The 576,716-nt window shown below is 36.3% G+C and overlaps 4 protein-coding genes, 1 long non-coding RNA gene and 2 pseudogenes across 6 annotated transcripts in view; 3 read left to right on the forward strand and 4 right to left on the reverse strand.

The window, feature by feature from the left end:
- The first annotated feature begins 647 nt into the window (after positions 1-647).
- COL3A1 (collagen type III alpha 1 chain) lies at positions 648-38,993 on the forward strand. Its single transcript, XM_055289973.1, has 51 exons — positions 648-843; positions 10,847-11,049; positions 11,284-11,334; positions 11,761-11,874; positions 13,148-13,228; positions 14,171-14,224; positions 14,680-14,733; positions 15,501-15,554; positions 16,194-16,247; positions 16,403-16,456; positions 17,096-17,149; positions 17,575-17,619; positions 17,740-17,793; positions 18,252-18,296; positions 19,067-19,120; positions 19,538-19,636; positions 20,179-20,223; positions 20,375-20,473; positions 20,675-20,728; positions 20,858-20,965; positions 21,181-21,234; positions 21,821-21,919; positions 22,254-22,307; positions 22,500-22,598; positions 23,186-23,239; positions 23,357-23,410; positions 23,718-23,771; positions 24,282-24,335; positions 24,646-24,690; positions 25,256-25,354; positions 25,441-25,548; positions 25,813-25,866; positions 27,392-27,445; positions 27,531-27,584; positions 28,295-28,348; positions 28,949-29,056; positions 29,400-29,453; positions 29,723-29,776; positions 29,965-30,126; positions 30,240-30,347; positions 31,324-31,431; positions 32,180-32,233; positions 32,319-32,426; positions 32,909-32,962; positions 33,732-33,839; positions 34,119-34,172; positions 34,269-34,376; positions 35,162-35,459; positions 36,419-36,606; positions 36,889-37,131; positions 37,875-38,993. Exons 1-51 carry the CDS (start codon positions 765-767, stop codon positions 38,019-38,021), a joined length of 4,401 nt encoding a protein of 1,466 aa, XP_055145948.1. The 5' UTR covers positions 648-764; the 3' UTR covers positions 38,022-38,993.
- Positions 38,994-56,275: 17,282 nt separating this feature from the next.
- Positions 56,276-444,017, reverse strand: COL5A2 (collagen type V alpha 2 chain). Its single transcript, XM_055289974.2, has 63 exons — positions 443,930-444,017; positions 436,053-436,214; positions 431,545-431,715; positions 358,878-358,932; positions 356,953-357,022; positions 355,579-355,665; positions 271,804-271,965; positions 254,421-254,605; positions 213,124-213,197; positions 208,960-209,330; positions 134,134-134,358; positions 128,179-128,192; positions 124,052-124,084; positions 122,668-122,700; positions 121,210-121,263; positions 116,297-116,407; positions 112,676-112,753; positions 110,693-110,737; positions 109,682-109,735; positions 109,123-109,176; positions 107,951-108,004; positions 104,947-105,000; positions 103,931-103,984; positions 102,719-102,763; positions 102,172-102,225; positions 99,060-99,104; positions 95,705-95,758; positions 92,477-92,575; positions 91,916-91,960; positions 91,705-91,803; positions 90,414-90,467; positions 90,075-90,182; positions 88,695-88,748; positions 88,263-88,361; positions 87,677-87,730; positions 86,867-86,965; positions 86,705-86,758; positions 86,560-86,613; positions 85,253-85,306; positions 84,412-84,465; positions 82,538-82,582; positions 82,118-82,216; positions 81,034-81,141; positions 80,688-80,741; positions 77,889-77,942; positions 77,620-77,673; positions 77,149-77,202; positions 76,634-76,741; positions 76,472-76,525; positions 75,898-75,951; positions 75,046-75,207; positions 74,274-74,381; positions 73,054-73,161; positions 71,917-71,970; positions 69,512-69,619; positions 68,900-68,953; positions 66,881-66,988; positions 66,451-66,504; positions 65,318-65,425; positions 63,021-63,312; positions 60,366-60,553; positions 58,663-58,902; positions 56,276-57,970 (listed from the first exon to the last, which is right to left on the reverse strand). The coding sequence occupies exons 10-63, from the start codon at positions 209,054-209,056 to the stop codon at positions 57,824-57,826; spliced, it is 4,500 nt and encodes a 1,499-aa protein (XP_055145949.1). The 5' UTR covers positions 209,057-209,330; positions 213,124-213,197; positions 254,421-254,605; positions 271,804-271,965; positions 355,579-355,665; positions 356,953-357,022; positions 358,878-358,932; positions 431,545-431,715; positions 436,053-436,214; positions 443,930-444,017; the 3' UTR covers positions 56,276-57,823.
- LOC129488792 (keratin, type I cytoskeletal 18-like) lies at positions 322,587-324,232 on the reverse strand (annotated as a pseudogene).
- Positions 444,018-444,188: 171 nt separating the features above from the next.
- WDR75 (WD repeat domain 75) lies at positions 444,189-478,805 on the forward strand. 2 transcript variants are annotated; one of them, XM_055289976.2, is made up of 21 exons: positions 444,189-444,485; positions 451,509-451,638; positions 454,035-454,100; positions 454,938-455,028; positions 458,186-458,310; positions 460,172-460,242; positions 461,682-461,801; positions 462,265-462,353; positions 465,440-465,598; positions 466,650-466,709; positions 466,802-466,917; positions 468,018-468,193; positions 469,364-469,521; positions 470,408-470,588; positions 471,722-471,816; positions 472,592-472,687; positions 473,317-473,486; positions 474,068-474,127; positions 477,432-477,578; positions 477,966-478,057; positions 478,462-478,805. In XM_055289976.2, the coding sequence occupies exons 1-21, from the start codon at positions 444,400-444,402 to the stop codon at positions 478,664-478,666; spliced, it is 2,493 nt and encodes an 830-aa protein (XP_055145951.1). In that variant the 5' UTR covers positions 444,189-444,399; the 3' UTR covers positions 478,667-478,805. The 2 variants fall into 2 exon arrangements, with proteins under 2 accessions (XP_055145951.1, XP_055145954.1); XM_055289979.2 differs by lacking the exons at positions 444,189-444,485; positions 451,509-451,638 and adding an exon at positions 451,927-451,965.
- LOC134737464 (uncharacterized) lies at positions 444,503-448,402 on the forward strand. Its single transcript, XR_010122389.1, has 2 exons — positions 444,503-445,304; positions 445,615-448,402. It is a non-coding gene; the product is annotated as an uncharacterized lncRNA (long non-coding RNA).
- On the reverse strand, positions 460,548-460,692 carry LOC129489090 (uncharacterized; annotated as a pseudogene).
- Positions 478,806-562,351: 83,546 nt separating the features above from the next.
- Positions 562,352-576,716, reverse strand: part of SLC40A1 (solute carrier family 40 member 1) — a 19,089-nt gene continuing 4,724 nt past the window's right edge. The window contains exons 3-8 of the mRNA XM_055289981.2: positions 575,654-575,813; positions 573,324-573,439; positions 572,190-572,316; positions 565,955-566,200; positions 564,161-564,808; positions 562,352-562,775 (exon numbers count right to left, since the gene is read on the reverse strand). Of these exons, the coding sequence (XP_055145956.1) occupies positions 562,462-562,775; positions 564,161-564,808; positions 565,955-566,200; positions 572,190-572,316; positions 573,324-573,439; positions 575,654-575,813 (1,611 nt within the window). The 3' untranslated portion in view covers positions 562,352-562,461. The remainder of the gene's footprint in view (positions 562,776-564,160; positions 564,809-565,954; positions 566,201-572,189; positions 572,317-573,323; positions 573,440-575,653; positions 575,814-576,716) is intronic.

A 576,716-nucleotide genomic window follows, 5' to 3' on the forward strand; every position in this document is an offset into this window, starting at 1 on the left:
TTGCTAAAGAAATTCGTGAGAAATGGAAACAGCTATAGATAAGTATCTAACTTTTAGGAAGCCATTCAAACATAGTTCAAATACTTTGTCTTTTGACATTTGCCGGAAACTTAACTTCTAGGACCCAGGGTGGGTGGATGAGTCGAAGGGGCAAACGGAGGCTTTTCTTTCAGTGAATCTCTTACAGTCCCCTATTTAAATTGAGTTAGGATTACTTCTGGCAAAATCCCAACATAAAAATCTTCTAGGAAGATCAGATCTGCAAATTAGACGTACTAGATAAATGGGCATCAAGCAGTTTTTCAAAATTATGCAGTTGTTAACTTTATAAGGGGAAATAAAAATGTATGCATTTACATTGTATGTATTAAAACAAGGCAGAGCATTTCTATACGTTCCTAAGTTATACAAATATATATGTAATACTGAAATATGCAAAAAAAACTTTTACATAAGCAGATGCATACAAACTCCAGATGTGCTCTTTTTCTTACTGTGGGTTGTGTCTTCTATAAGGGAAAAAGAAATATTTATCATTTCTTTTACTGCTGAGGGGATGGGTGCGGCTCTCATATTTCAGAAAGGGGCTGGAAAGTGAGGGAAGCCAAACTTTTTCCTATTTAAGGCCAAAGCAAAGGAATCTCAGTGGCTGAGTTTTATGACGGGCCCGGTGCTGAAGGGCAGGGAACAACTTGATGGTGCTACTTTGAACTGCTTTTCTTTTCTCCTTTTTGCACAAAGAGTCTCATGTCTGATATTTAGACATGATGAGCTTTGTGCAAAAGGGGAGCTGGCTACTTCTTGCTCTGCTTCATCCCACTATTATTTTGGCACAACAGGAAGGTGAGTAGGTACTGATTTCAAGAAACTTTATGGGATTTTTGTCTTTTCTTCTCCTCACAAAGAGGGGTGTAAAGGGGAAAATCAGCTGCCTGATTAAAGATAATTTCCTCTATAAGCTCCGAATTGTGAAACGTTGAACTGACCATGGCTGTGCTTTTTACATTACTTGAAAATTAATAGCGTTATGTATGTATTTAAGAGTTCTGTGGTTGTTTAAGATAAGATGTTCTTGTACTAACTTGTTTTCATGTTAAAGGCACTGGAAACTTTTAAAAATGTCTTCAAAATTTTTCCCTCCTGGATTGTTAACATCTTGGAATACTTCCCCAGGCAGTCTGGAAGTTATTGGTCTCTTGCAATAATTTTATGTTCCTCTTTGTCTGCTGGATTCTTTGTAGGGTTAGAATATTGAGCATAGTTTTCTGAATAAGAATGCATTTCAGATATGATGGATTAAGAACAGTCTAAAGGAAGGTTCTATGCATTATCAGAATCATTGAATATATTTCTGTAAAATGGCTACAAGATACCTATAAACATTCTTCAAAGGGATCAAACTGCTAAAATATTTTATTATTCCTGTTTTTATTTTGTTTCAAGAATGATTGATTAATTCATCTTTTCTAGTAGCTTGATATTAAGGGACTAATATTTTCCACATAGTCTACATTTTAACCACATTCGCATTAATGAAGAAAATATTTTTTAAAATGTTTCAACAGGAGGTTTGACTTTGCTGCAAACAAGGTAAAGATACTAGTACTGTTTGACTTCAGAAAGCTGTTTTGCTATATTTTCTAATAATTGCATGTAACGTTTTTCATATTCTAATTTCCCCTAAAAACACATTGTTTTATTATTTATGTGAAAATATTCTTTTATTTACCATAGTCATGAAAATGCTGGACAAATTGGAATATGAACTTCCATAGAAATACATATTTAAGTGCTAAACGTAAAGATAGCTAGGAGAAATTATTAGACAACTTTTATTGCACATAACTAAACACGGTTACATTTACACCTATAGATTTTGCAAAGGACATTGCATGAAAATTTGGTTTTTGTTTGTAATATCAAATGTATTTGTTGTCCTCATAGGTAATACATGTGAATGTGTGTATGAGGGGAGGGGTAGATATACAATGAAATGTCTTCAGTTATATTCAGCCCATGGACACAAAAGAAAAGAAACACCCATTTTCCTTGTTCCCTTAATTTCCTCTCCTCCTTACCCCTCCTCTCCTTCCCTTTGCCCTCCTCCTTATCTCTCTCCACCCCTTTTGGCTCTCTTAGACTTCTCTTCACTCATCACCCCACCCCTTCCCAGGCAAGCCCATCTCTACTCCTCTCTCCTCCTCTGTCTTCCCTGCCTGTTACTCCCTCCCTACTCCCCATGTGGCCTCCTTATGCCTCCATTTCTTTTTTCAGTTCTCTCTCTCCTTGCCTCCTCACCCTTTCTTTCCCCTGAACTCTCAATCCTTCTTCCTTTCTTATTCCTCTCCCCTTTTCCTCCCTATCCTGCTCTTCCCAGGAGATGCTACAACTCACAGTCTTTTCTTAGGATACTAAATGACTGCTATCCCCCACCAACCATTTATTGAAAAGACTACAAACTTTGGGGTTTTAGCTCAAAAAATTGCAACATATTTGTAGTTGCCTAGTGGTTGCAAGCTTTTTATAAGCACTGTGGCTATTTTTCTTCTCAATCCAACTTTAGAGGGAGTGTTTGACACTTACAGTACCTTGACATCACATTAAGTTCTGTTTATTTCCCTTTTTCTCTTTAGATGCAAAAAATAATCAATAAGTATAAAATTTTGCTGATATGTGTTTGTGTGTTCTTAAGCTCAAAAAGAGTGGAAAGAGAACTGTTCAGCCTATTTTTTTTTCATGGATAAAAGTAAAGTTTAAGTGACTTAAGACAGTACATCTTATGTTCCCTATGAGTTTGACAAGAAAATTCTGCTATTAGATAAGCTTTGGAAAAGTTACAGGAGGTATCTGAATATACAGCACACTGAGAGCTGTCATAAAGTTCTGGGGTGGCGTTTCTTATATATGCCCTCATAACTTCAGAGATGGCACAGCTCTAATGAACATTCACTTCTAGTTCACTCACAGGCATTTTCTGGATACAAACAAGTCCTTTTAAAGAATTTTGGTCTTCTTACAAATTTGTGAAAATTGTATTTAATTCATGTGTTTTATTCCACCAATGGAGAAACATGGTCTGTTTTATATTTCCTGTAGTTGATAAACATGCCAAATTTTAAGTGCAAAGATGCGTCACCTAGTGGCTGACAAGCCAGGTTACCATTTACATAACGAATGCCAATATTAATGTTACGTAGCTGGCTTCGGTAGTTTATAATGAGCTTTAAAAAAATCGTATGCGTGAATTTTAAATGTTAACACTGCTTTCCTAAGGAAATTAATATGTTATGGATAAATATTGCAAACACATATACTGACACGAACACACAATGTTAATGATATTCAGAGTCTTTTTGGAAATTAGCTTAAATGTTACAGCCACTTAAAAAATGCCACATGTGACTATTGTTTAAATATATTTTTCATGTCTCTGATGAAGTCCTTATTTGACATAAGTATTTTATTCACTGCTTAATTGCTAGATAGATTATAGACAGCTGTTACTAAGTAATACTGCTCCATTAGGGCAGAAACAGAAACTTTATTTTAATTAAATGTTTACTAATGTTTGAGTTTCTATATTTTGCTACAGTGATAATTCCAGTAAAACAAACTGTAGGCCTCTAGTTGTTTTAGAATTTTAAGACTGTAAATGGACTCAGAGAATCAGTTTCTTATTAGACGTCATGAGAGTGTATTTTTTCATTATGCTTTAAGAGGGAATTTGTAACTTGCTCGGGTAACATTCAAGTTTTCTGGTTTATGTTTGTCCCTACAATTAAGCACACTGAACTAACAGGAAAAGGTTACATAAATTTAGGAACAATTGCACTTTTAAGAGGAGAGGATGCATAGTTGCTCACATATCTCAGTGTCAGTCACCTAACATGGATCAGCGCTTTATTTGAGATTACAAAACTAGAAAATGACAGAGTCAAGGCTAGGACCAATATTCTGTTAAGTCTTAGATAATTACAGAACACATGTTAAAATCAGAATATTTTAATTTTCTTAGTTTTGTAACTATTTGTCATTGAAAGGAGATACTAAAAAAATTATATATCGTCCTAGAAAGTACATGAGCTAATAATGCATTTCTAAAAGTGAAAAAAGAATAGATATTTTTCTATTTAATATTCAATTTTATAGAGAGTAGTACATTTATTTTTTTAAACCCCAGAAGCTCAGGATCTTATCATTTTAAAAGAAATTATCACCAGTTCTGTGTGAGTAGATAAATTATTATAACACTTTGTGTTTTTCATCCATGATACCTTGTATTTACTTACCTGAGCTTTTCTTCTAGGGAAAGAAAAGTGCTCAGGTAATACCAGAGCTTTGAAAAATTTGGATTTTCAAAAATACCTATTTATGTATAGGCCTTTAGATCATCTGATGTTGAAAACTCTTTAAGTGATCTAAAGGCCTACACATAAAAAGATATTTTTATTAAATTCTGGAATTAAACATTTCAGCATTATAAGAAAAGAAAGCAAAGCCACTGGAACAATTCCGGGAAAGAAGGAAAGACTGTGATTAAATGCCTCTTAACTAATTCAGATTCCTGGCTTGATGTCTTATCTACAGGCGTCTTTTTAAAAACCAAGAATGATTGGCTGTGAGTTTACCAGGATTATAGTTGAGGCTAAAGGACAGCTCCTCAGGAAAGCCCCTGTTCTACATCTACAGTCACATGCTGGACCTTGAGTTGTCACTCAGAGAAAAGAGTGCCATCTATCGAAACTCCGCAGTTTCCATTGTGAATGGCTTCTTTGGTGCAGAGTTCCAAAAATTATGTAGCCCAGCTCTTTAATTTTGTAACATCTAATGATATGACCACCTTGAAGTGATTAAAGTAGATTGCTTAAGAATTAAAGCTTTAAAGATGAAAGATGTTATTGCTTTTGCTGGACATGAGGAACAGTTGTAAAGTTTCCAGGTCTACAATAACTTTCTGGAACCCTGTCAGTGAACTGTTTCTTGTAAAAGTTTTCCCTAAGATAAAAGCTCAATCCCATTGTTTCCACACTCAAAAAAAAAAAAGAAAAAAAAAAAAAAGGTCATATAGTGTAAAAAAAACTCTCCAGACTTTTCAAAGGGAAAACTTTGCCTGTTTCATGTCAAGATGACAACGGAAAAAATGAGATAGCTATTCTTACATAAATCATTTGTGAACTGCAGTTGGGGGAGTTACATTAACCACCAGAGTTTCAGTCTGTGTCTAATGAAAACACAGCAGAAGTGGATTCCTTTCAGATTAACTAATAAAACCCTTGTTTTTTTCCATGACTGAGGTCAAGCACTGCTGTTTAAAATGTAGTCTTGATGAACAAAATGAAACGTTGAACGAGGACGAGTCAAAATGCCCAAAAGATGTAAACATCAAAGAGAAAAGATCCAGAAATTATTAAAAGTTAAATTTCCCTTGAATTCTAGTATTAAGAAAGTACTGCTTCAGTAAAATGGCATATATTTTTCTGAAACTCTTTTTCTGTAGTATTTTGTGTGGAGGATGACAGAGACTGCATTTCTCAAGTAAATTAAAATCACAGAAATACTCTTTGGAGTTGCATAGCATGTTCACAACTTTCCAGTTTCATTCAATGAAAACTTCTGATAAACTTAGATGTGTATTAACATGAATCATTTAGTAACTATATTTTCTGAAAAACAGTGTGTTAATGAGACATCTTAAACATATTTTTGCATTGGATGCAGAAGTCTTTTCTGTCTGGTACTATTGTTGTTAGAACCCTACTTTTTTGTATATAGCAAAATGTATGCAGCGTTTCTGAGTCACACATTTATTCTGTTGGTGGTCTGGATGTCATCAGGGTAGCTTTAGAGATATAACCCTTCTTCATAAGGTCAAGAGAAAATAAACAGGAGAATTTAACTCCAGATGGCATCTTCCTGTTTTGAGGCCAGATAGAAAAATATTTTGCAGAGAACTGTTCTCCTTAAAAATATATCTATCTAGATTCAGATTTTAACTTTGCAGGGATAAAAAATCATATGGGACAGTGCTTTGGAGTTGGCTTCTTTAATCGCACTCAGTTTTGAAATAGCAGAAAGAAAATAGAATGCAGTAATTAAGAGTATCAAATTTAGAGAAAGCCTTCTTACACTCAGATCTTCTTTTTTACCCTGACTGTGTAACCTTGGGAAAATTACTTAATGTTTCTGTGGTTAAGATTCCTCATCTGTAAAATTAGGATTATGACAGCTCTAAGCTCATAAGGCCTTTGGGAGGATGAAGCAAAATAGATATTCAAACTACTCAGAGCAGTGCCTACAAGATAGGAGGTACTATAGCACTAGTTTTACTAACGCTGGCAAATAAAATTACTCCAAGGAAGAAATTAAAGTACTTAGTAACTTAGTGATAAGGATGGTGAAATGTAAAATTTTATTTATAAGACTATACAATTTAAAGTTGTTTGCCAGATGTAATAAGACAAGTAGAATATATTCTCTTCAATGACTTTATAATTTGACAATAAGCAGATTTTATTATATATGCAATTGCTGGTGGTTAGATATATGATACCTAAAATTTTCTAATTATCTAATTATTTTTATTTTTAACAGGATAAAATATTAATCAACTTAAACGACATTTATAACTGGAGATTGAAAAATCATACATCTATAAAATATGAAACAATAAAATATCTACAAATGATACTTTATCAATTTTTTTTCCTGGAGGTAGCAAGAATAAATAAAATCTTATTTTCTATGCAAAACAGTGCTTTTAAATTAAAATTATTCACCTAGAATGTCTACAGATACTTTCTTCAGAGTCCTTTTTGTTAAGTAATCTAACATATTTTAACATACTCTGATAAATACATAAGCAGCAGAAAAAATATTTTATTAAAATTTATGTTTTCCAAACAGTATCATTTAAAAGGCAAACCAAACATATTTCAATTGGAAACTATATGAATGCCAAATACCCACACGTACAAAATATTCAGCTTTCTAAAGTAACGAAAATAATTATGATAATTTATATACCATATTTGTGATTCTTAGATTTTCAGATTATACAACAGCTTTTCCCAGATACGGATTTAGTAAGAAGAGAAAAGGAAAAAATATTCACTTTTCATTCAAGCCAAATTAACTAATTTAATTAGGTGCTTTAGGGAATAATATTATTGCTCTAAAAATAGTATTAAGACAAACATAACATTCATTTTTTGTCCAAACAATATGATTTCTTCAAGTCAGCATGATTTAACATGAAGAATGGAAAGAAAAAAATCACAAAATAGTAAGCTTTATGCACATCTAAAAATATGGCTTTATTTTTCTCTAAAATTCCAAAATAGAAAACTAGGAAAGAAGCAGCTAAGAGTGGTTTAAGACATGTGTTAGCTTCAATATGTTTTATATTATAGATCTCAGCAAGGAGATGATTGAGTTTAATACATTGCTTGTGTGGTCACAAGTAAATTTCTTTCAGAATTGTACTTAGTAGTAAGGAACAGAAACACCAAATGACATGGGAGATGGAATTTAAAATTAATTATAAATTGGAACCGAGAGATTTATTTTAAACAACTAAAATAATGGAAGTAATTGGAAAGTCCATTACTTTCCAATAGTAAAATGAAATTATTTGCCTTTTATTTAATATTTTTGGAAAAAATTAACATTTTTTTAACCAAAGCTACTCTGAATACAGATATCTTAGAAATGAAGAGAATAATATGAGATGACTTACTTCTAAATCCCATTTTCTATTCTATTTCTAAATGTTGGCAATGGCTAACTAGAGCATTTTTATTCCTCTAGAAACAAAACATTCTTTTCCTTGACTTTGCCATGATTTTCGCACATATTACTAGATATTAAATGAAGGTCCATGAAACATCAGTCTAAGAGGTTTAACTTTCAGTAGAATATATTGCTAACTATATTTTGTCATGCATGGAATAATAAAGGAAGCTATACAAAACTATTTTTTTTCAGCAAAGGTAACTAAGGTAGAAAAACAGAGAAAGGGCTAATTTCAGCCACAAGTTTTTACAGGAACTGACTTTTCAGGAGAGCCAAATTTATTTCAAGTGGACGCGAAATAAGTTATGGCAATAAACAATGTTGCATTAATTCTTATTTTTTAAGCATTCCAACTCTCTTTTTTTTACTTAAAACAATATGACTTTCTAAAGTAAAACAAAACATACATGCACCACGTTGACTGTCATGTGCAGGTGAGAAGAAAAAAATATTTTAAGAATATGATAATTTTTAAAATTGCACTAAAATAATCTTTATATTGAGGCCTCTGTGTTTTAAAAAGTACTATATGTTTCTAATAAAATTTGGAAACAGTAAGCTAAATAACAAGGTTAATATTTATAACATTGCGTTTAACTGAATTTTAACAAACTCATTTACAATTTTAATAAGTGAATATTGTCCTCATGTATTTAATAATTAGCGGAACAAATGGAAAGTACTGTATTTCTAATGATGTGAGGACACCCTTAATAAGACATAAACATAGGAGGATGAATACACAGGAGGGAAAAGTATTTATGTTAATTTCTAGGCAAATCAAGAACATATAGAAGATACTTAAAATAGGAAATGCTTGAGCCTAGCTTTAACTATTATCTTCATTTGTCTTTAATATGCCCTTAGTATTCGATAGCTGTTTTTCATAATCCACATGCTATATTAAGTGTGAAAAGATATTGCTGATCCAGAGGCAAAGAGCTAAAAGAATCATCCGTACAATCTAACAATGTTTTTGAGGATGGATCTGGGGAGCTTAAAATACACATTATTAATGGGAAAATCTTGAGCTGAAACTAATCTGTAGGAACATTTCATATAAAGTTGATTTAGAGAAAATTTTTAAGTGGTTCATTTTGAGAACAGGAACCAATGTAATTACAGTGTTCCATGTAATTTTACTGCACGATCTTCCAACCCCAAATTTTCGGACCTTTTCTGCAAACTGGTGAACTTAGTACTTAAATATAAGACGCCTGTTCTGTCTAGAGAACAAAATGAGTTTAATGCATAGACTCACCTATGTTATTACTCTTCATACCAATGTGTAAATGACTGTTTGCTCTTCTCTTAAATATATTTTCCATAACACCGTTCAAATAGGCCTACTTCATTTCCACTGAGATAAGTATTTTGGTATTCAGCTTTTATATTCACTAAGAATTAAGAAATGCTCTTTTAAAAGCTTAGGAAATGTATATAGAAAATATATCCCATGTTCTCATATATGTGTTTCAAACACAGGGGAGGAATTGGAATAACTTTTCTAAATAAACAAATTATTTGCCTACTTAAAATTGCAATTAAAAAATGAAGCTTTCCTTCATTAGCTGGAAACTACATTGAGAAATTGTAACATGAAGAAAGAATGGATTTTTAAAACTTCTCAAATAGATCAAGTGTGTTGTACAATATCATTAAATTTGTATCAGAACACATAAATGGAAATGAGATGGGGCAGCAATTTCAGTCTAGAGTCTAGGTTTTGAAATTCTTTTTGGTGAACATTTACTAAATCAGCTAAACATTTCAACTCATTTAAATATAAACCTAAATTAGTATTACCCTAGACAGAGAGATGACATAGAAACAAGAACTTGAAAGGTGATTTTTTGTGGCTGCATGTAGTGCCCAGATAGAAAAATCTTAGGACCACTAAAAGGACTCTTGACCACTAGGCAGCAAAAACTAATTTTGAACTACTTGCCTACTCGGAAGCAGGCCTCTTTCAGTAGACATTTTAAATATCTTGGCTTTGAGAAAATAAAAATTTCACCGTCTCGCAAAAATATAAATTACTGAACAACATCATTTGTTGTTTGCAAAAATTTTTGCAGATGCTTAGAAACTTATTATTTATTTACTCAATTACTGGCAAACTATCATACTAATTATCAAGAACTAAAGTTGTATTTAACCACAATACACAGCTAATGCTTTAAGAATTGAGACCAGGTTTTGTTTTGGCAATTCCTAAGCTGATTCATAGTTAATAGCTGCTGAAATTTCAGTACCTTGTATATAATTTTGAAGCAAGTCTAAAATTTTGGTTTAAACAATTTTTTTTACCATTTTAAGCCACAAATACAGATGGTTATGATTCATATTTTCCCTATTATTTTTACTTATTCCTTGCCAATATTTATTTTAAAAACATCTTTTTCTTTTCTTTTTGGTGATTTGGAAATGTCTTTACATCCATATGGAATATACAATATATTATGTCATATCATGTTGACCTACTAATGCCAAATAGAGCTAACAGTGACATTCAATACACACAATAAGTTCTGTTAAAGCTTTCCCAGGAAAATCTGGTGGAGTTTTATGGTGCCAAGATTAGCTCAGTTTTCCCCTGAATTTCTCAACTAGGTTAATAAAATCCAGAAAGTCTTCAGAGTTAGACAAAATCATCTTTTTAGTTTAATGCTCCCATCTGCTGTTAAGGCAAAGAATAGCAATTGGGTAGAAAAGCTGATTTTCAATTTTGCCTTTAATAAATAAATATTTAAATGCTTGTGTGATATACATTGATGTCAATTCTTACTATAAATGAAATTAAAATACCTGTTGGTCTTAAGGAAAATTGACTATGGTGTGTCAATTTTATGTTAATAAGCAGATATGATATTTTAATTAATTTCTTGCTACTTAGCAAATTACATAGGACAAATATAATTTCCTAATGAAAGGAAGAAATTATTTGTTTCAAACCATTTCAACTTTGGCTATTGTTAATAGTCTTGACAGAGTAACAAAAATCACATTTCAGCAAAATCTAAGGAAACTTCGTGTCATCTAATTTGTTTTTCAGCTGTTGAAGGAGGATGTTCCCATCTTGGTCAGTCCTATGCGGATAGAGATGTCTGGAAGCCAGAACCATGCCAAATATGTGTCTGTGACTCAGGATCCGTTCTCTGCGATGACATAATATGTGACGATCAAGAATTAGACTGCCCCAACCCAGAAATTCCATTTGGAGAATGTTGTGCAGTTTGCCCACAGCCTCCAACTGCTGTGAGTTTAAACATAAACTGTACATCTTCAGTATTCATATTTAGACACATGAATAATTCCTATATCATAGGAGCCTAAAAGGAAATGAAAGTCATGTTGGTCAAATAGCCATATTTGTATTACAAGTAAAAAGTGGACGTTTCAATTTAAAGATAAGGATTGGTTAGAATCTGGGTTAATAAATAATATGCAAATTCTGTGTCTTGTTTAAGTTGTTTCTTTTCCATTTATTAGCCTACTCGCCCTCCTAATGGTCAAGGACCTCAAGGCCCCAAGGGAGATCCAGTAAGTAAACATTCTTCAATAGAATAAAATTAATACTAGTGATAATTCTAGTAAGAGTTTGCTTTTTCTAGATTTGAACTTTCATCATACATTCTCTTTATTACCACATATTTGAATAATGGCACCAAACAACAGACTGAGAATCCATAATTGTACATGTAAAGATTTCAATTTCCCAAACTTCATATTATGTCTCCGCCCCCATGATCAGTTTAAAGAAAATGTGCAGGTCAATATACAAAAGAATATATTATACTTAAATTATTCACAAGATTTTGATTAAAAAGTATGTGTTATTGTGTTATAAAGAAAATATATTACTTATATTGTTTCCTAATATTATAAAGTGGAGAAACAACAATCTGATAATGATTCTGAATCACCAGGATTTTTCACTATTTAATTTATTTTTATCTCTTTTTTTAGGGCCCTCCCGGTATTCCTGGGAGAAATGGTGACCCTGGTATTCCAGGACAACCAGGTTCCCCTGGCTCTCCTGGCCCCCCTGGAATCTGTGAATCATGCCCTACTGGTCCTCAGGTATAACAAATTACGGTACTTAAAAAATCCCCTCATAAAACTATCTAGTTCATCTTCTTTCTTTACTCGATATTACATCTCACTATTACGAGTTCTTTGTATCTGTTCTCTGATTCTATGTATTTAACAAATCCTTATTTAGTGCTTCTATGTATTAGGCACTATTCTAAGTGCTTTCTAAGTATTCATTCTTCCTCATAATACTAATGTCATTGCTACTATATCCTTGGAAAATTTGCCAATTTCTCAGCAGATATATGGCATACACATTATTTTTAAGAAGTGAACTATCAACTTACAAAAAAAGCCTAAATAATTTAGTTAGCACTATATCTATACTTTATTCTCCTACTAACACCAATGTCAAAGCCTCTAAAAGTTTAGACAAAAAGAAGTTGAAGAACTGTGAATATTCCTATTGAACAGGATTATTTCTGCCTATGAAACTGCTCTTGCTAATACTTCTGAGCACATCTTGCTTCTCCTGAAGCATGGCAACCAAATAAATCTGCATGTAAAACAACCAGACAAATAAATATGACAAAATTTCTGTTGCATGGAATTAGGTGAAACAAGAAAATATATTACATAAATCTTTGTGAGGTTAAAAAGTGCTTTTCAAAAAGCAATTCAACAAGAACCAAAGTATATTATCTAAGTTATTCTTATTCTAGTAACCAAATAGAACCTAACTCTAGAACTAGAACTTAGGATTTAAAAAAAGCTTCAAAGAAATCCAGTAAGCATATGAGCCTTCCTACTATTTTTTGGTTTATTTTCTATGGAGATGTTTATTTTTGAGTGAATCTTTTAGTTATTAACCTGAATCCAGGGGATATGAATTTTACTTGTATCATTAAGTGTTGGAAAAATAATTTGACTTCATTTTTTGCTCAAAATGAGAAGGTGTATTGTATAACCTCGAGACTCTTTTGGCTTAAAACAGCCTATGATCCTGTGTTTGTAATGATGTAGATACTGCTTAGAAATAATAGCTTAAGTAAGCGCATAATAGGAAAAATTGGGGAGAACCAACATTGAACACAGTGGAAAGATTTGTGCATCACACAAGAAAATGCTTCTGTAGGATATCTAATGTCTAAATCTACAGAAAGACAGGATAAATAAGATAATTAGTGGATACATACCACATCTTTTGGCACACAAAAACCTATCAGTAGGTAGTAGATGTTGCATGCACTTCTAAATGCTTTTTAAAAGAATTATGAACTGTCTATTAAAATGATCATATCTATTTGTCTCCTTGCCACAGAACTATTCTCCCCAGTATGATTCATATGATGTCAAGTCTGGAGTAGCAGTAGGAGGAATCGGTGGCTATCCTGGACCAGCTGTATGTACAAATGTTTCTCGGCATTTTAGAGCTTTATTATCTTTCCGGTTTGTAAAATCTTGAATGGTTGCTCTTCTAGAAATTCAGTATTTGTATGGAATTGTACAAAATAGCTTACTCCTACTAAGGTTGGAAAAGAAAACGGTAGCATTATCATGTTCTTTCTATCTCATTCACATTATTAAACCTATTTTTAATCACATATAAACTTTTTATTAAAAAACAAAAACCAAAGTCAACACTTATTAACATTTCAGAAAAGTGTTTATAGGAGAAAATGGAAATATACAAACTATTGTTTTATAAATTTACTATCAGCATTTAGAAACAGCATGTTACAAAACTGAAGCATACTGTTTTCAGCATGCTGAAGGTTTTCTAGTTTAATATGTATTTCCGAACAATGATAAATCAATTGTCCTATGTATGATGATTCTTGTGTGATCATATAAATCTCTATGTCAGTTAACTCTGTGATAGATATATCAACATAATTATGGACTTTAGGGTTGATTTACATTAGTATTTTAGATACTTGATTATAGGATTTGTAGTGTGCCAATAAATGTTTTTCTGCACTGAGTTTGGCTGGCAAGCAAGAAATGGCTTCTTCACCAGTGCAATATAATCCTAACATTGCAGGGATTTTCATAGCATTGTGCACTAATTTTTCCAGATTTTTAACTCCCTTCCTTAAGAGTTCAGGACAACATTTTATAACATTTATTAATAATTTATATGGAATCTGTGAGAATTTCATTACAGTAATGTTTGCTTACTAAGATCTTCATTATAGATCTCATGAATAGTTATCAAAAAGTTATCAAAAGATGAGATATAGTTGTTCATAGTTTTAACAATGCTAGCGTCATCGCTCTGAAGCATGGATAAAGTATATTTTGCATTCATTTATTTTGTTTTTTATTCAAATTCACATTCCAGGGCCCCCCAGGCCCTCCCGGTCCCCCTGGTACATCTGGTCATCCTGGTTCACCTGTAAGTATAGCCATTAGTGGTGTTTTCTTCTTCATTTTTAGAAAAATCAAATTTATATATATTCTGCTGTAATTCAGCCATTCCAGCATGCATAATCCCTGTTAACTAGCGAAATCATAACCAAGAAACTGATTAAGGCTTCAGAGATGGAATTCCATATTTAATTCCTTTCCACCAACAGTTATTAGCAATTGAAACCTTGGTAAAATTAAACCACATTAATTTGCATGTAATATGGCTTTTAGTTCAAAACCATTCAGTTTCGATGGATTGCAATGAATGGAATGAAATACATTAACTTCATTCTGATCTGAAAAAAATTTGGTCTCAATATTTATAAACTGGAGTAAAATTTGCTGATTACATTCACAATCCTGATTTCTTACTGTCAAGATGTAAATGAATTACATGACGATTTTGTTACTTTAAAAATATTTACATATTCTACTCACTAGGGATCTCCAGGATACCAAGGACCCCCTGGTGAACCTGGGCAAGCTGGTCCTGCAGTAAGTAAAAATTAAATTTATATTTAAAAAGTTGATAATTCTATATGGAACCTACCTTTGTTTTCTAAAACAAGTATAGGTCCTTACAGAATGAAGATTAAATTTACCCTTAAATTTGTAAATAACAAATAGCATTCTATTGAGTCTTTTGGATTCTTTCAATTGTTTAGCTATCTTAGAGACACTAGTTAATAAAGGAATTCCCTCATCATTAGCCATCAAAATAGTCCACTTCCCAGAGATGATAAAAATTCTGTATATATTAAATATAGATTTCATTTTTCAGTAACCACTCAGTTCACTCTTATATCTAATCTATTGATAAATATAGTTATATATATTTACGTATGTAAATATACATATACATGTATCTTAGGCAGTCGAAATAAACATAATCTAAGAGAGTCCTTTAGAAGGATATGCTCTGTAAATAAGCAAGTAAAATAGTTATTTAAATACAGTATTTCACGAAATTTAGAAATACCTTTATATTTAGATATATTTAATATCCCAAAACGTGTAGAAATGCATTTGGATTTATAAATACACACATAATATAAAATACAGATATGGGATGCTTTTAATTTTTATTAACAGTAAGTTAATATAATAGAGGTATAATATTAACTTAGTATCATTTTCATTATGAGAAACATTAAAAGTATTTTCTAAAAGGAGGTTCCTTCCGGGAATACATACATTGTGTAATAATAAATTGTAACAGAAAAACTTACAAATCTATTCATTTCTTATTTTCTTATTTTCAGGGCCCTCCAGGACCTCCTGGTGCTATGGGTCCATCTGGTCCTGCTGGAAAAGATGTAAGTTTTTAAAAATTAAATAAGAATACAGCAAAATTTAACTTGGTGTATTCTAAACAGTATATGCTTTATGTCAGAATCCCAGAAGAAAAAAAAGTTAGTCAAAATATTGTTGTCTTAACAACATTTTAGTTAATACTAATCTTTGAGTAGCTATACAGTATTTGCGTACCTATATATATCATTTGTTGAATTCCAAAATAAAATCCTTAAAGTGCTTTTTGACTACTGAGAAGACTCATCCATTGAATATATCATTTAACTGGAGGAGAAATAGGTGTCTCTGCCTGCCTCTTGTAATGATGAAATTGATACCACTATTTAATAAACTTGAGAAGTTGTAGATGCCTTCAATTCAATGGCATTCCTTCTTTCCCTTTTACTCTCCAATGGCTAATTCTTTTCACTGGGTTATGTTATTTCAGTGATTAGAAGCACCTGCATTATCTCTTTATAAGCTTATATCAAAGTGGGAAAGGTCTTCCTCATGCCTTCTACCAAGAAAGCTCAACTATACATTTTGTGTAACCATTTTAATGAGTCCTTTGCAAGAAAAATGCAAAGTAACCATTTTGCTTATTGGCTACAATGTATTTTCTCATACATGAGCACCTATGTATTCTTTATTTCTCTACCTAGGGAGAATCAGGTAGACCCGGACGACCTGGAGAGCGAGGATTGCCTGGACCTCCAGTAAGTCTTCAGCATCTAATAAATTAATTGGAATAATCTTAGCTCGAAAACTATTATGTAATTCAATGGAATTAAACTTAAAAACAAAGTGTTTTACTACTAGATTGTGCTTCTATTTGAAGGTTCATTAATATTTTTTCATTCATTATTTTTAGGGTATCAAAGGTCCAGCTGGGATACCTGGATTCCCTGGTATGAAAGGACACAGAGTAAGTAGAGTTTCTAAGTTGTTTACAAGGTATTCCGCTGGGCTATTTTTACTTGCCTAACCAATTTTACTGGACAATTATGTGCCAAAAAAGATGATTCTGACAATTAATTAATTTGATATTTTTAAGTCTACCAAGTTTGTTTGTTGACCAAACTAGTCATTTTTTGCAAAATAGAGGAGTTGATTTCTAGTGTAGAAAATACTCTTGAAAAATATCGTTTTCTTACTACCACTATCAGAAAAATAAAAACATTTTATGAATTATGTTTTTTATTGACTTAATCTATTTATAGATTGAGTTGAACAACTTTATTCTATGCAAAACATTTAGTACATTCAACCAACTGTGCCTACAACCTATCAACTTAATTATAATAAAATCTATGAAACTCATGTTTGCTACTCTACGGTTAAGGCAACTTTCTTATCAGACTAAATTGCACTTTCTAGTTAGTTCATGTTTTCCTGCTGTAAAATCAGTATGAAATATCTTCAACCCCTTTAAACAAGTTTTAAATTATTTAAGCTAATTTTGAAGTAGTGTTATAAAGACCAATTAGAAAAGTTCAATGTAAACTTTGTCATTCTAGATTATTAACAGATTTTAATAATTTTGCTATTTTTATACATTTCCTAGGGCTTCGATGGACGAGCTGGAGAAAAGGGTGAAACAGGTGCTCCTGGATTAAAGGTAAATCACAACAAAAATCATATTTTCATAAGTAAATTCATTAAATATTAAGGCTACATTTAAGATTCATATTGTGAGCCTTAACTTGTTTTCTGAAATTTACCTGAATTTTACCTATTAGGTGTGAATAATGGTAACTAATTGAGATATTCTATTAACGCTTCCATGAAAAATGACAATTTGAAGAGTCTAGATTAGAAATAGTTGAGCATCTTAGTATAACTTATCAATTACTTCACTTTAGTCTTTAAGTTTTCAAATACAGAAATTGAGATTTCTGGTAAAATACTAACAGAAAATTAATATTGTTAAAATGTATATCTTTTTCTAGGCTTTATAAACTTTTCCATAATATTCTGTATTTAAAAATCTATAATATTTTCTTCCTCTTATATAAAATAGTAACGTATTTTATATGTATCTAGGGTGAAAATGGTCTTCCAGGTGAAAATGGAGCTCCTGGACCCATGGTAATTATGTTTCTTATGTATAATTTTCAGTTTTATTATTAACCTAGCTTTGCTCCTACCCCAACTGTTCTTACACGTGTGAAGATTAGAGTAAGATCATATTTCAATTTTACTCTGTAGGGTCCAAGAGGGACTCCTGGTGAGAGAGGACGGCCAGGACTTCCTGGGGCTGCAGTGAGTATTGCTGCTAACACCACACAATTGCAACCCAAAGTGACAGATTGGTGTCTCAGTAAAGTTTCGGGCTGTAACAATATGTCAGGAAAAAGACCTTTCTACAAAATTATACTCAATGATACTGTGATAAAGTTTTGGCTATAGTTAAAAGGAAATGAATAATTGTTTTACAATTATTGTCTCTATTGAGAATTTTTGTGTTAACTTTTCACATGTCATTAGAGCCATTATATCTGCATTCAGTCCTGAAAACACAGACTCCAATCCTTCTACATTTGATTGTTGCTGTATATATCAGAATTGTAATCATTGACTTTAAAATATATAATTATTAAGCAGATTTCAATGTGCTTGAAGAAAACTCAACTCACTTGAGTCAGAATTTTAGTCAAAATATTACTCATGACCAGCCATTCAGAATTAAAAAGATATTTGATGTAAACTTCTCTTTTTAGGGTGCTCGGGGTAATGACGGTGCTCGAGGCAGTGATGGTCAACCAGTAAGTAACTTTCTATCTCTTATTTTTTATAGGGTAATGAGAAGTTATGGATTGTGGATTATTTAATATTATATATATATATATATACTGTTAGGTATATATATATATATACTGTTAGGTATATATATATATACTGTTAGGTATATATATATATACTGTTAGGTATATATATATATACTGTTAGGTATATATATATATACTGTTAGGTATATATATATGCATATGTATATATCTAATATACACATTAGCATCTCTGTTGACCATTTTTACAATTTAAAAAGTGAAAAAATATTGTAGCCCCAATACTCAATATTGTATATATACCCGTGATTAAAACTGACACTGAGCCCATAAACAAAATCTAGGTTCTGACACTCATTCTGCTTGATCAACTGCTAACATTTGAATGGTGCTCCCAATGTTAGTTAATATCCTATGTAAGACATGGCACTTTAAAGAGTCTTACACAATGGATAAAATAGATGTTACCTCCATTTTGTAAACTGGAGTACAAAAGCCCAGGGAAAAGTAGCCTGCACTAAGTCACAGAATTCATGGCAAAGTAGGGAGAAACTAAGAATTTCTAACTTCAGATTTCACTCTCTTCTTATTTTACCACATTTTTTCTCTATGTAATATCCATAAAATATGAATACCATTTTTATCTGCACAAATATCTTCTTTACTTTATATGTGCTCACGTATTTACTAGTATGTCAGCTTTCATTTAGTTGAAAAAGAGCTCTTGAAATTGTATTTAATTTTTTCAGGGCCCTCCTGGTCCTCCTGGAACTGCCGGATTCCCTGGATCCCCTGGTGCTAAGGTAAACATGTGTTTCTATAGAAGGGTATAAAAATATCTTGGAGACAAGAGAAAAGCATTAGATTACTTCTTGCAACTGATTTTTTTAATCAGTCAAATGGATAGCTTTTATCTATACATGTCTTTAAAGCCTTATTCTTGATTCTAAAAGAGGTGTTGTCCCTAGTATTCAACTATCTTGATATTTCTTCTGATACCTTCTGTTTTCCCCAGACTCTTTCTAGGAAACTGATAACACAATCACACACATAGTTACATTTTTCTTTGCCTTTATGACTAATGATTCCTTGCTTTACCTGCAGTGTAGAGTCCTACTACTCCAACCTTTGGGAGATGTGTTTAAACAGGACTGAAGGGTGAAGTAGCTAAGTGAGCAGAAGTGGTAAGAGAAACTGACTACATAAGGTTTTACCATTAGGGTGAAGTTGGACCTGCAGGGTCTCCTGGTTCAAATGGTGCACCTGGACAAAGAGGAGAACCTGGACCTCAGGGACAGGCTGGTGCTCAAGGTCCTCCTGTAAGTATCATAGTTGAGAGGGAGAGTGCTGCTACACTTACTCCACGAAAGCATGTCCTTCAATATGGCCATCAATGAAAATTACTTTGAAAAAATTGTTGCTTAGTGCTCTAAAATGATCCTCCTGTGACACATACTGATGTGATTAGTAGTAAAAATGATAGTTTTTGACTGTTGCACTATTCCAGAATTCATGATTTTTTATGTTTATATGAAAGAATAGAGGATAGTTTTCTGATGCTTTCAAGGATGTGCCCCAAGCTAATCACCAATCATAAAAATTCAGAGAAGAACCAAATTCAAAATCTCTTCTATTTATGTAGCATTTAATAATTTATACCAAGTACATATTATCTCTAATTTATTTAGATAATGATGATTCTTTTGACTACATTTCGTACGTTGTGTTATAGTTGGAGGATTCACTTAATCTCTACAAAGAATAACACTCACCAATACATTTATTTTCACACAAACAACTTCAAATATATACGAACTATTTGCATTACTATTAATACATTATCTGTTTTTTGTATACTTAGGGCCCTCCTGGGAGTAGTGGTAGTCCTGGTGGTAAAGGTGAAATGGTAAGCTGTCCCCACTCCTCACCCTTATCTCATCCACACATTACTGGCTTCTTTTGCATTTTGCATGACAATAGGTTTGTGATATTTAAGTGAGATATTCATAAAAGAACATTCAAGTTTGGCTAATATAGTGTCTTTGGTTTGCTCTTAGGGTCCCGCTGGCATTCCTGGAGCTCCTGGACTGATGGGAGCCCGGGGTCCTCCAGGACCAGCCGGTGCTAATGGTGCTCCTGGACTGCGAGGTGGTGCAGTAAGTTGCCTTGTTTTTTCTCTGTTGACTGAAAGGTATAGTTTAATTCCATCAACAAAAAATTAATAGCAAAATTTTGCTCCCGTTCAGTTGAATTTATATTGACTTCACTCTTGTCTTATAACTGAATTATGTGTTACTGGTGATGATTTGTTAGTCGAATCCTCCCTGTTTTTCAACCAAGACTTTGTTATACTTTAGGGTGAGCCTGGTAAGAATGGTGCCAGAGGAGAGCCCGGACCACGTGGTGAACGCGTAAGTTTTACTGCAACAGATCTGATTATTTTTTGAAAAAATGCAACATAATTAGAAAGTAAACAGGTAAAGACTTTGAACTAAATTCAGTCATAAATTCTTTATTTTACCATCCTTTTTTTTTTTCAGGGTGAGGCTGGTATTCCAGGTGTTCCAGGAGCTAAAGGCGAAGATGGCAAGGATGGGTCACCTGGAGAACCTGGTGCAAATGGGCTTCCAGGAGCTGCAGGGGAAAGGGTATGTTTTCCATGGGGCATCTAAAAGAAAAACAGCACCACTGTCATCTAAATAAAACTACCTTCAGGGTGAGACAGCCAATTTTTCTGAAGTTGAGTGTTCAGTGGGAAATATTGTTTAAAGCATTCTATGACATAAAAATATTTGCTACTCAAGAATTATGAAAAAGAATTGTAATCCTTTGGACTGAAATACTCGTCTTTCATTATTTTCAGGGTGCCCCTGGGTTCCGAGGACCTGCTGGACCAAATGGCATCCCAGGAGAAAAGGTAGATAACTTTAGTTTCTATGTTCCTAAATGCTAGCACCACAAATAGGTAGTTTGTGTGTACAATTTCTCATTCATGAAAACCTAAATATCTGAAAAACATAGAGTTAAAAAAATTCCTGATGTAATGCATCCTCTGTTCAACCACTTTCCTGGCTTTGTAACTAAAGCCACTTACTTACCCTCTATGAGAATCCTTTACTTATCTGTTAATTGGAAAGCATTTATCTGAGCATCATTGCAAGAGTGCAATAAACTAAAATGCCTGAAAAGTCTTTGAAAACTCTAAGATTACATCCAAATATGATTTCATATCATTAAGATATTTGATTTTAGATGCACATAAATATACTTTTAAGCATAGTGAATACTGTTTTATTAAGCATGTGATGTTCACACAGTTGCTTCTAAATTTTTTCAATATGGCAATCCAAGCTAAGATAAGTGATTTTACATATAAATTTTTCAGGAACACACGAACCCTTTTTAAAAGTTCAAATGACATTCTCTATTTGTAACCAAAATATTGTTGCTATCTAGGTTAGCGAAGGCTGTTTTAATTTTTTTAAATTTCTTTCACTACTTAGGGTCCTGCTGGAGAGCGTGGTGCTCCAGGCCCTGCAGGGCCCAGAGGAGCTGCTGGAGAACCTGGCAGAGATGGTGTCCCTGGAGGTCCAGGAATGAGGGTACCGAGAAACATTTGTTTGAATGACACTTTAATTTAGACAGAAGAAAGGCAAGACAAATGAAGACAGATCAAAAGCAACTTAAATCAATCGGATTACGTATTTTGTAAGGCCCCAAACAAAACAAAATTCTTTTAAGTAAACTTAAGCCGAGATAGTTCAAGGAGAAGAGAACATAGAACACTTGCCTTAGATACTTTATAGACAGGAAAAAAGATGTGCAAATCTGAGGCTCCCCATGTAAGTGAAAATATGAAAATCATATAAATGGTGTATGTTGTAATTTTTTATTGTTTCATTTTAAATCACCAAACAACTGACTTCTTTACTTCAGGGCATGCCTGGAAGTCCAGGAGGACCAGGAAGTGATGGGAAACCAGGGCCTCCCGTATGTACATTTTTAAAATCTCATTTTAAAAGGCCAGTTGAAATGGAATGTATATGTTGGCCTATCCTTGAGTGTGTGTGTGTGTGTATATATATATATAATGTAGATATATATATACACACATACTATATATATAGTATGTTTTAATCTTATCTTTATTAAACTTTTATTAATGTAATTTTTTCTTATTAGGGAAGTCAAGGAGAAAGTGGTCGACCAGGTCCTCCCGGGCCATCTGGTCCCCGAGGTCAGCCCGGTGTCATGGGCTTCCCCGGTCCTAAAGGAAATGATGTGAGTTCCTTCATTAATTTCTTCAATAAATATTTGACTGTAAGGCTTTTATTTTCCATATGGAGTATAGAAATGGCCAAAACTCAGTCTCCTCTTCAAAGCATGGAGGAGTATATGAAAATCAAATTGCATGTAGGAAGGGAGCTAAATATATAATTGGTTATGGTTGTATGTGTGTGTATGGAGCAGGCAGATAAAAAATATGAGACAAGCCAGGTGCGCTGGCTCACGCCTGTAATCCCAGCACTTTGGGAGGCCAAGGCAGGTGGAACACCTGAGGTCAGGAGTTCAAGACCAGCCTCACCAACATGGTGAAACCCTGTCTCCACTAAAAATACAAAAATTAGCCAAGCATGGTGGCGTGTGTCTGTAATCCCAGCTACCCAGGAGGCTGAAGCAAGAGAATCGCTGGAACCCGGGGGGCAGAAGCTACAGTGAGCCAAGATTGCACCACTGCACTCCAGCCTGGGCGACAGAGCAAGACTCAGTCTCAAAAATATGTGTGTGTGTGTGTGTGTGTGTGAGACAATAATATGATTAGTTATTGCTCTTTGAGAATTAGTAAATACTGACCACTTCTTTTTTAGGGTGCTCCTGGTAAGAATGGAGAACGAGGTGGCCCTGGAGGACCTGGCCCTCAGGTATGTAGCTTTCATCAATTTATTTCTAGCCTTCTAATAGATGCGTTCACCTCCAACCTTGTGACTTCTCTCTGTAATCTGTATTATTTCTACTTCCCTAATTGTTCTTGTTTTTAGGGTCCTCCTGGAAAGAATGGTGAAACTGGACCTCAGGGACCCCCAGGGCCTACTGTAAGTTCACTCACATAAAATTGGAGATGAAAATAGGGTGGAGATGGGGCAGGAAGGTTTCAAAAATTACATAATCTCTGACACTATGTTATTATAGTTTACCAAAGCAATGATGAAACTTGCTGACCTAGTTATCTAGCTAAATGCTAGCATTGAGTTTAGAGTGTACATGTATGCTTTGGGTCCAGATCCTCCCCTTTCTTCACATCACTACTTTTATAATTAAGCAACAGGCCTGTTGAAATGGATACTGTAGACTAAATATAAAAGGATGTTTATAACAGAGTGTATCATTATAACTTTCTAGGGGCCTGGTGGTGACAAAGGAGACACAGGACCCCCTGGTCCACAGGGATTACAAGTAAGAACTTGTTATTTAAATGTCATGTCATATCTGACCGTCAAATTTTTTTGTGTCCCTAATAGATTATAATTTATCTGAAGCTTAACTTGTGAGTCTGTCCTTCATCTGGAAATAAAATGTTAGGCAATGTTAGTAGATAGGCATATCTTCCATGTCCATTCCAGAGCACATTAATAAATTATTTAAAAGAATTAATGAAACAAATAATTCTATTTGCTTACACTTATTTTTATTATAACATAAATCCATATAGCCAAGTCTATCCTGCCATGGTCGTCAATACATTTTTATTTGTGGCAATTGAAAGAACAGAGAGAGATGAACATGGATTTGTAAGATATGATTATCACATATGTGTCACTGGATTTTGAGTGGCACAACGTTTCTACCCCTACAAGACCACTGAAACTTTTTTTTTTAATATCTTGCGGAAACGTGTACATATGAGAAGCTTTTCTATAAGCCATGTTTGAGCTAATTACCTAATACAAATATGATTCTTTCTAGGGCTTGCCTGGTACAGGTGGTCCTCCAGGAGAAAATGGAAAACCTGGGGAACCAGTAAGTTACGTTTCATTTTTCAAAACTCAGAAACAAAAAGAATACATACTAATTGTTTGTCAACTATTAACTTCTTAATTTTCTTATGCCATGATATTTGAGATTTTTTGGTTTTGAAATATTATCAAAACAAAGACAAATTATTTAAAAGATAACTATCATATAGTTTGAATTTTACCATAAAATAGAGTTCATAGTTTCAAGATTTGAAAAATTATACAGTATGCCAACATGACAAATGTGTATTTTGCTTATATTTACATAAAATGCATTCTGATATGGGCCTAATCATATAATGCCAATCTCCCAGGGTCCAAAGGGTGATGCCGGTTCACCTGGAGCTCCAGGAGGCAAGGTAGTATTTCAATTTATTCTCTACCTTCTTCAGCATGTTATAGAGCAATTGATTAGTAGTATATTTTTAGTATATCAAGCCAAAATACTCTTTCTTTGAAAGAGCATCATTACAAATGTTTGGTAAGTACACTTAGAAAAACTCAAGACATTTTCAATACATTAAATTTGCTTTAATCTGGAAGGTCCAATTCTCTGACATTCATAATCACTACAGAATCAAATGTGGGCTTAAAATTTCAAATGGAAAAGTATTGCCAATATGTTGATTCTATGTAGGAAAACTGTTTTGGTAAAAAAACTTTAAAATGTTGCCCTTGTGAATAAAATAACAAGTATTTCAATGACAGCTCACACTTAAGCAGACTAAGTATCCAAGTTTTATTTTAGACACTCTTTTAAGCTTCTGGTTCCCACCCAGCTGTTCAACTATTTTTAAGCATACAAATTTCCAGATTGTTCACAATAAAATAACCTAGTGGCCTTATTCAAAATGATGCAAGCTAAGGTGTTTTGTTTTTAGCTTTGGGTTGTCTAATATGGTTATTTACATATTTTTATCACAGGGTGATGCCGGTGCCCCTGGTGAACGTGGACCTCCTGGATTGGCAGGGGCCCCAGGACTTAGAGGTGGAGCTGGTCCCCCTGGTCCCGAAGGAGGAAAGGTAACTCCACAGCATTCCATTCACCTAGGTTTAAAAAATGCATTTGATTTCCTTCTGATCATTTATTATTTCTCGCTTATTTTCAGGGTGCTGCTGGTCCTCCTGGGCCACCTGGTGCTGCTGGTACTCCTGGTCTGCAAGGAATGCCTGGAGAAAGAGGAGGTCCTGGAAGTCCTGGTCCAAAGGGTGACAAGGTGTTGACTTGTTTTCTCTTAATCGTTTAACAAATCAGTCATTGTAGATTTAAAAAAAAGCAACACTCCTAGAAAGTAATCAACTGTATTTTCAAAATTAATGTTGTCATTTTATAGTAAGTGAAATTTAAGATGGATTCCTAGAGCAACAATGAATTAGAACACCCAGTATATATCCCAACAAATCCTGAGGGTTACTCCTCTTCTTGGCTGATTTTCACTGAAGACACTTTGAATCCGATGACATTGGCTTTTATTTGACAGGGTGAACCAGGCGGTCCAGGTGCTGATGGTGTCCCAGGGAAAGATGGTCCAAGGGTAAGTATCCCCAGTGAGGAGAAGCAGGCCTTATCTATACGTCGTATGGGACAATCTTGCACTTCAACTTTTATTTTTTCCAAAAACTATTCAAGATAAATTAGATAGTTTACCACCTAAAGACCCAAATGACTTGATTTATAATTAAATTTTTGGTCTATATCTATGGCTACTTGATAGATCTACAGTGACCAAAGAATGAAAAAACCTCAGGAGTACGATAAAGGTCACAAACTAGCATTTGTGAGTCACTAAAATCTGAGATAATCACTGAAGTTTAAGATAATCAGTGCTGCTCATTAAGAAACTAAAAGTCATCAAAATTCAATATAGTAAGCACTCCTCATTAATAGACTTTATATTTAAAAATTGTAATCCTATGGTGCATTCTCACTATGGAATAGTATTTAGCAACAAAAAGGAATGAACAATTGACGCTGTACACACAGCAAATTATACAAACCTCAAGGACAACATACTCAGTGAAGAAAATTCAGTCTCCAAGGGATACATACTACATGATTCCATTCCTACAATATGTGCAAAATAACATCCTTTTAGAGATGTAGAACAGATTAGTGGTTGCTAGGAGTTAGGAATGAGAAAGAGAGACATGGATGTGGCTATGGAGAGTGACACAAGGGAGTCTTATGGTGATTGCACATTTGAGTATCTTGATTGTGGTAGTAGTCAGGCACATCTACACATAGGATAAAATTCTATAGAGCTACATATACACACACATAAATGAGTGCGTGTGTCACTGGTGAAATCTGAACAAGCTCTATGGATGGTATCAATGTCAATTTCCTAATTTTGATATTGTATTATAGTTGTGTAAGATGTTAACATTAGGGGATGCTGGGAGAAAAGTGCACAGAATTGCCCTGTGTATTCTTTTGCAGCATCCTGTGAATCTATAATTCAAACTAAAAGTAAAAAATAAAACAAAAAATCCTCTAAATATGATTACAATTAAGTCATTTAATAAATTTATATAATATTTGCCTTAAAGAAATTCCTAAATGCTTTGCTTTTGACAGACTAAGTAGATAAGCCATCATTCAAGTAAAAAAAGTGCTCAATACTTCATTTTTGTAATATAAGTAAAACTACTATTTGAAAATTTCAAGTTGAAAAATTTAATATGTACAATGATACTTTGAGAAAACATTTAAATTATCAAGCAATTGAATAAAGAAATGTACTTTAATTTAAAAAGACATTACTGTAAGATCTTACATGACATCCTATTTGTCTTCTACAATAGATAAAGATAAATGAATCAATAAACTACTGCTGAATCCTATTTTCTCCCAGAGTTATCCCCAAAGAGTCTTGTGTTTACTGAGCTCTGCAGTATTTACACATTGAGTGAAAAGCATAGCATTCAAGCCATAAAAAAAAATTTAAAAAGTATGTTATCTAGTTTATTAGGTATCTATGTCTATCTACTTTCTGTTTGATTAATGCAAAAAACGATATTTGTATCTTCAAAATTAAAAAATATTTTTATTTCCTCTAGGGTCCAACTGGTCCTATTGGTCCTCCTGGCCCAGCTGGCCAGCCTGGAGATAAGGTAACCCTTAGTACTATCTGGAGATAAAAAGAAAATGTCTCTCTCTTTTGGATGCCAGACAGTGACATGGTTTCTCTTTTTCCAGGGTGAAGGTGGTGCCCCCGGACTTCCAGGTATAGCTGGACCTCGTGGTGGCCCTGTAAGTGTTAAAGACATTCTTAACATACTTTTTAACCCCATACAGACAGTAGCTACTTATGCTTCCCTTTTTAGCAATTCTGCCCCCAGTTCCCTGAGCCTCAGTTTGGAGATACTATCTTCAGGAACCATATAGCATGCAAGGGAATGTTAAATTTCTTAAATCTAACATTCACAAGAGACCATTTTAAATCAGGATTTCTTTCCTAAATAACTTTGGAAAAAATACATGAATTGCACAAGTAGTATATGTTTGAATTAGGTATTTCTTAAGCCTACAGAATCTTTGCCTGAGACTCCTTCTAGATTTAAAATTCTTGACCTTTATGATTTAAGACTCTGGAAAGATATTTAGTAAATGGTTTTTTAAAATAAATCAGTTAATTTTTCAGTTAAGCCTCTACTATATATTGAAATACATAAATATCTATATATAGAAATGTGTTAAATACTTTAAAATTCTCAAACTATTTTTCTTGCAAATAATATCACAGTAGGAGGCAGAAGGAATCAATGGTTCTGGTATTTTCCACTCCTAATTTGATTGAGAAGTGGCAAAGTCTTCAGAAGTTTATTGGCTACTCTGCACATTTCCTTCTTAAAGGAAAGAAAAGATAAGATGATAAGATGACATTTCCTGCCTAAAGGAGATGACGCACACTCCCCGTGGGATATCTTCACTGTGACTAAGGAGGATATTTTTCTCTTCAGGGTGAGAGAGGTGAAACTGGCCCTCCAGGACCTGCTGGTTTCCCTGGTGCTCCTGTAAGTGTGAATATTTATACATACATGTCCCATAGCCCAGGATCTCTATCTTGCTGAAAAATTACAGAAGTATAGTCAAGTTTGGGTTCTAGTCTCATTTTAGCTGCTCATTCCCTATAGGATTATTGTACCCCTATTTTGTTTTACTTTACCCTTATTGTCGCTCTTTAAAAGATGGAAATAAAAACACCTGTCCTGTCTTTATGACTGGGTAATGAACTAAAGCAGCACCATAGATTTAAATGCACTCTGAATTTATGTAAGTTCTTCCATTATAAGATGGTACTAATTAAAATTTTCTCTTAAATCCAGTCTTTCTCAAAAAAATTTACTGGTGCTGATTTTTGAATGTTTAATCCTCAGAGACACTTCCTCCCTCCCTAATGGCAAATAATGTACAGTTTATGCTTTTTTGGTCATGTTCTTTGATCATGAAAATATTTTGATTGGCTTCATTTTGTCATGTCTTCAGAAAGCCTTGTTTTTAAATTTTATTTCAACTCCTTCCATCTGAAGAATTCTATATTCTGAAGAGAAATAATAATAAGCCAAGTGTATCATAAAGAGTTTCAGCTGAGAGATTGTTGTTGTTGCATGTAGGGACAGAATGGTGAACCTGGTGGTAAAGGAGAAAGAGGGGCTCCAGGTGAGAAAGGTGAAGGAGGCCCTCCTGGAGTTGCAGGACCCCCTGGAGGTTCCGGACCTGCTGTAAGTTCCCTCCTCTTTATCTGTCTATCTATCATCTATCCATCTATTGATCTATCTGTCTCTCTCTCTCTCTCTCTCTCTCCCTCTCCCCCCTAAGTGCTAAGTGTTCTAATGGAAAAACATGGAGGTTTATCAGTAATTTAATATTTTATACTGAGATAGCATGTTATGGTGGCAAGAATATAATCTTTATATGAATATAGTCCAAGTATGAATCTCAGCACCAGCAGTCTAAAAGTTATTTTAACCTCTTCATAGAGTTACTGGTTTTCAAAGCCTTAATGCTTTTCCCAAATTTTGATTTTGGTGCTATTCTTACATACCTTCCTTCCATTTCATATAGGGTCCTCCTGGTCCCCAAGGTGTCAAAGGTGAACGTGGCAGTCCTGGTGGACCCGTAAGTATTGATCCTCTCAACTATTACTGAAAAGCATTAATTGATATCAACCTGTATAAAAGCTGCATTTGAGAAACTAGATCCATAAAGAGAATGTAAAAATTGTAATCGCTCATTCATACATGAGTTATATGTAAATTCCAAGGGGAAACACAAACCATAAATGACTTTCAGGTACAATGCAAATCATACCACACATTATACTTTTTGTTTGTTGTATAATTATTTGTTCTACTTTTGAAATTCAAAAATATATTCCCATTTCACAGGGTGCTGCTGGCTTCCCTGGTGCTCGTGGTCTTCCTGGTCCTCCTGGTAGTAATGTAAGTAATTGTTAAAGTCTTTTCTCATCATACACTTCAGAAAGAGCACTCATATATGTATAGGATGAGAAACTTACACATTGCTACTTATTTCTCTAGTAAGTCTCAAATAAAATTATTTGAAGTAAGTAAAAAAAGAAAAAAATGCACTTTTTATTATAAATATTCAAATTTCAAACTCTTTGTAGGGTAACCCAGGACCCCCAGGTCCCAGCGGTTCTCCAGGCAAGGATGGGCCCCCAGGTCCTGCGGGTAACACTGGTGCTCCTGGCAGCCCTGGAGTGTCTGGACCAAAAGGTGATGCTGGCCAACCAGGAGAGAAGGGATCGCCTGGTGCCCAGGGCCCCCCAGTAAGTAACTTCATTTTTTTAAATTGATTGTACTATTTTGATTTTTATCACAAGTTGATTAGAGAAAAACACTGTCACATAAAGATGAGCTAAGTCTTCATTATCTGTATTAGGGAGCTCCAGGCCCACTTGGGATTGCTGGGATCACCGGAGCACGGGGTCTTGCAGGACCACCAGGCATGCCAGGTCCTAGGGGAAGCCCTGGCCCTCAGGGTGTCAAGGTGAGTATAGTCATTTTCCACTACACTCTTCCTTCCTTTGGTAGCCTTCAGAGATCACTTAACCATATCAAGGATGAAAAGTTTTTCTGTCACTGGAGTAAATTAGCCAGGAGATAATTTTTTTTATTTTTAGATTTTTAAAAGCATAAATTTTAATAAATGGCTCCAGAACACAAAACAGGGCATAACGTAGACCAACCTTGAATATAAACACAAATAATATGATGAAAACAATATTGCCATCTCAAACACCTCTTTTAGGAAACTTGTGAATATTCTTCAATTTGTTGACCGTCAGTTTTGAAGGGGAAAATAGCGTTAGCTTACAGATCTAGGAAAGTCTTTCATTAATGCTAGTTATCCATCCATTCAAGTCATCTTGCACTCCTGACTCTCTTTCACTAGTATTATATTCCTATAACATTCTAGTGCTTAGCATCTAAAACATTCATTTGGTAAACAGGGTAATAAAATTATATTTTTATTAGGGCTCGTATTATGGCACTTTAAGTACTTCTTTCAACAAAATATTGTGTAATATTGTCATAAAATTAATATTTCATATTTAAGTGTGTTCAATTGATATGATATTTCTGGTAAGTGTATATTCTTCAGATAGAGACAAATAACTTAATTTTAAGGATCACCATAAACCTCTAGTTTCATGATGGCTCATTTTTTTTCCCTATACTAATCGTGTTTATGTATTCATCTCAGATTAGAATGTACAGTATTATGAATTAGATAATCAATGTAACTATTCAGCCCTTTGCCATCCAGAGTCACTGAGCAAGTTAGAAAATGCAAGAAGCTTGCTCTCCCAAACTTTTTCCCATAGCAGGCATAGTTTTAATTTTAAAATTCAATAAAGATTAAATAAAATAAGTTTTTTAGCTGAAAATAAAGATATCTGATAACACCATTTTAATTGATTTCTTAAGTTAAAACAAAATGTTTTGCATTCCTTTGTATACAGGGTGAAAGTGGGAAACCAGGAGCTAATGGTCTCAGTGGAGAACGTGGTCCCCCTGGACCCCAGGGTCTTCCTGGTCTGGCTGGTACAGCTGGTGAACCTGGAAGAGACGTGAGTAGCAGTTTTTATTCAACCAGCCAGGTAGAATTTGGTAATTTATTTCAGCAAAGGTGAAATTGAGCCTTAATGTCTAAGAGTGTAAATATGGCCACATAGCAAAGTTCTTCTATCTCTAATAACAGAAATTCTTTCATTACAACTTAGAATAGACTTAAAAGCTCTTGTTCATTAGTATTTACCCAATGAATAATCATTTGTGGAGAAAATATTATCTCTAACTAAATTAGGAAAAAAGTTAGTGGGGAGAACCACAATTCACATGTTTTCTGAGTGAAAATATTCTGCAGCTATCTGTGACTAGTCTTTTATTATTTTTAAAGAATTTAAAATTAATATTATTTATAATTAACAAATCATAATTGTATACATTTATAAGGTACAATGTGATGTTTTAATATATGTATACAATGTGGAATGATTAAAGCAAACTAATTAAACTGTAGATTTCCACTAACAGTTTAGATCACTATTTCTTAAATTTTTATTTATTAGAGGTCTGTAAAGACTCTTTTTGGATATTATTTTCCTAATCACCTCTCCTCCATGAATACACTAACTATCTGTTTGAATATTGTGACCCTTTGAAGGGCCACACCCCTTTGTAATATCTAAGACTTGTTACCCCCAAGAACCAATTTTCACCCCCTTGAGAATTCTATTGCCCTGCTGAGAATGCATGGATTAAATGGCATTTGGAAGGTTTCAAGAAATTTTATTTCCTTTCTCATTTTTTAATCAGGGAAACCCTGGATCAGATGGTCTTCCAGGCCGAGATGGATCTCCTGGCGGCAAGGTATAATAAACACATGTGCAATTGATTTGTGTTATCAAAATAAGTGATCATCATGTTTATTTTGGACCTATGAATTTGTTCACAGGGTGATCGTGGTGAAAATGGCTCTCCTGGTGCCCCTGGCGCTCCTGGTCATCCAGGCCCACCTGGTCCTGTCGGTCCAGCTGGAAAGAGTGGTGACAGAGGAGAAAGTGTGAGTTCCCAGAAGCAGCATCTCTCGTTTGTCTGTTTCCTTCAATAAAGGCATTTGTAGGTAGAAGATAGAATGTCAGATCTGCCAACCAAAATATCCACTATCATTTGTTTTACAGTTTTAATGCTAGTTGTTCCTTAGACAAATGTGTGGATAAATCAGTACCAGAAGTACCTGGCAGTAGTCAATAAAGAATTCATTACTGAAACCCGAAATCATATTAATCAGACCAATTATCTATTTGCTGGGTAAATGCAAGGCCAAGTTAACAGGGCTCTTGCCCAGCTTTTCTGTTTAGGTCCCCTGATAAAGCTGTAAACAGGGCTTTAGCACTTTAAAGGCAAAAACAATATTAACTTCCAATAATTGCATGCATACTATAATTCTATGATAATGAAATTATTTACTTTTGAAAACAAAATTGTGTCAACACGTAAAACTAATTCCGTGTGTGTTTTCTCAATTGAATGTTTTCATCTTAGGGCCCTGCTGGCCCTGCTGGTGCTCCTGGTCCTGCTGGTTCCCGAGGTGCTCCTGTAAGTTTTGTCATTTTTTTGTTTTATTTTGTTTTGTTCTTTTTTTAACTCATTCTACAGTGTAGGAAATATTTTATTTTCCAGCATGTTCAGGAAAAAAGAATGAATATAGATAGATAGGTAGATAGATGATAGATGATAGATAGATAGATAGATAGATAGATGATAGATAGATAGATAGAGATAGATAGAATATATATAGATAGAATAGATATATATAGATAGAAGATAGACAGATGATGATAGACAGATAGATGATAGATAGATAGATAGATAGATAGATAGATAGATAGATAGATGATAGATGATAGATGATAGATAGAGAGATAGATGATAGATGATGATGATAGATAGATAGATAGATGATAGATGATGATGATGATAGATAGATGATAGATAGATAGATGATAGATAGATATAGATAGATGATAGATAGATAGATAGATAGATAGATAGATAGATAGATAGATGATAGATGATAGAACAAATATAAACTTTCCTTTAATGATGATGATATGGAAAGCAGTTCAGGATCTAAAAGTTCTTTGGAGCCAAGGGTAGAAACATCAGTTGTTAGGGATCCATGCAATTTCAGTCCAAAATTAAAACAACCATAAAAACAATCTCATTTCCCATCTGAAGTGTCTGTTGATGGGGGATTTTTTAGCTGATAGAAAGCCATAAAATAGATTTAATTATTATAAATTCTATTTTATTTTTCCAATATGTATGTGTGTATATGACTTCAATTCAAAATATGTTACTAAAGGGTCCTCAAGGCCCACGTGGTGACAAAGGTGAAACAGGTGAACGTGGAGCTACTGGCATCAAAGGACATCGAGGATTCCCTGGTAATCCAGGGGCCCCAGGTTCTCCAGTAAGTGCATTTATTTTGTTGGAAAATCCCTTCAATGTATACAAATTTTAGAAATTAAGAGAAGAAAGCTTTCCATCTCTAAAAATATGTACTAGAAGAGATGAGAAATGGATTTGAAGACTAATTTGAAAGAACAATCAGCATGAAACAATGGGAAGATTAAAGAAAGAAAAAAAATATTTCATCATGATCCCCCTGTTTCTTGATCTGATCTTGAATGTACAGTTTCCCAGTGCTTTTTAAGGCCTTCACTCGTATGTACACTTCCTTTCCTTCCAGGGCCCTGCTGGTCAGCAGGGTGCACTCGGCAGTCCAGGACCTGCAGGCCCCAGAGTAAGTAGCACAGAAAGATATTAGAGGTCCACATGTTTCAGATGTCTGCACTTCAGAAAGATATTCTGGCATCCTGATGTCATGATACTTTCCTAGGGACCTGTTGGACCCAGTGGACCTCCTGGCAAAGATGGAACCAGTGGACATCCAGGTCCCATTGGACCACCAGGGCCTCGAGGTAACAGAGGTGAAAGAGGATCTGAGGTAAGACATCACTTATACGTATGTGTATTTAATTTGCTATAATCTTCCAATTTTCAGAAACACTGTGCATTATGTTTAAATTGAAATAGAGAGGCAGACGCAATGCAACCACTCAATTTAGAAAATGAACAATGACTTTAAGACATTCTCCATCACACCAAAAATGTTTCTACCACAGTATAAAAAGAGAAAAATATCTTTTTCAAAATTTGATCAAGTATCCATGGTATCAGAATAATGACATCTGCCCAATTAACCAAATAAACCCTGTCCGTATTGCTATCACACTAGAGATCTCGGAATTACAACATTCATAATCATCTGCGTTTATGTAGTGCATTTTACTTCTCAAACAGCTTCCATGGTTACTATTTTGTTAATGATACTATCATTCCTAATACTTTCTATTCCATGCCTTTGGGTAAATGAAATAAAAACCATTATCCCGAAAAGTTACACTCCCTTCTGTCATGTCAATATTGGAATTGCAGCTCATAGGTGTTTGCTTACATCATTCATCCAGAAGGAAGAATGATTGAGAAAACTTGTGCTCTGACACTACTGATTCTTACATAGTGGAACAACACCTTTCTTGATAATGAATTGTAGTTATTATAAATTGGTGATCACGTGACCCTAAAAGCACCCAAATAAATCTTTAGTAAAATAATTATGATAACACAATGAATGAATTGTTTTTAAGGCATTTTCTTGGACTGGCAATGTATTCTTAGAGTGGCGACCGAACCTGCATACCTCAATGATCCATGTTTTACTCATTCTAGGGCTCCCCAGGCCACCCAGGGCAACCAGGCCCTCCTGGACCTCCTGGTGCCCCTGGTCCTTGCTGTGGTGGTGTTGGAGCCGCTGCCATTGCTGGGATTGGAGGTGAAAAAGCTGGCGGTTTTGCCCCATATTATGGAGATGAACCAATGGATTTCAAAATCAACACCGATGAGATTATGACTTCACTCAAGTCTGTTAATGCACAAATAGAAAGCCTCATTAGTCCTGATGGTTCTCGTAAAAACCCTGCTAGAAACTGCAGAGACCTGAAATTCTGCCATCCTGAACTCAAGAGTGGTATGTTTGGGAGTCTTTCATCTTCATGGCAACAGGATTACAGAGAAAGCTGCTTAGATTAGAATGAGAACGAAAAAACATCCATTTTCAATGGAAAGCTGAAATAGTACTTTAAGAAAGTTAACTGAATTGAAACTGCTTAATATAAAAGAGTAAACTTTGCAGATGTAAAATATAACATAACTTCAGATCATGCCAAATATAGAAAAATATAAAGACAGTTTTGTAGAAGTTGTAGTTTAAATCATAAGTTATTTGAGTATAAAGTAATATATATCATTTTTTTCTCAGGATTAAAAATGTAATTTGATGCAGATAATTATAATCTGATTATTGTAATATTTACTTATTGCACTGAATCTAATTATTAAAATTTTCAAATTAAACAAATGAAAAATTTCAGAATACTGTATAAAATTAAGTAGAATATTGTAATAGTTTCAGGTTTTGCATATATTGGGTTAAATATTTCTGAAAAGCAAAATTATTTCAAGTTTTCAAATATCTTGACATGGAACACTGCCTTTGCTAGGAGTCATTTCTAGAAATTACTTAAAATAGGAGACAAGCATCAATCATAGGGACTTCAGCTTTAGAACTACTGGAATAAATCTAGGTTAGACAACCAGCTTATATTATTAAGCAAGATTACATACAATAATCATCATTTTTAAAGGAGAGACTTTTGCAAATATTATACAGCAATTAAAAGGTCTTAGCTTAGTGTATCATCCTTATTAGAAACCAAGATGTTGCATTTTATTTCAGTGCTTTCTATAGTCATAGCTAACTCTTTTACCTCAGCAATTTCAATCAAAAAGTTTCTCCATCATTCTATATATAAAATGCAGACACATTAGCAGTCAACATTATGAATGCCTTTACAGGTAAACAAACAAAATCACTTTATTACTGGATTTTATAACCAATTCCCATTCTTCTTTTTTGTGACTATTCAGGAGAATACTGGGTTGACCCTAACCAAGGATGCAAATTGGATGCTATCAAGGTATTCTGTAATATGGAAACTGGGGAAACATGCATAAGTGCCAGTCCTTTGAATGTTCCACGGAAACACTGGTGGACAGATTCTAGTACTGAGAAGAAACATGTTTGGTTTGGAGAGTCCATGGATGGTGGTTTTCAGGTAGGAAAGGATATACCTTTTTTTAAATAAGTCACCTCTATATCCTTTGTATTCTTCCCGTGTGTTCATCACAAAGCAAAGTTATTAGGCTGGTACAAACATAATTGCAGTTTTTGCCACTGAAAGTGATGGCATGCAATAAAAATATGTTCACACATAAAATATTCATACATAAAATATATAAACAGCCCATATTACAATATGCATACATATACTACATGAATCCCTTGTGTGCAGTTGCAACTAAAATGTTTGATCTGTTTTATTTGTTCCCTATTACAGTTTAGCTATGGCAATCCTGAACTTCCTGAAGATGTCCTTGATGGGCAGCTGGCATACCTTCGACTTCTCTCCAGCCGAGCTTCCCAGAACATCACATATCACTGCAAAAATAGCATTGCATACATGGATCAGGCCAGTGGAAATGTAAAGAAGGCCCTGAAGCTGATGGGGTCAAATGAAGGTGAATTCAAGGCTGAAGGAAATAGCAAATTCACCTACACAGTTCTGGAGGATGGTTGCACGGTAAGAAACATTTTTCTCAATATAGGTCATAATGCATTCAGCATTTTAGTTTAATCATGCAAATTATTTTGAATAGAAGAAATAAAATTAATAGGATGAAATAAAGATAGCATTTGGTATGAATTACATACATTGCATCTACTGATTCATTGCAGGGAATGTTAAATGCAACAAAAAGTGAATGGATCTTAGCCTCCAGATGAAAACCAGTTGAAATAAAAGCATTTAAAATTTAAATCCACAATGCAAACTTTATCAGATTATTGGGATAGTTACTATATGTTTTGAATAATATCTGTCACATTAACTCAATTTGAAATCTCTGCTTTTTAAAATTTTAAAGGTTAACTTCAAATCTCTCCTTTGTTATTGTTATTTGTGAACACAGGGAAAACTCACTTCTAATATTAGCAAATTTCACTGTGAGGGACCTATCCTCTTTTTAATAAACCAATTAAAAACCTGTTAGCAATGGCCGGAACCAGGCCTCCTGAGGATGCACTGGTCTATGGCAATTGCCCTGCTGCATTTACTAAGAATCCTTACAAGGCATTTATTTAAGAATATTGTTTATCAACTAAGAAGATTACAGCTTTGAAGTGGAGCAGGTCTCATATATATGAATAATAACACGGCACGATGAATGCTCCTTTAGGGTAAAACGGTTTTCTTTAACTTGATCAGTCAGAGTTGTCTAAGTAATTGTAATGTTATGATCACTTACATTTTGTTCTTTTTTACAGAAACACACTGGGGAATGGAGCAAAACAGTCTTTGAATATCGAACACGCAAGGCTGTGAGACTACCTATTGTAGATATTGCACCCTATGACATTGGTGGTCCTGATCAAGAATTTGGTGTGGACGTTGGCCCTGTTTGCTTTTTATAAACCAAACTCCATCTGAAATCCCAACAAAAAAAATTTAATTCCATATGTGTTCCTCTTGTTCTAATCTTGTCAACCAGTGCAAGTGACCAACAAAATTCCAGTTATTTATTTCCAAAATGTTTGGAAAGAGTATAATTTGACAAAGAAAAATGATACTTCTTTTTTTTTGCTGTTCCACCAAATACAATTCAAATGCTTTTTGTTTTATTTTTTTACCAATTCCAATTTCAAAATGTCTCAATGGTGCTATAATAAATAAACTTCAACACTCTTAACGATAACAACACTGTGTTATATTCTTTGAATCCTAGCCCATCTGCAGAGCAATGACTATGCTCACCAGCAAAAGATAACCTTTCTTTCTGAAATAGTCGAATACGAAATTAGAAAAGCCCTCCCTATTTTAACTACCTCAACTGGTCAGAAACACAGATTGTATTCTATGAGTCCCAGAAGATGAAAAAAATTTTATAAGTTGATAAAATTTATAAATTTCATTGATTAATCTCCTGGAAGATTGGTTTAAAAAGAAAAGTGTAGTAGTGCAAGAATTTAAAGAAATATTTTTAAAGCCACAATTATTTTAATATTGGATATCAACTGCTTGTAAAGGTGCTCCTCTTTTTTCTTGTCATTGCTGGTCAAGATTGCTAATATTTGGGAAGGCTTTAAAGACGCATGTTATGGTGCTAATGTACTTTCACTTTTAAACTCTAGATCAGAATTGTTGACTTGCATTCAGAACATAAATGCACAAAATCTGTACATGTCTCCCATCAGAAAGATTAATTGGCATGCCACGGGGGATTCTCCTCCTTCATCCTGTAAAGGTCAACAATAAAAACCAAATTATGGGGCTGCTTTTGTCACACTAGCATACAGAATGTGTTGAAATTTAACTTTGTAAGCTTGTATGTGGTTGTTGATCTTTTTTTTCCTTACAGACACCCATAATAAAATATCATATTAAAATTCTTCTGTTTTTTGTCACTTTTCAAAGATTTAAAAAATGCATGTCTACATTAAGGAACTCCAGTCATCTTGAAAAAGTATATTGAATTCTAACTCTACATATTAATAATGCAATAACTTTTAAGAATATAAAATAATATAACATATATTCAGAATAGAGATAATGCTCAGTGAGGAATCCTGCAGATTTTTAGATCATATTTGCTGGAACCCCTGTGGGACACACTGAACACTGAGGGCATTCTGTTTGAAAGGATCAGTCCCTGGAAATGGTAACACGGTAAATCAAGGTGTTCCCAAACTGGGAATAATAAGGGAGGAAGATGTTGATAGTTTATCAGAAAGTAATTGTAATATGGGTCTGTTGAAATATATTAATATTAAGAAAAATTGACAAGTACCACATGATCTCACTTCTATGTGGAATCTAAAAGAGTTGAATTCATTGATGAAGAATAGAATGGTGGTTACCAAGGGCAGAAGGTGGGGTGGGGTGGGGAGATTTTAGTCTACGGATATAAAATTGCAGTAAGATAGAAGTTATAAGCTCAAGAGATCTATTGTAAAACGTGGTGACCACAGTCAATAACAACGTATTATATTTTTGAAAATTGCTGAGAGAGTAAGTGTTCTCACCACAAGAAATGATGAGAACCTGAGATACTGCATATATATATGTATATGTATCTCTGTCTCTCTACATATACATATATACACATATATATATGTGTATAGATAGAGTGAGAACTCAAATCAATAGTATGAATTAATAAATTAGATACTTGGAGTTTTATTTTAGACCAAGAAACATATCTGGAACACAATGTTCTGCCTCCTGTATTTGTAACTTAATATATCATGGAGAGTAGTTCATTTCATTATATATAGCTCTAACTTATTGTGTGTTATTGATCCCAATACTCAGTTTAATGAACACACTAGAGTTAAAATTGTTTGTTTATTTATTTGCTACCAAGTATCTAAAGCCCTATCTCATTGCGGGGAAGTTACACTTAAATGAGTCTTGGTTGAGGTTAGAGGCCATAGACAGTTGCTTTCCTAACCTCTCTTGAGTTAGGGTGTAGGCAAGTGGCCACGTGACCTGAGCTTGGCAAATTAGAGACACACACCTAAAGGTTTCAATCTGGGGATAGTTGTATTCACTTCATGGCAAGTTACCATAAATTTAGTGACTTAAAACCACACAGATTTCTTGTCTTACATTTCTGAACATCAAAAGCCTAAACTGAGTCTTACTGGACTAAAATCCAAGTGTCAAACAAGGCTGTCTTCCTTTCTAGAGACACTAGGGAGAAACTGTGTGTTCTCTTTTCCAGCTTCTAGAGGCTGCCCAGCTTCCTTGGTTCATGAGCCACTTCCAACATCAAAGCCAGAAATATTTGGTCAAGTCTTTCTCACATTGTCTCATTCTGACATTGGCTCTTCTGCCTTCCTATTTCACTTTTAAGGAACAAAATGATTGCACTGGGCCCAAATGGATAATCCAAGCTACTCTCCCCATTTCAAGGTCAGTTGGTAAGCAACCTTAATGCCTGCTGCAACCTTAATTGCTCCTTGCCTTGCCAAAAAAGGTAATATATTTACTGGTTCTGGGGATTAGGGTACGAACATACTTGAGGGAGCCTTATTCCACCTACCAACAATAGTGATCCAAAGAAGTAAAAAGAATTAAAAGTCCAGTCTGGTGGTGATCACAGCTACAGTTGGGGCAGCAACTGCCAGATATCAAAAGAAGCATGGCCAACAGTGCCACAAATGGCATCCACTGTCTTGTGTTTATGATGGCATCCACTGTCTTGTGTTTATGATGGCTTTGCCAGGTTGCTTTTAGGGTATGATTTTGAAGATGGCTCTGAATGTCAGCATTCACTTCATTTTTTGTTGATTTTATGCACCTGGATTCTATAGCTTTCTCTGAATTCCTCTGAATTTCAGAAAAAATCCATAAATTACATTTTTACTTCAGTGAGCTAAAGTTGGTTTAGATTGTTTACAACTAAGAAGCCTGACTAGGCCAGCAATTGGTAACAGGAGGGCTGGCAGGAAGCAAAAATGCAAGCAAATGGAAAGACTCTGAGATCAAATGTTTGTACTAGTTGGGGGCAAAAATAGAAAATCCAGCTTGTATTAGGGAAGGAGAATCTGGAAGTCCATGGAAATAGGATTGATCATTTATGATTACATGGAGTGATTTGCACTTTAAAGACAAGGCTTAAGGAGATAAGCGGCCTCTACTACACAACAATATGTTTGAATTTCATGAGAAATTGCAGGACTGCATGTGAATGTGGCTGCTGTGAATGGTGATGAACAGAAACAGAATGACAAGTTCAAATCCCTAACTTCTTGATTTAAGACACAGAAGAAAATCTATGCCCTTTCCCTGACTATGCTAAAATAAAAGCATACTATCTTTCTGGAAAAAGAAAAATAATTCATATTTTTGCCAAAGGTTTGAGATACTAAAAACCAAATACAAATCTTAATTCTGCAGATCACCAGACTTCAACATAAATCTAAATGGATTTTCCAATTCTCTATTTGATTCTCTGTAATTGGGAAATAGCAAGACCCTGGAAATTTAAATGGGGTTTATGGAAGAATTCTCTTTAAACATTCCAGTTTCACATTAAGTTTCTTTAGACATCTGAAATGGGATCTGCATTCCTTGCCTGGTAATTGTTCCCCCATTCTTAAAATGCAAGATGACTACAAGAAAAAGCCAATTCTCTTCAGACCTCATTCTCACCACTGCTTATGGTCTCCAGATTTATAACTGAAGTCAGATCCCAGAATGCCTCAGGGGGTAGCAATTTAAAGGTCAATCTCGGAAGAGGTTTACACATAAAAAGAATGGAAGGATTTAACTAATTTATATTGTTTAAAATCTGAGAAACGTGTGTAGGAGTGGGTTTTGAGATACTAGACAAAAAAGAACAGTGAAATTTGGACAAAATGTATCAATATATGAATGTAACAAAGAGTTATAGGAACATTATAATTATTAACATGGTTGAACTGAATTCAGGCCTCAGAAGTTGCCCAAACTGAATGAATTTGAGACATTACAAACTTTCTGACAGGTGGAGAATGTAATTCAAAAACTTAAGAAGATAGAAATATTGGAATGAATTTATTATATGTGATACAACCATTCACCTTCTGAGTATATTCTCAAGGTGGACCAGTAAGGTTTTGAGAAACGCGTGGTGGGCTGCATGCCAGCACCTTTGAATAATCTCCTTGTGTGTCTGTAGTCTGAAGATGGAAGTAGAAAAAAATCTAGCTGAAATAGGCTTCTTGATTCAATGGAGATGACAGAATCCGAGCTTGCAGAGGACAAAGGGCAACTCTAGACTACTGGAAACAAAGTGAGAATGATATTGCACAAGATTGCAGGACTGTCATGGTAGAAAAAATAAAATGGCATAATTCAGAAATAATGTTGTCAGTGGCTGATTGATAATGAGAATGATGAGCTGTCTGGGACAGTCACATTTACGTCTTTTATAAACAATAATGACAAACATATTTAGTTCAGGTAAAAGAGACCTCAGATTAGCAACCACACAGGCCTCAAGACTTTCTTCAATTCCCAGACTATAAGATGGTTAATAAACCTAGTCTCCTTAAAGGAAGCAGAAGTTCAGTGCTTTGGAGGAAATCTCTTGCAATAGAATCACAACTGATAAGCACTTACCATGGGCCAAGCATTGTTCCAGTCACTTTAAACTTATTAATTTGTGTATTACTCACTTTAATTCAATGAGGTACTAGTATTTTCATTTTACCAAAAAAAAAGCAAGAAAGAAAATGAGGTACAAGAGCCTAAGTAAGTTGTCCCAAGTCCCCTAACTAATAAGAGAGAGGGCTTAGATTTTAACCCAAACATTTTGGCTTTACAGCTAATACTCTAAGCCATGACACCAAACAGTCTAAAATATTTACTATATTCTTTCTCCAAAAGAAACCTAAGTTAACATTTTTGTGCTACACTGGGGAAAGGTCAAATGCATGACTTTGAGGGAACTATGGAAGAGTAATTATAAATTATTACCAGTTACTACAGATTCATAATGCCACTCTAACACTTGAATTGAGATTTTGATTACTCACTTCCAGAGTGGTCATAGCTAATTCAGGTACCATAATTCAGGTAAGCATGCATTTACCTTATTTAGTAAATCACTTAGTCATAAGACATTTATTGAGCATCTAATGTGTACCATGTATGGACGTCATACCTTATCCTAAGTGAATTTCCTCCCTTTTCTAGGCCATGCCTTCTCTATCTTCATTATCTTCCTCTGCCTACTCATTAGAGTACCAGCAGTCACTCTACTATCTCTCCTTGACAATCTCATCTATTTCCATAATGCTAGTCATCAATTAAATTAAAGATAATTCACAAATTGACTTCTGGCTTTGTGGAACTAAAGACCCACATATTCTACGGACTAATTGAAATCTCCATCAAAGTTTTGAATATCTTTAATGTAGCAAGTAATATAAAGCTTTTAAAGAGATCATTCCAGGAAGAGAGAAGAGCAATAGCATGAGGAGAGGAATGTTCCGGATGTGTTCAAGGAAAAACAAAGGGAATATGGTTGTAACAAAATTAGCATCTGGGGGAGGAGTATAAGAGAAAGCCATAGAAAAAGAGGAGACAAATCATGTGGAGTCCTATAAGAAGGGTGACCATAGGTGCAGCTTTGCCTTGGAAAGTAACAGTTTATGCCTATGTTCCCAATGTCTAATAAGATTTAGTATTGTAGAACTCAGAAATATCCTGATCTGATGACATTATATGGTCACCCTAAATTTATCTGGCCACTGAGGATATTGGCTGTTGCCTCAGTTAGATGAGAAGCCACTATGATAATGGATGACACGATCTGGCTTGCAGTTTTAGAGTATTTCTGTGACTGCTCTTTAGAGATGACTGTGTTTTAAGAGCAGAAACCATGAGAACAGTCATGAGTCCATTGCAATATTCTAAGCCAAGGATGACAGTCGTCTCCACCAGGGTGGTAATAGTAGAAGTGATGAAAAGTAGTCATGTTCTGGATGCATTTTGAATACAGAGCCAAGAGGAACTGCTGATAGTTTGGATGTGTGGTTTAAGAGAACGAGAGATATCAAGCATGAATCCAAGGCTTTTGGTCCAAGTAGCTGGAAGAATAGAGTTGTAACTAAGATGCGGAAGACTAAGGTAAAAAACTTGAGAAACTCAGTACTTTGAAGCTGGGCATGTTACATTTTGGATGCTTATCACTCTTCTAAGCAGACTTGCTGGAAATCAGAGGAGAGGTCCAGGCTAGAGAAATAAATTTAAGAGTTTCAGCATATGGCTTTTACATCCTTAGAAGTAGAAGAGATCAGGCCAGGCATGATGGCTTACACCTGTAATTCTAGCACTTTGGGAGGCCGAGGTGAGAGGATCACCTGAGGCCAGGAGTTCGAGACCAGCCTGACCAACATGGTGAAACCTCGTTTCTACTAAAAATACAAAAAAGTAGCCACAGTGGCACAGGCCTGTAATCTCAGCTACTCGGCAGGCTGAGGCAAGAGAATCATTTGAACCCAAGAGGCGGAGGTTGCAGTGAGCCGGGATCATGCCATTGCATCCCACTTGGGCAACAAGAGTGAAACTCTGCCTGAAAAAAAAAAGGAGGGAAGAAAAGTAGAGATCATGAAATAATAGAGTGTAGAAAGAAGAAAATATGAAAGCCTGGGATATTTTAATATTCACAAATTGGAGAAATGCGGAGGAAGCAACAAAGGAGACAGAGAAAGAATGAAAGGAAACCATGAAAGTGTAGGGACTTAGGTGCCAGGTGAAAAAGTTTAAATTTCAGAATTGTGGCATTAAGGGAACAAATGAATTTAGAGTCAATGTATTCCAAGATCACTAATTATAGATTTTTAAAAGCAAGGTCAAGTGAAGTTATATGCGTTTTTCTGTCTATAAATGGCAGTAGTGATGCAATGTAATCCTTTATATCACAGTTACGTTATCTCTTTATTATCTCTTTCATGATGGAGGATTAAATACAACTTTCTTCACCCTCAAACTGACATTTTAACAAAAATTATTTTACTTCCTTGACTAAAATAAAATGTATTTTATAAAGATTGAGGATGAAGTTAATGCAGCCGTTATAACATAGTTAGAACATAGTTAGCAGAAAACTAAGAAGAAAAATAGAGTATCCGTGTTCCAGATCAGTGGCTATTTCCTTCAAGTCTTCCATGCATATTCTAACATAATTGGGATAATACTATTTATGCAATATTGTATGCTGCTTATTTTACTTAACATAATATTATTTTATCCATAAAAATGTATTTTTAAATTTTTGGTCAAATTAGGAGAAATATAGAGGAAACCGTTGTTACAGAGTAATGGCTCCAAAGTTAGAAATCACATCAAAGGGAAATTTCTTTTATCTAGTGTATACTAAAATCCTATTTTTCTGGATTCTGTCTTAGAGGAATGTGCCTATTTTTAAAAGTGAGTCTGAAACTATGAAAAAATATTTTCTTTTCATACATAATTCTTCACTGAGTCATAACTCACTAAGATAGCTTGATATAATATTGGTGAAAACATTTTATACAACACAGCATACTTGAAAGATCTCCCCAAATCTCCATATTCTCTAGTCTGTCCCATTGAAGGTTTTCAGAAATCTTGCAAATAATCACTTGTTGAGTCAATGCCATAAACAAAAAGACTATCATCTATGGCTAACATTTTTTATTAAACAAGTTTTTATCTGATATTTTTCTCATCCTTTTTCTTTTCATTGCTTTAATCTTCCTCAAAAACATCTTTACCTTTATAACTCCTGAATGTTTTCACTAAAATGCATTGAATTACTTTGCATTTTTAGACAATATCTGCTATGATATTTATTAACAGAAATCAGGTTGCCTTTTGAGGTCCGTAAAATTTAGAAATAGGAGTTACGATATTTCACATCAGTTTAGTGATTGTGTGGGATATACTTTCTATTATCTTTAAAATGAGATACCCCATAATGAAGTAGGAAAAGAAGCAAAAGTTAAGCTCTGTCTTTGGTTGAGTTCCCTGAAAACAGACTGTAAGGCAGCTAATGATGAGCAGGAGATTTACTGGGGAGTCATCATGGGAGATACATCTGTAAGGAAATGAGAAACATAGGTTTAAACAGAGGGGGAAGCTGACCCCATGCAATTGACAGAGGTTTCAGGGGACTCTACAGGAAACTCTGGAACTGAGGTGGTCCTTCAGAGTTGTTATAATTCACAGTAAGAGGGATGGGTTTTTTTATTCCTGAATCAGACAGTCATTGACTGTGGGCTGAAATTTGGAAGGAGTGGAGGTTACATTTGGTAAAGCAGTCTTCGAGACTGGGGGCAAGTCTATGTGAGAGACACTGCTGTGAACCCTCAGTAACAACTATTTTCAGTGGCTGCTATCAGCTGCTATCAATGTTTTGGCTTTGAAAAGGGCATACATGTGGATTACCAAATTATAACCTCCTCCTATATGTTCAGTACTCTTCTAAACACTAGACGGAAATATATCACATGATTGTCCCTCTTTAGGTGTGTGTTGTCTAGGGTAGATAGGTTGAACCCAAATGAAGTGGCACAAAAGCATTCAAGACAAGCAATTAAGTGCTAAATTGTGCTGGGCTAACTATAAGAGATATAGATAGCAGATGAGAAAAAGAATTGGTCAATGATGATTATATTTTCAGGACTGTCTTCTTTAAAAGATAAAATGTATTGTACAATAAAAAAGAGTGTTATTTGAATAAACACTGGAGAAAAGGAAAACCACTTTGGACTAATAAACAAAAGAAGAGAACAAATAGAAGAATGATTATCCCATGTCCATAGCACAGTGAAGAACCCAGGCTACCTAAATCCATTCATTTTAATTCAGCCACAGTATTGAGCAATTACTAAATGCAAGGCTCAGAACCAAGTGCCCAAGATTATTCAAGGAGAATAAGAGATCATGAAATTTAGTAAAAGTATGACGACACAAGCATGTCACAAGACTTAACATAATAATTTGAATTAGAGAAATACAAGGTACTACTGATGGCAGCGGCTGTAGCCATCATGCAGGCTGCAGCAAGGAGGCACAGGGAGGCACGGCTGGGGCTGCACACTCCATGGAGCTGGTGGGAACCCTGACCCAAGTTGGTGCAGGAGCTCCCCAGGTGCCACTGCAGCTGCCCAAACTGCAGCTGCAGACCCAGGCCTCCCACTCTGTGGAGCAGGCAGGAGCCCTGCCCTCCTTGGTGGGGGTATAGTCACCAAAACTGTAGCTGTGGATCTGAGCCTCTCTATACTCTTGGAGGGGGTATGAGCTTCTCAGGTGCAGCTGCAGCTGCCCTCCCAGGCCCAGGACCTGTACATCTCTGTAGCCTGCATACTTGAGGTCCTGGGAAGTTCCCCATTGCACATCCCCATAGGCTTGGGGGTATCTGCTCTGGCTGCTTGGCCTCTGTCCTCTGCTGCCACAGCTCTGATCTCACCCCTGGTTGCAGCTGAGCCCTGGGGTCATGAATAACCATGGGACACAGAGTCCTGGGCAGAAGTTGGTGGGTCTCTGGTAAGGCTCCACCTTCAGGCTAGAGAGGGCCTAAAGGTTAGGGGCCAGCCTGCCTGTTCCATGGACCAGAGTGGGGACTCGTGGTGCCTCTCCCAGGCCACCCATGGCCATCCATGACCAATCGGCAGGCACTTCCACCCCTGTGAGGTCCATAAAAGCCCTGGGCATAGCCAGAGCAAGGCAGAGGATGGAGAGGACAGAGAGACAACAGGACAACCAACTGCAGAGAGGAACTACCCTCTCTGCTGAGAACTTCAGAGACCTGCAGAGACGTCTGAATGATCTGCAGAGAGGAGCTACCCTCTCCAGGGCTTCTTCTCTGCAGAGAACTGAACACTCCACAGATGACTTGCCTGCCAAGAGGAGCTACCCGCCGTGGGTCTCATCTGAGCTGTTGTAACACTCAATAAAGCTCATCTTCGTCTTGTTCACACTTCACTTGTCTGTATACCTCGTTCTTCCTGGATGCAGAACAAGAATTCAGGCTGAGGCACCATGGCCACAGAGGTTTCCAGTCAGAAAATCGACACTTCAAAGATCCCGTAACACAAGAAAGGGACAAGGAATGAACAGTCATGTCCACATGGAAGCTCTCAAGACAGGCTACATGAAGCAGATGACATGTGGGGCCAACTTTAAATAATATAATGTTTTTCAGGTAGCAAGAGGAAGGAAGACCACAGAAAATACGTAAGGAAAGAGGTGCAGAGTTGGGAGGCATACTTGGCAATTTAAATTATCCCAGTTTCAGAGGGAGCATGGGTTTCAAGCAGTGGTGTTGTGAGAGATGAGGCTGGAAATACTGTCTAGACATGAGGCCTTAGAATAGCAAGGTGATGACTTTTTATTTTGTCTGCTTCTCAGTCTAGAGTCATAAAAAGGTAGTAAATATTGAAAAGCTGTTACTTGAGGAGAGCACAAAATCAAGGGAAACATGGGGAGCCATGGTCAGATTTGCAGGCAATGAAGAGATACCCATTGTGGGAAGAAGGAGGCAGATTGGATCTCCATTTTAGGAAAGATGAGGATGAGACAAAACAATTTTAGCAGCGAATCAGAACACCTTTTCTTCAAAGACTAGACTGAAGAAAGAGTCACAGAGTGTAGACATACTTGCTGGGAAAATTAGGTTAAGGAGGGAAATGGGGTCAGGCTGAAGGAGAATATCAATAATCAGGCAAGAGATGTTTCCATTTAATAAGGACTCAGTGGAAATTTACACAACTTCAGGCTTACTTGCAGCTTTCTACGTGGCAGTTAAACGTGGCAGTGATTCATTTGGAAGGGTAGTTGAACATGATAAAATGTGTGACTGATTGGAGAATACTAGGTCAGAGGCAGCTAAGTCTATTTGGAAATTATCCTTCTGCAGATGGTGGATGAAATCATCTGGCTCCAGAATGAAATCATCAGGGAGCAAAACTTCCAAAGGAAAGGGGAAAAGAACAGCATGCATGGTGTGTACATGGTGAGAAGGAGGATGTGGAGGAAACATCATCAAGGGTCTGATTGGGGATACTGCAGCTTTTAATCATTTTTTAAAAGGAGGATTCAATTTTGAGGGCTGAGGTTGTGATTAATTCAGGGCTATGAGGAGAGAGAGGAAACTGAACAGAAGGAGGGCTTCATTAGTGCTATTGATAAAAATGGTTTGGGACTGATTTTCAAATTTTGTCTTGAATTTAAACCACCTGGAGACTGTCCTCAGCAGAGTCAGCAAAAGCACAGCTTTGAAAGAGGCGATCACTTTCTGTAAGAACCCAACAAAGCACAGTATTATGCAAGGAAACATGTCAAATGTCTCTGGGAGGGGCTTGTACTTTAGCTTCCTTTGAGTCTTTAGGGCTACAATTCTGACTACAGATGTTTTCAATTTATGTTGCTTATTTTTTCTCATTAAATTGGCTAACAATTGTGATCATTCTGTATCTCCAGCCGCCTTTCATTATAGGATCTATCTCATAACAGTTTCAACTGCTGGGAAAATTGTTCACATTACCATTACAGTTCTACCTTTCTCTATTTATTACCACTTGAGTCTGCATTTGTACTTCACATATATGCAGACCAATTTTCTGCCGTATCAATGGCATTTAACCATAACTGCTTATATGCATATGCTTTTGGTATGCACTCTTCAAAATGAGGTGAATCATATTCTTTGATTAAAAATAAATGCATCTGGGAGGCCAAGGCAGGAAGATCATTTGAGGTCAGGACTTTGAGATCAGCCTGGCCAACATGGTGAAACCCTGTCTCTACTAAAAATACAAAAATTAGCTGGGTATGGTGGTGCACACCTGTAATCATAACTACTCAGGAGGCTGACACAGGAGACTTACTTGAACCCAGGAGCCAGAGGTGGCAGTGAGCCAAGATCACACCACTGCTGTTTAACCTGAGCAACAGAGCAAGACTCTGTCTCAAAAGAAGATATACAAATGACCAAGAAACAGGAAAAAATGCTCACCATCACTAATGATTAAAGAAATGCAAATCAAAACCACAATGCAATACCATCTAACTCATGCAAGAAATGGCCATAATGAAAAAATTTAAAAAAATAGATGTTGGCATGAACACAATGAACAGGTACACTTCTACACTGCTGGAGGGAATGTAAACTATTACAACCACTGGTGGAATACAGTGTGGAGATTCCTTAAACGACTAAAATTAGAATTACCATTTGATTCAGTGATCCCACTACTTGGTATCTACCTAGAAGAAAAGAAGTTATCACACCAAAAAGATACTTGCATATGCACGTTTATAGTGGCACAATTTGCAATTACAAAAATGTGGAACCAACCCAAATGCCCATCAATCAACACAGTTTCTTTATCCACTCATTGATATACATATATGATATATATCATATATATATATCATATATATGATATATATCATATATATATATCATATATATGATATATATCATATATATATCATATATATCATATATATCATATATATCATATATATGATATATATCATATATATATCATATATATCATATATATATATCATATATATGATATATATCATATATATATCATATATATCATATATATATATCATATATATGCCCCCTTTGCTAGTCCCCATCTCAGTACATGCCAGCACCTTCCTGCCGGCTACCTAAGCCAGAAATTTGGAAATAATCTTAAAATCTTGGTTCCTCACCCTCACTCTTTCATCAGATTGCCTTGATGCTTTTTCTTAAATATCTCTCATATATATCTATGATGGAATACTACTCAGCCATAAAAAGGAATGAATTAATGGCATTCACAGCAATGTGGATAAGTTGGAGACTATTATTCTAAGTGAAGTAACTCATGAATGAAAAACCACACATTGTATGTTCTTACTCATAAGTGAGAGCTAAGCTATGAGGATGCAAAGGCATAGCAATGACACAGTGGACATTGGGGAATCAGGGGGAAAGGGTGGAAAGGGAGTGAGCTATAAAAGAGTACAAATTGGGTGCAGTGTATACTGCTCGGGTGATGGGTGCACCAAAATCTCAGCAATCACCACTAAAGAACTTACTCACGTAACCAAACACCATCTGTTCCCCAATAACCTAGGGAAATACAAAATTTAAAAAAAAAGAAAAAGAAAATCAAAATAAATGCAACCTTCAGGGCATTATTTATCCTGTAAGATAGTCACATATGAATGAAATATCATTTGAGGTTTTTGTTGATAGCATCAAAATAAAATCCAGCAGAGAATTATAAGCAAATTTTTATAGGATTTTGCTAAATTTTTACAGTTTTATCTCTAGAGCTCCTTATTATGTCTCACTAATGCTTTTGTCTAGTTCAATTTTCAAATAGAATTTTCATTTTCTCTCACATTTCATTCTGTTGGTTTTATTGAGGTTAGTCATTAAAGTATAAAAATGAGAATAAGAGATGCATTATAGCATTAGACATGGCTTCAAGCTCTCTTTTCTGACTTCACAGTTACCTCTAACATCCGAGGTTTAGAATTCTATGACTAAAAAGTAATATTCATATAATATATATTCCTCCTTCACTCTTTCCCTCTTGAACATCAGCATTCTCCAGTGGTCTGTTCCGGGCTCACTAGTCTCCACTTTTGTGAATGATTGCACTCACACTGAAATCTCAAACAATTACTGGATGTGATGGCTCATCTATCTTTATGTATATCCCTGACTACCTCAAGCTAGACGCCCCATGGACATAGAACACATGTCCTCAGGCTGCCCCCTTTGCTAGTCCCCATCTCAGTACATGCCAGCACCTTCCTTCCAGCTACCTAAGCCAGAAATTTGGAAACAATCTTAAAATCTTGGTTCCTCACCCTCACTCTTTCATCAGATTGCCTTGATGCTTTTTCTTAAATATCTCTCAAATCCATCTCTCTCCATGTGCAGTGACATGAACTGCTCTTTCCTGCTTTTCTTATACATTGTTCGACTAATCTTTCTCTTTTCAGTCTTACGCACATTAAAAATTCTTCCTTCAGTATTGCTGCCGAGGTGATCTTTCTAACATGCAAATCACAACGTGTCTTACTTGCCAAAACACTTCAATATTTTGCAGTGAAACTTCTATTGGTATTTTGGGTGGTTCAGATTTTGTTCTAAGGGATTGGCCTACATACAAGAATTTCAACATCCTGGGCCCATCTACAAAATGCCTAAAATATTCCCCAATCTTTATTACAACCACCAACACCCTCCTCACACATTTCCAAGGGCACTCTAGAGGGTATGGTTACACACCCAGCTAAGAACCACAGACACTTTCCTTAAAACACCTTCAAAATAATTTTCAATCTCTTTATTTCTACACACAAGTCCCTTCATGATACCTCTTCCTGCTTCTCTAACTTCATCTCCCACCAACTGCTTGTATGCAATCTATTACAGAAACTGCCCACTAGGGGCTCCCCAGGCAAGGCCATGACTTTTAAGAACTCCATGCCTTGATCTATGTTGCTCTTTGTGTCTTACCTTCTTTCATTGCTCAAGACACTGTCTTTAACCCTTGAGACTCATTAAGAAGGAGTGTATTCCAGCTACTCTTCCTTGCTTCCTCTCCTCTCCAAATTCCAGTCTAGCTTAGATGGCTAGGTCCCATGCTTCCCATGTGCATACCTAATTAACATTAGTTATCACCATGTATTTATTGTTGGTCTGTTTTACCCACTAAATGGTATAAATAGCATATAAAGCATGGAGTGATTTCTTGTACCATGTGCTGGGTAATAATTTTACATTCCAAAGCAAAAATACCAGTATCTGACATGAAATCCACACGAAAAGCATGTACCCACAATAGATTCTTAGTCTGTAGTGTAAATAATCTGGCACCATTGTGAAATTGGTTTTATCATGTTAATTTTTAAGTTCTATCTTATATTATATTTATTATATTTACATTTGTGGAGTTGTTTTTCTTTTGTTGCTTTTTGTTTTACAAATAATGTTTTAAGTTACTTGTCATCGGGTAAAATCAACAGCCCCAAAGGACATCCTAGTGTGTACTACTCTATCCTCAACTGCTGGCTCACTTTTGGGCCTACTACCTTCTCACATTTATGGGAACTGTGAATAAACCAATTAGAGAAAATGACTTTAACTATTCTTTCCACATTCCAGGGGAAAAAACAGGGGAAAAAAGTGTAAGTGTTTTTCTGCATCTTCTTTGACACTTAATACTATCAGGTATTTTAATGTTTGTCAAATTCTGATTGAATTCAATATCTTATTGTTTCTGTTGCATTTTTATTTCTAATGATATTAAATATCTTCCACACTTATCAGTTTTTATATTGTGGCTTTTGTAAATTACCTGTATAGGACTATGCATATTTTGGAGGTTTTTACAGAAACTGTATTAAACCATTTCTGTAATATATATTACATAAATTTTCCCAACTTGAACATGCTTTGAAGCATACTACTGAGAGTTTTATAATAGTTTTCTTTTTCTTTATGGTAGGATTTCACTGTCTTGCCAGGGCTAGCCTTGAACTCCTGGACTCAAGTGATCCACCCACCTCAGACTACTGAATAGCTGGGACAACAAGTGATTAGTATTGTGCCTGGTTATAATACAGATTTAAGATGTATTTTAGAATCTGATCTTTCATCATTTTATTATTTATATATTTGTTTTCATTTCCATTCCAGGATTATTCAACTACTCAATAATTTTTATGCAAACATATTTAGAGGTTTTAAAAATTAAATTAGTTCACTTGGGAACTGTTTTGGTATAAGAATTAAAGAAAGAAACATGCTTTCAAATGATAAATAGTTATAAATTTACTTTAATAGCATTTACTGAATAAATGGGAATTTTTTTCTATATTAATTATAATACAGCTACATAGATTCATTTCTAAATATTTTTTGTTCCCTATGACTGGTAGCTTTTTGTTATTTTTAAATACTTACTTGGGCCAGGGTCCACCTTTATTCACCACTTCTGTTTTGGAGGGGATTTTTTAATCACTTTTCTAGCAAATTTTTTATTCCAATGAGCTTTAGAATAGTTTTGTCATGTTTTCTGTTTTTATGATCTTATATTTTCAGTGGGAGTATTTATTAATTTAGGAAAACAATTACACTTTTCAAATATTGAGCTTCCCTATGTTAAGGTAGGTTTAGCCCTAATTTTAATTTACATGTCTCAGTCAAGTGTTACTGGGTTTTTTTCAATCAGGTTCTGCAAATTTCTTGTCACGTTTAGGTATACGTTGTATGTTGCTATTGTTATTGGATAATAATCCCTTCTTCAATTGTGTTTCTGTCCAGTAGTACTAATAGAAATAGTAACATAATATAATGGTAATAACGATGTATGCTTCACACTAGTACATAAACCAAGTATGATTACTCTCTGAATGTATTTTTCCAGTTACACATAGTATACAATTGTTCATCATTCAATGAATGTATGTTGAGCATGCACAAATACTAAGAAAATTTTTAGATCCTGTGTAGACAGTCCGTGCCTTTGTAACAAATACAATTAATAGAAAAGACTGACACCTACCAAATAATCACACCCTTTATAAAACATTCTAATTTGTGCTGTAAATATAAATATTTATAAGAAGAAATACAGTGTGCCAAGAAAATTTAACGGGGACTATCTTACCTGGGTTGTGGTGAGGAGTGAGGAGCCTAGTAAAGATTTAGTGAGGATGAGGCATTGAGAAGAGTTCTGAAAGGTAAATACAAGTAAACTGGGCAAAAAGAATATACATACAAATGGTTTTCAGCAGGACAGGGAATCTAGAAGCTTTTAGAAAATGGACAAAATCCCACGTGAGTGGAGCACAGAGTAACGGAGACAGTGGTGTAAGGAAGCCTGGGAAGAAGGCAGGAGTCAGGTCATGCCAGTACCTCATAGTTTGAAGATTTTTGTCTTTATCCTAGAAGCTACCACTGAAGCTTTTTATAATAATGAGTGCGTGTGTGTTGTGTTAGCTAGGGTGGCGGGGGGGAGTGGGAGGTGATATATTCAGATTTTTATTTCAAATTGATTTCTCTGGCTGTAGTGAGAAGAATGGATCAGAAGAGGGCAAGAGCGGATGCCTGAAAACCTGTCGGAGCCTATTGAAAAAGTTCGGGCGACACAATGATTACGTGGACAAGGATAGCGGCAGTGGAGATCAAGAGAAGGATATGATCTTAGGGAATATTATGGGGCAGAATTGGAAATATTTAAGAAGGACAGGACTCTGGCATGGTCTGAGAGAGAGAGAGAGAGAGGTGACAAAAATGACTCTCAGGTTTCTGGCCTGCCTAAATGGATAGATAATGAGGCTATTGTCTTTTTTAAAATTTCTGTTGATTTTGAGAATTTTCATTTGTATTTTCTAAATAAATCAACAATAAATGTATGCCACCATCCTCCCCAAATGTAGATTATTTCACTTTTTCTACTGTAGAATTTGAGGTGTCTATGGGACATGAAAGTAAAGAAATCCACTGACAGGTCTAATATATAGGCAAGAAATCTGAGAGCTTTGGAATGGTCTGGGCAGGCTTTTATCGGTAGCATTCCCAAAATCCAAATAAGAACTGTTATTTCCGTAGTTGGGAATTGTTAGTGTTTGTGACTTAATAGTATTACCACATATTTCTGATTCATCTATATGAACTTATATAATCTGTATAGTTTGGACTTGAAGGAAGTAAAACAAAACTCACACATGTATTCAGGCATATAAATACTCAAATTGAAGACATACAGGTCAAAATATAACCAGTTTAGGGGAAAATGATGTTGTAAACTAAATATTGAAAACAAAACTGTAAACAATTAGGCTAAATTCATATGTGATAACTTTGAGACATATGTTTTATTATTACAGTTTATTCAGTCATGAAAAATCTATTGCTTGCCCTTTTTATCAATAATAGTACTCTGACATTTTTAAGGACAGAAGCAGTGATAATTGGTGTCATGTTGCCTTTGTGGGTAATGTTGTAGATAGATTTTCATTTATAAGCCAGTACATACATGATAGAAGGTATCTGTTGTATCTTTTAAACAAATGGCAAACAAAGTATACCATCACATCTCCTTTTTACTACTGGAAATGAAACAGATCTAATATGGTCAAAGGAATTTCACAAAACAAAAACCACTGACATGACAAAAGCGTGCATTTAATTTGATGCTTTGCAGAGATACATGACCAAAGTTGTGTGCATGGCTTGTCTTTTGGGATGGTCTCAGCTGTTTATTTTAAAAGAAAAAAATTAAAATAGAGCCAACAAATGCAATTAAGAAAAAAAAAGTTTTGAGACACAAGGGGATCTACATGTTCTGGTCTAAGAAGCATGCAAGTATTACAAAGCACTCCAGATACAGTATGACAGAGGAACAGTGAACAAGCATTGGAACGATGCTCTTTCTTTCAGAAATGGAAGTCTAACAGTTATGTTTTCACAATGGTAGTGATTTAACCATCTTTATTTTTAAAGAATTTTATAGGAAGAATTTTAGCACCATCATTAAAGGAAAAATAATAATACCTTTTTTAGCCCTGCCTATCTCCAGTCTTGGAATAATAACAGAAGCATAGCACCTTTCAGTATCTAAAATACAAACAAGAATAGTAAGTCCGTCCCAGCTTCTAGAGATGAGGTAGCTCATGCTAAGAAATGTTGGGTCATTTTTCCTATGAAAGTTCAAAGGCCAAATGGTCTAATTCCAATCATCACATTTGATTAGAGTCAGCTCCACAACTCAGTTTCTAGATCTTTTTCTTCATTATAGGCTTCAGGATGATGAGATTGTACATGTGGAAGAGTCTCAACTTAGAGTCCTTGGACGTTTGTTTGTTCCATATGTCAATTATTTTGCATTCAATATCTTCTTAAATAAGAAAGTGTAAATGTATTAAATGGTATATACTAGTGTGACTTCTATCAATATTGATAGATTGAGTCAAGAGGAGAAAGATATCTTTAAATTTGAATGAGAAAGATGTCTAAACTTATAGTCTTTTACAAAAATTTAAGAAGTCAAAGTAAATTCACTTTGTTCTCCAAAATGCCACTGAATATATACTATTTAAAAATTCTATTTAAGACAGTGAGAAACTGGTGTTTTATTTTTAAGGTTCTCCTTAAAGAGTCTCGATTATAGTTACACAATATCAAGACATGCATGTAGGTCTCAATCACAAGTTAAACATTTAAGCTCATTTTTAATTGACAATCTTGGAATGAGAGGTCACAAAAGGGTACTAATTTTTTTCAACTGCAGCCAAGCAAAATAAACATGTGTTGTGGCTCTATATACCCCACTCTTTAAGCTACCTGCCAGGAAGAAGAATTTCCTCATAAATACTAAGCAACATTTTCATTACACTGAAATAAATTGAAGAAAACGGAGATTTATTTATTCAATCAGTTTACTTTCTGCAAAGGTGGTCATTGTCATTGATCATCTTAAACCTAAACTGCTGTATTGAAAAATATTTAAAATCAATTCAAACTTGAGGACTGTAAGTAAAATAAATATTCTGAAGGATAAGGAGGCCAGGCACTTAAGACCATATATACAACGCTGATGCAGGATCAGCCATTACTTCAAGAGTCTCAGGATCAACTTCAAACAGTCAAAGTTCTTGTGAATGGTGGTGGTCATTGATGGTGGTGCTCACTGTCGATGTATCTTGGCTTACTTTACACAAAACAAACTGGTCCAATTTCAACGCCGAATTCCTGGTCTGTGCCGCCAACATCCACAGGAGCAAGATCTATGATGGGCAAGCGTGCCACATTCTGTGTTCTATATTCAAAGACAGTCTTGCCCACATTTCCATTTCGCTTCTGAAATTAAATGATGCAATGGGTTAAACGTACATACAATTTTTTCCAAGTATGTTAGACAGCAACCTTCCCAGACAACTTTTATAATGCAAAGGCAATAATTTTTAGAGTACTACTTAAAAGAAAGGAATGAAGACATAAAGTGAGATATTAGTGTACTTATGTAACAGAATTTCTTTCATGCTTTAAGTAAATTTCCTTGGTTCTTCTGCAGCTTCCCAAATGGTCACTAGCAACGTAAATTATGAAAGCTTTTTTGTTTTTCACAAATGAAACTATAATTCACTATTCAGTATTATTTTTGTTTTATATCTCAATATGCAAGCGGGGAGAATTACAAATTGTTAGAAAAAATAAAGTATCTTGGATTACACATTTTAGAAATGAGGAATTTTAAGCATAGGACTGAGATTCAGTAAGTTAAATAACTTGGAAAAGAACCAAAGAAAGTCTTCAGAAGAATTGGATCAGATCTTAGGGATCCAGTTCTTTCTTTACTATATGGATTCAAACCTCTATCATGCTTCATGTGCTAACATGCACTCAAGTTTACACAAAGGAATGACTATAAACAAACTGCTATTGTGCTCATACACAAGGTAAAATTTCCCCCAGTTCCAGTGCCATAATGGTATTTTTAACAAAAATATTTTTTTCTTCAACGATATCAACGTAGATCGAAAAGTACTTACAGAGCAAGTGTCTTGAAGAACGATATACCGGAATCTAATATTTCCCTCTGCTTTGATATCTAAGTCATTTGCCCCTTTGAGAACCACAGCTTTTTTGAGGTTCTTAGCTTGATCATCCATGTATCCTACACTGTTTTTACAGATGTAAGTAATGTTCTGGGAGGCTTCTTTTGATAAAAGGCGCAAGAAAGTCATCTGAGTAATGGCTGTATTAGGTGACTGGTGGTCTCCATAAGCAAACTAGAAAACAAAGAGTCTTTGTCATACACAAGACTGAAGTGTTTCATAATGCCTTACACATGTATAGATAAATATATAAATTGATTTCAGATAAATCAATTTTGAAGAGTATTACTTTAATTCTTGTCATAAAGCAAGCTATTCTACCTGTACATATAAACATGTCTTAAAATGTCTATGAATACTCAAAACAACCTCTGTCCTTACTAACCCAGACAAAGGGTAATGAAACCAATAATAACAGTAATTCACCAGAACAAGCATAAGTATTTTTAAATCTGCTTCACTCACGTATCAAAAATAACTCATTTTTATTGCCAATTATAATAAAAATTAGAATTAACTAGTAGTATAAAATCTTTTTACCCCAACCATTATATAATTGTAGGAAATACATATTAAAAGTTTTCCATGCGCTAACAAAAATAATCAAAAAATCTTTTCTAGAGACTCTTTCCTACTCACCTTCTACTTTTAGCTTTGGTTTCAGCACTCCCACCTGGGGCTTTTATTTTACATATTATATTAGCTAAATTATATTTCAACTATTTATATTTAAAATTTAAAATGTTGTGCTCATTAAATAATGATAGATAACAGCTTATCTTGTATACACCCATAATGTTCTCATATAGTGTTTATTCTGAATGTGATTTCTAGGAAAAGGTCAGAAGCAGAAGTGAGAAGAAAATTTCAATTAGGCTGCCATAAAGAGATGCAGAATGAAATATTCTCATTGCAACAGGCAGTGGAAAGGCCAGACAGTTGTCTGAACACCAGACCATGACAGAAACAGGGTAGACTGGGACTCAGAAAAATATCAATAGACCTCATAACATTACAAAAATGCCTTAAGTTTAAATAGTACTAAAAAGTTTACAAAATAATTCAATTATTTAAACATTATTATAGCAGTTATCTAATATTAATTTACCATCTATCTCATAGTACAAGAGACCTTAAACTAAGAATTTTATATCCACATGGAAACTATGGAATAAATATTATCACCCTTACTTTAAACTGGCAAAAACGAGTCTCCAAAAAGTTCAGAGACTTTATAAGGCCCCAAAGTCAGTACGTGATCCCGGTGAGGTAACCAGGTCTCCTGAAGCTGAATATACGGAAATAACTGTTTATCAACTGTGGCAATATAGTTTATCCCTTCTGGTACACTGCACAGTCCATGTCACATACATTAGAGAAACTTACAGTAAAAATAATTACTTTTCTATATTTCATCAATGAGAAAATTTTTAATTCAAAATTTATGTTAACTTGACTCATAGCAAAACCTTGTTTATGCAATGGTATTACAATTTTAACTGAGACTATATCACTTCAAAATAAACACGGTAAAATAAGCCTGGTTAAAAAAAATAGCAAAGTCCTAAATAAATCAAAAATATGTAATAAGCAGTAAAAAGTAAAGAATACAATTTTAAGTAAGCATATTAAATTACCTGAGACCCTCTGTTCATATCAAGACCATACCAAACAGGTTTATTGTCAGGAGATTTACTGGCCCACCAGGTTTTACGTGGTACACTGGATGGGTTTGCTGAAATACATGTTTCTCCTGTTTCCATGTTGCAGTAAACTTTGATTGCATCTTCAACAGATCCTTGGTTAGGATCAATCCAGTATTCACCTATTTTTCAAAATAGAAATTTTACTAAATAAAGACAATCTCAATCATGATTATAAGTCTCCAAAAGAATTAACAGAGGGTTTGAAAATATATACGCACTGATTAAGGATTCTTTTAAGCAAGAGTGCCCCTTTTATGCATTGGGGGCCTTTCTACATTCTAGTCGCTATTGTAAGGTTGTAAGGCGCTTTGCCAAACCATGTACTTAAGGCTCAAAACATCCATGTGAAGGAAATATCATTACCCCCATTTTATAGATGAGAAAACAATACCGAAAAGAGACAATCTACAGTAAGTGGCTTTACCAAAATAGATGTGTTTCCAATATTTTAAAGCAAATTAGAATTAGTATAACAAAATAATGTAAATAATGTAATAAAATAATGTAAAATAATGTAACATCAAAACTATGAGTAAAGGTAATAAATGAGTTGAATTACAATTAGAATGCTATGAATCATTTCATTGGCTCTTTTTAAAATTACTCTTCTCATATATAAGAGATTCTTAAAACAGGAAATACCAAGGCAGTGCTTGGTGGTAGGCATACAGTCAAATACACAATTTAATATGCATTTGCATATATGGGTGTGTGTGTATATATATTTGTGTGTATATTATATAAACAATATGTGAGAATTGCATTTTAAATGAAATGAAAGTGCCAGAATGTAATGTATAGAGTTAATAAAATTGTCCTTTCTTCAATGATAATAATTTTAGCTATTCCTGTCAATGTTATTTCAAAGTTAACTTAAATTCTTAAGCTCTTTGTAGCTCATTTGTCTCCGGTGACTTAGGATCCCTCTTCTCTAGATCGTATTGAATTAAAATGACAGAATAAGGTAAACTTTAAGCCTGGTACATGCAGCTAAGGCAGAACAACTATTTGATTCCAAAATGTCTTGGAACCTCATAATAATATAATCCTGCCAGGAGAGATTCCAAAAGACTCATAGAACATTAAACTACATGAAAGGAATTACATATTTAAATGTGGGAAATATATGCTTGATGATCAAACAGTATGTTAACATGAAGACACTTATAGGTCATGCAATTAAATAAATATTTTGAACAATACTTAAGCAAGTATTTTCCACATTTCCACGAAATGCTTTTACTCCACAAAAATATCAATATTTAAAGATTTCTGGATGGAAATGGAACCACCATCATGAAACTTGATTATTAATAGGATATATCATCTATTATACTACATTTTTTTAAAAAGTTAACTTTTATTTTAGATACAAGGGGTACCTGTGCAGATTTGTTACTTGGGGATATTGTATGATGCTGAGGTTTGGGGTACAGATCCTGTCACCCAAGTAGTGAGCATAGTATCCAACAGGTAATTTCTCAACCCTCGCTCCCATCTACACCCTCCCCCCCGTAGTAGCCTGCAGTGTTTATGGTTTCATATTTATGTCCATGTGTGCTCACTAGCTCTTACTTATTAAGTGAGAACATATGATATCTGGTTTTCTGTTCCTGCATTAATTTGCTTAGGATTATAGTTTCCTGCTGCATCCATGTGGCTGCAAAGGATATGATTTCATTCTTTTTTATGGCCACATAATGTTCTATCACATATATGTACCACATTTTCTTTATCCAATCTACCAAACATCTGGGTCAATTTCATGTCTTTGCTACTGTGAATAGCACAGTGATGAATATACAAATCCATGGGTCTTTTTGGAAGAATGATTTATTTTCCTTTGGTATATACCGAGTCACAGGATTGCTGGGTCAAATGGTAGTTCTGCTTTAAGTTCTTTGAGAAATCTCCAGACTGCTTTCCACAGTGGCTGAACTAATTTACATTCCCACCAATAAGTGTATAAGCATTCCCTTTTCTCCAAAGCCTTGTCAGCATCTGTTGTTTTGTGACTTTTTTTTTTTTTTGAGACAGTCTCGCTCTGTCACCCAGGCAGTGGCACTATCTCAACTCACAGGCAAGCTCTGCCTCCCGGGTTCATGCCATTCTCCTGCCTCAGCCTCCCGAGTAGCTGGGACTACAGACCCCCGCCACCATGCCTGGCTAATTTTTTGTATTTTTAGTAGAGACGGGGTTTCATCATGTTAGCCAGGATGGTCTCGATCTCCTGACCTCATGATCTGCCCGCCTCGGCCTCCCAAAGTGCTGGGATTACAGGCGTGAGCCACCGCACCCAGCCTGTTTTGTGACTTTTTAATGACAGCCATTCTGAGTCATGTGAGATGGTATCTCATTGTGGCTTTGATTGTCATTTCTCTGATAATTAGTGATGCTGAGCATTTTTTTAATGTTTTCACAAAATTGACTGTTTCCACCATTAAACTATAAGCTCCAGGATATGTTTACTATTTTTATCTCAAATCTATCACTAAGTAGAAAGTCAGTAACATATTTTGGAATGCAGTTGAGAATAAAACAATCAGAAACAATGGGTTTTTCTCACATGGGCTGCTGTCTACTCACCACTCTGCTTTGCGGAATGGCAAAGCTTTAGGTCATCACATGTGCGGGCTGGGTGCTTTTTTGAGCCATCGGGGCTGCGCATGGTTTCAATCTGACTACTGAGCGACTTCAGGGTAGCATGAACCCCTGGGTCCGTTTTGTTTTTGTCATCAGGAGCTGCCTGATCTTCAGTAAACTCAGGAAGTGGATCTGGCATGCTGTCATCGTAGTGCCCCATGATATCCCCAAGAGCAGCTGTAAGGTGGCCAGGGGGACCTGGAGGGCCAGGTGGGCCAGGCTCACCAGGAGGGCCCTAATTAAAAAGAGACCGGAAAGACATTTAACACATGTTTTACTTAACTGGTAGAACTTGGTTCATAGGGAGTTCCAATGAGACACTCCAATTTGACAGTAAAGGGAGATCTATGACTTGCGCCCTTTCGTAACTAGATGTGGGTGGTCTAACAGGCTGTAACATTCAAGGATGAGAAATGATGCCCAACCATTTTTCAGGCAACAGATCTTCAAGTCAGCATCCAAGATAAATAAAGATCAAAGCGCAAAATATTTGCTCAGGTGTTTACCTTGAAGATACAACATATTTTATGTTAATAGCATGCAGATATGTGTGTTCATTTGCAAACTATTTTGGTCAAGGTACAACCAAAATGTTTTAAAAGTGTTTTTGGACAGAAGCTGAACAAAGCATGCGGGGTAATGGTGGCTGCTGGTTCTATAAGATTACATGTCAATAACAAGAAAATATCCACAAGAGAATTAAACTCCTACTTCTAAATGAGAGGGAGAGAAACACAGGAGGTCCTTTTATGTGCATTAATTCCTGTACAGATAAAAATTATCTGTCCTAAGAAAAATTGAAGAAATAGTCTTGGTTTTTAGAGACAAGGTCTTGCTACTATGTTGCCCAGGTTGGATTCAAACTGCTGGCTCAAGCAATCCTCCCACCTTGACCTCCTGAATAGCTAGAATTACAGGTGTGTGCCAAGGTGCCCAGTTTTCCTTAGCCTTTGAATTGACATAAATAAGGAGCCCTCCCGCTTTTTTTTTTTTTTTTTTTTTTTTGCCAAATAAGACACACTGAAATGAGAGCGAGATAAGCACAAAAGGTGGCAGAGACTACGAAATGGATCCTCTCTATTAATTCCCTTCTGCACTTCCCCAAGGAAGAACTCAGCAACTTGAAAGAACCAGGTGACAACCTGAAGAGACACACAGTCCACATCTCATGTAGAGAGCAAGATCTGGGAGCAAGAACTCTCCAGAAGGCTAGAGTTCTACTATTGGCTCTGCCACTTGTTATATGGCTCCAGACAAGTTGCATTTACCTTCAGTGCCAATGTTTCCTCACTCTCAAAGGGCTGTTACATAATTTTTTTTCTTTCTGTCTCTAAGGTCATATATTGAGTCCATGCATTCCTTTACACTAATTTTAGGAGAAAAGACTTTTTTCTAATATATCAAGGACCACTGAATCACAAAGTAAAGTCAATCAACAGCCACATAAGCCGAAGGTATTCCAATTCTCTAGCTGTTTCCTATTCACAGTTAGAGAAATAAATGAGTAGAAAACATTTCTCTTGTCCATAGGAAATATAAGACTATTTGATCCGCATAAGAAGTAAATATGGCTTAACAGTATTGCTCGGAAGGGCAAAGGAAAAGTAAGGAAGAAAAGGTAAAGAAGACCAATGAGGAAGAAACACCAGAGAGAGAAGCATAAGCTCATATACAAACATGCACATGAGTACACCTGTGCATGGAAGATGTATGAAGATGTTTCCCAGACCTGAGAAGCAAGGATCTAACTAACATAGTATACAGCTTTGTATCATCCTGAAGTCAACACTACTGAAACTTCTTACAGAAAGTTTTAATCAAAGTCCTCCCTGAATGTTTTCGATGGAGAAAAATTTCAATTTCATACTCTTCATTGTCCAGCATTTTTATGGAGTTTTTATGAAGTAATAACTATACCTCACAAACATTTAAAATATTGCCCTTAAGAGCAAATCATTGTTTTCATTACTTTAATTATAAATACAATTATAACTTGTTCTTTGCTCTTATTAGTATCATATTATGTTAATGTCTGGGTAGGTTGGACTCTGATTTTATGTGCTCTAACTTATCTGTATTAAAATACTTGAAATAGTTACTTATACTCTTGTGTGACTTCTAGGTTTGTTTTCAGGGTCCCTTAAGTCTCTTGTCAATTGGGCTGCACAGACATTTCTTGGACGGAATCTGAGCTATTGAAATGAGCAGCATTTCTTGCATGTAAACCCTTGTGACTTTACCTCAGGTCCTGCTTCTCCTACACTGCCTCGTACACCTGGAGGTCCAATTGGCCCAAGTGGCCCAGGGTTTCCTTCTTTACCCGAAGGACCAACTGGGCCTGGAGGACCCTGCAAGAAACAAAGACTGTAGTTTAGATTCTATGAAGAAAAAATTTTACAATGCCTTTCTCTAATCAAAGAACTATTTTACATATGGAGCTGTTACAGTGATTTCTAAGATTCATTTTCTTACTGATTAATAAGTGAACTTCTGGTACTTTGTAACATTTATGATTTCATCACATAAGAATTTTCCATTATCCATGCATGGTAAAAGACAAATATGAGTTTACATCTTTAATGGACTAATCACCTACTTTTATTGGTAGTAACTTTCATTAAACCTCACATATTATAAACTTAGACATTCAATTAACTTGAAATAAGAAAATGACAGAAGTTGGAGTGTTTAAGTGAAATTTCTGTGCTTATGCCTCAGAATATCATCTGGTACTATTATTCTCAATTTTATGTATGATTTGTTTACATTGTATTCAGATATACCAAGATTTTTTAAATTATTTTTTCTAATTTTTTCTACAAAATGTTTTCGATTTTCCTAAATAATTATGTATACCAATTTTCTTATGCCATCAATGACTTATTACAAGCAACATTAATACTAATGGAGAATTTCTAAAAGCTTCAACTATTGGCTTCATTTTATTATTTACTTCCAAATTAGCCTTATGTAAACTACTTCTGAGGAATTATCACAATTACTTAAAAGACAAAATATATTCACCTTCAAAATCTGTCTCCACTTCATAGCAAATTCTATTATATCATCTCAAAAAGTGAAAGTTTAATAGAAATTTAAATTAACACAATGTAACAAAATGAACTAACAGTGGAATATATCCAAATCCTAGATAAGAAATTTTAATGCGGGCCCATGAGGTAATATATCATATTCAAGACGTTTCTACTTAAAATTAATTGCTAAATAGCTTGTCTCATATGTGTGTTGCCAACCTCAGAGAAGACGAGCCAACTCCAGCTTCAATACCATGAAAATGATACTCAAGCATTAGCAGTACATCAACAAAGGCATTATTATTTACACCTGCAACTTATTACTTTTTGTTACTTACTCTTGGGCCAAATGGTCCAGGGATTCCAGCACTTCCTTGTTCACCATTTGGACCCTAAGTAGGAATACAATAAAAAATGTTGCCAAAATATTTGGATCCTGCATTGTGCCAATCTCAAAAATGTGCTATCATTGACTTTAGCAGCATAAACTACTTTGAAAAAGTCATCAATCTCTGCAATGTCTACATGAGTTGACCAATGTTAAAGACACCTGTAGGAGGAACAGTGCTTATAGCTTCTGCTTTATTTCTTCCCTACAAAATTTAGTTTATTATTGGCAATTATCACTTGTTATTCATCAAGATATTCTTTGAACTGAAAATAAGATACAAACATATCCACCTATTTTATAGACGGATAAACATTCATGTCAAGATACCCGTGTATTTTCAACTGCAGGGCAGAATAATACTTAAAGGAATAACTTACAGGAGGGCCAGGAAGACCCTGAAGACCAGTAAAGCCTCTGTGGCCCTTCTGACCTCTGTCGCCTCGGTCTCCATGATCACCTTTGTCACCACGAGGTCCTTGGGGTCCCTAGAAATAGAGATATGGCATGAAAATTACTTGCTACATATTATTGTTGAGACTAAAATTTACTAAAATTTTACTTTTTATAATTGTATTTGCTACAATTTTGAACATGGTATTTTATATGGATTAATATATTTACTTATCTAAATAGTATTAGACCTAGAAATTTCTGTTTATTTTTCCCAAGGAATGGTAGGTAATCACTGAAAAAAGATACATAACAATACTTTTCTAATGATTTATTTTTTAAATGTTTATCTTACATTCATACTAAAATTAGATATTTTTGTTTGATCTAGCCTATCCGAAATGTTTTTTAAAGATTATGTTTCACATATTTAGTTGATATTATTATATAAAAATATTGCTACCATATATAGATGCTTTTAAATTAAAACATTTCATACTTGCCATGTGTAACAATGAAATTATTTTACATTTACATATGCAAATAAACTAGCTGGATATGACAGCTGCAACTATATTAAGAAATTGGCAAAAACTTGCTTGAACAAATTAAACAGAAATATCATCTTTAAGCCACTTTCCTCTAAAGAACAAAGCAACTCTTAAGTTATCCCATATCTGCAATATCTGTAACCAAATCCAGTGATCTTGATGCTGAGAAACTACAAAGAAAGCCATAGTTAAGGATCTTATTTTGAGATAGAAGCTATACCCAGAGAAGGGGTGAAAATTATCTGATCAATCTCAGATGTTTTGTTATTGTCGTTGGTGGTGTTGGTTTTGTTTTGTTTTGTTTTAAGTCCTGGGAAATTAAAAACAGCTCCAGGAAAACAGTGGTTCACAGTAAACTGACAAGTGGCATACAGTCATCTACTATAGAACTGGATTCTGTTGCTTTTAGTGTTTTCCCAAAATATAATTGAATCCCTATTTATCTGATTTTGGAAGATGACTGCAATCATCAAATCAACTGGCTCTCAGGTTAATTTTTCTCTTATTGTTTTGATTTTGAATTTATATTTCCTAATTATCATACAGTATAGGGACCCATTTATAATAAAAATAAGATGATTTCAGTAGCTTTTACATATTTTATATAACAATGTAAATTTAAATACTATCAAAATCAGTCTGAAGTTTTTCATAATGTTTGAAAGGTTCTTTTATTTGGGGGATGACCCAAAGTTTCATAATTAAAAATAAACTAAATCAGAAGGCACCTATTTGAATTACTAACTGCAATGTATTTATTCATAGAAAACAAAATTACAATGTTTCTATAACTGTTCAAAACACTGTTACTTGACATGCTATGCAACTATAAAATATTCGCCAGTCAAGCTCAAATTAAAGAGGAGAATTATTTAATAATATGGCCATGATTTTCAAAGTATAATTGTTCTTTTTGAGAACAGACATTGATTTACCTGATGGGCATGAAAAGCATATGACCTATTAGATTGCATATGAGATGATTCATTCATGGTAAGACATCTATATAACAATGTTAACCTGAAAGTGATTGATTGCAAATAGCACAAAGATCAGAACACAGAAAGAAAAATCTAGTTGAAAATGAAACATAATATTTGAATAGTGCTTTTCAAGTTTACAGAGAGCTTTCAAATCCATTTTCCTATGTAGTTTTTAGAATAGCTCAGAGAGAAATGCACTATAATCCCTATTATTTTAGGAGAAATCTGTGACTTTAAAAGCCTCCATGATTATTGATACAATTCATGGTTAAATTCAGAAGAATTGTGTTAAAATTATAAAAATAAACTCGTATTATTTTAAAAAATAAGTGTAAACTCGTATAATTTTTAATATTTTTGTTCAAGCTTGAGGAATTTCATATTTTTCAATTATGAATCTTAAATTATACTTCTTTGGGAGTATATTTTATGTAAGAAAACATTTTTTAAAAAACAAAAATAGAGAACTTACAGGTAATCCACGTTTCCCAGCTCGACCAGGTGGTCCTATAGGACCCCTAGAACCCTAAAAGAAATTTACAAAAAAAATTGGCATGTAAAAGATATTCACATATTATATAGATATAGGATGTCAACAATATGTTTACAGTTGGATGCTTATATATGTGTGTGTGTGTGTGTATGTGCATACTCTAACGATTAATTAATTGAAATCAGGCAAATGTCCATGTGTAGATAAGACTGTGGTCACTATAACTTCAATGACACTTTTATGGTCAATTTTATTCATTGACTTCATTGAATAAGTATCACCTTAGTTGAATACAGTAAGACATTATTCATTTACATTTAACATGATGCATACTTATTACATTCTGAAACTACAGCATTTTCAGATGATGGAAGTCAAAGCATCAGTATTTTCTATTCCCTCTTAGAAACGAAATTTTGCCTTTCAGACTAAGAAACATATAGTAGTTCATAATTAGCTGTTTATCATTCATTATTTAGAGTCCTTAACAAAGTGCACATGTATGACTATGTGTGTGTGTGCCTATATGCAGCTTATAACATAGCATATGGGTGTGCAAAACTGTCAGTGTGAAATTGACTCCCTCCTTACCGGTTCTCCTCTTTGTCCTGCATCTCCTGGAGCACCCACAGGGCCAGGAGTTCCAGGGGCACCCTGAGAGCCTGGCAGACCTGCAGGCCCAGGGTCTCCACGATCACCCTGACAAGAATAACCATGATATTATTTTTTAACATTTAGTATAAAACAACAATATTCCATATGTTCATGTTATTCTTATAGTATTAATAATAGGAAAAATAGGCCCTTTAAAACTTATTTTTACTTATTATTTTACTTAACTATTTTACTTATATTTACTAATTAATAAGTGAAACTGAAAAGAATAAAGTTATTTCTTCCTAATTTCAAGTCTCATCCTTTCCCTCACCTACTCCCTATTGCTTGCACAGTCAAGATCATTGGAGTACAGGAGTGATCACCTCCAGAATTTAACATGTTTTCTAGAGCACCAATCTTTAAGCTGGAATATTGGTATACTTGGAATACACAAAGACTTTCCAAAGATTGTGAAAACAAAGAAAATTTTAAGGAAACCACCTTCTAGATTTTCGTCTCCATATGTATTCTTTCAGAAAACTAAATTTTGATTATCCTTCCTTACTTCCCCTAAATAATCCACTTTCTCCCGTTTTGTAAAAGAAAAGCAGAAATCATACCATCTGCAATCTTATTATGATGCAATGTCCCAAGGAATAAATACCTCTAGGCACTGAACTAAGGGACTTTTCCAGAATGCACAGTTTACTTGAGTATAAAGCTACGAAGGACTTGGAAAATAAAGAGGCTCCTTTTTATTTTATCCAGACAACACAATTACGACAAGGCTCCAAATATTACTTGTCTCCTTAAGAAGTCAGAGGTGAGATAAGCGTTATATGAACATGTCTAAACATAAATATTTGACTTGAAAAATGAAGTCAGACTATATTTTCTGACAAAAAATTGTCTTGACTGATAAATTTATCAACCTAGAAAAACTTTCGCAATTAGGTTACAGAACACAATACATTGAATAAGCTAAATTGGCAACTTCAAGGTTTTGAAAAAAAAAAAAAATACTTGCCCGGGCACAGTGGCTCACAAAGTGGGCTGTAATCCCAGCACTTTGGGAGGCCAAGGCAGGTGGATCATGAGGTCAAGAGATCGAGACCATCCTGGCCAACCTGGTGAAACCCAGTCTCTATTAAAAATACAAAAATTAGCCGCGTGTGGTGGCACGGCCTGCAATCCCAGCTACTGGGGAGGCTGAGGCAGGAGAATCGCTTGAACCCAAGAGGTAGAGGTTGCAGTGAGACGAGATTGCGTCACTGCACTCCAGCCTGGCAACAGAGCAAGACTCTGTCTCAAAAAAAAAAAAAAAAAAAAAAAACTTAAAGCACTTGTACATTTAGAATTTACCAGGAATCACCTCCTTCGCAACTATTTAAACTTGTGATTTTAAAAGGGCGATGGCAACTTAAAATAAGTAGAGAGATTTATAGATGTTCATAATTACTTCAGCAAAACCTTTGAAGATGGCTGCACTATATAGCATATACTGACAAAGGAAAAAGCCCAAGATGCCAAGAGAATTTGCAGTCTGTGGATTATAGTAGATGAGCAGACCTTAGCCCAAGCTTCCTCCAAATCCTTTCTTCCCCTTTTTTTTCATATGAGGTTGAGTGTCTATCCTGTACTGGAGTTTTAAACATGTCATTTCATACACAAATGCCCAATGGCATATGTATTAATTATATTTAAAGCATTTGAAAATGGAGGTTCAGAAAATCTGCTTAAGATTACATAGTTAATTACTTTGGGAAACAATATTCCAAATCAAGTCTGACTGGCTCCAAAGCCCATTCTGCTACATGATGAGCTTTAATTACATCATAACAGACTTTGAAGTGGGGAGTGATTTTGCCTTCAGTGGCTCATCTCAGCAGCATGAGACGACTGTGCAACTGCCAGAAGGGACTGGGGCTTCAGAGAAAGTTGGGGACATGTTCAGTTCAGCACATTCTACTTTAAAACACATCATAGAATATACGGTGTTTAAAAAGCCACATGGCTTATATTCTCATAGGACATTCACTTTAGATGGTGAATGGAAAAATTTAGACATGACACAGCACTATTTGGGCTTTCATGCTTTTGTTAATGAGTTTAAAATTTAGAACACTTCATATACATCCTCATCCAAAGCCTTTATGTTAAACCAAAGATGGAATCAATTTTATCTTCCTGCTCTGAAAAAATACCATCTTAATTTGTTGTATATTCAAATATCATTTCATTTACAAGATATAAAAATTATGGCCTTACAGAAACGTTGTTATTCAGAAAAATCAGAAGTGCATTGGAACTATCAGGAAAAATGACAGTTTTTAGTGTAAGTTAAAAAGATTTCAGATTTGCATGACTTTAGATTTTATAATAAGTGAAATGGCTCTTACACGTTCTCCAACAGCACCATCCCGTCCTGGGGTACCATCATTGCCAGCTGGACCCTATAAAGAATAATGGTTTGAAAAACTACTTAACTGAGTAATGAAAAAAATCCTCATTCCAATTGTCAGAAAAATGACAGCATGTTTTATAAACTGTAAATTAGCATTTATGCAAATGTCAGCAGAAGGATGGTTTCTACTCTTTTTCATTATTTTGAATTACTGTAAAATTAACACATTCTTACTTAATCCATATTCTTCATTTATATTTCTTATTTTGAAAAACGAAAAATCCACAAATATTTTGAAATAGATAACAATTACATTCTTGCCACTTTATGTTTTGCTTGTGTTACCAATGAAAGGTTTTTCTTACATTTACTTCTTAAGATTATTCAAATAATATCCTTAAAGTTTTGAAATAAAATAACTGTGTTTCAATGATATGAAACTACTTTAAGAAATATATAGTCGTCATTTTCTATTTTATTGTGATTTTTTTCATAAATATGTCTTTACTATTTGATCAAAAATTGTTCCAAAAGCTATTGATTCTTTCTTTCAATAAAATGTTACATTAACTGTTTGATGATTCACTCCTTAAAACGCTGAACAGAGCATATTCCAACCTTTAACTTCTCGAATTGCCTATCAAAAACTGATTTCCTCCCAAAAGTGCCTAAAGGAACATGATATCCATTATGTTACTTTATAGTGAAATTTAAGTAAAATGATCTCTACTAACTTTGCCCTTTTCACAAGCTAGAATAGCTATATTAATCCTATCACCAAAAAACCTGGCAATTTTGATAAATACACCATTACAAAATGAAATAATAACAAGGGGAAAGATGAATGGATGTGTCCTTCCACCTTCAAAACAGTTTGGCAACAGCTTAAATGAACTGAAATACTTAGCTCCAGACTAGATGAAGGTCAGTGCAAAGACACCGATCCTGTTACCTTTTCTTTATGTCATCACTTAGCCAACTCTCTAGGGAAGTAGAGTACATCAAATAACATTACTAAGAAACTTTCTTAAGGTCAAATATGCAATCAAACTCTAAATCAATTGCTAAATGAAAAAATTGTTCCCATGACACCAGATAACAAGAGAAGAGTTATTTTCACTGTAGTACTCACTTCTGGTCCAGGTTCTCCTACAGGACCATTGGAGCCTGGGGGCCCCACAGGTCCAGGTGGACCTTTATCTCCTGTTGCACCAGTTGGTCCTACTTTTCCTGGTGTTCCCTGAAATAGAAGTATAAATGTCAAACACTTGTGAAGAAATTGAAGAATGCTAGTTCCCATAAAGGCTAAGTTTTCAAAATGGTGCCTCTGGGCTCCTTCTATAATAATAATTTTGCATTATCTTAAAACACTCATGTAATCATAATGCTTTCTTAGAGGCATGCCCACCTCCTATCAGACTCCTCTCGATATATCTAAGGGACCAAAAACCAACCATCTGTTGCCACCAGCACAGGTGTGCATTTTGGGTTCTAATCATGTGTACCATAGGTGATTCTGGCTGCCCTTCTGGAATTTGCATCACTTTCATCCTTTTTCCCCATTCCGCTTTGTCTGTTCTTTTATTTCTATATTCTGATACTTTGATCTCACTCTTGAGAGATTTTACTTTCACATCCTTGGCTCACTTCTGATAACAATAAGACATCCCTTAGCTCCTACTTTGTTGGTTTCATATTTCAACCCACATGTCTCCCAGTTCCAAGATCCCATACATCTCTCTGTCTACATTCCATATGAAAACATCATTAATTTTTTTCAAGCATTGTAATCTTTTAGCAATAAAATTTAGTCTCTTCAAAGCTAACTTTGAATCAAACTTTTATCCATACTCCAGGGAATATAAAATCCTAAAGCACCCTCCAGGGAACAGGAGATTACCTTCAGATCCTTCTTCAGCATTCCCCCTACATTCACCTCAAATATTACTTTAGCTCAACTATGTCTTCCCCTTGATGGTTTACTGTGAAATATGGTATGTTTGTTAAGCATGTTTACTTAAAAAGACACTACCTACTCACCAGGAGATTATCCCCCTCCTCTAGCTCCGGGATCTTTTTAATCTTTGAAGAAGGATTTAAAGGTCACCAAAAATCCATATCCTTATTTGCCTACTTGTCTAGTCTCAGGGTTAAACAAATACATATTTTCAAAGACTTTTTAAGGTAGTTAAGAATTTGACATTTAAGATCAAAAGATTTTTAAGATACTAAAAATTAATGTCCCGACAATACTGTTTAAATCTATTCATCAAGCAAAAAAAATAAAATCAATTCTCTAAACAATTTGTATTGCACATATGAGATAAAATATTGACTGATGCAGCTACTCACCGCTGGGCCTGGTAGGCCAGGCATGCCTCTCTCTCCACGTTGCCCAGGCATGCCAACAATTCCTCTCTGCCCGGTCGTTCCAGCTGGACCAGGGGGGCCATCTGGACCCTAATATTGAGGACAAACTAAAATCAGAAACTATCCAGGGCAAAACTGTACCCAAGGAATTTACAATAAGTTGGGTACAGCTTTACAGGTTTTTCAGTATGAAAAAGAAGTTCTCTGTTTCTCAAAATCATACTACATATCAGTAGTCATAAATTGTAATCCACACAGAACCTCTAACATTATTTAAAGGTGAAAACAGCTCATCCGTTGGAAAGAAACTGAAGATTAATGTGAATACTGACTCAATAAAAGAGGTAACTTCAGAGAAATATTTTTTTTTCTTTATAAAAAGACAAAAAGGAAGTTTTACAATAAGGAAAAAATAGTTATCTAAACACAGTATTTAAAGGCATTTGCATATAAAATACAATATACATATATTTTTAAAGTTATTCATACATAATGAACATTTAACAAATAATTTTTTTGGTTTCATTTTTAGATACCATATCCATTACTGCTATTTTTAAATCTATATATATACACATTTTTCCTAAAGCCTTATAGATTTGTAAATTAAAATCTGTAGGGCATAATGCACTTCAAAAATTTCAGGAATGTGCCCAGCGTAATATTTAAGCATTTTTGTGGCACTGATCATTATGGGTTTCTATTTGTAAATATCTCAGTTGAAGGTGGTCTGGAACAGATACGCCAAACTTACAGGTTGCCCATCTTCTCCTGGGTCCCCTTTGTCTCCTGGGCCACCAGGGGGGCCAGCTGGTCCTCGATCTCCCACACGCCCATGAGAGCCAGGGTCCCCACGAAGACCTGGAGGTCCCTCCTTCCCGGGTTCCCCTAGGGGCCCCGCAGGTCCTGGAGCTCCCTAGTATAAGAAAGAAAGAAACACCCAGGAGGGCAAAATGGAAGCCAAGTAAGAGTGATTGATATAACGCTGTCTGCCTCAGATGCAGATGTCCAAGCCTCGCAGGTTCATTCTGCCTGTTAGATAATCAGTCATTCAACAGGATTTAAACAAAACAAAACAAAAGAAAACACAGCTGTAGATTCATTCCCCAGGGGGAAATCTAAATATCATTTGCGGTCAATTTCCTTTGAATAATTTTTAAAGAGTGGTGCAACTAACTTGAATTTTCAAACTTATTTAAGGCTCCACTCCAATGATGAATATATAATACTTCATTCTGAGATAATTATTTATTATTATGATTTGATCTTATAATGAATGACATTTATTAAAGAAAGTTTCATAGTCGCATCTTAACTGAAGAGAATAATTATTCGCACATAATACTGTAAGTATTCAGTATTTAAACGGAATAATAAAAAAACATTGGGGCTAAAAAGAACTTGCAGATTAGCTCCTCCAAGAAACACTAGATTATTAAGGATGATTTGCTTTGCTGAAATACCAGTATGCATTATTGGAATAAGAGCTATTAAATAAGAAAACACACCATTAAGAAATTAAATAAAATAATAAATTTAACTCAAATGTATACGTGTGTGTGTAATTATTTCACTATCAGTGACTTGACTCACTAAGTTGACTTACAGCAGGGCCTGGAGGTCCAACTCTGCCAGCAGAACCAGGAAATCCTGTAGCACCCTAGAACCAGAATATCATATAAGCAATTTTTAAGGTAATATAAATTAGTTACATGTATTTTCCTGGGATTTTTTTTTCACAGGAAGACTGAAGCCTTTAGATTTCCTTTCATGTTGTAAGCAATATTTTTTTTTCTTCATACAAATCCCATATTTTGGGGAATTAATCTAGATTAACTGGTAGGAAGGGCACTATTTTCCTTTTTCTATGCAAGTAGTACTAGAATCACATTGATATTTTATATAATCGAATTAAAGTGCTTTCACATTATTTATTTACTCTTTTATATAGGTAATATGTTACTTACATTACAGGTGAGGCACCTGGGTCTCCAAGATTACAAACTTGATTTTAACCCAAATCTCCATCTGAGTTAAGTGCCCTTTGCACTATAGTACAGTTGATACAGGTAATAATTTGTTATTTCAGCCTCAGACGAAAATTATCTTTTACATGACCAGGAAGCACTAGATAACTAGAATTAGCTGTGCATACTTTGCAGAGCATCAAATAAACTTACAGGCGGACCTTGGGTTCCTCGACCACCTTTTAGTCCAGGAACGCCATTAGGACCCTAAATAGAAACAAACAAAAGAGCACTGTAGTGAAGCAAAAGAGGCTGAATGTACACTCCAAACATGGGGCACTTGACTCAAGTTATGCCTTTTTCTTGTTAACTTACATGAGGGCCAGGGGATCCTGCTAACCCTTGTGGTCCAGGAGAACCAGCATCTCCCTTCTGTCCTGGCTCTCCAGGTTCACCTTTTACTCCAGGCTGTCCATCAGGACCCTATACGAAATTATACAAACAAGCAATTGATTATAAGACTTATAGACAAATTACTTTAGAGTAATTATTACTAACGTATCAATCATATATTGTGAAACAGTGCTTTATAATCAGTATTAAAGCATACTAAAGGAAAAAAAGTACTCTGATGAGATCTTTCAAAACAGCCTAAAAAATAAGCTATCCCACTGCATTTTTATTGTAACAAATAATTATAGAAGCTTAACTAGCACAAACTCAAGTTTTGTGCCAGTCTATAAAAAAATGTATTGAAAATGAGAATATTGTCTAGAAAACTATAAATTTTCCAGAATTAATGCGACTTCAAAACATATGACAATAATCATTAAACTTATTATAACGAGGTAAGTGTTTATTTGTAAATTAGGGATATTTGAAAATTATACCTGGGGTCCGGCAAAACCAACAGCTCCAGTTGGGCCATTTTCACCTCGAGAACCCTAGAAGGAGACAAAGATTACTGTAGCTTTCACACATTATTCTAAACAGGAACAGTATTTTAAAATATGATCATATAAATTTGATAGTTAGACATATAAATATAGAAAAATTACACATATTGCTTAAGGAAGGCCCTTAAGGATTATATAAAGATATAGGTCATAGAACAAAATTCCCAAGGTCAGAAGTCTCAAAAGAGCCTCCAAATTAGCTAGTAAACAAGCTGCCTAACTACACTTAATAGATTGTATAGCAGATAATTTTTAAGTTTAATTAGAAAAGCAAAAGCTAAAAACCAGGAAGTTATACATAACCTAAAACCAATAAGCATTGTTTTATATAAATATCAAAACAAAATGATGAATTGTTTTATTGCTCAATCTCACACTAAAGAACACCAAAATACAGTCACTTACAGGATTGCCCCGGGAGCCAGGAGGGCCAACTAAACCTCGAGGACCAGGTTCACCCTAGAAAGCAGATTTTAGATGGTTACTGTCCAAAACAGTAGCTAAACATAATATAATTTTAGGACATTGGTCACTGTGTAGGAGGAGATAGTGGACAAGAACTCTGAAATGATCTTGCTCAGATACCATATGTTATAAAATGAAAAGATTTATGAAAGAGCCAGCTATTCAGGACTCATAATTTTGAGTGTACAAATTAACAACTTGTGACTTACCTTTTCTCCAGTAGGACCTGCAGGACCTGGAGGGCCCAAAGGACCTGGAAGACCCTGTCAATTAACAGAACATAGGCATATTGAGGTAAAAAATGCACAGAAATCTTCATGCTTAAGCAAATCAACAAACAAAAAAGAAACAACTATTTTGTTATAATTTGGCTGCTTTTGCAAATCATTATCTATAATAAATGATATAATCTATATATTTTCAAGAGTTTTCTGTCTAGTTTAATACCATTTCCACCATATTTTCTCCACACTGTTTTAATCTCTTTCACGCAACTTAATTCATGCATACATAAAACTGTTTTCAGGCATTAGCACTAAATTAATGTTAAGCTACAAAAATGTTTCTATTTCTTAGCATAATTAGCTTTGCTAATATTTATTCGGACATTTGACCACAAATTGAAAAGAGGCTTTCCTTCTTTTGCATATAATATTATATTTTTAATTATAATAGCAATGTATCACTTTTTTATTTTTAAAAATTGAAATTGTGTTAAGGCATTTTAGGTTTTTTGTTTGTTTGTTTGTTTTTTGGCACAGGGTCTCCACTCTACGTTGCCCAGAATGCAGTGCAGTAACTATGCACAGATGTGATCACAGCACATGCATCTTTGAACTCTTGCCCTGGATCAAGTGATCCTCCCATCTCAGACTCCAGAGTAACAGACTACAGGCACAAGCCACTATGCCTCGCTTAGTTTTCTTCATTTTTTTCTTTTTTGAGAAGGAGTCTCGCTCTGTTGCCTAGACTGGAGTGCAGTGGTGCCATCTCGGCTCACTGCAAGCTCCACCTCCCGGGTTTGCACCATTCTCCTGCCTCAGCCTCCCAAGTAGCTGGGATTACAAGCATCCGCCACCACGCCCGGCTAATTTTTTGTATTTTTAGTAGAGACAGGGTTTCACCATAGCCAGGGTGGTCTTATCTCCTGACCTCATGATTCGCCCGCCTCAGCCTCCCAAAGTGCTGGGATTACAGGCGTAAGCCATCGCACCCAGCCAGTTTTCTTCATTCTTTTGAGATGAAAAGGAAAATTAGCTAAAGTTTACAGCCTAAAACCCCAGCTACTTTGAGATTTATGGGCACAGGAGAGCTAACACTTAGAGATCAGTACAGCTAACACATGGGGACACAACCTGAGTCTTCTTGACATGTAATCACAATCTTGAAACTGTGGGAATATTGGAGTCCTCTCTAAAACAAGTGTTCTATCTTATAACTGTGTATTGCCTCTTCATATACAGCCCAAATATTCTTTCATTGTTTAATTTCTGTATGTACAACTGAAGGAACTTAAGGAACAAAAATGACTTTAATTTTATAGTTTTGACAAGAACATAAGAAATCTGTGTTCTTATAGTCTCCAGATCTACAATGGAATGATATCATTCCAATAACTTATGTAATATACTTCTTTAAAGGATTTGATGAAATATAAGTATCACTTCATTATTTATGTTTATAGATTTTTTATACAGAGAAGACATGTTATTCATTTTTTACCTACTATGAGATTACAGTAAGTGCTTTGCTCTGCATCTTTCCTGCAACAATGTAGTGTTCTCATTAAAAATAAAGCAGTCATTGCTTACATCCTGATCCTATCACATTGCAATTTCAAAGTTAGTTCATAGGCACAATTGATATGTATTTTGGATTTTCCCTTAAAACAAACTGCCAATGCATCGTTCCTATAAATAGTACTGTACTACTTATGCATTCCAGGACATTCATGATGTAAAATATTAAAAATATAACAGATTTACTTGACTATTTTTGAAATATTAAATTAAATATTAGATTTAACTAAAAGGCAAGGTGTATCTTTTGTGCATAATTTGTTAAAAGAAGTGGTGCATCCTTAATTAAATTTGCATAAAAAGGACTAATTACCCTTAAGATGAAAATTTGCTAGTATATTTCACTATATTTCCTTAATCCAAATCTATTATAACCAATGTATTAACAATGACTCAATGTGCAGAACCAAATAGCAGTTCTCTTTTATTGTGTTACAACTGTAATTGCCAGAGCACACATGACAACTAACAGTAAACCATGTCATACTGAAACAGAAATCATTAGTCAAATATCAGACACTATTCCAGAAAATGATGGATGTTTAAGCCATTGTGACTAGCCACTCTTACACGAGGAAATCATTTATGTCTGAAAATACATTGTCCTTCAAGTCTGATTGTCCTTGGAATTGTAAATGCATTCTAATTTCAAAGACCTAATACTTGTTAAATGTCAATTTCTGACATGACATTAAACAATGCTTTGCAGTCGACCATCCTTCTTGACATTCTGCTTATTCAAACTCTTTATTAATGATAACATTAATGACGATTCACTGTGCAGTAAATTTCTCACCCCAACATCCAATATACTGAGAAATATTTATCACAACTTTGGTGACTCCACAAAGCTCTGCTTGTCTATGCTGGAATGAGGTATTGGCCAGCTCACTAGATGAGCATTTTAACAGAAATAAACCTGTGTATGAAATACAAAGATGATAGAGAAAGATAAAGAGGGCCCCCATCCCCTTAAGGCACTTATCTCATAGGCACAATAAATATGTTTTTATTTAAGTTTCATTTAATTCAGGGTAAGCAAAATGAATAACCCATGGTTGAATCACAGCAGATCTCACACGCCATTATTCTCCAACTCCTGACAGCCAAGGAAACATGACTGACTTTATTTTGGAAAGTTCAGGGAAACTCATATGATACTGTAATGTTGGTTCCTAGCCCAGCTAGAAAAGGAATGCTTTTACTTACTCTCGCACCATCATTTCCAGCTGTGCCTTCAGCACCTTTTTCTCCTATGCCACCCTGGGAAAACACACAAGATACAATTGATTCATTTAATTGTCTCTTTCCCACACTTCTGTGTAAGTTTCATGAGAGTGAAGGCCAATTGTCATTTTCCTAGTCATATCCAGGTGAGCCTGGGATGGTGCCTCACACTGTGCATTTTCTCAGTAAATGTTTATTAGAAGAATGAAAAAATGAATGACTAGTGACTCAGGATGGTAGAAATAAAAGCCTGCCCAGGAAATCATTTCATTTTCAGTAGAAAGTCTGAATAAATAATTGAAAAAAAAAAAAAAAAAAAAGGACTTACTCTGTCACCCTTGGGGCCAGGAGTTCCTGCAATTCCTCTTTCTCCCGGCATACCTTGAAGACCTGGTGGGCCTGTATCTCCAGGGGTCCCAGATGGACCTGGACTGCCCTAAAATGAACCAACATTAAGTGACCATACCAATAATATTAAGATTAAACTAATGAAATTGCTTTTTAGTGGGTCAAAAATAGTTGTCAGCAATTTCATGTAGTTCAACTTAGTGCTTATATTTTTCGTCTGAGAAAGTTGTCTCTGAGTGAGTTGATTTTTTTGAAATTAACCAGATTTTGTTTTTTGATTGTTGCTTTATGTTTTTAACTTTTCTCTTAAGAGGCAATTGAATGCTATTTCAAATAAAAAGGATAGAGTTGCCTTTTTTTCCCTCTGTTGGCAACATAATGGAATATATTAAGAAAGAAAGACATTACATTTAGAGAAATATTTCATTCTCTCTTTAATGAAACTGATATTTGATATTAACCTGGTTTTCAGGCTAATAGTGTCTAAATTGTAGTAGACCGTATCAATCACTCTAAACCCTGAAATGACATGACCATGTCACATGATCATGAAAAATTCTACTTCAATTGTTTATACTGAAGTTGGCCACATTATTTTCTACCAATCACTAAATGGCACACATTTCTGCCTTATGATGCATTATATTTTCAGATTTTAAAAGTTCCATATTTTCACATATGTAGTAAGCAGAATTGTGAAACCTGAGACAAGGAAAATGGAGCATATTATTAGAAAAGCCTCCTAATAAATCATGCAGTTTTCTATTTCTATTCATAGAAGCCACTAATAAAATGTACATAAACATTAGAAATGTGTTTGTATATGGAAATCTATCACCATGTGCACTAAACCACAATCCCCATCACAGAAGAGTCTTCTTTTTAGCTGACACTTCAGGTGCAAGGAAAAAGCCTAGTAAGCGCTCATTAAATATTTGTGGAAGAAGAAAATGATATAATCAAATTATCTTTCAAAAACAAGACATGCATTCTCAGACCATCATGCGTTTATTGAGCAGCAATTTTAAACCATTTTAAAACACCGAGATCACTATGACACTTACTTTTGGGCCATCAGGACCATGTCCTCCAGCCATTCCCTTCTCACCAGGGAGTCCAGTTATCCCAGGTTCTCCTCTTTCCCCAGGATTTCCTCGTTCTCCCTAGCACAAAATTGGGATGTCAAATAATCTCAATACTTGATCTAAAAATAGGTTAAAATGTTTCTGAGAAATGGCTTCTACTAGGGAAAAATTTGGAAATGAGACATTACTAAATCTCAATTTTCTAATTTAGTGATAAGAAATAAATTTGAAGTAAGGATATGCTAGTTTCATAGCACAAAATATTTCTCACAAAACTGATTTTTATCCAGTCAAAGAATTTATAGGTTAAAATAAATCCCAATTTAAGATTTTAAAAGACACCTTTTAAAACTGAAGCCAGTGGGAAACAAAATTAATCATGAAGATTAAAATACTTACTCTAGGTCCTAACGGGCCAACTGCTCCGGGATCTCCAGGAACACCCTATAAACACATTTTTTTTTAATGGAACAAGAGCTTTGAGTTTAGGCATTTATCAGAAAACTTTCCAGTTCATACACCTAGTTTCTATTAATGTGCCATTAGAAGGCTGCATAAGCCAACAATTTAAAGAAAGAAAAGTACATACATTTTTATAAATGAGGGAATATTACATGTTTTAGATGAAAACATTTTTCCAAAAGCTTTGTATTATACCTGAATGTTTGATTTTTGGCAATGAGAACATGCAAAATACTATTTCTCAAAGATAGAGCATTAGTTTTCTAGAGGCAACAAAATACATGCTAAATGTCTTTTTTTAAACTAATGGAAGATGAAAAAGTTTAAATAAAGAAAAGTTATACAAAAGGGCTAAAGAGTTGATCTTTTAAATAGAACCAATTCAATTCTACTCAATTAAGTAAATCTTTCTTGAGCCTATAATATGGACAAAGCACTCTACTAGGTGTTGTGGGTTCAAACCAGTGCAGTCATGTCTAAATTAAAAGTTTGTTTGTTCTTACATAAAAGAAAGTTTGTCAATTTGAAATTTCTTTCTTTGATAAAGATGATAACCTTGGCAAATAGGCCTCCAATCTTATTCTCCGAAATGGACTGTCCTCATTGTGGCCTGATCTCCCTAAAAGCCCAATCTGATCATATTACTCCTTTCTTAAAAACCCTTCTTTTTTTTTTTTTTTTTTTTTTTTTTTTGAGACGGAGTCTCGCTCTATCACCCAGGCTGGAGTACAATGGTGGCATGATCTTGGCTCACTGCAACCTCCACCTCCTGGATTAAAGTGATTCTCCTGCCTCAGCCTCCCAAGTAGCTGGGAATACAGGCATGTGCCACCACGCCCAGGTAATTTTTGTATTTTTAGTAGAGACGGTTGGCCAGGCTGATCTCGAACTCCTGATGCCAAGTGATTCACCTGCCTCAGTCTCCCAAAGTGCTGGGATTACAGGTGTGAGCTACTGTGCCCAGCCTAAAAACCCTTCCTTAGCTTCCCATTACTCTAATGATGAAGAACAAGTTAGAATCAAATTAAAACCCTCCATAATCAGGCCCCTGAGTCACCCTGCAGCCCCCTTTCTATTTTCCTCAAATCACATTACCCACTCTGATTTGTAAGCTTGTCTCATTTCCTGGAGGTTTTTCCTATCTTCCCTCCTTCATCGTTACCATCATTCATCTCTCAGATATCATAAAAGATATTACTTTGTCTGGAAAACCTTTCCTAAACCCCCCAAGTCTTATTTAGGTGCATCTTTTTTGTTTCCATAAACATAGTACCTCCCCTATTATAGCATTTAGAGCATGCTATTATTGTAATTGTCCTATACTCTCTGAATCCTACTATACTATAAGGACAGCAAGGTCCAAATCCATTTTGTTCAGCTGGTTCAGGCCAGTGCTTTGTAGGGGCAAGCACACAGAGTGTTCAGCAAATATTTATTAAATGATTAAATGAACAAATGAATCATTCAAAGAAAAATAAATAAATCTATGTGCCAGGAAAACGACAGAATAAAATTGTTAGTATTTGTTCATAACTGTTTATATAAAGTGGTTAAGAACACATCTTGGGAAGCAGATGACCTGGGTTCAAATCTATTAACTGTGTGACTTTGGGAAAGTTATCTAACATCTGTATGCCCCATTTTCCTCATCTATAAAATGGAGATAATGATAGTACCTAGTACATAGGGCTGCTTTGAGAACTCAAAGAGATAATGTACGTAAAGGAAAGCACAACAGAGCCTCACGCATAAAAAGTGATAATTGAGCCACCAATGTATAGTGTTGCCATTATTATTATTTAAACACTTACTTGATCACCTGGCTTTCCACCTTCTCCAGGAGGCCCTGGAGGACCAGGAAGCCCCTAAAACAAAAGTAAGAAAATAAAATTGTGAATCTGTGAAAGTTTAACAGGCTACCAGTGTTAACAGTTTACCTTTTACAATTCATGGAGTCTTCAAGACTGTATTTTCAATGAAAATGTATTGTTCAGACATTTTAAGCAAAAAAAAAATTGTTCAGAAGCATTAAAAAAAACTACCAACGAAACACAAAAGCTAGTCAATTTATAGGATTGTATTTTCATCTGCACACCACTTAGCAAAAAAAGAGATAATGTAACAGGAGTTTCTTCATATTTATAGAGTTTTTATGGCTCTGTGAACAATATTTTAGACTGCTGGAATATTATTTAAAGTCAGTCCAGAAAGTTTTTTTTACAAATTATGATCATCCTCCTATTAAATAATGTACATACTGATATATGTAGATAAATTATGAAACTTTGCTCAATAAAAAATTCTAGTCACTGTGCCAATAAAACTAAATCAGCCTTAAAATGGTTTAATAAACTTTGTTGAGCTATCAGAAACATTTTATTCCTGATGTCTTTTTATTGCTTTTTTGTTATTTTTTATTTGTTTTGTTCATAATTTGCAGGTTTGATCAGTTTTTTTAGAAGTCCATTCCTTTACTTTGATCAAAAATGTTCGATTTTATCCAAATGTCTATACTATCTACTGAAAGAGGGATGACTTTTTGAAAATTGTAGAATTTCAAATCTTCTGACCATATATATATATATTTTTTTTTTTTTAAAAAAAGCATTTTAGTAAATGGAAGATGAAATGGAAAACCGAATTAGTGCATACCTGAAAACCTGTGGGGCCTGGAGGTCCTTGTTCTCCTCTTTCACCAGCTAGACCCTAAGTTGTGAAGGAGAAAATAATTGTGAATATAACCAGATCTTTGTCTGCTTCCTCTCTATGTGAACCACTAGAAGTACTGATATTTATTTGTACTTCTTCCAATCACATGTTTTTCTCTTTAGCCAGGTAATAAACTAGTATTAATAGTAATCAAATGGTATTGTTTGAAGTCTCTGGAGGCGAGAAAATATCTACTAAAGCCAGTGACTGATAACATGTCTTTATTTTTTGATCCAAACTTAAATGTCTGGAGCCAATTGTAAACTTATGGAGAAATTGGATTGAATATAGGAAAACCCATTACTTTTGTATATATAATCTAAAAACATAATATTTTTATTATAGTTTATTTCTGAATGTCTTAAGATTTATCAAGACTTCAAAAACAGAATGACTAAAGAAAGCAAAGCTAACATTTTAGAAAGATTTAAACTGCCCCACCCCAAAACAAATATACCAAAATATTTCTGATAAACACTTCATTTTAAAATCCTAAAATGAAAATAGACCTCGAAGAATAAGTATTATTCCTTTTACCTCCTAAAAAATACCTTAAATAATTTTTTTTTTTTTTGAGATGGAGTCTTGCTCTGCCACCCAGGCTGGAGTGCAATGGCGTAATCTTGTTTCACTACAACCTCCGCCTCCCGGGTTCAAGTGATTCTCCTACCTCAGCCTCCTGAGTAGCTAGGATTACAGGCACACGCCACCATGCCTGGCTAATTTTTGTATTTTTAGTAGAGACAGGGTTTCACCATGTTGGCCAGGCTGGTCTTGAACTCCTGACCTCAGGTAATCCACCTACCTTGGCCTCCCAAAGTGCTGGGATTACAGGCGTGAGCCACCATGCCCGGCCTTAAATAAATTTTTATGAGATGCACTATTGAGAGAAGGTATATAATTGAGTATTTAAATATTTTAAATAAAATATTTTATAAAATATTTGTTACACACTATTTTCCTCAGTTGATATAGTCTTTGCAGTCAGACTTTTAAAGAAGTTTAAAGTAAAAAGATCAATCATTATATTTAAAAAGGCAGAAGACATTGTATCACAGAAATCAAAAGAGAAGTTATAACAGAAATTCTTCATTCCCATACATTCTCACTTTCCCTGAAACTTATGCATAAGTCTTGAACAAACATCATTGAAAAATGCAATGTCTATATATATACATATATACATATATATATACATATACACATATGTATATATATATTCTCACACACACACAAAAAAAATGACATACCGGCGGGCCCACAGGACCAGAAGGACCAACTTCACCATCTTTTCCAGGAGCTCCCTAGTATCACACACAGATATTTATGAGCTGAGTCCATGAGAATTTAAATAGTACCTACATTATTTTTCTTTAGGAGAAAATGTATATTTACCCTCTGCCCAGGAACTCCAGCATTTCCTGCTTCTCCAGGTTTCCCAGGGTCACCCTAAAGAATAAATGAAACTTTTGTATAATTCCTTCAATTTGTCAAAAACATACCTCCTCCAAATGAGGATCATGATGAGGTGGCCAACATATTATACACTGTACTCACACTGCTACCTTTGGGGCCTGGAAGGCCCATGCTCCCAGGCTGCCCTCTGATTCCTATGGAGCCTGGAGGACCTGGACGGCCATCTTCCCCTGGAGCCCCCTATGGAATTGACAGGAGCCATGTAAGTTTCATGTAAGTTGTTTCTAAATATAGCATCACCCAAAGTGTCACTTACCTTTGCTTACTATTATGTTACATAAATTTTAAATTATCTTGCATTTTCATGTTAAAGAATCAGGACAGTTGAATGGGTTTTTTAAAAACACTGAAGTATTTTAAGTAACTAGAAGAGAGATTTTATTCTTATTCTAGACATAAGCTTCCTTATGATGTCTCCTGCCAATCACATTAATAGGGGAAATCTTTCTTCTTTCATTTACTCTGGTTTGTAGTAATGAAAATTCAGGACTTCTGTTTCACATTGCAGGACAAGGAAAGATCTTAGAATATATAAGTTGTCAAAATTCATACCTACTTATCTCTTAAACATATAAAATTAAAAGGATATAAAAATGAGAATATTGCTAATAGACAAATTTCACCAATATTAAAAACTATATCATTTTAACTTTTTCACTGATGTCAGGCAGGGAAGCAATTCAATTTCAAATATTTATCTTAGTAAAATTTGATCTACATTTTTGTCAACTTGAAAATAGATCCTAAGAATATGCTTCCAGAAGTTGTTATAAATATGTCAATATGACCAGCATCCACATAATCAAAAACATTAACCTAAATAAATATCATTTAAGTTGCATGTCTATTGAAAAATATTAGTGGTTGTGGACTTCTGTTTAAATTACTTACCAAAGGTCCAAGTTTTCCTTCAGGACCTTGAACACCAGGATTTCCTGTCAAACCCTGAAAATAAAAAAGCAACTGTCAGTTTGTTGCTAATCTGCAGTTGAAGTAAAGATTCTCAAGAGTAAAAATAGTGTTGCATTTTTGTCAACTGAATAGAATGACATTTCTGTAAATCAAATTTTTAAGTGATGTATTGTTAAAATAAAATTTTTCAGAATTTCTCTGCCAAAATTACTTTTTTGCTATATTGCTATAAAAGTATATTTACGAATATTTATAAATTCTTTACTTGCTAACAAGTAAAGTTATAAAATTTGACAAACAGGATTTTTTTCTCATGCCAAGCGATAAAGCTATTAATACATACTGCTTTGAGAGAGACTAAAAGTTACCGTGTTTTCTATATATGATAAAAATAACAAACCAGTATTTTTTAAAATAATGAATTGGATCAAAACCATAAAAACAAAGAAATGTTCTAAACTGTAAAAACCAACTAAATTTAAAAACAAACAAACAAAAACCTGATCAATGCATGCTCAGGAGCACTTCTCCCAATTGATGTAGCAAACACTTGCTACATTCTTACCCGAGCACCTGGAAGCCCAGGTTCCCCTGGACGTCCTGGATCCCCCTGGCTTCCTTTGGGTCCTGAAGAACCTACAGGACCCCGTTCTCCTTGAGCACCCTGTACCAAGGTAAAGCAGATGCATGGAGAAAAAGAGTATAGAAAAACAAAAGCAAGCAGAAGTAAAATTAATGTTTTACAAATCAAGGCACTAATATACAAATCAAGGCACTAATATAACATAAAATTTTGTCACCACATTCCTCCAACTAGATCCTTCCCCCCATGCCTCTTAATACAGGAATTATACAAGAGAGGATTGGGGTTAGGCCTGGTATCTGTATCCATCTCCTTTCTGGATCTGAGCCTATGCAGGCCATAGCTAGATCACAGTGCTGAAAAATGGCATCTTCTGGACCCATGTAAGTATCAACATTGACAGGGCAACCTCACCTTTGGCCCAGGTAAACCATCAGAGCCTGGAAAACCACGATTGCCAGGAGCACCCTACAAATGACCAAAATGTGATTCTTAATTGTTGTTGATATTTTTGCAATATGTAATGAATAGGTGATTTTTATTTTTAGTACTATAAAGTTTTAGCAGCCGTCATCAAGCCAACATGGCTATAGATATGCATAAGAAAAATCTGACTCGATGGAAAAAATTTAAAATTTTGAAGAATATGTAAGTACTGAGCCAAATAATTCCTCAAATCAAGAAATATTCTGTACTTTGGGAGGCCAAGGCAGGCAGATCACCTGAGGTCAGGAGTTCAAGACCAGCCTGGCCAACATGGTGAAAACCTGTCCCTACTAAAAATACAAAAATTAGCTGGGTATAGTGGCAGGTGCCTGTATCCCAGCTACTCAAGAGGCTGAGGCACAAGAATTTCTTGATCCTGGGAGGCAGAGGTTGCAGTGAGCCAAGATGGTGCCACTGCACTCCAGCCTGGACAACAGAGCAAGACTCTGTCAGAAAAAAAAAAAAAAAAGGAAGGAAGGAAGGAAGGAAATATTCTAACGATTCATAGTAAAATTAAATAGAGAAAACTGATATCTAGAGATGAGAGGCATAGGTACTATCTATAGCAATTAAAATGTCAACAATGACATGTATTAATGACACTTTTGTGAAACGTTTTGCATTCTCCAAAGTGCTAGATAAATGTGAGATTATTGTTCTTCTTTTCAGACCTGTCTCAATGTACTCCAGTCACAGCTACCTCTTCTGGTCTTTAAAATCACGAGGTCCTTTCTGCCCTCCTAGCTTTGCATTTGCTTTTTCCTCTGCTAAGAATGTTCTTCCTTCCAAGTTTTCTACTGGTTTATCATCATCTTCAGGTCTCAGCTAAAATGCTATCTTCTCAGAGGATCCTCTTTCCTAACCACCTAATCTAACATTACAACACTGACATATACGTGTAGTTACTCTCCAACGTGTCATGCCTTTATTTAGTGTGTGTATGGCACTTTTTAAAGTGTGTACATATATTTTTATTTACCTGTTGACTTATTGTTTACCTCTCCACTAAAATAAACAACTATTTACTAGTCTCCACATGAGGACTAGGACCATAGCCTTCTTGTTCACTGATCTAATTCCAAGCACAGATGGCTCAAATTTGCATAGACTAGTGATTTAACCAACATTAGTTGAATGTATGAATAATGATTAGTCAGTTGGCTCTTTCTATTTGCACATAACTGTACTGAACTATGCAAGGAACCTGCAAGCATTTCTCTTAACTGTTCTAGTTTTCCTTACTATTCTTAGACTTACACACATAATTCCCTCACAACTATAAGAATGTGTCGTATTATTTAAATTTACCCTTTCTCCCACTGGCCCTGGAGGACCAACTGTTCCTGGGTCACCTCTGGGTCCTCTTTTGCCTTCTTCACCAGGTGGGCCTATCGGACCCTGAATACCATGTGGCCCCTGTTAAAAACAGAAGGACGGTTACCAGAAAGACCCATTCAACCAGTGAATTATAGTTGGAAGCCTAATTTAACGAAGTCAGTCACAAATTTTAAAGTATATGGAATAATGAGATATTTTCTTCTCAAGCTATTGTAATTCTCATTATTATTTTAAACCCTTTAGCATTTTGAGCTGTACACTTCCAGACAATACTATGTTCTTCCTATCATTAAAACAATGAAACCTTACTGGTTCCCCTTTTGGGCCAGCTTCTCCTTTGAAACCTGGAACTCCTGGATCACCCTGAAAAAAAAATATTGATATTTGTAAGAACCAGGACATTTAGCTAGTCCAATCTGCTCAAATTAGTTACAATAAATAGGCTTTAAAAATTCTCTCCAGTTGAGTCTGTTTTGCATCAGTAGTATAATATAATCATTCTTAAATGAATGCATGTGAATATGTTAATATGTGTAAATTTTTATAAAATTCAGTATAATTTGGAAGCCGTTTATTTAATTTATAGTGGTCTTTAAGAGATTTATTTTTAAAATCATGTTTTTTATCATGTGTAGTAGAATAAATAGAATTATTGAGTTATTATTCAAATTTGAAAATTAAAATTGGAACTATCAATGACAATTTCTATAGATAAATATATTTAGGCTGTATTTTAGGATGTGAACTTGTTTTCCCAGAATCAAAATAATTTTATATTTATGCTATATTTATTGAGAATTTAGCAACTTCAAATAGGGCATTTCACTCTTGGAATGTTCAAGGGTTTTCTGTAGGTGTGTCTTTAAATACCAACTGTAATTTAGGTTGTAAGAACTGGATTGCAAAATTCAGAACTTGGTAAAATCAAATGTGACACTAGCAACACTAATGATTTAATAAATCTGTCACCAGCACTTTAAGAGAATTTATCAGCATGACCACATTACTTGGAACAGAATTGTAAATATTTGTTTAAATATTTATTTTTATACATCAAGCTAAAAGCTATTAAGCACAACTTCTCAATGTGTTTGCTTCTTATGGGTTCATCAAAATATTTTTTCTAATAAATAATTTCTGTAAAATATGAAAACATTCAATATGACATTCAACCTGATTAATATATTTGAATCACTCTTTAAGAATAACTCCCAAGAAATAGTTGTTGAACCCATTTTTAGCCTAATTGTCATTATAAATTCCTATTGAAGCTCCATATTCCTCACATGGCTTGCATAATATTTTCATAATATTTATTATTCAATTATTCATAAAATTCTATGAGATGAACCATAAAGTTATAACCTTATTTTAAATAAAAGAACACTAAAATTTAACATACTGCAGTAATGTTCCACTTAGAATTTAAACGTCTAAGTTGTACCTCAACATTTAGCTTTCACTTCATAAAGACTCCCATCTTCCCACATTTGGATAAGTCACGTTATCTATGTTTCATTGCATCACATTACATGTTATTACTCTTGGTGCTCTTAGTTAGATTACACTAAAGGATGATAGTTCTTTCAAAGGTCATTACCGGTTGGCCTCGAATTCCCTGAGGACCAGTGCTACCCTGAGGTCCTGGAGATCCAGGAGGCCCTGCCGAGCCAGGAGGACCAGAGGTACCCGGAGAGCCCTATTAAACAGCAAGAGTGATGTGATAAGTAGAGACACAGGTAGCAGTCTGGGGCCAATGTCTAAAGAATCATGCCCATTTGAGCTTCACATGGCATAAATGCAGTACTCACCGTTGGGCCTTTGGCACCAGGAGTACCATCAGTTCCTATTGCACCCTAAAAGGTACATTAAAAGTATGTAATGAAATATTAAGCAATATCTAGATACAAATGTGGTAGTATACAGATGTCGGGCCATCTTTAAAAAGGAAGTAGAAGCGTTTTTTAAAAATCAACCACCATTATATCATAAAAATTACTTTTTTGACTAATTCTCTTTTACATAAAATAGGTAAAACTTACAGAGTTGACAAGGGAAATATATTTTTTCACAGTTGTAAGCACTCATTTAGAATTCAGAGACTATATTAAATTTTATATTTCACAATAGCTAGAAAAAGAGGACTTAAAATGTTCCCAACACATAGAAGTGATATATGCTCAATGGGATGGATATCTTAAATATCCTGACTTGATTATTACACATCTTAGGCATATAACAAAACATTACAGGTACCCCCTAAATCTGTACAAATATTATGTATCAATAAAAAAAAATAGGTTGAATTTGTTCTGATGCTACAAGAAATGTCCAGCTTTCTGGGCTGGTTCTTAAATATGCTAGAAACTTACAGGAAGACCTGGAGAGCCAACTGGACCTGGGGGCCCAGTTTCACCTCTCTGCCCCTGAGGACCTTCAGGGCCTCGCGCCCCTGTAGGACCTGCTTCTCCCTAAAAGGGAACAAAGGGAAATGTTAATTTAAGAAAAATACAAGAGTGGCATTGTAGAAAGTTGACCGCTTATTTGGAATTTTACATTTGAAACCCAAATATTTAAAGAGGCCATAGAGGATTACAAGAGATGTGTGCCCAACCAAGCTTAAGGAGTGCACTCACTTTCCCACTTCCTTCTTAAGGGATGACGCTGGTGGCCTCTTCACTAGGAATATTCTCCATATCCAATCTCCAGTTGAAGAAGCCCTACACCAGGGTTAGCTTAAGTTCCCTCTCCTCTGAACCTCCACAAAATCTGAAATTTTTCTTACCACATCTATCAGAATTTACACTTATTACATATCAAACAGTTAAGATAATCTAAGTTCATGAAGAAAAACTAGAAACAGCCCTACACCTCAACAGGCACACTGAGTCTACTCAAAGAATAAGATAGGCTTAAATATCTTTTATTTAAGATATTTATCAAAGAATAGATATTCTTAAATCTGCATGGTTTACTTTTAATATGTTCTTACATAAATACTCAGGTTATTCAAACCCATTTCCATATAAACAGTGTATATATTCAGACTCTTTAACACAAATCAAATGAAGGAGAAAAACTGACCGACCCACTGTTCTTAAAGAGGTTGTTTCTGTTCAATGTATTAGTTTAGCAATTTACTACAAAATTAAAGCTTCATGCAATCATTAGAGGATAAATCATATTATTTTCCAATATTTATAAAACAACCTAATACCAGCTAAAACATGCTGCAAGATTCAGACAATAGTTTTCCAAATCTGTGAGACTCACCGTAAAAAGTCTATATAAAATTTCATACCATCATTACAGAAGAAGAAATTGTTTCCTTGCTATATAAGCAATATAACAAATCATATTTCAGAGTATAAGATTTGAGTTGTAAAAATTCAATTCCAATGACCTTCAAGAAAGCATTTATCAGTAAAGTGAAAAACATCTGGGCTACAACTTTATTTAAGTCTAATCAACTTAATTTTTGGCAGCCTTATAAGCAAAATGCCATCTATTTTTAAACCAAAGAAACAACACTTCTTTGATAAGAATTAAAAGACACTTTTTAAAATGCAACATTAAGAGCAGAGTGAAGTGGTTAAGGTAACTTAATAGCTCCCTTTATTTCAAGCCAAGATAGTGAGTCCAGCTGGCAAACAAAAATGCCTAGTTGAGTTTTAATTCATATAAACAATAACTTTTAGCACAAGTTTTTCCCATACAATGGTTGGGACATACTTACACTAAACATGTATTCTTTGCTCATCTGAAATTCAAACTTAACTTGGTTTCTGTATTTTATCTGGCTTATTATGTACCTATGTGGATCTAATCCTAAAGGGGCCTGGAAAACTAAAATTCTAAGCCTTAGGAATCTCATCAGTATCAGTAAAGCATATTGAATCTCTGTTTCACTTCACTGAAATACAAAGAACTGGATTTGGAAGTTTATTCTTTAGTCAGAGAGCAGAGACCATGGCAGAACTTTGTAGGAAAAGCAGGATCCTGTCCAAAAACAAAGATCCAGGAATTTTATGGTGGAGAGAAGCAGGAAGGAAAACACAGAAAATTTCTAACAGAAACAGTTTTGCTAGATGTTTGAGTTTTATTAAGCAGTTTTCAGTAGCCAACAACTAGTACCACAAACACCCAGGAGGAGAGAGAAGTAACCAGAGTGAACGGTTGTGTAAACTATGATTGCTAGTGAAGTTAAAGTAAATCCCATGAAAGTTGCAGTATAAACCTCTTTCTGCTAATTCATAGATTTGTGAGTATTTCCTTAACTAGAACTCAATTTGGGGACGGAGGGTCTCACAAAAAGAGGGAAGGGATTTTGCATGTTTTGATAGGGGTATATAGAGAGTCTGGGCCAGAGTCTGTGATAGCGACATTATTACGACTTCAGGGAGCAGATCAGATTCAGAGGAGAACCCAAGAAGATCCCACCCACTTGAGTTCACAGTGAGTTCTCAGTGAATGCAGGGAAAGGAATTAAGGCACCATTTTAAAGCAGCAGCATTCCCATAGCACAGTGTTTGAATATGTCATTAGAGAGAGCCTACAGAATAATTTGACTTGATGATTCTCACATTTTCAAGGAGTATCTGAAATGTTAGCTACAGACATTTTTCTTCTGGTTTGTTTATAAGTTTAAATCCAATTTGAGTAGCACAACTAATAAGAAGCATGAACCTACATTGAGGGTGTCCTCTGCATCAGGCCCTATGTGATGGGTTTACGTAGATGGTGTCACTTAATCCTCAACAAAATTCCATGAGAAAACAAGGTTTGGAGGGGCCAGGTGACTGTCCGTGACCGCAGTCATTTTTGTACAGCATAATCTTGTGCATAATCTCTTCAGGATTAAGAAAGTCTTTGCCAAAGGGAAACATGGCCTCAGGGGGAATCAGATGTGTTATATTGCTTACAATTTGAAAGAGGTGTTCTGAATTAATTCACTAGTTTATCTAATGTAATCCTAATGTCCATCTAATGTCATCCTTGAATTTATCCCAAAGTAGAGAGAAAGAACCAACTGTGACTTACTACAAATGTTAAGTCATCTCACAGAATACTTTAATCCATCCCACATGAAGAGCCAAATATTCTCCATGCCCACTCCTTTAATGGCTGCATAGAATTGGGTTGGGGGGCTGAGGAAGTGCAGAGTGATAACAAATGTTGGGTGAAAGAAGAGCCTTTTGACAGCATCTAATTTATTTTAACCTCCTATTGTTTGGAACATTCTGCTGTTTATTACTTCCAGGTACTCTATTCAAGAATAGAAAATAGAGTTCCAATTCAGTTTAAAGCTCCTATTCCTTATAGTTGTTTTGATTGGCTGGCATTAGAGTCCTAACATATCAGGTTCTTTGATATTATAAGGGTACAATTATAAGTAATTCTCCTTTAATTATATTTATACAGTTAATTTTGTTTTTTCTTTTATCTTTTTCCATGTAATAACGAAAAATGAGCATACTCTAGGCTCTTTCCTTAGTTAAAAGTAACTTCCACACTTTCCAATTAATTAAATGTCATTCTTCACTTTGGGACTCATGTAATCATGTAGCGTTAAATACTGTATATTAACATTAACATCTTACCTTCATTCCAGGATTTCCTGGAAAACCAGAAGAGCCTGGTATCCCAAGAGGACCCTATTAAAAGAAACCAGAAAAGTAATCAGACATGTATTCAGTTAGTATCTAATTAGGTCATTTTTTAGAGTTTCGTGTCATTTTGTATTTGACACATAAGAATAACCTGCCTTTCACTTTAAAATTACAAAGATAATAGTCTAATTTCATTATAAGTACCTTCAACATCAGTCTAAAGTAATACTAAAAGACATATCCAAGGTATTAAATATAATTGGATTACTCAAATAGCATATAAGATTAAGTCAGTCACAAACATAAAGTGTTTCAAACAATTGCCTCTTGAGAGATGTACTTTCTTTGTGTTAATCAAATAATATAGTTTTTAGAAAGTTATATTTTATATCAAAATCTAGTACTTCATTCTATAAAAATGATGCTTCAGAACCATCTGGAGGCCAGGCGTGGTGGCTCATGCCTGCAATCCCAGCACTTTGGGAGGCCAAGGCAGGCAGATCACCTGAGGTCAGGAGTTTGAGACCAGCCTGGCCAACATGGTGAAACCCAGTCTCTACTAAAATACAAAAATTAGCTAGGTGTAGTGGCTGGAGCCTATAATCCCAGCTACTTGGGAGGCTAAGGCAGGAGAATTGCTGGAACCTGGGAGGTGGAGGTTGTAGTGAGCTGAGATCAGGCCATTGTACTCCAACCTGGAGTGAGACTCCATCTCAAAAAAAAAAAAAAAAAAAAAAAAAAAAAAAACCCATCTGGATATTTTAGAGAGGTTTTTCAGGCAATAATAAGTGGATATTTATATTACCCTACATTTGGGAAGGCATGCATAGAATTTAAACCATTGATTAAAAGACTAAATTTAAAAGAAGTGAGTATAAGAGGAATTCTAGTACAGATTACTCTGACTCTTCAAGGATTGTACTTTAATCCCATCAGTTTTGAATTAATAGAAGCCCTTTCAAAGTGTACTTATTTTTTCATCCTATGTTTTGTTTCCAACATATGAGAAACAAGGAAAAGATCCTTGGGGCAAATGATTTCAATTTCTATAATTATACTTTACTTTTGGCTAATAGCTTTAAATTTTTTTTTATTTTATGATCGTTCAGTCTTGGCCCATGTTGATCATGAATATTTCCTACAATACTTTCTCTCTTTCCCTCATAATATTTTCTTTCCTTGGTGTTTTGTTAGCATAATTTACCTTGTAGAGCTTGACTCAATTTTTCCTGTTGCAGCAAAATAAAATTGTTCCATGGACTATTTATTTAGGAGCATTTTCAGTAACACCTTTGTGCTCAATTACTACATTAAAAAATGGCCATAGAAAACATTTTATAAATATATTTGTGCTATTATAAAACACCACTTTTCGGTTTCCTGCAACAGCTATCCACATTGATGATCCTGTGAAATCATCTGTAGAGCTTTAAAAAATACTGATTTCTGAGTCTACCTCTAGAGATTACGTTTAAATTGGATTGGACATTAATATTTTTAAGTTTCCAGGTAATTCTAACGTACAGCCAAAGTTGAGAACCACTAATTTCATGACGAACAGATAAAGTTTACTACATGATGCCTACAATATGAGTATGTACAGTTTACTAGCAACCAGTGTTAATCATATATGAAATAATTTATTCTAGATACCATTATATCTTCCTTTTAAAAGTCAGGGCACCACTACTGAAGTCACATAATTTGATGGGAAAAGCACATGTACAATAAGTTGCTCTAAAGTTCAGAAAATAACTTTATGTCTTGAAGCTCTTTTTAAAAATTAAATTAGTTTTGTTTTGCTTGTAGAGATATAATTTAAGTGTCCTTGACCAAATAATAGTAGAGACCTTGATCCACAGCACTGTTACAATTAAAATCTACTTCAGCTCCACATATCTCTTAGGATCCTTTGTACCTCTGGGTAACTCAGCAGTTAATGAGCAGCAGTTGAGGCTATTCACATGGGAGAACTATTGCAAGTAACAGAATTTTAAAAAGGTAATATGTTTGAGATGTGTCAAATTTAAAATATTTGCCTCTGTTTATAATTTATATTTGATTATTTGTTTATAATTTACAGATGATTCTTTAGTCTTAGCCATCTTCATTTCATCATCCACATTACCAGAGATGATCTTTCTGGTCATAAAGTTCCTATGTTTAAAATCTCTGAATGATCTCACATTAATTACTATAGAAAAGAGCTCAAAAACCCTTTAAGTAGGTAAGTAAGCATAGCTCTTTATGATCTAGATCTAGTTATAAGTATTCAGATTTTCATCTTCAAGTGTGAATTAAAGGTTCATAGTTACAGAGGATTACCTATGAAATAGTGCAAGATGGTCTGAAGCAAAATACAATAGCCTTGTCCATACCAAGCCCAAAAAAGCACAATGTACAAAATATTGGTACATACTGAGACCTCATCATTTCTCATTCCATGTTACATTTTTACTCCCACAGCTGTATTTATTGCCTGTATGTTAAAAATTTCCAAAACTACATTTGAAATTCAAATTTCTATCCTGAGCTCCACTCTTGCATATCTAATCACAAAATTGAATTCATTTATTCCCATTCTAAATGCAAACCCACAAACGGTATTCTGTTCCTCTTTCTTTATTTCCAATTTCAGATAAATTACATCATCCATCAAACACTTTAAACCAGAAATCTACTGGGCCATGTCCATGAGAGTTCTTAGCTCATTGACATGCAGTCGGCCTCTGTTACTACCATAATAACTTTAGTTCACATCTTTGTAATTTCTTTCTGGAATTATGCCAGTGATATTCAAACTCATTCTTTATTCTTAGCCATCTTCATTTCATCTTCAACATTACCAGCAGATTATCCTCTGGTCATAATGTTCCTATGTTTAAAATCCCTGAATGATCTCACATTAACTACTATAGAAAAGAGCTCAAAAACCATTTAACATGGGAAGTATAACCCTTCATGATATAGCTCCTGCCTCTCAATCCAATTTTACCTTCCTAGAATTTTCTGAGCCCACTGTGTTTTTTCATCTATCTGTCCTATGGACAGTGCTATATTCTTGCCCATTTTATATATTAAATACTTATCTTTCAGGACTTGGCTTGAAAGTTGTTCCCGTACCTGAAGTTGTATACTGCATTATGGAGTTAACAATTATGTTATACAACAATATTAATATCTCTCTCTTCCTTAATAGAACAGTTTTGAAGAAGTACTATGTGTCCATCAGCTTTTTATTCCAAGTGTCTGGAATGTGGTGAGTGCTCTGTAAATGTTTTTGAATGTACAAATGGAAGAATGCATGAATAAATTAATGAATTAATATGAAAATAATATAACTCACCATTGGTCCAGGTTTTCCAGGCATACCATGTGCACCTCGTTGACCCTAATTAAGAGAAAAAGAGACAAGACAGGATAAGATTACATTTTAGACTATATTTTCTCATAATTTATTTGCCTTATAAAAAATTTCCATGTTGCAAATTGAAGAATAAATATTAAAGTTAACTGACAATAGCCCTCACTCAGTTAAGAGCAATATAAATACATTTACACAAGCTGATATGGTAGTCATAAATGCATCTATCCTTATAGCAGTAAGAAATAAAATCAAGACAGAAAATGAAACTGGTTAAAATGATTCTTTTTACTTTAATGTATCATCTTCTAACATATGAACTCAGAGACAATGAAAATTTGAACACCTCAATATTCTTAATAGCCAGATTAACTCAGAGAAGCAATGTCCAGAAAATAAAACACACAGAGAGATAAATTAAGTTATAGTGAATTCTGTACGTTTCACCCAGAGCTCCCTTAAGTACTGAAGTATTCATCCTGTCATCTGGAAATATAACCTGCTGATGGCTCACTATTGATACATTCCCTAGGAATTGCCCTCAGCTAAAGGGAATTAGCTCTCTCAAGATTGTGCTCTTTCCTTGGTCAATGCAGGAATACAAAGCATCGGCCCTTATTTGAGACAAGTCTGCGACAGCCATCTCAGCTCCACAGTTCCCCTGAAATTGACTGAGATCTCTGTTGCAATTGCAACACAATTCAATTTCTCCCTCTGGCAAACCCTGCTTTTATTCATTCCTTCTTTCAAAAATACAGTTTCTAAGAGTACTCACCAATAAATTTCCTGTACTGTATACAAGTCACTTTTTTGAGGCTGTTTCCTAGGAAAGCTGACCTAAGACCCTAAGACCATTGATGCCAGAGTGGTTACAAGAAAGCAAACTCTAAAATGGGATTTGTAAGCTGGATTTCCCACTGGTCAGCTGGTGACAGTCGGAGTATGAATCACCCTCGGCATGCTGTGATGGCACAATGGTAAATATTGTCACCAATGGTGAACAGAGATATTTTAAGGGAATGGGCTAGTAATGCAATATCTCGGGCATTTGAGAAGAATTAAGAAAATAACAATTGTAAAGCTGATGGAATTGCATGGGTCTTGTATAGTGCATCTATTGGAGAAAGACACTAAAAGGCTGATGGTGATTAATCGCTAATGTAAGACTCCTTGGCAGCATTTTTTTAAATTCTCATCTGCAACCAGAGAGAAGAAAAAGCTGAATATCAGGCCAAGCACAGGGCTTAATGCAAGACTATGAGAGCTCTTGGGATGGTTGAATTCTCAAACCTAGAAAGTCTGTTATGTCATGGTCAGGATCCTGGATTGGGAGGAGTCAGACTCTGAGATTTGGCAATAGGATATGTGGGTCAACACACTGAAGAACTTCAGCTGGGCCCGGTGACTCATGCCTGTAATTCCAGCACTTTGGGAGGCTGGGACAGGAGGATTGCTTGAAGCCAGGAGTTTCAGACAAGCTTGGCCAACAATATGAGACCCTGTCTCTACAAAAAAAATTAGCCAGGAATGGTGGCATGCACCTGTAGTCCCAGCTATTTGGGTGAGAGTATCGCTTGAGCCCAGGAGTTCAAGGCTACAGTGAGCTATGATTGTGCCGCTGCCCTGTAACCTGGGCAACAGAGTAAGACCCTGTCCTCAACATTTAAAGGAAAAAAAAGAAATTTAAAATCTCAGGTCCATCTAAAGTCACTTGGCCTAGAGAAGTGGCTCATTACCCCCATTAACAGTTGGTACTTCTCTCTTGTTGAAGATGATACCTAAGCCTCTACTTTGGAAGACAACTTAAGCCTCACTTCTGGACACCAGACCAATAACTAACACTACTCCTGATTTTTTAAAAACATATCATACACCAAAGCACCTATAAGACCTAAACATCAGGTAGAGGTGGGATCTGAGAAAGAATGTATGAGTCTTGGTCCTGAAGACACTGTATCAAAAAAACAGAATACAAAGTTGGAAAACTTTAATGATGTGGATACACTGTCTCGTGATATTGCAATTTAACACCCAACCCTGAGAAATAGTGCTAACGTGGGATACAGTTCTTAGAAATGTGGGAAGAGCAATAGCCCATGCTGGGGCAGAAATGTCAGACCTCCCTTGGCAGACAGTAGAAGAAGGCACAGAGAAGTAAGCATACTATATTGATAGACGATGTTAGCCTAGATAAGCCAATAGCTGACTATATTCTATAATATTCTCTATATCCCTTTAGGACACTCTGCTTACTAAAGTGATAAAGCACGGCCTGGTGAGAGGGTCTTACACTTTCCAAATCAGGGCCCTGAATTTGGTATTGTTGAGTAGCTCTGAGTTGGTTCTCCTCTATGGGCTGGAGGTAATAGCGGAGACAGTGTAAACTTGGGATTGCTAATAGTAATGGGGACGATTGGATCTTGGAATAACAGAGGAAAGGTGGCAGTCTTTAACTGTCTAAAGCAAAGTAGGTGCAAAGTAATAAACTGTAAGTTTGAAATATTAGTCAGCATAGCCTGATCTTCAGAGAATTGTGAAAAGAATAATTAGAATATGCCTCCTATACAGGTTCAAGTTACATAAATAGTCTGCAAGAGTATTTCTCAATCTGTATAATTAAAATGAATCAAGGACAGGTGATCAGGAGGCTCAGATCTTTCAAAGAGTGCACTCAGAGTACCCTCCTTTTAGGAGTATGAGGAACATAAAATGCTTGGAAGAATTCTTGGCATATAATAAGCTCTTGATAAATGTTTCCTATTATTGTAATTTTATTAGCATATGCAAGTTTGTGTTTTTCTATGGACTATATTCCATGCTGTTATATGTAATCATTATTTTCTTAATTTTTGTATTAAATCTACAAATGTACTGTGGCTATATGTTAACATTAAAAGCAAAGGGAAGGTTGTTCAAGAATTCTCTGTACCTTCTTTTCAACTTTTCTGTAAACCTGACTTTATTCCAAAAGAAAAAGGAAAATAAAGGTGACCAATACTATTACTTTCATTTAAAAGGCAAGTTCAGTAAACCAAATCTGAAAATGAATTGAAATACACATCTCAGCAGTATAAGTAAAAGCAGATATACTTACAGGAGCACCCTGTGGCCCAAGTCTCCCTCTCTCTCCTGGCATTCCCCTCGGACCCTATAGACGATAGAGAAGAAATATCTCTTGAAGCACCTAATTTGAAATGTAGAGTAGTCTGACTACCCCACTCAATCCAATTGAGATTCAAGATAATTGGCCACCAAGCAGTAGTATTTCCAGGGGCAATGTTGGGTTTGAAAAACTATCCCCTTGTGGAGATAAATAACCTATCACCTCTTACATAAATAGATTTCGCTTAACCTGGCTTTAATGGGCTAAATCTACGATAATCTTGATTTGATCACTGAGTACAGAAAAAGAATAAGGGCATTCAACTGTTAAGAGAAACAATGAAATGTAGGAAAACTTTTCTATTAGAAGGGCTCAACTCTCTTGTACTTGTCTATCAGCTGGTAATCAAGATTATTTTACCAGCCAACATATGTTGTCCATTTATTTTTATTTTTCATTTAAAAATTCTTTTGTTATAATCTAAAAGGCAAGGAAATATAACCTTAGAAATTTAAGAAACAAGAAAACCAGCACATACCAGAGGACCCATGGCACCCATTGGACCAGTGGGGCCAGCTTCACCCTAAAAAAAAAAATGAGAATACATTACAGTATGAGAAGCCAACAACTGATACATCACTTTGTTCTGTGTGTGTAATTTTAAAAGCATATTTTCAAAGAGGACATATGAAAGATGTACTTTTGATATAGGATCTCAGAATGTTGTTTTATTACCTCTTCTCAAAATGCAATAGTGGTGTAGTTTTAAAGAAATACATCTAAAATAACATTGGGGACTTAAGATTGATGGAAACTATCATACCTAGCCATAGTAACTAGTCTCAGGAAAGGACTTATCTGGCTATGTCTGATATGTCTCAAGTAAAACTTTACAAAGCTAAAATTGATTGTAATATTCTCTTAAGATCTATTCTAGGAGACTTAGAAATAAAAAAGTTTTAAAGCCAAATGATTTTCCACATTAGGTCATGATGCTTTCCACTAAAAATTCCTTTATACTTCCTTGATGTTTTTTCTCGCTGTAGAAATACAAATAAATTTTGAGAAGAAACAATGGGCAGAAGGTCTTGGTATTAAAGCAGTACTCAATAATGGGACTAATGAACTATCTAAACCTTTTAGATATTTTTAAGAAGAAAAATGAATGATTGTATTTTTTTTTTTTTTTTTTTGAGACGGAGTCTCCCTCTGTCGCCCAGGCTGGAGTGCAGTGGCGCAATCTCGGCTCACTGCAAGCTCCGCCTCCCAGGTTCACGCCATTCTCCTGCCTCAGCCTCTCCGAGTAGCTGGGACTACAGGCGCCCGCCACCGCGCCCGGCTAATTTTTTGTATTTTTAGTAGAGACGGGGTTTCACCGTGGTCTCGATCTCCTGACCTCGTGATCCGCCCGCCTCGGCCTCCCAAAGTGCTGGGATTACAAGCGTGAGCCACCGTGCCCGGCCAATGATTGTATTTTAAAAGATAGATTCATAGTGCCATCTTCATATGAAGACAACACCCATCCTACACTGGCAGACACCCAGTGCCATGGAGGCTATTCTTGGAGGCATATCAAGTCATGTCATGGTAAAGCCATTGACATTCATCTTTGAAAAATTATGTTTATTTACCTAACCATTTGTTTATAGCTCTCTCCTGCTGAATTAAGGTGGTTCTGAAAAATGTGTAAACATCTGAAGAAAAACTAAGATGCCAAAGTGAGGTTACAGTGAGATAATTATAAGATTACCTTGGAACCAGGTGCTCCAACTTCACCTTTAGGGCCTTCAAGACCTTTGTGTCCCTGAGAATAAAAATGTAAATTTGTATTTGTATCCTGTTTTTTTAGTTCTCAAAGGCATAAAAGAAGAACCAAAAATAAGGTTGCAGAAATTGCCTTATAAAAATGAATATCAAATTTAAAGTTGTTGCTCAAAATATTTTCAAATTCTCAAACTTTTCTGAAAGCTTATTCAAGGAAAATTAGAGTTTTCACCTTTAAATAACATTTTCAGCTTGCAATGTTCTCACCCTTCAAACACTTGTGACTTCATAGAAATTTAATCTGTAGCTACAAATAAAAAACTTACAGTGGCTTTAGATGAAACACATAACTACAGAGTTCATATTGTTATAAAATATCATTTGTATTCAAGGTGAATGTTCAAAATACTTAATAACGAGTATAGCAGCAGACATCTTAATCAAAATCTCAACTACTCAAAACAGAGGCCAGTGTATATTGATTGAATATCACTATTTGATATTATGATAGATTAGATAGATGATAGATTTTACATACATAAACAATATATAATAGTTACATCGTAATTATCTTCAGTAATAAGAAAGGCATTCTATTGCTTTCCAAGTCTAGGTAGACTGGGCCCCTTCTGTGACCTAGTACTCTCTATCTCTACCATGTCACCTATTCCACTATATAGGAATTGCCTACCTTTGCATCCGTATCCCCCATTAGCCTGAAGCTTCAGGCTAGAGATTTTTCTCATTCATCACTGTATCCTCTTTTGTAGCATAGTGTCCAGTACATAGTAAGAATTCAAAATATATTTCTTTATTGAATCAAATTAAACTCAAAGGAAATGTATAAAAAATTGTGATTTCAGTGACCACAGATGAATACTGCAACCATAGACAGTTAAGGACAATTGACAAATTGACTTGTAAAGATTTTGAAGGTAATGCTCCCCAGAGCCTATTCACTAAGCCACAGTATCTGAGAGGATTACAATAGATTGAACTTACTCGGTGACCCTTCAGACCTGGAAGACCAGGAGCCCCAGGAAAGCCACGAGCTCCCTGAGAGGGAAACACAGATAGGGCATTTTACAGTCATTAATAAGGATGCAAAATTCCTTAATATATCATTTTTCCCCCAAAAATAGCTAGTACACAGTTTTCCAGCAACATATTAAGAAGAACAAAAAAAGCAGTATACTTCTATCTGTCAAAATATATCTGGGTGATCAAAATTAGCAAAGTAAATATGCTATTAGAAATGGAAACATGACTTATACAAGGATACAAAGTAATGCCAGGTATTGAGTTAATGACATTTTGAATTTTTCACATGGTATCACTGTGTTATAATTAGTAGTGAAAACAAAACAAGAACATAAGCATGAATCAATATATCCAACATGAGAATTGACTATACCAAGGTAGAAAAAAATATTCAGGAGAGAAATTCAAGATAAAATATCCTTTTCCTTCTTTATTGTGCTTTATTTATGGTACAAGATTAAATGCCTTTGTAGCAAACCAATGTCTTTATTTTCTACGAATTTCTGAATATTGGCAGCAGAATATGATGGGAAGAACAGTATTATAATGTGGTCAGGAATTTTTAAAATAAATTGTTTAGGAGAAACTTTGTGGATTTATGATTATTTAAAAAACTAAATGAATAAACAAAATATCCAACAGAAAAGAAAGTCAAGAAATATGAGAATGCTTTGTTTCTTGACTAAATAATTACTTAATTTCTGCAAATTCTATGTAGCTTTCACCTAAACACATTAAATAAAAAACAATAGAAATACCAAAGAAAATCAAATCCAGTGGTACAACTATTTTGAAATGATGCTTGAAACTTTTTCCTTATACTGTCTTAAAAGATACTAAGCTAATGACTTAATTATTTACTTATTATTATGGCCTACATTAAATTGATTTTGCATTGAATTGCCATTACCACTGCCACCAGTATATTCAGCACCTTGATAGCATTGATTGATGTGATCACTTATTGATTATTATTGTTAATTTATGTATAGCTGGCACTTAGCCTTATGTTTGGTTAATGGACATTCAATGAATAATCATTGGATAAACAACTAAATAAAGAAATGGTTTAATATTTCTTACTCTCATAGCACTTCAACCTTTCCTAAGGAACTTCTCTTGGCCTAGCATGATCTTAAACAGATAAAAAATCCTTCTGCTCTGCAAATCATAGGTTTCATTCACTATTTCTAAAGTGTTGAATAAGCAACTCAATGGATGAAATTCATATAACAAAATCAAAGCAATAATTTCTCTGTGACCTCTTGAAAGAAAATTATTTCTTTAGTGTTTTAGAGGGTTATCACAGTAGGGGTAAAACAAATCATGCTCTCTCAACAAATGAAGTCCCATTAATTCTTCTGTTTACACAACCCTGCTCAAGAATTCTTTCACATCAAGAACTCCCTTTAAGTGTTCAATTTAATGCCTCATTTTACAGAGATTTGTCTCCTCTCCATCCTTAGCAGGCAACTTAGTGCAGACCCATCTAAGCCTATAGGGGAATTGCTGAGCTATGTTCTTTTGAATAATTAGTTAACTTCAGTTTTTATGGTCTGCAAGGGAAATTCTCAAGTGATTACATATCCCTAATGTAACAAGAAAATGAACCAGATGTCCTAATGCTCATAAAAATTCTCATTCTGCTGACCCAGGACTGTCATTACAGCGCAATCACACATTGCACTGAGCTTGCACAGTGCATCTGTGGTGTGCTGGCAGGGCACCCTTCCTCCCCATGGAGGGCCCACACTGTGAGCATGAGCAAGAGTGCAGCAGGACATGGGAAGTTCAAACCTGGATGGGTTGAAAAGGACATCTGTGCTAATGACTAAACCTCATGTCTCTGTCTGCATTTATTTCCCAGGCTGATGGAGGAGGAAAGAAAGCAGGGAATTGGGAAATTGGTTTATATTTGCAACCAAATAATCCTTTGAGCCTTACAAATTTCCCTTAAAAGATAAGGGACATTCATTTGTTTAAAACATTTCCTAGCATTGAACCTCATCAATTTTCAGAAAGTAAACAGAAAGTAATGTGGTACTGTTGATTGTATTGAGTGGCAGAAATGTAAGGAAATTATAGGATATATAATAAATGGGAGAGTGAATGTTTAGGGGCTGTTGAGCAGGAGAAACCCAAGAAGTAGGAATGTTTGAGGAATATTTTTGCTTGCTTATCATACTCTAATTTTCCCCATGGCCAGTGTAACACATTCTAGAAGAGAGCCTAGCAAAGCAATTTGAGTGACAAGAGACAGGTGGGTTCAGAGAATGGCCAAGGGGCCAGGTCTTGGATTCTGGTGGAGTAGTTGCCAGGCGTCTATTCTTTTAGGGAGCTAAAGGGGAAGAAAACAGCTATGTTAGGAGTGCTGGAAATCAGTGTATATAGTCATGACTTTAGGACCCAGAACATTAATCAAGAATTTCAGCCAAAATTAGGGTTTGGGGAGCAGCCAAAGAGGCATCCTGTCCATAATTTATTGTCTCTAGTTGATAAAAAACAAGGCAACAAGCTTTTCTTCAAGCTATTATTTAGACATATGTGACAATATAAAGTAAAAATATTTAAAAGATTTTAGAAACCTAAAATAGGATTGAAGTGTGAATTGTAAATAGGTCAAGCTGGTAACTCATTTTATGAAAAAAAAAAAAAAAAAAAAAAAAAAAACTTTTTTCTGAATTTTCTGAATATTTGACACTCAGTTTGGAGAGCATTCATGTTATGTTCAATATACTTCTCTAGCTCCAGAAGGCTTATTTATGGTGCCAATGCAAAGCAGACAACTGGAGTTAACAATCATTCTGGCAAAATGTCCTGTGACATTTTACATTTTTACGGAAACAAACAATGCTTGTTTGTCTCCATTTACTTAGTGCCTGATACATGTGCATACAGAGAATTGTGATTTAATTCAATGTTTTTTATTTTTCAAAGTTTGCCTTTATGTTGAGTATAAACTTACTGGAGATCCTGCAAATCCCACTTCACCAGGATTTCCATTTCTGCCAGGTTCACCCTTTATGGAAAAAAATGTAGGAGATTGGGGAGGCAAAAGTGATTAAAAGGTTCTCTGAAACTAAATGATAAATAAATTACTAATAAAACAGTCTTCTTTAGAAAGCTAATGTGCAGTTCTCTAAACGGTGCAAAAAATAAAGTAAAAATAGACTCCATTCCTTATATTCCTGATAGTACTCCATTCTATCAAGTTAGTCTGTGGCTTTCATTAATTTACCCAGAAGAATAAATTGTTGGAAATTTTCCTGGTCTGATCTAGCTCACTATTTTATGAACATCAAAATTTATACACATAAACATACACGTATGCTATAGCATATATACTATAGAATTCTATATGATCACATGACACTGAATTAAAGTATTGCTTCTTAAAATACTACTTTCTATTTCTTTCCTGTGGTTAAAAAGAAAGGGCTACCAGAAATATGTGCTCTATGGCCGAATTCAGTGTAACCTGTTTAAATAAATCTTATGACTCACAAAGAGAAAATATTTATTAATACTTGGCTTAGTATCATATAGAAATTAATGGCCTACCTATAATTTGATCCTCAACTTTGGTACAACTAAGAATCTAGAAATGTAAGTCTGCTATTGCACACGGTTCTCTGATTACATGTTCTTAATGTTAAAATCTGGAGTTGGGTCTTAACTTTAATTAAAAATCCAATCAAAGAAATCATTTTTTCATCATTGGGGAGCCATATTGGCACTATACTACTAACACGTTTTAAAAATTCCTTTTAAATAAGACCTCGTAATGATGTATTGCCATTAGAGCAATATATTTCTCTTTCAGGTAATTTCAGTGGTTCCACTAGGAAAGGTTGTTGCTACTGTGACAACAAGCCTAGCATCTAATGGAGAAATCTTAACAAAAACACAGGGAATTCAGGAAGAGACAGTAGTACCTAATAACATAATGCTATGCAAATTAAGAGCCCTTTTAGATATTTGCAAAATTCCATTCTGAGTGCTCCTGTTTACAACGAATTTAATGCAAGCTAAAAGTGTGGGGAAATGTAATGGAAATTAATACAGAAAATTCTTGTTAACATTGTAACTCCTTCGCCTCTTCAAAACCTGAATGAAAAATGAGGAAAGGTAGCTTACATCTTCCCCAGGTTTACCAGGAGGGCCCTCTGGTCCACGTGAACCAATCGGACCCTAATAACAGAACAAAACAAAAGGAAAAAAAGAATATTTACCTTTACTTGCCAGTAATATAATTCAAAACATTATTGAGACAAAATGAAATGTCAAAATATTATTGAAACAAATGAAAATGATAAATATTGTTGAGACAGAGAAAATAGTTTTATTAATGGTTTGAATTTTATGTTGCATCCCCAGATCATGTGCTCAACAAGAAAAAAAGTATAATTGCACAAAAGCAAATCGCTCAGCACTGTCTAATGATCACAGTCTTTAAAATGTAAATATCTTTGAATTTTTAAATTTAAATAAATATATTTAAATAGTCTTTGAATTTAAATATTCTGCTACGAGAAACATACAGCTTAAGAACAGTTCATAGAACAGGACTCACAAACTGGATTGTTATTTCTTCCTACATTAGGGAGGACCTGGGAAGATAAATAACTCAATATTTGACATCATTATAATGGTGGACCCAAGTGTAACTGGGTCTACATGCTTACTTGACATTTACCATTGGTCCAGGATCACCAGGTTCACCAGGAGGTCCTGTAGGTCCTGCACCACCCTACAATTGAGAATAAAATATATATACAAACCAAGGAAAAATAGAATATTAAACCCTGTACTCTCTCAATATACAGTGTAATCATTCAGACAGTTGGCTTTGCCATCTTCCAGCTGTGTGACTTTGGGCAAGTTACTTAATCTGTCTGTAACTGTTTCCTAATGTGTAAAATCAGAATAATATTGGTACTTACTTTATTAGGCTGTTATGGCTGCTGAAGTAATTAATGTATGTTAAGAACCTAGAATAGTGCTGGCACAGAGTGCGTGCGTGCTCCATCAATGGCAGTTCTACTCATCAACATCATCATCATCACCATCATCAACCACCTTTTCTATTCACTGATAGCTTGAAGTAAAACTCCACACACATGATAATGACAATGTGGTAACCTTGACTGAACTAAAGGTTATTTTCATTCTTTCTTTTAAAATATTATTTCCTGATGCCTGTTAAATTGCTATAAAAAATAAAAATAGTTCTACATCACTATTTTACTGGTATCTGATAGGCATTTTAAAAGTATATTGTATTATATTCTTCCTAAAGATCCCATGGAACAAACATCTTGATTCTTATTTCTAATAATACCACATGGGGATTGCCTCTTATGATCTGATTTCATAGCTTCAGAGTTGGCATATAACCAATTGTGAACATTTTCATGACATAACATAATGAATTTCTTACTTCAGACGCAAAGGCATGTAATTTTGTTATCGAAGGTCAGTCACATAAAGAAATCAGATGATAAAAATTTATCCCAATAAACTTTGCAAAAACATGCTGCATATATTTCTAAATAAAAAACTATTTAATATATCCTATTTGAAGTGAGCATTACAATATAAAATTTTAAAACCAGCCAAAAGCAGTCATGTCACAGAGACCTTATGTAATATATGTGTGTGTGTATCTTTTTCCTACAGCATGTAACTTAATTGTAAAGAGACTTACTTGCTGTCCTTGTAAACCCTGTGGTCCCCTTGGGCCAACAGGACCCTTAAAAACAAATGAGGAGAAACATTGCATAGTACTCATGACAATTAGGTCAAATATTCCAAAAATGTTGAATCAGCTCTAGAATCTGGAAAAGTGAAGCTTTGACAAAGGGGGATGATGACATTCTCCATCTGTACTCATTTGGAAGGCAGCTAAATTCAAGGAGATTAAAGCTTGGACAACATTTGGGATGATTTTATACATAACTTCAGTGTTATAAAGAGAAATGAGCCATATGCCTGTACACACCCAATGTCTTTAGAACAAGAACACTTGCATATTTAATGGATGGTTCTGTTAAGAACATCCGATTAAAGAAAAATCTTGGCAGACATAAGTTAGTTCTCAAACTGCCTATTTAATTCTTCAGATTCACAGCAGATAATTCTTATAATTTAAATAAATAAGTTGAATTAAAAGTTTATGAAACATCAACAATAATAACTAGATTATATTAAATGTGAGTTGAAAACGATATGGGGCACTGAGTTTCCCGGGTGATTTCTTTCTTTCACAACATAGATTGAAACTATCCACACAGGCTTTCCTCATTTAAACATGAAATCGTTCCACTGAGGCATAACAAAAGGAAGAAAACAAAAATGCGATTTTAGAACATTTATTATTATATGTCTATTACTATTTTTTAAATATCATACTTTAAAAAGTAAAATAAATTAAAATCAAATGTATTCTTTTTGTTTTTTTTTTAGACGGAGACTCGCTCTGTCGCCCAGGCTGGAGTGCAGTGGCGCGATCTAGACTCACTGCAAGCTGTGCCTCCCGGGTTCACGCCTCAGCCTCCCGAGTAGCTGGGACTACAGACGCCCGCCACCATGCCCAGCTAATTTTTTTGTATTTATTTATTTTTTTAGTAGAGACGGGGTTTCATCGTGTTAGCCATAATGGTCTCAATCTTCCAGAATGGTCTCAATCTCCTGACCTTGTGATCCATCCACCGCGGCCTCCCAAAGTGCTGGAAGAACAGGCGTGAGCCACCGCACCCAGCCAAAATCAAATTTATTCTTATGGCAAGATTTTAATTTTTTATTTTGAATGGAACATATAGTAAGAAAAGCTCCATTTAAAAAAAAAACCACACGTATGTAATTTAAACTCCAAATGGATAAAAACATGCAACTCAAAAAAATTCCCAAAAGAATCACTAAATGATGCCATATTACTAGTAACTTTAAAAATATACAAATAATATTTAAAATGCTCACAATGCTGGCCTTAAAGATGGATAGAAGGGGTGGTTATCTATGAGGTCTGATTTTGCATTTCTTATTGCCTGAAATTCTATTAACCTGGAATTATTTTGAACTATGTTATGAGCAATAAAACATAGGAGAGTTGGTTTTAAAAGTGTTAATTTATTCAATAAAATTGCATTGCTCCAAATATCCAGGAAAAAAATGGGAGTCTGTCTGATGTTGAAGAAATTCAAAAGAGGGTAAGAATATTGAGAAGACTCAGCCAGGAAACCATAGAGCTGTTGGAATAAGGCAGCCAGAGGATACTAAGTAGAAAATAATAAAAATGAAAATAGCAAAACATCTCATTTTAAAATTTTACCAAACCACTCTTTCTAAGAGCACCATAAAATAGTTTTGCTTTTTATTTATAAAGGTATAGGTTTTATTATTGTGGTTGTGGTTATATGTCTTAAACTCCTTTATTTTCTTCCAATATTAAATAAAATGTACAGATAGACCTTTATTAATGTCAGCAAACACTTTGCATAATTATGATTGAAACACACTGGGCTTTTAACTGGCACACAGTAGAGTAAATAAATAAATTGAATGAATGAATGAATGAATGAGTGCATTTAAGAAAATGCATGTTATTCTTTGACTAGTTAACTCAAGATTCTCTTTTTAAAATAATTTTTTTCACTGAAGTACTTCAATGATCAGTAAAATTTATGCTTACCACAGAGCCAGGCATTAGTCCTACTTGACTCCCAAGTCCAGATTTTTCATCCAACCCAGCCATTTGAGCTGAAAACGGCTGTAAAACAATATGTTGACATTATTTCTACAGTAAAAGACATACATCAACATCCTTTTCATATGGATAAACGTGCACTTTCTGGAATTCTTACAGAATGACTCTTCTGAGAATCATTCTAAGTGCTTGACTTTAAAGCCTGGAAAAAGACTTAAGTTGTTTTGATTGTTTGTGCTTTTGATTGACCATTCTTTCCGAGAGTATTTTATAGGTATGATGCTCCAGAGCAATTTCTGAAACAGGGCAAATGTCTGATACTTGATAAAAGCACGGACTGTTCTGATAAGCACTAGCCAGTCTAATTGATTGCAGGTTTAAGTCTCTTTAACTGATTTCTTCCCACGGTTAGAGACGCCAAACATCTAAACAAAGCCTAAAAGATGCCTTTAAAACATTTGTCCTAAAGATTCCAGATTCCATTTTGGACTATTTTTGGATGATATTCTTTCTTTTTCAATGCCCAGTAAACTTTAAATTATATTTATGTAAGTTGATAAAACTTTTATAGACCTTTTAATGAATCCCTGAATGTTCCAAGTTTGGAAACAGTTTGACCTACTCTCTTTCACAATTAAAAAACCCTAGTAATCAAAGTGACCAAAATTGTTCATATACATTTTAGTAGTCAAATTAGTTTCCAAATTTTGGTGGAAAAGAATGTGTGTACTGTTTATAAATAAATTGGCAATTTCTTCTACAATCTGTTGAGAAAAATGTGTATGAACTTTTGTAAAGCAAAAATCATATTCAGGCTTCATATGTCTCTTTGTTAAAGTCTCAATCTACAGGCATGCCTCATTTTACTGTGCTTTACCAATATTATGTTTATTACAAATTCAAGTCTTGTGGCAACCCTGCACCAAGCAAGACAACTGGTGCCATGTTTGCAATAGCATGTGTTCACTCTGTGTCTCTGTGTCACATTTTGGTAGTTCTCATAATACTTTAATATCATTATTGTTCTTATTATATCTGTTATAAGGATCTGTGTTCAGTGATCTTTGGTGTTACTAAAGTAATTGTTTTAGGTGCCTTGAATCATGCCCATACAAGACAATAAACTTGATCAACAAATATTGTGTGTGTTGTTCTACCAACCAGGTGTTCCCCATCTCTCTTCCTCTCCATGGGCCTCCTTATTCCCTGAGATACAACAACATTAAAATTAGGTCAATTAATAACCCAACAATGGCCTCTAAATGTTCAAGTGAAAGAAAGGGTCTCACATCTCTCACTTTACATTGTAAGCTAGAAATGGCCCAGTAAGGAAGGCATGTTGAAACCCAAGATAGGCCAAAGCTAGACCTCTTGCACCAGTCATCCAACTTATGAATGCACCGGAAAAGTTCTTAAAAACTTAGAAGTACTACTTCAGTAAACACACAAATAATAAGAAAGTAAAACAGCCTTAATGCTAATATGGCGAAAGGTTTAGTAGTCTGGATAGAAGATCAAACCAGCCACAACATTATCTTACCCAAAATCGAATCTAGAGCAAGGCCCTAACCCTCTTCAATTCTGTGAAGGCTGAAAGAAGCAAGGAAGTGGCAGAAGAAAAGGTGGAAGCTAGAAAATGTTGGTTTATGCGGTTTAAGGAAAGAAGCCATCTCCACACTATAAAAGTGCAAAGTGAAGCAGCAAATGCTGATGTAGACACTGCAGCAAGTTATCCAGAAGATCAAGTTAGCATCATTGATGAACGTGGCTACACTCGACAATAGATTTTCAATGTACACAAAACAGCCTTCTATTGGAAGAAGATGCCATCTAGGACTTTCATTTTTAGAGAGAAAAAGTCCATGCCTGGCTTCAAAGCTTCCAAGAACAGGCTTATTCTCTTGTTAGGGGTTAATGTAGCTGGAGACTTTAAGCTAAGACCAGTGTTTACTTCTTATTATGGAAATCCTAGCATCCTTAGGAATTATGATAAAACAACTCTCCCTGTACCCTATAAATGGAACAACAAGGCGTGGATAACGGCACATCTGTTTACAGCCTTTACAGCATTGTTTACTGAATATTTCAAGCCCACTATTGAGACCTATTGCTCAGAAACAAAGAATTCCTTTCAAAATATTACTGCTCAGTGACAATGCACTAGGTCACATAAGAGTTCTGATGGAGATATACAAGGATATTAATGTTGTTTTCATGTCTGCTAATACAAAAACCATTTTGCAGCCCATGGATCTAAATAAATTTCAACTTTTAAATCTTATTACTTAAGAATATAATGGTCAAAATAAATTGAGAATCTTCTGGAAAGGATTAATCATTCTAGGTGCCATTAAGAACATTCTTGATTGGTCAAAATATAAGCCTCAAGAGAAGTTTGGAAGAAGTTGATTCCAACCTTCACGAATGAATTTTAGTGGCTGAAGACTGTAATGGGGGAAGTAATTGCAGATATGATGGCAATAGCAACAGAACTAGAATTATAAGTAGAGCCTTATAATTAATTATAATTAAGATGTTGCTTAATTGTTGTAATCTCATAATAAAACTTTAACAGATGAGGACTTGCTTCTTATGAATGAGCAAAGAAAGTAGTTTCTCAAGATGCAATCTATTCCTAGTGAAGATACTGTGAATATTGTTGAAATGACAACAAAGGATTTTGATATGGCAAACTTCATTGTTGTCTTATTTTTTAAATTACCATAGCAATTCCAGGCTTCAGTAATACCACCCTTATTAGTCAGCAACTATCAGCATCAAAGCAAAACACCCCATCAGCAAAAAGACTATGGCTTGCTGAAAGGTCAGATGATTATTAGCAATTTTTAACAATAAGGTATTTTTAATAAAGGAATATACCTTGTTTTTTAGACATAACGCTATTACACACTTTATAACAGACTATATTGTGGAAAAACATAAGTTTATATGCACAGGGAAACAAAAAAAATTCACATAACTCACTTTACTGCAGTATTTCACTTTATTGAGGTGGTTTGGAACTGAACCCACAATATCTCCATGGTTTGCCTGTACTCATAAATCCCCTATGTCTGACACTAACAATTCAAAGAAGTTGGTATTGAAAGACATTTTGTTTGACTTTACTTCAAGTAAAAAAACTAAAATTGAAGAAATAATTAGGTGTCATTTTTAGTGTCAACTCAATGGCCTTCTCATATCTCTCATCATGGATGTGTCATCCTCTCTTGTGGAGGATACGGAGCAGATTTTGTTGGCATTCTGAGCCTAGAGAACAGGACAGATAAATCTCTCATTTCACGTAAAGGGGGGAAAAGCAGTGGTTCTTTAGAATCAGTAGAAAAAACAAAGCACATGGAGTCCAGAGCTGACATTGAGAAATACAAACAATTTGAAGCAGTACTTTAGAAAATACTTCTTCAAATTTTTCCAACAATTCCCTGTGGGTTTATTAGTTCTATTGTCCATAGCAGTGTTGACCTTACTTAACTGCTCTTACAGTCAAGTGTTAATATCTGAACTGACACAATTTAAAATCCTAACAATATATCAATAATTTAAAACATGACCTGTATGTGACATTAAACAATGCACACAACTCACCCTGCTCATGCCATCGGGTCCTGGGTGGGACGGATGTCCAGGAGGTCCTGGAGCACCAGGTTGACCAGGAACACCTGGTTCTCCATCAATTCCCTGAGGTCCACGAGGGCCCTGGAAAACAAGCCAGTTAAAATTGGAACCCACTGCCAAATATACACTTAGTAGAAAGCTAAAGGCACAGACTTCTTAATGGCAAGGGAGTGTTTATTATTTTAAAAATACATGGCAATCTAGCCACTTAGAGTAATTTCATCAACCACGTCACTACTGATTTCAGCATAGGTCTGAACTTCTACCATTCGGATGTGGTCTGGGTAAGAATTTTATCTGGTACATTAAATACCCAGAAATCTTAGAATAATTATTTTTAAAATTTTCAGTTCAACAGTATTCTAAAGTGAACTTCCTTATTTGATTGAGTTTTTGCCGTGCAAGGGTATTTGATCAACAATTTTAAATTCGCTTTGTCAGTGAAATTACAGTGGATTGTCATTGGATTACAGTTAACTATGTATATGTCTGCTTAACTTCTCCCTTCCCCCCAAAATTCAAGAATCTCTTGATTGGAGTTTGTAGAGATTTTCTATCTAATTGTTTAATGCTTTGCATAGTTCCTGGTACATACTGGACACTCAATATATGTATATTATATTGTTACCTTTCAGTCCTCTTTAATACTTTAAGCCTGGCACACTTTATTTTCCTTCCCACCCCCAGAGGAAGACTAGACCATTGAGAAATTAGAGGCAAAGGCACTGTGACCCAGCCAAGTCTAAGTTCTCAGAGAAGTGAGCAATGATTTCTAGCTGCCAAATTCCACCCTTCTCCTAACCCACATTCTGAAGGCAGCTTGGGGAACAGCCACGTCCTCAGTTCTGGAAATGCTCCGTCCTCTAACCTCATCATTCCCACAAGGCTAGTTAAGTATTTTCTGGCTCCCTAACCCTAAAGAATCTTGACAGGCTTTAAAAAGAAAGGACCAAAAAGTCATAAGACAATATGCTTTTTATAATTATAAGCAGGGATCAAGGGAAATATGGTAAATGAAGTTTAATAGTTAAAAAAAGAACTCCCATGCTTAAACATGAGAATACCTATGGGACCACAGTAAACAATTCAAATAGGAGCTGATAGTGCAGAGGGAGCAAACACAGGACAAGCTCAGGCGGCGGAGGCGGCAGTTTGTATATGATGGTTTTGGGGAGGGTGGCATCATAGCTATTCAGAAATTTAATTATTTTAATATATTTAAACATTTATATAGACATATTTACTTCTTGCAGTAGTGGGACAAACAAGCAAATTTATCTATTAAATAGAAGTAGAATACTTAGCCTGAAAAACTTATATTAAAAAATGATATCTTAGAAAATTATTCTCAGTTTTTAAAAATCAAAACTTTTCTGACTCCTAAACTACTAACAATTTACTTCACACTTCATTATACATAACAGAGGCTGATTTCAATTGTTCTCTAGGACTCCTGGATCATATGAATGTGAGTAACATGAACTGGATATGTAGACGGCAGCATAGACAAAATAATAGTCTGGTTTATTCATACAGCCTTGTGTAGAAAACTCTGATTCTGTTCTTGCAATGTTCAATTGCTAATTAATAACCAGATATTATTATATACAAAAAGTGAACTAATGCATAATCTCTGCTCCCAATGAGAGTTCCAAAGAGACACACACAAAACTACATTTATTGTCAACAGGAGTGGAGATAAGTTTGTGAAATATCCATTAGTCCTCCAAAGAGATTGTGACTTTCTTCATTCTTCTGTAATTAACACTTCATATTTCAAAGTCTGATCCTAAGATTGTTTTCATTGACTTCATGATTCATTATATGCCTCCATGGAATCCCCTCTAAGTAGCTTATGAAATTTACTGTTGCACAAATTAAGATTAAAATTAATAAAAACTTTTATAAAAATTATCTAAAATTAAGTGAACACAAGAATGTTTACTGGTAAATATCAAAAGCAAATTAGAATTTGGGAGCTCATTAAAAGTATCTATTTTTATATCTCCAAGTGAGCTGAATTACATAATTCTTATATTAAAGTAAATGTTACATTTATTATCATTCCCTTCCATTTCCAAGATACTCAACTATCTCCGCAGTAATTTACAATAAAAAAGTACTTTGAGGTTGCCACTAGGTGGCGATGCTTAAACATCCACAAGTAGAAAAGACGAATGACCGGGAACTGTCAAGAACTTCATTTCTTTCATTTCTCTCTCTCTCTCTCTGACACACACACACACACACACACACACACACACACATAAATGTTATAGATATTAAGATCTAGTATATTTCCCATTTTACAGATCAAGAAACATACCAATAGTGGTTAAGTGTCATGTGCAACTAGAACTTAGCACGTCATTGACGGTCCATCTCCTGACAGGTTGCTAGCTTGTCACTATGAAGTTATCTGAACAATACACTTAAAACTGAGGACGTGTGATGAGAGACAGTCATGAAAATCATTGGCTACTCCTGATGGTTTTGTGGGAGTATCTCATACTGAACTACTGACATACTAGTTCTCAGTCCAGAGCTATTTTGCCTGGATTTGGCAATGTCAAGAAACATTTTTAACTGTCACAATTGTATGGGGGATGGCAGTTTCAACTGGCATCTAGTGGGTGGATACCAGGAATGCTGCAAAACTTCCTACAATGCATATGGAATTATTTGGCCTAAAATATCGATAGTGTTAACAGTGAGAAACCATGCTGCACATTGTGAGCCTTCTGTACTGTTTGATGGTAATATAATTGCGGGGGTGGGGGGAATGATATTTATGATATTGTGACAGCCATAATTTTAGTCCAGCTAAGCAGCTCCTAGAAGGCTTGAGACATGAGGCAAAACATTCTACCTATGGGCATTCTGTTACATCATGCCCATCATTTCATATACATCATTTCATGCAAAGCTATACATCATTTCATATCTTGAAATCAGCGTAGGCGGGCATTAAAAGAGTTGTTAAACACTTACCATCATGCTATCTCTTTGCTAGGATTAAGAGAGGAACAGATTTCCTACTTGGATATCTGCCAGGGTTGTCTCACTTGATTCCTCCTAAAAATCTACCCCCGCCCTGCTCTCGCTCTTTCACACACACACACAAACACACACACACAACGCGCACACAGTTATACCCAATTCACATTGATTGTCTCAGGCCTAACCAAGATAGGAAATTGACCACATCACAAAGTCAAATAGGGAAAATAAATGAGAAGGGTTGGGGAGTAGATTCTTTGGATCTTAACCAGGATCTCTGGAAGTCTGGTCCCACAACAACTTCTACCTAGACTTAGGACCCAATGTTATCAATTACTTATAGTGTACAAATACACCAATGCAAAATCTTGTTTTTCTGTCATGACCACCCATCCTCCACCCAACTGATATTATTTTCTACCTATTTCTGTCTTTCTAAATCTAGGACAGACATCTGGAGACCTACAGCAGTGTTTAAGCTACCAACACTAGTGAGAAAACTCAATACAACCACAGTGAAGAATGGGGCATAAAATAATCTGAACACAGCCTTGCTGCTCACCTATATGGATATGGCCAAACTCTTGGGGCACTGCTTTGCACCTACATGCCTGCAAATACCATACATAGTGTAGCCCCATTTAAGAAAAAGTACTGACATCACACTATATATGAGGTGAAATGAGTAGAAGGATAATGTAGTAACAAGGATGAAACTAGTGGCAAGAGTTCCTAGGCATATGATCTAAAATATATTTTATCCTCATTTATATATTCAAAGTTGTCTGTTGTTTCCTTATCTTCTAATCTTCCCATTTAAATATGGATAAATATACATTTAAAAGGATAAAAATCTACTGAGAGTTTTAATAGATATCATCAGAGAAAAAATTAAACAGTACAAACAAAATTTTCTAATTGAAACATGGGATAATGGGAGCAATATACAAATGAATACAGTCATTTAATATATGAAAGACATTAGATTTTAGAAGTGATATATATGAAAAAATGTTGTAGGGAGGCCGAGGCGGGCGGATCACATCCTGGCTAACATGGTGAAACTCGTCTCTACTAAAAAATACAAAAAATTAGCTGGGCATGGTGGCAGGCACCCGTAGTCCCAGCTACTCGGGAGGTTGAGGCAGGAGAATGGCATGAACCCGGGAGGCGGAGCTTGCAGTGAGCCGAGATCGTGCCACTGCACTCCAGCCTGGGCAACAGAGCGAGACTCCATCAACAACAACAAAAAAAAAGTTGTAACCCTAACACTTGAGAACAATATGTATTCTGTGCAGATAGGTAATAAAAGAAAACCTTTGGTATATATTACATAATATCCTCATGTTTTATCTCAAAGATATTGAGGTCACTATGTTATTGTAAAGGTATTTCACTTGTCTGGTAATAGGATTGCTGATTATTAAAATTACTCCTTTGCTTCTCTGCAGTGGCTGCTGAGTGAAAAAGGCAGAATGCTACCTGGGAAATAAACTTGTTGTGCAACCACTTGAAAGAAAATTTTATCCTCTAACAACTTTTTCCCGTATCCAGCTTGGTTATTCCTGTGGCAATCACAGATCACATAACTTGGATGTTTTATCTCAACAGTGCATTCTTGGCATTGCTTACTCATGAGTGAAACTCATGATATGTTAATTATGCTTCCTTAAGTTCTACTTTATTTTGATTTGACCTCATAAGGGACAAGGAAATATCATTTGTGTTATCTAATAAGATAATATACAATTATTATTGTATTTTTGTAACATTTAATGGAGGCGAAAGAGGAATAGTGCTCTCAGCTTCTTGCTACATTCAGAGAACACAGTGTAAACTGACTGGCTATACATTCCCCACAAGGAGCCCTCCTGTCAACTTACAGGTCTTCCTTTCGGCCCTCGCTCTCCTCTTGGTCCCTGTGATCCTGGAGGTCCCTAAAACAGAAAATGATGATTATGCATGCAAAAATGTATACTTCCTTATTGAATTTTTAAAAGTTTACTTGATAAAAGAAAATTGGAAAACAGAAATACCACACTTAATTCAGTTCAGTTGAAGACTATAGAGAATAAAGCCATGGGCATATAAAAGTTCTGTACACTTAGAAGGGTTGTTTATGTTATCAGTGACATTTAAAGACCTATGAAGAACTAGTGCACATTATGGCATCATGGAGCATAGTGAGCAAAATAGATTAGCTTGACTAGTAATTGCAAATTATTAAGGATCATATTTGCTGTCTTTTCCCAAGTAAAGCCTTTGCCACTAAACTCTGAGCACAAAAACTTACAATTCTGATTTTGAAAATTACATAAATGTGCAAAATACAAATTATCAATTATTCCAGGGACTGTATGAAATCAAATTGGTACATGATACCCCAAAATGTTCATCACTGTTCAAGTTGCTGATGAAAGCAATGGAAAGGAAAGCCTCTTAGCCTACTACAGTACTGCTTTATGTACACTCAAGCATCTTTTCTTTTTACTTTACTTAGAATATTGCATTACTTCCCTTGTATGTTTCAAACCCACTTAGAAATTTCCAATTCTTAATTACAGTTACTTTTCCCTTAAATAACAAATGACTATTATATTTCAAAAGTGGTGTTATTGTGCTGATATCTTAAAATGGGTTTTTTCCCCCCTGGGAAACGGCTGTTGCCAGGGGGACTTTGTTTCTCTTTAAATGAGGATTTAAACTGAGGAATGAAGATTATATTGTGTATTTACTCAACCCAACATATAGCATCGTTTAAAAGTGAGGGCTTCAGAAGAACCAGAGTGAGTCCATTAAAGCTGACTTAGTATTTTATATAAGTTGATTTGATGTGTTTAACATTTACATGAAGTGTGTGTATATGTTATGAATACTGCTGATAATCCAAACTTGAAAAAATTAGTCTTTTATACTAAGCCATAAATACGCTCTCCTGCTGTATGATTTCTCAAGTTCTACTGCAATACATAATTTAATTTTATTAAGCAGATAAAACTAGCCCACCATTAATCATAGTCAAACAACACACAAGTATGCCCTAATTTCAGTGAACAAAGTCACAGTAAAATTAACAAATGTAACAATAAAGTCTTTTGCCTTTTAAATAACCAATAGCAAGACTAACAATGTTTCTTCAGTTTCAGAATAAAATGATCCCTTATCTACCATTCTTTGCTGCAAAGGAATGTCTAACTTGAAGATGGTTTAAGACAAAATATTTTAAGAGACCAAGTATCATTGTTTAATTCTTTTATCTTCTCATGGATATAATATCTGTAAAGATTTTCAGTATCTCAAGGAATACAAGAGTACCATGAATACTGGGAGAAACTACTTACTGCCGGTCCTGGACGACCACGTATGCCTGTTACCTAAACAATAAACAAGAAAATTTGTAAAGGTAAAGCTTTTGCAGATATTCAGAGAGGTCAATAGTAACAAATAAGAATAACAACAAAAACGACAGTAATTTTTTTAACAAATGGATGTTGTCAATTGATGCCCATTTCCTCCTCTCCTTAAGATTTAAGATATTATCTAGTTTTAACTCTAATATAGGGAGGCAGTGCTGGCATAATGATAAAGAGCACCAACACTGGAGCCAAGAGGCCTGGGTTCAAATCCCGACACCACCCCTTACCAGATGTGTGACTTTGGACTAATTACTTATCCTCTCTGTTCTTAAGAATCTTAAGTGGAAACTTAAATGTAAAATGGTAGTGATGATTATGTAATTACCTCCCTCATAGAGTTATGAAGACAAATAAATAAATATTTCTATTTGTAAAGCACTTAACACCTAAGACATAGTAAGCACACATAAATGCTTTTTAAAATTAAATAACACTATGAATTATTTAATTTTTAAGTAATCTCTGTTAAAAAAATCACAAGCCAATTAAAGGCAAATAAAGAATGTAAACACTGCTAAATAAATCAACATGCATATTCTTTTTGTCTTGACAGACTGATGATAACACCTTTAAAACCTAGGAGAATGAGGCTGAGGTGGGTGGATCACTTGAGGTCAGGAGTTGAAGACCAGCTCGGCCAAACTGGTGAAACCCCGTCTTTACTAAAAATACAAAATTTAGCCAGGCATGGTGGCTCTCGCCTGTAGTCCCAGCTGCTCGGGAGGCTGAGGCACAAGAATCGCTTGAACCTGGGAGGTGGAGGTTGCAGTGAGCTGAGATTATGCCACTGCACTCCAGCCTGGGTGACAGAGCGAGACTCTGTTTCAAAAAAATAAAAATAAAAAAATAATGAAACCTAAGAGAATGATAGTTGAAGAGCTTTAATCCTGTTTAGTAATATACTTCTTGATCCATTTACAAGTTTAAAGAAGTCTTAGGAATTCTTATGCAACATGGAATTTTGATCAGGATCAGGGCATGATGTATTTCCAGAAGTGTGGAACAATAAACTACTATACTAACTAGTACTAATATTAACTATCAGTGTATATCTACATGTAATATATTTAACTTTTTCAAACAATGACTTTCTACCTTTAGTCATGGGACTATAAAAGTCAGGAACACAGAATATCAAATATTGTATTAAATAACTAATCTGTTCTGGTTTGCTTGTGTTATACTAAAAACTTGTTTTTAAAATAACTAATTTATTTTTGAAAGTATGTATATAAGCAATAATATACAATTATACTATAAGCTAAGTTTATTTAAGGTACAAGGAAACAATGATTATACATATACTTACAACAGGCACTAATCCTGGTTCTCCCTTTTGTCCCTATGATATTAAAAACAATTTAAAAGTTCAATTAGCACAATATAATGGCTTGCTGGGCAAAAACATGTGACCCTAGAATATGCCATGTAAACACGGGGAATTTCTATGTAAGAAATGCAAAAAACTGCAAAAAGAAAGTTAACAATTTTTAGGATAGTCAGATATTATTCATTAAAATATTACCGCTCACCTGAAAGACATAAAAAAAATCCAATGTGTGAAATATGTGAAGCTATTTTGCTTCAGTTTTTACATAGATCAAATCCAGAGTTGACTAGAGCACAAAATACTTGCAACAAAAAGATGTAAAGACAAAGCACTAGAGGAAAAACCACTGAAAGACTGAAAACACAAAAAGAGCCAGAAATTGTAATACGTAAAAATTAATATAAATTAGTATATACAAGTTTTCACACTTGTATCATATGACACATAGTTTTCAGGATCTAATCAGATGCCATTCCTGAACTACTAGCACCCTTTTTTAGTACTCATGGAAGGGCATTAAAAATGAGTGCATGTGCTCATCTTTAATAAAAAGAAAGAAAAAATAATAATTCCACTCAGATAATTCTCAATACCTGAAGAAAATCTAGGAAAAAAAATCAATTGACTAAGAAAATCAAAAACAACATTAAGAAACTATCATGTAAGTAAATAGGGTCAGGTCAGTATAGTTGCTTTTATAATAGATATAGCAAATGTAATAGATGTAGATAGAATTTATTTTGATCCTTAGAACTTTTCTCAGAAATTGAATCCTCATTGCATGATATCAGGTACATAGATTAAATAATATTGGACGAATTGTAGCTTTATATATTTCTACTTAATCATTTACTAATTTGTATTCTTCATTTCAAAATTTGTCTTCCAACAGATTTTGGTCTCCTCAAAGTCATGGTTGTGTCTTAGTCTACTTTACATGCTCAGCATAGCACATGAAAGCATGCAATGAATTTTTAAAATGTATTACTTTCCATTAATATATTAAGAAATAATGCTTTTTACTGGGCAATTGTGTAGGATGAATATGAATTTAACAACTATCTCTAAAATGTAGAAAAAAAGAAGAATGAGTTCTAGTTTATTTCTCCTTTCATATATATTATCCTTTAATCTGATTATAAAAATAATATGTGTTCATAGTAGGAAATTTTTAAAATAGAAGAAATACAAAAAAAAAAACCCTAAATATCCTAGTCAACACCCCAGAGATAACCACTGTTAATGTTCTGGCGTTCTTAGTTTTCCACCATCTACATGCACTTTGAGTATCTAATCAATGCCTCATTATCTTACTCTTAAATTTCGTTTTCATTTTTAAGTTTAAGAATGACATTAAGATGAATATCTTTGTTTATAAATGTGTGCATGGTATCTCTGATTAATACCTTATGATATGTTTTTAGAAGTTAAATTTGTGGACTAAAGACATTTTAAGTTTTTTAACCCATATCACCAAATTGTACTACTAAAGATACAATCTACTCATATGCTTCCAATACTATCCTGACAAAACTTCATGAAGTGAAAGGATGGACTTAAGGGCAGAACTAATAATAACTCAGTCACACTTGTCAATTCTAATGTTGAAGCAGCAAATACTCTGGAAGTCAGGAATAAACTGAGAATCCAAAAGAATGAAAAGGCTCTCCAGAAGCAGGAGGCAGTTCTATAGGGTAAGATCAAGATAGAAACACTAGGGACTAACAGCCAACCTACACAAAGCCTAGGACAAGAAAGAATCAACATATATGGGCTTCAAAGTAAAACAGGCTTATTTCTGCATGTTCACATCCACTAACTTCTACAGTCTGTTTTAAAAAATAGAAAAATAATAAAATTTAACCGTGTAAGAGCTATAATAAAAGATATTTTTCAAAATGCTGAAAGAATTTGAATTGTTTAGAAAGGGTACATGAATTTGTGTGCAATAAACAAAGGACTTTATGATGCTGAAACAACGCTCCTTCTAGAACAAGACTAGAAGAACAAATAAAAAGAGAGGACAAATTATTTCAGTCAGAATGAGAAAAATGGAATAGCCTGCTAAGAATAGTTGTGAAATTTCCATCCTAAGAGACCTACAAGCAAAATGCACTTTATACTTGCTTTGTATGTAGGAGAATAGAATTCTCTGATACCTGTCTTACCTAAATTGTAGGCTTTTTGATATATGACTGTTTTGTTGCTGCACAATATTTAAAAGGGATTAAGTGTTCAATTATAGGTTTCTGATAATAAATTCCCTAATGATTCTATAGATTTCTTATTTTGGATATAAGCCACAAATGTAAATATTTGTTTCTACTGTTTGTATTAACACGGGCTTTGAATGAGTTAATTTGTATGGAACAATGGTTTGTCTAAAGTTTTACTAAATTTAATTTTCATATCCACTGAGAAACATAAAGTTCATGTACTCAGATCCAGATATGCATTACAATTACTTATCATTTAATACCATGTGGACATACTTTGTAGAATGTCATTACCATGGAAGCAGTTACAGTGTTTTTCTCACATTTGCATCATCTATACCATTTGCCTCACAGCCATATAAAAAAGGTTCAGTAATTATGTTGGAGTTAAGATGAATTAACGAATGAATCAATCAATCAATGAGTTGTAAATAAATATCAAAATGGATATAAACCAAGAACAAATTGCATTTTTATAACATTGCTTTGCTCTTGTGTTTCTGATGATACCTGATGACAAATGAAAACAAGTCATGAAGATAGTGGCTGCTACATTGGCAGCTGCTTTGAGTATATTCTTCACCCAGCTCTCCCACACTACCTTTGGAGAAAGGCAGCAAATGACACAGCCTACCAGTTATCTCTCTAAGTCGGGTAACTGCTAACTGAATTAAACTGATTATTTCATGGCAGTACTCATTGTTAGGATTTTTTGTTGTTTCATAGATTGATCTGTCTCTCTATCTGTCTACCCATGCATCCATGCATCCATCCATCTATCTTTCACCTATGTGTCAAGTTTGTTCAAGGCCTATACCAATCTGCTAAGTTTCAATTTATTTTCGTTTTCACAATAAATTAAATGTGAGACAGCATTTGCAGCCCTTCTCCTTTGACATATATTCATATCTAATTTATTCCAAATGAGACAAATTTATGATATTTCCCTCTGAATCAAAATGTGTAAAACTGGCCAGGATCTCCCCTTGATAGCATCACTCTTATTTATCATGAAGGTGTAGCATTGCTTTATCTGTTATCTGATAAGTCATTTTATTGAAGTTCCACTGTGTGCAAAAGTAAAGAAAATTTATGGAAATTGGGACCAGTGACAGTTTCCACTCCCTTGATCCCTGTGCTCATCTCATTTGGATACAATTGAAGCAAATGCCATAATTTTCAAGATAACCAAAAAACAGAGAGCACTCTCAGGCAAAAAGAACTATCTTCGCTTCATAGGATTACCTTATTGACGGCAAGTGACCAAGCTGACCAGCTATACTCGGGTAATGGATGCAGCCTACCCTGTTTTCAAGTGTAAAGCTTGTGTCCAGAATTAGATTTTAAGCTCTCTGAAGGTGAAGGAGGGGAGAGGAATGGAAGAAATATCTATTTGGTAAAATGTTCAATTAATTCTGGATCTTTACTTCCCAACCAATGAGAGAGGGGCTACAGGCCCATTGAAGTCAAATTGACATTCTTCATTCCTTCCTTCCTTCCCTCACTTTCTTCCTTCCTCCTTCCCTTCCTCCTATCTTTTCTTTCTTCCATCAAATGTGTATCGTACTTCTAATATGTGCAAAGTATGTATTATGCAATGATAAATGCAAAGAATAAAAGGTTAATAAGACATTGTCAATCCCTAAAGATGTCACAACTTTCTGGCAGAAACAGATATACAAAGAGAAATTAACCATAAAGTGAATGGTTAGAGGCATCTGTCCTTTGGAAACACAGTAGCTGAACTGTGCTCATATACTTGTCACAATGTATTTGTATGGTACTTTGTACTTTTCAAAAGCTTTCAAACGTTCCAGAGCACAGTTCTGTGTGGATAACACTGGACATAGCTCTGCTTATGAAAAAGAAACTATGCAAAGTAACACTTACCTTTCTTCCTCTACCTGTAAAAAGAAAAGAGTAAATGTGTTATTTTATGAAGAAACAATTATTGAGAATCTGCTAAATATTTACTTTCAATAATAGATTTCTTCTGGAGTCAGAATTACAGTGATAGTGATAACACTATCAGCAGTAAGCAGAATTCAAAAGGTTTTGGATCAATACTTCCATAAAAGGCAAAAAAATCCATCTTTTTGGAAAATTCTAACATGATATTAATATTCTTCACATTTATATGACATTTAAAGTTCATTAAATTATTAAATTAGCTATTAAAGCTATAATGAATTATCTTTCATCAATATTCTCTATTTTTGCTTTTTATAATTTATGAGCAAGGCTGTTCATTCATATGGTTCAAAAGCAAAAATGTATTAAAAGTGTACAATTATACACTAAAAAATGTCATTCCATCTGGTCCTATTTTCACTATTTCCACTTTACCCCCACCCCCACAGGAGGCCACTATTATTGGTTTCTTGTATGTTGTTCTCAAGTTTAGTTTGGCATATTTAAGAAAATTATTATAGACTCATTTTTCTACTTTTTCCATACTGTTCTTCACTTGTCTGTATATCACATAGATCATTAAATCTTACAGATCTTTACTCATCAGTATATAGTTTCTTTATTGTTTTTCTTAATTTTTTTATAAGATTCCACTGTATTAATCTAACGCAATCTATTTAACTAATTTTGACCTTTACCCATTAGGGACATTTGGATTGTTTCTAATCTTTCGTTATCGCTAGGATGTACTTTATCATCTAACCAGGACAATTTTAAGAATGAAAGTGAAAGTTATTGTTTATTATGCCAAGAAAATTGATGTAATTTGGGGTTTTCCTGGGCAACCTAGAATGCAGGTCATGCTGGCTATTAAAAATAATATTGTAATGAGTAATTGTTACATATATGCTACATGCAAGTATATTTGTATGATAAATTCCCCAATATCCTTTTAGAGTTGAAAGGTATAGGCATTGGTAACTTGATAGATATTACCAATATCCTTTCACAGAAATTATACCATTTTACACTCCACAAATAATGGACACATTTCCCCACAGGCAATATGCAGTGATACCCAGTATGCTATCAAACATTTTAATTTTGGCCAATCTGATAGGTAAAACATGATAGCTCAGTATAGTTTTCATTCACATTTATTTTATTATGAGAAAATTTGACAGTTTTGTCATATATTGAAAAATCATTTGTATTTCCTTGTTTGAATGATAAGCAAATTTCCCTTGCCTATATTTTTATTAGGTTATTGATATTTTAATTATTTATATCTAGTATTTCTTTATATGTAAAGAATATTAATTCTTTGTGAATTGAGTTGCAAACATTTCTACTTTGCTCATTTTTTGTGTCATACAAATGTTCATTATTTTTGTACATTTTTATGCCCTCTGGGCTTTGAGTCAGAATTCATAAAGTCATATATTGTAAAAGACTATAAAGAAATTATCCTATGTTGTCTTTGAAATCATTATGATTTAATTTTTCTCATTTAAATCATTGCTTTATTTAGAATTTGTGCTAGTGTAGAATATATTTTTATTATTCAACTTCATTTTTTTCCAGATGATTGCCTAGCCATTCCAACAAGGTTTATGAAACAATTCTTCTTTTTTCCACTGCTAAGATGCCATCTTTATTGTATTCAATCTGACCATGTATATTTGGATCTACTTCAAGATTTTATTTTATTCATGTATCTACATCACATTTTTTAAACTAATGAATCCTTTTAAAAATCTTGTAGGGGTAGTCATCCTTAATTGCTCTTATTCTTAAGGATTTGCCTGATTATTCTTTCTTGTTTAGTCTATGAAAACTTTAATTTACAATATGTTGAATTCTCAAAGAAAGTGTGCTGTGTTTATATTGGGATCAAGTTAAAATCACTAATTAACTTATGGAGAATTTAGGTGAGTGTAATGTTTAGTCGTTCTAACCAAGAACATAATAGGACATTCAGTTTTTTAAATACTTAGTTTGAATTAGCAGTATTTAAAAATTTTCATCAGATCTCATACATTTTGTGTTGTTTATCCTTAAGCATCTGTTGCTATTACAAATAAGTAATTTTTATTCCTGTTATTTCTTCTATGATGTAATTGTTTATACATAGTAAATCTATTAATTTCTGCTTGTTAATTTTGCACTCTCATGTCTTACTAAATTCTTTTATTTTTTGTAGTTTTTTTTTTACTCAATTTAATAGGCTTGTAAGCATACAATTGTATTTTCTGCAAATGGATAGTTTTTGCTCCTCTTTTTAGATTTTTGAAACCTCTGATTTCTTTTTTTAATGTCAAATTATTTATTCAGGCACATTCAGTACTGTTAAATGGTAATGGTGATAATGGATACTCATTCTATCTTTGTGTTTAGTAGGGATGCTTTTAGTATTAAGCATAATGAAACTTTTAAGTTGAGATGTAAATACTGTATTATGTTAACATCATTTATTACCAAGTTAGTAACTATCTATCAAAAGTATTTACTGATCATTGTCAAATACTTTTAGTTTAATTATGAAAGAATTCTTATACTTTCTCTTCATAGATCTGTTAAGGTAATCATTTTTATTAATAGCTTCCTTAATAGTCAATTATTTTGCACTTGTGGAATAATCTCCACTTTTTCATGACTAATTATTCTTAATATGCTAATAGACTTAATATTTTATTTAGAATTGTAAAAAAGTTTATAAGATCCGTTCATAGTTTTTTGTGTGTGTCATTGTTACTACTTTTGCTGTAAATAATATACTTCCTTCATAGCAAAACTTTGAAAGTTTGCTGTCTCTTTCAATGTTCAAGAAGAGGATTTAAAAGCATTAAAACCATCTGATTTCTTTTTAAGATCTTTTAGTTGTTTGACACAACTGTGAAAACACCTGGACTTGCTGCTTTGGGAATCTAGCTGCTTTACAAATTTCTCTGTTTCTTCTAAGAAAATTCATGTTCTAAGATTTTCTCTTTCTACCAGGGCTAGACTTAGTAAATTACATTGTCTTAGAAAATTATTCATTTCATATTGGTTTTCAAATTTATGAAGATACAGTTGAATAAAGGGACCTCTTAATGATTCTTTCATGTTGTTTTACTTTCGTTAGGTAATTTTATCATTTTTTGCTTTAGGTTAGATCTTTTGGCTGGGTTTTTATAGGACCATGTTTTGGATTTACATATTATTTCTACTATATTTCAGTTTTCTCACTTTTCAACTGCTGTTTTTGTCTTTACAATTTTTTTCTTCCACTTACTTTCAGTTTATTTTGTTGATTCTTTTTAACTTTTTGAGAAAGATGCTAAATGCACATACTTTTATTCTTTCTTTTTATTTATATAAGCATAGAGGTATGATTTTTCATTAAAATTTTAAAAATAAAATGTTTCACTGTGTTTTCAAGTATCTTTGGTGTGTTAGAACTTCTTATGTTTAAAAAGATTTATATATTAGTTCTATCAATTATATTCCATATTCTGTTAAATTATGTTAACATTCTTTTACATTACTCATAGATCTATATTTGTTTAGACAGTTTCTATTAGTTCCACTAAAATGAGAAATGATAAAATTGACAGTGTTTCTTTTTCCTTACATGCCCCTCAGGTTTTCTTCTAGCATTCAATTTTAACAAGGAAATGTTCTTTTTAGCACTTATTTTTGTAGTGTTAAATGTGCCACTACTTTGTTCATGTGATTTGTCAGGTTTGAATGATATTATCTGACTTTTACCTTTAAAGATGAGGAATTACCAAACTCACTCTAGTTCATACTTTCTTTTGCCTCTCCCCCTTTCATTATATGTTTTATAATTATTTCTGCATTGTCAGAAACTATAATATTTACAATCCCATCTGTCACCCTAACTTACACATTTGTTTTAGCCTTTTTCTACAGTTAAATATAATAAATGCTCACATAAGTTCTTTGACAGTTTCCTCAATTAACTCTTGGTTGCCTTGCATTTAGCCAATGGTAGCTTCCCTGAGAAATTTATAGAAACAATAACCCCAGAGAAATGTTTTCCCTGTAGCTTTTATATTTGAAGGAGAGAATGGATTTATATTTAATTAACCATATTCTCTCCTTAAGAAATATGTATATATTGCTCCACTGTCTTCTGACACTAGATACTGTGGAGAAATTTGTGACCAGTCTTAATAAATTTCCCTTGAGAAATAATCTGTTCTTATTCTTTGACATTCTAAAGAAGTATTGATTTAAATTTAAAGTTTAATGACTTTATTAAGTTACACATGTCTCTGTTAACTCTTTTAGGTCAATTTTTCAGACATGTGGTTGCCATTTCAATATTGACATTAAAGTTTCATTTTACTTCATAAAATTTTTCTTGTATTATATTGTTATTTGTTCTACTCAATTATATTAATTTTTTCTTTGGGTGCCCATATTCAGGGTTATCCCTTACTTGCCTTCTACATCTATTATTTTTTAACTCTTTAAAAATTGTAATTCATTATTTTCCTATTCTCATGGCCCTTGCTTTATTTTGTGTAATATCAACTCTCCTTATGATCCCTCCTATTTCATCTTCATTTCTTTGTGATGATTTGATTTTCCTTCTATTTCTTTTCTGACCATTACTTTTTTCTGCTTCATAGCCTTCTTTCTTAAAGAGAATTACTTTATTAAGTTTTTTCTGTTTTTTTTTTTTGGTTCACGATAAAATGATAGGTCAGAATTTTCACATGGTCTATAGCAATATATTTTCTGGTGTGTTCTTTATCTCGTAAATTTAGCTGAACTCAACCACTTTTTATCTTATGGCATCTGTGTATAATGCGATTGCCAGCTCCTAGACCAACTATTTGAAGGAGACTGTACATTTTGGTGTGTTTTCTGATATTTGCCACCGTTGTTCCCATTTGCTATTCACTTATCCCCACCGATTTAATTTTACTTTATTCCTGGGCTTCTTTGATAATTGTATTTGCTTTTGGTAGCTCTTATATTCTTGGTTTTAATTCTTTCTTTTATATATTTCTTATTACATTACTGAAAAGTGAGTGTAAGTATTTATCCAAGACACATTGTTTCTGTTCAAGAAGCAGAGAAAAGGTAAGTTGCTATCTATTTCCATGTACATACTGTTGAAACCTTTATTGTATTTGCTGTTATTTGCAATGAAATTTTGAAAAAAAAAATAAAGCCTTCACATTGTCTTGACAATGATGAATTAGAAGTCTCATGACTACTAACACAAATAACCTGAAGGTTTAATATTGCTCTTACCTTGTTTATTGAAACGTACAAATATAAACATGTTTCCCTAACATGTATCTTTAAAATATGTACTCATACTGAAATACATAATATCTGTTAAACACAGAAACTTTTTCTTCAAAGAAGTTTTAAAAGTTTTACTTTATATTATATTTTCTCCTGGAAATCTATTTCATTCTTTACCTAGCCAACATGAAAAACATTCTGCATTTAAGAGCCAGTGTAATACAGTGCTGTGGCACTAAATTACATTAGGAATATGTATTCCATTCACTAGGACAAAGTTGGCATCATTGTAGATAAATGTGTTTTCTAGATCTTCTCTCAGGCATTAATGGACTTAAAGGGAAACTGAAAAATAACTTGGAGGCACTCATCATGCATCTGGTAACAAATGACCATCTTAAGTGATTCAAGAAATTCTCAGATTAGACATAACCACCAAAATTCAGCCCAAATGCTTCAGATATTTAAGAAGACAGGAAATTACTGTCTGCCTCTATCTAACTTTAGATAAAGTGAGTAAGCGAAATCATTAATCATTAACCCCAAAAGCCACCGAAAAAGCTGCTTCATTATTCTCTTGAGTTGCTGAACGCTGAAAGTGAAAAACACTGCAACTATAAAGGTGAGTAACTGGATCAATTATGAGTTGGCCCTAAACATTCTTACCAAAATTTGTATTGCCACCTCCAGGTGTTTGTGAACAGACAGGACAGCATTCCCCAGGGGGCGTTACAGGGTCGGCACAGTCCAGCACATCCTGGCATTCTATCTTGTCACAGAGAATGGCTCCATTGTCACAGACACAGATCTGACAAGGGGCAGGTTTCCAAATGTCCCTGTTTAAGTACATCTGGCCATTCTGAGTGCAGGCTATTTCTTCACCATATCCTTCTAAAATAAGAAGAAAAGAAAGAAGAGGTTAGTAATCTGAAATTATGGAATTGAGAAAATAAAAGGTGAGCCATCTTGTGGATTCTAAAAAATTCTGGACTAAGAAGTAACCTTCCAAGGAGCCAAACACAGATGAACTGATTTCATTTCATAACAAAATAATATGTAATTCACCATGAAATAATGATAATGCATCCTTGCATGATAGGGGAGGAAATAAAAGTGATACAATGGAGGCATATTTTTTAACCAGATAATGCTTCCTTCAAGATTTTATTATGGAAGGTATGAATGATGAAACATGAGAATATCAATAAAGAGGGACAAAAGAGAACCATCTGAAAATGGGGAGAAAATGAATAGTTCAAAGGAGAATATATAATTTAAATGTTTGGTGAACCCTATTATGACTTGCAACTCACTGGAAACTTTAGTAAATTCCACAACAGGAGACAGTAGGTTTTCATGTACCATAGAAAAAAATTTCAAAAAAGAAAAAGGTATATGTTTTTATTAAAATTATTTTTAAATGTACAGTAAAAAAGTATAACCATGTCCCATTTCATGGAGTAGAATTCCATTTTATATCCTAAATTGATGGTGTTTACTCAACTGTGGCAGAAATACAAAACTTACGCAGATAATGAGTTAATTATGTTTGCATCGAAATTAATTAAGGAAAACCATAGCCAAAATAATACAGTGAGTTAATATATATTTGTCTAGTGCTTTTCTACATTTACATTACAATTTAAGAAAGTTTGGGAAAATACACACACATATATATGTGTGTGTGTGTACACATATTGCACAAGAGCAGTTCTATTATACATTTACTAACAAGTAAACACATATATTACATCATTAACTTTGTGATTTTATAAGAAATACTATAGAATTTTAAAACATAATGTGGATCAAATCATCCTTGCTTAAATACATCAAGAACTTCCCAACTACTTAAATTTAAAACTTCCTTATAAAGGCTAAAGACCTTCTTTCCCATTTCTTGCACAACTTGACCACTTTTGCCCAGCACTACCTCTCCTTCCTTCATCCCAGGCCCACATGGCTATCTATCATTACTGACTTCAATGTCATCTCCCCGCGAAATTCTTTTCTGACTACCCTGCAAAAATTAGACTTCCTTTACCCAATTGATATTTTTCAGAGACCTTTTCAAAGAAGTCATTCACTCAGCCATTCATTCATTTATTCATTCATTCATTGTGTATTATATGCTAGGTAATTGAAGAGATACTAAAATGTGAACCAATAGGCAAAAATCACTGCCCTCAGGAAATTTATTAGAATGAGTATTACTTTTTTATTTTTGTTTATCTCCCTCACTAGAGAAAAACTAGATGAAGGTAAGGACTAGGCATCTTGTTCATCACTGTATTTCTTTTCTTTTTTTTTTTTTCTTTTTTAAAATGGAGTTTTGTTCTTGTCGCCCAGGCTGGAGTCCAATGGCGCGATCTCAGCTCATTGCAACCTCCGCTTCCTGGGTTCAAGCAATTCTCCTGCCTCAGCCTTCCAAGTAGCTGGGATTACTGGTGCCCGCCACCATACCCAGTGAATTTTTGTATTAGTGGAGACGGGGTTTTGCTATGTTTGCCAGGCTGGTCTCCTGACCTCAAGTGATCCACCCGCCTCAGCCTCCCAAAGTGCTGGGATTACAGGCGTGAACCAGTGTGCCCGGCCTCATCATTGTATTTCTAAAGCTTGATGCTATACCTTTCATAGAACAGCCATTTAATAAATACTTGTCTACTGGATGGATATAATGAATGAATCTAAACTATGATAAACTAGTTTAATTGCGCAGCATGAACTTTGTACTTCATAAAAAGATGTTTTAATGTAGTTGTAATCAGTTTATGAAAGATATTATCATGTGGCATATAAATATATTCAAATGATAATGCAAAGTTACATGTGAAAATTATTTTAGTTTACAATACAGATATTAATACAAAAATCTGCGTTATATAATTTTTATTTGTCAATTATACCTTAATAAAGCTGGAATAAAAACATTTTTCTCACTGTCCTGTGGAATACTTTGCTTTATATATTTAGTCTTTCACCACAGATATTTGGCAAATGGAAAATTGCTTTCAGAGAGTAACACTACTGCATCCTAATGGTTTGTGTGCTGTTTTATAAGATGAGGACTAAGTTTCTAATCTGTTTTATCTTCATTAAAAGACTTGTATCACATAATACATATCTAATCAACAAAACAGTATTAGCTCTATGTCCATAGTGCTATTATAGTCATTTAAAACCAAGGGGAAAATAGAAATTATGTTTTAATATGCTTTTCTGGAAGATTATTTTGAAAAAATGAGAAATGTATTTATCAAATAAACAGTGTGACTTTTAGATGAAATATCACTTTAACACAGTGTAATTCCATGAAGAACATTTCCAAAGACACAATCTGTATAAAAATGGGCTTATGTCCATAGTTCACTGAACAATTCCATTAAGTGGATAACTTAAGAGTAACTTTGCTCATTAAGTTTTATGATTGAGAAGGAAATATCCACTTACAAATGTTAAATGCTATTACCTGAAAATGAGATACTACTTCAATTAGCTTGTTTCTCTCATTACACACTCTTGGGTGGGGGTGCTGGGAGTTAAGTGCATATGTGCCTAGTACTAATTGTGCAAAATATTGAAAGCACATGTGGCTCAGTGTAGTGGCTCACACCTACAATCCCAGCACGTTGGGAGGCCAAGGTGGGAGGATTGCTTGAGGCCAAGAGTTCAAGACCAGCCTGGGCAATATAGTGAGATACTATCTCTGCAAAAATTTAAAAGTTAGCCAGGCATAGTGGCACGTGCCTGTAGCTCCAGCTACTCTGAAGGTGAGGTAGGAGGATGATTTTAGCTCAGGAGTTCTAGGCTGCAGTGAGCTATGGGCACGCTATGCTACTGCACTCCAGCTTGAGCAACAGAGTGAGACCCTGACTCACAAAAAGAAAAGACAAGAAGGAAGCATATGTGTTCCTTTCTGTCCTCAAAACATATTATTGTGGAGTATTATATATATTATATATGTTACACATATAACAATACATGTATGTTTTATATATATAACATTGTGGAGTGCTATATTTGTTATATAATAAATGAATATAGTAAATTTATTATATAATTTTAATTATATATGTTTGTTTATTGTATAAATCTTGAAGGAGCCATAGAAAACAGGATAAGTTATCCCCTGAAGATTTATAAAATGAATTATTATAACAAAATACGTTATTATTGGATAGATATTATATATGAGGATATATATTGCTGAAGGAATAATTAGATATTTGGAAGCAGAGAATATAAAAAACAAAAACAAGATGACACGTAATAATGTCAATTAAATATTAAAATATGTGAGGGACTCTTCAAGGAGTAGCTTATCTTGTTCCTTGTGGCTCCTTTAGGGTTGGAATAAAAAGACACATTGTCTCAGTCTTGTGTTAACACCTAGAAGAGCAGTTTCTTTCTGAAAGTTTAAGACAACACAACTTCAACTCAAGGGGCAAAGAAGTGGGCCACTGAATTATTTTCTTTAAATGATAATGTTAAAGGTTAGTTTTATACTCTGAGTCATCATGGGTTCCTTTCTCCTGAGAATTTATAATTAAATTTAAGATGATGTGGAAAGTTGGTTGGAATGCTTTTAAATAGCAAGGAGATGAAAAACCACATTCACTGTTAAACTTTGTCTTCTCTTCACTCAGACAAGAATCCATACACATCACAGAGGGCTCAAAAACTCAGTGAACTCTCATTGTTCATGTCTGAATGAAAGACATGTACAAAGAAACAGTGGGTAGAAAATACAGGGTGTCTTGCAGTTTTCGCGGATCTACATGGTAGTTGTACACCATATGATTAAGTTGTCCCTTCTGTTTTCTACACAGACATTTACTTAAACACAAAGAAAAGTAAAATAGAAAGCAAAATTGCAGCCAATTTGTTGAAAAATATTGCAGTAAAGTTGTCATAATAGAATTATTTTATAAATGACAATACAGTATAAAATAACAAAAATTTTCAAATGACATTCTGAGAAATTCAATTCTGTCCTCCTGATTTCTCTATCCAAATCATAAAATTAACCCAAGCTGACGTCCAAAGCTTAGATTCAAGGGCCAGGAATAAAAAAGAAAATAAAAATAAAAAAATGTTTCTTAAAATACCTGGATACTGGGGCCGGTCAGGGGTAGGGTGGGGTTGGAGGAGGGAGAGCATTAGTAAAAATTAGAAAAAAATAGCTAATGCATGCTGGGCTTAATACCTAGGTGATGGGTTCATAGGTGCAGCAAACCACAATGGCACACATTTACCTATGTAACAAACCTGCACATCCTGCACATAAACCCTGGAACTTAAAATAAAAATAAAATTTAAATTTAAAAATTGGATAAACAAATATTTTTACATAATCTAAAAAAGAACGCCAAAACTATAATTTTGTATTACTTGTAGTTTTTGCTGTTTAACTTTCCTAAAATTGATTAGGACTGGTAGAAATCTGATAATATCATCACTGTTTTGTAATTTTCATGGTGTTTTAACTTCCAAAATTTTTATCTCCCAACCTACAAGATTCTTTTACCCTCACCAAATGTTCTCTTCTCATAAATCTCAAGTGCTTTTAAATTTAGTTGTAAGAATTCAGTTCTTAATCACTAGATGGCAGACCAAATCCACCATCTTATTATAACAATTAGAAACTAAATTATCACAATTGCAGCTTGCCAACTATATGTTATGCCCTGCATCCACATTTTTTCATACAATTATACTTGTGGGAAAAAAAAAAAAAAAAAGCCTGCATAGAAACGGCCATACTGAAACCTTGGACTGGCCAAGAGAGATGATTGTATTTGCATATTAAATTATTGGAGTCTACTTAAAGGCTTTGAAAAATATATGAAATAAAAGTCCCTAAAATTATGTTAGATATTCTCTAGCCATTAACTAAAGTTCTTCCAAGCAGAAATAATACACAGCACACACATGTTATAAAAATTTTAAATCTCTTATTCAGACAAAGGTTTGTGCTGATCATTTTCCCCTGTGAGCTGTGAGACTGTGAGCTCCTTGACAGCCAGAACTGTGTTTACCTCAGCAACCTTCACATTTAATGTTATATAATCCGTCTTTGATAAATGTATGTGTAGCATCGATGAATGCAGATGTGAATGAGGAAAGTAAGGAACTAGTTCATTGATATGCCTATTAAAAAGATAAGCACTTTTAGCTCTCTTTCCTCCTTCCCTAATCTTTCCAGAGAGGATGTGCTCTTAGGAACTCTTTTTTGAATGAAAGGGAATGGTCACTTGGTGGTTCTTACCAGGTGTGTCCCTGACATTCAGGCCTCTGTGTGACCAGAAAGGAAGAAGACTGTGTCAGTCACAACAGTTCATATTTTAGAACAAGCTTCAGAAAGCTACAGCAACCCTTCAGCCTTCCTGACCCAGCTGATTTAGGTCCCTTTTGGGATTGTGAAGACTGGGCTACCATTACTTAAAGTTTCTCTGACTGTAAAGGTCTTTGAGGGACTATAATCATGACACTGTCAGCTGGTGGCCTCATGAAGTGGAGAGAGAATGCCTTGTGAGACAAAGGAGGAGGTAATAAAGCAGCCCACGTGTCGGTCTGGATGCCACAGATGCTGCCTTTGGTAATGCACAGCAGAGCGTGGGCTGCTGGATGGGGTTCCAGAGAACCTACCAAGGAAATCCTTCTCTTCCTTCTGCCCTAGGGCACTGTTTATCATTAGAAGGGAAAGACGAAGAGGGACAGCATTCAATTCCTTCTTTAGACCCTGCAGAGGAGATGCCAAAAATTCCAAATTCCTCATCTTGGTTTCCTTAAACAACTCCGAAATTTTAAAAGTTAAATACATATGAAGCCACCAGGGATAGTTGAGGGGGATCTATTACATACTTTGACAATTTTTTTCTATCTCAGCCTCAAGATCTATGGGATGGTGGGAGGATAAGTATGTATGGGGCAGGCCTATGGGGTTTTACATCTTCTGTTCTTCAATCCACTACAAAGACTTTTACTTTCTAGTGAGCCCCGCAAGCTTAAATCTGGTTTTAAGATAGTTATCCAAATTATTACTTTTTCTGTGCCCTGCTCCTCTGTTTCCTTGTACCAACTGAACAAGAGTAGGCATTCAATAATTATTTGAGCTGAGTTAAATTTCTGTTCCACTAAGGACAATCATGTTTCATATTCTAAAGCAATATAATGACAATTTTGAAAATTTTCCTTGAAATCTGAAAAATTAAAAAGGAGACTACTCATAGAAAGCTTCATTTCAATGCATTTCAGTGAGCATATGAATTTTTAAAATTTGATAAACTGTCTGTGAAGGTGGTTGGTTTCTTCCGTGCAACCATTAAATGTTTTCCAATCTCATAAGCAAAGTTTTTTCAGTTAACTAGTAAAACTGCTATTTTTACTTTACTTAAAATGGAAAAAATAGAAAGGAAAAACTCTCATATTAGGTACTACTTAAGTTTTTTTCCATGTATCATTGGGAAATCTAAATGACTGTGGCCAAAATGTGAAACTAAAACTACACATACTGCACATGCAATGCTCATCTACAATTCTGTCTGGAAGAGCAGATTTCAGTCTGCTAATGCATTTGACATAGATTTTTTTTTTTTCCCACATACCTCAAACTACTAAATAGCTGCAAAACACCACAAAGAGAATTGAGCCAACTCTATAATCTATACACTAGAAATTTCAGCAGTAATTTTTATAGCCAACCTTAGTTCTAATCTTAAATATTAATCCTCAGTGAATAAGTCTGGTACAGAGCTATACCAAATGTGTCTGCCTACCTAAATACATGAAAAACTTGTAGTTGTTCTGAATGATGTCTACTTAATCTCTCCTAGCCTAATACTGCTTGAGATAAACAGGAGAGCCAAAAATCTGCTTAGCTGTTTCTCTTTCAAAGGAGAAGTAAATATTCAGTAATATATCGTATCCACATTCCAGATTTCCTTCATCTCCTTCCAGTCTTAGCTCAAATGTTACCTACTCTGGTCACCTTACCAAAAAAATTGCACATGACTACACACACATACAACCATAACACTCTCAATTCACTAATTCTTACTTTTTTTTCTTTTAATGTAGTAGTTATCACTTTCAAGCCTACTATATATTGAATTTATTATGTTTATTGTTTGTCACCCCATGGTAGAATTATAGCTCTGTGAGAACACATATAATTTATTTTGCTTCCTTTGTTGATATATCCTGATATCCTAGAATAGTGTCAGGATCATAGTAAATGCTCAAGAAGTATTTGTTGAATTAATTTATTGAATATTAGTTGTTTGCTTAAGAAGCTTTATATGGTAAAGTCATTTCGTAATATTCTTTTGTATATAAAAAGGGATTTTTATATCTAAAGTCAATTGTTAAGAATACCAAGTAAGAGATCTAGGCCACATTGAATACAAAATGATATGCTTCAACCCTGGGCTATTACCTGATTTTTAGAGAAGTGCCATTTTAGCTGCTTATTTAAATGTGGGCCAAACCTACTAGACTTTAAAACACCATGAATTATAGGAATATGATGTATTATCCTTTATTCCAGACATTATATCCTAAGAAGAGCATATATTTTTACTCATTTTTGTAACTGAAAATAATTATTATTGTATATTAAGAGAATATTCATTATTGTATACTCAGTGAGTATAAAATTAAATATTTTACATAAAACATTTTAGAATCAATTTAACTCTGTATTTTATTATGTCTTTGCAGCTGCATTTTGCCTTCTTTTTCAATTTTCCCTGATACAGAAGAATATTTAGGGCCTCTAGAGAAAATCCAGACATTGTAGTCAGCTTATTTCTTCCAATTCATTCTTTATTCTCTGCCCTTGCCTTGAGCAAGTTGAAATTTCTTTTACAATCCACCAAACATTCCACAGTTCTCAATGGCTCTTTGATCCCATTCATTTCACTACCAAGGATTCTAAAATATTTTGAAGAAAATTTCTAATAGGAATTTAAAGGGATGTCTCTTTCTGCATTATTCCCTCTGGAGCTCAGTTCTGGAGGCATGGGGTCAAGGGAGACTAGTGCTGTCATCCTGAAGGCCAATTTCTAATTTTATCCTCTTGGAAACATCTAGTGACCTGAATTAGTATTCAGTGTTGTTCTGCTTTACGTAGATTTAATGTACATCTATTTTCTAGCTATTAAAAATATAAGTGATTTTGCTGAACAACAAAACTAAAACTAGATTTTACTCTTCTTTCTGGCATTCCTTTCCAAGTCACTTCCATATAATAGAATATTTAAATAAAACTATAATTGTTGTTTCACAACCTAAATTCATCTCTTAATCTTCATATTTAGTTTATCCCTTATAATGTGGATAATTGTATGGAAGCCAATTTAATTATTGCATGTTTAAGATCAAAACTCAATATGCTCTGAATCTCAAAACCAGCCAAATGCCATATAGTCATACTTGGTATGAGAAAGAGAGTTGTTGCCTTTACTGGAAAGTTATATCAATAACTTTTTAGATGCACAGCAAAGCTCTTCATTGGGTAATTTCTCTACTTGTAGGGAGAACAAAAGACAAGAAAAGCAAACAGACAAGGAGGATGAAAAGAGGAAGGAGGGAAAGGGGTAGACGAAGGAGGATGAGACAATCATCTTCTTTCCATATAACTTTACTACATCAAGAAGGAGGTTTTACAAGTTTCTTTAGAAAACAACAGAATTAACCTGAAGATACTTCTTTATCCTATTAGGGAAAATACAAAGAATGAATCGGAGATTTTTCACCTACAAATCCATGTGCTTCTAAGGAGAAGTTGCTATTTTCCTTAATAAGTAAACATGGGCAAACTTTATTAGAATTTCAAAAGTTTTAGATTATTACTTAATGTTATTCATTCAGTTTTTAAAATTCTGAATTTTATCATTATTGTATAATTCATATTTTAATTTATTTAAACATGGTGACTATGAATAAAATATCTATAAAGGAAAACAATACTCGTCATTTTCTTTAAATACGTGTGGAAAGATTTAAAGTTTCTAAAATCTTTCAATAATTTGCTTAATTCCAAGTAACTACAGAATACTTATTTCTTGCTAATACAGTCATTAGCACATGCTGAGATCAGAGGAGAAAAATGTATAACATTTCTTAAACTAAGGAGTATAAAATTTAGTTTGGACAAAAGATTAACTAAGTTGTATACTAGTCAACTGGTTATTACTAAATTAATAAATGAAAAGTGTGCCTCAATTTTTCTACTTGTTAACATATAGAAAAAGATAAAATATGAGCCTTTACTTTTGCGGAAAAGAAATATTTAAAGATGTCTTAAATAAGTTTGCTTTAAAGTGTGTTTGAAAGCTCATCCTAAATTTGTCAGTCTGGAAAAAGGAATAGAGGCATTAGTTAATCCATTTAATCGATAGTTATTTATCTAGCAAATAATAACAATTTTATTAAATACTTGTTTAGTACAAAAGCAAACTTTGGATCAGAGAATGAGACATTTGGAGTTCAACTTTCTTGCCAAAAACAACCAAAATATACAGAAGCTGCAAAAGATAATGAATTTTTTGTAGAATAATTTTGCTCATATGTGTATTTCACTAGTGCATTCTGGAAAAATTACATACACACTGAAATTTCATAAACTCATTCTATTTTTCCATTTCTCTAACCTATATGTATCCTCGGGCCTGTTGAATTATTGGTCCTTATCTTGGAAATCTTCCTCTGTGTTTTGAGAGGTTTTGTCTAATGCTGTTTATTTTCATGAATTACAACTAAGTCTGGAGAACATCAACCTGAGGATTTCCTAGAATCCAAAACAAAAAAAACAACCTTCAATCATTATGGAAATATAAAATTCTGTTTATAAAAGCAAACTTCAAATTAGTAAGGGTGAACAGAATACAGAATAACATTACATTCACTTTTGAGTACATCATCTGTTGATTCTCTTTTGGTGTCCTATTTGATAATGAAACATATTTTAAACCCTTAGACACCAAGACAGTCTGGATACATAGCAGAGAGAAAGTGGAAATCCATAAATGCAAATCATTCAATGATCCCTCAGAATATACCAGCCATAATAATGGCTAAGGCCACAGTTTTGAGATCCTTTGTGTGAGTTTCAGTCCTCCCTGTATGTTTTAGTCTTCCAACACCTTTGGCATTAAGAATGTGTTCAAATAATAAAATAAATACATTTATTCTTGAAGCAAACATCAAAATAACATAATGTATGCATTTTGATAATATTGTTTATTTATTCAACAAATATTTATCTGTTATTTTGCCAAGCACTGGGAATACAGTTAAAGTAATGAATTCCTCTCTACCTTTAAGGAGTTTACAGACTACTGAGAGAACCAGTGCATTAACAGATTATTAGAACATAATTCTTTAAATATAAAATTATAGGCAAACTTTGGTTGTTGTGGGAACATGTAGGAAGGGCATATCATCTAGGCTGGAGGTCAGAGAAGTCAAAAGAGTTCTGGGATTTGAGTTCTTTAACTTCCTTATTTCCTTTCTTTAATTTATTGTTTTGGGGGTTGCTTTTTTTTCAAGTGAGAAAATTAAAATCCAAAGCAGTTTTTTCCAAAAATTCATTTCCAAGGTGTATAATATTGCTACTCCTGGCTCTTTGCTGGTAATTGGCAACAGATTCCTTCTCTCTATGAACTAGCCAGGATGGATCTGAAAGAGCCCAGGTACTCCCTCTCAACCATGACTCTGATTTTAACTTCTTTACCATCTCTTCCTTTGCCTGAGAGTAAAACAACAGCACTCTTATTTCTAAACCAACTGGTATGTCCATGGGAAGGTACCTTGGAGGAGGGGTGGGGCTCTTGTGGTGGTGCGGGCCAGCAGTCCAGAAGCCAAGACAGTGGTGCACAGCAACACGGCAGGAACCATTTGTTGCCGATGACTAACTCATTCTAGCCACACCGGGACAAACTATAAAAGCATTTTTCAGGAGAATGGCGTGAACCTGGGAAGCAGAGCTTGCAGTGAGCCGAAATTGCGCCACTGCACTCCAGCCTGGGCGACAGAGCGAGACTCGGTCTCAAAAAAAAAAAAAAAAAAAGGCATTTTTCTAGGTCCAATTACACAGTCTTTCTTCAATTGTAGATACAGAATTCTGGATTATTGAGTTTTGACATTATAGGAAGTCAAAAAATAGTATAATGTCTAGTTTGAAAGAAGCTGACTTTTGTAATTTAGAAAACACTGTGAAGTAAGATATTAAATACCTGTACTAAAAGCTTATTTTATTTATACTTAGCACATCCACTTATACTCATTTTCATAGATTACTTAAGTATTTATTGAGTCTACTTACTGTATGCCTGAATATATCCCATGGAAGAAAGATACAGAAGTTAAAGACACACAAGCTACTCCAGAGGAGCTTAGAGGAAAGTTAATAAAATCACTCTTTTAACAAATATTTACTAAGAACATTCAAAATGTAAAGTATCTTCTATCCAGTTGTTTCTTCAATGACCACAATTAGTTGAGGTAGCAAATAGTTTATATAAGATACTAGGTTTGAGAATTACAAATAAGAAATCTGAAAAGATGGTATCACTATAAGCTGAAATTATCTGAGAAGGGATGAATAGAAGTGGGTTCTTAAGCAGGCCTTGAAAAATAGAAGGTATTTGAGATGGTGGGGGTAAGGAAAACTCTGCCTGGGAAAAAGGCAGGGAACCACCTAAAACAGGAATAGAGAGGGAGGAAAACATGTCATATACATAGCTTCAGGAGGGGATGGTTTAATTTATCGAAAAAAGGAGGTGATGAGAATACTTGGTACAAGTGATACCTCTTCCACTAGGAAAGTTTTAATGACATGCCCACATGGAATTTGGTCATTCTCTTCTCTTGCCCTCATCTCACCTTATCCGTACACCTGGCAAATACCTGCAACATTCTATTACACTTATTGGTTTGTTTGCATGTAAACTCTACTGGGCTGTACATTTCTTGAGAATGAAAAATATTTAATTTCTCTCTATATCATGAGTGTATTAAAGTACCTGATACATGAAATGCTTGCTGAATAAATGAATAAAGGTAATAAATAAAAGAATATATAAGAAGCTTTCAGGAATATTAACGTAACTACCTAATTGAAGATAAATCAGAAATAAATGAGACCAAAGGCCACTAGTGGAAAATGTTACACTGGAGTTAGGAGAAAGAGTAGTTATGAGAAGAGAGGTAAAGCCACGAGACACTAGGTAGAAAATACGAAGGGTTTGATGAAGTTTGGGTGGGATAAAGTATTTAATTAATTTATTTTTTTTTGAGATGGAGTTTCGCTGTTGTTGCCCAGGCTGGAGTGCAATGGCACAATCTTGGCTCACCACAACCTCCGCCTCCCGGGTTCAAGTGATTCTGCCACCTCAGCCTCCTGAGTAGCTGGGTTTACAGGCATGTGCCATCACGCCCAGCTAATTTTGTATTTTTAGTAGAGACAAGGTTTCACCATGTTGGTCAGGCTGGTCTCGAACTGCTGACCTCAAGAGATCCACCCACCTCGGCCTCCCAAAGTGCTGGGATTACAGGCATGAGCCACCACGCCAGGCCTAAAAATTTTTAAAGATAATTTCAGAGTCTCAGAAATGAATGGAGGAAGAAATATCTACTGGGTACTTTGGGTTAAATTGTGTCCTGCTAAAACAAATACTGAATTCCTAATCCTCTGTACTTCAGAATGTGACATTATTTGTAAATAAGGTAACTGAAGATGACCTAATTAGTTAAGATGAGGTCATACTGGAATATGATGGGCCCTTAATCCAATATGACTGGTGTCCTTGTAAGGAAGGAAGAGGGGAATAGACACAGAGACTCAGATACTCATTTCTGTTGTCATAAGCCACCCAGTTTGTGGTACTTTGTTATCAAGCACCCCTAGGAAAGTAACACAGGTGTATGGTCTAGACATCGAATGAAATAAAAGTTTTGGAGAGATAAACAAATTTTATTTTAAAAATTCTAAACTTTATTCAAGGCATGTTGGAGTGAATCTTAAGGAAGAATAACCCAGTAGAAATATTAATGACAGCTATTAATTGTGTTCTAAGAGTTATGCTAAGTGCCTGATAAAAATTTTCCACGTAGTCCTAACAACCATCCTGGTAGAGGCTTGGAGTCAATCATGATCACCAAGCTAGTGAGTGGCAGAGCCAATATTTAAAAAAATATACGCCCATAACTATTATACATTGTGTTAGACAGCCAGACTGCTATGTTAGAGAAAAGATAAGGGGATGGCACATTTACATGTACAAAAGTCTTAAGTCACACTCTAAATGTGGATTTTGAATAAGAGAGTGAAAAAGTGACAAATAGAGCTCCTGTGAAGAATGAAGAGCAAGAGAAGCCTGGGTTAAAGAAAAAACAGGTAAAGCATGGTTTGCCTTAGAGATGAGAAAAGGAAGCGATTAAGAAGGGTGTTTTAAAAGAAAATGTGTGAGAACGAGAAGCAATTAAAATATACTAAGATTGTGAACCCCATTCTTTCTATTCATTTCCCAACTCTAAATGGTGGAAATTTCATTTCCTGGTGTTCCGCCTGTGTAGCCACCGAATGTTACCATGCTAATATCCGGTGAAATTTCCCCTAGCTTTCCTGAGGCCTCACAGGATATTGATGGGGGAAAGACTATCTCCATGACATGAATAAGTCTTTCAGGTATTTTAATTAGTAGGGATAGTAAATGATTGCATACCAACTATCATTTAGTTCTGTTTAGATTAGTTTATAGGGCGCAGGAAATGAAATTTTTCCCCAGAAATATTCAGCTTGCATTATATAAACATGACTCCATTCAGCAAACAGAATGCACTATGCTTGCTATTTCATTTAAACTAAACAGGGGATGATAAAAAAGTCATTGAGGAAAAATTCAATAAAATTCAACATTATAAAATACAATTTAAAGAAAACTATCAACTGCTGCTTTTTAAATAACATTACATTCATGTTTTCATTTTCTTTCATTTTTCTGAAGTCTGAACTAGTATTTTTAAAAGTTCTTAACTGTGTTTTCCTTTGTTTTTTTTTTTTTTAATTTAATCTTTGCTATAGATTTGAAAATGGAATCTTCCTCCCAGGACCAAATTATAACTTCAATTTTTTCCTGTTTAGTAACAGTCAGGTTAGTCACAATAGATTCGACTGGCAATAAGCATTAGAAATAAAAGCAAATAATGAAATAAATGTAATTGCTCATTTTGTTTTATAGTAATAAAAGCATATGATCTAATAAAAAAATTCTAAGTATGATCCATTTGCATACTGATTTAATGGAAGATAACTGAGTGAATCTGGATATTCTTATAGTGTTAATGGAATAGCAATGACTAAAAATTATTTAATGGAATTTTACAGGCTAAATATCAAATATAAAGAACTATGGGATTTATTATGAACTCAACCAAGCTTTTCATGACTGGACCATATTATCAAATGAGATGACAAGATGTGCTAGATACAAAAAGAAACTCAAGGTATGTATCCACCAATAGAAACCTCTCTGATGTTGTAGAGGTTCAACCATAAGGGAATAAGGCCATTCACAGTATCTGAATTGGTATATAGAACAGTTAAGTAGATTTAGAGGCATTATTTTATGTCCAGCTACATTTACCAATGACTTCCCTGGGAATTAGGAATTCTAAGGCATAGACAAAATTATTCTGCATATCCACACCAAATTGCAAATACAGCAGTATTCACATACAGTTGAGTCTTGAGTAACACAGGTTTGAACTGCATGGGTCCACTTATAAAGGGATTTCCTCCCACCTCTGCCACCCCTAGACAAACCCATTCTCTTCCTCCTCCTTTTCGGCCTACTCAAAATGAAGACAATAAGAATGACTACATTTATGATGATCCACATCCACTTAATAAATCATAAATATATTTTCCGTTCCTTATGATTTTCTTAAGAACATCTTCCTTTTTCTAGCTTCATTTATTGTCTAAGAATACAGTATATAATACAAACAACATATAAAATACATGTTAATCATCTGTTTATGTTACAGGTAAGGTTTCCAGTCAACAGTAGACTATTAGTAGTTAATTTTGGGGGGAGTTGAAAGTTGTATGTGGATTTTCCACTGCACAGGTTATTGGCACCCATAACCCCCATATTGTTTGAGAGACAACTGTATTCAACATGATTCTTCCTCATCTCATAAAATTAAGAGATAGTTGGTTATTTCTTATGGGACCCAGACTTTGGATTCCTTTAACTGTAGATGGATAGGTGAAGAGTTTAGTCAAAACTTACAGGAGTATGAAATCTGCAACAATAACCCTCTCCCAGCCATGACTTTACACAACTTTATACCAGCCTACATATGATAAATTACAAACTCCATTATATATGTTCTAAAGTTTTCAAAAATTTAAAAATTGATTTTTACACAGGACTATGTTACACTTAAATTTATTAGAGATTAATTTCACTTAATCATTCAGCTTGTTCATCTTAAGATTTAAATATTAGAAATATTAGTAAAGGAAAAAACCAGTATGATAAAGTAGCAAAATGCATATTACCTAAAAGTCAGTATATGTGGATTCTTTCCAATGGTAATATTTTGTGTAATGAGAAGAGTTTATGGATATTTTCTTTAAGTTATGATCATTAAACCCAAAGTAATATTTTTATTTTAAAATGTTAATATCTAGTGTTTATTATCAAAAGAAATTATTTCTTTTTCTTAAACTTATTAAAAAATAAGTTTTTTTATTTCTTTTCATAGTGCTAAACAAGAATGCATTTCAAGAAAAGTGAAATGGCACTTAGAGCACATCAAGTGGAACATTCTGCAGAATTTCTTAAGAGGAAAGAGGAAATAAGCTCTTTGGCTTCTAAAACTCAGGAAGAATAAATTAGGTATTTTTAGTAAAGCATGTAAGTCAAATTTAATTTCCCCTACAGAGGTAGCATTATAATAATAAAATGCATTCCAAACCAAGGGACTAATAACAGCGTAACAAAAATGGCTACATTTAGTAAATGAAATATATGCAGTCCAGTGTGCCATGTAGGGGATTTGAAGTGGTCTTGGCAGGGTGAGGAAACAGATTGGGGTCTCCAAAGAAATATCCACAGAAATACTGCACTGCATGGAATGCTAAGGCCATGAGCAGAGACAATAGTTTTCCATCCAACAAATACTGAGTACCTATTATGTGCCATTTCTTCTTTAGGTGCCAAAACTGAACAAAACAAACTCCAAGTAGCTATATCCTAATTAGGAAGACAATCAGATAACCAAGGAACTGAAGTGCATAACGATAAGCAACTTACAGAAATAAATTCAGAGTGCTAAGGGAGTGTGTACAAGCATTGCTTAGCCATTGTAGGGGGATTGGGATACCTTTTCTTGTGGAAGTGATGTATGAACTGAGAATTGAGAAAGAAGTAGAATTTATCCAGAAACGATTTGTAATTCAATACAGTTAAAAGGCAGGGAAGGAGAAGAGAAAAAAAAAAAAGGAAAGAAAAATTTAGTGGTTAAAAAGGGACATGGCTGGAAAAATGGCAGCATCAGGTGTCTGGACCATAGATTTCTGATGGCCTTCAGTCTTCTTTCTTTGGCTTCATCTTCAGAGTGAGTAGGATCTTGCCAACCCAAATCAAAAGAATGAGAAGAAATGGAGGAAGAGAAAGCAAACTTGCAGCTCTAACTAACAGCTTTTCAGATGTATTTTGGCTCCTAATCTACTCACTGGAAACCCTTAAGAGGCAAAACGATGCAGGAGGAATGGAAATTGAGGAGTTCAGAAAACCTAGGCTTTTTTATTTATTTTGCTTTTTCACACCAACACTGAAGATTACTTGCTATGTAACATTTGACAAATTACAATTTTTTTGATTGTCATTTATTTTCACCTAAAAAATAGGGATAATATACCTCTTCCCAAGGTTGTTCTGAGAATCAAATAGATGTGAGAGTGCTTTGAAAAATAAGTATGTGTTATTTAGACACAAACCATTATTATTTAGCACAGAGGTTCCCAGATTTCTCTTGCCTGATTCAAATCCATTTACATGCGTATCAAATGTAGAGTCATGCTCACCTCTCTCCTCCTTATAGGGCCTATCAGAATCTGGAGTAGGATGAAGCAGGAGAGAAAAACCTACATTATATTGACAAAAATCCATTTATATAAGGCTATGATCACAGTGAAGGAGTGCTGCTTCTTCCACAAAACGCCCTGAGGTCAAGCCTGTCTATATAAATAAGATCATAAAACAGAAGTGCACTCAGATTTCAAGAACAGAAATGGTAAGAGTAGGAAAGAGGGCAAGATAAATTTTTCTGAGTAAGCATACGATACTGCACAAATCCACTGCAGCAATTAGTTGAGCCTATTAATGCCACAGTACCTGATCTAGCTGCCCACAGCAATACACCTGCATTTAATGGAATCACAGCTGGAAGGCTTTTGAAACTAATTATAGGGCACCTTGACAAGAGGCCTTTTAAGCCATTGAAATATGTTTTGTGACTTCTGCCAATATAACCCATACATACCTTGCTAGTTATGTTTGTAAAAAGTAGGTGGCATTTTGCTTGCATAATTGGGAGGCAAATCCCAGTAATTGTCTTTCCAAGCCATCCAAAGCTTCAGGTTATTTTTGTGACCATATATTTATGATCTTTCAGTTCTTCTGTAATTCAAATATTTTATCCAAAATCAGTTCCATAAAAATTATATGTAGTTTGTGATTTTCAGTGCTGTGTATCCCTCATATTGAAGAGTTTGTTGTTTTTTGTTTTTTTCTTTTTAATTTCAGCCTTGATTTTCTTTTAAGTTGGTGCTCCTCAAACCTGGCTTTGCATCAGAATCACTCAGAGAATTTTTTAAAATACTGATTCCTAGACCCTACTTCTGGTGACTCTGATTTTGTTTTGAAACTGGAAACTTGTATTTTTTTAGAAGCATCTCTAGTATTTTGATGCCAGATTCAGAAATAATTACTATTGTTCTCACAATAAGCACTCCAATGATGTGCAAAAAGAAAACTGTTGTTCTTTAGAATGATCATTCCCAATTAGGCACCTTTCCTTCCTTATGTCCAGTTGTTAGAGAAGACTATATCTTCTGCTTCTTCCTTATAATAACAGAAAAAAGCTAAATGGCACTTGCCTCCTTAGGAAAGTATCACCAAAAACTACCACAATCCTGAAATCTCTCTCAATAATCATCTGTTGTAAGGCGAAAACCCTCTTGAATTAAAATTGCTTTAATCAGTTAGGACTCTTTGGTATTTCGGTAATAAATCCCCATGGAAAAAAGTCTCTGATTTGGATTAGTAAAGTGAGATTCTGGTGTGAATATAAGAAGTCTCAAAGTTCTCCCAGATTCCATTTGTGCCTTTATGGTCCCCTGGTGAGTTTTATCACTGGGTAGAATTCACAAACCAAAAAGAAAAAAAAAAAAAAAAAGAAAAACATTTCACACGGTGAACTTAACAAGAAAAAACAACTACCTTATAGAAAACAGATGGCTAGTGATACTAAAGCCGAAAGGCTGTAAGCTGTGTCTTCAGCCTGTTTTTCCATGCTTTTATAAATTGGCAGAAAAAATTTCTTACATTTCACTAAAAGGGGCACAGCCCATAAATGATTTGCTAAAGAAATCTGAAAATCCATGTTTTTCAATAAGAAATATGTAAAATGTTTGAAAACTGACTTTTTCAATGAGGATTTTTCAAGCTTCTATTTTGAGAGATGATTCTGGGACATTCCTTGAATTATTCAGAAATGAAGAGAAAATGGTGTAAATAAAATAATAATTTTATGTCAAATTTCCTTTTTTCTCATCTTTTAAAATCTCTCTTTTACGTGCAAAAGCTACTAAGTACTAGGTGACATTTACTTTTGTAAATCACCTATTTGATTTCAAAAGGGACAAGTTATAGTATATGATTTAGGAAATCATTTTCAAATTAGGAATTGAAGAGCAACTTATCTGTATCATACACCCATTTAAACTTCATCCATATTAAGATTTAGGGGAAGAGGTTGGATTATAATTTAGCCATTTACCAAATATACATATTATGCAGCTACATTAAAGACTGTGTGGTGGGAGGTTTACCGTAATATAAAGTTTATGCCCTCATGTGGCTTACACTTGTTTGAAATTGTGCTCTCTTAATGGTTCTGCCTGCAGCAGTTATAAATTATATGTGCATATGTGACCTTGAAGCAAAGGAAAATGAAATAAATTAATAGTTAGCTAAAAATGTCTGTATTGTGATATTCTAGAAATCTTTTTGGCCATAGAACTAAAATCTTTTTCCCTCCTTATATTCCTTCAGTTTGATTCAACAAAAATGCATTTTCTGTCTTCTCCATGCCAGACGCTGCCCTGGATTGTGGTGATAGAGCAACGGACAAACACATTCCTGAATACTTTTATTTCTGAAAGAAACAGTCTGGTCTAACTTCACATGAGAATTTTCCTTCCTTTAGTAATTTGTGGGAAGATGGAAGTATTTTGTGGTTAGAACCTATGAGTATGCTTTTAGACAATTTACTCCAAATCCTTTTAGTCACTGAGATATTTTAAGAGGTGAGTCTATGAAATAGACTTCTAGAAGTAAGTGTCTGTCAGGATTTGAGTTTTGATATACAGCCTCTACAAATTTATTTACTGATTTATTTAACAATGATATTTGAGCACCTAACATGTGCTCAATTTAAAAGGGCATTTACTTGTAAAAACACTAATCGTATTTATTCCTAATTTTTGCTTTAATAGCTAGGCTACTCTCCACTGAAGCAGGGTATCTGTGTGTTGTTCATAGCTGTACCCCTTACACCTAGCAAGGGATCTAGGACATAGTGGGTCTCCACTGTAGCCACATGAACTAAAAGGGAAATGAGGAAATAAAATCAGAGTATTGCCACCATATATAAATAGCCACCTTGGCTCTGAAAAGATTTCAAACAGATCTAGCTAGCATCTAGTATCTCTTCTACACAGATAAGTTTCCATTCCATTTTATAAATGAAATATTAGAGTATAAACCAGTCTACAAACCTACCTTTTACACAAGTGCCTGTGAAAAATTTAGTTTATAAAGCCCAAGTCACATCACAAATGCTTAATATATTTATTTTTATTTATTCAACACATTATTGACTACCTTCTATATCTTAGGCACCATATCAATGTTAGAAATATAAGTTTTAACAGACAGAAAAGATTTAGTCCTTAAAGAGCTTATATTCTAGTGGAAAGAAACAGGAAATAAGCAAATATTATACTTACTAACCATACAATATGTCTAGTAGCAAGAAGTGTTACCAAAAAATTCAGCAAGGTAAAGACAAAGAGCACCAGGAGAAAAGTGAACTGAGTGGAGAGTGGGGACTGGGCTTAATTTTGAATAATCAGGGACAAGCTCACAAATAAAGTAGAATTTGAGCAGAGACCTGAGGGAAACAACATGGTATTTTCAAATGACGATTCTTATTGGAAGAAATGTCATCTTTAAGTCCTGTCATCATGATGCTGCATATCTACAACTATCTGATCTTTGACAAACCTGACAAAAACAAGAAATGGGGAAAGGATTCCCTATTTAATAAATGGTGCTGGAAAAACTGGCTAGCCATATGTAGAAAGCTGAAACTGGATCCCTTCCTTACTTACACCTTATACAAAAATTAATTCAAGATGGATTAAAGACTTAAATGTTAGACCTAAAACCATTAAAATCCTACAAGAAAACCTAGGCAATACCATTCAGGACATAGGCGTGGGCAAGGACTTCATGTCTAAAACACCAAAAGCAATGGCAACAAAAGCCAAAATTGACAAATGGGATCTCATTAAACTAAAGAGCTTCTGCATAGCAAAAGAAACTACCATCAGAGTGAACAGGCAACCTATAGAATGGGAGAAAATTTTTGCAACCTACTCATCTGACAAAGGGCTAATATCCAGAATCTACAATGAACTCAAATTTACAAGAAAAAAACAAACAACCCCATCAACAAGTGGGCAAAGGACATGAACAGACACTTCTCAAAAGAAGACATTTATGCAGCCAAAAAACACATGAAGAAATGCTCCTCATCACTGGCCATCAGAGAAATGCAAATCAAAACCACAGTGAGATACCATCTCACACCAGTTAGAATGGCCATCATTAAAAAATCAGGAAACAACAGGTGCTGGAGAGGATGTGGAGAAATAGGAACACTTTTACACTGTTGGTGGGACTGTAAACTAGTTCAACCATTGTGGAAGTCAGTGTGGCAATTCCTCAGGGATCTAGAACTAGAAATACCATTTGACCCAGCCATCCCATTACTGGGTATATACCCAAAGGACTGTAAATCATGCTGCTATAAAGACACATGCGCACGTATGTTTATTGCGGCACTATTCACAATAGCAAAGAGTTGGAACCAACCCAAATGTCCAACAACGATAGACTGGATTAAGAAAATGTGGCACATATACACCATGGAATACTATGCAGCCATAAAAAATGATGAGTTCATGTCCTTTGTAGGGACATGGATGAAACTGGAAAACATCATTCTCAGTAAACTATCGCAAGGACAAAATACCAAACACCGCATGTTCTCACTCACAGGTGGGAATTGAACAATGTGAACTCATGGACACAGGAAGGGGAACATCACACTCCGGGGACTGTTGTGGGGCTGGGGGAGTGGGGAGGGACAGCATTAGGAGATACACCTAATGCTAAATGACGAGTTAATGGGTGCAGGAAATCAACATGGCACATGGATACATATGTAACAAACCTGCACATTGTGCACATGTACCCTAAAACCTAAAGTATAATAATAATAAAAAAAAAGTGATATCAAGTTCTTTCTTGGGTTACCAGAAATAACTTTGACAGCTAAGTGAATTGTAAAGTTCATAAAATGGAACAATGAGTTTCTTTGCCTAGGTAATTTCCCAGCAAATAAAATGCAAAGCATCAAAAAGGTTTTTTTCTTCTTAAACTGCTCAAGCCATTGTAAAAATTTCACGAAAATATGAAATTCGCTGAGAAAATTTAACATTTGCTTAATTTCTTGGGTGAAAAAAAATGTCTTAATGAATTAGGCTTAAGAGACCACAGACAATCAGGATACATTACTGGACAAAAAATGTAGGGTCCAACGTTTACTTTGAGATGCCACTGGACATTGAAAATTTCTTTGAGCAAAAACAGCAACTAGGCCTGGAGCTCAATAACAGCTCTGTCTGGACCCGAAGGAGGGAAAATATGTGATAATTTTTTGTGTAATTAGGCTTCAGGAAAACACACTGATGGTACCCTAATGAAATATGCATTAAAAAACTGAATTGTTGAAAAGAACAAATATATCAGGTATGATTCAATTAGTTTTAGAGTTCCTCTAAGAGAATTGCTTCATATACACAACTTTTATGTTTCTCCATATACATAACTTTTAGCTAAATTTACCTCTCATACTTGTTAAAACAAATTAGAGGAGAAAGAAAGAAATTATACGTGTAAATTAGTAATTACGTATTTCTCATAAGAATACTTAAATATTTCAAACAAGGCAATTCTATGTAATGTAATTGATAAAATGTGAATACCGAACTTTGGGTTAATTCAGAAGCTGACAGATTTTGATTATAAGGTATCTATTAATTCATCCACTGAGGTTCATATTTTGATTGTCTTGTATTAAAATGTCTGTTCTTTGAAAAAATAAGTCATTGAGTTGTATGGACATGTAATTAAACATAGTCATGGCAAAGTTCTCTGACCTCAAGTGGCCAGAATAGCCACGTTTTGCATCTATTTTTATGATACGTAATCATGGTCTAGTTTTTAGAGACATAAGTAGAAGTTTCCTACCACATCAACATTCCAAAATAACAGTATCATTTTGGTACAGACAACTTCAGAAAATCAGAGAAGAAAAAAGGGAACTTGTTTTTGGAAAGGTTACAAACCTGATTTTACATCTTTCTTTTAATTTCTGTTAAACAGAGAAAATGAACTTTGTGTATTTAAGGGAGCTGCATAGACTTATTAGCCCTGGCTGTAGATATTAAGTAAAAACTATCTTAACTTTATAATAATTTGAATGTACTTTTATTTAAATCAAGTATCTTTAGTATGTTTGGAAAAGAAGAATAGTATTGAAAAACAATGAGTGAAATTCAAATAACCAAATCACAATGTATAAGAAAAAAAGATGCATTTCATGTAGTTTTTAACAATTCATCTCATTTATTGTCAAAATTAATAAAACAGGCTGGGTTCAGTAGCTTACGCCTGTAATCCCAGCACTTTGGAAGGCCGAGGTGGGTGGATCACTCAAGGTCAGGAGGTTGAGACCAGCCTGGCCAACATGGTGAAACCCCATCTCTACTAAAAATACAAAAATTATCTGGGTGTGGTAGTGCACACCTGCTGTCCCAGCTACTCGGGAGGCTGAGGCAGGAGAATTGCTTGAATCCAGGAGGCAGAGATTGCAGCAAGCTGAGATCGCGCCACTGCACTCCAGCCTAGATAACAGAGCAAGACTCCATCTCAAGAAGAAAAAAAATTAATAAAACAATATTAATTGAGTGTTACCTGGCTGGATGTTTTGGAAATAACAGTTGGAGAGATATAAGCAATTTCTCAGGGATAAAGAAGTTGAATATAGGATGTGCTTGGGAAGCAGCGTAGAGATTAGTTTGAATTCAGTAACAGGAAAACCAATCTCTACACTACTGCCCGAGCACAACCTTTTTTTTTTTTTTTTTTTTTTTAGACAGAGTCTTGCTCTGTCCGCAGGCTGGAGTGCAATGGCGCAATCTCGGCTCACTGCAACCTCCACCTCCCGGGTTCAAGTGATTCTCCTGCCTCAGCCTCTGGAGTAGCTGGGACTACACCACCTGCCACCACGCCTGGCTAATTTTTTGTATTTTTAGTAGAGACGGGGTTTCACTATGTTGGCCAGGATGATCTCGATCTCTTGACAGTGTAATCCACCCACCTCGGCTTCCCAAAGTGCTGGGATTACAGGCGTGAGCCACCACGCCCCGCCTATTCAACTTCTTTACGAAAGAAAGAAGTTCTTTGTGGAATACATGCCAGAGGGTGTTGGCTGCCTTTAATCAGACATCTTGAACATCAACTAACAGCATTGCATTTACTTGGTTGATAGTGATAAGGATGGCATGAAGTCTTTTCCTTCGTTGAGCTGCGAAATGGAAAAAGGAAGACTGAATCTTCTGAGATTACAGAATGAAGTAAGAGAGTCAGGCAGGAGAGAAAGATTCCATGCAGCAAGCCAGTCAGGTGTTCATTACTCTGGGCCTAATGTAAATTGAGAAGGGTCCATCCTTACAACAGAGAGGAAGAAAAGAAAAAGAAGCTAGAGAGACTGCTTCACCAACCAAGTGTTAATGACAGAATCAGAGGAGTTCAGAAGTTATGTTTCACACAAGAAAAAGATTTTTAAAGCACCATATACTGCTTTGAATGACTATTTTAGTTTTCCTTCAGGTGTTTATTTCTGAGTGAAGGACTGGGAAGACATACATGAAATCGCTGCCACACCCTCTGCTTGAAAATGACCATGCAGTCCAGGGAGGACACACATACAGATTTGCTCGACCCTTTATGAAAGCTCTTCTTTCACCAACAAAAAAGAAAAAAAAAATACTAAAAATGATATGCTGATTGATTTCTTTGGAATCAATACAGGTTGTTAGATCTGTCATCCTCTTCATCCCACTCTGAGAGTTATTGGTATCCTTGCCCTCCATTCTGTATTAAAGCCAGTCATGCAGAACCCTATGTCTTCTCACCAGCCAGCTGGCCTTTACAGAGTTATTTATAATCTAAGGCTGAAAATTCCTCCATATAAATATAACCTTTTGGCAATTTGCTATACCATATTTTTAAAGTACATCATTATCAGCCAAATACAGTGGCTCATACCTGTAATCCCAGCACTTTGGAAGGCCAAGGCAGGTGGATCACCTGATGTCAGGATTTCCAGACCAGCCTAGCCAAATGGTGAAACCCTGTCTCCACTAAAAATACAAAAATTAGCCAGATGTGGTGGCATGTGCCTGTAATCCCAGCTACTCGGGAGGCTGAGGTAGGAGAATCGCCTGAACTTGGACGGTGGAGGTTGCAGTGAGTCGAGATTGCGCCACCGCACTCCAGCCTGGGAAATAGAGCAAGACTCCATCTCAGAAATAAATTTTTAAAGGTACATCATTGTCAACAGTTTTGCATAAAGCAAATTCAAAATTGATAAACTCATAGAGTAAAAAAATCCTACATGAAAATGCCTTCCTGCAATTTGAGGGTCAGCAAACAACAAACCAAGGGCAAATTTCAGGAAAATGAAACAAGTTATATCATAAATGCCATTCAAAAGAGTTGCACATACATCTCTTAAGCTTGGCTAAAATCAGGAAAATAGGGTGGATAATCAGTTTTTATTATTTAGAAAATGAAATTTCTTCTAATCCCAATTAATCTTTCATTAGTAATAACACTAGCTTCTGCATGCCTTATTAACCACATGAAATTAGTACAGACTGAGAAGTAATACAAAGCATAAATTTTAAAGCTTTGAAAAGTTATCTTGCCTTTAAGGATAGTATTCACATCTCCAGTTCATAACCTTGGGTTGGCTGGACTATGTATAACATATGTAATAAATCTTCAATTCAAAGAAAAATAATAACTTTTCTTCTTGTTATCTTTCTATTCCTATTTTCCATTTTAGCTTACATCATGGCTGCGGTCAAATAATAAAAAATGACTGGCTTAATTAAAACCACATATATTCTAACTCAAACCAACCAAATTACAAAAACAGAACCTACCACAGATGGTCATGGATTACTGGACTATTACCTCAACCCTATTAGCAACTTTTTTCTTCTTAACCTGGATATTTAATATATAATTTATAATGGAGATATTTTATGAGAAAATATTGCCACACAGTCAGTTGTGAGTTATTAAGAGTAACACACGGGCTTTGAATGCTCTATGAATCTGCAGAGTACCTATCTGGTAAAAGAAATACTGCCTAAGCTTGAAAATGAAGTACTGCAATGATTTCTGACAAATCCTACTTCTCTGTGTCATAAATATTGGTTACAAACAGTGAACTGAACAACAAAAGATAATACTCCACATGGCAGTTTATCATTCATAATCCGTAGGCTAATATCTTTCAATTGTTTCAGCTTCAAGTAGTGGCAAACACTATGTTTATATCTATACATTTAGGAAATCTCCAGATTAATGAAAAAGAACACATACTTTATAAGAGATATTAAAAGATCATTCAGTTTAAAAGGATTTTGTTTAAATTGGTAGTAGCTATAATAGTGGTTATAGGAGGACAGGCAGCAATAGAAGCTTACATTTATTGAATACTTAATCTGTGCTATAGATTGTCCTGTTTTATATTCTTGATCTCACTTAATCCTCAATAAACAGTATCATTCCCATGAGGCAACCAACAGTAGCTCACAGCAACTCCCATCCCTCATAAGTGATAGGCCCTGGATTTGAAACAAGAGAGTGTTATTGCAGGTGTAAACCTTTTCATCAGTAAGGAGGATCAGCAAAGAAAGAGGTCCACCAGTCACATTTATTCCCTGGATGGGTTGTGGTCAGGGAGGTGTTAGAATGAAATGATTGCTAGTATGGGACCTACTGAGCTAGGCCCTGACTAAAGCTCTGTTTTCTCAGCACTGAAAGTGCAGAAACTTAATAGTTAACTCACCCTGTATTTATCAGATTAATTTTTAATGCTAATCTATGCTACACATGTTCATAGGAAATTAATTTGTGTATAAAAAGACAACATATTCTGCAAACCAGAAAGTTTCCAGTGAGCTAATCAGCATCTTCTAATGAAAACCTTACTGCTATACACACAAAAATACCTGAGTACAAATTTACATGTATATAAATACATATTTATATATATATATGTTTATATATGTATATACTTACATATATGCAAAAGCTTCATATGTGTGTATTGAGGATATAGATATTTTCTTTTACACAGGTGTGGTTACACAGGTTAACCAGGAGGTAGTTATATATACACTCACATTTGGCATCTGTATATTTTTTCTTTTTTATAAATACATATATGTATATAAAAATATACATGTATAACAATGGAGAAACCTTGTGTTTGTATGTTTACACAGACAGTCATAAACACTATGAAATTTTATGATGCTAACAATAATGATATGGAGAGTGGGGAAAAGAGATAGTCAAATTTCCAAACCTGATCTTTTTATACTTTTTAATGTTATATTTTATAATAGTTATTATATTTTATCTTAAATTTATTTTTAATACTTGGAATTAGACTTAAATTCAACCTTATTCAGGTAATCATACCGCTTTTTTCCATTTTCTTGCCATAAGTACATTGTCTTGCCAAATATATTTAGTTTGGTTCAGTTAGTAAACTATGGCAAGCTATAAACTTGCTTCACTTCCAGCTACTTACAATCTGAACTTTATATTCATTTTAATTGCTGATAGCCCAAACTTTTTATTGTCTGATAATATTCGTCATTTTGAAAAATAGAAGTCAAATGTCAAATAAAATGCTGAATCTAAATTCCATCTCTTTAGTGTAGTAGAAATCTATATTATAGATTCTATAACTACAATATTAATCTACAACTAATAAATGTTTTCTTCATTCGTGTTTATTCTGAATAAAACTGGACCAATCTCTTCAAGCAAAAACACAAACATAATACATTAAATATAGCAATATAATGTGGTTTATGGATCTTGAGTGAATTATCATTGGTCTTTTATAGGAAATGACAAGAGGCATAAAATTATCACAGAAAATAAAGTCCTACTCTTACATGAGAGATGCCTTCTGAAGTTTTGAAATCTAATAATAACATACATATCAAGGCCACGCCTAAATCCAAATTCTGTATTGGCTCATGTTACTTGATGAAGTCATTTTGTACAAGTAGCAGGAAGGATGACTTATGTTCTGATCACTATTGAAGAACACGGGATTAGAGAAATCTAAATTTAGTGAGCTGGGCTGATTTTGTACTGAAATTTTAAGTAATATTCTTTTGATGTAGTCACACATTGTGTATTAAACAAAAAATGATACTTTTCACTTAGAGGAAAATGCTTTCTCTTATCTTATTAATTTGTTAGCCATGGATCCAGGAAATATTTTCCTTTCTTCTTTACAATAGAAAAAACAGCAGCACATGGACTAGAACCTGAGCTAGCTTCTAACTGTGCAGAAGACAGTGAGCTGGGGGCGGGGACAGGTAGATGGGCTGTTGAACTGGGGCTTGTGTGATACTCAGGAAGGCTTGAACCACCATTCAGCACAAGGTGATGGATGCATAAATGATGTGTGTCTAGGATTTCTCAGACCTGGCAATTTTAAAGAGAAGATAGAAATCAGTATTTTTGGTCGACATCTCTCAATTTTTTGATGTTAATGATGTAATTCTAATCGTTTTTCAAAGCACTATTTGAGCCCAGGAAAATAGCTGTGTGGGCCTAATCCAGTTGAGGACTCCAGGTTTAGGATATATATATATATATATATATATAAAATGGAGTCTTGCTTAGTCACCCAGGCTGGAGTGCAGTGGCCTGATCTCGCCTCACTGCAACCTCTGCCTCCCGGGTTCAAGCAATTCTCCTGCCTCAGCCTCCTGAGTAGCTGGGATTACAGGTGCACGCCACAATGCCCAGCTAATTTTTGAATTTTTTAGTAGAGATGGGGTTTCACCATGTTGGTCAGGCTGATCTCGAACTCCTGACCTTATGATCCACCCTCCTTGGCCTCCCAAAGTGCTGGGATTACAGGTGTGGGCCAACGCAACCGGCTGGGTATATTTTTAAGGTATTATTTCCAGCCTCTGTCTAGCTCTACCCTTATCTTATTTATTAATATGTCTTGATTTGCTTCTGTTTATATATCACATATAGAAAAAATTTGAGAAGAAATGCTATAAAACCCAAGGCTATTCTACTGTCTGTGTTTCCAAATATTAACTCACACATGCTTAATTGAAATATATATAGATATGTGTATATACACCTATTAGTACACACATATATATTTCCTTGCTCTGTCAGCTGACAGAATACAGAAGCAACAACTCCCAAGTAGCAATGAACACACCTAGGTCCCAGATTGTGGTTTCTGATAGCATTCTCCAATATAAGGAACAAGAGCTCTTTGAATAAATAGATGATTCTAGGACTGGGCCAATAAATGTACAAAATGAGCCTAGAACATCTTATAGTAACAGAAAGTAAAAAAGTACATACACACAAAAAAGCCCACATGATGGGGATATATCAAAGGGACACAGAATCCAACTGAAGGACTTTCCAATGGCCAAAACTGAAACAGTTTGACAAATAAAATAAGCAAAGTAGCATTCGAATATCACCAAAAATGTAAAATAAATATCTATGAGTCCATACTGATGTAAATACATACAAAATATAAAACAGAACAGGACAAATCTCCTAGGCAGAATTGCAGATGATTTATGTAGCTACTCCACCCTTAAAGAGTTGAAGAGTAAGTCTCCACTCCGTAAGTAAGGACTCTATGTACATAGTGGCTTCCTTCCAAAGGGTACAGAATGGAAAGAAGAGGAAATAGCAAATTTACAGTGAAGACACAGGAAAAATACCACCCCAGACAGGTGATCAAATTTAACATCAGGCTTGGCGCGGTGGCTCACGTCTATAATCCCAGCACTTTGGGAGGCCGAGGCAGGAGAATCACTTGAACCCAGGAGGCAGAGTTTGCAGGGAGCTGAGATCACGCCATTGCACTCCATCCTGGGTAACAAGAGTGAAACTCCCTCTCACAAATTAATTAATTAATTAAAATTTAGCATCAGTAATAATAATTCATGTTGATAGTTGAGAATGGCACTTTACCTCCTCCCAACACCCAGAACTCCAGTCTAATCATGAAAACAAAAATCATGCACATCCCCTTCCTTCCTTCCTTCCTTCCTTCCTTCCTTCCTTCCTTCCTTCTTTCTTTCTTTCTTTCTTTCTTTCTTTCTTTTTCTTTCCCTCTCTGGCCCAGGCTACAATCTACTCGGCTTGCTGCTGCCCGCGCCGCGGACGGCCTGGGACTGCCAGCGCGCGCCACCGCTGCCTGCCTTTTCTCCTTTGGATGCAGGCACGCGTTCGCCATCTTGGCCACGCTGGTCGCCAGCTCCTGACGCCGAGTGCTCTGCCCGCCTCAGCCTCCCGAGGTACTGGGACTACAGACGGAGTCTCGCTCACCCAGTGCTCGGTGTTGCCCGGGCTGGAGTGCGGTGACGTGGTCTGGCCTCGCGGCAGCCTCTACCCCCCGGCCGCCTGCCTTGGCCTGCCAGTGTGCTGGGATTGCAACCTCTGCCCGGCCGCTGCCCCATCTGGAAGGTGGGGAGCGCCTCTGCCTGGCCGCCCCGTCTGGGAGGTGAGGAGCACCTCTGCCCGGCCGCCCCGTCTGGGAAGTGAGGAGCGCCTCTGCCCGGCCGCCCCGTCTGGGAAGTGAGGAGCGCCTCTGCCCGGCCACCCACCGTCTGGGAAGTGAGGAGCGCCTCTGCCCGGCCACCCACCGTCTGGGAAGTGAGGAGCGCCTCTGCCCGGCCGCCCCGTCCGGGAAGAAATGAGGAGCGCCTCTGCCCGGGCGCCCCATCCAGGAAGAAGTGAGGAGCGCCTCTGCCCGGCCGCCCCGTCCGGGAAGAAGTGAGGAGGGCCTCTGCCCGGCCGCCCCGTCTGGGAAGTGAGGAGCGCCTCTGCACGGCCGCCCGGTCCGGGAAGAAATGAGGAGCGCCTCTGCCCGGGCGCCCCATCCGGGAAGAAGTGAGGAGTGCCTCTGCCCGGCCGCCCCATCCGGGAAGAAGTGAGGAGCGCCTCTGCCCGGCCACCCACCGTCTGGGAAGGGAGGAGCGCCTCTGCCCGGCCACCCACCGTCTGGGAAGTGAGGAGCGCCTCTGCCCGGCCACCCACCGTCTGGGAAGTGAGGAGCGCCTCTGCCCGGCCACCCACCGTCTGGGAAGTGAGGAGCGCCTCTGCCCGGCCGCCCCGTCTGGGAAGTGAGGAGCGCCTCTGCCCGGCCACCCACCGTCTGGGAAGTGAGGAGCGCCTCTGCCCGGCCGCCCCGTCCGGGAAGAAATGAGGAGCGCCTCTGCCTGGGCGCCCCGTCCAGGAAGAAGTGAGGAGCGCCTCTGCCCGGCCGCCCCGTCCGGGAAGAAGTGAGGAGTGCCTCTGCCCGGCCGCCCCATCTGGGAAGTGAGGAGCGCTTCTGCCCGGCCGCCCCGTCCGGGAAGAAATGAGGAGCGCCTCTGCCCGGGCACCCCATCCGGGAAGAAGTGAGGAGTGCCTCTGCCCGGCCGCCCCATCCGGGAAGAAGTGAGGAGTGCCTCTGCCTGGCCACCCATCGTCTGGGAAGTGAGGAGCGCCTCTGCCCGGCCACCCACCGTCTGGGAAGTGAGGAGCGCCTCTGCCCCGCCACCCACCGTCTGGGAAGTGAGGAGCGCCTCTGCCCGGCCACCCACCGTCTGGGAAGTGAGGAGCGCCTCTGCCCGGCCACCCACCGTCTGGGAAGTGAGGAGCGCCTCTGCCCGGCCGCCCCGTCCGGGAAGAAATGAGGAGCGCCTCTGCCTGGGCGCCCCGTCCAGGAAGAAGTGAGGAGCGCCTCTGCCCGGCCGCCCCGTCCGGGAAGAAGTGAGGAGTGCCTCTGCCCGGCCGCCCCATCTGGGAAGTGAGGAGCGCCTCTGCCCGGCCGCCCCGTCCGGGAAGAAATGAGGAGCGCCTCTGCCCGGGCACCCCATCCGGGAAGAAGTGAGGAGTGCCTCTGCCCGGCCGCCCCATCCGGGAAGAAGTGAGGAGTGCCTCTGCCTGGCCACCCATCGTCTGGGAAGTGAGGAGCGCCTCTGCCCGGCCACCCACCGTCTGGGAAGTGAGGAGCGCCTCTGCCCCGCCACCCACCGTCTGGGAAGTGAGGAGCACCTCTGCCCGGCCACCCACCGTCTGGGAAGTGAGGAGCGCCTCTGCCCGGCCTCCCATCGTCTGGGAGGTGAGGAGCGCCTCTGCCGGGCCGCCCCGTCCGGGAAGAAGTGAGGAGCGCCTCTGCCCGGCCGCCCCGTCCGGGAAGAAGTGAGGAGCGCCTCTGCCCGGCCACCCATCGTCTGGGAAGTGAGGAGCGCCTCTGCCCGGCCACCCACCGTCTGGGAAGTGAGGAGCGCCTCTGCCCGGCCACCCATCGTCTGGGAGGTGAGGAGCGCCTCTGCCCGGCCACCCTGTCTGGGAAGTGAGGAGCGCCTCTGCCCGGCCACCCATCGTCTGGGAAGTGAGGAGCGCCTCTGCCCGGCCTCCCATCGTCTGGGAGATGAGGAGAGCCTCTGCCCGGCCGCCCCGTCCGGGAAGAAATGAGGAGCGCCTCTGCCCGGGCGCCCCGTCGGGAAGAAGTGAGGAGCGCCTCTGCCCGGCCGCCCCGTCCGGGAAGAAGTGAGGAGCGCCTCTGCCCGGCCGCCCCGTCCGGGAAGAAGTGAGGAGCGCCTCTGCCCGGCCGCCCCGTCTGGGAAGTGAGGAGCGCCTCTGCCCGGCCGCCCCGTCTGGGAAGTGAGGAGCGCCTCTGCCCGGCCGCCCCGTCCGGGAAGAAATGAGGAGCGCCTCTGCCCGGGCGCCCCATCTGGGAAGAAGTGAGGAGCGCCTCTGCCCGGCCGCCCCGTCGGGAAGAAGTGAGGAGCGCCTCTGCCCGGCCGCCCCGTCCGGGAAGAAGTGAGGAGCGCCTCTGCCCGGCCGCCCCGTCTGGGAGGTGAGGAGCGCCTCTGCCCCGCCACCCATTGTCTGGGAGGTGAGGAGCGCCTCTGCCCGGCCACCCATCGTCTGGGAGGTGAGGAGCGCCTCTGCCCGGCCACCCATCGTCTGGGAAGTGGGGAGCGCCTCTGCCCGACCACCCATCGTCTGGGAAGTGAGGAGCGCCTCTGCCCGGCCACCTATCGTCTGGGAAGAAGTGAGGAGCGTCTCTGCCTGGCCGCCCTGTCTGGGAAGTGAGGAGCCCCTCTGCCCGGCCGCCCCGTGTCTGGGTAGAAGTGAGGAGCTCCTCTGCCTGGCCGCTCCGTCTGGGAGGTCTACCACGGAGGCCAGAAGCAATGTGGGGGCTGGACGTGGTGGCTCACGCCTGTGGTCCCGGCACTCTGGGGGGCGAGGCGGGTTGATCACTTCGGGCTAGGAGTTCGAGACCAGTCTGGCCAACTTGGCGAAACATGAAGAATACAACAGACAAACCAACCAACCAACTCAATGACAACAAAACAGGTCTACCCTGGAGTCATACTCTAATTTTTTCTATTTTCCTCCCTTTCTGATACTTTATCCCACTTTCTTTTTCTTCCTCTTCCTTCTCCCTCTTCTTTGTCAAATAGAGGATTGAGTTATTATCACTGATCCAAAAAAAAAAAAAAAAAAAAAAATCATGCACATCCTAATTGAGGGACATCGTACAAAATATCAGGCCAGTACTCCTGAAAATTGTCAAAATCCTAAAAAGCAAGGAATGTCTGGAAACTGTCATAGCCAAAAGAAGCCTAAGGAGACATGCCAACTAAATGTAATATGGGATCCTGTGTGGGATCCTGGAACAGAAAGAGGTCATTAGGTAAAAAACTAAGAAAATCTAACTATAGTATGACTCTAGTTAATAGTAAAATATCAATATTGGCTTATTCGTTGTGAATGTAAGATGTTAAGAGGAGGGAAAATTGGGTCCAGATTATTTGAGAACCCTTTGTACTATCGTTACAATTATTTTGTAAATTTAAAACTTCTAAAATTAAAAAGTATATTTTTAAAGTGACCAGATGTTGGCTGGGTGTTGGCTCACACCTGTAATCCCAACACTTTGGGAAGCGAAGGCAGGCAGATCACGAGGTCAGGAATTCGAGACTAGCCTGGCCAATATGGTGGCACCCCGTCTCTACTAAAAATACAAAAATTAGCTGGGCATGGTGGCGCGCACCTGTAGTCCCAGCTGCTCAGGAGGCTGAGGCAGAAGAATCACTTGAATCCAGGAGACAGAGGTTGCAGTGAGCCAAGATGGCGCCGCTGCACTCCGGCCTGGGCGACACAGACAGACTCCATCTCAAAAAAATAAAAAAATAAAAAAGTGATCAGATGTTAAATCATGTTCAAAATACAATTGGTTAGCATTTCTATAATTCTCTAGTTATAAAAATCAAGAATAAAAATAAGAATCAAAGTGTAAAATATGTATGTATACCAAAATAATGACACTTTAACATATGTACATACATCATACGATACCACATAGGGCAGAAAATAAAACTAATATTTTCCAGCAATTGTAAACAGAAAAAACATGCCCAAGGCCTCAATGCAGAACAGAGCCCTCTGATTCTACATTGTCTTTTTTCCTTTATCTTAAGCAGATTAGAGGACTCTTCTGAACATTAATACATTTTAAACCTGGAGGCACATTTGGCATTATATTATAAAACAAAGATATGTTTATAGACCAGATATTTAAACATAGAGACACCATTGTGCTTCAACAAAGCTTATAATAAAAATACAGAAAAATCTGTGTATGTATATGTGCATATATATATAGAAAGGAAGAAAGAGAACAGGGCAGTTGATCTTTATTCAAAATGTACAGTGCTACAGTTACAGCTTTACATTTCCTTACTATTTCCCTTTTAGGTTATTATCTGTATCCCCTCCTCTTCTTTTTGTTAAATCTTATTTCTCATTGTAGAGGCTTAATGTATACTAAGAAAAACAGTTTCTAGTATCAGAAGACGTAGCTCTAGTAATTACCATCAGGGAGAACTTAAGTAATATATTTTTCTAAGGCTCAGTTTTTCCAAATTAAGAGTTAGTTTTAATAATTCTTATTGCAAATGAAATGGATAAATTACATGAAAAAAGCATTTTAAACTATTAAGCACTACACAGATATTACTTGTTAATTAACCTAGATTCAAATATTTTATTCTAAAATATATTAAAATTTTCACCTTGCCCACTTAAGATTTAAAAATACTTTAGTGATAAAATCAGCATTCTTTTATTAAAAGGAACTATAAAATAGCCGGATGTATTCCTTTTAATGGAGATGTGCTTTCAGTGAGGTATTCTGGGAAATGAAGCAGGACTTTGACAGGCAGTGATGGGGCTGGGCAATATGAGCTGAGGATTCCCCATGGTCTGGTAAGGAAGCCAAGTTGGAAGTTAGTGTGCAGTAGACCAGTTAAAAACATTGGTGAATTAATATGCGTAAGGTTACCATTAATAATAATAATAAAGACCATCTAGTGTTTACTTTATTCAAGGCAGTTTTCAGATGTTATCTGATAAATGCTCATGACTATTGAAGGTAGAAATTATTTGCCTATTTTGCCTTATTACATATAAAGGGATTGGGGTTCACAGGGGCAAAATGATTTCACTGGCAGTGAAAAGTCAGTTTTCAGAACCTTATCTTTGCAGATGCATTCTTTCTATTACTGTAACGAAAGACTATGCTGAGTATATATTAATACATATAATTATCTGACTGGGATAATTTATTTATGGCTCCGGTTAAAGATTTCCTCTTACCAAATAATATAAAATAAGTTCATATTTTAAACATAGAGAGATGTCTTCTGAAGTTTTGAAATCTAATAATAACATACATATCAAGGCCATGCCTAAATCCAAATTCTGTATTGGCTCATGTTACTTGATGAAGTCATTTTGTACAAGTAGCAGGAAGGATGACTTATGTTCTGATCACTATTGAAGAATACAGGATTAGAGAAATCTAAATTTAGTGAGCTGGGTTGATTTTGTACTGAAATTTTTAAGTAATATTCTTTTGATGTAGTCATACATTGTGTATTCAACAAAAAATGATACTTTTCACTTAGAGGAAAATGTTTCTCTTATCTTATTAATTTGTTAGCCATGGATCCAGGAAATATTTTCCTTTCTTCTTTACAACAGAAAAAACAGCAGCACATGGACTAGAACCTGAGCTAGCTTCTAACTGTGCAGAAGACAGTGAGCTGGGGGCATGGGTCATGTAGTTAATGTAAGTTTTAAAGTTAGCACACTCATTTCCCAACTTCCCCCAAATTCTTGAAATTTACTAATGCTACGTCAAAATAGCGAAATGCACTGTTAAATTTCTTCCAGATTCTTAAGGTGTATTCTGACCTAAAAAATTAAGTGAACAGTCCTTTTAATAGGATCAAGGAGTTTATAGAATTTAATAGGGAAGCCATCTCTTTTTCACGTGAAGAAATCCAATTCTGTATATTTCACTTGCATGATTTGATAACGAAGTGTATGTCAAGGATGAAAGACTAAAGGTTGAGCTTCATCAAACTAAGGAAAAATATTTAAGATGTTTTATGGATAGTAATTTTATAAATAATGTCAAATTCTTTTCTGGACTTTCCTATGCCAATGGTGAGAGATAATATAAATCTGATATAATCAAGAGCTAGATTTTTTCCCTGTTATATGTAAATGTAAACATTGTATAGACTTCATAAGTTATCATTGGAATGGATACAGATTATTCCAAAATATTTAAAGTTTAATCTATATGTTTTCATGTTATGATTGACAATAATTTTAAACAAAAATGTTTTTAATAATAAAATACTTTTTAGTGCAAAACAAGATTACTCTTCGAACTAGGTATATTTAAACATCTATACTTCCCTTGAAAATCCTTGTTTTTTAATTTCTAAAATAAATGCTTAACATTTATGATATATGTATACCATAGATTATATTTTCCATACTGCAGCCAACTAGCTCACCATAATTATAAATGTTTTATATCTGTGCATATCATTTACCAATATTTATGTGTTTTGTTATACTAAAATCTATTTTGAATCAATTATTCCCTTTCTTAAACTTTCATTTTAAATCAACCTCAGATTTAACAAGCTATATAGTTTTCTCTATTATCCATATAAGCATATAACTTACAAATACAAAATGTTGTGTGCTACTTGAAATTATCTCATGTACTAGTAGTGACTAGTGTCACTCATAGATCATAGAATTCATAGATCTATAAGAAACACTCATAGATCATAGAATTCCAGAGTGTGGGTAATTTATAAAGTTAGCTGATACCATAAAAATTATGAGAAAATTGTAAATTGAGGAAATTAAATGGTACTATAATAAAAATAATACTTTAAACCTATACCGAGGAGATAGCTTAATGCCACCTTAACACTATGTACTTGCTTTATTTATACGAATGCACTATACAGACTTAATAATTGAATGCACTTATTAAGCACTCAATAAATGGTAGCCTTAAAGTAATGATTATCATTATATTAATGAATGTCCACTAAAGAATATAATTTAAATGCTTATTATCTTATGCCCACTCTATAAAGTTAACCAAAAAATTCTCTCCATATTTTACCTTAATTAATTCCTGTTCATTCTGCTTTTAATAGGATAGACATCCTTCAGATTTCTTTGTACTATGATTATCCTGCAACCTATCTTAAACATAGCTATCAAAACTTCTTAAATGGCCCTTCAATTGTGTCACCTTTCTCAAACCTCAGCAATTGCCCTCAGTCACACTCTGGCCCAATAATAACTTCATCCTCACCTTCAGAGTTGTGTCATTTTTTTTTTTCACTCTGGTTGTTGTTCATACCTTACAAATCTCATCGACTGCTTTTTGACCTACTTGACTATTCTCTGAGCTATTCATTCTCTTAAATATTATTTTTATATACCAATGAAAAATCTACATTCTTAAGTATTTTCCACATTGGCCATGACTGTTCAATCTCTCTCCTAATGCATAACAAATAAATTTCTAGGTGCTTAGCCTCTAGCTTCATGCCACACAGAGTATGCAGTGTTAGCTACTTCATAAGCCACCAAGCCGCCTTGACTTGCCTGCATTATCTATATCACTGTTTGGAGGGCTGTTGTATATTGTTTGCAGTTTATACACTTCATAAAGACTCCAACTGAGGGGGCCAGTGGGAAATGACATTCAATCCAAGCTCTCCTGGTCATACTATGAACCCTGGCTTGGGGCTGTATCTATTGGAAGAAGGAATGCCTTTTATTTTGCTCCTGTCCATTTGCCTAGGGTCACCCGGAGGTGGCACTGTTTTCTATTTCAGACAAAAGTCACCCAGAGGTGGCACTGTTTTCTATTTCTATTTCTAATGTTATTTCAGACAAAAGGTGTATAAAGGCCTACTCTAACCCTGTAATTAAGGTCAATATTTCCCATTGTAAAATTTTCTGCCTAATGTAATCCCATCCTAATACAGTCTCTCTCATGTCCTCTATTAGAATGAGGCTTCTTCGATGGCATTAATGAAGTATTAATTCGACAACTAGGTTCTAAATATCCATTGTGCCCATTATACTATGATTACAAAACATATAAACAATCTGTTATCAAACAACTCATACTCTGATTAGGGAGCTAAGCCCATGCATGAAACTTTTAAACAAATATATACCTTGCTTTGGTGTGAAGTCTTCCAAACAATGAAAGAGAGGCATGTGGAGGTTAGAATAACTAGAGAAGACTTCACAGGGGAAACAGGTCTTAAACTGGACTTTGAAAAAGGAGTAAGATATTACTAGACTGTAGGAAGAAATGAAGACATTATAACAACATAAAAAAATTCTACAAGTGGTATATCATATGTATTATGTGTTCAGTCTTTTAAAAAATATATAGCTGCAGAACTGGAATTCTTAAAGAACTAGACATTGTAATGAAGATTAATATATTGGGATTGCCAGGGTAGAATTTTAAGTTCAATCTGTTTCCCAGATCTTTAGGGGAGGAAAAAAAAGAAACAACGTAGTGTTTGTATTTATCATCTGCAAACCAGATGGTTATGGCAAGGGGTGTGGACATTCAAACACATTCTTCCCTGCAAGAAACCATGTTGCTGTGATGCAAGACTCTTGGGCCTCTGAAAACAGTGACAATAAAAGTACTTGAGAATTTTCTGAACAATTCAAAAACTCAAAAGACAGACAAATGAAAGAGAAAAAAAAAGGTACAGTTTGACACACAGTTTCAGTAAACAAGTACATAGTTGGGAATTTGCTTAGTTTTACCTAGTTAGGAGAGCACAAGTTTTGTTTTTGGGCAAGAATCTTCTCAAAGGAGAGGGGAGAAAAACAATCAGTGTTTATTTATTGTAAATTTTGAATTAGAGAACTGGTGTGTGTTTGTATAGTCATGTATGTTAGCTTCATAAGGACACTATAGGTTGCAGTATCCTTGTTGTAACCATACAGTGCTGAATGAGTGAGAACAAACAAAAATATATGTGCATACATATATATATATGTTATATGTATATGTTATATTTATATATTTTTCAAGACTAAAAAAATCCATTTGCCAGCTTCTTGAATTAAAAAATACGTACATTTTATATATACACTTTTATCAGAGTTTTTTAATCCTAATGAACTGGGAAGATGATAAGTGCTTATAATTCCAACAAATAATATGAAACACCAGATGCACTAACCAGTCAGCATGAGTAGAACATCCTGAGCAGTAAGCACAGTTGGGGCACTAAGCAGGCCTGACTTGCTAATGTAGATGAAGAATTCTCCATTTGGTTCTGAGTGGGAACAGATGCTTCATATCTTTTAGAAAGGAAATTACATTCTACAGAAGAGGAACTCAACACTGCCAAATTAATAAGATGAGAGATTTCATCATCTCCTGGAATACATTAGCATGCAATTTTCCTCTTGTTCCAATGATCCTTTCTGAAGTAGCCCTTCTTAGAGTTTAGAACCTCATGGAAGGCCGAGCTGACCTAGTCCACAACCAGAATTGCCTTCAGAGCATTCAAAATACTTTCTTAATTCCTATATGTATGGAACAGTAGAAGCCATGAGTGTTTCCATGTTTGTATAAAAACTTCCTTACTTCAGACTCTGAGTAAGTGGGATGTGAGAACACAGAAGGATTCTTGCACTTAGAAAGGGTTAGAAATATGACATGGGAACTACACATCCAATAAAAATTTTACTTAAATGAGTAAAGTAATATGAAAAGTTGCACAAGTCAGGAATTAAGAATTATATATTTCTTGATCATCTTTTTCTTGTTTATTTTTTACATGGATTCAAGGCAGCGTTCACTGAATTTCCTATTTAAATAGTAAAATACAGTAATGCAAATATACTATAATTCACTAAAATAATACAACTAAGCTGAAAATATAAAATATTCACTTGCATAACCCCAAATATCTATTGAATATCTAATTTACAATTATGTATTGCTATTTGGATCGCACACTAAAACTTTATGAACACAAAAACCTGACCTGCAATTTTCTTGCTATATAATCAGTGTCTGTTATATTGCCTAGATCATTCTGGGCTCTTTAAAAACTATGGTCAATTAATGAGCTGAAGAAGATCTTATTCAGAAGGATTTTTATTGGGCAAGTACCATATTTTAAATAAAAATACATACTTTTCTAAGCTACTTAGAGTATAGGGGAGACCCATATAATAGGTGAAACCAGACTACAAAAGTATATGAGATAAGGCATAATTATTATTTTCTGAGAAGGAAAAAAAGGAGAAAATAGATAGATAGTCCTTAATACTGTGATCCTTCTTTAGAACCAAAAATCTTCAGTTAAATTATTAAATTTCCAAAAACTTGACATGAGTGGAGTTTGCCGTGCACATGAGTGAGGTAATGACTCTCACACCTGGACTCATACAGAGCAAGACAGTAGAATTACATTGAAGGCAAGGACCAAGGATTTAGGAAGATTACATGCAATTTAACTGAAAAGGCACCTACAGCTAACGTCCTGATTAGAATGATAATATCTTAATGACATTGAATGGATGAACAATGAAGGAAATGGGAAAGGTATTCCAGAAAGATCTGGGAGAAGGTACAGTTGAGAAATTTTACCATTTAGTAAGAACTGTACTACAAAAGAAAAGAAAAAGTTCAGTGGGAAGTGAATGAAGATAGAATAATTAGGGATCAGATTATGAAAGGCATAGGTTGTTAAACTAAAAAATATGAACCTTACTTATTCTATGGGCTACAGGGACACTTTTTAAGCAAAATTATCTAAATAGTGTACAACAAGAAAGAAAATGAAAACATTTGATAAAGTATAAAGAAAGTGAATTTATATTGTAATCCCATCGTAAACATATAGAATACATATTGGAGTACAAGAATACAGATGATTACAGACATCAGTTTGCCAAAATTGGATTTTCCGAGTCTAGGCAGACTTGAGCAGGAATTGATGCAAGTTGTATCATGGGTGCCCACTTCCGTCTACTCAATTCACAATGATTAAGCCTAGCATTTGGCAAGAAAAAAGGAATGCCATATAAAATAATTTAATTTTAGTAAATGGAACTTAGGAAAATCTGGCCATTATTTAAAAAGAAGTAAAAAGAAATAGTTTAAAATAAAATGAACCACAGGACGTCTGGAGACTATTTTAAAATACATCATTAGAAGCCCAAGATGAATTTTTTGTCATGAATCACAAAAACAAGCCAGATGCATTAAAAAATGCTTTCACAGCAAACTATTACAGTAAAAGCTGCCTTCATAGGAAGAAACAAGCATCTAAATCAAATTTTCCCAAGTCAAGGAAGAAAGGGAAGCCTCTAAAATTTGACACATCAGACATAACTGGAAATCAGACCAGAAAAAGATTTGTGAAACTATCTCACAAGTAACTTCAAAGCCAACAATAAGAAGACCCTTAAAAATGTCAAACAGAGGAAGGAATCCAATTCCAGAATCCAAAGAAATCCTAAATATAAAATTGTATTATTGGGGGAATACTAAAAGAATAGTTAGTTCTTTTCTCTTTTAATGTATTCATTTGACTATTTCAACACCTAAACTACATATTAAATTATGTGTGTCCAAAACACTGGATCAAATTGCCAAAAATGCGGTTATATTTGACACAGATAAATACCTAAGATGCTATAACATCTACACAAAAATTATGAAAAAACGTAAGGGTTAAATGTTGAACAGTAAGCCAAGACATATGACCTGCCAGTAACAAATTAAGCAAACCAGAAAAGACAAGTTGTCAATATGATCCCCATTCATAAAGACAGAATTAAGTGAAGACCCTGGAAATCTAAGGTTTACTTCCAACCAGGTGATCTGGTGGAATCTGTTACAAAGGAGAGAATAACTATGTTCTTAACACAATACAACTCACAGAGGAACCATGGTCCTGGGAGGGAAAATGATGCTTGAATACTTGTATGACTAGGTTCATACAAAAACTGCTTGAAGATTGAATCACCATGGGATTTTGAAAGATGTTCTAACATGCATAAGGAGCTGTCTTAGAGTCAAGAAACAAGTAAAGACCAAAAAAATATTTCTTCAGGTGGAAAAGTTCAAATACTGTGGCCTTCCTAGGACTACAGTGCTATAACATCTCTAGAAAAAACATTACCCAGAGAATGTTCTGGGCTTACAGATAATATCAGAGTGCTGCTTCTTTACCTTGCAGTCCATCTACATGCCTTAACTAATACCCCAGGGCCCCAGCAAAGTCCCAAGGGTAAGAAAGTAGGTGGAGAAGGAGGAAGAGAAGCTTTATCTCCTCTCTGATGGTCCTGAGACTCTACCAAATGAGTTGGTGGAGAATTTCTTGAGGATTTTATCACAGATCCTTAGAACCATTTCTGGATTATCCTAAACTTCAGGCATCAAAAAAATGTCAATGATTATCATTAAAAAGGGCCATGATGCTCTTAGTATTAATAGAAAAATGACAAACAAACTTCTTTGTGGAAAATACACTTGCATTCACAAAAAATTATTTTACTATTCACTGGGGGGAGGGGAATCCAAATTTCACTTAGATGACAAACTATATTGTGATGGGAAAGACCCAGAAAAATGATCTCAGAGTTTTTGCACAGTCATACTTTGAGATAGCCAAGCAAAATGCTAGTTTTATAGGTCAACAATTATTTGTCAAGAAAAAAAATACACATATATATAGTAGTAACTGACACTTAAAGTCATAATATGGGTGGGTTAGAAAAACGTCATGTGGCACAAGTTGACACATGTAAGAAAAGACACATAGAGGTGGAAAGAATCAAGCAAAGGGCAACCACAGGCCCAAGGGAGGTAAGGACTCTGGATGAATCCATGCAGAAGACACAGGTCTTCTAGCCTGGGAAGATGAAACCGAGAAGAGTGTGATAGGCCAGGGAAGTCTACTAAACTGTGAAGGGTGTGAATTGAGACTTAAAAGATATAAAAAGAGGATTAAGAAGAGAAAAACATTATAAAGTTAGTAATAAACATGAATCAATATTGCCCTCCAATAGGGTGTCAGAAAATTATGAAATGCTGTAACAATCAAAAAGACTTAGCTAAACCTAGGAATGCATATTCTAGAATCATAGATTTAGGTGAATCTTCATTTTTCCATAAAGCACAAATTTAATCTCATATATGGAGTTACAGACCATTGCCTTAACCAAAAATGGAAATTCCCAAAATATATTAGTGGTCATTAAGCTCATTTTAATGTTGACATGGTCTTCAACATGAAATACTGATTGTGGCCGGGTGCAGTGGCTCATGCCTGTAATCCCAGCACTTTGGGAGGCCGAGGCAGGTGGATCACTTGAGGTCAGGAGCTGGAGACCAGCTTGACCAACATGGCAAAAACCCATCTCTACTAAATATACAAAAAATTAATTGGGCGTGGTGGCACACACCTGTAATCTCACCTACTGGTGAGGCAGAGGCAGGAGAATGACTTGAACCCAGAAGTCAGAGGTTGCAGTGAGCCAAGATCACACCACTGCATTTCCACTTGGGCAACAGAGTAAGAGTCATTGTACTCCAATAAAAGTTTTGAAAAATGAAAAATACTCCTCCAGCCAAGGACATTTCAACTTCCTTCTCATCAAAAAGAAAACTTGATGTGCTAATGTTAGGTGAAGATTTTCCCATGATAACATCTTATATGTTGCTTCAAAAACTAGCGAAAACAATAGAAATAAGGTTCTATAAACTTCAAACAAAATTGTTTTAGAAAGTGAAATAAATGAAGTATTACTTGCTGATTAATAATATTGGAACCTTAATATCTGATTGATAACTAAAACTTTTGGCTCCACCATCTACAAGAAACTATTGGTAAATATATTTAATATTGGCTTTATATTCCATTAAACTCTGAAAGTCTATGATTTTTTAAATAGGCACATATAATGCAATTTCATTTGCAGAGGTCTTGTGTATATTTTATATTTTTAAAAATCGACTACACTATTAACCAAAAAAATCACATATGAAAAAGGTTAATTATAAAATTAAATTGAACTTGGCTAAACATCAACATTATTCTGAAATTTCAAGAATGAAGAAACTATAAGTGAATTTTTAAAATCACTAATGTTTTCAGGGGGTTAAGATCTAAATTCTACATTTGCATTTTCCTAAGTGTTTAGTGGTTTCAAGACTGTTTGGAAGCCTAGCATTAGAAATTTCTATCATCAAGTCATTAACCTCCAGAATAAAAACACTGGCAATCCTCTCTCTTAGCCAAGTTTTTCTAGAGAAAACCTCCATAGTAATGCTTATTAAAATAGAACCTTTTATTTAGTGTTCTTTGTAAAGTCTTAGCAGAAACTTAAACATACACTTTTCAAAAATGATATATGTGTCTTATGGCAATGTAATTTCAAGGTTGGTACAATGCAAGGGCTTTAAAATCTCTCTGTGAAGTGTATTTTATGTGTACCCTCAGTTGTTATGGTTTGCTTTAATTTATGTAATTATGTATGAGGTCAATATGGAAAACTAGCCCTCACTCATTACTGGCAAACATTCCTGAACAATGTGTGTGCCTTCAGGAATCAAACTAACAGGCTCACAGTCTATAATAAGGTCAAATGAAAGCAGGCAATTGTTCAAACACTAAACAGTTGTGATTGTTTACTGTATTACAATCGTACTTTAGAGATGACTTAACAGGCATTAAATTATATCCAGAATGCTCTCAGATGACAATCAACTGAGCACACAAGGCAAACAGAGCTCATGCTGATTGCCAAATATCAGGACATAAATGCAACTCTCATTCTGTCATATCAATATAAAAATCCTTAGGACACAGTGCTGAGGTGATTGCTGTTTGGAATTTAATCAACTGGAGTTCTCTTGGACACGCTAATTTTTGAAGATGTAAATTTTAAAGTTTTAAAAAAAAATTCTCAAAAATTAAAATGTTTAGTGTGAAATGCCAGTGTCTCCATGGACTGCTATTATTTTCCATCTTATAATAAAATCAACCTAAATCAAGCTTGGATTTCTTGATATAACCTCCTACTCCCATTTAAAAAACCTTGAAAGATAAAAAGTTTTCTGTAGACAATAAATGTTTATTGATGTTTATTGGAACCTCTACTATTTTCAGATCTTTGTTCTAGAATGAACCTACGAAGCTTATCTTTGGTTCCTCAAACACTAAATTCATTTATACAGAGCATCAGAAGAGAACAAGAAGCTATTTAGTCCAATTTCTTAGGAATTTCTTCTATAGCATCCATAAGTGGCTGTAAAGCTCCTGCTTGGTTACTTCCAGAGACAGAGAATTCATTACCTCAAAGGGAACCCATTGTATTCTCAGTTAGGCCAAACGTTAAAAAAGATTTTCCACAGGGAATCCCACATAACATTTTAGAAAGTGTTTCCATGCATAAATATGGAGCAGAGTAGTCTGTAATGTAATTTGATGAAAAAATCATGGATTACCTGGCAGCCAAAATTGGCCTATTATTCTTTCTACCATAAGGAGCTACCATGGCCTATAATAAGAAATAAATGTAACCCATTTCCACACAGATAATCACTGCAAACATTTTAAGACACACTAACCCCCAGCATCTTACTCTTATATTCTTTGAAATGAACTCATGCCCTTCACCCCTTCCATTAAAATAAAATAAACACATTCTCACCTGGATATACATCCAAAATGTACCTTCTTTAAAGCAAACTAATTTCTATGGCAAATGGTGTTATAGTAGGTCTTTAAATTGTTTATGTTTTATATTTAATAAAGGCATAATGACAAATGAAGCAATCTTCAGAGCGAAGACAATCTAGATAACAGATCTCAAGAAAAGCAATAGTGAAAATAACTGGGTTTTGACTGTCTTTTCTGTTGAATCTATGACTGAAAACATACATGACAGTAAATGTTTAAAGAGTAAGGATGATCTAGATAATTGGCAAATCAAATAAACACCTGACATTTATCTTTTGCTTCTATACAATTCATTTCAGTTAGTTTACCCCTCTTCCATGATGAGTTGCCAAGGTGTGTTTAAAATCTAAGCAAGGCCATAAAAACACATATGCATCTGTAACTCTTTCTTACCTTCTTCACTGTAACACACACTAGTGTACCTTCTCTAATTTTACTCTCTATAATTATTCTTAAAACTTTGCTGTAATGGAGCCTCTTCAACTGACTGCACACACTTTATATAGTTCTCAATAACTTTGGTTAAACTCTATCCTAGTAAGAAATTATATACAAGCTATATTTATTTAAAAGCCACTTTACTTTAAAAATCACATAACTATAGAGTTCACTTCAAAGTGTACTGTTGGGTCTAAGACCCCAGTAGTTATACTAGAAAGAGAACTGTTATGCTATTTTGCTTACTTCATAGCTTAAAAAATTAATCTCTGTTTTTGAGTCAGTAGAGGGAAAGAGTCAAATAATTACAATGCAATGTGAACAGAATTCTTCAAAATCTCAGAGGATAACTAGGAAGGGAGCCATCTACTCTGCTTTAAGTACTTCAACACACGATTTCATTCAATCCTTACACACTGCAAACTAATTAGGCAAGTATTCTCATCATTTACATTTTTTAGATATAGAACCTGACACATGTATGATTTAAAATACAAGATGATGCAGCTCATAGATGAAAAATCTAGGATTTAAGATGAGAGTTTCTAACTTCAACTACAATAAGAGGTAAGCTCAGCACTCCATGACTTCCGGGCTACAAGTTATGATACCAAAAAGTTCTAAATTGTATCTCTGTGATGTTTCCTCAGAGAAATTAAGATGTCAAAGGGCATGGACAGATAATATGGTAAGTCGAAATGGCAAGAAAGCCAACACACAATGTAGCTCAACTCAAAATACAGACTTCAAAACCTTTCCGAGAGAATTCACAGTGGAACACAGCCAGGTGTCCAGGTGTGGAATGAGCTAGTTCCCTACAGCGATCCCTTCCTGTTATCCTGGCTCCTGTTGCTCCACCCCCTGGGAAAATAGTTGCAGTATGAATTAGATTTTTAGGTTCCAACTCCTGCAGAGGCTGGCTTTTTGGAAGAGCCTGGCTTTTTCTGGCCCAGGACCAGGCCCAGAACAGAGATGGGAAAAATCTCTTTTTCAGAAAGGAGCTAGGGTGGAGAGCATTGTAGAAATAACAATGGGGAGGTTGGCGAGGAATCAAAATGATTTAGAAATGAAGGTCAAAGATCTCACCAGGATGTGAAGGCAGATGGGGAATTTTATTCACCTTGAACTGCTTAGAATTGGTTGGTTTGGGATGGCAGTTAATAGTCTGCATTGTAAAATCAACACATATGTTTAAAAAAATGTTGGGGGAAAAGAAACACTGCAGATATTCAGAGTGTAAAAGAACATATTCAATCAAGGTTGGATTTTTATTTTTTGTATTTTCTCATCATTTAGAAAACAATCCCAAGTGTGTGCCTGATTTGTAGACACAGTATCTGGTTGCCTACGTGATTCTAAACCAAGGGCCCATAAAAAGTCAACCTAGCTAAACATTTTCAATCTGTTAGTCTGCCAACATTACATTCAATTCTCAGATGTCTTCTGAAAATGTATTTTTCCTAACTGGGCAAAAACATAATGTTACTTCTGGAAATTGGTTGGAAGGAGTCAGATAGAAGAAGAAACCTATTCTTGCATGCTCTTCACATACAATACTTCATTTGATTCTCACAACAGCTCTTTGGTAATAATATTATAACCTCCATTCTACAGATGAACAAACTGAACCTTCCAGAGGTTACATGATTCAGTCAAGACCATCTTGGTAGTCAAGAATGAACTCAAGATTTGAAGACAAATCTGCTTAACCCCAGTCATGCATGCTTCACTACCCATAATATCTAACAAGCGTATTAGCCAGGAAGTTTTCCCAATTAACTAATGATATCAATAGTTACAGGAAAGATAATGAAGAAAGCACAGGCAAGTGTAAGTGGGGTGCACAGGGGTGATAAGCTTGGGTGTGCATCCTCATACAGAGGCAGATATGCTTTTACTACATGTAATTACTGGGGCTCTAAAGTTTGTTGTCTTGGCTCAACTATTTCCCCTCTCTGGTATCTCTCTATATACTCTCTGGTTTCTGCTTGCCTTGCTTTCCATGGCCTGATCCCTCTTACATCAGTGCTTCACATCCCTTTTAGTTGTTCTGGCAACACATGTTTCAGTTTTCTGTAGCAGTTGCCAAAACAAGCATTTGAACATCTGGAAATCATCCTCCATCACTTTCACCGGTAAGATGCGTTTGCCTTAAAAGGTAGTTCCCGTATAGACCCCCCTAAGATTCTGCATTACTTTTGAATAACAGCTTTCCAATATTCCCTGGCTATAGAAAATTGCAACCTACTGACTGCAAACTCCAGCACTTTCAGTCATATTAATAACTACACATTTTACGAGTCAATGTTATAGTGTCTTGAAGTAATACATTTTTTAAAAAATTAAGACAATCAAGCAGACAAAAAAAGCACATACACATACACACATATGTATGCACATATACAGACAACTCACAACTCTTTGGATACCTTAAAGGAGATTACTATATCAGAAACTCTATTTTTTATTCTCTAAGACATGATATTTGAAAGTCAATGTCATTAATATAAACTACACAGCAATAATGAATGCATAGCAGTAACACCAACAAAACTATAGTATGAAGTTAAAGTTCTAGTTCAAAATTTATTCGCAGGACTTAACAAGGTTTAATAAGGATGCTGCTCATTTGCTAGGTGAATCATAATGCATGACTCCTGCTGCTTCTTCTTCCACAAATATGATGTGGGTTGATATCAGAGTGGAATCAGGTCCACAAAATGACCTGGCGAATGGCTCTGATACTGGACAAGTGGGCAGTCCCCAGCATAGCAGAATCTTGCTGGTTTCCCTCTTCCCTCACCCTCCCTAGCATGATGAGAAATGGTAGTTTAATTCTCCACCTACAGAATCAATGGCCTCTGCGGCCGTCAAAATGAACCATAATTTTTATTTATTTATTTTTTTAGATGAAGTCTCGCTAGGTTGCCCAGGCTGTTCTTGACTCAAGCAATCCTCCCACCTCGGCCACCCAAAGTGCTGGGATTTCAAGAGTGAGCCACCATGCTGTCCAAAATGAACCATAATTTTTAAAAAGAGAATTCTACTAGACTTTGGTACTATGAGTTTAGCACCTCCATTATATTCACTTTTGTATATATTTTACCTGGCATAAAACTTGAAATAAAATTAGGTTGTCACTAAATGCTTGATGAATGAATGAATTAGTGGTTATGAGTACCTTGAAATAAAATAAGGTCTCTAAAGTATCCTGAAAGATTATTTATTTATTTTAGAGAGAGGGTCTCACTCTAATGTGCAAGCTGGAGTGCAGTGGCACAATCAGAGCTCACTGCACCCTTGGGCTCCTGGGTTCAAGGGACCCTCCCACCTCAGCCTCCTAAGTAACTGGGACTACAGGTGCGTGCCACCAAACCTGGTTATCTTTTTTAAATAATTTTTTTTTTTTTTTTGTAGAGACAGTGTCTTACTATGTTGCCCAGGCTGGTCTCGAACTCCTAGACTCAAGCTATCCTTCAGCTTTGGCCTCCCAAAGTGCTAGGATAACAGGCATGAGCCATTGCACTAGGCCTTTGCGAGATTTTAAAATGCTTTACATCACATCTGTTTCATTTATTTTACAGCACATACTGCTCTATATTTTGCTCCTTTGGCCTTTCATTTGCCTGATTCCTTCTTCTCAGATCCTCATACAAACTGAATCCACTCTGTGTGTAGTACCATTCTCCAGAACAGCAATGTCCAAGACAAGTTTCTATGATGATGGAAATGTTCTATTATCTGCATTGTCCAAGATAGTAGCCACTGGCCACACTAGTAGCACTTAGATTTCAATTAATTTAAATTTAAACAGCTGCATGTGTTAGTGTATATTATATTGGACAGCACTGTTTCAGAATCCTATCCCGTTTTTAATTCCTTTATGGCACTTATTACTGGAAATTATCTTTTTAAAATATATATTTTTGTTTATTTATTATCTTTTATTTCTCTGTATTAGTTTCTGCCATAATAAACTAGCACAAACCTAGTGACTTTAAACACCAAAAATTCATTGTCTTCTAGTTCCGGAGGTCAGAAGTCTGAAATGCGTTTCACTGGGCTAACATCAAGATATTGACAGGGCTGCACCCCTTCTGGAAGCCCCAGAAGAAAATCCATTTCTTTGCCTTTTCCAGCTTCTAGAGGCCAACTACATTCCTTTACTCATGGCTTTCTCTTCATTTTCAGAACCAGAAGAGTGGTATCTTCAAATCTCTCTCTCTCTGGCTATGATTCCTGCTTTTGTCGTCACATCTTCCACCTCTTTCTTTTTCTTAGAAGGATGCTGGAGATTACATGGGGCCCAGCTAGTTAATCCAAGATAATATCTGTATTTTAAAATCAGCTGATTGGCAATCATAATGTCATCTAAAAACTTAATTCCCCTTTTCCACATAAGGTAATATATTCACACATTACAGAGATTAGAGCATGGCCATCTTTGGGGATGGCCATTATTTTGCCATTCACGCCCTGCAGTAGAATTCAAGTTCCATGAAGTTCAGAGACTTGCTCATTACTGTATCCTCAGAATGACAACACTGCCCTTAAAAATAAATATTTATTAAGTAAATAAATTTCAAAATTTCTCCTTTGGGGAACAAGTTTTGATATATACTGAGGACTGCTGAATTTTAAAAATATAAAAATTACATTTGAAGACAAACTCATATATAAAATCATTCTTTTTAATATATTACATTTTCACAAGGCTTTGTCAAGACTTGAGAGTTACAATTATGCTCAGTTTACTGATGTTTATTGATAGTCTTGTCCTCATAAATTAATTTTAAAAGAGTCTGGCTATCCAGCTTTGTTGGAGAGACTGCACCAATAAGACATAGGCTTTTATAAGCAGAATATTATCACACGTTGATGCTTTAGTAAAAAAAATTAATATTATTTTTCTATAGCCAAAAATATGTATTGACATTTCTCAACTATGTTTTTGTGCTGAATATTTGAGTCTGTTATCTGACTCAAGTTCCACTAAACTCACAGTGTAAAATCACATTATCTTCTGAAACTTCCAAAATAGCTAGCATAAAATCCACTATTAATTCACACTAGAGAATATAATTAGCATATAGTCTATTCACTTACTCTAAGAATTTGCAATAAAATAGTGGAAATATGGCTGAAGATTAGTTGCCACAGTAGCTGAAAAATAATATCTACTGACTAAATGGTAAATTCACCCTAGGCAACTGTTAATATGACTATGTAATAGTTCTAACTACCTGTCTGTGTTTTTTACTCATCTCCACAATGGATAGCACTGAGGCTATACTGAAGCAGGTAGTTAAATATTCTGCACAATTTAATGAAACTTCCAGCTGTGAGATATATATATATGCTTAGCACATGAAGCCCCAAATACAAATAGTGCTAAGACTTTTAGATCATATTTCACATTAAAAATGAAAGTTGTATAAATCTGCTTTATTTTTTAAATATATTTCTTCCAAGTGTGTTAAAGCATATACAAATAATCACACGTCTGGAAGTTTAACCCAAAACAAAGATAAAGGCAAAAAAGAAAAGAGTGGTACAGAAGAATTTAAAATATTCATTAAATTGACAGAGCATGCTAAGGACATTTAAATAAAGAAGTCTAAAAAAAGCAAAAATATGATTCATCATGTATCTTCAACAATAATTACAAACACACAGTTCTGTTATCTTCTAGAGAAGGTGATATTTCACTACTCTGCAAACCTGACTGGACAGAGTAGACTACATGGAATCCCAATCCAGACTATTATCTACTTCAAAGTGTTTTTCACACATACCAGTAAAAGGAAGATTGGAATGTAATGTTTTTGGATGACAAAAATAAGATGTGGGCTAATTCTTCAGTGGAACTAAATGTTTTGTGGTATTCTTGTTTGAAATAAAACTTAAAGGCTTTGGTCAAAATGTTCTACTTCCTCTGGTATGTCCTGGTTTGAAGAAACAATATTTTTACCATCAATGAAATCACTGCAATAAAAAACTACAGTATTTTTAATCTGATATTATTCATACATATATTATTTGTTCTTGATCTAAACAGGAAATAATATTTTTGTGGCAACTAAATTTTCAAAACATTCCCATTCTACACATCTGTTTTTTTCTCTCTCTAGATAGACTTCAATGAAGGTAGAGACTGTGTCTTATATACTGTGGTATCCCTACAGCCTAGCACAATACCTGAAACGTAGTACAGGTCCAATAAATGTTTGCTCCATTTTAATTATTAAGTCATAGTGCTAGGTAATCATACAGTAATCAGTAGAGTTACTAAGAATCATTACAGTAATAGCTACAGATATGTGCAATGACTGACTCCATAGTAATGACTTTTATGAGTAATTTATGGAAATTTGGGGTTATTTAGGTTAACAACCAATATTATTATTACATAAAGGATTAAATATTAAGCCAAAATATCTTTGCAATTCTTTACTAAAGCCACTGATGACAGTCCTCTATGTTTGTAGTGCCTACTAGCACTATGAACATTTATTAGCACTAAAAAGTTTAACACAGTGCAAATACCAATAGACCACAGCCATCATTTTATTAGTATTCAAGAGGTCCCTAACATTAAGAAACAATATAAAACTAAAAGAAATTAGCTGAGTACAATTTAAGTCAAATATATGACCCAAATGGCTACTGTGAAATTAGTTCAGAAATCAGTATGTTAGAATATACAAGAGATTTAACCTCTGGAAATTTTACTTTGGTTCTTAACTGTAAAGACAACTACTTTCTCAAAAATAGTTAGAAAACACCACAGTACCAGATTCAGTATCTTTTCTTCATCCTTCCTTGGATCTCTGTGATACAGGAACTGTCGATCTCTTCTAAGAGTATCTCTGATACCTTCCATAACACTATATTCTCCTGTCTGCTTCCTCTCTGAAATCTTTCACTCATTTCCCAACAACTCCAAATTTTCCCCTTTTCTGAACTGACTCTAGACTTGTTACCAAAACTTTAATGTCTTTTGGGTTGGTGCTTATATATCCTATTTCTTAGCCTAATTATTTCAAGTGTTTATTTTACAACTAAATTTGAAACTTCCCAAGGTCAGGAACCAAGGATTCTGCTTCTAAATTTCTTACTAAATACATAGATTGATTATTTGGTGCACCGAAGTCACACAAATATTTATACTCTATGGATTGATTTATTATAAATAGGCAGCATTCATACAAATTGGTAAAACATTTCTGCAGATGATTACATTTTTAACTCAATTGTGACCACCCTCAAAGAAACCTGAACAAAGGTGTTGATCATCTATGTCACTACATCAGGAAGAAAAATATTTTCTTAGCAAATAAACATTTTCATTAGAGAACCTCCTACTGAAAATATTTGGTTCAGATGTGTTCTCTGCTTAAGCTGGTCTACAAGCATGTTGTTAGTTATATACTCATTGGTTCTCTTCACAGGAATCTATAGCTAATTCTATCTCTCATATTAGGTATCTAAGCAAGCCCACTTCTAATTCTTCTTTCTACTTGCAAAGTCCAACATGGTGCTTAGAATCCAGAGACCCAGAAAGCATTCAATAAATATTTGGCCGATGACTGTTTCATTGATTTTAAAATCAGCAGTGTATCTAAAGCTAAGGCAGAAAATCTAACAATTAGGAGTGTCTCACTGAATGCTCAACAAGCATTATATTTTTCTCAAAAGTCATTTTTGGCTCTTGCACTGTCACACTGCCTGTGATTACATTTGTTTTCAACTCCAGATTCCAGCTATAATGTTGCTGCTTTTATTACAAGTAAATGAATTAGTTGAATAAATTAAAAGTTGTGTGGTTCTATCTTCCTCTTTATGCATATTCACTGAAAAAATTATTTTAAAAAATCTAAACTTCTAAAACATTAAATTGGCCAGGCATGGTGGCTCATGCCTGTAATCTCAGCACTTTGGAAGGCCGAGGCTGAGGCACGAGAATCACTTTAACCCAAGAGGCAGGGGTTGCTGAGACCGAACCACTGCACTCCAGCCTGGGTGGCAGAGTGCGACCCTGTCTCAAAAAATAATAATAATAATAAAATTAAAAATAAATAAATAATTGTTTTAAATAAAACATTAAATTTTATTTTTTCCTCATTATTGCCTGCCACAGGTTTGGTCTCACTGAAGTCTCTAAGAACTCAGCAGTGAACACAAATAATTTTCATGTAACATAGAGTGTTGTTCTTGGTGACTAAAATTGCCATCCTCCCTTTTTTCTCCTCTCTGTAAGATACAATTGAGAGAGCCCTGAAATAGAAGCCAGAAAACTGAAGCTCTATACTTCTGTCCAACATCCTCTGCATCATTCATTCCTTGTAGATTCAGTGTCCTCATCTTTAATCTGAGGTTCTGAGAATGTATGCATAAAAGAAGTGGGAACGCTTCGTGAATTGTATACTACTACTTACATGTAGTGTGATATTATTATTTATAGAGGCAGAAGACACCAAAAATAAATGTCAACAGAGTATAGACCATTAGCCAACTCAGAAAACCCTGACTTTGTCTCTAAGAAAGCCTTTCTGTAACTTGGGCAATCTTTATCTCCCCTTTTTTTCTATCTTCAACATCTTCCTCTTTATGGAGCTTTTTTCTGAAGCCTATAAACAGCCTACTCTGCCATCTGAAAATAAAATAAAACAAAAATCCTCACTGGACTCTACATCCTGTTCTGACTAGGGTCCTATAGCTCTTCTTCCCTTTACAATTCAGCTTTTTAATGCACAGAGAAGGAAAAATAAAAGTCTATACCTGCTGTCTTCCCTACTACTGATGACTGAGTTTATAATTAATCAATCAATAAATTGCCAAAAAATTCAAAACTCTAATGTCTTCCTACTTTCCATTCTATGCTCTAAGACATTAAAGTAGTTGTAGTTTTCTGCAAAACACTGCTAATTAATATTCCTGAGAATTTCTTCATGTATTTTTTCTTTTCTTTTTTTTTTGAGATGGAGTTTCACTCTTGTTGCCCAGGCTGGAGTGCAATGGCACGATCTCAGCTTGCTACAACCTCTGCCTCCTGGATTCAAGTGATTCTCCTGCCTCAGCCTCCCGAGTAGCTGGGATTACAGGCATGTGCCACCATGCTCGGCTAATTTTGTATTTTTAGTAGAGATGGGGTTGGTCAGGCTGATCTCGAACTCCCAACCTCAGGTGATCTGCCCACCTCCATCTCCCAAAGTGCTGGGCTTACAGGCGTGGGCCAATGCGCCCGGCTGTACTTTTTTTAAATCTAGATGCCATCCTCTTTTCCTTCCTCTTGTGTCATTTCTGCTAGTTACTGCACATCTATCCTTTATGTTTTGGATACATCTGCAAGAAACCAACCCATGCTCTCAAGGGTGGGTTGGATACTCCTCTTATGCCATTCTTTTTCACTGCATTTATTACACAGTGTTATAGTTATTTGTTCACGTATCTATTCCTCCCATTATGTATTCCTTAAATACAAGATAATATGTCAATCATCTTTGTGTCCCTATACTCATCACTATAAATAAAACTAGTAAAATATAAATTTAACTTTGTTCCCATTTAATTACAGTGCTTTTATGTACATACTTTTATAAGGCTTTGGGCCAAAAGATGCTGAATATAGCTAAATTATGCATAAGAGCTGGTTCCATATTTTTAAGCTCAGTGTTATGTATATAAAAACTTAGGCAAGGTTGTGCAATGTAATTAGCTAGCAATCTAACAACAGAGAGAAAGCACTTAATTTTGAAACATGAAGAAAATACATTTTGCTTGAAATATCAGTCACAAACTTTTATAGAGTTTCTACTATATGCATAGCACTGGATCTGGATCTGACTTCCTGGGTTTGAGAGATGGTCTTCACCCTCAAGGAACGTATGATATAACTAAAAAACCAATGACATTTACAATAAATGTTATTTAGAAAACAATGGGCAATAAATAAAAGGATTTATTGTGTGCTAAATGTGTTAAAGAAAGAGGAAATGCTACCTTTTAGAGAAAAGAGAAAAATATGTCTATGATGTTCAAAAAAGTTTCAAAGAGGATGCACATCAGACTTAATGGCGGACTTGAAAGATTTGGATGTGAAGGGGAGGAAAAAAAAAGGGATAAGGAAAATAACAGAGTTCATGCAGCAGAATGACTTCTCAGGTGTGCCCTCCGCAGAGGCCTTCCCTGAGCTCCCATCCCAGTCCTCCACCTCTCAGGCAGTACGTGGGAGGGAAGTCTTCCATTACTCCCCTGATTCTTTGTCTGCCTCTGCCACAGCACAGACCACAAAGTATTATCCTTGTTTTATTTGTCTCATTCCCACTAGACGATTAACTTCTTGAGAGTAAGAATTAAATATTTGTTTCTGTATTAATCAGTAAAGAGCCTGATAAAGAGTAGGTACTCAGCACATGTTTACCAAATTAATGAATAAATGAAGGTAAATGCCTCATAACTTGCATGGTGGGGGATATACTCCTCTGTAGAGAAATGCAAGTTGAAATCTCCATCATTTGAGACCAGAGCATCATTTTGTTTAATAAAACGTCAAATTTGTCAGAATCATCCAAAGCAAATTCTAATGTTACTGATAACACTTTAATAATGACTTCTGAAGATAGAATGGGATTTAAATTCCCCAAAGTAGTGAATTATTGGCAAGTGCTTTAAGATGACCAAAGTATACCTCATTTATTGAGGAGTACATTAAGCTGGAACCTAATAGTTTTCTCCTACTGGAATCCCTGATTTAAACATAGATGTGAGTATTTGTGGGTATACTGGAATTTCTAAAATATTATCAGATTTTTAATCTGAATGTTTCATGCACTTGAATTCCACACACACACTACTTGTAAAGATGTAAAAAAGAGGCTTGTTTTCTGCCCAGAATCCCTGGGAGAGGAATTCTAGCAGGACTTGAGAAGATAAATGTTTGCAGGACTCAGTCAGTACTAGTGAAGGAGGGAAATGGGGGAACAAACACAAAAAAAGAGTCTCATTTTCCCAAGGGCAAGCAGCATATTCCAAAAAATTTCTGTGCTCAAGGAATATCAATGGAATAAATCAAATTTTCTAAATATTCATAGTAAACACTTACGTATCTCCCAATAAACATGATTGCAAAGAAAAATAAGAAGTCAAGAAGAGGCAAAAAATAAGGAATCAAGAACAAATATGATCTATTCCTCATGTAAAAGCCCACAACCATTTAATAATAATAATAATAATAATTCACCTTCTCTCTTGCCCCATTATTCTGCTCCTTCTCCACCTCTCCCATTGTTCTCCTTCTTTTCCTCGTTATTATTCTTATTCTTATTCTGAATGAAATAGCAGTAGTATGTTCAAGGATTGTTGGAAAAAATAAGCATTGCAAAGATGAATCCACCAGCATCAGGGCAAGAAGGCATGCTGCTAAACTCTGACATCCCTTCTCACCAAAAACATTTAGAGAACACTGAGTCTGTGGTTAAATAGTATAACACAACACATGATGCATTTACATATTTTCTCTCTAATTGGAAAATTCAGTTAATATGAAAAATTTGATATCAGATTATTTTGAATTTTTTTACAATCATCTCCTTTTATAACAGTGTCTAGGAATTTTATTGCAGAGTCACCCACTGAAAAGCAGATCAATTTACAAGTTATAAATTGGGAGCTGTGCTCCTTAAATAAACCATATTTAGGGACATAACTACAAACCTGAATTGATCTAAACTTCAAATGCAAACTTACAAGTACAGAAATATATTACCATAGAGATTATGTGTGATGCTTCCAGTTACCAAAATGTGTAGGTGAGACTTTCCACTGTATTACAGCACAAATATGACTTAAGTACCTTTATGTAAATATTCTATAGTCATAGGCTTTCAAAGCAGACAGTAGCCCTGGGTAATGTATCACAGGTTTTGCAACAGAAGTAACTGAGGTCCAGAGAATTTAAGCCGCTTCCACAAAATCACCAAGTTAGTCCGTGACAGAGCTGCAATTATGATGCAGATTTCCTGTGTCCTGGTCCAGTTTTAATTTAGAAGCTTTTCTTTCAAATTATTTCAACAATTCATTCATGAAAGTAACAGCCTATTTAGTCAAGGCCCTCATATCTTTAACTGCATGTTTCTCTCTACACAAGTAGAGAGTCTTAAAATACCAGAATGTAGACAGGCCTGAGGGATGATAGGACTTTTTTCTAAACATTTGGCTCAGATGCCTGTAGATATTTGTCACCAGTTTAAACTTCTAGCTCCAAGTCACCTTCTGACCCAGGGAAAACGGATACCATGCTACAAACAGGCTTTTAGCGTTTAACTTTGAATTTGAGACAAGCTTCCTGATGCGAGATGAATAAAGAAAAAGTAATAATAATAGTGATTCAGGCTTCTGCCAGGAAGCTACATTTTGCTTGTAGAGAGACTACAGTCCAGTTATAGCAGAAAAATCACATTTTGTTTTTCTATCTGTTCTGTTTTTCCTCAAGTCAAAGCCTCTATTCTTATTTTTCTTTTTTTTTTTACTATTTAATTCCTATTCTGGGGCTTTGGGAGATGTTCTAGATAGTTATATAATCAGTCTATTTTATTTTGCTAAATAAAAGATTTAAATATGATTTTGAAAAAATACAACTTTACCTTCTTTTATTTCTATGGAGAGTCTTATATTCCTTTTGATTATTATTATTGTTGTTTACTTCAGAGAAGAATTTTATTTTGCATTTAGCTAACTGTTCATTACAGTAAAAGCATGCTACATAATAACACCTTTATGTAATATAATATATGCTTATGTAATAGGGTTTTATAGCTGACTAAGATTTCCACAGATATTATGAACTCTTTCTTCTGAACCAATAAGGTAGAAAAATATAAAGTATTATCTCTGTTTTGTAAATGAGAAAATTAAGACCCCAACACATCATGTTTATAAAGAATCTATAAGGAAAGAGAGCTTTATTGTAGTCGTCTGACACAGGGCCAGTTGCTATCTGGACTCTATCCACGTTGAGTTAGTAGAAGTTGAGCAAGCTCAAACAGCTGCTTTCTCTTCATTGACTGCTCAGGCAAGGTGCATGCCATCCCTCACAAAAATACTGCCCCAGGGCTCAAATAAGTCTGTCTTGACATCAGTAAAATATCATTAAAGTAAACAGATGTTTTATATCTTAAGCATATTTCCACTTTTCTCAAACAACTCTACCAAAGCCAGATATGCAAACAATTGCCAAAAACTTTATATTAGAAAGAAAGAATTAAATTAAATGTGTATATGTACCACTTAATTTGCCAAATGCATTCTAATACCAAAGGATAATTTTTGGGGGTTTTGCTGGTTTGCATTTCCTGAAATGCTTTGTAAATAATCAAGACCTAAGCACAAACCTGCCCAAAGGGAAAAACATGAGATAAATAAAAATAATTATAAATATAAATAAATAGTAAATGAAAATTTACTATTGTCATTTCAAATCTCCCAGTTATAGTTTTTCCTCTTCCACTCCCTCCCCAATTTTGTCCCAAGTGCCTAGGATTCACTGTTCCCTTATCCCTCCTCCTATCAAACCTAGGAACTGGGAATAATCTGATTAAAATTGTTTTAGTTATTGGAGGAAAAGTCTGTAATGAGCCAATCAGGGAATCCATTCTAAAAGTACTAATAACATGCACATTTCTTCAGTGCCCATTAAGGCCATGCATTTTAATTTAACTCCTCAATATGCAGATGAGGAGAGGAAACTGAATCTTAAAGAAGATCAGGAACGGCCGGGCACGGTGGCTCACGCTTGTAATCCCAGCACTTTGGGAGGCCGAGGCGGGCGGATCACGAGGTCAGGAGATCGAGACCACGGTGAAACCCCGTCTCTACTAAAAATACAAAAAAAAAAAAATTAGCCGGGCGTGGTGGCGGGCGCCTGTAGTCCCAGCTATTCGGAGAGGCTGAGGCAGGAGAATGGCGTGAACCCGAGAGGCGGAGCTTGCAGTGAGCCGAGATTGCGCCACTGCACTCCAGCCTGGGCGACAGAGCGAGACTCCATCTCAAAAAAAAAAAAAAAAGAAGATCTGGAACTTGCTCAAGGTCACAAGGTTAGCAAACGGCAAAGTCTAGACCCAAAGGTGCGAATCCAAAGACCCTTCTTTTGTTAACTGTGTGTTGAAAGTAAATGGAAAAGAAGTGCTAACTGTAAAAACCTCTATATGTAGAAAAATGGTAATAGGAACTCTTGGGAAGCTCCCAAAATAAAAGTTAACACAAAAACTTATTGCTGAGTCAGTGTCCTACTCCTACTGCCTGTAGGCCTAGTTGACAGAGTACGTGCTTTTAGCCAAAAGAATATAGTATTGTGACACAGTTTATCTATTTATTTATTCTAAAATGACTATGTTTAAAAAATAGGGTAAAAAATAGAAGAGTCAAAGAACAAATGTTAAGAGATGTCATCTACTTTCCCAAATTTTTTGAAATTCACTAAATAAATCCCCCAAGACATCATTTAGATATGGTCACAATAAATTAGCATGGAGCCTTACATTTTAGTGCATTTCAATGAGGCTATCTGAGCCACCTATCTGATATCCATTGGTATCACTTATATATTCTCGGAGGGCCCTTCTTCCCAGGCTCTTGCTGCTTTCCATACCCTCTCTCCTGTCTTCCACATCCTGCAGACTCCATAGAGGAATAAGGTTCTACCCAGGTGTGACTTGAAACTTGCTTTTGAAGAGAAGAAACACAGGTTGATTTTTTTTTTTTTTAAATCACCTAAGACAGGAAAGGGACATTACAGGCAGAGAAGTACCTATTCTGAAATTATTCCAGTGAAATTGTCATCTTGGAAAGCATCTCCCTGAAATTCAGCTGGCCACGTTAGGTCACTTTGGCATATACCATGGGGCAATTTTAGGGTTCTATCCTGAAGAAACCCAAAAGCCCTCTTCAGAAACAGTAGGAACCTGGCTGGCAAATTTTCATTTTGATTATAACCAGACAACTTTCAGTTTCCATTAGAAAAGACTTGAAGTAATTTTAACATTTGGATTATGGAACCCTCCATGGGCAAGTAGAGTGTCTATGACAGCTGAATTTTATTTGTCTATAGTGTGAGCCACAGAGTCCATCTGGGATACTGGGGCTTTTACCCAGAGCCACTATGTCAGTTGATTCTCATGGCCAGAAAATATTGAGAAAAAGATCTTAAAAAGCAAATTACCATATAACAAGCTTGCATGACAAGAGCATAATATCATTAAATCTGTGTCCTAGGACGCTAACTATAGGGCATCTGGACTATATTAGTTCCCCATGAGGCTCAGAAAGAAAAGAATGCCAAACAGGTAAATTGTGATAAGAGGTCAAGCTAGGAGGAAAAGTCTGAAATTCGAAAGAAAATCTGGGAAAGAGACATCCAGATGGAGCTTAGTGCAACACACTGCAAAGGCAAGGATGGCCTCCCAATCCTGAAAAATGCCTTTCCTTCAAACAGAAAGGTGAATGAAAGCATATTTCCCTTAAAAACTAAAAATAAGTCAGCTATTCAAAATTTTTTTCTTAGAACTGGACCTGCTCTTACTCCTAAGACTTTAGCAAATGTTGCACCCAAGGAAAGTCAAGAGGCACAAGGTAGCTCAGGTGAGCGGGACACTTGGCAACTTTACAAGACATATTTATATGCTGAATATACTAAAACTTACCAATTCTATTTTATTGTGTCATCCTTCCTATGCCCCAACACAAACAACCACAGTGAAATTTAAGAATCTATTCACTGATTTATCTTTATAGAACTAATTCTAATTCGATTTATTGTCATCCTTTACATAAGAGAATACACTCCCTCACTCCATTTTTTAAAACAAACAAACAAAAATGATTCTAAGTACTGTATAAGGAAATATTTCTAGGCTAATGAGAACTCCATTGGTTTACAAACCTATGAGTTGTGTCTAAGCAAAATTCGGTTCAGCTATACTATGCTTAAGAGAGAACAACAAAAGCCACAAATAAAAAACTTGCCTAATTTAATCAACAATTATCAAAAGTTAAGGAAAAATAGGGAAGGATTGAAGAAAGAAGTGATTTTTTTTTTTTTTTTTTTTTTAGTCCTGGGAGCTGCATTATAAATCCCTGTGCAGTGAAGCAATGCCTCTCATTCCAAATGCAACCCAGAGCAATGCAGAGTGGAAAACAAGTTTCCAGTTTTTAATAGAGACTTCTATGACTATCACAGTTTCACAAAATATCACCTAGAAGGGCATAACACTGTAGCACCTTAAAGGCTTGAACACCAGCTCCCTGATAGAATTTGCAGTTGCTCTTCATTCATCAGCCTCGAGTCTCTTTTTTCCCAGTACAAACTCCTATTTTTGTTTGTTTGTTTGTTTGTTTGTTTGTTTGTTTGTTTGAGACGGAGTCTCACTCTGTCACCCAGGCTGGAGTGCAATGGTGCCATCTTGGCTCACTGCAAGCTCCACCTCCCGGGTTCACACCATTCTCCTGCCTCAGCCTCCCAAGTAGCTGGGACTACAGGCGCCCGCCACCACGCCTGGCTAAATTTTTTGCATTTTTAGTAGAGATGGGGTTTCACTGTGTTAGCCAGGATGGTGTCGATCTTCTGACCGCGTGCTCCGCCCGTCTCAGCCTCCCAAAGTGCTGGGATTATAGGCGTGAGCCACTGTGCCCGGGTTTTTTTTTTTTTTTTTTTTTTAATTCTTAGAACAGAATCTCTCACTTAACATGGAATGGTCAGTGCCTTCTGTCCTCTCAAAGCAAGTATAGCCCTTTTTGCTGAAACCTCAGAAGTTTTATGTTTGTAGCCAAAGATCAGAAAACTAGGAACTTTGCAGTTAATCTTTCCATGGTAGTCAGTTAACCTCACTGTCCAATCCACTCCACCAAAATTCTAGCTAAAAATTCATCACAACATGAAAACCATGGTGCCCTGAATTAAACTGTAACTTTCAATTTTTTTAATATAAAAATCTGAGAATGAAAGAATGAGAAAAAAGAAAGCTTTAAAATACTTCCAAACTAGCATAAATGAATCTGAGAGGTTCTTCTTCCTCAAGAGCAAATAAGCCTATTACCATGAAAGCTAAATGAAAATATTAAATCTCTATAAATTGTATTTGCTATGGGAACCATCCATATTTTCAGAATTGCATAATAAAAAAAATTTAAAGTTGATGACCACAGAACAACCACATTGAATATCAAAAATTTAATTAAAGAATTTCATAGCTACAAATTATCTGGTAAAATTCCACCTGCATCTCTCCTTCCAAGTTAAACCCATCATTTTTTATTATGAATTTGAAAACCTACAAAGAAAGAACAGTGCAGCAAAGTAAGGAAACTGTGAGTATGAAAAATGTGCCAGTATCCCACACCAGTTTCTGCTTTCTGGAGTCAAGTTCATAAAAGTCTCCTGGGAGTGAAGGGAGTGAGGTAAATTCACAGCTTTTGGAAAGTGAAGAGACTTGCTACAGAGTCTGGGAAAAGATGGTCACCCCTACTACTGTATCCAAATAGTCCTGGGAGCTGCTTTGTAAATCCCTGTGCAGTGAAGCAATGCCTCTCATTCCAAATGCAACCCAGAGCAATGCAGAGTGGAAAACAGGTTTCCAGTTTTTAATAGAGACTTCTATGACTATCACAGTTTCACAAACTAAACTCTGAAGCAGACAGGGATGGTAGACAGGCATGAGGTGGCACTGGGGCATGGAGTGGATCGTGCTTGGCTTGCTCACACACTGGGAACCAACACAAAGTAAATGTATGTGGGGCTGCAAAACAGGAGAGGGGCAGTGATGCTTCAGATCACGGGGCCATTAGAAACTCTCCATTGGGAAGCGCCTTTGTTTTTCTTTCTTTTGTTTTTTGTATTAGTAAACCTACAAAAGGAAATAATACAATACGGCCTTTTTATTTGAACAGTAAAAATTTTAAATGGGTTTTAAAAGCTTATTAACACACAGATAAAATCACTGATATATTACCAAAATGATCATAGTAGAATGAAATATAAAAATTGCGTTTTAAAAGTTTTATGCTAGGCTTAATTTCTCTGAGAGCAAAAGTTGTTTATTTCTCTGTAACATCTAACATCTTGGTTCTCATAATCACCCAATAAGCATTTATTATGTCTTATTATTAAATAGTAATTTTTTTGAGACGGATTTTTGCTCTTGTTGCCCAGACTGGAGCGCAATGGCGTGATCTCAGCTCACTGCAACCTCGCCTCCCGGGTTCAAGTGATTCTCCTGCCTCAGCTTCCCGAGTAGCTGGGAGCTGGAATTACAGGCATGAGCCACCATGCCCAGCTAATTTTGTATTTTTAGCAGAGATGGGTTTTCACCATGTTGGTCAGGCTGTTCTGAAACTCCTGACCTCAGGTGATCTACCCAGCTCGGCCTCCAAAAGTGCTGGGATTACAGGCATGAGCCACCACGCCCGGCCTGTTATTATTAAATAGTAATCTAATAATAATCATCTGCCATATTAATGAGTTCCTATTATTAGTTGAGAGTCATGCGATCATGTAGGTGTTAGATAGACAGACAGATGATAGATAGATGATAGATAGATAGATAGATAGATAGATAGATAGATAGTATTAATCATAATTATTTGAAGTATGATTCCAATTTGATAGATGAAGAAACTGTAACACAGAGAAATCAAAAAAATTGCCCAAGAATATGCAAATACAATTTCCAAAACCTAAATTTGAATTTGGATCACTCATACTTGAGTGAATGAATTGTGGAAAAAATTTTTCTAGATTTTCACAAATAGTACTCAATTGGCATTTATGCATGGGTGGATCTAAAATATAAAATGACTTCATGACATAGTCCCTATCTCCCAGGAAACTTATTCTTGGTTAACACCAACACACTTGCAACATAAGGACCATCCCTTGAAAGGAAAGGGGATATTTATTGCAAATAAGAATCTCTTAGTTTCTTAGAGGATATAACATTCGAAACAGAACTTGGAGGAAAACATCAATAGGCAGAGGGAAGATAAAAAGAGAAGCACGGAAGTACCTAAATCACAAAAGTTAGATGTGGGAACAGTAAAAAGTTAGATCTGAAGTGAGAAAGGATGCTGCATGGTGTGCAGCAATCAGTAGTGTTAAGGACAATAATGGAAATCATAGTATTTGTTTAGATAACAGTGGAGGAGAACATGAGCAGTCTTGCAAGGCAGCTGGATACTCTTGGCACTCTTAGCTTAAAAAAAAAAGTCACACAGAAGTAAGGTCAATATAATGTGTTAAGTGTGATGCAATAGTCAATGGCAGCTCAGAATAAATTGTTAAACTGGAGAATGACATTATAAAAGTGGGACATAGACTAATCTGGTGGGAATATGTAAAATGGATTCATGGAAAGAAAGCATTCTCAGTATGGTATGGTTCCTGCATGGCAGAGGTGTACTGACTGTTGTGAGACGGCCAGAGGAGCACTTAGCTCAACTAATGACAGAATGTCAGTTCTGGGCGGAATCTGGACAGTAGAGAATAAAAGGGGATAGAGAGAGAGCGAGAGAGAGAGTTTGTGTGTGTCGGTGTGTTTTGGGGCTGGGAGCCTCAAGCAATTCCTTATTTTGAGGCTGAGAATGACAGTTGATGTGACTAAAACTCAGAAATAGGCTAGATCAGCAGGATCTTGTATGTCACACTAAGAAGCTTGAACCTTATTCTTTCTACAAGTTATAGGACCCAATGAAAGTTGTTAAGGAAGATAAAGACAAAATTAGATATTAGTTTTATATCACATTAGCAACAAAAGGCACCAATATATGTGTTTTTTGGAAAGTAGACACACGAGAGGCAAGGAGATGAATTCAGATGCTGTCACAGTAACTGAGGGATAGATGATGAGGGCCTAAACTGAGGCATTTGTAGTAGGGATGGAGAAGAGGTACACTTGAGAAATATTTAGCAGGTAAAATGGTAGATCTTAGTAAATGATTGGAATTGTGCTGATTGAATGACTGACTGAATGACCGGGTAGCATCATGTTGCCATTAACTGGCATAAGGGGGACTACATAAGCAAAATGACCAAGTCTTGAAGGGAAGCCAATAAATTAAGTTTTGGATACACTGAACTTCAAGTGGTTCTAGGCTGCCTTAGGGACAGTTGAGTATATATATTTATCTGAAGTTCATGTGAAAGATTGGGGTTGAAGAGATGTTATAATTATCAGCATTCAGCTGTTAAAACCCTTATTCTAGATGGCCTAGGAAGAGAATATCCAGGGAGAACCAATGAACTAAATCCTGTAAGAAAATCAAAATGCTACAGGAAAAGAGAAGAAGGAGCCCATGGATGAAGCTGAGAGGGAAAGGTCAGGGAGGTGGAGGAAGAACCTTCAGAGAGTAGCATTTTAGGAAAGCTGAAGTAGTCAATGGTCTCCAATAAAGGAGAAAGGCCTGATAAGATGAAAAGGGACCCTTGGAACATCACACATTTTAATCCTCACCATGCTAGACCAGCTTAAGTGGAAGAAGAGGCCAAGTGAGGGCACAGGAGGCAGAGACAGAAAACTGCACTGCTCCTTTTAAAGCAGCTGGGCTAAGAATAAAGACTGGGTGGGAGCTAGACACAGGCTGTGGGAGAGAGCTGGACTTGTTTACAAGCTAAAGGGAAAGAGCAGATAGGAAGTGGCTAAAGTTATAGAAAAGAGAGCATGACTGATGGAACAAGTTCCTCAGGGAGATAGAGAACAAATAAAACACAAAAGAACAAATCCAGAAGGTGCTTCAAAACAATTCAAAGATTTGGTGAAAGCAAAAAATACACCACTAGGGTTTATATCTGTGGTCAGTGAAATAGATTGTAATGTCACTTTCAGTGTCTCATTTAAATACTCTAAAATTACTTTTAAGTAAATGTCTTAAATGATCTTCCTAAGAATCCCATCAGATGACAAAGGTGGTACTATTTCCTCAATATTTCAGATGAGGACACAAATTCCCAGTGAGGTTAAGGACCCTCTGCAGGTAGCAAAACTGCTAAATAGAATGAGGACCAGAACCCAGATGTTCTCTCACATGATGGCTGGACCAAGCTTTATTATACTTGTTATACTACATAGACTTCAACAAGGCTATGATGCTTATGTTGCAAGTAGTGTTTCCACCAATAATATAGTTTGCTGTCATCTTAAAGCTGAATTCACAATTCTGATTGGGCATCCCAAAATAAAAGGTAAAAAAGGGTACAAAACTGTGAGACTGTCTTTCCTCCTTCCTAATCCTAAACTTAAAAAAAAAAGCATGTACACATTTTTGAGTTTGAACATAACACCAGAAGGCTATAGGAACAAAGTTTGATTAATTAATATTAATTAATATTGTTAACATTTTTCCTCTTCTTTTTTTTTTTGAGACGGAGTCTCGTTTTGGTTGCCTAGGCTGGAGTGTAGTGGCGTGATCTCGCCTCACTGCAGCTTCCCCCTCCCAGGTTCAAGGGATTCTCCTGCCTCAGCCTCCCGAGTAGCTTGAACTACAGGTGCCCACCACCATACCCAGATAATTTTTTTTTGTATTTTTAGTAGAGACAGGGTTTCGCCATGATGGCCAGGCTGGTCTCAAAATCCTAACCTCAGGTGATCCGCCCACCTCAGCCTCTGAAGTGCTGAGATTACAGGAGTAAGCCATGCACCCGGCCTCTATCTTCTCTGTAGAAGGCAAGATTTAGATAGGAATAATCTTGCTTTATTGTAATTTCCCTTATACATTGTTTCTTAGTGAATATTTTAGTATAAGATGAAGCCATCTTGATTTATTTGAAGGGTTTCGTTTTTAAAACATTGATAAAATGAAATAAAAACCTTAAGGCTGCCAATATGGTCACACCTTTAAAGCAAAATTTTCCATAGGATAGACTACTTCCCATGCAAATGGCAAGAGTAAATAGTCTTTTAAATATTGAATATCACAGCTCATTCATCTTACATAAAATTTAGATAAATATATATGAACTTTATATGGAAATAAAATTAAAGGAAAACTAGATTATCAGTATCTTCCTGATAATTTCATTCGGACTCCAAAAGCCTACTCAAGCTGTGACTTTTAGTTATAAGAAAAGTTCAAAGACTTCATATTTATCAGTAAGTTGATACTGTCTCATGCTACATTTTTAGTGAAATTATAGTTTCATGGATATAAATAAAAAATATTAAATCAAGGACTATCTTTATATAACTCTAAGATTTGTCTTCTATAAACTTGTGTAACTTGCCCAAATTTATACAATAGATCAATTAATAATCAACACTTCCAGTTTTTTCCCCCACCCTTACTATATCTCTAATGTGTAAATCTAAGCTTTTCAATGTTGTGATCTCAGAGAAGAAAATCAGATCAAAAATCAGCTGATCCATGTCCATACATTTTAAGAATGCCATGTAAGGCCAGGTGATGATGCATTAATCATTCTTCAAACCAGAGAAAACTGTATGATTTTTTAAAACTACATTCTGTGGCCATAGATTAACACGATTCCAATCTTCTAATTTCCAGCTTCTTAAAACAAAGCTTCCTCTTTCTGCTTTTGCCTCACATCCTGCATTAGGTACCTGTCTAGAATGATGAACACAATGAATTTCAGGCCTGTAGCGATAGTGCTCAAAGTGTGAAGAGCAGAAAGTAAGAGAGAGGAAATATTGAAAATGAAAAGCATACATTCACCTGGAAACACATGTGAATGGCATGTGTCTTTTGCATAGTAGAATGATTCGCCTAATCCACCATGAGGGGAATTTGGGCCTTGAGTTATTTTTCCAGAAATGATGGTGAATTTGCAATGGTTTATCTACAAACTTCAACTAAGCAGCCTTATAAGTAAAATGAATAACTAGAATAGCAAGTTATTACCAAAATCTTAATGTGTAGCCTTGGAACATAAAAGCCAACAGGTCCACAACAAGATTCAGAGTGCCAGTCAAAGATTTATACAGTGGTTCACGAATGTAAATCAGAGTCAACTGGAGAGCTCTAAAAACATACAGATGCCCAGACTCCATCCAAAATTCCTAGATATTTGGAAAGTAGGGGGGGTCTAGAATCTATACTAGTCACAAGATCTTAGGTGATTCTTTATACCATTTTTTATCAACACTGATCTGTGGCTTGCTTACCAACTACCCTATGAGTCATGGTCCAAGTATACATTGTGTTAGTCAATATTAAAAATTCACTAACTCTATGAATCTACCAATGTACATATGTAGAAAGAGATATACTCTTCAAACTAAAGCTTCAGTTTAGTTTGAATAAAAGTTATAGGTGTCAAAATTTATCTAAAGACAAGTAGCAAAGAAAATGTAGCCTAATATTTATGTTCCATTCAGTCTTCTTGGCTTCACAGTCTACTCAGAAATGAACAATAACCAAAGTGGATCTAGTCACACAACTATATTTTGTCCATTGAAACCATAAGATCTAGGCCACTAAAAGTAGCTGACCTTTTTGCTCACTGAGGTAGGGACCATAAAACTCCTAATAGTGGTGCTTCCTTATATCCTTCATAGCAGAACTCAATTCAGTAGAGTATATTGCCAGCACCACCCAGGTAAGGGCTATATTTGCTAGCCCCTCTTGAAGTTTTGTGTGACCATATGACTAAATTCTGGCCAACTGTAAGTAAGTTTAAATGTTATGAAGACTTTAAAGTCTTATAAAAGGGGGCAGGGTGGGGAATGGCTCACAGTTTTTGTTTTCCATCCTCTATCCACATGCCTAGAAAGTACATGCAATTTGGCTGGAGCTTCAGCAGCCATTTAGGACCACAAAAATAAATTAAAAAAAAAAAAATACCTAGAGATATGGGAGCCAGGAGAGGTAGAAAAAGCCTCAGTCCCTGATGACTTTGTGGAGCCAATATGCCAGCTTTCACTACCTGCTTAAAAGCATTGCTTTATATTTAAAAAAGAAAAGCTTTTTTTTTTTTTTTTGAGACAGAGTCTCACTCTGTCACCCAGACTGGAGTGCAGTGGCACTGTCTCAGCTCACTGCAACCTCTGCCTCCTGGGTTCAAGCAACTGTAGTGCCTCAGTCTCCTGAGTAGCTGGGACTACAGGCATGTGCCACCATGCCTACCTAATTTTTGTATTTTGGGTAGAGACGGAGTTTTGCCATATTGGCCAGGCTGGTCTCGGACTCCTGACCTCAGGTAATCCGCCCACTTCGGCCTCCCAAAGTGCTGGGATTACAGGCATGAGCCACTGCGCCTGGCCAGAAAACCTTTTTTTGTTTGTTTAAACTACTGCGTTCTGCTACATGTGCCCACTATAAAAGTCTGAATGTCCTACATGTTTCATAGCACGTATTTCAACAGTAATGAGTTTAAAACAATTTATGAGTTAACATGTATATTAAGCTATGTATACATATTTATACATATTGTGTACCCCCTTTAAAATTATGTCATCCAAATACTATTGAGTGTTAACTATCTGCTTCCTTTGTGTTGTAACAATGAGATAAATGGCAGACATATCATAAAAATGCAAGAGACCATGACATAGACTGTGAGCCCCTCATCTCTCAGTAATTCAAAGTTAGCTTGGGTCCAGGAGGATATCAGTGTAGGATTGCAACATGATGGCTGTAAATTCATGGGCTGTGAGCCAAATATATACTCAGATATATTTTATTTGTCATATGCAATATCTTCTGAAAATGTTAATTCTGAATGCCTTAAAGCGGGCATGCACCTTCAGTTCTCCACAGGCCCCATCATCACCTGTTGATGTACAAACACTGGCTTGCTTCACTTGTTTATATTACCTGCCTGGCCTCTGAAAGCATTGATGTTTACAGTATTTGGAAACAAAATAATACATTTCTGCACCTTCCCTTCTCCATTGCTTATCCCATGTTGAATACAATGATTCACAACAAAGATTATTTTCTAAAATAAAGCATGCCTACTTCTAATAAGAATATATATAGCTCACTAGATGCTAGGCATTAACTTAGGAATATAAATACACTGTAAATGCTCTAGCATTTTCCTTAACACAAATGTGGAATCTTTCGAAGACCACCACCCCAATGCACACACACTCTCACCACATGCACACACACTCTTTAAAAGCTGATTTTGTCATTTTAACTCCCTGATTTTTCACACACACACATACACCCACACAAACTCTTTAAAAGCTGATTTTTTTTCATTTTAACTCCCTAATTTTTCTTACATTAGTTTTAACTAAAGTCAGCCCAACTCTCAAACTTTCTCCTTTCAGTTTCTTATAAATTTAGAAAATCAAGTCAGTTCTTAAAACTCAGTGAGAATGGAACTGATTTTGGCTTAAAATGCCTAAAACTTTATTTATTTACTTTTATCTTCTCATTCATGTGTTTCTATCAGGCAGGCACACTCATTATATTTTACATTTCTGGTAAATAACCACAGTCAAGTAAAGGGAAATATACCCTGAAGTCATAAAAAGAAAGAAAAAATAAAAACTTACTAATATGCACTTACATGCAAAAACAGATCTCTACATTTTGAAGAAGACATATTTGTACAAAATGTAAATATCAGATTATGTGACTGTTATAGATAAAATTTGAAAAATGTACTTGCTTTTAATGTGTGCCTTAGATATTTCTTTAATTTAAAGCATCGGTCTAAGCTTACTCTTCCCCAAACTCAAAATCAAATGGAGTTTCTAAATTATGACACCTTTATTAAGCTTGTGATAGACCTGAACAAGGAAAAGAAAGTATTGCCAAGTATCCATACAATATCAGCTTAAACCAAAATATGCATAGTAAGTAAGTACAATATAAGTTAAGCAGCTCTGAATATACTATACTCTGGAACTCTTTTCTCTATTATCTTAGATTAGGGCAATGATGACTTTCGTTTGCTGTTGAATTTTTATCACTTATATTCTCTTAAGTTGAGAAATAAAATACTGGAATTTTTTACAACACATATGCAAGCAATTACACATTCTGTAAAATTTGATGTTTGGAATTCCATTTTCTGTGCTATTTGGTTATACTGGTTGCGGGGGGCACTGGGGTTGGATTGGAGTTGGGGACATTTTTGCATCAAGCATCACATTCCTTACATTTATGTCAATTACTATTAAGAAAAATTATCTGTTCATTTTTCAAAAACACCTACAGAGTAATTATAACTATTTGGGAATGTCTTTTAAAATATGGCCTATTTCATGTACCTTGTGAAACATTCCTTTCATTTATTCACATATTCAATTATTTCCATACTTTATTAAAGTACTTTATTTATTTTAACATAAATTAACAAAGAAAGTGGTATTAAAGGTTTTAAATTAAAATTGGTTGTTTTGGTGGGGGAGGGGAGTAAACTGTTCTTTTTAGAGTCAAATTTTCAATTTCTATTGTAATTTTTCTGTATTTTTCTCCTCCTGTTTTCTTACTTCTACTTTCTATTCAATTATTTTTGCCACCCTTCCAAACAACACATGCTTTTTACGCCATTACAAAGAAACTCAAAAGTTTTTACCTTTTATAAATTACCTCATATTTTAAAAACATAAAATGTAACATAAAAAGTTCCAAGTCTTAGAAAGTGCCCCCTCTATGGGACTCCTGATAGACTGTTGGATATTCATCTACAAATTTGTATTTTCACTTTTTAAGCTTTTTAGAACTTCTGATCTCTAGATTAATTTTATAAACTTTTTGAAAGCAAAAACACACAGAAGCAGATATTTGTTCTAAAAATATAGATATACACATATATATACATATATACTTGTATGTTATGTGTCTATATATGAAAGTAATAGAAAAGGTTAATGAATGTCCAAAGTTTTAAAAGCTTGAGTTTGATGTTAAATGGTTGAGTTGATGAAAATCTACAGTGGCTTATTTTAAAGGAGTACATGTCTGTATTTGAAATTGCAACCCTCAAGAGCAAAGATTTAATAGAGGATCAATTTAAATATTTTCTTATATACTACAACAGCTATGCATTTTTGCTTAACCATACCATATAACCCAACTGTAACATATGAAAATTGCACAGGAAAAAAATGTGGTCACCAGGCAAGATTTATCTTTAAAAAAAAAAAAAAAAAAAAAAAAAGCTTGTGTCTAAGGGGTAATGTCCATGCAAATATTCCATGCCAAATAAGATATATACAAGGCATGCTGATTTCCTGCCTTCCGCCATCCAACTGGGAACCACCACTGTCCTGTTAATCAAGCCAGTAGGGTGGGAAAATACCGCTGTTTAAGAAATCTGGCTTCTATCAGCCTCTGTCATGGAGAAACAAACGAGACTGCCTCCCAGTAAGCAAAAGTGATCACATTTTCACAAATGAAAATGGTAAAAAGAAGTGTAAATTGTTAAAGAGGAAAGAATGAGGAGCCAAAGACAAAGAAAAATCAAAGCTATCAGAGTTGCTGCAGAGGTTTTACTAAACAAAGAATTTTATGAAGCAGCTGAAGTTCAGTACAAAAAGACTCCACCCTACCCAGCTTCTGCCGCGACTTTTCCTTGCTCTGAAAACTCCAGCCCACAGAACAGAACTCCTCTAACTAAAATGCCTTTAGTGCTCCGTTTTAAGCATTCACTCTTTTCTTCTTTTAAACGTTCCACTCTCACACTCAGCCAAAAGGACTTATTGTAGGCTTTCCCAGAAAAATTTAGTAGTGTACTCTCTCCAACGGCAGATCTAGAAGCTCCGGATTTACAAACATCCCAATTGTCTTTCAAGTCGTTTTCCAGGTGCAAATCCGTCAGCCCCCTTCTCAAACTTCAAACCAGAACCTCCTCTTCACGCTCTTCCTGAGGCTTAACATTCCACCTATTTCCCAAACCGTGCAATAAACACTACAAGCAAAGCAAATGGCAAACTCACCATCCTCGTCTTCTTCCTGGGCTTTTATTGAGACAAATTGCCCTAATAAAACAATAAGAATGAGGAGAGGTCTTGTTTCCGCCCAGTTTGCCATCATGTCTAAATATTAGACATGTGGGTTCTCCTGAGAGTGAAAAGTAGATTCTGAGGTTATTGTAGCACCATGAAGTCAGCTGTGGGCTCTTCTTTCAGCACCAGCCCCAGGGCAGCCTCTGCAAACCCCCTTTTTCAGCACCAGCTCCAGCACAGTCTGCGAAAACTTTTTTCAAGCGATGCAGCTTTAAATAGGAAGAATGCTGCCTCCACTTCTTTTCCTGCCCCTTTTCAGCTTGTTCAGGCTCATAACCATCCAGTGTCTGCCAAGCAACAGTCTGATTGATGGTAAACAACCAAATCAGAACACGCGTCTCTGTGCCTGAACTTTCCCTATTTCATTTAACTTTTAAGCATAGATGGGGCTTAATAACAGAAACAAACATTTGTTTCTCTTTTCTTTTATTTTTTAAGAAAGGCTCTTAGAAGAAAAGCGTTCTATTTTCCCCTCCCTAACCCTTCCCCCCAGACACACACCCTTTAACTTTTCCCCTATAAGCTGAAAAAGACATTCCGAAGGAAATCCAGCCTTTTACCCTAGTTTTTTAATATTTAGATAATTCAAGACTCTCTTCTCCACCTTAAATCTTTAAAGAATCACATTTTAACCCTTTCTTTTGACTGAATAGGGAGTATTCTTATCCCCTTCTCAGATTCGGTTTCTTTTCCCATACTCTGGAAGGGGATTATTAGAATGTTGCCCAGGTAAAGTCCAGGTAAGAAAAACATTTTGGATAAATGAATTTGTGATACATTGTAACCTGAATTAAGAAGGCAGGTCCTTTCCTAATTTCTCCACATCTCTTGTTAAGGAGCCACATCTTCAGGTTCCTCTTGTCCCGGAGAGTTTTACCATGTTGAAAAATAGTGTACTAAGCAGTGCAGAAGAATGGGAAGTACTCTACCTTTGGATGAAAAAAGGCTTGCTTCTGCCTTTTGTGAGTGGTTCTGCCACTCAATAATTTTGTAAATGTGCACATAGTCCTTTATCTCTGTGCACTCCAATTTTCTCATTTGAGAAAAGGGCTTTACCCTGACCAGTGTACAGGGTTTAGTGACACTAAAATGAGTAATGTATTATTAATGAAGTTCCAAATTGCAAAGAGCTACATAAAAGTAGATGGTGGTATTATTAGCTCTAAGCCAGCTTTGCAGGGAATATGATAGCCCCAGTTGCACATGCATTTTAAGGACAATTATCGATGAACTTTTGTGCCACCCTCACACTTGCCAAGATCTTAATGACCTTAGAGAGTTCTATATAATCTAATGTATTTGCCACCTTGAGTCTCCCTAGAATCAGAATGGATGTTCTATACAATACAAGTGAGTCAATTGTTTATAATTATTGGGCAACAGGTGCCTTGCACTGTGCTAAGCACTGGGTGGAAAGGATGACATAAAAAAAATAAAAGACATACCCATCACCTTCAAGGAACATATGTAGGTGTTGAGAAACTAAATTTACAAGAAATAAAGATACATAAGCCAGAGCATATAAATATGTGAGGGATGCATTAAGCCCAGAGAAAGGAGAAATTATAAAATGAGATTAGGCAAGTAAGACATTATTATTAGTTTTCTTAATAGAAGAAATCCAAGAACTTTTGCATTTTAGCTTTGGAACTAGACTCTGGATAAATATTCCAGTGGAGGTCAACTTTCCCGGTTGTTTCCAGCTTTCTAACCCTGTACCCCTCAGTTTATCTTTTCATTTAGACATGTCCCATTTCAATGAATTCTGTCACCACCACACTGTTCTCAGGGGTGCCCTTCCACTTAATGAATGGGCTAAGTAAGGACCAAAAATCACCTTTCAGTTAATTCTTTCTAGAATATCTTAGGCTAGGACTTGAAATCCATCTGACTATATATTCAAAGATAACAGGAAGATAAGTAAATGTGGGGGGGAGGAATTAACCTTTCTCTGAGCTTGCCAGTCCTATTCTACCATGAGGCAATTTTAGACCAATACCACCCTGATACCGAAGGGCTGGCACAATTTTCAGGCACCTTGTGCAGCATTTTTACTGAAGTGCAAGACAGCAGACATTTATGGAGAATCTACAACTCTCAGATCCTATGCTGGAGATAAAACAATGATGAGATAAGATTGCAGGACTTGTAGCAGAGTCAGTGTATGGAACACTCAGTGGCTGCTCAGATCAGTAGTTTAGTATCTGTTATCTGTTAATAAAGTTGTTTTAAATTTAACTATAAACATGGCTTATATAAGAAAGGTTAAAACCACCATGCAGTCTCTCACGGTTGCCACCAGTTTCAGTCTCCTCTTCCCACCCTACTGAAAGCCGATGGTATGACAGAAGCATAGCAAATATTTGTCAGAATACCTGAGATAAGTAAATATTCCATATTGTCCTTGTGAACTCTTGAAATCTTATTGCAATCAAGTCATAAATAGCAAAGTATTTTGCAACTTGGGCTTTTTCTCTATGTCTGGTTTTAGGGTCCCACTTACAATTTGGAAAAGACTAAAATATACGCAAGTATTGACCAGGAATATCTGTTTAATATATGTGGTTGAATTCAGAATAGAGGACAATGCCATTTCTTAGTCCTTAAAGAAATGATTATAGACCTCACTGCTGCAGTGGGGTACTCAGAAATCTGTCCCAATTCCAGTGAAGCCTATCCTAACAGTGTATGTTTTGTAATAATATGTGCTAGTGGGTGAATATTTTCCAATTCTCACAGCAACCCTGAAAGGTACTTATTATTTTTCTCAAATCATATATAGGCGATTACCATTCAAAGATGTTTACTTGCTCAAGTTTGCTCACCTAATAAGCAGTAAATCTAGGGTTCCACTTCAGTGATGTCTGACTCCAGAGTGAATGTTCTCACCCCTTTTTAGCTCTTTTTAGACCTACTTGACACTCAAACTTCTATTACCACCACACTGTCCCCAGGAGGAGCCTACTTCCAATTAATGAATGGGCTGAGTAAGCACCAAAAATCACCCTTCAGCTATTTCTTTCTGGAATATATGAGAAAATCAGGACTTGTAAACCACCTTGCTAAATATTCAGGAAGAATAACAGAAAAACAAATAATAAAAATCAAAGGTTCTTGTATTTCTTCCACCAAGAAAAGTGATAATAATGCCTTACTTACCTAATCTCATTTTATAATCTTCCCTTTCTCCAAACTTCTGCTGAGCTTAATGCATGCCACACATATTTATATGCTCTGGCTTATAAGAAAAGTTGTCTCAGCACCCTTTCAGGGTTGATCTCTCCCTCTGCACTCCTTATCCCATTTCTTCAAATCTCCTTGCAGATGTTACTCTGTCAGTGTCTCCTCCTCTCTTCTCTACCTTCCACCTTTCTTCTTCTGCTACTACCTTTCCTACAGCCTGTAAAGCTGCTCCTCACTAATAGCCGATCTTGAAAATAAAAAAAGAAGGGGAGATTTCCCTTAACCTCACATCTTCTGTGGTCTCTTTTTCCCTTCCACTCCTTCTTCTTTCAGTAATCCTCTATCCCCGTATTAGGATCTTATTTCTAGCACTCTCGTATAGATTGCACTGCCAGAGACACCAACATCCCTTTGTTGATAAACCCAAAGATCTTTCTTCTTTCCCCTCCTAACAGCTGACATTCTGATTACTCCCTTAATACTGAAACTCTTTCCATTCATGGCTTCCCTGGTCTCACATACTCCTTTTATGCCTCCTGCTTTGCTAGTCAAACTTCCTTTTCTAATTCCTCTCAGGAAGTCATCTATGCTCTCCAGTCTTGTACTATCAGCTTTTTTTCTCTTCTTGTCCATTGACTTGGGGTATATTAACTATTAAATTAAATCCCTTGACTTTATTTCTGTTTACATGTTAATGACTCCTAGTCAAGGCTTTCCTCGTGAGCTACAGACCTATATTTTCCAAGTGCCTCAATTAAACATCTCCCACTGAAGAAGCATAAAACTCAGAATCCAAAATGAAACCATTATCTGCAATTGTTCTTTATACCAATTAACACTACCACCATCATCTTAGTCCCAAAGAGGGAAGGATACTCTTCATTTTCCCTCAACCTTCATCTTATTACTCACCAAGTCCTCTGGATTTTGTTATGCATTCTTTCATTCAATTACCCCTCTTTCTAAGAAAGCTGACTCCCAGTTACCTACAAAACATAATAACATGAGTTTAAGATAATAATAATAATAATGCATGCCTATTTCTTGGTTCCAATCTTCTGCTTTCCTCTCGTTGTTTTATCCAGAGGAAACAGATTTTCCCATACACATAAAGCAGTTTCACACCTCATAATTTTACTCAGGCTCTGACCTTTGCCTGAAATAACCACCTCCCTGGTCAAATTTATTCCCTCGTTTAACAAATATTTATTGAAGGTCTATTATTTGTCAGGTTCTAATGAAGGCACTAAGGATATATAGCTGTGAACAACACAGACAAGGTCCCTGATTCCACACAGCTTACAATCTTGAGTGGAAAAACAGCAATAAACAAGTAGGCAAATATACAAACAAGGTGATCTTAGACAATTAAATGCTGTGAAAGAAATAAACAGTCAGTTATTTAAGAGTTGCTCAGGAGTTGGTGGCAGAAGGGATGCTTCAATAGTGCCATTGGGAAAGATGGCATTTTAAGGAAGCAATAGTGAACTTGAGACCTAAAATTTGAAAAAAAAAAAAAAAAATCACTGGAAAACAGAAAAGAAGACATTTCAAGCTAAAGAAACAGCAAGTGGGAACAGCCTGGACTGGTGTATGTGTTTTCTATTGCTGCCATAAAAATTACTACTGACTATGGCATAAAACACTAATATATTTCAGAAGGTCAGAAATCTGACATGGATCTCGTTGGGATAAAATCAAACTGTTAGCAGGGCTGCATTCCTTTTTGGGGTGCTTGGGGAAAATCCATTTCCTTGTTTTTTGAACTTTTAGAAGTTACCTGCATGGCTTGTTTTGTGGCCTCTTCCTTCATCTGCAAAGCCAGCAACATAGCATATTCGTGACATGTCTTTGTTGTCACATTTTTCCATGACTACAAACTGGAAAGGACTTTTAAGGACCATGTGACTACACTGGGCCCATCTGTATATTCCAGGATAGTTTCCCTCATCTCAAAGACTTTAATCACATCAGCCAAGTCCTTTCTGATGTGTAAGGTAACATACTCACAGGTTCTAGGGATCAGGACTTGAGCGGATCTTTGGGGGCTATTATTCTTTCTATACCATAGACAGAAATAAACTTTGATTGTGTAAAAGTAGGCAGAAAGCCATTATGGCTAGCATGATATAAGATTGGACACGAGGTTTTATCATTAATTCCTTGTCGGTCATGGGGAAGAATTTAAATTTTTTTCCTAAATGCAATGAGAAATCAACAAAGCATCGTTATACAAACAAATGGCATATTCTAATATGCTTTTTTTTTTTTTTTGAGACAGAGTCTTGCCCTGTCGCCCAGGCTGGAGTGCAATGGCATGATCTTGGCTCACTGCAACCTCTGCCTCCCGGGTTCAAGCGATTCTCCTGCCTCAGCCTCCCAAGTAGCTGGGATTACAGGCACGCACCACTATGCCCCGCTAATTTATTGTATCTTTAGTAGAGATGGGGTTTCACCATGTTGGCCAGGCTGGTCTCAAACTTCTGACCTTGTGATCTGCCCGCCTCAGCCTCCCAAAGTGCTGGGATTACAGGCGTGAGCCAGTGCGCCCAACCCTAATATGCTAATTTTTAAAAGATCTGTATGGCATGTGAGAAACGTATTATGTGAAGGCAAAGATAGAAGCAGGGACACCAGTTAGAAGTACTCTTACTACAAATGAGAAATAATGGAGTCCTAAAAAAGGACAGTGGAAATAGAAAGAAGCAGAAAGATTCAGGATGTATTTTGAAAATAACATTTCTGATGGATTACAAAGAGCTAGAAAAAAAATGAGAAATTGAGGAAGACACTTTTGCTGATTGAGTGGATGATACAGCTGGCAAAGCTCAACCATTGCCTCCCCTGACAAATGGGTCTGCTTCTTCATAAATCCCATCAGCATGTTCTGTGTAGACCTCTATTAACATCACACTATATTTACCTGTCTGTTTCCCTTATCATATTGAAACCTTCCTGAGATTAAAGGCATTGCTGGGTCATTGTTTGCTTGATAGCTATTTCCTGAACATACATTGTTTGATCAGGAATCAATAGAAAATGATGATTGAATGACCATGAGACAAGTGGCAGTGAACATAAATAAATGTGATTCCAAGGTGTCCATCCCGGAGAACCAGGAAAATGATTGTCCTAGAGAAAGAAATATCTAAGCAAGGAGGGGAAACTAGTAATACAGCAGGAGAGCATAGAAATGATTAGGTGCATCTGTGCACATATATGCTTCGAAATAGCAAACCATAATTTTTTTTTTTTTTCTTAAGAGTGGTAGTCTCGCTCTCTCGCCCAGGCTGGAGTGCAGTGGCACGATCACAGCTTACTGCATCCTCGAACTCCTGAGCTCAAGGGATCCTCTCACCTCAGGTTCCTGGGCACGCAGCATCACAATCAGCTATTTTTTTTAACTTTTTTGTAGAGACGGGTCTCTCCATCTTGCACAGGCTGGTTTCGAATTCCTGGGCTCAAACAATCCTCCTGCCTCAGCCTCCCAAAGTGCTGGGATTACAGACATGAGCCACCTTACCAAGGCAACACACCATAATTTTTGAACAGAAAAAGACTGCGTATTGTGAATATACTTTTTTCTCACTGAAAGCCACTATGAAAATAATAACCAGAACAATAATAATAATGGTTAGACTGTATTAAGTACTTACTATGTGTCAAATACTGTCAGTACTTTAAATGTATTAATTAATTTAATCCTAAAATCAACACTGTGGGGTAAGTGCTATTTTTTTTTTTCGTATTCTACAGATGAGGAAGGAAATTGAGGCTAATAAAAAAATTAATTTGCATCAAATTGCACGTGAAGGAATGACTATTAACAGATCCTGCTTTGAAATCCTGGCTGCACAGTTTTTTCTCTTAACAAGGAGGTTCAAACAAACTATGTGATGTTTATTTTCATAGCTTAAGCTCTATCACTGCTTTTTTAAAAAATTACAATATTCAGAGACTCACTCAAAATGTCATTATAATAATATCTTTTCAAGGAAAATAAATGCATGTACCAATGAATTCAATTATCAATGCTATCTATATCCAAACTTTATAAATATGTTACCTCTATCTGAAAATCTCTGCTGAAAATATATCTTTAACATTTAGACATTATTAAAGATATTTCCTTTTTTGTATTAGAAATTTTTACCTTCATTCTAACATTCTTACGATATGAATTTTCATTTTAATCTGAATACTTATATTTTAACTTAGTCATATTTTGAGAAAACTTTGCATTTTACATTTTAGAATATTGTGCTGTCTCCTAAGGCATCAACAGTTACATTTAGAGATTATGGAGAGTCTTGTGAGCCAAGATCATAAATAATATGAGAGCTTGGCTTGTGTAGCACTCTTCTCTTTACATACTATTCCGGCTCACACATACTCTTTGAGACTTACAATAACTCAGTGAAATAATATGCACCAGATGATTGCTCCCATTTTATATTGAGATTCAGAGATATTAAGTGACTTGTCAGAAGTCACACAATATAATGAATGGCCTCCTATATTGGTTTTCAAGACCTAGCACTCTACCCACTGTACCTTGATAATTAAACTGCAATTCAAATTTTATGAACTAGGAAGATAGCAACAAAAATGTCTGCAGATATGTGGTGGTTATGAGCCAGACACAGTCTAAATGCTGGCCCCACCACTTACTACCTGGGTGATGATGAAAAAATCACGTCTTTTCTGCTTTTCAATTTCCTCATCTGAAAAATGGGGATAATAATATTACCTACCTTATTGGTAATTGTTGTATTAAATGAGTTGACATTTATAAAACTCTTGGAACAATTTCTGGCATAGAGGTAATATTACATAAGTGCTGGTTAAATAAAAATAAGAAACTGTTAGCGTTTCTTCTAAAAAACATATAATGTGTCATTAGTTTAAAATGTTACTATTGGCTGGGCACGGTGGCTCACACCTGTAATCCCAGCACTTTGGGAGGCCAAGGCGGGTGGATCAAAAGGTCAGGAGATCGAGAGCATCCTGGCGAACATGGTGAGACTCCATCTCTACTAAAAATACAAAAAATTAGCCGGGCGTGGTGGCGGGTGCCTGTAGTCCCACCTACTCGGGAGGCTGAGGCAAGAGAATGGCGTGAACCTGGGAGGCGGAGCTTGCAGTGAGCCTAGATTGCACCACTGCACTCCAGCCTGGGCGACGGAGCGAGACTCTGTCTCAAAAAAAAAAAAAAAAAAGTTACTATTAAAATTTACTTAAAGACCAAAAACCCAGGCTAACTAGAGGGAAGTTTAATCATGTACCACACTATATTCCACTCACCCTCTCATTCTGCTGTGTTTTCCTTCTTTTATGTTTATTGAGACGTGGTTTACATAATTTCATCTTTTTAGGTGTACAGTTCTTTGAGTTTTAGCAAATGTATACAATGTACACAATAATGTGACTGCCATTATATGATATTTTCTTCACTGCAAAAAGTTCCACCATTTGGAGTCAATCTCTTTCTTCCATTCCCATCCCTGGCACCATTGATCCATTTTCCATTTCTTTAGTTTTGCCTTTCTACAATGTTATATAAATGAAATCACACCATATGTAGCTTTTTGTGCCGATTCCAAGATTCATCCATGCTGTTGCATGCATAAGCAGTTCATTCCTTTCTTTAAAGCTTTTATGTTTACATTTTTAAAATTTATTTCCTCATTCTTAATCATTCATCCATCAGTTATTTTTTAAGCCTAATAAATCTTGAGACATGGATGATTGTTTGTATTGGAATAGACAATTCTCTGTAGCTAAATTGAGAGTCCATGAGTCAAGGCTTCCCCTGACAGAAGCTTTTTAAATGGCAGGACTAGGCACAGGCTACAAAGGGGAAATCGTCCAGAAACGCAATGGCACCAAAGACCTCCTATAAGAAATGAGTGTGCTATGCTCCACGTCCTGCTTTTAAAAAGTTAAAGGCCTAAGTCTCAAGTTGTATCTCAACAAATAAGGAGTCATTCATCTCAACAGGATCTGAGTTCTAGCATTGTTCAGTTGACAATTACATGGCGACCAGAGGTCTGGAAAACGTGTCTTTTCTTGGTATGGAGAGGGCAGCACAGGGCAGGGAAGTCAAAGTGATATATTTTTTCATATTTAGTCCATCAGTATTTTGTTTAATACTTTAAAGACTCCTGTGTATTGGAGAAAACTATCTCTTCTACTACTTCAGTGAAATTAATTCTGTTTTGCAGATTTATAGAATTTTCTGTCTTTGAGAGAAGATGAAAGGAGTTTTTTTATAAATTGGCCCTTGAGAGAAAAATAGAATTTTATACAAATCTGCCATTTTAAGTGCCATTTCTGTTGTATTTTTGTGCCCTGTATTTGAATGAAATAATTGCACTAGCCCTCAACATGCCAAAAGAATTCAATACCAAATTCTTTGAAAATACTTTTTTAGAAAATCTGAGTAATAAAAATATTCATCCCTCTCTTCTTCTCCTGATATAGATGTATCAAATGGGAAATGGCCAGCAGTGATCAAGTCTTGATTAATACTGAAAAGCAGAAGCTTGTGCTCACAATCTCTGCCATCCCAATTCTTTAAAGTATGTGAGTACTTTAATAATCATTATGAAGCTAAAATGGCACTATTGATTTAAAAATATATGATGTCCCTGTAATTCCAGTTACTTGGGAGGCCAAGGCTGGAGAATCACTTGAGGCCAGGAGTTAGAGACCAGCCTGAGCAACATAATGAGACCCCATCACTAAAACAAATAATAATAATAAAATAAATTAGCCAGGCATGGTGAGGACCACTTGAGCCTAGGAATTTGAAGTTGCAGTGAGCTATGATCATGCCACTGCACTGCAGCCTGGGTAACAGTACAAGACTCTGTCTCTTAAGTAAAAGGAAAATATGTATGTGTGTGTATATACATATTTCATTTGAATTAGAATTTCTATTTAAATATCTTCAAGTAATCAATGAGTTCACATTGGTATAAATAACAAATATGCATTAAGAAAATCTCTGACCACAGAATTGAAGTCTTAATTATATATTAAAGTATGGTCAGTATATAACCAAGTTTTTCAGTGTCCTAAGCATCACAAGGACCCATGCATTGATGATACTGCTTAGAAATCAGCAGCAATCTATATATTTGGCACTAATTAATTTAAACATGTACATATCCATACACTAAAATATACATGCAAAAAAAAGTTGATGAAAGAGCAATTCATAAACTTGATTTTGTGTATGTTCTTAAATTATTCCATCTACATAAATCTGAGTCCTTCTTGACACCCAAGTGTAAGAAAACCAAAGGTCCTGTGAACACTTACTACAAAAAGGGGGGGGTCATTCTTAATACACAGTAAATACTAAAGCAGGTTTCATTCACCAGTTGGAGAGTGTACTATTTTAATGTTTTCTTAAAGTATGTGAGTGATATCATCTCATGAGATTTGGAGGAACACATGGATTTCATTTTGTTGTTTTACAGAGACTTACTTTTGTTTTCTCTGGAATAACTGCAATCAGAAGATATTATTGGAGGAGTAAGATTTTATAAATGTGCCTTGTCCTCCCTTTCAGCATCATCTTCACTTCCATAATTTTGGAATGAAAGGAATCTTGAAAATCCATAAATATAATACACAGCTAACACAGTCAAGGGATACTTAGAGCATTTGGCAATTTGTCTTCCTGTTAATTTACTTTAAAAAAATGTATACACATTTATTTGTAAAAAGAGTTATTTTATTAATTTATGACTTGTAATCAATTTCTAAAGCCCAGCAGTTGACTCCAGAAACCACAATGTACTTAATTTCCTAGATTTTTTTTCTGTATTCTACTCCATTTTTATAAATCTGATAAAATCTCTCCAAATAATTTGGGACATTGAAATTATCAATAGCAGGAAGAATTAAGAAGTTACTGTGCTCCTAATGCAGGAGCATCAGTCGTCACACCCTTGTTTCAAATGTGACTTATTCATCCCAATATGCTCATCCTGCTTAAGATGGGGTTTTGGTTTCAAAAGTTTTATGATTTATATGCAAATCAATGTAATGCACATTTGTTAGAGAGATTACTTTGAGAATGCAGATATGTACAGGATATAGTCCTGGCCCACCAAGGGCTTACGTGGTTTGGTGGTAATAGACCCAATCACTGATATCTAACACATAATAAAGGAATGAGTTGTATTATACAAACACACAGAATAATAATAGGAGAACAGGGTATGATAAAAGGACTTGAAGTCACAAGGAACTTGGAAAGAGGTTCTGGGTGTGATAGGATTTAAGCAGAGCTTGAGAAAATGCATAGCACTCCAACAAAGATTGCCTGAAGGGAGATTAGGGAAACCATTAAAAAAAAAAAAAAAAAAAAACCACTCAGGTGGTTTAAAGAAATTGGTTAGTAGCCTAGCAGAGTTAAGACAGCTACAACAGCAGGGACCAAAAACCTAACATTTTCAAATTCTAAGAGGAAAGCATGTTGAATTTACAGTAAAGGAGATAAGAAAAATGCCAGGAAATATTTTAAAAGCTAACTGCAATAGGCCGGGTATTCCCGGCCTCAATAGTGGCTCAAGCCTGTAATCCCAGCACTTTGGGAGGCTGAGGCGGGTAGATCACCTGAGGTCAGGAGTTCGCGACCAGCCTGGCCAACATGTTGAAACCCCATCTCTACTGAAAACACAAAAATTAGCCAGGGATGGTGGGGGGCACCAGTAGTCCCAGCTACTTGGGAGGCTGAGGCACAAGAATCACTTGAACCTGGGAGGCAGAGATTGCAGTGAGCTGAGATTGCACTCCAGCCTGGGTGACAGAGCAAGACTCCATCTCAAAAAATAAATAAATAAATAAAGCTAACTGCAATGAATCTCAACCTTAACAATACTTTCATCTTTTAATGGTCTAGCCAGTATTTCAAGATAATTTATATATTTATCATTATACTTCAGAGTACTTTTATTTTATTATGATTTTACTAAGCTAATAAACTACTGAACTGGATTCTTCAGAATGCTGTGTCTTGAGGGAGGCACAGAGAGACATCAATAATATCCCCACATCTTTACTCTTATAGGAAAAAAAAAAAAAGCACTTCTACTACTCTGCATGGTTTTGTTTATTGTACAACCACACCCATATCTTTGCTTCCAAAAGAAGACATAGCTCAAGAAAAAATGTGGATGAATCAGTAACCATACATAGATTTGAATTCTGCTTTTCACATAACAACCTCAACCTATCTTCCAAGCTCATCTCAAAATAGTCATCTTTTTCAGCAGCCTGCATCAACATAGCAGAGAAGTGGAAGATACACATAGGTAGGCTCCTAATTTATGTAAATCTGTGAAGGTTACCAGATCTGTAAAGTAAAATGCTTTACTTTAAAGACAGCATATAGTTCTAAATTCCAAATCCTGAAGAAAAGGAAATGAATATCTAATATAATCAAAGTAATTTTAAGTTAAAAAAAAGGAAACAAAAACGTATCTTGTGTCATTAAGAACTTGAAGTGTGACATTTCTGAAAGGACTATTCTACAGAATATTCTCTCTGGAAGTAGGTCTTTGGGAAACATGAGCTTTGATCCTAAAAGCCTCTCACTAACCACTTTACATGAGGACGACCCAATAGGTCCTTCGAGCCCCATTCCTTATTTGCAAAATGAAATGGTAAAAGCCCCTTAATATTTCCAAGTATTGTTACAAGAACATTCATGAATAAGTTTTGTAAATTCTATAAATTAATAAAATATGTTGTCATTCTCATTACTTATTTTACCTACATATAAAGAGTGATTCAATACAAATAGAGAAGAGCCCTATTCAATATTTTGCTTGAGTATGAACAATATGAAGTCTCAAAGCTATTTTTGGACATTAAAAGTGTATTTTCAATAGGTAAAAGGACAAAACCAGTGCTATGGTTTGAATGTCTCCTCCAAAACTCATGTTGAAATTTAATTGCCATTGTAACAATATTAAGAGTTAAGATATTTAAGAGGTGATTAAGCCATGAGGGCTCTGCCCTTGTGAATGAATTAATGCCTTCATCACAAGCATGGGTTCCTATCACAAGAGTGTGCTACTTATTACAAGAGGATTCCTATCACAAGAGTGTGATACTTATCACAAGAGTGCTACTTATCACAAGAGGATGCATTTGGTCCTGTTTTGTCTCTGTCACCCTCTCTTGCCCTTCTATCTTCTGCCATGAGATGACACAGCAAGAAGGCCCCTGCCAGATGCTGGCCCCTTGATCTTGGATTTCTCAGCCTCAAGAACCATGAGCCAATAAATTTCTGTTCATTATAAATTACCCAGTCTCTGGTATTTTGTTTTAGTAGCCCAAAGCAGACTAAGAAATCAATGAGCAATGCAATGTTGCTTGGTTTGACTTGGTTTTCAAACTGCCTAAACTCAGAAAGATTTTCCAACTTGAGCATTGATCTAATAGGATGAACTAAAAGGAAAACAAATTTGGAGGGAAAGAAAGATAAAGAATAATAAGGAAGACATCTAATATCCTGCTGGGAAAAAAATAGACATTTCATTTGCTTAAAAGTAATATACAAAATCAAAATCCTATTTATTTACCACTTATGACCATGAGAGTTTCAAATATATAAACTATAAATGATCTTTGTTGATGGAATGGTGATAATGCAAAAATGACATTTGTTGATCCTAAGTCTTTGTTCTGAAATTGCAAAGGACTTTCACAACATTCAGTTGACCCCACTGAATTGTCTCAAATGAAATGGGCAGCACAAACCTCATTTTATAGATAACATTTAGTTAAGAGTGATCAAATAACATGCAAAAATTACACAAGTAGTGAGTAAATCACTCAGGACACAAACCCAGATCTGACTTACAGTTCTTCCTGTACTCCAGAGAAGGGCATAAGCACTCTTAGATGCTCCCAAGACATTATTTTCTGGGGGAGAGAGGATGAGTTTATGAGATTCTTCCTTTTCCAACTACAAATCTGTATAAGGCCAGATCTTTTCATATACTTTAACCATAACAATTTATAGCAACAGATTAAAATCAGATGCAATCATGAGAATTCTCATGCAATCATGAGAAAGCCAGATATTAAAGAGACTCAAAAATGAAAAATAATGCCACTCTTCTAATTAGTTGTTTTGATTCAGTAAATGCAGTTATTTTCATAAAATGCTTTATATTAATATGTAATGGGTATATTGTTGTTATTTTAAATAAGTTAACAAATGTTTAGAAGTCTTTCATTTTTAATTTCTAAAACGGTAAATGCCAATAGATACAATCCACCACAAAAAGTTATTTGGGGTCCTCAATAATTTAAAGAGTACAAAGGGCTCATGATACCAAACCAAAAGTCTGACAAATACTGCTCTACACTATGGTCCAAGTGAGTTGATTTCTCATCTACATTTTTAATATAGCATTTAATTTTCAAGTTTACCAAAGTAGCACATGCTTTTCTCTCACTCCTAGAAAAGGGCTAATGCAGAAAATATTTAAAAAATCATTTGACTAACAAACCCACTACCCTAATATAATCATTGTTAACATTTACAACATTTATTTCTCTCTGAGGTTTCTTTCTCACTTAGGAATACATTTTACATGTCATCTCTTGGTTGACATAATGCTTTTTTTCCAATTAACACTGTGCAAGGACTACTTAATGTGTGATGCTACAAATCCTATGTACAGGTCTTTTAATGGCTGCATAATATTCTAACTCATATCTACAATTAATTTAGCCACTTCTCAGTTGTTAAATTCTTAAGCTGTGCCCTAATTTAAAATGTTATGAACAGGAGTGGTGAAAGAGGGCATCCTTGTCTTGCATTGGATTTCAATGGGAATGCTGCCAGTTTTTGCCCATTCAGTATGACATTGGCTGTGGGTCTGTCATAAATAGCTCTTATTATTTTGAGATAAGTTCCATCAATACTTACTTTATTGAAAGATTTTAACATGAAGGGATGTTGAATTTTATTGAAGGCTTTTTTTGCATCTATTGAGATGATCATGTGGTTTTTGTCATTGGTTCTGTTTACATGATGGATTACCTTTATTGATTTGTGTATGTTGAACCAGCCTTGCATCCCAGGGATGAACATAGTGCTAGAAGTTCTGGCAAGGGCAATCAGGCAAGAAAATGAAGTAAATGGTATTCAAACAGGAAGATAGGAGGTCAAATTGTCTCTGTTTGCAGATGACATGATTCTCTATTTAGAAAACCCCACTGTCTCAGTCCCAAAACTCCTTAAGCTGATAGGTAACTTCAACAAAGTCTCAGGATACAAAATCAATGTGCAAAAATCACAAGCATTCCTATACACCAACAACAGACAAGCAGAGAGCCAAATCATGAATGAACTCCCATTCACAATTGCTACAAACAGAATAAAATACCTAAGAATACAGCTAACAAATAATTGGAAGGGCCTCTTCAAGGAGAATTACAAACCATTGCTCAAAAAAATAAGAGAGGACACAAACAAAAGAAAAACATTCCATCTTCATGGATAGGAAGAATCAATATCATGAAAATGGCCATGCTGCCCAAAGTAACTCATAGATTCACTGCTAATCCCATCAAACTACCACTGACATTCTTCACAGAATTAGAAAAAAATTACTTTAAATTTCATATGGAACCAAAAAAGAGCTCATATAGCCAAGACAATCCTAAGCAAAAATAACAAAGCTAGAGGCATCACCCTACCTGACTTCAAAGTATACTACAAGTCTACAGTAACCAAAACAGCATGGTACTGGTACCAAAACAGACATATAGACTGATGGATCAGAACAGAGACCTCAGAAATAACACCACACATCTACAGCCATCTGATCTTCCACAAACCTGACAAAAACAAGCAATGGGGGAAGGATTGCCTATTTAATAAACGTGCTGAGAAAACTGGCTAGCCATATGAAGAAAGTTGAAACTGGACCCCTTCCTTATACCCTACACAAAAATTAACTCATGATAGATTAAATGTAAAACCCAAAACCATAAAAATCCTAGAATAAAGCCTAGGAAATACCATTCAGGACATAGGCATGGGCAAAGACTTTGTAATGAAAATGCCAAAAACAATTGCGACAAAAGCAAAAATTGACAAATGGGATCTAATTAAACTAAAGAGCTTCTGCACAGCAAAAGAAACTATCATCAGAGTGAACAGGCAATCTACAGAATGGGAGAAAATTTTTGCAATCTACCCATCTGACCAATGTCTAATATATAGAATCTACAAGGAACTAAAACAAATTTACAAGAAAAAAACAACCCCAACAAGAAATGGGCAAAGGATGTGAACAGACACTTCACAAAAGAAGACATTTATGCAGCCAACAAACATATGAAAAAAAGCTCAACATCACTGATCATTAGAGAAATGCAAATCAAAACCACAATGAGATACCATCTCATGACAGTCAGAATGGTGATTATTAAAAAGTCAAGAAACAATAGATGCTAGTGACGCTGTGGATAAATAGGAATGCTTTTACACTCTTGGTGGGGATATAAATTAGTTCAACCATTGTGAAAGACAGTGTGGCGAATTCTCAAGGATCTAGAACCAGAAATACCATTTGACCCAGCAATCCCGTTAATGGGTATATAACCAAAGGAATATAAATCATTCTACTATAAAGACACATATACACGTATATTTCTTGCAGCACTATTTACAATAGCAAAGACATGGAACCAACGCAAATGCCCATCAATGACAGACTGGATACATATACACCACAGAATACTATGCAGCCATAAAAAGGAATGAGATCATGTCCTTTGCAGGGGCGTGGATGAAGCTGGAAGCCATTATCCTCAGCAAACTAACATAGGAACCAAAAACCAAACACAAGTTCTCACTCATAAGTGGGACTTGAACAATGAGAACACATGGACGCAGGGAGGGGAACAACACACACCGGGGTCAGCCAGGGGGTTGGGGTGCGATGGGAGGGAGAGCATTAGGACAAATAGCTAATGCATGTGGGGCTTAAAACCTAGATGAGGGGTTGATAGCTGTGTCAAACCACCATGGCACACATATACTTATGTAACAAACCTACACGTTCTGTACTTGTAACCCAGAACTTAAGGTAAAATAAAAAATTAATTAATTAATTAAAAAATTATAAATAAGGGAAGGTGCAAAGAGTTCCTAATGCTATTCCCTGTTTCTGGGTGGTAGATGAAGGCACACAAAAGAACTCGTATGCTTTGTTGTGGCAAGGAAGGATTTGCTAATGCAACTAAATTGGCTTTAAATAATGTCCATTTAGGTTAATTTATTTATTCTACAAATGATTGTTGAGCTAAGATTCAAATGACAAAAAAAAAATAGCCAACCGTGAGAAATTCCAGGGAAGAACACTCCAGCAAAACTTCATACAAATACATTCAGGCAGGATCTGTTTGGTATCTTTAAGGAACAGAAATGACCAGTATGACCAGATGCTTCAAATTAATATTTTCCTCTTACGTGGCAAAAGTTTCTCATAGGCTCTTGTTTTTTGTTTTTGTTTTTGTTTTTGTTTTTGAGATGGAGTCTCGCTCTGTCACCCAGGCTGGAGTGCAGTGGCGTGATCTAGGCTCACTGCAAACTCCGCCTCCCAGGTTCACGCCATTCTCGTGCCTCAGCCTCCCGAGTAACTGGGACTACAGGTGCCCATCACCACACCTGGCTAATTTTTTGTATTTCTAGTAGAAACGGGGTTTCACCATGTTAGCCAGGATGGTCTCAATCTCCTGACCTTGTGATCCACCCACCTACCTTAACTTTTAATTTGATACATATTTATATCTAGGAGTACATTACCCCTACCTGAAGAAGAGTATGTTGGTCTTTATCCTGCCCATTTTCCACATGGATGCTGGGAGAATGAATGCATAGGATATGTTAACTTTATATAATAAATATAAAGATGTACAAAGACAATTATAAAGATAAGTAATGGGTTGACAAGTACAGAATCTAATCTGGCAATCATTTATGTTTTGCGATACTGTTGGAGTAAAGTGGGATCTCTTATCTCTACTCAGTGATTATTTGATTATAAGCAAAAGATCTTATAAATATAAAACCATATATAATTTACGTTTAACTGGATGGGATATGAATAGCAAAAGAGGAGACATTTAGTAGAAGGTACCACTTTTTGAAGAAATCCAGTGGTGAAGAAAAGACAGGGTAGAAAGTTTGTTACAGAGATGGGATGGACAAGAAAAAGTCGTATTTGTTGGTTTGAGACATAATGAACAGAGTCATTTATCAGACACCTTCATTAGTGATATACCTGAGAAATCAATGTAATCAATTTCTGGATGCAGAAATTGTTTTCATAATAGTGAAAATGTGAAGTTAAAAGTGTGAAAATCAACTCTGTACCCGCCCCTGTAAAACCTATATAAGTTTTCATTTTGAGGGATATAATAAGGTAATAATAATATGCAATTATTGGAAATGATGGTCAACATCAAGCCACCATTTCTCAACCTGAAAGATAAACTAAAAATTTTTCTCAGAAACAGTCACTTGTTTCCATTCCAAGTTGGGAAGCAAGAGAAAGTTGATAATTTTTATTTTCAGACTAATTCTACTTTAATTTACAATTTTTTAATCAACCACTTTATGTATTCACTCATTCGACCATGCTAACATTTCCTTCCCTAAAATTCTATAACACTTACTAATCTAAATTTTTAATTCCCTACATATCATATGCTGGTGTATACTATTATTTATCCTTTCATATGATTATGTTTATCACCTCAGTAGACTATGGCTCCTTAAGAGAAAAAATCAAGACTAAATCCTTTTGAAACTTTTTGTGAGCTGGATTCCCATAAATATGACTAATTGCTCAGTACATGATCAAAAAGCAACACTGGCCACTTTATTAATTCTATTCATGTTTAGCAAAGATTTGTATAACCTTTATCTAACTAATAACTAAAAACTTAAATGTAAAAGCACATGACTATTGCCAAAAATGGAGATAGATCATGGAGTAAGGCCATAATCATCTATAGAGTAAGATTCACAAAGGTATAATACCTTTTAGTCAAGAGCTTTAATTTGTTTAGAGGGAAATAAAGCATTTATTAAAGTTACAATAACATATAAAAATGTCCATCATACTTTTGAAAGCTCTTAACTAGGCACAAGGGCAAAAAAAGGCATGGTCGCACCCACTACAAGCAAACACATGTTTATAACCAAAGCAGAAAGGGACATAGAGGGGTGGTGGTGAGTATTCTCTTCAAAAGGTTTATCTTCTCTTTAAAATCTAGAACAGCCACAAAGTTGTTTGTTTAAGTCATCAAGCTGTACTGTGGCTAATCAAAAAGTAAAATAAAAGTCAGAACCCTAAGAATCCAGTTATAAAAGCCTGTACAATTCAAAGTTCTAATTTTGTAAAAATACAGCTAAACAAAATTTTCTACAGATAAAATACAATAAATGCCTAAAAGAAGCAACATAAGTGTACTCGGTTTTCTAATTTTACTCCACCAGATTTATTCTCCATGCTTCTTTGTACGTCACTATATCCTGCAAGTTGACCATTACAGGTTGCATCAACAGACACTCTTGTCCTCTGGCTTTTTATTGGGGTTAGGCCAATGGAAAGCACAGTAGGGGATTGAAAGGCAGGAAGAGAATGAGGTCAGGGCACTGATTCTCCCAATCCTCTCCTGCCAGCTGTGGTTAGAGAGTGGCTACAGTCCAGTGAAGTAGCTTTTTCCTACAGCTACAACTCCTCAAGTTCAATAACTTCTCTCTTCCTTGCACCTTCAGGCTCAAGGGTAATAAAGGCAGGCCCTGGGTTCTGTACCATCTTTTTGGTCTTACTTTGATGGCATAAATAATACCTTGATGGTATAAAAAATAAACTAACTAAACAACTAATCCAAATTAAGAGTTGGAGAAGAGGGGGGCAGAAAGAAGCTGAAATGTACTAATTTTCACATCTTTAATTGCTCAAAACTGTTAGATAACACCTCAAAATAAATATGGAATTAGAAGGCTTTTAACTTCTGACAAGAAAGTAGGAAGCTGGTGAGTGAATTACTCCTAGCTTAATAGTAATTAAATGCCAGATAACCTTCAAAATTATAATTTTTCCTTAACCCAGCAGAAAGTTTAGGTTATAGGGTAGCTAAGTAAGCTGGATTCTAACAATGTGGGAAGAAGACGGGATTGCAGTACAAATAGAGGGAAAAGAGAGAGAATAAAACAGAAAAAAATACTGAAGAGATAATGACCAAGAGTTTTCCCAAAATAATAAAATATACTGATTCAAGTAGCTCAGAAAATGTCAAGCAGAATAAATACCAAAGACAAAACAACTACACACATTGTATTTATGCTCCTGAAAGCCTTAAAAAGGAAAATGCAGCCAGAATACAGAGATATAATACATAACGAGGGAAAAAGAATTACATGAAATTTCTTATCAGAAACATTGCAAGACAGAAGATCAATGGAACACCACCTTTGAAGTACTGAAATAAAAAAAACAATGTCAATCAAAAATTCTTTCCCCAGCAAGCTACCTTTCAAAATTAAGAAGAAATAATGGCTTTCTTTCACACAAACAATAACTAATATAAGTCCTTACTGGCAGTCCTGTACTACAAGAAATGTTAAAGAAAGTTCTTCAGACAAAAGAAATATCATGGAAACCTGGATCTACACATACATAAATATAAGATCTTTAGAAATAGTTAAAGTGAAGGTAAATATTTTATTTAAAAAACAAAAAAGACTATTATTTTTACTCTAAAATATAATTGAATCTCTAAAGCAACAATACTAGCAATTATATAAAAAGTTAATTATATGATAAAGGTAGAACAAAAGATGTGAAAAGGAATTGGAAAAATGCTGTTGGAAAGTTTAACAATACATATGATGATTAACTTTCATGAAAAATGCATCTCCTAAAGCCTAGGACAACCACTAACAAAATATTAAAAAGAGGTTTTAATAATAAGTCCATAATGAAGATAAAATGAAATAATACAAAATACCTAGTTAATCCAAAGGAGGCAGACTTAACATATTTAAAGGGAAAATTCAAAAATTGGAAGATACAAGTTAAGAAAATATACAGAATGCAACATAGGAAAACAATAAAATGAGAAACATGAAAGGCACAAGAAATAATAGAGATTAGAGCACACAGTACTAACAAATATCTAATTAGAATCCTAGAAGGAGGGAAACAAGAAAATGGAAAAGAGATATTCAAAAAGATAATGGCTAATAATTTTCCAAAGTTAGAAATTACATTGATTCTAAAGTTAGAGAAATGTAAAAAAACCTAAGAAGGATAAATACAAATAAAATAATCAATAAACACATTGCATTGAAACTGTAGCACATCAAAGAGAAAGCATTACAAAAACAGCATGAGGAAAATAAAGACGAACTGCTGTGAAGGGAACAACATATAAGCTAAGAGCTAATTTCTCAACAACAATAAAAATCAGAAGGCAGTGGAATTCTCAAGAGATATGCTTTAGGAAGAAAAAGGTTATCTCGGAAAAAACATATGAGGTACAAAAGGAAAACACAAGAAAGGAAAAGTGATATGCATATAGGTAAATCTAAATAATCCATTGATCATATAAAACATTTTTAAATCTAGTCTGTCAATAAAAATAGAATAAAACTAAAATTATATATATTATATATGCACATATAATAATAAATATATATTCATAGAATTTGGGAAGCAAAGCATTTTAAGCTCCTGTTTTAGCTGGTAAGAGATTAAAGATACTATTTTTAGGCTGTTAATTTTAATATGTGTGTTAAAATACCTAGGATAATAATTAAAAGGGTAAAAATTAAATGCAAAAAACACAATCTAGCAGTAGGGGGAGAATACAATGTGAACAATAAACAAAATGCACTAAACTCCTCCCTGCAAAAGCAAGAGTAGAAAATAGGAAAAGAGAAAAAGTAGAATAAATCAAAAGAATAAAATGCAATGTTAAATGTAATTCACAGAAAATGTAAATAAACAGAATTATGCAGTTAAAAGTAACAGATTATCAGACCAGCAATAGACTGTTCAGAATTCTCATGTGTTGAGAAAAGACAGGAGTTGGAATGAATGGAAGAGAGGTGAGAAGAACAAGTGTGGAGACTAGAATAACCCTGACTTAGTGAAGAAGCAATAAGTAAACTGGTCAGATGTGGCAGAGTGTTCACATTCAGAAGCAGTAGAAATTAATTTCTCCAGGTTTAGAATTCACGTGGTAGAAAATTGTGAGCTACTGAGCAAAAGAAAGAAATGACAATGGTAGTACATAAGTGTGGAGGGTAAATTGACATACATGGGTTAGAGTGTGAGATTCCATAACTCACTCTGAGGAAGATAATACTATAGGCATGATGAATTTGAGAATCATCTTTAAAATCATTATCTTTGTTGGGAGATTTGGCAAGACAGTAAGGATGAGGATAAGAGGACAGGAAAGTGGAATCAGAGACATAAAATTCATTTATTAACCTTTTCTAGTTATCAATTTTGATTTCACTACTTATTACACTTAAACTTTCTAATCTGAAAATGAACTTATTTATTCTTCAAAAGAGTTCTGCTTAACAGCCCACTCTTCCAGAATGATACAATTACTGACACCTTTCAAACCCCTCTTCTGCTAAGTATTTTTTCCTATGGTAGAATGGAAATGCATTAAAATGCTAAAAATGAAGTTCAAATTCAGTAACTTTCCATTGGTACAGATAAAACATAAATCTGTAATGCAGCCCTTTAATGTATATTTTGGAAAGAAAAGAAAAGATGAGTACTTGAAACATATGTACAGGTCAAAGAAATACAATGAGGACATATCATGACCGTAATATAATTGTCCTGCCTCATTTATTTGCACCTGCCCAAATCTAAAAGTGGCATTGTTTTCAAGTTTTAGCCAAAAAAGCATAGAATGAACTTAAATACAATCGAGAACCAAACACCAGAACTCTAACTTATAATCAACACACCCATCCCATAAATACAGGAGAAACTCTAGTGGAGTGGTAGAATTACAGGGAGCAGACCAGTATTTGCTTTGGCAGATGTGGAGTCTGTGCAAATAGGAATACAGCTGTATGCAGAACACTTTAGTGTTTCTAAAACTGCTGAATTAGACATAAAGAAATACCCAAAGTTGCAGTGTATCAGCAGGTTTACAGAACAAAGTGCCATTTTGATATTTTAAAAGCTTTTTACAGAATCTGTCATCTGTACTAAGCATTTTTGTCACCTTGTTAGCTGTAATGAAATACTTCCAGATTCACGGTCGAGGCCACGCCCTACTTACATGGTTACAGTTCTTTTCTTACTTTAGAGACTTTATTATTTTCCACAAGTATATTCCTAACTCCAGAGGAACCGGTGACTCTTTAGCCTAAAAGAGACTTAATTAAATGTATAATTAGTTACATATGTGTGAAAATCTCAATAAAAGTGAAATATCTCACACTGAAGTTCAGAAAAGCAATGCTAGAAAATTATTGACAATAAAATTGGAGAAGTTAGTCTGTAACTTTTCCTAAGAATGAAGCATTTTCTTTCTTTTCTTTTCTTTTTTTTTTTTTTTTTTTTTTTTAGATGGAGTCTCACTCTGTCGCCCAGGCTGGAGTGCAGTGGCGCGATCTCAGCTCACTGCAAGCTCCACCTCCCGGGTTCACGCCATTCTCCTGCCTCAGCCTCCCGAGTAGCTGGGACTACAGGCGCCCGCCACCATGCCCGGCTAATTTTTTGTATTTTTAGTAGAGACGGGGGTTTCACCGTGTTAGCCAGGGTGGTCTCGATCTCCTGACCTTGTGATCCGCCCGCCTCTGCATCCCAAAGTGCTGGGATTACAGGCGTGAGCCACCGCACCCGGCCAGAATGAAGCATTTTCACATAAGGCTCTTTGAATTCCCCAATTTTGTAAATTATGCTATTTTATGGAGAAGTTTAGGTCGCTTTAACATTTCAAAAATGAAAATGAAAGACAAGCACCATTCCATTCACCAAGCAGGACTTTGCCCAAAGATGTTTGCTAAATGAATAATGACTAAATATCCCCATAGTACCTTATTTCTCCCACTCTTCAAAATTTTAAGGACTTCTTTCTTAAAAGAACCTACTGCAACCTACGTTGTTTCTAAGTTAGGAGTTCATGTGTGTCTACTTCCCTGCTGATTCAGCTTTAGATCTGTATGACTCGTGTTTCAGTAATTCTTAAATTGTCTTAAATACACTTTCGAACTACTGAATCCATTTCATCTTTAAACTTTAATTTCAGCATGCTAGGGTATCTCTCTCCTTTAATTCATTTTTCCTTTAGATTTCTGTCCTAATACTATAAAAAATATGGGGACTTAATCAAAGACCACAAACAGGTTTCATCCTGTGGGTTAACTCCTGATTGATTCATGTGACTGCCTGGAGCATTGTAATGGGAAGAGCCTGAGGACAAGTCTCTATCTTGTCTTGGATTAATTATGTTGTGTTGAATTAATTATGTCTGCTATGGGCTTGGAATGGTGGAGTGGGATGTGGTAGAATACCTGTGATTTATTTGTGACCCCAGGTCTTGGGATCTCCTGGTAGATATTAATGTTTTATCTCAAAAAACTCTAAACTAGTTAAAACTACCACACATCTTTCTGCAGCATTCTCTGTAGTTTTTCACACCTGGAAATAGGGAAGGAGACTCCTAACACCGTTATCCTAACAACAGTGACACTTGATCTCTGTTTCACTGAAGGATTTTACTGATAGTCACCTCTACCTCTCACCTTTATGTTGAGTCATTTATAAAAAAGCAAAGAAGTATAGTATCTTCCCACAAGAATATGGAGACTCCTGCCTTAAAAACACAGCTTATTCTGTTTCCCATTTTGTTAGCCAAAAGAGAAGAAACCTTTAAAGAGGCCAAAATATCTGAATTAACCAAAGAACATTTTGTGTTCACTCTATACCAGTCACTGTGCTAAGTGCTTTACGTGGATTATTTCATTAGCACAGACATTTAGTCCTGGAGATGTTCAGTAATGTGTTCAGGGACCCAATGCTGGTGAGTAGCAGAAAAGGAATATGAACCCATGAAATCAAATCTCAAATCTCATGTTCTTAATTACAATGTGAGGTTACTTTTCTAAACAAGGCAATGGCCACTTCTAGTTTTCAGTAAAATAATGGAACTGAATGTTGATGTTCAGAAACAGCAGTTTATATTTGGCCTTGGGTTTGATTCTTATGTTCATAATCTACTTGTTACCTGAGTCACTATGAACCACTTCCCTTGAATGGAAAATGGAAGTAATGCTCCCTAAATGGTGAAATTAATATGAAGATTAGTAAAGTAATTGCATATAGGACACCTGGCCCATAGTAAATGTCAGTAATTATTGGTTATCTACATTCATATTTTAATTTCTTGTGATTCCTATAAGTAATAAGACCTTTAGGTTTAAAAAAACATAATTTACTAAAGAAGCAAAAATAACGATTTTTTATGAATTAGAAGTTTGTATAACATAACAGAATTAGGATATCACATTTATTAGAAAAATTGGTGGAAGTTTTAAGTAATTATAGAACAATTTCTTATTACCCCAAAAAATCCTGTATTTTAAAATAAACTGTTTAAAGTAGGAGAGCGATAAGCCCCTCCCCATTTAACAAACTGCTCTTACCATTTCTCAAGTCTGCAGTAAACTTTTCAATGATTACTAGGTGTGTACATCACATAACAGCCCAGGAGTAAAAGAGCTAAGTAGGGAACAGGAAACTGTAGACAAAAAGCTAGTTTAAGTGAATTCAGGCTCACTGGTGGACTCCATAGGAAGGATTTGTAGTTAGGACTATGTCAAAGCTGGGAAGGGGGGAACCGGGAAGGGCAGGGAGTTACCATAATCACATAAACAAATGGCAAGAGCAAGAGCAGCCAAGATGGAACCAACCAAATGCTGAAAGAAGCTTAAAGGGGGTAAATTCAACAAAGCAGTAGATGTACAGCATCCCAGACCAAATTCTGCTGTCTTTATCTGTTACGACACTCTCAGAAACCTAAGGGCCTATACGCAGCTTGAACAGAGGGCACATATGCTTTCACGCTACATGTGTGTGCCCTTTAGACCAATTGCATGCTGAGGCACAAATAGTAGTTGCCTATATATCCCTGTCTATTGTAATTTGAGAATATAAGAAGTTTCTTCTTCAAAATATACCCTGGGATGGATAGAAGTTCTACAAGCTAAGAAGTGGTCCCCTGTTAAAACCGTAGGACTAGGGCCAAGTCTGAATAACCACCAGATGAAAGGAAAATCTACCAATATTTATTTGTCATTTACAACTTACCTGAAACAGTATCTGCCCAACCTATTCACATTGAGAGCAATTTTGAGGAAGTTGCTTGAGATCAATAAAATATGGGGGACATGGGGAAGGCATGAAGAGCCACAGAGGACAGCAGGATTGTGAAAGATGACTTTGGAAGATTTGGATAACAATGTCACATACTCGAAAGTTATGTAGAATTGGCCCAAGGTACTCTGATAATTTGTTTCAACTGAATTTTGAGCAGTGATTAAATAAGAACCTGTAAATTCTATCAAATGCAGAGGCCTAAATTAAAATTGTTTTATTTGTCTTGTAACATTGCCAACAATTTTTATAGATCATTCTAATGAATACTTTTAAGAATAACAAATGTACTTTTGTAAACATAACCTTGGATTTTACGCAAATTAAAGACTGAAAAATAACCATGTTTGCACTTAAAAGATTGGAGAATATTTTTTGAAGTAAACGAGTAATACCAATGCCGATCAAAAGAAAATTTAGCTTTTTGTTTGGGTATGCTAAATTGGAATTAAATTAGGATATGTGTATGGCTTTTCAAACTTAAACTAGAGGAATGTGAATTGGAGTTTCATATTATGGTATTTTCAAAAATTGGCTATATTTTCTCATTGACTCCTCTAATCCTTTTTTTTTAACTTTTAGTAAACAAAATATTTTTGTACCACTGACCCATATTTTCAAAATTATGTCAAAAATAACTCAAGAAAAAAATTAACAAACATTTTAGCTTCCATTCTATTAAATGTAAGTTACAAAGCACTTGTTTTGTTATTTTACAATTTCAATTAATTCCCTTTAATAGCATTCACCAGTCATACAATTCTTTTATCAAGCATCCATTAAATGCCAGTTTCTGGTTTTAGTGCTAAGGTTTGCAAAGATCAATAACCTGCCTACAGGAAGTATACATGCTAGCTAGTTAGAAAAGACAGTAAATAAATACAATACAATGAAATAAGTATTCTAGGTCACTTCTTCTAGCCAAATTTCTCAAACAACTTCTCCACGTTAGCTGTCTCCATTTTCACTACCTCATTCTTCACTCTATTCCACTTGGCAGAGCCATCACTCTACTGAAAAGAATAAAGGATCCCCCTATGATCATTAATGAGGTCACTAAATCCAGTGCAAAAATCTGTATGATTATCTTACTAAGCCTCAGTAACATTCAAAACTGTTGCTAATCCATCCTTTTGAATTTTTTTCTCACTGTTTCTGTTCTTCTTGTTTCTGATCGCTACTCTTGCCATTTGGGGTCATCCTCTTTGACTCAATTAATTGTTAAAGTTATTAAAAATTTAGCCGTAATTCTGTTTTGCCTTGCTCTCCTCTCCTACTAAGACCTTAGTTAGAGTGTGCATGCTAGAGTTCCAAATGTACTTCTCCAGTTAGCTATTACTTTTGAGCTACGAAGTCATTTATGCAACAATCCTCTCAACTCCCCTCTTAAATGTTCAAAGGAATATCAAAGTCAACTTGACTAAATCCAAATTCATTACTGCTCCCCTCCAACCCACCCTCCTTTGCCTAGTTACCCCCTTGTTACCTCCAATTCCAGTTCAAAAGTCACTTCCTCAGGGTACTCCACATAGCAGGAACCAAGGATGTTTTGTTCATTGTTGTATGGTGCTTTGCACAATGCCCATTACATAATAAGGAGTCCATACACACTTGATCTGAATGAATGAACAAACAATCTATAGAAGTACAGAGGAACAGGTCATTAATTTTGTCCAGAACTCTCAGTTTAATGAAGGAGTTGACTCTTAAAGAATGAATAGGATTTTGTCAATAAAAAGGATGGCAGAAGAGGCAACAGATGCAAAACAATGGAGGGATGAAATAATTCAGGGGAATGAAACAAGAACTGCAGAGCAAAGGTCATGGTGCAGCAGGGACTGGAAGTTAGGAGGCAGGATAAGGGCAGTGATAAGAATAGAAACGAAGGATTGGGAAAAGAGCTGAAAAATCAGATTTTGACCAGAATTTGAGGAATCTGAACTTTATCCTACAGGCAATGAGAAGCCACTAGATGTGAAAGTTAAGGAAGAGAGATGATCTGTGTTTTAGAAAGTATACTACATTGGTTATTGAGCTATTGATTCTCATTTTGAATCCATACTTCTGTACCCTGTTCTGGTATGCTGACACAGAGATGCTGCAAATCTTCTTTTACCAGCTGTTTCTTTGTTAGATTCTTCCAGTAGAGGATTATAAAGGGAAACTGGAAGAATGGAAGAAAGGAAAAAAGACTCCCTTTTTCCTGTTTGCTTTGTATTTTTGTCAATATCCTCTTACCACGGCAGCAGAACTTTTTTTGGCTTTCCCATAACTGGCCTCATCTGGCCCCCTTGGAGGTACCAGTAGCATGCAGGCAGTGCCCCTTCTTCCAAGTCTGAGTCCTGCTTCGTGGGGGTCTTTATTTTAATCTTCTTTCTGAAAACCCCAGCCTTCTGCTTCTGTTCCCTGCACTGTATAGGTGGTAGAAGCTTCTACAGTGATTCCTTTTATTTTTTAACTCCTCTAACAACTGATAATCAATACAGTATCAATTCTCTATATTGAAAAACTCAGTTTGGCTTCTGCTGCTCTGACTGGCCCCTGACTGACATAACCACTTTACTGTGGATTAGAAAATGGAGTGGGAAGAACTAGAATTAGGAGACCAGTTAAAAAGCTGTTTCAATATTCTAGCCAAGAGATAAAGTCAGTGACTATCCGAGTGAAGATTGATTAAATGATAAAAATAATAATATCTAATATTTCTGTAGCACTTAACATATACAGGTACTGTTCTAAGTTTCATAATCCCCATGACAGAGGTACTATACTTATTTCCATTTTATAGACCAGAACTCTGAGACCCAGGAAGTTTTCAAGTAATGAGCCCCAGGTCACACAGATAGTAGTGCAGGAGACAGAATTTAAACCTCAGTCTTTTGGTTCTAAAGAACTTCCTTTTAACAACAAAAAAGGGTTGAATTCTTGAGGTACTTCTGAGAAAGAAGCAACAATATTTGGATGCTAATTCAACAGAAAGGATCATGGAGAGGGAGAAGTCAGAAAATCTTACAGACTCTTAATTTTGGCTGAGTAGATTATGAAGCCTTTAACTGCAATGGAAAACAAAAGATCAGTTTGGGGTTCCTGATAGGAATAACTAATTAATTCAGTTTTGAATATTTTGAATTAAAGATGCTTATAAGAGTGATGTCAGCTGAAAGTTAAATTTGAATCAGGTCCTTTAAAAAAGTTGACACTGGAGATAAAGATTTCAGAGCCCTGAGAATAAAGAGGTTACATGAAGCCATGAAGGCAGATGGTAATGCCTGCCCTGAAAGGGAAGCTAGGGAAAGAGAGTGAGCTGAGTTTTCAGGCTGTTAAATATAAATCTTTCTGGTCCTTTTTTCTACATAAAGAATAGCAAACAGTCTTCAGAAGAAATACATATTAAACAACAAAATGGAGACATGAGGGATGAAAGGAGATGTATGTGGCATGACACACAAGAAAAGTATGAAACTATTCAACTGTTTTTTTTTTTTCTTCTTCTTCTTCTTTGGAGGAAACAAAAAGAAAAGGAAAAAGGAAATAAAGATAGTTTAAAATGAAATGCTTTAGTTCCTAACTGAAATGCAGGATCCCCAAGATTGATTATACTCCTTAGAACGCTTTGGCCGCAGAGACTGGGATGACATCAGCAAACCAATCCCTAGCTGAGGAGAATGAGTCATATTTTCGTCTGTTTTCACTTGATTAAAATATTTTACATTGGTTGAGCTTGAAAAAAAAAAAAAAAGGACAGAGGAAGCCATTGAAAGTGGAAAACTGAAAATCCAAATATGGTGAATTTCTGACTCACCAGAATTGCAGCATCATAGAAACTAATAACTTTGATTTAAAGAGACATTCACAAAACAAAAACCAAAAACTTTTATTCAATAAATAATTCCCCAAATTCCATCACAGTGCTTTAGGGTTTTCTTTAATGTTTAACTTAATACCAATGGAGAAAACACTAAAAGAAGGTGATCTATAACGTTTTTCAAAGTATGAAGTTAAAATCTTTTCAGCTGTATTTAAGCATCATCTGGTCTTTATAACTCATTTTGTCCAGATTGTATAAACTGCTGGTTTTGATGGCTCAAATGTATCTAAATATTTGCTTCTCTGGAACAGAGGAGGCAGGAAAAGCAGAGTGAAGGGGTGGGACCAAAGGTTTGCTTCTTTATGGGGATCTATGCCAAGTAATCTGCAAACAATCCACTTCCTGGCCAATGACTGCTATCTGATTTCCCCAGGATTTTTTTTTAAACTGTAGCTGCTAATACTGACCTTTATCTCCATTAGCAATTAGAGACGTATAACTAAGCAGACTTCACTTGGAAAAGAAATCTATTACTGCAGACTTCAAGCAGTTATTTTTCTAAGTATGTGAATTATTGTGAGGCTCAAATCATACAAGCGAAAGACGTGGGTAAATTGCGAAGCCCTATATAAACTTCAGTTATGATTTGTTTAACAGGCCTGAGCATATAGAGATCATCTAAAATGGGAGTAACACTGTTTGGTATCATTTCAAATTAAGAAATCCTGATGCTTTCCAAAATTTCATTGTTCTTTATCCTATAATGACATTCATTAAATATTGTTCATGAGTAAAACTTACCAAACTCTCCAACAACCAGTAGGTGGGTCTCTCTAAATATAATCAAAACATATATTTTAAAAACTTAAAAAATTTTCTCACCTTAAGTTTAAAACTATATTGTGCCAAAAAATTAGATGATAAGTACTGCACTGTTAAAAGTCATTATCGCTATTATTATAGAAAGTGTAGACCAAGAGTTAAAGTTTATATATTAAGAATAGTTCTTATATATCAATGAGAATAAGGCAAAGACTCCAGGAGAAAAATGGGCAAAACTACAGACAGCCCATATATTTAAAAAATATAAATGGCCACAAATAAATAGATAAGAAAATAAAAAAATCAAGTAACAAAAACTAAAAAACAATGAAGTAATATTTCTTACATTTCAGATTAACAAAGATTAAAAATGAAAATACTCAGGGGGGAGCCTGGGAAGATGACAGATACAGTGACTGCACAGTTTTTGGCTCTAGCAGAAACCCTACATTAAAAGAGCAGCAAGAAAGTAAAACTAAAAACCCATGGACAACATTTTTAACAAAACTTGATGGCAATATATAAATGTGTGGGTACAAACCACCAATAGCCTCGAGCCTCCATGATTTGCGAAGCTGTGCAAAACAAAGCGAGGAAAGTGCATTTGATGGACTTGAGAAATGACAGGACAACCCCAAAATAGCTGCCAGCATGTATTCACTTAAAAATCCCATAGACCACTTTGAGATCAAAGGCTTAGAGGAGGAGGTGGCACATTGGGGGGATTATTTTATCACTTACATTGTTTAGAATCACCAGTGCAGGCTGATAATACAAAGCAGATCAACCTTCAGTAGTTCATCTGTATTTTACCTCTACATAGGCAATGTGGCCTCCTTCCTGCCTGTACCTAAGGCAAACTGCTTCCACTGCCACCTCTATACCTTGAGATGCTACTGAGCTTACTGGAACTAGGAGGCATTTTGTCAAATACAATAGCAAATGAATGAAAAAGGCCCATGAAATGGGCTGGGGCAACCTGTCTCCTGTGAATTCTTAAAACTTGGCTGGGCGCGGTGGCTCACGCCTGTAATTGCAGCACTTTAGGAGGCAGAGGTGGGCTGATCACCTGAGGTCAGGAGTTCAAGACCAGCCTGGTCAACATGGTGAAACCCAGTCTCTATTAAAAATACAAAAAATTAGCTGGGCATGGTGGTGGGCGCCTATAATCCCAGCTAATATTGCTTGAACCCAGGAGGTGGAGGTTGCAGTGAGCCAAGATCATGCCACTTCACTCCAGCCTGGGCAATAGAGCAAGACTCTGTCTCAAAAAAAAAAAAAGTATCTGCCAGGTGTCTCCTCCAGAACAGGCCCCCACACTGAGATGACACTGATAGGAGTGAAAGAAAAATTGAATGGTAGATGGGCAATAGAGACAAAGGAAAGACAAGACCGAGATAAATTGGGGTGGCAAGAGGAGGGGGAAACAAGAGAATCAGAAACTCTCAAAAAGTAAGCTGCTATAATTTTTAACAGTATAAATATAGTGTTAAATATATATATACACACACACACATATATATATGTATTTTTGGAGATGGAGTTTCACTGCTGTTGCTCAGGCTGGAGTGTGACAGCACGATCTGAGCTCAATGTAACCTCTGCCTCCTGGGTTCAAGCAATTCTCCTGCCTTAGTCTCTCAAGTAACAGGGACTACAGGCGCACGCCACCACGACTGGCTAATGTTTTGTATTTTTAGTAGAGACGGGGTTTCACCATGTTGGTCAGGCCGGTCTCGAACTCCTGATCTCAGATGATTCATCCGCCTCAGCCTCCCAAAGTGCAGGGATTACAGGCATGAGCCACCGCGCCCTGCCTTAACACTATATTTTTAAAAATCTTAAAGGGGGGAGTTGTATAAAGTTAGAAAAATCATCTGAACCAAGCCTCTTTCTAAAATTTCAGAAAAAACAAATTAACTTTAAAAAATGACCAAGAGAAAAGTATCAAGATTAAATGCTATAAAAAGTTACTATAAGAAAAGGAGAATACAGAAAAGAATAATATTCCTACAAACACTGAAAGTGTGCCAAAACACATCATAAAAACAGAGACAGCCAGACATTACGTGCTTCTTGAAGAAAGAACACATCAGCTATGATCTTGCCATATGATTGAATTTAACTCTGATCAAGTCTCTAGATCCAGCTGTCAATATGCAGGAAATATAGAGGGAAGAGGAACTGCACCATGACTATGCAAGCAGCAAAATCCAGGCTGTAGGAAACTACGGGCTATGGCCTGGGTTCCTCAAATTAACAGAAAGGGAGGAGGACTGGAGAGAGAATTTATAGATTAAAAGACTTAAGAGACATATCATGCTAAAATCATGAGCAAGAGTGAACCCCAATGCCTATAAATACATAGTTGGTGACGAAACCACAGAGAAATGCAAGAAAGGGATTGACACAAAAGTAAGGAGAGTCCCTGGATATTTTTCACAGTTCCTCTGCAGGAAAGTAGAGAGGGGTTGTGATCAGGATGGAACACACAGAAAGGCTTCTGGGTAGCTGGAAATGTATGTCTTGATCTGGGTATAGTGACAAAGCTATTTGCCTTATTATATTTCATATACACATATACATATATATGCATGTGTGTTTTTGTATCTGGATTATATTATACAATGAAAAATGTTTTTAATGGTAGTACCTAGTGTAAACTAAGATGTGGGGTAAAAGACACATCTACTTCTACACTTCTATAATTATTTGTGTAAATAAATTTTTAAAAATATGTAAAATGGCATATTAAACATAATCAAAAGCCTTAAAAATATAGATAAGCTTATACTCATCTATTCAGCAATTCCATTTCTAAGAATTTATGCCTAAAAATATGAATGCCTGAACAAAGACATATTATTCACAGCCTTATTCTTTATGTCCAGGAAAGTAGAAATACCTTAATGTTCAACAATAGCAGCTTGATTAAATAAATTATAAATCCTATATAGATAATAAATTAATATAATGAAACTAATAGAGATGCCTAATTAGTGACATGGAAAGCATTCATGTCATGTTAGACACAACATACTATATAAAAATAATACATATATGCTTATATTTGTGTGCATAATTTTCCCTATATACACACATATATATAGGGAAAATTCCAAGAAGAAATGATGAAAAATCTTCATAGAGCTTATTTCTGGGAAGTGACATTACAGAGTAATTTATTAAAATTTCTCTATCTTTATTTTTTAATATTTATTTTAAAAAGTGTGGATTACCTGTGTAATTTGCGAAAGGCAGTTAAAAGTGATTTCTTCCTTTCTGATGAAAAAGGGAGAGCAGTAGAGGCCAGGTAAGGCAGGGCAGACAAGACAAAAGAGTTCATGGCAAACTTGTAGCTTGACTAACCAACCAATGTGACTAATTCTCAGTAGTAAATGGGTAGTTTCTTGGGGTAATCTGAAATTCCGCGAAAGGTACTTGTTTTCTTCTATATGCATAATATAAAGAACTCCTTTAGATAAATTTTGTACTTGAAATCTGTATCCAACTGCACCTATTATTATCAGCTTTTGCCAGGACCTGATCTAGATATATTTTCCTATGTAATTTTATTATAATCCTCAGGAATTTCCTGTGAGTTAAGTGGTACTATCTTCAGTTTAAAATTGTGATAACTCAGGCTCAGAAAAATTAATGGAATTTCTTATTGACACACAGGTCAGTAGTAGTAAATAGCAGATCTAGCAACTGAACCTAGGTCTTCTGATTCATTCTCTGTTGAGTACTTCAAGCTACAGTGGAAACAAATCTATAAATAGTTATACATAATAAAAGAAGAGCTAGATCTCGTAGGGTTATCTAATCATCCCTGTTTACCTGTGACTGTCCCAGTTTAAAAACTGACAAAGCCATATACTAGGTACACCCTCAGTCCCAAGGAAACTGGGATGGTTAGTCACTCTAAGAACATGGCTGTCTGAAACAGCAGCCACTAAGCAGAAGCGTCTATTAAGCACTTGAAAAGTGGCTAGTCTGGATGTATTCTGCATGCTGTAAGAGTAACATATGCATCAGATTTCTCCAAAATGTAGCATAAAAAATAAAATATAAAATATCTCATTAATAATTTTTATGTTGATTACATGTTGAAATAAGAATACTTTGATATATTGGATTAAATAAAACATTAATTAAAATTATTTACACCTGTTTCTTTTTACTTTTTTTAATGTGGCCACCAGAAAACTTTAAATTATATGTGTGGCTTGCATTTGATATCTCACATTACATATCTTTTCGGCGGTGCTATTCTGAGAAAACAAAAAAAAAAATATATATATATATATATAGACATATATAGTGTTAAATTCATATCTATTTAAAACATTTTTGAAAGACTCTTAACATTTAGTTTTCAAACTTTCAGTCTTCTAAAAGTAGTTTCCCTGTCCAGAATTGATCAAAATTCAATTCTACCTTTCACCTATTCTAAATAAAAAAACTAGCTAAAGTAATAGCTAATGACATAGAACTGTAAGGGAATTCCCACCTCTTCCAAAGTAGGAAAGCTCCCAAAATTCAAATGCTTCTTCCCTGTAACTAGCACAGCAAAAATGGTTACAGGTGCAGATTTTTCTTCTTTTCACCTCTCCTCGTTTACCTTGTGTGGCTCAATTACTAAGCTAGTCACCTCGGTATCAATAAATTAAACATGCTATTGGGCTTTGAGAGTAACTCATTCCTCCTATAAAATATAGAATAGTGGTTTCACTTATGTGTGAGCCCTGTAACAAACACTTCTTTGGTCACATTTTTAGCAAGTTAAGAAAGCAAGTCAAATTAATTGTAATAATATCAATGTAATTTGCAAAATGAAAATAATCATTTTTCTTCTCATGATTGGTACTATGCAATGACAGCTATGTGGAATGATTTGAGGGATAACAGTAATGTCCCAAAGGTTCTATTGCCTCCAAATACCTCCCACTTTAGCCTGGAAATTCCATATTAAGATTCATCCCTTTGAGTCAAGCCACTAATCTCTACTGGCTGCTGTTAGATTTATTCAACAACTCACTAACTCATTCATTCAATATTCTTTTCTCTAAGAGCTAGGTGATACAAATTCAAAGGATGAAAAATCGAGATGCCTGCTGCCTTGGGATTTCAAAATCTAGTATGTAAATTAAAAATATTACAATTCAATTGACATTACAATCAAGGTTATATCTGTCGCTAGGGTGAATTAACCAAATTAAATAGCAGTCACATTGAAAGACAGATAGTAGGATTCAAAAAAAAGTAATATAGTCTTAAGGTTAGGATCACAAGTTCAGGAGTCAAGCAAATCACAATTCTAATTCTGAACATTGCTACTTATGAGATGTGTGAACTTGGGTAAATTATCTAGGCTTTCTCAGTCTCCATTTCTTCAAAAAGGAAAAGTAGTAACTAAGTAAGTTTAATAACACCCTGAGCCCTCAACATTGTCTTTGGACACATTGTGTATACTCAATAATGTATGATTTTTATTATTAATGGGTCTAATGAAACCTAAATTTACTGGAGGGGAAAGGCATGGGAAGACCCATGGATACTTCACTGAGCAGTGAGGGCCAACATGATGAAATTGCAAAATTAGGTGAAGGTAACTCTCAAAAAAGGATAAAAAAGAGAGAGAGGAGGAAAGTGACAACAAGCATCGATATGACGATGTTGCATTCTGTCTGCCTGATTTGATAAAATAATTCTCAAAACAAAAATTAATACTCAGCTTCATTATTTAAGAATGAAGATTCATTAGTTACAGATAATGAAACAGTTCCGTGCAGTTTTTGCATTTATTCACTTTCTGAAGTAAGAAAGGCATCAGCATCTTGTTATCATAGAAAGATGCCAGGACTAGATATCATAAATTCCTTTAAAAGGACTGTAATCAGTGTAAAAGCAGAGTGGATTTGCCCTTCTGAGCTCTGGGATATGCCGTAGCAATGTGTGCACATAATCATATTTTTAATAAAAGTATAAAAAGAAGACATTTTAACTGTAATAAATTAAGGCCACTCTGGCTTCCTTTTTGTCATTCTTTCCTTTGTGGTCCAGTACTGTTGGAGTGGCCACAGGCATTTTGGGGAGCCAACTAAGAAGCTGAACGGGGGAAACACTTACTTTTGATTTAGTGAGATTTGTGTGTGTGTGTGTGTGTGTGTGGTTCACAGTCCATTACACACATACGTTATGGCTAACAATCCTAGTGTGGGAATGGCTTCCAGAAATGCTCCTACCCATTTTACTGACTGCAGCAGCACTGTAACATAAAAACTCAGGGCTAAGCTTGATAAGAAAGTCTAGTAGAGGCACAGCTTCCAAAAGGGAATTGCAATGTCATTAGTGTAGCTGGGGCATCTCCACGGGTGGTCCAGACAGGCCTGGTACGTTTAGAAGCTTGCATATCCTGTTCTCTCCCTAGCCTTTTCCTGAGTAGCTTGTCACACACCCAGTGAGGAAGGGACTGTGATGATGAAGCTCAGAGCACATTTTAGGTGTCCCGCAGAGTTCATGGAATCACATTCAGCATTAATATTTCACAGGCAGATTTTCTGGCAGATTTCCTTCAACAAAGAGCTGTTATTCTCAGGAATTTGGAATCATGGTCTTTTCATCCATGAAACAGCATCCATGTGGTCATGTGCAGAAGTGGTTTTCCTTGTGCTCACTCCACCTTTGCTGTGACCATTTCTGAGGTTTGCTCAGTGGTTCCTTTCTGTGATAGTCACAGATTCTAAGAACGTTATGCTAACAGATACACTGAGGTGTTTGATGAGACTTTCTAACTAATAATAACAGATATAAGTTACTGTTATAGGTTTTCATAATGGGTTGAATACTTTCTCCCTCAAATTCACGTTCCCTGGAAACCTCAGAATGTGACCTTATTTAGAAATAGGGCCTTTGCAAATGTAGCTAGTTAAGACCATACTGGACTAAAGTAGACACTACATCTAATGACTGGTTCCTTTATAGGAAGAGGAGTGAACATAGAGAGGAGAAGACCATATGACAACACAGCACAGATTAGAGGGATTGTGTACAAACCAGGAAACACAAACGGTTACTAGGAGCCACCAGGAGCTAAGAAGAGGCAAGGAACGATTTTCCTCCAAAGCCTGCAGATGGAGCATGGCCCTGCCAACACCTTGATATCAAATTTCTAGAATCCAGAACTGTGAGGGAATAAATTTCTGTTGTTTTAAGCCATAAAAAAGGAAGAAACACCCAGCACCCAGGGCTAGAATTTATATATTAATATGAACATGTCTTATGGTATTTTGCAATGAAAATATGCTGGTAGTAGAGGAAAGGTAAGGTTTAAAATGTATAAAACCAGCAACGAGTGTGTGGAAAATTCTTCCAGTCATCAGCTGTGTACAATTGAATTGGAACATTAGGTTCTCATTGACGCCTCGTCAAAATGGAAGTTCTCTACAGTCAACAGTATGCTTGATATTTCAGTGTTCACAATGATAAATGCACTAGATAGTCTTTTTGCTTTTTTGGTGGAAAGCAAAAAAAAAAAAAAAAAAAAATGAACTTCTCAGACACCTCTATTTGAAGGATGAAAACAGTAGTAAAAACCGGAAGTTACTTCAGTGCGCAGAAATGCTTGTTTTACGCATTTTAATATATTAGTTCATATTTTACTGTATCTGATTTACCTTACCCTGGCAAAGCCTGGTACTTTCAGAGCAAACAATCCACAAAATTGCCACTGATGCAGCAAAAAAATTGCTTGAAAAAGCTAGTGTTCCAATAACAAAGCTAGTGCACACACATGTATCAGTCAACATACAATACAAAATAGCAGCCATTTAAAAATGCATTTAAATTGCTCTTGGTTATGCCTTAATTTTAGGTTAATTTTTTGTATTTCTCACAATTATTGATTATACCAAAATTCGTATGCAACAGGAAGTGTTCTAGTAGGAGCCAAAAACATTAACATAAAAAAGACTGGTTAACACTCCAGTCAAAAAACTCTTCCATATTTGTATTTGTCAGGTTTTTACATTCAAATTTATTATTTCTTTTTTCATTCTAAATAAATATTCACTCTCATACCAAATTTATATTTGTAATTTTGTAGTTCTTTCCTTATAGAGAGTTTCTCAAATTGAATACATTTCAGGCCCCACAAAAATCTGGAACTACCTTTATGTAAGGGTGAAAACTGAATGGATTAATATCATCACATTCATGATGACTTAGGCAAGAAGGTGGAGATTACACTATAAAACACTTGGAAATAACTTAGGTAAAATAGAATTATAGATCCCAGAGTTTCTCCTATCATGATATTTAGAACACTGAATGAATGGGAAAAGTATATAGTTTAAACTTTTTATTATAAAGTCTTTGAGATTTAGAAAAGTAAGCAACTTGCTTGAGTTAGTGAAATAAGCTGTGTACTAGGTTTGAACTACAGTGTAAGCCTGACATAAACCCTGGCCTAGCATCTGGGAGCTATGGAGCCAGGGTCAGCTTCATGGATACGTGACCTGTGCAGATGGAGTGCCCCCACCCCCACTCTTAGAAGTGTTCTTTGCTGAGTTTAATACCATACTGTCATCGTGAAATTCTTAATAATTTTTGAACAAAGGGGTCCACATTTTCATCGTGCACTGAGCCATAAAATTATGTAGCAGTTCTGTGTAGAGCACAAATGGCCTATTACAATGTCCCACGATGGGTCAAAATGCAGGCCTTTATGCCCACCTGGCTGTCACTAGCTGCAGCTGCCACAAGAAGGACATGACGTCAGGTGAAGAGACACTTTGCAGCTGAGGCCCACCTTGAAGGGGCTGACACCTGGACAACAAGACTTTTCTTAAAGCAAGATCCAGGTAGTATATTGCTGTGTCCAACACAGTCATAACACCCATTTACTCTATGTGTGTTAACATCTTATCAGAAAACTAAAAATAATTTTCATTGCCCAATTTTCCCCTTCTTCATTATAAGTGTGTGAAGTTTACCAGAAAGTCTGTCATTTTCCAAAGTCAATGTCTTAGTGAGAAAATTCTTTAGAGAATTGAAATTAGTAGAAAACTGTTTCTTCAGAATTATTTTAATTGTATTTTACAGTTACAGCTCTAATAAGCTCGGTGTATTAAAAAAAAAAAAAAAAAGAGTGGCCGGGTGCGGTGGCTCACACTTGTAATCCTAGCACTTTGGGAGGCCAAGGCAGGCGGATCACGAGGTCAGGAGATCGAGACCACGGTGAAACCCCGTCTCTACTAAAAATACAAAAAATTAGCTGGATGTGGTGGCGGGCGCCTGTAGTCCCAGCTACTCGGAGAGGCTGAGGCAGGGGAATGGAGTGAACCTGGGAGGCGGAGCTTGCAGTGAGCCGAGATTGTGTCACTGCACTCCAGCCTGGACGACAGAGCGAGACTCTGTCTCAAAAAAAAAAAAAAAAAACGGTAAGTGCAAATGTTCTTCCATGGTTTGAACATGCCAATCACTTCCACATTAGCCAATATAAAAAGAAAATTTTTAGTCTCTGATTTTTTTAAATCAAATATCACTTAGATATACATTCCAAATAGACTATTTCAGGTAAATATGTGTTTTAGAAAAATCTTGAATTTAGAGGAATCTGGAAAAACATCAACATCTGTAACCTTGGTTATAAATTAGAAAATAAATCACCAGCAGTTACAATACTTAAAATTAAAAGCCCAAAACAATATTTTAGCATCTCAGTATCATTTCTTATGTACTGTGGTCTGTGGCAAGATCATGAGCATGAGGCCCATCACCTAGGCCTCCCGATCACTCATACCCTGATCATTTTTTATAGCACTAATTACCTTCTAATTTATTCTCATTTTTTAGTTTCAGTGCTTATCTCTTCCCTCTATAATATAAGCTCTCTGAGCTCAGGGTTTTTTATCAGTTTTGTTCACTGTCATATCTCCAGGGCAAAGAGGAGTGGCTGGCCCATAATAGGTGTTCAAATATCAGTTAATGAATGAACGAATAAGTAAATCCATAGAAGGCTATTAAAAATCTTTCTAGAATTGCAACTAAAAATACTATCTGTAAATTCACATTTTCACAATTCACAAAAGTGGAGAGCTGTTATACTGGATCTCAACAGAAATCGAAATCAAAATGATAAGACAATATTCATACTCTTAAACACTCTGAGTTAGAAAAAATAATTACAGCATAAACCAGTTTGAAGTTCAGCTTGTGTTCATGGATGATTATATCTACTCAGAATTTTGCTTTTGTTGCAGTCTAATGGGTATCTTAAATAGCTGAGGAAGGTATAGGAAAGTTATTCTAATTCTTTTTGGAAATGAATAAAGACCTAGAGAATTGTATCCTGTGCTGGTAATAAAGCTTGGTTTCTACCTTGCTGCTCAGGATATGATTAAGGTCTTATCATTCACTGATATATAGGAACATAAATCCTTGGGGAAGAGGGGTGGGATGTTAGAATGAAAGGCTAAAATAATAATAATCATCATGATGCTAACATTAACACTGAAAGCACATATTTGATGTGAAGTCTATCTTCAGACATTACAACCTCTTTATCATAAGATAAGAAATGTGACTGAGGTAAGCTTACATTTAGATAAAGGATTGAAGAAGGCACATGAAACTTAGACAGGAGTAGTTCTTGACCCTTGCAAAGAAAGATTTCTTATTCTAATAGATCATGTCCCTACGAAAAATTCATTCACATTTTTCATATACTTCTGTTCAATCTACCCCTCACAGGCAGCAAGGGTAGTCAATGGCAATGTTATAAAAGTTAGACTAAAATTTGACAAACTAATAATGCTGGAACCCCACTATAACTGCATTTCTACAGAATGGAGTTTTCTCTAATGTGGATCTATTCAAGATTTAAATATAAGGATATTTGTCTTCTGAAATATGAATGTGTACATGAGACAGTTGTACCACACCCTGAGTCCATTCTGAGTCACAGGCCTGAGGCCTCAAAAAAAAAATTATAGGGCATTACTAGAATTAAGCACTTAAAAAATGCATAACATTATTTTAGTTGATTCAGATAAGTCACTATCATTTTGTTGCTGTTTAACTTTTCTCTTATTCTCAAACAGATGCTAATTAGTAGGGTAAATTAGTCTAAATGTGCTTTTGAGTTTAAGCCAGATGTCCACAAATGTTAGTGTACATCAGAATCATCTGAGATGACTGATAAAAATGGAAATTCTTAGGCCCCTTCCTTAGAGATTCAGATTCAGTAGGATTGAGGGTGTGGTCCACATATTAATAAGTATTAGAGCACATATGTATGAATTTCAAGCGCTTGTTGGTGTTAGAAGTAGTTTTAGAAACAATACTATGTAGCACAGATAAGAAATATTTAATGAATAAATATGTTATCAAGTATGATTTTTATAATATATTCTCCAACCCTTGTACATCAATGAAAAGTATTTTCTATCTCCTGCCAGTGATATCCTCCTATCCAGGAAAGGTGCCAGTTCAGGTTTGTTCTACAGAATCAAAAGAAACAGCTGTGTACTAGTAAATGCCAGAATAGAAATGACCGGGTAATTTCCTTCTTAGGCTACCAAGCAGACTGATCTTCAGAGAAACTAGGCTGGGCACTTGAGAAAGCACTTAAGGGCTTGACTCCCGGCCATTGGACTTTGGCCAAGGCAAACCTGCCTGCTTTCCTCCTCAGAAGGGGCAGTTGTGTTTGTAGTTTAGGAAAGGAAATCACTAATGCCCAGTAGAAAGCCTCCCAGAATTCCAACAGTATAACTCTGTTACAGGCTGAATGCAGTATATCATCAAGCAATGAAAAATAGATCTCAAGACTAGAGTAAGCCAGCATTGGTCCTGAAAGCTACTTCACATGAGGCTAATCTAGTCTCTTATTGTGAGAAATTCTCATTCACCCAGTATGAGTGTTCCCAGGAGTATATTAGAATAATTCATGGATAATATTCAAGGCTATAAATGAATAAATACTAAATTTCAATTAAAAAGGTTAAATATCTGGGTTTTGTCTAAGTCAGTCCAGCTAAATATGTGCTCCCATATAAACTAGTTTTATAACAAAACATCTTATCTTATGTTCATTAGACAATAAATTTCTTCAAATGACTTACACAAAAAATCTCCACCAAAATAATTACTGAATGAAGCCATTATGGAGAAGCCAGTTTTTCAACCAAATTTAACATTTTTTTCCTCCTCCAGACTATCTCACTTACAAAAGTTAATGCAACAAAGCCATACACTGAACAGAATTCTATGCAAATAGCTAGCCTGGCCTACGCTTGCCTAATCCATATCCACTTCCTGTTTTTCCAAATTCAAATCATTCTCTTCATTCACTGAGTCTCTGTGAACACTAGACCAAGCTAGGCAGTTGGAAACTCAGAAATAAACCAAGAAGTCTAGAAAAAGCCAATGAACTTGTAGAGGAATATGTGTGTTCATGAAAAGACATGCACAAGAATATTTATAGCAGAACCACTCTTAATAGCCAAAAGCCAGCAACCACCCACATGTGTATCAACAACATCGTGGATAAATAAATTTGTGGTTATGATCATACAGCAATGAAAATGAATGATCTATAATTACACACAATTATGCAAAAATCTTTCAAACATGATGAGCAAAAGGAGCTACATTGTTATTCCATCCTGTATATTTCTATTTATATGAAGTAAACTTTGGTGCTACAATTCATAATAATGGTTAACTTGAGGGGAAGGGATAGATGGTACTGATTGAAGCTGGATACTAGCGGAGTATTCTAAGTTGCTCATAAGATTCTGTTTACTTACCTGTGCCCTAGCTATAAGGGTCTGTTCGCTCTAAGCAAATTTATTGTGTGGATTGTACACAAATTATACACGTACTTTTCTGTATGTACACTATACTTCAATAAAAAGTTCAGTTAAGAAAATTCTGTCACACTGTGATACTTCTAAGAAAAATTATATAAAATATATTAAATATGAAGATGAGAGATAACAACAGGGAAGGAGGGGTGGTGCCAAAGGAAGCTGAGAGAGAAGAAGAACAAGATGAAAGGATGCTTTCGTAAAAATAACTGCCTGTTTCTTGATGTGAAGAGGTAAACTGGGGATAAAATCTAAATTAAAAAAAAGTTTCTTCTCCAGTGAGCAAAATATATGTCAAAAATTAAACACAACCAGAAAAATAAATGACACTGAAGTCCCTGACTAATCATGTAAAAAATAAAGTTAGTTCCCCGTCTTACCCCAGGTAATTTCCCAGAAATAACTTACCGTTCCAATTTAGAGAGAGGTAAAATATAGAACAGGATATAATAAAATATGAAAGAGAAAATTATTTTTTAAAAACTAGAAAATATGGCTGGGCACGGTGACTCATGCCTGTAATCCCAGTACCTTGGGAGGCTGAGGCGGGCGGATTTCTGGAGGTCAGGAGTTCCAGACCAGCCTGACCAACATGGCAAAACCCTGTCTCTACTAAAAAATACAAAAATTAGCCAGGCGTGGTAGCACACACCTATAGTCACAGTTACTCGGGAGGCTGAGGCAGGAGAATCACTTGAACACAAAAGGTGGAGGTTGAAGTGAGCTGAGAACATGCCACCACTCCAGCCTGGGTGACAGAGTGAGACTCTGTCTCAAAAAAAAATTAATATTAAAAAAATAAAGACTAGAAAATACAATTCTGAAGCACGAATAGCAATTCTAAGCATGACATAAGTTTTTCAACTTGAAAAGTCAAAAATTTCTGTGCATCCAAAAACCATTAAGTGAAAGTAAGAACATATAAAAAAAAACTGGAGGAAATATTTGCAACTTATATGAAAGGCAGAGTCAATATACTTGATTTGCTAAGAATTCTTAAAAACCAATTAAAATCTTTTAACAGAGAAACAGACAAGAGACACAAGCAGGCACGTCACGAAAGAATACAAGTTAATAAAAAATAAATCAACTGCAAGGCATATCAAAACAGTGAGACATTTTACAATTATAAAACTGGCAAGGAGTTAACACAGAGATATTATGGGGTATAAATACTAAAACTATACTGAGGGACAATTAACCAAGCTTAATCAAAACTCTTTATACTGTACATACCACCAGTGGCTCGATGTTGACTCTCAGCAGTCTTCCTAGAGAATCAGAAGCAGGTGGTTTTGTGGTACGAGAGATAGCAGCAACTCTAGGATCCAAAAGCCTAATAAGGCTGCTATTGGGTATAGCACAGATGAGTGGCAGGTGGCCAGAGTTCTCAAGACCTTTGATACAACAGGAGTTAGTTCCTAATGAAGTAAAAATAAAGAAAAATATTCATATCAAACTGACCCAGATGGACTAGTTGAAAAATGGCAATCACCTCTCCCATCTTCAATATAGTGTTTAGTATTATCTTAATCTAAAAAACTCTTATCACAGCTTATTTTTCACAGTCAGACTCTCCGGGAAATCTGTATTCAAATTTGGCCAAACACCAGATTTCTTCTCTTTGTATAGTTTTGCTAAATGAAAAATCTGGTGAGGGCCTGTTTTATTTTCCCATTTATAACACACAGAATATAATCAGTATTTTGGAGAAAAATAGTTTTTCAGCAAAAAGAGTTATTTTCCAGCTATGAAAAATAAGAATATTAAACTGTTTAAAACCAAAAAAAAAAAAAAACAAGCAAACAAAAAAACACCATTTCACATATATGTTCTAAGTTGAACACAGAATTTGGAGGGTTTTGTGATTTTTTTATTTGTGTGGTTGTCATACTGATTTGTTTTGTTTTGTTTTGTTTCTTATACTTTTTCACTTGTGGAACAACCAGTGAGTTAAATTACATGAGTACAGAACTAATATGTGCTTTCTCTGACTCCTGGGTACAGACTCTGAAGTTGAACTGCCTGTGTTTAATTCCCAGTTCTTCTATTATTAAGCTACATGACTTTCAGAAAGTTACGTATTATTATTTCTCTGCACTAGTTTTCACCTTTACAAAATTGGAAAACAAAGGCAATATGCCTACAATGCTTTTATGAATATTAAATATCATTGCATAAACACTTCAGGTATGTCCTGATGCAATAAAAGTGCTTAATAAATAGTATCTGTCATTATGTCTACATCTCCTAGCTATTTTCTCTACTACAGATAAAAATGATAGAGCATGATTTGTTAGCAATCACATTCCCCAAAACTCAGCAAACAAAAGCATATGTAAATAGCAAAACCTAATAGTAAATAGAGGAATGATTGAGGAGTGGCATCAGCAAGATGTAGTAATAAAAAGCACCTCCTTCATCTCACAAAACATCAAATCAATAACAATATATGGGCTAATTCTGTTTATGAGAAATCCCAAAAACAGTTAAGAGGAACCTGCATCCCAGGAGAATACAAAGCCAGCCACATTGAAGCAAGTAGAAAAATATTTGTCACCCTCTCACCATAGTCCCTCTGCCTGACAGAGCACCATGTGACTGGAGGGAAACTACTAGCTTCTGGATTCGATTCTCCCTGGTGAGAGAAAGAGAAGACTAGCCCATACATCCAATGTTCTTACTTTTCAGGGAGGTTTTTGTCTTGCCTGTCTTGGAGCACTGATAACATCAGACATACTCTAGATGCTTGGGGGCCACTGAGAACAGAAAAAGAACTGGGTGTATGCTGCTACTCCAGAGGAAACACAGTTATCGCAGACAGAGGCCTCCCCCTCAAGGAGGAAAGAAAAAAGTGGAACACATGTCCAACAGTCCAGCCTTTTGAGTGGTTGCCCAAGGGGCTGGTTTCTTTCTTGAATTTCTGGTAATGTAGATGGGACCTAGCATACTCTAGATGCCAGGAGCCACCAAGAGTATAAAAGATCTGAGTGGCATGTTGCTGCTCAGATAGCATGGTCTGACAACAGGTCAGAGGGCCCACCACAGGATGGCAGACATCAGAGAAAGCAAAAGATTATGAACTTCTGAAAAAAGGAAACTAGCACATTCTTCTAAATAGAAATCTACACATGCAAAGCCCAGAAAAGACACATCCACAGAAAAACTCTGAGAGGCCTTCAGAATCTCTACTTGGGCCGATTGGTGAAAGTTTTCCCCTATTATAAAGCTAGTTTACAAAGAGTGAGAGAGGTGGTTTGTATTTTCAAATATCCAGACACCAACACAAATGGGGGAAAAATGGCCCAAAGGAACAAAATAAATCTCCAGAAACTGACCCTAAAGATACAGGTTATGAATTACCTAAAATATAATTCAAAAATAAACATCATAAAGATGCTCAGTAAGCTCATGAAAATAGTGTATGAACAAATTAACAAAACAGCAATAAGTTCTCCTCTATCAGTAATTTCTTTAAATGTAAACAGATGAAATTCACCAATCAAAATATAAAGTGGCTGAATAGATTAAAATAAAAAGAAGATCCAACTATGTGCCATCTATAAGACACTCACTTTAAATGTAAGGCACACATAATGAAAGAATGGAAAAAGATATTTGACGTAATTGGTAACCAAAACAAAACAGGTGTAGCTATACTTATACAGACAAAATAGACATTATGTAAAAAACTGTAACAAGCAGCAAAGAATGATATTACATAATGATAAACGGTTCAATTTACCAAGAAGATATAATTATAAATATATATGCAACCAATATCAGAGCACCTAAATACATAAAGCAAATATTGACAGACGTGAAGGAAGAAATAGACATCAACAATATAAAGTAGGAAACTTCAAAAACTACTTTTAATAATGGATGGAATATCCAGATAGAAGATCAATAAAGAAACAGAGGACTTGAAGAACATTATAGACCTAAGAGACATATACAGGACATTTCATGCAACAGACACAGAATATGCATTCTTCTCTCCAGTATAGATCACATATTAGGTCACAAAACAAATCTTAACTAATTTATAAGATTGAAATCATAGAGGTATCTCTTCTGCTCACAATAGAATGCAACTGGAAATCAATTGCAGAAAGAAAACAAAAATTCACTAAACAACACATTCTTGAACAACCAGTGGGCAAAATAAGAACATGAAAAGTGAAATTAGGAAAGACATATAAAAATGAAAACACAACATATTAAAAGTTATGGGATGCAGCAAAAGCAGTTCTGAAGGAAGTTTAAAGCAATAAATGCCTACGTTAAAAAAGAAGGATCTAAAGCAACCTAATTCTACACCTTAGGAAGTAGAAATAGAAAAAAAAAAAGCTAAACCCAAAGTTAGCAGAGGGAAAGAAATAAATAATAAAACTTAGAGAGGAAATAAAGGAAATCGAGAATAGAAAAACAATAGAAAAATCAACAAAATTAATTGGTCTTTTGAAAAAATCAACAAAACCAACACACTTCACACTTGACTGAGGAAAAAAAGAGTGAAGACAAAAAACTAAAATGGACATCAAAGAGGAGATATTACAACTGATGCCACAGACAAAAAGAATTATGAGAGACTACCATGAACAATTATAAACCAATTATAGATTATCCAAATTGGATAGCCTAGAAAAAATGGATAAATTCCTAGAAACATATAGCCTATCAGAACTGGATCATAAAGAAACAGAAAAACCAAACAGACCTAAAAACCAGTAAAGAGATTGAATCAGTAATCAAAAACCTCTCCAAAAAGAAAAACCCAGTACCAGATGGCTTCAATGATAAAATCTACCAAACATTTAAATAATTAGTGGCAATTCTTTGCAAACTCTTCCAAAAAATGGAAGAGAAAGGAACACTTTGAAACCAGTTTTATGAAGCCAGCATTATTCCGATACCAAACCTAGAGAAAGATATCACAAGAAAATAAAACTATAAGTTGATATCCCTGATGATTTAGATGCAAAAGTCCTCAAAAATATATGAGCAAACTAAATTCAACAGTGTATTAAAAGGATCACACTATGACCAAGTGAGATTTATCCCTGGGATGCAAGGATGGCTCATCATATAAATATCAATCAATGTGATTCACCACATTAACAGAATAAAGGATAGAAATCACAGGATGATAGAAATAGATGTACAAAAAGTATTTGGCAAAAGTCAATATCCTTTCAAGATAAAAAGACTCCACAAACTAGGAACGAAAGGAAATCATCACAACCTAACAAGGTTATATATGACAAGTCCACAGTGAACATCATACTCAACAATGAAAAACTGATAGTTTTTCCTACAAAATCAGGAAAAAAAGCACAGATACCCACTCCTGCCATTTTTATTCAACACAGTACTGGAAGTCCTACCCAGAGAAATTAGGCAAGAAAAAGAAACAAAAGGCATCCAAATTGGAAAGGAAGAAGGAAAATTATCCCTGTTCACGGATGCACGATCTTATATGTAGAAAATCCTGAAGATTGCTATCTCAGGAGAAGGAAGTGGAGGCCTTTCTCAGATATTCCTGGGAAAGCTGAGGTGGAGAGGAGTTTGTTGGAGGAATTCAGAGGGTGACACAGCAAGAGAGTAAACATTCCACACAACCAGAAAGGAAGAAAGGTCTCTGTCCTGCTCCATTTGGGCATCCCAGGAAAGTGGCAGGACTTTTAGAATGGTTCCTTGGTGGAAGAGGAGAGACTGGAACCTCACACTGAGACCCTTCTGGGCCTGAGCATAGCAACAGAAGAGCCACTTGCCTTTAAGTAACTCCAAGGGTTTGGATAAGCGGAAAGTCCTCAGTGACCATGGTGACTCAGACACTCTCCTTCCATTTTCTGGGAACTTCGTAAACCTCCTGAATTTTTGTGCAAACTAGAGACATAGATAAGCACCCGCATTTAAAATTATGAGGTTCTAATTTCCCCGGTGGGTAAGGGACTCAGACTCATTTTTTTTTCTTTAATTGTGAAAATAAAGTAATAGGCCATTTCTTCCACACCTCACATCGGGTAGTAACACCTATAATCAACACATAGGAAGCTATTTAGGACATAATTATTTTATAAGTAAGAAAGGTTATAAAACACTGTATGATATAAAAGTCCATTTTTAGAGTTCTTTGGGTCTCAATTCTAGTCAACTATTTACAGCGTTTATATTTATTGACAAGCAGCTACAGGAAGTAGAAATGTTAATGTCTTATTTTTAATTGTCATTGTTTACCTCAACTTGTGGCTACATGTAGCTTTGATTTAGGAAACAATAATAACTTTATTCTTTAATGGAAGCATTTAAAGCCCTGTTAATCTTTCCTGGATCTCAGCCTCCAATTACCTAGAAACAAAATGAAAGCAGTGAGAGAAAAGACACAGATGCCAACAGGAAAACAATGATTTGTACCCTCTGTATAATGACCATATGTATTGATGGTGCTGAGACTATTATTACTACACGCTTGCTTTTGATGGAAGTTTTCTTGCTCTATTTTGATAAAACTCTGAAATAGAAAACTAAGTATCCTAGAAATCCAGCTGCTTATTTTCTTAAATTTTATTCATGTATCAGTGATTCTGGGCCTTAGCAGCTTTGAAGGCTAAACTAGGTTTCAATATTAGTCACTCGGCAGAAAGAATTTTTCTCAGGGGTGATTCCACCCACTCTTTAATTTCTCATAAGCATAAGAAATTTATTTCTCATAGTTCTCAAGGCTGGGAAGTTTAAGATCAAGGAATAGAGAAAAAACGGCCATGGACCAGTTGTGGCCTATCTGCACAGCCGACTTGTCATATGTCATCTGGACTTGTCATATATAACCTTTCCACATTTTAAATGCGGGTGCTTATCTATGTCTCTAGTTTGCACAAAAATTCAGGAGGTTTACGAAGTTCCCAGAAAATGGAAGGAGAGAACACTGTCCTGTGCACAGAGAACACTGTAGATGGTGCAAGAAGTGTAAAAGTGAGGAGCAAAGTGATGGATGCCAACAGCACAAGTAGATGGCAGGTACAAAAGTAAAGGTGCAGGGATACAGAGTGGATTTTAAAATGTACATTAATACATGCTTATGTTAATATGTGCTGTGTACCCCATCCTTTCTCCCCAAAAGAAGCCCTGTGGTTAAACAGGATTGTGAAACATGCACCCATAACTCCCCTTCAAGATTCACAACACATATTAGAGTCCGAAAAATTCCACACAGAGAAACCCAATGTGACTACATTTATTTGCTCCTGGGGCACTCTTATTTGCAACATGCCCACTGTCACACTGAGGAACAGATTACATGGCATACCAGGTTAGGAAGTCTTGTTCTAAAAAAAATGTTCTTTTTTTTTTGAGACAGAGTCTTGCTGTGTTGCCCAGCTGGAGTGCAATGGCATGATCTCAGCTCACTGCAACCTCTACCTCCTGGACTCAAGTGATTCTCATGCTTCAGCCTCCCCAGTAGCTGGGATTACAGGACTGAGCCGCCATACCCTGCTATTTTTTGTATTTTTAGTAGAGACAGGGTTTCACCAAGTTGGTCAGGCTGGTCTCTAACTCCTGACCTCAAATGATCCACCCATCTCAGCATCCCAAAGTGCTGGGATTACAGGCATGGGCCACTGCACTCAGCCTAAAATTTTTCAAGCTTTAAAACTACCACAATATAGCAAGCAACTCCATGTATTAAACAATGATAGGTTCTTAAGAAATGTTTCATGAATATTCAAAAGCTTTAAAGTCAATACATGTTCTAATTTTTCTAGAAGTAAAATTAATTGTTATTAATTCACATGAAAATGCTTTATACCCAAAATAGTTTAAGCTACACATTTTAAAAACATAGTTCTTACTAGTTTCTTTGATAATAGCAATGTGCTTTTTTCAGTGTCACAAATTAGTAGTTTTCATTTGTTAGATACAGCTGTGTCTTTCATAATTTATATTTGTGCAACAAAGTCTGGCATTTCAGAGAAATTTCCCTTATCTACAGTTATTTCTATGTTTTAAAAAATTGGAGAAGAAACAGATGTTGAATAATGAAATTTATTTTAAACTATTTTAGAAGTATTTGGCAGCAACTACTAGAGTATTAGTAAGAGAACAGCGCTTGTAAAAATGGCGAGTTTATTTTGCATGTACTTTCTTGAAAGAAAAATAATTTAAAATGAAACAAAGAAGTATTATCAAATGTCTATCATAGAAACATTTATTAATAAGGAAAACAACTTTCAGTAAACATTGTATTTCATCATCATGAGTTTGAGTCCATAAAACTCTGTGCATCCATTCATACATATAATATATTGAAGAAAAAACTACAAATTCTTTCTGCTTTTTGTAATATGTGGCTTTTAAAAATAAGCCTGGGGATTTTATCCTTTTTTCCCTACCTTTGAATTTATACTATAGCTTTCAAATTAATCCTACTTCAGAAAATAGACTAATTCATGACCCAATAGTCTGCAATGATTTCTGAAAGATTTTGTGGTTTGAATAATAATTCAAGTTTCTGGAACTATCTGGCCATTTTGCATATGTTCATTTCATTCTTGGTCAATGTATGTTTCTACGTCATTAGTATAATTTTAAAGTATCCACAAGGCTATTTTTGTGGCTATATTAAGAGATAATTCCAATACATAGGAGGTGGTTATATTTCAAATGATTTGGGGAAAATTAATAGTTGGCTTAACCCAACATTGTACAATTATTTTTAATTTTTTGTAACAAGATTAGCCAATCCTGCAGTTCTCTTTGGCAGACCAAAAAAGGTTTTATTAAAATAAACTTTCAGGAAATGAAGTTAGCAATATATATAGTAGGCATATATTATCTCAGGATTATTTTCTCACTAAAATCCTCTAAGATGGCTATTGAAATTTCATACCAGCAATTATCATTAATTGCAAGCATAGACCAAAATAGCCAAAATAGAGATAGTTTACATGTCATATTGAAATAAGGTAGCAGTTTTTAAGCAATGAACCTATCATTAATGAAAAGCTTAAATTCTTTCTCCAGTTGGTCTTGAAGCGTGAGGTTTACTGTGTATGTTATGGCAAAACTTCAGCAGCTGACTAATTTATAAATAGGGAGTAGATTGGTTATAGTTTCCTATGGTAATTCAGGTTCAAGTTTCTTTATTCAAAAATAATTTAGAAGTCATTAAGGGATTTGAGTATAATTGAAGTACAATAAATTGTCACTGCAATTTTATTCCAGAGTTCCAAATTTAGGTGTTAAAAGTGGTTCTTTTATCTATGATTATCTTGATTGAGTAATCCTGCTTAATTATTTAATTAAAGCATAAAACAATTCAAATAACACAGACACCACTCAATCCCAAACTGTCAGCTGAATTAAGGCCAGTGTAGTTATCTGTGTTTTTGGTTTTGTTTGTTTGTTTTGAGACGGAGTTTCACTCTTGTCACTCAGGCTGGAGTGCAGTGGTGTGATCTCGGCTCATTGCAACCTCCACCTCCTGGGTTCAAGTGATTCTCCTGCCTCAGCCTCCCAAGTAGCTGGCATTGCAGGTGCCCACCACCACGCCCAGCTAATTTTTTGTATTTTTAGTAGAGATGGGTTTTCGCCATGTTGGGCAGGCTGGTCTCGAACTCCTGACCTCAGGTGATCCTCCGGCCTCGGCCTCTCAAAGTCCTGGGATTACAGGCGTGAGTCACTGTGCCCAGCCCATCTGTGTATTATTATTCCATGTACATGAGTATGGTTGTAAACGAGGAAGGAAGAATAGCACTTTTCAATTCTGGTCTACAGCCAAGTCATGTCTCCCATGAAAATATTTACTATATGATAAGAATGAACAATATTCAAGATGCTTAAGGTGCTAAGGAAATGAAACACATAGCAGCAGCAGCTCCCACTTAAATAGGGCTTACTGTGTACAGAGTACAGGTCCTAGAGCTTTGGATATATGAACTGATTTAATTTGCACAGCAAATTCATGAGGTTACTACTATATTATCACATTTTACAGATGAGGGCTAAAACATCGAAAGGGTTAGTAACTTGCCAAGGTCATGAACTTGGTAAACCAAAGAGCCAAAATTAAAACCCAGACAATTTGACTTCATAACCCATGCTCTTAGCCAAGTAACAAAGTTTAACCAGGCTAGAGAGTAATAATTGGCCAATTGTCCCAAATATCTGAGACCAAACAATCTGGAGTCACTTTAGCTAGAATCTTCAATAGAGTGGCTAACATTACTGATATTATTTTCTGCAACCTCCTTCCCTCCCTTACTTGAAAATTTATCTTAGACCTCTACGGATTTCTCTACTTTCTTCCTTCAATGGGGATAAGTATCCCTCTTCCTTTCCAAGGCTAACTGAACATTCCACTCTAGCACTTAATTCCATCCCCTATCATACTCTTTAAATAACCTTGATTCTTAACTGTCCTGACCCTACTACACAGTATCTCTTTCTTCACCCAAGCCTATATATTCCCATCTCTACTTCTTTGAGAAAAGAAATAATCCCACAACCCTACTCCCCCATAGAGCTACCATACCATCTTCATTCCTTCACTCTTGATATTTTCATTTTCAGGAAAAGCAGCTAAAGTGGGTCCAAATCAATCACGATGCTTTAGTCAGAGACTAAAAAGGAATCATGATGTGAATTTTTCAATTTCTGTGATGTAAAGAGAACAGAACTTGGAGCCAGAAGTCTACCCTGCTTAATGGTATGAATTCTGGGCATCAAACACATGCAAAATGGGAATAATGACACAATTTCCCTGGGTTCTTGTGAGGATTACATGTGAGCAAGTGTAGAAAAAGCCCTCAAATTGATGGGGGGCATGGCTCTACACAATAAAAAATGTTTAAATATTTGTTGAACATGAATTAGAAGGATCATAATAATAAAGTTAGAAAAATATCCTCTAATAATCAATAAAAAGATCAAAATGGATGAAAAGGAGAGAGTGCCAGTGTGTAAATGAGAGACAGATCAAGATCATGGGGGAGGAAATGATATTCTGTAGACACTAATACTCAAAAGGTATACTAGAATTCATCCATCCAGCAAATATTAATAAAACACCTACTGTGCTCCTAGCAGTGCTCATGGCATTTGAGATTCATAGTGAACTAAACAGACAGAATCTCTCTGCCATCTGACTCTGCCCACTCCAAAAGATTAATCCTTCTAAAGAAACATCATGATGGGTTATTTCCTTGTTTGAAAGTCTTAAATAGTTCTTTATTGCCTACTTAATAAATTCTAAGCCTCCTAACCTGTCATCTAATGTCTTTTATATTTTCTCGAGCTCAAAACATTTTTTTCAGCTTAATTTCTTACTATTTCAACTTTTCCCCTACATGAACTCTCAAAAGACAGTAAAAAAATAACATTTTAAAAAGAACAGGACATAGGCATGGGCAAGGACTTCATGTCTAAAACACCAAAAGCAATGGCAACAAAAGCCAAAATTGACAAATGGGATCTCATTAAACTAAAGAGCTTCTGCACAGCAAAAGAAACTACCATTAGAGTGAACAGGCAACCTACAGAATGGGAGAAAACTTTTGCAATCTACTCATCTGACAAAGGAGTAATATCCAGAATCTACAAAGAACTCAAACAAATTTACAAGAAAAAAAACAAACAACTGCATCAACAAGTGGGCGAAGGATATGAACAGACACTTCCAGAAGAAGACATTTATGCAGCCAACAGACACATGAAAAAATGCTCATCATCACTGGCCATGAGAGAAATGCAAATCAAAACCACAATGAGATATCATCTCACACCAGTTAGAATGCCGATTATTAAAAAGTCAGGAAACAACAGGTGCTGGAGAGGATGTGGAGAAGTAGGAACACTTTTACACTGTTGGTGGGACTGTAAACTAGTTCTACCATTGTGAAAGACAGTGTGGTAATTCCTCAAGGATCTAGAACTAGAAATACCATTTGACCCAGCCATCCCATTACTGGGTATATACCCAAAGGATTATAAATCATGCTGCTATAAAGACACATGCACACATATGTTTATTGCGGCACTATTCACAATTGCAAAGACTTGGAACCAACCCAAATGCCCAACAACGATAGACTGGATTAAGAAAATGTGGCACATATACACCATGGAATACTATGCAACCATAAAAAGGATGAGTTCGTGTCCTTTGTAGGGACATGGATGAAGCTGGAAACCATCATTCTCAGCAAACTAACGCAAGGACAAAAAACCAAACACCGCATGTTCTCACTCATAGGTGGGAATTGAACAGTGAGAACACTTGGACACAGGAAGGGGAACATCACACACTGGGGCCTGTCGTGGAGTGGGGGGAGGGGGGAGGGATAGCATTAGGAGATATACCTAATGTAAATGACGAGTTAATGGGTGCAGCACACCAACATGGCACATGTATACATATGTAACGAACCTGCACGTTGTGCACATGTACCCTAGAACCTAAAGTATAATAATAAAAAATAAATAAAATTTTAAAATATTATTTTTAAACATAAAAAATAAAATAAAAAGACTCTAGAACTCCTCTAGTTTTGGAATCAAGGTATATTTTAGTATAGCTGGGACATTTGAGAAGTTTGAGAAAGGAAGAATTGCAGATGATGGGACTGTGAAGGAAAACTGGACTCCAACCAGATTATAACGGACATTATATGCCACACTAAGAAGTCTCAGTTTGTTCATAAAGACAACTGAACACTGTTATAACCAAGAAGTGTTATGATCAGGTCTGTGTTATTGAAAGGTAATTCTTGGGACAGTTGTAGGATGAATTTGAAGAGATGTCTGGTGGCATGACAAGCAGCTAAGAGAATATTGCCATAATGATGAGAGATGGTGACAGCTAAATGAATAATGCAGTGGAGCTCATGGCATAAAGGGTCTTATTCCTAGGAAACATTTCAGAGCTATTATCAATAAGGTCAGAGACAGGTTGGCAGAATGGTTTAATAGTTACGTGGTTCTGGAATCAGACTGCCCTTGTCTCAGACCTATCTTGCCCACTTACTAGTTTATGACTTTGTCAAGTTACCATATCTCTCTTACATTCATTTTCCTCATTTTTAATGTAGAGATAAATAGCACCTACCTCCAGAGATGCTATAAGAATTAAAGTCAATACTCCATACCGAGTTCTTGGCAACAAGCTGGCTAAGGAATTGCTTTATGAATGTTAGCTATAAGCTGTAAAACGTAGAGTCAGAAGCATCATTTCCTCCCAGCTTTGTGTGTTTTCGAATTTGTTGAGCGTTCCTTATACTGTACATATATTGCATGTTTACCATTATTGAACCATTCTTCATGCCATCTCTTTCAGTTCGATTTCCATCTGCTAAAATCCAACCTAATCCCAAGTCCTTGATTTAGTCATCTTTTAATTCCCAGTGCTTTAACACATTTTAGATTTCAATTAAATTTGGTCAAAGTTCTCTGAAAACCTCACTAAACATGTTTTTTCACCCTCTGAACTTTCACAGGACTTCATATCGTTCTTGACTCTTACCACAGATAATCTTGCATTTGAGGACTTAACGTATGTAACTAATCTCCCTTCATTGTTCTGTGAGACCCTTCCCCACTGCAATTCTTTTGGTGCTTTGCGCCTAATTAGATTGGTCTCTCACAAGATAAGTCTGAGCATAACTGTTTAATGATTCACTCACTCACACACTCAGTGACAAATAATTCAAAGGAAAACCATCAACTAGATTTTAAGTACCTTATTGCCCTAAACTGATTCTCCTTGTAGTCAATACTTACTTCTAATGTTTCATCATCCTGGAACCTGTTGTGGGAAAGCAGTCTGAAAGGTGCTCATTAAGTAATCTTGAGTTTATACAATTTGGTCCGCTGTTGATTGCCCTTGGGCACTTTATTATTCTTACAAAACCTTTCCAAAAAGTAAAACTCAAATTTTCTCAATTTAAGATAATTTTAACTTTTAAGCAAACATCGTGCTATAATTTAACAGAGATGATAGCTGTTTATCCTGATTGAGTCACATCACATTTCACTGTGTGGGCAGGCATCTGAATGTTTCACAAACAGCAGTTATGAAGGGTGTAAATATTGGTTGGCTTAACTTAGTTTAGAAACACAAGGCTGCTACGGCCAGTGATCTAAACCACCACCACTGTTCCACTAAAATATTTTGGGTAGGGCTTTAAAATGTTTTGGGAGGGCAGCCAGCCAAACACATGTGCCATCCAGATTTCCAAGTCTAGGAGTGGGAAAGAGGGAAACCTGCCTGAGCATGCGCAGAGCAGAGAGCAACCCCACAGTCACTTCTTCTATGCTCTAGTGCTGTGCCCCTGCCTGGGCCCCTGGCAGCACACCCGTCCTGACTGCAGCCACTCCAGGCCCTGTGGCACACAACATTCACCCTGACATTACGCCAGAATCAGGCTGCCTCTGCCTGTCACCAGGAGCCAAAAGACAGGATTCCACTGCATCTGAAGCAAATGTTGTTGAGGCATGCCAGGAAAACTGTGAATCAGAGGCCAGTTTGGGAAGCAAACCACCTCACAGATTTCTTGCTCAACCTAGGAACAAAACTCCTATCATTTGAAAGCATCAATATACACCTCTTTCATTCCAAAGATATCATAGTCATTTTGTATCTTATAACCTCTATTCTGCTACCCACAAGTGGTTGTTATATTTATTCATCAGACACAGAAATAAGTATCCGCACACTGCATCCTACACCCCTTCCCAAGGGTATGCCTTATGGCACATAGAGGGCAAAAGCAATGTATCACTCCCACTTCTACCAATCAGAAAACAGGCTATCCACATTCTTTTCCATGTATTAGAAACATGTGCCTCTGATCCAAAGACTTTTGGTTGATAGGACTCTCAGAATGCAAACATAAGTTCCAAATATTAATTAATAGAATGTGTAGTTAATTCAAAAATAAACAGTTAAAATCCAAACATATTAAAAGTCCAATTCAAATATAAATTTCATGCAAATCAAAAATTTGCACTCTCTAATTATTAAAACAGTAACATTTGTGTAGTCATTCAACATTTTTTCCAATGTACAATAAAATTTATAGGGTGATTTTAAATGGCAACCTTCTTTTCCCCAACCCCAACACCCAAAATCTCTTTGATGTTGGAATTCTTTTGCTGAAACCTACTAAAATTTGGACAACTGTTTGAAAAACTCAATATTCTCACAAAACAGACTACATTTATATTGCTCATGATAAAATAATTATTTGTGCATCAAAAGATAGACTGCTATCTAAATAAACACTTTTTAAAATGTGAGCATGATTCAATTTGATAAACATTAATTAACTTTACTATAGGTTGGTTCCAATGCTAGACATTATATATAATAAATATAAGCCCCCTCAATGAGCTTATAATCTAATGGGTAAAATAGATATTAAAATATCTAACTATAACCTAAAATGGAATAATGTAAGAACTAAAGTGAATTATAACCATGTTACAAGATTAAAATGGAAAGAACTATTCATCTTGATGAAGGGATTAAGATAATGTTTCATAAAGGAAGTAGCACATGAGCACATTGAAAGATGAGTAAGATTATGATAGAAAAGAGATGAAGAATCTTCTACTCTCTAAAACATCATACCTTAAAAGTAGAAAATTGGTGCAGAAACTCACAAATAGTGTGGAACGGCCAGAGGACGTGGCATGATTATGACCTTCAGCATTTATATGTTAGTTATTTACTACACATTCAGATGTCTCTATCTTGTGCCTGTTATATTCCAGGCAGAGTATCTGGCACTGAGGATTCAACAAGGGTTGAGATTTAGTCTTGCCTTCCTATATAGGGAGAATTTTGTAAAATTTCATTTTTGTGGGCAAAAAGAAGTTTGTGAAGGTTCTCATGGAAAGAGATGGAATAAATGAGCCTGTGTTTTGAGAGCACTATCCTTTGAAAACACATCAAACAGATTGGAGGGACAAGACTGAAAACAGGAAGAGTTTCAAGTATCTTGGAGGACACTTATACTCTGCAGTGCTATTTTCTTCCTGGTGGAATTAAGGCCACCAGCAGTATTACTCAAGGCTTCTCTTCTCACTGTGACATGGAGAAATGATTTGCCAGATTGGTGAATTTCAAAGGAGAAACCAGGCACGTAGAGCTCTTTTCACCCCTCCTCCTGATCTCTTGGGAAAGCACCTGACCTTGGAGATCTGTTCTCCTCATCTTCTCTAGGCTGCAAGTTGTCCACAGCTGACTATAACTGGGTGGGTAAGGCTGGCTAATTCAAAAGTTTATATTTAGGAAAATTTGGAGATCTTTTCAAATCAGAAAAGATTGTCCTCATATTTTTTTTTTTTTTTTTTTTGAGATAGAGTCTCACTCTGTTGCCCAGACTGGAGTGCAGTGGTGCGATCTCGGCTCTCTGCAATCTCCACCTCCCAGGTTCAAGCGATTCTGGGACTACAGGAGCACACCACCACGTCCAGCTAATTTTTTTGTATTTTTAGTAGAGACAGGGTTTCACCATGTTGGCCACGCTGGTCTCGAACTCCTGACCTCATGACCCACCTGCCTCGGCCTCCCAAAGTGCTGGGATTACAGGTGTGAGCCACCATGTCCAGCCCCTGTCCTCGTATTTTTATACCTGCATAGTATCCCCTTTTTGGATGCATCTTAACATTACTGTTGGAAACTTATTTGCAAGGTTTCCTATTATAAACAAAACTGCAGTTAATGACTTGTGCAGACCTCATTTCATATATTTATCCACTTATCTGTGATATAAGTACCTAGAAGGAAAGTCTATATACATTCACAATTTTAGTAGACATTGCTCAGTTGTCCTCCACATGGTTGGACTAATTTATATACAGCAATATATGACAGCAAATTTGCCCCACACTGCTTGCCATCCCAATATTTAGATTTTTATTCAGGTTCCTCAGTTTATAGAAAATGTATTTTATAGAACATTTTCTAATCTTGGCACACTGTGAAAGTTAAAATTCTTATTATGTATGACAATTCTCTGCTTAAACAATTTGTGAGGTTCTAAAATATAAAAACATTATGTGAACATCAAGGTGCATGGATCTCCTCACTTATTTAATTTTAATATTTTAAGATATATCTCAATATATGGAAAAACATACTCTGAGCTTCAATATAGTCAAATGTAATTTGACTTTAAAACAGATTTTGCTTTTCTGAATTGGAATTTGAAATGCCAAAATATCTATGTCATACTCAGATGTAATGTTTATTACCACAGGTGTAATAACAAATGTAATCACTGTCAATTAAACAATTTTAAGATGTGTGATATGCAGGGAAATGGGCCAGATCTTGGGAATAGAAAGAAAAATAAGATAACTCTTACCCCCTGCCCTCAAAGTAATTACCATGCATTAATAATTACTACAGAATATAGTAAAAGACAACTTCCAAGTGGAGAAGTATTTTATTTCAACCAATGAAAAGCCTTTTTACCTATACAATACTACCTCTTATTAAAATATATCTACGCCGGGCGTGGTGGCTCACACTTGTAATCCCAGCACTTTGAGAGGCCGAGGTGGGCAGATCACGAGGTCAGGAGATCGAGACCGTCCTGGCTAACATGGTGAAACCCTGTCTCTACTAAAAATACAAAAAATTAGCCGGGCATGGTGGCAGGCACCTGTAGTCCCAGCTACTCGGGAGGCTGAGGCGGGAGAATGGCACGAACCTGGGAGGCAGAGCTTGCAGTGAGCCGGTATCATGCCACTGCACTCCAGCCTGGGTGACAGAGCACGATTCTGTCTCAAAAAAATAAAAATAAAAATAAAAAATAAATACACCTAATCCCTTTTGTTGTGAAATAAATTTATTTATGTTTGTTGTGAAAATCAGTTCTATTGGGTTAATATCTATTATTTGTGTTGTGAAGTTAATTTCTGTCCATGCAAAAGTATGATTCCAGATAATTACATTGATAATGCTACAAATTTTGGCAGAGTAGTCATCTCATATTTTCTTCCACTGGTCCATAAAAACTAAAATATTGCAGCTGACAATTACCCTACAATATCTAATTTTATATCCAAAATAACTTATTTACATTGTTGCTTTTTCCCCATAATTTTAAATGACCAGTCTTTTCTGAATGGACATCTTAGCTAAAAACATCTGATCATTTTATTGGGAAGAGGAGATAATAACTAATTCAGTAAAAAGTGAAAGTGTTCTACTTTTGCTTAATATGATAACTCTGGTCCCAGAACTGCTGAAAAAATGCACTATGCAGTTTCATAACTAAGTCCTGTCCTGAAAATGAAAGATTGTAAGGAATATGATATGTGTTTGAGTCTGTGTGGGACTTGTAATGTTAGAAAAGTTCTTTTTTTCCATTCATATATGGGATTTAATTCCTCTTTCACCTAAAAGAGGAAGGACAGGGAACCTCAGCAGCCCAGAAAAAGCCACGTAGCCAGAGGGCAACATGGTGGAATGAGAAGAACATGGAGCCAGGAGAACCGAGTGCCAACCTCAGCTCTGACAGCCAATGAGCCAGGGCAAATTACCGGGCACCCAGGAGAAACAGGTGTCAACTTCGGCTCTGACAGCCAATGAGCCAGGGCAAATTACCTGCCAAATCTTCACTCATTTTCTCAGCTGTAAAGCTTCACCAGATGTTCTCTAAGACTTCCAGTTCCGATATTCTCATCTATATTCTGACATTTCCAATCTTCATCTTGTACTTCTTCTTCCCAAGAGAGCAGACGGGAAGATCAGAGAAGTATATCATATCTGAGTAGGAAATAAGTCAATCGTGACTTTCAGTACCTTTTGAACACTCTAGTCCAGAAATGCTTCTGGTGGCAGAACAGTGGCTACTGAAAGAAAAAAATGCACTAGGAGACAATTACGCAAGCAAAAAATGCTTCTTTCTTTCCTTCTCCAAATGTGAAAAACAAAAATGTGACTGAGTACTGTATGCTGTTGTAAGATTTTCCATTTATAGAGTCTTAATAGTAATATTCATTCAAGTCCTAATTTTCCAAGGTTATTTTTAACCTCAGTAACAGTATAATTGTTCTACTTCACTATGGTAACCATATAACATCAATTTTCTAAGACAGCCTCAATTTTAATTGACTTGTCCCTAATTTAGACCAAATTTTAGACTTATCCCTTTTGTAAGTTTAGGGAATATGATTACCCATGTATTTAATTATCCCGTCTGTGTCTCTCTTTCTTGATTACAATAACACATTTGACACGAAAATAAAAGAGTAAGGAGAGACCCAGATTTTAACATTTCACATCTTTGTACTTGGCAAATGGTCTCACAAGCTGATATGGTGACAGAAGAGTTGGAGGCTCACAGAAAATCTACCCATTAAGTAGACACAGATACTACGAGATATTTGGCTACATTAACTGACCACACAGAGTTTAGAAGGCCTGGAAAGAAAAGTCAGGATTGTTTTATTGTTAGTGGCATTTTCAAGTGAAGATACTAGGGTCCCTATCAGGGGAGAGAAGCCAACTAAGTTTAAGAAGCCAGAAAGGCTGACAGTTGTCTTCTGGGAAAAATATACAAGGACCACAAGACCTTGGTAACCAGACTGAGGTCCCAGGTACTACACAGGAGTCCACATAGAAAAGAGGAAGAAGAGGGCAAAGAAGGTTATCAGAAATGCCCAATGCTGGATACAACGATATATGGAAAAAAGGAAAATGTTTATTACTTTTTTATATATTGACTATAGGCATCATGACACTGTGTTCCTAAATCCTTTAGTATACATGATCAAAATAAAAGTAGTTTTTAAACTTTGTTGTATTATATTCCTCTTTCAAAAAAAAAACCACTATAGGCTATGAAGTCTTTCAGAAAAAAATGCAAACACACAATATTGTACAGTTCATTTCAGGGGAATCACAGCTTCCCAGAAAGTCATCCACAGACTTCAATTCAAAACCTTTAGCAAACAGAGATAATGTCTTTTTAAGATAACCTAGGAGTACAGTGCCTGCAAATGCCAAGGCTAGTTGGCAACTAAGAGTATTTGGGTAGCCCAGTGACTGCAGGAGACTCATTCTACAACTGGAAGGATAATTAGTAAAGTCAGTCTCATGGTGAGCAGAAGTTGTCCTGGTTGGTCTAGAAAGTGGTGTAGGGCTTAGATTTGTGGTATGAAAATCACTAGGCCTGGCTCTTGAAAGCTCAATCCGGCAAAGGCTGAGAAATGATGTGTTCGATGAGGTTGACATAAACAAAAAACCTACTGCCTGTGCACCATGATCTACACCACAGACAAAAATAAAGTCACGTTTTTCTAAGGGTCAAGCATGAATAGTAAAGGTCAGAGAAGAGGGTTCTGCTAATGGCATTTGGCAAAAGGTAAAACAAAGAAAGAAAGATGGTGACCAGATGTTCTCTATTCAGAATATGTAACAGGGAAATTACATTACAGTAGTTGGAATTCAAGTTATATAAAAGGAAAATCTTCCATCCAGTGAACTTTGTAAAGCATGAGACCTAGTTACTGATGGACAGACACTATTATTCTCCTTCCATGAATTATTCAAAAATAGAACAGATATTTGTGTGTTTTTAGAGATTTGAATATAAAGTTTCCAGAAACAAAAGTTCAGGTCAGGCATTCATGGAGATATTCAAATTCCTTGAAAGACAGACATATCCATCTATTTGATATTTATTTCATTATAAAAATGTTTATAATTATTTTTAAATCCATTGAATTCCTCTAATCTGACACTTCACCCAAACTTCTCCATAAAAAATTACTGAGAATAAGAACTGCTTGATGTAATTCACAATCAATATAATCATGCGGATTCCATTCAGCATCTTTAGTGTTCTTATTAATACTAATTAACTTGTATTAAGAACAATTAATACTGAAACCATCAAGCTGTTGCCATCAAGTTATATATCCCTAATTGAAATTATATTTTTAAGCAAAATGATTCTGATATCTACACACATATGTTGAAAATAATATCCTAAGTAAGTACACTCTGGAAAACTATGCAGAAAATAATGGAAAAGTAAATACAAAAGATGTTCTGGAAAGACTGTTAGAAAAGTAATGAGATTTACAGATCGACTAAAACACCAGGAAAACCTCCAAAGAATATTTGACATTTGGTCAGTCAGTCAGAGGAGAGTTGGCAGTTGGTCAGGAAAAATGTGAACCATAAAAGTCTATCTCTTCCATTATACAATGCATATGAATCAGATGTCTGTTAGCTCGTTCTTGGTCTCAAATCTAAAGTCAGCAACTGCTTTATTTATTTGGCTTCGTGACCCAGATTAGATTTCCTGTTCTATCAACTTGTAATATGTGTAGCTCACACTCACACAGAATTTGGGGTAGAATGTAATGATCCTCCCATCCATTCACACTATCTTTTATTTTGGCCAGTTGCTGGGGCAAAATTGCCATGTCTATCACCTATAGCAGAAATTTGGTCTTCCAGCCAAATATTAGGAAGCACAGTAGTGACTGCTATGGCAACAGACTAAACAGACCATCTAAAAGGTAGTTGGAAGAAGAGGTAAGCTATTCCAAATACAGAGAGGTAGGAAAGTTAAAGTTTCTCAAATCCTAAAATATGAAAACCAAGAGCATACACATCATAGTATGGCAATCTTGATGAAAATATAAATAATTATTTTCTATTATTGTTTTATCAATATTACTTTCTAAGAATTTGTTAAATGACTTAATCTCAGCTTCTAATGAACTTACAAATTCAAAGGAAAATTTCAAAATAATAACGCTTGTCCAAAGTCTCCAAATACTGACTCCTTAAGTAAGATTACATACAAATAATTTGAAATGATTTCATTCCTTTAGAGTTGTTCCCATCTAGCCTTCCAGTTGAAAGAAAAATATTAGCAGCACCAAATGTAAGCAACAAAGGAAGAAAGGACACCACCTGTCCAAACCCTACCTTCAGTTTTTTTCTCTGAAAGCTTTTAGTTTTCTTGGTCCTTCCATTATAAACAAACACACACACAGACAGACACACACACATACATGCACACACACACACACACACACACACACACACTACCTTACCAACTTTTTATCAGGACAAAGTTTTTTTAGTCACTTGTACAAAAGTGTAAGATGATTGCCCACTGTATTTGTGGGGTTGGCTGAAACTTTAAAACTGATCACGAAGAGAAACAGCATTTATGGTTCACTGACTAGTTCTCTAAAACAGTGAATATAAGCCCTGCCCGGCTCAGTCTTCTTTACAAAAAATATTTTTTTAACATTCTTATACTATCATGAAATTTTCAGAACATATAACTTACACACATACCTAATTTTAAATCCCTATATTGTTCTAATTACATAAGAACAATATAATCTAATTAATCCCTATATTGTTCTAATAAGAAATTTAAAAGGAATTTAAAATAAAATAAGTAATTCAATATTCAGATGCTCAACCATGATGACACTAGATGACAGGGAATAATAAGATTCTCATTATCAACCAGTATGGATTTATAATAAGTAGGACAATATTCATCTGGTTATTGCAGATTCATTTTGATATTCAACATCTAGATATAAAAACTAAATTATTATGGTCAGATTAAATGTATGTCACAGTTGCATTCCAGAGAAATTTATTACATATTAAAACTATTCAGAAAATAGTTGGTGTTTGCATATATAATGAAGTTGTTCCTACGCTCAAATAATTTCAAATGGATTTTTCACTTACATGAATGACTGGCAAGACCTTCAGTCAAGCAGGACATAGGCGAATTCTTCCCTGCATTCCAGGAAATAAAGCATCTCCAGTTTCCAGCCACTTGATGTCGTTTCAATTGTTATAACAAATAAAATACTCTCAAAAACATCCAAAATTCCCCTAGAGAGAAGTACACCATCCTCCACCACCAACCTTGAGAACCACAGGTCTAGAAGGAGATAGCTGGGCAACTTTAAACCCATATTGGATGTAAGGTGGGACATGCAGTGTTTCCTTTGGGGAGATTATAACAGAATATATGTGTGCCATTACAAATACAGTCATGTACTGCATAATACTTTAGTCAACCGTAGACAATATATACAATGGTAGTCCCATATGTTTATAATGGAGCTGAAAATTTCCTATTACCTAGTGACGTAGCTTTCCTAACATTGTGGTACAACTCATTACTCACGTGTTTGTGGTGATTCTGGTGAAATAAATCTACTACGCTGCCAGTCACATAAAAGTGTAGAGTAATGCCCTAGATCTTCACATTCACTCACCACTCACTCACTCAGAGCAATTTCTAGTGCTGCAACCTCCATTCATGGTACATGCCCAATACAGGTGTACCTTTTTAAATCTTTTATATCATATTTGTTACTATACCTTTTCTATGTTTAGATAGATTTAGATATACAAATACACACCATTGTGTTACAGTTGCCTAGAGTATTCAGTACAGTAACATGCTGTAAGGTTTGTAACCTACATGTGTAGTAAGCTATACTATCTAGGTTTGTCTAAGTACACTTTTTGATATTTGCACAGAAGAAATCACCTAATGAAGCATTTCTCAAAATATATCTCAATCATTAAGTGACACATAACTATACTTTCAAGTTCAAAGAATTGGAATATGCAAACTATGCTCTCTGACTATAAAGAAAACAAATCAAAAGTCAATAACAAAGATAAGTTTTAAATTAAGTATGTTCTCTGACTATAAAGAAAATAAATTGAAAGTCAATAACAAAGATAAGTTTTAAATTAAGTATGTAAAAAATCAATTGCATTCCTACATACCAGCTACAAACGGCTAGAAAATACATGTGTAAGATACAATTTATAATAGCAAAAATACAAAGAATGAAAGAAAATAAAACAAAATATGTAAAATAAGTCCAAGAGGCATATTATAAAATTTTATTGAAATTCATTAAAGAAAATCTAAATAATTGAAAACATTTAGTATGGATATTGAAAGGAAAACAGTATTTTGACCATGTCTGCTTTCAAGTGACACAAATGTGTAACATCAAATGATATACTATGCAGTCATGAAAATGAATAAACTACAGCTTTTTGAAGCAACATAGATAAATCTTAAAAACAACATGTTTATAGAAAGAAGGGAAATTCTAAAGCATGTATACTGTTTGATTATATTTATAGTAAACTCAAAAACAGGAAAAACTAAACTGTATTGTTTAGGGATGCATACATGATGGTAAAACCATAAGGAAAAGCAAAGAGACAGTTACAGTAAATCAGAATGGTGGTTAACTCTAGAGGGAAACAGATAGTATATAATCATGAATAACTTCAATAAGATAAATATATATGCAACCCAATAAAAAATAGGCAAGATATATGAATCCTTGGACTCATAAAAAACAATAAAGTTTAAATTTTAAGTTATTTCACAGTAAAACTGAAAAGACAAAAATCTTAAAAGCAATCAAAAAGAAAAGACAGATGACATACAAAGAACATTTATCACAAAATAACCTATTCTGAGTACTGAGGAAAAATATTGCCTAAAGAGAAATCTCCACTTAGCTAAATTATTGCACAAGGTGAAGTGTGAAAGAAAAATTTCAGAAAAAGACCTACTGGAAAATTCATCTTTTACTTAAGTAACCACAATGGCACCAAGGAATATGTAAGATTGGTACCAGTTGCTTGAGCATGGTGAGGGAGCAGGCAGACAGCCTCTTCAGAAAAGTTGGAAAGGGCCAAAAGTACAAAAATTCCTGGGGGACCAAGATCATATAAAAACACTAATTCAAAATGAACCAGACACCTAAGTATTATAAGAACAAAACTACAAAACTCTTGGAAGGAAGCATAAGAGTAAATCATTGTGACCTTAGATTAGGCAATTTCTTATGTGACATCAAAAGAACAATCAGCAAAAGAAAAAAATAGATTTAGCAGATTAACATAAACTTGGTGCCTTACAACAACAGATATTTATTCTCTCACAGTCTGGAAGGCTAGAAGTCCAAAACCAAGGTGTCAGTGGAGCCATATTCTCTCTGAAGGGTCAAAGGAGCCCCCTTCCTTGACTCTCTTCAGCTTGCCAGCAACCCTTTGTGTTCTTAACTTGTAGACACAGCCTTCCAATCTCCATCATCAAATGACATTCTCCATGTGTGTTCTGTATTCAAATTTTTCTTTTCTTATAAAGACACCAGTCACTGGATTAGGGCCCATTCTAATCCAGTAAGACCCCATCTCAACTTAATTACATCGTCAAAGACCTTATTTCCAAATGTGGTTACATTCAAAAGTACCTGGAGTTAAGACTTCAAAAAATCTTTTACAGGACATAATACAACCTTCAGGAATCTCAACTTTGATACAATAATTTCACCAAAGAAGATATACAAATACCTAATAAATGTATAAAAAGTGCTCATTATCATTAGCCACCAGGAAATCAAAATCACAATGTAATACCACTTAACACTCAGAGAAGTGGCTAGACTCATAAAACAAACAAAAACAGGTATTGGTGAGGAAGTGCAGAAACTGAAACTCTCTCATACACTGCTAGAAGGAATGTAAAATGTTGTAGCCACTTTGAAAAACAGTTTGGCATTTCCCCAAATAGTTAATCATAGAGTGACCATATGACCCAAATATTCCACTATAAATGAAAACGTATGTTTACACAAAAGCTTGTACACCAAAGTTTATATCACAATTATTAATAATAGCTAAAAGGTGAAAACAAGCCAAATGTCCATCAACTGATGAGTGGATATTCATGTGGTATATCCATACAAGGCAATATTATTCAGCCATAAAAAAAAACGTGAAATAGGCTGGGCGCGGTGGCTGATGTCTGTAATCCCAGCACTTTGGTAGGCAGAGATGGGCTGATCATGAGGTCAGGAATTAGAGACCAGCCTGACCAACATGGTAAAACCCTGTCTGTACTAAAAATACAAAAATTAGTGGGGCGTGGTGGCACGCACCTGTAATCCCAGCTACTGAAGAGGCTGAGGTAGGAGAATTGCCTGAACCTGGGAGGTGGAGGTTCAGGAGTGAGCCGAGATTGTGCCGCTGCACTCCAGCCTGGATGACAGAGCAAGACTTCATCTCAAAAAAAAAAAAAAAAAAAAAAAAAGATATTAAATATAGATATATGCAACCACATGGATGACCCTTAAAAACTTTCTGCTAAGTGCAAGAACCCTGAAGACACAAAAGGCCATGTATTGTATGATTCTAAGTCTATGAAGTGTTCAAAATAGGCAAATATCTAGATACAGAAAGTAGATTAGTGGTTGTTAGAGGCAGGAATGAGGGGAAAATAGGGAATGACTGTTCATGGGAATAGGGTGTGTTTTGGGGATGGGGTGATGAAAATATTCCAAAATTACATATTAGGATGCTTGAACTCTGTGAATATATGAAAAAATACTGAATTATACACTTTAAAGAGGTGAATTTATGGTATATGAGTTATACCTCAAAAGATGTTATAAAAGATATGTTAAAATACTGCTTCAAAAGCACTTTCTGTCACTAGGTAGTCAAATGAAATATATAGATAATCTATGACCAGTCATTCTACTCCTAGGTATATATACGCAAAATTCTTGGACAGTTAACATAACATCTCTAAAAATATTTGTTATATTAATGAAAATAAATATTAAAACAAATATACATATAATATTAATAAAATGATAAATGAATTGATAAAAAGCATTGGACTATGAAACCAACAAGAATATATAATATAATGCCAAGAATCTTGTGGTGGTGAGTTTGGTTGGCCTATTTGATTTGATAGAGTTATTTTCATAGTTGGCCAAATGACTTTTAGTAAACCACTTATTTTTGACCCTAAAAGCATTTCTGTAAATATAAATATAATGTAAGACACACATTGCCTGCATCCATACTCTTACCTTGGTAGGAGTCAGATGAAGTATACAGATAATCTATGACCAGCCTAGAAGGTATATTTTTCCAAAAATTCTTAGACTGTTACATAAAATCTCTAAAAATATTTATTATAGTGTAATATGTAGTACTGGCAAGTTGGAGGCAACCTGGGTGTTCATTGCTATATATTTGCTTATTAAAAATACATTCACAAAACATTCATTTTGCAAAAACACATACAAATGGAAAGGAACATGCTAAATGCATTTTTTAAATAATTGCCTAAGAAGAAGAAAATAGGAGCAATAAATATAGGAATAAAAGAGAACTAATTATTTTCATGTAACGTAACCATCACTTTTAAAAAGCAATAGAATAAGAAGGCCAGGAAATTGGGGAATGAGGATACTGAATGTGGAGCACAGTGGGGTTGATGCCTGAGATTGGACTTTTACATGCTCCTGGAGACATTCACAAAGGCAGGCTGACTCCTACCAAGTCCAGAGTAGATGCGGGCAATGTGTGTCTTACATTATATTTATATTTACAGAAAAGCTTTTAGGGTCAAACATAAGTGGTTTACTAAAAGTCATTTGGCCAACTATGAAAATAAATCAAGTAGGCCAACCAAACCCACCACCAAAAGATTCTTGGCATATATCATATATTCTTGTTGGTTTCATAGCCCAGTGCTTTTTTATCAATCCATTTATCCTTTCATTACATATTTTTATACATTATGATTCCTTCTGTATTATCTTTATTGACTATTTAATACAAAGATGTATCTCCAGATATGTGGGCTTTATATGTTTTCCTATCCCAAAGTGGCATTAAAAATTATGTTATCCACTGTCTTTTTACATTCAGTAAATAGTATTCAGATAGAGTTCTGGTTTTATTTGTTCCCATACCCTTTGAGTCACAGTACTTTTGAAATAAATTTTAAAAGGAAGTTCTTCATTAGTATGAACTCTTTGTTTAGTCAGTATTACAATCACCAAACTAAGAGTTCTAAGAAAATTGGCATTGTTTCCACAAGAAACAAACGGTATCACTTCATTTTTAAGATATAACATTCTCTTCTCTTTGGGTAAAACATTTTGTTGCCTAAAATTGTCAGTAGTTCCAGCACCATTTCTCTGGCTAACTGAATATGTGGCAGAAGTTTAAATTGTTTCCAGACCTCATGCTATTTTTATATTAGTCATCAGAACAAATTCTATTCAGCATACTCTTCCCTCAGACACAATTTTTCAGACAAACACCCTACATCTGAGAAGTAAGAAGCAATTGAGATTGGCATTCAGAGAAAATCCATGTTTAACAACTGCAGACTTGCTGCTAATGAATAGTTAAAAATAAATGAAGTTTCTTAACTGTTAAGTAGACATATACAAGACAATATGCTTTTTCTAGGAATGAACTATAAAGAATACACAAAAATGCACTTCATCTTTTGGCCAAAAGGTAAAAATCACCTCTTTTTAACAAACAATATTTAGAAAATATGCCACTATTAGTGTCTATTTTGTATCAATTAAACTCTTTATTAAAATAATACATCTCTTACATAAAGCTACATATTAGAAAAGAGGGAAAAGTTGTGTATCTTTTGGTCAAGAAGACAATTTCACATAAATCAGATTTGAGTGTTAGATCTAGCTTTGCTATTCAGCAGTTGTTTAACCTTTCAAAGCCTTTGAAAAATAAGGATGATAAATAAGATGATCACGTGTGTCTCTAAAATTTTGTAATACTCTGAAACCAAAATTGAGCCTTATCTTAAGGAAATGCAATGAGAGATTCCATAGAATTGGTCCATTACCATTACCAATTCCAGTACTTAACCATTTTCAATGCCAGAAAATTCATCTTAGCCAATCTAAATCTTAAGCCTTTCTCATAATTCTTTCCATTATGTGATTAGAAAACAAAGGGTTATTTTCCCTTGTATGGAAAAAAATTAATTCTATTCTTGAATATAGCTAATAAATCATTCCTCACATTTTCTTCTCCAGACTGAATAGTCCCAAACCTTCCTTCAAAAATCTCAATTTCCCAGAACTTCCAATACTATATTGGGCATCATTGTCTTGTGGCGGTTTTCAAAGGAAATGCTTCCAGCTTTTGCCCATTCAGTATGATGTTGGCTGTGGGTCTGTCATAAATAGCTCTTATTATTTTGAGATACATTCCAACAATCTCTAGTTTATTGAGAGTTTTTAGGATGAAGGAGCGTTGAATTTTATCGAAGGCCTTTTCTGCATCTATTGAGGTAATCATGTGGTTTTTGTCGTTGGTTCCATTTATGTGATGCATTGTGTTTACTGATTTGTGTATGTTGAACCAGCCTTGGATCCCAGGGATGAAGCGACTTGATCGTGGTGGATAAGCTTTTTGATGTGTTGATGGATTTGGTTTGCCAGTATTTTACTGAGGATTTTCACATCAATGTTCATCAGGGCTATTGGCCTGAAATGTTCTTCTATTGTTGTGTCTCTGCCAGGTTTTAATATAAGGATGATGCTGGCCTCATAAAATGAGTTAGGGAGGATTCCCTCTTTTTCTATTGTTTGGAATGGTTTCAGAAGGAATGGTACCAGCTCCTCTTTGTACCTCTGGTAGAATTCAGCTGCGAATCCATCTGGTCCTGGGCTTTTTTGTAGGTAGGCCATTAATTACTGCTTCAACTTCAGAACTTGTTATTGGTCTATTCAGGGATTCAACTTCTTCCTGGTTTAGACTTAGGAGGGTGTATGTGTCCAGGAATTTATCCATTTCTTCTAGATTTTCTAGTTTATTTGCATAGAGTTGTTTATAGTATTCTCTGATGGTAGTTTGTATTTCTGTGGAATCGGTGGTGATATCCTCTTTATCATTTTTTATTGCGTCTTTTGATTCTTCTTCCTTTTCTTCTTTATTAGTCTGGATGGCATTCTATCTATTTTGTTGATCTTTTCAAAAAACCAGCTCCTGGATTCATTGATTTTTTGAAGCGTTTTTCGTGTCTCAATCTTTTTCAGTTCTGCTCTGATCATAGTTATTTCTTGTCTTCTGCTAGCTTTTGAATTTGTTTGCTCCTGCTTCTCTTGTTCTTTTAATTGTGATGTTAGGGTGTCGATTTTAGATCTTTCCTGCTTTCTCTTGTGGGCTATAAATTTCCCTCTACGCACTGCTTTAAATGTTTCCCAGAGATTCTGGTACGTTGTGTCTTTGTTCTCACTGGTTTCAAAGAACTTATTCGTTTCTGCCTTAATTTCGTTATCTACTCAATAGTCATTCAGGAGCATGTTGTTCAGTTTTCATGTAGTTGTGTGGTTTTGAGTGAGTTTCTTAATCCTAAGTTCTAATTTGATTGCACTGTGGTCTGACAGACTGTTTGTTATGACTTCCGTTCTTTTGCATTTGCTGAAGAGTGTTTTACTTCCAGTTATGTGGTCAAGACAATCAGACAAGAGAAAGAAATAAAGGGTATTCAAATAGTAAGAGAGGATGTAAAATTGCCTGTTTGCAGATGACATGATTGTATATTTAGAAAACACCACTGTCTCAGTCCAAAATCTCCTTAAGCTGATAAGCAACTTCAGCAAAGTCTCAGGATACAAAATCAATGTGAAAAAATCACAAGCATTCCTATACACCAATAATCGACAAACAGAGAGCCAAATCATGAGTGAACTCTCATTCACAATTGCTACAAAGAGAATAAAATACCTAGGAATACAACTTATGAGGGATATGAAGGATGTCTTCCAAGAGAACTACAAATCACTGCTCAAAGAAATAAGACAGGACACAAACAAATGGAAAAACATTCCATGCTCATGGATAGGAAGAATCAATATTGTGAAAATGGCCATACTGCCCAAAGTAATTTATAGATTCAGTGCTATCCCCATCAAGCTAACATGGACTTTCTTCACAGAATTACAAAAAAAACTACTTTAAATTTCATATGGAACCAAAAAACAGCCCGTATCATCAAGACAATCCTAAGCAAAAAGAAGAAAGCTGGAGCCATCATGCCACCTGACTTCAAACTGTACTACAAGGTTACAGTAACCAAAACAGCATGGTACTAGTACCAACACAGATATATAGACCAATGGAACAGAACAGAGACCTCAGAAATAATGCCACACATCTACAACCATCTGACCTTTGACAAACCTGACAAAAACAAGAAATGGGGAACGGATTCCCTATTTAATAAATGATGTTGGGAAAACTGGCTAGCCATATGCAGAAAACTGAAACTGGACCCCTTCCTTACACCGTATACAAAAATTAACTCAAGATAGATTAAAGACTTAAACGTTAAGACCTAAAACCATAAAAACCCCAGAAGAAAACCTAGACAATACCATTCAAGACATAGGCATGGGCAAAGACTTCATGACCAAAACACCAAAAGCAATGGCAACAAAAGCCAAAACTGACAAATGGGATCTAATTAAACTACAGAGCTTCTGCATAACAAAAGAAACTATCATCAGAGTGAACAGGCAACCTACAGAATGGGAGAAAATTTTTGCAATCTATCCATCTGACAAAGGGCTAATATCCAGAATCTACAAGGAACTTAAACAAATTCACAAGAAAAAAAAAACAACCCTATCAAAAAGTGGGCAAAGGATATGAACAGACACTTCTCAAAAGAAGATATTTATGCGGCCAACAAACATATTAAAAAAAGCTCTTCATCACTGATCGTTAGAGAAATGCAAATCAAAACCACAATGAGATACCATCTTATGCTAGTTAGAATGGCGATCATTAAAAAGTCAGAAAACAACAGACGCTGGAGAGGATTGTGGAGATACAGGAATGCTTTTACACTGTTGGTGGGAGTGTAAATTAGTTCAACCATTGTGGAAGACAGTGTGGCGATTCCTCAAGGATCTAGAACCAGAAATACCATTTGACCCAGCAATCCCATTACTGAGCATATACCCAAAGGACTATAAATCATTCTACTATAAAGATACATGCACACGTATGTTTATTGCAGCACTGTTCACAATAGCAAAGACTTAGAACCAACCCAAATACCCATCAATGATAGACTGAATAAGGAAAATGTGGCACATACACACCATAGAATACTATGCATCCATAAAAAAGGATGAGTTCATGTCCTTTGCAGGGACATGGATGAAGCTGGAAACCATCATTCTCAGCAAGATAACAGAGGAACAGAAAATCAAACACCACATGTTCTCACTCGTAAGTAGGAGCTGAACAATGAGAACACATGGACACAGGGAGGGGAACACCACACACCAGGGCCTGTCAAGGGGTGGAGGGCTAGGGGAGGGATAGCATTAGGAGAAATAGCTAATGTAGATGATGAATTGATGAGTGCAGCAAACCACCATGGCACATGTATACCTGTGTAACAAACCTGCATGTTCTGCACATATATCCCAGAACTTAAAGTATAATTTTTTAAAAAAAAATCTCAATTTCCAACTATTTAGAAACAATTTCCAACTACTCATGTAGTGGATTTCCTGTGATTATACTCAAGTTTTTTAGATTTTAGCTCTGGATCTCAAAACCAGACAATGAAATTCATGAAAGCTCTGAGGAGAGGTGAGTGTTATTCTCCACCAGTTTGTGGCCATGGATAAGTAACACAGATATTTCAGAAACGAAGAAAACCTTTACTCCTTGTATAGCATGACCACCAATTTTGTGAAATGATTATAACTTTCTCTTTGCCAAAAATGTCTTAGGAAATGACCAGGTGGTTCTCCTCTACCATCCACAAACTAAGAAGAAGGTACAAATAGCTCTTCTTTATAGCATTCTAAGGAAAGACAGATTTCAAACTAGATAGATCAAAACACTGGTTATTTTCTGATCCCTAACAATATATGATGCTTTTGTATGTGAAGTCTCACACAAAATCATATTCATATGATGGAAAGAATTATGATGGCAGAAAGGATAGAAAGTTTTGAATGTGTGAGATCTGACTCAAAATTTGTCACTTACTATCATGTGACAGCCTATGTGCTTTCCATAGCTTACCACTTGATTTCTCTGGGCATTACTTTCCTCAAATGCACTTAAGAGGAATGAGCTATCACTTCATACCTATTAGAATAGGTATTATCAAAAATACAAAAGAAAAGTGTTAACAGGGATGTGGAGAAAAGGGAGCCCTGGTACACTGTTGGTAAAAATGTAAATTAATACAGCTATTATTAAAAAAATGAAGGTTCATCAAAAAATTAAAAATAGAACTACCATATGTTCCAGCAATCTCACTACTGAATATATAGCCAAAGGAAATAAAATCAGTATGTTGATGAGCTATCTACACTCTCATGTTCATTCCAGGATTATTCACAATAGACAAGACATGGAATCAGCCTAAGTGTCCATCAAGTAAGGGAAAGAATGGATAAAGAAAATATGGTATATATACACAACGGAATACTATTCAGCCCTAAAAAGAGAAGAGAATCTTGTCATTTGCAACAATACAGATGAACCTGGAGGACATTTTACTAAGTAAGCCAGGCACAGAAAGACAAATATCATGGGATCTTACTTATATATGAAATATGAAAAAGTTCAGGTCATGGAAGCAGAGGGTAGAATGATGATTACCAGAGTTTTGGGAGCCAGGAGAATTGGGAAGATATTGGTGAAAGGACACAAAATTTGACTTAGGGAGGAGTAAGTTTGGGAGATCTATTGCATAACATGGTGACTACAGTTAATAGCTATGTATTGTATACTTGAGAATCACGGAGAGCAATTTTAAGTATTCTTACCACAAAAAAAAAATAAGAATGTGAGGCAATGCATATATTAAATAGCTTGATTCAGCTGTTCTACAATGTATACATATTTCAAAACATCGTTTTATATACCACAAATATATATAATTTTGTCAATAAATATATTTTTTAAAACAATGATAGATACTTCCTAAGACTGTTGTAAAATTCTAGTAAGATAAATAAGGTATAACCCAGATATACAGTATCCTTTTATTTACTCAGCCTAACTCTGGTATGACACTGATAGAAAATTAAACTCCTTCACAAGCATTCCCAGAAAATCCATTTATAGCAAGCATATTGTACTTTAGGTATTTTTACTGAAGATTTACGAAGTCTGAGGGGGTCACATCACACAACACACAGCATTTCACTTATAGTTCTCTGTATGTTTTGTTCACAAGTTCTGTTTTCTCCTAATCTTGGGTTTAGCCTTACAAATGCTCCTTTCCTTCCTCTGGCATCCCCCTCACAGCCTGAATTGTCCCACCCTTGGTTACATGAACAATTCAGCCCAGCCGCAGCTTCTGCACTAAAAATACAGACGTTTCTCTAGCAAAGTGGTCAGCAAATTACAGAACACACTGGAGAATTATAGCTAACTTGGCTCTTTTTCTACTACATAAGCAAAGAATTTTCTTGATAAAGTACTTAATCAAAGTTACTTTTTTTCATTCATCCCTGTGGGAAATTGTACCAAAGAGAATTAGTATTTCATGCCAAAGGCAAAAAAAAAAAACAAATATTGAATAATGATATATTTTTATCTTTATACTTTTGTTTTCTAGCTTTACAATTTATTGTTTCAAATATTTCTAGTGTTCATGGTTAACCTACTCAGTAATAAAAAAATAAAATATAATGCGTTGATACTCTTCAATGCAAGACCTGTGGTCAATAGTTGAATGAGCACAATTTTTATTGTTTTAGTTTGAGTATAATTATTTTTATCTTTAATCTTTTTCTTTACTTATGAAATTCCATTTTTTGTTCTGCTTGGTGACTTAATTATTTCTAGAAAAAAGGATCCTTAACAGGAAAAGCTCTTCAAGGATTTTAGTTCCTTTGGCTATAGTAAATCAAGCATGAGCCATATATCAGTGAAGCTTACTGAAGCTCTGAGATGATTAACAGAAATACAGTTTTTCGATTTACTTATCTTTCTATCACATGCCTTACCTACTTTTGCATAGAAGTTATTAATCATATTGTATGATATTTAATTCTTAGACTACCTAATTTTAAATGTTAGCAAAGTATTTTTATTAGCATTAAATGATTCTCATAAAAGGAAAATGCTACCTTCTAAACTTCTGTGGCATAGTTTTCTCATTTGCCATTTGGGCATCTTTTTTCAAAATATCATTATTTATATAGTAAATGTATATATAAAAATTGAAACATGGAGTATATTTTTAATTACATTAGTTTTCTTTCCTTTTTTTTTTTTTTTGAGATGGAGTCTTGCTCTGTTGCACAGGCTGGAGTGCAATGGCACGATTTCAGCTCACTGCAACCTCTGCCTTCTGGGTTCAAGTGATTCTTCTGCCTCAGCCTCTCCAGTAGCTGGGATTACAGGCATGTGCCACCACGCTGGCTAATTTTTGTATTTTTAGTAGAGATGGGCTTTCACCACATCGGCCAGGCTGGTCTCGAACTCCTGACCTCGTGATCTGCCCGCCTCAGCCTCCCAAAGTGCTGGGATTACAGGCATGAGCCACTGCACCTAGCCTAATTACATTGTTTTTCAAATAAAAGAGAATGCTTTCTTCTAAAATTCCAATCTTCTGGAATCAATGCTACTATCCATAATTTGGAGGCAAATCTTACAGATTACTATTAGTTTACTCTGTTTTGATTTTTAAACCTTCCTTTCTAAATACCCCCCAACTAATTTGTTAACTAAAAATACATAAAAATACAGAAAGCTTTTTCCAAATAACACTATTCTTTTCAATTGTTTGTAACAACCCAACATCATGTACCAATTGATTGAGTGTTTGCATGAGGTTTAACATTATGAAATTTTCACTTTTTAGGTCAAAATTAGCTGAATATCAGCAGTTTAATATGGTTTAGACTAATAACTATCTTTCTGTTCCAGAAGCAAAATATTGATACATATTTCTTCCTATCAGTTACACAACAAAGCTGCTAGGAAATTGCGGTAATCTGTCTCACACACACTACACAGAATGCTTATGATTTCAAATTTTTATCTCATCAACCAAGTTCTACATTTGTTTTCTCCAAATTAGGTGGTGTGTACTCTGAGACAAGAGTTGAAGATGATTGTGTTAGGGCTTTTATTCACTATGTGTAATAACCACCACATGCTATTTAATGTCATATACTTACTGGATTACGTGTCTGCTGAGATGTCTTAGCCCCTGTTGCTCATTTACAGTAAATTGTGTCCTGTGAGGTTAAGGGCATAGAAAAATCTGGGAAGTTTTTTCTGGTTTTATGAATGACATCAGATTTCCAAAAGACTGCTAAATATGTGCTGGAGTTTTCAAGTACATGCTGACCATATTGCATAAAATTATTGTCCGATTGCCACATTTAAATTTTCCGTAGGAATTGCTCAGTTATGAGTCACATTATGTAAGTTTGAGTCACTTAAGGCTCTAGCATTTTAGAAATCTACCTTACAAAAAATTATTTAAATAAGTTGGAATATTTCTATATTGTTTCTGGAAAATAGCATCAGCACTTAGATTTAATATATTTTTAAAACCTTAGATTTATTTTCTCTTTTGCAATGATGTATTATTTCATACCTTCTGGTAGTTTTCAAAATTTTTGAGTTCTCATCTCATTTCTCTTGGATCTATTACTTAAACTTCCTGCTCAATTGCCATAAATTCTGTCTAAAAATAAGATCTTAATTTATTAGCATTTAGTTTTCTTATTTTGCTAATTTAGAAAAGGTATATTTTATAAATGCTCATCATTGTAGCCTAAATTGATTTTTGGAGTAAAACAGATCTGCATTTGAATCTCAGCTATGCCATGCATCAACTATAAAACTTTGGGGACATTATTTTGCCACTTCAACTCTATTTTCTCATTTGTGAGATGAAGATAATAAAAATTATATGTAGAAATGAAACTAGGCAACATATAAAATACATAATTTGGGGACCAAACTATACTAAGTGATGAATAAAATCACTAATTATTAATAGCATTAATATTGTTTACCCAAAATCCAAAACAAGAAGCCCTCTGACCATAGGTCTTTTAATTATCTAAGGACTATATACAAATGTAAGCCAATCAAAATGTTCTTAACATGACCCCAAGATTCACAGAAGCTCATCAGAAAATTAAGGTAAATCAAGTAAGCAAAAACAAGTATGGCTTGTTTCATAAAATAACAGGTTGAAAACGCAAAGGATGGGTTAATTACTACCTGCAAGTTCAGGTCAATCACCATAAATTCCTGCCGCTCTCTATACCCCTTAAGAGCCAAACATCACAGACATTACAAAGGCGTATCTAGCCATTTTTCCTAGACTTAAGAATCAGGGGATGCAGGAGTCTTTTCAGGTTGTAGTTTGGGAAGATACTAGGTTTTAGAAACAAGAAAAGCCCTGCTAGCCACAAAGTATACAGGGTTTCTATGGACATACAATATATTTTTAAATAAAATCAAAGTATATTGTTCCATATTGTCATCAGATACAGATACTCATAGATCCCATGTCTTCATCACAGACTCACTAAAAATATTCTAAAAGAATAGCCAGTTGTCAATGCCTCTATGTATTACTTGACAAAATACACTGGGCAAAATGGTGGTGATCTGCAAGTCCCCTTTCGCAGTATATGCATTTGGGTTTGGTAGTCAGGGACTTTCTTTTCCCTTCAGGAAAAATTGGAATCTATTTTTCCTGGGTGGGAACAAGGAGGTCAATAGTGCCCCCAGAAACGTTACTCTTACTATTAAGTATAAAAGGTTTTTTTCTAGGAAAATAAATAGTCCCACTCCCAGAATGCCAGCAGCTGACACTGAAAGTTCAGGCAAGAACAAGAAACCACAGAAACCTTGGAGATGCACTGCTAAGTCGCTACAAAACAACTTTAGGGAATATTTTCTACCACATTTCTTCTAAATCACAATCTGATAGTGTTTTTCGTATATTCCTTCTCTTGATAAGCTGAACCAGATATTCTACATCTGGTCAGACACTGGGCAGTAGCTAGTTTCAGGAAAAAATATTTTACTCCCATTGGAGAATTAAAACGTTTTTAATTTCTGGAAAATTAATTATTTCTCAATTACGGTAGAGATTTTCATCTTACTGGTTTTTATCCAGGAAATTTTGATGGAGGATAGTGAATGGCATTACCTTCTTGCTTGGTTAATGATTAAGGAGAACATTCAGTCAGTCAGTCAAGAAAACATATTGTGTATCAGCAATCTGCAAAGCATACTTCTTGGAAGAAACAGAAAATTAAACATCATAAGTCATAAACCATGTTTTCAAATAGTTTTTAGAATTTTTTCTTTGCCTTTACTCTTAAAATCCATTATAAAGAGTCTAACATTAGATTTTTCTTATATTCTGTTTGGCACACTCTGAGCTTTCAACCTGAATTTTTTCATTTTTCTTTGGTTTTTGAAAATACCATGTAATTACTTCTTGAAATATTTTTATTTCTTCTTTTCTTTTTTCTCTCTCTAGGACTGCTCTTGGATACTGATACTTCTTTTGTTCTCCATATCACTGAACTATTTTCTCATCATTCTATTACTTTATTCTAGGAGAGTTCATTGACCTAATATTTTTGCTCATTACTTCTTTCGTTGTATCTATTTTTTGGTTTATTATTTTAGCAGTCATGTTTTCATAACTATCATCTCTAATTGATCCCTCTTCATAAGAGTTTATTTTTGCCCTATATTTTGATTACATTTCTTTAGATCTCTGAAAATACCTATTATACTTGTTTTAAATTACTTTTATCTGTTTAATTTGCTCTTCCTCTATAATGTGTTATTCAAGAAAACAACAACATCGAGAAATATGAATATCTTTAATTAAATGCACTACCTTTGTTTTCCAACTCTATTTTAATTTTATATTTTAAAAAAATCCTAGTTTAAAAAGTAAAAGAACAGAAGGAAGATGAGAAGGAAAGAAAGAGAATAAGACAAACTAGCATACCCTACTATGGCAAGAACTTGATAAAGAAAAGGGAAGGAATATATACGGAGGAAAGATAAGTATTCAAAATAAAAGGAATGGCAATAATTAAGCTTATAAAGTGAGAGTAGAAAAAAGAAACAGACTTCTAGATGATAGCAAAGAGAAATCTAAATGACAGATATTTAAATGACAGATATTTTAGAAAAGAAACCTATGTAATATTAATAGAAAAACAATCATTTTCAATTGGGTGGTATATACAAAAGTTGGATAGATAGTTATAGATATTGATATAGATATACACAATGTTGGCCAAAATCTTTACAGGGAAGATAGCATTTTTGCAAAAAAAAAAAAAAAAAAAAAAAAAAAGTCAGACCAGCCACAAACACTTTCAGACCAGATATCAAACCTAATTTTTAAAAAGTAAATCAAAACAAAATTTAAAAGTTAAAGATGTATTATTTTTATAGCTAGAGTATATTATAAGATAGTTTATTTTTTAAAGTCTACAAAAATTGCTGAATTGAACTTTTGTCATTGCAAGTGTACCAAGATGCAATATGTCTAAAACAATTTACAAGAATAAGACAGTTAGGAAGATATACTACCGGGCAAGAGAAAACTTGAAATTATTTATAAATAGATTTGATGCAAAAGTTTATTCAAATGAAAACTACTATAAACTGAATATCTGTGCCCCCTCAAAATTCAAATGTTGAAATCTAATCCCCAGTGTGGTAGTATTTAGAGGTGGGGCCTTTGGGAGGTCGTTAGGTCATGAGGGTGGAGCCCTCATGAATAAAATTAGTGCCCTTACAGAAGAGACCTGAGAGAGCTCTCTCATCCATTCAAACATGTAGAGTTACAGAGAGAAGACAGCTGTCTATGAACCAAGAAGGAGACCCTCACCAGATACCAAATTTGCTTCCATGATCTTGTACTTCCCAACCTCCAGAATTGTGAGAAACAAATTTTTGCTGTGTATAAGTCACTCAGTTTATCTTATTTTGTTATGGAAGCCTAAATGAACTAAGACAGAAAGTTTAAATTAGTTATTTTAATTTAAGCTTATTGTTCCAGGACAGATTTTATTTTCCCTGAACTTTCATGATCCATGTTCTTTCCTACAATAATTTAATAATTTCATTTAAACATTTTGCAGCATTTATTTTGCTATACTATAAATACCCTGTCAACCTCACTCTTGTAGGTATAGGTGCTTCTACTACCTACTATGCTTGAAATTACTGTGCAAACTCTCTAAATCCATTTTTTGTTTTATTTGTTTTTTACATTTTGCAAAATATGAAGGAATATACAATAAGAATTTGTATTATACAGGTCTTTAGTGATAAACCATAAAAGAACAAAGCAGGAGACCTAGAGAATGACTTGTTTCAGAGAATTTTCTAATTCGTTATAGCCCCAAAATGAGTATCTCCAATGTTGTTTCAATCATTTCTGTATTCTCCAGGACAAGGTATATACGTTTTACATTTGGGCAAATACTGTGAAATATTTCTTAGATTGAATAAGTCAAATAGATCAACTGAGGTTCATAGCCTTAATAACTTCTATGCATCTTAGGGATAAGACCCAAGCAAACAATTCCCCAACAAGAATACAATTCTCAATCGGGAAGAAGCAACTATTTTACTTTGGATTCACCTGAACTCTTCCACTTAAGAAAGCGCAGGATTATAGTTTATGGTTAACCAATAATTCTAATACTATTTAATAAATATTAGGTCAGCGCAAAAGTTATTGTAGTTTTTGCCATTGAAAGTAACAGCAAAAACCACAATAACTTTTGCACCAATCTATTATTTTTCTTATGCATAAAAGTAAATTTTTAACAATATACTTGCACATTGTGTGGTTAATTTGCATGATTTACCATAAATTTGAATATTCATTATATCTCTTAATCTTTAAAAAATTCTATGAGATTGTCAGAATGGATTTTTTCTTATTATTTCCATTTTACAAATGAAAACCTAAAATGTAACTAAATCAAGTGCTATGCTCCCTGTAATATAACTAGTAAATGGTGGAATAGGGCAAGACGTCTAAACAGAAATTAGATTGAATGTCAAAACAGTTCATCATAAGCAGTAAGAGTTTAAAGAACTTGGACTTAATGCATCAAACCACTGACCCAAAAATGCCACATGGTTATGAATAATTAGGAGAGAACCATGGCTGTGTGGCCTGCCTAGTGTAAAATTGCAATGAATGGAGCTGCTTATATGAGTAAAAGACTTTGAGTTTACTGGATATTTAACAGACAGTGTCTCAAAAAGTCAGATTCTCCAAATAGTGACAAAAGGAGAATAATATGGCAGCTGTCACCAACTCATCTTTATGTTTGATTCATGAGGCAAAGAAATCTTTTGATTAATAACTACTTTCTATGATCAGAAAGATTGCCAGTAATAACATCTCTAAAAGCAGTAAGTTCAACTGTCTTTAAAAAATTAATTCATTTAACAAATATTTACTGTGTACTACAAGCAAGACTACTCTAAGGAGATATAGCAATGTACAAAACAAAGTCCCTGATCTTTCAGACTTCTATTCCTCTGATAGCATCAATAAGTAAGAAACTAATAAGTACATAAGGGCCATTAACAAGAGTAAATTCTTTACACATCAGAGGCAGGAATTGGAACCCTACACTATGAAACATATTAATATTCCCATTATAGGCTGGGCACACTGGCTCATGCCTGTAATCCCAGCACTTTGGGAGGCCGAGAAGGGTGGATCACCTGAGGTCAGGAGTTCAAGATCAGCCTGGCTAACATAGCAAAACCCTGTCTCTACCATAAAATACAAAAATTAGCCAGGTGTGGTGGCAGGCACCTGTAATGCCAGCCGCTCGGGAGCCTGAGGCAGGGAGAATTGCTAGAACCCTGGAGGCAGAGGTTGCAGTGAACCAAGATCACACCACTGTACTCCAGCCTGGGCAACAGAGCAAGACTCCATCTCAAGCATATATATGTAGCCATTATTAATAATCAAAGCATAAAAATATAACAAAGAAAGATTAAATAAAATTTGATTACATAATTTCTATGCCTCTATGCTAGCATTTTATTCAGCTCTAGAAATATATAGCATATTATCATGTATTTAAAATATTCAAATTGTTTCCCAGTGACTGGAATGTTAGTGCAAAGGTAAAATGCTGCTAAACATTTCAAAAGAAGCATGATAGTATAAAACAAGTAGAAACGTTGGAAATAAGACCATTAATTTCATTCCTGTATCTTCCAGCTTCTTCTCTGATGCAGTCACTTGCTCCCAAATGTTGCACTTGTAATACTGAAATAATAAAACTGATCAGAGTAAAGAAATTTATTAGGCAGAGAGGCTAACAGAAGACACACTAACACTAAGAAATTTCATACGACAACATACAAAATTAGTCTGTGTTCATCTTTAGTATATGTAAATGAAATGTATTCATTTTAGCATACCACTTATACACATGTTGCCTTCCATTCTTGTTTTATATTGTCTGTCTACATTGATGCCTGAGTTTAACTTTTCTAGGTCATTGATTTTGATCTGTGAGTAGAATATTGAGCACAAGAGATTAGAACAAGTGGGTGGGATCAAACTAAATTGCTAGGTTCAATAGAGCTTTTGTGCCTCACGATCTTTAACACTCTAGAAATACTTAAATTCTAGGATAAATTCAACATATTTACCATAGGTGCTACAAAAAACATGTATCATATTTTCTGTTAAAATCAACTTCAAGAATATAAAAGACTACTATTATACCCCCAATTAGGAATATAAGCAACGTTCAATCACTGTCTACTCAATTTAACAAATATATAAATTTCCTCCTGTGGCAACAAAACAGGTAAATATTTTTAGTTAAATATGAAGGGATACAGAGCTATGGAGTCTTCATGTGGGGAAATATAGTACTGAATTAGTAAATGCTGTTGACTTGTTTGAGAATAAAGAGGAAGGAAAGAGGAAGAAAGGGAGGAAAGAAGGAAAGAAGAGGGGGAGAAAAAAGGGAAGAAGGAGAGAAGATAAAGAGAAAAGGAACCAGGGAAGGAAAGGACAAAGGCAGCAAAGGAGAAAAGACAAAATTTAAAGAAAAGAGAAAACGTTACCCTATGCAATTTTTTTGAAAGAGCAAAAAGTGAGCTTAACTCAATCTCTGTGGTCTTCCTCCCAAGAACTCATAACCCCAGTCTAATCATGAGACAAAAATAAAACAAATACTAATTGAACAATTCTAAAGGACACCTGACTAGTACTTCTCAAAACTATAAAGATCATCAAAAACAGGGAAAATCTGAGAATGTCACAGTCGAAAGGAACCTAAGGAAATCTGATGACTACATGTAATGTGGTATCTCAGATGAGATCTTGAAACAAAAAAAAAAGGGATTTTAGGTAAAAACTCAGGAAATTTGAATCAAGTATGAACTTACTTAATAATAAAACATCAATATTGGTTCATTAATTGTGACAAATGTGCTGTGTTAATAAAAGACATTAAATATAGAGGAAATTAGGTGTGGGATATATGGAAACTACTATCTTTACAAATCTTCCATAAATTAAATTGAATAATTCTAAAATTAGAAGTTTATTTTTAAAATATGAGCCTAAAATTCACTCTACCAACTTCAAAAAATACCACATGAATCCAGAGTTGGTCTCTAATCTGAACCACATTCACCATTAATCTGGAAATAAGTACTAAAATTACATGTTACAAAAAATAATGCTGCTTAGCCTAACTAGTCAGAATCAGAATCAAGTTTCTTAGAATAGATGGCAAGAAACCATTCAGGTCATGAATAAGTATACTGATATTTATTGATATTTATATGCTCATATCATACATTGCTTATATCATATATATGATATGCTTATGTCATATATTGATATTTATAGTTTTTTCAAAGCAAAATAGGTAACAGTTGGAAAACAAAAGTATTTTAATTCTAATTTTAATTATCAAATGTTCCTAATCAATGACCACTTTTATGTTTAATATGGCAGCCAAATATAGCCAGTTCTTGCAAACTCAAGTATATTAGTCCATTCTCACACTGCGATCAAGAACTACCTAAGACTGAGAAATTTATGAAGAAAAGAGGTATAATTGATTCACAGTTCCTCAGGCTATATAGGAAGCATGGCTGGGAGGCCTCAGGAAACTTACAATCATGGTGGAAGGTAAAGGGGAAGCAAACACATCTTACTACGGCAGAGCAAGAGAGACAGAGAGAAGGGGGAAGTGCTACACGCTTTTAAACAACCAGATCTCATGAGATCTCCATCACAAGAACAGCAAAGGGGAAGTCTGCCCCCGTGATTCAATCACTTCCCACCAGGCCCCTCCTACAATACATGGGGGGATTACAATTCAACATGAGATATGGGTGGGGACACAGAGACAAACCATATCACCAAGTATTGACTAATTGACTAATATAGAGTATATGTTACTTAACAACAGGGATATTTTCTTAGAAATGCACATGTAGGAGATTTTGATACTGTGAAAACATACAGTGTACTTATACAAATGTAGATAGTATAGCCTACTACACGCATAGGCTGTAGGGTATAGCCCATTGCTCTGATCACTGCTGTTCATGCAGTCCATTGTTGACTACTGTTCATGCCCTGTTATGTGGCACATGACTGTATAAGGTATGCTTGGATAACAAGTACTTTGCTGGGGTGTTTTATTACTTGATATGGGGTAATTCTTGTTGTTATTGTTTTTTATTTTATGAATTCCCTTCCTCTATGACATCCATATGGACACCCCTGAGTCAGCCTTCAGTGTACTACTTTGTGAGAATGCACATGGTGTGTGTGTGTGTGTGTGTGTGTGTGTGACAGAGAGAGAAAGAGACTAGAAAAGAGTTCTCTTGAGGCTATATTCTTTATGAAGGAAGAAAGATAAAAACACAGAGCAAGGCAGTATGAACCCCTCTGCTTGTTCCTGCCCCCGAATGTGAGCATCTTCTTCTGAGACAGGCCACTGTGACAAAAGTTGGCACTGTTCCCCTAATGCCAGACCATATTTCAAAACTTTCCCCAAGGCTTGACAAATCACAACTCTGTTTTACCTGTTAAAGCCCTGAACCCACCAATACCTAAACACTGCTCCTAATTCCAGGACCTGCACCTCCAGAGAAAGTTAAGACAATCTGAAAAGGCCCCTTGAATTTTGACTAATAATAACCTACATCTACAGTGCAATTTCCCATCTGTATTATTTCATTGGGTGCTCACAAAAATCTCATAAGATGAGCAAGGCAAGAAATGTTTATTTTATAGAGAGAGAAAACTGAAGTTGAGATGAAATAGCTGATTTCCAGAAGGCCACATACCACAGCTACCACGGCAGAACAAGCAAGATCCCAGGTCACCTAACTTGATATTTTCCCACTAGCAGCTCTGCTTCTGATCAGGAACAATATCAAAGGCATAATTTCTGACTGATAAAAGTGGTCGTTTAAAGTAAAATGCAAGTTTTAAAAGATAATGTATCCCTGAGGAGATGACTTTGATAAACTAAAATGTGCTTTAGATATTAATTTCTCTGTTTTCTATAATATTTTTGCATTTTTATCTCTTATTAATTATAACCATGAATCAAATGAGTGGCCAGATGAGGCATGAGTACTTGTGGTTGCACAAATCATTTAGGATGCTTATCTCCTCAAGTTTTCCCAGTAAGCACATTTTGGATCAATATCATAATATCACATTTGACATACGTCTCTGACACTACCTTATTCCACCAAGCAGCTATTATTTAATTATACTTTGAAATTAAGTGCCTGGATTCTCTGGGTGGCCTAAGGGTACCTCTAGAAAAGCTCATACGTAGTTGAAAAAAAAAAAAAAAAAAAAGACTGAAGACAAGAGAGTACTAAATTGACAGGCAGGTCAGATTGCACAGTTTGGCATCACATTTAAGAAATTATAGTCAAGTGGCTTTTAGTTGCATCCTAACTGTCCATTTTCAGGTGGTACTTTTGCCAAACACCAGATCACTAGGGCTGTATTAAAAAGTTCAAATAGCACACTCAAATTTGAAACTATAGATCTTATTTATTTCTAGTTTTTCAGCTGGCACACATGAAAAGCACTTTTGAGCACCAAAAGAAGATGAAGAAATAACTTACAGTGAATGGAAAATGTTAGGAAAGCAAGAGCTAGACAATTCTATGAGTCACTACTAAGATAGCTAAAGGGATGGGGATTCCAGTCCACTCGTTAAAGTGTGGGTTGAAGTGTTGCTTTATTTTTCAAGAATTTCCATGGGAGGTACTTGGAGGGAAAAATGGGAGGTGGTCAGACTTGACTACAGACAGAAAAGGCCTATCTTAAGCGTAGTGAGATACAGGCCTAAGTGGAAGACATGTCACAGCACAGAAGAGACTTACAGTCTTAAATGGTTTTAAGAGACTTCATGGCACTATTTCAAAAGTGAATTAAATCCTTAAAAGAATTCTTCTAAATGAGCAAAATGTAGCTTTTAAATTATTTTAATTTACTTCTCAATTCATAAATACAATATGGAATTAGTTTTGTCTGTGATTTTAAAATCTTAGAATGTCTATTTTTAACAGTGGAGAAAAATATTCTAACATAGGAAATAATTTTAGATTCATAAGTTCCTTTGTAGGAAGAAATTTTTACCTATTATTCTTTCAAAAATCAGAAGCAAAATGTCAGAAGCAAAAAAAAAACTTAAGAATGAACATCCGCCTTGTGGATATTAATTTAGAGTAATATCATAATATCTATTACCTATCTCCTGGGAAAGATATGGTTTATACTTTTGAGACAATCTGAGAATTTAAGAAGTATCAGTTGCATCCCTGAGAAGCCATGGAATGCAGTAGTTAAAAACACAGAACAAATCCTGGTTCTGTCACATAGTAGCTTAAAATCTCAGAGTTCCATCTAAAAATAAATAAAAAAATAGTATCAAATTGAGAGTTATTGTTGACTGAAGTAAAATAGCATCTGTGAAGTACTTGGCACATAATCAATGGTAGTTATCATTAAAGGTATAACATTTTTTTACAAAAATTTTTTTACAAAAAGCCTAATGAATGACAGAATAAAAAATGTTATTTGCTTTCCAATTTTGTTACTGACCACTGAGATATGGGCATGGAAGTGGCACAAGCACAATGGACACAGGATCAGTGACTTGGAAGGTGGGGAGGTTGGGGAAAGATATAATGATGTATGAGTGAAAAAGCCCCTTCTCTATTCAGTTCAACAAATATTTGATGAGCTCCCACTATAATCCCGGTCATCTCAAAAGATGCCTATCACTTCCTTTAAGAGGCTACTCCTGATGGTGAGACAAGACTTGTACCCATAGAACAAGGAAATATATGATGAGGTACTAAAATTAGTAGTAGTATAAAGATGATGCAGTGACTACTTACTAACAAACCATGTTAAATTACAAGATTTAGAGCAATACACATATAAAACCAACTGCAAAAATCACTGTAATTAATCTTCTTAAGATAATCTAAAAATGTTATATTCTCCTAGTCTGCCTAGAAAAGAGATAAAATCCTGACTTCTTTTTGTTACTTTATTTTAGACATCTAGTTTTTTAAATTAAGCAGAAAATCCACTTTGGTTTTATCTATCTGAATGTTAAATGTAATATTTATCTCTTAATGTCTCACACATTTCAAAAACTTATGGTTATATTTCACCCTTTATGTGCCCAAACTATTCAAGGATTTCCAGAGTTGTGTATTACATACAAGCAAAAAACAAAGAGCAACAACACTGGAGAATTCAACAGATGACAAAAACAGCTACACTAAAAAAAATATCAGAAAAGAAAGTATGCCACCTGCTGTTTATGGAATGAAAAGAGGTCCCACAGTAAGTATCTGAATACAAGAGTCAAAGCCAGAAAAAAAAAAGACATTTGGGCTTCTCTCTGCTTTCCTAGATCCTGATTTTAGCATGTTATAACAAGTTTATAACTATGCATATGTTAACTAAAGTTACAGCAAACAAGTCTAGTCTTTGTCTTTCTCCTGCACATTATAAAGGTATTAGGGTTTTTTCTATCCACTTGTGTTGACCTCATTTGACTTGTTAAGTCCCTGAAAGTAAAGAATGATGTATTTTCTTAAGTATGATTGTATAGTTTTAAAAAGCACTACAAGCAGTATCAGGCAATCAGTAATGTGATGACTATGAATAATCGTACATCAACAAATTGTATAGCCTAGAAGAAATAAATAAATTCCTAGACACATACAACTTACCAAGACGGAATAATAAAGAAATAGAAAATCCAAACAGATGAATAATGAGTAAAGAGATTAAACCAGTAATGAAAAGTTTTCCATGAAAGAAAAGCCTAGAGCCTCGTGGCTTCACTGCTCTTACCAAATGTTTAAGAACAAATACCTATCCTTCTCAATTTCTCTAAAAAAATTGGACATAAAAGAATACTTCAAAATGCAATTTATGAGGCCAGCGTTATCCTGATACCAAAGCCAAAGACACTACAAGAAAAGAAAATTACAGGCCAATATCCCTGTAAAAATTCAAAATCCTCAACAAAATGCTAACGAACACATTCCACAGCATGTTAAAGGGATCATTCACCATGACCAACAAGAATTTATCTATGGGATCCAAGGATGTTCAAAAAATGAAAATCAATAAATGTGATATACCACATTAACATAATGAATGACTAAAATCATATGATCATCTCAATAGATGCAGAAAAAGCATTTGACAAAATTCAACATCCATTTTGCTGAAAGTTTCAACAAATCAAATCAGGTATAAAAGAAATGTACCTCAACATGGCTGGGCACGGTGGCTCACACCTGTAATCCCAGCACTTTGGGAGGCTGAGGTGGGCAGATCACCTAAGGTCAGGAGTTCGAAACCAGCCTGGCCAACATGGCGAAACCCTGTCTCTACTAAAAATACAAAAATTAGCTGGGCGTGGTGGCGTACACCTGTAATCCCAGCTACTCGGGAGGCTGAGTCAGGAGAATCGCCTGAACCTGGGAGGCAGAGGTTGCAGTGACCAAAGATTGTGCCACTGCACTCCAGCCTGGGCACCTGATCAAGACTCTATCTAAAAAAAAAAAAAAGAAAAGAAAGGAAATTTACCTCAAAACAATAAAAATCATTTATGACAGGCTCACTACTAACATCATACTCAATTGTGAAAAGCTGAAAGCTTTTTCTCCAAGATCAGGAACATGACAAGGATGCCCACTCTTACCATTTCTATTCAACATAGTACTAAAAGTTCTAGCAAGAGCATTATTCAAGAGAAAAACGTAAAAGCTATTCAAATTGGAAAGAGAGAAGTTAAATCATTCCTGTCTGCAGAAAACATGATCTTATATATTTTTAAAAAATCTAGACTCCACCAAAAAAGCTGCTAGAATAGACAAATTCAGTAAAGTTGCAAAATACAAAATAAACATAAACATATTAGTAGTATTTCTGAACACCTAGGTTTGTAAACCTAGTATTTCTGATTGATTTTATTCAATCAATCCAGCCTCATTTATATTAGCTACCAAAGTAATAAAATACTTAGAAATAAACTTAACCAAAGAGGTGAAAGACCTGAACAGAAATATTTTGTGTTCATGGACTTTATAATGTCCATGCTACCCAAAGTGATCTACAGATTCAACGCAATCCCTATCAAAAGTTCAATGACATTTTTCAAAGACATTTCTAGAAATCCTAAAATTCATAAGGAACCACAAAAGACCTCAAAAAGCCAAAGCAATCTTGAGCAAAAAGAAAGAAATTGGAGACATCACACTACCTGACTTCAAAATATACTACAAAGCTATACTAATCAAAACAGCATGGCACTGGCATAAACACAGCCACATAAACCAAAGGAACAGAATAGAGATTCCAGAAATAAACCCATGCACTTATAGTCAATTGATTTTCAACAAAGTGCCAAGAACACACAATGAGAACATCTAGGTTTGTGTCAGTACACGCTATGATGTTTGAACAATGACAAAATCACCTAAAAATGTATTTCTTAGAAAATGTCTCCATCCTTAAGCAACATATGGCTGTACAACATTTAAAATCCAGCAATGAGTAATTTGACAAAGAAGTCTGAAAAGGAATTTTCTGAAAGGAAACCAAGAGTATAGTGTCATGGCAGCCAAAGGAGCATTTGCTGAGATGGAGAATGCCCAGTAATATAGAATGCTGCTGAGTAGTCAAATAGGTTGAAGATGTAAATTATACATTGGGTTTTGTGACTTAGAGATAAATAGAGCAAGAGTTATTTGAGGTAGAATTGTTAGCAAAATAACCAGATTAGAGTGAATCAAGGAGTGAATTTGTCATGAAAAAGACAACACATGTACACAACTTTTTCAAGTTTACCTGATGGAGGATTTACTGAAGGGAGAAGTAAGATAGAAATATTGGAGGATTTTTGTTAATATACACACACACAGACACACATTATTATATATAGGGAAAGGAAACCTCAAATACATTTTAGAAGGAGGTATGTTAGACATAACAAATATGTGAATGGTACAATATCTCAAGACAAGAGAAAATATCTCTGCTTGTAAGAAAGGTGACCTTGATGAATTAAGAAGGCCATCAGAAATGTAAAAATTCTGAAAGAATGTCTTCATTGTAGGTTCTAAAATACTGGGCCTCATTCTTGGAGATAGGCATATATTAGTAAATTTAAAATGTTTCAAAGCTTTCTATACTGGTCTTCTTTATGTCACGAAGTTATAACATTATCTCAAAGACACATCCAATTAAAATTTCAGAATATTTAACTAATACATTTAAGAACTCTCTTTTAAGGAAAGTCATAGTGACTTTTATCTAACTCCCATAGATTTATTCCATAAATCTCAATAAACATTTTGATTTTATGCACTTTGGGTATAGTTAGTCTTCTCACTTAAGAGATTTAAATAGATGCAAGTATCCTAATAGATATCTTTATATCCACTCAATAGAGAAGGCCGAAAGGTTAAAGTTTCGCTGCTGGTTTCTGAATCAGTGTTATTAGCTCTATAATCTTAACTATATCTTGGCAAGAAACAGAAAACCATTTTACTACACGTTATTTCACCATTCACTAATTCCTACAATTTCATAAGAATAAAATGACAAATTCATAAAATTGTGAGACTCATTTTCATTTTTTTCGGTTTTACTCCCTTATGCTTGAAATTGATTATTTCATTCCTGGTATCTTTCCCCACAACTTTATTAGGACATTAGGTTAAATTTTTTACATAAATTTTATCATGGATAAATTCTTTCAGAGTAGGTGTTATTTTCATGGCAGAAGTACTTCAGACATACCATACAATGTGGTGGTTATAAGCCACATTTGGAAATTATGACTCACTATATGGGCAAGTTCATTTCTCGTCATCACAGCTTGAATTTTTAAATCCGGGTAAAATTTTTTCTCATTTTATACTACTGAAAATTTTTCTGCTATTTTTCCTGTGGAAAATTAAGCTCTTTGGTTTAAAAAAAAAAACTTGCTATATTCTATACTGGTTTGTTCCATTTCTAGGATTATACTGAAAATGTATTAATTTAGCATCTTTGATGTATCTTCTGTAGAAACCTATCTGGATATTTTTGGATTTTCTCTATGCTATAAAAATAGAGAGTCTAATTCCAAGGAATCCATGCACTCATTTTATTATGTGATCATAATTAACACCCCAGAAGGAAATCACTTTAAGCAATGGATAGCTCCAACCCTTATGAAATGGAATTTTGCATTTCCCTAGAGAGAAAAACAGTAGTCTACTCCAACCCAAGAAACTCCACTATGTGATCTGATTCTTGGGAACTGGGCAAACTAATTTGATATCATTGTCAATATATACCATGGGTAGATGAAGCCACATATATTGTATGGAAGACCACAGCTTATTAGTTGATAATTTACTTTTGAAGCGAGAAAAAAATCTACTTAGGAAAATTGGCTCATGATTAATATCTATTTTGGGTAAGAAATTATCTAAGAGCTAAACTGAAACTATAAGGAAGATATCTCACCCTTACACCTTGACGTCGGCCATTCTGCTGCTTCCAAAGGTTGAGGGCTTTACTGGTTAGAGCCTGCGTGCACTGTGCAGAAGTCAGACCAGAAATGCTTGAGAATTAATACTCCCATGGGAGCAATTCTCAACCGGTGACTGATGGGAGTTGGTGCATAAACATCCCAGTTAACTTTTCCCTCAGCTAGGATAAGTCTGAAGTATTCTACTGTATCCCCCAGAATTTTGCAGTAGGATAGAACAAGTGGTAACTGGTTTAATAATACACTATTATCTGACTGTCTGCATCTCCCCAGAATTATGTTGAAATCCTAACCCACGAGGTTAGGATTAGGAGGTGGAACCTTTAAGAGGGAATTAAGTCATGAAGGTGAAGCCCTCATGATAAGGATTAGTATTTTTATAAAAGAGACCCCAGAGAGCTAGCTATCCCCTTCAGCCACATAAGGACAAGCAAAAAGACAGTTGTCCATGAACCCATAAGCCAGCCCTCACCAGACACTGAATTTACTGGTGCCTTTTCTTAGACTTCCCAGCCTTTGGAACCGTGAAAACTAAATTTCTATTGATTAAAAGCAACTCAGAGGGCCAGGCGCAGTGGCTCACACCTGTAATCCCAGCACTTTGGCCGAGGCAGGCGGATCACGAGGTCAGGAGATTGAAACCATCCTGGCTAACACGGTGAAACCCCGTCTCTACTAAACAAAATACAAAAAATTAGCTGGCGCCTGTAGTCCCAGCTACTGGGGAGGCTGAAGCAGAATGGCATGAACCCGGGAAGCAAAGCTTGCAGTGAGCTGAGATCACGCCACTGCCCTCCAGCCTGGGTGACAGAGCAAGACTGCGTCTCAAAAAAAAAAAAAAAAAAAAAAGCAACCCAGGTTATGGTAGTCTGTTAGAGCAGCCTGAATGGGCTGACAGCACCCTATTGCTTTCCTTCCCTTCAGTGTCTCACTCCCTTACAAGTGCTTCCTGGAATCGGCATTCAAACTTGCACTATCAACCTTGTTTCCAGGTCTGCTGTTGAGGGAACATAAAATAAAATGAAAGTTATTTAATATTTTCTTCCTCCAGTTTTGAAAACTATATTTATATAGCCTGTGTCAGCTGGCCCTGTGAAAATATATGTACTACATAATGAGGCAAAAACAGTCACATCACATTTACCTTAATCAACTCTAACATTTGATTAGAGTCGATTAGAGGAGGAAAAATCTGATACCCCTTTTTAGTTATTTCAGAGACTTTATTATATTCCTAATAATCTGTTATTCTTGGAATTTATCACATTTGTCAGTGCAATCAAATATTCTTACATAATAACTTTCTAAAATGGAATTTTTAAAGTAGTCACTGGAGTGCAGTGACACAATCATGGCTCACTGCAGCCTCGATCTCCCAGGCTTAAGTAATCCTCTGATCCTCCCACCTCAGCCTCCTGAGTAGCTGGGCTACTGGTACATATCACCATGTCTAGCTAATTATTTTTAATTTTTCTGTAGAGACAGGGTCTCGCTTTGTTGCCCAGACTGGTTTTGAACTCCTGGGCTCAAGCGATCCTCTTGCCTCCACCTCGAAAGTCATGGAATTACAGGCGTGAGCCACCATACCCAGCTACACACTTTCTTTTATTCTTTCTAGAATAGAAAAGATTCCTAGAAAGTTTTATTACCAAGAGGGCATGTTTGAAAGCATGTTCCTCGGAATATTAAATATTATTCCCTCAAAATGTTCCACACAAAGGACATTGTAGCAAATTAAGCTTGAGAAATGATTGTTTATTCCTTTAAAGATTCTGAGTCCAAATTAACATACTAAAGATTCCCTGGCTGGGGACTGTGGCTCCAGCCTGTAATCCCAGCACTTTGGGAGGTTAAGGGGGTGGGGGTGGATCACTTGAGGTCAGGAGTTTGAGACCAGCCTGGCCAACATGGCGAAACTAAAAATACAAATGATACTAAAAATACATAAATTAGCCGGCTGTGGTGGCACGTGCCTGTAATCCCAGCTACTTGGGAGGCTGAGGCAGGAGAATCACTTGAACCGTGAAGACAGAAGTTGCAGTGAACTGAGATCACCCCACTGCGCTCCAGCCTGGGTAACAGAATGAGACTCAGTCTCAAAAAAAAAGATTCCCATAGGTCCTGAAGAAAAAAAATTATTTAACTTAGTTTGACAAAATTGATTTAGCCACGTGAATGTATACAGCACATTGACAACATGGATACAAATTCTGGTTCCACCATTTCTAGCAGTATAAACTTAAATTCCATGAGCCTCTTTTTTTTAAACTGAGATCTACAAAGAGTAAAATTGATAGATGAAAATGTACTGTTTTATAAGTTTTGACAAACATATGTTCCTGTGAAATCCCACATCAATCAAAGACAGAACATTTTCATCATCTTTTTTATTCAACAGTTTGATGCTCACAGATGTGGTTTTCTTTGTATTTATTCTTCTTGGGATTTTTTGAGCTTCCAGGATTTACAGGTTACTGCAGTTTTTTAATCAAACTTAAAAAAATAGAAAACATAAATTTTCAGCCTCATTCTCTTCTCCTCTGAGCCTCTAATTACATCTATTCTAGGCTACTTGAAAATGCTCCACAAGCACTAAGGCTCAGTTCTTTTTTTGTCTTTATGCTTCAGTGTAGGTGTTTCTCAAGTTTAGCCAAAAATTTTGCTGCTGCTTCCAATCTACTGTTAAGACCATCTGAAAAAAAATTTTAAGTTTTAATACTATACTTTTTTTCTTCTAGGACCGCTATTGGTTTTTTTTTTTTTTTTAACAGTTTCCAAATTTTCAAATTCCGTATCTCTTCACACATTATACCCATCTTTTAAGTTTATTCCTTTATGTAGTTATCCTGCTGGTCATTTTAAAGTCACTCTGCTTATTCTACTAACATCTATGTCTGTAGGTCTGTTTCTAGTGACCAATTTTTCTCTTAACAACAGATCACATTTGCTCTTTCTTCATTTGTCCAGTTATTCTAGATTGTATCCAGCCATTACTGATTATAAATGGTACAGCTCTTTCATTGTATTATCTTCCTCTGAAGAGTATTAGTTTTGTTTCAGCAAGCAATTAAATTATGAGTAGAAAGGTTTTGCCTTAGTCCAAATGTAAATCCCTTATTCCTGGGATATAGTTATTTTTTAAAGTATAGTCCTTCTTAGGTTTCAGTAAAAATCCTGAAGTATTTACCAAGATTCTATAATCTGATAGGACTGGAACTCTAAACTCCGTCCCTCTCAAAATATCGCCTCATCCTTTTCAAACCTTCAGCTGTTGTTTTCTTGTTGCGCTATATGGTAAGACTTCTGCATATGTGCAGTTGAAAAGTAAGCCAAATAGTTGAGGAGAGTAGGGAATTTGTATAGATTTTAATGATTTCCCTCTTTGGCTTCCAGTTATTGGATCTGCCACCAATTTCTAGCCAATCTGGTAGCCCCCATCCTCTGCCTCTTCAGGCTAGTAAAACTGTGACTTTCTGATCAAACTCTATATACTCTGTGCCATATGTCTTGAAAATGCTCCCAGTGGAAAAGCCATATAAACGCTGATCTCAACCGTGGTGGTGCTGATCTTTGAAGAAACAATTCTCCTCCAGTTTTATCTGCTTTTGATTGATTTCCAATAACTTCAAAGATTTTTAAAAGTATTTTGTATGCAGTTTGTAATTATTATCAATAGGATAATTAGTTCAATACAAGCTACTGCACCACTCCTGGAAACCAGACTGCACCTCTGAAATATCTTTTCACTATTTATTTCTAATTTTATTACATTGTAGTCAATGCAGTCTTATGACTACATTCATAATGTAGTCTTATGGCTACATTAAATTTGTTATTATTTTAGGGCATTTTTTAAAACTCTAAAATGAGAATGATTTTTGTGTATGTTTTGTCTCTTTGAGTGTGAGGCACTTTATATGTTATTATGCATTACATGCTAGTACCAAAATATCTCATGTATCCCATAAATACATATACCTACTATGTACTCAAAAAATTAACTTTTTTAATTTAAAAATTGATTCACAGTGATTCACCTTTGTACTCATATAACTGACAACTTATTATTTGATGAAGAGAAATCCAGATGCTTTCATATTATGTGAGCTTTTCTTTTAAATGTTCTTACATAGAAGTCTAACCCATATAAAACCACAACCACAAAAATGTCCTTCACATCTTTGATTGTAACTAAATACCTACAGTCTTGAAATTCTTACTTTTTCCAGAAGCTGAAGTGAAGTAGAGGTGGCCCCTCAATGCACATTTATCCCATGTTATTTCTCCACTCTGTCTGCCAAACCAATGAAAGACATTTTCTCAAAAATGAATACCACTGTGAATTCAAACAGTTGGAATTTAAACATAATATCATTTATTTTTTCAACCACTGTTTTTAATAATATTTTGTCAAATGTTTTTCTCATTCCTTAATGTTATATTTGATAGATTCCATAACTTTCTAGTAATTTTTGGTTATTAAAATCCAGTCCAATGAAAAGTTGCAATCTTGAACTCAGTCTAAACTTTCTTGGCCCCAAACATGAGGACAGACTTTGACTGCTAGAGGTAGTGATGGGACAGGAGAAAGAGACAAGTCTGTATGTATGTATTATTCTCTCCCTTCATCATTCTTTCTCTTCAAAGCCTAGCTCCTTTAATGGGTTGAGGGTAGGGAAAATGGAGAGGGAGAGAAACAAGTGCCTTTTTGTTTAACTGGCTGCTATTATAACCCTCTCTGTGACAGATTTCTCTGCTTCTTTGGCTGGACATTGATGCCTTATGCATGGAAGCCACCCAAATCCTCACTCTTGTGAGGGTTGTATGAGTTCTTAGAAAAGCCTTGAAGAGTTCCCTTATAGCACAATTCTCTGCTGAAGTACCTTAAGCTCCAGGTCAACCTCATTCTCCAATCCCATCTCCCTCCCATGGCTGTACATCTACTGCCTTTTCCTGCTGGGGTCTCCCTGACCAGAAAAAAGCTAAGTAGGGTGGCCAAAGTCTGCTTACCTTCTATGATATATGCCTGACTTCATCTTTGCTACACCAGATGGTGGGAGTGCAGTCTCTCTCCATTCTGCCAACAATCTCTTATTGTATTCTCATTCATTGAAATAGACCAAGAGATAGATTAGCACACTGGCTAAGCAGACATTCAAACAGGAAACAAAATCCCAGCCAGTTTCTCCTTCTGGTAGGAACCTCCATTCTTTATGAGTGACTCTCTTGGAGCCCCTCCTTCTCCCAGTTTGGCTTTAGAAAGAAAAGAATCTCCATTTCTCCCCTAAGGAGGAGAAAGGGATATATCTAACACAATCACTGCATGTACGACACTTTCTATCTCTCTAACCTATTCATTTCATACAAGTGAAAGAGGATAATACAGAAGGGTTAGTTCCGTCACTTACTACTAACTCTGAATGAAGTGTAAATTATGGGTACTTAATACCTCAGATTTTTCAGCTTTGACCCTAAACATTGAACATTGAATCCCACTGAATAACCTGATACAAAAGCAAAATTTAACATTTTTAATGCTACCCCACAGCTTTTGTCTACCATTTTCTGAAGTTTTATTTTGCTTTGTTTTTCTAAAAGCAGACAGGAAAATAAATACTGTATTAAACCCACAGTTATCTGCATACAACTAATAACTGAATTTTCCAGACTACTATCCAAGAAGTATATTTACTATTTTGCTGGCTTTAAGCTAAAGTTTTTAAACCATTAGTTTTTAATATCATATTCGGATATACAATTCCATTGATTTTAAAAAAACAGAAGTAATTTGAAAACTGCATTAATTTAAAGAGGTCCTGATTGCAATAAGGCTATCATTTATTAAGATCATCTTTTTTGTTGTCATATAGACATACCATCAGGTTTAGGAAATACCTCCACCCCAGACCCATGAGCCCACCTCGATACATGGCTCAAATGCTAACTAACCTGCAAAGAAGAACTGCTGAGATCTGATACCAACATTCTGCCTATAATTTGTGGGGCAAACATATTTTAATATTTTAAGAGTATACTCCCTAATGGTACAATATAGTCATTTTAGGACATGAAATATGATGGGTATCTGTCAAATATTACTTGAAGATACCAACAAGTTATGGGAAAGAGGAAGATTAAATTGCATTGCCCTTTTTATGCTGTTCCTGGGCTGATGTTTAATGAAGTTCACAGCATCTATATTTCAGTGTTGGAGGAGAAAAATCAATCTGTTTTGTTTCGATTCCAAAGCAGGTCATGGTGCTTGCATATTGCACTTAAGTACTGGCTTTAAGCAAAAACTTAATAAAAAATGACCCTAAATCAAGAAGTTCTTTCTTAATGTAGATGAGACCCCATGACATCTTAAAAAAAATAGCAACACCCAGAATTATTAAGAACTAACCTATTGTGCAAAGTGGAACTAGAGACTTGTGTAAGGATGCCCTCTATGGCCTTTAAAATTCATCATAAGTAAGCATGCACTGGCGGCAGTTCTCATGAAAGAAAAGAAAGAATAGCCTGTTCAGCAAATCATTCCATAGTGTGCATCAATCTCCAGGTTAGAGAACCCTTTTAGGGATTGTTATACACAGATACTTGAGCCAAGCAGGGCCAAGATTCTCATGACCAGGTAATAACACTTACAGTCTTCTGACTGAAAATGCAAATTCCTTGCCAGTCAGCATATTATACTTTCTTTACAAATTATCTTTTTTTCCTGCAAAAAAAGTTGGGTGGACATATTTTTATGGATGTGTCTGTCTTTCTCTCTCTGACTGTATTTTTTAAATCCACTCTATACATTCTCAGAAGAGAATCAGAAATTACATCAGAAACTATTCAACTAGAGAGACTGTGTAAAATTGGAAGTTTTTATTACATCCAGGTTTTCTGTTATCTATATTTTCTTCACTGTATTTAAAAATTTAAAAAAATGTGTGTGTATGGCAGCAAATGTGGAGAAACAAAGAAGCTTTGTGTTTAGGACAGCAAGAAAGGAAGAAGGGTAAAACTGTATCCCCATTCTTCAGTCAAGTCTTGGAAAGGGAAAAAAACCCCAAGAATAAGATGACAATCTTCCTGAGGCAGGAGAAGTAGAAATGTCCTTAGGAGCTACAGCCAGAGGAGGGACAACCCTGCAGAATGGGTGTGTCTGAGGAGTAAGTAGCAATAGCAGTAGGCCTAGATGGTCCCAAAATATGCAAAGTGGCATCCATACTGCAACAGGCATTGGCTGTGGTTCAGATATGTTGGAGTTTTCATTCTAATGCTGCCCCGAAGAATAGAAATGTGACTTTCGGAAAGTCAGATAGTCTCTCTAAAGACATTCCTTAAAGGAAAATGATCATGTGTTCACCATCTCAAAGGATTTTTTGTGAGAATTAAAGAAAGATGATCTGGCTGGGCATGGTGGATCACACCTATAATTCCAACCTTTTGGGAGGCTGGGGCAGGAGGAATCCTGAGCAACATGGAGAAACCCTGTCTCTACAAAAAATACAAAAATTAGCCAGTGATGGTGGCAAACATCTATAGTTTCAGCTACTCAGGAAGCTGTGGTTGGGGGATTGCTTTGAACTCAGGAAGTAGAGGCTGCAGTGAGCCATGATCATGCCACTTCACTCCAACCTGGGTGACAGAGTGAAACCTTGTCTCAAAAAAAAAAAAGATGATCTGTGACAGCATCTCCCTCAGTCCATGTCTGCCACATTAAATGTTCATGGAAATAAAAGGTAAACATAAATGTAATATTGTTAATTACACTGGAACAACAATATGCTTCAAATACACCTTTCTGATGCCCTACCCAATTCACTTAAACCACTTTAAGCCCAGTAAAATAATGTATTATATGCTAAATCAGAATCATTAAATACTTGGGAAATAAGAATCTCTATAGTTTTATCCTAGAAGTTACCAAATTCGTATGTGTTTATTTGTATTCTTTTAAAAATCTATCATTTTTACTGTTTTTTCCTCACAGTGCAGTGAATTACACCAAATTTACAAATCTATATGAGATTGTTTGCCCAAATTTTATGGACTATCATGTTATTAAAGATTGTCACTGAAAAATAGTTAATAACATGGTAAACAGCTCCACAATCTGGTTTTACTGCATGAGTTACTCAAAAAAATGAATTTCACCAGAGATTCAATGTATTTATCAAACTAAAGGATAAAATGCCTTGAATCCAGAAGAAACCACAAAATAAAATATTCTCCATATTTATTTGAAATATTCATAAAATATTTATATTGTTGTATCTTTCTTTTGTTAGAAAACTAATTATTACCTAAAAATATATATAGAAAGAGTTTCCTGAGGAAAGAGTTTTGTGCTAACACTAGTCTGCATCTAAATCATAGAAAAGTAGAAATCAAAACACAAATACAAATTTTTTTTCAGACATCACAGAACATATGTAGTAATTTAGCCAGAATTAAAGGGGATAATACTATATCTCCAAAAATTGAGTAACTATTTATTTGAATAAAGTTTTCTACTAATTTCCTCACTTAATCTGATAATTTCATTATGAAGATCTCATTTCTCTATATCCTAAATTTACAGTTTACTGAAAATCTACTCTAATTTTTGTCATTAGTTGCAGTTAACTAAATTAGTGTGTTTTAGGCATATTTGCCTGTTCAAAGTAGTAAATATTGAAATTTCCCAGTGATTTTCCTATGAATCACATAATTCTGAGATGTAAACATCTCCCAATATTGTCCACTAGCATTTAAAACTTGAAAGCTTCTCTGAAGTTAAGGGGCTGTTTGCTTAGCAATATTTTAGGATAATGGCAAAACATTACAGTACCAGAAACCTGAACTTAAGAAGCCAGCTCTTTACTCTACAGACCCCTCTCAATTTTACCCCAACAAATACACAGAATATATAACTTCCTGAACAGGCGGTAAGCAGCAGGGCTCTCTCATCCACCTCACTCTGTCTCTTCCTATTTTCTTATAGGTCATTCTTGCCCAACAACTCTGATCTAAAGTGCACTTCAAAAAATAGTATCTTAGAATTACAGAAATCCCCATTATGTGTGGTTTTGCTTTTCACAATTTCGGTTACCTGTGGTCAATCAAGGTCCAAATATATTGAAAGGAAAATTCCAGAAATGAACAAATGCATTTTAAATTGCCCACTGTTCTGACTAGCATGATGAAATCTTGCACTCTCCTGCTTCATCAAGCCCAAACGTTGATTCATCCCGTTGTCTGACATATCTACACTGTCTACTCCTGGTCTGTCAGTCCCTTAGTAGCTGGCTAGGTTATCAGATCAACTACTGTGGTATCATAGTGCTTGCACTCAAGGAACTCTTATTTTACTTCATAATGGCCCCAAAGCCCAAGAGTAGTGATGCTGGCAATTTGGATATGCCAAAAAGGAACCATAAAGTGCTTCTTTTAAGTGAAGAGATGAAAGTTCTCAACTCAATATGAAAACAAAAAAATGGTGTGCTGAGATTGCCAAGATCTACATTAATAAGAAATCTTCTATCCATGAAATTCTGAAGAAGGAAAAAGAAATTTGCACTAGTTTCACTGTTGCCCCTCAAACTGCAGAAGTTACAGCCACAGTGCATGGTAAGTGCTTAGTTGAGATGGAAAGGACATTAAATTTGTGGGTGCAAGACATAAACAGAAACCAACTGACAGCAATTGGTTTCCGGTTCAGTACTATCCACAGTTTCAGGCATGCATGGAAATCCTAGACATTATTCCCAAATAAGGGAGAACTACTGTATTTCTCTTACATTCATTTCTTTTATATAAAAGTCCTTTGTAAACTACAACACTGTTCAAGACTTGCTTTCAGGTGCATGTTTCCATTCATATCCCTTTTCAATAAATTTGCCAGTCACCACAACCTCTATAGGCCCCCCAAAACTGTTCCTGGATATTCACCCTGGAGTTGGTCCTGTCAAACCACCTAAAGAGCTGGGAACATGACTAATATCCCATACTAAATCCTCTCTTGCTTAAATAAGTGTTAAAGCAAACTAAATATGGCCTGAGAAGGACTCTGTACTTCTACGTTTGAGTCCTTGTAGATGAACTGTAACCTAGCTTAATAGTCAGACAAAATTCAAAGCCTAACTTAATAGTATGCACTTGTAACAATAGCTGAGTGTTGGCCAATCCCAGCAGCATATTTCAACCACTCATAGACTGCTGAATGTTCAAACTGTGTTCAAATAAGGCAAATGCGGAGCTATAACCAATGTCGCTGTTTCTGTACCTCACTTCCAATTCTTGTATGCCACTTTACCATTTTTGTCCACAAATTTGTTCTGACCATGAGGCACCCCGAGAGTCTCTGTGAATCTGCTGTGATTCTGGGGGCTGCCTGAGTCATGAATCATTCTTTGTTCAATAAAACTCCTTTAATTTGGCTGACGTTTTTCTTTTATCACAAGCTAGAGTAGACTAGGTCTCTGCAACTAAAGACACTAGCAATATGGTCTTACATTTTATGTTCTGTGAAGGTCTTTTTCTGTATCTCAAAATTTTGCTATATTTTAAGGCTTGTATGTATGTTTAACTATAAGTGTTTTCCCATTGCATTTCTAATTAAGTTTGCTGTTATATAAAATAGTCACATTGTTCAACAGTTTTAGAAGTTCTAATTATTATACAATCAGTCCTCTTGGATTTTATAAGTAAATAATCATTTTACCAAAAATAACAAGGGCTTTATTTCCATTTTTCCAATATTCATAACTCTCATTTTTTTACCTTGTTACTTTGGCTAAGACTAGCAGCATAATATTCATTAGTAATTGTGATACAGATAATAGTCGTATTAGTCTGTTCTTGCATTGCTATAAAGAAATACCTGAGACCAGATAATTTATAAAGAAAAGAGGTTTAATTGGCTTGTGGTTGTTCAGCCTGTACAGGAAACATATGGCCCGCATTTGCTTCTGGGTGAGAGAGAGTCAGGAAGCTTACAAAGGTGAAGAGAGAGCAGGCACATCACATGGCAGGAGAGGAAGCCAGAGGTGGGGGAAGGTGCCACACTTTAAAACTATCAGATCTCATGAGAACTCACTCACTGTCACAAGGACAGCACCAACACATGAGGGATCACCCCCATGACTCAAATACCTTCCACTAGGCCCTAACTTCAACACTGGGGATTGCATTTCAACATGAGAATTGGGCAGGGACAAATAGCCAAACTATATCACCAGTCATTCTTATATTTTTCTATATGTAATAGGAGGTGCCTCCAAGCTTCTGGTAGGTAATGAAGTAAATAAAATTTAATCACTTTCTTCTCAGTGAAAAGTATATTATGCCATGCACTATGTGCTATTTACGAAGTTTTTCACTGAGAAAGTGATCAAATTTTATTAATAATGCAATCAAATTTTATAAATAATATGAATAAGTCAAGTCACATAAGGACTGAAAAATGACTGCTTATGAGGCTCATAAAAAAGAAAACAAATATATTTGAAGTTTGAAACAAACAAAATGGAAAGAAAAAGATCAGGAAAATACTAACAAAAGCTAACAGCAATTTTTAACATTAGACTTCAAAACAAAAATTTAAAAGACGGAATATTTCATATTGCTGCCAGAAATAAAATAATTGCTATCCACTTGGTATCAGAAGCCTCACAAATCTACCATCCCAGTAGTGGCATGTGAATAAAGTAGTTCTGGTAGGAAATGCTTGGGCCCAACAGCACAGCTTTGCATTTACGAGCCTGCTGCTATGATTTGAATGTTTGTGTTCCCTCCAAAATTTATGTTGAAACTTAATCGCCAATGCAGGAGTATTAACCGGTGAAGCCTTTAGTAGGTGACTATTTCATGAGGCCTCCTCCTTCATGGATAAGATTAAAGCCCTTATAAAAGAGACTTCACAATATATTCGGCCCTTTGGCCCTTCTGCCTTTCACCATGTGAGGATGTAACAATGAGTCATTACCTTGGAAGCATTGAGTAAACCCTCACCAGATACCAAACCCTGACAGCACATTGATCTAGAACTCCCTAGCCTCCAGAACTGCTAGAAATAAATTCATATTGTTTGTAAATATCCAGTCTTTGGTATTTTGTTAAAACAGCACAAATGAACTCAGATAGCTACTTTGCCTACTTATGCAACCAAATGTCCAATCTGATAGTAGGAGAAACCTACACTGAAACTCATACAGCACTATTCCTTGAAGAGATCAATGGGCTAATTGGTGACAAGTTGATTACACTGAATATCTTCCATCCTGGAAGAGAGAGATATTCAATCTAAAAAAAAAAAAAAAAAACTAGACATATATGCTGGATTTAGATTTGTTCAACCTCCCTTCAGGGCATCAGTCAGCACCTCTTTCTATTAGGACGCGTTTGATCCACCAGCATGGGATTCCTCAGAATAGTGGATTCACTTTACAGGAGAAAAGTGTGGAAGTGAGTCCAATAGCCTGCTGGAGGCCATTTCAGTTTTCTCTTGAAGGACTATTGAATTGAAGCACCAGCTTAGCTCAGAAGCAATGTTCTCTGAGAATGGGGTGCCATCCTCCAACATACAATACAGACATTAAATCAAAGAACTTTGTACTAGTATTGTGCCATGCACTATGTGCTATGTATGTTTGTATGTTTCCAATAGGAAGATTGAAGGGTTCCAGGAATCAGGGAGGGAAGCAAGGGTGGCCCCACTTACCATACCATCATCCTCAATCACCCACTGAGGGACTTGAGCACATCTTTCCTATCTAAGATGCTCCAGAGCACTCCCCATGGAGTTGACTGAAACTTTGTTGGATCTGCATCACAGATTAGCTTTTCTGTCTATTAAATCCTATTTCCTCCCAATTCTTTCCACAGGTGTTGATCCCTAATAATTATCCTGTACCTCAAACTCCATCTCAGAATCTGCTTCCACATAACAGGACCTATAATAAATGCATCTTCATCATGTGCATTTTTAGGAATGCTGTCAGAACCATTTTCACATTTCTAACATTAAACAAACTGGTGTGCTCATTAATGAGGGAATTCTGGTTCATAGCTTCCTCAATGAGGACCTGTCTTGACAATGGGAAGTGACACAGATTCTATTAATGTTATCTTGTTTTTATTACCTAACAAGTCACCATGCTTAATTCAGCTGTCATTCTTTCTAAAATAAGAATGCCATTACTTGACATTGCTTTTCACAGGGACTATTTGACGGCCTTACAGATCTCTAGAATAATTCCACTTTCTTTCTTTGTAAGTTACAGGAGTTCAAAGTACAACAGTTTATCACTTGCTCTTGGTTAAAGTTTATTTCTTTGTATTGTTGGTGTGATGAGTGTTTGAGGGATTGAATGAACAGTGAGTTAAACATTCTAAGTGTAAAACGTAATTATACATAACCCTCCTCCTTCATTAACCAACATTATCCACCCATTTCCTCAAAATATAATGTGACCCAATAAGTAAATTTCTAATATGCCTATTTTGTATGTCTGTGTTTGCCTTAAAGAAAATACAAATTACTGGAAAAAAGTTCATTGCAATATTTCTTAAAACATTAAAACATGCTAATATGAATTCAGTCTTCAAAGACGAAAAAGAGGTTCCACATATATAAAGCATCTGAATTCCTTTTATAGAAATTATTTTAATTAATTTAGTATTTATTTTTCTTCTCTTTACACTTAAATTTTAATGTTGGGACAGTAATGATTATGAAGCAATTGTGTACTCTGGTTATGTTTCTTTAAACAAAATCGAAATATGGTAAGATTTTTAACTTACTTGCTATCAATTAATATTCTACCTGCATATAAATTATACATATAACACTTAGAAATTTTTGAAAAAGCATACATGAATAGCACATTATAAAGAGGTAATAAAAATTAAAAATTAATAAGCAGAAAGAAGAAATTCAGTACACAAAACAAAAATTAGACAATAGAGTCCTACCACTGCACATTTTTAAATGTGTGTCAATCAGGATTAATAATGCCAGGTGCTATAACAAACAATATCTCAGTGGATTTGTCAGAGGCAATTGAACCAGAGTGACTCCATTTTGAGTGAGGGCTAGGAAAATGAGGATGGGGCTTGCTGAGCTGCATTCCCAGAAAGTCAGGTATTCTTAGCCTCTAGAAGTTCACAGTTAAGAGAATAGATTGATAATGTTTACTAAATGAACCCAGACTTGGGAGTGTCAATATCTTGATATCTTGAGAACAAAAGCATTCCTAATTTTGCTTTAAAGATAACAATATTGATTCTTGCAAAATATAGTAATTAAGAAAATAAATCCTTTATCACAAACCCCTGTAGCAGGGCACATCTGCCCATGATCTTTTTCATCCTGTACATAAACAAGCATTGTACCTAGGGTGGACATATTCCTCCTCTTACTTTTGGGAATGGCCTACTCTGTCTATGGAATAGCTGTTCTGTTACTTTACTTTCTTCATAAACTCGCTTTTGCTTTGCACTGTGGACTCACCCTGAATTCTTTCTTGTGTGAGATCCAAGAACCCTCTCTTGGGGTCTGGATCAGGACCCCTTTCCTGTAACAGATTTGGGCAATAAACTGGGGTGTGGGTGTGTAGGTGTGGGTGTAGGGATGTGTTTTCTCATGGAAAATCTCATGTGTATTGTAAACCAAAAATAAAATTCTAAGCCCTCCCCCCTCCCTCTCAGCCAAGGGCATTCCAAAATAAACCAGTTCAGGCCATGATGGGAAGGAGGAAGGAGGGTCAGATATGCCTCATTATACCCTCCTCCCTTTGGCACTCAGGCACAGCTGACTAGCATTAACATTAAGCAATAAGACACCAAAATCCAGCCTGACTCTGTAATATAGCATCACATGACAGATAGCCGGCCCTGAAAGAAATCAAAGTATTTTACTCCAAAATACATTTCTTTGACATATTTTGAAATGGCCCTGCAAAGCTATCTCTCAGGAGGGAAAATCTACTTTTTGTAGAAAATCTCCATTCCTTTCTAGGCCTTTTCCTTGATCCAGGAGAGAACTTAGAGTCTGGCACTTTTTTAGGTCTGATAAGACCTCTGAAGCTGCTACCAGGAGGCTTTATCTGCATTTAAAACCTTGGTCTCCACAACCCCTTATCTTAACCTAGACATTTGTTTCTATCGATTCCAGGTCTTTAGATAATAAGTCTTTCAGCAATTGCCAATTAGGAAATCTTTGACTCCATCTGTGACCTGGAAGCCCTCCCTTCAGAGAGAGGGCTTCAAGTTGTCCTACCTTTCTGGATTGAAACAATATTCATGTTACACACATTGACTGATGTCTTAAGTCTCCCTAAAACGTATAAAACCAAGCTATAGCCTGACCACCTTGGGCACATGTTTTCAGGATGTCCTAGGGCTGTGTCACGGGCCACTGCTCACTCATATTTGACTCAGAATAAAAGTCTTCAAATATTTTACAGAGTTTGATTCTTTTTGTCACAGTATGTTTCTGATTTGGTGACTCTCTTGGGCAGCTCTGCTTCAAGTAGTGACTTAGTGATCACAGCTCCTTTTGTTACAGGAAGTAGCTTGTCAGGCATGAATAGGGCATGAGAGGGTCTCTCCCCGACAACCTCATCGAGAATGTCAGGCAAGCATCAGGTGATGGTCTGGTGATTGTTACACTGTTTCTCTAAAATAATAATTGGTCACAGCCAGCACCAGGAAAAGGGAGTCTCCCAATAGATAGAAAAACCTGAAACTGGTGATCAGTAGCATCCCAATAAGATCTCAGGAGTTGGGTAAGTGGGCTCAAGCATAAGCACTAAGAGGAAAAATGGCTGAGTTTAACTGATATATGACCTTCTAGGAGCATTTGACTGGTGAGAGAAGAATGCCCCAAGTAAGCATGCGTACAACTCCAGTAAACACACTGCACATACAGCGCCTCCCAAGTGCTGGCAGGCCACTGTGCATGCAGACTGCCCACCCCAAGGAAATAATCAGGGGAGAAGTGACACATGACCCTGGAAGTATGCCAACAAACCATGCACTTGATCTCTCAAGTCACCTGCTTGGCCCTCTTCTAAGTGTACTTTACTTCCTTTTGTTCCTGCTCTAAATCTTTCTAATAAACTTTCACTCCTGTTTTAAAACTTGCCTCAGTCTCTCACTCTGTCTTATACCCCTCAGTTGAATTATGTCTTCTGAGGAGGCAAGAATTAAGGTTGCCGCAGACCTTTATGGATTTGCCACTGTTAAACACTGTGATGTGACCATCTGCCAGACTTTTGTCTGTGCTTCTGCTAGATCCTCTACATTCAGTCAGTTCATAAGCATACAGAGAGCATGTTTAAGACTGCAAGATAATTTAGAGGTCATGTTTAAAACTGGCATACATCCATTCATATTCTGTTGACCAGGCTTAGTTACATGGCCCCATGTTGATACAAGGTGACTGGAAAGAATAGTATTTCTCTATGACTAAAAGAAAAAGAAAGTAGTTTGTTAAACACACAGCAATTCCTCTGCTTTACAAGGCAGAATATATATAAATAATGAGCTTAATCATTCTTATTTTCTTATCAGTGGAAGCAAAGTTGTATGTGAGGAAAAGAAACATTTCTCTATTAATAAATGATTTTTTATAATATGTATCAAGTGAGTGCTAATACAAGGAACATTAATAATAGATAATGCCACAAAGTGGTTTTCCAGAAAATATAAAGGTAACAATCCAATCAAAAAACTGGCAAAAGATTTGAATAGATGTTTCTCAAAATAAGACATACAAATGGGAAACAGGCATACAAAAAGGTGCTCAACATCACTGATCATCAGAGAAATGCAAATCAAGGCTACAATGAGATATCATTATATCATTTGTATATAAAATGGGTTATATTCAAAAGACAGGAAATAACAAATGCTGAAGAAGATGTGTAGAAAAATAAACCCTTGTGCACTATTGGTGGGAATGTAAATTAGTACAACCACTATCGGGAACAGTTTGGAAGTTCCTCAAAAAACTAAAAATTGAGCTACCGTATGATCCAGCAATCCCACTGTTGGGCATATATATCCAAAAGAAAGGAAATCAGGACCTTGAAGAGATAACTGCACTCCTACGTTTGTGGCAGCACTGTTCATAACAAGATTTGGAAGCAACCTAAGTGACTATCAACAGACGAATGGATAAAGAAAATGTGGTACACATACACAATGGAGAACTATTAAGCCAAAAAAAAGGAATGAGATCTAGTCACTTGCAACAACATGGATGGAACTGGAGATCATTATATTAAGCAAAATAAACCAGGCACAGAAAGACAAACATCACATGTTCTCACTTTTTTCTGGTATCTAAAAATCAAAACGATTGAACTCATACAGATAGGGAGTAAAAGGATGGTTACCAGGGGCTGGGAAGGGTAGTGGGGAGCAGGGGGAAGTGGGGATGTTTAATGAGTACAAAAAAAAAAATTAGTTAGGAGTGGCTGGCTGGAGTTCCAGGCCAGTGGGACTTATCCTGTAAGGCACCATGCAAGTGGGGTGACTCTTACTACTCAGCGCCCTGGATTCAGACTCATTCCTAGGGAATTGTTTACCAGTTTTTGAAGTATCCCAGGCAACCAGGGGCTGAAGTGGACTCCCAGCACTGCACAGCTGCTTTACAAAAATGTGGCCAGACTACTTTGTTTTTTTTTTTTTGACCTCTGAACTTTTTATTGGCCTCCTGCTCCCCAAAGGGTACCCTGCTTCTGCTGGCTTAATGCTTCAGAACTTTGGTGTCATTGGTCTCAAACACCACTTGACCATCCACTATCTGGCAGGTGGTGGTGTTGTGGATGGTTTGCATGGAGTTGCTGCTGTCCAGGGCATCACCAAGATTGAAGTCCTCGCCATCTTCCAGCAGGCGGCGGTAGGTGGTGATCTCAGCCTCCAGCTTGACCTTGATGTTCAGCAGGTCCTCCTACTCCTGGGCTTAGCACTGTCCCTCTGCCCGAGTCTGTGCCAGCTCTGACTCCAGGTGCGGCAGGATCCCATTGAGCTGCTCCATCTGGTGGGTGTAGTGGGCCTCCACCTCCCTCAGGCTGTTCTCCAAGCTGGCCTTCAGATTTCTCATAGAGTCCAGGTCCATCTCCAAGGACTGGACTGTATGTCTCAGCTCCATGAGCATCATCTCAGCAGCTCCAACCTCGGTGGTCTGTATGGTGACCACTGTGGTCTCTCCTCAATCTGCTGAGACCAGTACTTGTCAAGCTCCTCTCGGTTCTTCCAAGCCAGCTCGTCATATTGGACCTGGATGTCTGCCATGATCCTGAGATTTGGGGGCATCTACCTCCACGGTCAACCCAGAGCTGGCTATCTGGGCTTGTAGACCTTTTACTTCCTCTTCGTGGTTCTTCTTTATAAAGAGTAGCTCTGCCCTGAGAGCCTTGATCTCTGTCTCCAGCTGCAGCCGAGTGACATTGGTCATCAGTGACCTTGTGGAGCCCATGGATGTCACTCTCCACAGACTGGCACATGGCCAGCTCTGTCTCATACTTGACTCTAAAGTCATCGGCAGCAAGATGGGCATTGTCGATCTGCAGAATGATGCCAACATTGTCCACAGCATTTGCGAAGATCTGAGCCCTCAGGTCCTCAATGTTCTTGAAGTAATGACTCCAGTCTCTGACCTGGGGTCTCTTCTTCTCCAAGTGCTCCCGGATTTTGCTCTCCAGCTTCCTGTTCTCAGTATCCAGGCTCCTCACTCTGTCCAGGTAGGAGGCCAGGTGGTCATTCAGGCTTTGCATGGTATCCTTCTCGTACTGGATGTCTCCCATTCCTGCCAGACCCCCGGCCATTCCCATGGCCAGGCCCCTGGATCCCACGCCACCCCAGAAGCTGGTGGAGCAGGACACGGAGATCCAGGAACCAGAGCCCCCAGTGCCTGTATAGACACTGGCTGCACTGCTGACCGGCTGGGCGCCGTAGCTGGGCACCTGGACGGAGCCCAGGGACCGGTAGTTGGTGAAGGTGGAGCCAGTGGTGAAGCTCATGCTGTCCCAGGAGGAGAGCAAGAAGACAGGACTCAGGCTTTGCCGACGACCCAGACAACTTTTTTAAACAGGCCTTTGATCCCATTTCTCCTGACTGGGTCAGACCTCTGATCTGGAGTCTCCAGCCACCTCCCACAGGTGTGTTCAGGCTGGCAACAAGTTTGTACCTCCCTGAGATGGACCTCCCAAAGGAAGGGGCAGGCTGCTATCTTTGCTCATTCACAGCCTTCACTGGTGATACGTCTAGGTACTGGAAAATCTGAGTTGATTAGGGACTAGAGAAGACTCTCAGCATACCACAGAAGCCCTACTGAAAAGTAGCTAGACTGTTAAAGGAAAAAAAAAAAAATCACCTAAAAGTCAGCAACCTCAAAGATAGAAGGTAGATAAGCATAAAAAGATGAGAAAGATTCAGCACAAGAATGCTGATAAAACATTGCAGGAGTTGACAGACAAAATAGCTGGTATGAAGAATGTAGCCAACCTGACAGAGCTGAAAAACACCCTACAAGAATTTCATATTGCAATCACAAATATTAATAGCATAATAGATCAAGCAGAAGAAAGAATCTCAGAGCTTGAAGACTGCCTGTCTGAGAGGATGGGAGCAGACAAAAATAGAGAAAAAAGAAGGAAAAGGAATAAACAAAACCTCCAAGAAATGTGGGCTTAGGTAAACAGACTGAATCTATGACTGATAAGTGTACCTACAAGAGATGGGAAGAATGGAATCAATTTGGAAAACATACTTCAGGATATCATCCATGAGAACGTTCCCAACCTACCTAGACAGGCCAACATTCAAATTTCATAAATGAAGGAGAAATAAGATCCTTTTCAGACAAGCAAATGCTGAGACGACTTGTTACCTCCAAAACTGCCTTACAAGAGATCCTGAAGGATGCAATAAATATGAAAAGTAAAGACCATTACCAGTCATTATAAAAACACACTGAAGTACACAGACCAGTGACACAATAAAGCAACTACATAAACAAGTCTGCAAGATAACTAGCTAACATCATGATGACAGGATCAAATCCACACATATCAGTACTAACCTTAAATGTAAATAGGATAAATACACCAATTAAAAGACACAGAGTGGCAAGCTGGATAAAGAACCAAGACCCATCAGTATGCCATCTTCGAAAGACCCATCTCACATGCAATGACCCACATAGGCTTAAAATAAAGAGATGGAGGAAAATCTACCAAGAAAATGGAAAACAGAAAAAAATCCGGGGTTGCAATTCTCCTTTCTGACAAAACAGACTTTAAACCAACAAAGATCAAACAAGATGAAGAAGGGCATTACATAATGGTAAAGGGTTCAATTCAGCAAGAAGAATTAACTATCCCAAATACATATGCACCCAACACAGGAACACCCAGATTCATAAAGAAAGTTCTGAGACCTTCAAAGAGACTTAGACTCCCACAAAATAACAGTGGGGAACTTTAACATCCCACCAACAATATTAGACAGATCATTGAGACAGAAAATTAACAAAGATATTCAGGACCTCAACTCAGCGGTGGATCAAATGGACCTAATAGATATCTATAGAACTCTCCTCCCAAAAACAACAAAATATACATTATTCTCATCACTACATGGCACTTACTGTAAAATCAATCACATAATCAGAAGTAAAACACTCCTCAGCAAATTCAAAAGACCTGAAATCATAACCAACAGTCTCTCAAACCACAGTACAAATTTGAAATCAAGACTAAGAAATTCATTCAAAACCATACAATTACACGAAAATTGAATAACCTGCTCTGAAATGACTTTTGGTTAAGTAATAAAATCAAGGCAGAAATCAACAAGTCCTTTGAAACTAATGAAAACAAAGATACAATACACCAGAGTCTCTGGGACACAGTTATAGCAGTTTTAAGAGGGAAATTTACAGCACTAAATGCCCACATCAAAAAGTTAGAAAAACCTCAAGTTAACCTAACATCACAACCAAAAGAACCACAGAACAAATAGTAAACAAATCCCAAAGTTAACAGAAGACAAGAAACAACCAAAATCAGAGCTGAACTGAAGGAGACTGAGACGCAAGAAACCATTCAAAGCTTCAATAAATCCAGGAGCTAGTTTTTTGAAAAATTAATAAAACAGATCACTGCTAGCTAGACTAATAAAGAAAAAAAGTAGTTTCAAATAAACACAACCATAAATGACAAGGGGGATATTACCACTGATCCCGTAGAAATACAAACAACCATCAGAGAATATTATGAACACCTCTATGCACATAAACTAGAAAATCTAGAAAAAATAGATAAATTTCTGGACACATACACCCTCCTACGACTGAACCAGGAAGAAACTGAATCCCTGAACAGACTAATAATGAGTTCTGAAATTGAGGCAGTAATAAATAGCATACCAACCAAAAAAAGCCCAGGACCAGATGGATTCACAGAGGAATTCTTCCAAATTTACAAAGAAGAGCTAGTACCATTCCCTTTGCAACTATTCCAAAATGTTGAGGAGGAAGGACTCCTTCCAAACTCATTCTGTGAGGCCAGCATTATCCTGATACCCAAACCTGGGAGAGATACAACAAAAAAAGAAAATTTCAGGCCAATATCCTTGATGAACACTGATGCAAAAATCCCCAACAAAATACTAGCAACCCAAATCCAGCAGCATATCAAAATATATCAAAATAGCTGATCCACCACAATCAAGTAAGCTTCATCCTTGGGATGCAAGATTGGTTCAATATACACAAGTCAATACATGTGATTCATCTCATAAACAGAACTGAAGACAAAAACCACATGATTATCTCAAAAGATGCAGAAAGGCTTTTGGTAAAATTCAACATCCGTTCATGTTAAAAATTCCCTATAACTAGGTATTGAAGGAAAATACCTCAAAATAATAAGAACCATATATGACAAACCCACAGCCAACATCACACTGAATGGGCAAAAGCTAGAAGCATTCCTCTTGAAAATCAGCACAAGACAAAGGTGCCCTCTCACCACTCCTATTCCACATAGTATTGGAAGTTCTGGCCAGGACAATTGGGCAAGAGAAAGAAACAAAGGGTATTCAAATAGGAAGAGAGGAAGTCAAACTATCCCTGTTCACAGATGACATAATCCTATATCTAGAAAACCCCCTTGTCTAGGCCCAAAAGCTTCTTAAGCTGATAAACAACTTCAGGAAGGTCTCAGGATACAAAATTAATGTGTAAAAATTACTAGCAATTCTATACACCGACAACAGTCAAGCCAAGAGCCAAATCAGGAATGAACTCCCATTCACAGTTGCCACAAAAAATAATTGGAAAAAAGCTCAATATCACTGATCACTAGAGGAATGCACTGAGATACTATCTTATACCAGTCAGAATGACTATTTAATAAATGACTTTTTAATAAAAAGTCAAAAATAATAGATGCTGGCAAGGTGGTGGAGAAAAAGGAATGCTTATACACTGTTGGTGGGGGTGTAAATTAGTTCAGCCATTGTGGAAGACACTGTGGCAATTCCTCAAAGACCTAAAGACAGAAATACCATTCAACTCAGCAATTCCATTACTTGCTATATACCTAAGGAAGATAAATCACTGTGATATAAAGACACATGCACATGTATGTTCCTTGCACCACTATTCATAATAGCAAAGATATAGAGTCAACATTAATGTCCATCAATGATAGAGTGGATAAAAAAAATGTGGTACATATATACCATGAAATACTATGCAGCCATGAAAAGGAATGAGATCAAGTTCTTTGCAGGGACATGGATGGAGCTGGAGGCCATTATCCTTAGCATACTAATACAGGAATAGAAAACCAAATACCACATGTTCTCACTTATAAATGGGAGCTCATACAGGGTTTAATACCTAAGTGATGGGTATATAGGTGCAGCAAACCACCATGGCACATGTTTACCTGTGTAACAAATCTGCACGTCCTGAAGGAAAAAAAATAAAAATTTAAAAAAAAATAAGTGGGAACTAAATGATGAGAACACATAGACACACAGGAGAACAACACAAACTGGAGCCCTTCAGAGGGTAAAGAGTGGGAGGAGGGAGAGAATCAGGAAAAATAATGAATGGTACTAGGCTTAATTCCTGGGTGGTGAAATAATCTGTAAAACAAACCCCCATGACACAAGTTCACCTGTATAACAAACCTGCACTTGTACCCCTAAACTTAAAGTATAAGTCAAAATTTATTTATTTATTTTTAGTCACTTAAAAGCAAAGAAAAAAAAAAAAGATAGAATGAATAAGACCTACTATTTGATAGCACAACAGGATGATTATGGTCAATAATAACTTAATTATACATTTTAAAATAACTTAAAAGTGTAGTTGGATTGTTTGTAACCCAAAGGATAAATTATTGAGGAGATGAAGACCCCATTCCCCATGATGTGCTTATCCCACATTGCATGCCTGTATCAAAACATCTCAAGTATTTCATAAATATATACACCTACAATGTACCCACAAAAATTGAAAAGAAAATAAAAGGGTACATTCATATTTTTATTCATTTTAGTCTTTATATAAAGCCAAAGGTATATTATTTTTAAGAAAACTTGTGAAGTCATTTCTATAGCATAAGATAATGCTGTTTTCTATTAATCAAAATATCACAGAGTTCAGGTTCCTAAGATGACTTTATGGAGATGTACACCTATATACTTCAAATATCAATTTTCTTACCTAGAATTTTGTCAGAAATAAGATTTTCAAGTAATTTGACTTATCCTGGCAGTATTTCCTCTACATAAATTATAAGAAACACTCATTTGATTTCAATGTTATTTCATATTTTCAGGTTTTCAGTTTTTTAATAGATTTTCTTCTCTGAAAGCAAGAGTTGCTAACACTTCTATAATTCTTCCTATATGCCAGATAATGTTCCAAATACTTTCTATGTACTGTTAGGTTCTGAGGTTTGAACTGAGACAGTCTGGTTTAAGAATCCATGCTTCTAATCACTAACAAGGACTCTTAATAATATTCTTGATTTAAAAGAATATATGAGATTAATAAATAATTTATTTCTACATATTACCAAATTTACAAAACCACTCAGTATGACAGTTTTATTACTTAGAAAGCCAAGAATTTATTTCATCCACATCGATGAAATAGGGAAAAATGTATATAATTCCAAAGAGTAGTTAATCTAAAAGTTAGGTATGTGGCTTTAATATACTAAAAATTTTTTTATGTTTGAAGTACAGATTCGATCAGATTGCATTATAGGTAAAACTTATTTGCAGGTGATGAAAGCAGCTATGCCAACAATCAAAACTATTCAAATTGAAAGGTAAAATTGACTAGCTGGTATTCAAAATTATTTGACTGACCAAAATATAGGAGCACTAAATGTGATCATAATTTTAATGAAATAAAAACGTAAGCACTCACTTGTTCCTGACAAAATTTTCCTCTTTAGCACTAATTTTAGGAAAGTTTTTTATTTGTTTGTTTGTTTGTTTTTACTCTCAGAGCTCTGGAATTCTCTAGAAAAGTGCACAATATACAGAACCGAGATATTATCGTGCTGTTTTTCTAAACTCTGTATCTGACCCTGTAGAACACCTGTGTCTGCAAACACTGATATGAGTGGTCCCACTCAGGGCTGACTTCAAACTGCATTGATCTTTCAATTCACTGCAATATCTGAGAACAGAGTTGGCATGCACTGACTTAAGAAATAAGTTAAAGTATGACAAAGGGATAAAAAATACCAATTAAGTTTTCTCACCTGTAGTGTCAACCTACATAATGCTGACTTATCCTCAAGGATTCCATCACCCACTTTACTAAATTCCCTTCTCTCGCCTCACTTTAGCCTTTGATTTCTATGCCAGCCTTGAATGAGCCAACCCCCTCTACACATCTTATTCTTCTAGTTATTTGGTTCAAAACTTATTTTAAAAGGGGGCTAATTTATTGCCATGAGCTTATAAGATAGTATCCCCTCAACAAGAATCTCTTTCAACTGGACTCCACAGCATGATTTTTTCTAAAGCTTCTCATTCTCCACAAACTCCTCCAATTAATAGTACCTGATAGGTAAATGGTATTTTGACAAAGCCATTTTGACATGAGAACACCTTGAAGCAGTTAAAAATAAAATTATTAAACTTTTCGTGACAACTTTTATTTTTGGTTAATTTGTGAAGCAAATATCATCACTTCAACTCCTCCCTCAGATCTGGGGGAGGAAACAGAAGAAGAGCCAAGGATAACGTGGGGCTTGGGGGTGTCAGTTGCCACACCTGTTTTGAGTAGTTTTGAAATTTGACACAGCTGCTTTAGTCACCTGCAAATAAACCTCTGCCAGAGTCAAACAGCCGCCTCCAAATGGATACCCTGCATCTGATTAAGCTTAGTTTATTATCATTATACATCTGCACTTCTCAAAGTGTTCATATCCCCAGGATATGTGGTACTGTGCCAAGGAGACACTCAGAAGCAAGGCTCAACATAACAGCTGCCAGGGATGTCTATTTTAGACATATTTGAGAAAAAAAAAAATAACCTTGCCTGTTACTGTTTTTATATTAAAACAAACATGGATATGGCATGAAATTAAATGAAATTTTGAACAAATTGTTAAAATAAAACATGACATGTTAAAGAAAGAGACTGCAAGATGGCCGAATAGGAACAGCTCCAGTCTACAGCTCCCAGTGGGAGTGAAGCAGAAGATGGGTGATTTCTGCATTTCCAACTGAGGTACTGGGTTCATCTCACTGGGGCATGTCAGACAGTAGGTGGAGGACACTGGGTACAGAGCACTGAGCATGAGTGGAAGCAGGGCGAGGCATCACCTCATCTGGGAAGTGCAAGCGGTCAGGGAATTCCCTTTCATAGCCAAGCAAAGCTGTGACAGACGGCACCTGGAAAATCGGGTCACTCTCACCCTAATACTGCGCTTTTCCAATAGTCTTAGCAAACAGCACACCAGGATATTATATCCCTCACCTGGCTCGGAGGGTCCCACGCCCATGGGGCCTCCCTCATTGCTAGCACAGCAGTCTGAGATTGAACTGCCAGGCTGCAGCCAGGCTGGGGGAGGGGCGCCCACCATTGCTGACACTTGAGTAGGTAAATAAAGCGAACAGGAAGCTGGAACTGGGTGGAGCCCACCACAGCTCAAGGAGGCCGGCCTGCCTCTGTAGACTCCACCTCTGGGGACAGGGCATAGCTGAACAAAAGGCAGCAGAAACCTCTGCAGACTTAAATGTCCCTGTCTGACAGCTTTGAAGAGAGTAGTAGTTCTATCAGCACGGAGTTTGAGATCTGAGAACGAACAGACTGCATCCTCACGTGGGTCCCTGACTCCTGAGTAGCCTATCTGGGAGGCACCCCCCGAGTAGGGGCAGACTGACACCTCACATGGCTGGGTACCTCTCTGAGACAAAACCTCCAGAGGAACGATCAGACAGCAACATTTGCTGTTCAGCAATGTTCGCTGTTCTGCAGCCTCCACTGCTGATATCCAGGCAAACAGGGTCTGCAGTGGAACTCCCACAAACTCCAGCAGACCTGCAGCTGAGGATCCTGACTGTTAAAAGGAAAACTAACAAACAGGAAGGACATCCATACCAAAACCCCATCTGTACCTCACCATCATCAAAGACCAAAGGTAGATAACACCACAAAGATGGGGAAAAAACAGAGCAGAAAAACTGAAAATTCTAAAAATCAGAGCACCTCTCCTCCTCCAAAGGAATGCAGCTCCTCACCAGCAACAGAACAAAGCTGGATGGAGAATGACTTTGACAAGTTGAGAGAAGAAGGCTTCAGATGATCAAACGTCTCCGAGCTAAAGGAGGAATTTCGAACCCATCACAAAGAAGTTAAAAACCTTGAAAACAGATTAGACGAATGGCTAACTAGAATAACCAATGCAGAGAAGTCCTTAAAGGACCTGATGGAGCTGAAAACCATGGCACGAGAACTACGTGACGAATGCACAAGCTTCAGTAGCCGATTCGATCAACTGGAAGAAAGAGTATCAGTGATTGAAGATCAAATGAATGAAGTAAAGTGAGAAAAGAAGTTTAGAGAAAAAAGAATAAAAAGAAATGAACAAAGCCTCCAAGAAATATGGGACTATGTGAAAAGACCAAATCCACGTCTGATTGGTGTACCTGAAAGTGACAGGGAGAATGGAACCAAGTTGGAAAACATTCTCCAGGATATTATCCAGGAGAACTTCCCCAACCTAGCAAGGAAGGCCAACATTCAAACTCAGGAAATACAGAGAATGCCACAAAAATATTCCTCGAGAAAAGCAACTCCAAGACACATAATTGTCAGATTCACCAAAGTTGAAATGAAGGAAAAAATGTTAAGGGCAGCCAGAGAGAAAGGTCGGGTTACCCACAAAGGGAAGCCTATCAGACTAACAGTGGATCTCTCGGCAGAAACTCTACAAGCCAGAAGCGAGTGGGGGCCAATATTCAACATTCTTAAAGAAAGGAATTTTCAACCCAGAATTTCATATCCAGCCAAACTAAGCTTCATAAGTGAAGGAGAAATAAAATCCTTTATAAACAAGCAAATGCTGAGAGATTTTATCACCACCAGGCCTTCCCTACAACAGCTCCTGAAGGAAGCACTAAACATGGAGAGGAACAACCAGTAACAGCCACTGCAAAAACATGCCAAATTGTTAACACCATCGAGGCTAGGAAGAAACTGTATCAACTAACGAGTAAAATAACCACATAACATCATGATGACAGGATCAAATTCACACATAACAATATTAACCTTAAATGTAAATGGGCTAAATGCTCCAATAAAAAGACACAGACTGGCAAATTGGATAAAGAGTCAAGACCCATCAGTGTGCTGTATTCAGGAAACCCATCTCACGTGCAAAGACACAAATAGGCTCAAAATAAAGGGATAGAGGAAGATATACCAAGCAAATGGAAAACAAAAAAAGGCAGGGGTTGCAATCCTAGTCTCTGATAAAACAAATTTTAAACCAACAAAGACCAAAAGAGACAAAGAAGGCCATTACATAAAGGTAAAGGGATCAATTCAACAAGAAGAGCTAACTATCCTAAATATATATGCACCCAATACAGGAGCACCCAGATTCATAAAGCAAGTCCTTACAGACCTACAAAGAGACTTAGACTCCCACATAATAATAATGGCAGACTTTAACACTCCACTGTCAACATTAGACAGATCGAGACAGAAAGTTAAAAAGGATATCCAGGAATTGAATTCAGCTCTGCACCAAGCAGACCTAAAAGACTTCTACAGAACTCTCCACCCCAAAGCAACAGAATATACATTCTTTTCAGCAACACATCGCACCTATTCCAAAAGTGACTACATAGTTGGAAGTAAAGCACTCCTCAGCAAATGTAAAAGAACAGAAATTATAACAAACTGTCTCTCAGACCACAGTGCAATCAAACTAGAACTCAGGATTAAGAAACTCACTCAAAACCACTCAATTACATGGAAACTGAACTACCTGCTCCTGAATGACTACTGCGTACATAATGAAATGAAGGCAGAAATAAAGATGTTCTTTGAAACCAACAAGAACAAAGATACAACATACCAGAATCTCTGGGACACATGCAAAGCAGTGTGTAGAGTGAAACTTATAGCACTAAATGCCCACAAGAGAAAGCAGGAAAGATCCAAAATTGACACCCTAACATCACAATTAAAAGAACTAGAGAAGCAGGAGCAAACACACTGAAAACTATTCCAATCAGTAGAAAAAGAGGGAATCCTCCCTAACTCATTTTATGAGGCCAGCATCATGATACCAAAGCCTGGCAGAGAAACAAAAAAAAAAGAGAATTTTAGACCAATATCCTTGATGAACATCGATGCAAAAATCCTCAATAAAATACTGGCAAACCGAATCCAGCAGCACAAAAAGCTTATCCACCATGATCAAGTCGGCTTCATCCCTGGGATGCAAGGCTGGTTCAACATACACAAATCAATAAGTGTAATCTAGCATATAAATAGAACCAATGACAAAAACCACATAATTATCTCAAAAGATGCAGAAAAGGCCTTTGACAAAATTCAACAACCCTTCATGCTAAAAATTCTCAATAAATTAGGTATTGATGGGACGTATCTCAAAATAATAAGAGCTCTTTATGACAAACCTACAGCCAATATCATACTGAATGGGCAAAAACTGGAAGCATTCCCTTTGAAAACTGGCACAAGACAAGGATGCCCTCTCTCACCACTCCTATTCAACATAGTGCTGGAAGTTCTGGCCAGGGCAATCAGGCAGGAGAAAGAAATAAAGGGCATTCGATTAGGAAAAGAGGAAGTCAAATTGTCCCTGTTTGCAGATGACATGATTGCATATCTAGAAAACCCCATCGTCTCAGCCCAAAATCTCCTTAAGCTGATAAGCAACTTCAGCAAAGTCTCAGGACACAAAATCAATGTGCAAAAATCACAAGCATTCTTATACACCAATAACAGACAGAAAGCCAAATCATGAGTGAACTCCCATTCACAATTGCTTCAAAGAGAATAAAATACCTAGGAATCCAACTTACAAGGGATGTGAAGGACCTCTTCAAGGAGAACTACAAACCACTGCTCAATGAAATAAAAGAGGACACAAACAAATGGAAAAATATTCCATGCTCATGGATAGGAAGAATCAATATCATGAAAATGGCCATACTGCCCAAGGTAATTTACAGATTCAATGCCATCCCCATCAAGCTACCAAAGACTTTCTTGGAAAAAACTACTTTAAACTTCATATGGAACCAAAAAAGAGCCTGCATTGCCAAGTCAATCCTAAGCCAAAAGAACAAAGCTGGAGGCATCACGTTACCTGACTTCAAACTATACTACAAGGCTACAGTAACTAAAACAGCATGGTACTAGTACCAAAACAGAGATATAGACCAATGGAACAGAACAGAGCCCTCAGAAATAATACCACACATCTACAACTATCTGATCTTTGACAAACCTGACAAAAACAAGAAATGGGGAAAGGATTCTCTATTTAATAAATGGTGCTGGGAAAACTGGCTAGCCATATGTAGAAAGCTGAAACTGGATCCCTTCCTTACACCTTATACAAAAATTAATTCAAGATGGATTAAAGACTTAGACCTAAAACCATAAAAACCCTAGAAGAAAACCTATGCAATACCATTCAAGACATAGGCATGGGCAAGGATTTCATGTCTAAAACATCAAAAGCAATGGCAACAAAACCAAAATTGACAAATGGGATCTAATTAAACTAAAGAGCTTCTGCACAGCAAAAGAAACTACCATCAGAGTGAACAGGCAACCTACAGAATGGGAGAAAATGTTTGCAATCTACTCATCTGACAAAGGGCTAATATCCAGAATCTACAAAAAACTCAAACAAATTTACGAGAAAAAAACAAACAACCCCATCAAGAAGTGGGTAAAGGATATGAGCAGGCATTTCTCAAAAGAAGACATTTATGCAGCCAACAGACACATGAAAAAATGCTCATCATCACTGGCCATCAGAGAAATGCAAATCAAAACCACAATGAGGTATCATCTCACACCAGTTAGAATGGTGATCATGAAAAAGTCAAGGAAACAACAGGTGCTGGAGAGGATGTGGAGAAATAAGAACACTTTTACACTGTTAGTGGGACTGTAAACTAGTTAAACCATTGTGGAAGTCAGTGTGGTGATTCCTCAGGGATCTAGAACTAGAAATACCATTTGACCCAGCCATCCCATTACTGGGTATATACCCAAAGGAATATAAATCATGCTACTATAAAGACACATGCACACATATGTCTATTGCGGCACTACTCACAATAGCAAAGACTTGGAACCAACCCAAATGTCCAACAATGATAGACTGGATTAAGAAAATGTGGCACATATACACCATGGAATACTATGCAGCCATAAAAAATGATGAGTTCATGTCCTTTGTAGGGACATGGATGAAGCTGGAAACCATCATTCTCAGCAAACTATCACAAGGATGAAAAACCAAACACCACGTGTTCTCACTCATAGATGGGAATTGAACAATGAGAACACTTGGACACAGGAAGGGGAACATCACATACCAGGGCCTGTTGTGAGGTGGGGGAAAGGGGGAGGGATAACATTAGGAGATATACCTAATGTAAATGACGAGTTAATGGGTGCAGCACACCAACATGGCACATGTATACGTATGTAACAAACCTGCACATTGTGCACGTGTACCCTAGAACTTAAAGTATAATTATATATATTTATATATATATATATATATATATAAAATAAAAAAATAAAGAAGGAGACTGCTTGGGTCACTTCATTCTTTGTCCCCATCCTCCATGTTCCTTCTCCTCTGTTCCTAGTGGTCCTTCCACAAAAATGTTTGAAAAGCACAGCCATAAACTATTCTATACCTCCCCAAACACACACACACACACACACACACACACATTCAGGGAGAGACAGAGAGACATTCTCGTGATCTACCTTAGCAATTAATCATTCATATGTTTGTGTGTGTAATCTGCAGTGATTTTTCTTGTCATTTACTCTTGTTTGTATATATTTGAGAGTGTTTCTCTCATTGATAGCAACATCAAAGGAGGAAAAATGTACTTACACTTTCACTCTAACACTTCAAATTTTCCAAAGAACTCAATTCAGAAAGTTCCAGAACTATATATGGGTGTCCTAAAAGTTTGAAGTCAAAAAACATTTACCATAGAAATAAGGTTAGAAGGCCAGGCACAGTGGCTCACGCCTGTAATCCTAGCAATTTGGGAGGCCGAGCCAGGCGGATCACTTGAGGTCAGGAATTCGACACCAGCCTGGTCAACATGGTGAAATCCCATCTCTACTAAAAATACAAAAATTAGTCCGGGATAGTGGCACACGCCTGTAATCCCAGCTACTCAGGAGGCTGAGGCAGGAAAATTGCTTGAATCAAGGAGTCTGAGGTTCCAGTGAGCCGAGATGGCGCCACTGCACTCCAGCCTGGGCGACAGAGGAAGACCCTGTCTCAAAAAAAAAAAAAAAAAAAAAAAAAAAAAACAAAAAAAAACAGAAGAAGAAGAAGGTTAGAAATGGTGATGAGAATTGTATGTGAGATCACAACAGCATATTCAATCCATTGTGCAGTTAAAATATATTTTCAAAGCAATGTTGAATAAATCCAGTTTATTATAATGATGATGATGAAGAAGACAAAAACAAGCAATTCAATTAATAATTTATTTTAAAAGTTTAATTTGTAGGATGACGGTGGGGAGGGAAGCAGCTTCAGAGGCAAAGATTTAGAAAGAAAATTTTAAAGAGATTGTAAAACAGACTTCTAAGATATTTAGACAAGAAGGTTATTTAGGTCGGGTGTAATGGCTCACACTTGTAATCCCAGCACTTTGGGAAGCCGAGGCCAGGAATTGGAGACCAGCCTGGGCAACATAGTGAGACCTTGTCTCTACAAGAAATAAGAAAATTAGCTGGACATGGTGGTGTGTGCCTGTAGTCCCAGCTACTCAGAAGGCTGAGGTGGAAGGATCACTTGAGCCCAGACATTCAAGGTTACAGTAAGCCAATCACACCATTGCCCTCCATCCTGGGTGACAGAGGAAGATCCTGTCTCAAAAAAATTATTATACCTTTTCTGGTGGGGAGTGGGGGGAGTTCACTCACTCCCCACTAGAAAAAGTATAATAATAACATCTATAAAAATCAAAATGAGGCCAGGCACGGTGGCTCACACCTGTAATCCAAGCACTTTGGGAGGCCGAGGTGGGTGGATCACTTGAGGTCAGGAGTTCAAGACCAGCCTGTCCAGCATGGTGAAACCACGTCTCTACTAAAAATACAAAAATTAGCTGGACGTGATGGCGCACACCTATAATCCCAGCTACTCGGCAGGCTGAGGCAGCAGAATGGCTTGAACTCAAGAGGCAAAGGTTGCAATGAGCAGAGATCACGCCACTGCACTCCAGCCTGGATGACAGAGCAAGATTCTGTCTCGGAAAAAAAAAAAATAATAATAATAATAATAATAATAAATAAATAATGAAAAAAATAAAAAGTGAAAACAAAAGCATAAGTAATATAATTTGAATTATATTCACTTTTTTCAGATTTTCTTCTAGTCCTTATATATCTGACCACAGGAGGTTTAAATGATGCTGATTTTCACTTAAAACATATGCTTTCTCCTTCCTCCATACTTAGGAATCACTAACATTACTTTTTAAAAGTTTTGTAATGTCTATATGAATGTTTTTAGTTCACAAATAGCAAGAAGGAGAAAAATTGTTGAGGGTTAGGCATGGGAATAGGAAAGAAAGAGAGAAAACAGGAGGAAGAGGAAAAGGGGGAGAAAGAAGAAGAAGACAGAATTAGAGAGAAAGGGAACAATGAACAGAAAAAGTACAGATTGAAGAAAGGAGGAAAACTCTTAGGTAATTGAAGAAGAATTAGAAGAGGGGGAGATGTGCAACTAAAGAGATATGTGCGAAATCAGTGGTCTATGGTGCTTCCTTTTGGTGCATTAAATGAAATAATCAAATTTGATGAAGAATCAAATAAAGAGTTGAAAGATAACTTGAACTAGATTGTCATATAACTTGATGAAAATTTACTGATGGCCACCCATACATAACAAATTACTCAAATAGAAATAACCATATAACTAAACATGATCAGTTATTTTCACACAGAAGTTTAAAACAATACTGAGTTATAGACTTGGAAATTTATAGTTAATCTTGATCCTACATAATTGGAATGTTCATGTGCTTATTTTCAAGATGGAGTTCATGTTGAATCAATTTAGGGCTCGGAATTATCACAGCATGAAATATGTTGTAATTTTCCAAACTATTATACTCTTTTCAAGCCACTTAAATACTTCTAATGTGATTTAAAATTTTGGAATTTAATGGCATGTTTATCTTCTGAGATATTCAGCTTGCATATGCAACACAGAAATTCCTACAGAGTCCATATGAAGAGCCAACTTCATTCTTTCTCTATTTCATAGCAAGGCTCTCAACTAAGTTCCCCTGTGCCTTATCCAACAAAGCTGGCATCCTGTAGTTATGCGATTCCAACAAAAAATAACAATGAACCCATTTTGAGTGCTTATCATGTTTCATTTCCCATGCCAAGAAATTCACATTCACTAACTGATATGTAACTAATAATACTTCCATGAGCAAACCACTTAACCAAACCTTCTGCTTTTCTACACAATGTATCTTTAAAACCGTATTCAAAAGTTACAAGTCCAAAGTTAAAAACACATGTTTGTTGGCAGCAAGTAGATACAGCTTTGATTCCCAGAGAGCTAAATCATTGTACAAAATTCTTATTGAAGTCCCAGCAGGCAGCACCTCCCTCAAGCCCAGCAATCCAGCATGCAAGAGAGGCCCTGATGAGCATCCAGAAAACAAGGGTCAGGAGATAGTCTGACTTTTTGGACATACCAGTTAATTTCTCCCCTTCCATGTGGAAATAGATCCAGGTTCCTCCCAGTCCCACAAACTTGTTACCAGTGTGTCAAGCCTTTAATAGAGGCCAGCACAAAAGGTAGCAGCTGCCAAAACATCTTAGACATGTGGTGTACATGCATAAGAACAGGATTTTGTTTGCCCCACTGCTATAATAAAGTCATCTTGATCTCACCCAGTCATCCCAATGCCAAATTGTTGGTCATCATGGAAGACAGAAATACAAAAGCCTGGTGAACTATCAGCCAGCACTGAAAGGCTATGCCTGTAAGTGGTGACTGTCGCATAGTGTGTGATAAAGTACTTAAGTTTTGGAAGTGATTGACAACTTCATAAAACTTTTGCCTTACAGAAATGTGATGGTTGAACCTCATTAATTAATGTTGGGAAGTCAAAAAAATTACAAATAGAACTACTATATGATTCGGCAATCCCACTTCTGGGTATGTATCTAAAGGAAATGAAATCAGTATGCACTCTCATGTTCACTGCAGCATTACTCACAACAGCCAGGATATGGAATCAACCAAATGTCCATTGATGGGGAAGTGAGTAAAGAAAATGTGGGATATATACATGATAAAAATGATTCAGCCTTAAAAAAGAAGGAAACCCTGTCATTTACAACATGCATGAACCTGGAGAACCTTATGGTAAGTGAAATAAGCCAGGCAGAGAAAGACAAAATACCACACGATCTCACTTAAGTATGGAATCTAAGAATGTCTAACTCATAGAACTCATAGAAGCTGAGAGTAAAATAGTAGTTGCCAAGAGGTGGGAGAGATAGAGAGATATTGGACAAAGGGTACAAAGTTTCAGTTAGATAGGATGAACACGTTTTATACATCTATTGTACAACATGGTGACTATAGTTAATAATAATGTATTGTATAATTGAAATTTAATAAGAAAGTAGATCTTAAATTTCCTCACCAAAAAAAGATAACTATGTCAAGTAATGAATTTGCTAATTAGCTTGATTTTGGTAATCATTTTATAATGCATACATATATCAAAACATTTTGTATAGCATAAACATATATAATTTTTATTTCTCAATTTTATCTCAATAAACCTAGGAAAAAAAATAAAGCAAATCTCAAACATTAAAAAATAAGATAAAATAGAATAAAGCCTCTTAACCTCTCAAAACCTCAATTAAGTTTAAAGTGTGTTTATCATTGCTGTATTTATTTGCTTCAGCCTTTAAATATGGCAGAGAAAGAAATAAAATATTCTTTCAAACAAAAAACTTCAAAAGTCTAAAAATAATGTGATGTCCACTTACAGTTAGGGTGTAGTCAGAAGAGATTGTCACTCTCACTCTAACCAACACAAAAACAAAAAAGCTACCAAATAATGGTTTGTTTGTTTTTTAATTTATGAGCGATAAGAGAGAGGAAAAAAATCTAAATGATCCCTGGAAATATAGCAGGAAGAACTCATAATTAATAGGAATAAGGAAAAACTGCTGAAGTGTTAATAAACTTTTAACAGCACTGTGTGGGCTGGTCTAACAGTCTAGAATTCTGGTGTGCCTTATAAAAGAACAAGTCAGCCACACACCAATTCCCTGTTTGACCTTTGCTAAATCATGTCAATAGTGTAGCAAACGGCAGGGGCAGGACAGGAGGTCTGAAAGAAATCCTCCTGAAATGCACTGGGCTTTCACCAAGTACACTTCAAAATGTAGGAAGAGAGCAGAGTAAAAAATCTTCTGAGCTATGCTGGGCCATCACTGACTGCAAGGCAGAAGAACACCAAAGGCTAAACACAGGGAATGAAAATTGATAGAGGTCGCCCCAACTCACATAGGGTAGGTAGAGCAATGGCAGTAGCCTACCAAAGGATGGAGACAGGGCAGGATAACTGAAAGCCCTGAGGTTCACAGGGCTTTTACCAACAGCAAAGCTGCAAAACCCAGAAAGCTGAAATAATATATATCTATCTTCTGAGATGTGGAAAGTTAGGGGCAGAGCGGACAGCAAAGAAAATTCTTCAGTATCTCAAAATATAGGCAGCAGGCCTGTGAAGTAGACAGAAATCTCTGTCCGTTGAGAAATCTGACAACATGAGTGAAAAACATAGTGATGTACAGAGTCTTGCCAATGCTCAAGTCCCAAGACATAATTTAGGAAAATTCCTGATCTTGCCCTCAAAAACATGTGAAGCTAGTGATTAAGTACAAAAGCTGCAACAAAGCGCAGGCTCATTGCAATTACAGGCTACATTGACATAGCCCCTCATCCTTACAACTTGTTAGAAGTAGTGTGCCATTTTCTTGAAGAAAATATTATCTTCAATTTAAACTCTTCTTTGACACAATTTCTGTTATACAATCAAAAATTATGAGGCATGCATAAAACCAGGAGTATATATGTGATCCAGAAACAAAAGGAAAGTAGTCAATACAAGCCAACCTTCAGAGGAGACAGATGTCAGAATTAGCAGACAAGAGTTTTTAAATAACATAATAAATATTTTATGAGATTGAGAAAAATATGTAGTTAATTTACATGACAATATAGAAAATTTGACCAAAAATGTTAAAAATAGAAAAAGAATCAAATGGAAATTATAGAACTAAAAAATACAACATGTACAAAATTAGATATCAAGAAGTCATTTGATGACCTAATAGCAGATTGAATGTGAGAAGGAAAAGAATCAGTGAAGTTGAAACAAAAAAATTAACCAGGCCAGGTGCAGTGGCTCACACCTGTAATCCTAGCACTTTGGGAGGCAGAGGCAGAGGCAGATGGATCACAAGGTCAGAAGATTGAGACCATCCTGGCCAACATGGTGAAATCCCATCTCTAATAAAATATAAAAAATTAGCCAGGCGTGGTGGTGTGTGCCTGTAATCCCAAATCTCATCTTGCATTCACATGTGTTGTGGGAGGGACCTGGAGGGAGATAATTGAATAATGGGGGCAGATATTTCCCTTGCTGTTCTCATGATAGTGAATAAGTCTCATGAGATGTGATGGTTTTAAAAATGGGAGTTTCCCTGCACAAGCTCTCTCTTTGCCTACTGCCATCCATGCAATACATGACTTGTTCCTCCTTGCCTTCTGCCATGATTGTGAGGCCTCCCCAGCCATGTGGAACTATAAGTCCATTAAGCTCTTTTTCCTGTATATGTCTTTATCAGCAGCATAAAAACAAACTAATACATATATATACTAATTTTAAAAATGGTGAAAAATCCTGGCTAACATGGTGAAACCCCGTCTCTACCAAAAATACAAAAAATTAGCCGGGCGTGGTGACGGGCACCTGTAGTCCCAGCTACGTGGGAGGCTAACACAGGAGAATGGCATGAACCTGGGAGGCAGAGGATGCAGTGAGCGGAGATCACGCCACTGCACTCCAGCCTGGGCGACAGAGCGAGACTCCGTCCCAAAAAAAAAAAAAAAATGGTGAAAATAAGGAAGTTGGTGAGATTATATAAATATATACTGAGACAAGGTAGATTATGTGACTAGAGATAAACAGAAAACAATGACAAAATGTAGATTTATCAAGAAGATGCAGCAATATAATAGTGTATGTTACAATAATAAAGCCACCAAAGTACATGATTCAAAGACTGAGACCTAACAGAAGAAATAGATAAAATCACAAATTAGTTGAGGATTATAACATTCTCTTGACATTGATTCATAATAGAAGCAGTTAAAAACAGATTATTAAGGGTAGAGATAATGTGAGTGTTATCAACCAACTTGACCCACTTGGCATTAATAGAGCACTATAACCAACCTCTCCAGAATACACATTATTTTCAGGAATATATGGAACATTCACCATGATAGAACATATACTGGGCCATAAATCAAGTCCCTGTATATTTCAAAGAATTGAAACCATACAGTTTGGCTGTGTCTCCAACCAAATCCCATCCTGAATTCCCATGTGTTGTGGGAGGGACCTGGTGGGAGGTAACTGAATTATGGGAGCAGGTCTTTCTCATGCTGTTCTCATAATAGTGAAAAAGTCTCATGAGATCTGATGGTTTTTATAAAGAGGAGTTTCTCTACACAAGCTCTGTCTTTGCCTGCTGCCATCCATGTAAGATGTGACTTGCTCCTCCTTGCCTACTGCCATGATGATGAGGCCTCCCCAGCCACATGAAACTGTAAGTCCATTAAACCCTTTTTCCTGTATAAATTACCCACTCTCGGTATGTCTTTATAAGAAATGTGAAAACAGACTAATACAGTAAATTGGTACCAGTAGAGTGGGGCGCTGCTGAAAAGATGCCCAAAAATGTGGAAGTGACTTTGGGACTGGGTAACAGGCAGAGATTGGAACAGTTGTGTTTTAGAGACAACATTATTAAATCTACAATTAATGTAAAAATCCTCAAATATTTGGAAATTAAGCAACACTTCTCAAAAACTCATGGATCAAAAGAGAAATCATGGAGAAAACTGGAATTATTTTAAGTGGAATAATAATGAAAATACAACACATCAGTGTTTTACATAAAGCACATCTCACAGGAAAATTTATAGTAATTAAATGAGAATATTAGGGGAAAAAAGAAGAGTTTAAACTGAATTATCTAATCTTACTCTTTTGGAATTTGAAAAAGGAAGAATAAATTAGAGCCAAAGAAAGTAGGAAAGGTGAAAGTTTAAAGATAGAAATAGAAATCAATGAAACAGAAAACGCACTAAGAATAGAGAAATCAACAAAGTCAAAAGACCATCCTTTAAAGATTAATGAAATTGCTAAACTTCTAGCAGGACCGATCAAGAGGAGAAATAGAGTAAGTACAAATTACTAATATAACAGATGAAAGAGGGACATCACCTCAAAGCTTGTAGATATTAAAAGTATTATAAACAATTTTATTCCAATGAATTTGACATCTGAAATAGTATGAGCAAATTCCTTGAAAAATACAATTTAAAACTCACACAAGAAAGAAACAAAGTCTGAGTAGCTATATGTTATGAGTTGAATTGTCTACCCCCAAAATTCTATATTGAAGTCCTAACCCCCAGTACCTCAAAATGTAACTTTATTTGGACTTAGGGTCTTTAAAGAGGTAATTTAGTTAGTATGATGTCTTTAAGTTGGGCCCTAACCTAATATGACTGATGTTCTTATAAGAAGATAAAATCACAGATATACACAGAGGGAATACATGTAAAAAGACAGAGAAGACACCAATCTATCAGTCAAGAAGAGAAGCCTCAAAAGAAACTAATCCTGCTGACACACTGATGTCAGACTTCTAGACTCCAGAATTATAAGAATATAAATTTCCATTGTTTAAGCCATCCAGTCTGTGGATGGACTTTGTTATGGCTTTCCTAGAAACTGATACAGCATACTACTGATAATGAAAGGAAGACTATAAAAAAAAAAGATATAATGCAGTCATCTCAATATATTTAATTGATATAATGATAAAATGCATCTCAGCATAAAAATTAAGATAAAATACAGTAATCTCAATAGATTTTTTAAACCATATTTAGCAATATTAAACACCCAGTCATAATCAAAATTCTTAGCAAATTTGGGATAGGAATTGTTTAAATATAATAAAAGGCATTTATTTTTAAAAACTCACATCCTACATAATAGTAAAACATTGAAGGCTGTCACCCTAAAACTGGGAACAAGGTAGGGTGTCTTCCCTCTTTACTTCATGATACTATGTCCTAGCCAGTACAAAAAATCAAGAAAAAGAAAAATAGCCAAAATATTGGAAAGAAAGTGAAACCATCATTATCTGCTGATAACATTATGGTATATGAATAAAAATCTAGGGAGTTTCCAGAAATCAGCCAAAAATAAAAGGTGAATTAGCAAGGTTTCAGAGTACACAATCAGTATCCAAAAATTAACTCTTTTAAAATATCACCAACAATTAGAAACTGTGGTTTAAATATACTACCATTTACAATGGCATTTTAAAAATTATATGCTAAAGACTAAATTTAACCAAATTTCAAGATCTTTATTAAAAAAATAAAAATCATTGCTCAAAGTAATTAAAGATCTAAGTAAATGTGAAGATACACTATTTCATAAAATTGGAAGACTAAAATTTGTAAGATCTCCTTTCTCCCCAAATTGATAGATAGGTTTAATGCAGTCTCAGTTAAATGTAAACAGGTGTTTTGGACAAAATACAAGCAGTTTCTAAAATTTGTATTGAACGACAAAGTATTAGAAAAGCCAAAGCAATGTTAAAAGAGAACAAAAAAAATGTTTAAGGGCTTGCATTACCTGATTTCAAGGCTTACTATAAAGCTACACTATCATGTGATGTTGACATAAAAATATATATACCTACCAATAGAGCAGAATAGAGATTTCAGAAATAGACAACGTACAGATGGTCAACTGGTTTTTTGAAAAGGTGTCAAGATAATTTAATAGGGGAAATTATAACCTACTCTAAAAATCATATGAGAACTGTCTATCCATATTTAAAAAAATCCTTGGCAGTTACTTCACATTATATGTAAAAAAATTAACGCATTACTGATCATTGATCTAATTGTAAAAGCTAGAATCATAAAGCTTCTAGAAGAAAAAAGTAAGAGAACATCTTCATGACCCTGAGGGTAGTCAAACAGTTGTTGAACAAAACATAAAACAGAAGCCATTAAAGAAAAAAGTTAACACTATCATCATAATAATCAAAAAATCATTTGTCATCAGGGAAATGCAAATCACAAACCACAATCAACAGATTTTTTAAAGCAGACAACAACAAATATTGGCAAAGATATTGAGAAATTGGAAACATCACACAATTGCTGGTGGGAATGTAAAATGGTGCAGTTGGAAAACAGTTACGCAGTTCCTCAAAAAAGTGAAAAACAGAGCTGTCATATAGCCCAGCAATTCCATTCTTAGAAATATACTTAAGAGAATGGAAAACTGAAGTTTACCCCAAACCTGAACATTGATATTTATAACAGTATTGGTTGTAGTAGACAAAAATGGAAACAACCCAAATGCCTATCAATTGTTGAATGAATTTTAAATGTAGTATATCCATACAGTGAAATATTATGCAGCCATAAACCATGCTAAATGAAATAAGCCACCTACAAAAGGCCACAGATTGTATTATTCCATTTATATGAGCTGTCCAGAACAGGCAATTCTGCATGACTTTTTTAAGTAAATTACCAGCTGCCAGGGTCTGGGGGAAAAGGAAAATCAGGAGAGAGTGTTAACAGATACGGGGTATATCTGAGATGTGATGAAAATGTTTAGAATTACATAGTGGTGATGGTTGCACAACTTTGTGAATATACTAAAAAACACTGAATTGTTCACTTTAAAGAGTGAATTTTATGGGATGTGAATTACATTTCAATTTTTCTAAAAAAGAAATCATTAAGAAAATGAATAGACAAGACACAGACTGGGAGAATATGTTAAGAACATTTATCTGACAAAGATCTTTTACAATATAGAAAGAATTCCTAAAAATAAACAATACAAAGACAAAAAAATTAAAAATGGGGAGAAGAATTGAAGAGATACCTCATAAAGGAAGACATGGAAAGGCCAATAAACACATAAAAAGTTCCTCAACATCATTCTTAGGCAGAGAAATGCAAATAAAGCCACAATGTGATAAAATTTTAATCTCACTAGAGTAGTTGAAATCAAAAAGATAAATAATACCAAATAATGGCAAGGATGTGGAACAAATGGAACTTTCATACATTCCTGTTGAGATTGTCAAATGGTACAACCACTGTGAAATACTGGCAATTTAACATAAGGTTCTGTGATGCAGCAATCCCACTGCCAGGAATTTACCCAAGGAATATAAAAACATTACGTCCATAAAATGACTTTTACAAGAGTATCTTAGTGCTCTTATTTACAATAGCCCAAACTGGAAATAACACAAATGTTCATCATCAAGAGAAAGAAAAATGGTGATACATTCATATAACAGGATATTGCTCAATTACAATTTAAAAAAATGAAAAACTGATCCATGCAAAAATATGGATGAATCTTACATATATTTTGACTCAAGAAGCCAAACCCAAAAGAATAGATACTATATGAATCAATGTATATGAAGTCCAAGACATGCAAAACTAGTCCATGTTGTCTCTGGTGTTTGGAGGAGGGTAATGGTAAAGTGACTAGGAAGGAACACAGGGAGCATCCTGGGTGATGGAACTGTTATATATTGGTTTGAGTGGTGACTGTACAAGTTTGTACAATAGTCAAAATCTTTGGAATTGTAAACTTAAGACCTTTCACATTCTAAGTACACTACTCTTTTAAACATTAAATAAACATAGAAAAAACATAAAAACCTAAAAACAAATCAATTCAGAAGTTATCCAGACTCCATTAAATATCAAAGAGTTTAGATTCAGGTTGAGTTTATGGCCAAAGGCTTAGGAACTATTTTTTTCTGGCCTACATTTTATTCATTCGTTACATTAATACCATGTTTGTAAGATATGCCTTTGTGTACATATTTTGCTCAATACAAGCACTAATATTTAAACTAGATTAAATGACCCCAGTGCACACACGCATACACATTCAGAAATACTCCTTTCTGGCAGCATTATGAAGTGTTCTTTTTTGACATCATTTTTTAATTAAATTAAAAAAAGTTTTCAATTATCAGTACTATAAACTTTTAGAATTGTGGGATTAATCCAAACCACTTCCTTCAAAGACAAGTGAATTAAACATACTCATGGAGGAAGCATAGATTAGAATCATGATTTTTATCTATTTAAGAGAATAGAAGAAAAGAAGGGGTTACAATCTTGTAATATTATGCAACTCTTCTGCTCTAATATATCAAAAACTTGATGATCCAAGATCATGCAGAACAGCTGAGAAGAAATCAAAGTAAACAGTGTACCTTGCAGCCAACAGATCCTGCCAATATGAGATTAGAACTCTCCATCCTAGCAAAAAAAAAAAAAAAATGGTTTTGGAAAGTTCCCTGCAACATTTTATGACTCATAGATATTCCCCGAGGTTCCTGTTTCCATTCTGCAGTAGACAGTGTTTGAAGGAAGACGTGCAGTTCTAGTCAACTGTTGTTCTTAGGCAACTTGGCTGAAAGATCTGTTTAAAAAACATTTGTTGGAAAGATGATATGTTTGGTTGTTTTAACTTTTTTAAACAAAATTGCAGATTTTAAATTTGTTTAACTCTTAATTCAACGTTGACTAAAAGTACAGCCTAAGAAAAATTACTATGTTACATAATATATATTACAAACGTTGCAACTTTCTCATTTGAAAATTCCCAAACCGGGGGTATGTATTCTTGGCATAGTCCCCCTCACATATCCTTCCAAACTGCCTCCAGATCCCTGGCTCTGTATTCCATAGCTCTGGCTCTGATCTTTGCCACCCAGTTCAATATCCCACCTTGGCTTCTACTTTGACCAACACTGCCAAGTCACCTCCCATCCCACCAGGACTTGATTCCTGGCTAATCTCCACTTTTGTCTAACCCCAGCTCTCTTGTTTCCTTCTAAGCATTAAATACCACTCATGAGCTACATTTCCCCCCACCCTCAACCAGCTCCACTCCACTCTACCTACATGTTAGTAGTATTCATTCCCCCAAGGCCTCTTCTCCGTTCCTAGCCAGCTCCCCCATTCTTCAGGTTCTTTTCTCCCCAAGGCCCCAAATAATAAAATACCTGGTTCTTAACAGTTGCCATCATTTACATAAGGTCATGTGTGGCTTTTTCTGATAATAAGTATAAAGATATGGATATGAGAGAAGGTATAATATTATAAAATATGTTAACATTATCCCAGTAAAAGCCATTCTTTCATTTAATTTGCATGTTAATAGAAGGAAGACTGATCTCTCCTGACTCCTTAAGTGACTCATTGCTGCTGCTGCTCTACTACCAAGCCCAATCTTCTATTTCTCATTTACTCTTGGCTATTCCCTCAAACATGCCATCTTTAAAAAAAATTTGCTTTCCCAGGTTCACACCGATACCTCCCTTGATTCTGTTGTGAATCAGACTTTGCATAGATGTGGCAAAATAGATCTAGCCTAGACACATGTTTAGTGTGACTTACACAGCATTTTAGATTTTTTCAGGCAGGCACAGTGGCTCACACCTATAATCCCAGCACTTTGGGAGGCCAAGGTGGGCAGACCACCTGTGGCCAGGAATTCGAGACCAGCCTGGCCAACATGGCGAAATCTCGTCTCTACAAAAATACAAAAAATTAGCCGGGTGTAGAGGCATGCGCCTGTAATCCCAGCTACTCAGGAGGCTGAGGCATGACAATTGCTTGAACCCAGGAAGCAGAGGTTACAGTGAGCTGAGATTGCGCCACTGCACTCCAGCCTGTACAACAGAGTAAGACTCTGTCTCAAAAAAGAAAAAAAAAAGATTTTTTTCAATTTGCTGACTGTTTAAAAATTGGAAAACTGAGCCTAAAAATAGAGATTTCTAGCTTCACTTGATGCTCAGATCATCCAACTCTGGATTTACATTTGTTCATAGCAGCATCTCTTATCAAAATACCAGGGATTCAGGCTAGGTCCTGCTGCTCACCACACAGACAGCCAATCACTGAGCCAAGGAAGAAGGCTTTATTCAGATGCTGCAGCTGAGGAGATGGAAGATCAGTCTCAAATTCATCTCCTCAACCAACTAAAATTAGGGGGTTTTACAGCAGGAAAGAAATGTAACTGTGTGGGAAAATAGGAATTAGAGAAGGGTAAGGAAAAAGAGTTGGTCAACAGGAAGCAGGTGGTCAGTTAGGCAATCATGACAGGTGTGGGGTCTGATATCTCATTGTCCAGATGCAGTAATTTCCTAACTTACAGTTCCTTGATGCTATTTGGGAGGCCTGATGGTTGATTTTCTGAGAAAGGAACTCAGATAAGACAAATATAAGTTTCTCAAGTTTTAAGACTGAGAGGATCAATGTCCATGTTTATTCAAAAGAAACCATAAACATCAGTTCTATGGGACAACTGGGCCAGTTTTAGCCCCTTCTTTCTATTTATGAATTCCCCAATCACGGGGAATCTGGTCATCAGTCTTTCTGACTGCTTCATGCTGAGAAGGGGTGTCATGGGATAAGGCTAAGAGTCAACCCACTTCTGGGGCTCTGTAGAACATCAGCAGGGTAAGGGGCAAGACCTTTTCCCAGGTAAGTCTGGTCTCTTGACAACTGGGTTCCCCTTGGCCACAAGTGGCTCCATTCAGTCCGTGGGGGGCTTAGGACTTTTTGTCCCATACCACTGCTGGAGTAGTGTGCTACATGCCCCAGGTTCACCCTGTTCCTCAGTGGGACCTCTATGGCCAAGGGAATTAGAGTCAAGACTTACAGCAAATTAAATGTCCTAGGACAGATGGGATTGGAGGTGGGCAGATACTCATAATCTTTAAAACTATTTAAGCAACATAAGACTTAAAAACTAAAAGACAAAAAGTAAGGTTACAGTATTGTTTACAACTCAAAGGAATCTCCTTTGCCATTAAGAGGCCACACTCTGGCCTGGGAGGCCCAGCTCCCTAGGCTCCCAAACCGAGTTATGTCTTCAACCTTGGCCTAGAATGGTGAGCTCTTTTTAAGGTCTACATAAGGGCACATGAACCCATCACGAAATAAAATGTATAACTAATTTTAGTCCTCAAAATCTCACATATCCACCTTTTCCACAATAGTCCCTGGGCTTAAGGGGATTGAATAGCTTTCATTTCTGGCCCTGGGTCTCACAAAAGCAGCTCATTTTGATTGTCAACTCTCCTGGGTTTCTGAAGTTGAGATTTTGACTGATGTCAGTGTTCAAGATTTAGCAGGTGTCAGTGCCATTTGCAGACCCAGGAGTCAAAACCCTGTAACTTAGCAGCACAAGGATTAATTAATAGGATGTTTTCCAAAGATGTTAAAAGCCTCAAAACATTTGATCAAAACAGAATTACAGGTCATTGTAAAATAATAATTATTCATTTAACCAAAGTTAAATCAAAAAGACTTTCAAAACAATATAAAAATAAAGTTACAATATATGAGCACTCTACCCATAATATGCAGATAGACTACTTTGGTGTAAAATAAGTTTCTATCTACAATATAAATGAAAAAGTATAGTATATGCATTTATGATAAGAACAGAAGCCAAAGATTAATGAAATGTTTATGGACATATAAAAGAACATCTAAAAATTTGTGGTTCAGTTTACTAATACTGCAGAAAGTCCCATAATTCTAACATGACTCTAGATGTCGTGTAGAGGGACTAACATGTAGAGTCACTAACATGACTCTAACATGTCACAAATTAAAATACTGTCATTTGGTGTCTAGTAGTTGCTGCCTGCAGCACTTCAAACCACTGTATTAAAGTGGTTAGCTTACTCCTTTCATATGTCTAATTGCTAGCATTCTAGTGACGCAATTGTGACCAAAAGCATCAAAAATATGATAAGTCCTGTGACAAATTTATCAATGTGCAACAGTTATCATTTTTTCCATCATTAAAAAAAATGGTTAAAGCAAACATCAGTTTTGGAAATTCAGTATGAAGATAAATAATCTCCTTCCACTTAAATACTATATAACAAAACAGGGACAAACTAAGAACAAGCACACAATAATTTCTTTTCAGCTATTTAAAAGAGTATCATCACTTCCAGGGCTGGTTTCTAGTGCAGCACTAACAAGTGATTAGGTGACATTCACCACTAGAATCATCAAACCAGGACATTACCTATACATATTTTGTTTTTGTTTTCAACTACACACACTAACAGCGATAAAAAGCTTGAGATTAAAAATCACTAGAAAGTCTCATATTTTTAATTACCACTTAATCGAAGTGAATGTCACTTGATTTTAATAATGCTACTAAACACAACTAAAATAATTTGAGAGAAATTTATTAATATAATTTCCTTAAGAACAAGGCCAATCTTTCCTAAACATTAAAACTTTGTATCCATATCATAGTCTTTCCGTATTATCTAAAGAAAACGATCTGAAACTAACTCAAATTATTGATTGAACAGAACTACCTGAAATAAGCACCATTTAAACAATTTTATTATAAGCTACTTTCTTAAATAACAAAATAATGTATTATTTCCATTTAGAATTTATAAAAATAAGTCAAGTCTTTCAATTTTGGCCAGAAAACTTAAACTTTTAAAGCTCTCTAGATCATTATAGGTAAGCAAAACCAATTCAGTTTTAAATGGCTAGTGTGCTCTATCTTTTTTTTTTTTGGAGACTTTACAAAGGTAGCTTAGGAATTTTAGATAAATAGAACAAATGATGAACTGTTAGAAATGCACAGGAAACAAAATGACTACTATATATATAGAACCAAATACAAGCCTTCTGTTAGAAACTAAAAATACCAATAATTTTATACATATAATTTATATATTTATTTATTTGCTATTTGTTATATATTTATTTGCTATTTGTTCTCCTTTGGGTTTTACATATATATATATGTATAGATATGCTTATATATTTATGCTTCTATTTATTTATGTATGCATATAATATATATGTGTATATACATATATATAAAACCCAAAAAAGTACCAATAGCAAATAAATGAAAAATGAAAGCAAAAACAAACAAAAAACCAACCCCCAATTTTTTCTATTCAGTTTACCTTAGAGGCTCCAGTGTTACATAGAGCCAAAACACACACACACACACACACACACAATAAATATGTTGTTTTTGATACACGAATTAATGTCTTTATGTCCACCAATACCACTATACATTTTGTGTATTTGAGAAATTTACCTTAGGCACTTGGCAAGTAAGGACTTTAGCGCTAGTACCACCAATGCAGAATAGTAAACACAGTGTGAAATCAACCAACAGAAGCATTTATGTGAAATTTGACTCCCTGCTAAATCTAGCTTCATGCTTAACTATATTTAAAAAAAGATTTGCCAAAATGCCAATGTATTTCTTTATAATATTTCTTATCTTACCTTTATCAAGACTAAGAAGTTTTAACTATGAGCAATGTTAATTAGCCAAATTTCTCCAATTTCCTATCAGGTTTTTACTTTTTCATCTTTCTATTTTCTCTGTATGTGCCTGAAGACAGACATACACAGAAACAGGAGAAAAACTACATATGACTTACACAGACAATGTATGACATGCTTGAATTTTCTGTTTGGTCTTAAATTTTCTCGTGTTAAAAAAAAAAACAGTCATTTTATTTTAGGATAAAAATTTACCATAGTCCATAATTTGAATCAACCTTTAGATAAATTCTGAATTAGACAAAATTATTCTTTTTTTCATAAGGACAGAAATTCTCTGGCACATTTTATGTACAGAATTATATGTTAACTACCGTTCTTATTCTTAGTAACCTTAAATTTTAGTGAAAATCACTAGGAAGTAAGAAATCCTGAACTATCAGATATTAGTATTTTATATCTGAGAACATTCTACAGTTTTTAAAAATACTTTTGTCTATATCAAAACCTTTTTTAATTGAAAATGACCAGACATCCAAATTAATTTGGATGACTCATCATCAAAATAATTAAGATTTTAAATTACACAAAAAGTTCACCTACAAGCATTTATCCTATTTACATGTACTCAATTCTTTCATTTTTTTTAAAGTTTATCTGGATTACTTCTGAAAACTGAGATATTAGACAAAGCTAGTGGTTAGTTCCTCATTAATCATTTCATAAACTGAGAATATCAGGTGTTTATCTAAGAACCTTAAATCCATGGGTATTTTTGCTAATAACTCAGAAGATTCAACTATCTTTATTAAACTAATAACATTAAATTTGTCCAAAAAGTCACACAAAGGTTACTTGTGTTTTGGCTGGGTTTGTGGTTTTATAACCTTCTGTGCCAAACCCTGACACCTCAAAATATGTAGCAGAGACAAATATAAAACCTAGACAAAAACGTATGCTGACAACTCCAAAGACATTTCTATTTCTATCTTAATAATTTTAAAGCCAGCTTGTTTATTAAAGAATTACTTAAATCATGTGAACTTGAAAATTGCTTGGACTTATTTACTTAATTTATGACCACTATTTATAAGCCAATTTAGTAGACAGAACATATAACATAATAAATGTACATACACATAAACACATCGAAATGTGTATACACACACATAAACAAAGATCCAATAGCTTTTACCTCAGAACTCCAGCCATGAGATAGCAATACAAACTCACTGTTTTATGAACATGTTTACATGCCTAACTTTGCTCCAAGAGGTAATCCAATGAAGGATATGAACCAGAATGTTGGATGAAACAGTTCCCATGGCAGTTTGAGTTTTAAAGGCAAAACCTTCCCAGACTCCAAGAAACTCTCAGGTCAAACAGCATCACAGAAGAACCTCATGTACTAACCAGGCCTGACCCTGCTTAGAATAGCAGGATAAAAGCCTGGATACACGGAACTCCAACCCACTTTCCTGTCCAATAGCAATGAGGCTTATGGAGATACCAAACTGTCCCAGACACCAAAGAATATTGGGAACTATACTGACACACACACATAAACAAACAATCACCAAAGCACAATCCACCTGCTGCAGCAACAAACAAGTCCCAAGAGTATCTAAACTGAAACAGTCAGGATGCTTCCTCTCTCCATCGGTAGGGCTTGTTCATCCTGCAAATGGAAATTCTTTTGGAATTCCCCAAATTGAGAAGAGCACATGCCTCTGTCTGGTACCCACAAAAGACACTAACCCATCCAGACTCGGATGTCAAATATCAAAGGCTACTCTTCCTAGGCAATCAGGAATGCAGTTGGGGCTGGCAGCAGCGGGACCAAAGAAAGAGAGACCAAGACTCACCTCCAGCCAAAAATGGGCAGGTAGCTGCATAGGAGGGCTTCTGAAATCCTTCTGGCCTGTAGCAGCCAAGCCACAAGTAATGTATGCCTGGTCAGGGAACCAAAATGTGTTACTGAAACATGAGAGGTTCAGACTAGGTCCCACTACTCATCACACAAAAAGCCAATTTTATAAGACGAGTATTGCCTGGAAAAAGGCTCTATGCATGTGCTGCAAAAGGAATTAGGTAGGGGTAAGAAAGAGGAGTTGGTCAACAGGTAGCAGTAGGTCAGATAGTCAATCACGACAGGTGAGGGGCTATGATTCAGTTGCTCTATATTATTTGAGAGGCCTGATTATTGGTCTTACAATTTTAGATGTATAAGATAAGACAAAGGTAGCTCCTCAAGTTTTAAGACTGAGAGGGTTAATTTCCAACATCAGTTCTATGGAACAATTGGGCCAGTTTCACCTTGGCAAGCAAGATATATGTGGATGCAGCAGCTTTCCAGCAGGCAGCTGGACATAAAGATCTGGAGTTCATAGAAGTGGTCTAGGCTGAAGATACGGATTTAGGAGTCTTCAGAACATAAATAGTAGCAGAAGGCCTGAAGGTGGGCTAAAATAGGATCATGTGGGGAAGAAAATATAGCAAGAAGGTCACAAGACCAGGAGCAGAGCTCTGAAGACCACTGATATTTAAGATTCTACGTAAGGGATATGAGAAATAGCAGTAGGAGGAAAAGGAGGATAACTCATTAGAGAAGTATCTCAGGAAGAAAAGGGAGAATTTTGAGGAAGGAAGGACCGATCAAACAGTATTAATTGCCATAGAAGTGGGTCAAGTCAAAATCATAATAATATTTATTGGATTTGGCAATATGGAGGTTACTGGTGAACTCACTGGTTGTTCAAATAAAGAAGAGGCAAGAACCAGATTGTAGAGGTTAAATAGGGAAGACTTGAGAAAATAAGATAGTTAATGTAGCCCAATTTATGCAAGCACTCCCATTAATGGAAGGAGAGAGACAGTCAAAATGACATTAATGCATTGACTTAAGTCATTATATTACATTACATTACTGCATACTAGTGTTAGTTGACTGAGTGTGAATGTATGAATAAATATTAATTATAAGAAGTAATTGACTTTAATAGAAAGGTAACAAGTTCTCCAACACTCCTTTCCAACTTAAGTTCATCAGCATAGTACATTAATATAATGATGATTAGTTTAAAAAATCCTGGATTAGTTATTTCATTTATGCTCATTTCTTGCCAAATGCTAGCAAATGCTTGCAATGGATACATCTAAAATCATGAGCAACTATAGGCAGCTTGAGGCAAAGTAAAGAAAATTGGATTGGGGTCCACCTCAGGTTTCCAACCACTCACATGTATGATGTTGAGCAAGTCTCTTCATCTCTCCAGCTCTTAGTTTGCTTTCTGTTTAATGGAGTATGGGCTAAACAAGGATAGAAGATAGACAGCAAGTCATTTCAGTAATTGTAAAACCTAACTGGAACTCCAGCATAAGATCTTTTTGCAAGGAAAAATTACTAACAATGTTCATACCAATTTTTGCTTTGGTTACATTTGGAGCTACGTATATATTTCACAAGATATATTCCATATCAAGCCATCAAAATCGTTACATATATATGACATGCTAAAAGCCCAAATCAAAAAAGCATTTTTAAAATATAAATCAGAAACACAATGGAATTAATTTGTTATTTGCTTTTACTATTTTTAACATTACATAAAATTTAAAATATATATGGCTATGTACAGATATATTAGACAAGTTAAGAAAACAGAAACCAAATTGTTTCCAACAGAGAGGATTTAATGGAAGAAACTGGTTTCACAGGTGTCAGAAGGTTGAATAAGTAAAGTCACATAAAGGTAACTCAGGAAGTAGCTACAATGCCTGAGGTTAGGGAAACAAATGGGAAAAGATGGGGATAACAGGAGGAAGAGCCACCACCAGACCTGGTGCTCTAAGGAAGAGGCTTGGGTTGGCTGCTGCTGGTTCTTTGAGGGAAATGTTCAGGCATTTCTGGAAGTGCCAACAGGAGCTGGAGGCTGGAGCCACTTCCACAGTGGAGGCCACCACCTAACGCTTAGGAGAACTGCCATTTTAGAGTTGAAGCCAGCAAGAATAAAACAAATTTTAAAACAGGAAGGAAGTCTTGTCTCCTCTTCCAATCCTCATTCCTCAATAACTTCAAGTCTCACTCCAATACTTTCAAAAAGCTGCCAGGGGAATCAGAGGTATGAAATTTGCAAAGTCACAGCCCTAGCACTACAAACTAGTGTCAAAAAAGGAGGACATGTTGCTGAGAGACAACAGGCAAATTACTTGCACAACTTTGCTTTTTAAGAAAAGTAAAGGTTAATTGCATTGTAGTTAATAGCACAAAAATTAACATTGAAGAAGGTATCTTGCAAAACGTGAGAATTATGGGGATGCTTACATGAACAAATAAGCACATATAACCAGAAAAGAGAAAGTTGTCCCATGATTAGGAACAGAAAGCAGAAAGAGGGAGGTAAGAAAAAATTATGGACTTCACGGAAAAGATTTATATTAAAAAAGGAAAATGACACTAATGTTAAAATACAATAACCATAATATTAAAAGTTCTATATAATTAAATTAGGTTTCAGGTATAAGAAATTGACCATTATATTGGTGCCACAGGTCATCAGGAAATGTCTAAAATCTATGATTACTGGGCTTCTAGGCTTATGGCATTTGCTTTGTCAACAAGTGCCCCAGAGTTAAGATAGACCAATAGTGACATCTGCTGCCATGGACTTATTTTTAAAAGGGCGAGTCTCGACATTTTCAAGTTAAGATTCGGGCCAAACCACTGGACTTCTGCTGTGATGAGTCAGCATTTCTGGAACTCCTGTTTGTCATCAGTGCTATTAGAAGATTTTCTAAGGCGAACACAGAACATGGGAAAATGACAGAATGTTTGAAAATGTAACTAAAACAAACAAAAACAGTAGGGACAGAGGGAGTCAGTGACGAGACAGAAACTTCACATTGTCTTTTCACATCCTGTTTCTCCTTTGGCTAAGTAAGTCCAAATTAATCTTGCAGTTGTTAGCAAGCATAAGCATGTTTTCAGTGAAAAGAAGGATTAATTTAACTGTTGCCAGCTTCAGTGGATTCCAACCCAAAATTTACAGCATAATATTTAGACCAGAAAAAAAAACAAAAGTCCAACAATCAAAGGAGGGTATGTGGGAAACTTTTAGAGCAACCTTTGCTTAGGAAACCACTTCCTAGCTATCTAAGTGTTTACCTTGATTATACCTCCTTCAACATCTGCTGACCCTCTGCTTCTTCCTTTTTCTTTTCTGAAAGGCAAGAGAACATAAGGTTTGAATCAAAAATATGTTTTTGATTTTTAAAAAAACATATTATCACCAGTGTAAAGTGGTCAGTGTGGCTCATTTATACGAACCCACAAATAATACCTCAAGAAAATCATGAGTTAATTTATTTGCTCTAGAAAAAAAATGGTAAATTATATGAATCTCTACCCCAGTTATGAAAGAAGATGAACAAAAGAGACAGATGTTTCAGCTGATGGAGAACTGAATTAAGACTTCTGGCTAGTACAAGTTCTAGTTATGAAATAAGATGAACAAAAAAGACAGATGTTTCAACTGATGGAGAACTGAAGTAAGAGTTCTGGCTTCTAGTACAAGGTTCTGACCGTGCCTCAATGTGTCATCTTGAGGAAATTACATAACTTCTCTGAGTCTTAGTTTTCTCTTCTGTAAAATGAAAGGATGAGGCTACATGAAGGATGAAAAAATGGGATGAAACTCATTTCCCTTCTTGGGTTAACTGGCAATAGTTGCCTATGAGTTGATTTCTGTAACTCATAAGCTACATCTAGACTCCATGGAAAAGAGTGCTGACTAATTAGCAGAGTCTGCTGTGGACAACATAAATGTGAGCAGCCGCATGCACACCACATAGATACCAATTCACAAACAAGACAACTTCTTACTTTTTCTTTAGCTGTAGATTCTGTTACTAGCCATCATTTTTAGTGCCTACTGTATTTTAGCTGTGCAAGATGCACCAAGAACATTATTTCTAATCTTCACAACATTTTAAAGACAAGAAAACCAAGCCTCAGAAAAATTACATAATTTTTTCAAAGCTGTATAACATAGCTGGACCCAATTACTAACATAATCTCCCAACATTCTCCATTATAAATAAAAACTTCTCATATTTTGGATCACATCCCCTAGCCCTCTCAAAACACAAAAGCTATATTATAACATAATTGTGTCTTGTCAGATGATTCCTTAATATATCTGTATACCTACCTAAAGAAAGGACAAAGGTTCAGACATGAAATTTGGCTGGCCTACATAAACATAAAGGGCAGCGGAGGAGCCTCAGGGCAAACATGGCTAAGAAAATGGTTTTTTCCAACAAACAAACTGAATGTATGCTGAAAATTAAAAGTGACAAAGGAAGGAACAATAACTAAAAGTCATGTTTAACTTTAAAGCAAATAGAATTCTACACAAATAAAATTAGAGGGATACCAAATCCAAGTTGAAAAGAACCATAAAAACAGGATACTGTGTATTGCCTCAATCTGGAAAGCATAGCTGACTTAATTGGTACAGCAATCTGGGGTGTAGCAGACACAGGTGGGTGTTCAATAAACACTATTTGATGGTGATGGTTTATAAGTAATTCAGACAATGGATTCTTGTTGAATAATATTTTTTGAAGCTTCTTTAATTTGATACAATATCTTGTAAATGTTTTAGGTTATATTGTTTATGTTTATGTTTTAGGTTTAGGTTATGTTGTTTAGGTCCAGGTAAAGTAGAAAACAAACACATGTTAACTTTTTATTAGAACAAACTAACTCTTCTCATCAGATAATAGAATCCTCAGAAGTTTTTAAAAGTAGCATCACAAAATTGGTCTATATTGACTAGTTACAAAATTACATACTGATGCTTTCAAAGTAAACACTTAGAAATTTACAATTGCCTTTGGAAAATTACTCAGCAACATGCATTAGTAAAAAAGCTTTAAGAAAACCAGATGCAAGAATGAACCCATGGCAGAAAAAAATGAGTGTTAGTGGTCAGATTGGATCTCATATCAAAGCACCTTGTGTTCCTATAATTAGCAGACTAATTTATTCATATTATAAACATTTATTCTTCACTTATCATGTACTCAGTACTCCAGCAGTCACCAAGAATACGTTTATAAAATAAAACAGTCCTAACTTTGAAGAGTAGACATCTAATTAGAAACAGGCATATAAATAAATTAAAATACAAAGTGACAAGTAAATCAACTGGATTATATTTGATGTACATATGTATTACATGAAAGGGAAGTAATTAATTTTCCCTCATGTGATCAGGAAAGGATCAGAAAGACACAGAAGTACAGGAACAAAGTGAAGGTCAATCTGTTTCTGAAGACACTCTTAACTGACATGTTGTTTACATAATACTAAAATAGTCAAAAATTCACAACTTTAAGTCACAGACTTTTAGACAGGCCCCACTCATATATAAGAAAGCTCTATAAAGAGTACGTACAGTCAATAACCACATGAAAAATAAAATGTATATAATTACATAAAGCAAAGTTGCACTATTTTTCATCCCTACTATTCCAAGCCAATATCATTCCAAGGTGTGAAGGCCCATCATGCTATCATGCACTAAGAAAGTCAACACAAGAAAGTCCTGCAGAGTGTTATTCCACATGGCTTTGTGACTAATTCTGTTTGTGGAATGAACTGAGTTGTGGTCATGGGTCACTTTCAGCCGGGCCAAGAGAATGTTTCCAGAGTGTAATTGTTCTGGGCATCAAGGCAGTTTACAGCATGTTCCCAATGCCTTTTGATACTTTGTGGCCAGGAGACTGCTGAGAAAATATTATTCACCAGAATTAGACTGGACCAGTCAACCTCCTGGTTATTACATCTCCATGTCAACACAAGCCATGTCTGCAACCAAATTTACCAGATGTTTCTAATTTCTCTACCTTCTGAACTACAAGTTGAATTTTTTTTCTGGCTTTGAAATATTTTAAACAAAGGACTTTCTGTGATGTCTCAGAAAAACTCACAAAATTAAAACCCTGGCTAATATCAGAATAAGAGTCCTGGCTCTCCTGCACTGCCACAGGATGGGATTTCTTGCTTCTCACTGCCTATGACATTTTCTCAATACGTTTTTTACCTATAGGAGTCTCCTTCACTCTCTGGAGATTCCCATATGGCTAACATGTAGATAAACTTCACTAAATTCTGGAGTTAACTACACATCCTCTGTTGCTGTGTTACCTATAACAGATGCTATTTCAAATTAAGGCCTTAATATCTATACAAATCATCAACTCACATACCCTTTCAAAGCAACCATTGCATTTCCACAACATCATCCAAAGATTGTACACGTATTCACAGTGAAGTTTTTGCAAAGATATTCATTACTACTTTGTCAAGACCTGGAATTTGGAAACAACCTAAGTCTTTATTAGTAGGAAACCGGTATGATATTTTGTTCTATGCCCACATAAGGAATAATATTCAGACCTTAAAATGGTTAGACAGTTCTCTAAATATATAATAACATCAAAAATCTCCATAATAATTGTTAGGTAAAAAACAAGATGAAGAACTAGGTTGATATGTGTGGGTGTGTATGTGTGTATAAATACACAGTCAATACTTACATATATATTGTAAATTTTGTGTCGTTTTGAATTTTAATTTGCTGCTATGTGCAAGTATTGTTTATTCAAAAATAAATAAATTTGGGAGAAATAAAGTAAAATAAAAATAAACAAAAAGAGAGACTCTGGCCGGGCACGGTGGCTCACGCCTGTAATCCCAGCACTTTGGGAGGCCGAGGCGGGCGGATCACGAGGTCAGGAGATGGAGACCATCCTGGCTAACACAGTGAAACCCCCCCGTCTCTACTAAAAATACAAAAAATTAGCTGGGCAAGGTGGCGGGCGCCTGTAGTCCCAGCTACTCGGGAGGCTGAGGCAGGAGAATGGCGTGAACCGAGGAGGTCGAGCTTGCAGTGAGCAGAGATCGCGCCACTGCACTGCACTCTAGCCTTGACAACAGCGAGACTCCATCTCAACAAAAAAAAAAAAAAAAAAAGCGAGATTTTGAGGAAAACACACAATAGATTAATGAAAAGGGGGCGGGACGGAAGGAAGCAGAAACCTAGATTCCAAAACCATGGATGGATCTGTCTCCTTTTTATTGTAATTATTATACTTTAAGTTCTGGAGTACATGTGCAGAACATGAAGGTTTGTTACATAGGTATACATGTGCCATGGTGGCTTGCTGCACTCATCAACCTGTCATCTACAATAGGTATTTCTCCTAATGCTATCCCTCCCCCAGCTCCCACCCTCAGACAGGCCCCAGTGTGTGATGCTCCCCACCCCCCATGTCCATGTGTTCTCATTGTTCAACTCCCACTTATGAGTGAGAACATGCAGTGTTTGGTTTTCTGTTCTTGTGTTAGTTTGCTGAGAATGACGGTTTCCAGCATCATCCATTTCCCTGCAAAGGACATGAACTCATCCTTTTTTTAGGGCTGCATAGTATTCCATGGTGTATATGTGCCACATTTTCCTTACCCAGTCTAAAATTGATAGGCATTTGGGTTGGTTCCAAGTCTTTGCTATTGTGAACAGTGCTGCAATAAACATACATGTGCATGTGTCTTTATAGTAGAATGATTTATAATCCTTTGGGTATATACCCAGTAATGAGATTGCTGGGTCAAATGGTATTTCTAGTTCTAGATCCTTGAGGAATTGCCACACTGTCTTCCAAAATAGTTGAATTAATTTACACTGCCACCAACAGTGTAAAATCGTACCGATTTCTCCACATCCTCTCCAGCATCTGTTGTTTCCTGACTTTTTAATGATCACCATTCTAACTGGTGTGAGATGGTATCTCATTGTGGTTTTGATTTGCATTTCTCTAATGATCAGTGATGGTGAGCTTTTTTTCATGTTTTTTGGCCACATAAATGTCTTCTTTTGAGAAGAGTCTGTTTATATCCTTTGCCCACTTTTTGATGGGGTTGCTTTTTTCTTGTAAATGGGTTTAAGTTCTTTGTAGATTCTTAGCCCTTTGTCAGATGGATAGATTGCAAAAATTTTCTCTCATTCTGTAGGTTGCCTGTTCACTCTGATGATAGTTTCTTTTGCTGTGCAGAAGCTGTGTAGTTTAATTAGATCCCATTTGTCAATTTTGGCTTTTGTTGTCATTGCTTTTGGTGTTTTAGTCATGAAGTCTTTGCCCATGGCTATGTTCTGAATGGCATTGCCTAGGTTTTCTTCTGGGGTTTTTATAGTTTCAGGTCTTACGTTTAAGTCTTTAATCCATCTTGAGTTAATTTTTGTACAAGTTGTAAGGAAGGGGTCCAGTTTCAGTTTTCTGCATATGGCTAGCCAGTTTTCCCAGCGCCATTTATTAAATAGGGAATCCTTTCCCCATTGCTTGTTTCTGTCATGTTTGTCAAAGATCAGATGGTTGTAGATGTGTAGTGCTATTTCTGAGGCCTCTGTTCTTTTCCATTTGTGTATATATCTGTGTTGGTACCAGTACCGCGCAGTTTTGGTTACTGTAGCCTTGTATTATAGTTCAAAGTCAGGTAGCGTGATGCCTCCAGCTTTGTTCTTTTTGCTTAGGAATGTCTTAGCTATGTAGGCTCTTTTTTGGTTCCATATGAAATTTAAAGTAATTTTTTTCCAATTCTGTGAAGAAAGTCAATGGTAGCTTTATGCAGATAGCAGAGAATCTATAAATTACTTTGGGCAACGTGGCCATTTTCACAATATTGATTCTTCCTATCCATGAACATGGAATGTTTTTCCATTTGTTTGTGTCCTCTCTTATTTCCTTGAGCAGTGGTTTGTAGTTCTCCTTGAACAGGTCCTTCACATCCTTTGTAAGTTGGATTCCTAGGTATTTTATTCTCTTTGTAGCAATTGTGAATGAGAGTTCACTCATGATTTGGCTGTTTGTCTGTTATTGGTGTATAGGAATGCTTGTGATTTTTGCACATTGATTTCGTATCCTGAGACTTTGCTGAAGTTGCTTATCAGCTTAAGGAGATTCTGGGCTGAGACGATGGGGTTTTCTAAATATACAATCATGTCATCTGCAAACAGAGACAACCGGACTTCCTCTTTGCCTATTTGAATACCGTTTTATTCTTTCTCTTGCCTGATTGCCCCGGCCAGAACTTCCAATACTATGTTGAATAGGAGTGGTGAGAGAGGGCATCCTTGTCTTGTACCAGTTTTCAAAGAGAATGCTTCCAATTTTGCCCATTCAGTGTGATATTGGCTGTGGGTTTGTCATAAATAGCTCTATTTTGAGATACGTTCCATCAATATCTAGTTTATTGTCAGTTCTTAGCATGAAGGGATGTTGAATATTGTCAAAGGCCTTTTCTGCATCTATTGAGATAACCATGTGGTTTTTGTCATTGGTTCTGTTTATGTGATGGATTAAGTTTATTGATTTGTGTATGTTGAACCAGTCTGGCATCCCAGGGATGACACCAAATTCCTTGTTGTGGATAAGCTTTTTGATGTGCTGCTTGATTTGGTTTGCCAGTATTTTATTGAGGATTTTCGCATCGATGTTCATCAGGGATATTGGCCTGAAATGTTCTTTTTTTGTTGTGTCTCTGCCAGGTTTTGGTATTAGGATGATGCTGGCCTCACAAAATGAGTCAGGGTGGATTCCCTCTTTTTCTATTGTTTGGAATAGTTTCTGAATGAGTGGTGCCAGCTCCTCTTTTTACCTCTGGTAGAATTCAGCTGTGACTCCATCAGGTCCTGGACTTTTTTTGTTGGTAGGCTATTAATTACTGCCTCAATTTCGGAACTTGTTATTGGTCTATTCAGGGATTCAACTTCTTCCTGGTTTAGACTTCGGAGGGTGTATGTGTCCAGGAATTTATCCATTTCTTCTAGATTTTCTAGTTTATTTGCAGAGAGGTGTTTATAATATTCTCTGACAGTAATTTGTATTTCTGTGAAATTGGTGGTGATAGCCCCTTTATCATTTTTTATTGCATCTATTTGATTTTTCTCTCTTGTCTTCTTTATTAGTCTGGCTGGCATTCTATCTATTTTGTTGATCTTTTCAAAAAACCAACTCCTGTATTCATTGATTTTTTGAAGGATTTTTTGTGTCTCTATCTCCTTCAGTTCTGCTCTGATCTTAGTTATTTCTTGTCTTCTGCTAGCTTTTGAATTTGTTTGTTCTTGCTTCTCTAGTTCTTTTAATTGTGATGTTAGGGTGTCGATTTTAGATCTTTCCTGCTTTCTCTTGTGGGCATTTAGTGCTATAAATTTCCTTCTACACACTGCTTTAAATGTGTCCCAGAGATTCTGGTACGTTGTATCTTTGTTGTCATTGGTTTCAAAGAATATCTTTATTTCTGCCTTAATTTCGCCATTTACCTAGTAGTCATTCAGGAGCAGGTTGTTCAATTTCCATGTAGTTGCACGGTTTTGAGTGAGTTTCTTAATCCTGAGTTCTAATTTGATCGCACTGTGGTCTGAGAGACTGTTATGATTTCCATTCTTTTGCATTTGCTGAGGAGTGTTTTACTTCTAATCACGTGGTCAATTTTAGAATAAGTGTAATGTGGTGCTGAGAAGAATGTATATTCTGTTCGTTTGGGATGGAGAGTTCTGTAGATGTCTATTAGTTCTGCTTGGTCCAGAGGTGAGTTCAAGTCCTGAATATCCTTGTTAATTTTCTGCCTCGTTGATCTGTCTAATATTGACAGTGGGGTGTTAAAGTCACCAACTATTATTGTGTGGGAGTCTAAGTCTCTTTGTAGGTCTCTAAGAACTTGCTTTATGAATCTGGGTGCTCCTGTGTTGGGTGCATATATATTTAGGAGGATAGTTAGCTCTTCTTGTTGCATTGATCCCTTTACCATTATGTAATGGCCTTCTTTGTCTCTCTTGATCTTCGTTGGTTTAAAGTCTGTTTTATCAGAGACTAGGATTGCAACCCCTGCCTTTTCTTGCTTTCCACTTGCTTGATAGATCTTCCTCCATCCCTTTATTTTGAGTCTATGTGTGTCTCTGCGTGTGAGATGGGTTTCCTGAATACAGCACACTGATGTCCTTTGTAGGGACATGGATGAAACTGGAAAACATCATTCTCAGTAAACTATCGCAAGGACAAAAAACCAAACATCGCATGTTCTCACTCATAGGTGGGAATTGAACAATGAGAACTCATGGACACAGGAAGGGGAACATCACACTCCGGGAACTGTTGTGGGGTGGGGAGAGGGGGGAGGGACAGCATTAGGAGATATACCTAATGCTAAATGACGAGTTAATGGGTGCAGCAAACCAACATGGCACATGGATACATATGTAACAAACCTGCACATTGTGCACATGTACCCTAAAACCTAAAGTATAATAATAAAAAAATTAAATTAAATTAAAAAAACAATTACATATATCTAAAGTGTATAATTTATAACTTTTGCTTATGTCTATACCTTGGCCAAATTAAGAGAGACCATCGGGCACTATCCTCCTAGCTTGATGGCCTCTCATGAGCTTTACAAACACAGTTGAGTTTTGGGGAAGGGCTATTATCATTTTAATTATAAAGTAAATGTCTGTTTTTAATGTTCTTCTCTTCATTAATCTATTAAGTTGATTCTAATTGTACTTTAAAATCTTGTATGTTTATTAAATTATTTTGTTTTAATATCTTTTAATAAAGTATAATTGACATATAACAAAAAAATAAATAAATTAAATTAAATTAAATTAAGAAAAAGAATATAACAAAGATTTCTACACTTGAATAGGTGATTAAATAGTACGTAGCAAGGTTGGGCCCGGTAGCTCACACTTGTAATCCCAGCACTTTGGGAGGCCCAGTAAGGCAAATCACCTGAGGACACGAGTTCGAAACCAGCCTGGCCAACATGGTGAAACCCCATCTCTACTAAAAATATAAAAATTAGCCAGACGTGGTGGTGGGCACATGTCATTCCAGCTACTCGGGAGGCTAAGGCAGGAGAATCGCTTGAATCTAGGAGGTGGAGGTTGCAGTAAGTGGAGATCGTGCCACTGCACTCCAACATGGGCGACAGAGCAAGACTCTGTCTCAGAAAAACAAAAAGTATGTAGCAACTTCCAGTCTCAGCTCTGACACATAAAGAACATGAAAATTCTAATAGAAGTGCATTTTGCAAAATACTTGACCGGTATTCCTCAAAACTGCCAACGTCATCAAAAATAGAGTCTTGAGAACAGAAAAAGATTTTAGGTAAAAACTAAGGAAATCTGAATAAACTATGAACCTTAGTTAATAATATTTTATCAATATTGATTCATTAACACAAAAAGTGACAAATGTACTACGTTAACAATAGGGGAATCTGGGTCTTAACTTCTCCATAAATCTAAAACTTTTAAAAAGTGAAATCTATTTTTTAAAGTATGTGGCCAAAGAATATAAGAAAAAATATAGAGGGATATAAGATAGTTAATATCAAATACTTTTTTCTAAATTATGTGATGTCTGGAATTTTTCAACTACATAAATCTGTAATTTGTCATAATTTTCTTTCTCAGTTTAAGTATTCACTTTCATCATTACTTCTATATAAGCAATTTATATTCTATTTGTTTTAAAAGGGCTGCCAAAATTATATAAGCTTCAGACACCACCCTAGCTTTAAGTCATGGTTAGTTATTCACAGTTGCTTTCTACTCACTGAATACTCCTCATGCCTCTATATTTTTGCATGTTGAAATTTTCTCTAATTTTCAAGGTAAGTCCGTCTTGAATGACAGAGACAATTTATCCAAAAACAATGAACTCAGTATTGTAAAACCTGGATTGTCTTCCTAAATCAAGCCTTGTTCAGTACTAGCACCAACTTTACGGAGTCACTTAACTTCTTCCTATGAAGAATCTCAGTTCTACCACTTGTCAGTTCTATGGCCTTGGCTAGCTATTTAACATGTTAGTGCCTTAATTTGCTCATCTGTAAAATGGAGACAATAACACTGGGCAAGGATAGGGTTATCTTACGGCTGCACTGGGGCAGCTCTGTGCTTATCTCCACGGATGCCTGGAAGTCTGTTACTGACCCTTGGTCAAGACAAGAATGGGAAGTAATAGCTAGTGATTTAGAACATGTCATTTAAAGTTCAAAACTCCCCTGGAGGCACTCCATATTATCTTGTATACATTATTTAGAAAATATGGATTGATGGTTTGCATCTGGTTTAACCTGTTACACAGCTTGGCTGTAGCAAAGTGACCAGTAAAGGTGAAAAAGGCCCTTCAGTAAACCTGCATTTGAACTATGCTGAACTTAGATACCCCACACATATCTGAAAAGTGCATAATCCAAAGATGAAATGTCTCATGCGCAACTGAGAAAAGACCTTGGGAGGTCTGCACTGGGTGTTTTCAGACTTCCTATGATTGCCTACACTTTCCTTCTCCTCATGTCCTATATTATTTGCAATCATTACAGCCTTACATGAGTGTACCCTGTGGAGTCTTGAGAGTTCTTTTATTTTGAGACCTTGTATAGCACTGTCATAAGGCCCTTGTAAGGATTAATTGAGCTAAGAAATGTAAAGCACTTAGCACACTGCCTTACCAGTAATAAGTGTTCCATAAATGACAGCCACGATTATTCATATTTTCCCTCTCTCCAATAAGGTCCAACCCCCACCCCATTAATGACAACATTGAGATGAAATTAATTGCTTCCATGGACTATTATTATCTGTAGCAGTGGTTCTCAACAAAGATCTATTTTGCCCCTCAGGGGACAATTAGCAATGTCTGAAGACATTTTTGGTTGTCACAACTGGGAGAAAGGTACCACTGACATCTGGTAATTACAGACGAAGAAAGCTGCTAAACACCACCCCAGGACAGCCTCTCACAACAAAGAATTATTTAGTGCAAAAACTCAATAGTGCCAAGGTGGAGAACACTGGTCTGTCACTCTTATTGTTTATCTTAATTACCATCACATTCCTCAAGCACCAGGCACAGATCCCCGCAGGTGTGTGCATGTGTGCACGTGGGTGTGCTTGTATTCAATAAAAGTCAAACCTATAAGATGGCCTGAAAATTTCTCCTGCCTAGCCAAAGAACTACCTCTCTTTATGGCAAGCTGACTGAAGAGGGGCCTCTTCCTTTTGCTGTTGCTGCCTACCACAAGTGTTAGCTACATGCAGGGAATCAAAGAATGAGAACTTTGTGCTACAATATTAGCTCTTCTGGAGGTTTGTGCACCTTCCCAATTATATCATTGTCATGACTTTCTCAAATCAGGCGAGAAATGCTTTTCCACTCTCTGGTCTTTCTTTCATCCCTAGAATGAGATTGTGCATCCTCCACCAGAAACTCTCCCGAAGGCTGTAAGTGTTGGCAGATGATCTCATTTTATTTCTATCCAATGCCCGCGAAGTGAATCTAGTGCATAGGAAAACAACTGTGACAACCACATACTCAGAAATTCTCCCTCACTCTTGCTCCTCACAGAAAACTACATAAGACTATATTCCAATGACATTCTGGAGGTCATTTTTATTTTTCCCGGAGTATGTTCATAACACCTTACACAACCCATACCCTAGGAGTATATCTGATATTTTCCTTTTAGGGTGACCAACTGCCCCAATTGGCCCAGGACTTTCCAAGGTTGAGCATTGATAATCCCATGTTCTCAGAAACCCCTCTGCCCCAGACAAACTATGAGAGTCAGTCGCTCAACTCTGACTCAAGTGCTTCTTAGCGTGTAAAACAGCTACATTTTAATAAATGCTGTGATAAAGCAAAATTCCACATATTGACTTCCATGTTTTATTGAATGTAATTACTACATTGGAGTGGTTCTCCAGGACATTCTTTCTCCCAGATCGACTACACTACTATTGTCTTTATATGGCCGGTGCTGTCACAGCACAACACTGAGGTCACTCACACTACGAAGCCACTTTCCACACTATTACACAATGGATAGGATAGAATCCAGAGCTTTACCTAAACAGCTTCTTCCCCAGAGCTTAGCTCCAAGACAAGCATCTTATTCAATAGAAATAACAACTGAAACACTCTGTCTACTGTCACAACTACTAGTAATCCAACCCATCACTCTAATTTATATTTCCAGTATCAAGTCCCTCAGATGTGTGTAATTCATCTTCATGTGACAGTAGAAAGAATTCATATTGCCCACCATGGGCCTTCATTACTGAAAATATTACTGCCAATATTTCTAATTATATTTACATTATAATTATAATTACATTATTACTGAAAATAAGCAGCCACCTGTTTTTATGACAGTCTTTACTTGGATAGGTCCCATTTTTAAGCAATCTAGATTTTAATGGATTTTAGCTTTTAAGTCAAACATCTTCATTTATAACAGATTTATTTTCCAACTCTTCTGCCTTCAAATACCTTACAATAGCCCCACCCTTATCCCCATTTTTATTATATAAACATATAACAAATAATTGTGTTTCTTTTCTCCTGTTTCTCAGCAATCCTGTGAATTAGGTAGCTCAGTTATTGTTATTCTCATTTTAATTTTTATAGATGAGCAAACTTATTTGCCATCAAAACAGAAAAAGATAAGTTCCCTTTGAGAATGTATAACTGTGTTATTGTATTTGCAGTCTAGAAACATACCTTAAATTCATAGTGTTTCATTCAATCCCTCTGAGTTATTTCAGTATCTCATTTGCTATGATAACATCGTTAATAAAAACCGTCCACATCACCAGCCATTGGCTGATGCAACTTCAAATGCTGGTACACCTCACACTGCACAACATACATCGGACAGTAAATGTTAAGAAAAATCACTGGTTTCCGAGGGGGAAAAAAAAACACTAGAATTCATCACAAATGAAGATTGATTCACATTTAAGCAAATACCAAAATTATTTAGCAGTTGAATTCCTGTTAATATACTTTCCTTCATGCATTACCTAACACTGAAGTCAACATCTCTAACGTAAGATAATTTTTAAAAGTCTGTATTAAATCACCAGTAGAGTGCATTCATTAAAGTCAACTGTAGTATTAACATAACTTGATACAAAATAGCAGTCTTTGTACAACATAAATGGTGAAAGGAACTGGATGAGTTTATACCAAAGGAAAGTCCTTAATTCTTTTGCCACAGCCAAGACTTTCTCCTTTCCTAATGCAAGATTCAGATTTCTACACCCTACCCATTTTGTAGGTACACAGTAAATCAGTTGAACTATGTACTATAGTTAACTCGGCCTATTCAGGTGATCATAAAGAAAAAAGGAAAAGCTTGTTTCTTGAGAAGTTCCATCCTTCTAAATTTACTTCCTCACTAATGAACAGAGGTCACCTATCCACTACAATAGAGTAAACAGAAGTGATTTCATTTGTGCCTTGAGAATGTGCCCTGCTTCAGCTGCTTACAAGCAAATAATAACACTAAATGTTTGTTTTGTCTAGACAACACATTAAATTTAAAACATGGCTTCAAATAAAATAAAACATGAAATATATAAGCATTTGTAACTAACTGGAAGAAGAAAGTTACTGTGACTTACCAAAGATTTAAGTTAGAGCATGTATCACTAATACTCAAAAATCATATTATAAATGTATGTTTTGAACTGGTCTTACCTAATTTTGAAGACTGTCAAGTTTGATTAATATCAGTACCCTCCAACAATCTTAAAGTATATTTTGTCTGACATTAATACACCTATGCCAACTTTCTTTTAGTTTGCATTTGATTATTATTATCTTTTTATGCTTAAACTTTCTGTATCCCTATGCCTCAGATATCTATTTTATATGTAGAATACAGCTAATTTCATTTTTGCTTTATTTTTCAATCTGGTAATCTCTATCTTTTAACTGAGGGAGTTTGATACATTTGTTTTCACTGAGATTATTCAAACTTCTGAAAGTTTTCTGAATATCTACATATTCTGAATTTTATATTAATTGTTAAATTTTGTGTGTATTACCTATGAATTTTGATTTATTATAGTAGAAGGACATTTGTACTGACAAAATTGAGAGCCAGTATTCTACGATAATGTGACTAAATAAACTCTTGAGTCATTTCTAAGAAAATTACATAATTCCAAAACAAACATTCCAAATATATTTGTAATAGCTTCATGGGCAAAAGATGAGTTTTGCTTTGACAATGTTTTCCAACAATGGTTGGTTGGTTTGTGTTAGTTTTCCGATCACATGATGAGGTCTAGCATGTCACACGACTGAACTTCAGTATACACTCAATTCTTCCTCATGTATTGATTAAAGACCATAAACCTCATGTGTCAAGATACTGTATCAGCTTTACCCATAAACTTATTGGGCAGGTAATAATAATAAAAGTTAATGCATATAGCACATACTGCATGCCAGGTATTGTTCTATGTGCTTTACATTTTTTGACTCATTAATACTCCCAGCAAGTCTGTTATGCTGCCATAATGGACACCAAATGACTCCCTGTTGTATTTAATTTTCTCCGTCATCTCATCTCTACCTCTAATTGTACTTTTTTCTCTCTCCATTGTCTTTTTTCTGGCTTTAGAAATGGGTGGTGTGGTAAAGCTGAAAGCTCTATGAAGCCTGAGAAATGCATTTCAAATCCCATTTCTAGTATCACTTGATGGCTTGGCAACCTTGAACAAGTTCCTATTCCCCTCATCTGCAGAACAAAAATAAAAATATCTATTTCATAGAGTCATTATAAGAATAAAATAATGTGTGAAAAGAGGTGTTCAATATGTTTTATTTCTCTCCTCATCATCATATTAATAGTGTAAAGTCAACAGAATTATATAAACTTGTTATAACAGCAACAAAAACTTTTGATGTATAATTTCAACAAGTCATTTTCAGAGATGGCATCTCTGGCTGTCACATTATCTAAAATAAAACACACGCACACAATCACACTCAACACATAAAGCCACACACAACACATGTGACACAGAAAATGTATACACCACATACAATCATACTCAACACCCATACAACATGCATATACAACACACAACATACATAGATAATAAGCAATCTTCTTCTATAAACACATATACTCACATACATAATTTCATAGGCCCAAAACGTATTTTATTTCCTTTATAGGATTTATTCAGTATATGAAATTATACAATTGACTGACTGACTTATTAAATACCAATGCTGACTGGAACGGAAACATTAATGGAAAGGGAAAGTGACACAGCTAGCTAGTATGTGCTAAAAAAAAAAAAAGCTAAGTCTGACAGGATGTGATACATTATGGAAGTTTGTCTTCTCCAAATTTCATGTTGAAATGTAATCCTCAATGTTGGAGGTGGGGCCTGGTGGGAGGTGTTTGGATCATGGGTGCAGATTCCTCATGAATGGTTGAACACCGTCCCCTTGGTAATAAGTGAGTTCTCCTTCTAATAGTTCATGTGAGTTCTGCTTGTTTAAAAGAGCATGGCACCTCCCCCTTCCCCACATCTCTTGCTTTTGCTATGAGATGTGCCTGCTCCCCCTTTGCCTTCCACCATGATTGTAAGCTTCCTGAGGCCTCACCAGGAGCAGATGCTAGTGCCATGCTTCCTGTAAAGCCTACAGAACTGCCAGCCAAATAAACTTCTTTTCTTTGTAAATTATCCCGTCAGGTATTCCTTTGTAGCAACGCAAAAACTGACTAACACGGAAAATTTCTACCAAGAAGTGGGGCATTCCTATAAAGATGGTAATGTGGAACTGGCTTTGGAACTGGGTAATAGGCAGAAGTTGGAAGAGTTTTGAGGTCTCAGAAAAAGATAGATAAGGGAAGGTTTGGAACTTCTTAGAGAAGTGTTAAGTGGTTTTGACCAAGTGTTGACAGAACTATAGACAGTGGAGGCTAGGCTGAGAAGGTCTCAGATGGAAGTAAGAAATTTATTGGGAACTGGAGTCAAAGTCACCCATGTTATGCCCTAGTTGGCAACACCGTGTTTATGTCCTGGGAATCTGTGGAAGTTTAAGCTTCAGAGTGATGACTTGGGGAATCTGGTGGAAGTAATTTCTAAGTAAGAAAGCATTCAATATGTGGCCTAGCTGCTTCTAATAGCCTAAGATCAGTTACAGGAGCAAAGAAGTGACTTATAGTTAGAACTTATATTTAAAAGGGAAGCAGATTGTAAAAGTTTGAAATATTTCTAGCCTGGCTATGTGGCAGAAAAAGGAAAAACCATTTTCAGGATTGGAATACAAGCATGTTATAAAGCAACCACTTGCTAGAAAGAGTAACATGACTAAAATGGAGCCAAGAGCTAATAGCCAAGATAATGGGGAAAAGGCCTTGAAGCTATTTCAGAGATCTTAGAGACAGCCCTTATCATCACAGGTCAAGAGGCCAAAGAATAAAGAATGTTTTCAGGAGCCAGGCCCAGGGCCCCATTGCCCTGCACAGCCTGAAGACACTGCTCCCCACATCCCAGTTGCTCCAGCTCCAGCTGCAGCTCAAAGGGCCCCAGATACAGCTCAAGCCACTGCTCAAGAGGGTGCAAGCCTCTAAAATAGAAATTCCTAATCCTACTCCACAGAAATGGTATCAGAATTAAATTAATGGACAGAAAATATGAGAAAACACTTAGAACAGAGACAAGCATTCAATATATATTTATAGAGACTTACTTACATTTAGAATTCTCTAAGACCAGTAGTACCGAATGATCATTATAGTACAAATTTTAGCCACTCAGAGTACTTGCTTTCAATTCAGTAAAACACTTAGTATTAGTTCCATAATTAAGTAAAATCTGTATCATTATAAATAGTTAAAATCCATTTACAGACATGTATCAAGCTCATTATGTTCAGTTTTTTAAACTGTCTAATATTCTATAATGGCATACTTTATATACATATAAAATATTGAAAATAAAGAAGTTCATCTTTCATTGTTTATGTTTAAATACATATTTAAGTTCTGGAATCATATTTTAAAATATGTAAAAAGCTATAAATGGTAACATTTCTGCAAGTGGACTAGCATGAGGATTTTTTACTTTTAATTTTAAGCCCTTATGTATTGTTTAAGGATTTTACAAACAGCATATATTACTCACATACTTAATCAACATAGCATAGATTTTTCCAAAAGTACAGTCATTATAAAGTGGAATATATCCTTTTTCTGATGAAGCATTTTTAATAAGTAGGTATATTTAAAAAAATACATTTTGAAGGACAAGAGTTGACTTGTTAAGTCATTACATCATCTTCTGTTTGTAGGCTTTTATTATACTCATACAAACAAGCTTTATTTTTGAATACTTTCATGAACTCACACCTCTCTCATCTGAAGTTAAGACTGTTCTAAAAGTTGAATTTTGCAAGCCAATCAATTAGTAGCAAATGCAATGACTTCATATTTTGGGAAAGTTGACATATTTTTAAAAACATTTTTTTTTCCATATGCTACACTTGGCACTAACTTCAAAATGCTCCAGATTGTTCTGGATCATTTCATGGCAAAATTCATTTCTGTATTAGCTCATTTTCTTCCCCAAAGGATGCCTTTTTTCTGTTCAAGTTAAACAGACATTAATATCTCAGCAGGGAAAATATGACTCTTGTAATTTTTATAATAGCCTTTTCAGTCCCAAATATTAGAGTGGTATTACAGTTACTGCTCTATAACTATACAAGATTCCTTTTAGTTCAGTTCAACAAATATTTATTGATCATCTTATATGCCACAAACTAGGGTAATTTTTAGAGTTACAAAGTTAGCCAAGTGTTTAAATGTTGTGCTGTTCAAATATTCATCAACCAAAGGGGAAAAAGATATCTAAAGAGAATTTCAATGTGACCCCCGAGGGTCAAGAACCCACAATGGAGGGGAACCTCTCTGGTTTCTATTTTTCAAAATAAGCATGCACTCTTTCACTCAAATTTATATTTTTGTCTTATAGGTTCCTACTAGGTAAAGTCACTTTGTACCTTTCTTCGTACCAGGCTTTCTATACAGCTGTAAATAATCAGACTCTGAATAATATTCTGTGAATAACAATAATTAGTGTCTGGAAAAAAATATGGCAAGGACATATACTTTGGGTCTCACAATATGTGAAACTAAATCCAGTATGAGAAACTCAGATCCTAAGAGAGCAAAAACGAATGCAGCTGATAGAGAGTGGAGATAAAGAATGAGGAAAGGGAGAGAAAATGAGTCAGTTCTATAATTCTTCTCTCCTATGAGCAAAAACATCTGCAATCCAGGAAATGCCTTTAATCTCCCATGTAACTAAGGTCACAGCTTTGGTTTCACATACCTATTTTGAACTAGTTGTCTAAAGCAGTGGGACAATGTGCTGTTGACTGTTGCTGTAAAAACACACAAATGAGGAGAACTTAACCTTGAAATTGAGTTCATTTTTGAAGGAAAAAATGTCTTATGGGGGAATAGAAAGCAGTCTGCATGAACCTTACCTGGGAAAGCAGCCATAAAAGAAAGTGTTGGTTCAAAGGACAGTTGTGACTTAGAAAAAATATTTTACTATAAAAATATTATAGTAAGAAAAATGACACATAGTGCATGAGTGATGAGGCATGCAGTAGGGCACAGGTTTCTCTAAATACCGAATTAATTATTGTTTTTTGCATATCCTTTTCTTTACTAAAAGCAATTTCAAACGTTAGATATCCTCTTTTTTTTTTTTTGAGGGAGAAATATTCAGATTCCTATAGTTTCTAAAGTCTCTGTGGCCCAATTTTACCCTGTTGTTAGTTTTGAGATCACTATTAACAACAAATCAACCATGACCTCATGAAATTAAAATAATTTTAATTACTTTCACTTATCATATTTAAGGAGATGACTGCTAGAGGACTAATTTCATTAAAAAACTGAAAAGCCATATTTACAAAATGTGTGTTGTACGAATGCATTGTTTAAAAAATTATCAAAGATCTACTTTTTACTCAGTATTATATAGGGGGCACAAAATGAAAGCACAGGTGGAATCTTCAAAGATTTTCTACAAAGAATTTTTTATGTCATGACTTAAAATTCAAAGCATCTCCATCTAAAATTCTTTTCATCTGAATATACTGTTGCATCTTACTGTAACATGTATTCTCTAACTTGAAAGTATGCCTTCAGGTTAAAGGAAATCTGAGCTAAAGAATCTATGAATGAACAAATAAATATAAATGGATAGAAATCATCACTCTATAATTGTTTACATATTTTCCTTTCACACTATGGATCTCTTTAAAAATACTTTCTAAACAAAGAAGAATGAAGCACCTTTATCTTCAACAAAGTTAACAGGAAATATGACCACATAGGAGATTTAGTTTTCAAATATGCCCTCATAATGTAAATCTGAACAAAATGTTAAATTGAGTATTTATATTTTTATTTCTTTTTTTTTTTTTTTTTTTTTGAGATGAAGTCTCGCTCTCTCACCCAGGCTGAAGTGCTGTGGCACAATCTCAGCTCACTGAAACCTCCACCTCCCAGGTTCAAGTGATTCTCCTGCCTCAGCCTCCTGAGTAGCTGGGATTACAGGTGTGTGCCACCAAGCCTGGCTAATTTTTTTGTATTTTTAGTAGAGATGGGGTTTCACCATGTTGGTCAGGCTGGTCTTGAGCTCCTGACCTCGTGATCCGCCCACCTCGGCCTCCCAAACTGCTGGGATTACAGGCATGAGTCACCGCACCCGGCCTATATTTTTATTTCTAAACCAATGTAATTTACCAAATAGCATTACTTCATAAATATATTTTGCTAGCTAGCTTAGAGATCCTATCTTTGATCTGTTGAATGAGGTACAGATTATAGTTTATTGATTTTATGATTCTGTTTTCTCATCTTCACAATGGGGACAATGGCTGCTTCTGTCAGCTAATATGATGTCAGTGTTTTGTCATAAATTGTACAGTTTCTCAATGTTTAAACTCTTTCAGAGATCATGTTATTTCTCAAGTTTGTCCGATTAGGATAATAGAAGAGTTTTCCAAGTACAGTATTATCTATCTTTAGAGTACACGTATAGTTCTGGAGGAATATCATGGTTAATTGATTCAAGATTTTTGCAAGATAGATCCAAAGTGGTTAATAAGAAATACAACTTAATAAAAATAATGATATTTGAAAATAATTATTTAGACATCTGGAATTCAGAAGAAAGTGAGTAAAAAGGAAAAAATTAGTTTTATTATGCATAACCCTTTATATTAGCATGTTAACAAAGTTCCAAGATTAGCAGAGGTCAGAACAGTGGAAAGAAATCTCCAACTCTTCCTAGGGAAGCTTTTGACTCAGCCCAAACTTCAACTTGGCTCCCATTCTTCTTGTCCTCTACAGGGAAAATGAGATCTTTTTGCCCTTTTCTGTCTTTCTGCCATGCATGGTGACTTAGAATGTTAATCTAGCTTTTCCACAATGTGTGTAAGCAAATACTGTCTTTGTGGCCTCAGGAAAATATGACACCTTGTTTTATTATGTGGCTCTGTTATTGAATACTTGTGCATTAAATTTTAAAAATTATTTTAAAAAATACTTAAAATCTTTGCATATTGCACTGTTTGTTAATACTGGTATTTGAACACTATCTAAGATCTTGCATTTTAAGTTCTGCCTCTCTTTATCTACTTATCCTTTTATTGCCTATCAATAATGAAAAACTGATGTATTTATTCCATCACCGAGTACATTATGTCTTTCATAGTTAACTCTTCCTGAGATTTTAGTAGATGGGGCCAGACTACTTCAGTTAAATAATTTCCTACCATATTCTTGATATGTTTGAAAAAAAAAAGATAAAAATATACTTGTAGGATAAACAGTGAATTTTGACTTGTCTCCCAAAGTACATAACCTAGATTAGAAAAATGTGGCTTCAATTACAATTGCTAATTATTGTAGCATTCTTTCCCTCTGCACCCAGGTGCAGAGTCTTTTTCAAGTAATGTTCGAGGTAACAAATACTGCTCTTTAACTGTTGGCACAGGAATATAAATGTATTTGTATTCCCTAATATAGAAAGGTCTGTACAATTTTGAATTTATATTATCTATGGAGTTGTGAGAATCCTATAATTAGTAGTTCTCAGTTTAAGTGGACATAATATTGAAATAAATATTTTACTTTTCCCTTGGTAATCATTGACACAGGCAAAGCACTTACATCCACCTGAATTATTTAGAAGTAATAAGCAGTTTTCCATAAGGCCAAAGGCACTATGTTCCACTTTGCAAATTATGTAAAGTTCCAATCCCAGGAACTAGAGACTAGGCAGGAAAAAAATGCTGAATTTTTAAAATAAATAGCAGTTGCTATTATTTTGTTAGAATTATAAAATATATTTAATATATTGTTACCAATTATGTGCATGAGTGATCTGTAACTAAGGCTCATATGATCTTACAGGACAAAGCCCAAATACCTGAAAATAATCAAGGCCCTTTATAACCTGATCCCAATTTTTCTGCTTCATCTTTATTTTCTACCTTGCTTCCACCAAAATATAAGATAAATTGTAGACTGCAGTTCCTGCAGAACCGTACCCAAGCATGGTATGGCTTGTCACATTCCCAGACATTTGAAAGTCACTCCCCACCCACTGCCTACAGTGCCCTTCCCTTCTCTGCTTTACAATTCCTACATATTTGTTAAGACCCAGGTCAAAATCAGCTCTCTGAAGCCTTTTCTAAACTTGGACAAGGTCAAACATTTCACGCCTGTATTACTGGAGCACTTTGTACGGACCTACATTATACCGGGTAATGATAATCACTGGATAATCATATGACTATTAATCTCCCATAAACTAGATACACGGTCCTCAAAGACAGGAATTCGTGGTGCTTTCATGTTTGTGTTTCCAGTTTCTTGAATAGTACTTAACACAAAATAGAAGCTCAATAAATACATTTTGAATGAATAAATGTTTGAATAAATCATACACTAACCTAAAGTAAATTTGAGTTATAACCAAGACCTTTTCTTAAGTCCACACTAATCTCCCTACTCCATTATCAAATGATTTTTACTTTTTTTGCAGGTCCACCAAAAGTGACAATCTTGCAACTTCTGTATTCACCCATCCCAATCCCTCCACTTTCTCCTCCTTCACCTAGAGGAAGTTATGAATACAAAACTGAGAGATTTAGGGTAAAAAGAATCATGAATCACAGAATAGACACATTACAAGCATGATTATTTGTTTCTCCTTGCCAACCAATTATTTGTTTCTTCTTGCGAACCAGTTACTGAATAATTTGTATTGAATAAATGAACTGGAATGTTCTGAGGGACCCAAAGTGCACTTATTGGGTCACAGCTGACCCGTTTTTAAGGGTATAAATAGCACCCTACAGCTGAGAAAATTCCTTATAAGAGTTACCTAACTTAAACTTGGAGAGCAACGAGCTGCTTGTAATTTATTATAAAAGAAGCTCTCATCTTTCGTTGGGATTCTCTCTCTTCCCTAAAGAAGGTATATGCTTTAATCATTGTACTAAGAGAAATCTTCCCTTCATTTACTCCTCCATGGCCAATTCCAACAGTGATTTCTTTTTTAATGCACATCTATTATATCTTAACTGTTTACATTAAGGATATGAGGCAGTTTAGACAACAACAAAAACGCATATAATAAAATATAATTAGAAATAGAAAATAGTCGTCATAGAATAGATAAGGTAAATACATAATTTGTAAGAGCAACATAGATGCCATCATTTAGCTTAAATTCTAAGTTGCGTGAAAAACAAGGTAAAAACGAAGGCTAAAACGAGTCATCTAATTCTCATTGTTTAAAAAGGAGAAAAGCGGCTGGGTGCGGCGGCTCACGCCTGTAATCCCAGCACTTTGGGAGGCCAAGGCAGGCGGATCACGAGGTCAGGAGATCAAGACCATCCTGGCTAACACGGTGAAACCCCCATCTCTACTAAAAATACAAAAAATTAGCCAGGCATGGTGGCGGGTGCCTGTAGTCCCAGCTACTCAGGAGGCTGAGGCAGGAGAATGGCGTGAACCCAGGAGGCGGAGCTTGCAGTGAGCAGAGATCGCGCCACTGCACTCTAGCCTGGGCAACAGTGTGAGACTCCGTCTCAACAAAGGAAAAAAAAAAAGGAAAGGAGAAATGCTGACATTGCAGATACTAAGAAAAGCTAAGATTTTTCTGACTCCAGATTTTAAAAGAAAATTCTCATTGTAACTTTGTATATGAAATATGAGATACTAAGTAATTAGTAAATTTTACCCTTAACAATTTTGTTTATAATATTTGCTGGAAAATCTTATGACTATTATTTATTTTATTATATGATACAGGCTTATTATTAAAATTCAGTGAAGATGATTATACATCAGGTCAAGTTATTATGGTCTTCTTGGTCTAATTTCTTCCAAAGACCACTGTTAGAGTAGCTGGGAAAGTAGTTCTAAATTCTATGTGAGCTGTGAACCCTTTTAAGAATCTTTTGAATACTACAGACCTCTCAGAACAAAAATACACCGGCATACTAGCTTTGTATATAATTTGAGGAAGCTCATTCATCCCTTGAAGCCCATCCATATGTCCTAAGGACCACAGTATAGATGGATTACACAGTCTTTAAATTTGCAGGCTTAACACTTTCGATTTAAAAAAAAAAATGAGGAGTAAATGATTCAAGGCTGCAGTTTTACTGAAATTCCTAAAATATTTCTTCTGAATGACTCTGTGAACCCATAGGGCAAAATTCCTTTTCTCGTGCTAAAAGTACACTTAACTGCTGAGACAATGTCACTTTTGCTTTCCACAGGCATTTTTTATGGCTGGATGAAAGGGTATCCTTAGGTGCTGGTTGCTAAACTGACAGGTCATAAAACTGACATCTCATTATCAAAGGCCACAGAGAGGCAGGGTACAGAGGTACCTAAGGCAAAACAAAATTTTCTTCAAAGAGATACTCGAGATACTCAGCTCAAGACATGTTAGTGGAGTGTTTTCTATGTCCTTTACAGTTTGTGTACATTATTTCATTTACAAAAAATTAGTCATTATCACACTATAAATATGAAGCAACCAAGGCTCAGAGACATTAAATAACTTGCTCAACTTTTCATAGTTAGTAACAAAGATAAATTTCAATCTGAGATATATAACTCCAAGCTCGTGGTCTTTCTAGCACACACCATTTTGATTTGGGAAACTCTACATTCTAAGAAACTCCTTTCATAACTCTGCTCAGAAAGAAGGTAAATAAGATGAAGGTTTTTTGTTAAGATTTAAACATTGGCATTACGTTAAGGGTATTCCCTGAATGGACTCTCCCATCTACTTCCCTGGTAGTTATGTAGTCATTTATTTAACCAGACTTGTCCAATATGCACCGGTTGTTTGTGGGTTTTAGAATATATAACTCTTCTTAAAGGAAGTGAAATATTATATATATATATCAGCAGTTAAAAATGCTGTTTTTATAAGTAATTATCATTATTGTAGTGAATTTTGCCTGTGGGCAAAAAATTCAGAAACATACACATAAAATATTTTAGGAATGTCAAAGGTGAATGGAATGGGATAACAGGCTCTATCTAGGGAAGGTAGATGAAATATTCCAGAACCCACTAGGATGAAATAAAGCATCCAATCTCCCTTATTTGGGATGTACTTAAGTTCAAAATTGTCACACATAAATTTTTTCCTCTTTTCCTTTAAAATATCTAAAAGAATAACAACAGTAAAATGTTTTAAGCTAAAATATTTTAAGCTAAGAGTAAAAATAATAGAAAAAGTTATAAAAATTTAAAGCTAAAATCAAAATTAAAATATCACTGTAAAATGATCAAAAAATGAGAAAAAATAATAAAAACAGATTTGCCTGTTGGGTCCTAATATTTTTACTGAAAGGCAAATGATGTGTTCCATCTTAAAACATAGTTAATTATTTAAAAACCTCTAGTACAAATAAGTAATTAATATAGATATAGTTATAATTTATACACGTATTTATGCTGTTCAATTATTTTTCTGTAAAAAATATAAAATTTTTTTTAAAAGAATGATAGACCAAAGAATCCACCCATTCACGGAGAAAATAAAATAAGTCATCTACAGGGGCAAAAAAATTAAGCTAGCCTCAGACATCACACCAACAATCTTTAGTACCAGAAAATAATAGAACAGTATCTACAAAATTCTTCTTAGAATATAATCCAAGTATTTTACAACATTTTATAATTTGTAATTTGAAGAAATTTTGAATTTGTAGAAATTCAAAAACTCAGAGAATATAATATCTCTGAGTACTTACTGACAATGAAATTCAGCCATCAAATATGTGAACGAAAACAAGGAACCGAAGAATGAAGAAGCTGTGATAAAAAGACTGGTAGAGAAAATGAAATTCATTTAAATGTAAAGCCAAAACTAAACTGTGAGAATTACAGCTATAGAACTAAATGGCAATGTTATAAAAGCTGAAAAGTAAACATTATATTACATTGAGTAAAAAACGGAAACAAAGAAATGGGTGGATGAAGGAAGAGTACTCGCTTCCTCACCTTTCACAGCAGAAATCAGTCAATAGGGTATAAAATTGAAATAAACTTAAATAAAACTTTTTACCATTTCTCATCTTTTTTAAATGCAGAAAGCTCTTTTAGGAAGACTATCTCTGATGAAGAAACATCTATCAGAAGCTTAAAAAAATCTTTCATTTTCCTTTTCTTTTGTTAAATTCCAGCAAATTGAAATTTACTACTTTTAATGTAAAATGTATATTTAGATTGAAATTTTTCTGCACTGTTTCCAATCATCCATAGCTGTATTCCTATCTTTATAGATGCATTAAGCAATGTCTGGAAGGATATTCTATATTATATTAATTTTTTTTCTGGGTGATTGGGCATGGAAGATATTTTGTTCTGTTGTACATTTCTTAATTGTTTAAATGTTCATAAAGAGGGTTATTATTTCTATGAAAAATAATAATTCTACAACATTCTACTTAAAATCACGGAAGTATCACAAAAGAGGGTAGTAGGTAGATAATCTTGAAAATAATAAATACTTGTGGTATGTTACGTATTCTTCTTTATATGGAAAGATTGTGCAGTAATTTTAGAAGAAAAATTAAATTTAAAAAGTGAAATAAAATTGTATTTCTTCTATCACTTAAAGCTGTAAGCTGACATCTCAAGTTAACGTTCCTAAATCAAACATCCTTTAAACAGAATTCAAAAATCAGATTATAGATAGAAAATAGTATTATGATACAAACTTTATTTTTAGTAAAAGTTATTTGAAAAATAGCCCTTTATTATTGTGTCATTAGATAATTAAATTAGACCACAATATAAATGATTTACTTTCAGATTGTTTCTTAGAAAGCACGTTTGTTGAAATGCAATAAAGAAGGTATTATGTAATAATTTCCTGCTGTTGTTGAATATTTTTCCATATCCATTAAACTTACAACTTGAATAAATGACTACTCAACAATTAATATTTCTAATAACTGAAACTGTTCATTTTAATAAGCTAAACAACTCACATGCTAACTTTTGTCAGGGCAGCAATAAATAAAAGGTGATATACAGCTTAGTGTTTCTATGTTGAAGCTAAAGAATTCCTCTTTAAGACAATTAAAAATATTGAGGTGGAAGGATCACCTGAGCCCAGGGAGGTCAGGGCTGCAATGAGCCATGATCATGCCACTACACTCCAGCCTGGGTGACAGAGTAAGACCCTGTCTCAAAAAATAAAATAAAATAAAAATTAATTTTTAAAATAAAGATTTTTTAAAGACAAAAGTAAATGAAATTATAGCAAGTGTTTACTCAAGTAGTTAAAGATCAAGATATTAAAATCCCACCTTTGTCATATAGTTAATTCTATTTATGGAAGTTTTTCTAATTTGTATTTATAGGTGATTATAAGTCATATAGAAAAAAATTTCTGGTTCTTGTGTAATTATCTTCTATTCAGCTGTTACGCGCATCCGTATAAGAGACCACCTGAGCAGGCTTAGTGTGAGCAACAAGTCTGTTTATTCACTTGGGTGCAAGTGAGCTGAGTCTGGGAAAGGAGTCAGCGAAGGGTGGTGGGATTATGATTGGTTCTTATAGGTTTGAGATAGGCGGTGGAGTCAGGAGCAATTTTTTCAATTTTTTGAGGGTAGGGGATGGATGTTACAAAGTACATTCTCAAGGACAGGGAGGATGTTACAAAGTACATTCACAAGGGTGGGGAGGGTGTATTGTCACAAGGACAGGGAGGAATGTTACAAAGTACATTCACAAGGAATATCACAAAGTACATTATCACAAGGGTGGGGGAATGTCACCATGGCTTGACGATGGTGAGGCCAGCTCAGAGGACCTTACATCAGCCATTTAACCAAATTCTCTTGCTACAAACAATTTGTACATTTTTACTAACATAAGCATGTCACAGGTTTCTGTATTACAGTAGTTTTTGCTTAGGCTGCCATAACAAAATACCACAGAATGGGTGGCTTAAACAACAGAAATTTTCTTTCTCACAGTTCTAAAGGCTGTAAGTACAAGATGACGGTGCCAGATGGATTGGTTTCTCCTGAGGCCTCTCTCTTTGGCTTGCAGGATAGCCACCTTCTCACTGTGTTCTCACAAGTTCTTTCCTTTGTGTGCACTCTTCACTGGTGTTTCCTCCTCATTTTATAATGGCATCAGTCATACCGGATTAGGATTTCACCTTTAATGTCCCTATTTACTTTTAATTACCACTTTAACGACCCCATCTCTAAATACAGTAAACTTGGGTGTCAAGGCTTCAACATATGAATTAAGTAGGATATAATTCAGTCCATAATAGGTTCTAAAAATACTAAGATAACATAGACAAGAAAAGAAAATCATTTTATGTTTCCTTCTCCATTATTTTAGGTGTTATTTCATTTGTATTAGTGTTTCTTATTTTTATTTTTATGGATATATAATAGTTGCACAGTATTTATGGGGTACATGTGAGCTTTTAATAATAAGCATACAATGTGTAATGATCAAATCAGGATATTTATGATATATATCACCTCAATCATTTATTATTTTTTGTGTTAGGAACATTCCAATTCCAGTCTCCTAGTTATTTTGAAACATATAATAAATTATTGGTAACTATCGTTGCCCTATGGCACTACCAAACACTATAACCTATTCCTTCTAACTATATTTTTGTACTCATTAACTAACCACTTTTTATCCAACCCTCCCCCCATTCACCTTTCCTATCCTCTGGTAACCATCATTCTACTCTTTATTTCCATGAGATCATATTTTTAGCTCCCACGTATGAGTGAGAACATGCAATATTTTTCTTGCCATACCTGGCTTATTTTTCTTAACATAATGCTCTCCATTTCCATTCATGTTTTTGCAAATGACAGGATTTTATTATTTATATGGCTGAATAATATTCCATTGCATATATCTATCATGTTTTCTTCATCCATTCATCCACTGACGGGCACTTAGACTGATTTCATATCTTGGCTACTGTGAATAGTGCTATAATAAACATGGGAGTTCAGATATCTCTTTGATACCTATTTCCTTTCTTTTGGATGTATACTCAGCAGTAGGATTGCTGGATCATAGGGTAGTTCTATTTTTAATTTTTTTAGAAACCTCCATACTATTTTCCATAATGGCTATACTAATTTATATTCTCACCAATGGTGTACAAGGATTCCCATTTCTCCACATCTTCAGCAGAATCTGTCATCTTCTGTCTTTTTGATAAAAGCCATTTTAACTAGGATGAGATAATATCTGAATGTAGTTTTGATTTGCACTTCTCTGATGATTAGTGATGATGAGCACTTTTTAATATATCTGTTGGCCATATGTCTTCTTTTGAGACAGGCCTACGCAGATCTTTTCCTCATTTTATAATAGGGTATTTTTTTGCTATTGAATTGTTTGAGCTTCTTATATATTCTGGTTATTAATCTCTTTTCAAAGGGATAGTCTGCAAATATTTTCTCCCATTCTGAGAGTTGTCTCTTCAATTTGTTGATTGTTCCCTTTGCTGTAGCTTGATGTGATCCCATTTGTTCATTTTTGCTTTTGTTGCCTGTGCTTTTGAGGTCTTACTGAAGAAATCTTTGCATAAACCAGTGTTCTGTATTTTAAGGAACTTTCAAAATTGTGTTGAATAATATTGAATACTAATCATTTCCCTATTCTTTATCATTATAATGGAAATGTCTACATTCATATTAAACATTCATCATTTAGGATAATATTTGCTATTTATTTCTGACAATCTTTTTTAAGCAGCATTCTAGTGTTCATATTTTCTTTAGACTTTTTATTAATAGCATTTTTTACTCAAGGCTTTTCAGTGTCTATTCATATACCTATATTGTTTTCTCCTTTAATTGATAAATATAATGAACTAAGTTCATAGATTTCTCATACTGAAATAACCTCACCAATCAGGCAAGAGAAAGAAAGAAAAGGCATCCCAATAAGAAAAGAAGAAGCTAGACTGATGATGATTCCATACTCAGAAAACTCTACAGTCTCTGCCACAAGATTCCTAGAACTGATAAATGACTTCAGCAAAGTTTGAGGATGCCAAATCAATGTACAAAACTCAACAGTATTTTTATACACCAATAACATTCTAGCTGAGAGCCAAATCAAGAATACAATCCTATTTATAAAAGACACATACAAAAAAACCTAGGAACACATCTAACAAACTGGGTGAAAGATCACTACAAAGAAAACTACAAAACACTGCTGAAAGAAACCAGAGGCAGCACAAATAAATGGGAAAATATTCCACGCTCATGGATTGAGAAGAATCAATATCATTAAAATTGCCATACTCCACAAAGCAATGTACAGATTCAATGCTATTCCTACCAAATTACCAATGCCATTTTTCACAGAATTAGAAAAAAACTATCCAAAAATTCATATAGAACCAAAAAAAACAGCCTGAATAGCCAAATCAATCCTAAGCAAAAGAACAAAGCCAGAGGCATCACATTACCCGACTTCAAACTAACCAAAAGTTGTGGTAACCAAAACAGCATGGTACAGGTACAAAACCAGACACATAGACCAATGGAACAGAATAGAGAACTCAGAAATAAAGCTGCACAGTAAGTACCAGGTAGACAAAAATAAGTTTATTCATCTGTTCTCATGATGCTAATAAAGACATACCTGAGACTGGGTAATTTATAAAGGAAGAGATTTAATTGACTCACAGTTCCACATGGCTGGGGAGGCCTCACAATCACGGCAGCAGGTGAATGAGGAGCAAGTCATGTCTTACATGGTGGCAGGCAAGAGAGCTTGTGCAGGGGAACTCCCATTTATAAAATCATCAGATCCTATGAGATTTATTCACTACCATAAGAACAGTATGGCGGAAACTGTCCCTATGATTCAATTATCTCCACCTGGCCCTGCCCTTAACATGTGGGGATTATTACAATTCAAGGTGAGATTTGGGTGGGGACACAGCCAAACTTATATCAATAAGCAATAGGAAAAAGACCCCCGAATCAATAAATGGTGCAGGAATAACTGGCTACCCATATGCAGAAGAATGAAACTGGACCCCTGCCTATCGCCATATACAAAAATTAACTCAGGATGAATTAAACACTTAAATGTAAGATCTCATAAAAATCCTAGGGAAAGAAAAGCTAGGAAATACCCTTCTTGATATTGGCATTGGCGAATAATTTATGACTAAGTCCCCAAAGCAATTGCAACAAAAACAAAAATTGGTAAGTGGGACCTAATTAAACTAAAGAGCTTGTGCACAGCAAAAGAAATTATCAAGAAATTAAACAGACAGCTTACAGAATGGGAGAAAATATTTGCAAACTGTAAGTCTGACAAAGGTATAATAGTCCAGAATCTGTAAGGAACTTAATAAGCAAAAAACAAATAACCCCATTAAAAAGTAGGCAAAGGATATGAACAGATACTTCTCAAAAGAAGACATACAAGTGGCCAACAAGCATATGAAAAAAATGCTCATCATCACAAACTATCAGAGAAATGCAAACCAAAACCATAATGAGATACCATTTCACGCCAGTCAGAATGGCTTTTGTTAAAAAGTCAAAAAAATAACAAATGTTGGTGAGGCTGTGGAGAAAAGGGGATACTAATACACTGTTGGTGGGAATGTAAATTAGTTCAGCCACTGTGGCAAAGAGTTTGGAGATTTCTCAACAGAACAACTGTTTGACTCAGCAATTCCATTACTGAGTATATACCCAAAGGAATATAAATCATTCCACCAAAAGGATACATGCACCCATATGTTCATTGCAGCATTATTCACAATAGCAAAAACATGGAATCAACCTAGGTGCCCATCAATGGTGGACTGGATCAAGAAAATATGGTACATACATATCATGGAATATTATACAGTCATAAAAAAGAATGAAATCATGTCCTTTGCAGCAACATGGATGCTGCTACATGCCATTATCCTAAGTAAACTAATGCAGAAACAGAAAAACAAATACCAAATGTTCTCATTTACAAGTGGAAGGCAAATATTGGATACACATGGACAAAAAGATGGGAACAATAGACAGTGGAGCCTACTAGTGATAGAGAGAGGAATGGGAGCAAGGGCTGAAAAACTAACTATTGGGTACTATGCTCAATACCAGGATGACAAGTTCAGTTATGCCCTAAACCTCAGCATTATATAATATACCTCTGTAACAATCCTGCACATGTATCCCCTGATTCTAAAATAAAACTTTTAAAAGGGTAAAAAAGAAATAGCCATGCATTCCTGGAATAAGTTCTACTTATTCATGATGTATTATTCTTTGGAGGCATCATTGTATTGTTTGCTAATATTTTACTTAGAATTTTTGCATCTAAGAAGATTAAAATTTTATATAAACATTGACTCAACAACTCCACTTCTGGGACTTTAGCCTATAAAAAAAGTTGCAACAGGTTAAGATGTTTATGCTCGAAGATATTAATGCAGTGCAGTTTACAGTGGCAAAAAAAAAGTTGTTGTTCTATAGAAGCCAATTTTTAAACTGCAGCTTCAAACTGGAGGGACAGTGTTCTCAGAGTTTTATATACTAGTAATCTTATAGAAAGATGGGGTACAGTGGTATGATCTTGGCCCACTGCAATCTCTGCCTCTCAGGCTCAAGCCAGCCTCCCAACTCAGCCTCCCAAGTAGTTGGGACTACAGGCACATGCCATCACACCTGGCTAATTTTTGTATTTTTTGTAGGGACAGGGTCTCACTATGTTGCCCAGACTAGTCTCAAGCTCCTGGGCTCAAGCAATCTGCCCACCTCAGCCTCCCAAAATGCTAGAATTACAGGCATTAGCCACTAAGCCCAGCCTGTTAGAGCATCTAAATGTGTAACCAAAAATTCCATATGTACACATTCAACCTGTGCCAACTTCTGTTCTAGGCATAAGAACACAGCAATAAAAATGGCTCTCCTGGAGGATGATAAGATAAAGTAATTACTGCTATATGAAAATAAAGAGTGACAAGGCAGGGAGTGCTAGAGGGAGCATTGTCAACTAGGATGGGTGATCAAGAAAGCCTTCTTTAAGGAGGTGAACTTTAAATGGAAAACTAAATGATGGAAAGGAGACAGGAAGGTAAAGATCCACCTTCCAAGCAGAGGGAACAGACACTGTAATAGTCCTGGGGTGGAAACGAACTAGAAGCAGAGAGAGTTCTGCATGATTGGAAGGGATAAGGTTGGATAAGTGGGCAAGGACCAGGCTGAGCACGTACTTGTAGGCCAAGATAAATGGCTGGATTTTGTACTAACTACAGTGAACAGGCATTACAGGATTTCAAAGCAGAAGTGTGGCATTGTGTGATTTGTTTTTAAAAGGTCATCATTGTACAAAAAATAGATTGCAGTCATACAGGGTTTAAGTGGGAGCAAAATAAAATCAAGAATTAGGAGCCTAATGTATTCACAAACTATAAAGGAATTATGCTCCCTTTATTTTTCTAACATTAATAGTAATAGTAATGCTGATCAGAGAGAAGTGATTCAGTCCTCTGCTTGGCATATTTCCTCTCTTCCATTCATTCACTCTCATTTATTCATTCTGCAAAGATTTTCTAAGCACATTTTATGTTCTAGGCACTGATACTAATCAAGAGAACAAGATGGTTTAGGCAGTTCTCCTGATCTCAGAAAATGCTAATGGAAGAGCCACTGAAAGGTTCCTAACATTCTATCGCAAGCAAGCTATATTGAATAGTTATGATCAAATATTGTAAATCAGATATCATCTGGTTCTAATGTTCTATTAGTCTATTATAGTTCTATGTAAATTTTTAGGAGTTTTTTTGATAGCAAATTTTATTTTTGGAATCAAAATTAGTAACAAGTCATCTATCAAGGGAAGATACAAGTTATGTTTAACACTCTATATAAAGTAAACCCTTTGCTGTAGCTAATAGTACACTTTCGTACAGAAAATTTATATTATGTGACAGTAGACAATAAGTCTCTATCAGTCAGCACTTCAGCAATATCCAGCATATAATTGATGGCCATAATTCTATAAATTCCTATGACCCTTTCAGCAGCAAAGCTTAAGTTACATTATTGGGAAGCAATGTTCAGACAAAAATATAGAGAAACAATTATAAGATATATTTTATTCATCCTACCAAAAACAATTTTTAATGAAATCATCATGAACAAATGGCAAAAATTTTAGGAGTTTTTTTCTAAGATCTTTTTTACCTTCTTTCTCAGACAATTTATCTGCTCCATTGACTTTAGAATGCCTGAATCCATGCTGTCAGTGCAATCTTTAGTATAGAATCACTCCACAAATTTTAGATTGAATAAAGCAATTTGGTCTTTCAACCATATGTATAATCTGCTTGAAATCTGTGAAGGAGCTGTGACATTATTATTTCTTCCTATTGTATTCACAAGAGACAAAAAATAAGATTAGTTACAGTTCCTAATTCCGACATCTCATCACACAACATGGTTTCTCTCATTAATTGGATCACTAATGGAAACAAATGCTATTCCAATATAAACTGAAGATCACTGCAATGGAGAATGTTAACTTCTTTTGACCTTCCAGCATTAAGGAGTCTGTAGTAAATCTAAACATATCCAAAAACTGGACAGAAGATATTACTGCATCTAGAAGCTAGATCCCACCAACATATTTTGTCTTTTGCTAAATTTCATGAAACCTGGAAACACTGTGAAGCATTTTGTGAAAACATATTGGTCAATGGAGGCATTGGTCTATCATTCTAATGAACAAAATGACTGAGCCCTAGAACAGATTCAAGTTCTTTTGGGCCTCCTAGATCTCTAGGAACTGCCCCAAATCTAGCAAGTCCAACCTAAAATATGATCAAAATAGAGCAGAAGTAGGCCCCCAGAGGCTGCCTGTGTGTTGGAACTGTAGACTCACCGTCTTAGCAACCCCAATCCCCTGGAGCTCACCCGCACAAATCACAACAGCATATGCCCAGATGGTTTGGTCCTTCCAGCAAAGATATACATAGTCACAGCAGAACATACCTACATGGTTAATCTGACTTGAAAGTAATGAACAGTGTTTGTAAATACAAAAAGAGGTCTAATAAATCCGTCAAGATGATTGAAATCTTTACCAAAATGTCTTTACCAAAAGAGTAAAGGTAAACTTAACTAGGCATACTCCCTAATAGAGAGAAAGTGCCCAAAAGAATGGCACAGAAGACAAGTGAATATCAGTGTGAATCATATGAAATATGGTAATACGGTTGCTGCTGCCTAACAAGGCATGGTTATTAGGGTTGAGATGGAGGAAGGAAGGAAATTAGGTTATGAGATAAAGGGGACAAATAGAGAAAAGCTAGGCATAACAAGTTTGGATTAAGAAGATATCCAAATATAATGGCTGCTGTCAAAGGTCATAGGAACATGTGGTATGGACCATGCTCACCTTCATTTCCAAAGTTGTTAAAAGGTATTAGTAATTAGTTCCCAACTGCAATTTTCACTTTACAGTCTCACTAAACACAGGAAATTAAAAGATCAAAAGTAAGGATAGAGGTAGCAAGTACTTAAAAGCCATTTCCCCAATTTATTTAGCAAATTGAGCAATTTATAACACTTAATAAGGCATCCATAATTTATTTCTGGAATTCGCTAAACTTGAATTATTTACATGTTCTGAGACTGTCACTTTGGAGTGAGATGCTAAAAATACTAATAGAAGCTAATTTCTTAAAATAATAAAGTTTTCCTTTTGGTCATTGGGTTTGTTTAGTTCAAATGCGAGTTTATTAAAGTTGACTTAAAAGGTAAGTCACTAGTCAGGGAAACTTAGGATTTGTTATTTTCAAAGATTTTTTTAAACTACTTATTTTTGAAATGTATCCAAAGCAATAACACTACTATGAAAGTAACAAATGCTCTGAGACCCCAAATTTGGCTGGGTCTTGTAAGATGGCATTTGAGGTTTAGATCTGAAATGTGAGTAGAATGGCAAGATGCATTCTACTCCTGTATTCCACACACAACATCTGACAGATATGTTATATAGGGAATTCAGTTTAATGTTTGAGCTGCACATGCTCTTAGGCTGTATGGTAGTAGGAATTACATAGACCATCTCTGACTCATGGCTAAGTCTCCCCCAATGATGACAAACTTAAAATGAGAACCCACTGCTCTCATTAAATAAAATGTTGACTGCTTTGGATCACAAAAATGCAGAACTAGGGTAAACAAAGTAATAGTTGAACAAAATAGCAATCTAATGTATCAGAAGAGATGATGTGAAAAGTGTAATTACTCTAGATTGTCTTTTACCAATAGAAACTAATAAAAATGCTTCCTTCCATCCCATCTAATGTATTCAACATACTGTCCTCAGAGGGCATCCAACAGATTTCTCCTTCTATTAGAAGGAAGTCATTCCTTCTAAAAAGATGGATTTATAAAGCCCTTTTAGGCATACTTACACACTGTCTTTTACTGATTTCTGAAATGTAAAAAGAAAAAGGTTAGAACTTGCTTCAAAAAAGATTTACATCAAATTTAGCTCACTCTACATGCTAAAATTATTTGATTTTTTGTGGTTGATGTGATTACTTATTGGCCACTAGTTCTTTCCTTTGAAATGGATATGTTTTCCTTACACTAACTGTGCATCTCAATATTATTAAGTTTGACATCATATTGAAATGGTGTTTCTATTAGCGAACTAGCCTATATAAGTTATTAATGTTCAGTTGAGATATTACTGTCTCCTTTATTAAAACATTTTGCCATGGTAATACATGATAATATTCCTTTATTCTCACTATTTTTAAAAATAAAACAATTTGAGCAACGTTAATACTGGCATATACATACACATTTTCACATTTATGTATCAAGTTATAAAATATCTGAGAACTTTAGACATTGGGCTTTAACTCAACTGCTCAAAATTCCACATAAACCTAGGAAGTAAAATTTGGGGATGTGAATAACTGCCAACGCAATCCCTAGAATGAGTACCTTTACAATTTTGTTAATAGATAATGGACTCAACCAGAACTGGAAATAGGTACAACACTCAGGAACTACTTTCTAAAAGATGTCATACTGACTTTGACCTTATCCTCTATAGAAACAGCTATGCTGTCCTCCACTCCTGATTATCCTAGTCTTTCACAATCATATCAAATGATTATCTGTCCCTTTGCTTTAACTCATAAAACAAAATCAGAGTTTACATGTCCTTACCCCTGGAAGTAAAGAACGTCCCTTTCTTCTTCCTTTAACTTTATAGGACAAATGTACTTCCACATGCACCTATCTAAAGAAGCAAATCATCTTACTTTATCACCAAAAAAAATGCTTTCCTTCATCCCATTACTCCCAGGCTGTAAACAGCTTGGTCCCAGCCTTGTAGCAGGGAGGAGGTAGGGAAGATGGGAAAAAATAGAGACAGGGCAAGAATTCATTGCAGTGTTAATAGATGTGATAGGCACAGTAAATCATACTCATCACAAGGCCCAAGGTGCAGGTAACCATTTGAAGGACCATCTATTTTCTAACCCTGCCCCCTTGTTAAGGATTTAATCTAGTAATGAATTATCCAATCACCTGGGTAGACTAAGTATCTACCCTAAGGGTACTGCCAGTAGGTAAGAAGAATTAATTTTTGGAAATACCACATTTATCTGTAAGAGAAAAAGTCTGTAGTACTAGTTACATCTAGGTTCCCCATATAGCCATATCTTACTGCTTCTGTTTACAGAATAGAACTCTACCCATAAATAAAAGAAAAAAAACTTTATTGTAGGAACAAGTAGATGAAAATAATTTACTTGCAAATTTGCATTTAATTAACAATGTCATTTTAGCATCATATGTGTGCCCCTGCAACTCACAACCTCTCACTTTTTCTAACTTTTTTTTTGAAATCTTCAAATCCGTTTTACAGAAAAACACACAAAAAAATTGCTTTCAGCTGTGACTTCATTCTGTATGTCTAAAAGTACTATGATTTTCCAGTCTTGGGTCTGGCAATATCCATGTTTATTCTTTTAAAAATGAAGTAAAAATGAAAGAAAACTAATAACTAAATTGGATTAAACTATGTCCCATTTTGTAGTCACTGGAAAACTTCATATGCAAATAGCTTTTACACAATCTCATTAATCCTTTTTTTAATATGTTTTTCAGCTTAAATATGGACTAGTACTACAGAGACTCATCTTTCTATAGTTTAATTAATATCTCTATTTAAATTGTATGAAACTTCCAGAGAGAATGTGAGTCATTGTCAAAGTAGTATCTGCATAATGTCTGATGGTTAATGAGATGGGTTTGTGGTTTGAGGAATGCTGTTTATAACAGGGAGATTTAAAGTTGAGTTCCCCTGGACAACAGTGACTCAACTCTTTCCCAATTTACAAAGAAGCATTAGTTATGAAGTGATAACTGGATCTTTCAATAATTAGGTCTTATTCCTTCATTCTTATAGCTTCTATTAGATCTATTTCTAAATTGCCAGAAGAAATGAACTTGCAAGTGCCTTTACTTTATGCCAAATTTCCCTCAATATTTCCTAGTTACAGTAGCAAAACATACTAATGTCTGGCTTTTCACAGCATGCAAGACCTTCGCCACAATAGTTCCCAGCTGCCTGCCTGCCTTTACAGCCTTAAAAGATATTCTGTCTACTTAATTTTCATTTCTTCTCAGCCAAAGTTTTTATGCTCCCCATCTGTTGTAGGCCATTTTCTTCCACTCAACTTTATTCATCAGAAGCTAAATGAGGCCTCACCTTGAGCATACCTCCTTAATCACACATTCCTATGGCAACCAATTCTGTACAATTGCTTGAGTTCTTTAGGGTCATTATTGTGCATTCTTTCCAAGGGCCTATCCCTCTAGCAGAAAAGATAAGTTGTTCTTGGATAATGTTGATTTTAACCTAAAGTAGGTAATATAGTAGGAGAAATAACCACATAATATGAATTGAAGAGTATAAGAAAGATTTTGAAAAAAAACATTAACTTTAGATTCTTCATATAAAGCCTTTTTTAAATTTAAATATGAATAGTCTTGGGAGAGTTGCTATGGACTGAATGTTTGTGTCCCCCAGAAATTTATAGGTTGAAAACCCTAATACCCAATGTGATGGTATGTGGATATGGGGACCTTTGGAAGGAATTAGGTCATGAGTGTTACCTTATAAAGGGATTAGTGCCCATCTAAGAGGAGACACAAGTGAGCCCACTTCCTCTCTCTGCTCTCTAACATGTTCTCTGTCTGCAAACCAAGAATAATACTTTCAACAAGAACCTGTCCATACTAGCACCCTGATCTCAGACTTCCATCTTCCAGAACCATCAGAAATAAATGTTTCTTGTTTAGCTATCCAGTCTGTTATAGTAAGGCAGCTTAATTCAGCAAAGTATTCACATAATAAAAACAGAGACATAAAACCTCTGCCTCCTTGACAGGCTCATAAAGACACAAAGTATGAAAGGCACAATGAAATAGAAAAAAGGTATACAATAAAATGAGGTAAACCTCACTGAAAGATAATTCTATCTAATTGAAATGTGGTCCTTTCCCAGAGAGTCACTTTTTGCTCATAGACTATAAATAATGTAAATTAGATTGAACAATAACTAGTTTTGAATTACATACTTTATTTTAATCATTCATTTCAGGTTTGTCTTTTCAATGAGATGGTTTACAGCAGTTCCAGAATTTGTGTTACTTCCTTAGAGTACAATGCTCATTTTTAAAGCTTCCACAAACCTCTTGGATAAAAAGATATCAGAGAAAAATATCTCACTATAAGCACCTAAAAACATTTCAGTCAATAAAATTACTTTTAGATGATGCTATTAGAATAATGTATTTTAAACGAAGGATGAAAGACTGTCCAACATACCTAAGATTTTAACAATTTCTGTGTCACACTTTATTTTACCATTTTTAACATTGTTTAAAGATTTTTTCACACCTTTCATGGTCTTTTGGACAAAGATAATGTTTACATTATGAATTAAAATGAAATAGATTTATAGGGAAATGCATAGTATGAATAGAAACTGGAAAAAATGTTCATCAATTAGTAGTTTACCAAAGCATATCACAATTTGTTGGCCAAATTTTAGTATCTCTTTTTAAGCATATACTTGAAATCTGTAACAAAAAATATAAGCTTCAATAAGCTCCATAGGCCTTCCTTTTGGTTTTTATCTTAGGGATACCAGAGGAAACTTGAAATTTTTTATAACAACTAAATTTATATTAGTCAGTAATGAAAATATAGCTCACAGTTTACATTTCTAAGTACAATTTGGAGCAAATATATTATAAAAGCCATTCTTAAGAAGCTACTGGTGGCTGCGCATCGTGGCTCACACCTGTAATCCTACCATTTTAGGAAGCTGAGGCGGGTGGATCACTTGAGGCCAGGAGTTCGAAACCATCCTGGCCAATATGGTGAAACCCCATCTCTATTAAAAATACAAAAAAAATTAGCCAGGTGTGATGACAGGTACCTGTAATCCCAGCTATTTGGGACGCTGAGGCAGGAGAATCACTTGAACCCAGGAAGTGGAGGTTGCAGTGAGCTGAGATGGTGCCACTGCACTCCAGCCTAGGCGACATCTCAAAAAAAAAAAAAGAAGAAGCTATTGACTAATTTTGCAATTTTACAAGAAAAAAGTAGCTACAGTTTTTGTTTTGTTGGTAATTGTCAATACTATTTACAAAGAATATATACATAGCATCTACAGGATGGAAATCAGGATATTTGAGTAAGAGTAGAAACCAAGACCCTTTTTCAGAATACAGGAAATTTTATTAGCATTTAGTCTCAATTTCGCACTAGTGTTGGCTTAAGAAATTTATAGATATTTTTCTCAAGGATAAATATGATAGCTGTAAAAGCTAAAGTGTGTGATCTCAGACAAATTACTTAACCTCTCTCATTCACAGTTTGCTTCTAAAATTTTCTTTTCTCAATTCTGTACCCCAAAGGGTACATGCAGACAATTTTGGAAATCACTGGTACAGTGAAAAGAAATAGGCTTTAAAATATAATGCCTTCATGAGACTAAAAATACCACCCTCATAGAAGTATAGTTAAGAATAAACGGGCCGGGTGCGGTGGCTCACGCCTGTAATCCCAGCACTTTGGGAGGCCGAGGTGGGTGGATCACGAGGTCAGGAGATTGAAACCATCCTGGCTAACATGGTGAAACCCCGTCTCTACTAAAAATACAAAAAAATTAGCCGGGCGTGATGGTGGGTGCCTATAGTCCCAGCTACTCGGGAGCCTGAGGCAGGAGAATGGCGTGAACCCATGAGGCGGAGCTTGCAGTGAGCAGAGCTCGCGCCACTGCACTCCAGCCTGGGTAACAGAGCAAGACTCCATTTAAAAAAAAAAAGAATAAATGAGGCCGGGCGCGGTGGCTCGTGCCTGTAATCCCAGCACTTTGGGAGGCCGAGGCAGGCAGATCACCCAGATCTCCCGAAGTCAGAAGTTTGAGACCAGCCTGACCAATATGGTGAAACACCGTCTCTACTAAAATACAAAAATTAGCTGGCCATGGTGGCAGGCGCCTGTTGTCCCAGCTACTCGGAGGCTGAGACAGGAGAATTGCTTGAACCCAGGAGATGGAGGTTGCAGTGAGCCAAGATCATGCCACTGCACTACAGCCTGGGCGACAGAGCAAGACTCCGTTTCAAAAAAAAAAAAAAAAAAAAAAAAAGATAAATGAGATAATTATATAAACGTTTCTAGCATAGAGCCAGATGTGTTCCCCAGAATTTCATAGTTTCATAGGTTGAAAACCCTAATCCCCAATGTAACAGTATTTGGATATGGGGAACTTTGGAAGGAATTAGGTAATGAGAGTGGAGACTTTATGAAGAATAAAATTAGTACCCTTCCAAGAGGAGACACGTAGGCCTGATGAAGGCACTCAGTAAACAGTAACAGTTCTCTTCTTTTTTAATTCAATTATTCAACAAACCTTTATTGACTAATTGTAAATAACTGGTGCTGGATGCTGGGAATACAAAGGAGCTTGTGGTTTAATGAAGAGACAGACGAATAAACATAAGCAATGCAGTAAGAATATTTTAATACTAGAGACCTATTCCTTCAACTGGTATTATCTGAGCACTGCTGTGAACCAGATATTGCCAACTTTTAAGGTAAGACTTAATCCTAGTAGGAAAGGTCTCCAATTATTGATTCTATTTCTTTAATGAATCCAAGAGGATTAATGTTTTCTCTTTTAATCATGTCAGTTTTGTTGAGTTTTAAGAAAAATTTTCATCTATATTTTCAAATTTATTAGTAAAAATTTATATATTTCTTTATCATTGTTTTAATGTCTGTACAATCTGTGATGATGTCTCCTTTTTCATTTCGATATTAAACATTTATGTCTTCTTTCTCTTGTCTTTTATTAATAACACCAAAGATTTATCAAACTTATTAGTCTTCTATAGAATTAAATTTTGGCTTTTTAAAATTTCTCTTATCAATTTGTTTTCTATTTTATTAATTTCTATTCTTATCCTCATTATTTTCTTCTTTCCACTTTTTTAGTTTAATATTCTGTCCTTTTCCTATCTTATACAGATGAATTGTTGATTTTTAGCTTTCTTCTATAATAAATTTTTTCAAAACTATGAGTTTATCTCTAAACAGGGCTTTATATGCATTCCAAAAATTTTAATATGTCATATTTTTATCAGCATTCAGTTCAAAATGTTTTCTAATGTCTGTGGTAATGCTTCATTTAACCCATGGATTATTCATGATAGAACTGCTCAATTTCCAATCACTTAGAAATTTTCTAGTTGACATTTTTTTCATTAATTTCTAGTATAATCCAACTGTGCTCACTGAATACATGCTGATATTCAATCTGATGTTCATCTGTTTTTCTATCTGATAAAATGTGTTGAGCCGGCCAAGCTATGGAAAATGTTTTATGTAAGTTTTCTTCAGTTGCTGAGTGCAGTTTTACATGTGTAAACACATATTTATATGTTAGATAATGTTTGCCATTGTTCAAATCTTCCATATTCTTCTCTCTGCTCAATCTATCAGTTATTTAGAAATGTTATGTTAAAGTCTTCCACTTTAATTGTTGTTTTGTCCATTTAGTACTGTCAATGCTTGCTTTATATATTTTGAAGCTATTTCATTTGATACATATAATATTGAAATTATTATATCTTCCTTAAAGATTGAAACTTTTACCATTATTACTTGTCTCTCTTTATCACCTATAATGCTTTTTTGCCTTGTAGTCCAGTTTTTCTGATGTTAATTTCATTATATCAGCTTTCTTCTGGTTGCTGTTTGCATGACATATCTTCTTCAATCCTTTTTCATTCGACCTTTCACTGTGCTTATATTTAACCTCTGAGTAGCAGAGCAAAATATTTGTCTTTGCATCCAGTCTTACTATTTTTGTCATTTAATTGGTGTCATTCATCTGTTCACATTTAATGTAATGATTGATCTGAGTTAAATCATCTGTACTATTGTTTTCTTTTTCTTGCATTATTTTGGATTGTGTGGTTGCTGTTATCTTTATTCCCCTCTATTCACTAGTTAGTTACACATTCCTTTTACTATTAGAGGTTATTCTATGATTACAATATGCAATCTTAATTTTTTTAAGTCTAATAGTATTTTCACAATTTCTTAGACAATAGAACCATAGAATAAGTGAATTCCATAAATTCTCTCTCATACTTTGTGCTGTTTTGTTATATACTTTTAAACCAGCAGCATATAGTTAGCATTGGTTAACACAATCAATATTCATTTGGATACATCCATATGTTTACTCTTATAGCCTTTTATTTCTTTCTGCATTTTTATGCTTTCAATAGTGATTATTTTCCTTCTGTGTGAAATACTTCATTAGTGGTTCTTATAGTACAGATCTCCTGAAGATAAATTCTTTCAGTCTTTGTTTATCTTAAAATATTTATTTTACTGTATTTTTTTTTTTTTTTTTTTTGAGATGGAATCTTGCTCTGTCACCCAGGCTGGAGTGCAGTGGTGTGATCTCAGCTCACTGCAGCCTCCACCTCCCAGGTTCAAATGATTCTTCTGCCTCAGCCTCCCAAGTAGATGGGATTACAGGTGCCTGCCACCACACCCAACTAATTTTAGTATTTTTAGTAGAGACAGGATTTCACCACGTTGGCCAGGCTGGTCTCAAACTCCTGACCTCAGATGATCCACCCAGCTTGGCCTCCCAAAGTGCTGGAATTACAGGTGTGAGCCACCACACCCTGCCTACATTCCTTTTTGAAGGATATATTTTGTAGAATAGAATTTTGTGGCTGATTTATATATTACATATAATATTTTTTAGAACTTTTGAGTTATAGTTTCAATGTCTTCTGCCTTCCACTGTTTTCGTTGTTGTTGTTTTGGTTTGGTTTTGGTTGGTTGGTTATCTGTTTGAAACAGGGTCTCACTCTGCTGCCCAGGCTGGAGTGCAGCAGTGTGGTCATGGCTCACTGTAGCCTCAATCTCCCTGGCTCAAGAGAGCTTCCTGCCTCAGCCTCTGGAATAGCTAAGACTAGAAACACATGCCACCATGTCTGGCTAATTTTTGTATTTTTTGTAGAGACAGGGTCCCATTACGTTGCCCCGGCTATTCCCAAACTCCTGGGCTCAAGCAATACTCCTGCCTTGGCCTCTGAAAGTGCTGAAATTACAGGTGTGAGCCACCACACCTGGCCTTCCATAGTTAAAAAGTCAACTATCGGATTTATTGTGGCCTATTTGACAGTAATACATCTCTTTATTTGATCTAATTTTATGTTTTTCTTTTTTGTTTGTTTGATTGGTTTGGTTTTTTGCTATGGGTTTTAGCAGTTTTATTATTATTTGCCTACATATGTTTTTCTTGATACTTATCCTGCTCGGAGTCCTTTGCACTTCTCCAATATGTGGCTTGAATTCTCTAATTAGTTTAGAAATTGCTCAGCCATTATATTCTCAAACATTGCTTCTGCCCTATTCTCTTTCTTCTTCTGGAACTTCAACTACGCATATGTTAAACCTTTGTCTCACATATTTCTTATATTCTTTTCTACATTTGTTTCTTTTATTCTATATAAACACTTCCTTATTCTCTACATGCCAAATTACTTTCTCTTTAGCCATACCAAATATTCCATTAAGCTACCCATTAACTTTTTTCAGTTATTTATTTTGACTTCTAGAATTTTTAGAGGATTTTTTTTGCAATTGCTAGTTCCTCCTTGACTACTAATTATAGTTATTATAAAGTCCATGTTAACAGAAGTATCTGGATCTCTTGGGAGTGTATTTCTATCATTCTTTTTTTTTTTAACTTCAAAGAGTTTATCTTAATTATTAGTTGGTACTGGATTTCTAGAAACTTTGGTAATCCCAAAACAGCACACCAATAGACATGACCGATATGGTACTGACAAAATGCATATCTCACTGGTCAAGCAGAAATATTTCCTTTTGCAAATGTTCTGAGGAACAATGCTTAAAATTATACAAGGACTGAAAATATAATTTTAATAAAGCGAACATAAACTGCATGTGTAAAGGGGAAACATCAAAGCTGGCAAGAGTCTTTTGGCTTTCTTAAAAATCGTATCCTTATAATTCACCAACTCTCAGAGGATGAAGTATCATTCTAGGAAAACTAAAATGATTGCAGATTGCTTTTCCTATGATGCTTTATGTATCAGAGTAACTTGTAAATTCTGGTCTGCTGTTATTTGGCCATCACTTTCCTTGTCCGAGTCATTCTTTTCTTTTTTTATTTCCAACTTTTATTTTTAAGTACAAGGGTACATGTGCAGGTTTGTTACATAGATAAACGTGTGCCATGGTGGTTTGCTACACAGATCATCCCATCACCTAGATATTAAGCCCAGCATCCACGAACTATTCTTCCTGAGGCTCTCCTTCATTCTCCTCCTCCCACTCTCTGACAAGCACTAGTGTGTGTTGCTGTCCCCCTTATGTGTCCATGTGTTCTCATCATTCAGCTGCCACTTATAAGTGAGACCATACAGTATTTCATTTTCTATTACCATGTTAGTTTGCTGAGGATAATGGCTTCCAGCTCCATCCATGTCCCTGCAAAGAACATGATCTCATTCCTTTTTATGGCTGAATGGTATTCCATGGCATATATGTACTACATTTTCTTTATCCAGTCAATGATTGATGAACATTTAGGTTGATTCCATGTCTTTGCTATTGTGAATGGTGCTGCAGTGAACATACGTGTGCATGTATCTTTATAACAGAATGATTTGTATCTCACTGGGCATATACCCAGTAATGGGTTTGATGGGTCAAATAATATTTCTGCCTCTAGGTCTTTGAGGAATCATGACACTGTCTTCCACAATGGTTTAACTAATTTACACTCCCACCAACAATGTAAAAGCATTCCCTTTTCTCTACAACCTCACCAGCATCTGTTGTCTTTTGACTTTTTAATATTAATAATAGCCATTCTAACTGGGGTTAGATGGTATCTCACTGTGGTTTTGATTTGCATTTCTCTAATGGTCAGTGATGTTGAGTTTCTTTTCATGTTTGTTGGCCCCATGTATGGCTTCTTTTGAGAAGTGTCTGTTCATGACCTTTGCCCAGTTTTTAGTGGGGCTTTTTTTTCTTGTAAATTTGTTTAAATTCCTTATAGATGCTGGATATTAGACCTTTGTCAGATTAATAGATTGCAAAAAAAAAATCCCATTCTGTAGGTTGTCTATTCATTCTGTTGCTGGTTACTTTTGTTGCACAGAAGCTCTTTATTTTAATTAGATCCCACATGTCAATTTTTGCTTTTGTTGCAATTGCTTTTGGCATCTTTGTCATGAAATTTTTGCCCATGTCTATGTCCTGAATGGTATTGCCTAGGTTTTCTTATAAGGTTTTTATAGTTTTAGGTTTTTTTGTTGTCGTTTGGGTTTTTTGTTTGTTTTTGAGATGGAGTCTTGCTCTATCACCAGGCTGGAGTGCAGTGGTAGGATGTTGGCTCACTGCAACCTCCGACTCTCTGGTTCAAGTGATTCTCCTGCCTCAGCCTCCCGAGTAGCTGGGATTACTGGCACGTGCCACCACGCCCAGTTAATTTTTGAATTTTTTTTTAGTAGAGATGGGGTTTCATCATGTTGGCCTGGATGGTCTCGATCTCCTGACCTTGTGATCCACCCGCTTCGGCCCCCAAAGGGGCCAAGCCACAGGCATGAGCCACCATACCCGGCCTATAGTTTTGTGTTTTACATTTCAATCTTTAATCCATCTTGAGTTAACTTTTGTATATGGTATAAGGAAGGGGTCCAGTTTCGACTTTTTCATATGGCTAGCCAGTTCTCCCAGCACCATTTATTAAATAGGGAATCTTTCCCCATTGTTGCTTTTGTCAGTTTGTTGAGGATCAAATGGTTGCAGGTGTGCAGTCTTATTTATGGATTCTGTATTCTGTTCCATTGGTCTATGTGTCCGTTCTTGTAGCAGTACCATGCTCTTTTGGCTATAGTATAGTATAGTATAGTATAGTATAGCCTTATAGTATAGTTTGAATTCTGGCAGCATGATGCCTCCAACTTCTTTCTTTTTGCTTAGGATTTTCTTGGCTATTCAGGCTCTCTTTTGGTTCCACATGAATTTTAAAATAGTAGTTTTTTCTAATTCTGTTAAGAATGTCAATGGTCGTTTAAAGGGAATAGCATTGAATCTATAAACTGCTTTGGGAAGTATGGCCATTTCCATGATACTGATTCTTCCTATCCATGAGCATGGAATGTTTTTCCATTTGCTTGTGTCATCTCTGATTTCTTTGAGTAATGGTTTGTAGTTCTCCTTGAAGAGATTTCTCACCTCCCTGGTGAGCTGTATTCCTATGTATTGTATTCATTTTGTGGCAGTTGCGACTGGGAGCTCATTCGTGATTTGGCTCTTGGCTTGCCTATTATTGGTGTATACGAATGCTAGTGATTTTTGCACACTGATTTTGTATCCTGAGACTTTGGTGAAATTGCTTATCAGCTTAAAAAGCTTTTGGGTTGAGACGTGGGCTTTTCTAAGTATAGGATTATGTCATCTGCAAATGGTAATACTTTGACTTCTTCTCTTCTTATCTGAATACACTTTATTTCTTTCTCTTTATTTCTTGCCCGATTGCCCTGGGCACAACTTCCAACACTATGTTGAATAGGAGTGGTGAGAGAAGGCATCCTTGTCTTGTGCTGATTTTCAAAGGGAATGCTTTAAGCTTTTGCCCATTCAGTATGATATTGGTTATGGGTTTGTCATATATGGCTCTTGTTATTTTGAGGTATGTTCCTTCAATATCTAGTTTATAGAGAATTTTTAACATTAAGGGATGTTGAATTTTATTGAAGGCCTTTCTGCATCTATTGAGATAATCATGTAGCTTTTGCCTTTAGTTCTATTTATGTGATAAATCACAATTATTGATTTATGTATGTTGGACCAACCTCACATACCAGGGATGAAGCCTACTTGATTGTGGTGGATAAGCTTTTTAATGTGCTGCTGAATTCGGTTTGCCAGTATTTTGTTCAAGCGATTATCCTGCCTCAGCCTCCTGAGTAGCTGGGATTACAGGCATGCGCCACCATGCCCAGCTAATTTTTGTATTTTTAATAGAGACAGGGTTTCACCATGTTGGCCAGGATGGTCTCAATCTCCTGACCTCGTGATCCACCCGCCTCGGTCTCCCAAAGTGCTGGGATTACAGGCATGAGCCACCATGCCAGGCCCAGCTCTTCTTTTAAAGGACTCACTTGATTAAGTCAGAGCTACCCATAATAATCTCTCTTTTGTCATTTAAATGTAACATGATCACAAGTGATATGATTAATTTTGTGTGTCACCTTGACTGAGCTAAGGAATGCCCAGAAAGCTGGTAAAATATTATTTCTGAGTATGTCTGTGAGGGTATTTCTGGAAGAGATTAGCATTTGAATCAGAGATTAAGTAAAGAAGATCTACCCTCACCAATGTGGGCAGCCATCATTTAATCCAAAGAGGGCCTGAATAGAACAGAAAGGCAAAGAAAAAGCAAATTCCCTCTTTTGTCTTGAGCTGAGACATCCATATTCTCCTGTATTCATATATTAGTGCTCCTGTGTTTCGAGCCTTTGGATCCAGGACTCACATTAGAAGCTGCCCACCTCTACTCCACTCCCACCTTCCTTATTCTCAGGCCTTTGGTCTCAGACCAGAAGTTACACCATTCGCTCCCCTGGTTCTAACAGACCTGCAAACTGAGACTGAATTGCACCACTGGCTTTCCTGTTCTCTAGCTTGCAGTTGGCAGATCATGGGACTTCTCAGCCTTCATAATTGCATGAGCCAATTCCCATAATAAATCTCCTCATCCACATATATCCTATTGGTTCTGTTTCTTAATAAAAGTAATGTCTCATATTCACAGGTTCTATCCCTACTCGAGAAAATTATACAGGACTCATACATCCAGAGGTACAAATCTTAAAGGCTAGCTAGTATCCTACTTACCACAATCCATGTTGTTGCATGTATGAGTGGTTCAGCATTTATATTGCTGAGTAGTATTCTACTGTATGAATATACTATGATGTGTTTATCCACTCTCCTGTTGAGAGACATTTGGAGACACAGTACAAACACTGGTTCTGCCATTTACTACCAATGTGATTTTGGATGATTCATTTAATATCCATATGCCTCAATTTCCTCACCTACAAAATGATAATTGTACCTATTTTATGGGGTATCTATAAGAAGTAAATCAGATAATCCAATAAAAGTAGTTCTCTGGTACACAGAAAGTTCTTTATAGGCATTAACCATTATTATCAATATTATTGCTAACTGGAAAAATATTAGGATTAATTGAATGAAAATAAACACATTAAAAAAACGGTGACATTAGTTATTTATTTTTAATTAAATGATTTTTTTTTTTTTTTTTTCTAGATAGGGTCTTGCTCTGTCACCCAGGCTGGAGTGCAGTGGCACAATCTCGGCTCACTGCAACCTCCGCCTCCTGGGTTCAAGTGATTCTCATGCCTCAGCCTCTTGAACATCTGGGATTACAGGTGCCAGCTATGACACCTGGCTAATTTTTGTATTTTCAGTAGAGACAGGGTGTCACCATGTTGGTCAGGCTGGCTCAAACTCCTGACCTCAAGTGAACTGCCCACCTCGCCTCCCAAAATGCTGGGATTATAGGTGTGAGCCACCATGCCCGGCCTAATTAAATTACCTTTTAACAAGTTTAGTGTCACAGAACTTGTTTAAGATTATTGCATTCTGCAGACTATTTTGTGTATTGGCCACTGGGGAAGCATGCAGGAAATACAGACCAAAGAGAACTAGGTTAAAAATACAAAGGAGAGGTATATAACATAAAACTGTGCTAAATCAAAAATATGACTATTGCACATGATTTATGTCATGCTCACAGTGGAAAATGCATGTAAGACCAGATGAATATCTTTAACCATGAACCCAATATGGAATTATAGCACATTTTAGTCAAATATCTCTATTGTTCCAGGGCTCTTCTGACAATGTGTAAAACCCATGTCAAGACTTAATAGCATTTGTGATCCTTCAGGAACTTTGTTTTAGACTAATAAATTAATCTGTTGCATCATTTAAAATCCCCATTTTCTATTTAAAGCAATTAATATGAGTAGGTTAGTTCTTTCTAGAGTCTTTGCAACCACTTCATGGAGTGATTAAAGGAAAATATATAGATAGCACCTATCAGCTATCAAAGCACATTCCCAAACAGTAATTAATTTTCTCATTTCCAAATGCTAAGATTGAATTTTTACTAAGTGAATGACTAATAAAATTTAATAACGGAAATAAAATAAGTTCCAAGTAACAGAAAAATATCATTATCAAACGTGTTGGAAATTGAGAATTTTAATTTTAATCTCATTTTAGTTTTTATACTATACTTCTGAAAACTTGAAATTGATGCTTTTAAAAATATATTTCTTCTACTATTTTATGTTTTTGTTAACAGCGTATTTCACAAATACATGAAGAAGTGGTAGACTCCATCTTTGGGATAATACCATCACTGGGATAAGACACTACTAAAAGTTGGCTTATGTTTAGAAATGTCTAAGATCATGAAAAAGCATATATTGCTAAAATTGTTAACTGGTTTTAGTGTATTTTCCCTGCCACAAACTATATTCTTAACATTGTACCCCTCCTTAATCTAAAATCAAGTTCTTCTCCCTGCTAAGCTTCACCAGAAAATGTACTTCTTTGGCTGTTATGAGAAAATTGCTATCTGGAAAAAGTTCTATAACTAACCATGATTGACACAGATCTGACCTCTAGCCATGTAACTGGGAAAATTACTTGAAAATTGTTTTAAACTGACTGACTTATACATTAAAATCCTCTTGAACATGATGTTATTCAAATACAAGATGCCAAAAAGCAGCTATTAATTTGTTATGAGTTTCTAAGTTGTGGGAAGTTCAGCAATGATGATGCAAGAAAATCTCTTGTCTTAACACTGTTGCGACAAAGTACACACAGAGAAGTCATCACAAAAGCACTGAGAGAGATGGAGATATAATTTATAGGTGCTGAAGAAACTGGAAGGATCACTTCCTATAAACTAAAAGGAAAAGGGAATATAATTGGCTTGCCTGTTTGAATATTCAAACAGTTGATGAATGAATATGTTGAATATTCATTCAAATATCTATTTAACATGTATTAATTTATACTGTCTGTGCTGGCCAAGTTCATTCCAAACAGGACATGCATTTGAAGATTTGTTAGTGGCTGTATCTCAGAAGGTGTTTTAAGCTTATACTAAATTTTCAATAAAATGGTTAATGTTTTTCACTATTTTTAGGCAATTTGCTGCAAGTAAGCATCCAAACTCCATACCTGTAAAGGTTTTTTTTAGAAAGTGCTATTTAGTTAAAAAGGTAAATGATGTAGGAAGTGCATGATAAGAAGAAACTGCAACGTTTTAAACTCCCTTGCCTTGAGCCTGGAAAGTTTAAGAATATGGGGGAGGTGGCGGGAAGTGTTTATATCACTCAAAACATAGCTACAGCTGTTTTGAATCACAGGAGAGGTTTTAAAAATGTTCTTAACACTGAGCTCAGAATACCTAAAGAGAGGTTCCCTACACATTGAAAGGGACATCTACCTTCTTCAAAACATAGTTTTCTAAGGTATTACGTTATTTGGCTTTGTTTTAAATGTGACCAATTTAATGTTTTAATGGCAAAAGATAAGACTCTTTCTGCCTTTGAAAAATCCAAAATACTCCATCGTCCCAGCAGCTGTGTATGATTAAGAATGTAAATAGACTCAAGAGGCTGATTCCATCTCCAGGTCCTCTGTTCATGAATCACCTACCCAGAGACATAATTTTAATGGAAACAGAATTTCTTTCTAAAGCAACAAATAAATTAACTTGCAGGAATACTGCAGCAAGACAACTCCTCTTTACTAGCTCTGTTGTACTGAACAAAACCAGCCTCCATTTTCTTTGTTTTAAGACATTTTTAACAGTTGACCTGTAGTCAGGAAATGAGAATTTCTGTTTTTCATTTCCTGGGAAAATAAAAATATTAAGGTTGCCTTTCCAGTAACAGCAGCTTAAACTCCAGGCCTCATTATGGCAAGTGAAAGACCTTTTACTGAGGATGCAATATTTTTGATAGTGAAAGTAGACCGCATTACTTCAGGCTGTTCAAACCAAGATTGAGTTGACTGGCTCTGTTTACCTGGCCGTCCTTGACCTAGATTCATGTGTTTGATTTACAGATCAAGATGAAATCCCCTCTAATCTGGGGCTGCAAAGAAATTGTGCTGTATTATTTAGCCAATTGTTCAGTGCAAAGGACCCATTTCAAGTAAGTGAAGGATAATCCTAAATGAATACAAAACTTGAGTAAAAATAATAAGTTATCTGAAATCAGAGGCTCTAGCTGGAACTGAAGCTAAAAGCAAATTAATTCAGTCTCACAGACATTACTGTACTGCCCATTAAATATAAACCACAGTGCCTGGCCATACACCCAGTTTTGATTTCTGCCTCTCAGATGGTGTGATGCAGGAAGAAAGTACATACATGGCATTAATATATAAATAGAGTTGCCATACTACATTCGAATCAGACTCAAAACATTCTGTGACTATTAATTCTTAATACTGGTCTGAAGACCACAGGATATGAATCATAAAAAGGAAAGCAACTCAGAGAATAAAATTCAGTGGCCATGGTGACCATTAATAGTCATGCTTTAGGTTGGAATTTAATAAATATTAAAATAACATAAATTATATATACTAATTTATCTTTTTACTATCACCCTTACTTTACGCCATCTTTCTAAACACTGGCTAAAAGTCATAAAGGATACAATCACCATCACTAATATTCTGTTGGTCTCATGTAGAACAGTGGCTGATAGTGATGAAAGGCACTTCATTTAATATGAACACAATCAATTAACCACATTATACTGAGTTATCAGATATATTTGTGAGTCTGTCAAATTTTTGATATAATGAACTGAATTATTAATTCAACTGATCCTCTTGACTTTGGTTGCAGAAACCTAGCCTGAAAACAAAGCAAAATGGAATAGCAGTGTGTCCACAGTCTGATTACAAGTATAATTTTTGTGACTATAGTCATTTACCTGAAAAATGCACCCATTCATTCCCTTATTTGAAGTTTCATTTATAAATTTTTCACTCCATGGCATTTATCCTTCTTTAGAGATATACTTTCTTCTCTTCTCTGAAAATCACTGTAGGTTTTTGTTTCAACAGAAAATTACACTCACAAAATGACACAGGATAGATTCTGCTCACAGAATTCTAGAAAAAGCCTGACTTTTTTTTTTTTTTTTTAGAGATAAGATCTGGATCTGTTACCCAGAGATGAAATACAGTGGCATGATCATAGCTCACTGCAGCCTCGAATTCTTGAGTACAAGCAATTTTCCCACCTCAGCCTCCTGAGCAACTGTGACTACAGGCACCATACACCTCACCCAGCTTAAATCCACTCTTAATGCTAACGCACATGCCCTAGTCAGTCAGGAATGCAAGTTTCATTGTTCAATTAGCATTTTCTATAGTATTCTGTAAGGAATTAATGAAATAAGAAAATTACCGTTAGTTTGTCATTAATACTTTCTGTGAGAAGTCTTAGAAATGAGATTTAGATTTTTACTTCTAACTGGGAAACAAGATGGGAAAACTTCAATAATTGCATAAATTCAGAATAGAACTACTATTTAATTTCTTAAAAACTATTCACTTAATTCTAAAAATTGAATTATTTTACTGGAAAAATAAAAATACAAGCTTTATAACACCCTTTTATAATACTGAATTTATTTGTGACAAATTAACCAATTATTTTTTAAGTGGCTTTCCTAATGAAATTACTGAAGCTTTGCTGTTTATGCATGAAATCACTCAAGCAGACTTGAAAACCTAAAGAATGTCATAATAGTTTTCCATCCACACCCAAACCACAGTTTGATGGAAACTTTAAAGTGGAAAGTAGAGCACTTAGAATCTGTTTGCTTTATAATTATAATTCAGGCTGAAAAAATAAAGAGAGAGTTCAATGTCATGCAATTAATGGAAGAGAGCAATATGAAAGCTTCTCTCTTAGAAATATATTGTATTCTGTACATGAAATACTTTGGGTCACACTTTCAATCAGAAGTAGAGGAATTTAACTTATTTTTATAAGATAAGTTATGAAAAGAGAGAGCTACTGAATAATTTCCATCAATGATACTAAAAGCTAGATAAAATAACATAGAATTTATTTTTTAACATAACTTTCTACATATACACTTTGAAATTTGTTTTACTTTGAGAGGAAAATATTGCCTAATTAAATTATTTCCATCATATTTAATATATACTAGAGATCTCATTTAGTCATCAAACTTGGCCATTAACAAAAGACAACTTATGCCATGTAATCCCAGAGCTTTCAGAGGCCAAGTTGGGAGGATTGCTCAAGACCAGGAGTTCAAGACCAGCCTGACCAAGACCCCATCTCTACAAAAAAATGAAAAAAAATTAACCAGGCATGGTGGTGCATACCTGCAGTCCTAGCTGCTGGGAAGTTGGAGGCAGGAGGATTGCTTGAGCCCAGGAGTTAGAGGCTGCAATGAGCTATGATCACACCAATTCACCCTAGCCTGAGCGACAGAGTGACACCCTGTCTCTTAAAAAAAAAGATCAAATAATTATCAAATAAACACTAATAGAGCATTATAATCATATATCTGCCACATTTTTCAATAATGCTTTGTTTTTTAATCTAGAAGTTAGATATATGGACTTGAGTGATTTGATATAAAGACAAACTCAAGGCTTGTTTACGTTTACATAACAAAACAAAAATTATGTGAATATATATGCAATTGCCTGAATTTTTAGTGAATTGATGTATTTTATGAATGCAATTAGAAGGTAACTCACTAACATTAAGAATAACTAAATTTTTACAGTACAAACAAATGGTCACATATTATCCTCTTGAAGTAATATGTCAAAGTACTTTAAAATTATAATTATTAACTTTTAATTAAAGAAAATTTTGCATTTATATTTCCAACTCTTTAAGCATGACTAAATCTGGCCTCACCCTTTCTTTCTATTCTCAGCACCGAATTACTCCCTCCATGTGTCTCTAAGAAAACCTTATCAGTGTTTTTTTATGTTTCCCAAACCCATTCATACTAGTGCTCATATCATTCTGCTACCTGGAAAATATCTTCCCCTTTACTGCCTAGATAAATTATCCTCCATCTTTAAATGATGATATTAATAATATTGACGCCCAACTCCAATATCACCTTCTCTGTAAAGTCTTCTTTATGTTCTCAGAAGTATAGATTGGCTCTTCTGTGCTGACAGATTTTTTTCTTTGCCAATATAATAATAAATTATGATTTGATGTCTATGTGCTTTAAACCTAAGTTACAACGAATGTTCCTTAAGACTAGGACCTGTTTCAATCTTTTTTTTATTCTAGCACAGTACCTGAGATAGAATCTCAAAAAATATCTTTTAAAAGAGAAAGGGAAGGGCAGAGCAAGAAGGAAAAGAAAGTAGTTAGGTGTTCATTCTAATAACTCCACCTACTTTTTTTTGGAAAATTATCGGAAGCACAAATTATCACATGGTTGGAAATCTATGAACTATCCCCAGCATAATTCAAATGTTGGTAGACTTTCAAAGTATTTCACGTATCAATATACCATTTTAATATTTGGAACTATAGCAGTAAGAAGTTATATAGGTGTTGAATCAACATCTAACTATTACTGCAAGTCTTTCGGAAAATAGAAGTTCTGAGTTATTACTCAAATGATAATATCAATAAGATCTTGTTTGATTTTTTTTAAAAGCACATGATTAGGGTGAACAGCTTTCTAATTAAAGAACAGTTAAACAAAACTTGGCATTTATAGGAAAGAAAATCATATTGTTTTTAAGAAAAGAGTTTCAAGTACTATCTAACATTTACTTCAAGCAACAGTTTCCCAGGAAGGAATCGCTACATACTAATGGGGTCAAAGACACTAGACGATTCTCCAGAGGCCCTTTTCTATGGAAAGGGGCTTCCAAAATAGTGGGAGTGGAAAAAGAAGCTAGGGAACTGTTTCTTCACGCACCAAATGCCTTCTCAGAGTACTAACATCTGTTTCAGTTTACATACTTTAAGTATGACTTTACACATGGAAATTAAACTTAGGCATCATGCCTAAGAAGAGGCCTGTCTGCAAAAGAACAACGTGTACTATCACCAGCTGGAATTTGTATAGGTCCACATTCTACACAGCACAATATCCTGTGAGCCGCAGTCCCAAAATCCAAATGTCACAAAACACCATCCTAATGTTCATGAAATGTTTATAGTAGAGAGGGAAAAGACAGTGAGAAAGAGGAATATGATTGAGAAACAATATGGAGAAGTTCTAGAATTTAAGATGCAAGAGATACTTTTGTACATAAAGACCACTAAAAATCCAAAGATCTTTTTGCATTTATTTATATTAAGAAATATTCATTCTATAACATTCCACTAAGTTTATTTATTAGACATTTACCATACTTTTTGATTCACTAACAGAATAATTACAATCTCTGGTTAGACAAGCAAAATGCAAACCTGCAAAAATAATGATGCACCTTTGCTGCCACCATGTGGTCTATCTGTATTTTTGCAGTTGTGGCTTCAGTTTCTAAATAATTTCACACTTGGTTCTGAAGCCATCAACATCAGCTCAGATCTCTAGTATGAAAATACCATTAAAAACCTGAAGAATACAAGATCTTCTGCAATGTCATTTACATACCAATGAATTGCCAATCAACTGATAGTAAACAGGAGCCAACAATGTAGGAACTATTGTATTATGTTACCTAGAAAAACAATACATTGTCTTGTGTTCAAAGAGCACGCATCTCTTAACATTAAAACATAGAAAAATCAAGCACTAATACGCAACGACTCAAGAGTTATCATATAATTGGATCGCAGTGAGTCGTAAAGAAAATTTCCAAGTTCTCTGAGTGGAAAGTAGAAAGGTGCCTAAGAATGTTCTTGGAAGAGAATGGAAAAGTTGTTTGGCTGTTAGAAGGGAGTTAGATAGTATGAAAGCAAGAGAGCATTTTAGGTAGAGGTAACATTAAGTAAAGGTCCAGATGTAGAATGTTTAATGAATATTCACAGAATAATTTCTATAGTGAAGTTTATGAAGTCAAAACAAAGAAAATAGATTAGAAAGATAGGTCGGGTCAATTTATGACAAGCCTTTATTGCCAGACCAAGAAGCCTGGATTTTAGCCTATAGATGAGGGAAGCTATTGATTCAACATACAAATTTTTTCCCATTGTAGATCTAATTCCTCTGCCACATGAACATCTATGAATGTATGTAAAAATAACTCATTTCCCAAACAGAGAATACTCCACCAGTTAGGATCCTCTAATCACTCATCCCAAGTAAGTAATTTATGGTTACAAGAGCCCTGAAATCAAAGTCAACCAGTAAATCACTGCCAAATCTCCAGGGAAAAAAATTAAATAAGTATTAAAAAGGATGACGATTGGGCCCAAGGAGATGTGAGACCTTCCTAATAGTCCACTGAGGTCTTCTGTTCTGAGAAGATAAGGTGTGCATTGCAGGGAAGAAGAAGAATTTTAACAAGGAAAAGAAAAGGAAATTATGCTCATTGGAACCTTTCACAGCGAAGTACCATGTAATTTGTGTTAGGGAGGGGCCGGGTTCGGTAAAAAGGAATTAACGACCAGGACAGGCATGAAGTAGGACTCAGATGTCCAGGTAAAAGTAACAATCCCAGCGTTGAATCCATTCACTTAAAATGATTGATGAAAGATTCACAGAAGAAAAACAGCTTCCTGGGTGTCATTTTTTTTTTTTTTTTTTTGAGACTCAGTCTCGCTCTGTCGCCCAGGCTGGAGTGCAGTGGCACAATCTCAGCTCACTGCAACCTCCGCATCCCGGGTTCAAGAGATTCTCCTGCCTCAGCCTCCCAAGCAGCTGGGATTACAGGCGCCGGCCACTGCACCCGGCTAATTCGTGTATTTTTAGTAGAGACGGGGTTTCACCATGTTGGCCAGGCTGGTCTGGAACTCCTATCCTCAGGTAATCCGGCCGCCTCGACCTCCCAAACTGCTGGCACTACGGGCGTGAGCCACCGCGCCCGGCCTTGTGTGTCATATTTTATTGGATGCTATATTGATTTATTTTCAAAAATGAAGTACAGAGCACCATGAGGAATAAGGAATCTCTAGAATAAAGTTGAAATAACAGCTCTTCAATCTTCGCACATGTAAAATCAAAGGGGAAATTTACATACAACCCTCTTGAGGAAAAATAGTAATTATCAAAGAAATACTGTAAAAATTCACATTGTAAATATAAACATTTTCCTAATTGTAACATAATACGCACAGATAGTTCCTGCTCATTATTATAAAAACAGCTCTCTACATTAATATTCAAAACAGCAATATTCTCTCCTTTATTCTTGGACAGCTTTCAAACTGCTTCCTGGGACCCTAAAGATCCTAAGAATGTTTCCCTTCTAAGCTGGGTGCAGTGGTTCACGCTGGTAATCCTAGCACTTTGGGAGGCCGAGGATCACTTTAGGTCAGGAGTTCGAGACCAGCCTGGCCAACACGGCAAAACCCCGTCTCTACTAAAAATACAAAAATTAGCCAAGTGTGGTGGCATGCGCCTGTAATCCCAACTACTTGAAGGCTGAGGCCTGAGAATGGCTTGAGCCCAGGAGACACACGTTGCATTGCAGTGAGCTGAGATCGCACCACTCCATCCAGCCTGGGTGACAGAGTAAGACTCTGTCTCAAAAAAAAAAGTTTCCATTTTAGAGTCTTCTACTCCTCAATGACTTTTCCTTAGGCAAAGGACACAACAGCATTAGATATTAACATCTTATCTTTAATTCTTATATTTTGTGGATACATAGAATTCATAGGCAGCACTTCCTCCATACGATAGAAAAGCAAATATCCAAATATTAGAATTAAATAATAGGTGTGAACAAAAACAAAGGAATGATATTCCAAACTTCTATTAATAAGAAGCATTAGTGAACTGTAGTGGAAAGAACTCTGGACTGGGTTTATCTTATTACTTTCTTTCTAGTCTCTTGTTAAAAACTTAATTATTTTCCATCCTCTTTGTGCTCTAATAAATGCCACTGAAAGATACAAACTTTCCTCTGAATATTGCTTTCTTTGCAGTTTTGGTAAGTTAGCACTCCCATCATTTATTTCTAATAGTGATATGTTCTGTTATGATGACATTTTAACCAGTTATTTAGGGGCAATTTTTTTAAATTTTCAAATAGATAATTTAATTTTGCTTTCCTCAATATTCTTTATAGACAATTATTTATAATGTCGAATTTTCTTGAACTGTGGTCAGTAAATATGGCCTACAGGATGTATGCTATTATCCTTTATGGTCTAAATGATGGTCTTTTTTTTTAATATTCCATGTGTGTTTCGGGAAAAAAGCATGTTGTCTATTGAATGTGTATGTAAATTAGATCAATCTAGTTAATTGTGTTATTGAAGAATTCTGATTCTCTATATTTTTCTACTTGGTCAGTGGATTTGTAATTGTCAACTTCACCTTTAATTTCTATTGGTCCTGTTTTAAGTAGTTTGAAGCTATGTTGTTGAATCATAACATGTCCATAACATATCTTCTTGATGGAATGGAATATATATACTTTTTTTTTTTTTTTGAGACAGAGTCTCAATGTGTCGCCCAGGCTGGAGTGCAGTGGCACGACCTTGCCTCACTGCAAACTCAGCCTCCCAGGTTCATGCCATTCTCCTGCCTCAGCCTCCCGAGTAGCTGGGACTACAGGCGCCTGCCACCACGCCCAGCTAATTTTTTTGTATTTTTAGTAGAGACGGGGTTTCACCGTGTTAGCCAAGATGGTCTCAATCTCCTGACCTCGTGATCCACCCGTCTTGGCCTCCCAAAGTGCTGGGATTACAGGCGTGAGACACTGCGCCTGGCCAATGGAATATATTTTTAAGCAACATAAAAGTAACTGTTCCTTTGAAAATAATTTTCCCTGAATAATACTGATTTATTGTTAAAACTACATTCCTTTTACAGTATCTGTTATATTTTTTCCTGACTTTATTTCAAAACTTCTGTATTTTGTTCTAGACTATGTCTTTTGAAAACACACTTGTAGCCCACTGAATTTGCTCTCCTAATATTCTTTGTCTTTTTTTATTGGGTTGTTTAGGGGACTTTTGGTCAATGCATAAGAGCTTTTTAAATATATTTATTATAGAAACCCTTTGTCATCTGCTTAAACATTTTTTTCCTAAATCTTTCATATGTTCACTTATTAATTTGTTTATGGTGTTTTTGCTACATAAAGGATTTTTATTTGTATAAAGTTAAAAATACATAGCTATTTTTTATGGCATAAGGATTACTAGCCTGGGTGAATAAGGTCATCTTTCCCCTAAATTCTAAATGTTCTTCTAGATTTCCTTGAAAATTTCTAATTGTTTTGATGTTGCAATTACTTAATTATTCCATCTGGAATTTATGGACTAAAACAGAAGTCTATTTTTATTTTATTGCAATTGTTAATCAGTTAAGATAGTACAACATATTACTGAATAACTAAATATGATTTCTTACAGAATTGATCTACCAACTTTGTCATATATAAAATTTCTGGAATCTATTTCTATATTAATTATTCCATTTTAATGATAAATTTGTCTCTGTCAAGGGTAATCGTGACTGTGACATGTTTTGATTTCTGGTAAGTTAAGTCTTCCTTACTATTCTTTTTTTTTTTTTCATATTTGGTTGACTCTTCCATGGCTTTCATGTTTCTATATAAATTTCCAGATTATTTTGTTTAAACCCAAATAAATCCCTGTTGGAATTCTAATTGGAACTGAATTTTATCTATACATTAATTTCATGAGGGATTAATATTTTTATGATATATAATCTTCCCATTCAAGAATATAAAATGTTGTATTCACTATTTCTATATCAACTTTTTTTTTTTCATTCCCACATATGGATGAGAATATGAGATATTTGTCTTTCTTTGTCTGGCTTATTTCATTTAATGTAACATCCTTCAGTTCCATCCATGTTGCTGCAAGGGACAGGATTTCATTCTTTTTACGGCTGAGTATTGTTCCATTGTGTGTGTGTGTATATATATATATATACACACACACATGTATATACATTCATATATATATACACATACATATATATACACATATATATATACACAATACTTTCTTCATTCATTGTTGGACACTTAGATTGATTCCATATGTCAGCTATTATCAGTAATGCTGCAATAATCATGAGAATGCAGATACCTCTTCAACATACTGACTTTGCTATTTAATTTATATTTATTTGGATTAAAATCTTGCTCATTTATTTTTTTAATTTGTAATATATTCATGTGGGACAGAATTCAAAATGTACAAAAGGAAGAGTTATCTTAAAAGATTATGAAGTATATGACTGATTTATGAATTCACCAATAATGAACAGCGAAAACACATGGATAAAAAATTTGTAAAAGAAAAAAAAGACATGTCTTTCCATTTGTTTAGATTTTCATTTTAATAAAAATTTGTGTTTTCTCAAATAACTTGTAATCTTCATTGTCATTTCCTGAAATTTTTCTATCATCTGCATAATGAGTTAATGGTGATATGATAAGAAAATCTTGAATGGTGGCACCAATATCTATGACTCCTCCCTGAGGATACAGTTTGGCTTTGGTTTATTATTTTGGAAAGGAGAAGGAGCTCCAAAAGTTATCACTTAGTCTTTTCTAACTCAGTGACCATGACTACATGGAAAAAAGAGCTAAAATAGGACATCTGCTTTTGCTGAGTATACTATTCCAACTATAAGTTCAGGAACTGAGAAAATAACCATAGAACAGGTTTGTGGAGTCACTAGGCCCTTGTAAGATAGACATGGACCAGAAGTCCATTTTCCTCTGATTTGTGAAAAATAGTAGCTATGTAGGCCTTTAGAGATTATCAATAGTTCAGGGCCAGTATTAATATTCCCAGAGAAGTCTTTGTACTTCCTTGTCCCAGAGCACAATATCCTGATAAATGGCCACTTGATCCTTTTAAGTAAGACTAGGGGAAAGATCTCTAGCATGTAATTTGATGTTATGGTTAGGTCTTTCCTCAGTAAGACTCAGTCCCTCTTTAATTCTAAGAATGAATACACCTGAATATGGAAAATGAGAGAGGACCATAACCCAAGTCTGGGAATTGGGGGAGTCAAGTTAGGCCTCTGTTCATAAGACCAAGGGATTTCTTGGCTATATAGATAAAGTATGACTTAGCAGGTGATCCAAATGTAATAGTTACAGAAACCTGAGGGCCAAATACCACAAAAACCCAAACCCCTAAGGGTAACCTACAATCAATACACAGAGCCCATCAGGAAAATCCTCTTGTTGATCCTCAGGATGATGATTCTGAGAAGCATCTTCATGCGCTTTAAATGTTCTGGGTAGGATTGAGTCCACTTGCTCACGGGATGACTTCAATAATGTCCCTTATATTGACTTTTCTTTCTCTCATAATCTCTCTAGTCCCTCATTTCTGCTATCTAGAATTTATCTCCTAGTCTACCAATGTACAAGTTCTTATCTCTGGCCCTGTAAATTGCTAATTACAGTATTTTAACAATTAACAATGTATTCTACACATACACAAAAGTCACTAATGAAGGAAAAAATAACATCATTAGTTTTCAATTTTTTTAGGCAATTTAGAAACAAGATGTTAAAATTCATCAAAATATTACAAAACAAGTAGAACCACAACAACTGCCTGGAAATTGGTCTTGGTTTTATTTTTAAGGTAGAAAGTCAAATAAAAATAAAAAATTAGGCCAAGTATGGTGCTCACAACTGTAATCCCAGTACTTTGGGAGGCCAAGAGAGGAGGATCACTTGAGGCCAGGCATTCAAGATCAGCCTAGGTAACAGAGAAAACCCCATGTCCACAAAATAATTTTTTTTTAACTAATCAAGAGTGGTGGCACACGTCTATAGTCCTAGCTACTGGAAAGACTGAGGCAGGAGGATCGCCTGACCCCAGGAGTTTGAGACTGCAGTGAGCTATGATCCCACCACTGCACTTCAGCCTGGCCAACAGAGCAAGAAAAAGAAAAGAGAAGAGAAGAGAAGAGAAGAGAGGAGAGGAGAGGAGAGGAGAGGAGAGGAGAGGAGAGGAGAGGAGAGGAGAGGAGAGGAAAGGAAAAGAGGTGAGAGGAGAGGAGGAGGAGGAGGAGAGGAGAGGAAAGGAAAAGAGGTGAGAGGAGAGGAGGAGAAGGAGAGGAGAGGAGAGGTGAGGAGTGGAAAGGAAAGGAAAAGAGGTGAGAGGAGAGGAGAGGAGGAAGAGGAGGAAGAGAGGAGAGAGGAGGAGGAGAAGGACAGGAGAGGAGGAAAAGAAAGAGAATAAGAAAGAGAGAGGGGAGGAAGGAAGGAAGGAATGAAGGAAGGAAGGAAGGAAGGAAGGGAGGGAGGAAAAATTACCATTACCTTTAAAAACAGATATTAGAAATTCTCACTTTGGCTAATGCTGTCACACAATTCATTTTCAAACAGTGCATCCATTCTGCATGTTGAGTTCATGATTCCATGATTCCAAGTATTAATGGATTATGGAGAACTGATTTAATTCAGATTTTATGAATTATGAATTACTTAGTAAACATAATTAAATTTTAAGAATGAGGAAAAAAAACAGAGTAGACATCAATGACATGTAATCAAGAATCTGGTGAAGTCCCACAGTATTTTGGAGAGCCAATTTGCGGTAAAATACAGGCATGAAAATAATACTGTATTATAGATGCCAGGAGTTTTCTCCATATTCACAATCATTTTAAGCAACTAGTCTCCAATCTCGTTTAATTGTGCATCCCAATAATTTTAAAATAATTTTAGTATATGTCCCCCAAATATATGTATATTTATATATGTATAAATTAGATAAATAGGTCTGCACTAAAATATACAATATTTTAGTATTAAAATAAAATATAAATTTAAAAGAATGAAATCAGAGAAGCCACAAAGATAGATGAATGAAATCAGACCCTCAGTAGAGGCAGTGACTGACCACCCTACTCCAAAGCCAGGAAGACTAGTCCTCAGGGCTTTCCTGTTCCCATCTTCGATCAGCCCCAGCTATACTTTTTACAGTCTGTTTCCATAAGATTTCCCAAATCTCTTGTCCTAGCCACCTTTCAACTAAGAACATCAATTAAGGACATTTCTGTTTCTTACAACCAAATGATACCTAAAATAACATTTTACAAGTAAATATTGTTCACTTACAAAGCATTGTTCTTGTCTTTAATTTAAATATATTTGAAATATTCTGATTAAAATAATGCTATTGTTTAATACTAGAGGAAATAGTGGAATAATCACTACACTAATAAATTATTTTAAAAAGAGAGCTGTATGAGCTCACTAATCCAGGAATAATTTTAAAAGCTAAATTTGGCAATAAGCATTCTATTTCTTGCAATTTTTTTAAAGTATTAATACTCTTTACTTAAAGATAAACACATGGCCCACCACACACCTACTAAATTAGGATATTTCTTTCTTATATCTCTCCTGCTCACAAATAACCTCACCTTACGAAACATAACTTGCAGGGAAAGGGAAGAGTAAGATGGCAGAATAGGACTCTCCACACAATCATCACCCCACAAAAAACATTAATTTGAACAACTATCCATGCACGAAATTACCTTCTCAAGTGCTAAGGAAAGGTGGTGAGAGATCACAGTACATGGTTATAGCATAATAATAATAAGAAAAGACACACTGAGGAGAGCAGGAAAGACAGTTTTATGTTACCTGCAGCACCCCTTCCCCAACCCCAGGCAGCACAGTGCAGTGAAAGCCACCATCTGCTTGGGGGAAAGAGAGAGAAGTAAGTAAAGGAATTTGCCATGGACACTAACACAGGGACCACCACAGTAAAAATCACTACCATGCAGACCCCCACAGCCCCTGACTCCAGGCCAGTGCCCACAGACCTAGCCTCAATGACTGCCCAGGGACCAAGTGGGAACCATAGCTCCTGCAAGACAGACTCAATCTGCAGTCTGCATCACCACTGACCATCTACAGTGGCCTTGGGCCTTGGACAAATCTCAGTGGCAGACAGGAGACAGACCTCAGCAGCTGTGGGCTTCACACATGCCTTAGCAATGTACCAGCCTCTGTGACTAAGGATTTCTAGCACATCCCAGCTCCACACCAGCTTCAGTAACCACAAGATTCCAGCCTGGCATTGTGCCAGCCATGGCAGTCCAAGATTATGATGCTCCCTAGAACTGCAATGGCCACAGTGGTCCCAAGACTAGCAGCCATACCAGATGATCTGCCCAGAATCTCTAGACAGGCTTACTATTGGAAGGCATTCTTAGACAAATCCAGTCTATGAAGACTGGAATAAGTACCTACTTCTTCACATGTGCAGGCATTATCACATAGCCACAATGACCAAGAACATTTAGGAAAACATGACAACACCAGAGAGAAAAAATAAAGTGTCAGTGACTGGCCCTAAAGAGCTGGAGACATATGAACTGCCCTACAAAACATTTATAATAACTGTTTTCAAGAAACTTAGCAAACTTTAGGAAAATATAGAGAGATAATTCAAAGAAATTAACAAAACAATAAGTGACCAGAATGAAAAATTTAACAGAGATTGAAATAATATTTTAAGAAACAGAAATTTTGGAACTAAAAAAATACAATGAACAAAATACAAAATATAATAAAGAGCTCAAACAGCAGAATTGATCAAGCAGAAGAAAGAATTTGTAAACTCAAAGACTTTAATACCCTGCTTTTAGCAATGAACAGATAATCCAGACAGGAAATCAGTAAGAAAGCATAGTACTTAAACTACTATTTAGGCCAACTGAACCTAATGGACATATACAGAACACACATTCTCTCAATGGCACATGGAGCACTCTCCAGTATAAATCATGTGTTAGGCCACAAAACAAGTTTTAAATTCAGTAAGATTGAAATCACATCAAGCATTTTTTCTGACCACCGGGTATAAAATTAGAAGTCAATAACAGGAACTTCAGAAAATTCACCCAAGGCCGGGCACGGTGGCTCACGCCTGTAATTCCAGCACTTTGGTAGGCCAAGGCGAGCGAATCACGAAGTCAGGAGTTCGAGACCAGCTTGACCAACATGGTGAAACCCCGTCTCTACTAAAAATACAAAAATTAGCCAGGCATGATGGCACACGCCTATAATCCCAGCTACTCAGGAGGCTGAGGCAGGAGAATTGCTTGAACCTGGGAGGCGGAGGTTGTGGTGAGCCGAGATCATGCCATTGCACTCCAACCTGGGCAACAAGAACGAAACTCTGTCTCAAAAAAAAGAAAGAAAGAAATGAAAACTCACCCAAAAAAATGGACACCTAAAAACATACTGCTAAACAACAAATGGGTCAATGACGAAATTAAAAGGAACATTAAAACATATCTTGAGACAAGTGGAAATGAAAACACAATATCAAAAGCTATGGGATATAACAAAAGCAGTTTTAAGAGAGAAGTTTTCAGCACTAAGTGCCTACATCAAAAAATAAAAATTTCAAATAAACAACCTAACATTGCACCTTAAGGAACTAAAAAAATAGGAACAAATTAAGCCTAAATTTAGTAGAAAGAAGGAAATAATAAAGATCAGAAAAGAAATAAATGAAATAGAAACTAGGAAAATAATAGGAAATTTTTTTAATGAAGAGTTAGTATTTTGAAAAGATTAGAAAAAACATTTAGCTAGACTAAGGAAAAAAGAGAAGAAAACAAAAATAAATAAAATTAGAAATGAAACCAAAAATATCACAGTGGACAACACATAAATACAAAGGATAGTACGAGACTATTATGCACAATTATATGCCAACAAATTGTGTAAAACAGAGGAAATGGATAAATTCCTTGACACATACAAGATTGAACTATAAAGAAAAGGAAATTCTGAACAGATCAAGAACAAGAAAAGTGATTGAATTTGTAATAAAATGTCTCCTATCAAAGAAAAACCCAGGACTGGTGGCTTCACTGCTGAATTCTACCAAACATTTGAAGAATAATTAATACCAATCCTTCTCAAACTCTTCCAAAAAATTGGAGAGGAGGGAATACTACTAAATATATTTTATGAGACTAGCATACCAAATCGGACGAGGGGGAAAAAAAAAAAAACGCTACAGGCCAATATCCCTGAGGAACGAAGATGCAAAAATGCTCAACAAACTACCAGTAAACCAATTTAAATAGTATCTTAAAAACATCCTTCACCATGATCAAGTGGGATTCATCCCAGAAATGCAAGGATGATTCAACATATGCAAATCAATAAATGTAATACACCACATTAACAGAATGAAAGACAAAATTATATCATTTCAATATATTCAGAAAAAGCATTTGACAAAATTTAACATATTTTAATGATTAAAAAACTGTGAATAAATTAGGTACAAAAGAAATGTACCTTAACACAATAAAGGCCATAGCTAACAGAATATTGAATGGGGAAAAATTAAACCTTTTCTTTTAATACCTGGAACAAGACAAACATGCTTATTTTCACCACTTTTATTCAACATAGTACTGGAAGTCCTAACGAGCAGTTAGGCAAAGGAAAGAAATAAAAGCCATCCAAATTAGTAAGAAAGAAGTTGTCTCTATTTGCAGATGACATGATTTTATGCACTTTTTTAAAAAACTAAAAAATCCTCCAAATAATTGTTATAATTAATAAACAAATTCAGTAAAGATGCAGGATACAAAATCAACATACAAAAGTCAGTGGTACTTCAGCAATCTACTTGAAAGGGAAATCAAGGAAACAATTCCACTTATAGTAGCTACAAAAGAAATAAAATACTTAGAAATAAATTTAACCATGGAGATGAACGAAATCTACACTGAAAATCATAAAACATTTATGAGATAAATTGAAGAAGGCATAAATAAACAGAAAGGTACTTGTATTCATGGACTGAAATAACTAATATTGTTACAATGTCCACACTACCCAAATATATTCAATGCAATCTTTATCAAAATAGCAATGGCATTCTTTACATAAAGAGAAAAAACATTCTAAAATTGGTGTATAACAAAAAAAGACCCAATTAGCCAAAATAATCTTGAGCAAAAAGACCAAAGCTAGAGGCATCACACTACCTGACTTCAAGATATATTACAAAGCTCTAGTAACCCAACAGCCATGGTACTAACATAAAAACAGATATATATACACCAATGGAACAAAATAGCCCAGAAATAAAGATGCTCATTTGCAGCCAACTTATTTTTGACAAACTACACAAAGTGGGGAAAGGACAGTCTCTTCAATAAATTGTATTGGGAAAAATGGATATCCTCATGCAAAGAAGGAAATTGGACTCTTATCTCACAGCACATGCAAAACCAAAAGGAAGTATCATCTCACTTCTGTTAGAATGACTATTATTGAAAAGACAAAAGATAACAAAAGTTGGCAAAGATGTGAAGAAAAGGGAACTCTTGCACACTGTTGGTGGGAATGCAAATTAATACAACCACTATAGAAAACAATATGGAGTTTCCTCAAAAAATAAAAAAATGAAACTACTATATGATCAAGCAATCCCACTACTGGGTATATAGCCAAAGAAAATGAAATCAATATGTCAAAGAGATATCTGCACGCTCGTGTTTATTGCAAGCAACATAGCTAAGATATGGAATCAATTTAAGTATCCATAAACAGATGAATAGAATTTTTTAAAGTGGTATATATATACAATGAAATACTATTCAGCCATAAAATAAGAATGAAATTCTGTCATTTAATAGAACGCGGATAAACCTGGAGGATATTATGCAAAGTGAAATAAAACAGGTGCAGAAAGACAAATACCACGATACAATTTGAATCTGTTTCCCCACCCCAATCTTATGTTGAAATGTAATCCCCAGTGCTGATGGTGGGGCCTTGTGGAAGGTGCTTGAATCATGGGGGCAGTTTCTCATGAATGGTTGACACCATCCCCCGGTGCTGTTCTCGTAACAGAGCTCTCATGAGATCCGGTTGTTTAAAAGTGTGTAGCACCTCCCTCCCATTCTTGGTCCTGCTCCTGCCATGTAAGATGCCTCACTCCCCCTTTGCCTTCTGCTATAATTGCACATTTCCTGAGGCCTCCCCAGAATCTGAGCAGATGCCAGAATCATGCTTCCTGTATAGCCTGTGGAATCCTGAGCCAATTAAATTTCTTTTCTTTATAAATCACCCAGTCTCAGATATTTCCTTATAGCAGTAAATACAGAAAATTGGTACTCAAGAGTGAGGCATTGCTATAAAGATACCTGATAATGTGGAAATGACTTTGAAACTGGGTAATGGGCAGGTTGGAAGAGTTTGGAGGGCTCAGAAGAAGACAGGAAGACAAGGGAAAGTTTGGAACTTCCTAGAGACTTGATAAGTCGTTATGACCCAAATGCTGATAGTGATATGGACAAGGAATTCCAGACTGAGGAGGTCTCAGACAGAAATTAGGAACTTACTAAGCTAAAGGGAAAAGTCAAGCTGGGAACTGCTTAGGACTGCCTCCCATTCTATTCAAAGTCACCCCTCTGCTCACTGAGATAAATACATTTCTAATTGCATCCTTTGGAGAGGCTAATCAGAAACTAAAAGAATGCAACCATTTGTCTCTTATCTGCCTATGACCTGGAAGCCCCCTCTCTGCTTAAAGTCTTACCATCTTTGCTTCGAGTTTTCCCATCTTTTCAGATGGAACCACTGTTCATCTTACATAGGTTGATTGATGTCTCATGTCTCCATAAATGTATAAAGCCAAACTGTGCTCTAACCACCTTGGGCACATGTCACCAGGACCTCCTGAGGCTGTGTAATGAGCATGTGTCCTCAACCTTGGCAAAATAAACTTTCTAAATTAACTGAGACCTGTCTCCAATTTTCAGGTTCACAAACTTCAGTAAAGGTCACTTTTCCTATGCTTTAGCAAAGAATCTGGCTGTATTGTGCCCTGCTCTAGGGATGCGTGGAACTTTGAACTTAAAAGGGATGATTTAGTGTATCTGACAGAAGAAATTTCTAAGCAGCAAAACATTCATTCAAGATGTGACCTGGCTACCTCTAACAACCTATGCTTCTATGCATGAGCAAAGAAATGACCTAAAACTGAAACTTTTATCTAAAAGGGAAGCAAAGTGTAAAAGTTTGGAAAATTTACAGCCTTGCCATGTAGTACAAAAGAAAAGCCCATTTTCAGAGGAGGAATTGAAGCAGCCTGCAGAACTGCTGCTTAACTAAAAGGAAGGCAAGCGCTGATAGCCAAGACAATGGGAGAAAGACCTCAAAGGCATTTCAGAGACCCTCATGACAGCCCCTCCCATCAACAGGCCCAGATGTCTAGGAGGGAAGAATGGTTTATTGGGCCAGGCCCAGGGCCCCTCTGCCCCATGCAGCCTCAGGAAACTGTTCCCTACATCCTAGCCACTCCAGCTCCAGCTGTAGCTCAAAGGGGCTCAGGTACACCTCAGGCTGCTGCTTCAGAGGGTGCAAGTTGTAAACCTTGGTAGCTTCCATATGGTGTTAAACCTGTAGGTGCAAAGAGTCCAAGAGTTGAGGCTTAGGAGCCTCTGCCTAGATTTTAGAAAATGTATGGAATAGCCTGAATGTCCAGGCAGAAGCCAGCTGCAGGTGCACAGCCCTCACGGAGACCCTTTACTAGGACAATGCAGAGGGAAAATGTGGGGTTGGAGCCCCCACACGGAATCCACAATGGGGCACTGCCTAGTGGAGCTATGAGAAGAGGACCACCATCCTTCAGACCCCAGAATTGTAGCTCCACCAACAGCTTGTACCATGCATCTGGAAAAGCCACCGACATTCAATGCCAGCCCATAAGAGCAGCAACAGGGGATGAACCCTGAAAAGCCACAGGGGCAGAGCTTCCCAAGGCTTTGGGAGCCCACCTTTTGCACCAGCATGCCCTGAGTGTGGGACAAGGAGTCAAAAGACATTATTTTGGAGCGTTAAGATTTAATTACTTTAAGCTCTCAAACCCCTGCTGGGTTTCAGACTTGCACAGGCCTGTAGACTCTTTCTTTGGCTGATTTCTCCCTTGGAATAGAAGTAATTACCCAATGCCTGCCCTGCCGAGTTTCAGACTTGCACGGGGCCTGTAGCCCCTTGGTTTTGGCCAATTTCTTACATTTGGAATGAAAGCATTTACCCAACGCCTCTACCCCCATTGTATCTTGAAAGAAACTAGCTTGTTTTGTATTCTACAGGCTCATAGGCAGAAGGGACTAGTCTTGCCTCAAAGGAGACTTTGGACTGTGGACTTTTGAGTTAATGCTAGACTGAGTTAAGACTTTGGGCCATTGTTGGGAAAGCATGATTGTATTTTGAAATGTGAGAGGGGCATGAGATTTGGGAAGAGGCAGGGTGAAATGATATGGTTTGGTGTGTGTACCTGCCCAAATTTCATGTTGAAATGTAATCCCCAATGCTGGAGGCAGAAGGTGACTGAATCATGGGGGTGGTTTCTCATGAATTATTTAGCCCTATACCCCTAGTGCTATTCACATGATAGAGTTCTCATGAGACCTGGTTGTTTAAAAGTGTGGGCCAGGCATGGTGGCTCATGCCTGTAATCCCAGCACTTTGGGTGGCCAAGGTGGGTGGATCACAAGGTCAAGAGTTTGTGACCAGCCTGGCCAACATAGTGAAACCCCATCTCTACTAAAAATACAAAAATTAGCTGGGTGTGGTGGCACACGCCTGTAGTCACAACTACTTGGAAGGCTGAGGCAGGAGAATTGCTGGAACCCAGGAGGCGGAGGTTGCAGTGAGCCAAGACTGTGCCACTGCACTCCAGCCTCAGTGACAGAGTGAGACTCCATCTGAAAAAAAAAAAAAAAAAAAAAAACAGTATGAAGCACTTCCCCCATCTCTCAGTCCTGCTTTTGCCATGTAAGATGTCTCACTCTCCCTTTGCCTTCTGCCATGATTGCAAGTTTCTGAGACCTCCCCAGAAGCTGAGCAGGTGCCAGAATTATGCTTCCTGTACAGCCTGCAGAACCATGAGCCAATTAAACCTATTTTCTTTATAAATTATCCAGTACCAGCTATTTCTTTATAGCAGCACAAGAATGGACTAATACACCACATGATCTCACTCATAATGAGGCAACTTAAAAAGTCAATGTCAAAAAATAGAAAGTAGAATGGTGGTTACCAGAGGCTGCAGTGATTGTGGGAGTGGTGGTTAGGGAGATTTTGGTCAAAGAACACAAAATTACAATCAGGCCGGAAGAATAAATTCAAGAGGGCTATTGTACAGCATAGGGACCATAATAAATGGCAATATGTTGCACTCTTGAGGAATGCTAAGAGAGTCAATGTTAAGTGTTCTCAATACAAAAATGATAACCATGTGAGTTGATACATATATATTAATTAGGTAGATTTAACCACTCCACAAGGTATATGTGCTTCAAGTCATCGTGTACATAATAAATACATATAATTTAATCTGTCAATTTTTTAAAAGTGTTAAATTAAAATAAAAAGAAACATAACTTACAGCATCAGTATCTAAATCCTTGTGGTCCTCAGCTTCATCTTCTGTGTCCTGAATTCTTATGTGGGAGAATTTGATTGACTCCTTGGTTCACATACCCTCTCTAATTACCTGTGTCTTGGAGGGATTTCTCTGAGACAGCGGTTTCAAAGAAGGTTGACTCTAAGATGATGCCTGGGGGTATGAGATTTTAAAAGTATAACTTCAGTTTCACCTTCATTGCTTATTTCATTTACTTCTCATCTGGTAGGTTCGGGGGTTGCCCTACTTAAGGGTCTCATGTCCCACAAGACACTATATCTCTTGTAACAACTCCACAGGCTTCCAGGATTCACATGAGAGACATACCCAATTACAAGAGTTAACACACTCAGGGAAGCCCAAATTACAGCACTCTCACCAGATATTTATGGAACATTTATAATTCCTCCATGTTTAGTTGCAATTTATCAATCAGGGATGATATTACCATAGGCAATATTGACTGTAACATAGTTGACATTCTATCCTCAGGTATTTATGGGACATTTATAATTCCTTCTTGTTTGGTTGCAATTTATCATTCAGGGATAATATTACTGTAGACAATACTAACTGTAACATAGTTGACATTCTAGCTTCAGGTATTTATGGAACATTTATAATTCCTCCTTCTTTAGTTGCAATTTATCATTCAGGGATAATATTACTGTAGGCAATACTGACTGTAACATAGTTGACATTCTATCTTCATCTGATTTCCAGTGGAACAGAGAGAAAATTAAGTAAAGCTCACATTCTTAAGGTACAAAAGGAAAAGGCTTTATTAATTTTTATTAACTCTCCCCCACAGTTCTTCAATGTATTTACTGGCATTCACAGATTTGCTTTGAAGTTGCTCTCAAAGAAGTAAAACATGGGCCACAGCATACTAGTGGAGTTAGGCCACCTCCTCTCCCTTGCACTGCACCTACCTCCCAATTCTCCTGCCCAAGAATGTTTAGGGAATGTCTTGATTATCCAGAAATATCACAAATTGCACAGGACTCTTAAGTCCTATAGAAAAAAAACTATCCCTATTCACAGTTGAGATATAGATACTCATCTAATGGAGGGGTTCAAAAGAAGAGGTGTGAAACAAAGGAAGCTAAACTAAAAGGAGATACAGCTACATGAGTGAGAGGAAAAGATACCCAGGACTAACAAAGATGTTAGGGCCTGAGGTCGCCTCACCCAGGAAGTGCAAGGGGTTGGGGGATTTCCCTTTCCTAGCCAAGGGAAGCCATGACAGACTGTACCTAGAGAAACAGGACACTCCTGCCCAAATACTGTGCTTGTCCCAAGGTCTTAGCAACTGTCAGACAAGGAGATTCTCTCCTGCGCCTGGCTCCGCGGGTCCCACACCCATAGAGCATTGCTCACTGCTAGCGCAGCAGTCTGATATCAAACTGCAAGGCGGCAGCCCGGCTGGGGGAGGGGCATCCTCCATTGCTGAGGCTTGAGTAGGTAAACAAAGCAGCCAGAAAGCTTGAACTGGGTGGAGCCCACCGCAGCTCAGCAAGGCCTACTGCCTCTATAGACTCCACTTCTGTGGGCAAGGCATAGCTGAACAAAAGGAAGCAGACAACTTCTGCAATCTGGCAGCTCTGAAGAGAGCAGTGGTTCTCCCGGCATGGTGTTTGAGCTCTGAGAATGGACAGACTGCCTCAAGTGGGTCCCTGACCGCTGTGTAGACTGGGAGACACCTCCCAGTAGGGGCCGACAGATACCTCATATAGGTGGGTGCCCCTATGGGACAAAGCTTCCAGAGGAAGGATCAGGCAGCAATATTTGCTATTCTGCAATATTTACTGTTCTGCAGCCTCTGCTGGTGATACCCAGGCAAACAGGGTCTGGAGTGGACCTCCAGCAAACTTCAACAGACCTGCAGCTGAGGGACCTATTAGAAGGAAAACTAACAAACAGAAAGGAATAGCATCAACATCAACAAGAAGGATATCTACACCAAAACCCCATCTGTAGGTCACCAACATCAAAGACCAAAGGTAGATAAAACCACAAAGATGGGAAGAAACAAGAGCTGAAAAACTGAAAATTCTAAAAACCAGAGTGCCTCTTCTCCTCCAAAGGATCGCAGCTCCTCACCAGCAACAGAACAAAGCTGGACAGAGAAAGACTTTGATGAGTCAACAAAACTAGGCTTCAAGAGGTCAGTAATAACACACCTCACCGATCTAAAGGAGCATGTTTTAACCCACCACAGAAAAAGCTGAAAACCTTGAAAAAAGGTTAGATGAATGGCTAACTAGAATAAACAATGTAGAGAAGACCTTAAATGACCTGACAGAGCTGAAAACCATGGCACGAGAACTTCATGACACATGCACAAGCTTCAATAGCTGATTCAATCAAGTGGAAGAAAGGGTATCAGTGATTGAAGATCAAATTAATGAAATAAAGTGAGAAGACAAGGTTAGAGAAAAAAAGAATAAAAAGAAACGAACAAAGCCTCCAAGAAATATGAGACTATGTGAAAAGACCAAATCTACGTCTGATTGGTGTAACTGAAAGTGATGGGGAGAATGGAACCAAGTTGGACAGCACTCTTCAGGATATTATCCAGGAGAACTTCCCCAACCTGGCAAGGCAGGCCAACATTCAAATTCGGGAAATACAGAGAACACCACAAAGATACTCTTCGAGAAGAGCAACCCCAAGACACATAATTATCAGATTCACCAAGGTGGAAATGAAGGAAAAAATGTTAAGGGCAGCCAGAAAGAAAGTTCAGGTTACCCACAAAAGGAAGCCCATCAGACTAATAGCAGATATCTCAGCAGAAACCCTACAAGCCAGAAGAGAGTGGGCGACAGTATTCAACATTCTTAAAGAAAAGAATTTTCAACCCAGAATTTCATATCTAGCCAAACTAAGCTTCATAAGTGAAGGAGAAATGAAATCCTTTACCGACAAGCAAATGCTGAGAGATTCTGTCACCACCAGGCCTGTCCTACAAAGCTCCTGAAGGAAGAACTAAACCAGTACTAGCCACTGCAAAAACATGCCAAACTGTAAAGACCATCAATGCTAGGAAGAAACTGCATCAATTAATGGGCAAAATAACCAGCTAACATCATAATGACAGGATCAAATTCACACATAATAATATTAACCTTAAATATAAATGGGCTAAATGTTCCAATGAAAAGACACAGACTGGCAAATTGGACAGAGTCAAGACCCATAAGTGTGCTGCATTCAGGAGACCCATCTCACATGCAGAGACACACATAGGCTCAAAATAAAGGGATGGAGGAAGACCTACCAAGCAAATGGAAAGCAAAAAAAGTAGGGGTTGCAATCCTAGTCTCTGGTAAAACAGACTTTAAACCAGCAAATATTAAAAGAGACAAAAATGGCCATTACATAATGGTAAAGGGATCAATTCAAAAAGAAGAGCTAACTATCCTAAATACATCTGCACATAATACAGGATCACCCAGATTCATAAAGCAAGTCCTTAGAGACCTACAAAGAGACTTAGACTCCCACACAATAATAATGGGAGACTTTAACACCCCACTCTCAATATTAGGCAGATCAATGAGACAGAAAGTTAACAAGGATATCCAGGAATTGAACTCAGCTCTGCACCAAGTGGACCTAATAGACATCTACAGAACTCTCCACTCCAAATCAACAGAATATACATTATTCTCAGCACCACATCACACTTATTCTAAAACTGACCACATAATTGGAAGTAAAGCACTCCTCACCAAATGTAAAAGAACAGAAATCACAACAAATGGTCTCTCAGACCACAGTGCAATCAAATTAGAACTCAGGATTAAGAAACTCACTCAAAACTGTGCAACTACATGGAAACTGAACAACCTGCTCCTGAATGACTACTAGGTAAATAACAAAATTAAGGCAGAAATAAAGATGTTCTTTGAAACCAATGAGATACAAAGATACAACGTACCAGAATCTCTGGGACACATTTAAAGCAGTGTGTAGAGGGAAATTTATAGCACTAAATGCCCACAAGAGAAAGCAGGAAAGATCTAAAATCGACACCCTAACATCACAATTAAAAGAACTAGAGAAGCAAGAACAAACAAATTCAAAAGCTAGCAGAAGGCAAGAAATAACTAAGATCAGAGCAGAACTGAAAGAGATACAGACACAAAAAACCCTTCAAAAAATCAATGAATGCAGGAGCTGGTTTTCTGAAAAGATCAACAAAATTGATAGACCACTAGCAAGACTAATAAAGAAGAAAAGAGAGAAGAATCAAATAGATGCAATAAAAAATGATAAAGGGGATATCACCACCAATCCCACAGAAATACAAACTACCATCAGAGAATACTATAAACAACTCTACGCAAATAAACTAGAAAATCTAGAAGAAATGGACAAATTCCTGGACACATACACCCTCCCAAGACTAAACCAGGAAGAAGTTGAATCTCTGAATAGACCAATAACAGGCTCTGAAATTGAGGCTATAATTAATAGCTTACCAACCAAAAAAAGTCCAGGACCAGATGGATTCACAGTCGAATTCTACCAGAGGTACAAAGAGGAGCTGGTACCATTCCTTCTGAAACGATTCCAATCAATAGAAAAAGAGGGAATCCTCCCTAACTCATTTTATGAGGCCAGCATCATCCTGATACCAAATCCTGGCAGAGACACAATAAAAAAAAGAGAATTTTAGACTAATATCCCTGATAAATATCAATGCAAAAATCCTCAATAAAATACTGGCAAACCGAATCCAGCAGCACATGAAAAAGCTTATCTGCCATGATCAAGTTGGCTTCATCCCTGGGATGCAAGGCTGGTTCAACATACGCAAATCTATAAACTTAATCCATCACATAAATAGAACCAATGACAAAAACCACAATTATCTCAACAGATGCAGAAAAGGCCTTCGAAAAAATTCAACAGCCTTCATGCTAAAAACTCTCAATAAATTAGGTATTGATGGGATGTATCTCAAAATAATAAGAGCTATTTATGACAAACCCACAGCCAATATCATACTGAATGGGCAAAAGCTGGAAGCATTCCCTTTGAAAACTGGCACAAGACAGGGATGCCCTCTCTCACCACTCCTATTCAACATAGTGTTGGAAGTTCTGCCCAGGGCAATCAGACAGGAGAAAGAAATAAAGGGTATATGTCCCACATTTTCTTAATCCAGTCTATCATTGTTGGACATTTGGGTTGGTTGCAAGTCTTTGCTATTGTGAATAGTGCCACAATAAACATACGTGTACATGTGTCTTTATAGCCGCATGATTTATAGTCCTTTGGGTATATACCCAGTAATGGGATGGCTGGGTCAAATGGTAGTTCTAGCTCTAGATCCCTGGGAAATCACCACAGTGACTTCCACAATGGTTGAACTGCTTTACAGTCCCACCAACAGTGTAAAAGTGTTCCTATTTCTCCACATCCTCTCCAGCACCCGTTGTTTCCTGACTTTTTAATGATGACCATTCTAACTGGTGTGAGATGGTATCTCATTGTGGTTTTGATTTGATGAGTTCATGTCCTTTGTAGGGACATGGATGAAACTGGAAACCATCATTCTCAGTAAACTATCGCAAGGACAAAAAACCAAACACTGCATGTTCTCACTCATAGGTGGGAATTGAACAATGAGAACACATGGACACAGGAAGGGGAACATCACACTCCAGGGACTGTTGTGGGGTGGGGGGAGGGGGAGGGGGGAGGGACAGTATTAGCAGATATACCTAACGCTAAATGACGAGTTAATGGGTGCAGCAAACCAACATGGCACATGGATACATATGTAACAAACCTGCACATTGTGCACATGTACCCTAAAATCTAAAGTATAATAATAAAAAAAAGAAGAAAAAACATAAAAAAAGAAAAAAAAAGAAATAAAGGGTATTCGATTAGGAAAAGAGGAAGTCAAATTGTCCCTGTTTGCAGATGACATGATTGTGTATCTAGAAAACCCCATCGTCTCAGCACAAAATCTCCTTAAGCTGATAAGCAACTTCAGCAAAGTCTCAGGATACAAAATCAATGTGCAAAAATCACGAGGATTCCCATACACCAATAACAGACAGAGAGCCAAATCATGAGTGCACTCCCATTCACAATTGCTTCAAAGAGAATAAAATACCTAGGAATCCAACTTACAAGGGATGTGAAGGACCTCTTCAAGGAGAACTACAAGTCACTGCTAAACAAAATAAAAGAGGACACAAGCAAATGGAAAACCTTTCCATGCTCATGGAGAGGAAGAATCAATATTGTGAAAATAGCCATACTGCCCAAGGTAATTTATAGATTCAATGCCATCCCCATCAAGCTACCAATGACTTTCTTCACAGAATTGGAAAAAAACTACTTTAAAGTTCATATGGAACCAAAAAAGAGCCCGCATTGCCAAGGCAATCCTAAGCCAAAAGAACAAAGCTGGGGGCATCACGCTACCTGACTTCAAACTATACTACAAGGCTACAGTAATTAAACAGCATGGTACTGTTACCAAAACAGAGATATAGACCAACGGAACAGAACAGAGGCTCAGAAATAACACCACACGTCTACAACCATCTGATCTTTGACAAACCTGACAGAAACAAGAAATGGGGAAAGGATTCCCTATTTTAAAAATGGTGCTGGGAAAACTGGCTAGCCATATGTAGAAAGCTGAAACTGGATCCCTTCCTTACACCTTACACAAAAATTAATTCAAGATGGATTAAAGACTTACATGTTAGACCTAAAACCATAAAAACCCTAGAAGAAAACCTAGGCAATACCATTCAGGACATAGGCATGGGCAAGGACTTCATGACTAAAACACCAAAAGCAATGGCAACAAAAACCAAAATTGACAAATGGGATCTAATTAAACTAAAGAGCTTCTGCACAGCAAAAGAAACTACCGTCAGAGTGAACAGGCAACCTACAGAATGGGAGAACATTTTTGCAATCTACCCATCTGACAAAGGGCTAATATCCAGAATCTACAAAGAACTCAAACAAATTTACAAGAAAAAAACAAACAACCCCATCAAAAAGTAGGCAAAGGATATGAACAGACACTTCTCAAAAGAAGACATTTATGCAGCCAACCGACACATGAAAGAATGCTCACCATCACTGGCCATGAGAGAAATGCAAAACCACAACGAGATACCATCTCACACCAGTTAGAATGGTCATCATTAAAAAGTCAGGAAACAACAGGTCCTGGAGAGGATGTGGAGAAGTAGGAACACTTTTACACTGTTGGTGGGACGGTAAACTAGTTCAACCATTGTGTAAGACAGTGTGGCGATTCCTCAGGGATCTAGAACTAGAACTACCATTTGACCCAGCCATCCCATTACTAGGTATATACCCAAAGGATTATAAACCATGCTGCTATAAAGACACATGCACACATATGTTTACTGTGGCACTATTCACAATAGCAAAGACTTGGAACCAACCCAAATGTCCATCAATGATAGACTGGATAAGAAAATGTGGCACATATACACCATGGAATACTATGCAGCCATAAAAAAGGATGAATTCATGTCCTTTGTAGGGACATGGATGAAGCTGGAAACCATCATTCCCAGCAAACTATCACAAAGACAAAAAACCAAACACCGCATGTTCTCACTCATAGGTGGGAATTGAATAGTGAGAACACTTGGACACAGGAAGGGGAACATCACACACGAGGGGCCTGTTGTGGGGTAGAGGGAGGGGGGAGGGATAGCATTAGGAGATATACCTAATGTAAATGACGAATTAATGGGTGTAGCACACCAACATGGCACATGTATACATATGTAACAAACCTGCACATTGTGCACATGTACCCTAGAACTTAAAGTATAATAATAATAAAAAAAGATACATGCATGTGTATGTTCACTGTAGCACTATTTAAAATACTGAAGATGTGGAATCAACCTAAATGCCCATCAATGACAGACTGGATGAAGAAAATATGGTACATATACACTATGGAATACTATGCGGCCATAAAAAGGAACAAGATCATGTCCTTTGCAGGAACATGTATGGAGCTGGAAGCCATTATCCTCAGCAAACTAACACGGAAACAAAAAAAAAATAAACAAACACCACATGTTCTCACTTATAAGCGGGAGCTGGTGATGAGAATACATAAACATATGAAGGGGAACAACACACACTGGGGCCTGTTGCAGGGGTGGCCGGGTGGAGGGAGAGCATCAGGAAGAATAGCTAATTTGATGCCAGACTTAGTACCTAGGTCATGGGTTGATCTGTTCAGCAAACCACCATGGCACACATTTACCTATATAACAAACCTGCACATCCTGCACATGTACCCTGGAACTTAAAATAAAAGTTGATTAAAAAAAAAAAAGAGAGAAAGTCTGAAAGAGATAAGTCTTTGAAGCAGACACTGCTGTGTTCCAAGATCAGTGCTACCGATTATAAGCAGAATGATCTGAGGTAAGTTAGCATAGTAAGTCTCAGGTTTTTCACCTATAAAACAGAAATACCACCTCCAGGGCTGTTGAGATAATCAGAAATATATGAAGCATCAAGCATGTGGTTGGCCCATGGGAGGCACCAACTGACAACCATTTGTATATAGAGCTGCCATTAGATTATTTTTTAAAGTAGTACTTCTCAAACTTAAATATGCATAGGAATCACCTGCAGATCTTGTTAGAATGCAGATTCTGATCGCACATATCTGGGTAGGGCATGAGTTTCTGCATTTCTAACAAGCTCCCAAGTGACACTGCTGTTGCCGGTCCATGGACCACACTTTGTGCAACAACATTTCAAACCATTCTAAAATTTCGCTTTAGCCACTGGGTACAAGAGATCATACAATTTTAATCTATGGGTTTAATCATAGCCAAAACAGAAAAGGTGTAATTATAACCATGAGAACTGTTAGCCTTAAATGGAACATAACCCACTTGTGTTAATCATCACTAATACACTTAACTGCCTGAGGTTCCTAGGGCAGAGGTATACAAGAGAGAAAGTGCGGAATGAAAAATATTTAGGATAGATAAGGATTTCAGTATCATAGGAAACCTAAGAAGAGATAAAAAATTGCACCACCACTAGAGAATGAGGAAACACAGCAGAGCCCAAGGGACTATCACTAAGTAATTCATAACATTAATACAAAATTAATGTAATCTGCTTGAAGATGTCTCCTATGTACATTATGCAGGGTAGTAGTGTGAAATACTGTACATGGTGTTTATTATCTGTTGAAGGGAACAGAAACATACATGAAGATACTAAGCAGTAAAAATGTGACTAAATCCTTCTCACTAATGGGAAAGCTTTTTAAAATTTTATTAAATAAAAAATAAATAAAAATAAAAATTGTAAAAGAGAATGCTCAAAACTCAGCAAGAAGATAACCAATAAAGCAATGCGTGAAGGACTTGATGACACTTCACCAAAGAGGATATAAAATGATGCTCAGCATTAGTCATTAGGGAAGTGAAAATTAAAACCTCAATGAAATACCACTACAAACTTATTATGATGGCTAAAATAAAAAAAAAACTTGACAATACCAAGTCCTGACAAGGGTGTAAAGTAACTAAAACTTTCATACATTACTTATGGAAATGCAAAAATAGTACAGTAACTCGGGAAAAAAAAGCTTGGCAATTTCTTAAATAAACATACACTTATGATTTGAGCAATCTCATTTGCTGGTATTTATCCTAGAAAAATAAAAAACTTATGTTCACGCATAAACCTACATATGAATGTTTAGAGAAGTATTATTCATAATTTCTAAAATCTGGGGGTAAAATACATTCAACAAATAAACTGTGAAACAGCCATACAATGGAATACCACTCAGCAATATAAAGCACTGATGCACATAACATAAATGCAATATGCTAAGTGAAAGAGGGTAGACTGCAAAGGTTACATACTATATGATATCATTTGTATATGGCTTTCTGGAAAAGGCAAAACTCTAGGGATGGAGAACATTAGTGGTTGCCAGGGGATAGGTCTTGGGGAGGGGAAGGGGAAGCACTGGGGAATTCTTTGAGGTGCTGGAATTCTTCTGTATCCTATTTGTGATGGTGGATACAATAATGTGCATCATAGATATCAAAGAAAGCAGATTTTATTGTCTGTAAATTTTTAAAATTAGCCTAATCGTTTCACTTTTTAACACAAAGGCTACACTGTCTTCAATTTCAGAGTAAAACCCAAAGCTGTTACAATGATCTAGGAGACCCTATGAACTGGCCTCTTATTACCTCTCTGATCCCATCTTTTACTATACTCCCTTGATGATTATTCTCCAGCCACACTGGTCTCTTGACTTATCTCGAACATGGAAAGGAATATTCTTTCCTCTGGCTGACTCTTTCACCAAACAGCTCCATGCTTATTCACGCTCTCAACCTTTTCAGGTTATTTCAAATGTTACCTTCTCAGTAAGGCTTTCCCTGAAAACCCATTCTAAATGCGATCAAACCCTTATAATCACTTTCTTTTCTACTTTGAGTTTCCCCTTGCCACATAAATACATCAAAAGTATAAGTTTTTTTGTTTCTTCCCATGATAAGGTAAGGTCCAGTAACACACGGATTTTGTTTACTATTTTTCTCACTCCAGTATTCCCAGAGCCTGAAAGAATGTCTTGCATATACTAGGCACTTAGTAAATATTTGCTGGATGGAAGATGCAAGATAAGTGTTTGTGGAAAATCATTTTCCTTCTGTGTATAGGCTATGCTCTTTCTTGCTATTCCCTTATTTCTTCTAACTGAAAGGAACATGAACTGTGAGCATAAGGACAAAACCAATACGGTTAAGGACAATAAATGCGAAGAACAAAGTAGAGAAAGCACAGGTCCCTGGTGGCATGAATGATTCACTGCACTAGCCCTATTCTGCCTACCTCAGCCTTCGTTATATGATAAAGACAAGGCACTATTAATTAAACAGCTGTAGGTGGCATTGGTTCCTTAAAAATTATGTAAAAAGAAATCAAAATACAAATGACTTATCTTTCTGGGCACTTCAGTAAATTAAAACCCTGTGTAAAATAATCCTCCTACAGGTTTATCAATCCAGCTAGTTTTTGTCCATATCAGGATTTCTGATTCTTTTCTGAAAAATCTAAAGTTACCATACAGTAACATACAACTAAAGTCACACTAATTTGAGTGAAAATATTTATTTTGTTCTTGACTCAGGCCCTAAGGAAAAGCCTGTAACAGGTTACAAAGTACCCAACAAAGTCTTTAAAAGATTTATTGTGCAGACATCAAGAGACTGAACAAAAAGAGGTTAAGGCTGCAGAATCAAAAGTGATAGTTTACGCTCCATCCACTGTGACAAAGGGTATCACAGTCATGAAAGAGAAAGCTGGTTACAGCTTGAGATAAACCAAAACTATTAAATATCTCCCTTTCTAGTTCTGGCTCCTCAAATAATAAAGTTTTGAGCACTTTAATAAGCTAGACTCCTCAGTAAAAAGTAAATTTATCCCTGGATTTTACAGTGGTGCTGTCCCAGGATATGTCTTGACCTTTGTGAATATTGTATTTCTCCACAATAAATAAACTTATGGGCATAATCATGTGTGGCTTAATGATGGGGATATGTTCTAAGAAATGCATTTTAGGTGATGTCATCATTGTGTGAATATCATAGAGTGTACCTACACAAACCTAGATGGTACAGCCTACTACACACCTACGCTGTACGTTATAGCTGATTGCTCCTAGGCTACAAATCTGAACAACATGTTACTGTACTCAATATTGCAGGCAATTGTAACAGAATAGTATTTGTGTATTTAAACACATAAAAGGTACAGTAAAAACACAGTATTATAATCTTACGGAATCACCATGTTATATGCATTGACTGAAAAATCCTTATGTGACATGTGACTATACTCGGGACCTTGGTAATTTTGTGGTAAATCAACAAATCAAGAAGCGAAATCAAAATAGGCAACATAATAAACAGAGTCCAAGAATATGATACGTGTAAGTTTACAAACGAAAACTGGACATAAACTGGCAAAAATAAACATGCTCGGATTTTAGGGGTTCCTAACCCACAGACTCTATCCGCTAATGGGAAAAGGTAAAACTCAGGAAACCAGAGAGCAGCGCCCTGAAACCTGGCGGGTCTGGCCGAATGTCAGATTAGCCCGAGCAGCTACACTGAACGCTGGGGAAGATGCACCAGAATCCCGGAGTAGAAGCCAGATTTCCAAAGGAAGAAAGCTAGGCCCTAGGACTGTGGAGATTCTGTAGGAACCTAAGCGATGCTCACAAGAACAGAAGAACGGCTCATGAGAGGAACAAAAAGCTGTACAAGGAAGAGAAAGCTACCTTTCCACCCAATAACTCAACGCGGCGACCAAGAAAACCAAGGACGCGAAGGGCTCGCGTCATCCTGCAGCGCCGAGACCACAGACACTAGAAAGCGACGTCTCCGGTGGGACGACTGGAGGTCACGTGGTACACTGTTCGCCACCTTTCCCTTCTGGCGGAAAAAGCCATAGAGTCAGGTTGACAAGGCCTGAGAGAAATATGCCTATATTAAATAATTGTGTATAAGTATACAGTAAAAGCTGATTGTCTCTAAGTCTCTGTTTTGCTTTCACCTTTTCTTACAAGTGTCTTAGTTTGACATTGCCCACACAAAAGATGGCTGCACGGAAGCGGAGTCCTACCACGGAGTCTCAGGCCTAGAAGGGCCCGTGGGTGGGTTCTGTGGGCTGAGAACAGCCTTATTACCCGGCTCAGCATGGGAAGTTCAGGGCGGGACCAGAGATTGGCCATTCTGCGACTGCGCAAAGATGGTGGACGAGGAGAACATCCGCGTGGTTCGTTGTGGCGGCAGCGAGTTGAACTTTAGGAGAGCTGTGTTCTCTGCAGATTCTAAGTATGAGGGGCACCGCGCTTTGTCGGCTGAGGGGCGGGGCGTGAGTGTCTCGAGGGTCGGGGAGAAGGAACTGTCAGCCGCGTTCGGACTCGCCCGTCTGGGGGATATCGGCTTTGGGTAGGGCACGCGCCTGTGGGGTATCCCTAGGGTACCTGGGAGGTCCGGTTAGCACCGCAGGTTGGGGTGCGCCCCCCGATTTCTGGACAGTTTACCTGCAGGTAGATTGAAAGGCCCTGGAGCCGGTCTCCGTGTTGAGGATCTGGAAGGTGCTCGGGCGGCTGGAAAATGGCCCAGGCGTGGATGTGTATGCCAGTACCTTTGCAGTACCTACTCTTTCCGTACAGAATCATGTTTTAGAGTGACTAAAACCTAAAACTATTCCGCTTTTTCTACCCACTCCTCACCCCTGAAGCATAGTGCATAGAGCATAGTGCAGTCTTTTTGGAACTTTACATGAAAACAGATGTTAGATTCTTTATGAGATAAAAATACGCTAAGACTTGGTCTCTTTTCTCAGTGTAGTTGGAAACCAAACCACTCCCTGGCTTCAAAATCCACTTCTTACATTATAAAACCTTTGTAAGTTTCTTAATCTTTGCCTCAGTTGCCATCATCTGTAAAGGGGGATAATATTTAGTTCATCTCACGTGGTTATTGGGAGGATTAAATGCCTCAATATGTTAAAACTACAGACAACAGTGCCCGGCACATAATGGCTCAATGTATGTAGCTGTAATCATTACTACTGTATTGTCAGGTTTTCAAATAACTTCAGGTAGAGTGACACTTAATAAAATCAAAAAACCCAGGCCGGGCGCGGTGGCTCACGCTTGTAATCCCAGCACTTTGGGAGGCCGAGGCGGGCGGATCACGAGGTCAGGAGATCGAGACCACGGTGAAACCCCGTCTCTAGTAAAAATACAAAAAATTAGCCGGGCGTGGTGGCGGGCGCCTGTAGTCCCAGCTACTTGGAGAGGCTGAGGCAGGAGAATGGCGTGAACCCCGGAGGCGGAGCTTGCAGTGAGCCGAGATCGTGCCACTGCACTCCAGCCTGGGCGACAGAGCGAGACTCCGTCTCAAAAAAAAAAAAAAAAAAAAAAAAAAAATCAAAAAACCCTTTCTGTCTTAGAAGAGTAGAGATAGTGTTTTATGAAAGTTTGTAGCCTCCACAATATTCTTTTTTTTTTTTTGATACAGTCTCACTCTGTCACCCAGGCTGGAGTGCAGTGGCTCGATCTAGGCTCATTGCAACTTCCTTCTCCCTGGTTCCAAGCAATTCTGGTGCCTCGGCCTCCTGAGTAGCAAGTATTATAAGCACGGGCCACCACGCCCGCTAATTTTTGTATTTTTAGTAGGGAGAGGGTTTCGCCATGTTGGCCAGGCTGCCCTGGAACTCCTGACCTCAAGTGATCTGCCCACGTGAACCTCCCAAAGTGAGGCGATTACAGTGAGCAATTTGTGAAAGAGCTTTCATAAATTGCCTTAGAAGCCAAAAAAAAAAAGAGTCCTTTGGTTTTGTTGACATTGATATGATGAATCAAAGGAAGAAATAGGCTTTAAGAGGCTGTCACACTGTGACACTTCGGACTGATATCCATGTAACCAGTTTCTTCTTCAGTGTACTGTTCCTATACCTTATTCATTATAATGAGGTCCATTGTGTGTTTGATTTGCTAAGCCCAACAATTCATTTTTTAAGTACTTGTCAACTGTATATTATGTATAACATGCTGCAATGACAAAAACTAAGATAATTTTAATATTGATCCTGCCTTTGAGGAGCTTACAGTCTAGTGAGGAAAAGGAATACTCAGTAACAGATTTTTCTTACTGTGGTACTGTAGGAAGGAGCTCATAAGAAGAGATTACTTCCCAAACTAAGAAGGATGGGGAAGATTGCTGAGCAAATGACATTCATGCTAGGCCTAGATGATATTTTAAGTGGGGAATATGGACAGAAGACATTTCAGGTGGGGAGGACAATGTAAGCAAGAAAGAAGTGATTTCTGTTGAACAGGCTGGTACAGTTAGCTAGTAAGAATGGTATATATTAAGGGAAGTAGTGGGAAATGAGGTTGGAAAGGACACATGCAGCCAGTTGTTGGTTGTTGTATGGACCAAAAAGAATGGTTTTTTAATTCTTTAAGGGGACAGCAGTAATCAGTTGTAATTTGATTGTGTTTCTTCAATAATGTTAACCTGAAAACTGTAAAACTCTATGATACATGTTGGTGAGTGGAGAAATGAGAGCTGGGTAGGCTGGTGTACTCAAAGTACAGTGATGGCATAGAAGAGGGAGTTATATAGTCAGTTTTCCCTTCATAGTTGTTCTTGCAGCAATGGCAAGAGTTTGCCTCGCCATTGATACTGGGGGATGGAATGCCAGGCAAACAAGCTTGAAATCTGGGGGCCTTGAAAACTGGGGGGATTGAGCCTTCTATGTAAAGTCAGTGTAATTGCAGCATAGGGTATAAGAGATGGCAGGAAAAGACTCTGGAAGAATAGAGACCAGGGGTTAGAAGACCAGTGCAGGCATCCAAGCAAGAAATCACTTTTGCCCAAACTAAGGTAATATTGAACATAGAGAAAAGAGACAGGGTTTTAGAGTGATTTTACAGTCAGTGTCAATGGGGAGATAGAGTTCAGTTCGGGGATTATTAACTCTAAGGTACCTGTAAAACAACCAGGTGGATATAGCTAGTAGTAGGTAGAAATTCAGGACTGAAGTTTGGAGAGCTTGGTCAAGATTTAGAGATTTTTTTTTTGTCATCTATATATGAGCTAATAATTAAAACCATTTATCTAACAAATGACAGGATTTTAATGAACTCAGCAAAGATTTGAATATTATCTACAAGGTACCACAAGGGGTTGGCTGCCTTATACAAAGAGGAATAATTTTGTATTTTACCTCAAGGTGCTCATCAAGAAAGCCAAAATCATAAAAAGACAGACTTGTGGAATTTTGGCGGCTTCCTCTTGAAACTAGAACAAAAACTCTGTTCTGGGTACTTGAGGAGGTTGTTCTGAGGGGCATGTGGGTATACATGTAAGTTCCTGGTGTTCCCGTATTAAATATTACTGACTCTCAGTCCAGTTCTGTTTGCATCCCATTCTACGGCATCCCACAGTTATGTGGTGCTACGAATTATAGCACTGGGGTTGTTAGGGTAGAGAAAACTGAAACAATGAGTCATCCGTGCCTTTCACTTTCCTAAATTGCCCACAAGCTAATGACCCAAACTCAGTATTTTTCCCTTACAGATCATTCTGAGTATTGCTGCTGTAACAATTTTCCTAAGTTGTTACTGTTATAACATTATTACTCTAACTCTTATTCCTAGTCTTGCTCAGAACTTTGTAACAGTTTTTTGTTGCCGCCTTAACTATAGCTCCTCTATGTGGCTTTCAGTCCCTTCTCTGATATAGCTCAACTCTTCCTACCAAACTGTTTCCTGATACTACCCATTATAGACACTTTGCTTGTCAGATAAGTACATTATCTATGTCTTGTACATAATCATACTATTTCCTTGCTTTTGCTTATGTTGCTATTTTTTCTTCCCACCCCTTAAATCATACATCCTTCAGAGTCTAGTTTAAATCTTGGTTCCGACTTGAAACATCTCTACTTTCTTACCTCTTCACTTTCTCAACAAAGATGAATCCTATGTGACAGATGTTGTGGTGGGTGCGTTACACACCTTCCAGTCTACAAGGTTAAGGTATTATCCCTATTTAGTGAGTGCTTACTGTGTATGCTAAGCTTGTATTTGCATGCAATGTTTCGCTCAAACTCTATGAGAACGTGTTATTTGCATTTTACAGTGGCTAACTGTAAGTGGAGATGTGAAGTTTAAAGAGGTTAAGTAAATTCTCCCCCATTCAGCTAATGCATAATAAAGCTGGCATTCGAATCCGTTTGTGTTTGACTTATTATTGCTTCTAATAAGTGAAAACACAGTGTCTCACCTCAAAGACTCACAATCTGGTAGAGGAGAAACATAGTACACAGACAGTCTTAATGCCTTGTGGTAAGTTCTTAGATGGAGCTAAGCCCACTGTCATGTAGAAGCACATTAGGACGGGTGCTGATCTAGAATGAGAAGATGAGGAAGGGCTTCCGGGAGAAAATTCTGAGCTGAATCTTAAAGCAGTAGTCAAGAGTTCTGAGAAATGGGAAAGACTGAAAAACTGTCACTGATTGGAAGGTTCTGAGAAGATATGACAGCTTATGTGGTATGCTGGATTGGGGTCTAGGAACATAAAAAAGACATTAATGGAAAAAGTGAAAAACTCCAAATAAATTATGTAGTCAATAGTCATGTACCAGTGTTAATATCTTGGTTTTGACTAACGTTCTGTGCTTATGTAAGGTGCTAACATTTGTGGAAGCTAGGTGAAGTGTATACAGGAACTCTGTAAATCTAAAATTATTTCAAAATTAAAAGTTAAATAAGCTTACTCTTAGGAAATAAAAAAGTAATTAGAAAACGTGTTCTATGTAGATAGCAGAGAGTGCAAAATCATGGAGAGAAAGTTGACTTTGAAGGGTTGCATTTAAGTAATTGAAGCCATTGTTCTATGCTGAGAAACAAGAAGAGAGGACATTCCTTTTTTCTGAGGAAGCTTATCAGAATCAATTAGGTAAAGTTTTCTTGGCCAACAGTAGTCCCCTACCCACCACTGTCTCAAGGAAGCCATATCTAAAGGACCTCTTCATATTGATAGGGTGTGTCTGGGGGATGGGGGAAATTGTTGGAGTTATGAACTATTTTAATAGAGCACAGCGTTAAGTGAAAAAGTAGTTCAAGTTAGACTGGCATCAGACTACCAAAGCCTTAAGAATTTGGATCATTTCCTAAAGGCAGAGGGAAAACATTGAAGGATTTTAACTTTATCTGAGGAAGTAATATGGTCAAATTTGCAAAATTAGTCTGATGTGACTATGAAAGCTGCATTGAAGGACTGTACCTGGAGACTGTAGGAAGCCCTGAAGAGTGGTCCAGGATGGAGATGTTAAGCCTCTGAACTGAAGTACTCGTGGGAATGGAGAAGAGGCTCCAGCCAAAGGGCAGGTTATATATCGCAAATGCTTTGTTGCTCATACATTCTTGATCTTACACCATTTCATACAACCATGCCTCCTGGCTGATAGCACTTACAAGATTCCATTGATTATAAGATGCATCCTAATTTCAAAGAGATGAACATGTGAAAATCAAGTGTCTTGAACTAATAAAATAGGATAGTAGTGGCCCCAGTTTGCAACAAATTCACTCTTAGTGTGTTGTAATACAGTAGCTCTCCCTTGTCCACAGAGGATATGTTCCAGGACCCTCAGCGGATGCCTAGAACCACAGGTAATACCAGACGCTCTATATAGTAAGTGTTTTCCTATACATACATACCTATGATAAAGTTTAAGTTATAAATTAGGCACAGATTAACATCAATAACTAATAAAATAGAACAATTAGAACAATATGTCAGCATCACTACTCTTATACTTTGGGGCCATTATTAAGTAAAGTAAGGGTTACTTGAACATAAGTACTTCAGTACAGCAATAGTGGATAGGATAACCTAGACAGTTTCTACATGACTAACGGGCAGGTGTGTCTACAGCGAGAATGCTGGAAAAAGGAATGATTCATGTCTCAGGTGAGACAAGGGAATTCATCACTACTGATAATGGCATACAATTTTAAACTTATGAATTGTTTCTGGAATTTTCCATTTAATATTTTCAGATTGATCTTGACTGTAGGTAATTAAAACCAGGGAAAGTGAAACCATAAATAAGAGAGTACTGCTATAAATATAATAGGCACGGAGCAAATATTTTTTACTTGGAAGATACAAGAAGATTTATATTTCTGCACCTTGTTCTGTGATAATATCATGAAAGTAGTCAAACAGTGCCCCAAGTAGCTTAACTGCTTTTAGTAATTCAGTAGCTGCTGCTACATGGAAGAAATCCACAAATCCAGAAAGACAAAGCAAAGCCAGCATTTCAGCAACAAGAAACAAAAATGGAATAAAGTCTTTGTATTTTTCTGTACAAAAGGCCCAGACCTCACCAACTGGAGCAGAACCTTTGACTTAGCATTTGTAAGCTGGTGTTGCCAGTGAACCATGGAGATGTTGGGGACATGGAAAAACACTGCTGTTGGCAGTACTATTGAAGAGTAATAGTTGATAGTGACTAGCACAGTGTCTGCATCCATTTAATAAGCAGGCAACTTGGTTAAGTTGGCTGTTTTTACAGGATAATTCCATTTATAGCCTCTGTCTACAAACAGGCAAGAGATGTGATACTGGCATCATTAATCTTTTCTGAGTTAATAATCTCTTCTGAGTTAATGAACTGATTGGTCATAGATGTCCCCATAGACAAAAGGCACACAAATTTGAGTATACAATTCTTAAACTATACCAAAAGAAATGTCTGTTGCATTTTTATCATGGACAGTAAAAAGATCCTACTACCTACTGAGTATGTGATATGATTTGGCTGTGTCCCTACCCAAATCTCATTTTGAATTGTAGCTCCCATAATTTCCACATCTTGTGGGACCCAATTGGAGATAACTGAATCATGGGGGCAGTTTCCCCATACTGTTCTTGTGGTAGTGAATAAGTCTCACGAGAGCTGATGGATTTATAAAGGAGAGCTCCCCTGTACAAGTTCTGTTTTTGCCTGCCACCGTGTAAGACATGCCTTTCGCCTTCTACCATGATTGTGAAGCCTCCCCAGCCACGTGGAACTGTGAGTCCATTAAATCTCTTTCCTTTATAAATTTGAAGAGGGAGATGGTAAGGTTTTGAATGAGATACGAAAAGCACCTAGGTGCAGTGGCTCCCACCTTAATCTCAGCATTTTGGGAGGCCCAGGCAGGTGTATCACTTGAGGCCAGGAGTTCAAGACCACTGAAACAATGATGAAAAATGTCTTTTTCAGCAGTGTGAAAACAGGCTAATACAGTATGTAAAACTTACTTTTCTTTCTTTTTTTTCCAGGTATATCTTCTGTGTCTCTGGAGACTTTGTTAAAGTTTATAGCACAGTTACAGAAGAGTGTGTACACATACTGTATGGACACAGAAATCTGGTGACTGGAATCCAGCTTAACCCCAACAACCATCTACAGGTGTCAAACAGTTTATAGCTGAATACTTTAAGATTGGCTTTGTTCTTGACAGAAAAATTTGAATTGAATTTGACTGAGAAACTTTCCAGGTTATAAGTAAAATATTTGCTTATTTTCAGTTGTAGGGTATTTTTCACTTGCTAAATTACATTGCGTATAGCGTATTCTGTGAATCATTTGTTCCACAGAATGCTAATAGGTGTTACTTGAGAAGGATATTCTTGGCTGTATGAGTTTCTGAAATTCAGGGCTAGGCACAGTTAAATGTATTTGTTGATTGTAGGTCTTTTTAGGTTCCCTTACATGCATTGCGAATATCCAAAAGTGGTATGTAGTATTTGGTGTTTCTCAAACTTACTTGACTTGTGAACCGTTTGGTTTCTGGAACACGTTTTGAAAAATGTTGGCCAGGAGGTATTGATTTGGTAGATATGTTCCTTTAGAAGTAAGGCTCTGGCTTACTCTAGATATTGCCTAGTCTTAAGACCAGTGTCTAGATAAGAAAATTTGTTTGGTGAGTGGGTCAACTAGTTAGTTTCAAGACAAATTTGGGAATTTAATTTAGTCTAGATTTTCCCACGTCCCCCACAAAGCAGCCCTTCTTTCTCAGTATTTAAGAATAATGAAATAGTCATGTTAATTCTGTTCTTAAATTTCGGCACATCTACTAAAATTTTATCTCAACAATATTTTGTTCTTGCTCTCATTTTTAATCCAATTCCATTTTCCTGGATTAGTCACAGCCAACTTGGAAGTTACTGATTAAGGATGGATTTGCATTGCCATTCACTTTTATTCCAAAGGAAATAAAGTAGCACCAATCTTTTCTTTCGAAAATTAAATGAGCTACTTCTAAAAATCAAAGTTAAGTAACTTTTCTGTGGGATCCAAGTATATATTTTATGCTTGCCGTCCTCTGAGGGTTTGACAAAAGTTTATCGCTGTGTGTAGTATTTGAATGTTTTTAATAGCAAAACTATTATTTTGTTAAAATTGAAATTTGTGAAGTCCATATACTAAGTTTTATAGCCAAAAAAACGTATACACAATTCATAAAAGCTTTGTTTCAGATGACTGAAAGTGAATAAAATTAGAGAAGGGCAGTTTTATCAGTAGATTTGGTTGAGGTGCAGGGGCAGCAGTTCTGGACTTAGGAGTCACAGTATTGTGTATTAACCATTGTTTTGACAGTAATTATATGTTTGACTTGTTACATTTTACTAGTCCATATTTATGATTCTCATATGCAGTAATTGTGATATAAATTTCCTAGTTTGTATAATTTTTTGACTTGGATAGATAATATAGTTTTACTCCAACATTTTTACATTCCTCTTCTCTGAGTCCATGTCTCCATTTGCAGAAATCCTAAAATTGCCACTTTCTTTAAAAATATTAAAATTATTTGTAAACATTATAAGCAAAGTATTTTCCTATAACAACGACAAACAAAAAATCTAGCGGAAACTTAGTATGAATAAAACTAAGTACACTAGGACAAAAATAAACCTATGTGTTAGTAAGGTCTTCTGGTGCTATCAAAGTATGGTCCACAGACCAGTGTCCTAAACCGTTAGTTACCATTCTGTATAAGAGTACAGAATGTGAGTGTCACAAAACACTTTGACACTGCCACAGCATCCAAGCACATTATAATTTCTATTGTATTTTGTGAAAGTATTGGTCCTTGATGGATTGGAAGAAATTTTTTTTAAGCAGAATATTCTTCAGTCACTTGAGAATCACTCCCTTAATACTCATATAAGGTGAAAGGAGTTTGGCTAATAAAACTGAGTAAACTGAGTTCTGGCAGGAAGAGCAACAAGCTCTTGTGTGGGTGTTTTTTTTTGTTTGTTTGTTTGTTTGTTTTTTTTTTTTGGAGAGTCTCACTCTGTCTCCCAGGCTGGAGTACAGCGACGTGATCTCAGCTCACTGCAACCTCAGCCTCCCGAGTAGCTAGGATTACAGGGATGTGCCACCACACCTGGCTAATTTTTGTAGGGGTTTCGTCATGTTGGCCAGGCTGGTCTCGAACTCCTGGCCTCAAGTGGTGCACCTGCCTGGGCCTCCCAAAGTGCTGAGATTACAGGTGGCAGCCACTGCACCTAGGTGCTTTTCATATCTCATTCAAAACCTTACCATCTCCCTCTTCAAGATAGAAAGTTGACTTTTTTCCTCTCTCTCTTAGTTAAAACTTGAAATGGATGGATCTGCTTCTTGCAGAAAGCTGTGAAAAGCTTGTTTTGCAGAAGCAATATAAATAAATGACTCTACCTCTTTAAGGTTAACAGTGAATTAATGAATAGAAAATGCCCCTGATCAACATTTAATTATTCATTTGATATCTTGATGAATTTCTTTTTTTTAATCAATTTTGTATTGTTTTACCCTTTTAGCTGTATTCTTGTTCCCTTGATGGCACAATTAAACTGTGGGACTATATAGATGGCATCTTAATAAAGGTATGTGGATTGATCTTTACTTTTTCTTGTGTGGAAAAAAAAAAAAGGCAATGTAATTTAATGGTAGATGTACTGTTTCTTTCTATAAGGCCAAATATTTAAATAGACTTCCTAAACAAGTTACAAAATAACATCAAAAAAATTAATTTGACTATATAAAAATTTTCCACTTATAAAAGACAAGTTAAAGCTGGAAGAAGATATTTTCAAAAGATATTATTCCAAATATACAAAAATCTTCCCAAAAACCAATAAGGAAAAACTAATAGCCTGGTAGAAGAAATTGGCATAAAGTAGGAATATGTGAATTCACAAAAAGAAATACAAGTAGCTAATAAATATGAAGAGATGCTTAAACTCATTAATAAAGAAATCTAAATTAAAACAAATGACACAATATTTCCCTTCATAAATCTAGCCAAATTGTAGATTGAAAAAAAATCTAGCGATAGGTATAGAGAAACAGGCACTTTTTTACCCAATGAGAGTTAAAACTGAAAATCAATAAACACGTTTTGCTACAGCAGTCTCACCTCGGAATAATGGCCTGTACGCAAAGTCCTTATAGTGTTGTTTATGGTAGGAAAAAAGTTAAATATGACCTTGATGTCAGTTAAAATTATGATACATTCAATACAATACCATTTCAGATCTATATGTAGGAAACTTGAAAGGGTATTTAACAAATATGTATTAGTTGTCTTCTGTAAGCCAGGTACTCTCCTTATGTTGGGAATACAGCAATGAGCAAAATACATAAAAATCCCTGCCTTAATGGATCTTATGTTCCACTGGAGGGAACAGACAGTAAACACTGTGGTGCTCTTTATCTTTCAGACTTTCATAGTTGGATGTAAACTTCATGCCCTCTTTACTCTTGCCCAAGCTGAGGATTCTGTCTTTGTTATAGTAAATAAAGAAAAACCAGGTACGGTATAATTAACTTATTATATATGGCATTGAGTGGCTCTTTACATTTTACAGTTCCTCAAAATTTAACATTTTGGTTTTAATCTGACGCCAACAGTTTTTAGAATGGACATTTAAATTGCTTTTGTCATTACTGTGTTCATTTGGAGAAGCTTTGTATGAATTCTGAAATATGCAGTGAGGGAGGGGTTATTTTTTATGTAGTTGTAATAGTAGACTGCAGACCTCAAATTTTAAATCTGCTTTACAAAGGTGTATAGAATTTGTCTTTCTACTGAACTTAAATCTGTTATTAAGCATCACTATCATTTTATATATCATTGAACACTTCTTACTTTCTTGAGTCAGGGTGGAAATGGCATAGAAAATTGGTTGATATTGGCCAGGCTCATTGGCTCACGCCTGTAATCCCAGCACTTTGGGAGGCCAAGGTGGGCACATCACAAGGTCAGGAGATCTAGACCATCCTGGCTAACACGGTGAAACCCCGTCTCTACTAAACAAAATACAAAAAATTAGCTGGGTATGGTGGCGGGCTCCTGTAGTCCCAGCTACTCGGGAGGCTGAGGCAGGAGAATGGCATGAATCCAGGAGGTGGAGCTTGCAGTGAGCCGAGATGGCGCCACTGCACTCCAGCCTGGGTGACAGAGCGAGACTCTGTCTCCAAAAAAACAAAAATTGGTTGATATTAAGAACCAATAATGTGACTAAGTTATTATTAATTACATTTTCACTGTCTTTGGAACATTGGTCCACTGAAACTGCCATGCATCAGCATTTTAGGAATTCCTAGGATATTCTCAGTGATTACAAATAATTGTCCCTTATCATAGAATTTGATAAAACAGAACACTGACTTGAGGGCACATCTAAAGAAATTTTCTGATCCCCAAATTCAAGAATGCCACTGTATCCTGTGGTGTCCTCCATAAAATACAGTTGTGTTCAGAATGAAGAATATGAAGCAGGTTTAAGATGATAGTGGGGCCGGGCATGATGGCTGACAACTGTAATCCCAGCGCTTTGGGAGGCCAGGGCAGGAGGGTTGCTTGAGGTCAGGAGTTTGAGACCAGCCTAGGCAACATATACCATGACCCTGTCTCTAAAAAGAAAAAAAGAAAGAAAAGTAAGTTACATGTGGTGGCTACAGTCCTAGCTACTCAGGAGGCCGAGGTGGGAGGATCACTAAACCACCTCCAAAGGACATTTCAAATAATGTTCTGGAGATGGCAACATTCTTAAAAATAATTAAGTCATCTTGCCAGATGACTACTTCAAACATAGCACTCTTTTTGATACTTAGGTTCGGTTTTGTATATTGAATACATGGATTTCTGATAACAGTTCACATGTTTACAAAAAATTCAGGTTCTTAATCTTCCTGACAGGCAGTTGATCACTAGGTTTGAGATGTACTTTAGGAATCTGCATTTTCAATATCGTCCCAGGTGATTCTGCTCATCACTCATATTTGGTAACAACTTCCTGTACTCACTCCATGATTCCTCACTTGGAAAAGTGGTTGCCAATAGCTGTAGCAAAACTTTTTACCCATGATTCTAAACACTGACTGCACATAAGAATCACGTGAAGAACTTAATAAGATTCTGTGTGCTGGGGCCTAGTTTACTGAAAAATTTCCCAGTTGTGTCTGATATGCAAGACAGGGTGGAAAACGACTGATCTAAAGTAATGATCTTGTGTCATAATCTAAATTCTTCTCATAATGAGATCTATTATTAGTCTTCAGTACTTGGCATATAATGGGCACCCAGCATAAGAAAATCTGGATAGCTGCTACATAAAAATGTCAGTCAGGCTTGAAAAGATCCCCTGTGCTAGCTGGCTTGCTTACTGCACCAGTGGCCTCTCATGCTCAAATACAAAAACATATATTATACATATATGTGTACCCTTTCTGTGTTATCTATGTTCCACAGCCCAAAACCAGACTCTCTGATAGAAAATTGAATAAATTGTGTTGCAGTTACTTCTCTGGTTTAAAAACAAATTAGCCTTTTATTTACATGTTATTTTTGATGGTATTACTTCTTGACTACGTGTCATATAGTCATTCAGCACCTAATTGAGCACCCACCATGTGCTAAATACTGTTATGATTGCACAAAACAAAACACTTCTAAGTCCCAGTAGTAAACTGACTGGATTAGTTAATATGATATGGTAAGATGAAAGGTGGTCTAGAGAAAAATAAAGCAGGGGAGGGAAATGGGCAACATAGGAGGAGTAAATATTAAATGAGAGGAAGAAGGGCTGTGCAGCTATATTGGAGAAGGGAGGTGGGTGGGAGTGAGCCAGTGGAGAATAGATTATATTTAGCATCGTAGGCTATTGGAAGGACTTTTGCTTTTACTCTGAGTAAAAAGAATACCCTTAAGGAGATATTTTTTAAAGGGATATAAAGAGAAGAATATGTCGGTATTACAGAAAAGGAGATTTTACCCTAATATTATGGCAGGCCCATCATAGCATTTCTGAAAACTCAGATGGTTTGTTGCTTTTGGCTACTCAGTTCACCAACATTCATATTCTTTTTCCATTTTAACACCCAGCTTAATACTTGGAAAGTAAAATGCACCAGTAAAATACAAGTTGATTTGTATTTCTGTATATTTGGGGCATTTATATACATGAGTTATGGAATTAGACTTCCATTTAAAACTTGCTCATTCAAACAAAGAGTCCAGCTTTAAGGTATGTTTTGTTCAAGATTAGCCTAGAATTATTATCTTGCATCAAATAAATTCTAGAGTACTGATTAGCAGTTTCATAGGGCCAGGCACAGTGGCTCACACCTATAATCACAGCAATTTGGGAGGCAAGATAGCTGGATCACTTGAGGTCAGGAGTTCGAGACCAGCCTGGCCAACATGGTGGAACCCCATCTCTACTAAAAATATAAAAATTAGCCAGGCTTGATGGCACATGCCTGTAGTCCCAGCTACTCGGGCAGGGAGGAGAATTGCTTGAACCTGGGAGGCAGAGGTTGCAGTGAGCCGAGATCACGCCACTGCACTCCAGCCTGGGCGACAGAGTGAGACTTCGTCTCAAAACAAAAATCATATGAATAAATTCCTTGCACATGTTTGCTCTCTCTGGAGAAGCTTTATATTAATATAGCTTCCTTTGGCTAGATATATTTCAGCTGGTTTCAGTGAAGCTTCCAAAATCATCAAGCCAGGAAGTAGAAGCCAAGGAGCTGTCCTTTGTTTTGGATTACATAAACCAGTCACCCAAGTGCATTGCCTTTGGAAACGAGGTAAATTATGTTTTGTTCGTTTTCTGTTTTGTACCTAAAATTTCTTTCCTGCAATCTGTTTGCTGAGCATTTTATGTTACAGTGATTTTATATTCCATTGAATTACTATATTTGTATTAGTAACTAAGAAGCCTCTTCATTGCTTTAGCATGTATTTGTGGTATAGATTTTTTAGGACTATCCTTATTTTTGTGTATTCTGTCCTAATGCCTTTGTAAACTCTCTTAGACTATGTGTCTTTAGAAATTATGGCCTCCCTGTTCATAATTAATATGCCCATTATAGAAAATTTGGAAACTACAGAAAAATATAATGAGGAAATAAAACCTATAATCTCACCAGTGATAATTGAAGAATCTCTTTCTAGGCTTTTTTCTTAACATTCATAAAATAACTTTTCCCAAAAAGAATTAAGATCAGAAGTCTTTTCATCTTTTTTTCACTTAACATTGCAGCATGTGTGTATACTAACATGTTTTTCATAAATTATAACTGATGTTTATACTGTGATTTCTTCAGCCGTTCCCTGTTAACAGTTACTTTACTATTTTAAAATCAAATGCTATGAAAAGCCTCCGGACATCACTGTAGCGGCATGCTTCTTTAGTCTTAAGTTTTGTAGCATTATTTTGGCATTATTCTGAAAAGAGTTAATTTCTCAGAGTAAACTTTTTTAACATCATTAATGTCAGCATTCTTCAGCATTGTTAGTCATCAAATAAATACGAATTAAAACCATAGCAACATACCACTTTTAAGTCCACTAGAATAGCTAATGTTGACAGGATATAGAGCAAAGTTAAATACATTTACCTAGCAATTCCATTCCTACATAGAGAGAAATGAAAACATAACCACAAAATGATGTGTACAAGAGTGATTATTCATAGTAGCTCCAAAATGTAAATTAACCCAAATATTCATCAGCAAGAGAATAAACAAATGTGATATGCATACAGTGGAATGCTGCTCAGCAATAGAAAGGAGCTAATGACACACATGAGAATGTAGATTAAATTCAAAAAGATGATGGACGATGTTGAGCCACAGAGGACAAGCAGAAAAGAGTGTATATTTTACCATTCAATGAATGTGAAATTCTACAACCAGCCGAGAAATAAGCTATGGTGATCGAAACAGATAGGTGGGATGGGAACATTGAGGAATGACTGTAAAGAGGGAGGAGGGGGCATTTCTGAGGAAGGAAATGTTCTAGATCCTGTTCGTGGCAGTGGTTATGTAGATGTACATGTATATCAAACAATGCATTTTAGTGTATATAAGTTATTCCTAATGGAAAAAAATTCTAGTCATTGTACTTTAAGCTTGAGAGTCTAGTTTTAGGATTTAGGACCTAAGTTCATCTTTTAATTTTCTATCATTGTTTTAATAGTATGATTATTCTTTCTACAGCCAAAGTGGAATATATCATATTAATATACTCTTATCAGCTGAACAAAGTTACTGTTAACTTTTGTGGGGGATGTTTCTTTTTAAACAGTGTTGGGCCAGTCGCAGTGGCTCACTCCTGTAATCCCAGCACTTTGGGAGGCCGAGGCGCGTGGATCACCTGAGGTCAGGAATATGAGATTAGCCTGGCCAACATGGTGAAACCCCATCTCTACTAGAAATACAAAAATTAGCCATGCGTGGTGGTAGGCTCCTATAATCCCAGCTACTTGGGAGGCTGAGGCAGGAGAATCACTTGAACTCAGGAGGCAGAGTTTGCAGTGAGCCGAGATCTCACCATCGCACTCCAGCCTGGGGGACAAGAGCGAGACTTTGTCTCAAAAAAAAAAAGAAAAAAGAAAAAGAGTGTTGACTGTTTTTGTGAATGTTTATCTTCTTTTTGAAATACCAGGGAGTATATGTTGCTGCAGTACGGGAATTTTACTTGTCTGTTTATTTTTTCAAAAAGAAAACAACATCAAGGTAAGAATTATTTTTTATTAGCTTTATTTTATTTGCTCAAGAGTTCTTTATAATTTTATTTCTTCCTAATACCTATAATCCAAAGCTATTCCTAGTTTTATGTTGCAAGGGAGTGTAAGACTGTGAAGTATGGAGGTATAGTTTTTAACCATACCATATAGTTTTTAAGCATACTATTAGTCACCAAAACCTAGGAAGCTTTTTCCAGCCAAAAGCCCTATACACCTGAATTCTAGTCTGCATTCTTGGAGTCAAAGTTGGATGTAGTTTGACAGGGTTTCACCACATGATTCTCATTGTCATTTTATGGATGTAGGAATGAATGTAGGCTTTGGGATATGTAAGTTTTAATTGGATCAGATTTACTCTATTTGATGCCCACTGCACCTCAATTTAAACTGATAAGAACAGATACTACACTTGATCTTAGCCAAAAGGCCGAGAAGCGATGCACCTCAATTTAAAACATACTTAAAATGGAGATAATATCTACCTAACAGAGTTGTAATGATGAATAAGGTGACATATTTAGAGCAGCTAGTGCTAAGTATTGAGTAGTTACTATTCGAAAGTAATAACTACCTCTTCCCTTTTACCCTGCCAAGATTGCTTTTTTTTTTTTTTTTTTGAGACAGAGTCTTGCTCTGTCACCCAGGCTGGTGCAATGGTGTGTTCTCGGCTCACTATAACCTCTGCCTCCCAGGTTCAAGTGATTGTCCTGTCTCAGCCTCCTGAGTAGCTGGGACTACAGGCATCTGCCACCAGGCTGGCAAATTTTTGTATTTTTAGTAGAGACGGGGTTTCACCATATTGGTCAGGCTGGTCTTGAATTCCTGACCTCAGGTAATCCACTCGCCTCAGCCTCCGAAAGTGCTGGGATTACAGGCGTGAGTCACTGTGCCCAGCTAGTTGCTTTCTTTTTAGTATAATATTGATCCTGACTTCTTCAGAGCCTGAAGATTGACAAGTATTCAGCCAAAGAATAGGAAATAGGCTAGATATTATAACAAGTAGATTGATCCCTTTGGATTTGTCCTTTCTGATGTATTAGCCATTTGTCTCGGATCTAATGTCTCAGGTTTGATTATGCCTCATGCTAAAATGTAGGTTCAGTGGGAAATTTGAACAAGCTTTGCCCAGGCCAAAAAAAAAAATCACTAAAATCTTTACTTAAATGTCAGTGGCTTCCATAGATAAATTATTATGGTAGAATATTAGCTACATGAATTTCATATTGTATGTTGATGTATGTTTACAAAACAGAATGCTTGATTCTTGATCAAAATTTTCTTTTTGAAAAAAATCCTGCAGTTATATTTATTGAATTCTGAGCTCTACAATTTTGGTTGCTATTGCTGGGAACTCTCTTTTACTTAACTACGTCACCACTTATCAAGCGACTTTAATAATTAAGAGAATTTGTTTTTTTTTTCTCCTAGGTTTACTTTATCATCATCAAGAAATAAGAAGCATGCTAAGAACAATTTTACATGTGTAGCATGTCACCCAACGGAAGACTGCATCGCATCTGGTCACATGGATGGCAAAATTCGTCTTTGGTCAGTTTACTCATGAAGAGTATGGCTATCATTTATGTACTATTTTATGTTAGTCCTGTAGAACAGGGCTATCTCTGGGTCCAAGGAAACAGCCTCCCTTTCCTTTTTTGTGTGCTTTTCATTTCATACTTACTGTTTTAGAATTTCTAGCCTTGGGCTTATAAAGCGAGTGAAAAATTTTTTGTTGCCTATAATCATTTTATTGAAGAAAACTTTTTGTTTGCCTTTATCCAAAAAGGAAAGACTGACAATAGTGAATATCTAGGAGGGTACCACAGATGGCATATTATTTATAGAAGTCAGTCACTCTGGTTAGAAATAGAAAGTGTGCACATTAAGACCAGAAGCCTTCATATTATGATTTATTATGTTTGGTATATATTATGTTTATTGTATTTGGCATGCCATTATTTTCCTAACTTAAACCTGTGGTCAAAATAAGAGTTTTGTTTTTCTCCAATAGGAGGAATTTTTATGATGATAAGAAATATACGTACACATGTTTACATTGGCACCATGATATGGTTATGGATTTGGCTTTTTCAGTGACAGGTAAGTGCAGGTTTAATTATTAAAATGAACTTTTGAAGTATATGTGTCAAGTGTTTTAATTCACTGTATTTTTAGTTTGGAAGATTTAAAACTGCATGGGCCAAATGAATTCCAAACACTTGTGTATTACCCCTGTATTTTGGGCTTTGCTCAGCACAATATGTTTTAGGTTTTGAAGCCCTTCAAAGTTCTAAAGTGTACATTTGTGATAAAAATCTCTATTGTTGACATAACCTATTTAAATTATATGACTTTTTGAAGGTATGTCTGTCTACATAACTAAGTGTGTGTGGTCCATAACTGTAGCTTATCAGGTGCAAGTAACTATTCTAACACTACATCCGTTATCTGATTTAATCATTGATCCTAGGCAATGAGTGGCATGATACTCATTTTACACATAAAGGAAGTCGGATTTGGAGTTGATAATTAACTTGCCTAACATCACGTGGCGAGTAGGTGGGTTTGGACCTGGTTCTGATTTTAGAGCTCTTGTTTTTAACTGTTTGTTACATGGCCTTATTTGACATTAGCTATTTTAAATTAATCTCCATCATTGTTTCATTAAGCTGCATGACTTCTGTCACAGCTTTGTGTAGTGTAGCTATAGCAAGTAAAAATACCTTTAAAGTAAGGTGGTCTTCAACAGAAATACAGGGAAGTACATCTTGTCTTTGTTTACAAAGACCCATGTGGTGAAAGTTATGTCAGTTTATTTGACTGGTCCCATGTGGTGAAAGTTATGTCAGTTTATTTGACTGGTCCTGTAAGAAAGTTGCTACATACTAGAGAAGATTGTGTGCCTAAAAAACGAGAAGCCAGGAAAAGTGATTTTTCTTTCTGCAAGTCTTCCTGGAGACTGACAGGACAAGTCTTAGATGGTACCATATGCTGTGGTATCCTTAGAGGCTTACTTGGGTTTAATGCCCGGAAGCCCCGGGAAATAGGAGGCACCTTCAACCCACTTATGGTTTGGGGACTAATAACTAGTGTATGGAGACAACGTAGGCTACTCATTTGTATTCTCTACCCTCCTTCCCACTCCACACCTTCAAAATACTGGTGAGTGCTTGGTATCCATATGTACGTGTCTGTATATGTTCCAGGCAGGGTTTTTTTTTTTTTAAGACAAGGTCTCACTTTGTCACCCAAGCTGGAGTGCAGTGGCACCATCTTGGCTCACTGCAACCTCGACTTCCTGGGCTCAAGCAGTCCTCCCACCTCAGCTGCCTAAGTAGCTAGGACTACAGGCACGCACCACCAGACCCAGCTAATTATTTGTATTTTTTGTAGAGACGGGGTTTCACCATGTTGCCAGGCTGGTCTCAAACTCCTGACCTCAGGCAATCCCCCCAGCCTCCACCTCCCAAAGTGCTGGGATTACAGGCGTGAGCTACCGTGCCCGGCCGCAATTTGAATTGTTGATGTTATATTTCAAGTAGCATGAATATTTTTAAATGAGAAATAATGGTTACAGTATGTAGTTGTCAGTGAAATGTCCTTACTAACTGTGGGGGTGTGAGTTATTAGAAAAAGAAAAAAATAGCTGTGTAAATGTAAAAGAAATACAAATTTTAGTTGTTTTTGAGAACTTTTGAGGCATATATGAACCATATGCACAATGTATCATATATGTGTATATATCAGATTAAACTTCTTAATTTTGTTCTTGCACATCACAACTACATACCTTTAGTCTTCTGTTTAGCTAGATTTTATCAGCTTGCAGCTTTAGAGAATTTGATAAAAACCCCATTGTAAACCAGTGATCTTTAAAACCAGTCGTTTTAGATTCATGAAAGAATGAAAAATGGTTATTTGATGGAATACTTTTGAGAAAACAGTCTGAAACAGTGTCCTGTTTATCCATTTAGTCATTAAGATAGTCTCTTGCAGGCTTTTGTTTTCAAACCATTAGATTTAATTGGCCGCATTTGACTGGTGGCTACCGTGTTGACAATACAGCTGTTGATCAATTTGAGGAGAATTGATGTTTTTATAGTATTGAGCATTTGAATTTGTAATCATAATAAATACTTTTCCACTTTTTAGGTCTTTATATCCATGAGTTAGGATTTTTTTTCTGTATGGTTCTCATATATATTTTTCACGAGACATTTGATGGTCTTTTGATAGTATTTTTTACTCTATGTTCTAATTGACTTGCTAGTATTTAAAAATAAAATTGATTGTTGTATATTTCTCTTACAATCAGCTAAATTTACTTATTCCATAAGTTTATCTGTAAACTGTTTTGGCTATGCCTTGATGTAGTCATGCTGTCTGTGAACATGGAAGTGATTATTTCCTTCTTTCCAATCCTTAAGCCTTTCTGGTTTCATTTCAGTGCACTAGACATCCAGTTAACGTTGAATCAAAATGGTAATAGTATTCTTAATCACAAAGGGAAAGTTTTCAATAGTTTAACTTTTAGTGTGGTGTTTGCTATAGATGTTATCCAAGTACTCTTGATGAGATTCAAAGGATCCCATCCATTCCTGAGTTTCTGAGAGGTATTATCATGAATGCGTATAGAATTCTGTCATTTGCTTTTTCTGCATCTATTCAAATAATCATGATTTTTTTCCTTTTGTTCTGTAAGTGGGGTTACATTAATTTATTTTTCAGCTGTTAAAGTAATCTCATTCTTGCAATAAACTCTGCGATGACATGATATCCCTTTAATATATCATTGGTATAGTATTTTGCTTAAGAATTTTCATCTGTCGTGAAATTGGCTTGTTTTTTTTATATATATATAATATTTTTGGTATAGTATTTAAATGTTTAGAAAAATTTATCAGTGAAGCTATCTTGGCCTAAAAGATGTTTGTTTGTCCAGCTTTTCTAGTTATCAACAGAGGAGTTGGTCAGCAACAAACTAATCAGATATCACTGGAAAAAAAATTCCTGAACCAGTGATCATTTGTCTTCAGAGTATATTAAAAGATATGAAGACACTTTTTATAGCTTTAAATGAGTTTATTTCTCTAGTACGGTAGGAAAAATAAAAGTGTTAATTATATTTTTCTTTCTCTTTTTTCCTCAAAACACCGTCCTTTTAATTTCTTTGAATGGATATGAAGGCACAAGTCTGCTGAGTGGTGGTCGTGAATCTGTACTTGTAGAGTGGCGCAATGCAACAGAGAAGAATAAGGAGTTTCTCCCGCGTTTAGGAGCTACTATTGAACATATCTCAGTCTCGCCTGCCGGAGATTTATTCTGCACTTCTCACTCTGATAATAGTAAGTCTAAATTTTTTATTGTGAGGAAATATATAAACACCATAAATTAGCTAGCATCTGTAGGGAACAGAGAATAAAGAGACCTAAAACTAAGAGTAGCATATGAGATTTAATGAGCCTTCTTTTCCTTGCATTACTCCTCTCTTATCCACCCCTCTCTACCCCCAGGCACCACCAGAATTCAACATTTTTGATAATTATTTTTATAAAATGGAAGGCTAAGTGTATTTGGTTATTGATGTGCCACTTACATTTTCAAAGTCTTTTAGTATGGGATGACATGGGGAAGTGAAGGGAAGGTTTGGAAGTGGACATAAGTGCTTTCATAAACCTGGCGTTTTCAAAAGAATACTGCAAGATTCTCTTGATACAGTTCTTACCTCGGGGCGAGAGTCCTATAGATTTGATAGAAATAGAGGCAGTCTTGTATTTCTCCAGAACTTTGTTCATCCAGTGACTACTCAGCCTAGACTAGGGTATCTTTGTAAATCCACTTCCTTTTCTTTAAAAAAAGAACAATACTGTGAGCAGCCCATTTAGTGGCATGAAAAAGTTAAACTATCTTTATTACATATACTCTTTATAGATTTTGCATTAACACTTAAAATGTGTTCATAGGCACAACTGATAAAAACTTAAAGACTCCAACAGAAAAGCCCCTATCCCCACCCCTAGATTTTCCACTAAATCACAAAATATATTCCTGATTTTCTAGTAGTACTCTGAGTTCATTGAACCTACTGGGTTTTGTATTCTGGTATATTTCAGAACGGTATAAACTCAGGTGACTCCTTCACCTTGAAACTCTAACCCAGGGGTGTCCAATCTTTTGGCTTCCATGAGCCACATTGGAAAAAGAATTGTCTTGGGCCAGACATAAAATATACTAACACTAATGATAGCCGACGAGCTAAAAATAATAATAATAATAATATTTTCAGAGAGTTTATGAATTTGTGTTAGGCTGCATAAAAAGCCACCCTGAGCCACAAGTTGGACAAGCTTTCTCTAACCTATTGATATTTAAATACCTATTTTTTTCTACCCACAGAGATAATAATTATTCACCGAAACCTTGAAGCATCTGCAGTAATTCAAGGCCTAGTGAAAGGTATTGCAGAACTCAGTGGATTTGGAATCATGAACATTTTAAAGAGTGCATATTTCTCTTACTTCACCTGTTACTTGTCACTACTTCTGCAGATAGGAGTATCTTCACTGGTTTGATGATTGATCCAAGAACTAAAGCTTTGGTTTTGAATGGAAAACCTGGCCACCTGCAGTTTTATTCTCTCCAGAGTGATAAACAGTTATACAATGTAAGATTTTGATTCATTAGCCTTGAAGTTAATGAAAGCTCTTTACAATACCACTGGAGTCAAGCAATTTGTTTAGTAACTTTTAAAACAAGATCCTGTGCATATGTTTTCTTGAACATAGTATTATCCGTGGTTACTTAGTTCAGTTGTTCAGAGCCTAATTCCATTGAGGCCACAGTTGCAGATTACATGTAAGCCAGTTGGCACTCCTGTACATGCTGTCTCTGTCTTTTGTTTCAGAATGCCCTCCTATTAGCTATCCCATACATCTGTGCTTTTGAGTCACAAGGATAAAGAAACAAAAATAGGTGGATTGACAATACAAATTTGTATTTGCTTCATGGTGAAACACTATCATATTCACATATTGAAGATAAAATTTTCAGTGTAGATTAGAGAGGAACACTTCCTCCAATCCTGATGAGTCTGATCCAGATATCCCACTTTTCTTGTGCGCCACAGTACTCTTTACAGATCTGTCATAGCAACTGTGACACTAGCTCTTTCTCACCGTGGCCTTTAGGCCCCTTAAAAAAAGGAAGCATATTAATCTTTTTATGTTTATCTCAAGTATAATGCCTGTGAATTGTAAGCATTTAGTACACTTAATAGTAGGCATTTTATTAGTATAGGCAAGGAAATGGGATTTTTTTTAAAACAACCATAAATAAATGCTGGCCTACTTACATTGGCTATCTTTTTTCATTTCTTAAAGATTGTAGGTTTATTTCTGTTTTGCTTGTTTCTAGTGATGGAGAATCTAGCCTTGAGATGATGTAAAGCTGTTTGTTCTTAGAAACAAAAGAAAGCACTACTATAAATTAATGGTTGTGTTGTATCATATAGTGGGTGTTAGTAATCGCTAATATTCAAGGTCATTGAAGAATAATTACCACCAAATCGATGCTATATAATGTGTTCCCTTTTTTAATGGCAATTTTGGTGTCCATAGTAACAATTAGTTCATTTTTACCTTTATTTAAAAATCTATTACTATAGAGTACAGAAGTTGTCTTGGATGTAGTTAATTATCATTTCTTGAATGCTGTAACATTTGTGTATTCATGTTAATAAACATTTTGGTTTTTTTTACTCATCAGTTAGATATTATACAGCAAGAATATATTAATGATTATGGTCTGATCCAAATTGAACTAACAAAGGCTGCGTTTGGCTGCTTTGGTAACTGGCTTGCAACAGTGGAACAGCGGCAAGAAAAGGAAACTGAGCTTGAATTGCAAATGAAACTGTGGATGTATAATAAGAAAACACAAGGGTAATACTATCTGTGTAGCCACTTAATTTCAAAGTATAAAATATTTCACTTCCCATTTTACAGTTTCAATTGTCTTTAAGATGTTTCATCTTGACAAGGTTTAGATTTAGAGATATGGGAGAGGTTTTATTCTAATAAAACCTTTAAGCTTTCTGCTCTGAGAAGGCAATGATGTCCTCTAAGTCATAATGTCATCTCATAATGAAGAAAGAAACCCGGAAAAGTGACACCTCCTCAAGGGCATAATACCAAATTCTAGGCAAATCCAGGATTAGAATCCAAATGTTCCCTTGCTCTTCCGTTAACAGCATACTGCCTTTTGAAAAGAGGGAGTGTAGGTAGAAGTGTAGCATAGTATAGTGTAGCATGGATGTTGTGATTAGATAAGGAATCCAGTCTCATACTGTGGCTATAATAACCACATATCAAATCTTTGCTGTGTGCCAAGAACTTGGCTTAGAGCTTTGTACCCATTATCTTACTCTTCAAAAGAACACTGTAAGATAAGCCTGTTGTCTATATTTTATAGGTGAAGAAACAGGCCCAGAGAGATTAAGTGGTTGTCCCTAGTCACTGTTGTTATAACTTGTGCTTTTTTAAAATCACAACCCTATGCTGTCTTGATGTTCTTTTAAGAACACAGTCCTAGTTGTCTTTCATTCACAGCGTTGCCCTCTAAGCTCGAAACAAGCTTTAAGAAGTCATTTAGGTGACTAAAAATAGTAAATAATGACCAGCCAGTTTGACTAAGTAGTTTCCTGTCTATTTTTCATTGCCCCAAGTGGGGCGTTTCACGGCCATTCCATTTTTTATTTTCAAAAGTAGGCAGGAATCTGGGTTCTATACAAGTTTCCTGCAGAGTTTGATACAGTAGGCTTTTGAGTATCATTGATTGGTGACCTGTTTTATCCTCATTTTGTACCAATGTAGTAGTGGGTTGACTACTACACATAACGTTCTCTAATGTTACACAAGGGCAAAGGTGATATATTAGAACTCTTTGCATCCTCTGGCCGTTAGAGGTAGAGCACTCAATTGTTTGTCATTCTATGTGATTATCAGTTGCCTGTTGTTCAAGATGCTATTGTAAAATGTACAGCATGTCAGAAATTCTTATATACATCACTTTGTCCTCATGCAAGAATAAATTTGTGGTTTCCTTCCCACTAGGTTTATTCTTAACACTAAAATTAACATGCCACACGAAGACTGCATTACAGCTCTCTGTTTCTGTAATGCAGAAAAATCTGAACAGCCCACCTTGGTTACAGCTAGCAAAGATGGTTACTTCAAAGTGTGGATATTAACAGATGACTCTGATATATACAGTAAGTTATTAAATATGTTATGTTTAAACTGTGCACAATTTTAGGAATTAATTTCTTTTTCTCATGACTTGTATCCATCCTGGGAGGACATTTTCTACTTTATTGAATTCTACAGGATATTGCTTAATTTTAATAGATTTAAGAGATTACATTTTACATGCCTTTTTCCTCAAATCTGTTCCTTTTAAATGGCATTCTTGATTAATCATGTGCTGATTATTCTGTTTTTTTAGGGTAAAGTAAAAGGGGCTTTTACCAAGAGTCCTTTCACTCCTCCACTAGAGGGAGGTCAAGGTCTCCAGGAGAGGGCATAAATTTCAGAACAGTCAGTATTTTGTAGCAATTCTGACTTAAAGAAGTTGTGGGGAACAGGTTTTCTTGTTTTGTGTCTTTGTTTCTTTATTTTATTTGTTATTTGTGTGTGTATCTTTGTTTCTTAATCCCTACTGCTTATAATGTCCCTCGTTTAGCAGTCTCCCTTTAACAGTGGGGGATTTATTCTAAGACCCCCCCGCCCCAGTTGATGGCTGAAACTGCAGATAGTACCAAACCCTATATATACTGTTTTTTTCCTATACATGCATACCTGAGATAAAGTTTAATTTGTAAATTAGGCACAGTAAGAGGTTAATAACTAATAATAGAGTGATTACAATAATATACTGTAATAAAAGTTAAGTGAATATGTGCATGCTCTGTCTCTGCCTTTCTCTCTCTTTCAAAACATCTTTTTATACTATACGCAGCTATTTTCAGACCTCAGTTGACCCCTGGGAACTGAAACCACAGAAAGTGAACCCTCAGATAATGGGAAACTATGGGGAACTACTGTAGCATTCTCTAGCATTTACACAATTTCTGAACATTATGGCTTATATTTCCACAGAAAAAGCTGTTGGCTGGACCTGTGATTTTGTTGGTAGTTATCATAAGTATCAAGCAACTAACTGTTGTTTCTCCGAAGATGGTTCTTTACTAGCAGTTGGTTTTGAGGAAATAGTCACAATATGGGATTCTGTAACATGGGAACTTAAATGTACATTTTGCCAACGAGCTGGGAAAATAAGGTAGGTAGATCTTTGGGAAGTATATAGTACTATTTTTTAACTTATTTAAACAAGTCTTAAAACTTTAGTAGTCATTTATGCCCTCTCCAAAAGTAGCCTAAAGGTCAGTGGGGCAAGCAGCTAATCAGAATGCTGGAAAGCCAAAAATTCTGAGTCCACAAACTGTGCCAACATTTCTGAAATTCAGGTTAACATTTAACTCTTGGCCTACATATTTTTTCTTTAGAATACTTTTTTTTTTTTTTTTTTTTGAGACGGAGTCTTGCTCTGTCACCCAGGCTGGAGTGCAGTGGCCCGATCTCGGCTCACTGCAAGCTCTGCCTCCCGGGTTCACGCCATTCTCCTGCCTGAGCCTCTCCGAGTAGCTGGGACTACAGGCGCCCGCCACCACGCCCGGCTAATTTTTTTGTATTTTTAGTAGAGACGGGGTTTCACTATGGTCTCGATCTCCTGACCTCGTGATCCGCCCGCCTCGGCCTCCCAAAGTGCTGGGATTACAAGCGTGAGCCACCGCGCCCGGCTTCTTTAGAATACTTTCATGGATGTGCTGAATGGTAACAGAAGCTATACATAAGCCTCAGGAGATCCAAACCTTCTTATTTTCTGTGTATTCCCATAAAAACCGTGCTATGCGCCAACCTCATTGTTTCCGAGAGGCGCAGGGGAAAGTAGCAGCAGCATTTTCAGGTCCTGCTTCAGGTAGTTGGGCCTAAGGACAGAATCAGATGCCTAATGAGATCGTCTCATTCCCAGCATGTCTGATTCTGAATTTACTTTGTAAAACTTTCTTCACAATTGAAATTGCAAGTTTTCTTCTTCTTGGTAAATAGGATTTTTGTCAGATGACTGTACATTTCATGTATCTTTTCTCTGTTGCATGTTAATTGGTATACTGCACAGTGTGTTAAAGAATTGGTCATCCGATCTGTTTTCCTAAAGAAATAGCTAAATAAACCCTTCCTTTTGTACTCCTTAGACACTTTTTTCTTCAGGATAATTATAAACAAAAACATATGTGTCTATATAAAAATCTGCATTACATAGACCTAATACAGTCACTGGAAGCCTGCAGTTCTTTGTAACTGAATTTGCTAGAACTGACTGTTGATAACTTCCTTGTGGTTTTAATCTAGGCATCTTTGCTTTGGGAGATTGACATGTTCAAAGTATCTACTTGGTGCTACTGAAAATGGCATTCTTTGCTGTTGGAATCTGCTGAGCTGTGCATGTAAGATATTTTTTACTCTAAAGTGATCTGGCAAAGCGCATAGGGAGTTGACATTAAACTTTGGCATTTAAGGACTTAGGGATCATATCATCAGGTCTGTACTTGGAATAGTCAGTTTTTTACATGACATATGATGCCACCAAAATTTGGAATACTGGACCTGTAATAGACATTATTTATTAACTGCGTAATTGTTGGTAAGTCAGCTTCCATTATCCTTACCTTTTTCTACTGTTTTCAGTGTGTGTGACTTTCTGATGCCTTCCATATTCCCCATCCTCATAACAATTTGAATAATGTTTTCTGCTCATTTTTAATGCTTACTAATCTGCATGATCCCTGACAGCTTAAATTCAAATGTAGTCTATCACAGTCCTAACAAATGTGAACTTAGTGGCATTTTACCCATCTGAGTGTATGTTTGGAAGGCATGGTAGTTGCTTATTAATGAATGTGTATGGTAACTTTTTTCAGTATTCTGTACAGTTAACTCTGGTTAACATACTGTCCACATTTAGCAGCATCAGAAAAGCGCTAGACATAAATTTCAATGAAATAATAATCTTTTCATAGTTTGTACAAGGAGCGCTACAGTTCCAGTATGTTTTTCTTTCGGCCTGTCACTTTAGTGCAGCCTTCTACAGATCATTTCGGTGTGTCTCCATTGTGTGTTAGTTGGAAGCATAAGATTCCTCTTCCTAAGAATAAGAGAAGTTTTTTAAAGCTTTTGGTAAATCTTTCCTTAGAAGTGAATCACCTTTTTTTTTCCCCTCAGTGGAGTGGAATGCAAAATTAAATGTTAGAGTTATGGAACCTGATCCTAATTCAGAGAATATTGCTGCAATCTCTCAGTCTTCAGTGGGTTCAGACTGTAAGTACAAACCACACTTTGTAGTAAGAGAACATCTATGACCTATGTTTTCTTAATATAATTTGAGTCAAACTGGCCTTCAAATCAGATGTTAATTGGAAGCCATTTTGCTTGAGGCACGGCCCTTCTTTGCTCCAACACTTTGTCATTGTGTGCGTCCATACTTAGTTCTAGGAGAGCTCCAATATGTTTCTTATTTTTCCACAAGCCAATTCGTACTCAGTCTTTAAAATTCAAGAGATTTCACCACTTTGACATATTTCCAACTGCCCCGAGAAGCTTTAATTGGTCATCCTCTATGTTCTTGAAGTAGTTTCTACATACCTCATTTCTAGTACTTACAGACAAAATACTACTGTAATAATATTTTGGTTTCTGTCTTCTGCAGTAGGCCCTGGCCTCTGGAGCAGGAATTGTTTCTCTTTTTCATCCTCATAGCCCTCATTCCTAACCTGCCTGGCCCATAGTAGGCACACAGTAGATACCTCTTGAATCAAAGCCTAAAACAGTCATGACTTGGGCCAGTTACTCAATGGGGTGAGTCCCAGGATTAGTGTGATCTGCCAGTCTGAGGCTAGAACTAACCTTTTCAGGCTAAATGTTATTGTCTTTTTGTTTTTTCCCTCTAGTGTTTGTATTTAAACCTAGTGAGCCAAGGCCATTGTATATTCAAAAGGGTATCTCCAGAGAGGAAGTCCAGTGGGGAGTGTTTGTTCCACGAGATGTCCCTGAATCCTTCACCTCAGAAGCTTACCAGTGGCTAAATAGATCCCAGTTTTACTTCCTAACAAAATCACAGGTAACTGCCTCCCTCAAAAAAGGCAATCACTTTGTACATGGAATTTTAGACTAATAGGCCATGACTATTGGTGTGAGTTTGTTTCTAGGTGAAATAGCTTCATTAAAGGATTATTTCCCAAAAAATTACCTAATGTGCTCAGTACAGCAGTATTATTAATGTAAATGTATTACCGTTTTACCCCACACCTTTGAGGTTCCTTAGGTATTGCTTGCATTAGCTCTGTGACAGCAAAAAAGCAGAAGACAACTAAAATACTTCAAATTGCATGATTCTTTTTTCTTTTTTCTTTTTTCTTTTTTTTTTCAGTGTTTGATTTGCAGTTTTTAAAATGGTGGCTTGAGTTTGGTCTGTCAGTTACATTTTTTATTCATTACCATTTCTTAAGTATCTCTCAGACATAATCTTGTAACTCTCATAGTGGTTATTAAATAGGTTTAAATCATTTATTCCTTTTCCATTGTCAGATATATATATCAAAAGGAAAAATTTGACCTTCTCATTTTTTAACACCCTGTAACACCTTGTTTAGATTTGCACTCTACAGTTTGTCTTTTGCATCATTAATTCTCTCTTTTCAGAGTTTATTGACATTCAGTACAAAGTCTCCAGAAGAAAAACTCACACCAACAAGCAAACAGGTATGTTTTAGCCATTCATAGCAGGATGCATTGCCTCCCTAAAAGGATACAATTACCTTTTAGAAGTCAGCTATGAAAAAAATATTTCACTTGGCCCTAAAAAAGAATTAAAAGCCATATACTTATAAACTGATATGTGTCTCTTGAAAGTTTTAGTGCTCTTTTAAAATTATTTTAATTTATAATACCAGTAATATATGCTTCTGATTTAAACAGTCAAATATTTTTACAAGGCTCTTCAGAAAAAACTTCTCCAACACCACTACCATTACCCACAATCACTCTCAAATCTTTTAGCTGAAGTTTTTATTTAACTCTGGATCTCTAAGAAATCTCTAAGAAATGTTTGTATTTCTAATTATAGGTTTTTCAGATTTAGGTATTATCTGTTAACTCTGATCTATTGAAGCTGAATTTTTAGCCGTTTTTCACATCAGCACTCCCTGCATATACACAACACACACTTTCCCTACTTGTCCCCCAATTTTCCCCATATGGGTAAATGTTAAATTGTTTAGTTCAGTAGTCATTGTCATAGCTGTGTTAACACAATTCATAGCCAAGCCATGTAGTAATAGGCAGATTGTTTTTCCTTTTGTGACCAAGTTTTTATTTTCTCTGGAGTTAATGATTGCCTTGTTTTTTCATTTGCTTAGTTTTCTATTCTCATGTAATTCAACCCCAAATTCTGCTCAAGTTGTGTAAGTCTTCTCTCAGTGTTTTCAGATATGTTAGGTATTCTTTCAAGTCATAAAGGATTATTTCCAAGAGCCTTCTGACTGTCTTCAGTCTGGACTGATTGCCCTGGAAACCTGCTACACAGTAGTCATCCTAGGATCTATATTCACCATCATTTTGGGGATTTGTTTGACCTCTACTCTATTAGTGGCGTAGTTTTTCTCTTTCTTTGGTCACCCCCCTGTTTTGGTGAAGCATTCTTTTAGTGCATTGGAGGTCAATTTAAGACCTTGCATGTTTGGAAATGTTTTTATTCTCTTTCACTTGATTATTATAAAGTTGTAGGTTGAAAATCATTCTCTCAGAACTTTGACATTATTGTCCTATTATTTTATAATTTCCAGTATTACTAGAAGTCCAATACCATTCTTATTCTTGTTCCTTTATCAGTAACTTGGCTTGTTTATTTTCCTTTAATACTCATTGGATTAATTCAATAATTTTTGTTAATTATTTACTGTATGCCAGGGACCATTGTAGACACTTGGGATACAGTAGTGAGAAAAGTAGTCAAGTCTCTAAACTCACAGTGTTCACAGTCCACCAGAAGATAGAGACAGTAAACAACATGCGTTAAGTAAAATATGGAGTAGAGAAGGTGGTAAGAATTGTGGTGCGGTGGAGGATAGACGAAAAGATGGCATGCATGGGATACAGCTTGTAATTTTAAACGGGGAAGTCTAGGTAGGCCTTATTGAAAAGATTCTGACTTTTTCTCTGAGTTACATATAGGGCCCCTTGGAGAGTTTTGAGTAGAGAACTAAGGAGGAGCTAATTACTTCTTTCTCTATTCTTTTTCTAGAACTCCTATTATTTAGTGCTGGACTTTCTAGAATGATTCTCTATTATTCTTATTGTTTTGCCTATTTTTTGTTTGTTTTCTGGAAGATTTCCTCATCTTTATCATCAAATCTTTTTTTCTTTTTCATGGTCTGTTTCCATCAAATTTTTGTTTTTGTTTTTGGTTTGTCTTGGTTGCTGCCTTTCATCTAGAGGTTTTCATCAGAGTCTAATGATTCTTGGCTGTCTCTGGATTTGAAAGTGGGTTAAAAAGCCACTTGGAAGTTCTCTGCCTGTGCAGAACTTATCCCCTGGCTTCCACTGTCTGAGCTAATTTATTGAGACAATCTCAAATGTCATTACAATTGACCTTGAACGATGTAGAGATTGAAAACCTATATATAACTTTTGACTTCCCGAAACTTAACCTGAAGCCTTACTGATAACAGTTATTTGTATTATATGTATTATATACTGTATTCTTACAATAAAGTAAGGTGGAGAAAAAAAAAAGTTAAGAAAATCATAAGGAGGCCGGGCACAGTGGTTCTTGCCTGTAATCCCACACTTTGGGAGGCCAAGGCAGGTAGATCACTTGAGGTCAGGAGTTCGAGACCAGCCTGGCCAACATGGCAAAACCCCATCTTTACTAAAAATACAAACATTAGCCAAGCATGTTGGTGCACGCCTGTAATCCCACCTACTCGGGGGCTGCGGCAGGAGAATCACTTGAACCTAGGAGGTGGAGGTTGCGGTGAGCCTGGGTCACACCACTGCACTCCAGCCTGGGTGACAGAACAAGACTCCATCTCAAAAAAAAAAAAAAAATTATAAGGAAGAGAAAAATATATTTATTCATTAAGTGGAAATAGATCATCACAAAGGTCTTCATCCTCATCTTCACATAGAGTAGGTAAGGAAGAGAAGGGGTTGATCTTGCCATCTCAGGTCTGGCAGAAATAGAAGAAACTCCACATAGACGTGTTATTCGAACTCTTGTTTTTCCAAGGTCAGCTGTATCTTTAGGTCTTACTTAGGCTGGTCAAATTAACCATATAAAATTCTTATGCGTTCTTGCCTAAAGGATTCAGACCTACCTGTCAGTGTTCTGAGAACCCCCTACATGAAGTACAACTGCCTAGATATGAAGATACCACCACCACCACCACCGCTATCCATACCTAGCCTAAAGATGTAGAGCCCTCTGCTGGGGCTGAGGAGGAGCTGTGGGGTGCTTTCTAAATAGACTTTCCACCAGCCCATCTGGTTTGTCTAGTCCCATTTTCACCCCACATCCAGAGTTACTATTATTACCAACTCCTGAGCATTTGCAGGATTCTGTAGTATGAACTGGGATGCCTCTTGGCTTTCCCTACAGCCAGCTTAGAATTGTGCTTTCTCAGGTCTACTAAGTTCAATACCATCCTTCAGCCTGCTCTCCAGCTTCCAACATGTTACTGTTAAGGCCTTTTCCCTCATTTTCTATCATTGTGAGTATGTGCTCTTTGAAAACCCTTTTGCTGTCATTTTTGTGGGATTTGGTGAAGAAGCAGTGGTAAATGCATGTATTATTCTGTCATCTAAGTGTCCACTGTTAGCTCTTCTCATAAGTGGGATGCTAGGCCTCAGCTGCTTTCTCTGTGAAATGAGAGAATCATACTAGCTGGATAATTTGTAAAATTCCTTTCATCCTAGACTTTTTATGATTCTGTAGTACTTACTGTTAAGTCAAACACAGTTCTTTCTTTTTTCTGAAATAATTTCTCTTTGTCTTAAATCCTTATAGCTGCTAGCAGAAGAAAGTCTTCCCACAACCCCATTTTATTTCATATTGGGAAAACACAGGCAACAGCAGGATGAAAAACCAAATGAAACTTTAGAGAATGAGCTGGTACAACTACCCTTAACAGAAAACATACCCGCAATTAGTGAGGTAAGTAATTATGAAAACAAACCATGTGAAGCAGATTAAATGCACTTAAAGCACCTGAAATTGGAGTTTTGACACAGTCAATCTGTAATTTGTTTGCTGTACAACTTTAATACCCAAACTAAATAACTAACAACAAACTGAATAACTTAACCTTGTGATCTGGGATTGTTTTGTCCTGGACCAGGGGTAGGGATGGGGTGGTTGTTGGCATAAATGTAGGAAGGTAGAAATGTATTTTTCTTTGGTTTGGCTTTTGTATAGGGAAAGCCTTTTCATGTTTCACTCTTGGCATTTACAATAAAAGGGACTCCGTGAGGACACTGTAGGAACAGACTGCGGTGGAGGATAAGCTTTTTAATTGCAACCCTGTTTTCTGTTTGACTCCAGCTTCTTCACACTCCAGCCCATGTCCTGCCATCTGCTGCTTTCCTGTGCTCCATGTTTGTAAATTCCTTGCTGCTGTGTAAAGAGACTAAGAGGTAAAGCAGTTCTTAAGACAGGTTTAGATACTCTCTTTTGGGAAACAGGATCGTTTGTGTTTATCCTTTTTTAGAGTATTCTTCCACCGTATTTGTTTTTATTTCATAAGCTTTAAAATAGATTTAAAGGCTATAGGATTATTAAGTCAAGTAAAATACATTGAAAATAAGTTTCAAAAAAGATCTTTTATGTGTGTGTTTTAAGGGCTTGGTACATAATTTAAAATTACATTTTTGTAAATTCACCTGCTCTTTTATAAATAACCCATAATTTTTAAAGTGTACTTAGTAACAAAATTCTTCATTTACTTTGTATGATTATATTTCTACATAGGTGTCAAATTAGAAAGTTACTGTTTAGAAACATTTAATAGTGTTTATATTTTATTCTGTTATTGTTAAAGTACCAAGGAAATTCCTGAAGATGTAGATATGGAAGAAGAAAAAGAAAGTGAAGATTCAGAGGAAGAAAATGATTTTACCGAAAAGGTCCAGGATACAAGTAACACGGGTTTAGGAGAAGACATTATACATCAGTTGTCAAAATTTGAAGAAAAAGAACTGAGAAAATTTAGGAAAATAGACTACAGCTGGATAGCTGCCCTTTAGGCCTTGGAGATGGGGAGGATCCTTGGACTTTGTGTTTTTGATTGTATGTTGATATTCCAAAAACATCTATTTTAATGTTATTTCTGTTCTAAAAATAAGATAATAAATATTAACAAGCTTTGCTTTTTTAAAAAACTGATAATATGAACATGTATTTGCATCATGCTTTACAGTTACTGGATCATTGATATACCACATCATCTCATTTTTTTATTTTGAGTCACACATCAGCCTTATAAAACAAGTAGGTATTTTCTTCACAGGTGATACAGCAGAACTGAGACTTGAACTGTACAGCATATGTCCCCTTAGCTGCGGTTTGGAGATACAAAAAATTTTGAAAATTAAAAGGCTTTGTTGACATAATTGTTTTAAGTTTAACACTGAAATTCATTTGGTGGCCAAATGTGACCTGAGCTGGAGTGAGGTTTCTTTAGTCCTGATTTATTCCTCTTAGTGTATTTATTTCTCACAGAGAAATTTAGAGACGAGTTGATTATGTGGTGTTCCACAAACCTCACTGAGGATATTACATAATAATATGGGCTGCCTAAAATTCTGAATTCAGATCATCTGACCCAAAGTCCCGTTGCTAGTAGAAAATGATCCAGGTCCCCTGTTTTATGTTAAAGCAGTGAAGCTGCTACATCTTAACCACCTAGCATTTTGAGTTTTCCACTTCCCTAATGTACTTTTGTAAAATTTATATTTAGAAGTTAGCACAAAAACAAAGCGTTTGTAAGAGCACATCTCAATGAATGTTCACAAAAATTGCTGCAAATGGCTTTTTAGTTTGTGCTATAGACCAGATGTTTGTTGTGCCCCCCTAAAATTCAAATGTTGGAATCTAATCCTCGGTGTGGTATTTGGAGATGGGGCCTTTGGGAGATCATTAGGTCATGAGACTGGAGCCTTTGTGAATAGGATAAATGCTGTTATAAAAGAGATCCTGGAGAGCTTCTTTGCCCCTTGAACATGTGGGGATACAGCAAGAAGAAAACTATCTGTGAATTATTAAGTGGGGCCTCACCAAACAGCAAATCTGGTGCCTTTTTGTTAGACTTTCTGACTTCTGGAACTGAGACATAAGTTTCTGTTTATAAGCCGGTTTGTAGGTAGCATCCTAAACAGACAAAGTGTTTTTAAATCACTATTTATGTAAAATCTTAACATTTTTTTTTTTTCAAGTCCCCAACCCCCACCTCAGACTCCTAAGTAGCTGAGACTACAGGCACTCACCACCACACCTGGCTATTTTTTAAATTTTTTGTAGAGATGTCTTGCTATGTTACCCAGGCTGGTCTCGAACTCTTTGGCCTCAAGTGATCCTCCGACCTTGGCTACATTTTTTAAAAATAAGCTACATTGAGATTTGAGATGTAACTCACAAACCATACAATTCATGCATTTAAAGAGGATAATTTAGTGGGTTTTAATACATTCAGGGTTGCACACCATCACCACAATCAATTTTAGAACATTTTCATCACCCCAAAACTAGCCATTTCCCTCAACCTCCCTCACCTCACCAACAATGCAACAACAACTCATCCTATCTCTGTAAATTTGCCTATTCTGGGCATTTCATGTAAATGGACTCATACAATATGTGATCTTTTGTAACTGGCTGCTTTCATTTAGCATCCATGTTGTAGATATATCAGTACTCCATTCCTTTTTATTTTCACTTTTGTGAGTATACCTATGAGTGGAATTACTGGGTTATTTGGTAACTATGTTTAACCTTTTGAAGAACCACCAGACCTTACATATCAACTGCAGCATTTTACATTATTTACATTATGGCACATAAATTGCCCCACAGTCATCCATTAAATTGAGTCCCCTTCCACTGGTGGTGGGATGGAAGGTGGAAATTAAAAAAAAAAAAAATTGAGATCCCTTTCAGGGGTGCTTTTGTTGTTTTAAGTCTACTTTTTTAGAGTAGTTTTAGGTCAAGAAAATTGAAAGTACGGAGATTTCCCATATATCCTCTTTCCCAACGCATGCAATAGCCTACCCCATTATCAATATCTCTGGTGCAGCAGAGTGTTACAATCGAAGAACCTACCTCAACTCATCATAATCACCCAAAGTCTAATTTGAATTAGGGTTCAGTCTTGGTGTAATTCTATGGGTTTATGCAACATATAATAATATGTATCCATCAGTATAGTATTACACGAGTATTTTCACTGCCATCAAAATGCAGTGTTCGTTTTTGAGGCCAGTCTTTGAGGTTTGTTCTGATCCCAGGAGGACCCATTTTAGCTGTCTCTTTCCTTGTTTTCTTTGTTTCTGGTAAACTAGCTGGTTTATAGTTTAGCTTGTTCTAATGGAGCTACCAGCCTCCTCTTAATTGCTTACACCAAAATCCCCATTGTTTTTGAGGCTTATGTCAGAACTCTATTCTTATGGATTGCCTCTTGCCCCTGGGCAAGATCTCTGAGCCACTGCTCCAGAACCATGGGTAAGCACAAAGGCCCAGTTCTCTCAAGAGTGACACCTCTGCTTTACAAACTGGGCAGAGGCAGTAGCCTACAAGCAAGCTGGGGCAGTGGCGATCAGAGCTCCTGTATTCTTAGCCTACCATCCTTGGAGTAGAGGCTCCACTCTGTGAGTAGGGGCTTGGTGAAGGAAGAGAGATTCCAACCTCTGGCCTGGAATTTAGTCTCTGCAACAGAGTTGGAGGCAGTGAGAAATGCTCACAGCTGAGGGGAGAGGAAGCCGCTCTGTCTTTTTGGCCACGGCTGCCCAGAATGGAGTTTCTATCATGCTGGCTGAGTTGAGGAGGAAGGAGAGCTTTGTGACTTGAGTGTCACTGTTCTTGCCACCAAGATTTATTAGAATTTCTTGAATAAATGTTTCTTCATTTGCTATATACCCTTAAAACAATTTCTGAAGACTTTATTTATTTATTTTTGAGACAGAGTCTCCCTCTGTTGCCCAGGCTGGAGTACAGTGGCTCAATCTCGGCTCCCTGCCACCTCCGCCTCCCAGGTTCAAGCGATTCTTCTGCCTCAGTCTCCCGAGTATCTGGGACTACAGGCACCAGCCACCACACCCGGCTAATTTTGTATTTTTAGTAGAGATGGGGTTTCACCATGTTGGCAAGGCTGGTGTCGAACTCCTAACCTCAAGTGATCCGCCCACCTGGGCCTCCCAAAGTGCTGGGATTACAGGCCTCAGCCACTGCGCCCAGCCAATTTCTGGAGACTTTAAATGGCTAGGGTTTTTAAAGTAACTTTTACTGATTACAGTTGTTCTGAGGAGCAGGTCCATGGATCTCAGACTGCCATTGAAGTAGACCTCTCAAGTCTCAGTTTATATTTTCTTCTTTGCCTCTTTTTTTCTCTTTTTTTCTTATTTCTTTCTGTACACAATTTGTTGAAAAAAATCAGGTTTGCCCTGTGAGTTCCTCACTGATTTTGCAGATTGCTTTCATGGCTTTTAACATGACCCTCTGTATATTGGTAGTTGTATCTAGAGTAGCACTATGCAATAGAACTATAATGCAAGTCCTATGTATAACTTTAAATTCTCTAATAGTTACAATAAAAAAGTAAAAATAACCAAATGAAATTAATGTTAATGATACATTTTCTAAAACCCTACAATAAATGATATGTTTTATTAAATTCCATGTATCTAAAACATTTCAACCTATAACCAAGTTTCAAATGATTTATTGGGATATTTTATGTTGTTTTCCATACTACCTTCAAAACTCAGTGTATATTTTATACTTAGAGCACATTTCCATTTGAACTAGCCACATTGCCAGTACTCAATTAGCTACCTGCACCTAGTGGCTGTGGTTTTGGACAGCACAAATCTGGAAGCTTGATCAGATTTACTTGGAAATTTTAAGTAAAACAAGAAAGATTGTGTCAACATTAATTTTGATCTTTTCATCTTCTCCCTCTTCCTTTAGGAGAGTGGGGCATATTAACATAATTACAAATAAATTTTATTATTATTTTGCCCTATGCAGACACTGGCGTGGTACTTCCAAGTGCAAGAAATATTTATTTTTTGCAGTTGTACATGAAAGATTTTATACTTTCATATCAAATTACTTAAATTCAAGACATGTCTTTTTAAAATAGTGGTTACTATATAACCTGAAAAGTCACTGTGTAAGTGTGGACTTAATTACTTTTTCTAAAACTTTGATCACTCTTACACCAAAATGTTGCCAGGGAAGATTATTTTAATTCCTCCTTCAATATTAACAGTTCTTTTTTCAAAGAATACTATACAAATAATAGGGAAATGGCTGCTTGATTTCTTAAAACCTGGACTTTCATCTAGCTGTTCTATAATGCTGTCCCTCAGTTCCTTTCCTACTGGAAACTGGTCCGGTCATAGAAGATGAATCCATAAAGACTATTCACCTTCTATCCTTCCTCATTGTTCATTTCATTTATCTATCAAGACATGAACTGCTACGCTTGGTGCTCTCGCTGGTATGTCCATAATGAAAGGCATAGCCTATAATTCAGGAAATATATAATCTCAACTTCACTGGGGAATGGACCGCATGTTAATCACCAACTATGTGCTATGCATTTCACACACATCATACTTTGTCTATAATCATGTGTCAGGTGTTACCCCAATTTAACATATGAGGAAACTGGTTTCAGAGAGATTAAGTAAATCCTATTTAGGTCACTGAGCTATCAGGTGGGGCTAAAACAGGACCTCTGCCTATCAAATCCCAAATCTTATGCACTTCTAGAATAACATATTGTCTACCAGACACTTAAAGCAGCTAATTAGCATTACAGAGGGATCTATAATTGGGGAGGAATTATGATAAGAATCAAAATAGCCCAGATCTAGAGCTAATCTCAGCTGTAAATGAGCTAGCTAGCTCTGTGACCTGGCTATAATCCTTTAAACTGTCTGAGCTTAAATCCCCTCATCAGTAAAATGTGCTCTTGCCCATGCAAATGGTTTTGTTTACCTGACTAATATGATTATATTGCACACATAGAAAATGTGTATAAATTTTGAATATTGTACAAGATTATACACGAGTATATATGAAATTTTAATGAAAAGTCTACTGATTGAATGCATATTGATTAAAATAGCTTCGTTGTTAATGTGCTGAAACAATATTCCTCTTTGGTTTTTTTCTCCTATCATAGACTAGCACCCAATATAGAAATGATAGAATATGTTGAAATGTTGTCGATAATGTGTTTTAAATAATTTCAGTTCTTTGTACTATGACTATAATGGAGCCTTTAACAGAAACCTGTTAACATAACTATCTGGTTAAAACTAACTAAATCTTGTAAATAGCACCAATTTTTCTTTGAAGCTGCTCTATCTGACCTACTACTTCTAGAAATTGTGCTTCCTCTGTTAGTTGTGTTTCTCGATAGCAACAAAAATGACAAAATCACCTTAAGACACCAAAGTCATAATTCTGTCACCACACAATCTTCATAGAAATGGGAAAAGACCTGGGAAGGATTTTGGATCCCAGGTAGCTTATTTATTCCTGATGAATACCTTTGAGATTAAAACAAAATAGAAATGAAAGTAACTGGGATTTGATAGTAGTATACTATGACAACAGGAGGTGAGTAGACTAGAATGAAAGTGAACCACTCACAGATGCACAGAGATGCAGTCAATGATTATGTTGCTCAAATTGCTTTGTTTTTCAAAAACCATGAGCAAACCACTTAATCTCTGAAATCTCTGAGTCTCAGTTCCTTCATCTAAATTGCAGAATTAGACAAAGTGACCCTTCCAGCTCTGATATTCTGTGACATCAAAACTTAGATACCAGAATATTGCAGCATAGGCCCCACATCCCATCCCATGCCTCAAAATGCCAAGAAACTGGTCTTGCAAGTATTACGTTTTTGGTGCATGTATATAAATAGGTGGAGAGATGGCTATCTTAGTTTTCCATCTTCAGGCATGACATACCCCTGGCTTAGAAACTCCCTGGGAGATCAGAGCACTTGGTTCACAAAATGCAATAATCAGACATGAAAGTGCCCCAGTTCCTGTCATTGTTTTGTTGAGTTTTGATAATCCTTGTTACTCAGTGGTTGTCTACTTTAACGGAAGGATGAATATAAGTGTTCTGAAAACAAGCACTTTAAATGCAAATATTGATATTATGCTCTAGCTCACATAGGAATGTAAGTTAAATTCGTATTCTTTCGGAAATGCCTGTCTGCAGTTGTGAAATTGAGTCCACTAGCCCAGCTCAATTTGGTGTCTCTGCTAGAAAGAGCACTGGTCTAGGAGTCAGAAGATTACTGGCTCTAGTTCTGCCTCTGCCTAGATTTGAACCTCTCTTAAGTTATTTGAGGTCTTATGGTTTTAATCTCTACGAAGCCTGGGTTTCATTAGACGGTCTTCTGAGCCCCTTTGTTGACTCTCAAATTGTGATTCTCCAAAATGCCCAGAACTCTGTTAGCCCTATCCAAAAATATATGTAGGGCCTTGCTACTTAATTGCAACCTTGGTGCTGGACAGAAGAGAAAAGACTACATTTCTGAATAAGAGAGAAGATCCTGCACTAACGAAAGAAGGCTTGAGGTATCCTTTGCCTGAATCTCTTTAGACTTTACCCCAGAGAATAGGCTTGGAGTCAGAACTCCCATTAGCAACATCTCCAGAGAAACTATGAGCTAAGTATTTAATACAGCTCCCGGGGTAGGCTGCCCCCACAGGGCTTAATAAAACATGGAATAAGGGAGCAGGCTGTAGGACACACAAGGAGCTCTCCTATTTGTTGAATGAAGATGGCCATAGAATGAACAAGATAAGAGCAGCTAGGTTTGTTAAACTCAACAGTCAAGGTGAAATGAAGGGCCAACGCTTTATACGCAAATCTTTTTCCCAGGCTCCAAGTACCCCCTTAAGCCACTGAAGAGTGATATATTCTGCAACATGAGCAAGGATTTCATGAATTTTAGGCAGTGAAGGGATTTTTGGAACCGCCAACTAAGTATGTCTGACTTCATTCCACTCCATCCCTCTGCTATGTCCAACCTGTGTAACACTCTTATCTCATCCCCCTAATTCATGACCTTGGCAGAAAATATCCTCTTGACTATATAAAACAAGCTAAAGGGAACACTGAACACCACAAGATATACCACATATGTCCAGGTCTTTTAGATAAAGGGGCAGAGAGAAGCATCACTGGCTACTGAAAACTGAACAACTCAGAGAACACATCTTTGTTGGTATGTGCCAGAATTGGGAATATCTTGAGACAAGGACAAGAAATTCCTGTGTTATATTTGCCTTTGCCTTCTTCCTGACTCATCTAACTTCCTCTTTTAGTGGGAAACTGGACTACTCTGAAAATGTCTGCTTGTTTTTGGAGAATATCTACAGCAGAAGAAATTTGCACAGCTGTCACTCGGTCCACATTTACTCTTCAGGATGTTATGGAATTTACCCCCAGGGTGCTTTTGGAGTGCAAAGAAAATGTAGCTCAACCCCACCTCAGCCACAGTGGCTCTGCTGACTTACTGGGAAAAACACTCAAACTTCCATGGACATCCCTTTCCTCATCAGTGAAGCGAGAGGAGGCTGAGGCACCTCAGGGGCCTTCCAACTCTGATTGATAGTCCTTGATTGCAAGTGTACTACGTAATACTTTTTGTAATGAAGAGAGTAATTAATGCATTGATGATAATTCATTGTAGAATATGGTAATAGAATAGAGAATCTTATTATGTTGCACAAAATTTTTTATACAACTAAAAAGGGAGGCATGGACATCTTCTCCCGGCATAGAACTGCAGTGACATCCACGTAGAACCGGCTCTAGTGGTGCTCAAGCCTGGTTTTATGTATGTTGGGGGTGAGGTCGGGGGGTAGGTTAGACATGAACAACTTATGGCAGAGATTACTGCAAGTTTCTTAAGGGCCCAAGAGGTATAATAATAACATAATAGTTATGAGAATATCAAATGTCTTTCTAAAGCTCATCATGTGCCATTTAGTCCACACCTTAAGATGCATGTGAAAATGCAGTTTTGTAATATCTAGTTTGCAGAGTAAGACACTGAGACCCAGGAAGGTTTGGTGAATTGCCCAGGGTCACAGCACTAGTAAATGGATGAGCCAATGCTCCAGCTCAATTTGGCTCTAGCACTCATTCCTTAGCCACTGTGGTCCCCAAAATCAGCGAGAGGGCTTCCTCACCACCACCCTCAGGCCTCCTACAAGTGCAGCACCCCCGGTCTGGAACATTCCCATTCTGATGAGGCTGGGGGAAGGGGGGTCTCTGCCCCACCTGGCCTCGAGCCATCGTTGAATGATGTCTGCCTACGCCACCGTCCCCACCCACTGGAGGCCGTTTGGTCTCCTTTGTACCTCCTCTCAATCTTACCACAGCCTCAGCTGCTCTGCAGATCCCAGGCATCATCCTGAAGCTGCTCAGGTGGGTGAATGAAAGCCTGGACTCTTCCTCTGTGGAAGGTGAATGCCTGCCTGGGCAACAGCACTGCTGCCATCTCAGCTGGTGTGAAAAGGGCTGTGGGTATGTGCCTGGTACAGAGCACCATTCAAATGCAGTGCAGGCCTTGCTGCCGGTGCTGCCCAAGAAGCTGCAGGCTGCCTATACCCTGTATCACCACCCTCCCTGTGGCACTGCTGGGCCAGCTGGGCTGCCTCTGCACAGCCTGACACAATACCTGTGTGGAGGACAAGGAGTCCATGGACTCACCTGGTGCTCATCTCCGGGATTACCTTCCTCATCCCGGAACTGACTCTGATCCCTTCCTGCTGGATGGCCCTCATGGTCATCTGGGGCTTGAAGTCCCAGATTACTTGCTCCTTATGTAAACAAAATGTTTCCAGGGGCCAGATAGCCTCACACGGCTCAGCTTTTATGGTCTAGAGATATCTCCCAGGCCTGTGTTTCATCCTGAGACAGCACTATCAACTTCCTGGCCCCTCAGGGCTTAATTTAGCAACTGTATTTGTCAGGGTTCTCTAAAGGTAGACTAACTCAGGGACCTTGTCTGTATTATTTGGCTCTCTGAAGGATATAAGAGAAATTGCACAATCAGTTCAAATAGGAGCAGTTTTTTTGTTGTTGTTATGTTTGTTTTTTTTTTTTTTTTGAGACGGAGTCTTGCTCTGTCACCAGGCTGGAGTGCAATGTGCAGTCTAGGCTCACTGCAACCTCTGCCTCCCGAGTTCAAGTGATTCTCCTGCCTCAGCCTCCCAAATAGCTGGGACTACAGGTGTGTGCCACCACACCCAGCTAATTTTTGTATTTTTAGTAGAGACGGGGTTTCACCATGTTGGCCAGGCTGGTCTCAAACCCCTGACCTCGTGATCCACCCGCCTCGGCCTCCCAAAGTGCTGGGATTACAGGCATGAGCCACTGGGCCAGCCCAGATTGGAGCAGTTAATTAGACAAGTGGACATAGATCTAATTCTCATGATATGTGAAGAGTGTCAGGAGGCTAGGGTTTGTTACAGGAAATTAAGAAATCCAGGGAAGTTTTTTTTCCCTCAAATAACCACAATGTCCTAATCATACCAAGCAGTGCCTAGAAATTTCTAGGATACAAATGTTCAATTTTTTTCAACAAGTTTTTGAGTTTATACTTTGCATAAAAGTGCACAAGATCCAGCTTCTATCCTTAAGTTGCAACAGTCTATATGGTCAATTGGTTATAAGCCCCTGATACCTGAAACTATGCCTTCCTCAGTTTCAAAGTAGGCCCACCATCATCACAGATAGGCAGGCTTAATGTTAAATAGCAAGAGAAGATTCTAACCAGATGTCCTGCCTTCAAATAACCCCATGAAAATTGCTGCCTCACTGTCACTGCGCCCAGCTGTTCTGGGGGCATGTGCTATTAAAAGAAACTTGTCTATCCAGACTCCTCTGCAGTTTACAAAATGCAGTGCGCATTGAATATCTCATCAATCTCAGTAACTATAGAGAGAAGAGTTACATAGCACAGAAGCTGTTACTTCCCCAAAGTCAAATAATGAATAACTGATAGAATTCAAATCCTAATCCAGACCTTTTGACTACAAAACTGGAATTCTCTCCACTTCCTTTGTTCTATGTAGACCCTCAGTAATGTCAATAATACAAGGTTAATTATTGAAATAGTTGTTATTCTCATTCTACTTCTTAGGAAATTAAGATGTCAAAACTTTTTAAAACAGACCAGCTTAAAAAATTGTATGAGAATTGAATGGCATTGAATTTTTGGCCATAAAAATATGTATATAAATTGAAGCCCCACTTTTTACCATATGTCACAACTCTAATACTAGGAACTGATGTTAGTAAGTGGGCTAATTGTGTGATAATCTAAGACGATATCACTTTGTTTTAACAAGGGTATTTTATAAACACTTTATTATACGAACGCTTGAGTGCAAAATGTTTAACCCTTAAAATTAGCAAAATTTCATTTAAATTAAAACTCCATTTAACTAAAAATGGTTAACTCTGAGAATTGTATAGTAGTTGACTTCTGCTATACAATGTCGAGCCTATGCAATACAATAAGAACTGCATCATGGCTGTTTATTTTCTCCATTGCTCTTCTGAACCTGTTCCAAAGGAGTGGGAGAGGGCTACTAGACAAACACGAAACAAAATGCAACTCAAATTAATTGCTCAGAGTGACTCCTAATAGTTGCAAGTACATTTTGACTCAGTTGTCCAACCAAATAGCTGGGGGTTAACTGCAGGTATTGTTCCAGAGCTGCAAAGAAGTTTTGTTTTTAGAGCTTAGTAAAAGTTCTGCACTAGATGAGAAGTCGCAATTTAAAGCTCCATATTCTGTAGTTACTACTCATACATACTTATTATCTGTAAACACCATAAATATATATTAAACAGAGTACTCTTGCCAGTCAATACAGTTGAAAAATAAAATAAAAGATGAGGTAACATGATTCTCGAAGTCCACCAGAATCTCGCCTGAAGAGTTTGAGTAGCTGCCAATATTTCACTTCCATTTGTGTGTGGGTAGAGGCATCTCTGACAGACTTTAACCAAACTGGATCCACTGGTTTTTAGTATAGCAGCAACATCTTTCAATGCATGGTAGATAACATATTTCACCTGTAATACATCTTTGCGATTGGTATGAATCTGTGACAGATAACGGAATTCCTGAGTAAACCAGGAGCATTGTTTAACATGCTCTAGAGAAACAAAATTTTCAGTCATTTTGATACCACTATATAAGTTATGGGCCTGATGTGGAGTTCCTGCTGTGATAAACACTGCTGCTCTGAGAAATTATATAATAGCTCAGCCTTGACCTCCATACTCTTCATGAAGATGCTTTCTTAGTGATCTGTCTAAATGCCAGCTCTGATCACAAATAAGATCATGGTCTGCTGGATTTTCTTTTTTCTTTCTTTTCTTTTCTTCCTTCCTTCCTTCTTTCTTTTCTTTTCTTTTTTTTTTTGAGAAAGGGTCTCACTCTGTTGCTCAGGCTGGAGTGCAGTGGCACAAACACAGCTCGCTGCAGCCTCGACCTCCTTGGCTCAAGCCATCCTCCTGCTTCAGCCTCTCGAGTAGTGGGGACCACAGACGCACACCACCACACCCAGCTAATTTCGTTATTTTTTGTTAGCGATGGAGTTTTGCCCAGACTAGTCTTGAATTCCTGGGCTCAGCCATCCACCCACCTTGGCCTCCCAAAGTTCTGGGATTACAGGTGTGAGCCACCACGCCCAGCCTGCTGGGTTTTCTTGAGTTTGTTGTGAGTTCGTCAGCATTCCATCTTGGATAGTTTTAAGGAGTTCTTCATGGTCACACTATCCTTTGGAAATTTCCACATAGACCATAACATTGGCTCCACCAGATATATCTAAATAAAGACTTGAGGCTCCATATTTCCAATCTCTAATTAGCCTGTAAGCATTATATATCTTCAGAACCAGATCTGGCCAAAGTAGTTTGGCAGTCTAGAGAACAAATTTAGTTTGCCATCTCATTTTGTGTACTCAAGTGTGCTCAGGCAATGGAATGTTGGCAATCAGATCATCAAACTTGGAAAGGATCATGTATCTAAAATCTTCTCCTCGTGGCTAGTCCTTAAGTTTCCACATCATTATTTTTCATTTTAAAGCTATTTGGAATAACTTCAAACCCACTCTAGAAGTCTACTGTGGCTTCTGTGATCATTTCATTAGGTCCTGCCATTAACTATGTTGACTTCCATATCCCCAAACTCTTTGGTGAAGGATTAGGCTTCCAAGGTTCACTATTTAATTTATGATGCACCCCACAAACCCTCACTGGCTGCCCTATTTCCATCACTCCCTGAACACATTCCAATTGCTCCTGTTGGGATCTTGCAAACATAGCAGGCAATTATCTTACAGCCAGGTATGAGGAGCGTCAGCCTGCTGGCTTGTCATCAGTCCCTGAGGCTGCTTAGCTAAATCAGAGGACATTTTGTTTTCCACTAAAGAAGCACAGATGTCATCAAGGATTTTTGGTGTATTCTTGAGTCCATTTTCTGTCTTTGTTTGTCTTGTTGACATTCCCACCGTTAGGTCAGTCAGCCAGTTTAAAGCAGATATGCTGGCTGGACAGGCAGACTTTGTTCCTCTGGCTGGCTTGGAGGCTACATCTCCGCCCATGGCTGCTGTGCCAACACTGAGGAATTCTGCTGGAGCATTGTACCAACAGTAGGTTTTTCTCCGACTATGGAAGTCTGCTTTATGTCTTCCTTTGAGATCGGCTTTGTTAAGAGCTTAGATTGCCTATTTGAACAGAAACAATCTGCCTTTATTCCACATTTTGCTCTTACAAAACGAACAGTCTCCAACAGCATGGAGAGATTTTCCAGGAATCATCATATAAACTTTTATATGACAGTGCTACCAGTCATATAAAAGTATAGCAATACAATTATTACATATAGCAATTATATTTGATAATAAACGACTACATTACTGGTTTATGTATTTACTATAGTGTACTTTTTGTTATTTTAGAATATACTTTTTCTACTTACTTAAAAAAAATTCATATAAAAAAGCCTCAGGAATGTCCTTTGGGAAGTATTCAAAGAGAAAGCATTGTTATCACAGGAGATGACAACTCCATGTATGATATTGTCCCTGAAGACCTTCCAGGGGGACAAGATGTAGAGGTGGAAGACAGTAATATTGGTGATCCCATCATCAATATGTGGGCCTAGGCTAATGTGTATGTTTATATCTTAGTTTTTAACCAAAAAAGTAAAAGAGTTTTTAAAAGTTTAAAAGTAGAAAACAGCTTATAAAATAGAATATAAAGGAAATATTTTTGTAGCATGTGTTTACATTTTAAGCTGTGCTATTACAAAAAATCAAAAAGTTAAAAAATTAAAAAGTTTATAAAGTGAAAAAGTTACAGTAAGCTAAGGTTAATTTATTATTGAGAAAGATAAAATTTTTGAATTTAGTGTAGCCTAAGTGTACAGTGTTTGTAAAGTCTACAGTAGTGTATAGTAATGTCCTAGGCCTTCGAATTCAATCACCACTCACTCACTGATGCACTCAGAGCACTTCCAATGGGTGAGCTCCACTCATGGTAAGTGCCCTATCCACAGGTGTAGTATTTTTTTATCTATCTGTCTGTCTATCTATCTATCTATCATCTATCTATCTATCTATCTATCATCTATCATTTATTTATTTATTTTGAGACAGGGTCTCACTCTGTCGGGCTGGAGTGCAGGGGTGTGATCATGGTTCATTGCAGCCTTGATCTCCCAGGCTCAAGCAATCCCACTACTTCAGCCTCCCAAGTAGCTGGGACTACAGGCATACCACCAGGCATGCACCACCAGGCCTGGTTAATTTTGTAAAAAATTGTTTGTAGAGACAGGGTCTCACTAAAGTTGTCCAGGCTGGTCTCAAACTCCTGGGCTCAAGTGATCCTCCCACCTTGGTCTAACAAAAATGTACTTTTAGCCAGGTGTGGTGGCTCACACCTGTAATCCCAGTACTTTGGGAGGCCGAGGCAGGTGCATCACCTGAGGTCAGGAGTTCAAGATCAGCCTGACCAGCATGGAGAAACTCCGTCTCTACTAAAAATACCAAATTACCCGGGCAAGGTGGCGCATGCCTGTAATCCCAGCTACTCAGGAGGCTGAGGCAGGAGAATCACTTGAACCTGGGAGGTGGAGGTTGCCGTGAACCAAGATCAAGCCATTGCACTCCTGCCTGGGCAACAAGAGCAAAACTCCATCGCAAAAAAATAATAAATAAATAAAGTATATTTTTAATGTTTTATACCATATTTTAACTATACCTCTTCTATGTTTAGATCACAGACCCTTGCATAGAGTTACAATTGTTTACAGTATTAAGTACAGCAACATGCTGTACAGGTTTCTATCCTAGGAGCAATAGGTTATACCCTATACAGGCATACCTCAGAGATATTGAGGGTTTAGTTCCAGACAACTGCAATAAAATCAATTATTGCAATAAAGTGTGTCACACATATTTTTGGTTTCTCAGTACATATAAAAGTTATGTTTAAACTCTACTGTCACCTATTAAGTGCACAATAATATTACACCTAATAAAAATGTACATACCTGTACAGACAGGGGAATGTCTGGTCGGTAGATTAGTCAGAACACATTTACCGATTAAGTTCACCTTTTTCTATAAGTGTGGTTCATGGCACCCAAAAACATTACAACAGTAGCATCAAAGATCATTGATTACAGATCATCATAATACATATAATAATGAAAAATTTGAAATATTGTGGGAATTACCAAAATGTGACATAGAGACATGAAGTGGCCACATTCTGTTGGAAAATAGTGCTGATAGATTTTTATCAGGGAAGCAAAAGCATTTCTGGAAGTCTACAGCAGAATCTTTATATATTCATTGGCTAAGATTGAGTCATTTGGCCAAGATAATCTAGAAATCAAGTGTCTGGAAAAGAAAAAGAACAACAGGATTATAGACTGGTTATAGTGCATTGTCTGGAGCTGGGCAGATTGCTGCCTGTAATACTGTGCTTCTTAAACCCCAAAATCTTTGTGGTTTATAAGAACAAGCACTTGTTCCCCGCTTATGGACATGTAGGTCATTTATGACTCTGCTAGGTTTGGTCAGGACTGACTGGGCTTGGATCCAGGACATGTATGAGATGTGTATGTTTTTATGTCTGCCCTGCATATATATATATATATTTTTTTGAGACATGGTCTTGCTCTGTCATCCAGGCTGGAGAGCAGTGGCATGATCACAGCTCACTGCAGCCTCAACCTCCTGTGCTCAAGCAATCCTCTCATCTCAGCCTCCAAAGTAGCTAGGACTTGACTTTAGGTGCAAGCCATCATGTCTGGCTAATTTTTGTACTTTTTGTAGAAACAGGGTTTCACTCTATTCCCCAGGCTGGTCTCAAACTCCTAGGCTCAAGAGATCCTCCAATCTTGGCTTCCCAAAGTGCTGGGATTACAGGCAGGAGTCACCATGCCCAGCCAACTCCACATATATGTTCATTATGACACTACTGGCCACTCATAGCATGTTCTTCTCATGGAAAATGGGAGATGTGCAAGAAGTCGGATAAAAGCACACAAATACATTTACAGTCTCTGTTCATGTGATATCCAGTAACAGTCCATTTGCCAGACAAATCACCTGGCTAAGTCCAACATAAATGGGGTGAGGAGACATACTCTGTATACGCCATTGGAAAGTGCTACAAAGTCGCATGTCAAGAGGTGTATATGTATAATTCAGTTGTAGAATGGGAATGGATTGGGAACATAGATCCAATCTATCACCTAATTCCAAACAAAACTGGTACCCTGACAGCAAGCAAGAAAGGAATGATTATTGGCTAGCCATGCAATTGTATCTTCACATTAGAGTGGTTGAAAAAACCCTTAGGAACTTAATTGGCAGGAGAAAAAGGAGAAAGTAAGGAAATGGTAGAGTGACAAATTGCTTTCCTGTGCAGAGGTTTTCAGCTATCACATTAATGCTGACTTCAGGAGTGCAGAGCTGGGTGTATCTACCCCAGAGAGTGAGAGTTCTGAGAGCCTTCTACCTTCAACTGCATGCTCTCCACGTTGAATTAAAAGTATTTTTTGAGCATGAAGAACATGAGCCTCAAACATAACATTTTCTATGATTTTTTTAAAGTCAGGCTTTCACATACCCTCTAATTCTCCCATCTCACTTTTTTTTTTTTTTTTTTAAGTAATTTGGTTGGGTGCAGCTGCTTATGCCTGTAATCTTAGCAATTTGGGAAGTCGAGGTGGGTGGATGGCTTGAGACCAAGAGTTCTAAACCAGCCTGGCCAACATGGTGAAAACCCTTCTCTACTAAAATTATAAAAACTAGCTGGGCGTTGTGGCATGTGCTTGTAATCCCAGCTACTTGGGAGGCTGAGGCAGGAGAATTGCCTGAACCTGGGAGGCAGAGGTTGCAGTGAGCTGAGATTGGCGCCAATACACTCCAACCTGGGTGACACAGGGAGACTCTGCCTCAAAAAAAAAAAAAAAAAGTTGGAGTTTATCTACCTAAGAGAGAAATAAAGAAATCAAAAGTTAGAAATGCAAATCCCTCCAGAGTTTCCAGAGTTTGCAGATATTTTAAATGTGCTGAAGCAGTGCTGGTTATAGCGGGAGCCAGCCTCCAACATGGTCCCCAATGATCCTCTCTTCCTAGTATTCAGATCCTTGCATAGTCTCCTTCCACACTGTGCCAGACTTGGTCTGTGTGAACAGCAGTATACAGCGGAAACGACAGTAGGTCACCTCTGAGATTAGGTTATAAAAGGCACTGCTACTTCTGTCTTGAGCCCTCTCTTACTCTCTCCCCTCGATTTCTCTCTCAGATGACTCGCTTTGAGAGAAACCCATTGCCATGTTGTAAGCAGGTCTGTGGAAGGTCCAACATGGTGAGGAATTGAGTCCTCTCACTAAGGGCCACCTGATAAGGCATCTTGGAAGCATATCCTCCAGCTCAGTCAAGCCTTCAGATGACTACAGACTTAGTTGATAGCTTGCCTGCAACTCGGTGAGAAACCCTAAGAGGAAACCACCAGGCTAAGCAACTCTGGATTCCTGACTCACAGAAAATGCCTAGGATATGTTTGTTTGAAGCTGCTAAGCATTTGGCATAATTTATTACACAGCAATAGACAACTAATACTATCACAAAAATATGCAATCACCAAGACCCCATTGGAAATGTTAACTCAAGAACACAAAGACTTACTTGGCACTTACAGATAAGGAAACTACCCTGTCAAATCTGCTGCCCAACATTCATAAAACTAGTGTCTGAACACTGAAGGGCTCATGTAATGAAAAGCCAATACCTAGTCAATGACCACACTGGCACGCAGCAACAGTTGAAGCGAAAGATTGTGACCTAGGCCTCACTTTCTCTTCCAAATCTCACATCTTACACAACTATTTGGCAAAACCTAATTTGCATCTAGATCAGTAACTGCAAGAACGCCTTGGAAGTACAAACTTTAGCTTTCCAGGCTGTGTTCTATGGAAATGCACAGTGGAAGGAAATTAAATGGATATTGAGTGATGCTTCACTATATCTACTATACTGGGCTATTGTGAGCTAATTTTTTCAAACATTTTGAAAATCTTAGATTTAAAAAAGATAAAATTTAAAACCAAGACACTTATTGCCAAAATTGGCTCAGGAAGAAGTATAAAATTGAAATAAACCACAACTATTAAAGAAGCCAAAAGAATCCAAATTCTTCCTCAAAAGTTGATAATATGTTGACAGTTTTGTAACTATGCTTTATCAGACTTACAAAAAAAGTTAACCCCTATCCTAAAACACATTTTTAAAAAGAAGAGCAAATATGAGCAAATACAAAGCTACTTGACTTACTTCACAAAGCTAATTTTGACACCAAAACCTGGACAAGGATTGTATAAGAAAAGAAAATCATAGGTAATATCATTGATAAATACAGATGCAAAACTCCTAAATAAATCATTAGCAATTTGCACTCATTTAATGTACAAAAAATAGCACTATATCATTTGTGGATCTAGGAATTCAAAGATTTTCCAACATTGCCTATTTATAGAGGTCTTGGGTATATAAGTAATCTTAAAATTCTTGGTAATAAAAGAGATTCCCAAGGAAATAAAAAATAGACTAGAAAAAGTGATTTTTCTAGTTTTCTAGTCTAGAAAACTTAAAGTGATTTTTCTAGTTTTCTCTTTACTTAAACATCTTGCAGAGGAGGTGATTAGATTATGGGGGTGGTCCACCTATGCTGTTCTCATGATAGTGAGTTCTCAAGAGATCTGATGGTTTTATAAGGGGCTTTTCCCCGCTTCACTCTGCACTTCTCCTTTCCTTCCCCTTCCACCATGGTTGTAAGTTTCCTAAGGCCTCTGCAGCCTTGAGGAACTGTGAGTTGATTAAAACTCTTTCCTTTATAAATTACCCAATCTCAAGCAGTTCTTTATAGCAATGTGAGAAGGAACTAATACATAATGCACCCAAATAAAGGTCAAATATGAGATGCCATCAACAAAAATCTTAATTGTAAAATTTACACAGAAAAGTTGTCTCTCAAAGAAAATATTTTCAGTAAAATAAAAACGAAAATGGAAAGTAATATTTTAACTGCAAATATCCATCAAAGCTATAAACAAACATGAAAGTGCCGATATTTAGAAACAAAATCAAAACAATCTTGTACAAAAATATTGTGAAAAAATTGTTCCACAGAAAGGCCAAAATATCCTATACTAATGTGATGCATTTCTTCCCAGACCTTTTCCTACGTATTCAGACAGAACAGTGGAGTCCGGTCCCCATTTCTTCAGTCTAGGATTCCCAAGCATTTGTAGTTTGTCAGTCCTATCTCTTTCACGCCACTGCCACACCAATAGGTTCCTTAAGGCTAATAGGTGTTCTAAGGACATCGTAAGAAGATGTCTAAGGTGAGAAACTCCGTGGTGGCAGAGAGAAAAGGCTTGTGGCATTGGGCTGGGCATTGTCATGATGGATGATCAGCTGGCGAGTCTGTGGTTCAGATAGAAGACAGTTCCTCCAGAGAACAGATTGAAGGCACAGTCCCTGGAGGTGAGCCATGTGAAATACTCTGTCTTAGGAAGTGTGGATAGTTGCCTGACTGGCAAGGTCTCTGGTCTAGTGTGGCTCTGAGCACTCACAGCAGTCCTTTCTTAGACCTACTGGCCTTCCACCTTCTGGAGAGGGGCCCTCTTTTGGGTGACATTTTCTATATAGAAACTCCTGGTGTCCAGGCTGCAAATTTTGCCTTCTTTTCCTAGCCACTGGCTTCCTTTGTCTGCTCTTTTTTGCCCTATACACTTCTCCAGTTTCTCTTGCAATATCCTTTAATGCTCATTAGCAAGAACCTCAGTGTCTTATTAAAAAACTCAAATCACTTGCAGAGATCTTTCTTCCTCCAAATGAGTCCTTCCATTGAAAAAAGAAAAAAATTTTCAAAGCAAAAGTAAAAAATCAGAGTAAGCTGATAATTTATTTTTAAGTATATTTATAAAATAGTATTTAATGTATTATAAAAATTGGATATATCGGCCAGGCATGGTGGCTCACGCCTGTAATCCCAGCACTGTGGGAGGCTGAGGTGGGTGGATCACCTGAGGTTAGGAGTTTGAGACCAGCCTGACCAACATGGTGAAACCCCATCTCTACCAAAATACAAAAATTAGCCAGGTGTGTGGAAGGCACCTGTAATCCCAGCTACTTGGGAGGCTGAGGCAGGAGGATCACTTGATCCTCCGCAGGAGGCGGAGGTTGCAGTGAGCCGAGATTGCGCCATTGCACTCCAGCCTGGGCAGCAAGAGCAAAACTCCGTCTCAAAAAAAAAATTAGATATATCATAAACGTTGTCTTATAAACATATTTCCATGCCAATAAAATCTATTACATCATAATTTTAATGCCCACATAGTATTCTAATAAACTAATGCATTATATTTTATTTATACTATCTCCCATCTATGTTTTAAATTCTTCGCTACTCTAAAATAATGGTACAATAAAAACTCTTACAGAGATTTCTGTACTTGGATGATATATTTCTTTGGGTTACATTTCTAAAAACCATTTGCCAGAAGTTTGGAAATAATAGATTATCAGTAGGTTTACTAAATAACTGCTGAAAAGTGAAGAATGGAGAAAAATGTGGAAAGAGGAGAAAGTCAGTCAATCTAGTGAAATTTATGACCATATATTTTTATTTTTATCTCATCTTAAAATGTTTTATATTAACTTTTGAATAGGTAATATATGCATATGGTTAAAATGTTCTTGGATTTTGAAGAATATGTGGAAGTAATTGTCTGCCTGTCATATGTCTTCTAGTTCCCCAGTTCACCTCTCCCTAGTTTCTTATTTATCCTTTTAGTTATTAGAGTGAACCATGCAGAGAAGCCATTTTACAGATCAAACACAGTTTAAGAAAATATAATGTGGTTCTATACAATATTAGATGCATATACTTTTTAAAACATATGATCATGATATACTCATGATTCTGCCATGTGTACCAGGGTATTCTGCTATAAATCTCTTTTCTTGGTAGGGATAAAGTATCTGAAAGGCAGTTTTTAAAAATTAAAACTGTCAAGGAATGTTAGGTAAGTGGAGTAGAGCAGGGGTGTGGTGTTACTCATTTCCCTAAAACAACTAACAGTTTCCTTTAACTTGAAGAGGGAGCAACACTTTTGAAGTCTATAAATTACATAAACAAATGATAAGAAAACATATTGTATGAAAAAAATTTCCAACTAACAAAATCCAGCGCTTACAGAATCCTAGAGCCCAGCCTCTGGCTGTGCAGACATGCAGGCTAGAGGGTGCTGTGGTTCAATCCTAATATGTTTGTTCCAGTAGCCAAGATTTGACAATAAAATGGGCTAGAGGCTGGGCGCAGTGGCTCATGCCTATAATCCCAGCACTTTGGGAGGCTGAGGTGGGCGGATCGCCTGAGGTCGGGAGTTTGAGACCAGCCTGACCAACATGGTGAAACACCATCTCTACCAAAAATACAAAATTAGCCGGGCGTGGTGGTGCATGCCTGTAATCCATGCATGGATTAGCTACTCAGGAGGCTGAGGCAGGAGCTACTCAGGAGGCTGAGGCAGGAGAATTGCTTGAACCCAGGAGCGGAGGTTGCAGTGAGCGCAGATGGCGCCACTGCACTCCAGCCAGGGCAACAAGAGCGAAACTCAGTCTCAAAAACAAACGGCTAAAATAGTTTTTGCACCAATAGAGGACTGTGAGTGAATAGTTTGTCTAAAAAAAAAAAAAAGAAGAAGAAGAAAACCAACCAAACAAAAAACGGCTAGAATGGTTTTTTGCAACAATAGAGGACTGTGAGTGAATAGTTTGTCTATTGCAACCCAACTTCCTGAAGCAGCTTTTCTGATATAAAAACCAGAGTAAATGACTAAATCTTCATAATTCCCTGGTTTGCCTCTCCCTAGTTTCTTATACTACTTATGCAAAAGTAATAAGTAGAATAATGTCTTTTAAAAGAAAATTCAGATTATGGAACTGGAAGAGACCTTAGAGATCATCCAGGTACATGGGTATCAGTAGGTAATCATATCAGCATTGCCTGTGGCATTTTGTTTAATTGTCCAAACCACTGATTAATGGAATCCTATCAGTTAACAGATGAGGAAAATGAGTCCAAGGACAGGAAAATAATTTTTCTTTTTTCAAGTTTGAATCCAGGCCTTGGACACTGCAGCATTAGAAAGTGATCCTTCATTTATTAGTCTTCCAGTCTTGTCAAGTTACCGCTGAGTCACCTTCTCTCAAAAGATTCTCCTTATTGTTTTCCCCTCAAAGCTTACCCGAAATCACTACATGATGGTGAACTCTGCAAATCCATAAACACATTTCCTCACCCCAATCTCTCAAATAACTTTATTTGTATACAAAATAAAAATTATATTCATGTATTTGGTTTATTTCATTTGTTTATTATAGAGATAAGGTCTTGCTCTGTTGCCCAGGCTGGTCTCAAACTCCTGGACTCAAGCAATCCTCCTGCCTTGGCCTCCCAAATGCTGGGATTCCAGGCATGCACTACTAGGCCCAGCCTTGGGTTTGTTTTGATCTTCCCTTGCCTCTCTGTTATATACTTATGTTTATTTCCTGACTTAAAAGTATTAGGTTGACTGTTAAGCCAATTGTTTCAATGAGAAAAATGTGTTCCTGTGTCAGATTAGAAAATGGTGGTTGGGCTTCAATGAAAACTAAAACTACTTAATCTGTAATTTACCTGAGCCATCATGCTGATGACCCTTTCCAATTATACCTCCACACCTTAGATAGGCATTGAGTAGAAATGCATTGGAAAATTCTGATGTGTTCCTGATGTGAGACACCAGCAAAAAAAAATTATTTTAACTTCAGTAGAAAGCATGACCGTTGACTGTAGAGTAAAAAATGATTGCTGGGCATCCATCTCAATGTCCACTCACCATATCCGAATACTCCTGGTCCTCAGGTGAACTCTTGCACACAAAACAAGGTATAACTTCTTTTACCTTGTTTATTTATTATTTTGATAAATGGTGTGTAGTGCATTTCAAGCTAATTAAATAGTGAAAATGTGACAAAATCGAAGTGGATCAGTTAGTTCAGAAGATATTTACTTTAGTAATCAAATGAGCCGAGCCAAACTAAGTCATCCTACAAAGCACAGCCACCCCAACGGTTTCCTTTTACTGGAAGGTAGCCGCAGATATGTAGCAAGAATTCAGGCAACAGAAAGAAGAAACTTTGAAGACTTCCGTAAGTCTTTCACAGTATTCTCAAGGTGGAAGTAAAACAGTATGAGGAGAAATTTAAGAAGGAACAAGATAACAAAGGTAATCTGGGTGCCCTTGGTGAGGAGTGTGGTCAGTTCCCAGAGCTCAGTCAGGTGTGGTTGGTTCTAGTTCATTTGCAAATGATTATATTATATATAAAAGCAACAAGGATGTGTCTGCTGTTTTACCAGTTTCATTACCCCATAAACAAGAACATACCTGGACAAAATTAAAGACTCCAGGTGCAACTTACATTCCTAACCCCATACCAGCTGTCTCTCAAATTGCTTGTAAGATCAAAGCAATGAAGCAAACAAGTGTGGCTGGATCTGTGAAAATCCATCATTATGAATGGGAAAACATATGCTAATGTCTGGTCAGTGAATCAATCATATCTTACTTTAAGGAAAAGACTGAGAGATTTATTGTGTGAATAATGGTTCAATAACAATTTTTTTTCCAAAGTATTACCGTGACTGCTAATAAGCGGGAGTATTCATGCACAAAGACAAATATTCTCATGCTGAGAAGTTAAATATTGCTGCCAGTGTTTTCACTCTCAGATGACCCTTGCCATATGAATAAAATACGCAGTGATGGGGAAATAGGGAGAATAGATTATGGAATAAATAGCAAATGTTTCCTGGTGGCTGCTTTACATAAGATTAAATGCAATTACCTGTTCCTCTGACTCACTACAGTTTCTCAGTCCAAGAGGCAAGGTCTACACCTGGGATTTCAGGGAAGCCAAAGGGTCTTTCTGAATACTTACTGGCCATAATAGTTATCCACAATTCCCATAAACCTTTAGGACACATCAAATATAGTCACCCGAGAAAAAAATATGTCCCTAGAAAAGTCAAACCTGTTTAGGCTGAGGGGTGATAATAGAAGGTACGTGCTATAGAAAGGGAAAGAGTTTTCACATTATACAATTAGAGGAAGTTTTCTTAGCTGAATTCAGGACACATTGTGTAATGAAATACAGCTAATAAATATGCAGTAGCAGAAGTAATAAGTTTAAGTTCTTTGCTAGAATAACAGGTGCAAAAGAGGCTAAGATCTTTGAAGAATCCCCCCCCCGCCATGGAAGCATTTAAGAATGCCCAAGTTTAGATCCCACAAGCTTATTCTGAGACAAAAGGTACTATACACGTCTTAAAATTACTGCACACTTCAGTATATCTTTCTGCCAGGGAAGACCTTGTATTACCATGAAACAGAATCAGTCGTATTCTTCCTACCTTGTATCCTATGTTAAACCACACACAATCTTCGTATCCTTGAAGATGTAACAGGAAACTTGCACCCCAACCATGTGATTTCCATCACAGTAAGAATCTATTTCTAGGGATCTAAAAATGATCTAACAATGACAGCTGTATCAATTATAGAGTACGAAAAAAACCTCGTTCAGCTCTGCTTAATTCACTTTAATATATATTTGTCTAATGTTTGATCATTTTTCAATTAGGAGGAAAATGACAAAAATAATAAAATATTTGTTTGAAAAAGTTTGACTTTATAGTAATTCAACAATAATCAAAAGAGATCTAACTTGATATTCTGACCAGTTGGTATACACCAAGTGCATTGTAGCTTTTTAAAATAGTGACTCATTTTAATATAAATTCTATTAACACTTTCTTCCATCCAAACAATGAAAGATAGTTTAGAAATTTCATTCCAAGGCATGATTTCTCTCAACCACTGGCTATAGTATAAGATGATTTTAGGCAAGAGATAATTTAGAAGGAATTTACAGAAAACAGACTAATGATTTTTCTAGGATAAGCATGAATTAAAATCACATTTATTTTCTTATGATTTTCCCAACTGTAGCTATTCACAAAAACTTTCTAAGTTTTAGCCAATTGACTTTTAGTAATACAATATTTTATCCCACACTAAGACTAGAAAAAAGCTTTCATCATAACAGTTTCAAAACATTTAAACTTTTGAATGAGCCAATGCCAGTCATACAGTCTTCATTATTCTCCACCAACATCTGGGAGAGTCAGTCCTTCAGCATGAGTTTAACACGTTAGCTTTTTAATAATGCACTCCAATTTGGTCAGGTGATAAAACACGAGATGAATTTTTTTCAGCATAGCAAATTAAACCCATATAATTTGTTAACAGTAAATTTTAGTCTGATTATAAATGTTATAGATTTCATGATCCCATTATAGCACAAATGAATTAACTTATATTTTCCATTTTATGAGTCTATTTTCAAGCCAACCATCTGAAATTACAGTATTTAATAGGAATATTTAAGAAGTATATTATTGTTTTAAAAAATATGCAAGATACAAAAGTTTTTGCTTAATTCTTCCACTATTCACATTTAAGAAAGAATCTAAAATATTTGGGAAAATTTTTAAAAGAAAATGTCTAGTTGCTAGTAATTATCCATTATCTAAAAGCTTTACATTTTAAAATCTGTTTAGCTGCGCACTGTCATGAGGTGTTTGGCAAGCAGTTTTGAAGCTCAGAGGCCTGAAACTCCCTGAATTGAGATACTTGGTAAACAAAGTCCCTTTGAAGTGCGTTCCTCCAGTGATTCAGTCTGACTAATGTAAACAAGAAAATAATTGGTAACACAGAATTAGCTACCAGACTTCCTCTATCCTAAAATGCACTTTCCCCTTAAGCTGGCAGGGGGTGGCGGGGGGCATGTTTTTGTTTGTCTGTTCATTTGTTTTTATTAATTCCCTCTTCCTTCAGGGAGACCAGGTGAGGCCTGGCACTACCAGACTCCTCAGGCCCATCATCTGCTTACAGCTTTCTATTTTTTGAGACGGAGTCTCGCTCTGTCTTCCAGGCTGGAGTGCAGTGGCATGATCTCGGCTCACTGCAACCTCCGCCTCCCGGGTGCAAGAGATTCTCCTGCCTCAGCATCCCGAGTAATTGGGATTACAGACACACGCCACTACGCTCGGCTAATTTTTTTGTACTTTTAGTAGAGACGGGGTTTCACGGTGTTAGCCAAGATGGTCTCCATCTCCTGACCTCGTAATCCACCTGCCTCGGCCTCCCAAAGCGCTGGGATTACAGGCGTGAGCCACCACGCCGGTCCTGCTTACTGCCTTCTAAATGTTCCATGGCACAAAAAAAGTAAAGAAACTGTTTTCATATTAGAGGTAAATCTTAATCAATGATGTTTGCCTAATTGGCTGCGCTTACCAAATATATTAAACAAACTCCTTTTAACCTCTTGCTTTCTTGAGACCTCGCAGAGAATGTGTTAATTACATTAACATTATTGGCACTAAACCACGACCTAAGTTTACAGGTGACCTTCAAATAAATATTTCTGTAGCCAAGAACTAGACTTTTACTGCCACCATAAAGCTTGCCTTAAGGAGAAGACATTCTTGATAAAAATCTAAATAGGCACAAATCAAAGAGACTCATTTTCTGTGCTGCAGTTATTTTTCTTAGTTCCTCTGAGGCAACTAATCTGCTATTCAGATTAGTTGAATTCAAACCTTGAATTCTGAAATAGACAACCAAACAAGATGGTTTTTGTGCAACTAAATAACCAGCCATAAAAGACCAAGCTGCAACTGTAAACCTGAATGATTGACATATGTTCTTCTTTTCTTTATACAGGAAAACAAAGTTTTACCCAGTTTAGAATGCCTAATCAGCTGTTATAAAGACTTCTCAACTAAATAATTGGTTTATATTTTGGATTATTACCTGAAATAATATAAATATGACTTGGTATACTTAAAAAGTAATGATTGAAATAATAGGTATTAGCCATCTTTCCATCAATTTGAGGATTTCCCTATTGTTTTTTAAACCTGGTTAACAATTACCACGAACTTTAATTAAAACAAAAAAGATATATGGTCATTTCACAAAGATAACTGTATAAATCAACCATCTCACCTCTGTTATATAAAAAAAAAAAGCTAATGCAGATGGAGTCACCCCTAAAATTAAGAGACCTATACATGATGCCATAACACATGCTACATAAGTAGTTTTGATGAGAAGCTGTATTTTTCTTGGGGTATTTTTAACCAAGTGAAGACCAATTATTGGCCGTGGAAAGACAAAACTTGGTGTTGCAACACCTGGGATGAAGGTCCTGCTCAGTCCCTTATTAGCTAGGAGACCTCAGGTTAGTCACTTAATCCCTCTAAGCCTCATTTGCCACAGCTGTCAATTAAGAAAAATAGATTACTTCAGAGAGTGTTTGGGGATTCAAATTACATAATGGAAATGTATATGCTTTGTAAATTATAAAATTCTCTATGAATGTTACTTAATGACATTTTAATACTAAAATCTGGCTGTACAGGTTTTAGGGATTATTTAAATAATCGGAAAAGAAGGCTGGGCGTGTTGGCTCACGCCTGTAATCCCAGCACTTTGGGAGGCCGAGGCAGGTGGATCGCCTGAGGTCAGGAGTTCGAGACCAGCCTGGCCAAAATGGTGAGACCCCCCCCCCCGCCCCGCCACCCGTCTCTACTAAAAATACAAAAATTAGCCGGGCGTGGTGGCTCACGCCTGTAGTCCCAGCTAATCAGGAGGTTGAGGCACGAGAATCCCTTGAACCCGGAGGGCAGACGTTGAAGCGAGCTGAGATCGAACCACTGCACTCCAGCCTGAGCAACAGAGTGTGACTTGGTGTCAAAAAATAATATAATAATGATAATAATAATAATAATAATCAGAAAAGAAGAGCACCAGAAATTGAACTTGGCACAATTAAGTATGAAGCCCTCACAAGCCATGCTTGCTCCCAAGGCTGGTGGACCCACTCCAGGACCCCGAGCCCCCTGGCTGTGGAAGACGCACTCCATGCAGACCTGCAGGCTGAGGAGACAAAGTTCAGGCTTCTTGTTATTAGTTGGCTTCCTCACTCACTCTCTGTGCTGGGTTCTGGAGATATAGTGGTCACAAAAAGCCAAGGCACCTCCCCTTCTGGAGCTTAGCGTCTAGTACAGGAGACACACATTTATCAAATAACCACTCAGATACCTAAAAACAGGAAAAAGCCTTTAAAGACAGAGTTCAGAAGTTCTGAATAGTGTGAGAGTTGGACTTAATCTATTTTTTGATGTTGTCACTATGGTTTCCAGAAGAAGTAATGTTAGGTGACGCAAGGCGCCAAAAGATGGCGCTGGTTCCGGGTTCTTCTTCACCCAGCACTACGTCGGCCCGCCAAATGAGACCCAATAAAAGAAGGCACCTCCTACTCCTCCCTTCAGGGCTGCCCCCCATCCAATCATCAGTGCCCATATAGCCCTGGGGGTTATAAATTACTCCACCCAACAGCTCGCACTCTCCCTCTCCCTCTCCCTCTCCCTCTCTTCCCCTCCCTCCCTCCCTCCCTCTCTCCCCCTCCCTCCTTCCCTCCCTCTTCTTCTCCTTCCTTCCTTGCGTGTGGCGCCCAATACCTCCAATAAAGATCTCTTGACCGCAACCGGCATAGTCTGATCCTTGCCCGGCCCCTTTCAAGTAACATTTGAACTAAAATATGAAGAATGATTAGGCAACAACTAGATTTGGGGAGAGGAGCAGAAATATTCCAGGCGGGGGAAATGCCTTCTAAAAGGCCTTGAGACAAAAGGACCTGGAAGGTGAATGTGTTGTTGGAGCCCAAGCCTGGTGGCTGCAGCAGAGGCCAGCAGGGGCCGTCTTTATCTAAGAGAAATGGGTCTTCATTATAGGATTTAAGGGAGAAAAAAGATAAGATTACTTGATTTAAGTAACACTGTGGACAATGGGTTGGGGGATGGGGAGCAGGAGTGAATAACAGGAAGTTGATTAGTATGGTAAGTTTAATTTGATGAAGAATTTGATAGTGTCAAAAGAAGTAGGAGTGACATCCCATATCTATGGACATTGATTATGAGAGTTTAGGGATAAGTCTTCAGGGCCTCTAAGGTCTCAGTAGAGAAAGACAAGACTGAAAGGGAGTGGTAAGAAAGCAAGAGGGACCTTTAGAGGGTTTGTTTGGAGTCAGGAAAAAATGCTACTGAGTGGTCAAATAAGACCATGACTGAAGAAAAACGCTCATTGCATTTAGTGATGTGGAGGTCATTAGCAAGAACTATGTCAGGGGACAGATGGGGACAAGAGCCAGAAAAAGACTCACAGGGATTAAGGAAATGCGATCAACTTGTTTTTAAAAATTGGTTGTGAAAATTAGAAATAAAAGATCATAACAGCTGAGGAAAAAAACTGGTGGGGAACTATTTGGGACATTTTATTCACCCCTCAAATTATAAGAGCCAGGTCACTTAGTTTATTGGTCTAGAATTTCTTTCTCCTTTCTATTTGGGGTAAAGGTGGTCCTATTTAGACTACAGCCTTAGAGAGTATTTGAGGAGGAGGATGGAGATTGGATGAATATATATATAGACTATTAAATTTAAAAGACGAGTGAGTTATTCATTCACTCACTACCAACAAGCCCCACACCAGGGCTTATGGTTTCTAAAAGCTGCTTTCGATAGTATGGTTGTGGAAGAACAAAAAAAGACACAACATTTCTTCACATAGGTCTGGAGCTTCCCTCTCATTCAAAGACTTCTTTCCTCACAACTATGCACAGCCATGTCCTGTTGCTTCCTAACACCTCTTGTGGGACCATCTCACCCATCTCTGTCTTCAATGACTTGGAAACTTTCCCCTTACCTAGTCAGGTAAGGGCCCTTTGGGCCCCACTGCTTGCTCTGTCTCAGTCACCATGATTCAGTTCTTCTCTTACTGAGGGGAGACTTCCCCAAGCCTCTAGCCCTTGGTGTTATGCTAGTCTGTGCTATGTTAACCAAAATGAGATTGCAGACCTTCTTGTCACTCTGATAGCTTTCCACTGTGACTCACTGATAAGAAATCACATGTCAGAAGTTAACAATTGGAGCTTGTCTTGCAGGTTCTGCTGATCCCAGCTTACCAACATAGGTTCAACACCTTCTTAGACTCTGCGGCCTTTTCTGAGAGGTTTCTTCTAGCTGAACAGACCTGTTGTAGGGAGTATAGTATATTCTGCAACCCTGATGTATTTTCTAAATGTAAATTTATTTTCCATTACTGACCTAATTTATTGGCTAGTTAATGAAAATAATGAGAATCCCTAAGGATCCCAAATACTTTAGGAAATTAAAAAAAAAATTAAAGAGTATTCTGGAAGCCATTTCCCTACTCCTGGGCTGCTGAGCTCTCAAGTGAATATAGAGTACAAATATAAAGGCTGTATCTGTGGGGAACGTGTTGGCTTCTGTCTTTGAAAGGAAACATGACAAATAACTTGTACATGGTATTAATATATTTTCCAATTTGAAAAAAATCCAAAACTTAAATTAGAAAATTGTACATTGTAAAATAAAGGCTGGGCATGGTGGCTCATGCCTGTAATACCAGCATTCTGGGAGGCCAAGGTGGGAGGATCACTTGAGCACAGGAGTTGGAGACCAGCCTGGGCAACATGGCAAAATCCTGTCTCTACCAAAAAAAAAAAACAAAAAAAACAAAAAAACAACAACAACAAAAACAGGCATGGCAATGTGTGCCTATAATCCAGCCCCTGTAATTCCAGCTACTTGTGAGACTGAAGGAGGATCCCTTGAGACAAGGAGGTCGAGGCTGCAGTGAGCTATGATTGCACCATTGCACTCCAGCCTGGGAACAGAGTGAGACCCCTGTCTAGTATAAATAAACCAATAAAATACAATACAAACCAGGACAAAAGACATGAACAGATATTTTTCTGAAGAGGATAAATGGATGGCAAGTAAGCAGAAGAAAAGATACTGAACATCATCAACCATTAGAGAAATGCAAATTAAAACCACAATGGAGGTCAGATGCAGTGGCCCATGCCTGTAATCCCAACTTTGGGAGGCTGAGGCAGGCAGATTGCTTGAGTCCAGGCATGTGAGACCAGTCTGGGCAACATGGCAAAACTCTGTCTCTACAAAAAATACAAAAATTAGCCAGGTGTGGTAGTGCATGCCTGTCATCCAGCTACTCAGGAGGCTGAAGCAGGAGGATCACTTGAGCCTTGGAGGCGGAGGTTTCAGTGAGCTGAGATTGTGACACTGCATTGCAGCCTAAGTGACAGTGAGACCCTTGTCTCCAAAAAAATTTTTAAAAATGAAATAACACTGCATACCTAACAGAATGGCTAAAATTAAAATAATGACAACACCAAGTGTTAATGAGGATGTTCAAAAACTAGATCACATATACTTTGCTGGTGGGAAGGTTACTTTACTAGAAAACAACTTGGCAGTTTCTTACACATTTTAACATGCAATTAATATTCAACCCTGCAATTGCACTCTTGGGCATTTATCCTAGAGAAATTAAAACATATGTTCATACCAAAACCTGTACATGAATGTTCATAGCAATCCTTATTTGTAATAGCCAAAAACCTGAAACAGACCAGATGTCTTTCAACGGATGACTGGTTAAACAAATGGTGGTACATCCATACCATGGAATACTACCCAGCAATAAAAAGAAACAAACTATTGATACAACTTGGATATTCAGATAATTGTGCTGAATGAAAAAAGCCAATCTGAAAGATTATATACTATATGATTCAATTACTGTGATTTTTTGAAATGACGATTTTATAAATGGACAGATGAAAGGTCTATATAGAGAGAGAAGTGAGTGTGGTTACAAAAAGGCAACAAGGGGGATCCTTGTGATGACGGAATTGTTCAGTATCTTGACAGTGGTTGATATGGTTTGGCTCTGAGTCCCCACCCAAATCTCATCTTGTAGCCTCCATAATTCCCACATGTTATGGGGAGGGATCCAGTGGGAGATAATTGAATCATAGGGTTGATCTTTCCTGTGCTGTTCTCATGATAGTGAATAAGTATCATGCCATCTGATGGCTTTAAAAAAATGGGAGTTTGCCTGCACAAGCTCTCCCTTTGTCTGCCACCATCCACATATGACTTGCTCCTCTTTGCCTTCTACCATGATTGTGAGGCCTCCTCAGCCATGTGGAACTGTGAGTCCAGTTAAACCTCTTTCTTTTGTAAATTGCCCAGTCTTGAGTATGTCTTTATCAGCAGCACGAAAACAGACTAATACAGTAGATTGGTACCAGGAGGGGGATGTTACTGTAAAGATATCTGAAAATGTGGAAGCAACTTTGGAACTGGGTAACAGGGAGAGGTTGGAACAGTTTGGAGGGCTTGGAAGAAGATAGGAAAATGTGGGAAAGTTTGGAATTTCCAAGAGACTTGTTGAATGGCTTTGACCAAAAGCCTGATAGTGATATGGACAATCAGGCTGATAAGTGATAAGGTCCAGGCTGAGGTGGCCTCAGATGGAGATGAGGAACTTGTTGGGAACTGGAGCAAAGGTGACTCTTGTTATGTTTTAGCAAAGAGACTGGCAGCATTTTGCCCCTGCCTTAGAGATGTGTAGAACTTTGAACTTGAGAGAGATGATTTAGGGTATCTGGCAGAATAAATTTCTAAGCAGCAAAGCATTCAAGATGTGACTGGGGTGCTGTTAAAGGCATTCAGTTTTATAAGGGAAGCAGAGTATATAAATTTGGACAATTTGCTGCCTGACAATATGATAGAAAAGAAAAACCCATTTTCTGAGGAGAAATTCAAGCTGGCTGCAGAAATTTGCATAAGAGGAGTCAAATGTTAACCCCCAAGACAATGAGGAAAATGTCTCCAGGGCATGTCAGAGGTCTTCACAGCAGCCCCTCCCACTGCAGTCCTAGAGGCCTAGGAGAAAATGGTTTCATGGGCTGGGCCTGGAATCCCCATGCTGTCTGCAGCCTAGGGACCTGGTGTCCTGTGTCCCAGCTGCTCCAGCCATGGCTGAAAGGGGCCAACATAGAGCTCAGGCCATGGCTTCAGAGGGTACAAGCCCAAAGCCTTGGCAGCTTCCACGTGGTGTTGAGCCTGAGAGTGCACAGAAGTCAATAATTGGGGTCTGGAAACCTCCGCCTAGATTTCAGAAGATGTATGGAAATGCCTGGATGCCCAGGCAGAAGTTTGCTGCAGCAGTGGGGCACTCATGGAGAATCTTTGCTAGGGCAATGCAGAAGGGAAATGTGGGGTCAGAGCCATGGCACCATCTAGTTGAACTGTGAGAAGAGAGCCACTGTCCTCTAAACCCCAGAATGGTAGATCCACCAACAGCTTGCACCGTGCACCTGGAAAAGCTGCAGACACTCAAAGCCAGCCAGTGAAAGCAGCTGGGAGAAAGGCTGTACCTTGTGAAGCCACAGGAGCGGAGCTGACCAAGACCATGGGAACTCAGCTCTTGCATCAGCGTGACCTGGGTATGAGACATGGAGTCAAAGGAGATCATTTTGGAGCTTTAAGATTTGACTGCCCTGATGGATTTTGGACTTGCATGGGGCCTGTGGTCTCTTTGTTTGGCCAATTTCTCCCATTTGGAATGGCTGTATTTACCCAATGACTGTACCTCCATTGTATCTAGGAAGTAACTAACTTGCTTTTGATTTTACAGGCTCATAGGCAGAAGGGACTTGCTGTGTCTTAGATGAGACTTTGGACTGTGGACTTCTGAGTTAATGCTGAAATCAGTTGAGACTTTGGGGGACTTTCGGGAAGGCACAGTTGGTTCTGAAATGTGAAGACATGAGATCTGGGAGGGGCCAGAGGCAGAATAATATGGTTTGGCTTTGTGTCCCCACCCAAATCTCACCTTGTATCTCCCATAATTACCACATGTTGCAGGACGGACTCAGTGGGAGATCACTGAATCATGGGATGGGTCTTTCCTTTGCTGTTCTCATGATAGTGAATAAGTCTCACGACATCTGATGACTTTAAAAAATGGGAGTTTGCCTGCCACCATCTACGTAAGGTGTAACTTGGTCGTCCTTGCCTTCCACTATGATTGTGAGGCCTCCCCAACAACGTGAAATTGTGAGTCCAGTTAAACCTCTTTCTTTTGTAAATTGCCCAGTCTCAGGTATATCTTTATCAGCAGCATGAAAACAGACTAATACAGTAATAGTAGATACAGGATACCTACATGTGATAAAATTGCATAGAACTACATGCACACGCACACACACACGAGTACAACTAAAACTGAGAACATTCGGATAAGTTCAGGGGATTGTATTAATGTCAATGTCTGGTTGTGATATTATACTACAGTTCTGCAAAATGCTACCATTTGGGAAACTGGGGAAAGTATAAAAGGAGTCTCTCTGTATTATCTCTTAAATTGCATGTGAATCTATGACTATCTCAATAAAAAGTTTCAAATAAAATCGAATACAAAGCAAATTCTTACCGCAGTCTGTACCATTTTTTGCTTAGATATGTCTCTAAGCAAAATGGTCATGAGGAATGTTCATTTTTAAGCAAATATTTTGCCATGCAAAGGTTAAGACAGCTGTGTCAATAGGCTACCCCACCACATGAGCTGGAAAGTGATAGTTCAAACAGTCTTTTTATTCAGATAGTCAATGAATATTTTATATTCTTTTCAAATAACATGCCAGTAGCCAATTCACCATATGAAAACCACAATCATTAATTTTTTCCAAATCTGCTTTTTTTTTTTTTTTTTTTGGCAATCCACTTCTATGAAAATGTAGTAGGAATTGCCATCTGGGCAGGAGTTTGCAAAAGGCTCTTTAATTTGCCCAACAGAATGCTGACTTTGCTTTCTACACAAAGAGTAGTTATGCGAAGAGCTCCTATAACCTACAATCCATAATCCTATGATTTTAGGAGCAGGCTTGGTTATGAATTCCCTTCTCTGCTCCTCCGCTCATAAACTCATCTAAGATATCTGAATCATTAGAAGGGCACTCATTCCTCCAGCTTCTCAACAGTTTGCCACCATAGCAATCAGATCACATTTTTAAAATCCCCTTACTAACTCTAACACACTTTCACAAATGTAACTTAACATTTTATCTTCTATTTTAGAAAGGGTTGTTGATAAGAAATAGCCGTATGAAGACTTTTTCTGCATTTTTTAAAGTATGAATACAATGTGTCTGTTATCTTCTATATTATTAAGTGTCTCATATATAATGAGTTTTTTAAATCAGGAATTTCTTTTTCTTTAGTGTTGGGGAAAACAAAACACCCATTTGGATAGAAAAGTATAATTCCTTAGATTAGATAATGAGAAACGTATAATCCAACATGATTTATTTTTGCCCTGACTACCGAGAAACTCAGATTTTTTGTTCTCATTTACGACTTTTAGCCTAGCCAAAGCTGCTCTGTCCTCCTATTCTATGTACATCACTATAATTTGTCTTAAAAGTTGAATTTTTAAAAATGTGGTTTAGATTTTAGCCAACTTGACTTTATTTGAATCCTGACAATTAAATAAGATCATTTTTGTAATACAACTTTAATTCTTTTTTACAAAAAGATAAATAATATACTTGAAGGAAATAAGCCTATTAAAAGAATATGTGAGGGTTACTTCATGTGCTTGTGTTTCCACTCGGAAACTTAAGACTCAGCGATGTTTAGTTCCCCATTTTAACAATTTCATATATTTTTCTTGATTTAAAACAAATTGATTGCTCAGATGTGAATTTAAATAACTAAGCCTAACTCATGTAGTGGACCTTAAAAAAAAAAAAGAAGAAAACACCCTGTCAGAGATTCTCCAGATGGTTTTGTTTCTGACTATAAATAAAAGAAATGATTCCTGCATAAATAAATATTCTGCTTGGGTATAAGCAAAATCACATAGGAAGAAAACTTATGATCACTAAAAAGATGTGTATTAATTTTTAAAATGACTAGGATGCAAAAGTCACCATTGAAAGCATTTTTTTTTTTTTTTTTTTTTTTTTTTTGAGACAGAGTCTAGCTTTGTCATCCAGGCTAGAGTGCAGTGGTGTAATCTCAGCTCACTGCAACCTCCGTCTTCTGGGTTCAAGTGATTCTCCTGCCTCACTCTCCCAAGTAGCTGGGATTACAGATGCACATCACCATGCCTGGCTAATTTTTGTATTTTTAGCAGAGACAGGGTTTCACCATGTTAGCCAGGCTGGTCTTGAACTCCTGACCTCAGGTGATCTGCCTGGAATGCATCTCATTTCTAATCTGCCAGTTTGCAAACCAAAAAGCAGTGATAAAAGACGTCACACATTTCTTGGCTTTATGGAGCAATCTTTGTTCCGACCCTCTTCCAAGAGTCCAAGTACAGCTTTTAATTCTGTAACAGTTGGTCTAAGCTCCTGCCAAGAATCGTTTCCCAATTCCTCTCCATCTTTATTTCTGGTCTTATATCAAGGATGACTTTTATTAGAATTTTAGAAAACATTGGATATAGACCACTGAGCTATGTGATCTTCCAGCCTGATCCTCTATCTCCCCTTTCAGAGACCACTTCCATCTTGAGCTTCTTAGCTGTGATTTTCACTGGTTTCTCTTAACAGAAGTTCCCAATGTCAACAGTTCTGGGTGGTAGATTTTGGTAACTTCTCTGGTTTACCATGGCTTCCCTTGAGGAGGACTCTTGCAGGTGGTAGTTCTAATAATGACCAACCTTTCAACAGTGTTCCTCACTTTTGTACAAATCTACCATGACTTTACATCTTAACTGAGGTCTGTTTGTGCACATACAGACCAATACAGGAAAACCCAAACATTATTACTCTGCTCATTGCAAAAACTCCAGACCTCTACCTTTTTGCTTATAAGCTTTTTGATCCTCTTCATCTTATTCCCAGATTCCTGCTTGATTTTTGGATGCATAACTGATGTGTTGTTTTTTTTTTTTCTGATTTTGACCCCAGCACATTTTCTAAGATATATACTATAGACTAAGATCTCTGGGTACTTCCAATTCCTGTAGCTAAATAGTAACGATCTTGTGTAGTACCCCATAAGCCTGTCCCACTCTCCCTTTAACCCCATTATGAGGCGCTACAGTTCTTTCAAGGATCATATTCAAAGCCTCTTATGAATGCTAATGTCCAGGTCCTTTAAGGAGGCTAGCCCTAGTAAAGGCAGAGAGGAGATACTTAGAGCTGCCGCACAGACGTCTGCTTAGACACAAAGCAGAAATCCAATTCAGATATAAAGGAAACTTGACCAAACACTCAAATTCTTTTTCATTTTTCTTGCTCACACAGGGCTCTCATCCGAATTGGATCACAGGAGCACCCTTAGCTATTTTTTGGTTCCCCCAGCTGGATAAATTAACTGAACTCTAATGGTCAAATAGGATACCGCTTATAAGATTGATTTTTAAATACTTTACTTAGGTGTTCCTACCATAGTGGCCTTCTTTCAATTCCCCATGTACACCAGATTCAATTCCTCATATACACCAGATTCAATTCCTCATATACACCAGATACAATCGCTTATTAGGAATTACACAATCTGGCTTCTATTCACTTCTCCATACTCATCCTTTGCCATTTCCCTTCTCACCCCAGCCACAGTGATGTTCTTTTAGTTTTTCAAAGGTTCTCACTGGCATCTAGGAATTCATAGCTGCATTTGCTTTCAACTGATCTTTTATAGCCCCAGTTCTTATTCATCCTTAGGTCTTACCTCCCTTAACAACACCTCCTTAGCCCAAGTTTGAAATGTATGGTCCAACTGTATGTATACACGGTGTGGGGTTGTAGAGTACCATTATTTAACAGGAATTAAAATAACATCTGTTTAGCACTTTCAAAATGTTATCTGTTACACCTGGTTACTTGATAGTTTCTGTCATTAGACTGCAAATTTTGTGAGGTCACAGGCTGTATCAACATAGAAAATGGTCAATATGTATTTGTTAAATGAATGAAAAATCAAACTATAATTTTCCAATAAATCCCTCTAATGAAGTGTCTTACTTCTACTTAGATTGGCTACACTATGGGAATATTTATGTTCTTTTGTGAACATGAAAAGCTTACCCTGCTGGCCTTGTTTGACCTCACCTCCCTATATCAGTGTTACAGCTGGGCTTTGTTTTGACAGTGAGAAGTAAAATGGGGTGGCCTTGGTTTTGAAGCAAAATAATATCCTGAAATAAGAAAAAAAAGCTCAGACAGCAGCTATACCACCATGGTCACAGACTGAGCCTGTAGGCTTCGATTGAAAGGTACTTGAAAAGCCATTCCATTCTTTATCTTTTAAGTATGAAAACATTGATTTTGACAGTTTGTAGTTCAAAACACAGAAACCTCAAAGTTGGCATAGAATATTATCTAGAAGGCAATGTCGGACTGAATACTGAATTGTTATCTCATTCCCACGAAATATCCTATCATTTACTTTTGTTATGATTCTACCATACATTTGAAATTGAGAGGATTTTAATAAACAGCCTAATTTTTCCTCTAAACCTTAAAACAATGTTTTTGAGAATCAGTGGAAATGACAATAAAGATTTGAATTTGTTTTCCTCTGGCCAACACCAACCCCATTTTTGCAAAATCACCAACTGTGGTATGCTCTGCTATTTTCCCCCCACAGAAATGTGTTTATGTATCTAACGAAAATAGAAACAATCCCTGTAATCAGTTCCCTCGGAAATGAAGAAAACATTGGCTCTTCCTTCAGAAAGAGGATGTTGGTCCATGGGAACAAGTACCAGCAGTGAGTCCTGACCAAAATATAGGGAGCACTGATGTTTTTTTAAAAAAATCAGATATTTGTATCAGAACAGGATTCAGCTACTTCAGAAGGTTTAATACCTGTTGAGAAGTCTTGAGTTCATCACATCTAATTAATAGGTTCAGTTAATCAAATTTTTGAAGACGTACCATTTTACCCCTAAATCTTTGAAAAATAATAATTTTAACCTCTAACTTCAAAAATCTAGAACAACTTTCAAACAGTTTTATTATTAATGCAGGCAACTGCCCAAGCAAATACATTAATCTTATTCAACATCTTCAAATTTCCAAATATTGTCCTGAGACCTGAGATGAGAACATTCAAACCACAGATCCTACTCTCAGATTAGTTCTAAGGTCCTGGAGTATGTCTAACTCAAGAGCCAGTATAGTGAAATGCAGCAAAGGGATGGTTCAGTGAACAGTGAGACCACCCCACTGGGAATCAGATATAGAAATAACTGTTAATGATGAGAAAGAAGAAAATATGGCCGATTCTAGACTTGAGTTGAGCCATAGACTATCTTAGGACACTAACCCAAGGAGAGATGTCAGAGGCAGGTACCTCATTAGCATTCTTGAGTTGAGAGCAACTTGACCAAAAAGGGCCAGCCCCAGGCAGGAAACGTTCTGCTTATTGCTCTGAGCAAAATGGTCTTCTTTTTACCTGTTGCACATCCATCACGTGTGCTATCTAGTGACAGAGCTGTCTTTTTATTCATCTTGAGGTCAACATCTGTGCCTTATAATAATCTATACTACCATGTAACAATGCCTGGCACAGAATAATATGCAAAATTTTTTTAAATGGATGAATAAATGAACGTCTATAATACTCAAGTTACAAGACTTGAGCTTCAGTGGAACAAATCACTGAAAAGTATACCTTTGGCATCATTCAAACTGTATATTTAGATTATATACAATATACAATTTGTTTCTTAATTAATGCCTTTGAATTCACAAATTTAAGGAAAACAGTAAGTCACCAACAGAAAAATGTGAGACCATGTCTTATTTGGAGTATTCTGGTATTTAAATGGAACAATACTCAGCACTTTAAAACACTCAGTTTGGAGCTATTTCTACTTTCTCATGTTTGCTTATCTTCATCCTTGTCACCAGCACAGTCACACCCTGTTTTTATTCTACAGCATTAGTTCACCGTTAAGCAAAATGTAGTGCTTCCTCTCTTTGGCAATCTTCTGTTCGAGCTTCCTCCACAACTACCCCCATCATGCTCATTAAAACCACCTTTCACCATCACTGTTCAACAAAATATTTATTAGCAATAAGAACAATATTCATTGGCCTTTATTATCTCTGGAATATGACAGACATATTAGATTAACTAATCTTAAAACAATATTTTACAGATAATAAAGCTAAGAGTTTAGCAAACTTACATAAATTGTCTATGATCACATGGATGTCAAAGCTGCTGTCCTTAAAATATAAATGGAACTCAAAAGAGGGGTTAATGTGGGAGTAGTAAGTTTGGTATTGGCAGGTGACAACACATTGGTAATTGTTGAAGCTATGGAAATGCATGAAATAACTAATTTAGGGAGAGAGCACTGAATAAGAATAAAGGATGCCAATGTTTATAGCAGCACAATCCACAATTGCAAAGAAAAAAAATTGAACAATAGCGTTGATTTTACAAAGAGGTCAAGAAAAGTGAGGATTGAAAAAGAGATTCTGGATTTGTCAATTATAAAGTTACTGGTAATTCTAACAAGGTCATTTTCTAAGAAGTTGTGGAGATAGAAATCAACTTGAATAAAAAGATCATGAAGGTAAGAGAGCAAATACAGACAAATCTTATACAAATTTTGGTTTCAAAGGGAAAAAGAGACAAAGCAGTAATTTGAGGTAAAGGCAGAATCAAGGGAAGATTCTTTCGGCGTGTTTTTAAGGGGGAGGAGACAACATATAAAATATGAATATGAAGCCACAGATAACTGACTGAACAAAGGCCTAAAGCGGGAGGGGAAGGATTGGCTTGGGGACGTGAGGTGGGAGGAGGTAGTGGCGGGTGACATTATAAATACTGGAAGGATAGGGAAGGGAAATAATGGGCTTTATTTTACCATGACTTCAGAGGTAACATCATACAGTTAAAATGAGAAAATGAGTAGGATAAAGAGTTACATGAAAATTGAAAACATTTGGGACTATCTTAGCATAGAAAAAGAAAAGAAACTAAAAATAAATAAAGGACTGCCTGGAAGAATCAAGAGCCCTGATGGGGAATGGGAATCACCACAAATTTCTCCATTTTCCCTACAGAACCCAAGGTTGGCAAGTTTCCTGTCTTAAAATCATTCTTTCTAGTAAGAGGATTTGAAGATGGGAAGCCAGATTGGCCAGGTCGGGAGGTTCCACTCTGTGAAATCAGCTGCATTCAAGACACAGTAAGGGTTTAAAAGCCAGATGCAGTGCTCAAGTGGTACAACAAAGTAAACGCCTAACTTTATCTGTGCCTTCTCCACCTCCATCTCTTAGTCCTTCCCCGAGTGTGGTTATCCTTAACTTTCCTTTCTTTCTTCTCACCTATTTTTCCCCAAACTCTACCCAAGTTGTGCCAGTCATAAAAATTACAGCAGAAAAATGCACGTGTGTTGTTTACAAATCTATCACATGGTTGGTGAATATTTTTATTTTATGTTGTCTCAAGTCAATGTGGAGGATAGAAAGACAGTCACAAGACTGAGCAATCATTCCTAAGACCTGCCAAGCGAAGAATCCTGTTGCAGAAATGTTGATGATGTGGGAGCACGCACTTTGTGGTTTAACTGGGTTGCTAATCACAACACTGCAACTTTGAAGATTTTCTTTGGACTTGTAATTCCACATGTATTAATAGCACTCCCATGTCTACAATATAGGTTTAAAATCATTTTAAATTAACTTGCATTTATGAAGTAAAAAATTATATTCAATTATCCCCCACCCCCAACACACACACATTCACCTTTAAAAATTATCAACTTCTCACTTACTGTTTTATTATAACTTTATTTTAGCTTTATCTTTTGAAGTATAAATTCACTTTATTCCTAAGAAATTCCTGAAAATAAAAACTTATTTCAAAAGTGTCAATCTATAATGCTTTGTTTTGTTTTAGATCAGAGGTTTCATTTTAAAAGAAGTAATTTTCAAAAGCCATGAAAGTTCCTGCCTCATAGCCGAGTTAAAATAAAGAAAAACCTTTACCAGACAGCACTTTTCAAGCCATGTATGAGATAGTCTATCTACTTAAATAAATCATATCTGTTATTAAAAGACAACAATAATTTTAGTATTTACATTTTACATTAATTCTGTTAAATTATTTTTTAAATTTTTTATTATTTATTGTGATATAATTTTAATGGAATTTTACTGTAAGTTAAATAACCTTAACTTTCTCTTCTATTTCAGAGTACTTGCCTAATGATGAGCTCTCTAAATTTGCCATTTCTGGAATCTACACTAATTTTGTTAATACTTTTAGAATGGCCTGATTATAATTCTCGATAATGCTACAAACTTATTCATGCTACAAACGTAACTTGAGGACTAGCCAGACACTGTGATAGACATGACAATCCAGAAATGCACCCTACCTTTGCCCTGGAAAGCCTCTCTTCCCCTCTCACAGAACCCAACCCTCTGTGTGAGGGATCCTCAATGCCTTCTCCTTCAGAACTCGGCTCAAACATCCCCTCCCCAGAAAGGAGACCCGTGCACTGCCCCCATTGAGCTGTGACAGGTGCTCCCCTCACCAGCATGTAGTTTGAATTACTCTTATAAAGTCATCTTGCTTCATGAGAATCTATTTTTCTGATTGGATCCTTTACCCAAACGCAAGCTCCTCCAAGGCAGAGTGCATTTCTGGACAGCAACTGGGAACCCATGAAAAGGTCAATATGGTTGGATTTTTGGGTGCAAAGGAGAAGGGGAGGGGCTTATTCTCCCTGACTTTATAGTTATTTGAAGATTGGATTTTAATCCTAAAATTCAAGTTGCTTCCACATTGAAAAGAAAATTTGTATCTAAGAGTTGGAAGTCACAGCCCCTCTGTTTTTGAAAACAAGATGAAAAATTGTCTTTTAATCATTTTTAACTTTGGGAAAGGAAATGTTCAAAGAACAAAATTTTAAACTGTGGCGCCCTTCTGAGGAGGAAAGTCTCATACAGCAGAGGGAGGAGAGGGTCCGCGATGCGGGCCGAGCAAGAAGCAGGGGAGCTTCAGGACTGTGAGTGAGTTCTTGAAGAGCGTCAGGCTGCAGTGGCTTGACAGGGCTGTCCCAGAGATGTTTCCTAGTAATGAAGGAAAGCCTTATGAAGGGCTGTCTCCTTCCTGATTATTTTACTTTTAACCCAACACAACAAATGGAAGGCAGATTTCCCAAACACACCAAGGAAGTTGAATGGCCTGAAGAAAATCTGACATTTGCAAATCAGCATGGACTAGCTCTCAAATACTTTGCATGAATAATAAATTAAAATGGCAGCTCAAGCAGGACCGGCAGATGAGAAAAACAAAAAAACAAAAACCCAAAAGCCTGGCCAGGAGATAAGTATCTGATAAAATCATTCTTTTCAAGGAATGCCAGGAACCCACATTTGAAGGTTGACCATGTCAACCTCTTCAGTCTCTGACTCCTCTCAAGAAAAAAAATGTGATAAATAGATAAGACTAAATTATAATTAGCATTTCAGTAGTTGTTTATACAGTACTTCAAGGTCCTTAAAAGCAGTTCTTTCTAAGCCTCTTAAATGTTTGGGCATGCTATTAATTTGTGTTATAAAGATGACAACTTATTTAGCAAATGTACACAGCAGTCTAGCCAATTATGACGAACTTCAAAATAGCAGAGTCCAAACCAACAGACCTTATTGATGTGTGTTTGCCCATACTACTAATTTAGCATTTGAAGTTAAATTTAAAAGCAAAGCACTTAATGTGAAGCTGCATCAGTTATTAACTAACAACTTACACATTCTTACACATTAAGTACATATATACAATGCATTTTAAGATGAAAAGAAAACTTTAAATAGGCCGGGTGCAGTGGCTCAGGCCTAATCCCAACACTTTGGGAGGCTGAGGCGGGCAGATCACCTGAGGTCAGGAGTTCAAGACCAGCCTGGCCAACATGGTGAAACCCCATCTCTACTAAAAATACAAAAATTAGCCAGGTGTGGTAGCAGGCCCCTGTAATCCCAGCTACTCAGGAGGCTGAGGCAGGAGAACGCTTGAACCCAGGAGGCGGAGGTTGCAGTGAGCCGAGATCACGCCATTGCACTCTAGCCTGGGGGACAAAAGCGAGACCTCGTCTCAAAAAAAAAAAAGAAAGAAAGAAAGAAAGAAAGAAAGAAAGAAAGAAAGAAAGAAAGAAAGAAAGAAAGAAAAGAAAAAGAAAAGAGAACTTTAAATAGACCATGAAGGGTGATGAACTCCCTAGTCAATTGGCAAGTGCTCTCTTTTCCAAAAGATTCAAGCAGAGGAGGATCAGTCATCGGATAGGAGGTGTCCAAGACTCCAACTGCTTGGGAGGCAGAACTCTCTAGATCTGGGAATTGCAGCTCCAAATAGGGGCCAACTCAGGAATTACTGCGAAGCCCTTGAAAATTTCAGATACAAAATATACCTCAAGACGTTCTAATAAAAAGTTTTGGGTAGAGTTCTAGAGACAACAGATTTAAAACATGGGTGAGGCTCTGACAAAACTTGATGATAGTGCAGATAGTACACTTTGCTGATGATTTCAAAATCTAAGCTAAAGCATTGCTCCCAAACTAAGAATTAATGTGCTGCTATAAGCCTAAACTTATAAAAATCATTGTTAAACTCTGCTTTCTAAGTAAGACCTTTAGGGGTACTTTGACTGTTTTAGTTGTTAAAGCCAGTACTAAATTGGATATTATCTCCATCCAACGTAAATGTGTTCACCATTTTAAAGATGGGAAGCATGAAGCCAGAGAGATAAGGCATTTTCCCCACATCATACAGCAAATAAATGACAGTTTGTAATGTAATTCAAATATCTTCATTCAATAACTAGAAACCACAACAGTCATATAGCTAACCGTTCTTAAGCATGGTTTTTAACTCTTTACATAATTTTTTGTATTTATTTTCCAATCTATAACGTAGGTACTACTGTCATCCTCATTTCACATCTGGGGAAATGAAGCACAGGGTGGCTATACAGCCTCTTCGAGGTCACACACAGCTAGCAAAAAGAGGCAGGAGTGAAATTCAGCCGGCCTATCTCTCCAGTCCATGGTCTTAACCACTATACCCGCACTCTTTATTTTTCTACCAACTTCCCCATTGTAACTGTTTGTGGGTGGTGTATCTATTAGATAACCATAAACGACCCAGGTGTACGGCAAGTCCTCCAACAGTGCAAAGGCAAAATGAAACCACTAGGGTGTCTTTTTTGTCTAATTATCATAACCAGGATCTGCCCAAAGGAGGCAAATGTACCCCCAACCCCCCCACTAGCCACAAGTCTTGTCATCACTTGTGGTCTCTTGGTTCAGGGCCTCAGTGCTCTGAGAATTCCTAACTCTACCAGCATTCACATTAATTTTACTGAAGCATTCTCTCCATGTACACAGTTGTTTGTTTTATAGAAATGTAAACACATTTCACCACTCACTGTTGCTTAAATACCCTCTATGATATTCTTGCCAAATGGCCTGGAAATTTGAAACCTCCCATGGTAGCTCATTCCATGTTTGGACAACTTTAAATGTCAGAAATTTCTTCCTCACATTGAAACTAAATCTATCTGTAGCTGCCTTTTATTTTCCCTAGTTATAACTTTTAGGTTTAATCTGATTTTTCTTATTTTGAGCATTTAATAAAAATGACAGGCCTTATCCCCAGGAAAAAAAAATTTAGACATGAATAAAAACTTGTACAATCTTTGGGGAAGTGCAGGGTTCTGAAGGCCTATGAATGGTCTGTGGACTTTGGGCTTAGAAACTCTCTTTTAATAACAGCCCTTCAAATACCATAAGGCAAGTGTGTTCCCTCCCTTTACTGATATACTGTGTTCAAGTACTTATACCGGTCTTCTCTCTCCATGGAATTGCATCTGCTTAGATTTTGCTGCTCATTTCAGCCCATGGAAACCTTTCTAAATCCAAGTCTATGATCTAATCTATTCACTTCCCCTCCCTGGAGTTGCTTTTAGGCTTCATCAGCATGCTCTAGTCTTCTCATCACAGCCAATGGAAAGATACGGGCTGGGAAACAGCTGGAAACAAAGCAGTGTAGTTGGCAACTAGCAACCTGCCTCTCAAATAATGTCATTCAGTGTAAGCAGGATTTGCCCATGACATTTTTTGCAAAGATCATTTACTGGGACCAAAGTCCATGAATACACAAGGAAGCGTGCATATTTAACAAACAGAATATAATCATATGCAGTTAACTTTGTTCCCGAAAGAGACCTGCTTTTGTTCTGTTTTCTTCTAGGTTGGCTAGGTCAGGAATTGGACTAACCAGCTCAGGGAGTATGAAAACATGTGAGCCACATGATTAAGAGTTTAAGTACTGATTGCAAAATTTCCTTTTACAGTCTAGCATGTGACCTTATGAAACTCACATATTTTCCCAGGTCTGAAGACCCCAAAACTTTTAGCCTTCCTACGTAAATAGAATGGCTACCCAGTGGCCATTCTTTTGGCTTGAAAGATTCTCATGGTCACTAATTTAAATGCCATGTTTGGTATTAGGGGATACTTTAGTAGTTTAATTTACTTGTTTTAAAATAAACTTTTTCATGGCTTTGAGGGCAACTTTTATTTCTAGTGTTCTAGAGTTTATGGACAAATTCACATTCACCCTGTCCATGTACTCCATAGATTTTATAAATGAAGTCATATCCCTTTTAATGTTTATCATTTCAAAACTAAGAGTTGTAATGAAGCCGGCATTAAGGAGTAGAAAGAAAATTGAAAATGATCTGTCAGGGGACCCTATTCTGTTATTAACCACCCAAGAAATTGTGAACAATTAAATTATCCTTTCTGGACCCCTTATTTCTCATATGTAAAAAAAGCGGTTGTGACTTCTTCTCTAAGGCCTCCTCCATTTTTCAAAATTCTGTCATTCTCATTTTCTTAAATTAGAAGGGTGTACTAAACCATCAGAAGTAAGACAAACAGGCCAGGCGTAGTGGCTCACGCCTGTAATCCTAGCACTTTGGGAGGCCAACATGGGCAAATCTCTTGAGGTCAGGAGTTGGAGACCAGCCTGGCCAACATGGAGAAACCCCATCACTACTAAAAATACAAAAATTAGCCGAGCATGCTGGTGGGCGCCTGTAACCCCAGCTACTCAGGAGAATCACTTGAACCCTGGAGGCTGAGGTTGCAGTGAGCCGAGATCGTGTCCCTGCACTCCAGCGTGGGAGACAAAGTGAGACTCCATCTCAAAAAAAAAAAAAAAAAAAAAAAAAAAAAAACTAACACGAAGAGCAGCATCTGGATTCCTTTCTGTGCATTAAACTTCAAAACAAAGTATTATTTTAATACACAAGGGCTATCATACAATATAATTTCATTTTATTAATGGTACATAGGAAATCACAGGATACAATCCCTCTAACCCAGTGGTTCCTAAACTTGGTTGCAGGTTGGAAACACCTGGGGAATTTTTTAAATGGCTTTTGCCTAGATCTTGCTGTATTAGCCCATGTTCACACTACTATAAAGATACTACCTCAGATTGAGTAATTTATAAACAAAAGAGGTTTAATTGACTCACAGATCTGCATGGCTGGGGAGGCCTCAGGAAACTCACAATCATGGCAGAAGGTGAAAGAGAAGCAGACACCTTCTAGGCATCAAGAGAAAGAATGTCGAGCAAGTAGGGGAAACCTCAACTTTTAAACCATCAGATCTAATGAGAACTTGCACAAGAACAGCACGAGAGAAACCGCCCCCATGATCCAATCACCTCCCACCAGGTTCCTCCCTTGACACAGGGAGATTACAATTCGAGATGAGATTTAGGTGGGAACACAGAGCCAAAATCTTACCCCCAAATAGTCTGATTTAATTGATAAAGGGTAATAAGGCCAGATGGAGTAGCAAGAGTATAAAAACTTCTGCAGGTGCAAACAATTGCTCAAATCCATAGTCCTCAATTCTGGCTGCATACAAGAATCACTGGGTGATTTTTCACACCTGCCAATGCCTAGCCCCACCTCCAGATTCTGATTGAATTGGCCTGTGGGACCTGGGCCTTGATAGGCTTTAAAACTTTCCAGGTGGTTCTGATGTGCAGTCAGCGTTGAGAACCACTCTTCTATTCCCTACCATACAAGTTCTATCTAGTTGATCATCCTGACCTCCTACTCCACCCCACACTGGCCACTCATTGAATGAAAGAACCTTGGACCTTCTTACAAGGTACAACTCTACCTTCATTATATCAACCTGGTGCCAACTTCCTGCTTTTTCTCTAGGATCATAATCCTTTTATCTTGTCAATTAACCAATGCTCCCTATCCTGTGACTTGACTTGTTTTTTGATCTCTCAAAACCTTCTTTTCAGATTGCAACCCCACTCCTTTCTATCACCTCCTGTCTGCTTCATTCATCACTCTCCCCAGTAGTTTGAGTGCTTTTGCCCATTACTTCAAACTTGGATTATCCTGACCAAATTTCTCCTATGATTCCAAGCAACTACTATTAAAGAGAATCTAAAAGAGACATCAAACTGAAAAAAAATCTCATTATGGCCAACAAACCACCAAATGCTGGGCATAATATAGCAAAAGAATTAAAAAATTCACACACATGCATTAGAATGATTTATAAAACTATGACACTTTCTTCCATGCAACCTTGGTTGTAGTTTTGGCCATGTACTTTAAGAAAAATAAGGATAAACCCAGAAAAAGAACAGAGATGAGAACTGCATATGATCAAGGGAATTAAGAAGTTACCAAAAGAAGATGAAAGCAAAAGTTAGAACTTTATTATAGAAAAATGAAGGCTGAGGGTGAATCACTTGTAAATGGGGACTAAAATTATATTGTCTCAACCATGGAATACAAAGGTGAAAAAAGAATGTTCTAGGAAAAATGAAAGGTAATATCACGTAGCAATTATTTTTAAAACCCTAAAGTGCTTGTACAAAGTAAAAAATAAATAGGCTTGCTGAATGCTTAGGTAAATTTGATTTTTTTTTTTTTTTTGAGATGGAGTCTCACTCTGTCGCCCAGGCTGGAATTCAGTGGCACGATCTTGGCTCACTGCAGCCTCCACCTCCTGGGTTCAAGCTATTCTCCTGCCTCAGCCTCCCAAGTAGCTTGGGACCACAGCTGTGTGCCACCACACCCAGCTAATTTTTGTATTTTTAGTAGAGACGGGATTTCACCATGTTGGCCAGGATGGTCTTGATATACTGATCTTGTGATCCATCTGCCTCAGCCTCCCAAAGTGCTGGGATTACAGGCGTGAGCCTTTGCACCCAGCCAAATTTGATTATTGATTGAGGCATAGCAGAGTTTGCAGAATGTAAGAAAAAACATACTAACATGCACCCACGGTCCTGCACCCACTGTCTGGCACACCCCAGTGAGATGAACCCGGTACCTCAGTTGGAAATGCAGAAACCACCCGTCTTCTGCGTTGCTCACGCTGGGAGCTGTAGACGGGAGCTGTTCCTGTTCGGCCATCTTGGCTTCTCCCCCAGGGAGACCTTTAGGAGTTTTCAAAGCATCTTCGCATGCATGTTCTTCTTCAAGTTTTATAGAAAAATCAGAAGTTAGTGGTGTTCTGAATAATTTGAGGCCAGTATTGTGAAGGCATCCATCATCCGCTCCCACAAAAGTGCCTTTAAGATGCTGTCTGAAAGTCATACTGTGCCAGCCAGACCTTTACTCTGGTGGTATTTCTGTTCTTGCGACCAGAGGTGAATTTCCCACGAAGCCAATGAAGCTTTAAGGTTTCACCTCCTTTTTTGCAAGAGGCTCTTTCCAAAGCCCTCAAGAGCCTGGCAATGGTTCCCATAGTCATGTGTTTTTGTGAAGTAGCAAACATAAATTATTGTAATTTGTTGTAATTTTTTTATCTTAAATATTTACTTTTGTACATACTCTGTATTGGTAATTTTGTATTATTTTTCTTAAAGATGGAATATGTGCTCACTTCTGCTTATGATCCATTATTACCACATCATAGTGTCCTGCTAACCACTGAAAGACCATTAATATCCCCTCCTCCTTCTCCATCAACACTCAGCCTTTGCATTTTAGCCATTCCTTGCTCTCTCCTCAGCCATCTTCTTCATTTCTGATGACGGCCTTCTCACGGAGAATGTCTTTCCAGAGAAGACACAGAGCATTAGGTAAAGCTTTCCAATTATTCTTTTACTCTCTAAGTGGTCTTTCCCTGTACCATTTCTCGTCCTTTTCCTCCATCTTAGAGAAGTTGAAGAACTGGACTTCTACGTCGGAACTCCAACCTCCTCCTTGTAGGACCAGCTCTCTCCTCTCAGTCCAGTCACCCTCCCTTCTCTTGCTATGACGGAGGGAGTGGGGGCTTTCCTGCTGCCTTTGAGTACACTCAGCATTTTCAGCTCTTATGGTCTCATTTAGCAGTTTCTCTCTGCTAATTTTCCATGTCTTTAACCAAAAGGAAAAGTACAGCAAAAACTGAAAATGCCTTTCACCCTGAGCTGTTTTGGCGCAAACGTCCCAGAAGGAAGGGAGGGAAGAAGATTTGTAACAGCTGATCCTGAACCAAGCTTGGGAGCATCTAGTGCTTTCCCTCGCTGTAGATGTTGCCAAAATAGACAGTAAGAAACGTAAAAAGGAGAACAACAACAACAACATGATAGTTTTGTGTCTCCTCCCCCCCACCCCGCCACCAAGTGTGGTTTAGGCACACCTGGTTCTAAAGTCAGCCTGAGTTACATAGAAGGGGCAGTCTGGGGATGTGCGTCCCCGAGGAGGGTTTCTTTACACACCTCTGCATGCCATAGAACCGGGTCAGAATCACTGCTTAGCACTGATTCCAAAGTTCAGCCATGAAGATTTGACTGCGTTCACACCACACTACCCACCCAACACAGAAAAGGGGTAATTTTTATTTAGCAAAGATTTCATAACACAGGCTTAAGCACAAAGAACTGCAGTACTTAGAAGTTTGTCTAGAAGATGTATTATGTAGATTATCTCAGAATATTTTCGTTATCATGGTTTATTCTGCATTAACTGACACTTAATACTAACTAGTGGTTCTGCAAAATGTTTAAAATATGTTATAAAGCTATAATCTCTTAATTTTCTTCCCAGCAAAAACTTCTGTTTAAATCAGATTAAATAAAGATTTTAATAAAAAGACATTTAAATAAGAGTTCAGGGTGGGATAAGCATTGTGGTTGAACAGAAACACACAGTCTGCCAAGAAAAAAAAAAAAAAAACAGTTGAAGGGATTTGAACTTTGCCCTAGATTTCAGTCTACGAATTTGCAGTACTTTAATGTGGCATATTTTATTCAACCTAAAAAAATCCACAATGTTTATAACAGTCCAAGAGAGTGAACTTTTTGTTGCTAAATATTTAGTACAATAAAACATTAATGCTGTGCTAAAGTTATATGTTTTCACTTATTCAAGAAAAAACTGCTGATTTCCTGGATGCAAGAGATTTAGTAATTAAAATAAATTAAATTATAAGCAAGTTTCTCGGTAGTCAGGGCAAACATAAATCATCTTGGATTATACGTTTCTCATTATCTAATCTAAGGAATTATACTTTTCTATCCAAATGGGTGTTTTGTTTTCCCCAACACTAAAGAAAAAGAAATTCCTGATTTAAAAAACTCATTATATATGAGACACTTAATAATATAGAAGATAACAGACACATTGTATTCATACTTTAAAAAATGCAGAAAAAGTCTTCATACGGCTATTTCTTATCAACAACCCTTTTTAAATAGAAGATAAAATGTTAAGTTACATTCGTGAAAGTGTGTTAGAGTTAGTAAGGGGATTTTAAAAATGTGATCTGATTGCTATGGTGGCAAACTGTTGAGAAGCTGGAGGAATGAGTGCCCTTCTAATGGTTCAGATATCTTAGATGAGTTTATGAGCGGAGGAGCAGAGAAGGGTGAAAGTAAAGGTCCAGTTGGGAGGCTATTGCTATAGTTCATGAAGGAGATGGTGGCAGCTGAACCAGAAGCATAGCAACGAATATATGAAGAAGTAGACAGTTGCAAGGTTCATCTACAAGGTAATGCCTTGACAGGTATTTTAAAAGAGACAAGAGTCAGGGGCAACATTAGCATTTCTGTTGTGAGCAATTGGGAGAATGGGGGTTGGGGAAATTGGGACTATATAAATGAAGAGTAGATTTCGGGGATTAAAAAATGAGTTCAAATCCAGACATGTTAAAATTGAGATGTATGAAAAGTGTCCAAGAGTAAGTAACATTTACTTGGCAACACTTACTAAGTAAATATTGTAGGTATGTCTTTGGAGCTCAGAAATGTCTGCGTTTAATATTGGTGTATATTATGGATATATAAATCTCCAAGTCATTGGTGTATACAGAACATTTTTATAAGCTGTGGGAGTGGAGGAGAGACATCATAGGAAAAGAATGTAGGATTAGAAAAAAACAAGGGTCCAAGGCTGGTCTTTGAAGAACTCCAATTTCTAAATAGAGAAGGTGGCACTCCCAAAGTAGAATGAGAAGGGTTGGTCAGATGGGGTAGCAGGAACACTCGATTTTTGTGTTACAGTAAGTTGTGTGTTACAGATGCCATGGTAAGAAAGAATATCAAATGGGGAGAATGATCACTCAGGGAAAACCAAGTATAGGGAAGATTGGTAATACATATTGGATTTTGTAATACAGATACCACTGAGATCTTAGCCAGAACAATGAGTAGTGTGGTGAATTGGGGGAGACTTAGCTATGAAAGGGAAGCGAAGGCATTGGGGAAATGTGCACAGACAACTCTTTCTAGAAGTCTGATCATGGGTAAGATCTTGAGGTTCTATCCTGGGTTATGTAGCCTGCATTTCTCCATTTGTAAAATGAGGATGTGAATATAACCATACTCAGAAAATAACTTGAGAAAAACAAGGGTAAATCCCTGTGCTTGGCATCATTCTGATCAATTAAGTTCAAATAAGATTTATTGTGCATGTGGTAGATTCTAGGATAAAAAGATAACGAGGATGAGGTACACTCTTGCCAAGAGCTTATGATTTAATGAGGGAGACAGAATAAAATATGTGCATTTAAGAAAATGTGGTACATTTGAAGATGAAAGTACACACAATGTATTGTGAGAACAAGGAAGAGAGCATTTCTCAACCAGGGAATTTGAGAAGCTTTCTAGAGAAAAAGACACATGAACTAAGTTATGAAAGAAAAAAATAGGAATTACTCAGGAGGTGAGAGGAAGCAAAGATACACCCCAGAGGGAAATTACGAACACAAGTAAAGGCCCAGAGACATAAAACACAATTAAAATTCTTCGTACACCCTGCCCATGTACAGGGAATCTACAAACACATCAGTCACTAGAATATATAGTTGCAGTATCAGAGTTAAGTCTGGAGAGGCAAGCTCATGGATCATTTTTGTGCCATGTTAGGAGGATTTGACTTTCTACTCAAGTAACTGGGTTCAAATCCAAGATCAACAACCTGTTAGTGCTGTCATTTTGGGTGAGTTACTTAAACTTCCTGAGCTTCAATTTCCTCAGTGAGAGTGTTTATTTTCAATTTCTTTAGATGAAAACTTAAATAATACCTACATCCTAGCAAAAATGTCATTAACTCTCAGTTAAGGTTAAAAATTGTTATTAGAGAAGGAAGTAGCCTTAGACAATTTCATCCAATCTATTTATTCTGCATATAAGGAAATTAAGTGCTAGGGAGATGATAACTTATCCAAGTTAATGCCTTGAAGAAGCAGTAGACTCTAGAGCAAATCTAAGTTCTATTATCTGTTGCTATGACACTACTGAATATTTCTTTCTCCCAGAAGTTAAAGGCTAAAGCAACCAACAGGTGAAAACGCAGGCAGAGGACAGGTTGTCCAATGTCAAAGGGCCAGCAGAAATGCAATTTTCTGATGTTGAGCCACAAACTGAAAAGGGAAAAATTAAGACAGTGACAAGAGGCCGGGTGCAAAGGCTCATATCTGTAATCCCAACATTCTGAGAGGCTGAGGCAGGAGAATTGCTTGATCCCAGGAGTTCAAGACCAGCCTGGGCAACATAATGAGACCGTGTCTCTACAGAAAAAAATTAGCCAGGAGTGGTGGTCTGCATCTGTAGTCCCAGCTACTTGGGAGACAGAGGTGGCAGGATTGCTTGAGCCTGGGAAGTTAAGGCTGCAATGAGCTGTGATCACACCATTGCACCCCAGCCTGGGTGACAGAGTGAGACCTTGTCTCAAAAAACAAACAAACAAAAAAAAACAGGGACAAGAGATGAGACATAGTAGCTAGCTACCCTAGTGTAACTTACATATATATGTGTGTGTGTGTTTGTGTGTGTATTACACTAGGAAGGAAAATATATCTGGACATCTATATCCAGGTATCCAGATATTTCATATATATATATATATATATATATATATATATATATATATATATACATTGCAAGAAGCGTGGTTTTGACAGAAGCCAGGCCAAGCTCATAATATTTCTGTTCATCCATTTACTAGTTATGTAACTTGAATCAACTATTTTCTGTATCTGTAAAATCTGAAACTGATGCCTCACTGATTTCTAAAGAAGCCCAAATAACTTAGCATGTATGAACATGCTTAACCATTACCCAATACACAGGAGGCACCTAAACGTTTTTTAAAATTCTAACAAGAATACTAGGCAGACCGCCACAGACACAAATTGAGTATACTTAATAATATATACCCAGACAATTTATTCTCAAGACACCACAGAGAATCTGGAAGTGGGCAGTAGACTATTTTATAGACCATTTTCTATCTTCCAGATTCTAGACTGACATGGCAATTCCCGGACAGCTGATATCATGCTAGTCATATGCTCAGAGACCAAAGATCAGAGTCTGTACTGGACTTGGTGGTACCTTTAGCTAACAAGAAAGGGACATATGATGGGTTAGTGAGACAGGTGTGGCACCTATCATAGAAGTAAATACAACCAAAGGTAAGAAAAGTTGAAACTGGGTAAAGTAGAGAAAGAAGCAGTCCACCAATGCTCATCATGTTAAACACAATCAGTGCTTTGGCTGGGCAGACATAAAATGCTTTCTCTGTAATTATTAGCAGCTGTTGCCTGAGAATTATTTTGAGCTTACTCCAATATAAAAAGTAAGACTGGACGAGTAAGCACTTTTCTTTAACTGCATGACCTTTAAGGAAGAAAGCATAGAGATTTGCTTGAAGCAGCCATAGGAACTATCTCTGTAACTTTCACATGACTTGGTACAGTCCAACTCCCTGATGAAGAAAGCAGGGGTCTTGACAGAACAAACTTTCAGCAGAGTGTACATGAAGATTTGAACCGTGTTTCATTGCTGCTTCTTTCCTTTGCCGAAGTCCGCTAACTTCTCTGTCATAGGCATTTGCTAACACATCTTTGTTGGAACAACAAAGCAAAAAACAAAGGCAGACAAGCTCGCCACGTCCTTTTAATCTTTAGCCTTACAAATGTTTTGATTTATCAAATTTATACCACCTGACACCTCTCTTTGCCTAAGATTAGACAACTAATTAAGTGTCTAGAGTGAGGGCAAGAGAGAAGTAGTGGAATATAAATACCAATTGGGAGCTTTAGCTCCTGGGTTGGTGGTGGTGAAATTAGCAGAAGTAGAAACATGGAAGGACATAATGGGGAAGATTAATTTGAATGCCCCATAGGACACTGAGTTGGTGCTGTCCATAAGTACTTAGATATGCATATGGATCATCGGCCAAAATAGAGAAGTAACTGAACAAGATCAATACAAACCTACAGTGCAATGCTAGGAAGGCACCAAAAAATTGTGTGTAAACTTATCTGTCTCTAGAAGTCAGATTTGCTTAGGAATTCAAGTAGGAACTGTAGTGGTTTGGAAAGCATGTTTCTATCTTACCAAAGGAGGAACAGAAGATGACCGACCACAAAATTTGAAGAAGATAGGCTGATTAACCTGCGGGATAAGAGAGATTTTCTAAGCCAAAAGATTGAGATCTTCGCAGACAGGTAGAAAGATTAAAATGCCATCTTGAAGACCAGAAGAGATTGATATGACAGGGAAAGGACACCCCCACTTTCACCTGCCCTCTTTAGGGGCTTAGAAAAGGGGGAGATGGGTCAGTTGCTACCAAGTAAGAAATTGTGACCTCTTGTAACAAAGGAGAAGACAGCTGAGAGAACAGAAAACTATTGAGAAGCATTTTTAAAGCCACAAATAGAAATGAAAAATTGATTGGGTAAGCTTAAATATTGAGAGAAGTCTACAAAGTGATTACAGAGTATCTGGACTGATATGATGGGGGAAGATGAGGAAGAGCAGCCTCAAAGCCTTAGAGCATATTGGGTAACTAAGCATAAACAATGAATAAGCAGAGACTCTAGGCAAATATGAAGTAGAAAACATATATTTAGAATAAAGAGTGACATGGTTGATCAGGAATTCCTAGAGCAGTACCAAGAGACAGAAAAGAGCTGAGTCACTATTAAGAGGGAGAATTGACTCTCAACCTTTGGACACTGAGAGAGCCATTAAATAACTCAGTTCCCCAAGTGTGTTTCATTCCCTACGAGGCTCACATATAGAACTACTCCTGTGCTTCCTGAGATTTCTATTGCCTTTCTTCTACAAATATCTTTACACTAAATCCCTCAGTACTTCATGGAGTCTGACATAAGTTGTCCCTTTTTCTGGCAGCCAAAATTGCCTAACATGCTAGGAAGTGAACTTCATCCTTCTTACAGTGTAGTGGCCAAAAATGAATAAAATCCTACAGATTTACGCTGCCCAGTGAGGAGTAAAAATAGATTATTACCTTCTCCACGGTGGACATTATCCCCTTTATCCTTTTATTGGCAGCCTCATCAGATTGCTGCTTATACTGACCTCTGTGTCAAGAATCCTTAATTCTTTCATTACTTATGTATTCATTCAACATATATTTATTGAGCTCCTTGTGTGTGCTAGGCACTGTTCAAGGCACTGGAGATGCAAAAATAAGCTACACTGTCCCTGCCCTCATGGATTTTAGCATCTAGTGGTGGAGACAGACATTGAACAAGTATCACACTCATGGAAGCTGATTCATTACACACAAGTGAGGAGATGGCCCCAGAACCACTCATGCTCACCATGAAACTGTCTGCCATTGTCCTCCACCCCTCCACTGGCAGGAAAACAGAGTTTAGAGCTCCCTCCCAAGGGAGACTCACAGTCTCTACCACTATCTCTGCTTTATCTTCATTTGCTTCAGTTAGCACAAAAAACTCAGGCCTCTCAGGAGATCCCACAAACCCAAACCCCAATATTCATAAGGCTGTGACTTCAGCTCCCACCCCATCTCCACCTCCTCCAACCCTCTGCTGTACCCTGGAGAGTGCTCAGTGCATCATCACTACCCAACATCCTCAAAATATCCATGAATGTTCCTGTCTCCTTAGGGCTTCAACTAAAAGCCACCTCTTCCCTGAGTTCCCTGCTTCCTCTCCAGCCCTCTCAGGTTGTGGCTGTTATAGGTCTCTAGGCCTGGAAGTGGGAAATGTGTCCTCCTTGCTCCTCTTCTAAATCTTTTACCATCTCTCCTCCTAACCCCTAAACACACATACACACACACACAGCTTCGAATCTTATGTCATCAGACAACACTATCCATTATCTTCCCTATAGAAGTCATTTATCATCTGCCCTTTCCTCCTCCTTAAACTTCTCCCAACACCTTTACCCCACCCCTCTCCTGCTACTCCTAATGACCCAACTCCCCTTTTCAATGAAAAAACAGGAGAAATCCAAAGAGAACTTAAACAAGCTCTTCACATCTACCTGCCTAATTATATCTGAGTCATGTACTCTCCATTTTTGTCACTACTGATGAATTATTTGTACTCTTACTTAAAGTTACTTAAGTGTCTACTCAAGGGCTTTGCTTTAGCAACTCTTCCATTTCCTGTTCACACAGGGGGATGTTTCCCAATAGCTTATAAAGATAAACATGTTACACTATATATACTATATATACTCTGGAATATATATATAATAGTGTGTATATATATACTGTATATACACTGTATATATTCTGGAAACCTAGCTCTCCACTTAAAAATTAGGTTGCCTTTAGCGAGCTTTGTTATGTGTTTAATTTTCAATTTCCTCATCTATCCAATGTGAAAATTAATGCCAATTTCATACAGTTGTTGAGTAGGTTAAATGACTTACCACAAGCAAAGTACTTTATACAAAAAAAGCATTCAATAAATGTTAGCTCCAAATTTCCTCAACACTGCAGGTTAAGCACAGGTAAACAATGGAGAAATGAAAACATTACTTTGTTCAAATGAACTGCACCCAAGCTATTCTGATAACACACTGTACAAACTTCTCGTTATCTTTCACTTCCAGCTCTTGTCTTCACAAACCTATTATTTTGACTCTACCATTCACTACAGCCAAGACGAGACACCAACATGGTATCTATTTTTAAACACTTACTAAAGGATGCAGAAAGGAAAATCCATTTCTAATGATTTTATGCCTAATCTGTGACACTTGGTAGATGAAAAATTGGTCTCCTTCTTCATCTGTAACTGTTCTTAGAAGTCACTTAATTTAAAAATATATGTTAATCAATATAACACATACACATGGTAACAAAGCAAATAGCACATATGATGAAAAGCAAAAATAGCACCCATATCTTTCTCTTCTTACCCCCAATACCACATCCTAGAAGCAAACTCTTCCAATTGTTTCTGCTTGTAGTTTTAGTGGTTACCTCCCTAATTCCAGATACTATGATTTTATCTCTGTTTTGATTTATCCACTTTAGATAGTATCTAATTAATCCCATACATGAGAGCTTGAAATTCAGGTCACTTACTCATCTCTACTCTTCTCAATATATATTATTAGTATTAATAATTCTATCAGTTATCTTTATATCTTTAAATAATATATTTAAACCTCTATTTCTTATCCCATCAGCTTTTGCAGTATCTCTTGCAACTCACTTATTAAAGGCATAATTTAATGTAAGCTTCAAAAGGGTAAGAAGTTTTGTCTGTCTTTTCCCCCTTTCTCTGTATCTCAAGTACCTAAAACAACATCTGCACCCAGCAGTTTCTCAGCAAATATTTATCAAGTGAATGAATGAATGACTGCATTAATGGTATCAGTGTATTGGCATCCTTACCCTTCCTTCTACATGTTCTATTTTTCCTCCTATCCATTATACTTTTGGGTTTTTTTTTTTACCATGTAAGTTTATTAATATTTGCATTCAGTCCTGCAAGCACAGAAAAGCCTTCTATGCTTTATCCATAGGTGACTAGGACTAGAAGTCTTTGCTTTTCCCAAACATTGTTCAGTTTTAGAGAAGAGCCACCTGGTGTTTTGCCTGCATGTTGGTTTGGGGAAGAAGGACTGAGGTACCTACTGGTTGCAGCAGCTTCATTACAGACTTCAAACAAATCCCCTGATTTCAACTCCAGTTCTTATTCCCTTGCTGTGGACTCAGGCCAGAGACTTTCTGGGATTTTGCAGAAGGGATTGACTTATATCTCCTTGTAGCTTATCATCTATAAAACGATGAATTTCTCAGCCTATTTCATTCACCAAGATATTCTCATTCATTTTCAGTCTCCCAAAAGCTTATTAAAATAATTTGTTTGTTGGTTTATCCACAATTTCATTGTCTACAATGTCATTAGTTTACTTCTCTTTGTGCATCTCTACTGTTTTCTTACTAGATGTTAAAATGAAGACTTGTGCCTTGTCTGACATCTTAAACTAGAAGCATTAGAAGTAATTTTTAAAGTGTTCTATTTAATTTGTGTGTATGTGAAAGAATTATGGGATACAGATGATTTGTTATAGACAACTTCTTGCCTTTCTTGCTCTGACCCTGACTTCTCACATGAACTATAACACACAGTTGATCTTTGAACAACAAAGCTTTGAACTGTGTAGGTCCACTTACACCTGGATTTTTTTCAGTGAAAGTTACACCAAGTATGCCTTACCCTCTTGCCTCCCCTTCCACCTCTTCACCTCTTCTGCCTCTGCCACCCTAAGACAGCAAGATCAACCTCTTCTCTTCCTCCTTCTCCTCAGCCTAGTCAATGTGAAAATGACAAGGATGAAAAGCTTTATAATGCTCCACTTAATAAATGGTAAATATATTTTCTCTTCCTTATAATTTTCTTAATAACAGTTTCTTTTCTCTGGCTTACTATATTGTAAGAATACAGTATATAATACATGTACAAAATATGTGTTAATCGACTATTTGTTATCAATAAAGCTTTGAGTCAACAGTAGGCAATTAGTAGTTAAGTTTTGGGGGAGTCAAAAGTTATATGCAGATTTTTGACTGCATGGGGGGGTTGGTGCCCCTAACCCCCATGTTGTTCAAGGGTCAAATGTATTTAATAGGTTAGTGTTGATTCTCTTAATGTTCCTTTTTTATTTTTAATTTATTTCAGAGATTTATGTTAATTATGTGATCCATCTTTTAAGACACTTTTTAAATTTGACAAAAATCTAGTTAATAAGAAAACGAATTTAAAAAATAAAACCTCCCTCCCCTCTACATACATACTGTAGATAAGCTCAAATCCTCCTTCATAGAGAATCAAGAAGAGGGAGGAGTGAGGAGGGGTGAACAGGCAATTGTGACCTGGCTTCTTCCTTATATGGCCACAGACCCAATGTATGGGCATAACCAATGTTTCCAAGGTGATGAGTCTAGAGAATTCTAGAAAAAATGTCCAAAGACTGCCTACACTTAACATACTTCTACATGAAGAGAAGCAATTCTCTTACCAATATTCCTTGATTTATCCAACAAACATTATTTTGGAAGGAAGGAGTGTCATATTTATTGATTATACTATGTTCTAACCGTTCTACCTATGTTACATTTTCTGATTGTTACAACAAAATTAAGAAGTACGTATTATAGTAGACTTGTCATTTGAAGACTTAACCTTGGGGATTTTAGCTATTTGCCAGTAACCCCAAAAGTGTATAACATGTAATTTTTCAAAAGCATTCATTTGGCCGGGAGTGGTGGCTCACGCCTGTAATCTCAGCACTTTGGGAGGCCGAGGCGGGCAGATCACGAGGTCAGGAGATCAAGACCATCCTGACTAACACGGTGAAATCCCGTCTCTACTAAAAGTACAAAAAATTAGCCGGGAATGGTGGCGGGCCCCTGTAGTCCAAGCTAATTGGGAGGCTGAGGCACGAGAATGGCGTGAACCCGGGAGGTGGAGTTTGCAGTGAGCCGAGATCGTGCCACTGCACTCCAGTCTGGGCAACAGTGCAAGACTCCGTCTCAAAAAAAAAAAAAAAAAAAAAAAAGCATTCATTTGATGCTGATGCCAAGTTGAAGGCTGAAGTAGTTGAGCAAGTCATTAATCAGGGAGTAAGATGGAATTATTCTGAGCACCTCTATTTCAGCTTGAGTTTGTATTCTCACCTCTCTATTGTAGTTCTCCAGAAATATTCTGGTAGTGTTCTTGCATTTGAGGATTTCCATGCCTCAAGATTGTTCCTAAAATATTTCAAGGGTCTATTATAATCCAGACGTAAAATAATGTGACAATGTTCACTCAAGAAAAATGTCAAACTAGTATTTAAGATCATTTTTTTCTGGCCTCCAAAATTCACATTCTTCCTTTGCTAACCACTAAGCTTCCCTTAATGCTGGGGATAAAACTGCGGCAATAATCATTGTTTCCTACAAATCTACAGCCCCATAAGGAAGGGGGTACCTCTCACAGCAGCACACTATGCTTCAGGCAGGCTGAAGACTCCTCCAGAGTCAACCAGGCAACAATGAAGCTTTGTTACAAAATTAACTCCCTCCTAATGACCAAAAGGATAAGAAGAGCAAATGCAAATCACTCAATTAAATCAGTCAAACAACCAATTTAATAACAGGTAGAGATTTGTGGCCTGAGGAGAGTATGAATTAATTATGAAAAATTGACAAAGAAACCAAAATTGAGTTAAGAAGCAATGATCTAAGTTCTGCCAAACTCAGAGACAGTCTATGACTCAGACAGCCTGTGGTTCACCAGCTTCTTGGTAAGTTGGAGGAGTTTCATAAAACTTCATTGTTCTAGTTCATAATAAGGTGGAGCGTGAAGTATTTCAGTTGTTTTCAGCAACAAGTAAATCAGTGCCTTTGGGCATGGGCGATACTTGGTCAATGACTGAATCTGTTCCTCCCTCCAAAATATCTCAGCTTGGTTTCTTCAAACCAATTAACTCTGTTTTAGTAAGAGGAGGTTTGCCCATACCTTCTTTAATGAGATTAATAATATCAATCCTTCCATAAAATCACTACTGTATAAAAACAACCCCAAATCTCCATCCTTGATTGACTCCAGCAGATATTTATGAGTTTTTCCTGCTGGGTGTCACGTATGTTGTTTGATATGGATGTGGACTTCAGTTCTGTTCTTTTTTTCCAAGAAAAAATTTCAAAACAACTTTAAAAAAAAAAATGACATGTGGGCCCTATGCTGCTTAGTTAGCTGAGATGCCCTTAGATAAGAATTGTAACCATTTAGAAGGCACGTAGGCTAGTTAATCAATGAAATTATCAGTGTTTTCTCTTAAATAGTACACAGAAAAGGTAAAATTGCATATAATAATTGCTGAAGACATTTATATGACACTTCAGAGCTACAGAATACCTTCACATCCATGATTTCACTGAATCCTTAGAAGATTGTTGGGAGATAGATGTTATTTTCTTTTTAACAGGTTGAGTATCTTGCCTGAGGTGACACAGGTGCTGCATGACCACAGCCAACTCCACTTATATATAATTTCTTTACTGAGAGCAAACCTGACCCCTGCTAAGTGAGCTGCTGGGGTTACAACCATGAATAAGACAATGTCTTTCTTCACATTGTGTTTGCAGTGCGCGTACACGCATTGTCAGTAAAATGTCTAATACTTGTTGGAATCAGATAGAAAGCAGTGTTTCTTGCCAACAGACAAGAAAACTCCAGCCAGACATGATTCTGGTTCAGCTCGACCTGACCCACTTCAGCTTTGACCTGGGAAGATCATAAATCATGATGAAAACATTGCCCAGTCCTTGTTCCCATTACCTCTTTCCCAGATCCACACAAGTTGCCAAGGGACTGATTTATCAGATTGTTGTTATGAGGACGGCTAATGCCACATTCATCGTGCCAGGTAGTATCTGTGCCCAAGATCCTCCCTAGGAAAAAGCAGCAACAGTTGAAGTTCCAAGAACTAAGAGGAAACTATGACCTAAGAGAGGTCACCTATGACCACAGGTCAGCTAGGTGTGAATGAAAAATTATTCTGCTGATTTATGAAGTGGAAAATAATGACAGGAACTAGTGTTTATTCTAGTAAATTCCATGAATTTTACTAAAATCTTGTCAAAAACCAATAAGTGAATCTTTCAAACTGTTAGCCAAAGGCAAATGTTAGTGGTCTGATTAGTGGAGTTATCCCAGCAAGCACGTAAAATGTCACAAATGACTTTAACCTGGGTCAGCATTGTCCTTCCACCTGCCTCTCTCTGCACTGAGACACCTCCCTCTTGTATATTGAGGAATGAGCTTTGTCCCTCATATCTTTCCTGAACCCAGGGAGTTACTCTGGCATCACCATGACTCACTCTGCAGCCGGGAACCATCTAGAACGTGCGATCTTTGTCTTCATTGATGGAGGCCACCTTTCTTTCACATGGGGCCAGCAACAGGAAAGGCTGGTTTTTTTTTCTTTTTTTCTGCCCAACCTATTTGTTTCCCACAGTGTCACCCTACAAAGCAGTACAGGTATATCAGTTGTTACTTATTGGCAAGATAACCAAAGGAACTGGGCAGAAAAAGCAGTAGTTTAGTCTAAGAGAGATAGTCTAGGGGCAAAGCACCCAGCAAGTTGAAGGCCTTGCAGTGGTTCCTGCATGAACTCTCCCCAACTCATAACCTGTTGCCCTGTCTGCACCTTTCTGGTGTAATCTCTGATCCTTATGTAATCTCTAGATGCAAACCTCCTCCTTTGTAAACCCTCACCCTTAACCTCAGTGGTCATCCTTCCCTCATGGGTTAGTAACCCTGAGTCATTCCATCTAGAATAAATTCCAGAGGTGCTCCAGCTGGGCAGTCCAGAGTGGTGCCATCCCAGGTAAACGTCATGTCCGGGTCCTCTCTGAGAATTTCCCGTCAATGAAGGCTGTAGACATTCCTCTTTCTTCAGCTTTTATCCTGTGAATGACTGTCAATCAAGATACACATATCTCTAAAGGACAGACATTCACTCTTAGGGATGGGATAGCCAGAGTATAACTAGGAATCACAAAGTGGTAGCCACAAATATGTTTTATTTGGGGCTGCATTTAAGAAGAAGAGAGAGAGAGAGGGAATCAGTTTCTGGAGCAGACAGAATAATGGCCCCCTCCAGAAGTCCATGTCCTAACACAGAACCTGGGAATATGCTTATTTCCAAGGCAGAAGGGATTTTGTAGTGTGAATAAGTTAAGGATCTTGAGGTGAGGAAGTTATGCTGGATTAATCAGGTGGGCCCGATGGAATTGCAAGGGTCCATATAAGGGAAAGAAGGAGGAAGGAGAATCGGAGAGAAATAGAGGTGATCAAGGAAGCAGAGGGTCAGAGACAGAGAGATGTGTAGACGCTATGCTGCTGGCTTTGAAGGTAGTGGTGGGGGCCACAAGCCAAGAAATGCAGGTGGCATCTAAAAACCAGAGAAGGCAAGGAAATGGATTCATCTCTAGAGCTTCAGAAGGGAGCATAGCCCACCAACACCCTGATTTCCACCCATGACAAACATCTGACCTCCAGAACTATAAGATGGTAAATTTGTGTTGTTTAAGCCACTGTCTGTGGTAACTTGTTACAACATCAATAGGAGGCTGATACGGTTTCCACCATTTAAAAGCAGAAGTTTTGAGGTTAAAAAAAAAAAATCTTTCAGACCTCTCTTAGAAAATAGAAAAAAAATCTGTCCACAGAAGGTCTACTTTCCAGGACAGAATTGGCATAGTAGCCTCTGCCTCTGTTAGAAGGAGAATGGGGTCTGCAGTTCTGCACCACTCCTACTTTCGCTGTGTTCTCAAATGCTGAGGGCGAAGGGCCAGCTACGGATTACTGTGGACTTGGAGGTTGCGATTCGTGGCTGCCCTCTTCACTCAGTACCCTGTCATCACAAGTGGTCACACCATTCTTCCTCTACCCTTTTACTGATTTGAACAATAGCCTAAATGGCCAGTCATTTGAAGTTTAAAAACTTGCCAATGGAAGGCTTCTGCTTTCATCTTTGCCTCTGAAAGGCATTAGACAGAAAATTGAAATGAACCAGGGATGAGAGGTAAGTGTGTCCACGGGCAAGCAAGAAGAAGGGACAGAATCACCCAGGTAAGTATCACCAATGTGGCTGCATATGATCCCAGGTTCAGACAGTTTACTTTGACAGTACTATTTCATAGGTCATTTGTAGTTATCACCTACACAAATGAGGATTCTGCAGATTATGATCACTTGAAGTCCTAGCTTTTTATTTTTTTCAATTTGAGGGAAGAGGGAGCCTAAATTAGATTTTAGCAATATCTGGTCTGTGATTAATGTATACTATGTTTTATAAAATTATCTTTTAAATCCAGTGAATGTTAGCCAGAATCTGGGTTGTTTTGTCTGAGAAGAAAAGCTTTGGCCACAGAACAATCTTCTAATGGTCTTGAAAGTAGAAATGCATAATGCTGAATGTACTTAAACTGTGCCCAAAGTAAAGTATTTCTGCCATGGAAACCACCCGCTCAGCAACTTGACCACTAAAAAATGTTTCCACTGTATAGAGAGAATCTATGGCCAAGCCAGGAACACCAATGATGAGCTGTAAATGCTTGCAGTTATACAAAAGGCCACTTTATAAAATGGCAGTTGGTATTTTTCTTTTCCAGTAACACTGAATATCAAAAGGCAGCACCAACAGTACATTTCCAGAAATCATAATCATTTCCTCAGTTAAAAACACCTATTCAGAGCCTTCACCTGTTAGCAGGCAACTTTACCTGGCTTTATTTTTATAATATCTGTGATGGCTCAACTCTGCAACTGGCCGATCATTGTGGACAGGCCAGTGCTATTATTAGACTGGTTTTGAAGAGTAAGCAGTCCAGAATAGCGACAGAGATTTATTCTCCAAAATTGGCTGTTCCTTCTCAATGTAAGCTCTAGTCAAAGAACTATTCTCTGTGGGAAATGGATTTGGAAAATGAGGTAGTTTTAAACTGCTTGTGTGAATACATTTTTTCTTTTCTTTCTTTTTTTTTTGTTGTTGTTTTATTTTTGTTTTAGATGGAGTCTTGCTCTTGTCGCCCAGATTGGAGAGCAATGGCGCGATTTCGGCTCACTGCAACCTCCACCTCCTGGGTTCAAGCAATTCTCTTGCCTCAGCCTCCCTAGTAGCTGGGATTACAGGTGCCCACCACCATGCCCAGTTAATTTTTGTATTTTTAGTAGAGACGGGGTTGGCCAGGCTGGTCTTGAACTCCTGATCTCAGGTGATCCACCTGCCTCGGCCTCCCAAAGTGCTGGGATTACAGGCGTGAGCTACTGCGCCTGGCCATGAATACATTGTTTCAGGAACTAAGTCACTCTTTTCTCTGTGGTACATGTGATGTCAAAGTGCACCATATGGGGATACACATTGTTAACCTATTTGTTTTGGGACCTGTGTTAGTGTGCTAGGGCTATTTTAACAAAGTCTCAAGAACTAGGTGGCTTACAAAATAAATTTACTGTCTCTCAGTTCTGGAGGCTAGAAATCCAAGATCAAGATGTTGCAGGGTTGGTCCCTTCTGAGGGTTCTGAAAGAGAATCTGTTCCATGCCTCTCTCATGGCTTCTAGTGGTTTACTGGCAACCATGGGAATACTTTGGTTGCATCACCCTGGTCTCTTTCCAGGGTGAGGAAAGTCAACTTTCCTCCATATTATACTCTGATCCTGTCCTCTTTCCCTGCTCTATCCCTTGTGACTGCATTTATTCCTTGGCTGCAAGATCACCTTTAGGCAGCTGATTCTGTATAAGTTGCTATTTCTAGCCTTGACTTCTCTACCTAGCTACAAACTCATGTTTCCAGTTGTTTGTATCTGAACGGCAGTAAAACTAAAACTGAAAACATCATCTCATTCTCCTTGAGCCATCTTCTCCTACTACATTGTTTCTGTTAATTTATTATTCTTGTATTCAGCCGTCTTCTCCTATTACATTGTTTCTGTTAATTTATTCTTCTTGCATTCAGCCAGAATGTACCTTGTGGTCATCATACATTTTTTTTCTCTTGTTCTCTTGTATCCCGTTCTAGAATCCTGTTGTCTCTGTTTCTGATATGTAAATTGTCTGCCTCTGACTTGTCCTAGTCCAGATCCTCATTACTTTTCACCTCGGTGGCTTAAATTGCTCCCTGTTATCTCAGCCTCTCTTTGCTGCGTTCTAAACTATTCCCTGTTCATCCACTTTAACCTTCCAAAAGTTCAGCTGAAAAACAGAATTCGTTCCCCCATTCTCTATAAATTTCAAACTGAGACATAAATTTTAAACTAGTATTTGTAACTGCTATACTGTGGATATACTCTTCTGGTTTTCCTCATCACCTACCAGTGCTGCACAGGTACCCACTTTGTATTAGTCCATTCTCACACTGCTAATAAAGACATACCCGAGACTGGGTAATTTATACAAGAAAGAGGTTTCATTGACTCACAGTTCAGCATGGCTGGGGGTGCCTCAGGAAACTTACAATCATGGCAGAAGGAGAAGCAAACAAATCCTTCTTCACTTGGCGGCAGCAAGAAGAGCAGAGCAAAGCAGAGGGAAAGCCCCTTATAAAATATCAGATCTCACTATCATGAGAATGGCATGGAGGTAAGAGCCCTCATGATTCAATTACCTCCCACTGGGTCCCACTCATGACACGTGGGGATTACGGGAAATACAATTCAAGATGAGATGTGGGTGGGGATACAGCCAAACCACATCACTCTTCTTTGGCCAAACTAGACAACTTTCTTTGTTTCTTTTCTTTTCTTGTCCTTTCTTTTTTTTTAATTAAAGGATTCGATAGAAATGGATTATTCCAAACTACGCATCCTTTATGGCCAAAGACTTATTTATTCCATATTCTACATAAAGTCGTTTTCTGACAGACTAACAGGATCTGTGATGACTAGCATTTTATTTGATCCTCTTTTATTCCACTTAATATGAGCCCTAATAAAGAGATGGGCTCATGGCATATACTCAACAAATGTAGTAGCTGACAGCCTTTACCAATAGGCCTTGCTTTAGAGTTATTAGCATGCTTATCTTATTCTGTCTGCTAGATTGTAAGCTCCTAGAAGGTGAGGATTCTATTTTATTCATCTCTACAAGCCCTGACAATGGTTTGTTCTGGGCCTCGAATAGACAACCAAGAAAGACTGTTAATTTAAACTAAAAACTGTATTGGAAAATCAACTAAACACACCAAGAAATTGTGTTCCCAGCCAATACATGAGCAGAAGGTTGAAATTATTATTTGATCTTAAATATCTTGTTAAATTTGTATTAACCACTAGATTATGTAACTTTATCTTTGAAACGTCATAACACCTCTCTTAAAAATGTTCCATGGGCTGCTAATGGCTGGGGACTTGGAAAAGAGGGGTGGGAAACAGAAGAAGGAAGCTTCATATGCTTATAAACTCTGTTGAAAGTGGAAAAAGAAAAAATAATCTTAAATCTTAGTCTCAAGAACGTCCCCATAGACAAAATTTGCAAACATAGTTATCTCTATCGCTCTTTAGTACAAGATTTCTTGCAAGAGACAAGGCTTAGCTTTGCCTAATTATTTAAATTGAACAGTCAGTAATAAATGTTGGTCTTCTTGGGCTTCCCCACAAGCCTACAGTGAATCATCCTAGTCTATATTTCTAATTTATCTTGGAGTCTGAACTCACCTACAGAGGGATGGGAGAGTACTTTCTTCAAAATGACATCTTTGGTTTCCCCTCAGCTGGTGGGATACATATTCAATTATAATGATGCTGAGATTTCTAAAAATGTAGAAGAACTTGATACTGTAACAGTTGTCAGAGTACCTTGCTTGAAACAAATGAAATCTAAAAATGTAGGTAAATGAGTATGAAAAATATTCACCATTTGTATCTATGTAGGAGGCATAGGGATCGCTTCCCATAGCAAGTTGCTCTAGCCTAGGATACTTTAAAATGCAATTCAAGTTGTAAAATGTAATAGACATTATTATTTCCAGAAAATATCTACCAAATCATAGATTGAAAACCAATTGTATATAAGTCACTGTTTTGTAGATCCTATTTCAAAATCAAGCCACAACTACATGAAAGAACTTGTCTGGGTCTTCAGAAATGATCCAATATTCAGGATAATTGTTGTTTACTGTGAAGGGCAGTCAAAAACCAAACCAGTTCTGAGTATTCAGATTAGCTCAGTGTTTCAGAGGTTAAGCGCTGGAGGCAGGTGTCTAGGCTTAGATCCCAACTGTATCCCCTACTAACTACATTAGCTTTGAAAAAGGTATCTAACCTCATTATGCATCAAGTTCTCATCTATGAAATAAGGATAAGCGTTGCCTTCCTCAAAAGCTTACTATGAACATTAAAAGAGACTGTACATAAACAGCCTATTCCAAAGCAGCCACTCAAGCTACTTTAGCTATTTTTAATTCATAGCAGTCGGTTACTCTATCAAATTAAGCTGATAACTATGCTTCTTTTTTTTTTTTTTTTTTTTGGCACTGAGGTATTTGGATTTCTATGGCTTTTTAAAAACAGCTTTATTGAGATATAATTCACATACTCTACATTTCACCCATTTAGAGTATACAACTTAAAGGCTTTTAGCATGTTCAGAGTTGAGTAGCCATCATCACAATCTAATTTTAGATCATTTAAAAAAAATTTTTGCTTAATAAATTAATGAATCTTTTAAAAAATTTTGTCATATTATTCCTGCCTCTTACAATTATTGCTAGGTTCTCTGTAAGGATATGCTGAATGAAAGAAGAAACCACTTTATTACTGAAACTGCCAGTATTTTTGAAGTTGGAGAAATGAATAAAATGTAATTAGCATGAGGACAATTCTGGATGAGTTTTGTCTTCCTGGCTGTGTCACAGGAAGTCTAAGACCAATCCAGCTTGTAGAGCAGAGAAAAAGCCACAACAGTATTATTTTTCAACAGCTGGCTTGCAGGTTGGATAGTCTGCCCTGAGAATAGAATGAGTCTCCTGATCCAAATATATATAATATTTTTTAAAGGCTTGGGAGAGTAGCAAGGGCAACCCTATACTCTTAGGTGGTGTAAAGAGTAGCAATAAAAAGTCACAGTGTGGGAGATCATGAATCTCTTTAAAATTCCGAGGTCTGAAAAAGAACTCTGGATAAAAAGTTCCCTAAGGTACATTACTTCACTTTAAGGACAGGGGAGTCTATTGATGTTTATTTCATCCCTAGCTAAGCAAAGATTGACTAAGATCAGCTATCCATGACTCAGCATTTGAGGGAGAGGGTTCTATTTAGTGTTAGCTTGGACAGGACACAGAAAGTTAGTACCTGGGCAGGAAATTTAAACCCTAGCAGCGGTATTCCAAGGCCATGGTTCTGAGGTTGAGGTGAGATGGGCTAAAAATGAGATCAAATGGCAAATGAAGGAAAACGGGAACTACTTCACAAACTTGCCTAGGCTGAGTTCTGTTCAAAACACCCACAAACACACATTCACCCACATTCACATTCCTTGGTTCATACACACTGATTGAAAACATATTAGACTTTGGATTTTTCTTAAATAAGTCAATAGGTTCTTAGCAAGCTAAACATGTTTATTGTTAACAGTCACCAGAAGTTTCTTTGGACTAGTTCAGGCAACAGCTGCATAAATATTTCTCACACTGGCTGTCTGCCCCACTCTACTTCTTTGCAGGAAAGACCACATCTTTTTTTTTTTTTTTTCCAGTTTAGTTCACTGGTTGTATCTCATGTGGACTGACTAAAGAATGTTATTTCTAAAACTAGGAGTGTTCCAAGTATAACTATGACTTCTGGCAACTAAAGAGAGGCCACTAAACGATTTTTTCCCTCTATTTTGCTGATTCCAGTTCATCGTTCAAGACTTAGCTCAGAATATTCAGTATTAAGAAATGAAGACCCATATAAATAAAACCGTAAAATAACACAAAGATTTGAATAAATGGAAGACATGCTATTTAATGGAAAGAAAAACTAAAAGGTTTGAAGTCAACTTTTCCAAATAACATTCTCTGTATTGCCAATCAAAATCTCAATGAGCTCGTTAGGAATTGACAAAACGATTCTAATGTTCATATAGAAAAATAAAAATACTGGCCAGGCGTGGTGGCTCAAGCCTGTAATCCCAGCCCTTTGGGAGGCCGAGGCAGGTGGATCACCTAAGGTCAGGAGTTCAAGACCAGCCTGGCCAACATGGTGAAACCCCGTCTCTACTAAAAATACAAAAATTAGCCAGGTTTTGTGATGGGTGCTTGTAATCCCAGCTACTCAGGAGGCTGAGACAGGAGAATCGCTTGAATCCGGGAGGCATAGGTTGCAGTGAGCCGAGATTGCACCACTGCCCTCCAGCCTGGGCTACAGAGTTGGACTCCATCTCTAAATAAATAAACAAATAAATATGCTAAAAGAATGAGGAAAATTTTGAAAAAGAATGAGAACTTGTCCATGCATTTATAAAGCTAGAATTTGTACTGACCCATGAATTTCTAGACTTCAGTGAGTGCAACAATAAAGTCTAGAAATAGTACCACATATACATGTGAATTTGGTATCTAATAACAGCTATTTAGTGGGCTCTTATTATATCTCATATATTATTCTAAGCCCTTTACATACATTAATGTATGAATCCTGGAAACAACTCCAAGAGATACATAGTATTTTTTCCTGTTTTGTAAATGAGAAAACAGATTCATCCAGTTAGTAAGTAACGGAGCCAGTATTTGATCCAGACAGCCTAACTCCAGCACCTATTAATTACTATACAGCATTTTATATCAGCAAGGGAAAAGATTATTTGACATAGGTAACTAATATAAACCCCACTTTATTTTTTATACCACAGCTAATTCTAGATGGCTTAATTTTATTTAAATAAAACTGTAAAAGTACCAGGGAAAAACATGAGTTTTTTAAAAAAACTCTATGTGGAAAGACCTTTTTACAGCCCATCCAAAACTCGAAATCAAAATAGACAAGACTGATAGACCCAATTCATAAATATTTTTAAACCAAAATTAAAGTCAAATAAGCAAAGAGGTGAAATAGCCATAGTGCGTACGAGAGACTAACATTAACATCCCCAGCATACAAAGATCTTTTAACAATCAGATGATGATAAACATGCCTATGAAAAACATGTAGAATTCATAAAAATCAGAAAAATAGGCAAGAAGTATGAAAAGTTTAATCTTACTGTTGATTAAAGAAATGCACATTCAAATAAAAATTCTTTATCAGTTTGGCAAACATATAATAGATTGACAAAATCTGATGTTGACAAAGGTGTAGGAAAAAGGTGATTTGAATTGGTGCAACTTTTCTGGAGAGAATTTTGGCATTTATGAATCAAAATTTCAAATGTGTATAACTTATGATCCAGCAACTTTTCCAGGGACTTGTCTGTGCAAATCATTGCTCAAGTACCCAAAGCTGTAAACACACTGATGTTAATTACAGCATTATCTAAAACAGCAGAAAAACAGAAAACAACCTAATTGTCCTCTGGCTAAACAAAGGCATAAAGTATGATAAAATACTATATGGCCAAGAAAAATTGTAACATGATTTTAAATGTATTGCTTTGCAATGATATCCAGGTTATATTGTTGAATGAAAAATTATCAAGATACTGAATAGCATGTGAAGTATGGCAACATTTTTATGAAATTATGGGTATGCAAACACATATACATGCATGCCTGGAAAGGTTATTCACTAAAATGTCAACGGCAATGATCTTCGTGAAGAGATTTTGGGTGAGTTTTACTCTCTTGTTTATATTTTCATGATTATTTGGAATTCTTGAATGAGCAAAAAAAAACCCGCTACACAAACAGAACAGACACAACTGAAGCATGTCTTCTCCAGGAAGCCTTCTCTTACTCCAGGTTGGTCTGGATATTGCCCTCTAACCTCCCATAGCACTCTATACACATCACCACAGCCCTTCCACATCACAGTATAAAGATATTTATTTGTATGCTTTGCCTTTCCTTACAAAACATCAGTAAATACATCTGATATCCTATTATTTTGTTTTTCCTGTGCTGAGCTCAGTGACTGACACATAGCAGGCACCAATGACTCAACCTATTTGGGAATTTAAACTAGCCTCCTGTAAAATTATATATTGTAGGAGGAAGTAGGTGTGAGTTTTATGAGATTAAGATGTGTATTTTTTCCCCAGTAGTTTTCATAAGCTAGATAAATCGTGGGGAGATACAAAGTAATGACCTATTTATATGGATCTATCTTTAAGCAAGGTTCAAGGTCCCACTAAATTAACATTCTTCAGAATTCTTATTGGGAGTACTGCTGTTTAAGCCTTGCTCGATACTGACACTAACTTGATACTGGGAATATGTCTACTTTTCTGAAACTCTCACTTCCTGTATCTGCAAATTAGAAATGTGAATAATTCACCCAGCAACAGGAATGGCTGGCGATGAGGAATAGCTAAGAGCGTTTGCTCGAGGGCTCTATTTTAGGTATGCCTCAATTCAGCTCCAAATTTTCCAGTGAACTCTGTATTTTGACATAGAAAAACAATGTTTTGGCACTACGCTATATTCAGAGACTTTCACAACAAGCCCCTCTTATCAGTTCACCATGTGATGTTTTCCTTTAGCCAGATCACACGTTTTATTCTGGGGTTAGCGCTTTGGGACCATAGTTACAGATATGAACTGTGGGTAGAAACGGTCTCGAACTAGTAACTATTATTATTTAGTAACATAAAATACAAAATACATGGAAGGGGGGAGTGGGTAACATATTGGGGTACCCAGTATGTTACCTACCCAAAGGGTTAAAAGGAACCCCCTAACTGAAATTGTTTAAAAGCTGAAAGACCTAAACTCCCTATCCAAACTGTTAATATATTCATAACCATATTTTAGGGGATGGTGTTGGTTTTGTGGTGTTGATGGTTCTATTACTGCTTTTAACAATTCAAAGACATACTGGTATTAAGTGAAGTTACAGCTTTACCCCTTGTTAGACTAACCAGAGATAAGCACTTGGCATTATTTCCATCCTTAGGTCTTCAAGTAGTTATCTCATCATTAGTTTGTTTCCCTGTGTTGAGAAGGGTGTGATTTTCACACACTCCTCCAGCCAATGAAAACACCAGGTTTTAGTAAGCACGTGAAAATTGTGACTCTTATTTTATAAATGTTGACACTGACAGGTTGATTCATGTCTGAGTCTTTGTTTGATCTTTGGAAGTTAAACTTGGAATTTCTACAATGTGTTATGTTAAACGTGTGTCACCATTTTGAACATAACATATTGCATAAAACTGTTTATAAGACCTGTATGCATTGCTAAGCATTTGTTTGCTTAAAATCAAAGATCTAAGAGTTTTAAGAACTGCAAAACATCTGAGAATATGAATGAAATGCTGCCAGGAAAGAGAGAAAAACAGAGGACGATTAGAACTGAGAAGAGTGAAAAAAAAGTATCAGATGCAAATAACCTACAAGCCATAGTCAACACATTTGCACATGAAGAAAACAGCAGAACATAATTTATAACACATTTTGACATATATTTATATTATACTTCAATTAACTTAGTTCTAAAATCATAGTCTTTTCCTTCTTTATGCAAATACATATTTCACTTTTTTTTTATTATACTTTAGGTTTTAGGGTACATGTGCACAATGTGCAGGTTTGTTACATATGTATCCATGTGCCCTGTTGGTTTGCTGCACCCATTAACTCGTCATTTAGCATTAGGTATATCTCCTAATGCTGTCCCTCCCCCCTCCCCCCAACCCACAACAGTCCCCAGAGTGTGATGTTCCCCTTCCTGTGTCCATGAGTTCTCATGGTTCAATTCCCACCTATGAGTGAGAACATGCAGTGTTTGGTTTTTTGTCCTTGCGATAGTTTACTGAGAATGATGGTTTCCAGTTTCATCCATGTTCCTACAAAGGACATGAACTCATCAGTTTTTATGGCTGCATAGTATTCCATGGTGTATATGTGCCACATTTTCTTAATCCAGTCTATCGTTGTTGGACATTTGGGTTGGTTCCAAGTCTTTGCTATTGTGAATAGTGCCGCAACAAACATACGTGTGCATGTGTCTTTATAGCAGCATGATTTATAGTCCTTTGGGTATATACCCAGTAATGGGATGGCTGGGTCAAATGGTATTTCTAGTTCTAGATCCCTGAGGAATCGCCACACTGACTTCCACAATGGTTGAACTAGTTTACAGTCCCACCAACAGTGTAAAAGTGTTCCACCTTTAAAAGAGGGCAGTCTTACAGTCAATTTAATGACCATGAACACATCACAATAATAGACTTTTGAAAAAGTCTGCTTATATCTTCCTAAACCTGCGTTTCCAAATGAATGGTATAAGTTGTTCTCCCCTTAAGTCAACCATTGGGCTCATTAAGATATGTATTTGAGAAGAATGAGCTTGTTAATAAACGTATAGATAAAAGATTTAGGTAAGGATTAGGATCTGCTGAAGTGACTGCTATTAAGCCAGCTACATCTAATTCTCAATACTACTAATGTAGCTCTATTTCTTGATTTAGCAATCTAAAACAATGACCCACCGTGAAAGATAAGTGATTCGTCTCACTTGCTGCTTTCTCCCTGACCATTCTCTCAGGTTTTATTGGTTACTGTATAACTTTTTATTAGTTACCGTTCATGATTTCAAATAATAGGCTTAAATTCTCTTTATTTTTTCATTATTTTTAGGAAGTATCTCAATTTCCTCTCTACAAAGTGAGAACGTATGAATGCTCCACTATCCTTCAATTCTTCTCACCTGTAACTCCCAGGTTTTGTTAACTATACAATGACTTTTAAATTACTGGTATTTATAACATTTACAGTATACCCTATCTTTGTTTTATGAAGTCTTGGGTTTTTTTGGTTTTTTAATATAAAATCTTGTGGGTTGTTTGTTTTAGAGACAATATCTCTCTCTGTTGCCCAGGATAGGGTGCAAGTGGTGCAATCATAGCTCACTATAGCCTCAAATTCCTGGGCTCAAGTGATCTTTCTGAGTAGTTGGGACTACGGGTGCGTATCACCATGCACAGCATATTTTTTTTTTTATTTTTTTTTTCTTCAGAGACTGAGTCTCCTATGTTTCCCAGACTGGTCATGAACCCCTAGCCTCAAGCGATCCTCCCACCTCAGCCTTCCATGTAGTTGGGATTACAGTAGGCATAAGCCACCACACCTGGCAAAGTCTTGTTTATATAAAGGCTTTTAAAATAAAGCCTTGTTTTTAAATAAAGTCTTCGTTTTTAAAATAAAGTCTTGGTTTTTTAATAAAGTTTTGTTTTATAAAGTCTTGTCCTTATTTTATTAAGTCTTCTAAGCTTTGTTTACTGGTTGATTCTAAAAGTTAGAAATGAATAGCATATAGAACATTATTATTATGTTGATATTATTCACTGCAAAATCAAGTATTATGATTAAACCTCAGGAGAAAGAAATGTAATCCTATGTAAGGAAAACTTTGCCACTCAAAGGAAATGATTTAAGAATCAAAGTGTCCAGGCACAGTGGCTCATGCCTGTAATCCCAGCACTTTGGGAGGCTGAGGTGGGTGGATCACTTGAGGCCAGGAGTTCAAGACCAGCCTGGCCAGCATGGTGAAACTCCGTCTCTACTAAAAATACAAAAAAATTAGCCAGACGTAGTGGTGCATGCCTGTAATTCCAGCTACTCGGGAGACTGAGGGAGGAGAATCTCTTGAACTGAGAATCTGGAGGCTGCAGTGAGCCGAGATCATGCCACTGCACTCCAGCCTGAGCCAGAGTGAGACCTTGTCTCAAAAAAAAAAAAAAAAAATCAAAATAAACTTAATTTTCTTTTCTTTCACTCCAGTAGTTCCTCAGCATCATGCCATATGAAACAGTTTACTTTGTTTCATGTCTGGAACATGACTTTCTTGTACAAGTTTTTGTGTTTTTCTTGAATTTTCTTGTTGCTTTTTTTCCACATTACACAAGAAATATATAAAGTCTTCATCATTGCATTAAGGTAGTCCAGCTTCTCCTCCTATGCCCCCCACCCCCCAGTTTAGCTCCTCTGTTTATCTGCTCTCTCTTACTTGATTTCTCAATAGAAAGGTATTTGACATCCTAGATTAATCTTTATGATCTCTCACTTTTTTTCTCTCATAGTTACTTTGTCTGTTTGCTCTACTTTTAAACCCAGCCTTTTATTGAATGGAGGGAGGGAGGGGCAATCATATTTTTAATTTCCGCTTGTTCTCTTTTTGCATAAAACCGTGTACTTTCTTTATAGATACCATTCTTTCATCAACCTCTGAGGACATCAACTAGAATTTTTTAAAATTTTTCTTCCCTGAATAACCTGTTGTCGTTGGTCTATGACTTTCTTTTTTCATCTTAGTCCTATCTGATGCTGTTGGTTTTCCCCAGATATCTGGCCATCGGTGGTTATCTGCGCATGCTCATGAGAGAAAGACTAGATTGACGAATTCAAGTAGCGTGTGGATTTCCTCTGTTGTTAAGTGGGGTTTTTCTTAACAGATATCACACTGGCTGGAAGGATTTCTGTGCTAGTGGGCAAGTCATGTCATTGGGTAGACTTCTTTAAGATAACATGGGCAGAGAGCGCAAAGGTAAATCAGGGTTCCACTCCCAATATCAGAACAGGAGGGTGTGCTCTGGGCAGGGGTTGTGGTGGGGCGTACCTTCACCAAGAGTACTACCCCCATCCTAACTGTTAACTTTCTTCAGCCATTCACTTGCAAATGTCACCATGTCAGTTTCACTGCAAATGTGTTCTGCATGGGTGACAGGAGCAGCTGTTTTTTATAGATCCTTCTGCCAGCTTCCCTCACTGGTTCTCCTTATCTGTCAATCTAAGCTACTCTGGAAACAATGGCTTGTAACTGTGTTACAGCCTTTTGTACTAGGGCTTATGTATCAGTATTCACTCATCTATTAATACTTTTTTTTTTTTTTTGAGACAGAGTCTCACTCTGTCACCCAGGCTGGAGTGCAGTGGCGTGATCTCGGCTCACTGCAACCTCCGACTCCCGGGTTCAAGAGATTCTCCTACCTCAGCCTCCTGAGCAGCTGGGACTACAGGCACATGCCACCACGCGTGGCTAATTTTTGTATTTTTTAGTAGAGACGGGGTTTCACCATATTGACCAGGCTAGTCTCAAACTCCTGACCTCGTGATCTGCCCCCCTCGGCCTCCCAAAGTGCTGGGATTACAGGCGTGAGCCACCGCGGCCCTATTAATACTTTTTTATGCCAGAAATTTGTCTTTGATCTAGTGATGATTCCACCCTATAAATCCTCATTTGCCATAAACAAATAGGCCCCTTAGGATATTAAGGATTTTCTGGCACTTCTCATTAGACAAAGCTCATGTCAGGGTTATGGGATATGGAGGAGAGAAAGCCTCTGGACACAGACAGAAATCGTTTTAGATTCTGTTGTGCTACTTACTAGCTGCACAAGTACATGATATTTATTCTAAAACTGTTTCCTCATCTATAAAACACAGACAATATCTTTTTCACTGAGTTATGGTGAGGACTAAATGAATAAAGTGTTGACAAATAATAGATGTTCAAATGTTAATTCCTTTCCACTGGAGTGTCTTTACTTAAATACCTTGGATTTAATAGGTAAGAAGATATGTATCTATTTGGTTAATACATAGTATTAAATAAAATATTAAATCTATCATTGGCATTCTTTTAATTGTCTTCACATTAAGCTCAAATATTACTTCAGATAGGACTTAATATGTGCCCATGTCCTGCTTATTTGAGATCATTTATTATAAGGTCTTTAAAACATAGTTCTTCAAAACATGGATTTCTTTTGAAGTGTTTTAGTTACCATAAAATATATCTATTCTCTTACATCTTCAATCTATTTATTAGATTAACTTCTGTATTATCATCATTACAATTGTATATATTAGTTTAGGACAACCACCAAGTCGATTTTGAACATATTTACTTCAGAAACTTTGCAGTGCACTTTTCTCCCAGCAAAATGCAATAAGGAAAATGTTCAAATAGAAAAATATATACTAACCTACATAGAGACCAGGGTAAAGAACATGAAAAAAAAAAAATAAAGCACTTACTTTTGTTGTACTTTGATCTTCCATTTGTCCATTCTTTAGATAAAATACTTGCTCCCTTTTGGACTTGAAAACAAGCCTCCTTATAAGGAAAAAATGTCATTTAATTTTTAAAGTGTGACTAAGTGTAGCCAGTTCAGACTTGTACTAATTGTGTATGTGTTGTCACAAGGTTCTTGTAACTTTTCAACTCTATTCTTGAATTGCTGTCCTATAAAAGAAAAATTTCCTGATAGCAAAGATTTTTCTGGAAGGTGGATCAAGAGGAAGACGACATTATACAAAGAAGGAGCAATACTTAACTGACATTATAGAGTTTGAAGTATCATTTGAGAGAGAAAAGTAAAACTCAGCAATCTTTTGTCTTGGCTGAAAAGAATCGTGGAATAAATTTATTTTTAATCACGATAAATGTTAATATTAGACTAGATAAGTTGTGTATTTTCCTCTGTTCTATTAAAGTTTTAAATTTCTATATCAACAGTCTTGATGCAAACATGACTTTTATTTTAACCTTCCTTAGAATGTGGGGAAAAAAATACATAATAATAGTCAGCAGACAGAGATAGAATCTTGTTGAGGAAACCAAATGACGGTATAAAAAGATTTGTTTTCAAAACTTCAGTAAAAACAAATTATAAGAACAAACCCTAAACTGTTCACAGTGGGTACTTCTGAGGATTCAGGGAGTGGGATGGGAGAAGTGGACTTTCATTCTTTAAAGTTTGGTGCTTTTTTCTTTTTCAAAACAGGAGTGCACCATCTTTATGATTCTGGCAACTTGAAAGCTTTTTAATTTTTTTTAAACGTCATTATCCTGTAGCCCAATAGTGCAAACACACGGAATAAAGGAACTATGTGGTAGAATTCGTACTTACATCAGTATGGCAAGTAATAAATACATAGATCATTTGACCTAAAGGAACCTCCAATAAAGGATGCCTAATAGCTTAATACTCTTTACCACAAATGTCTGCCCAGTTCTTTCTTGTTCTCCTTACTTTGCAATTCTTGTCCATTCATTCTGCTCTCTTCCTACACTTAGTAGCTTTAATTAAATTCTATCTCCTTGCTCACAAACAATCCCCTGAGAGAAAAGCTTTTAAAATGGCATGTATTTTGTTTGGCTAGCAAAGTATTTTTAGCACTTTCAAATAAGTTGTCAGTATTTAAGAATTTGGAGATCCCAGGCCAGAGGCAGTGGCTCACGCTAGTAATCCAGCACTTTGGGAGTCCAGGGCAGTCAGATCAACTGACGTCAGGAGTTCTAGACAATCCAGGCCAACATGGTGAAACCCCTTCTCTACTAAAAATACAAAAATTAGCTGGGTGTGGTGGTGGGGGCCTGTAGCCCCAGCTACTCAGGAGGCTGAGGCACAAGAATTGCTTGAACCCAGGAGGCGGAGGTTGCAGTGAGCCCAGATCATGCCACTGCACTCCACCCTGGGTGACAGAGTGAGACTCTGTCTCAAAAACAAACAAACAAACAAAAAAGAATTTGGAGATTCCAGAATCCCCAGCTCCTCTTTGAAGATCAAAAGATCTGACAACACAGGACCCCCCAGCATGGCAATGGGGAGTGTTTACAGCTGACCCCTTAACCTGGGTGTACCCTATTACCACTCCAATAGGACTGGCAAGGCCATGTGCCATTTAGCATGCCTCTTGCACTGTCTTTTGTCTTACAGGAAACAGTAAAGTAATTTCTTATTTATACTCTTATTTTCTTAAAGGGTAGGGAAAAAGGAAAAAAAAAATCAAGGAAGCCAGATGTTTCCAAAAAAGGGGGATATTTCTTTATAGAAATGAAGATGATTTACCGATGTTTAATATGCAAACAAAGGGTGTGTATGCTGAAAGAACCAACTAATAACTGTAAGAAGCCTGCAACAGAGAAAAGCAGGAAAAAAAATGTAATGAATTTAAGTGGGAACAAAATTAAATACTTTTGTAAAATGCAATTACATATAAAATGAATATTTTCCTATTTCAAATCTACTTCATTCATTTTAATAACCTAATTGGCTCTGCAGTTGAGTTTGACCCCATATTTAGAAGGACCCCCATAATACAGCCACACAAGTCACCTACCCCTGCCCTACTTCTGTGGTCTGAGGAAGTAAACAACAAAGGCTGTCCAGACCAGCAGTGATTCTTTTCCACTTCCTTCCTCTTCCTGCTCTGAGCAGTAGTCTGCAAAGGTAAGAGCAGCAGCTGTAAAAATTCCTATTAACTCTTCAACTCCATGCTTCTTATTCCTACACAGGGCCTCTCTCACTAGATGCACAGAATGGCAAAATGCCCATATTAAGAGCTGAGGCCTCCCCTTGCTAATGTGGTTCTGTTCATTTTTCAAGGTCATAGGCCTTCAGTTACAGCTGCAAACATTCAGGACAGATCTTCAATCCCAGCCTTGACCCCTGTGGGAGGGAGCAGAGAGCCAGTTCAAGACAGCAGCCAAACCTAACAGAGGCATCTAGTTTGCACAAACATCATGAACAGATCAGGAGCTGCAGGGTGATGCCAAATGCTCTCAAGTTCTCAATTTTAGGAGAAAGGAAAGGAGGCTCTGATCAACTATGTCTGAGTCCAATCTGCATCCCTAGGACTGATCACAGTTTAGATTAAGTCCCCAATAAATGTTTCCTTTATGTAGAATGTGGCTCTACCCTCTGTAGAGGCAGCAGACATCTATCCTCAGCTCCCCGTCATTACTAAGGTCCAACCTCTAGTAAAAATGCTACCTTGTCTTGTAGTTCACTAAGTAATTCCACATGGCTTCTCTTATTTTATTCAACCAGGAAAGTTGAAAGGTAGGTAGGGTTGTTTTATACTATCATTTCCAATTTACAGAAGGGAAAATAGAAGTGAGAACTTAAAAGTGCTTAGTGTGACATATTCAAAGTCAACAAAAGAGTGCTGGGCCTCATGTTTACTACACTTTTATCCAGTCCACCATAAACCAGAAATATGAACAGGGAGATAACACTAAAAATCATGACACTGTAGCCCTTTATAGAGAAAAACAAGTTACCCAAAACAGATGTTCTGTAATAAAAGCCTTGTGAAATAATTGGGGAACAGAATTCAGGAAAAAGAAATTAAGATTTTCAAAATATTTTTATATAGAAATTTTTTACAAAGATTTTACAACATAGCAAATCATTATGTCATACTGTAGAAAGAGGAAGCAAAGGATTAAACTCCAAGGATAAAGAAAGTGCTCATAGCAACGTATTGCAGTCTCCATGAAAGTGCATATAAACGGTTAAGGCAAAGTACCATCTTGGTACAGACATGTTGCAAACTGACTTTTAAAACAATTTTTTAAAGTATATACAAACTTTTTTTTCTTCTATTCTTCTCAAAGGCATTTGAAAGGGATACTTTCATGAATATTCTTGCTGTAGAACAATGTAGAAATAACTTCTGGGTATAAAACAGTAAAAATAAAAATATTCTATCCGAGTGTGTTAAAAGTAAATCAAGTGATTTGTAAAACAAAACCTTTACAAGTGTGGGCTTTCTACATGTAACTTGCCACGCTGAAGGCTTACACCCTCATGTTCTACAACACAGATCACTAATGATGATAACATGAGTTAAATTGGGATTCTTGCCCTTCTGTGTGGCTTTTGGCTTCTAGGTTCTATGACCAAACTATTGACATATTTGAAGTCTGTATGCAGTCATTGTGTGATAAATCTACTTTACAGCTTTGCTTCTACCTGCAGCTTACATGATAACCATGCTGTGAAGTGCTACATATGCTTAATACAATATGTTGCCCCATCTGATAATAAAAATACAAAGGTGCTCTTTAAGCTAAACCATAAACCTTATTAGAGAATTCTAGTTAAGTGTTTTGTTTTTCCACATACATGTAAATACCTTAAGATCAATAGGATCAGGCCGGGCGCGGTGGCTCACGCTTGTAATCCCAGCACTTTGGGAGGCCGAGGCGGGTGGATCACGAGGTCAGGAGATCGAGACCACAGTGAAACCCCGTCTCTACTAAAAATACAAAAAATTAGCCGGGCGTGGTGGCGGGCGCCTGTAGTCCCAGCTACTCGGAGAGGCTGAGGCAGGAGAATGGCGTGAACCCGGGAGGCGGAGCTTGCAGTGAGCCGAGATTGCGCCACTGCACTCCAGCCTGGGCGACAGAGCAAGACTCCGTCTCAAGAAAAAAAAAAAAAAAAAAAAAAAAAAAAAAGATCAATAGGATCAATAAGGATAATATTAGTTATCAAAATTTAGTCTTCATACTTGAAATAACTAAATAAGATGCAAAAAAATAAATTAGCTAGTCTTGAACAAGAGTGAGTTTTGCAGAAAACTGACATATCTGAATTCTAGTACAGATAAGAATCTGCCAAAGGATAACTGAATTCACGTGAGTAACCACTCTTTTATGTAAGATTGTATCTACCCATGAGAAATAGGGGAATTCAATGTTATCATTACAGTCTCCATATTTAAACTGAGTTTTTCTTTTCCAATTTTTTTCCATGCCTCAACATAAGGGAAATTAACCAGTTAATTTCTGCTGACTTAGGTTTCCTAAATAGCTTTTAGTCCTCAAGGCACATCTGTGGTAAAAACAGAGAGAAACACCCAGCCATTTATTGGAATTCTGCAGTACAAAATAAGCACATGTGCTCTATATAATCTAGTAACAGGATAGCAACAGTTAAACTGTCTCAAACAACAGATGTATTTGCTTGATTTTCCTTCCTAACTTCTTTTGCATCAGGACCGCAAGCAAAGAGCTTGTTTCCCAGAGTATTTTGGGCAAATCGGAAATACATAATGTGGCCCATTGCCACAAAGGAGACTGAAATCAATACGAGCAAGCCAAAAGCTTCAGGATTTGGAGCCAGGATGACCATGATGAAATGCAGAAGATCAAGAAGATAGTTCATGGAGTTCTGTACACCATTTATAATGCCTCTTTCAGATTCAATTACATTTTCTTGCAGCAACTGTGTCACAGTTAAATCAAAGGACCAAAGACCTATAATAACATATTTTTTTAAAGATTAGATTTTAGTTTACAGGCACACATTTCAAATTACAGATAAAAATCTGTAGATATATGCAAAATATACATTTTAGCCTGACTGCCTTTAAGTCACCTTCAATATACCACAGCCTTGCCTTAAGAATTATTTTTCATAAATAAACATTGGGTTATTAGTGGCCTCAATAAATGATTTTTACAGTCATCAGACAAAAAGAAGTCTAATCTACAAACTTCTTAGTTCTGTTTTTCTGTGATTATTCATACTACAAAAACAAAACTTTGAAATCAGAGACATAATAAATCCTATTATAGTATAAGTACTAGTATTTTTTAAGTTTCAAATGACCTAATAAATGGTTATGGTTAAAGTGTAAGGAAACTTTAAAACATTGTTATATTACTGCTAGAATTCTAAAGCCCAAACAATAAAGCTGTCTTGCCTGGAAATTAATATCTTCAATAAACTAATGAACTTTTTTGTATCACGAGATAAAAACAGTTTCATTTCAAGAGTGAATTCAGAGATAATTCATCAGTACTCTATTAATGATTACTTAAATTTTGCTTTGTATGAAGTCTTTATGTTTCCTTTCAGGGCTATAAAATCCATTTGTGTGGCAAACTATATAATAAATACATATTGGCTAGAGAAGACCTTTGAAGGATTTTTTTTTATTACTTTCACATCTTCTTTTAAAGCCAAAAACATTACCTTTTTAGTGTTGTCCTATGGGAATATTTTCTAAACTACAGTTTTTTTGTTAGGGTTATTGCAGTATCAAGACTCTACTAGATGGCAGTATAATTAATATAGCTAATATCTTTTAAAAATTCAATTACATTTAAAAAGTAATCACTTGAGCTCAGTAATTCAAGACCACCTTCGGCAACATGGCAAAACCCCATCTCTACAAAACATACAAAAATTAGCCGGGTATGGTGGCGCATGGCTGTAGTCCCAGCTATTTGAGGGACTGAGGCAAGAGGATTGCTTGATCCCAGGAGGTCGAGGCTGCAGTGAGCTGTGACTGCACCACTGCACTCCAGCCTGGGTAACAGAGCAAGACCCTGTCTCAAAAAAAAAAAAAAAACAAGTAATATTTAAGATATTCATTTAGAAAAAATTTTCAATCCTGAACCATGTTTTAAGTATATGTATATAATAAAGTAAACAAATACAGGTTTTCAAACTATAAAATAAAATATAAAACAAAATAAATATAAAATATACATACACAAAATAAAAATTTCATAATAGTGGATTTTGCTTAAATTAACATTTAGGGAACATTTCAGATCATTTATTAATGGATTCTCTGAACCTACATTACAAAAAGACATTTTAGTTCATTAATATACAAAAAGAGATTTCTTACCGATTCTAGCAGCAATGACGCCTGCAAACAGCAGACTGACGGAGATTATGGGCACAGATTCAGGACTTGTCTCTGGGACAATATTAGCAGAATTAGACCCATTAGACATGTATATTTCAGTTGTAATAATGGTTTCAGGTATCTTGGTAGGTGTAATTGACTCTCCTTGAATGAACCTTGATCGGATATCTTCAAAAGGAGAAACGGACAAGTCCAGGGGGCTTCCAGGCATGAATACAGAGATCACACACAAGATCAAACAGGAAAGCTGTGCCAATCCTGAGATCAGACCTGTCCGAACCAAACCACATTTTCGACGTAGCCAAGTAAAAGCTACAGTTCCCATTATTCCAGTTATAGCTGATGCTCCCATCAAAATACTGAGGATGGAACCACTCAGTCCCTGAGTGTAGGCGTACCCTGTGGTGATGCAGTCAAAGCCCAGGACAGTCATATAAAGGAAAGCAAGGCCCATGCCAGCCAGAAACACAGGCTGGTTGTAGTAGGAGACCCATCCATCTCGGAAGGTACGGAAGGGCTCAGCCATCTGGGAGGCACAAGTAGGCTCTTGCTCATGTTCAAGCTCATGGATGTTAGAGTCTTTCACACCCATTAGATGAGTTCCCTCCAGGGGTTTTGGCTCAGTATCTGTTAAGAAAAGGTACCATTATTTTGTTGGGGAGGACATGTAGAAATAAAAGCCAATTATTAATAGTATTTTTTCCTTCCATTCCCCTTCCCAATGAGTACCCTTGGTTATACATTATAATATGTATTTTCTTTTACTAATAATCTAAGAATTTCAGCCAAGGAATAATCATCAAGTGTCATTTTTATTAAATAAACAAAATACTATTGATCTATCCCTCTTTTTTTTTCTCTCTCTCTCTCTTGCTCTTAGAAATTATACTCCAACCAAAGTAAACAGCAGGAAAACTCACCAGATAAAATATAAAAATTGTCTAAGAAAACACAGTGTATTGGCCGGGCGCGGTGGCTCACACCTGTAATCCCAGCACTGTGGGAGGCCGAGGCGGGCAGATCACGAGGTCAGGAGATCGAGACCATCCTGGCTAACGTGGTGAAACCCCATCTCTATTAAAAATACAAAAAATTAGCTGGGTGTGGTGGTGGGTGCCTGTAATCCCAGCTACTTGGGAGGCTGAGGCAGGAGAATGGCATGAACCCGGGAGGCAGAGCTTGCAGTGAGCCAAGATCACGCCACTGCACTCCAGCCTGGGCGACAGAGCGAGACTCTGTCTCAAAAAACCAAAAAACAAAAACAACAACAACAAAAAACCAGAATATTATTTTCTGGGTCCCTGCAGAGCTGGGTAAAAGATTCCATTTACCCAGAAGCCCAGCATCCTCTTCTCCAGTGAAATACCCATCTTTGTGTCCTCACTCCCTTCCACTGTCCTACAAATGACCACATAACTCCCTCCTCACAGAGTCCAAGGGATTCCCTCATTCTCTTTTTTTCCCCACTTTTTTTCCCAGTCTTATGACTTAGCTTTGCCCAGCTATCTCTCAAGTAATTGAACCTCTATAACTACTGCTCACATCAAGGAAGAGGGCTAGGGGACCCATTCCAACCCCACCAGATTCAACCCAGAGTTTTTCCCTAGATCCTCAAAAGCCTGCTCTTGCCTCGTCTACCAAAGTGATATATTTAACCTCATCCGGCCCCCACTGGTAATAAAACCTGATACAAATTCAAAATAGTTTTGATCTTCACCAACATTTAAGGTCTGAACATGAGAACAAAAGGAGTGATCATTGTGTTCAGTTTACCTTTGTGTAAATTCAGCTGTTTCAGTTCAGTTTCCTCTTCTTTAAGAGCAGCTTTCACAGCTAGAGCTGGGGTTTTCTGGTAAACCTTCCAGAGCAGAAAGTACTCCACGCACATGGATACCAAGTTCCATCCCGAAATAAAGCCACAGCCGATGACTGGGGAGCCAAACGTCATAATCTGGCCAACAGCCATGGGGGCTAAGATGTTGGTTAACTGGTCAATCCTTCGTATTGTGGCATTCATATCTAGAGAGGCAGGTGAAAGAGGCAGGTAAGTGTGCAAACCCATCAAAGAGAGACTGCCCATTTACATAATACAAAGCTGTAAACCAGGAGTACAAATTCCTAAAATGTGGTTTTCTAAAAGTAAATTTGTAAGAAAGACATTTTTTTGGAAAAATATTTGTTGTTTGGGTCAAGTCCCACTAAATTTGCCTCAAAAATGATAATCCCCTTGGAATTGCATAAATCAGTCTAATCGCTTTTTAAAATGAATACAGTAGTGACTCTACATTCATTTTTTTCAACAAATATATCTTAAATGCCTATTACAAGCTAGGCATTATTCTCAACAATTCTTAACGCTATAAAGAAGACAAGTAACATCTTTCCCTGTCTTCACAGAGTTTATATTCTCACAGAAAAGAAAAGACAATAAATCAACAAGCGTATGTGTGTGTGTGTGTGTGTGTGTGTGTGTGCGTATGCACACACACAAACACTGCATATGTCAGATGTTTATTAAATACTGTGGTGAAAAGTAATGCAGCAAAAGGGCAGAGAGTGCTCAGGGGAATGTTCTAAATAAGGCGAGGTCAGAGGACTCACTGAAAAAAAGAGCATCACAGCAACGAGAAGCAGTGAGAAGAAACACTAGCTTGGTCACAAGAGAGATTCTGGAGACCTCAAAAAAAGGAGAACAATAAGGGCAATGCCTGAATAAAGCTGATTTAAGAGACTGGTGCCAACCCCAGGGGACACCATTTGTATTTTCAGTGAGTCATACCCTGCAGCACAATGTGAATGCTTCCCATGGCCTTACGGAAAGCAAAATACTGCCCAAAAAATGGAATTGGAAATAGACAAGTCTTTTGGATATGTTTTGACAAAAAGAAGAACAAAGAAATAGAGTAGCAGAGAAGGAAGTGTGCTAAAGATAGGGATTTCTAAGAGGAGCAATATTAGAGCAGGATTATAGGATTATCTACTGTATGGAATGATACAGTAGATAAGGGATATAATCTGAATCTACCACATAACTGAAGGAGTTGTTCTTAGACAGGAACACAATTCAACAATAGTAACAAGAGTAGAGGCCACATATATGGCTTCAGGTACAGGTAGGAAGAGAGACGTGATGGTGGAATCACATGGAAGCTCTCTTCTCATTTCTTCCATTTTCTCAGCAAAATACAAAGCCAGGTCATTGACGAAAGTGAGGATGGGGGAGGAGGACTTGAACATGTGATGAGAGAAGAGAAACAACTGTGAATGGTCCTCTAGGAAAGTGGAGAAGGAAAGAATCAGAGAAAAAAGTGTGATTATCTGGAAGCATGAAAGGACCAACTCTGTGGCCCTGAACCTCAAGTGAGAATGCTGACCAAGTTCGTGCATTTTTTTCCAGCCATGCTCTACTGTGGAGAGTTGGATTTAACCACAGTCTTACCAAACAAAAGTGACAAAATGAGAGGGGGCCAACTGAGCTGAGGGTATATGCCAAGAGATTATCATATAATCATGACTGGCCTTGAAATTTAAGCTGGGTAAGAAACAGACGAGAGAGGTCATGGACAGTGAAAAGGCAGTGGAATGAAGGGTTTGTAGGTGCCAACCACATGGATTGTTGAGGCTGTGGTAGTGAAGAAGTTGCTGGAAAGATAGAAGGTGATTTCTCAAGATACAGATGCCTAAGACTGAGATTATGGGAGGAGAGAATTTAGTGGTGATAACAAAGTCTAGAGTTTGACTATGGGAATGTATTCCTGAGTCAGAGTGGAGGACAAAATAAATAAAGAAGAAGTTAAAAAAATGTCCAACACAAAGAAATGATACATGTTTGAGATGATGGAGATGTATCTCCATCTCATCTCATCACAACATCACCATGTACTCCATAATAAGCACAATTATGTGTCAGTATAAAAAAATTAATTAAAATAAAATAAAACCAAAAGTTTTAGAACAAAAAGAAAGTGATCTACTTTTTCATTCCCTGTCTCACAGAACAGAGTGAAAATTAGTGAGACAAGTCTTAAGCAATCATTTGGGTCATCTTAATGGAAAAGCAATATGTGACGAAGAAGTACATTAACAGAAGATTGTCTTTATTCCTTCTGTAATTCTTCCTGGTCCTCAATTGCTTTCCAATTAGCCCTATGAGTATATATTGCATATATGATAACAGGAGAACTTTGACATATTTCACCTTTCACTTGAGAGGCAAAGGCAGCCTTCATTGATCTTACACTTGACTGCCATCGTAGAGGTTTCACTACCATCTGCCTCCCACTAACTAATAAGTTTCCAACTCATATGCCAACAGACAAGTGTGGAATTTATCCAAATAACTCAATAATTGGAATCCAAAAAGCAAGTAACTAAACAAAACATATATTTGAATCTTAAAGTCCCAGAATGACAACAACAAATTATTTTAGTTAAAATTATTTCTTACTCTTTCACTACTTCAGTTTTTAAAAGCTCACGGAGCTTCCCAATGTCACCAATTTTCATCTTTTATATTATACTTAGGAAGTTAATAATATGTAGATGTCAGTAGAAATGTTGTATTAGAAAACAGCTTTTATTTTTCTGATGCAGAATTGATAAAATAATTAAAAAAAAAAAAAAAAAAAGACTTAGGCCGGGTGCGGTGGCTCACGCCTGTAATCCCAGCACTTTGGGAGGCCGAGGCGGGTGGATCACGAGGTCAAGAGATCAAGATCATCCTGGTTAACACAGTGAAACCCTGTCTCTACTAAAAATACAAAAAAAATTAGCCGGGCATGGTGGCGGGCGCCTGTAGTCACAGCTACTCGGGAGGCTGAGGCAGTAGAATGACACGAACCCAGGAAGCGGAGCTTGCAGTGAGCTGAGATTGTGCCTCTGCACTCCAGCCTGGTTGACAGAGTGAGACTCCGTCTCAAAAAAAAAAAAAAAAAGAAAGAAAAAAAGACTTAATCATCTTACTGGTAGCAGGCTAGAAAAGAATCAGTCTTATGAATATGCAAATATACGCTCTTTACCAATTTATATTTAGTCTTACATAAGCACACAAATATGTGTTCACTTGATTCCAATTTAACTGTTAGCTACAGCTGTGGTGCAGAACATGACATTAAATAACTATGTCTATTATAATGGATATAGTACATCTCATAGAAGAAAAATTGTTTTTTAATTTCCTAGCAGGTTTGTCTACTTCATATATGAAATCAATTTTTAATCAATACCACACAAACACAAAATTTATCTGCCATATTTGATCAAGCTAACTGGCAGATTATTTTTTAGAATGATGGGCAAGAAAAATCTCAGAAGATACTAATAAAGAGTGATCCTCAAAAGAAATGGAGGAGGAAAAAAAGCAATAGATGGAGTTAAAAAGCCTGGGAAAAGGAAGTAAGATTCAAATGTTGCACAAGAGAATGTTATCATAAAATATTGTACTAAATCACGCACCTAGAAAGTACCTAAATTAGTTAACAGGTTAGCAGTATTTATGAGAAAAATAACACCTTTTCTGGAACTTTCTCAATTGGATAATGACTGCTGTATTTTGGCCTGATGCCACTGAAATTCTAAAACTTTTTAACATTGGCAGGGAAAATTCCTCCTTTTCTTTTACCCTCAGTGATACAGCTTCTAGTTTTAAAACAATCTCTAAAATTAAGAAACACTGTGATGAGGAAATGGGAGCAATCAGCATTCAGCTCACAACTTTTACTTTTCATGGGCGTACCCCTCCCCCTTCACCCTCTAAACATAAAACAAACAGGTGAAGCCTTCCTGGCCTAGGCCCCTACCTGGGTTTCTTTGCCACAACCTCAAAAATCAGCCTGTATAAACACAAATCATTCCTGCCTGGAGTAGGTGGGTCTGTGTACAAGAGACACAACCTCATAGGAACCCAAGGCAGCAGGTGGAGTCCCTTCTAGATGTACTTTCCCCCATCTTTGTCCCATTCTTCCTTTATCCTCCTCCTTTTTCTCTGTTCTCCTTTAACTCTGCAATAGCAGAAATGGCACAAAAAATCCACAATTAGATACTTTCTGACCTTCAGAACTAAAGAAGTTTCTGTTTCCTGTTTTGAAACATGCAGAAAGTTTTCCTTCACTAGTCCACCAGCCCACACTGCTGGCTGGATGTGAAAGAGCACCACTTACTAAAAGCTAATGTAGAGTGGACAAGAGTTCAACAAACATCTCACTTCCTTTCCTAAACTTGAAAAACATCAGAAAGTTAGAAAAAGACTGAATAGCCTAGATTCTTCCACTCTGCAATAATTCATAATATAAAGACAGCTGAGAAACGACAAGTCATATTTTTGTTGTTATTCTTGGACATCACTTCATAGAAAAATCCCACAGTTATGTGGCACGTTTGTAGTTATATTTATATGTGCGTATATATACATACACGTATATATATATATATATATATATATATTAGGACAAGTTAAAGATTGTGGTTAACTTTCTTTTTCATATTTCAGACTTTGCAGAGTCAAATGAGTTAGTTAAAATCAGTTAAGTGAAAGAAAATAATTGTATTTTATTTTCATTTTATCTATAGCTGCTGCACAAATTACAGAATAATCATTGTAAAAGTCAACTTTCTTCTCTAAGTATATTCCAACAAATATATATGTGATCTATTGTCAAAATATATCCTTTTGTACCCTTTGAATTTTAAAACATGGATATATTTTACATGCTTTAAATATTGTGCTAAAAAGAGAGAGTAAACAAAAAAAGACAAAGCCTTATCATCTAGTTCAATGTGACAAAAAAGACATGAAATTATTCCTCATTATAAATGATCACAGGAAGAAAAGTAAATGAGAATCATGATTTTAGCTCCAGAGAGAATTTCCTGTGATACGGATTCACACATGCTAAATTCATCTTACATACACACCATCCTTTAAATCAATCACTGTGGAATTTCTAACTCAGTAATAATACTGCAACCACAAAGTGATGATTCAGGCAAATTCTTCTTCTTCTAGACCTTCCACAGACTTTGTTCTCCTTCACTCACCCCTCCTTTCTAACTTTTTTTTTAACCAAATGGTCAAACAAAGCTGCTTGCTAACCCCAGCACATAATCTTGCCTTCTGTATCCTGGGATATGCCATTTAAGTCATCAAGAATGGTTTACTTGTCTGTCAGGATAGTTGGGCAACGTGTTTGCTATACCCATTATCTCAGTGATCAGCAGAGTTGACTCAGCTGATCTGACAGGTAGGGAGGTGTACCCTACCTCCTTTCCCCTGTGTAATTATCAATGCAAATTGTGTCTGTGTGTCATATGAGGGGACGGCAAGCAATAATGAGTGAGGGAGGTTATTCTGAGCCTAAGTAATATTGACAGAATAGGACAGGTTGCTTTGTAAGCATTGTTCAGATATTCTTTGACCACTTGTTTATATTCACAATGAATAACTAAGATGGTAAGCTTCTTAAAAACTATATTCTGTCCTCTATTTCTTTGGTATTTGTAACAGCAATTATATTACATTGTACATAATGTAATAAAATTATAGATTATAACTTTATGATGGAAGAAATTAACTTCTAGAGTCTCTCCTACAATTAAGTTGTTTCCATTTGATTTAGAGAAAAATAACATCCATATGATTGATAAGCACCAGTAATAACATTCATAGGTATGACCAGTAAAATCTCATGTCAGATTTGCACTGTTCTAAGTATTAACATTTAGAAAGTTGATCGAATTTTTTTTTTTAAAAAAAGGAAGGAAAAATGTATTCCATTTGCCAAGTTTGTGTAGGATAAAAGAGAAGTTAGCTATCCTATAAGTTAACTTCAAAACAGTGAGATAAATCAGCACCAAAACTGACAATAAGGTAAGAAAAAAAGTATGCTTTCATCTCATCATTCTTAAAAAAAAAACCCAGAACAAAAATAAAAGGCTTACAGCCTCATTTATCACCACCGATTTAAAGTGAATCCTAACATGCCCATTTCATTGAAACAGAAAACCAAATTACTTGCTAGTTTGCTTCTGTCTTCTCCTGCAACAACAACAATCCAATCCCTTTGGATTGTGATTGCAGTAGCAGTACTGGCCAAATTTGCAATATTTGCAATAGTGATGATCAGGATATAGCAGGAAGTCTAAAGAATGACAAGAAAAAAATGAGTTATAATGTCACTTTACCACACTGTACATATGTCACTAAACAAGGCAGTTTAAAATAGTCTTTGGTGGAATGATAAAAAAAAGTATTTTAATTTCATTTATAAGAAATCATTTTACATTATATATATGAAACTGAATGAATACCAGTAGTCAAGGGGCATAATGTCCTAATCTGTATCATCTAGATCATCTGTAGTACACATAATACAAAAATTATAATAGTCAGGTGAATACAGTTATAAAATGTTAACACAGTGGTGGTTTTGAACATTTCTCCCACAAATATTGCCTTTGAAAAGAATGTTGAAGGGGAATTGAAAACACCTGTATGTAAGTCAGAGTTCTGACACCTTCTAGTTGCATGACAATGGGCAATCAACTAACGTCACTTTGTCTTAATTTTTTCAATAAAATGAAGGGAATAGGCTCAAAGATTTCTAAAGTCCTACCTGGCTTTGCAACTCTATAATATCAATCCACATATACACAAGAAGATTCAATATGACACCAAATGCATAGTTTATAACACACCCCATCCCTCTCCTCTTTTCAATCAAGCTCTTATGAAATCACAACATGAAAAGTTATCTGGTTGACATTCCCAAACAGAAGTAACAATTATTATTGGAGGAACGCAATTATGACTGACTAATACACATATGGATAACATTTATTAAATAGCACAAACAAAGTATAGGTCACTAAAAAGCTGAAAACAAACAACTGAATTCTACAGTAAACTCTTAGAAATGCCATTAAAAACCAATAGGATAAAATTTAAATTCAAACAATACTTAATGAGTGCCTGTTGTGGGCAAAACAACAACAAAACAAACTATAGGGGATATTACAGTAGACACAGAAATCAATATTAAAAGGTCACATTGGCAAAAAAAAAAAAAAATAGCTTCAAAGCATTTTCATCCTTTACCACTACCAGATATTCAATTTTCTGCCATCAAGAGTCTCATTGAGAACTTACGAGAACCCATCCATGGTACATGGTCAGAAGCTCATGTTTATGTAAGAAAACCATCATCAGGATGATTCCACACAGGATGACTGAAACATTCTGTACCACCAGCGAGGTCTGGGCCACTGTGCAGAGCAAGACACAAAGTGTACATTACATTAAAATGTCTCAGTGAGACTGTTCTTATCCACACATAATTGTTCTGCTATAATACATTAATACACAGACATAATTATTGCCAGATGAAAAGAAAACCTTTCTGAAGTCAGTCCTGCCTCAACTACTCCCAATACGACCCAGAGGATCATACCAGACCAGTAAATATGCAATCAAAACGATGAAGTACCACAAGTTTCTCTGTGCATTGAAGTCCATCATAATGACTACATTTTCATTTAGTTTATCTTCTTGAAAGTTTAACATAAACAGAGCTGTAGTATGATATAGATATGATCCACATTTCAGCTCTTTGTTGCTTAAGGTAAAAATAACATGTACGAGGTTAAAGAGGAAGTTATGAAATCTACAACCTCCTACATGGCAGGCTGAATGTGATAATATGGTATACCTAAATAGAAAAGACACACAAAAATTAGCCAAGAATAAAGCAGCAGTGCATTTCTTTGCATACTAATGCTATTTGCCATTGCTACGAAATTCTAAGCTACCCCTTCCATCACAGATGGCAATTCTCTTAATATGAGGGGCCCATATAAATAAAGCGCTGGAGTAAGGACAGATAAAGACACCTGGTAGCCTTTTCTCTGCCACTCAGTAGGTAGATGATCTAGGGCAGGATACCTAACATCTCTTATGCCTGCGTCCAGAAAGTGAGAATGGTAATACCTGTCTTCCTTACTTTATAGGGTCATAATGATGCTCAAATAAAACACTGATGAAAGCAGTTTGGAAAACATGAAGTTCTATATGTAAGGGATAATTACAGCTCTTGTCTTCAAGGATAATGTAGTTCATCCTTGCTTGGAAGGTCATATCAAAGACCCAAGAAAAAATAAACTGCTTTCTGAAAGCAGTCTGATATAAAATCTCAACATATAACTCATTCATTCACTCATGCATTCATTCACTGGATAAGGATCAGATGTCAACTAAATAAGGTTCTTAGCTTTTGGGACCCTACAGACCAGAAGAAGAAAAGATATGTGAACAGATCATTATATCTGTGTAAGAGCAGAGGTGGTAACAAAGCCTCATGGGAACACAGAGGAAGAAATGGTAAACTCAGCCCAGAGGTATCAGGAAACATTTTTCATAAAGAGTAATGTATGAGTTGATTATATAGGATAAGTGGGAAATTGTTATCCTACCACACTTTTCTTCATCCAATTCAATATTCTTTCCTAATCTATGATTGCAGTGCTCAACAATCATTAGATTAAAAGTTTCTATGTATAATATTCCTGTGTTTCTATGTATAATGATGCAAAGAAGTAAATTTTTTTCTAGATTACAGAACTTTTTTCTATATGTGTTCTGGTCTACTCATTCTAAAAACAGAAATATGTTCACCTTGACCATTTTCCTAGTAGCATCAAGTCCTAGAATTTGATAAGCCTGTTGCTCTGTGTCCAGAAGCAGTCATCTTGCACTGAAAGAATGAAATCTCAGTCTTTTGCCAACATCTAAGTCAGGCATGGTCAGGTCTTGGCATTATCAACTGAGCAATTCAAGAAAATTTACCCTGAATGATTATCCATATTTCCCTTATATACTAGAAAATTTAATTGCTCAATTACTTTCTTTCCTGTATAAAACGACATTATTTCAGTATTAATGCTTAGAATAAATATCAATATATTATTATTTCTTCTTTTTCCCTACAAAATTTATAATTCAGCTCTTTGTGATCCAGGCTCAACTATTCTGCCTTGAAGCTATTCTTAGTTTTCAATTCCCTTATACACACTCTTACATGAAACATAGTAACTAAAGAACAGATGTTAAAGCTGTCTTAGGAACATCACACTAAAGGGACTGCAGTACAAGTTATCGTTAGGAAGCCTGAGTTAAGCAAACTTTTAATGTTTAACATGGTTCTCAGAGAAGTGCTACCAGGTTAATCATTAACATATGAAATTTATGAACAGCCAAAGATACAAAAAAAATCTATTTGGTCAATGTCCAGGCATCCCAACTTTGTGTGGGAACCATGGGACCCTGCATCCAGAGGTGGTGCCATCTAAGCCCTCCTCCCTCAAGTGTGGCGTGCAGACATTTCCCTGGTTGTTTCTCTCCTAGTTGGTTGTTTCCTTTGCTACAGAGGTAGCTCAGGCATTGGTCCCATGAATATAAGGCCTTAATTATATAACAACACTCACCTTTAAGTCTAGCATTTTTGTCCACCCAGTCACCAATGATGGCTCCCAGGACCAGAACAGACCCTGCCACCACCAGCCCGTAGACTGCTGTCAAAAGGAGGCTGTTTCCATAGAGCTCTACCAGAAACACAGACACCGCAAAGTGCCACATCCGATCTCCCTTAAATGAAAAGAGAAAATGTTTTGATGGAATATTTTTTGTTTCTAGTCTATTGTACTCAGGAAGTTGCTTCCTTATCAAAAGGGCACTTCCTGGCTACATTATGAGACTTTCAAAGTCAGTAATTACTCTTAGATTGAATACCGATCAGATGTTAAAATGTTCATCCCAGCAAAATGGAAAATATTCTTGCCCAATTACTAAGTAAACTTGAAAAGACATGATATTAATGAACCGCACATTCTCTTTGTCATTCTAGAAACAAAATGCAGTTTCCAGACCCAAGATGGCTTTTTGAGACAAAATCGTGTTCTCCTGTGTGTCAGGTTTCTCCTGGGGCCTGGAATTTGCCTATCTTGATTGCAGAGGCATAAAGTAGTTTGCTATTGAACCAGAAATCAATTACAGTACCGTTCACAAATATTAGTATACCTTGAGCATAAAGAAAAAGCCAGTTTTCCAATTTGTAAAATGATAGGAATGGACTATATGATCTCCAAGGTTTCTTTCATGTGTAATATCCTAAAACCTATGAGATTTCATAAAGTCATAATTCGAAAGTCATAAAACAGCAGAGTGATCGGAAAGAAGAGAGTAGTAACAGCAAATTCTGGCACTGTATAAACAGTGATGTCAGAAATAAACTTAAATGCCTAAGTAAGTAGTTACACTAACATTTTAATACAGATGAGTTTTGAAAGGGGGAAAAAGCTACTTATTTTCTTCACATAAACTCCGGAGAATACAGGGAATTTTGGAGTTCATTACCATAAAATGTGATTTAACAGAAAGTTTTAAGTGAATTAGGCAAATTAATGTCTTAAAAAATCTACAGTGGACCTTATTATGAGATTTTAGGCTCCATCCCTGACTTCTGAAATTAACATTAAGGAGGACAACCAT

The sequence above is a fragment of the Symphalangus syndactylus genome, chromosome 8, assembly GCF_028878055.3.
Source record: "Symphalangus syndactylus isolate Jambi chromosome 8, NHGRI_mSymSyn1-v2.1_pri, whole genome shotgun sequence".
Classification (NCBI taxonomy): domain Eukaryota; kingdom Metazoa; phylum Chordata; class Mammalia; order Primates; family Hylobatidae; genus Symphalangus; species Symphalangus syndactylus.

What these genes read in the sequence shown, in the direction of transcription:
- COL5A2 (XM_055289974.2), bottom strand. Translation starts at nt 209,056, where the DNA reads ATGATGGCAAACTGGGCGGAAACAAGACCTCTCCTCATTCTTATTGTT. An exon ending in TTGGAGCACCTGGTTCCAAG is followed by an intron (nt 102,764 to 103,930) that starts GTAATCTTATAA and finishes TTTTTTTTTTAG; the next exon opens with GGTGAAGCTGGCCCCACTGG. An exon ending in CAGGACAAAGAGGAGAACCG is followed by an intron (nt 68,954 to 69,511) that starts GTAAGGAGGGAG and finishes AATTTCTTTTAG; the next exon opens with GGTTCTAGGGGTCCTATAGG.
- WDR75 (XM_055289976.2), top strand. Translation starts at nt 444,400, where the DNA reads ATGGTGGACGAGGAGAACATCCGCGTGGTTCGTTGTGGCGGCAGCGAG. An exon ending in ACTTCCTAACAAAATCACAG is followed by an intron (nt 473,487 to 474,067) that starts GTAACTGCCTCC and finishes CTCTCTTTTCAG; the next exon opens with AGTTTATTGACATTCAGTAC. An exon ending in CTGTGTAAAGAGACTAAGAG is followed by an intron (nt 478,058 to 478,461) that starts GTAAAGCAGTTC and finishes TTATTGTTAAAG; the next exon opens with TACCAAGGAAATTCCTGAAG.
- COL3A1 (XM_055289973.1), top strand. Translation starts at nt 765, where the DNA reads ATGATGAGCTTTGTGCAAAAGGGGAGCTGGCTACTTCTTGCTCTGCTT. An exon ending in CTGGTATGAAAGGACACAGA is followed by an intron (nt 16,457 to 17,095) that starts GTAAGTAGAGTT and finishes TACATTTCCTAG; the next exon opens with GGCTTCGATGGACGAGCTGG. An exon ending in CTGGAGCTCCAGGAGGCAAG is followed by an intron (nt 24,691 to 25,255) that starts GTAGTATTTCAA and finishes TTTTTATCACAG; the next exon opens with GGTGATGCCGGTGCCCCTGG.